At 37.7% G+C, this 576,716-nt stretch overlaps 2 protein-coding genes and 4 pseudogenes across 6 annotated transcripts in view; 3 read left to right on the top strand and 3 right to left on the bottom strand.

Moving 5' to 3' along the window:
- CAMK2D (calcium/calmodulin dependent protein kinase II delta) overlaps positions 1-160,502 on the top strand; it is a 279,011-nt gene extending 118,509 nt beyond the window's left edge. The window contains exons 3-19 of one of the 4 annotated variants that reach the window (XM_065877933.1): positions 6,581-6,635; positions 78,350-78,415; positions 82,743-82,815; positions 92,604-92,706; positions 99,383-99,466; positions 112,174-112,268; positions 114,592-114,714; positions 114,951-115,034; positions 115,475-115,517; positions 118,836-118,873; positions 123,357-123,416; positions 125,398-125,439; positions 127,803-127,851; positions 150,038-150,113; positions 154,757-154,851; positions 156,738-156,966; positions 160,097-160,502. In XM_065877933.1, coding sequence (XP_065734005.1) covers positions 6,581-6,635; positions 78,350-78,415; positions 82,743-82,815; positions 92,604-92,706; positions 99,383-99,466; positions 112,174-112,268; positions 114,592-114,714; positions 114,951-115,034; positions 115,475-115,517; positions 118,836-118,873; positions 123,357-123,416; positions 125,398-125,439; positions 127,803-127,851; positions 150,038-150,113; positions 154,757-154,851; positions 156,738-156,966; positions 160,097-160,100 — 1,319 coding nt within the window. In that variant the 3' untranslated portion in view covers positions 160,101-160,502. Of the gene's footprint in view, positions 1-6,580; positions 6,636-78,349; positions 78,416-81,729; positions 81,803-82,742; positions 82,816-92,603; positions 92,707-99,382; positions 99,467-112,173; positions 112,269-114,591; positions 114,715-114,950; positions 115,035-115,474; positions 115,518-118,835; positions 118,874-123,356; positions 123,417-125,397; positions 125,440-127,802; positions 127,852-150,037; positions 150,114-154,756; positions 154,852-156,737; positions 156,971-158,855; positions 158,952-160,096 lie in introns of those variants that run through there. The other 3 variants (XM_065877934.1, XM_065877935.1, XM_065877936.1) reach the window with 3 other exon arrangements.
- An 80,244-nt stretch (positions 160,503-240,746) lies between these two features.
- ANK2 (ankyrin 2) lies at positions 240,747-481,292 on the bottom strand. Of its 2 annotated transcripts, XM_065877734.1 has the most exons (51): positions 481,158-481,292; positions 446,726-446,827; positions 414,627-414,725; positions 412,318-412,416; positions 390,462-390,560; positions 386,237-386,422; positions 385,762-385,785; positions 382,683-382,781; positions 380,902-381,000; positions 373,854-373,952; positions 371,121-371,318; positions 368,822-368,920; positions 368,558-368,656; positions 363,354-363,452; positions 358,285-358,482; positions 354,966-355,064; positions 354,330-354,428; positions 350,001-350,198; positions 345,810-345,908; positions 345,340-345,438; positions 328,200-328,298; positions 327,051-327,149; positions 319,321-319,393; positions 317,936-317,989; positions 309,649-309,793; positions 303,175-303,277; positions 302,374-302,477; positions 297,811-297,846; positions 288,862-289,086; positions 287,087-287,185; positions 285,941-286,095; positions 283,202-283,413; positions 282,693-282,897; positions 280,465-280,561; positions 277,338-277,566; positions 276,732-276,857; positions 274,211-274,333; positions 272,193-272,225; positions 270,250-270,271; positions 261,259-267,522; positions 259,658-259,732; positions 257,311-257,442; positions 255,897-256,040; positions 252,918-253,200; positions 250,996-251,287; positions 248,581-248,673; positions 248,002-248,085; positions 247,726-247,890; positions 246,539-246,721; positions 244,101-244,192; positions 240,747-240,930 (listed from the first exon to the last, which is right to left on the bottom strand). In XM_065877734.1, the coding sequence occupies exons 1-51, from the start codon at positions 481,290-481,292 to the stop codon at positions 240,747-240,749; spliced, it is 12,558 nt and encodes a 4,185-aa protein (XP_065733806.1). The 2 variants fall into 2 exon arrangements, with proteins under 2 accessions (XP_065733806.1, XP_065733807.1); XM_065877735.1 differs by lacking the exon at positions 385,762-385,785.
- Positions 291,507-292,340, bottom strand: LOC136123738 (ER membrane protein complex subunit 3 pseudogene; annotated as a pseudogene).
- LOC136123737 (RNA-binding protein 42 pseudogene) lies at positions 419,780-421,212 on the bottom strand (annotated as a pseudogene).
- Positions 481,293-539,043: 57,751 nt separating the features above from the next.
- LOC136123244 (peptidyl-prolyl cis-trans isomerase A-like) lies at positions 539,044-539,525 on the top strand (annotated as a pseudogene).
- A 12,976-nt stretch (positions 539,526-552,501) lies between these two features.
- Positions 552,502-552,961, top strand: LOC136123774 (ubiquitin-conjugating enzyme E2 N-like; annotated as a pseudogene).
- The last annotated feature ends 23,755 nt before the right edge of the window (positions 552,962-576,716 follow it).

Here is a 576,716-nt window from a genome sequence, read left to right as displayed (position 1 = left end):
AAGTTGCAAAGAGAGGATGATCTAATAAGTTTTCTATTTATTCTGTTCTCCAGGGCTGTTGTCAGAAAAGCAACACATCTGCCCAGTACATTTTTGAAAAGGACTTATTTTTAATTTGTCAAGATAAACATTTTAAGTTTTCTCTCTAGTTGTTTGTTAAAAACAGATCCAAAATAAAATGAAGTATGTTTTAAATTTAAATGTGTTGGAATGTTGAAGAAGGAAAAGTCTTAAATGTAGGGGATTATATTCAACCTTGTATTGGTAATGAATGTATTGTTTATTTCCCATACTTTTTCTTAGCTATAATCATCCAGAAATAGAGAAATGTAGAAACTTAGAGTTGGAAAGGATCTTATAGGATCCTCTTATAGAATCATGGGACCTAGTACTCATCAAGCATTTTTCTGTGATCTGTAGTTTTTTTTTTTTAAAGTGTGCTATATATATGTATAAAACTCAAACAAAAGTTTCCCAAAGCTTTAGTGGTTACCTGAAATGTGAAATGCACTTCAGTATATTTTATTCTTATTTTAAATACTGCCTTGATCTGCACTTAAAAAAAAAAAAGATCGTTATCTGGTCCATTCTTTGGCATGATATAGACTCCTTCTGTGTGATAGTCCTAGTTTATCATAAATAACATAGCTTTTGATTAATCTTAAAATATAGTTAAATACTGTACTACTTTAATCATTTAATGTGTTGGTTTCTTGCTGCTTAAATACGGAGCCACCTGAGCAGGCTGGTGGGCAATTAGCAGCAATAGGGCTTTTCTTTTTGACCCAGATTATAGGAGGCAGAGTGGTAAAATGGTACTGGGTTCGACAGTGGGTATTATAGTGGTGCTATTCAGGTAAGAGCAGAGGAATTACAAATGGCCATTTTTTGTCTACTTCACCAGACACTCTTACACATTTAATACATAGTATATAGGTGTGTGCATTTTGTATAAACTCAACAGAAGGACGGTATTAGCTCAAAGCTCTGTTAGGTCCTTATAATTAAAGTACAGTGTGAAAGTGCACCATCTAGAGATTTCTTTAATATGCAAGTCATCTGATGACAATTGCTTCTCTTCCTTTCTTGATATTCCTATTGTTTAAGGATATCCATGAGTAATCTCTGATTAGCTTTATATAAGTATTAGAAGATGGAATAGCAGAAAGATATGGCAAGAAGAGAGAAAAATGAAGAAAGTTGGAATCACTTATTCAAATATATAAAATAAATGATATTGATGCAGAATTGAAAGAGGAAAACTTTTTTAAATAAAGGAAACTTGAAATGATTACTAACTTTTCCAAGAAGTGAAAATGTGCAAAAAGGTAACCTCAAATGATTTTTCAAAGAAAACAAAGACTATTTCTAGATATTACTTGGTTTAGTAATAAGTCTTTCATTTCCTGTCACATATATAATTTTATTAAAAACGAGCAGGAAAGGCTATTAAAAGAACTATCCATTTACTTGTCTATTTCATTAAACATCTCTGAAATTCTATATTTAGTCATTTATGACTTTCATGCAAAAGAATTGATTGTTCTCTCATGTTCTTTTGGTGTCATGTGATCAGTGTCAAACTATATGGTGGCCATATAGTTTGCAGTTATTAGTCATTTCTCCTCACTTTTACCATCTTCCCAGATTGTAATTCTCCCAAGTAATAGATATTTTGACCAGCCAGAAGCTCCTTTGAATAATATGAGCTTGTAAATAGATCTGAACTGTTAGAAGACATTGTGATTTCTTCTAGTCAGCCCTGTTACTAACCTGATACTGTAGATATTGAAGCTAATCTAAACTGGATTTAGGATTAGCGTCAGGAAATGAGGTGATAATTTGAGAATAAGGATGGAGATCATGGTCAACAGAGTTGATATGCTTTGACTTTCATGATTGATCTTGTGTTCCAGTGGCTTTTTTTGTGTATTTTTAAAATAGTTTTAAAATGGGTGGCATTCCCCACTGAATTTTCATGTAATAATTATGTGTGCTTTTTTCAGAAAGTTCTTAACTTTAATAACTTTTTCATATTAGCAATGAATTGCTTTTAAATATAATTTAATGTTAATATTAAGTTTACAAAGATTTTCTTGTCACTTCAGAAAAAATATTTGAAATTTTATTGAAACAATTTTTTGATTTCTGGTACTAAAGTTATTTTCATTTTTGAGTAGTGGATAGTGGCTTATTTGGTATTTATTAATGGGTCATATCGCTCAGTATATTGTCAAAATATGTATCTCTTATGCAGCTTTAGAAATTTATGTGTTCAAAGATCTAAAATTAGAACAAACTGTAGTTTCTGTGTCTGATTAGTTTGCCTTAGACAGCTAAATCAAATTTCCAAACTTTTTATGCCCAAATTTTAAAAGTTTCTTGTTAAGACAAGTTAAGAAAATCAAAATATAAATGCTATAATACTGCCGACTTTGACAATAACAACAAAAGAAATATCTTTATCTGCTTATCTTTCTACTTAATTTAAAATAAAATAAACTATATATGCATGGCTTCATATTTCAAAGAAATAGAGTGCATATATTTTTCAAATACACACAACCTAAATTAGTTTTTTTTTTTTTTTTTTTTACGGTACGCGGGCCTCTCACTGTTGTGGCCTCTCCTGTTGCGGAGCACAGGCTCCGGACGCGCAGGCTCAGCGGCTATGGCTCACGGGCCCAGCCGCTCCGCAGCATGTGTGATCCCTCCCGGACCGGGGGCACGAACCTGTGTCCCCTGTATCGGCAGGCGGACTCCCAACCACTGCGCCACCAGGGAAGCCCCTAAATTAGTATTTTTATACTGGGGAGATTTTTAAAATGGTGTTGCTTTATTAAATGTATTACTCATGTTATAAGAAATAGAGGTTAAGGAAAACAGAGCATCTATACAGGTTTACCTTCAGTTTTCTAGAAATGTTAGTTTTATTTTGAGTTTGGTTTTCAGTGCTTCTTTGTTTTCTATCTGAAAAGTTTTCTCTCCAGAAATGACCAGGTTTGTCACAAAAGAGCCAGGAGTAATGGTTGAGGTGAAATTTTTCTCTAGAGTGTTGCCATTTGATTGTTATAATGTCTGAAACTAGTAAATATATATATATATATATATTTTTTTTTAAGTTACCAAATGAACTCAACTTTGGCATCCCTCTTTTGCGAAGGCTTGACACATTGCATGGCCTGTCTTGGCTAATGCATGCTCTAGCTGTGAAATATAATTAACTGCTGATGAGAATATAAAAAGTATCTGACTTAAAAGCTGCCATATTCGCATCCCAGTATGTGAATCAAACCCAACTACCTCAATCCTTGCAACATAGCCAACTAAAAATGCAAAATCTACCTCATTTCTAACCAGGAGTATTGCTTAGAGCTGAGAACCAGTGATTAGAGGATGCAATACAATCTGTTCTGTATGAATTACTCTGTTAGTATTATGATAACACTGGCAGCATTGCCCTACTATGTTTAGTTTTAGGGATTTATACTAACTCTGTCATTCAAGAGAGAGAGGAAAAAGATTAGGCCTTGGGTCAGCTTAAACTTTGGAAATATTTTAGCCTCAGAAGCACCTTTTTCCCCATTATAAATCTCATACTTAATGTCTTAGAATTTAAATGTTTATCCTAGATAACTGTTACACTGTTTAGGTTTATGAAAATGTGTACGTATTTATCCCAAGTAAAGATGATGCTAGTTTTTTTCCACTGTATCATAACACAATTTATTCAGAATTAATCTTACCTGGTCAAATGGCTGGTTAGAAATAGTGGAGATTATTTTAGAATGGTGTGATGCAAAAGGATTGAACTTGGTCAGGTGGTTTTTATCTTTAACTATTATCATGTACTTGCTGACAAAATGCTGTTGTGAAACTGGTTTTGACCCCAAACAATGTATGTGTTTGATTATCAGGCTTGAGCAACTCTTGACTTGTTCAAAAAATAACTTACTTCCAAATGATGATTAATTCCAAGTATTAATAACGTAGTGGTAGTCAGACTAAGAAAACTTTATTCCAGATATAACCAGAAATTAGTACTGCTTCTCCACTTGTACCTGAAATATCCACCTCTGTTTAGCTCTATAACTCTGATCTGAAGACCTGAGATCTCATCTCCAATTGAAGATTTTACCTTGAGACAATGTGAGAAAAAAGTGGTCACTTCCTCCAGCTCACGTTGTGATTTTTGCTTTTCATTTTAACTGTGATAGCATGGAAATCCACCTTATTTTCACAGAGTAACTGTCTGAGTTCTTCAAGTAGCCATACCATTATCTGAACTCATTTAAACACAGGTTGTGTTACAGCTGCTCAATGAGATATTTGTGAGTCTGTGTCATATAAGAAAGCCAGTGAGTTATCACCCATGATCTGGCTTTCCTTACTGTGCTGAATGACTGAGCAGAAGACTCATCATTGAGCTAAACTTTTGATTTTCTTTGGTGGCATAAGTTTAAGCAAAGGTAGCAGGCAAGTTAAACACATGACTGCAGTGTAAGCACACAGCAGTCTCCCTCTCATCTTTAGTGTCACTCTGAATTTATGGATGAAGCATGTGATCTCTGATACTGGCAAATTGAAGAATACCCTTCACACAATTAAAGTTACAGGAGAATTGTTTACATAGCAATCATTTTGTTTCCGACATATATAAGTATACTGAGCTTTGATGAAAATGTTTGTCTAAAAAGTGGGAAGAATGCCTAGCACCTGGTATAGTAAATGCTCAAAACCAATTTTATGAAAGACTGTCTACTATTTGCCAAGTCTCTATGAGGGATGCAAAGACTTAGGAAATATGGTTCTTGTTTGATAGTGTTGATGAGAAAGAAACTCTGTGTCCTGAAGAAAGGACAGGTATTAGAGTTTGTTAATAAGAGTAAAATAGGCTGCATCCATAATTCAAAGGTGACACTATGAGAAACAAATAAGATAAGGAAAGGGATGCTGCAGCGTTTACATTCCGCGTGCTCTAGAGACAAATAGAGGAGCTCAGACTGAGCTGCAGTGGCCACACTCCCAGATGCCTGCATTATGGGCCCCCTTCTCATGTTCGTGGTAATAGAAAACTTACATTTTACAAATGATAATCCACAATTATAGGTGAAGCAAAAGCCTCTCTTTCTCTACTTAGGAGAAATTTCTGGAGAGGAATTCAGAAAAGATTTTAATAGTGAGCCAAGGATGACATCTGAAGGGGATGGAATTGGATTGTAAAGAATGGACATTCTGTTATGTCTGTGACCTTGGGAATGTCATGGGTACTACAAACTCCCTTTGTGGATTATAGTAGCTTGTGTGACCATCTAAGTGTTCTTTTGAATCCACATTTTCCATATTGATGGTCATCACTGCATGGGGAAAGTACTAAGGACTGGTCATAGTAGAAATCATGATCCTTTTTTGGTGACTTTTCAAAAGCATTTGTGTCCTCTGAGTTTGTTGCTTTTCTTGGCCTCCGTTGCTCCCAGTGAAGGCCAAGGCCTCGTAAGTGATTGGATACTTAGGAAGTTTACCATCTAAGGGAGTCAGGGGGCTTAGGCAAAAATAAATAGCAGGAAAAAAAAGTAAGTGAGTTTTACATGTGTGGTTATTTTGCAGTAAACAGTGAGTACTTTAAATTCAGAAGAGAGAAACTTTGGTTTTGGCTAGTTATCACTGAACGTTTAGCTCACTGGAAAATCTAAAGTAGTGTTAATATGCTTAATACTAAATCTATTAAAGTAGACTATTTTATTAAAAGTTCTAGCTGTGGGCTTCCCAGGTGGCGCAGTGGTTGAGAGTCCGCCTGCCGATGCAGGGGACGCGGGTTCGTGCCCAGGTCCGGGAAGATCCCACATGCCGCGGAGCGGCTGGGCCCGTGAGCCATGGCCGCTGAACCTGCGCGTCCGGAGCCTGTGCTCCGCAACGGGAGAGGCCACAGCAGTGAGGGGCCCGCATACTGCAAAAAAAAAAAAAAAAGTTCTAGCTGTACATTTTTGGCTGATGATTTGGTAAATAGATTTTGGTGACTTTCTCTTAGAGATAGCATAATAAAAACTGTTTTGGCTGGCTGGAGAGTGCTATATAGAAGTTTCCCAGATAAAAGGGAGAGGAAGAGGCATGGAGTCCATTTACTAGACTCTTAAGACCTGGACTAGGATATTAGCAAAGGGAATGACAAGGAATAGACTCTCAGTGGAAGAATTGCTGGAGCCTGGTAACTTTGGACATATGGAGATAAAGCAATTATTGACTTTAGTTTTCACGTGGCAATACACGAATTATTTTACTTGTATTGTTTTATTTAATATTCTCAACCATTTTATAAAATATAAGAACTGTTATCATTACAAGTTAATTAATTTGCTTAAGATCACACAGTTAATAATTATCAGAACCAGAACTTAAACCTTGGGTCTGTCTGAACCGAAGCCTTGCTATAAAGGATGCTGACTCATCAGAAACTAAAATAGTGTTGCTAACATTTTAATTTAGGAGACAGATGCCTATTAAGTGTCTTGGATCAATGTTGATTCTTGGCATACATATAACACAGACTTTCTTCTCTTTTTCCTTTTTTCTTTTGTTTTAGTGCGACTTCACGACAGCATATCGGAAGAGGGCTTCCATTACTTGGTGTTTGATTTGTAAGTACAACATACTTTGTGTTTGTTTATTTTTGCTGTCTATTTGAAGATCTTGAATTAAGGATGATTTTTCTCCAAGTTACAGTCCAAATGAATGACCCTATAATATTTTTAAATGTTCTTCAAATTACATTCAACTCTAATTCTTTTGAAATGAGGTGAATGCTCAGCATTGTTTATTTAAAATTTAAGTTAATCTTCATAAGGGAAACAGTTATGAGTCTGTTTCCTTTGGAATTGTCCATTGTGATATCATAAGTAGTTCTCAGTTTTACCTTGGGGTACAAAGATGGCTGATTATACATAAGCATAATTTTCCATTGAATTTTTTTGAAGTGTTTGTAACTTATCTTATATAAAAAGAAGGCTCAAGGACCCTTGAGGTTGGTTAATTCAGGGGTTCAACAACATCACCAAACTCCCATCTTTTACCCCAGCTCACTGGCTTTGTTCTCAGACTGGCATGGTTCAAATTGTTGCATGGAGACATGGTAATTTATAGTAGAAGACATTGTCTCTCTCTTTTTTTTTTTAAGAGTGAGAAATTCATCTAGTAAGCCTCCCATTTTTCATCTCATTGGCCAGGGCTAGGTCACATGCCTACCCCTCGCCAATCACTGGCAGGGAGAATGGAGTCATCAAGATTGACTTAGACTAATCAGGATTTATAAACCAAGCTTCTATCAATAAGAATGAAGGGAAACCAATGCTCTTGGGGAGCAGTCCACAGCATCCCCTCTGGCTGGATGGGGTATAGGGAGACAGGCCATACACATTGCTGCTAGGGGTTAAATAAGAATACACTTTCTGAAAATCAAATTGATACTCCATATCAAAAATATCCATTTCATTTAACTTAGTAATTTTCCTTCTCAGAACAAAGTACAGAGAAAGTATTACCCTAAATTCAGTTAAAGTTTATACTGAAAGCTGTTTATTGCATTGTCCTTTATAGTGGGAAAAAAAAGAAAACCAACTTATAAATCCAATAATGGAATCAGTTGCATAATTACAGTACATTCATATGATGGACTTCTCTGTAGTATTTAATGTGATATTTGGGGAATAGATAAGAAAAAAATTATTATTTCATGTAAAATGTGTCTAATGACAGGTTAGTGCTAAGTTTGGTTAATTCAGTCCTCCAACGATGTCATTAAGAAACCAAGTTCATTCCATCTTTCTCTGTGTTCTTTGTAGTATGTGGGTTTGTCCTCACCCTCAGGTTCCCCTTAATGTTCTCAAGTTTGCTGCCTCATTTTCAGGTATCACAGTGACTTCCAAAGGCAGAAGAAAAGGAAAGATTAATCCCATTGCATATATTTTTATTTATAGGGAAAACCTTTCCCAGCAGTCCCTCAGAAGATAGCTGATAATGAATTATTGTTTAGAATTGCTTCTCATGCACATGTCTGAACCAAGTAGTAGTAAAGGGGATAGAATTACAGCAGTTGGCTTTGACCAATCATATGTTCAATCTGTAGCAGGAAGGGAAGTCTTGCCTGTTGGATAGGCAACCAAACATGTCTGCCATATTGGTGTTCCACATACTTGCTAGAGAATAGACACTAAATCTCTGGATACGCACAGTCCTGCTGCACAAGGTTCTTTCCACAGTCACATTCCATTCATGGCTTGTTCACGTGGCTGTAGGTTGGCAACACTCCAAGTTGCACTAGTTCTTCTTTTCAAGTCTTCCTCAAAGCTCATATTTTCACTTTTACCGTTGTTCTTTCTTGATGTTCCAGCATTCCTTCTTTTATTATTTCCTTTCTTTAAGAATTTCCTGTAGCCATTCGTTTAGAGTATAGATGTGCTAGCAACAGATTCTGTTTTCCTTTTCTGAGACTGTCTTTATTTCCTCTTCATTTGAGAAGGATATTTTTGCTAGATATAAAACTCTAGGTTAATGGTAATTTTCTTTCAATGTTGGGCCAATTCCTTCTGGATTCTTTTGTTTTTCATAAGAAATCTTCTATCATTCTAGTTGCTTATCCCCTAAAGATAAGGTATTATTTCTCTCTGGCTGCTTTAAAAAATGTACCTTTGTCTATAGTTTTTAGAAGTTTGACTATGGTGTGTCTTGCCTTGAATTTCTTAGAGTTTATCTTATTTGATATTCACTTAATCTCTTGAGTATATAGATTTATGCCAAACTTAGGAGATTTTTAGACGTTGTTTCTTTGATTGCTTTTTCAGCCTCACTTTCTCTTCTCCTTCTGGAACCCTGATGACATGAATGCTAGATCTTTTGTTATAGTCGCATAAGTCCCTGAGACTCTGTTCAATTTTTTTTTTTTTTTTTTTCCCCGGTACGCGGGCCTCTCACTGTTGTGGCCTCTCCCGTTGCGGAGCACAGGCTCCAGATGCGCAGGCCCAGCGGCCATGGCTCATGGGCCCAGCCGCTCCGCGGCATGTGGGATCTTCCCGGACCGGGGCACGAACCCATGTCCCCTGCATTGTCAGGCGGACTCTCAACCACTGCGCCACCAGGGAAGCCCCTCTGTTCAATTTTTAAAAAATTTATTTCTCTTGTTCAGATTGGGTAATTTATATTCTCTTTTCAAGTTCACTTATCCTTTCCTCAGTTGTTTTCCATTCTGCTGTTGAGCTCATCAATTGAGTTTTTAAAATTTTATTAGCTACTGTGTTTTTATCAGTTCTACCATTGACTTTTGGTTGTTTGGTGTATCCTCTATTCCTTTGTTGAGACTTCCTACTTTTTTTTCATTTAAGTGTGTTCATAATTGTTCACTGAAGCATTTTCATTATGGCTGATTAAAAAACCTGTCAGGTAATTCCAACAGCACTGTCATCTTGGTATTGGTATCTGTTCATTGTTTTTTCTCATTTATATTGAGATTATCCTGATTCTTGGTATGGTGAGTGATTTTGTATTATATCCTGGACATTTTGGGTATTATGAGACTCTGAATTTAATTTAAATCATCTTTTTAACAGTCCTCCTCTGATACCACAATGACAGAGGTGAGGAGGTACCATCTTATTACTGACAGGTGGGGGTAGAAGCCCAGGTTTCCTACTCAACCCCAATTGACGCCCCTGGGAAGTACCTCTTTACTGCTGTGCAGGGCTGAGAGCACAGGGTTTTGGTTTTTTGTGTTTTTTTTCTTTATTTAGTGAGAGAAATGCCTCCACCCCATTTTTTAAGACATGTTGTGATTTCTTGATAGGTCTAATTTGTCAGATCTCCTTTACAGTATAATCAAGGGTATGGCATTATACATTGGGATATGTCCTTCATGCTGTGATGAGTACTAGAATTAAAAAAAACACTTTTGCTAATGCTCATTACCTAAACCACCATTCAGAACTGGGTTTATTTTTAAATTTAATTAATTTATTTTTAAAATGTATTCATTTAATTTATTTTTATTGAAGCATAGTTGATTTGCAATATTATATTAGTTTTAGGTATACAGATTGTGATTCAGTATTTTTATAGATTATACTCCATTAAAAGTTATTACAAGATAATGGGTGTAGTGCCCTGTGCTATACAATATATCCTGTTGCTTATCTATTTTACACGTAGTAGTTTGTATCTCTTAATTCCAAACCCCTAATTTGCCCCTCCCCCTTCCCTCTCCACTTTGACTAATTGGGTTTAATCACAGCTCAGTCAGAGAGAAAAAATTTTTTCTCTACCTTCTTATGTTCAATGCATGAAGGCATGTGAGTTAAACTAAGAAAAGATAGTGATTAACAGGAGAAAAGGCACAACATTTTTATTAATATTTATGTGCACATGAGCTCACAGCAAAGAAGTGAAATTGAAAGAAGCAGTTAGACTCAGGGTGTCAACTCCTTGTCTTAGATGGTAAGAATTGCTTAGATGGAAGCAGACACCTTCCTCAAAGGGAAATTTATGTCCTGCTTTTAGGCAGATTAAGGGCACGGAGTGGAGAATTCTTCCTGTATTTGCTGATTCTCACTTGCCTTTAGCTCAATATAATCCTTATGCCAAAGTGGCATATTTTGGCAGGGCATATCCTGATCCCCTTCAGCTCCAAAAAGCAATTCAGTGTTAGGCCAAATATAAAAGAAAGAGGCATCCTTCTTCCCATGCCATGCCGCTTTTCCACAGTCATCAAGTTATTTATATCCATGTTTTAAATATTATAGATTTTTAAAGGTAAGATTTCCTTACTAAATGCAGGGAATGATAAGAATCACATTGTTTATAATAAAGTTTATTTTTAAAGTGCACCATTTTAAAAAGAATTCAGCACTTAGTAATTGGTGCAGAACATATAAAGAAAGCATTTCATTTGAAAACAAAATAAGATTTTTAATTACAGTGGATCATATCTGAAGCAATGATATTTGTTTGTGCTATTAATGTCTCTGAAACCAAAATGTAGAGTTTACGTTTGAACCATAGTAACATGAGAAATCTGCTGTTATTTTGAAATCTGTTGCAATTATTCTTCAATGTTTAAAGTTTAAGAGGAGAGTTATCAGTAATTCTCATCAAAATGCTTTTCCAGTAAATGAGATTAATAAACTAGTTAAACACAATCCAGTAAAGCACCCAGCTTTAGACACAGTTAGAAACAATGGCTAAAAGTGTAGGTTTTCAATGACTAAAAAGAGATTATAACAAATATAAATAAATAATTCCTCTAAATTATTTAATTGTGGTGGTGGTATTCTAGGAAGAAGAAAAGTAAGTAGCTTTAGAAAAATCCACATTTTAAACATAGTTAATTTAAGAAAAGTATGACCTTAAAGATATCAATGAAATACTCATGGAAAAATTGGAAGTCACTTTGCCAATCAGTTCCAAGATAAAATAACTACTTGAATTCCTGAAGAAGGAATGTTCTCTGTGTTTGTCCTTTTGATGCTGGTTTTGGCAATGTGGTACTTGTGCATACTTCCTATGGAATGTGAGCTATTCAGAATCTAATGGGAAGTTCTATTTTTATAGGTGTGTTGAGTCGTCTTCTAATGGAATTCTTTCCTTTTCTAAAAAGCAAAACAGAAGGGGCCATGAGTTCTATGAAAAAAAAAAAGGTTTCCTTTTGTTAGTTTTAATTTATATTTTTTTATTCAGGTATCTATCCACTGTTTCCAACTACAAAGCGTTAATAGTCAGTTTTGCAAATAGACTCAGGAATCAGTGGGAAAGGCCTGCATGAAAGCAAAGATATCTTCACGCAAATATTGAACTGCCTGATTTTTTAGAATCATTTTTGTCAAGGTCTGTGCCTAGAAGGGTTTTTAAACACATCTCAGCAACTCTGAGAGGCAAGAGATGTGGATTTATCTGAAATCTAACAGAAGATAAGAAAGTGAAGTAATGGAGCTAGAATTACAGTCCTCAAGGGAGAAGCCTAAAGGCAGAGCCATTGGCCTTAGGAAATAAAGCAGATCTAGTCCATTTCTAGAACTGATGCGAAAAAAGGCCTTGACAAGGGCAGTCACTTGAATATGGCATGTATATTTCAGGATCTATATGTCAGAGAAGATCTGTATTATGTGCTTGTTGGGTGAATGTACACAATGACGTATAGATATATCACACTTTAAGTAAATGTGTAAGAGAATAACACTTGGGTTGAACTTTGGTAATCTCAATAGGGAACTAAAATAGACTAGATTAAGGCTCAATGGAAAGCATGCTGACCCAGAATGAAAAGATTTAAGTTTCAATCTCAAAGCTACCCAGGGCTAAACATTTAACAATATCTTTTCTTTAAGCCTTATTTTTCTCAAAGAGAATGAGGCCATGGGTCTAGATGAGAAATTTGTTAGACATCTCTCGAGTTCTTTTCTATTCTATGAAGCCAGGATGTTATTCACATCAATTTGAGATTTCTGATAGAATTAATGGGACTCCTGGTACCATTTTTAAATACTAGAAAATTTCTCACGACTCTAAAGTACTGGAGAAAATGCTATCATTATGTCTTTAAAAAGAACATATTTTTTTTCTCTAGCAAAGTCATACCTTGGTATGTGAAGTATTTCTTTTTTTCTTCTGTTTTAAAGTGTTTGTGTTTTTGTCTCCAAATAAATTCCATTCATCAAATATGTGATAGGCGCCTACTAAAAGCAAGACACTTTGCCTAATGCTTTAAGGGGGAAAAAAAGCAATGTTTCTGAGCATTTTAAAATAAATGTCCCATTTGGGTAAATTCAGAAAGCAGTACTCTGAGAGAATCTGCTGTGCTTCCTCCTTCTGCCCCATTTTATCATATTTCTACCAGCCAGAAGGCCTGGTCAAGTTGCATGTTTTGTGGTTATTGTTAGGAAAACATGTTTAGTTTTCGTTTATACAAATTTGAAATTATAATACTAAAAATACTTTTTCAAAATACACTCCTTGGACTGGGGAGCTGATAGTTTTATTGGTAATATTAGGGCTAAAGGATAAGTCAGACACCATCCTTTTTCAAAGATTTTATAGTTTAGATAGGGGCTTAGATGCCTTCAAAATGTCTGTGGTGTAGACCTAGTGTGGTAAAAGCTGTAAGAGTTACACAGGGGATTGGGAAAGTGAGGCAACCTTCATTCAGTCAGGGATATCAGGAAACAGTGGGAAGAACTGAAGCTGAGGCAGGCATAATTATGTCCTTGGGGATATTTCTTCGTTCAGCGAATAAACACTTGGTATGTACTCACTCTGTACCAGGCGCTGCAGATAAGCAGATTGAAGGGAAGGTGAATGACCATTTTTTTCCCTTCAAAAAAACATAATGAAATGTTATGTTATGGCGTTTTTTCACCTACTAGAATATTTGGTTATATAACCAACAGGTCAGCAGCATTTACATAACACAAATATAACAAGTTTCACAGTGTCTGTGAAAACATCTGATATGTGCGCCTAGTAACATGGTCATCTTTATGGTAATTTAGTAAAATTCTTCTATTATGCTGATGATACTCTCCTGTATTTCACAAGGTATGTATATTCCAGTGATGATTAATTCTTTTGGGAGGTGGAGGCCTAGTATGATTTTTTTTCTGAATACCTTTTGCTTATTATTTACAGCAAATTTTATCTGTCTTAAAACCTACCAAAGTGTAATATTTCCTTTGATTTATATCACCAAACATTGTAGTTAACAAACAGTAGTAGCAAAAATAATTTTACACTCAGATCAGAATGTGAAAGCACAGTATTGAAGACTATTTACTGTTGCAAAATAGTACTTGAGCACAAGTCGCTAGGTTATACTCCTGTCAAGAGAAAGAAAAATAAATCAAGTGCTGTGATATTTTGCTATGTACATGGATTGGAGCAAAGAGAGATTAGATTGGAGGTGGTGAACCCAGTTAGAAGGTGGCTGCACTAACATCCAGGTAGATGATAGTCCCTGAAGTACATAAGGTGTTGGTAGGAATAAAGTAAAAAGGTACAGTCGGCCCTCCATATCCTCAGGTTCCACACCCACGAATTCAACCAACCATAGGTCAAAAATATTTGAGAAAAGAAAAATTCCAAAGTTCCAAAAAGCAAAACTTGAATTTACTGAAGCTGGCAACTGTTGACCTAGCATTTGCATTGTATTGGGTGTTATAGGTAATCAAGAGATGGTTTAAAGTATAAGGGAGGATATGCGTATAGTATAAGATCATACTGTACCATTTTATATAAGGAACTTGAGCATCCTTGGATTTTAATAGCTGCTGGGGATCCCCACGGATGCTGAGGGATGACTGTATAATCTGTCTGAAAATAATTTTTAGAACAAAGTTGTCTGTGGAATTTTGCTGTTAGTTGGCAATTTACATGCAAGAAACAGTTAATCTATTTAAAATGGAGGATATTTTAAATAACAAAGAAACCCTGGATGCTGTAAAGATACTGCATTTCTCATTTGTTTTTAAAATCAATTGCGTTTGAATCAAAACATCTTGGCTGTTGTTAAAATGAAATTTAATGTCCATTACAGTGGGAAGCTATAAATCTAGAACTGTAGAAGTCCACAGTTGGGAAAATACAGGTTTCACAAGGTTATACTAAATAATTTCAGTGTCCTATTTGTTATAGAATTAATTTAAAAATGGTGATGAATCTGTTACAAGCATATACTGCTTTATTGAATGTTACTTTATTGTGTTTCACAGAGAGTGCATTTTTTACAAATTGAAGGTTTATGGTAACCTTCCATCCAGCAAGTTTATCAGTCCCATTTTTTCCTAACAACATTTGTGCTCACTCTATATGTCTGTGTCACATTTTGGTGATTCTCAAAATATTTCAAAACCCTCGACCAGCAAAAAAGATTATGTCTTGCTGAAAGCTCAGTTGATGGTTAGCATTTTTTTTAGCAATGAAGTATTTTTTTAATTAAGGTATGTACTTTTTTTTTTAAGACATAATGCTATTGGACACTTATTAGACTACAGGATAGTGTAAACATAACTTCTACATGCACTGGGAAACAAAAAATTCTTGTGACTTACTTTGTTGTGATATTCATTTTATATTGGTGGTCTGGAACCGAGCCTGCTGTATCTTGGAGGTATGCCTGTGTATTTTTTAAGAAAAAGCATTTTAAATGACTATGACATCCTGTACTTTTAATAGAAAGGGATAGAGATACTCATATCCTTTTGATTCTTTTCTGAGTAGAAGGCAAAATTAACATTCAACTTTTCTCATGTATTATGGTGCTGCTCCAAGGTGGCAAAGTCAACCCTTTCACCCACACATTATAGTTTTTTTTTTTTTTTTTTTTTTGCGGTATGCGGGCCTCTCACTGTTGTGGCCTCTCCCGTTGCGGAGCACAGGCTCCGGACGCACAGGCTCAGCGGCCATGGCTCATGGGCCCAGCTGCTCTGCAGCATGTAGGATCTTCCCGGACCGGGGCACGAACCCATGTCCCCTGCATCGGCAGGTGGACTCTCAACCACTGCACCACCAGGGAAGCCCCATCATAGGTCTTTTATGTTAACAAACACTTTCAGTTTGTGTGGGATTAGATATAACCTCATCTCATGAGTAGTCTTTAGCTGACAACCTACAGGAGGAAGGAGGCTCTTCAAGATGAATACCATCTGATGGCTTCTTTAGAATTATTGTCAGGTATAATTGTCTTAAATTCCAGAGGCCCAATTTCTGTTTCATTTGTTCACTTTAGTAATTTTCATCCTTTAATATAAATCTGGATTTCTTGATATTATATCAATTCCCATATTTGTCTTTATGAAGTAAGGAGAAAATGTTATGTAATTTAGGACTTTGGAAACTTTTAAACAATTTTTTTAAACTTTTACACTTCTAATAAACTTTATTTTTTTAGAGCATTTTTGGGTTCAAAGCAAAATTGAGCAGAAATTTCTGAGAATTCCCAAATACCCCCATCCCCACACATGCACAGCCTCAGCGCTGTTGACTTCCTACACCACAGTGATCTGTTTGTTTCAGTTGATGAATCTACATTGACCCATCATTGTTACCCGAAGTCCATAGTTTACATTAGGGTTTACTCTTGGCATTGTACATTGGCTGGGTTTTTACAAATGTATAATGACATGTATCCACCATTGTAGTTTAATACAGAATAATTTCATTGCTTTAAAAGTCCTCTGTGCTCCAATTATTTATCTCACCCTTCTCTCTAACTAGAAACAACTAATCGTTTCACTGTCTCCATACTTTTGCCTTTTCCAGAATGTCAAAGTTGGAATCATACAGTATGTAACCTTTTCAGATTGGCTTCTTCCACTTAGCTGTATATGTTTATGTTTCCTCCATGTTTTTCACGGCTTGATAGTTCATATCTTTTTAGCACTGACTAATAGTCCATTCCCTGGATGAGCCACGGTTTGTTTATGCACTCACCTACTGAAGGATATCTTGGTTTCTTCTGAGTTTTGGCTATGAATAAAGTTGCTATAAACATCTATGTGCAGGCTTTTGTGTGGACTTAAGTTTTCAACTCCTTTGGGTAAATACCAAGGAGCACAATTGCTGGATTATATGGTAAGAGTATATTTAGTTTTAGAAGAAACTACCAAACTGTCTTTTAAAGTGGCTGTATCATTTTGCATTCCCATCAGCAATGAATAAGAGTTTCTGTTGCTCCACATCCTACCAGTATTTAGTGCTGTCAGTGTTTTGGACTTTGGCCACACTAATAGATTTATAGCAGTTATCTCATTTTATTTTATTTTTTAATACAGCAGGTTCTTATTAGTTATCCATTTTATACATATTAGTGTATATATGTCAATCCCAATCTCCCAATTCATACCACCATCACCACCACCACCACCCCCTGCTTTCCCCCCTTGGTGTTCATAAGTTTGTTCTCTACATCTGTGTCTCTATTTCTGCCTTGCAGACTGGTTCATCTGTACCATTTTTCTAGATTCCACATATATGTGTTAATATATGATATGTATTTTTCTCTTTTGGACTTACTTTACTCTGTATGACAGTTTCTAGGTCCATCCACATCTCTACAAATGACCCAATTTCGTTCCTTTTTATGGCTGAGTAATATTCCATTGTGTATATGTACCACATCTTCTTTATCCATTCGTCTGTTGATGGGCATTTAGGTTGCTTCCATGACCTGGCTATTGTAAATAGTGCTGCAGTGAACACTGGGGTGCATTTGTCTTTTTGAATTATGGTTTTCTCTGGGTATATGCCCAGTAGTGGGATTGCTGGTTCATATGGTAATTCTATTTTTAGCTTTTTAAGGAACCTCCATACTGCTCTCCATAGTGGCTGTATCAATTTACATTCCCATGGTTTTCTCATTTTAATTCACAATTGCCTAGTGACATATGGTGTGGAGCATCTTTTCATATACTTATGTGCTATCTGCATATCTTCTTTGGTGAGGTATCCTTCAGATCTTTTGCCTATTTTTGAATCAGATTGTCCATTTTCTTATTGTTCAGTTTTAAGAATTCTTTGTGTAGTTTGGATAACAGTTCTTTATCAGATGTCTTTGTAAATATTTTTTCCCAGTCTATAACCTGTCTTCTCATTTCTTGACAGTGTCTTGCAGAGCATAATTTTAAAATTTTAATCAAGTTCACATTATCAATTCTTTCTTTTATAGATCGTGCCTTTGATGTTGTATTTAAAAGTCATCCCCATGTCCAAGGTCATCTAGATATTCTCCTATGTTATCATCCAGGATTTTTATTGTTTTAATTATATAGTTATAGTTTTACATTTAGGTCTGTGGTTCACTTTGAGTTAGTTTTTGTGAAGGGTGTAATGTCTGGATTTAGGGGGGTTTTTTGTTTTGTTTTGTTTTGTTTTTTTTTGCGGTACGCGGGCCTCTCATTGTTGTGGCCTCTCCCGCTGCGGAGCACAGGCTCCGGACGCGCAGGCTCAGCGGCCATGGCCCACGGGCCCAGCCGCTCCGCGGCATGTGGGATCCTCCCGGACCGGGGCACGAACCCGTGTCCCCTGCATCGGCAGGCAGACTCTCAACCACTGCGCCACCAGGGAAGCCCTTGTTTTGTTTTTAATATGTACCTGTTCCAGCATCATTTACTGAAGAGTCTATCTTTTCTCCATTGTATTTCCATTGCTCCTTTGTCAAAGATGAGAGACTGTATTTATATATTTATGTGGGTTCATTTCTGGGCTTTCTATTCCATACAATTAATCAGTTTATTCTTTCATTAATGCCACACTTTTTTGATTACTGTAGCTTTATAGTAAGTCTTGAAGTCAGATGGTATCAGTCCTTCATCTTTGTTCTTCTCTTTAAATATTGTGTTGGTATTCTTGGTCTTTTGGCTCTCCACATAAACTTTAGAATCAGGTTGTTGATATCCACAAAAAGACTTGCTGAGATTTTGATTGGGATTATACTGATCAAGTTGATAAGAACTGTCATCTTGACCTCCTACTCATTGACAAGGAATATCTCTCCATTTATTTAGTTATTTTTTGGAAATATTTCTTCAGCGTTTTGTAGTTTTCCTCATATAGATCTTTTACATATTTTGTTAGACTTACACCTAAGTATTTCATTTTTAGGGAGGGTAATGTAAATGGTAATGTGTTTTTAATATAAATTTCACTTGGTCATTTCTGGCACATAGGAAACCTATAGACTTTTGTATATTTACCTTGTATCCTGCAGTTTGTGATAACTGCTTATTTCCAGGAGTTTTGTTGTCAATTCTTTAGGATTTTTATGCATAGACAATCATGTCATCTGTGAATAATGACCATTTTATTTCTTCCTTCTCAATTTGTATACCTTTTGTTTCCTTTTTTTAATCCGACTGCATTAACCAGGACTTCCAGTATGATGTTGGAAACGCGTGATGAAAGGGGACATCTTTGTCTTGTTCCTGATCTTAGTAGGAAAGCTTCATGTTTCTCACTATTAAATATGATGTTAGCTTGTGGTATTTTGTAGATGTTCTTTATGAAGTTGGGGAACTGTTCCTAGTTTACTGAGAGTTATTCTCATGAATGGATGTTGAATTTTGTCAAATGATTTTTCTACATCAACTGATATGATCATGTGATTTTTCTATTTTTGCCTATTTTGATGTTACTGATAGATAACATTGATTTTCAAAGGTTAAACCAGGCTTGCACACCTGAAATAAAATTCTTTTGCTCATGGTGAATAATTCTTTTTATACATTGTCATATTCATTTCGCTAATATTTTGTTGAGGATTTTTGTATCTATGTTCGTGAGGGATATTGGTGTATAATTTTTCCTTCTTGTAGTGCCTTTATCTGGTTTTGGTTTTAGAGTAATGGTGGCCTTACGGAATGTGTTGCAGTGTGTTCCCTCTGCTTCTGTTTTCTGCTTCATATTGTGAAGAATTGGTATCGTTTATTCCTTTAGTGTTTGGTATAATTTACCAGGTAATCCATTTGGGCCTGGTGCTTTCTGTTTTGGAAGGTTATTAATTATTGATTCAATTTCTTTAATAGATAGGGCTGTTCAGGTTGTCTATTTCTTCTTGTGCAGTTTTGGCAGATTGTGTCTTTCAAGGAATTAGTCCATTTCATCTGGGTTATCAAATATGTGGGCATAGAGTTATTCATAATAATCCTTTATTATCCTTTTAATGTCCATGGTATCTACAGTAATGTCTCCTCCTTCATTTCTAATATTAATAATTTATGTCTTTTCTCTTTTTTTCTTAATTAGTCTGGCTAGAGACTTATCCATTTCATTGATCTTTTCAAAGAGCTAGCTTTTTTTTGCTATTGTTGATTTCCTCTATTGATTTCCTGTTTTCATTTTTATTGATTTCTGCTCTAATTTTTATTATTTCTTTTGTTCTGCTTACTTTGGATTTAATTTGCTCTTTTTTCTTTTTACTAGTGGAAGCTTAGCATATTAATTTGATATCTTCCTTTCTAATATGTGCATTCAGTGCTATAAATTTCCCTATATGTAGCTCATCCCACAAATTTTGATGTTATTTTTTTCAGTTAATTCAAAATATTTTTAAATTTCTCTTGCGATTTCTTCATTGACTTATGTGTGGTTTAATCTCCTAGTATTTTGGATCCTTCAGTCTTCTTTCTGTCGTTGATTTCTTGTTTAATTCCATGTGCTCTGAGAGTAGACCTTGTTTGATTTCTAATCTTCTAAACTTGTTAAGGTGTGTTTTATGACCCAGAATGTCATCTATCTTGGTGAATGTTCTATATGAGCTGGAGAAGAATGTGTATTCTGCTGTTGTTTGTACAGAAGTATGAGTATAGAAGTCGTCTATAGATCTCAATTATAGATCTATAGATCTAGTCCGTAGATCTCAATTATATCCAGTTGATTTATGGTGCTGTTGAGTTCAACTATGTTCTTAGTGATTTTCTGCCTGCTGGATCAGTCGTTTTCTGATAGACAGGTGCTAAAGTCTCCAGCTACAGTAGTAGATTCACCTGTTTTTTCTTGCTGCTCTACCCGTGTTTGCCTTATGTATTTTGATGCTGTATTGTTAGGCACATGCACATTAAGAATTGTTACATATCCTTGGAGTATTGACCCCTTTGTCATTAAGTGATGCCCCTCTTTTTCTCTGATAATTTTCCTTGCCCTGAAGTCTGCTCTATTATTAATATAGCTACTCTCACTTTCTTTTTAGTAGTGTTAGCATGACATATAATTCTCCATTCTTTTAGTCTTAATCTATGTATGTCTTCATAATCACAATGAATTTCTTTCTGACAGCATATAGTTGGGTCTTGTTTTTTGATCCACTCTGACAATCTCTTTTCATGTATTTAGTTCATTGATGTTTAAAGTGATTATTGATATAGTTGGATTAATATCTACCATATTTGTTACTGTTTTCTATTTGCTTCTCTTGTTCTTTGTTATTGTTGTTATCATCCACCTTTTTTTTTTTTTTTTAAGTTTCTATTGGCATTTCCTTAAGCTCAGAGATTCTTTCCTCAGCTGGGTCCAGTGTACTACGGAGCTCATCAGTGGCATTCTTCATTACTGTTACAGTGTTTTCTTTTTTATCCTGGCAGTTCTTTTTGATTCTTTCTCAGAATTTTCATCTTTCTGCTTACATTACCCATCAGTTCTTGCATGTTGTCTACTTTTTCCATTAATCTACTTAACATATTAATCATAGTTTTTTAAATTCCTGGTCTAATAATTCTGACATTCCTGTCATATCCGATTCTGGCTCTGATGCATGTTAAGTTTCTTCAAAGTGTGCTTTTTGCCTTTTGGTATGTCTTGTAATTTTTTGTTGAAAGATGGACATGATGTACTAGGTAAAAGGAACCATGGTTAGTAGGCCTTTAGTAATGTGTTGGTAAGGTGTTGGAGGAGGGGAAGCGTTCTGCAGTCCTATGATTAGGTTTCAGTCTTTTGGTGAGCCTCATCCCTTGGACTGCCAACTTCACCAGTGCTTCTCAGTTTTGCTTTGTCCCCCCCACCCCACCCCCGCCCCTTAGGTGGGACAGGATAGCTAGAGAAAGCTGGAATTGGGTGTTTCCCTTCTTCCACTTACATTCCCCCCTGAGTTAGGTAGGCTCTGTTAATACCTCAGTAGTTTAGGCTCTGGTAAGATGATCTCATTAAGGTGGCCCTTGTTAAAAAGAACAGAATGCTCTGCCGTATTTCAAAAGGGTTCCTTTTCCCCTCTCACTGCTGGAAGCACAAGATTTTCCTCTGATATTCACTGTGAGGACCTGATAGAACTCCTAGAGGTAAAACTTTCAATCGTCTGGGCCCTCACATGACTGGGTACCCCTGGAGCTTTATCTTCTAAGCTTGTCCACACTGAGCCTTCAGCAGTTTTTCAATTATAGGTCAGATTTTCCTACCATGACATTGGTTCCTGCAGAGGTTTCTGTTTCAGTAAGTCGTGATTTTCTGTATCTGCCTGTCAGTCTCTTCAGTTTCCGGGGCAGCAGTCTGCCTTGTGACCTTATTTGACAGATCTATGGAAAATTGTTAATTTTTTAGTTTGTTTAGCTTTTTATTTGTTTTTAGGACAGAGTGACAACTTCTGAGATCCTTACCTGCCAGACCAGAAACCAGAAGATCATACAATGTTTTTTTTTTAATCTTGAATATTATAAAATTAATTTAAAACTCCTAAATTGGAATTGAAAAGACAAGCAAGGCATAGTCATTTACAGCTGGAGGTCAGAAATCAAGGCTAGAAATTAAAGTTTTTAAGACATGTTTTAAGATAATTAGAAGTCTGAGCTATGTGTTTCTCATATACTATAGACCACCAAGACTGATAGAATAAACAACTGAAAACTATTCCTTAATCACACTTCATTGGAAATTGTTGTCCATAATCATTAAAGAGATTTACTGACTCTTTTGTTCAACCAGATTTTGAAAGCACAGTTTTCTCAAAAAGTTAATTAAGTATAAAATCTTGGACACTGATTAAAGTGCTGCCTTCTTAAGTAAATGTCTTTCACCTCCTGGGTCAGATGCTTCTCCCTGGACAAAGCTGGAATTGCTATCTTGGGTATTAATTGTCATTTTAGAGACAGTGTCTGTGGACTGTCAGTGACATTCTGCTATGTAAGAGAATCTGGAAAAGTTACAATTTGAAAGATGTTTGACTAAGTTTAGCAGTCAGCTTCTTCAGGATGTGATGATATTTTCTGCTGTGTTCTCATCCATTCCATCTCCAAGCCTGGGCTTTGTCGGCAGGAAGCCCAAGTCCTACTTGATCCCTGCTTACTTTTCACTTCTACTTGAGACACCCAAACATGGCAGGTGCTGCTGTTGGCTTGCTGTTAGTTTTCTCCCAAGTTTTGGTACTTTAGACATTCTCTGTAAATAGATTTGCTATTATCATACATTCGTCCAATGACTAGAATACCGATTGGGTGCTAATTATATGGCAGGCACTTTGCTAAATACTAGAGATAGGGCTTCCCTGATGGCACAGTGGTTAAGAATCCACCTGCCAATTCAGGGGACATGGGTTCGAGCCCTGGTCCGGGAAGATCCCACATGCCGCGGAGCAACTGAGCCCATGTGCCACAGCTACTGAGCCTGCGCTCTAGAGCCCGTGAGCCACAACTACTGAAGCCCATGCACTTAGAGCCCATGCTCTGCAACAAGAGAAGCCACCACAATGAGAAGCCCGTGCACCACAAACTAGAGAAAGCCCGCGTGCGGCAACGAAGACCCAACGCAGCCAAAAATAAATAAATAAATAAAATAAAATTTAAAAAAATACTAGAGATAAAGCCATGAATAAGACATAGTCCCTGCCCTCTAGGAGCTTAGAGCCTAATCAGGAAGAGAGACAGTAAACTGTGGAGAGCCCTGAGATGGAGTAAGCTCACGGAAAGGAGTGGCACCTAATGACCGCCAGGGTGCGAGCATGGAGGAAGAGACTCTATGATGAGATGTGCAGGATAAGGAGAATTTAGTCAGTCACAGATTCTGTCTTCTTCCTGCAATGCCAAGAGGAACAGCAAGCGCAGTGGCCCAGAGGAGAGAGACTGTAGACAATTCTAGACGTTTGTACCTCAGCCTGGATGAGCCATTGAGTTTGAGGGGAGAAAGGGAGCACCATGAAGCTGTGAGACTGAAGAAGCAGGCAGAGGCCAGTTCTCAAAGCCCATTCCCTAGTTTTCATTCCTTGAACTAAAACCTGATTTTTTAAAAGGGGGAATTAAGGGGAATGATGTAATGAGATATTTTAGAAAAGTCATTCCAGCTACAAGTCGGGAAACATATTGGCATCCTAGCATGAGATACAGGTTTCTGGATCTAAGCAGTGCAGTGGGAATGCAGGAAGTGGAAAGCTTTGAGAGTAATTTAAGAGGTAGAAGAAATAGATATGGTGATTAATTGGACCTGAAACTTTTTTGTTGAAACCTACTGTTGGTTTGGAACATTCCATTTCTAAAATAACTACAATAATCTGATTAGAGAAAAGAATATTTTATCTTGTTAATGTGTTGACTAGCTAATTGATAGCCGTGTAATTGAGAACAGTTAAAACAATGACATTTTGTTAAAAGACACTTATCAGGCTCAGAAATAGTTACCAGTTCAGTGTTTTGGAATTTTGAATATGTGAATAAAATAAGTAAAACATCTAAAAGTATGTGACTTTTGACAAACAAGCAGATTTTGGGAAAAAAAAAAAAAAAAAAAAAGAACTTCTTTTTACCAGCTAAAGTGAGGATATAAACAGCACTAAAACATAGTAGGCGCTCAGTAAACATTTATTGGATAAATGTCTTGAATTATTTGACATTTTAAATAGGTCAAAGAAAGTAGAAGCAATTATTGAGGTTACCTCAGTTTCAATTGCATGTGTTCATTCTTGGGGTATACATGTTATACATACTATGCACTCACATTGTGTGGTGTATGCCAGTTCTGTGAGGGGATGAGGGCCAACATCTACCTGCACAGAGTTACTGTTTCCCAGTAGTCTGGATAAAACTTACGAAAATTACCGGTTTGCTAATTGATTTGAATTAGAAAAGTAGAACTGAAATATTTGAAATATTAAAAATGGCCACTCATGATTTAGTAATAATTGTGTGGATAATATTTGACCAATTATATAGTTCTGCATGATCAGTATTTAGCCATTAAGTCTGGTTTATTATGCCTGTGTATCTGTCAGTCAGTGTTTCAGCCCATCTGCCTCCCTATTTAATCACCAGTCTCTCTGGCCACCCAGCACGCCATTTGGTTGTGTGTGTCTGTTCTGTATGTGTTTCGTAAGTGTTGGTGTGGCTGTAACTTTGTTAAGATGTTGACAGACGAGAATAATTGTCTTAAGGAAGATGTCTCTTTTGTTTGAAAAAATATGTGGGAAAGAAATAGGAGTCTGATTTTTCACAAATGCTTTTGAATTTTTTGAATTCCAAATCAATAACCTGACAGTCAGGACTGTTATTGAACCCTCAGGAAAAAGCTTTCAACATAGAATTTTGAGGAAGATTACAATTCATTATCTTGTTCATTTTTCTTCTTTACTATTTTAGTGTAGTGATGGAAGTGTGTTTGAAAAGTTTTATATATAGATTTATTATCTTGAATTATGATTTTTTCATTAACTTTCACTGTTTCTCGTATATCTTGCTAAAAAGGAGAGGAGGGAATCAGATCTTAACAAATATATTTCTTTAAAGAACATACTGTTTTTGTCCATACCTGATACTGTTACATTTATTGTCTTGATGCTGCCCTTGGCAAGAAATTAAACCAATTCACTATCAACTTAACCCATCTGTCTTCTCTGTCAGACAGGTCTCTATTTATGTATCTTTCTTTCCCAGTGTCTTGCTCAGTTTCTGAAACTAGAAGGTGTTCAGTAAATATTTGTTGAGCTAGACAAAACCCTCACGATCCTGAATTCATTTATTCATTCACTTATTCATTCAACAAATACCTGTAGTGTTTATCATATAGTTGATACCGTGCTGGTCTCTAGGGCCCACCATGAGTTAGATTTTGTCCCTCTCTTCAAGGCACTTGAAGTTTGTTTAGATATTAAGTAACATGCATATATTCAAAATACCATAGATGTAATTTAGATCTATCATATAGGTAATTTTCTTCTATCCTTCTGTCTTCTTTGCTAGTTCTTCCTCATCTCCTAGATGAGTGATCCAGGAGCTTGTTGCTTGGGCACCTTACATTTTCTGCTTATACTCACTTCCTCGCTATCTCATCTAGTATCATGGCTTTAAATTTCATATAGAAACTAATGGCGGGGCTTCCCTGGTGGCGCAGTGGTTGAGAGTCCGCCTGCCAATGCAGGGGACACGGGTTCGTGCCCTGGTCCAGGAGGATCCCACATGCCGTGGAGCAGCTGGGCCCGTGAGCCATGGCCGCTGAGCCTGCGCGTCCGGAGCCTGTGCTCCACAACGGGAGAGGCCACAACAGTGAGAGGCCCGCGTACCGAAAAAAACAAAAAACAAAACTAATGGCACCCAAATTTATAACTGCAGCTCAGACCTCTACCTGAATTCCAGACATTTCCTGTTGCCTACTCACCATCTCCACTTGGATTTCTGACTATCATTCCAAATTTAAAATGTCTAAAACTGACCTTCTCATCTCCCTACTGCCAAACTTGCCCCTACCAGTTACTGGCAACTCCATCTTTGCAGTCACTCAGGACAAAAACATTGTAGTAATTATTAACTCATTTCTTTTTCTTAAATACTATATCTGATTCATCAGTAACTCCTGTTAGTTTTAAAATATATTCGGAATCCGATAACTCATCACCATGTCCGTGGCACTACCTTGGCCCAAACCACTCATCTCTTGCCTGGGTCACTGTAAAAGCATCCTGACTAGTCTCCCTTTTTCTTTATCTATGCGCAGCCCAACAGCCAGAGACTGCTCTGCTCAGAGCACTCCATTGTCTCATGGCTTACCCTGTCCTCCTGCCTTCTCAGCTCCAGCCACACTCACTGCCTTCTTCATAGCCTGGAACAAGCTAGACATTTACCCTTCCTGTTTCCTTGGCCCTGAGTGTTCTTCTACCATCAACCTGCTTAGTCTACCTCTCCCTCCCTTCAGGGCTCACAGGCCACCTTCTCAAGAAGGCCTTCCCTGTATCCCTAAGGGTTGCCCTTATTTCTTTACCAACTCTTACTCCTTCTTGGCCTTTATTTCCCCCCTTCCTTGACATTTATCACCACCTAACCTGTCATAGACTAAACTTAAACTATATCTGGTCAGTTATCTGCTACTGCCCGCTAGAATGCTCCATGAATACAGGGGCTTTTTCTCTTTTGTTCACTGTTTTATCCCCAGTGCCTAGAAGAGCGCTTGCACAAAGCAGGCATTCAATAAATATTTTTGCATAAGAGTATCTGAGGAAGCTTCTGGAAAGAACACAAACTTGTTTTGTGAAGAGTTTAGAGAGCTTGAAGTGAAAATTTTAGGTCTCCTTTGATTTACTTGCTACTTCGGGTACATATGGTGCCACAGTGCTAGCTATTTGAAGGTCCTGTTGCCTAAATACTAGTTAATTAGCATGCTCAGACTCATAGAAATGGATTTTTAACCAAAACTAAAACTGGAGATTTTGTTTTAGCAAAATATCTACTTTGGAACAAAATGTGACATCATGAACACATGTTTTAAGACATGTGAAGTAGCTAAGCCTGTATGGTCAAAATGGATGTAATGTTCTCAAGCATGATGATGATGATGTACTTAAGTTCAAATACTGATTTTTCTTGATTGTTATGTTGCTTAATTAATTGATATTTACCATCTACCTTGACTTTTTCTTGGGAACATTTTGGTTACTTATTTTTAGCCAGCAAGCAAAGTAAGATATTCAGTTACCCTGGGAGCCTGATGCTAATGGCTGTAATTATTTAGACAATTGAAGTCATTCCTGTCATTCTCTTTCTCAAACCCACAAAGTGCCAAGACTGAAACATGCGATGTATACATGGCCTAATATATTTCTTGAGTGGTCACATTCTTCACTGGAGTCTGAGGAAAGAAAGCCTCTTTTGTTTGCTTTTTTAATCTCTTATTTTGGAATTTGAAAACTATTCAACCCTTTCCAGAAGCGTAGACCCAACTGGGGCATTTTCATGGACAGTAAGAAATCCTTTCTGCCTGCTTTTACTTGAACAAAGAGGCCACTGATCTGGATGAACGGCATCATCAGCATTTGGTTTCTTGTCCTAGAGTTAGTGATGATATGGACCTTTACTAAGGGCATGCCTAGCTGACAGTCATAAAACCCAAAACACTCGGGGACTATGAATAGAAGTGAAATGATGAATAGATAAGGCATAGTGCCTTAGGACTTGCAATAGTTATACTCTTGAAATTTATGCCTGGAGTTTGGAAAAACTTAAAGTGTTAGTTACTAATAGTCTAGAGAAGGAAGAACACTTTTCTTATGTGCTCAAACTTAAAGCTTTGTTTCTGTAACAGCTTCAGTGTTAACTATTTCTCTTTTTGGCCACCTCAAAGTGGAAATTCTCTTTGGTTGTCCATGTAATCTCTTTACCTAAAGAAAGCAAAAAGGGATTAAAAACAAATAACCACACTTTCCCTTTTGAGTGTTGCAATGTGAAGAGAGTTTTAGGGACTATGGTTTTGACTTGGTCTCTGCTGATTTGAAGCATTCATTATTTATTAGAAACAAAGTTACTGAGTATGTGAATAAAACCCAAGAATAAAATGATATATACTCAAGTGAAATTTGCTTAGATCAGTGTTGTTGAACCGCCCTTATCAATGCATTATATTATTGGAAAATCATTTGAATTTTGCAAAGAATGTCTGACTTAAATCAGAGCTAACATGTTAAGTACTATGAAGCCCCTTCCCAAAGCATATTATTACACATTGTCTCATTTATTCTGCACAGTAACTATGAATTATATAGTATTACTTACTTCCTCTTTACAGGTAAGGAAATTGGGGCAGGAAAGGTTAATTGTTTTGTCCAAGGTCACAGAGTAAATGGCTGTGCTAGGACTTAAAACTCAGATTTTCTTGACCCTGAAGACAATACCATGAACCACTGTGAAATACTGCTCTCTATTTACAAAACTTAAATGGTGGAGTATCATGTGCTTGCATTTGTTTTGAATGATTTGTTTTTAGCTTCTCCCCCTTCAGTCCAAATGTTAATGTGGGGCTTTCTGAAGTCTGTTATTTTTCATTTAAACTGTGCACCCCTCCCCCACTCCATGGACTTATGCTTTTAACTGCATTCCCCGAACATGGAGCTAAGACAGTATCAGTTTCATCCTTTCTTTTTTTCTTTTTTGTCTTTTACTATAACTAGCAAGTGTTCATAGAAAAGTGGCTTTTCTGTAAGATTCTGGATGTTATAGGCCCTCAATCAGTAGTATCGGAGATGTTTCATTTGTAGAATACAGAGATAAACCCTAGGTTTATGAAAGTTGGACCAATTTGAACTAAATCCAAATGCAGAGAATCAGAAGATGCTTGGATAAAGGAGAACTGAGCTGATCCTCACATCCTAGGGTTGTTCTATTGAGAGAAGTCGGAACAAAGCCTTGAGAGCTAGAATCACCTGGTAGATAGAATTTGAGAGAGTTTCGCTGAAAAGTGGTGACAGTAACATGTAAAAGTACGTCTAGTTTCAAATGTGGCTCAAAAGTGGCCCAAGTTCAGTTAGTCCCAAATTTTTTCTACTTGATTGTCAGGCACGTTCTCCCAATATAGTGGCCCCCAGAATTCCAGGCTTAGATTTTCCTTACAGTAATAAGTCTCATTGCAAAGAAAGCTTCTTTTTCCCATTTAATTCCAACAGTTGTACTAAAATTGAGTTGTGTTGTCCATCCCTGAACCAATTATTCTGACTAAGGGAATGACACAGTAGCCTTTGGAGCTGAAAGGGATGTTGGTCAAGCCAGTTTACTGAAAGGAAAAAAGGGTACAGTTAACAAAGGAGAAATAAATGCAGGTAGGCAAAAAAGAACAGAGGTCCACAATAGGCAGATAAAGAGAAGAGGTGCACAGGAACCAAGCCAAAGAGGAAAATGCCTTTGAAGAAGCTAGAAGTCTGGGAGATGAGAGCAAGGCTTGCTACATGCTAGCTGACATTCTGTTAAACACAGTGGCTTCCAGTTTAATATTGGAGGCAATGTTTAAATGTTCTCTTTGCAGAACAGGAACTAAATATTTTAAATTGCTTTTACTTTTTAAGCATTAAGGTCTATATGCTAAATCATATTGGAAATTTTAAATCTTGCATATTTAGCTTAGACATTATCAGATAAACTCAGGTGACTTTATGGATTCTGCTTAATGAATTTTCCTCTCATCATATTAGTTTCTGATTCAAAACGTCAAAAAGAATAAAGATATATAGGGAACATGATAATTTATGAAATCAGATAATACCTGTGAATTATCCTGTGTGTATTGTATATGTTTTATCATATACAGAGAGTATCCACGTACGTTTATATACATATGTATGCATCTATACATATATGTATATAGGTGTATGCATGTATGTTTGTGTGTGCATGTATGTTTGTGTATGCGCACATACGCACAAAAGGCTGAGGAGAGATATCCAGTGAGGCTTAGAAAAAAATCACTTTAGAGGTTCAGCTTTAAGCCTGAAATTTCATATGCTGATTATACCAAAGTACAGTCTTCTTTGTTAATTTTAAAATTTATTACTCAGTTTTTAGCAGTACCTGGTTTTATTTTAATCTATAGATAATTTAATCAGCAAATAGGTCAAATTTCTAACCTGTGGTATTTCCTCCCCTTGAGTGAAAAAGTTCTGGAGACTATTGATTAAGGAATTGAAAACATCATGTTTAACTCACAGTCACTATAAGAAGCTATGAAGTCCCTAGTTATGTTTGGTCCAAAGTGATGATGATGAGAAAGGACAGCAGGCCAATATGAGACCCAGAAAAACGCAGAAGAGAGTGACTCAGCCTCTAGTTCCATCTTCCACAGTGATCTGTGAGTAGTGAATAAGGCCATCACTGGTTTTGATGGCTTATTAGGCAAAAATGGATAAAGACATAGAGGACATTTTTTTTTTAAGATAAAAGGTGGGCATCGTCAACACTTTTGCTTTCATTGCCTATTATCTATTCTCCTCTTCTTTTTTTTAAATTTCATTTATTTAATTTATTTATTTTTGGCTGCATTGGGTCTTCGTCGCTGTGCGCGGATTTTCTCTAGTTGCGGTGAGCAGGGGCTACACTCCGTTGCGGTGCACGGGCTTCTCATTGTGGTGGTTTCTCTTGTTTCAGAGCACAGGCTCTCAGCACATGGGCTTCAGTAGTTGTGGCGTGTGGGCTTCAGTAGTTGTGGCTTGCAGGCTCTAGAGCGCAGGCTCAGTAGTTGTGGTGCACGGGCTTAGTTGCTCTGCAGCATGTGGGATCTTCCCGGATCAGGGCTCGAACCCACGTCCCCTGCATTGGCAGGTGAATTCTCAACCACAGCGCCACCGGGGAAGTCCCTATTCTCCTCTTCTTTTGGTAACCACCACAATTTAACTGTGGGACCAAGCCTTCTCCATTATATAGTTGTCCCTCAATACCCATAGAGGATTGGTTCCAGGATTCCCTCTGAATACTGAAATCTGCAGATGCTCAAGTCCCTTATATAAGATGGTGTAGCATTTGCATATAACCTACACATATCCTCCTGTACACTTTAAATCATCACTAGATTACTTGTAATACCTAATACAATGTAAATGCTTTGTAAATAGTTGTAAATACAATGTAAATGCTATGTAAATAGTTGCCAGGGCACAGCAAATTCAAGTTTTGCTTTATGGAACTTTCTGGAATTTTTTTTTTTTCCTGGATATTTTTGACCCTCCATTGGTTGAGTTTGAAGATGCAGAATCTGTGACTATAGAGGACCAACTGTTTGTAGCCTGGTGAATCTGTTCTAGAAGGTGTCCTGTTCTCCTTTATTTAAGGGGTGGGCACATGACCCGAGCTAGGACTGTCAGGTGCTCCCCCTAATCTCTGGAATTTGAAACCTAAGCCAAGTAACTAAAAGACTGAAAATGGTAGGAGTGAACTCGTGATGAGATGCCTAGAAGAGACCCCGCAGTTTCTGTGGCCTGGAAACAGGAAGCTTTCCTGGTTCTTGACTCCCGAGCCTGCTTCTTCAGGCCTCCCTCTGATTCTGCGAGCTACCCCATAGCCTGCCACTGGACCCCTTTCCTTCTCACATAAGCCAGAGTTGGTTTCTGTGGCCTTCATCCAGGGAGCCTAGTTGAAACAGAAGGAGAAGCAAGGGAAAGAAGATACAAGAATAGAAAGGAAAAGGAAAGAAGAGAATAAGTAAATTGAAGAAAGTGAAGAAAAATAAGTCCTCAGCCTATCTAGTCTTAAGGAACCATCTTTCATCTTTTCTTCAGAAATAATGTTTTGGCTTCAACTCTGCCCCTATTCCAGCAACCAGACAGTGAGGTTAAGTACAGGACTCCAGAGTCCTGAAACCCACTTGTTTAGATTTGACCCCCAGCTCTGCCAATTACTTCCTGTCTGACTTTGAACCAATTTGCTTAACCTCTCAGGGCCTCAGTTTCCTTGGTTGTTAGACAGAAATAGCAGTACCATGTAACTTCTAGGACTGCTGTGAGAATCAAATGATTTGATTGATATAAAACTTCCAGAACAGAACTTGATGGAGAGTCTGCACTTAATAGGTGTTATTTGTGATTATAAGTCTGTGCTCTGTGGAGGAAAAGAAAGTTTCTATTGCATCTCTCTCATTGTGTCAGTCAGTAAATGTTTATTGAGCACCTAACGTGTGATGTTATTGTGCTAGGTGCAATGGGGAATACAAAGATGATGGCACTGTTTCTCCCATCAGATTGCTCACAATATGATTTTGGTAGTTGATGCAATAATATATAATAATATTTGTGCTCAGGGAGTTTGGGGAAAACAGAGTTTTTTCTAACTAGAGGATTAAAAAGCATTACCTATAAATGATGTTTATGTGTGTATAAATTTACACACGTAGAAGGAATAGAATTCTAGTCAGAGATCACTTTGAGCCAAAGTGAGAACTGATGTGTTTTTTATTTGGATGACAATAAAGAACCTGGTTTGGTTGAAGAGGCCTTTCACCCCCTTCATCTGGAGTCAAGAGGAGGCCTGCCAACAAAGAGCCTGCCATCATCAGGGGTGAAGAGGGAGGCCCAGAAACCTCCCCTGCTCCCACCGTACAATTCACACAGCCTTGGTGCTTTGCATCCACTTGAACTCACTTCGTTATGCCCTTCTTTAGCCTTGCTTTTGGTAGTCATCCCGAGAACCCCCAGACTCCCAGGTTACTCCTCACCTTCCATATTTTATTCCCCATAAGGTTTTGTACAGCCTTACCATACTATGAGACTGAGAGCGTGAGATCCCAGGAGACACGTTCCCCTAAGCCATGAAAGGCTGTGGCAACTCTTGACCCACTATAGATAAGCAACTCCTTTCTAGTGACAGTGGAGATTACTGGAAATACCTGAAATACCCACGTATACTCCTGCATTCCATTGGATCTTATAATGCAAATACGAGAATCAGATTACTCGATGGCCCAGCATAATGATTACGTTTCATGGAAGAGTAGTTTAGGTTTTTCAGGTCTCTAAAGGCATATGTGGCATGCACCATCAGAGCGATGGTGGCCCTGATTTAGGCAGTTCAGTCTATCTACACTTCCCTGTCTCAGTCACATGTGATAGTTACAGGACTCTATGTGTTTGTCAAAACTTATAGAACTGTACACTAAAAAGGGTGAATTTTTTTTTTTCTACTGAACCACTGGGAGGTTTGTCCACAATTGGAATAAAATGCATGCTCAGGTGAGATAAATCTGTGTGTTGGACTCTGAATTCTGTAACACTTGGGGGAAAAAAATTGAACAAATAGCTTGTTGTATGAACTACGTCTTGGTGACGACATTTTGCTTTTACCTTTGTCTTAGATAAGTTTAGCTGTAGCAAGTAAAACTGGAAATTTCATTTTCTCTTAAATGGTCCCATTTCAGACCATAAGTGCTTTAACAGCGATTATCAGTTGAATTTTCCCTCTGGCAGTGTTACTATAGACATGTTAGTTCTGAACAAAGTTATCCTGAAGAATCTTGCAGCCTCACCTTTTACAGGAGTTGAGTTTCATAACATGTGATACTACTCATTTTTACCAAGTGAGTCCAAGTAGCAACCCATAACACTGCTACAGTGCATTTCTAAATAGCATTTAAATAGGACCTCTAACCTGATTCCTAGGAAACTGTGGTTTTTGTTTTTACTTTCTTCCTAGTGGATTCTGTTATCACAGAGAGTGATATCAACAGAGGTTAGACTTTTTGTAAGTTAACTGATGTTAAAAGTTGATATATAAGGATTTCATTCAAATTCTTAATCATCTTGCATAGCTTTGTGCCCCGTGCAGCCTGTGTGTTAAACAACACAGACTGAAATCCATGGCCCTGGGAGAGTCTTGTCTAAAACCAGTGTTAGATCTGAACAAACTGGGTGGAGACTCAGGGCGACACTCAAGATAAAATTTAGCATGGCAGCAATTTAAAATTAGAAGCCCTTGGTGAAAGATGAGACCTGTTTTAGGCCACTTGGTGAGTCCCACCTTTTAAAGGCAGGATTTGACTCTGCTAAATGGCTGAGCAGTCACTGGAGGACACACTGTCTCTGCCCCAACAGTGAATGCCTGTCTTCCTATTTGGTGTGTGATGGTGTTAAATAAAGCTGTGACCTTTGATTATCTCCCAAGCTTTTCTACCTCTCCGCTGGCAGAGTGCCAGGGGATAGTGTATATTTGTCAGCAAGCTGTGGTCTAAATTCAGACATTGTCTAAACTTATAACAATAAGTACTATATATATCACAGAGACCCTTTACCTGAGAGGCATTCTGTCAGTCCCTAGAGAATGGGGACCTCCTACACTTTATGTGTTTCATGAAGTCCTAACTTAAGGCAGTTCCTTCAGTATTTATGTAGATAACAACCTGAAGTAGGCTATGAGTAGAAATAGCCTTTGTTTTGTTTTACATATGATCCAATCACTCAAGACCCAGTATCAATATATACAATGTTTACCTTATTCCTTAAAGACAAATTTTTTTGGATGAAAGCTCCTGAGAAATAGCTACTTATTGGCTTGTTTCTTTAAAGTGAAGTGCAGAAAGATTATTAAAATAAATAATTTTGAGGATATTTAAATCCAAGTTAATGATGGAAGCCTTCTCTGTCTCAGTCACATGTGATAGTTACAGGACTATATGTGTTTGTCAAAACGTACAGAACTGTACACTAAAAAGGGTGAATTTTATCGTATGTAAATTATAACTTGATAAATGCAGGTCAAAAAGATAGCTATACTAAATAGAAGCATGTGTCCTAGATTTAAATGCTTTACATGTTTATATGTTTTATATTCAAATTTCCTTTCTACTCACATCCTATTCTTGGAGAACAAATCCTACCCATACCCCAGTGTGAGCCACCATGCATGTCACCTGATTCTGTCCTTCTGAATACAAGCTTATTGGATTAGGTGTGGACACCTAACTGGAGCTAGGTCAACCTGGATTTGGAACCAAGACAGAGACTGAAACTGTAAGTTCTTATAGATTTGGGGCCAGAGTCAAAATACGTGCTTTGCAATCTTGAGAAAGAAAAACAGAGCTGGAGGAATCAGGCTCTGTGAATTCAGATTATACTACAAAGCTGTGGTAATCAAGACAGTATGGTACTGGCACAAAAACAGAAATATAGATCAATGGAACAGGATAGAAAGCCCAGAGATAAACCCACGCACATATGGTCTCCTTATCTTTGATAAAGGAGGCAAGAATATACAGTGGAGAAAAGACAGCCTCTTCAATAAGTGGTGCTGGGAAAACTGGACAGGTTCATGTAAAAGTATGAAATTAGAACACTCCCTAACACTATACACAAAAATAAACTCAAAATGGATTAAAGACCTAAATGTAAGGCCAGACACTATCAAACTCTTAGAGGAAAACATAGGCAGAACACTCTATGACATAAATCACAGCAAGATCCTTTCTGACCCACCTCCTAGAGAAATGGAAATGAAAACAAAAATAAACAAATAGGACCTAATGAAACTTAAAAGCTTTGCACAGCAAAGGAAACCATAAATAAGATGAAAAGACAACCCTCAGAATGGGAGAAAATATTTGCAAATGAAGCAACTGACAAAGGATTAATCTCCAGAATTTACATGCAGCTCAATATCAAAAAAACAAACAACCCAATCCAAAAATGGGCAGAAGACCTAAATAGACATTTCTCCAAAGAAGATATACAGATTGCCAACAAACACATGAAAGAATGCTCAGCATTCCTAATCATTAGAGAAATGCAAATCAAAACTACAATGAGATATCATCTCACAGCGTCAGAATGGCCATCATCAAAAAAATCTACAAACAATAAATGCTGGAGAGGGTGTGGAGAAAAGGGAACCCTCTTGCACTGTTGGTGGGAATGTAAATTGATACAGCCACTATGGAGAACAGTATGGAGGTTCCTTAGAAAACTAAAAACAACTACCATATGACCCAGAAATCCCACTACTGTGCATATACCCTGAGAAAACCATAATTCAAAAAGAATCATGTACCCAAATGTTCTTTGCAGCTCTATTTACAAAAGCCAGGACATGGAAGCAACCTAAGGGTCCATCAACAGATGAATGGATAAAGATGTGGCACATATATACAATGGAACATTACTCAGCCATAAAAAGAAACAAAATTGAGTTATTTGTAGTGAGGTGGATGGACCTAGAGTCTGTCATACAGAGTGAAGTTAAGTCATAAAGAGAAAAACAAGTACCATATGCTAACATATATATATGGAATCTAAGAAAAAAAAATGGTCAAGAACAACCTAGGGACAAGGCGGGAATAAAGACACAGACCTACTAGAGAATGGACTTGAGGATGTGGGGAGGGGGAAGGGTAAGCTGTGACAAAGTGAGAGAGTGGCATGGACATATATACACTACCAAATGTAAAATAGATAGATAGTGGGAAGCAGCCACATAGCACAGGGAGATCAGCTTGGTGCTTTGTGACCACCTAGAGGGGTGGGATAGGGAGGGTGGGAGGGAGGGAGATGCAAGAGGGAAAAAATATGGGAACATATGTATATGTATAACTGATTCACTTTGTTATAAAGCAGAAACTAACACACCATTGTAAAGCAATTATACTCCAATAAAGATGTTAAAAAAAAAAAAAAACTACAACATAAAAGCTAACTGCCCCTTGTCCCTCAATACCTACCAAATAAGCAAAACTAACTAGGAGTTTTTGGATGTTTTTCTTTTTTCTTAAACTAACATGAACCAATAAGGAATGAGCCATAACTTAAAGCAAGGTTTTTGAAAACCTTATATCCGGTATGAAAAACAAACAATTCTGAATTGGAACAGAGAGACATAGTGTAGCTTGTTTCTTAAACCCACTCTGTACTTCTAGAGTTGTACCACTGAGCTAACTCAATTCTGACAGCTCTCGCAAATACCCAAATTTGTAAAGAAATACACTTTGTGGGTCCTTATCTTTCTGTTCTTTTGACTGAGAAGTACTACAAGCAGAGGCCTGTGAGAAATGAATGAAATGGGAGATGTGAATAAGAATTGAATGGGCATTTCGCCGTTGGGAAAATGATCCTAAGTATGAGGATATCTTTCCATGGGAACAGAATATCTTTCCCCAGTGAGGTGGATTGAATTCTGGTACAAAGCATCTACCTTAACTAAGAGTAGAGCCCAAGTATTCTACAAAAGGATATACACCACATAGCCAAACTCCGCAACCCTCTCCTCCCTATTAGTCTCCCAAGCTATGGAAAGATGGTAGGATTGTGAGACACCAAAATCGGCCTTCAATTAGTAGCTCGAAGTGGGGGAAAAAGCATATGGTCTTACTAATGGTGGAGAGAAGCTCAAATCAGGCACATTATTTCAGAGAAAATTCAAGATCTTTACTGAAAGCAAGCATGTGGAGAATGAAAAAAACGAAAAATGCATCATAGCATTTGTGCAAAAATGCACGGCACTTGTGCAAACAATTATACAAAACTACTAGAGCTAAATGAAATAAATAAATATAGTATAAACCAAAGAACCCAAAGAAAAAACTGTAACACAAATAACCCAAAGAAAATCTCACAGCTGCTTCACAATAAAGAACAACTTAATAAGAACACATACTCAATAAAGAGCCCAAAGCCTAGAAGATAAAAGGGATATATCGTATGTATACCTGAGGAAACAAATTGAGGACCAAATGAGCATCATTATCAATTAAGTGACTAACAAAACGTAAGGTAGTTGTTAAACACCAGATTGTTTTAATTAGTAGCGTAGTAAAAACACTCATGATAATGATAATGTATATGGATGAAAGAGATGAGAATAAAGTAGCTTTAGAGAATCTTACAGATATGGAACAGAACTAAAGCTAATTCAGCATAAGAGTCATTTGTGTCCCTGAATAGAAAACCCAAAATATGCAATATAACGTATAATGCAAGAGAAATTCTTTAAAATGAAGAATTGAATCTGTATATTAAAGTACAGTATGTTCCAGGAAATTTATAATCAGAACATGAATCTGAGATGTGTCCTACTTAAGCTGATACACTTGTAAGAAAACAAGAGAATTCTTTAGGCATCCAGACAGCAAGTTGCTATCAAAGGGAAGAGACAGTGGTAAAAATTCTCAAACATGAAAAATACTCCAAAAATGTAAAATTCACTGGGCTCTTACTGTGTGTGTGTTGGGATGGGGGTGGGCTGCAAGACTGGAGGAACTACTTGAAAAATTAAAATCCAGCAAATCAGTTAAAATGAAGAATTTGTGAATGAAAAAGACTATGGTAAAAGATGTGGCTATGAGCATTTAATCCTATCTGAGATGTCTAAATATTAAACAATTTTGGGAATTATTGACAACCAAGAGAATGTGAATATATAAATCCAGACAATTTAAAAATTATAATTAACAAAATAGAGAGGTTAGAGAGGGGGAATTAGCGACCATGAGGATGCTAATATCCTCATCCCTCATTGAAAGCAGGGAGATAGTTGATGCCATCTAAACTAAAACATGTAGTTAGAAATTATTCTAGTTTCAATTTTTTTCAAAGTTCTCTTTTTTAAAAATTGAATGATCTTTTAAGAAATATACCTGCTAACAGTTTTTAAGATTTATTTTGATTATTTCTTCTGTTCATTTCAAATTTAATTAAACAATATTCTGTAAATTAAGATTAATAAGCAGATGAGTCCCATTTTTAAAAATGTCTCTTTATGTTTCAGTCATCAGTTTATCCTCCCCCGTGCACACACACGCACACGCCCACACGCACACGCCCACACACACATGCAGTTTCTAGTTTGTGGGTTTGGAATAATTTTTTTTCTCCTTTTTGCTTTTATTTTGTACTTTTCTGCATTGTTTTAGTTCTTTGTACTGAGCATATCTAGCTTTTCTGAAAATAATGCAGTGATTATTTTTTTCTTTTTAAAATAAAGACAGGGTGAAGGTAGATTAGAAGCAAATGTGTCAATATGTTAACAGGATTAAACATTGGGAAGCTGTGAATGTAGCTTTTTATTCTATTCTGTATTTTCTTGAAAAGTCGAAAGTTAAAATATTAAAAGAACTTAGTAGTTGACATCTAGGTATCTTCTTACTTTAGCTAGAAGATACTTATTAGAGACCTGCAAGGCTTCTCTTCAAAAAAAAAGTCATACAGTTTACATTTCTAAATTCCCATTTATTAGGAAGTCAGTAAGCAAGAAAGGTATTTAATGTGACTAAAATTTTTGTCAATAAACGTACGCACCGGGACTTCCCTGGTGGTCCAGTGGTAAAGAGTCTGCCTTCCAATGCAGGGGACACGGGTTTGATCCCTGGTTAGGGAGCTAAGATCCCACATGCCGTGGGGCAACTAAGCCTGCATGCCGCAAACTACAGAACCCATGCGCTCTGGAGCCCATGCGACACAGCTAGAGAAAGAGGGCCCGCACGCCACAACTAGAGAGAAGCGCTCATGCTGCAACGGAGAGCCTGCGCGCCACAACGAAAGATCCCACGTGCCGCAACTAAGACCTGACATAGCCAAAAATTAAAAAAAAATAATAAAATAAATATTAAAAAAATATATGCACTAAAACTCATGCACCTTTTTCCATGAGAATCTCAAACTTTCCATCAGGACATACTGACTTTCATATATTTTAACAGGTTTTATAATGTAATATCCAAATCCTCCGAAATTAGAAGTTGGAAATTTGAGGGGAGAAGTACAGACCAAATAGTAATAGGGAGCTGATAGAGTGATTGCAGTAACAAGAAGAAAAGGAGCTGACTGCGTGACTGAGCAAGGGAATAAGCAAATTTTAAATGAGGGAAAAAACAAACAAGAGCCAGAACATCATCGTAGTTTGAGAGGACTTAGCACGGGAGCAAATTTTTCTGCTTACTTCTGTAGTTCTTAAGCACCATGTACTGTACAGAACACAGAACTCCATAATCCTAACTATGATCCTGAGTCATTAAAATATTATGTTTTATATATTTAAATTAAGAATTCAGAGATATTTAAGTATATTTTGATATAGCCATAAAAACAGTTATAGTTTTGGAACTTAAAGGAGTAATTATTTTGTTATTTGGAAAAATAACTTAAGAAAATATCCCCATTCCTAAAGATGTCGGGCAAATGAGGCTTTTCTCTAATTTTTGTTTTACATTTTGTTTCATGAAAACAGTGCAATTAGCATACAGACACACAGCATTAGTTTGTCTATTTTCTTTCTGTCTAAGGAGTGGATGGTAATCTTCAAATAAACAATTACCCTTCTTTTTAAGTTCCTTAAGACAGCAAATGCATAAAATATACCCCTTTACTTTGTAGTTTTAGCAGCTTACATTCCCCATAAGGGAAAAATGATTACATTTATTACCTGAGTTTTGTGAGGCTATAAATATTACTGTAGAAAGCCTAATGGGCTGTTAAAACTTGAAGAAGTGAGTGTGCAGATGCTCCGTTTATTTCTTTTCTTCTACCTATGTATCACCCCCTATGGTACTGACAAAGGAGGACATATCCTAGTAGAACTGGGCTTGTAAGAACCTTTGTGGAGTTCTCAAATCTCGTCGTGGTGAATGACAGCACCTTTCTGTGGCCTCTTGGGTTATTGTTTTCATTTACAATGTTCTCTAGCCATTTTTGAATGCATATTTAACATTTAACAGAATTTGAGAGTTGGCAAGTAGTGTTTTTCCATTGATGTCAACAGAGAGAAACATTTCCTCAGTGATATTTGTCTAGTGGCACACGTTTGTCAAAACCTTACTAAGTTACTTCACTCTGTATGACAGACTCTAGGTCCATCCACCTCATTACAAATAGCTCAATTTCATTTCTTTTTATGGCTGAGTGATATTCCATTGTATATATGTGCCACATCTTCTTTATCCATTCATCCGATGATGGACACTTAGGTTGTTTCCAACTCCGGGCTATTGTAAATAGAGCTGCAATGAACATTTTGGTACATGACTCTTTGAATTATGGTTTTCTCAGGTATATGCCCAGTAGTGGGATTGCTGGGTCATATGGTAGTTCTGTTTGTAGTTTTTTAAGGAACCTCCATACTGTTCTCCAATAGTGGCTGTACCAATTCACATTCCCACCAGCAGTGCAAGAGTGTTCCCTTTTCTCCACACCCTCTCCAGCATTTATTGTTTGTAGGTTTTTTGATGATGGCCGTTCTGACTGGTGTGAGATGATACCTCATTGTAGTTTTGATTTGCCTTTCTCTAATGATTAATGATGTTGAGCAGCATCCTTTCATGTGTTTGTTGGCAATCTGTATATCTTCTTTGGAGAAATGTCTATTTAGGTCTTCTGCCCATTTTTGGATTGGGTTGTTTGATTTTTGTTATTGAACTGCATGAGCTGCTTATAAATTTTGGAGATTAATCCTTTGTCAGTTGCTTCATTTGCAAATATTTTCTCCCATTTTGGGGGTTGTCTTTTGGTCTTGTTTATGGTTTCCTTTGCTGTGCAAAAGCTTTTAAGTTTCATTAGGTCCCATTTGTTTATTTTTATTTTTATTTCCATTTCTCTAGGAGGTGGGTCAAAAAGGATCTTGCTGTGATTTATGTTATAGAGTGTTCTGCCTATGTTTTCCTCTAAGAGTTTGATAGTTTCTGGCCTTACATTTAGGTCTTTAATCCATTTTGAGCGTATGCTAACACATATATATGGAATTTAGGGAAAAAAATGTCATGAAGAACCTAGGGGTAAGACAGGAATAAAGACACAGACCTACTAGAGAATGGACTTGAGGATATGGGGAGGGGGAAGGGTAAGCTGTGACAAAGCAAGAGAGAGGCATGGACATATATACACTACCAATTGTAAGGTAGATAGCTAGTGGGAAGCAGCTGCATAGCACAGGGAGATCAGCTCGGTCCCCTGGAGGGGTGGAATGGGGAGGGTGGGAGGGAGAGAGACACAAGAGGGAAGAGATATGGGAACATATGTATATGTATAACTGATTCACTTTGTTATAAAGCAGAAACTAACACACTATTGTAAAGCAATTATACTCTAATAAAGATGTAAAAAAAAAAAAAACCTTACTAAGTTCCAAAGCATATTTTCCTTCACAAATTCCTTATAATTTGTGAAGAGCACTTAATGATTGCATGGTATTGAAAGTGAGAAAGAAGTGTCTCAACTTAGAAACCAAGACTCAGACTTGGAAATCAGCTTTGACAAGTATGCGGTGAAGAATCAGGACCTTTGGGTTCTAACAGAGATCCATTAGTGTTTGGAAATATTACCCCAGTATTCTGTACTAGAAGAGATTATCTCGACAGTCCTTCCTGGGCCCTAAAACCTTATAATTTATTCAGATGCTGTTCATGGAATCTAATATAGTCATACTGCAGTTTAGAACAGTAACTGTAACAGCAATGTGGAGAATATATTTGTAGAAGGGAGAGACAGATTTAGAGATAAGAAGCTGTCTAGTAGTCTGTGTGAGACACAGTGAAGCTCTAACTGTGGGACGGTGGGTGGAGAGAAGGGGATCAAGTCCAGAGGTATTTTGGAGCTAGAGTTTGGTAGAACGTAGTAAACCACTGGGTGCTGTGGTAAGAAAGAAAGTGGAATTTAGCTTCACTGCGATGGGGGCTATGTAAATAGTAATTCCATCGTAATATGAAGACGTAGATTAAAATGAATAAATTTATGCACAGCATGAAATGCCCTTGAGACATTGGCTGGAGCTAGTTAAAAGATGAGAGATTAATGGTGGGAGAGAAAATGAGGGTAGACGGAGATTTTGATGGAAGACTCATTTAAAGGCTAATTAGAAGGAGCCAATGAAGAAGGGCATAATGAAGGCCCAGGAAAAAGAGGTGAAAATCAGGAGACACTGATTCAGAAGGAAGAAAGCAGGAATAAACTAATATCGTATTTGAAGCTCTGATTTTGGAAGGAGGGAGATTTCTTTACCTGAGGTAGGACGGAAGAGTAAGTTTGGATTTACATCAGTTCAGAGGTAAGAGTTAGAAAATGTATGGAGATAGGTCTATAAGTCTCTCTATTATCTGGAAGCTTCTGATTGCTTAATTGTACACTGTCTCAAGGTTATACTTGGAATCACTGTCTGTCACACGGCTGAGCCAAGGTCTTCACTATCTCCCTGCCTCTCCACCAGCAGGTTCCCACAAGCCTGGTGTGTTTTATTGTAATATCCAGGGTAGGCCAAGTGGGGCTGAGTTCAATTGAGGACATGGTTAGTAATCCCTTCAAGCCCTCATATACTGTGTTTCTCATAAAAGAAGAGAATTGAAGTCAGTATGAAAATGCTCAGGCAAATTAGAAACATAATTGTAGTTTCTGAATAAGTGTTCAAAAGATCACCTCAAACTATCCAGTACCCTGTAATAAAATCAATTTCATTAGTGTGCGTGTATATGTGGTTTAATGAAAATTTTATCCCAATCTACCAGGTTGAAATTGCTACCAATATATATTTTACATATCCTTTTCTCTGTATGAGTTATGGCCACTTTTGCCATGTTTTTTGAATTTTTTAAAATGGTCTTAGAGAGCTTTCAATGTAAAAAAATAAGAGTCGAAGGTCAGTCAGTCCTTGTCAGCTAATGACGTTATTTCCAGGCACTTTTCCCTTTACCTGCCAACATTCAGAGTAAAACAGTTCATATGTAAATGTACTATATTTAAACAGTTCGGTATCCGGTTTATAAAGTAAGTCATACTGTGGAGAGGAAGAAGGCACTGTGTCTTAAAGGATAATGTAGCCAAAGATTTTTTTTTTTAAGTAACAGATATTGAGACTGTTCCTTTTATTTTTTATTTAAGGACTGTTGTTATTTAAGGACTGTTGTTGTCCTCCTGATTTTTACCTGTCTTGAAGTATTGATAAAATAATCTTGCTGCAATTAGGGACAAGATGTCTCACCACTTAAAGAAGATTGATGTGGGCTTTTGCAGTTTTCTGAGAGTATATCTTTTTTAGTTAATTGAATTTATTGTGTCCAGATGGGTTTTCCCACTTCTTTAGTGCAAGCTGTGTTCTGTTAATAACATTGATGAAACTAACATCTCACATAGAAAAAGTGTAATATAGATAGATAGCTAGACTGACAGATATACATAAATATGTATGTCTACATACATATTACAAGACAGCTATAGATAGATTTTACCAAAAAAATCAGAAACCTATCCACAAATAATAATTAAAACATTAAAATAATGTAACTTGTTTTTTTTTTCACTTGTCATTTCTGCTTTTGTGAATATCATTGGGAAAAATAATCATTTAATTTGGATTAATATCATGTAGTTTCAGAACTTTTTAAAACTTACTGCGAACGTTTACAGATTGAGTTTTCTAATTCTCTCTTCAATTTAGATGATAAACTATTAGCAATTTTGAACTCTACTTAAAAGGAAAAAATAAATTTAATGAAAGAAAGTATTTTAATGCGAATCAAAGACTACTTATGAGCTTAGTTTTCCTATTATTACAAGCCTTTTTAAAGATGGCACTCTTTATGTTGCTATTCAGAGGCCAGATCTCAGAACAATTAGTTTTCTTTGTTCATGTATACTAAAGTGCAAATGTATTTTTCTTTTTATTTCTATAAGGATCTTAATCTGAAATCTTTTCAGTTGCCTGACTGGCACTTTCTTCAAGGCAACTTTGAAGCAACCTGACCTACATGTTTCTATAAATATGCCTTTTTTTTTTTTTGAAGATCTTAGGGGACTAAGACAGGCTGCAGAGAATAAAGACCTGCTGTATGTACAGGGTCACTGGACCTGTAGCCCCTTTGAAACCGAGAAGCTTTCCCAGTTAGAAGGAGGAACACAGGAGAGAGAGTATCGAAGTCAACCTAACCTTTGAAGACAAATCACCCATAGCTCAGTCTGAGGAGTCTTCTTTACCTGTCCTTTTTTTAAAACCAAATTTCCTCCTGAAATATGAGCAAAGCTCTATAGGAATCTTGTTTATAGCAGAACTTTGACTGATAATTACTTTTTGATTTCTCTTTTTCAGACATTGAAATTTTATTTTTGACATTGGCTCAAGCTTTCAAGATAAATATCCATTACTGTCCTATAATGTCTCTGCCTATGTGTTTATTTTACTTATTTATTTTTAATTTGTTTTTATTTATTTATTGGCTGTGTTGGGTCTTCGTTGCTGTGCACGGGCTTTCTCTAGTTGCAGAGAGCAGGGGCTACTCTTTGTTGCGGTGCACGGGCTTCTCATTGTCATGGCTTCTCTTGTTGCGGAGCATGGGCTCTAGGCATGCAGGCTTCAGTAGTTGTGGCATGTGGGCTCAGTAGTTGTGGCTTACAAGCTCTAAAGTGCGGGCTCAGTAGTTGTGGTGCACAGGCTTAGTTGCTCCACGGCATGTGGGATCTTCCTGAGCCAGGGGTTGAACCCATGTCCCCTGAATTGGCAGGCAGATTTTTAACCACTGTGCCACCAGGGAAGCCCCTATGTGTTCATTTTAGAGTTTGCAGTTGTTTCATTTTTATTGTTTTCTATATTTTTCTAGTGTCAAATATAATGTATAGTTGATGTAAAATAAATATTAGATATAATATAGCCCAAGATAAAAACCCATGCCTAGGAATGTGGTGATAACTAAATATGGTAAAGAAAACTAAGTAAATTCAGTATGTTAACTGTTGTAGGATGCAGTAAGCATTGGTTAAGAGCTTGGTACGTAAATTCAGATCCACTTATGTGTCCCAGGTCAACTATGTGATTTTCTGCAACTTATCTGCACCAAGCCTCATGCTCTCATCTCTAAAACAGATGGAATATTATTTTCTTCTTAAGTGTGTTTGAACAAATTAAAGAAGACAGTGTTCACAAAGTGTCCAGCAAAGCAAGTGCTTAATAAAGCTTACCTGTTTCTTTAAATGTCAGCTATTATGGCAAATACCCTCAGGGCATAAAGCCACATTTGGTAGTTGGCCACCTTGATATTTCCAGCTCAGTTTTTCAGCTGTGGGAGTGGAAGTATGTATATCTCCCATTAAGGACACAGGAGGTGAGCCAAAGACAAAGGAAGCAGGGCTAGGCTACTCTTTCAAAAGACCAAGTCTCAGCTATATTCGTTCTTTTGAACATCTTGTCTCTCAGCAGCTGATGGGTCTTACAAAAACAAAAGACCAAAATGAGAAAAGGATCTGGACACAGATATGTAGTGTTGGATACAAAAAATTTGTAGCAATGGTGGGACCTAGGAAAGATGAAATTCTGATGCTGTGAAGTATGTGTTTATAATTACCAAGTTTGGATATCCATTTACGATTTTCCTTGCTGATGGATCTCTGGGAATATAAGCATTTGCATTTTATACTTCTTTTATTGTAGTAATCTGACCAAAAACTTGTGGAAGTTTGAAACCTTGAGATTATAATAAATTTGCTTATTATAAATGTATAGCCTATTTGTATGACCTTGGATGTATCATACTCTCTGTACCATAGTGTCTCTGGCTAAATAAGGCAAGTGGAATAAATTATGTATCAGGTAAAAGCTCTAAAACTGTATGGTTCTTTGTATTTTTATTTAGAATAAGATATGATATTCTTTTGAAATCTTTCCTTCACATAAATTTATTCTATTCAGCTTATAAATAAACTTCTTATTGTAATTCCCTATTCAGGCATCAAGAATAGAAGCAAGATGTAGTAATGGCTGACAGCAAAACTCCATGCTTTTATAACATTATAATAATAGTAAAAATAGATAACATTGTTGAGTTCTTAATATATGCTAAGGATTTTGCTGTGTATATTAATAAACTTTATCATACATAAACCCAAAATAACTATTAGTCTCTAAATGATAGATAAAGAGGTTAAATAACTTCCCTAAGAACAATAAATGGTAGAGCAAAAATTCAACCAAAGTCTGACTTGGAACCTGTGAATGACAAACGTTTTTCTGAATGCTACTCAGGGTATCTAAGTCTTATTATTGTATTATTTCTAGATTGTATTCATCTCTATATTTTCTGCTCATTTCTTCCTTATAGTTGTGCCACTCTAAGCATGAATGCCTTTTTCCTAGTTGCTAGAGGGCATTGCTTCTTATAAAAAAATCTCAAAATAGATTTGATTTTTTTGTTTTTCACATAGGAATAACTAATTATGTAAAATCTTTTCATTAAAAAAGAGTAATAACATTATCCTAAAATTAATTTGATTACAGTGAAAGAACATCATAGTCTTACTTTTATAATATCTGAATGCCTCGTAGAGAGATAAATGGATAGAAACTTATGGATCGCTTAGTAGTATACCTTTAAATTTGCCATATATGCATGAGTAGGGAATTTTCTGATATTTAGAACTGCATTCTTAAATAATTAGATTATATTAACTATAAAGAAAAAACAAGGATGAACTTGGTTCATTAATACTATTTATAATATTTACAATTTAGGAGAATCTATTTGTCCATATCTATTATTAATACAGATGATTTTTCTAAACTTTAACAACATAAAAACCAATTTAATATTTTCCATAGAGATATTTTCTTAGCACTGAATTGCATGAATTCTGCCATTTGGGAGAGGGTCTTGTGCTATAATGGTTTTAATTAAACATTAGCCAGTTCTCCTACATTATTGTGTAAGGTATTTATAAGTGAATTGCTAAAAATTCTGGTAATTGTAATATTCTGTTGTTTTATAGTCTATATCTAAAGGAAACACTGGTGGATATTTAATCTTTATAGACATATACAAATTTTAATGGCCTTTTCAGCCATTTTCCTACATCATAACAAAATCATTAGAGAATATCTGGATATCTACATGTAAAATAATGAAGTTGGACCCTTACCTTACACTACATACAAAAATTAACTCAAAATGGGGCTTCCCTGGTGGCGCAGTGGTTGAGAGTCCACCTGGTGATGCAGGGGACACGGGTTCGTGCCCCGGTCTGGGAAGATCCCACATGCCGCGGAGCGGCTGGGCCCGTGAGCCATGGCCGCTGAGCCTGCGCGTCCGGAGCCTGTGCCCCGCAACAGGGGAGGCCACAGCAGTGAGAGGCCCATGTACCGCAAAAAAAAAAAAAAAACTCAAAATGGATCAAAGACCTAAATTTAAGAGCTAATAAAACTATAAAACTCTTAGAAGAAAACATAGGATAAAATTTTAATGACATTGGATTTAGTAACGATTTCCTGGGAGATATACAAATGGTCAATAAGGACATGAAAAAGATGCTTGGCATTACTAATTCTTAGGGGAAATACAAATCAAAACTCCATGAGACACCACTAGAATGACTATTACAAAAACAGCAAACAGAAAAGAGAAAATAACAAGTGTTATCAGGGATGTGAGAATTAGGAACCCTTCTGCACTGCTGGTGGGAATGTAAGGTGGTGCAGTCACTTTGGAAAACAATTTGGTAGTTCCTCAAACGTTAAGTATAGAATTGCCATGTGAGCCAGCAATGTAACTTCTCAGTGTTTACCCCAAAGAATTGAAAACATGGACTCAGATACTATTATATCAAAGTCTATAGCAGCATTATTAGCCAAAAAGTGGAAACAACCCAGGTGTCCATCATCAAATAAACAGATGAATAAAATGTGCTATATACTTACAATGGAATATTACTCCACCTTAAATGAAATTTTGATACGTGCTACAACATGGATGAACCTTGAAAATGTTATGTTAAGTGAAGTAAGTCAGACACGAAAGGAAAAATATTGTATAGTTCCATGTATACGAAGTACCTAAAATAGACAAATTCATAGGGACAGACGTAGAGTGGAGGTTGCCAGGGGCTGAGGGAGAGAAGGGAATGGGAGGTTTTGTTTAATGGTTACAGAGTTCTGTTTGGGATGATCAAAAAGTTTTTGAAATGGATAGTGGTGATGGTCACATGTTGTGAAGGTGCTTCATGCCACTAGATTGTACACTTGAAAATGCTTAAAAGAATAGCTTGTATGTTATGTATATTTTACAACAATAAAATATAACTTTACCATAAAAAATCATTTGAGACATCTATCCACAATATATGGATATGTTCTATTTATAAATCTTTTACTTTAAGTATCAAGTTATTGTTAATCCCTTCTACTTCTAAATTTGTAAAGTCGATACCCAGTACAATGATGCCTAGTTATGTGGTTGCTATATAGTAACCAAAGTGGTCTCACTGTATTGAAGTAATAATCATTATAACTAATGTTCATTGGGTACCTACTGTGTATCCAATACTGTTTATGTTCTTCAACTCTTTTAACTCCTTAATGCTTACATCAATACTATTAGGTACTATTTTTTGCCATTTTATAGATGAGGATACTGAAGCTCAAAGAGATTAAGTGACTCTCCTAGGTTACACAGTAATAGCTAAGTAGCAGACCCACAATTCTAGCACAAGCTAGCTTCTAAGTTTGTCATTTTAACCAATTTCAGTTCCATTCAGTACTTGCTATAATGTTCATTCTTTGGCTCTGATTTGCTTTTTTCTGGTTGACCGATCTTAATGCCAGTGAGTCTGATGATTTATTAATTAATTCAGTTAACAGACATTTATTTCATGCTTGCTATATGCATATACTTTTCCAAGCCCTGGAAATACAGTGATGGAAAAGACAGAACTTACATTGTAGTAGTTGGGGGAGGAGGAGATAGATAATAAGTAAATAAACTAGTAAAGCCAGCAAGATAATTTTAGATCATTTTTAATGCTGTGAAGAAAACAGGATGATACATGGTGAATGACTAGGGGCTGATGGCTGATTTAAAGGGGATGATGAGGGAAGGGCCACTGTGAGGTGTCAGGAGCAGAAACCCAAATATTGAAAAGATCTGGAAGTAGAGGTTCCGCCCACAGTGAACAACAGGTACAGCTCTAAGAGTAACCTCATTGGGGAGCCTAAGGATGGTCAGTGTGGCTTCAAACATCACAAGGACTTGGGGACAGGGATATAAAGTAACGTATAAGGTAAGTATATGGGCCAGAGCTCAAACAGCCTTGAGGTCCAAGAAAGGGAATTAGGGTGTGATACCGTGCGCTGTGAGAAACCACTGGAGAGCTTAAAGCTGGGACGTTAAGGACCTGTTTTATTTTACAAAACTCACTCTTGCAGTAGTGTGGCAAAGCAATTATAGGAGGCCAGAATGGAAGCAGGGGAAATGGATACTGCAGGAGTTCAAGAGAAAAAAAAAAAAAAAAAGATAGTGATTTGAGCAAGGTTGGGGGCAGGTGAGAAGTAGAAAAACTTCAGTGTCTTCTTGAGAAGGTAAATTGGACTTTTCGGGATGAACTGTACATATATATATTGCCAATATATAAAGAATGTTGGACATTCAGAGCTTTAGGAAAAGGTAGGGGTTTAAAAGAAAGGGATCCCTTCTCCCTGTCCTGGGCCAGAATTACAGAGCTGATTTCACACTCATAAGATGACATCTTTAACTCATTTTCCCTGGGGAGAGCCTTTCCTTCTCTCCCTCCTTCCCTCTTCTGACCGAATCTCTCTTTTCTTAGTCAGAACTGAAAATTATATTGAAAGGAAAATATGACAACTTCACAGAAAAACTAATAGAGATTAAAACATTTTACAATGAGGAAAGTTTATAGAAACTCTGTTTGGTATTTCAGAATATCAAATAACTCAACAAAATCTTCCAGAGGTGCATCTGGGAACATTACTAGCCTCCGTTAAATTTTTCTATCCTGCTGGAAGTCAAACTCTTGAGTTCAGAAAAGCTCCTTCTCTATTCTTTCTTCAACATCCCCAGAAGTGATTTAGACCTCAAATTAAAGTGAATCTGTCATCTGTGGGGCAAAGATCATGACCAATGGCATTTGTCTTGCCCGCACATATTCATTTGTTCATCTGTTGTATAACTTCTATATGAAAGGTATTCTTCCAAGCACTTGGCAACCAAAAAAAAAGGGGGGGATTGCATGAACCCTTCTTAATTTGCTATATTGAATAAATTTATAGGAACATGACCCTATCTAATCACCAACCCCATACCCTGTAGATTCTGTTTCACAAACCAGCACACTGTGGCTCTAGCTAAAAACATTTCTAATCATTGGCTTATCTGCAGCTAGTGACCTAGTGGCAAGATATTTGTGGTCTGATTGGGGATTAACCACATCCTGTGGTTACATGTTATTTTTTTTGAAGACTCTAATTGTCTTAACTGCTTTCATTTGATGTTTCCACTGGCTTATTTGTAGTAATAGCTAAGCATTTATGTTTCAAAAATTTGAATTGATATCATTTTATATATCACATGGGTATTTGCTTATACTTGATGATGTCCTACTATATTGTATATTTTCTAGTTTTTTTAAGGTTAGGGATCATCATATCCTTCACCTAATATAGGCTCTCATACATAGATACTTGGTAAATACTTGTTTAAAAAATGTGCAAATGACTGGAAAGACAGGAGTTTTATATCCCCCTTTAAAGGAACATTTTAATAATAAAAATTGTCCATAATTCCACTTCTCTGTTTAAACTGATTTCATATTTGCATCTGCTCTTTCCCAGTAATGTTTACTAAGCTACTTCTTTTTCAAGTAATGTTTTTGAGCTACTAATATGTCTGCGGCATTGTGTTAGGTACAGGAGTTACCAAAAAAAAAAAAAAATGAGTAAGACATGGTCCTTGCCATTCCTGATCTTGAAATATAATTAGGGATTTAGGTGTAGAGCAGATGGTCTCAGTGTCACGTGTAATTTAAATCAAACAAGCACAGTGTGTTGTAAGTGGATTTTAGAGAAGTCTTCCTGAAAAAGCCTTGGGCTTCTTTCTTGAAGAAAGTGTAAACTTAAGGAAAACGAGATCTAGGCCATCTAGGCATTATCAGCAGGGAATCATATTAAAAGCTCATGGAGACATAATGCAAGTAGCCAAAGTCCAAGACAATTTGTGTGGAGTAAAAAGAGCTCTGCCAGTAAGAGCCGCATCATGAGGTCTGTGTATGTCATAGTAAGGTCTTGAAACGGTATGCTAGAGGCCAATGAGTCTTAGCTTTTGGGGAGAATGTCAGCGATGCCTTGACATTGCACTTGAAGCACATATGTGCAAAATGAGCCTGGTAAGAGGCCCATAGGGAGTGCGCAGCCATGGCAAAGCTTTTAGCCGGGAAGTCACACGGTCAGATTTGCTTTTTAGACAAATCATGTTGGTTGCAATGTGGCAAGAGGTAAAATTGGAAGGAGGGTGAGCAGTCACGAAACTGATGTATTTGTCCAGTTGAGATATTATGTGGCCATGGCAGCAGTAGAAAGGATGACAAAAAGTAGAGGGAATCAAGAAATTTTTAAAAGGCAAAATTAACGGAGCTTCTTAACTGATGGAGAAAAGAGGGTAAAGTTAGTCAAGGATGATTAACCAGGTTTTTGGCTTGGTTAACTTGGTTGTACTATTAAAGGAGATTTGGCATATAGGAGGAGAAGCAGGTCTTGGGATAAAGACAAATAAAGTTAATTGAGTTTAAGGTGCTTGTGGGACATCCAAGTTCCATATTCATTGGCATGCATATCCAGTTTAAATCATAGGAAGTATCGTTTTCACAAGGGATTACCTTATTGCATGTCAAAGCTTAAGGAGGTGACTGAGAAAAAAAAAGAATGTCTATGAATGAGACAGGAGGAAATTCCTAGGAACAGATTCTCATGGAAACAAGGGAATATGGAGCTAATGGTCTGCAGTGTCAAAAGTAGTGGAGAGACCCAGTATAAGATGAACAGGGACATAAATGAGATTTGAGAATGTTGATGAGTGTTCGGGTGATCATCCCCTCGGTGTGGAATAGATGAGGAGATCACTGAGATCAAGAAGGGGCTTGGGGCTTCCCTGGTGGCACAGTGGTTGAGAGTCTGCCTGCCGATGCAGGGGACGCGGGTTCGTGCCCCAGTCCGGGAAGATCCCACATGCTGCGGAGCGGCTGGGCCCGTGAGCCATGGCCGCTGAGCCTGTGCGTCTGGAGCCTGTGCTCCGCAATGGGAGAGGCCACAACAGTGAGAGGCCTGTGTACCGTAAAAAAAAAAAAAGGGACTTGGACGGGCAGGACAGGAATAAAGATGCAGACATAGAGAATGGACTTGAGGACACGGGGAGGGGGAAGGGTAAGCTGGGATGAAGTGAGAGAGTGGCATGGACATATATACACTACCAAATATAAAATAGATAGCTAGTGGGAAGCTGCCGCATAGCACAGGGAGATCAGCTCGGTGCTTTGTGACCACCTAGAGGGGTGGGATAGGGAGAGTGAGAGGGAGATGCAAGAGGGAGGATATATGGGGATATATGTATATGTAAAGCTGATTCACTTTGTTATAAAGCAGAAACTAACACAATTATACAATAAAGATGTTAAAAAAAAAGAATATGAAAAGATACTCAACATCATTACTCATTAGGGAAATGCATATCAAAACCATGATAAGAGGGTTTCCCTGGTGGCACAGTGGTTAAGAATCCACCTGCCAATGCAGGGGACACGGGTTCGATCCCAGGCCCGGGAAGATCCCACATGCCAAGGAGCAACTAAGCCCTGTGCCACAACTATTGAGCCTGCGCTCTAGAGCCCATGTGCCACAACTACTGAAGTCTGTGCTCCTAGAACCCGTGCTCTGCAACAAGAAAAGCCACTGCAATGAGAAGCCCGCGCACCACAATGAAGAGTAGCCTCCGCTTGCTGCAACTAGAGAAAGCCCACGCACAGCAACGAAGACCCAACACAGCCAAAAATAAAAACAAATAAATAAATAAATTTATATTTTTAAAAAAACCATGATAAGATACCATTTCTCACCCACTAAGATGGGTATATAAAAAAGACAAGCAATAACAAATGTTGCCAAGGATGTGCAGAAACATTGCTGGTGAGAATGTAAAATGACACAATCATATTAGAAAACAGCTTAGCAGTTTCTTTAAAAGAGTTAAACAGGACTTCCCTGGTGGCGCAGTGGTTGAGAGTCTGCCTGCCGATGCAGGGGACGCGGGTTCATGCCCCGGTCTGGGAGGATTCCACATGCTGCGGAGCTGCTGGGCCCGTGAGCCATGGCCACTGAGCCTGTGCATCCGGAGCCTGTGCTCTGCAACGGGAGAGGCCACAACGGTGAGAGGCCCGCGTATCGCCAAAAAAAAAAAAAAAAAAAAAAAAAAAAGAGTTAAACAGATTTACCACGTGACCTAGCAATTCCACTCTTGCATATCTCCCCAAGAGAAATAAAAATATATGTCCACACAAAAGTGTGAATGCAAATGTTCAGAACAGCATTGTGCACAATAGCCAAAAAAGGTGAACATAGCTCAAACGTCCATCAACCGGTGAAGAGATAAAATGTTGTATATCCATAGAATGGATAACTATTCAGCAATGAAAAGGAATGAAGTACTGATACAGGCTACAACATGGATGAACCTCAAAAATGTGCTCAGTGAGAGAAGCCAGATGCAAAAGAGCACCTATTGTCTGACTCTATTTATATGAAAAAAATCCTAAAAGGTAAATATATAGGGAAGGAAAGAAAATCAGTAGTTGCCTAGGGCTGGAGGTTAAAATTGGGAGTGACTAAATGGGCACAGATTTCTTTTTAGAGAGATGGAGATGTTCTAAAATTAGATTCCGGTAGATGATTGTATAATTTTCCAAGTATACTAAAATTCATTGACTTGTACACCTAAAATGGGTAAATTCAATGATATATAAAAATCTCAATAAAACTTTTTTTAAAAGCATTAAAAAAACCAAAAAGGGGCTTGGAGATAAAAAAAAAATGGAGGAATCAGGGGCTGGGATTCTTTTTTTTTTAATTTTTATTTTATAGTGGAGTATAGTTGATTAACAATGTTGTGTTGGTTTCAGGTGTACAGCAAAGTGATTCAGATATACGTATACATGTATCTATTCTTTTTAAAATTCTTTTCCCGTTTAGGTTATTACAGAATATTAAGCAGAGTTCCCTGTGCTATACAGTAGGTCCTTGTTGGTTATCTATTAATATTTTAAATATAACAGTGTGTATATGTTAATCCCAAACTCCCAATTTATCCCCCCCGCCACCTTTCCCCTTTGGTAACCATAAGTTTGTTCTCTAAGTCTGTGAGTCTGTTTCAGTTTTATAAATAAGTTCATTTTATCATTTTTTTAAGATGCTGCATATAAGTGATATCATGGTATTTGTCTTTCTCTGACTTACTTCACTCTGTACGATAATTTCCAGGTCCATTCATGTTGCTGCAAATGGCATTATTTCATTCTTTTTAATGGCTGAGTAATATTCCATTGTATATATGTACCACATCTTTATCCATTCATCTGTTGATGGACATTTAGGTTGCTTCCATGTCTTGGCTGTTGTAAACAGTGCTGCAGTGAACATTGGGGTGCATGTATCTTTTTGAATTATGGATTTCTCTGGGTATATGCCCAGCAGAGGGATTGCTGGATCATATGCTAGCTGTATTTTTAGTTTCTTAAGGAACCTACATACTGTTCTCCATAGTGGCTGTACCAGTTTACTTTCCCACCAACAGTGCAGGAGGGTTCCCTTTTCTCCACACCCTGTCCAGCATTTACTGTTTGTAGACTTTTTGATGATGGCCATTCTGACTGGTGTGAGGTAATACCTCATTTTAGTTTTGATTTGCGTTTCTCTGATAATTAGCAATGTTGAGCATCTTTTCATGTGCCTCTTGGCCATCTGTATGTCTTCTTTGGAGAAATGTCTGTTTAGGTCGTCTGCCCATTTTTTAATTGGGTTGTTTGTTTTTTTTAATACCGAGCTGCATGAACTGTTTGTAGATTTTGGAGGTTGATCTCTTGCAAGTCTCATCATTTTGCAAATATTTTCTCCCATTCTGTGGGTTGTCTTTTCATTTTGTTTATGGTTTCCTTTGCTGTGCAAAAGCTTTTGAGTTTAATTAGGTCCCATTTGTTTACTTTTATTTATATTCCTCTAGGACAGCAGCCCCCAGCCTTTTTGGCACCAGGGACCAGTTTTGTAGAAGACAGTTTTTCCATGGACAGGGGATGGGAGAGGGAATGGTTCAGGTGGTAATGTGAGGGATGGGGAGTGGCAGATGAAGCTTCGCTCACTCACCCACCACTCACCTCCTGCTGTGCAGCCTGGTTCCTAACAGGCCACAGACTGTTATTGGTCTGCGGCCTGGGGATTGGGGACCCCTGCTCTAGGAGACGGGTCAGAAAAGATATTGCTGTGATTTATGTCAAAGAGTGTTCTGGTATATTTTCCTCTAAGAGTTTTATAGTATCCAGTCTTACATTTAGGTCTTTAATCCACTTTGAGTTTATTTTTGTGTATGGTGTTAAAGAATGTTCTAATTTCATTCTTTTACAAGTAGCTGTCCAGTTTACCCAGCACCATTTATTGAAGAGACTGTCTTTTCTCCATTGTATATTCTTGCCTCCTTTGTCATAGATTAATTGACCTTAGGTGTGTGGGTTTATTTCTGGGCTTTCTATCGTGTTCCATTGATCTATATTTCTGTTTTTGTGCCAGTACCATGCTGTTTTGATAACTGTAGCTTTGTCATATAGTCTGAAGTCAGGGAACCTGATTCCTCCAGCTCTGTTTTTCTTTCTCAAGATTACTTTGGCTATTCGAGATCTTTTGTATCTCCCTAAAAATAAGATTTTTTGTTCTAGTCTCTACCAAATGCCATTGGTAATTTGATAGGGATTGCATTGAATCTGTAGATTGCCTTTGGTAGTATAGTCATTTTGACAATATTGATTCTTCCAAGCTAAGGACATGGTATATCTTTTGATCTTCTTGTGTCACCTCTGAAGTGTACAGGTCTTTTGCTTCCTTAGGTAGGTTTATTCCTAGATATTTTATTCTTTCTGGTGCAACAGTAAATGGGATTGTTTGTTTAATTTCTCTTTCTGATCTTTTGTTTTTAGTGTATAGAAATGCAACAGATTTATATGTATTTATTTTGTATTCTGAAACTTTACCAAATTCATTGATGAGGTCTAGTAATTTTCTGGTAGCATCTTTAGGATTTTCTATGTATAGTATCATGTCATCAGCAAACAGTGACAGTTTTAGTTCTTCTTTTCCAATTTGGATTCCCTTTATTCCTTTTTCTTCTCTGATTACCATGGATAGGACTTCCAAAACCCTGTTGAATAAAAGTGAGGACTGGGATTCTTTTTGAGGAAAAATCATAGGCTGTGGTCAGAAATTTTGATGTATGTATTTAGTTACTTATACTTTAAATTTATGTCAGCTACTCCTACCCTTGCCTGCATCTTTGACCTTGTCATCACTTAGAACTGCTTCAAGGAACTAAATGAGTGGAGTGTGGGAAGAGCTAAGTAGAAAGTGAAGTCAACGAAGATAATAGATGGAAGACGTGTGGAGAAGGGGGCTGGAGGTGACCATATGTAAGTGGTAAGGGTAACAGAGATGAGGGGGTGACCGACGGTAATATGGCAGGTGGCATAAACCTCAGAGGAGTTAGGTGTTCTACAAGTAAATGAGAGAAAACTCATGTGTATTTACGTTTTTACAATGATATGCACATGCTGAATTGTTTTGTGTTCTAATACTTTCTCTTATACTATAAACACATTTTTTTGTTCATACATCACCCTCTTTATTATAATTTTAGTTTCAGTGTAATAATCGTACTGTTGCATCATAATTATTAACCCATTCTTGCAAAGATGGTCATTTAGCTTGTTTCTATGCTTTTGCTATTAGGGATAATGCCACATTGAATAGCTCCTCTTATATAGCTTTGAATTTCTTAATTTAATTCAAATGCTTCTAAGTTTAGTGATTTTGCAGCTTTCAAGCAGTGTAAAATGCAAATTCCTAATGGGAAAACTGAACAATCACCCCAAATTCCTTTTGTAAATCTAATAGCACTATTTTGATCTAACAAATGATAATCTAAGTATAGTATACTTCAGGTCAAAAACTCAAGGATGATGGCAAGAGTAAAGGGCACAGAGAAAGAATCATGTCCAGAGGAAATAATTGGAATATTTCAAATACAAAGAATCAGGGGGGGAAAAAAGATATATTTCTTAAAAAGATGGTGATAATTTATACATGTGTGAAAATCTTCCCATTTGATCCTCATCTATTTCAATTTGGGTACCAGGCAGTAAAGCAGCTTTAGTATAAAGAATTGATATAGGAAACATCTTATAAATGGAAAAGTAAATATTTAATAGATACAAATGGGAATTTAAAAGAAGCATGAGCAGTGTCTATTTCATAGATTCACTGAGTAATTTTTAAATTCTAAGGCTAGTTTCCTTTTACACCATCACGATCTGTAATGTTTTTCTCTAAATTCTTCCCTACCCCTTTTTCCAGCGACTGCTAATGTTAAAATTTGCTTAAGGGCTTCCCTGGTGCGCAGTGGTTGAGGGTCCGCCTGCCGATGCAAGGGACACGGGTTCGTGCCTTGGTCCGGGAAGATCCCACATGCCGCGGAGTGGCTGGGCCCATGAGCCATGGCCACTGAGCCTGGCGTCCAGAGCCTGTGCTCCACAACGGGAGAGGCCACAACAGTGAGAGGCCCACGTATCACAAAAAAAAAAAATTGCTTAAGCAAAATACAAACTTGATAGGGATATATGATCCTATGCTGAATTTGCTTGTTCTTACTTGTTCTTTATATAGAGTTGTATCGGTGTATTCCGACTTGAATAATGTAGTTAAATAGACAACATCCAAGTGATTAAAATAGAATTCTACCACCACCTCTGCTCCCTCTGATCTTGAGAAGTGCCTCCTAGTGAATCATCTTTCCTTCTCCAACATTAGATAACTTCAGAATAGCACCATCCATCAATCTACCCGTCTAGCAACCTGCCATCTTAGAGTTGGAGATGTGACAAGACATTGAAGCATCCTATGGTTTCCTTTCTAGGGTCCCACAAAATGGTTCAATATGTCTGCAACACCCTCTTCCCTGTGGAGCTGGCGGCAGGAGAGGGCAGGATATATAAGAGGAAGGAGAAGTGAGGCTTCTGTCAGAGACAGAAAGAATGCTCTCAGTGAAGGAAACCTACACATTAGACTTGAAACACCCAGGTCCAGAGCCTCTGAGTGTGCTTTACATTTGGCATCGTGCTAAAGCTGATTAGCATTATACTGACTTAGCGTTTGTATTCCAGGGATGAATTGCAATCAGTAATAATTCCTACAAATACTGTGTTTAATATGTATATAAGGATATATTTCATCTTTAAATCTGCATCTGAAGATCATGTTGTCTTACTGTTGAATAGTGATGAAACAAACTGAATTAGGAGTTTGTAGTTCTGCAGTAATTAATTAAATTAAATTAAGCCTTATATTCCTGAGAACCTAATTGTTTATTTTTTTTTAATTCTATTAAACCAAATGATTAAACCAATAAATTAAGCACTTAACATAGTGGCTTGCACATAATAAGCAACAAATAAATAGTTTTGATTCAGTGCACAATTAATTATTAAGTTTAAGCACATTTCCTCTTACTGAGCTGTTGTGATAAAAAATGGAGGCAAGCTAAGATTGTATAGGTTCTTGTAGGTGGCTATTAAGTACAAATTTGTTACTCTTGTATTTTAACTTCGATAAGAAACATTAGAACATGCACTCAGAGTTCAGGTGAGAAAATTAGATAATTTAGGTAATTTGACAGATGATAAGCTGTCTTACATACCTCTTGGAAGCTAGTTTAAACAATGCACAAATACACAAATAGACTATTCATTTTCTAAAATGGTAATTGAATGATCTAGGCCTAGGTCTGTGTTTCTATTCTAGATAAGCAGTATGCTAAGAAAGTGAGTATAAGGGGTGGGATGGGGAGAGTGGGAGGGAGGGAGACGCAAGAGGGAAGACATATGGGAACATATGTATATGTATAGCTGATTCACTTTGTGATAAAGCAGAAACTAACACACCATTGTAAAGCAATTATACCCCAATAAAGATGTTTAAAAAAAAAAAGAAAGTGAGTATAAATGAGATTTCAAATAAGTACATAACACAATAATTTGCCTGTAGCATTTTGATGTAAGATTCTTAGCTGTTTCTTAGTGGAGCTCTGGCAGAACCTCTAATCTGCAAAGGAGGCAAAGAAGGCTTTATTACCTTTTATTTAAAAGAAATATAGCTTCATCTCCTGAGAAAAATATTCCACAATTCAGAAATATGCCTATTCAGCTAATTAATGTGAATTCCTATAGCTTTACTGTGATTCTCATTATTTGTTTTGAAATTCGTTGAACATTGTATAGCCAATAAAAAGTTAGATAAAATTACAAAAGCAAATGGAGCTATGTTTTTTCATACTTATGAAGTAAGTGGGTATGTGTGCAAGTGTGTGCATACACATGTGCGATAAATCATTCAGTAATATTCCAGAGACCCAACTAAACATACAAAGTAAAGAATAAGAAATCTGTTGTCTGGTAATAAGTGTAGTATATTGGCAATAGAGTGAGTACTCAAGCTGAAACATGGAGAAGAATTTGTGAGGATGAATGCTAAACCTATAAACAAGTTATTTATTTGCTATTGAGTAAATCAAAGCATTGGGAATAAAACCAGGACTAATTTTTGGTATATTTTTAAAAATGAGATTACTGCCCTAGATACCCCTTCAAGAAGCATTATTTCTGTAACCCTGTGTGAAAATTAATCCAGCATTATCTTTAAAAACAAAAACAAAAACTAGATTGATTCTAGTTTGATGAGTCTTTATTCAGATATTTGGGAAAATGTTGTGATACTAGAAATTAACTTACTACCAGTTTCCAGTATGAAAGCATGATCTCTAGAGCATACCAAAGAGAATATTTATAGCATTTGGGAGAATATAGCTTCTGTAAGTCCCTTTAGTAATAGGTATATCCTGGGTATTTATTGCGAACAATGGAAGGAAACAATATTGGGACCAAATAAGAGATTGAGATTCCTGTTTCCAATCCTTTTGATCCCTTTCTCTCTCCATCTTTCTCCAGCTAAACTCGCATTTCTGCCTGGGCATTCCTGTCCCACGTTTCTTCCTGGCCAGCTCTTCCTTATTTATGTAAATTCTTTCTCCAACAGCACATCAGCCTTCAAGGTTTCCGAATTTATAATTCTCTCCTCTCTTTTATCCTCTGTGAATTTATTACTCCCTCCTCTCTTTTTGCTTATCCTGTGTACAAAGAGTGTAACTTTTTGAATTCATATAGCAGTGGTCTAAAGCCCTCTGTGAAAATGGAGAAAGTAGCAGGAATGTCTCATAAACTGCAATAGGTGACAAGCTATGAGAGGACCCCCAGCCTTACTGACATTGGGCATCCATTGGTATAATGCTCCAGGGTGGATGGTACTTACTGCTTATTTATCAGTGAGCTCTTACACCATCCACATTCATGTTAATTTTCCTTCCTTTTATCATGCCAGTGAGTATTGGGTGGAACTTTTTTACTTACAGTTGCACATACTTCCTATGTAAATGAGAAGATTTTCTAGTTACTAGGATTAGCAGGTCGTAACGATTTAAAAACAGACCAATGCTTTAAAGCATGTTCCACGGAGAGCTACCTTTCAATTTATTTTTCTGCTTTTTCCAATAGACCAAATGCTTGATGATAGAACTTACAACTTGATTCTTTATATCCCTATCTGTTAGTATGGGCAAGCCTCGTACATATTAGGGATACAGTTCGGTAATATTTGTAGAATTAGTATGTAAAAAATACTGATGTATAGGTGACAAGCTTAACTCCTCATTGTTATTTGTATTATAGGAAGAAAATGTGAGAACAAATGTGTCTCTAACTGGAGAACTTAGTGGGGAAATTCCTGTTATTCCCTGAATTCACAAAACAACAAGCACCATTTAAAAAAAATATTTACTTTATTTATTTTCTCTCTCTCTTTCTTTTTTTTTGGCTGCATCGGGTCTTAGTTGAGGCATGTGGGATCTTTTTTCTGTTGCGTCACGCCAGCTCTTCGTTGCAGCTTGAGGACTCCAGGGCATGTTGGCTCTGTAGTTTGCAGCATGGAAGCTCAGTAGTTGTGGCATGTGGGCTTAGTTGCCCTGTGGCATGTGGGAACTTAATTCCCCAACCAGGGATAGAACCCATGTCCCCTGCATTGGAAGGTGGGTTCTTTACCACTGGGCCACCAGGGAAGTCCCAATAAGCACCATTTAATAGCTTGCAGCCACATAAGCTTGAGTATTTCCTTTGTAAACATCTACACACCCACAGGGATCCCCAAGAACAATATGTCCTCTGCAACAGAGAGTCTGTCGGGCTCCTGAAGAGTCAAAACTCATACCTGTCATCTTGGAAAACCCCAGTGTTTTGGAGTATTGTCTTATAGGGATGTATCATTGAATCACTAGGTTCACTCATCTGTCACCTCTATTCCAGGATTCTTTCTGGAATAATGTTGGTCAGAAATATGTTAGAGTCTTAGTTGGGGAGTATAAATTCGCCCATCATTTACAGTGGCTTTGCTGCTTTCATAAGATGATCCAAACATTTTGTGGCTAAATTAAGGCTCATTCTTCTGGTGCCTAAAGCCAACTCTTAGATGAATTACTGAGATACGCCAACTGTTTCAGCCCAATTAACTTGTGAAACAAAACTTAGCTGCAGTGATATTTTTAGTCAAAGACAGTTGCCCTGGCATTAACAATGAAAACAGGAATTCACAGGAAAATTCAGCAGAACATCAGCAGGAGTCCTAGAGTGGTTCAGTATATGTAAAAAAAATAATGATATGTAGTTTATAAGGTGATGATGATCACTTAGTAACATTCATCAGAGGGCTAATGGCAGATATTTTTTAAAAAGTGATTATTTTCCTCTGGTCATCCAGGCATGATAAATAATAAAATATGAGCAAAAATTGTGGTAATACAAGAGATTTTTTTAAATGACAGTGATTTCAATATGAAGGTAAATTTAGAATAGTCACGTCCACATTGCATTGCTTGAAACTTAGTCTCGTAAATGACTAAGAGATAGCACAAGTATCCAGATTTTAGTTTATCTTTTATATAGTAGAACTTCTGATAGATTTACTGAATTTCACTTGTGCAGTTAATAGATTTCTTCACAGGACTCAAATTGTTTCCAATTAGGTGGACTTTTCCACTCTTTTGAAACCATATTTTATAATAGTCTCTTGTGATTCTTTAGAATATCTGTAGTATATATAAATCTATAAATGGTGAGTGCTTTTTTCCTGTTTCTGGCTTTTATTTTTTTATTTACATTAGAGTATGGGATATCAGGTATCTTGTTGAGATGTATGATATATGTTAGAATTTTTTCTTTCACTTAAAATGAGAATCTGTTTTTTTATAAGTGTGATGTTATATGTATATATATGATATATGCAAAACAAATACAATATATATAATTTATAGGAAATTACTAAAAATATTTAGGTCAGCAAATAAAGATCAGTGACTTCACTATTTTTTAAAAACTTGCTATAAATATATAAATTAACTTCTTTGTAAAATGTGAAAGGATATGCAGTTAGCTTGGGTAGGTGAAGCAGAAAATTAGATAGTAATTATAAGAATGGAATTTTTCTCTCTATGATTTAATTACATTGCAAATTACCTGAGCGTTGAGAGATATTTCTCCTTTGGTCTCACATCTTCAGCTGAAGATTATTGTTGCCAAACTGTGAGTCCAGGGTGTAACCAACTCTCTTCAGCCAGATCCCTCACCTCCAAGAGTGTCTTGCACATTTGGGTGTGGGCCCAGCTTCAGCTCCAGGGACTGGAAATCTAAGGGACAGAAGCCCATGCTTGGCAGGGGAGCCTGATGCCTCAACAGGGCATACACCACAGTCTACCTGGATGGATTATCAGTTTTCTCATTTTTTTTCTTTTTATATAGGCATAGGCACTGTGCTGTCTGTTGTGTGTCTTCTTCTGGAGAGCTGAGCGTATTATTTTATCAACTCCTCCATCCTTAGAAAATATGTGCATGTGCCACGCTAGATTTTTGGTGAGCTAAGAGTAGGACTGGTGCAAAGCTGTGTGATTGCAAGTCATCAATTGCCAAGGAGATAATGTGCCCCTTAGCAGGTTAACCCCAAATCGAAAGAAGGTATGTTCTGTGATAAGACATGAGAGAGGCAAACAATTCTGCTGATCTCCAAACACAGCTTGCACAGCCTTAAATTTCCATTTTAAGATTTCCATTAGGACTTATAAAGAATTTTATTAATGGCTCACACGTCATAGACGCTACAGAAAGAGCATTTACTTTCAAATTTGATATGCCCAGGTTGAGAACACTTGGTCTGCCTTGCTGAGTGTCCTTGGGTATTCCATAGGGGTTCTGGGGTCATGGCAGTCATTATCTTGGTGTGTTGGGGATAATGTGAACTGAATTACTCATGGAACTTGGTCAGATATGGATAGAGCCACTGTAAGCCTGTTGGTGTTTCTGTGCCATTAGAAAAAGCTTCTGGTATGGGCAGTTTGCTTAGAGACTGGAATAAGGCTGGATTACAGCCCTCCCTTGCCTCCTTGGCTTGTGCCTTTGTACATAGCACAAATTGCACAGCCCTTATCTGGTGGCTCTGAATAGGGAGGAATGCTGTCTTTTCTCTTTGCATTTTATGAATAGACAAAATAGAGCACGGAAAAATTTTTTTGCCTGATCTGACCTCACACAATTGGCTAATAACAAACCAGTTGATATTATGTTGAATCTACTTCATTATCAATTTGACCATGCTGCCTAAAAGTGAAAAGTAACAGTGGAACAAACAACTGGATGACGTAGAACTGTTTATTAACGTTCAAGTTTATGGTATGGATAATTTCCTAAATCCCTCTGGGACCCACAGAGGAATAGGAAGTAGCAATACTTATTTAGTCTGCATTACATTATACTCTTTTTCACTGCCATCATGATTATTATCATCAAGTATTGTTTTGATTAAGAAAATTTTATTGTAAAATATACATAACATAAAAATTGCTTAACCATTTTAAATGTCCAGTTAAGTGGCATTAAGCACATTCACATTATTGGGCAACCATCATCACCTTCCATCCGTAGAACAAGTTCATCTTGCAGAACTGAAACTCTGCATCCACTAAACAATAACTCCCCGTTCTTCCCTCTCTTCAGTCCCTGGCAAGCACCATTCTACTTTCTGTCTCTCTGATTTTGACTACTCTAAGTACCCCATGTAAGTGAAATCATACTGGCTTATTTCACTGAGCATAATGTCCTCAGGGTTCATCCATGTTGTAGCATATGTCAGAATTTACTTCCTTTTTAGGACTGAGCAATATTTCATTGTCTGCATATACCATATTTTACTTATCCACTGATCAGCCAATGAACACTTGAGTTGCTTCCATGTTTTAACTATTGTGAATGACGCTGCTGTGAACATGGGAGTGCAGATATCTTTTCAAGAAACTGCTTTTAATTCTTTGGGGTATATACCCAGCAGTAGAATTGCTGGATCATATGGTAATTCTGTTTAAAAAATTTTTTTGGGAATTGTCATACTGTTTTCCACAGCAGCTGTACCATGTTACATTTCCACCAATAGTGCACAAGTATTCCAGTTTCTCTGCGTCCTCACCAACACTTGTTATTTTCTGATTTTTCTTATAGTAACCATCTTAAGCCGTGTGAGTTGGTATCTCTCTATGATTTTAATTTGTATCAAACTTTTTTTTTAATGCATAGAATCGTGGTCTATTCCTTGCCTTCAGGAAGCATTCATTTTGAAATGTACATCTTTGCAAAATATTGCCTGAGCATTTAAGCAATCTTAGATTAAGGCATCTTGTTAAACCACATACACACACACACATATATAATAAGCTTAATGACTGACTTGCTCACTTGAGGAGGTCTGTGATGTTAACAACAAAAATAACCTATCTCATTTCTGCATTTGTTTTATTCTATGTGCCCTTAATTGTGGTTAGCAGCACTATTTTCATTAATGCTTTTTCTTGGTCATCAAAGACGAAAAACAACTTTAAGAATAGGAACTTCTGTTAGTGGTTCAAACTTTTCATCTGCATTTGCGAAAGACGGAATGAGGAGGGGATTAAAAAGCAGAGTTGGCATGAGTTTTAGAATTGAGGGAGGATACAGAAATCCAGAATGATATTGAAGGGAAAGATTGATTACACAGAAAAACAGGAGTAAACTAAGTGCTCCTTTGAAGGATTTCAGACCCTGCCACCCCAGTCCACTCCCCCACTCTGCTTAATACTACAAGTTGGACAGTGCCAATGAATACAGTGTCCTGCTTTAATATCCCACACTGAGCCTCCCCCAGTGTGCTGCGTTTCCTCCTGGCCTGACTCAGGTTTTGAATGGAACACTTCCAATGGCCTGTCTCAGTTTTATTATCTCTACTGTAATTCCTCAACAAATCTATCTACATCAGAATCAATAAGAATCTCTTTGGACCTTCTATTAAAGCAACTCTCAGCCTTTTTTGATTTTCATCATACAATTTGGCATCCATTCAGAAAACCATTTCTGGTCAACCTCAGATAATCTACTACTTCAGAGGTGTTATCAAATACTGGGTATTCAGCTAGAAAATAACTTACATAATAAATTGATCTTAGCTAAAAAAAGATACTAACAGTGACATTAACAATGAACCAGAATTGTGTTTTGAATCCATCCATCTCAAGTTTGCATCAGCCGCCTGCATGCCCACCATTGGCACTTTATCACAACTGGCTGACAAATCTTATTCTGCTCATGTCATGGTTGCACCGCTTGACTCATCTTAAAACTCATCATTCACCAAGAACTTTGAACGTTTTTGAACATGAGAGGGGCATAATGTCAAACAGAAGTTGAACATATAGATATTCTTGATCTCTGTACTCAATTATAGTTAAAAAAAAAACCAACAGGTATATGGGTTCAGTTCTTCAAAAAATGGAATATAAACATAGCTAGTTATCTCCCAAGAATCATAAAATACCATGTTTTTAAAAAAATCTTACTTATTTTTTTATACAGCAAGTTCTTATTAGTTATCCATTTTATACATATTAGTGTATACATGTCAATCCCAATCTCCCAATTCATCACACCACCACCACCACCCCGCCGCTTTGCCCCCTTGGTGTCCATACATTTGTTCTCTACATCTGTGTCTCTATTTCTGCCCTGCAAACCGGTTCGTCTGTACCATTTTTCTAGGTTCCGCATATATGCATTAATATACGATATTTGTTTTTCTCTTTCTGACTTCATTCTGTATGACAGTCTCTAGATCCATCCACATCTCTACAAATGACCCAATTTCGTTCCTTTTTATGGCTGAGTAATATTCCATTGTGTATATGTACCACATCTTCTTTATCCATTCATCTGTCGATGGGCATTTAAGTTGCTTCCATGACCTGGCTATTGTAAATAGTGCTGCAGTGAACATTGGGGTGCATGTGTCTTTTTGAGTTATGGTTTTCTCTGGTATATGCCCAGTAGGGGGATTGCTGGGTCATATGGTAATTCTATTTTTAGCTTTTTAAGGAATCTCCATACTGTTCTCCATAGTGGCTGTATCAATTCACATTCCCACCAACAGTGCAAGAGGATTTCCTTTTCTCTGCACCCTCTCCAGCATTTGTTATTTGTAGATTTTCTGATGATGCCCATTCTAACTGGTGTGAGGTGATATATAGTTACGATTTGCATTTCTCTAATAATTAATGATGTTGAGCAGCTTTTCATGTGCTTCTTGGCCATCTGTATATCTTTTTTGGAGAAATGTCTATTTAGCTCTTCTGCCCATTTTTGGATTGGGTTGTTTGTTTTTTTAATATTGAGCTGCATGAGCTGTCTCTATATTTTGGAGATTACTCCTTTGTCCATTGATTCGTTTGCATATATTTTTTCCCATTCTGAGGGTTGTCTTTTCATGTTGTTTGTAGTTTGCTTTGCAAAAGCTTTTTAGTTTCATTAGGTCCCATTTGTTTTTTATCTTTTTATTTCCATTTCTCTAGGAGGTGGATCAAAAAGGATCTTGCTTTGATTTATGTCATACAGTGTTCTGCCTGTGTTTTCCTCTAAGAGTTTGATAGTGTCTGGCCTTACATTTAGGTCTCTAATCCATTTTGAGTTTATTTTTGTGTATGGTGTTAGGGAGTATTCTAATTTCATTCTTTTACATGTAGCTGTCCAGTTTTCCCAGCACTACTTATTGAAGAGGCTGTCCTTTCTCCACTGTATATCCTTGCCTCCTTTGTCATAGATTAGTTGACCATAGGTGCGTGGGTTTATCTCTGGGCTTTCTATCTTGTTCCGTTGATCTATATGTCTGTTTTTGTGCCAGTACCATATTGTCTTGATTAATGTAGCTTTGTAGTATAGTCTGAAGTCGGGGAGTCTGATTCTTCTAGCTCCGTTTTTTTCCCTCAAGACTGCTTTGGCTATTTCGGGTCTTCTGTGTCTCCATACAAATTTTAAGATTTTTTTGTTCTACTTCTGTAAAAAATGACATTGGTAATTCGATAGGAATAGCATTGAATCTCTACGTTGCTTTGGGTAGTGTAGTCATTTTCACAACGTTGATTATTCCAATTCAAGAACAACATGGTATATCTCTCCATCTGTTGGTATCATCTTTAATTTCTTTCATCAGTGTCTTATAGTTTTCTGCATACATGTCTTTTGTCTCCCTAGGTAGGTTTATTCCTAGGTGTTTTATTATTTCTGTTGCAATGGTAAATGGGAGTGTTTCCTTAATTTCTTTTTCAGATTTTTCATCATTAGTGTATAGGAATGCAAGAGATTTCTGTGCATTAATTTTGTATCCTGCAACTTTACCAAATTCATAGATTAGCTCTAGTAGTTTTCTGGTGACATCTTTAGGATTCTCTATGTATAGTATCATGTCATCTGCAAACAGTGACAGTTTTAATTCTTCTTTTCTGATTTGGATTCCTTTTATTTCTTTTTCTTCTCTGATTGCCATGCCTAGGACATCCAAAACTATGTTTAATAATTGTGACAAGAGTGGACAACCTTGTCTTGTTCCTGATCTAGAGGAATTGCTTTCAGTTCTTCACCATTGAGAATGATGTTTGCTGTGGGTTTGTCATATATGGACTTTATTATGTTGAGGTAGTTTCCCTCTATGCCTACTTTCTGGAGGGTTTTTATCATAAATGGGTGTTGAATTTTGTCAAAAGCTTTTTCTGCATCTATTGAGACGATCACATGGTTTTTATTCTTCAGTTTGTTAATATGGTATATCACATTGATTGATTTGTGTATATTGAAGAGTCCTTGCATCCCTGGGATAAATCCCACTTGATCATGGTGTATGATCCTTTTAATGTATTGTTGGATTCTGTTTGCTAGTTTTTTTTGAGGATTTTTGCATCTATATTCATCAGTGACATTGATCTATAATTTTCTTTTTTTGTAGTATCTTTGGTTTTGGTATCAGGGTGATGGTGGCCTCATAGAATGAGTTTGGGAGGGTTCCTTCCTCTGCAATTTTTTGGAAGAGTTTGAGAAGGATGGGTGTTAGCTCTTTTCTAAATGTTTGATAGAATTCACCTGTGAAGCCATGTGGTCCTGGACTTTTGTTTGTTGGAAGGTTTTTAATCACAGTTTCAATTTCATTACTTGTGATTGGTCTGTTTATATTTTCTAACTCTTTCTGGTTCAGTCTTGGATGGTTGTACCTTTCTAAGAATTTGTCCATTTCTGCCAGATTGTCCATTTTTTTGGCATAGAGTTGCCTGTAGTAGTCTCTTAGGATGCTTTGTATTTCTGCGTTGTCTGTTGTAACTTCTCCTTTTTCGTTTCTAATTTTATTGATTTGAGTCCTCTCCCTCTTTTTCTTGATGAATCTGGCTAATGGTTTAACAATTTTGTTTATCTTCTCAAAGAACCAACTTTTAGTTTCATTGATCTTTGCTATTGTTTTCTTTGTTTCTATTTCATTTATTTCTGCTCTGATATTTATGATTTCTTTCCTTCTACTAACTTTGGGTTTTGTTTGTTCTTCTTTCTTTAGTTCCTTTAGGTGTAAGTTTAGATTGTTTATTTTGAGATTTTTCTTGTTTCTTGAGGTAGGCTTATATTGCTATAAACTTCCCTCTTAGAACTGCTTTTGCTGCATCCCATAGGTTTTGGATCGTCGTGTTTTCCTTGTCATTTGTCTCTAGGTATTTTTTGATTTCTTCAGTGATCTCTTGGTTGTTTAGTAACGTATTGTTTAACCTCCATGTGTTTGTGTTTTTTACATTTTTTTCCCTGTAACTGATTTCTAATCTCATAGTGTTTTGGTCAAAAAAGATGCCTCATATTATTTCAATTTTCTTAAATTTACTGAGGCTTGATTTGTGACCCAAGATGTGATCTATCCTGGAGAATGTTCTGTGTGCACTTGAGAAGAAAGTAGGAATTCCATAGGAATGGAATGTCCTATAAATATCAATTAAATCTATCTGGTCTATTGTGCCATTTAAAGCTTGTGTTTCCTTATTAATTTTCTGTTTGGATGATCTGTCTATTGGTGTAAGTGAGTTGTTAAAAGTCCCCCACTACTGTTGTGTTACTGTCGATTTCCTCTTTTAGAGCTGTTAGCAGTTGCCTTATGTATTGAGGTGCTCCTATGTTGGATGCCTATATATTTATAATTGTCATATCTTCTTCTTGGATTGATCCCTTGATCATTATGTAGTGTCCTTCCTTGTCTCTTTTAACATTCTTTATTTTAAAGTCTATTTTATCTGATATGAGTGTTGCTACTGCAGCTTTCTTTTGATTCCATTTGCATGGAGTATCTTTTTCCATCCCCTCACTTTCAGTCTGTATGTGTCCCTAGGTCTGAAGTGGGTCTCTTGTAGACAGCATATATATGCGTCTTGTTTTTGTATCCATTCAGAGAGCCTGTGTCTTTTGGTTGGAGCATTTAACCCATTCACATTTAAGGTAACTATTGATATGTATGTTCCTATTCCCATTTTCTTAATTGTTATGGGTTGTTTTTGTAGGTCCTTTTCTTCTCTTGTGTTTCCCACTTAGAGAAGTTCCTTTAGCATTTGTTGTAGAGCTGTTTTGGTGGTGCTGAATTCTCTTAGCTTTTGCTTGTCTGTAACGCCTTTCATTTCTCTGTCAGATCTGAATGAGATCCTTGCTGTATCTCATTACTCAGAGTAATCTGGGTTGTAGGTTCTTCCCTTTCATCACTTTAAGTATATCATGCCACTCCCTTCTGGCTTGTAGAGTTTCTGCTGAGAAATCAGCTGTTAACCTTATGGGAGTTCCCTTGTATGTGATTTGTCATTTTTCCCTTGTTGCTTTCAATAATTTTTCTTTGTCTTTAATTTTTGTCAATTTGATTACTATATATCTCGGCGTGTTTCTCCTTGGGTTTATCCTGCCTGGGACTCTTTGTGCTTCCTGGACTTGGGCAGCTATTTCCTTTCCCATGTTAGGGAAGTTTTCGACTCTAATCTCTTCAAATATTTTCTCTGGTCCTTTCTCTCTCTTCTCCTTCTGGGACCCCTATAATGTGAATGTTGTTGTGTTTAATGTTGTCCCAGAGGTCTCTTAGGCTGTCTTCATTTCTTTTCATTCTTTTTTCTTTATTCTGTTCTGCAGCAGTGAATTCCACCATTCTGTCTTCCAGGTCACTTATCCGTTCTTCTGCCTCAGTTATTCTGCTATTGATTCCTTCTAGTGTATTTTTCATTTCATTTATTGTATTGTTCATCTCTGTTTGTTTGTTCTTTAATTCTTCTAGGTGTTTGTTCTTTAATTCTTCTGTGTCTTTGTTAAACATTTCTTGCATCTTCTCAATCTTTGCCTCCATTCTTTTTCCGAGGTCCTGGATCATCTTCACTATCATTATTCTGAATTCTTTTTCTGGAAGATTGCCTATCTCCATTTCTTTTAGTTGTTTTTCTGAGGTTTTATCTTGTTCCTTCCTCTGGTACATAGCCCTCTGCCTTTGCATCTTGTCTATCTTTCTGTGAATGTGTTTTTGGTTCCACAGTCTGCAGGATTGTAGTTCTTCTTGCTTCTGCTGTCTGCCCTCAAAACACCATGTTTTTATTCCCTTCTCAATCTCTAATCCAAGTATGTGCCTTTATAATGAATTCAACAAATACTTCCTGCATTTGTGATCAGACATGATTAGTTCACAGACAACCTCTGTCTTATGGGAAAGATACTATAATATCCAAAACTGAAATATATGATTTCCAGGGGAAAACGGCCTGAGAGATACCTGCTTTCTTATAAAATATAATGGTAAGTGATATGGTGTCAGGAGCATCAACATTATGGCCTTGATATGTGATCATCCCACACATCTGCTCTCTGTGAAATATAAAACCCTGGGATCATTCACTTAATGAGCATTTATCGAGCTTGTCACAGGCACTATGTGTCATCGCTTGATATTTTATAGTGAAGAAGCAGGAACAGATTTTACCCTCCCAGAGCAACCATACAGGTAGAAAGACAAACATTAAACAAATGTGTACACAAAGTAATACGTGATTATAATGGTGATAAGTGTTATGGAGTATAATACAGGGTTCTAAGGGGGTAAGATAACTTAGATGAGTACGGGGTCTGAGGATATAAAATTTAAACCAAGTTTTTAAGGATAAGAGGGATTTACTCACCAAATAGTAAAGGTAAAGACATTGGGAATGTTCTGGAAGAGAGATCAGCACGTGAAAAGGCCTGGGGATGGGAAAGAGCTTGGTGCACTTGAGGAACTTGAGAAAGGCTGCTGTGGTTGGAGCAGGATGGAGAGGGGCAGCAAGGAGGGTCAGGAGACATGCAGGTCATGTAAGGATTTTGCCTGGAAAAGCAGTGCACAGGTATTTAAGAGCTTCATGTAGCCATGAGACAAGATTTGATGTACACTTAAAGCTACTGTCTGGGGAATTGATGGCAGAGGGGCAAGAGAGGAGATGGTGCCAATGAGGAGGCCATTGCAGTAGTGCAGGTGACAGACAGTGATGACTTGGACTGGTGACATTAGAGTGGAGATGAAAAGAAGTACTGATTTAAGATCCATTTTGGAGCTAAAGTCAGCAGGATTTGTCTAGAGATTGGTAGATAAATAATAGAAAGTTAGTTAGGCCTCTTTACCCTCAGTTTCTAGCTTAAATATGGGTTAAACCATAAAATTGTGGACTGGTTTCATTCATCCATTTAATTATTTGATAATTTATTTACTCAGTAAAGATTTATTAAGCTCTTTCTATCTGCCAGACATGCTATAAAGTACTGAAGATACAATGTTCCATCATAGATGCCTGCCCAGAGATTGGCTTGGTTGACTATATATGTTAGAAGGTGGTGCTAAGAAGGCCTGACTTTTCAATTGTATCTCCATAGACTTCCCTTAGCTCAGTGGTTCTCATCAGGGACACTAGGGGGACCTTGGGGTGACTGGGGATAGTGGGATTGACAAGGTAGTGCTACTGGCACCTATTGTGGGGCCTGGTGCTGACAGTCTTGCCTATTCAAGGGACCATCCCACTTGGTGAAGGACTGTCTGGCCAGGAAGACCAGTAACACTCCTGTTAATGAACCGTGATCAGCTTCACTCTGACCAGCCCTCACCAGCAGTTGGTCTTACTTTAATCTAAGAATTAAAGGGGATATAAGTGGGAGTGCCTTTATGTCACTGTTCTTCCCAGTCTTTTCACATGACCCTTTGGGCTCTCCAGAGATCTTTGACCTGCTCTTCTCCTGCTCTCCAGCTTGTGTCCAAGGGGAAACAATTAGGGTAGCACAATGGGAATAAACAAACCCTTTCTTTCTTGTGTTGTGTGTTCTTGGGAAAAGTCCTTAACCTCCACTAATTCAGTGTCCTTGTGTATAAAACGGAAATGATAGCTCTAGTATCTACCTCATGAGGTTGTTGTGTTACAACCCGTAGGGACTTAGAACAGTGCTTGGGCTTGGCACATGGTGAGCTCCCAATGGATATTTGCCGTTATCGTTCAACAGTATGGAAGGCAGTGTGCCGGGCACCATGCAGGTAGCACAGGTGAACACATCACCACTCACAGCTTCTGCCCAGGAGGTCACTGGAAGACACACCTGTCACCCAAATGCAAGTCAGCATATGAAATGTTTTTGGACAAACAAACAAAAAATTTGACTATGGTGATTCTTTGCTAACATGACTTCTGCTGTCTCTGTTCAGAGCCTTGGATTTCAGGTCCAGTGGCCTCTGCTCATTGGGTTTGTTCTTCAGCTTTATACTTGGAGTTCCAGGGGGAATTACTCCTTTTTCTCAGAGACACTCCTGGCCCTGCCTTGGAGATATTGCCTCCTCCCTGTGCGTTAGCTGGGCCCTGCTCTGGGTTCCTGTTTTCCAACGTGGCTACAGCCTGAGGTTCATGGGTTTTGCCCCACTACCTTGGGCATGCTCTAATCTCTACATCAGTGCTGGTTCTTGAGTTAACGTGGAGCCATTTTCTCTTCCAAAGTCCAATCTTTGACATCTTGGATGCTAGCAGCTGCTCTCAGTGTCATAGTCAAAACTGTAATCCTCAAAATTTTATAAATGTTTTGTTCAAGGTGAAACTACTTTCAGCTATTTCTGATATAATTCACAAATATATATATATACAAGGAGCATGAATAATTCATTCTTGCTGGATAACACAAAATGAATCAGCATTCCCATAAATAACAACAGCAACAACAAAAATCTTTTTGATATATGGAGTCTCATCTTTTCATAGTTCTAGAGTTATCATTTATTACCTGTAAGCTCTAATGTTATAGAGGTTCATAAATGATAATTAATGCTTCAAATATATAATTGATATGCCTCATATCATACAGATCCCTGACACCACTTTATTCGCAAAATCTCTAATTAATTAATCTAACAGTTTATTCATGAGACTGATTTAATTTGTGACTGTGTGAAACTTCACATAGCATACTAAAAATTTTCCAAAATCTGTAATAACTGCTGCTTAATTTTGTGCTCCATTAAACAATCGTGTGAATATAGAAATGTGTTAAAGTTAGAAAATTCAAGCTTCTCTTTAAGGCAGTGTGTTCTATTAGAAGTCCATTTTTTCCTTCTCAGACGTTTATCATACATATAGCAAAAATGACAAAATGGCTTCATTTGCACAAGGATATTTTTAAATAATGAGAAAAATGAATGCTAGAAAATGAGAAAGAGTACTGTCAGAGACAGTTGACTACATAATCTCCAGCTCTACATAAAGCTCTCTATACCCCTTAAATTTGTTTAATAGTTACACGTGACTTTTCAGTAGTCTTCTTTAGATATAAACTCCTTAAGAAATAAAACCTATTGTCACGTGTGGCTAAATTTTAGTGTTTTCCTTTTTCTTTTTAAGCACATGTAAACTCTAAACTTATAGTAGATGGGTAGCATAATTTTTTGACTTGGTTAATTCATTTAATCATTATTTCAGTACTCGTTAATTGAACAAATGTTATGTCTTAGTTGCTGGGTTCGGTGCTAAGGTAACAGAGATCCGTAAGTCCTGATCCTAGTGATTTAGGATCTGACAATTCTCATGGAGTATATAATATATTTAAGAAGCTACTATATATGCAGTAGCAATTTTATTAGTGAAAACGGACTTTTTAATCAATATTTGTTAAACACTTTAACAATCCAAAATTGTTTGTAATATATACAGATTTTCTTGCTACCTGTGGTCAGAAACAAAGATAAATATGAATATCTACGTTGGTCACGTTCAAAGGAAGAAATCCCATGAAACTGTTATCATCGTTAGAGACAGTAACAGATTTGTTGGAAGTTCTTTCTGTCTAATATTTAATTATTTTGTATTGTAATTTGTCTAGGGCACACTGTATGATTGCGTTAATATCATAGATTCTAATTGGGAGAAAAACTTAGCTGTGCCAATAAATGAAATTACATGTACACATAACCATAGTTTTCATAACAAGCCCATATGAAGCTTTAAATAATCATTTTAGATGTCCATTTTATATGTAAAAGTAATAGAATTGAAAATAGTAACTTCAACATTAAAGGACTTACAAATATACAGAATGCCATGGAGATGGGGGAAAGTTGGGTAAACTTTCAGACAAGTTTACAGTTTATAGTATCACATCTTTTCATTTAGGAGAGGAAAATACAGACAAAAGTAATAACTGGTGATCCCTGGAACATGTTATCATTTGATGATATTTCAGAACTTTAAAGTAAAAAACAAGAACAAAAAACTATCTTAGATTAATTTTATCTCACACTCTCTAATGTACATACAGCAAGTTTTATACCTTCACTCGATGCTTGACCAAATGACTCATACCTTCTAAATCTCTAGAAAAATGGACAGTGTAATTATTGAAAAGGCTGTACTGTGTAGTGATTGAAAGTATGGGCTGTAGAGTAGATGGCCCACCTATGCCACTCAAGGCTGTGTAAAATTGGGCAAGTTACTTAACTTCTCTGTACTTCCATTTTCTCATCAATACACTGGGCTAGTGGTAAAACCATCCTAAATTTTGAGAATTTATCAGTTAATATAAAGCTTAGCACACTGTGTGTCACATGGTAAGCACTCAACAAATGTTAGCTCTTATGAGATTTAACTCCAAAGCTGAAAGTTTCTTTTAAAATCAAGTCAGATCATAACAGAGGAAGGAATGACTGATAAATACATTAAAAAATGATTCATTTCACTAATACTCAAATTTGTATTAACATGAGCTTTTTTCCAATTAGATAGGCATTTTCGTTTATTGACAATAACCATTATTAGTAATGATGTGGGCCTGTCGGTACTTTCAAAATGTTGGAGGTACCACCATTTTGGAAGGTAATTTTCCTTGTCTTCCCAACAAAATTTTAAATGTGGATACTCTTTGACCCAGTAATTTTACTTTTAAGAATTTATCTTCTAATAATACTCAAAGATATACGTGCACACACACATACACACTACTTATTTTAAATAGGGGGAAAAATCCTTCTGCCATGAAACAGTGCCCATGATTTAATGTAAAATGAAAAACACGATTAGCCTAATTTTTGTATGTTGCACAATCGCACTGTAGTGAGAAAAGTGTTTCTTTGTGTGTGTTTGTAAAGGGAAAAGTATAAATGTTAAAAGATACACAAAAAGTTGAAAGGACACGCATAAAGTTAAAATCGATTTATTCCCCGGAGTGGAATTGGGATTAAGAGATAGGGGAGGACTTGGTACATTTCCATATTTTAAAATTTTACCACAAAATTACATGACTTTTTAAAATTTAAAAAGTCATTTTTTAAGCAGGGAGAAGAAAAGCCTAAGCCAGAGAATCACTGGTTAGGGAATTGTAGCCCCAAGGCAGTAATCTATTGGACCTGGAGAAGAAATTAATCCCAGAGATAGTTACATCTCCTTATTTAGAGAACTTCGAAGTCCACCGTCTGAATGAACTTCCTGGAGTAACCAAATCTAGTTGCTGAGTAGTGGGGAAGTCTTCATTTTATTAAAAAGGGCAGACAGATATGGCTCCTTCCTAGCTGGCAAGGGGTCACTGCTGCCTCCCAGGCACTGCCAAAACCTGAGTCTTACTTTACCGGCAAAGACATGGAACATAAAGGAAATTGCTTTACAAGGAAAATCAAGCACTCAGCCCCAAAGTGGTATGTATTTTGGAAGGCCACCTCTAGCCCATAAAGGCATGTTCATTGCAGTTTAAAAAACAAGCCTCTCCAGAGAAATACAGCCTGCAAACTCACACTCTACACCCATGGTATGTGTTATCCTGTCCTCTCTTTTTGTTCAGAAAATGTTCCTAAATGGTTCCACACACTTTGTCAGACCTCAGCTAATATTTAGAGAATTGAAGAGTTTCATAGAAACCATTTTCTATAAGATACGTCTGAGTATATTTATGGTATACAGAAAGTTGTATCCTCGGGATCTAGCGATACAAAGGCAAACAGAAAAGATGGAAATGTTTAGATTAATATAAATTGAACATTATGGAGTCTTATAATGTTTTAATATGCTTTCTGTTTTGATAATAATTTTTAAAATAATCTGAAAGCATATATTCCATATGAACACTGGTGCAAATCTATTCATGCCCAGTTTTTTCTTCTTTTTTAATGTGAATATCTTGTCTTCACAGAGTTACTGGAGGTGAGCTGTTTGAAGACATAGTGGCGAGAGAATATTACAGTGAAGCCGACGCCAGGTAAGTGACTTGCCCTGGGCAAGATACAGGACTCAGCACTCAGATGACCCCTGTTCAGTATATCTCTCTACAAATATATTATGATGCTTAAGATTATGAGACTTTCATAATACCATCTTGGACTTTTCTTGATGAGACCCTCTTAACTGATATTTCTCTCTTAAGGATTTCCAAGATGATTCTTTGAAGGAAAAAAAAAAAAACTATGAATCTGGCCTGAACTTTATTTTTATCTAGTATCTATAGTTAGAATACATATTTTATTTTTTAAAAAAACCTAACTGGAATGACTTCTAATAAAGAAATATACTTTTTTATCAAAGTTATGAGCTCTCTAGATGCTAGGCTGCCCAGTATGGAGCCACTAGTCACACATGACTTTTTTTTTTTAATTTATTTTATTGAAGTATACTTGATACTACGTTACAACATTGTATTAATTTCTGCTGTACAGCAAAGTGATTCAGTTATATATATATACTTTTCCTTATTCTTTTCTGCTATGGTTTATTACAGGATATTGAATATAGTTCCATGTGCTATATAGTAGGACCTTGTTGTTTATACATATGACTCTTAATTTAAATTTCAATTAATTAAAATTGAATAAAAAGTTCACTTCCTCAGTTGCACTAGCCCCATTTCAAGTGCTTAATTGCACGAGTGGCTAGTGGCAACTGACTGGATATAGCAGATATAAAGCATTTCCATCATCACAGAAGTTCCATGAACAGCCCATGTCTAATCAGAGGCCATAAAAAGAGACAGACTCCAAAAGGCCCAGTGGTCTCCTTCAGGCATTATGAGCTGTTTAATGCTTTGGAAATTCCATTAATGTTCTTGGAACTCTCACTTGAAAAATATTTATTCAGGTACTTCAGAGGATTCAAGAGGATTTCCCAATCTTGTTAATTGGCAAAATTTTTACAGAAGTTAAAAATGGCTAACATTTTGTCTAATTTGAGGCTTCCTAGGCAATGTTTTTGGAGTGAAGTAACATTCATCTACTTGCTTAGGCATTACTTAGACTGTATGGTGTTAATTTCCTTGGCATTTCTTACATATATTCTGCAGTTGGTACTCATTCTGAAAAATCTGGCCGTGAGTGCTTGGCTCATTATTAGCAATATAAATGAGATGTTTTATATATATTCAGTTACTGATGGTCTGTGCCTGCTGGTTCTCTATCTAATGCTTTCAGAGCTTCCTAAGGCTGCTAATTCGCCTGTAGCCTGGCCCTCAGATAGTCAGCCGATAGAAGGTTCCCCATCCCTCCGAAGTAGCACATGTATATACAGGCTCACTTCTAAATTTCTAATGAATCTTTTTGGTTTAATGCTACTGTTTATGACATTTTGTGAATCTTCTCTGCACATGACTACACTCTAATTTTTTAATGGAATTTTTCCTGCCAAAGTCAAATAGAAAGTTCCATGTCACTTATGCTATAATGAGTGAATCACCACTTGTTCAGTTTAAGCCAGTTCCTCACATTAGGCCTCTGAAAAGGGCTTCAGAATAGCCTTGGAAGTAGCTATTTGCCCACTTTCCAAAAGAGTAATCTTTTTAATCAAGGTAATAAAAAAAGTTAGGGAATTTCCTTTATTTTGCTTTTCAAAGTGATGTTAAACAGGTTGTTCTTGTGTTTCAAAATATTGGTTGAAATTAATCTAGAGACCATTTTCACTATCGAGCAGCCCTACAGATAACAGGATAGACCCTTGGTTGGTTGGATCATTTCATATGCATGCTTATATTAAATTTTGGAATGTACAATGGGATACATTTTAGGATAGGTCCCACACATAATCAAGGAGAAGAAACATTCTCTTCTTAACTACAAGCATAAAGAGCAAATAATTTGTAAAAATCTGTTTAGTACTAGTCCTCAAGAAGTTAAGAATTGAATTAATTCTTACTGGTAACATATGGTAAACTTTATTTAATATGAATTCTTGTTTACTTCTTTATTTTCTGTTATTCATTAAGCCCAATAACTTATACCAGTGGTTTGAGATGAGAGAGTGAAGTATTCCTAAAAAGTAGTATAAAGTGAACATTATTGTAGAAGGAAAAAGAGTCATATGATTTAACAGATAATTACCAACACTCCAATAAGCTGTATAGTCAAAAACAACCAATATGAAGCTGTTTAGTGGTACATTTAATCGAGTTAGAGCTAGAAAATCACAATCATGATCAATTTTTGTGACATGTTGTAATAAATCAGATGGTGATTACTTTCTTTTAATTCAAGAATTTACTTTGGAGTAGTAGTATTTTGTACATTAAATGATTGAAAATATCCTCATTAAAGTATTTGCTTAATCCTTATATGAATGAATGTAGAATGAATGAATGTCTGTATATACCTGCATTTGAATCGCATAGTGAACTTGTACAGAATTCATCAGTGTGATATGTTCTACACTACTGTATGTCATATGACAGCTCATGGGACCTTATAGGTGCCCATCGATGACGTCTACCATAGAATTTAATTAGCGTCTATTTGACATCAGTGAGCCTTTAATAAGAATAGCATAAGTTGTGCATTTTAACATAGTAATAATCATAAGTTTTCCTTCACTGGGGTGTATGAAAATGTGTCTTAACAACCACCAGTGCTCCAGGGGATTTTAAATTTTATTTATTTTTTGTAAGTTCTTAGCCCTTCCCCAGAGTATGACTATACTGAAGAGGAGTTTGTTTTATGCCATGTGTTTACTTTAAATTCTCCCTATTATTGGAGACGTGTGTTAGTTTTCCTATTAATATATTATACAAGCAGCACCATTTCTAAGTCAAAATGGTAAATGTCTCCCTCCATTTTTTTTGACCTTTGTTTCACCTGCCACTTCATCTGTGTTTACCCTCTTGTTTCAACACCTATGTTTAATTGTGACCTCAGATTTTAAACAGTTTAGATGTGTATGAGAAATACCCATAAATTTTATTTCACTGAAGAATTTTCCCAGAACATTGTGGGAATTATTTATAAAATTTTCTCCCTGAATATGGAAATATTGGGTTCTGTATACAAATGATTTAATTTATGGAGTTGCAATGAAAAACACAGCTCAAATTGTTTTGTCTGAATATGTCACAAATTCTATGTTGGATGTCATTTTTGTTAGAACCAGAATTAGCTTTATTCAGCATTATTTAATTCCAGTGTAAAGCTAAAAAAATGTGAAAAATATAATTTTTGTTTGTTGTTTGTTTCGTTCGAACTTTCATTTTATTTTGTATTCAATGTTGACTATGTGCCTTTAAAATGTTCTCCCTTCCATTCTGCCCTTGTATCTTTACAGTCATTGTATACAGCAGATTCTAGAAAGTGTAAATCATTGTCACCTAAATGGCATAGTTCACAGGGACCTGAAGGTCAGTATATGGAGTCCATAAATCCGAATCAAAGGAAGTTTTTTTTGGTTTTTTTTTTTCTGGGGAAAGGGCAGAGGGTGGGTATTTAAAATGGTTCCCTTGCCTTTCCCAACTCTTCCCTAAAATGACTAAATGATGAAATGATAATGCATGATGGCTCTTTCAGTTTGCTCATCTACAGGCTAAATATACATCATAGCAAAAAGGGAAGGACAGTATTGAGAACACAACCTGTTACGTTTCCAAGGAGTAAACCACCAGAGGCAGTTTGGGGGCAGGCTTTCCTGAGATGACCAGCACTTGCCTGGAGATAAACTTGGCCTGTGATGTATGTCCGCCTGTAGATTTAAACACCACTTCTGTTCTGAGACCATGGGTTGCTGTAGCAGAACAACTGGTTACGCATTGCTCCATTTGAGTCTGATGAACCCTCAGGCAAGAGATGATAATTGCCAGCTAAATTAAAGCATGCGAAGTTAATGATTTATCAAAAATTCATTACGTATCCTAATTTAACCTTAATGGTGCCTTGACTGCTAATGTGACAGCTTTGGAATGATACTAGAAAAATGGGAGAGAAGAGGGAAACAGCTTTTTTTGTGTGAGGTGGAGGTGGAGCACAAAAGCTATAAAAATAATAGTTGTGTTCCAGTTCATTTCCTGTGAGGATTTATAACCAGGAAATGAGCTCCTGAATTAAATATTTTTAAGATGGATTTTTCTAGAACAAGTGGACCCACATTTTGGCTCACATCTGGCAAGATCCTGATTGTTCTGAGGCAGTAGTCACTCTACTTGAGCATGTTTACATTACTGAAGATGTTTAAAATACAAACCCAGTTGTCTGCTAGTTTTGCACTTTAACCCAGTCTCTCTGAGGCTATACAGACAGTGAGTGTAAGCTTGGAACTAACACACGCCCCCTGGTGTTTGCATGCAGTCATTGCATTCAGCAGATCCTGGAGGCTGTGCTACACTGCCATCAGATGGGCGTAGTCCATCGGGACCTGAAGGTGAGTAATGAATGCCCTTGGAGAAGACAAACCACCACACAATTCCTAACGACTGTTCAGCTGCAGTTATACCTATAAAGGCAAAAATATGAGCAGTGAAGTTGTGTGGACTCATTCCGACACATTACGAAGACACTTTCCCTCGCCACAGTCATCTCTTCTCTAATGCATACTTGAGACTTACATAAATCGCATTTCATCCAGAGAGGAAGCATTGCCTAACATTAACAATAAATAGGTTATATTTCCTTCTTCCTAAGAATGGATGCAGCATTTAATGTGATTGTGAGTAGGACTGATCTCTTTCTTTCTAAACTTGTTCTGTGGACATAATAGTATGTTTGTTGATCAAACATGTGATTTTATAGTCATTTTATATTTACCTAATATGTAAATGGTTATCAGAATTATAAAGTAAATAGAGATAAATGTATTAGGTAGATTTTTGGCCCAAGTGATTGGTGCTAAAGAATCCCATTCTGGGTGCTGAAGTCTCTTTCCCTTAACATTAGTCCCAGGAATTCTGAGGACATTGAGGCTCCCTGGGTTTTTATTTATTTATATTCCTAGGGGCCAAGATATTATTGCCTTTTAAAACAGATGGAAAAAGGGTAAAACAAATTTTATTATCAAATAGTATATTTGATACTAATACTTTTAAGACTTGACTCAGCTTCTGATAACCATTGAGGTTGAAAATTGTTTAGATCATTTAGAAATTAAATATTTCAGAGAAGACTATCCTTTTATTAATTTTCTGACCTCTTCTCTCAGCATTCTAGTTTTACTTATGAAATTTCAGAGAAATAGTGAAGGCCTAGAAATTTAAATGGAGAGAAACTCCTGGGTGGGGGAAATAGCAAATGTGAGCACTGTATAGCTGTGGTTTTTCATCTGAAACCTCAGCCTTTTCCAGGCTTTAGTACAAAGGTGGCAAAGGATAATTTAGAATGTCTTGAACTGTAGTGGGTTCAGTGGGAGGACCTAGGCTGGTTTCTCTAGACTTCTCTAGTTATAGTAAATTGTAAATCTGTAGTTTCCATTCATTTAGTATGTTCTACAAGAATATATCTCTAACGATCCGCAGTGAGTTACTTGAAGATGTGATTTTTAAGCAAAACATTGCCTTAGTTTTCTAGAATCTTCCTTTGATTTTCAGTTTGAGTCTGAGAGCTTTGCATGTCTAAAGGAAAAGTAGGTTAATGGCTTGTTCTTTTGGAGAACCAAGATAGGACTGTGTCCATCTGCTAACACCAAACTTACCCATCAGGATAAAGGAAAAATAATATGTTCCTTTGAAAATCCATATATTTGGCAATCACCTCAAAAATTCCTTACTAGCCATGTAAAGACAGTGCCCCTTTTGGTTACTTCGTAGTACTCACAGTGCTACTTTTCCTTTTTAAGTGAACGTATGTAGACATACACATTATTTTTGCTATTTAATAAAGTTATCATTTGAAACATTTTACTACATTTATGTAATTATAAGTATACTCTAAAAGCCAAGGATGAAAAATGTGAATTCTATTCCATGACTTTCAAAATATATTTTGTGAGGTCATGATATTACACTTTTGTAAGTGTCCAAACTCAGCAGAGCTCTTCAAAGACCGGAACTCCCTTCCTTCCTCCCTTCCTTCCTTCCTCCCTCCCTTCCTTCCTTCCTTCCTTCCTCCCTTCCTCCCTTCCTTCCTTCCTTCCTTCCTCCCTTCCTCCCTCCCTCCCTCCCTCCCTCCCTCCCTCCCTCCCTTCCTTCCTTCCTTCCTCCCTTCCTCCCTCCCTCCCTCCCTCCCTCCCTCCCTCCCTCCCTTCCTCCCTTCCTTCCTTCCTTTTTATTTATTTATTTATGGCTGAGTTGGGTCTTCATTGCTGCACATGGGCTCTCACCAGGGAAGTCCCCAAAGACTGTAACTTTACTCAGAGATGGCAGTGAGCCTAGGATGTGGGTGAGGAAGAAAAATATATTTTCTGACATATGAGCTAAAGTCACTAATTAAAAACTCAGGCAGGTGATTTCCAGCGAGGCTACTACTAAAAGAAATAGCCTGCTGCATCGCCCATCAGATTTCTCGCAAGGGAGAAAAGTGTTTTTGCTTTCCATTCTTACCCTGTTTTTAGGAGAGGATAGAGATGAGCTTCTGATAGAGCTGGTTATAATTTCTATAATTGTCCTGGTTTCTGTGAAGTTGCTGACTTGGATAAACTTCAGTTGAGTCTAGTTCTTATGCTTCTTTCAGTAGGCGATGACATAAATATACTGAGAGGCCCAAACTTGTGTGTGAGAGACAACTTACGCACACCTTAAGTGTGCTCAGTCACTGGCTTTGATTTGTGTCTTTTATATCCACCATGCATAGTCTGATAAGTATACAACTTGCAATAGCATATTTACCGATATATTGAAATGAAAAAGATCAATTGCCGAAACCTATTCTCAGGCTTTAATCAAAATATTGCCCTTACTACTATTGGGCCATATATTTTTGTTTCCCTGTCATGATTCATATGTTAATTCATGTACACCACAGGCATGCAGTTTAACTTGTCCATATCAGCGAGATAAAAACACAGGAAGTATTACATTTTTCATCATTATCACAGACACCTGTGAGCATAGGAGTACTGTACAGTTTGTTTATAAACCCATCCTAAGATAATAGCTATTTAACGTATTGTGTTCCTTTACGGTACCTAATGTGAGACCTTATACCTAGTTAATACTTGCAGCATGGTCCTTTAATTTAGGAATGAATCAAGTTCAACCAAAAGCACATTTATAATATAAAGGACAACATTGAATAAAACAGATTGTTGTGTATGTTAATTAATGTTGAATAAAATAGAGGATAAGCATATCCTCTTTGATACAGTGATAGCATGCAGATCTCGGTTTGAATATTTGAATAACTGCCACACTTGGGGGCTTATTAGACAGTAGAATCCACCAGATGGAAACTTACCGAGACCCAGAGACGAGGCTAAGGCACAGCAGGCACAGCAACAGGAGAAAGTTCAGGGTGGTGGGATGTTGGCATAACAGAAGCATGTCAGTCAGCACCAGGCAGTATCCATTGGATACATGGACCACAACCTTTGTCTAAGGTGCATTCAGTGTCAGGCCAGTTGATGTAGATTCAAGCAGTATTGGGGAGATATAGCAGCGCTAACATAATTATAGGACTATAGTTCAGGGATATGACTCTAGTCTTCGAGAGGGTTTGAATCAAAGCAGAACCTTAATAATAAAAATGGCCATAGCTGCCATTTATCAAGCAGTTACTGTTATACCCTGTACTGTATCATGATATTAATCTTCAGAACAACTTCATGAGGAAGGCACTGTGACCATCCCCATGTTACCTAAGGCGAGATTTAACAGCCACGAGTAAAAGAACTTATGCAAGGTCACTCAGCTAGTAAGATAGGATTTGTGCCCAAGCAGTTGGGTTCCAGGGTCTGCAAGCTTAATCACTACCACTTCTCAATTCAGTTAGATAAATGAATTGAAAACCATTATAGAGATCAAAGAATAGTTCAGAACAATGATGGTAAAATAATCTTGCTAGCAATATTAAGAATTATTTGGGAAAATGGGTCTAAATTTAGTGAGTCAAGGGATTAAAATAATCCCCACCTATGGATTTTCATAGCTATATAAAATTCATATCATTAGGAATAAGAGAATAAGGCATATTTAAGATTTAATGTAGAGTAGGAGGGCAGCATAATTTGACAAAAGACTGGTATAAAAAGGAAAGATGTCCTATTTAGAAAATCAGTAAGGTGGCATTGTCCACAGCCTTTGGAAAATGAGGCATCGAGAAGAACGAAATGGACTTGCCACATTTAATTTAGGCCACATCAAGACAGTCACTTTGGAGTGCTTATAAATAGATTGTTTATGAAGAGTGGTGTTGGATATTTGTGAACTCTGCTGATTAAAAATTCAGGTATCAAAAGAGAAGAACAAACATTAATCAAACATTTCTTGAGCACCTACCAAGGCCCTGTCTGGGCTGTGGGCATATATTACAGAGCAAAATAAACAGACCTTGTATGTGTGGAACGTACAGGCTGGTGAATTAAAGATCACTTAAATATATGTGGAAAATGTATCTGTGCTGTGTGTCCCAGAAAGAAGGAAGTACATCAGACAAGCACTGCATCCAAAAATATATTAGGTCGAAAAGAGGCTGCAGTAACAAGTGACAACTTTCGATGTCACAGGAAGTAAAGGCATATCAAGTCAGATGTGTTGTCTCATTTAAGAACCGGGAGAATACAACTTCTGTGAATCAGTTGACAGAAGGAAGTAAGACAAAGGAGACAGTTATATAGCTGTGCTTTTTCAAATAAACATATTTCACAGAAAGTAGTAAGATTTCTTCAGTTCGGAGTGTATCAGAAATGGTTACTAAACTACTTCATGAACAGCTATCTGGATAGGAGGCTTCATACATACAACTGAATCTTTTAGCAACAAATCAGCACCAGTGAACTGCCTCATTGGAAAATACTGTCTTTCTTTTTTTTTTTTTTTTTTAATACTGTCTTTCTTAAAGCCTACCTCCTGAAGAACAGTGTTTAATGGAAAAATCATTAGACGGGTGGATGGATATGAGAGTGATAGGTAGGTAAATAGATGAATAGTTAATAGATATTTAAATGAAGATAGTAATTCCGGAGATTTGGGGGGATTTTTAACACTTTCATAGAAATGTCAATAAAATCGAATGTATGACCAGAAAAGAAAGGAATTCATTTTCTGGGAATCTGACAAGCATTCAGTAAATCCTTGTCACCATGGGTAGTAGATATATCAAATAGTGAATTCTACATTTAGCATAATGATAAAATCACAATTATTCCACTTTTCTCAGAACCACCTTTTTAAAAAAAATGTTTAAAGAACACATCACTTGTCCATAATGTATGTCTAGCTATACTAGAAACAAACTATATACATGTGACAAATTCCATAATTCATTTAGTCATTCTAGTATTTCTTATGGAGTACTTGGTGTATGTCAGGCTGTGGAGAAACAGCTAATTGGGGAAGTCCCACTGGGGTTCTTTCAAGCTACTTGATACTGTGTGCTGATAATGCGGAGGCAGACCAAGAAACAGGAATGGAATACTGAGTGATTCTTACGAACTTGCTCATATATGCATGATGATAGAAAGAGTACTTCCTCATCACAAACTCACAGTGCATGCATCAGCTAGAAGTTCCCCGTGCTAAGTACATAAATTCAGGTATCCATGCCATGTGAAAATAAAAGCAAAAGTCACTTGTACCATGTGCACAAAAGGACCTCCACCATGTGCATGAGTGAGCCTGATATTCAGGCTTTTCAATTCATGCAAAATTTCATTTAGTTCATTTCTAGGAGCTTTGTCCACACCTTCTTTGGCAAAGGAGAAGTGACTGAAAACGCACCAAAGCACTGACTAACTTCATGTTGAAATACTGAGACTTTCCAATAGAAGAAAGAAATTTTAAAAGACAATTTTACTTCTTAAAAGCTAATATCCAAGGGAATGTAAGCATCAAATAATATAGAATAGTAAAACTAATAACTTGCTGTTTTATAATATTCATTAAAAACGTTTTGCTTTTTTAAAAAAGTAAAGCACACATGATTTCACTACCCTTATAATTTACGAATGTTTGCGTTTCATTGGTTAGGTAGATAATCACGTATGTGCACAGATAAATCTGTGATATCACTAATGTTGAAGATGTTAATGTGACTGTTAAAGATGACCATTGCCTTTGCTGAATCAGTTCCTTAATAAAGGTCATGCTGATTTAGAAATCCTCATGATGTATTTAGGAGATTTTTGAGAAGCAAAATCAAAATTATGTCTTTTTCATGTTTCCCCTTGTTTTATTTGATTATGGGTAATAAATATTTTTGACTACTTTAAATTCTTCTAAAAATATCTGCTGAATAGACTACCTTTTGAAAATGAATGAAAAAAAAGAAAATGAATGATTTTTATACCATCAGAGAAGCTTCCTCAGTATCACGTCTTTTAAAAGGAAGGGATCAGGAAATCTGGCCTCAAGTCCTTGCTTCATCATTTTGAACCTCTCTACCTCAAACTGAGGGGTTTGAATGATTTTATCTCCCAAGTCTCTTCCAGTTCTGAAAGTGATTCCAGCAACTTGCCTCGGTACTTTGAGATACTTGGACAGTTTCAAGAAAATCCCAAATCACAATGGAAGTAGTTGCCATTGTATCCATATGGAAGTACAGAACAAAACTTGCAAACAGTTGCTGCTCGTTACAGCTGATAGGCTATAAATGGTTGTTGACACTAAGACCAGATGTCGTGGAAAATCCTGCATCATTAGGAAGCAATGGGGCGGGGAGGGAACCTGTGTGTGAGAATGTCAGTAGAATCTATTTAAAAACCAACCTAAACAGTGATGCATTATAAGAATTTAGAGATAATCTCAATGTGTAAATATTAACATAATAGATTGCACTTAATTTAGAAATACAGACATTTCTCAAGTCGTGAGCATTCATTACAGATATTCAATGTTATGCACATTGAAATGGCCAGCTGCACTGCAGTATAATAGCTAATCACTAACGCATATAATGTCCCTTATGAGCCCCTGTGATTAAATCCAGTGGGATTTTATATATACTGTTTTGCGATAAAATATATATCTATAATGTTCATTTGTGAGATGAAGAATTAGTTAATTAGCTTCAGGAGTCTAAATTGCCCAAATCCACATAGTTAATAACAGTCAGGACCAGGAAATAAATCTAGGCCTTCACCCTCTTTCTAGATCATTGTGCTGCCCATTTCTCTCACAGTGCTGTGCCCCATAGTTGTGTTGGAAGGCCTGAGTTTCTGATCTCACCTTTCTCATTTGTTTTAGAAAATCAAAATAATAGAATATTAGCAGTGAAGAATGTAAAGGTTATCCTTTCTAAAGAAGTAGCCACTGATTAGGTGAGAGACTCTACTGTTTCAGCTTTTGTGGAATATAACCACATATTATCTTAATTTCTGTGGACATTCATAATCTGAACTAGCCTACTTGCCAATGAACTTTTATAGTGCAGTATGTTTTTAAGTTGGAGGCTATATGAATGGTAGTAGTTAAAGAAAATCAGAATAACTGTGTGGTGCCCTGGTTTAAATGCTGCTTTAGAAATTCTTGGTGATTAAGCCTTCCATATCCTTGCAGAACATGGTAACAAGATTATTCAAACAAATATATTCCAAAGAGTTGTATATAAATCAAACGTGTGTGATACTTTTAATGTTTCTTTATAAAGCAAATAATCTTTTAATAAAGTCAATAATCATCCTAAGTTTTCAGTTTGCATTCCATAATTCTGTATATTAGGTTTGCCTAAAAGGTATGCTTAAACATGAAGCCATTTCAGTGCTATTTATTTTTAAATCTATACAGTAACCTTGAAATAGACATGCCTTTTCCTGTGCATAACTGCAGCTGAACAGTCTTCACGGGTATAAGGTGAAACACTGATCCAGATGGATTTATTATTTCCTGGATGACTCACAAGGCCCTACAGAGAGGTCTTCTAGGTCATCTCTAGGTATGAATATTTGCCCCAGTCATTCAACAGGCCATGTATGATAAAACTCTAAGGTGTTCCCTTTCTTCTGAATTGGCAGATACCTGGTGTTTAAGGGCATAATGCACACAGCACTGCCCAGATCTTCTTGATTTATCGATAAGAATGAAAGCACATTAAGTTGTTCATCCACTGATGACACTGGCATTTGCTCACTTGAGATCTGAGAGACCTAAAATGATGGTGATTTCTAAAGTGATTGGAACTCTTTCCCTGAATGAGTCTGTGCTTGACAAAATAGGACAGATGTGTATTAGCAGAGCTCTCTGACTTCTCAATGCTTTTGAATATGAAGGTTACAGAGAAATAAACTATCACTTACAGTTTAATGTGGTTTTTTCCAAGTCATTTATTCCATAAATTAATAGCTGGAAATCACTTCTTAATTAAAGTAAAAGGTACATGAGTGTAGTGGACCATAAACTTTAGTTGTGAAAATAAAATGTCAAATATTGATGATATAGCATGGTTAGATACTATAGTATATTGATAGATGAACAAGAGTTCCAAATAATGTCAAATGTTAGATTTTACTAAAAGTTATTTTAGTATGAAGATCTTTCATATACTTGAGACCTCATCATCCCAACATCGAAATTAAATTATCATGTATTTAGTATTGAGGTAAAAACCCTATCAGCCCTAAAAAATTACAAAGTTGTCCTTACAATTACCAATTGTCATAACAGTGATGAATCTGATGGCAGTGAGCAGCAATAGCCTGAAGAAGTCTGGTACTTGATTAAAACTTACTTGCCTACACTCGAGTTCTTGTAGACTTAACCTGATTTCTTCTGAGTTCTGGTTATGAGTCTTTGCTAATTTGCATGGCTGGCTTAATTAATAAATTAAATATTGGTTTGGGCTGTGTTTACCCAAGGTCAAAACAACCAACAACACTGACTAATTCAGTAAGGAAAAAAAGTAGCCAATTTCATGGGAAAAAAAATTGAAATTAGTTGTTTGTCAACATATAAACAAAACCAATTTGACTGACTGAATTTTTAGATTTTTCAGACAGTCGTTTTGACACTTGCAGAGTCCATTGTTTCCCAACTTTTTTGAGTCTGAGACACACCTCTAAATTTGCTGGGTCCCATCCCAAGGTAAGAAGATGAACCACTCTCCCAAATATACATACCAATCCAGACATATGTTCATCCACATAGCTAAGGATGATAGATTTACTGTACGTATTAATTAGCCTCCTTCTCCTGACCATCTTTTCCCTTCATTTCTTAAAACCCACAAAGGCAGTCCACGGAAATTCAAGACTTTGCCACGGTGCTTATTTTCCAAGTACCAATGTGTCTCGATGCCCTGGTTGGGAAACAGTGGTGTAGGCACAGCCTTATTCCAAGACTGAGTTATTAGTCCTTGAGTAAATACCCAAGAAAATAAAAATGTGTTTTTCTTATATTATTCTGAGATGTGAAAACAAATATATAAGTAATACTTTGAATCACACTTTGAAGACATAAATTGTGTTTTTAAAAACTGGCTTATGAAGAAAAAAATCCAACTATAACATTTGGCAAATAGTAGTAGACTCTTTCTGCCTTTAAGAATAAACAGATTCTTAAAGACAGCAATTTTAATACACAATTCAGAATAAAACTCCAAAATTTGTACAGAAATTGTTTGGAAACATTGAGGAATCCAAATCACTGCATTCGGGTCCAAGCTCTTGAAGTCAACTAGGATTTAATTTGCACAGTTTCATTTGCCAAATGTCTGTAGATTGGTCCAACTCTTGTTATCATTTTGCCAAGTTTCCTTCTGCTGAAAATGTCTGTGCTCTGTTAGGCTTCTAAGCCAATGTCCGTGGCCAAGTCTGGACCTCAAGCAGCCGTTGGAAGCATGTGAGCAGGTCAAGACAGGTGCTCTCATTCATTTGATCGCTCCCCAAGCATATTCTCTCTTCAGCCCAGTATCTCTCCAGTACACTTAGGCATCTGTCTGAAGCCTGCACACATGGTCATTTGTTATCATTTTCTAACCATATTTTCCCTGGGATTTAGGAATGACAGTCTCCGGGAGAGAGGACAGTGCATGACTTTTTTTTTTTTTTCCTAACCTTATAAAATGTTAGTTTTGAATAGTCACTTAAAATAGGTTCTCACTTTAGTCTCTCTTTTTTCTTTCTAAATAAAGCCTGAGAATTTGCTTTTAGCTAGCAAATCCAAGGGAGCAGCTGTGAAACTGGCAGACTTTGGCTTAGCCATAGAAGTTCAAGGAGACCAGCAGGCGTGGTTTGGTGAGTAGGATCTCTCTACCTCATGCTGCGTGTACTGTTCCGGCTCCAGTCACATCCCACTTCCTAACCAAAATAGAATGGAAATGTTCATTCTGACAACTTGACTAATTTTAAGATATTGGACCTTTATATGTACCTGATTTTACTGACATTAAAGGATATATAATCTAAAAATAATTTAAGGGAATAGAAGAGCAATAACACATAGACTTTTTTCTTCAAGGATGGATGAATAAAATGGATTCTGTTCTGAGAATTACTAGGAGGATTGGGCTTCCCTGGTGGCGCAGTGGTTGAGAGTCCACCTGCCGATGCAGGGGACACGGGTTTGTGCCCCGGTCCGGGAGGATCCCACATGCCGCGGAGCGGCTGGGCCCGGAGCCTGCGCGTCCGGAGCCTGTGCTCCACAACGGGAGAGGCCACAACAGTGAGAGGCCTGCATACCGCAAAAAATAAATAGATAGATAGATAGATAGATAGATAAATAAATAATAGGAGGATTGCAGTAGTCAAAGAGTATTTGAGAAAACATTGTTCACATATAGCCTCACTTGATGCTAAAAACACCTATGTGAATAGTAGGTACTTAGGAAATACTTGCAGAATATTTTACATATTTTGTGATTAGCAAATTTAAGTTTTAAAAATATTAGAAAGTGTATATATAGAGATTTATATAATATATGATATTATATATCTGTATATGTGTGTGTGTTTCGTCTCATCTTCTGTTTCTCCAAAGTGCCAGTTTACTCTCTACAATTTTGATAATTTCAAAAATTCTATATGATGAAATTTCCATTTCCTTGCAATTAAGGAAGAGATTAACTCTAAACAAATTTAAATTATAGTATTTCTAACTAGGCATATGGATTGTTTTGATATTCAGCCAAAATAAATGATTTCAGCCACTGATTTTATGCTTCTCTTTCTGCCATTTCCCAGTATTAGCCCATTTTTCACGTAGCGTCCTAAAATATAACCTCTGAGAGCCTCAGTCTCACTTCTATTCTGACTTTCAATGTATTGAGATTAAATTTTTAAAATGCCCTTCACGTTGAATTGCTTTTCCTCTAAACAACAACAACAAATACATAGAGAGCTCAATAAGTGCTTTACTTCTTTTGTTTTCTGTGCAAATACTTCTCTGTATCCCTAAACATACACATGTACTAAAATGTACACAGAGCTCCCAGGATTCACCTCGTCTCTCTGATCTGCCCCAGCTAGTTAATGGGAGTGGCTGGTGAGGCACCCTTGCCGGTCTTCTCTGAAGGCAGCCTAATTCAGGACCTCATTTTCTGCTGCCTGTCCTGTTTCAGTAGTACCTGACCGGTATCCTTGTCTGTGATACTTCTCAAGTTTAATACTGCCTTTTACATTAAGGCTCTCCTTACCTACCAGGTGAGTTTAATACCTCCAAATTTGGCATTTGGTGTGTCATATTTTGACATATAAACAAGCTTGTTCCTTTTAACTGCAAACTGAAAGGTAGGACCTAGAATTAGTTCTGTAAATTTGAGATTCAGAAACATCTTTTTATCATAGGAAAGAGTATGGTTGACACAGATAAAGAATATACAATAACAGGAGTTGGGGTCCAACAGGAAGTAGTGGGGCTATCACAGAAATGGGCAGAGCAGATCACTGGAGATACATAAATTAAGAGATCCTGCCCCTTGAGATGCTCATACTTCTATATCAATAAGTATTTAGCATGCAATGTCAGGGCACCTGTATCAGAAGCATGCATGAGGTGCTCTGGAGCACAAGAGAAGAATTATGAAATTCTGCCTCTGGGGAAAGTTTCAGTGATTGGGGTAAGGCTTCTGCCTTCCTAGTGGCTGAATGGGAGTTTTATTCACTGGTACGCACGGAGATAAAGGCATTCCAGGCAGAGGGATCAGCACATGCAAAACCTCAGAGACATAAAACAATTTTTCTCTATTTCAGGAATAACAATAAGTTTGTTATAGCTAAAGTATATAAAGTATACTGAGATGAGTGATAGTTGATGAATTAGGAAAGGATTTTATGTCCTTTTGAAGGATTTGGCATTTATCTTAGAAGTTGCAGGGATCTGGTAAAAAATTTTAAGCAGAGAAGGACATAATTGGGTTTATGTTAAGTAATGTTGATTTTGGTAGCAATGTGGAGGATGGCTTTAAGGATAGCCTGAAGGCAAAGAACCAGTTAGGCTAATGCAGTAGTTCAAATTATGAATGAAGACAGCTTGAACTAAGGAGTATATAGGAGAAAGCAAGTTACAGGTAACATGCAGAAAGGACAGGAACCCTGAACTCTAAAGGGAATCTGTTTAGAAGAAATCAGAGTCCTGGAAATTGGGTTCAAAGACAGGACTCTAGTCCTTTCTAGAGCAAAGCAGGACCCTTCTTCACGAGATACCAAAAGAGGGACTTAGGCTCAGGGATGTAATTGCCAGAACTGTGTACAAGATGATGATTGGATATCAGGAATAAGCTAGAAGCCTTATTACCAGAACCAAGGCTCCAATTTAACATCGACAACTTAGATGATGCTTACAAGAGTATTGGAGTTGAGCTCCTGAAATCTCTCTTGCTTGGGGCTCTATGTTTTATCTCTTCTGCTAGATCAAAAGCTGTTTGAGGGACTGTGTGTAGTGAAAAGTTTCTGCTTTTTGAATGAAAATACTTCAGCTGATATCCTGGCTCTGATTCTTAATAGCTACCGGCCATTGGTCAAGTCACTTTAACTCTGTGAGGTCAGTATCCTTTTTGTAGATGAAGATAATAAACACTCCTTTATGGGGCTGTTATGAGACTAAGTGGAGTAGAGCATTGGAAAATGCCTGGGCTATGAAAGCTGTTCAGTAAGTTTTCAAAACCATCTTGGAATGAAGCACATGTCACAGTACTCGGCCTACACAGTGCAAGTTGTTGAGTGAATGACTAAATATCAGGCTAGTGAAAGCAATAACATCCATATAAAAGTATACAGATTTTCAAATTGTGATAATTCATTTTTCATAGCAAGCTGGTCCTAGAGAAACGACAGATGGGGAGTAAAATTCCCATTTTCTCTTTAGTATGGTGATATCAGTTAATTTCTTGCTAAGATAGCTATTAGGGTAATGACTTTTAAGAGGTGCATTATAAGTTCTAAGAAAATTCAGCATTTCAAAAGTATAGAAACACAGTTTCTAAGCTTAAGAGAATACTTGTTTCTTTTTTATTTTTTTCTTTAGCTTTTTTTAAGCTTTTTTTTTTAAAGAATAGTTTATTCTACAAGTTCAAGTGAATCCTCATGGTTACTTAAGTGAAGAAAAACTGGGCATATGATGTACTACATTTCTTTTGGAGGTATTGTGTGATATATTTTAGGTTTTAGGAGTAAAGGCATATTTTAGTATGAATGACTTGTTTTGATATTTATTCAGTATCATCTGCTGTAGTCTCATGTGTTTGATTAATTTTATCTTTTAAAATATAAGTGTTGAGTGGGGAACCTTTTTATTTTAATAAGAAAAGAGCAGAACTCTTTCTTCATTGTGTATAATGCCAGAGTTTCAGGCTTTTACATAATTTTATTTCAATAAATGTGAGAGGTCTATTACAAATAAGAAAAATGAAACTATACAAGCCATTATAGAAGCTGTCTATTGGGTTTGATTATTTTTTTCTCATTTTCGAGTTCCAGTGTTTGTTTTTCCCATGTTACTTCTTCTGTCTTTCTAGCCCTGATCTATTTGAATACTAGCCAAAAAGGCTAGAAATAACACCCTATAACATACCTGTTAGGAAGGCTAGAAATTTACCAAAGAGAACAGCCTGTTTCTCCTGTGGGACTGGGAATGCTCTTTTCAATACACTTCTGGTTTTTTGTTGCTGCCAGGAGAAAAGGATAACTACCATGATCTTACTTCATGGAAGAATTATTTTGCTTGGTTGCTATTATGTCTCTTTTTTTTAAAGTTAAGGGTTTTTTTAATGGTAGTATGTTGCAATGGGTACATTTCCAACTGTAAGTAATTCTGTTTTCTCTTTGTTTGATCTGTTCTGATATTCCTACTGGTTTTTCAGAGTGAGAAACGTATGCTGTCTGTAAAGAAGGCAAGCTCTCATTAAGTTTCCTGTTGATAGCATATATCATCATAAACTAGATTCTTAGGAGTTTAATCTGCTGCTGAAGAAGACCTAATTTATCTTACCCTCAGTATTTCTGTCTTCATGAGAATTGTAGCGTTAAGTGCACTGTTTTAATGTTCGTGCATTTAGATGTAGGCTTCACTATTCTTAGGAGTAAGGACCCCACTGACTGCTCAAATGATAGTTGTGCTCTTAGCAGTTGTAGTCTCCAGAAGAGGTTTGTAATAATTTGCACTTAAGATTATTGTTGCATTTCTTTTTTTTTTTTTTCTTTTTTCTTTTTTTTGCGGTACGCGGGCCTCTCACTGTTGTGGCCTCTCCCGCCGCAGAGCACAGGCCCCGGACACGCAGGCCCGAAAGCCATGGCTCATGGGCCCAGCCGTTCCACGGCATGCGGGATCTTCCCGGACCGGGGCACGAACCCACGAACCCGCGTCCCCTGCATTGGCAGGCGGACTCCCCAACCAGTGCGCCACCAGGGAAGCCCTGTTGCATTTCTTACACAGTGATTTATTTCCCTATCTTTTCTACCTAGATGCAATATCATTAACATTTCCTGCTCCAGCCCAGGTATTCTACTGAGTTATTTAAGACATATATTAAAGTTTACCAACTCTAGATAGGAGGGTACAGATTGCATATAAAAGGGTAGTCAAAATTCAGAGTAAGAAAGAACCACTGAGAACTGTAGTTAGCTAAAGAGATCTCTAACATGGAAATAATTTAGAGCCACCTTCTGTTAGAGTAAAGGTAGAACAAAAAATTGAAGGTCCAAGGAAGAGAAAAAGTACAAGGAACAGAAAAAGTATCATCAAGGGTGAGCACGAGAAGTTTATCTTCAAGAGACCTTAAAGAGATTTTTAGGTTAAGCGCTCAGAAGTAGAAAGAAGTCATGTTGGGTGAATGAAGGGGAGACCCAGATGGTAAAGGAACTTAAAAGTGCCAGCTGGGACCTCGGTCTTTAATCTGGTCTTTGGCATTGGTGTCCCATTGGGTTCCCTGTGTGTCTCAATTTGGGAGGAGTCAGAGAGGGATGGTTGGAATGAGAGAGCAGGTATATGGCAGTGAGAAGCGCTGGGTAGCTCTTGAGAACTATTGTGCCTACCCTACCTTAGAAGAGCGGACTCCACGTCTCTCCTTCAGGTACTCCTTGAACTTCACTCAGGGGAACCACCACTGTTGCTCAGTAGTTCTTCCTACTTCACAACTACTGAGCAAACGTTTCTATCAAATAAAGTTTGAGGTAGAGGTGGATCCACTGTGGTCCGTGTAGAGCTTAAACTACAACCTACAGGTCTTTTCTTGAAGTCCCTTCTCATTGTCTACCCCGCCCTCCTCTAAACCAAACAAGGAAAGGAAAAGTAATGAAAATGGGGGAAAAAGTGATATCCAAAATCCATTGCCTCATTTTCTAATGTAATTTTGTTCAAAGAAGTAACCAGCTGTTATACATATGCTTGTTTTTAAGTACAAATTTGTCATGGAGATGGGGGAAAAGCTCCTTTCTTGGACACTTTGCATCACAGTAAATATATAAGGTGCTTCACCAGAGATTTGTAGTCAGAGGAACTCCGGATTACATATCATTTTAAAGAACAGTTTCGAGTTTTCGTGTGCCTTTAAAGAAAACTTCCAAATAGGATTAGTTATTTTTGGTATTTTTTAAGGTATATATTTTTATTTGAAAACCATTATTTTTGGAAATAAGAAATACTTTAAATTCTAGCTATAAATTGTCATTTAAGTGTACCTTATTGGACATACTGATTTATACGATAGGAAACTTTCTTTGGCCATCCAGTTTCTCATACCGCATCCCTTAAGTCTAGCTGATACTTTTTCAACAGTGATTCATCTGAATATTCCTGAGTCTTCCCTTTAGTTGCCAGTTATAAGTACACACTGATTATTTATTAGTACAGAGTGAGCTCTTTGATGTATTTTGGACTCATTCCTTCTCCTAGTGAGTTCTTCAGTTACTCTCAGTGCCATCCCCCACCCTGTACAGACCACCTCACTTCCAAAAATATTTACTGAAAATTTGCTTTAAGTTTGTCCCCCGGATCCACGTTTTGGGTCCTTCTCTTTTATTCGTGAATACCTCTCATAATAAAGTTATGTAGGTACCATGAGAAGTATCATCTTTGGTAAGGTTGTAACCCTATCTTCAATTTTCTCCTAATTTCTTTCCAGGTGTAGGGGAGGATGTTCTGATTCTTTTCACAGGTTTAGTTTTAACTCACACATAAACAAGAATCAGAACTGCTGACCAAATGGCCTGAGGTACACACACTGTGCGGCACAATAGATGGGCTTTCATATCTGCAGAAACGTGTTTTTTCTGATAAGCTACAAAGCAGGGCAGGTTAGTGTTGATACTGCTATGGAGAGAAACTCGTCCAACATTATTTTAGTTCTCTGAGAGCCTTGTTTTATCTTGACAAACAGATCAACAGATAAAGAAGCCCAAAGAAGTTTCCTCCTTAGTTTGCCATTTCATATTGGTTTTGTCAAGTTGGTTTTAATTCATTAACATCTGTTTTCCCTAGGTTTTGCTGGCACACCTGGATATCTTTCTCCAGAAGTTTTACGCAAAGATCCTTATGGAAAGCCAGTGGATATGTGGGCGTGTGGTAAGGAATCATTTTCATGCCGATTTTGCAGTACACCAGGATTGTTATAATTAAAAATAGTATCTGTTAAATTTGAGGTTGATGCTCTCTAGCAATCGGTTTAGAGTTATCCTTCTCCAACTTTAGTCTACAGCACAGTCACGTGGAGAGCCGGTTAAAAGCAGGTTGCTGTTTCTGATTCAGGAGGTCTGGGGCAGGAGCATTTGCATTTTTAACAAGTTCCCAGGTGATGTTAAAGCTCATGGTCCGGGAGGCACTTTGAGATCAGGGCCATAGAGAATCCCCCTCAGAGGTCATGGGGTTTCTACTCCCATCCTGTCACCTCCACCAGGAAGCCCTTAGCACAGATGTCATGTCTGTACCACAAGATGCTCAACAGGGATTAAGAGGGAAAGAGTGGATCTTGGAATGTAATTGACTGTTCCGTGGGGACTGAGCTCCGAGTTACGCCTTTAACAACCAACTCTAATCAAAAAGTAGCCTATGCACGCTCAAAGGTATAGAATGGGGAGGATTTCCACCACAGTTTTTACAGCAGAATTTCTTCATGTCAACAGATACGTCAAATAGGTGAGAGACTGAAATAAAAGGGATACTTCAGGGTGTTCTGAAAATGTTTTTGCTGGAGTTATTGGCAAGAGCTGACCCTCTAGGTTCCTGACACTACATCATTAGCACAACAGCTTGGTGCTTGATCTCACTGTGTGCATCTTGGGCTCTTAGAGTTACCTCCATGCCTAGGAAGGCAGATGTGAGAAGAGCACAGTGTTTGGAGTCTCAATGTCTGGGTTCAAGTCTTTGCTTTGCACCTGCTAACCCCATCTCCTTAATATCTCTGAGTTGGCTTCTTTACCTGTAAAACAGAAATATTTTACTGTCATAGAATTATATGAGGGTCAAATAGGGTGTGCATTAAATGAAGACGTTTCAGAGTTTGTAAAGCAATTAAAAATGGAAACAGTTATTATTCTAAACAGTTGGAATTGTAGCCTAATTAAAGGGTAGGGTCTTAGGTGTGCCCCAAGCTCTGTCTTCCTCTTGCCTCCCTGAGAATATTTCCTAAGCAAGAACTCTAAAATCCTTTGGGTTAGAGCATTGCCACAAAATGTTATTGTTCAGATGTAAAGGTTAATGGCAGATAACTCAAATATTTCCCTTGCAATAAATCAGCCCCATCACAGATCCGTTTCTGCTGATGAATTTTCAGAGGAGCAGAGTACCCTGAGAGACAGGCAGACGCAGATGGGTCTTATGGAGGATGTGTTAGGGGGTGGGGGGTTGGATGCGGCTAGAGTGCGGCCCTCGGACCAGGCACTGGAGAGAGGCTGTGGTGTAGACGGGTCAGAACCAGGGCAAGTCTCAGTACCCTAGCTTCCACTTATAAAAGCGGAGATAATAATAGCACTTACCTCCTAGAACTTCCGAGAGGATTTTTTAAAATAAGTACGTGTGAGTTCTTATTATTAGGAGGTGTTTCTTTATAAATGAAGTTTCTAGATGACTGATCTGTAGCCTTATAAGAGAGGGACTGGACACATTTACACAGATGATTCAGCATTGTGGTTCTGATCGTCGGCCGAACGTGATGATGCCCTCACCTGAGTACTAAATTCTCTCTCTGCTTTCCTTGTTCACTTTAAAATTTTTTTCCTGCACGCCTTTTACGTTGCAAAAGATGTGATTATGGACCACCTTCCAGCTCCTGAATCATATCTCATTCATTTAAATAACTTAAATAAATCATTTATTTGGTTCTTGCATTTGAAAACACTTTTTACAATGTATCAATGTTACTGGCCTTGAAGAATATCAGATCATTAAAAAAGAAAACAAAGAAACCCTGATATTTTGTACTAGAGATTCTTTCTTGGTCGTGGAGCAGAATCAGTGCTGAAACTTATAGACATAGAACTGTCCATCCCCTACATGGGCCCTCTGCTTTAGTGGCTCTGAGCTCAGTGTGGGCGGCTGCATTTTTAACAACTATGACATATCCTCAGGGTTTAGACTCACTAAACACACTGTGCTCGATTTTAATATTACTTTGGTAAATTTGGGTACACTTGTTTTTGGATTTTCTGTGTGAGTGCATTTCCACAATACATTTTGTATAGCTAACCTTTTAAAATAATGGTGTATCTTGTCATAATGGGATTTCACTTCTGTGAAATGTGAGGTAACTTCTAGGGTTGAAGCTCTAACTTGCTTGGCTGGAAGAGGGAAAAAAGATAGATGAAGAGTTGTTTCCCCCCTCGTTGTCTGAGCTATATCAGATTCTTGAAAAATGTAAATAAATATTAGATAGATACTGCATGTACACATACAAACATAACTGCTCCCATGTATGTATACACACACACACACACCCCTCATGAATGCCTCTAGAAACTTAGAGCCACAGGGCAGCTCACAGATTTCAGCCCGTTTTGCCATAAGCAGAGCCACCTTCCATTTTCCTCAATCCTATCCTTACCTTTCTTTTTTTTTTTTTAACATCTTTATTGGAGTATAATTGCTTTCCTATGTTGTGTTAGTTACTGCTGTATAACAAAGTGAATCAGCTATACGTAGACATATATCCCCATGTCCCCACCCTCCCTATCCCACCCCTCTAGGTGGTCAGAAAGCACCAAGCTGATCTCCCTGTGCCATGCCACTGCTTCCCACTAGCTATCTATTTTGCATTTGGTAGTGTATATATGTCAGTGCTACTCTCTCACTTCGTCACAGCTTACTCTTCCCCCTCCCTGTGTTCTCAAGTCCATTCTCTATGTCTGCGTCTTTATTCTTGTTCTGTCCCTAGGTTCATCAGAACCATGTTTTGTTTTTGCTTTTTTTAGATTCCATATATATGTGTTAGCAGACGGTATTTGTTTTTCTCTTTCTGACTTACTTCACTCTGTGTGACAGACTCTAGGTCCATCCACCTCACTACAAATAACTCAATTTCGTTTCTTTTTATGACTGAGTAATATTCCATTGTATATATGTGCCACATCTTCTTTATCCATTCATCTGTCGAGGGACACTTAGGTTGCTTCCATGTCCTGGCTATTGTAAATAGTGTTGCAATGAACATTGGGGTGCATGTGTCTTTTTGAATTATGCTTTTCTCCGGGTATATGCCCAGTGATGGGATTGCTGGGTCATATGGTAGTTCTGTTTTTAGTTTTTTAAGGACCCTCCATACTGTTCTCCATAATGGCTGTATCAATTTATATTCCCATCAACAGTGCAAGAGGGTTCCCTTTTCTCCACACCCTCTCCAGCATTTATTGTTTGTAGACTTTTTGATGATGGCCATTCTGACCAGTGTGAAGTGCTACCTCATTGTAGTTTTGATTTGCATTTCTCTAATGATTAATGATGTTGAGCATTCTTTCATGTGTTTGTTGGCAATCTGTATATCTTCTTTAGAGCAATGTCTATTTAGGTCTTCTGCCCATTTTTGGACTGGGTTGTTTGTTTTTTTGATATTGAGCTGCATGAGCTTCTTGTATATTTAGGAGGTTAATCATTTGTCCGTTGCTTCGTTTGCGAATATTTTCTCCCATTCTAAGGGTTGTCTTTTCGTCTTGTTTATGGTTTCCTTTGCTGTGCAGAAGCTTTTAAGTTTCATTAGGTCCCATTTGTTTATTTTTGTTTTTATTTCCATTTCTCTCGGAGGTGGGTCAAAAAGGATCTTGCTGTGATTTATGTCATACAGTGTTCTGCCTATGTTTTCCTCTAAGAGTTTTATAGTGTCTGGCCTTACATTTAGGTCTTTTATCCACTTTGAGTTTATTTTTGTGTATGGTGTTAGGAAGTGTTCTAATTTCATTCTTTTACACGTAGCTGTCCAGTTTTCCCAGCATCACTTATTGAAGAGGCTGTCCTCTTCATTGTATATTCTTGCCTCCTTTATCAAAGATACAGTGACCATATGTGCGTGGGTTTATCTCTGTGCTTTCTATCCTGTTCCATTGATCTATCTTTCTGTTTTTGTGCCAGTACCATACTGTCTTGATTACTGTAGCTTTGTAGTATAGTCTGAAGTCAGGGAGCCTGATTCCTTCAGCACTGTTTTTCTTTCTCAAGATTGCTTTGGCTATTCAGTGTCTTTTGTGGTTCCATACAAATTGTGAAATTTTTCATTCTATCTCTGTGAAACATGCCATTGGTACTTTGATAGGGATTGCATTGAATCTGTAGATTGCTTTGGGTAGTAGAGTCATTTTCACAATGTTGATTCTTCCAATCCAAGAACAACATGGTATATCTCTCCATCTGTTTGTATCATCTTTAATTTCTTTCATCAGTGTCTTATACTTTTCTGTATACAGGTCTTTTGTCTCCTTAGGTAGGTAGGTTTATTCCTAGGTGTTTTATTCTTTTTGTTGCAGTGGTAAATGGGAGTCTTTCCTTAATTTCTCTTTCAGATTTTTCAACATTAGTGTATAGGAATGCAAGAGATTTCTGTGCATTAATTTTGTATCTTGCTACTTTACCAAATTCATTGATTAGCTCTAGTAGTTTTCTGGTAGCATCTTAGGATTCTCTGTGTATAATATCATGCCATCTGCAAGCAGTGACAACTTTACATCTTCTTTTCCAGTTTGGATTCATTTTATTTCTTTTTCTTCTCTGATTGCTGTGGCTAAAACTTCCAAAACTATGTTGAATAATAGTGGTGAGAGTGGGCATTCTTGTCTTGTTCCTGATTTTAGAGGAAATGGTTTCAGTTTTTCACCATTGAGAATGATGTTGGCTGTGGGTTTGTCATGTATGGCATTTATTATGTTGAGGTAAGTTCCCTCTATGCCTACTTTCTGGAGAGTTTTTATCATAATTGGGTGTTGAATTTTGTCAAAAGCTTTTACTGCATCTATTGAGATTATCATATGGTCTTTATCCTTCAATTTGTTAATATGGTGTATCACATTGATAGATTTGCATATATTGAAGAATCCTTGCATGCCTGGAATAAACCCAGCTTGATCATGGTGTATGATCTTTATAATGTGCTGTTGGATTCTGTTTGATAGTATTTTGTTGAGAATTTTTGCATCTATGTTCATTGGTGATATTGGCCTGTAGTTTTCTTTCTTTGTGACATCTTTGTCTGGTTTTGGTATCAGGGTGATGGTGGCCTTGCAGAATGAGTTGGGGAGTGTTCCTTCCTCTGCTATATTTTGGAAGAATTTGAGAAGGATAGGTGTTAGCTCTTCTCTGAGTGTTTGATAGAGTTTGTCTGTGAAGCCATCTGGTCCTGGGCTTTTCTTTGTTGGAAGATTTTTAATCACAGTCTCAATTTCAGTGCTTGTGATTGGTCTGTTTATATTTTCTATTTCTTCCTGGTTCAGTTTTGGATATTTGTGCTTTTCTAAGAAATTGTACATTTCTTGCAGATTGTCCATTTAATTGGCTTGTAGTAATCTCTCATGATCCTTTGTATTTCTGCAGTATCAGTTGTTACTTCTCCTTTTTCATTTCTAATTCTATTGATTTGAGTCTTCTCTCTTTTTTTCTTAATGAGTCTGGCTAATGGTTTATCAATTTTGTTTATCTTCTCAAAGAACCAGCTTTTAGTTTTATTGATCTTTGCTATCATTTCCTTCATTTCTTTTTCATTTATTTCTGATCTGATCTTTATGATTTCTTTCCTTCTGCTAACTTTGGAGATTTTTTGTTCTTTCCTTAATTGCTTTAGGTATAAGGTTAGGTTGTTTATTTGAGGTGTTTTTGTTTCTTGAGGTAGGATTGTATTGCTATAAACTTCCCTCTTAGAACTGCTTTTGCTGCATCCTATAGGTTTTGGGTCATTGTCATTTGTTTTTAGGTATTTTTTGATTTCTTACCTTTTCTTTTTACATGTTTTTTTTACAGGCAGCCAAATCCCTTTGTGACAAGCCATGCCCTATTTAAAGCATATATTTGCCACCAGCTCCCATTTTCTTTAGAGATAGTAGCATCTTTTAATTGCATGCCTAGAATGCCTTGGGATCATGCACCTAACCACAGCAATGTCTTAGATATTCTAATATTACATATTTGTGGCAAATAACTGCCCACTGCCAGGAACATCATAATGGATTCTTCTGCTTTTTGTTACATTTCTGAATCTCTGCTGTGGGTTTAGAATATTGTTTTACCATTTTATTATATGTCTTGATAGTTAAATTAAATTCACTTATAAGATGGTGCACCTTTCCTCATCCCCATCCCCATAATAACCACCAAAGTAACATACGCATTATTTTACTGCTTTTAGGTAATGGCATATCTTGAGAGCAGCTCTTTTTCAACCATCCATCAGCACTAGCTCTTGCCAATTGAATAACTACTTCTTTGCAAGGCTAGACATTGGGTAGTGTGGTAAGAAATTACATAACCCAGATAATAAAAGAAATGCAGAATAAGCCATTTGGCAAAATGGCAGGTAATCTTCTATGTGAATTAATCTATGAGCACTCACTAAGGCTGTCTTTGGGCAGTTGACACAGAACAGAGTGAAGCACAGCACTGGTATAATGGCTCAAAGAAGTCTGTGCATTATTTTTATTAGAAACATGCAGTAGTCTGTACACAGGGAATTTCCAATACTCACCACCATTACCTTGCTTTTGTGATCTCACACGGAATATAATCTGACCTGTACCTGGGCTTTGAAAGCTACTAGTCCATTACTGGAAAGTAAATGATAGAAATTAGTGAAGCAAGAACATAGCCTTGTGTTCTGCCATTTACAACAGTAAATTGATTTTGATAGTTTTCTTGCATATATAGCTAGTTTCATAATTCCCTGATGGGATGAGCAAATGTTTATAGATGTCACTGAATCACTGGTTTTTAACCGAACTTCCTTCTACATCTTGGCTTTAAAAAATAATAAATGTGAGTCTATAAACATAGTGCACACCCCTTATCTTGCTACTTCTCTACCTGAATTAGTTATCAGAACAATTATGAGTGATAATATAGTGGCTGTCACAGAATGTACAGTAACTTTTGACAAATCTTTGAAATATTATGGAATGTATTTCTTTTTTCTGTCTTGGCCAATTTAGGTCCAGCAATTGTGTGATTTCTGAGCCTTAACCTTTTCATATTTCAGCTGGAATAAGTCAGCATCAAGAGCTTTTTGAGAAAGTATTGACTGTTTTGAAATCACAAGCCTACTGGACAATTTGTTGCTCTTACCAGCCAGTTCTGCAGCGCTTAAACTGGACCATTCCTGGTGTGCCTCACATTTAGAAGGCAGTCTGCCCTCATCCCTTATGACCTACATCTTCATCAGTCTTCAAGCCATGAAGCTTTACTCCCAGTCCCAGTCTCTACCAATATCCTCTTACTCTGAACTTACACACTTTCAGACATTTCTCTAGATACAGTATTTATGGTTTCCCTGACTTGATGTTTCTCAAACTGTGGATCACAGATCACATGCTTCAAAGTGACCAACCTGAGTGCTTATCAAAAATACAACTTTTCTGGGACCCACCCACAAGCCATTGAATAAGATTCTCTGTGATGAAGTTCAGGAATTTGCATTTTCACAAGTTTGCCAGGTGATTTTGGTGGACACCAGCATGGGCAGCATAACTCAGCTAGTTGCAAGTTCCTTTAGGGCAGCAAACCTCAGGATTCTTACACTGTAGAGCAGAAGTTGCAAACAGGCGTTCTACAGATATCTTGGCCAGACAGTTGGACCTTGTATTTTGGAGGGTGTTAACATTTATCTTTATAATTTATTATCAGAAGATTTTTTTCTGGAAACCATCAGTTTCTGGCTTCTCTAAAGTAATTGAAAGAGCTAATAACAAGATGCTTTTGTTCTTATATGGCCGCTGTACCTGTCAGACAAACGGACCCATGCTCTCCCCTGGTTCCTGCCTACCTCATGCCCAGCAGGCACCTGCACTCATCTCAGCCTGGTGCCAGAAAGCCTGTCGGTTTGCCACCCCTACCACATGGTGTAAATAGCTTTCATCATCGGAAAAATAATTTTCTAACTTGCTGGCCTTGATCTTTTAGATCTTTGTTCTACCCATCATTGGCTCTGTGGGTCTCAGAGTGTTAGTTGAACACTTTCCCGATTTGAATTGTGATTTATTTATTTATTAATTTTTTGCATAAGGGATAAAAAGGAGCCATACTTATCCCTCACTAGTTAATTTCCAAACTCCACCTGCATTTTGCACGTAAGCTCATGCTATGCCCTTTGCTTTCTGAGAAGATGAAGTGGGTGCCTTCTTAGATTGCTCCATTAACTTCCCACTGACTTCTCAAGAGTTTCTCAGCATTGCTTCTTCACCTCTTTTTTCATAAGAACAGCCTTTAGAATGTTTTAATCATTAATGTGATTATAGGTGTAATCATTTTTCTAACTCTAGCTTTTATTAAAATTCAGTTTTGAATGTTCTTGATAAGGTAGTCTTTCTACCTAATCAGTAATCAGTGCTTCTCAACTCCTATTCATCAAACATCTCTAGCATCTCCCAAGCACAAATATGTACATAAGATAATGAAAACTAGTGGTAGTTTCCATTTTTTTAAATGTTATATGAAGCAGACCGTGTCAAAACAGTTTTTTAAACTTTTCATGGAAAACGTTAGGGAAAATTATCTGTACAAAGTAGAGAGAATAGTAGTATAATGACCTGATGGCTAATCTTCTTTCATCTTCACCACCCTGCTAATTCCTCCACCCCAAGATTATTTAAGTCAAGTCCAAGAATAGAAATATTTTTAAATGTCATGTAATAATTGCTTAAAATTATCAAATATCTAGTAATTTTGCTATTTGCCCTCTTGTCTCATAATTTTGCTATCAGTTTGGTCTCTTAAGTCTCTCTTAATTTGTAAGTTCTGCTCCTCTCTCCCTGCCCCTCTTCTCACTCCTCTTTCCTCCTTTCTCAATTTATTTGTTGAAGAAGCGTGTAGTTCCCGCAGAGCACTCCTCAGGGTACCCAATCTTGGTCTCTGTATACCATTTGCCACTATAAGAAATCAGGATTCCTTATAGAAGTGGCTGATTCCAAGTCTGGATTAGGAAAAGTACAAGATTATCCAGGAGCATCTGGTGATAACCAGAAAGAAGGGAAACAAAGGCCACAGAGTTTGTATTAACAGGACTCAGGAGCCAAACTGAAGAGTCTTCTACTGGTTAAAGATGGGATAACTAGAGGATAAATAAGCAAAATAACAGTAAGGGATTGAAGCATCAAATAAGTTTTAAGTCCATGCATTCATAATAATTGTCTCAATGCATCAGAAATCCTAGCCTTTGGAGGATGCTGGGGAACCAAGGCATTATTTTGAAAACTGATTAATAAAGGAGGAAAAACTTAATTACCCTGTCTTTCCTCTATGAACTATATCTCTGGGTAACTAAACAGCTGATGAAGTAAGTTGTTCTTAGACTAAGGAAGGTGTAATAGAATTAGAATATCATTATTATTTTGTAACCCCTAACAAAATATCTAGGCAGTGATCATGAAGGGCTAACATCAGGAGAGACATCTGACATTTGGAGGTCATATCACCCCCTGGAGTGTTCTTGCAAAGAAAATGAAGACCCTTTGATTGGCTTTTAAAGATATTAGTGCTTTAGTTATAGATGTCTTAGTGCCATCTTTTTTTCTCTGACCTAGGAGAAAAAGGTAAAATGTTAGGATTATGAGGAAAATGTAAATCGGATTTTTATTAGTGAGGCAAGAACTCTCAAATAGACAACAAAAACTTTAATCAAGTTAAAGTGCATAGCTAAAGGAAAATGTGGCTGCAGGGAATATTTAAGGCAGAACCGAATTGAAACCTTCCTAGTGAAAGTCAAGGCCTCTCAATTAGACAGCACAAACAATTTAAAACTTAAAATGACCATTCTTGTTAAAGTTCATAAATAAAGAAAAGGTGGCTGCAGGTGATGTTTAAGACATGACTTTGTCAAGGCTGCTTGTGGCTCAAACAATTAAGTCACTTAAACTCTCGGCTTCTGTTTCCTCATCTGTAAAATGGGAGCAATAACATCTACCTCATAGTATTGTATAGAGATTAAATGAGGTAATGCAGTAAAGCACAGGTAGGTGCTCAGCAAGCGTTATCTACAATAAAATTTACTAATATTATCCTTATTAATATGCCACAACTCTCATCGTTGTTCTGTACTTTCAGAAAATAGAGCCACAAAAAAGCACATAACCCAGAAATGCCTTGGAATCTAGTCTAATGTGCAAGGCAAAGTAAGCTTACAAAACAGTGTTTATTTAAATAGGCATTGACAGTTTCACATCAGTCTGCTCAATAATGTCTATGTAGCTCTTTTCTTTAAATCTTCCAGCCTGAAAGTATTTTTAAATCTACTATATTTATGCTATTATTTTATTAAAAGTACATTTTTCATAGAAATCCCTCAGTCAAGCAATTAAATCACGAGCATTTATCTACATAGTGGCGGCTGATTCTTGGGGAATGAACTGTCTGTGAGCCTTCCCTTCCCAGAGAAGTACCATACCAAGTGTCTACCAGTAGATGTAATGCACAAGAGCAAAGCATCAGAAGCAGGCCAGGCCTAGGTCCAGAACGCTAAATGTCACAGTTGTGAGTCTGCTTTATAATTTTATAACAGTCTAACTCCAGATGTTTACTAGAAAAATGTCTAGTTAAAAATTAAGAGAATGGACTTGAGGACACGGGGAAAGGGAAGGGTAAGCTGGGACGAAGTGAGAGAGTGACATGGACATATATACACTACCAAATGTAAAATAGATAGCTAGTGGGAAGCAGCTGCATTGCACGGGGAGATCAGCTCGGTGCTCTGTGACCACCTAGAGGGGTGGGATAGGGAGGGTGGGAGGGAGACGCAAGAGGGAGGGGATATGGGGATATATATGTACATATAGCCGGTTCACTCTGTTATACAGCAGCAACTAACACAACATTGTAAAGCAATTGTACTCCAATAAAGATGTTTTAAAAAATTTTTAAATTCAGCCTGTGTTATTAAGCTATGTTACTGAATAAAAATTACTCCATAATTTTTCACAAAGAAAAAAGAAATTGCTATAGACTCTTCCAGTTACAAAGCTGATTTTCTTCACCCCCTAAACCATAGCAGAGGGTTAAAACTACTTAGATGCATCCTCTTTTCTTCTTGCATCCTGGGAACACAAACACAGACACTCATCATCATCATTGTTATCACTGTCATTAGATGCCTCTGTTACATCAGATAGTAAAAATATGAAAATAAATTTAAATGAATGCACGTTAAGTCTGTAATGTAGTGATGGAAAAAATATTTTTATGTTGTGAAGGTGAGGTACCAATATATTGTGATTTTCTGCATTGGCCTTTTTTTTTTTTTAAACTCCACTGTAGCGAAGTAACTTTCAATCTTGATTTTAAAGCCTTGTTGGGTTTTTATTTAAGAATGTTGCTTAAAATGCTTTATTCCAGTAGTGCTCGGCTTTTGAACTGAGTCTTCCTGAAGCAGGTTAGAAAAGTCTAGGGTGAATAAACCCTTGTTTAAAGCCATTTTAGCTGCAACAGTATTTATCGTATACAGATGTCAAGTCTGATGGACAGGAGCAAGGCTAGGTGTCATTAACAGAATAAAGGTAAGGAAACAAAGAGGCCAGCTTTGACAAAGGGAAAAAAAAGATTCAGGCACTCCAGGCAATGTATCACCTGTCTTAACCACCTCTCCCAGGCTTCCCCAGTTAAGGGGACTCGGCAAGAGAAAGGAAAGCAGGAGACGTCAGAGTAATGGCACATCTTCCTCCAAGACAATGAGCTAGAAAAGAAAGTGAAGACCTGAAGCAGGGTAATAAAGTATTTCAAAAGTAGAGGAAGGGACATATGATGATAAAAAGGACAGTCCTGGGAGAAATTTAGACCCCAGATATGATTTCAAGGCAAGTTAAAAACAAGCAAATGCAAGAATTTTTTTAATTTAAAAGTTAAATCATGTATTGATTAAATTAATTTGTGAATAATCACATATTGATATTTATGAAAAAGATCTCAAATTGTATTAAAGCTGAGTATTTAATTCTTTGAATTTTATGTACAGTTTCATTTTCCTCTTACTTTTCCCTCTTTGTAACATATACTCTTCTGTAGTAACACTGGTTTAGTTGTTTTACTGAAAAACTCTATTTTTGAAGACTAAGGTCATTAAAGAGAAAAAGATTTTCATCTCTTTATATGTTATCCACACTCCCAGGGACCCTGACTATTTAGAGCATGAATCTATAACCAGGGCACAACTGCTCTACAAAATGTCCTAATTAGCAGCAAAATGACTAAGGAAATAAATAACACGTTATGTTTTTAAATGTCAACCTACAAAGTGACTAAAATCACATGGTATCTAAATAGATAAAAGCGCAGGGAGATCATATATAGGCAGGGTTCAGTGAGGCCAAATGTGTCAGCCACGATGGCAGGTGAGCTTCATCTTCAGTGCTGTCTTGCTGTGCATCTTTAGAATTCTTTGGTGCATGCATTGGACCTGCCACATTATCTGAGCTCTTGAGCAGAGGGGGAACAGCATTCACCCTCCACAGAACACTTCAGAGTAGATCAGAGCATGTCTCTCTGAAGTTTACCAACAATCCAGTTTCCCCTCTTTGAATGGGTGTGGCTTAATATCATTGTGGATCTGCCACATTTAACTTATTGTTGTCTGTGACTTAACGTTATGTTAATATGCTCATTCCCTCCAGGGGTCATTCTCTACATTCTACTGGTTGGATATCCACCCTTCTGGGATGAAGACCAGCACAGACTCTATCAGCAGATCAAGGCTGGAGCTTATGATGTATGTAATAAATGTTCATCCAGCTTTAGACGAGGGTTTTTTGTTTATTGACCAAGAACCAGATTTTTTTCATTGCTATTTTAACCATACTTTTCAATAATGTCCCTTATTATTTTCCTCTCTTGTAGGGGAAGGGGGATAAAGAATAAGAAATACAGCATCTATATATCCAGTTTCTATTTCCTTTTAGTTCAATATCTCCTAAGATTGAAAGGAAAACGGTTTGAAGTCTCTAAGGAAGGCCCTTGCTTGTCCAAGCATTTGGATCTTAGTGCATTTTAAAACATATAAAAATTAAAAGATTTTTGCTTTAGAAATGGTTACTACCTGTTTAGCTGAATGATATTTTCAAATGCTTATCACATAATTATATACCAACAATACTTTGCAGTGATCCATGTATCAAATAGAACATTGTTCCATTATGTCAGTTTTGACTCTTTTTGTTTTGTTTACCCAAGTGGCTTCTCTGAGAGCTTCGATTTGAAGAATGGGTTTCACAATTGAAAAATATTTGAAAATCACAATTCCAATACATTTCATTTACAATTAGAATATTTGAAAGTAGGCGTATGAATTAAGTTCTGTATCTGAAGAGTAAGACCGTATCTCCTTTGTCTTTAGGGCTTTACTTTGTGCTCTTTGGTACAATTTTCTCTCCTTTGATAAATATGTCTGTAAATATGATTTACCACCTCCTCTGGTTTTACCTCACACAGTCCTCTGGAAGTCAGAATGCAAGGTCTGGACATGCTCTTCCTATGTTATTAAGTGGGCTAACTAAGTGGTAGGCAATATTGGGTCCACCTTCTGTGTACAAGTTAAAAGCTCAATGTGGCTGTGAGAAAAGTTATGAGAAGTCTCTATTATATTGTATCGGGTCTCATGACCTCCCCAATGCATTTCTGACTAAACGTAACATTCAGATGGATGTGTGTATCACAGGTATTTGAAATCTTTAATTTTGAAGCATTCCATTTTAGCCAGACTAATGATAATTAAACCAGATTGTAATTTACCTGGCCAAGCTAGCACATTCACCATCTTTACAGACTAGAACTAAGCACCTCTCTGGGAAGACACAGCTCTGCAATGCACTGCTTGGTGAATGTGAAGGAATGACTTTGTGAAAGTTAGAAAAATAAGAAAAGGGCTCACCTTTATCTAGGTTGAACCCAGCTCCTCATTTTCTATCAGAAGATCTGCACATCATAAAGAAGCAGGGTTAAGTGTTTCTTCAATAGTTCCTGATTAGCAATTTTTTACAACTGCCCAAAATAAACTTCTGGAATTAAAATGACACTTGTTAAGCTGGCAAAAATTTGCAAGTATTAAAGAGTCAACATCATTTTTCTTATGTTTCGTTTTGCCAATGGATCACAAACTGCCCATTTTATGACTACTAAAAGTGCACTAACTTAAGTCCATTAAGGCACAGTGACAATGCCTTTTTTCTCAAGATTGTCTATAAAAATTCATGAATTGAGAAAAGAACCTGATATTTTGTTTATTTAGAAACTAATGCGATATACATTTTTCTTAACCCATCAAGAATATTATTTCTACTAAATACGCTTATTAAGTGAAAGTGAGGTTACATAATTATCAACAAAAATTTATACACAGAAATTTAGAATAAATCTCTTTATCGTATTATTACTACACAAACGGATTACTAATAGAAGTTATGAGAGTAAACTTCATGAACTTTCTTTTGGTGAAATTTATCATTTTTCAAGTGTTAAAATGAAATCCTGATGAGGCTCAAATTTGTAGTCTCAAATTTCTTCTCACTGCTGCACTCCAAATAGCGACAATTTATAGGTTGGTTTTGGAACAGGAATTGAAGCTGTTTCATTATCTCTGCTATTACTCTTGATGAGTTGTGAAAGTGCGTAACGCATTATTTTGAACCTTGGCATAGTAGCATGACGATGTGACAATGTCTCAGCTTTACTGACTTTTGCAAAATTGCATAAATAATTACGCGAAAGGCTGCATAAAATTGAATTTTCATATCCAAGCAAATATGCTTTGAGAGGACTAGAAGACTGAGTTTATTTTTCCAAATTTAAGAAGGTATCACCAGTTATGGCAATTTAGTGTACATGTTTGTCCCTTATCAATTACACTCAATATCTTAATATATAGATATATACATAGAGGGGGGGATATATGTATCTACATCAGTTTGTCTATATGTAGATGCAATTTAACTTATACAAGAAATTCACTGCTTAAGGAAATTATTAGTATATTTGGCTCTTCTCTGTTCCACTGAGTGTATCTATTTTTTAAACCCTTTATAAACATATTTTTAAAGTTTCCATCACCGGAGTGGGACACAGTGACTCCTGAAGCCAAAGACCTCATCAATAAAATGCTTACTATCAACCCTGCCAAGCGTATCACAGCCTCGGAGGCACTGAAACACCCATGGATCTGTGTAAGTGACAGTTCTCCAAAGATCTCAGGAGAGCAAATGAAAAATACATTCTCCTTTAAAATTTGTCTTACAAATAGTCTTGGCAAAATCAATCTTTCATTATTAGGAAACTCTTGCAGTTGAATGCTTATAAGTCTGTCAGATGGATGCAGGCACCATTAATAAAAATTTGATGAAGTTAAGGAATGAATATCTTTTAAACATCCTCAATTAAGTTTATTTTTCTCCTCTTCCAGCAACGTTCTACTGTTGCTTCCATGATGCACAGACAGGAGACTGTTGACTGCTTGAAGAAATTCAATGCCAGAAGAAAACTGAAGGTAAGAAAGTTTCCGCTTTTGTGAGGAGGGAGATTTGGCAGCGTGAGCAGTGAGATTCTGTGTGAAGAACGGAGCAAAGGCTTTTAAATGTGTAAGCCTCAGTACTCTTCTTCTTCTGGGTCTTTGGGAAACGGAATCTACACTGGAATTACAGCTACGATGAAGAGCTAGGATCACTGGCCATGCGAGCCGTGGTCCCTCCCTTCAGTGGAAAACAGCTGTGCAGGTTAATAAATGGAATCTGGCCGCACCCACAAGGGTGGTCCCAGCATTATGAGAAACATAGGCCTGCTACTCTCAGGAAACCAAAAACAAAAACAAACAAAAATGCCCTGACTGAAAGTAAGGCTAGGAGAAGATTTATTGTCAAACACTGCTTCTTTGTTAGGTCAGTGATTTGCAAAGGCAGCATTAATTTTGTATTCTTATCGCTCTGACAGGGTGCCATCTTGACAACTATGCTGGCTACGAGGAATTTTTCAGGTACACGTGTTAAGAACTCTGCTCTTGATCCCCTCCTCTCCTCTCTGGTATCTTTTTTAGAATTTAATTTTAAATTCTTTAATAATTAGAAAAACACTGTTGTTCAGGGATGGCAAATGTATGCCATGGATTCCTTCCGCGCCTGTGGCTGCCATGAGGCTCTTACCTGGGTGCTGTCTCGCAGAGGCGTCAGGCCCGTGACTACACTCTCCACGAGGGCACCCAGGCAGCCCCACCTCTAGTCAGCACTGGAGCAGGACACGAAACCCCTCTGTCACCCCTGCTGGGGTGCACACAGTTTGGAACTACGTCCTCCCCTCAGCTTGAAGCTCAGCATTTTGAACGTAGAATTAATTGATATCTCATAAAGTAATAACTATGAATAGTTTCTTGTTTTTGTCTCATTCTCTCAGGGAATCCCAGTAAGCAAGATTTTTAGAAGAAGGCTATTATTGAGGAACCCAATTCTCTTAGGCCTAAGTTCTTTTGAAAGTACAGTTCTGTAGTATCTTGGCCTGCTATAAGAATGATTACAACTTTCAAAGGCATCTAAACTCAAGAATTTACAGAGAACCTGCCCCACAGTAATAAACGTTCCTTGAAATGATTTCTTGGTAAAAATAAGTTTGTTTAAATAATGGGCTGAAAAAAGCTAAACTATTTCTTTATTGTAGAAGTGACTTGCCAAAGTCAACATAAAGTATATACCTTTTCCAGAAACTGAGTTTTGGAACTCCTTTTTTTGATAGGTTACCTCAAAGGATCAGGTTTCCAAAACTAAAATTTTGGTAAAAGCTCATCAGTCTTATGTATGGAGAGGGACTGAAGCAGCAAGACTGTTGCATTGGTAAAACTTACTGTTTGGCTGTTTAAACTTGGAACAATTGTCAGACGCTTGTACCAAAAATACTACCATTTCACTTTGCTTACTGTTGATATAAGAGTGATCTGCAGCATCGAGTTATCCAGCTATGTCTTCAGTAATTTATTCCTGCTACATACTTCACTTCTGAGTATTGTAGTGATGTCAGGTGATGATCCATATCATTATCATGTTTTCCAAACTTCTCAACCAATTTCTAGTTACTGTTTTACCATTTTATTAAATGGTCACCTTTTGTCTCCCATTGTATATAATGTGAGTTCATAGGAGGCTTTCCAAAGGCTTCCACTGACCTGTTAAACAGCAACAATGATAATAATACAATGAGTAACGCTACAAACTGAGGGACTGTGTTAGTCAATTGTATGTATTTTGTCCAATTTGTTTGGTGTAGTAAAATCTTGTTACTGCCTTTGTCAAGTTACCTGTTTTATGAACAGTTGATTAATATAGTTGACATTTATATGGGTGAGTTCAGTATCTTATTAAATATTAACTGATATATGCTATATTCAAATAAATTAATATTCACTGTGGCCCAGTCATTAGTGAATCACTAAAAAGTAGGATGATTTATATGGTATGTATTGTTAATGACAAACTAACTTGAAAAAATCTCCAGAATTAAGATTGTACATTTTGTTAAAGTCTCACGCATAAATTGGGCCTTTAGTAATATATGTACCCATGCATAGAAGCTTTTTACCTCACATTTTCCTTGTCATCATCGTGTAAGCTAAAAACTCACGACTAATATGTGGATTTGATATTGTTTCTGAATGTCTTAGCATGAAAAGCAAACTTTTTTTATCCGTCATTTCAAAACCAACTGATATAACATTAGACGCAGTTACATCTTATAGTTGATATTGCATTTTAGTTTTGAGTATTCATTCTGTTTCATTGCCAGACATGCTCTTTAAAGTAACTTGTCCATGAGTATATGGTTATAAAGTTGTTTTTATTTTTTCTTTTCTCCCGTTATGTGGAATGTATTTCTTGTGAGGTAAGGTGAATAGTAAGCAAAAGGGACATTTCTGCATCTCCCAGGCCAAATCCCTGCTTACCCTGAATCATTGTCTTCTCTTCGCTTGCTATTGCAATTCCAATTATTCTGAGTTTGCTTTCTAACCTATTAACTGCCACAGGATTTACTTAATATTGCTTCTTAGCTCCAGGTACACAGTATTATAGCTAAGGCTACTATTTCTTACAGCCTTATTAATAATAAATTAATAGCTTTGTTGCTAAAGACTAAATAAAATTAACATTTTTGTATCTTTTAAATAAATTTAAAATTTATCAAAGTGCTATCAAAATAATGGTCCAAATCAAACAGATGTCAGGAAATTACATGTTCATGCAGTTCTATTATAGCTAGGTATTTCCATTTCAGATACCAAATTCTATTCTGATGTACTTAAATAACTATATATATATATATATAATTAACATTAAATGGAAGCATAAGTGTGTACTTTGTCCTACATGTTTGTGGATGTTCTACACTTGATCTACTAATTGTCGTTGACAGTTACATAATCTGTTCACTGTGTATGTACCCATTCATAAGTATATTTTTCACTTCACTTTTTAATATACTCAAGGAGGTCAGTAACAGAAGGAATGCTAAAAGCTCCCTCCCAAAAAGTAAAGTTTCATGTAAGACCATGTACTTTAGGAGTTCTCTGATTTAGTTGAAGATTTCATTTTGTTTTCTATCTCGCCTCAAATTTTATGATTTTTAATTTTTCAGTGTAAAAGGCTTTTGTTTATGACCTTTGTATTCTGATTTTGAAGTATAAGAAAATACATAATACCTGTTTTTAAAGGTCATATGCTAAGCATTTAAAAAATTTGCTCTAGGTCAATAATATACCATTTCATTTTAAGTATAGTTATTAATATTTTTGTAAAAATGAAATTATCTGATTTCAAATATATATTTATTAAAAAGAATGTTATTTAGCCAGAGAAAATTGTCACAAATGAGTTTTAAACCTCTAGGAAGAGGGACTTAAGTGGCAGAACTGATACTTTCGGTGTGAATGAACATGTAATACAATCTGTGAGCTGATGTCTAAAGACTTGAAATCAACTTTCTGGATTACAAAAGCATAGTCCAGTTAAAGTTCCAGTATCCTTTTCACAGCCAACAGTGAAATAAAGTCCAATAATATAAGTGGCAAAGTGTCCAATTATATTCAATGAACTAAATAAGAATTTAGTTCTAAATTTGATGTGGCAAGACCAAGAAAAGTGATACTGTATTTCAATGTCCTGTAAGCTCGCGCTCATCAATGTGACCTTGATAACTTGGCATATGTTGGCCATAAATCAGTAAAGGTGGTAGAAGGAAACAGTAACCTGTTTTGTTGCCTGGCTATCGGTTTCTATGGATAACTCACTAAACTGATTTTACTCTCGTTTTGCAGCAGCCAAGAGTTTGTTGAAAAAACCAGATGGAGTAAAGGTAAGTTAAACAGGTGCTCCTAAACTTATTTCTGACTTTTCAGATGCTGGATTATTTTTAAATGTTAAATATAAGTTCTAAGTCATTGCAGCTTATACTTTTTATAGTTCCTGATAAAGGATGCAGGTTGAAATATAAAATAATTTAATGTACAGGAATGACTATTATTTATACCAAGAAAAGCATTTTTTTCTACTTATTATATATTAAATAATCATGACAAAATAAGACTTTATATGGAGTTACCATAGAAACTGAACATCTAAATCCTCTCTGTTTTACGACATCCTCAAACTGTCGTGGTGACCTGAAAATCCCTAAAAACCAAATGCTTTTCCAAATAGTTATGCTATGTTCTTGAAGGCTGCTGAAATTTATAGCCCATGGGGGGAAAACAAATCAAATCATTGAGTCTAGGGAATCAAAATTCAAATGACTATATTTCTCTGCTTGGGCAGTTTTTATAAAGGTCTTAATCGTTCCTGTTCTTCTATCATAAGGTATCGAGACAGACTTAACATGAATATCCTGAACAAATAATTAGAAAAATTTTCTAAGAAAGATAATGGCAGAATACTTCGACTTTCTTGGATTTCTAAACAAAATAATACAGCTTATTTTCTACTGATCCTGTTTTGTTTCATAGGAATTTGCCTTTGATTGAATATAACCTTATACATGCATTATGTTTGTTATCTTTCCAGAGTATTACCTCGATGTTTTACTTCTTTAATCCTTTTCTTTCTCTTCCACTGGCAGACACCTACATTCCTCATGAACACTTCAACGTTCTTGGGAATTAATTAACTTTCTAACATTTAAACTTGACCCAAAGTCAAGTGGTCAGTTCATTTTGAATATATAACTTAGAAAATCATCTGTCACTTCTCATGTTCATGCCCAGTCATTTCTTCAGCACCTGTCTGTGTGTGATTTGGGAATTTCCAGAGCTATGGTGACCATGCACTTGTGATTCCCGTTAGGTTGGCATTTACCTTTGATTAATTCCTGTCCTCAACCTGTAATATTCTCTTCCTTCTGCTTAGTTTATTCAACTTAAAGTTCAGTAATGACTGTTGATGTCTGCTTTTTTCCCAATGTAACATTGGTGGAAATGTGATATTTAAAATTTTCCAAACGTTTTATTCCCTTGTGTTTTTCTGTATTGTTTGGTGATGCAGAGCTCACAGTTTCTATTGAGACATTTATTTTTGCTACTATCCTTACATAGAAAGAAACGTTTCCAGAACTTTTTTCTTCCAGTCAACTTATAGTTCACCTTTAAAGACAAAATTATGCTGTGCTCCATGCTTTGATACTTTAAAAATTCAACCGGTTATATTTTGTTTCTTTTCCTTTCTCTTTGACTGGTCAATTCAGAAAAGGAAGTCCAGTTCGAGTGTTCAGATGATGGTGAGGATCTCTATCTGCCAGATTTCTCCTCCTGTGAAAATTCATACTTAGGAATAGAACAGTCTTATTTGCCCAAGTTAGTGTAAGTGGAGAAAGTATAGGATCATTACAGGTTAATGTTAATTAACTATCAAACACAGTGCCCATGTTCAAATATTATTGTTTTTCTTTGAAATGGAATTTTTGAAATATGTAAAAAAGTTTATACCGTCATCCATGTGCTATTAAAAAAGTGCAATTTTCTCCTAAAACTGAAGAAACCATGACATAATTAATGTCTGTAGTTATTGTGAAAAGTGAAGGAACACTATAGGATTATTTTTAAATGGTGATCATGATTACTAAGATAGGAGTGATTCTTAGTTCAGATAAACCAGAATGCATCCACCATGGAGTTTTTTTGTTTTTGCCGTACGCAGGCCTCTCACTGTTGTGGCCTCTCCCATTGAGGAGCGCAGGCTCAGTGGCCATGGCTCATGGGCCCAGCCACTCCATGGCATGTGGGATCTTCCTAGACCGGGGCACGAACCCGCATCCCCTGCATCGGCAGGCGGACTCTCAACCACTGCGCCACCAGGGAAGCCCCACCATGGAGTTTTATAAATTGTGTGAAAGTGATCTTACAAGGATTCATCCAAGTTAAGCGCCTTTGGAAAAAATATTTATTAACCTTAAAACTGAATGAACTCAACACCTGAAAAATAAGAATATCTTGCCCATGCCTTATTCTTATTATTCTTATAAAGTAAGAATAGTTCAGCACATAATTTAAATATCTGGTTTCATTTAATTTTTTAAATAAAAATACTCTGCTTCCATAATATAAAATAAATACATTTCACAAACAGAAGTGCCAGAGCTCTTGTATATTTAAAAGACAGCTGTGGTTGAGCGCATACTTGATATCTGATTCTTTAAAAGGAAGTCCTCCTAGCCTTTTACCTAGAAATTCTCCTATTATTTTAAATTAATCAATATTACAAATACCTTCAAAAGATTTTCTACAGTAAAAAAATCATTAAGCTAAACTTTAACAAAAATGTTTCTAACTGTACATTTAAACACAAGTAAAAGTGGTGGTTGAGGGACATATTCATTTAATTCATATTTGCCATGCCTAACAATAAAGGATGGCTCATCCAGACAGAATGGCCTTCATTTGGAAGAGACGACAGTGTGTGTATGCTGTGTATCTGTGTGTGAACGTGTGTGTGAACGTGTGTGTTGATGTGTGTGCACTTATACAGTTATGTTTGTGTGCGTAGGTATGCCCGTGAGGCATTTCCACTAAAATAAAGCAGTTCTTGGCAACCACAACCTAGGAAAAAAATCAAGTCTCAGATCTCAGAACAGAAAAGATCTCAGTATACTCCTCTTTCATTCTTTGCAATCACTGATACAAACTAAATGGATTATATTAAATACCTGTGGGCTTTAATCTTAAACACTTCTGATCATTTGATAAGAGGTCAGCTGTGTTTTGCCAAGCACTCTTCCTGAATAGGAAATTATTTGCATGTGTGTCCCTCCTCTTTTCTCATATATTCTGTACTAAAGTGAATACTGAATTTTGACCCTTCTTTAATAAACTCCATTATCTCTTATCTTTTTGGCTACTGCACAAATTTTATGTTAAATTCTGCACACTTCTATTTAAAGAAAAATTTTAAACTATCCTCGAAACATAGATTGATGGTCTAGTATTTAAAGAGTTTTCCAGTAAAGGGCACCAAGTTTTCTCTCTTTTCTTGCATGTCACTGAGCGCAGTGTTATAGTGTATTTAAATAATACCGGTACCAAATAGTCACACAAATAGGAATGAATAGAAAAGCAAATTATTACATACCCAAGTTAATTTTTTGGACCTTCTGTCTTCCTCTCAGTGTCAGTTTCAATATGATCTGTAGGTATAAAATATGAAAGAAAAGAATGCTTAGAAAGTCTAAGCAATTAAATTCGTGTAATTGCTTATAAATATTCATTTGGTATTCATTTATTTTATGCAGAATGTTTTTCTCTTTAAGTCCTTAAGTACATTTATACTAAAATTATGGGATGTATTTTTTAGATAATAATATGTAAAGAAAATAACTAGATAATATAGTGCAAGAAAATGAATGTCAATTTATATTTGTTTGATAATCACAATGTCATGCATGAGTTTAAATGAATGTTGAGTATTACTTTTCAGTCTCTGATTCTTTAGTAACCAAACTCAATTGTAGTTTCAAGTTGCCACTTGTCAACAAAGAGTCTTCTCTGGGCCATTACAATACTTATTGACCCTCTGAGTTGTTTTCACAAAGTGGCTTCCATAGTGATAATGGTCTTTCTTTAAGGTCAAAACCAATTATGTTAAAGCAAGGGAATGGTATTACCAAATAGTCTTCAACAATAGCAGTCATTTGATAGAATACATAGTGTTTTCCTCTCAAACAATTGTGAAAAATAAAGTCATTTTGCATCCAGAATATAGTAAGGAGTTCGATTTGCTGATTTATAATTGAAGATGTACTTTTTAAAGGAGACCCAGACTTATCATTTTAAGATATTTTACTATAAAGCCTGCATTTCATCAGAAGACCTAAGTTTTTAATTTGATACCTACTAAACAAAATGATGATGGCTCCCCAGAGAAAGACAGTCTATGTGTGACTTCAGGCTCAAGGATCAAATGAAAAAAGGAATGTATTCATAACAAAGAAAATTGGAAGCTGGGGAACAGAATCCAACCTGAAGAGTATGAAAATATTTACATTTATTTCATACTCTGACTCTTGATGTGAGCTCCGTTGAAGCAGCTCTTTGTCTGTTTGCTAAGGTAGCGCAGCCAAAGCAGCCAAGTCCGTTTTGTCATTCTGCCATCACAGACACAGTCCTAGCCCGGGTGTGACCATCGGAGACTAGAATTGATCATCATTCCTGTCAGTCATCACCGTGTCTTTCACGTTCATCTTCAGTGGCTCTTTATTTTCATGTCTATATCTCCACATAGACATGCTGTGTATAGAGACATTGGCTACCGAGGGGTTTAAGGCATCTCTGTTTCTATTTTCTGCATACCTACAGATAAACAACAAAGCCAACGTGGTAACCAGCCCCAAAGAAAATATTCCTACCCCGGCGCTGGTATACCTGGACTCTTTGTAACCCTTCTTAAGTTCTTTACTGTTTTTGGTGTTTCTCTCATTTGCTTTCACTATATAGATACATACATTTTTAATTTTTATTTTTTTGGATTTTGTTCTTGTTTTTGCTTTCTAAGATATGAGAAAAGTTCTTTTTGTTAAGGTAGTTGTCAAACAGTGTGTTTCTAACATGAGATGACCTCATTTCATTGTTGACCATTGTACTGACGATAGCTGTGGTCTTCAGTTAAAAGTGTTGCATGCTGCCTTAGAAATACCGTAGAATGCGCTTCGGTTGCTCTTAGCTCTTCTTTTGATGATAACTCTAGATATGCAAACAGTGGTTTCTTCTTTTCCTGACGCAACTGTTGACATCAAGGAGAGCTAAGAGGATTACTGCCAGACAAAAGTAAATGTGGACCTTATTCAGAGTTCCCGTTTCTCTCTCATTACGACAGCAGGGCTTTGTAAGACCTCACTTTCTGAGATAAAGAGGCACTGGATAATTTAAAGCTTTTTGTTTGTTGTGTTTCAAATTAAATTATCACTGTTTCACTTTAATCCAAAGGATGAAATTGCATAGCACAGAGCTTTGAATTATCAATGGGAATCAGTTTTTTCCATTTCTATCAAATTCACACTATTAACAACTCAATCAGCTTAACACTTTGAGACCATATTATGTTGAAATTCAAGGTTTGAATACTGGCATTCAGTGTTCTTAGTTTCATAATGTTTTCCCCAAATTATTCCATGTTTTGATTTATGAGTTTCAGAAATGTTAATGGTTTTTTACTCTCCTGTGTACTGCTAATTTCAGATGAATGGAAACTGTTAGGGAGATTGTCCCACTAGAGTTAACCAGAAGGCTCAATTTAAAAACATTTAAAGGAAGGACACATCAAGATAGCAGGTTACTTACTAGCAAAAAAAGACAGTGTTGATCATACCTCCAGCCAGGGAAGGGAAGAAGGACGGCAGTAAATATGCTTTCTAAGTACTCAGCATAAAGTGTAGTGGAGATGAGATAGTCTGGTGGGCAGAGTGCTTATGATTGAAGAGCATTCTCCATGGGTTGCAGTAACTCCCAGTTGCTAGGACATCACATAATGAAAGTGCCAAGCATGCCATTGACGTATTGACACTGAATCGTTTTTTACATCAGTTATTTGACTGTTTGTTATTTTCCACTTGGGACTATTTCTTCAATTTTCTAGTAGAAAGTAATAGGAAAAATAATATTTTCTTCATGGAAAAGCATGACTTTACAAACAAATCTTTCATGTCAGTCTATAAAACGGAAATTGCTTATATATATATATATATATGAATTAACATGGGATTTAACAGCAATGTGTCTCAAATTACAGTGTTTATATGATTAGTTCTAGAACCTTTTCAGTGTTTCTCAGAATTTCTTATGGACTTGTGAAATACATTCTTTAGGATAGCACTTTTTTAAGCGTTGTCCAATGATTCTAGGTTTTCCAAGGGTATTTATCTGTGTATTGTGACACCATAATTTGTTCTCAAATTAATACAGCTGAAAAGTATCTTCACAAAGACTTTGAGATCATCTCAGAAAGTTCTAATCTCCAGTGCCCTTGGCCAGTTTTCTATGGGACAGATATTAACAGGCTGTTTGTTCAAGCAGAAAGGAAAGCTCTATCTGGTATAGGACTTTGTGAAACAGCAAGTGCCTCTTTAGGTCTCCAAACTTCAAAGCCTTGTCTGTATACTGATCACGAATAAGGTCTTTTGCATGCTGCTGCTGGGTACTGAGGTGCTGTATCTCATGGACTCACCAGGGAGATCTTTCATCAGAGATCTTGTCAGCTGCAACCTCTGACAGTAGTTAACATTGCTTAAGCTCTTGTCACTATTTAGTTGTGTCAGCTGGCTCACTCTGCTCTGTCCCTGCGCTAGTTAAGAATGTACTTACCGATGCGAACTGTTTCTTTCTCTATTTTGTTCTCACTCAGGAGCCCCAAACTACTGTAATCCACAACCCTGATGGAAACAAGGTATTCAGAAAGAATCAACATCATCTTGCTTTAATAAGATTTACACATCTCATCAAATATTCAAAGCAAAATTAATTCATAATCTCAAATTAGGAAAGAAAACCCTTACCCTTTTCTACCATACTTTCTTTTGGGCCTAATTTATCTGGAACTATACACATATTTCTTTGAAAACAAAAATGAATGACATTGTGAAAGAGAAATGAACGGTGCAATTAGTCAGTAAAAGTGCAGTTAACAAGTCTGTATGTCGAGATGACTGTGTATCTTAAGCAATTCCATCTGGTTTTTCCCCCCATGCCTGTCTGCATTGTACTTTAGATGTGTTCTGCATGAAATTTTAGAATTTCTTGCTATATCATTCCACTATCTTCAAAAAAATCAACTTGAGTTCACAGTTATTTGTTTAAATTTAACGTTGCTTTTGAATTTTATTCGTTCTGTTGTCATAGTGTGCTTTTTGTTTTCTTTTAATTCCCTGTTGTTTGTGGTGTTTTTGTCGTTTGGCATGGATTTGAGGATAATCAGGGAGTTTCACTTCTTGTGAAGTATGTTTGTTTTTGTTTAATTATATGCATTTCAGTAACAGACATGTAACTGCTTATCCTGAAAGAAGACTATGATGTTTCCTATCCATTGTAAATTGTTTGCATAGCACGTTAACTAAATAACAGTACTTGTATACATGTCCATAGGGTGAAAGGAGGCAGTTCCCGAACGTATTCCATCTTCCTGCTTTGTTACTTCTCATCCATTATTATATCTCTAAGGGGAGGGAAAAATACTTCGTCAGACTTTTCTCAAATTTTAAGTATAGTCATGGGTCTTACTTTTCCTTACTCTTATCTACAGTGTTAAAGTCTTAGAAAACGCATTTCCTCTGGTCTAACATCTAGTTGGTCAATATTAAAATTACTAAAGTAAAAAAACATGAAGTGTTATGTTCCTTAATATGAGATGTATTTTACAGTCATGACACTTACAATGTTCTAAGTCCCTAAAAGACTCGAGGTAGTCAGGAGCATCACACATGTGAACAATTATTTTCAATATCGTTAGCAAGTGAAAGACCAAGCACAGCAGCTGGAGTGGACACTTCGATAATTCTAGCTATGTCATTTGTAAGAGTTGTTGCATGATATTTCCTGCTTACATGAATTAGTTTTACAGTGCATGGGTTTATCCTCATCTTGAGTTTAAATTTGAATACTAGGTCACATTAAGAAACGCATGAAGACTCTGCTTTGGTTTTATGTTGTGGAGACTCTGGATATATCTTTAATTAGTCTGTCCCTTTGGATTAAATATTATATATTACAGTTGTATAAATTGATCATTTTTTTGAATATTGAATCTCTAAAAGTACACTGACTAATGTTTGCATCATTTTCCAAAATTTGTTTTCATTGCTGAACACATAGCTATTGATTAGAAGTTTCCAATTTTTTTTGGCAGTAGCCTTTAATCATTCCAAGTAGAAAATTGTGTCTTTCTTACGAATATTACTAAATTTCTTTGCTAGAAATATTTTATTAATACATTATTAATGGAAAAATTTGTCAACCATTTTAAGGAACGTGTCTTAATACTGGCAGTTACAGTGTCCTTTTAACTGTGCTTATTAATCTGCAACTTCATTTGTAGTTTTACAGAGAAATAGCTTTGTCTTTTCATTATGGGAGCAAGTTTCTTATCGGCAAAGCCAGTTTCTAATTTAGAAATGAATGGAAAAGATCTGCCTTTTCCTTGAAAGTAAATTATTCATATAATTCCATTGTGCCGATCACAAACATGGAAATTCTTCTTGAAAGCACTTTCACCGTATCTCAGCTTCTTCGTCAAATGATTCAATGAAACGCTTTTTCTCTCTACAGAGAAGTCAGGCTGATAAATAGCCTGCAAATTTACTACTTGAAATAGTGCCTTACACAAAGAAAGGACTAATTACTAATTAATTGGGAATAAAAAATGTTGTTTTTTAAGGTTCAAATTCATTAGGCTAGTATATTCAACTTCTCATAAATACTTAGAGAAAGCACACCTTATGGGGCACTGTAACACAACACATCCTTACACAGCTCTTAGAATAAGTTGCATACTTTGACTACGTGTACAAATCACCTTGATTTACTGTGCTTCGGGGATTAGGCAACCAGAGTACTCCCTTTTTGAAATGTTTGCAGCATTTGACATTTTATTTCTGTCAAAACCACGTAACATATTTGTACATTTGCATGTCGGCATATGCGCACAGCCTGCTGAAGAATTTTGCATGATATGTATATCACTTGCCAATTTTTTGAGAAAAAGAAAAGTCAAGCTATTCATTGTTTGCAACTTTAAATATGTTTTCTTCTCAACAGGAGTCAACTGAGAGTTCAAATACAACAATTGAGGATGAAGATGTGAAAGGTATGATTAAACCAGAAATAGAAAATCCCAACTCAGAGTTACGTATATCTCGGAAGAAAAGTATTTGTTTCAAATAACTAATAAGTTTAAGAACTAGGTCTATTCTGAGACACAAAATTACTTTTCTTTTTATAAGTACATCATTATTTTAATTATATGTACTGATTTTGTCCATTTTTTCTTCACATTATATTCTTTTCTCTGTCTTTAAACTATAGACAACATGTGGTATATTCAAGGACATTGTGATTTTAAACTAGTAGTGAATGTTTGGGATCATAATATCAAATTCTAAATATATCAGTCAAAAGGTAATACAAAAGGCATATGTATGTCTAGAAGACAACTTATATTCAAGAACAGAGCATGAGAATAACCATTTTTTTTGAAACTTTCAATAGTCTCAATTGGGTTTCAATGAAATTCTGCATTTGTCAGCCTTTTAAACCTAGATTTTCATGCACTTTTCTAATATATTCTTGATTTCCATTCAGTTCATTTGTCCAGGTTCCCTTAGCTCCATATATGAGTCATTGCCAGCATTTCTATCAACATCTTCTCAGTGCCTCTGCACATACATACTAAACACACATTTGCAGTCAGTTTTCTTCTTTTTGGTCTCTGGGCTGTTTTTTTTTTTTAACATCTTTATTGGAGTATAATTGCTTTACAATGGTGTGTTAGTTTCTGCTTTATAACAAATTGAATCAGCTATACATATACATATATCCCCATATCCCCTCCCTCTTGTGTCTCCCTCCCACCCTCCCTATCCCACCCCTCTAGGTGGTCACAAAGCACCGAGCTGATCTCCCTATGCTATGAGGCTGCTTCCCACTAGCTATCTATTTTACATTTGGTAGTGTTTATAAGTCCATGCCCCTCTCTCACTCAGGGCTGTTTTAGAAGTGTTAATTTTGCTGCAATTGTTTATGCAGTTTTGTATTCTTATTTTTTTAATTTAGTATACGTAACTACAATTCCTACAGGCCACTTGTCTAGAAGCCATTCCAGAAAAAGAATGGTAAAAACAGGGATATTTAAAACAGAAGTATTAAAGGAAAAGAAGTATAAAACAAATTCAGAGAAATGATCCATCAGATAATTAAACATTATCTGGAAAGATTATTACCTAATAGTATCCCCATAGGCTTTAATTCTGTAGGTAGCATTGGTAAGATATAATTTTGAAAAATTGTATTCACGTTATAGAATAAAGAACCTGGAAATTCTCAGGTCAAGGAGACATATAAGCTATTTAAGAAATGAAAATGGGGCTTCCCCGGTGGCACAGTGGTTGGGAGTCCGGCTGCCGATGCAGGGGACACGGGTTCATGCCCCGGTCCGGGAGGATCCCACATGCCGCAGAGCGGCTGGGCCCGTGAGCCGTGGCTGCTGGGCCTGCGCGTCTGGAGCCTGTGCTCCGCGGCGATGAAAGGCCCGCGTACCGCAAAAAAAAAAAAAAAAGAAATAAAAATGACTGTAGACCACAAGTTGCTAGTCACCTCTGCTGACTTCTTCCTCTTTGGTCGTACAGAACAGCTGACACTTAAATTGTAGTCTCTATTTAGATTACTAGCGCACTGATCTAACTTTGCTAGAATTAGTCAGTCATTATTTACAGTGGAAAGGTGGATAGCTGTGTTGAGGATTTTATTTAGTAGCTCTATTTCTTTTAATTTATTTTATTTTTGGCTGTGTTGTGTCTTCGTTGCTGTATGTGGGCTTTTCTCTAGTTGCGGCGAGCAGGGGCTACTCTTTGTTGTGGTGCGCAGGCTTCTCATTGCGGTGGCTTCTCCTGTTGTGGAGCATGGGCTCTAGGCGTGAAGGCTTCAGTAGTTGTGGCACGTGGGCTCAGTAGTTGTGGCTCGTGGGCCCTGGAGCGCAGGCTCAGTAGTTGTGGTGCATGGGCCCAGCTGCTCCGTGGCATGTGGGATCTTCCCGGACCAGGGCTTGAATCCGTGTCCCCTGCATTGGCAGGCGGATTCCCAACCACTGCGCCACCAGGGAAGCCCTAGTAGGTCTATTCATCTCCCTTTGCCTCTGAGCTAAAATTTGAACTGAAGTAATTTTATGAATCACTGATGCCAGTCCTATTAGATAAAGAGATTTTTTTTAACCAAATAAGCAGATGTGCCATTTAGCTTTCCCAGTGATTCAGAAAGCATCATCTTTACAAGTATTTTGGACTCATTAGCTCTTTCACCCAAACAAAATGTTTACATGACTTTTTACATTCTTCTCCTGAACGGGGATCGAAAAGAAGAAATAACCTGTGCATTATTCACTGGTGAGACTGAATCTTTAAATAACTGAATAAAATTAGGAGAATACTAACACCTCACTGTATGCAAGTCATCCTCTGAGGAATATGTTTATTCTTGGGTGATTACAAGCAGGGTTTTAATAAGTGGTCTCTCTCACCTGAACTGGACTCTTCACTATACATATTGGCTTAGGATGATTGCTGTTAATCTGTGTAAATGTCAATCTATAAGCAGAGTCCCTGACAGTCTCACCTTATAGCTTATATTTATTTGGTGAAATGAAATTATATCAGTACTTCTCAGAAAACAGCTCTTCTCTTGAAATCACAACGATATGGGTTTCATCTCACCGCTGGGATTTCCCAAATTGAGACAGTATTTGTCTCTGTATTTATGCTGAGTCTACACACACCAAATGTTAGAGAAATTAAGCGTAATATTGAGATCAAAAGAAATATCCAGTTGATAAGTGAGCCCAAAGTGCCTTGGTTCCTTTCCTTAAACTCAATGAATAAATTTTTCAAGTGTCTGCTTTATTTTCCTAGGGTGGATGTGGCCACAGAATCTTACATATATTAGGCCTCATTTGTGTTCTTTTTAAGACCCGTACGGTCTTTTGGTGGTTAACCTTTTTAATATTGAATGATATCAGAAAACTTTAAGACTTAGAAGATCCTTTGAAAGATCACCCAGGCCATCATTCTTACTGTAAGACAGGTGGTACATAAAACTGTCATATATGTGTTTGATATATTTATTATGGTGGTGATAGGCTTGTGTGGGGATCTCTCCATTTATTAGTGCACTGTCTTTCAGAAAGACCCTCATATATTTATACATTTGAATGACTGTACTCTTTTCTCTTTTACCTCAGAGTTTGCCATAGCTCTGAATAGCCTGGTAGGGAATGCGTTTTTTGTCCAGCTCTGTTAGAACCCAAAGTTACACATATATCCAACATCTAGGAACTCACAAAGACCAATCAATTATATCCCCTGACCAAAACCATACCCTCACTACAAAACTATATCTTATCCATGTCTTTTCTTCGACACACACACTTTCCAACTCTATCCTTTCTATATACAGCCTCATTATCAGGGTGAAACACCACAACTTTTAACATACTCTTAAAGGCATATTCCCATAGTGCACTCCTCCGTGCAGCCACACGCGCCATTCCTTCCTGCTAGGCGCCCCCACCCACCCAACACCAGCACCTCGACGGGCATCGTTTCGTGGTGGTGTACGCATCCCTTGAACACCATATCGCATGCTTCCCCTGCCAGTGTGGCGCACGTTCCGTCCCATCCCTGAGGACCAACGTGGCAGGGACAGGTCTACCTCCCCTCCACTGTAAAGAGACATGGGGAGGGGGAATTAAAACATCATGGTGACCTGACCGGAGGAAGAAACGAGGTGAACCAACAACAGGGTACCCTTTTCTGGCCTCTTCTGGAGGAAAAAGGTAGAAAGACTAGCAGCTGTCAGAGGAGGAAGAAAGCCGAAGTTGTAGTAGATTAATGGTCCTTTCCATTCAGTGGAACCTAGGGCACCTAGAGAGCGGGGATTTGGGGAAGACCCATTTTCCTTGAACTCTTCAAATTAGTTTCCGTTCAGAATGGCCTTTGGCTTTCAAGAGGCCCGGGTCCTGGTCACTCTTGCTTTGTATCTAAACTATCTCAGCTTCTTCATTTATTCAGGGAATGTTTACTAAATGTCTACTGTTTGCCTGAGCTCCACGTCTTCTCTTTGTGAACTAGTTTTATTCAAGAGCTTTCAACACCTCAGGCAAAACATTCTTCCGTGTGCTTTATATGAATCTTTTGTGCTATCATTTAAGCCATTTCTCACACTTAATTCAATAAATATCAGGAAAACTTACTGAAAAAGTCAGACCCAAGGTAAGTGTATTTCATATCTAAACGTCCTTTTATTTTCTTTTTCTTAAAAACCTTCAGCATTGAGTTATAACCACAACATTTTTCTGCCCCAACTCACAGTCACCCTAAGGGACTTTGTGTTGTTTCACAACTCTTCTTTGTAAAAAGCTTCTGGTCCTGTGTTTTCTTTCTCCAAGGCAACGTATTGACTTCCAAGTATTGACCTTGTGAGCAGCTTCCTAATTTTGTGCTGTACTCAACACAAATATTATCTCTAACGCTACATCAATAAATTCAGTGTAACGGAGAGATACTAATAGTTTAAGAACAAATAAGCATCTTAATGAAGCATAGTTATTACCATAGAAGCACTGTGATAATTATACACTTATACACTTAAAAAAATTATACACTTAAAAAAAAGTGTATTATACACTTAAAAATTATACACTTAAAAAATTATACACTTAAAAAAAGTGTATTATACACTTAAAAATTATACACTTAAAAAATTATACACTTTAAAAAAAGTTTTTCTATTAGAATTTATGGTGTTTTCAAAATATGATTTTTTTTTTTGGTCCAAAGTTAATGAAATAATCATTCCATTTTGAATATATGTCTAGTAATTCATTAATTCCAGGTGTTGTCAAACAGCTGGCATTAGTGGCCTTTCGTGACTAGATGGCAGTGATGGCAGTGCTGCTCTGAGGGGGTGTGGGTGTACCTAAAGTGGTCCTTTTGACGCTGTGTACATGTGAAGACTGTCCTTTGGTTTGTGGCTACAGCAACGGTTTGCAGGGCCTGCTGCCGTGTGCCACAATGTCTCTCCACCTCCTAGCCTGCCCAGCACCATTGCTTAGAGTCAGCTACTTCTTCCTGATGCGTGTGCATCATTTTGGTCCATCTACTGCTTTTTCACAGGATGCCAGAGCTGTGCAGCCCCTGTCGATGTTGGGCTCCTGTGTGCCCTTAAGTGATCTCTGTCACTCATCCTGCTTCCGGCATCTCACTTCAGCTCAGCATTCAGCAGCTGCTTGGATCTCTTGCTGCATTTCATCTTTCTTACAGCTCTAGGCCGGTGGAGCTCTGTACCGCAAGCAGAAATGTATTGCAGAAGTGTGAGACTGGCTGTATGTGGGGACTTCGTGCTCGTTTATACTCTTTTTCCTTTTGCTGACGCGTAGGTGATGGTAATGTGCGTAGAATGTTTGCATAAGGCCCAGTTTAAGGACACAGGTATTGACAGCCTTATCTCTTGACTGGGGGCAGGTATATGATGACACCTGGATGTCATGGTCTCAGCTAATCTACAGAATCACTTGATTAGTGAGCTTTTTGTGATCTGGACACAGGTCACAGTAGTGGACAGTAGTGTCTTTTGTAAATCTGGACAGTAGTGGACAGTGTGATGACTTAAATACTCAAATTCTACTGTTTAGTGCAAATCATCGTTTCTGTGTAGGCTTCCCTGGAGCAGAGGACCACTTGATGCCAGTCCCCTTCCCACCTTAAGCAGTCTGTAACTCAGCACTTGCCTTGCATGCATTTCTTACTTCAAGGGAATCTGCAAATTCAGAAACTCCTGGATATTTTATTTAAGGACTTTTGATGATTATGTCATTCCATTAGATTGAAAGTGTCCTAGAAGACCTGTAGGGCAGTGTACAGTAACTTCTTTTAGGTTTCTAATCCAAACTTTGATTTTTAAAAAGGTTTATTTAGAAAATCTTGTCTGCATGTGTGTGTCTACCTGTTGATCTTTTAACATTTAGATCAAGATCCATAACTTATAGGACTGATGCAGAATTCATTCCATTCTACCACCGATGTAAAATTACTTCATTTTCTCTTTTTTTTTTCACATTCCTTTATTTTACCCTCCGCACTCACTCTGTTTTTCTCTTTACTCTTTGCCTTCTGTGAGATTTGAATCTTAAATTTGTCAGTGATAGCCTCAGGCTTGTTTAGCCCTGCTGACCAATTACGAGGTCAAGAACTCTTACCAACCCCAGGTTAAAACAAAGTCTGAAATCAAAACAAAACAAATGAAAGCAACCAACAAAAACATGAGTGAAGGCGCTTTATAGAAGAGACTATCTAGAAGTAAAGGGTTTTTATTTATTTGCATTTGGAATGGTATTTTCATTATTCAATTTAGTGCAACAAATGTTCTGTGGGCACCTGCAGTGTAAGGTGCTCTACGGAGGCGATAGCCACGCTTCTTGCCCTCATGAGTAAGTCTAGAAAAGATAAAGATGATTCTGCATGATAGTGTACCTTCTTTGTTTCTGGCTTGTATCCAGATAATTCTAAAACAAGAATAATATATTCATTGAAAAACAAACATAAGGACATAGCTACAGATAGTCATGTGAGCGAATACAGAAAGTTTCAGATGCATGTAACACATGTAATTCCTAACAAAGAGACCTCTATTTGGAAAATTCAGATTCAATTAGTTTTTTTCAAAAGATCATTGAACACCTACTATGTACCAGATATGATAGACTAGGCTGAGGCCAAAAAACCCTTGCTCAAGGAGTTCTCAGTCATGTAGTACATTCTCTAATGAAATTATATCTGCTGGTCCATTTCCCCAGCGAATGGCTTTTTGCATTAAAATTTTATTCTATGTTAAAGAAAGTTTCTTCCAAGGTACATGAATGTTTATCCTTAACACTTAGTGAATTAGGTAGTCTATTTTTTCTTTGTTTCTTTTGATATGTAATAGTGTAGCATTTTTCCCTCGGTCAGTGCCGTTAAGCACAATGTGCCCGTCCATCATATGAAAAGTAGCATCATATTTGGTACAAAAAGACAGATTTAGTTATAGGTATTGCTTTTTTTTTTTTGTCTCCTCAGTTTTCCATATATACCCAGTCTACCAGCAAATCCTACGGGTTCTCCCCTCAAAGTACACTCAATTTTTTTAATTGACTACTGGTCACTAACTCCATTTCCGTCACCCTGGTCCACAAAAGCATCATTTGCCTACATTATTGACATGACTTCTTAGCCAGTCTACCTGCTCTGGTATTACCTGTTTATGGTCTATTCACGACACAGTAGTCAGAGTAATGCTTTTAAAATATATCAGATTATGTCTTGTTTCCATTGGCCGCCAGTGTGGATTATAAGGCCCTCAGTGATCAGGACCTCCTCCAGCTATACCTCCCTTTACTGTCTGACTTCATCGGCTATTAGATGTCTCAGAAACACTGTCCTGATATGTATCAAGCTGGTTGCTGCCTCGGGGCCTTTACAGTTGCCATTCCCTGCCTAATATGTCCTGATACAGATTCCATGTGCTTGCTGCCTCTTCTCTTTTTTAGTCTCTGATCAGATGTTACCCTCTCAGATCTTCCTTGATGACCCTGTTTTAAATTGTTTCCCTCCAAATCCAGTGCTCCCATTCTCCTTCTCTGCTTTCCTTTTCTCCTAGTATTTAGCATTATCTGGAATATGTGTTTTACTTACTTGCTTACAGTCTCTCTCCCCCTACTAGGATATAAATTCCTTCAGGGCAGAGATATTTGACTGGTTTGTCCACATTTATATCCACAGTATCTAGACCAGTGTTTGGCAAGAGTAGGAATAATAAGTATTTAATTGATGGAGGAAGGAAATAAGATAGAAATCAACCATGCCATGTCCTAGTAGTCACTAAAAAGACTAGAATTCTCTAAAAGTTATGATCACATCTCAACTTTTTATCTCCATAGGTTTTTGTCCACGTGTTCCCTGCCCCACCCCATAATTGAGAAACTAAAAACATAGAAAATGAAAATTTCAAAAGTAAGTCACAGGATCCTCTTTCCTGTGTGGATGGAGGATGTGTTTTGGTGTCAAAGACAGTAGGTTTGAATTACAGCCCAGCCTTTTACGAGCTAAGCAATCCAGCTGCCCATGTAAACCTCTCTGAGTCATATTGTGTACAGTGGAGATAATGATGTCTCAATACTTAACCATTTTTTACCTTCAGAAGTAAAAATTTCGTGCGGTTCAAACCTAACAATAATAACAATAACAAAACGTAGTCATGTTAACTAGAGATAATATTTGTTAAATGCCTGGCCCATGATAGTCAGCAAAATTAATTACATTAATTCTGGCCATTCTTTCCTATGAGTACATGATATAAGCACAGAGGTTCACTAGTAAAAGAGTCCGTAAATCTAAAGGGACCTGTGATTTTTATTGTAGCATCAGTGTTTCTATTTTCTAAGCCATTTATTTTGATAAGTGGGTAAACATCTGTAAACGTTAAGACCCACAATCTTAACCCACAATCTAGCCAATCTACTTACATAAGCAAACAAAGAAGCTGCCCAAGTACAGAAAATAAATTCATATTTGGTTTAAAACAAAAGCCAATATTTTTAAAAAGCTTTTATTAAGGTAACAGTATTATTTTAATTTGTCATGAATTTTAAACAATTAGATTATTTTAATTCACTGTTTTTTTGCTTCCATGATATCATGTAGTAGGCACTTAATAAGTTAATAAATTAATTATGAGGTTTTTGCATTAAGTTAATTTTGTTTGAACTCTTAAAATTTTTGAGTTTAGAGACATATTTTGTTTTTAATTAAACATAACATTTTAAGTAATGACTCAGTCTTTCCTCATTTAAACTGATCCTTTTATCCCTGGATGTTTTCACGTGTTTTCAAAAATTGGCTTATTTTGAGTGTGTCTTGATTATCCCTGATGAGAATAAAAGAGAAGTATGTAGACTGATTGTTTTTGACAAAAGTAAAATACATATTTTAAGAGGAGTGTATCTATGCCAAATTCTCAAGCAAACTATCTCAAGAGCCATAACATAAAATGTCCTTCTTGGAGACTGTGATTAGCCAGTTCAGTGTTTCCTCAGAGGGAAACTAACCATCTTGACAGAAGTTAACAGCTTAAGTGTGAAAGACCTATTATTTGTTTGTTTTTGAAGTAATTCATTACAGGATTATTGGTTTCTTCATTAACGTCACTACATGTGGTTATTTACACTCTGTCTATCCAGCACAACACAGATGGCAAATGTTAAGGAGAGAATTTGGGATTTTAGGGAAAGTTTGAGTAATAGACAAAAACCCATCATCACTATGTGTTTTCAGATTTTAAAAGAAAGAAAATGAAGAAATTGTGCTCCAGAATGTCATTTGTTTTCAATTTGAGCTAGAGAATGTTTTCAATTGGGGAACATAACTTGCTGTGGTGGTGTCTATTTTGAGTACAGAGTATTTTTTCTCTCTACTTAACTAGTTTATTGAGAATTATAGTATTCTAATTAAAAAAATTGTATACTATTACATTGTATAGAGTTACGGTGAGCAAAAATGTAAAGATACTGCTGAAGAAGAGAGAATTACCTCTGAAAAGCTTAACAGTCTCTAATGACAGAAAAGACAGCTTATTTAAAGAGACACCAGTGATTTTTTTAGAGGTACTGTGACCAGTGTAGAAATGGTATGAGCATATGAGATTGTGTTTTTAAATCTCTCTTCAGGAAATAGAAGTTCTTCATTTATAATCTTTATAAGTAAAAAAAAAAAAAAATTAGACTAAGATGGAACTTACTAACGCTATTTAAATATATGAACAGTTAATAAAAATGAAGTGTGGTGCTTGCTTGTTTGTTATGGAGGATAAAACAAACAAAATGTTTGTTTGGGATGAATGTGTAAGCGCCTGTGTCTGAGTTGGTAAGGTCCTTTTAGTCTGTACTAGAATTTTCTAACATGAGCAGTGTTGTGAATTATTGAAGAATTTCCTCTTCAGTGGTTTGTGATGTGTTGTATAATCTGCCTATGCAAGTGCTAAAGATAACCCTTATAGGCGTTCTAAGTGGTCTGTCCCCCTGGAACTTCAAGTTTCTAAGTGTGGACTGTTAATTACTCATCAGATAACCTGAATGGTGTCTTTGATGAATGTTCATCTTTTATATTCAACAAATAATGGAAAAAAGTATTTCATACTCACAAATATGTATCTACTATGTTACATTTTATGATAATTTACATTTATAATATATCCTAGAATAAATGAAAGCAACAGTAATATGTTGTTAGTTCTGAAATATATAGTTCATAAATGTAATTCTTTCTATACTCACATTGATTAAAACAAGAATAACTTTACTGGCCTTGTAAAATTTGGCCAAGATATTCCAACAAGTACTTGTCAACAGGAAAAAATACTACACAATCTAAAAGTTGAGAGTTATGTTTTGTTCGAGGACTTTACTGAGGACTATAGCCTGGGAGGCGGCAGCCTCTCAGATAGCTCTGAGGAGGCGTCCCAAAGAGGTAAGGGAAGAGCCAGGGTATGTAGAAGTTTTTGCTGGAAAAAAAAAAAAATTAGTGGAACATCAAAAGATTACTGCTAATCTCACACACACACACACACACACACACACACACACGAAAACAGACATCCCAAGTTAGTGAATTTAGTGCTTTGTATGTATGGGAAGATGCAAGAGTCTGGGCTCATTGAAATTATTCCTTTGATATGCATCTTAACTATCTAGGGCCAGTATCCTCGTTTTTTTCCATCCTGAATTCCCCTCAGGGTGCACCGTCAGGGGTGGCTGCAGTGGCTGATGGCTTGATGGCAACATTCTTGTACGTTACTGAAATGGTAGGCAACCTTTTTGGTCCACATACTTTTAAATCAGTTTTCTAAGCTGAATTTAGATCAGAATATCCCAGAGCTAAAGCGGTTATATAGTGCCAGTGTGAGGTATATCACTTTAATAAAAAGCATTAGCCGTGAAAACTCACTGAAGAATTTTTGGTCTGATAAGATATTTTCACCCTCCCAAATTAAGTTTTGAAAAATGCAGTAACTAATCACAGAAATGACTCTTGGTCCTAGGAGTCTTGTCACTGTTCTCTGTCAAATGCATGGGGACATGAGAAGAGTTACAGGAATTCACATCATTTTGTGAATATGTGTGTGTGTGTGTGTGTGTGTGTGTGTGTGTGTGTGGTGAAAATAGGAGGTTATTTTCCTCCAAACCTTAAGTATGTCTTGCAAGTTGTGATAACCCATTATAAATTTATCCAGACTGACTACTGCTCTGCCTTTTCAATCCATGGTCTGACATCTCAGAAGGCTATAATAATCATCAGATCATCAAAGTCAGGCATATAAGCACATATATTACATCGAGCCCTGACCTTGGATCTACAATGCTGTAGACAAATGCATTATACAGTTGACTTATCAAGAGAGTCTATTAATTTCCCATAATTTTCCAAATTAAAAGCATTCCTTAACTATAGATACGTTATTTGTTCCATTAACTTTTTTCACTAGTTCCCTAATTTACTATTGATTGTAGATGCTCTAGTTATTTTGAACAATGTGTGGTGTGACTGGGTTCTATGACATATTTTGTGAATTGGCCTCTCTTTTTTCCACTTCACTAAACCTGATCTGCTCTTGCAGTTTCCATTCAATGATTCTGGAAGCATGGATTGGATAATGATAGACTTTGCCATGAAAGTTGCTGAAGATGAGAATTAGCTAGAAAGCATGGAATTACAATGAGAGCAGCTGCTGCTGCATATTCTTGAACAGTAGTAAGATCTGCTGTTTTATCTTGTCAGTCTCATCAAGGGAAATTGGTCAGAATGAGATGAGTATTACTTAACACTTAGAAAGAAGTGAAATGATGTTCTTACAATTAAAATATCTGTATGATCTGTACAGTGGTGGGTGAGGGAACTGCTTAGTGTCAACCTCATTGAAGCAAACACTGGTGTGAGAAATACTGAAATGCGTTTAGGAACTTGTGTGAACCTGGAAACAAGGGGAAAAGACCTTTAAAAAATATATGGGACTTAATAAATGTAGTCACAGAATAACATTTTTTTATACTCTAACTGTAGTCAGCCTGGTGCTTTCTCAAAAAAATCCAAAGACATCACACTTCAATTAATTTTGGTGTATCTTTCTGTTCGTTTTTTATTTTTGCTTTTTGCAAAATGAACAAAGATATATGACGGTTCTCTACCATGGCGGATAGCCTTCTAGGTTCCTGCATTCTTGGTCCAAGGGAGCATTCATGAATCTACCAGTTAAATTATTCAGGAAAGTAGAGTTATAAATAAACTTATCTAAGCATACAGTGAATTCTGTTTTTCATTGAAGTCAAATTTTATACTTTTTTAAAGGAATAGGTTACTTAACAGAAACTAAATTAATTATAAGCTGAGCAACAGCAGTAGAAATCATTGAAAAAAATAAAAGCCTACACTCACGGCTGCACAAGATTTTAACTCTTCTCAATATTTTATACTGCCTGTCCATACTGAAGGACAGAGCATGAACAGGTTGGCATTTACTTTTGACCTGAAAGATACATGCCCTGTTTTGGCTAATAACATGTAAAATTGATTGGAGGGGTTAGTTGGAATCATTAAAGTTCCAAGATTTGGGGAAAGCTGGATTTCATTCACGACAAAACAAGCCCCCCAAAAACAAGGCAAAAAATAACTTTCCAAATATTTAAAAATCCTAAGTCTCATTCTCTCTTTTCTTAGTCTGATTTTTCTTTTGAGACAGTAGTTTTAACCATCACCTTGGTTCTGCAGTGGAAGAAAGAGATACCTCTTGAGAATGCTTAGTATTTCTCTTATCATGCAAATATATACACCTGATGCCCGGAGACTACAATTTTAATCTTAAATCTAAGCAGTTGATATGATTCTTTGAACCAGTTTCTTAAATCTTTCTTTTTTCCATGTCGTCAACTCTTAACTGGAAGTGGAACCACACCTATCTAATTCATAAAACATCTTAATACTTAGAATACTCAATGGTATTCATAATGTTGTCCTATCTCTAGCTTCTGCAAGTCAGCTGCAGGTGGCAGAAAAGTTACCCAATTACTTTAATGTGGATGGACTGAATTCTTTTATATCAGCAAATGTTCTGTATAACTATATATAGCTTCTTTAGACCCTGAAACTTTTATGTAATCCATTTTTAATGAAAATCTTTATAAATACTTTACACATCCTTTAATCTTTAAAAAAAATAGTAAATATTTTTTTTCATCTTCAGATTCAGACTCATCTTAGGAATGACACAGCCATATTTTGTAACCCAATGATATCTTCACAAACCTTTTTTAAAAATCTAAACCTATTTTCACTTACACTAAATGATCCCAATGCCAGACTTTTCTGTTCTTAAATATTTGTTAATCATTTACTGTCAGACCATAGCAATTTAACAGGACTAAGACTAGTAGTACTTCTTTCCCAATTAACAATTTATGCCTTGAAATTCAGAGTAGTTAGGTTTTTATAGAGCAAAGTACAAAGATGATTTGAATAATTAATCTTTTAAATCTTGAGGGCCTCTAGCAATTAAAAGGCTGAATATTGGTGTTATTGAACAAGTGAATTATGGATAAGTGAGCTTTACAATAATTTCTTGAAAAGCAGGCTTGACTAGAAGCTTGGTAATTTCCAGGTGTTATATTTGGATAAAATATTATATAATAGAGTATTAAACCAATCAACTCCAGAATCTTCGATGACTTTGATTTTGAAAGCCAAAATAATGGAAATTACTCTCCTAAATATTCACTAATATATCAAACTAGTGAAATAAAAATAGTCACTAAGAAACAAGCTGTTAATTGCACAGGAAACTCCAAACATAGATGAGTCGATAGGCACCTTTTTCTATAAAACTACCCAGAACATGAAAATGATCCTAATTTGTATATTTGCCTAAAATAAAAACTATTTCCAAGAGTTATTTTTGTTAATGGCAGCATGGAAAAAGACAATAAAACCATGGGATACCCAGTTTTGTGGAATTGGTGTATTAATTAATTACAACTCTGGCTCAGTAATTAAGTCATCAGTCACCTTCCCAGAGGAAGTTCAAAGACATTTAGGTAGTTCATTTAAGTTTATGATTTCAAAATATTGAATTAGGCACTATGGGCTGGAAAGGAACATAGATTAGTGAATTAAACAGCAGACAGTACCTCAGCCAAATAAATCTCCAGCCCTGGCACAGCTTCTGAATTTGCTGGATGACTTGAGTAAGTCACTTAACCTCCCTGTCCTTCAAGTCTCTGGCAGGCAGGTACCCAGTAACTCTGAGAAACATGGAAGGCGTAGTTAAATTAAATAGAACAAAATTTTTAAATTTATTTTATTGAAATATAGTTGATTTACAATGTTGTGTTAATTTCTGCTGTACAGCAAAGTGATTCAGTTATACATACATATACATTCTTTTTCATATTCTTTTCCATATGGTTTATTACAGGATACTGAATATAGTTCCCTGTGCTATACAGTAGGACCATGTTATTTATCCATTCTATATACAGTAGTTTGCATCTGCTAATCCCAACTCCCAGTCCATTCCTCCCCACCCACCTTGGCAACCACAAGTCTGTTCTCTACATCTGTGTGTCTGTTTCTGTTTCATAGATAGGTTCGTTTGTGTCATATTTTAGATTCCACATATAAGTGATATCATATGGTATTTGTCTTTCTCTTTTTGACTTACTTTACTTGGTATGATAATCTCTAGGTCCATCCACGTTGCTGCAAATGGCATTATTTCGTTCTTTTTGATGGCTGAGTAATATTCCATGATATATATATATCACATCTTTATTCATCTGTCAATTGACATTTAGGTTGTTTCCATATATTGACTATTGTGAATAGTGCTGCTATGAACATAGGGCTGCATGTATATTTTTGAATTATAGTTTTGTCCAGATATATACCCAGGAGTGTGATTGCTGAATTATATGGCAACTCTGTTTTTAGTTTTTTGAGGAATCTCCATACTGCTTTCCATAGTGGCTGTACCAATTTACATTCCCACCAACAATGTAGGAAGGTTCACTTTTCTCCACACCATCTCCAGCATTTATTGTTTGTAGATTTTCTGATGATGGCCATTCTGACTAGTGTGAGGTTATACCTCATTGTAGTTTTGATTTGCATTTCTCTAATGATTAGTGATGTTGAGCATACTTTCATGTGTTTGTTGGCCATCTGTTTGACTTCTTGGGAGAAATGTCTATTTAGGTCTTCTGCGCATTTTTCAATTGGGTTGTTTGTTTTTTGGTTGTTGAGTTGTATAAGCTGTTTGTATATTTTGGAAATTAAGCCCTTGCTGGTCACATTATTTGCAAATATTTTCTCCTAGTCTGTAGGTTGTCTTTTTTTGGTTTGTTATGGTTTCTTTTGCTGTACAAAAGCTTGTAAACTTGATTAGGTCCCATTTGTTTATTTTTGCTTTTATTTCTATTGCCTTGGGAGACTGACCAAAGAAAACATGGGTACGATTTATGGGAGAGAATAGAATAAATATTGACAAAGAGTAAATGAGTAGAATTACTAAGCTAAGATGATACATATAAAAAAAGCTAAACAACTTTTGATCACTGAATAAGTAAATCTTTAGGCACAGTTCACTAAAAGATTTTAATATTCGATACTCTGCTAACATTTTAGTGAATCTCAATTTGCATGTATAAATTCAGTTTATTTCCTAACCCAAGTTCCATTGTAGACCAACTAGTCTTCTGAATAAGTTTTATTATTAAATATTTTCACCTCAAACTAATAAATTTAAAATCTGAACAAAGATTCAGAAGAAGCCTGAGCTCAAATAACTTGGTTCTTTCTCTCCATTCAACTCTCTTAAAAGAAATTATAAGTTTAAACATTGATAGATGTGCCTAGTTTAATCTTTCTAGACCTATACAGATTACTTCCCCATGGAAATACTGTGGCCTCATATATGGTGGTAATTCTGCTGATTTTGAGATGCGCAGGACCCATGAATGCCTTTCCAGTTAGCATAATCACAGCCAGGCTGCTACCAGACATGATCATCATCACTTCCATACTTGGCATTTGTCTAATGCATTAAAATGCACAAAGAACTTTATATACATTGTCTATCCATGTATTTATGGATTCATATGTGCATGCATTGAGACATTTACTCAATACTAGGTGTTAAAAGGTAGAAAGTGGTCATGTCCTGGTTAGATCTGTGAACATCCTGTGATAATGCTATAGGAGGACCACAGTGAGATTGAATAGCTGCATCTGGAACACTCAGGAAAGTCCATACAGAAGAGGTAACATTGGAGCAAAGTATTGAGGGAGATTTCCAGGCAGAAGACAGAGTTTCCAGGCAGAAGGAACAGCGAGAGGAAAGGCACAGAATTATCAATGAGCCAGGACTAGTTGGGAAAGAGTGAGCCCCTTGGTGTAGTTGTAGAATAGGTTATGTGGGAGCCCTGGGGGAAAAGAAGTGTCAGGAAATGAAGCTGGAAAAAAAGAGAGTAGGAAAACCTTTAAAGAATAAACAAACAGGGCTTCCCTGGTGGTGCAGTGGTTGAGAGTCTGCCTGCCGATGCAGGGGACACGGGTTCGTGCCCCGGTCCAGGAAGATCCCACATTGCCATAGAGCGGCTGGGCCTGTGAGCCTTGGCCGCTGAGCCTGCGCGTCCGGAGCCTGTGCTCCGCAACGGGAGAGGCCACAACAGTGAGAGGCCCACGTACCGCAAAAACAAAAACAAAAAAGAACAAACAAGTGTGAGCTTTGGCTTCCAGAGAGTGGGGGAACAGCACGGTCAGCTCTGTTCTATAGAGGGATGATTCTGCAGCAGTGAGGAGTGGAGGGGCTGGTGAGGAGAGGGTATGGAAGGAGAAGGGGGAGACCTCAGGGCAGGAGTGGTTAGGAACATCCGACAGCCAGAATCAGAGCAATGGCAATGAGCCCAGAGAGGAAGAAATGGATCTGAGAAAGATTTGGATGAATAAAGAGGAGCCAGTGATCAACTGTATGAGGAATTGAAAAGAGGCATCAAGGATTTTGGTGTAGGCAGCTGAGTAGATTACGATGCCACCATCCAATATGAGAAATACAACAGAAGCAGCAGGTTTTGCAAGGAAGATGCTTGACGTCAATTTTGAGCACCCAGGTGTGAAATGCCAGGACAACAGGGAGTGTTTAGATTGCAGTCACAAAAATGAACTTGGAGCCCAGAAAGATTTAAGGTTCGTGATAGAGATTTGGCAGTCTTCAGTAGATGGTCAAAGCCAGAGGAATAAATGAGATTACCAAGAAAAAATCAAAAGAAATGAGGAAGAGGCTGAAGACATACCCTGGGAAACAACACGGTAATTGCTAAGGATAAATTATATGACTCATGGATGACTGGATAAGAAAGCACTTGAGTTGCTCATTCAAATATGTACTGAACATTTACTCTATGCCATGTACTATGCTAGATGCGGGTTGTAATGGTGAGGTACCTACCCCTCTGGAGTTTACAACATAATAATAGAGAAAACTGATCAAATACACACAAAGAAGTAAGTACCAGTGTACCAAGTGCTTTTAAACAGCACCTGTAGGATATGTGTGAACTTATAACACGGGGACCTCTCCTAAAATGAGACTCCAAGTAGGATTTTTTGAAGAAATAATAGGTGAGTTGAAAGCTGATAAAAGAAATGAAGGCAATAATGGGAGACACTTTCCCAAGAAGAGAGGGCAGCTCACATGAAGAGCTGGCAATAGGAGGAGGCATGGTCATTTTGAATTGCTGAGAGAAGGCGCCATGGGTGGGGTGTAGAGGATAAAGTAAGGCAGCCTTTGAGTGGGGCTGGTGAGATGGACAGGGTTTAGATTATACGAGGTTTCATAGTCCCTCTTCAGATAATTTTTCTGGACAAGAAATGATGGGTGCTTGTACCGGAGTGATGGTAAGAAGAAAAGAAGTGGACTCATGTGTAAGGCCTTGAAAAGGCAAAATCAATAGGACTTGAAGGATTGGATTTGGAGTGGGGGTGTGAGAAAGTCAAAAATGATCCTCAGGCTTCTTTCTGGCTCGTGCACCTGGGTGGATGATGCCGTTCACCAGGATGGATGTCCCTGGAAGAGCAAATAGGTTTGTGGCAACAGAAGTTCATATGCTCAGTTTAGGGTATGTTGGGTTCCAGACGCATTAAAGATATCCAAACGGAGATTCCAAAATAGGCACAGACATACAGACCTGGAGGAAAAGTCTAGAAACAAGGTAACAATTTGGGAGTCATGGGATACAGACAGCAATTTAAAACACTGGTGTAGATAGAACTATAGGGATAACAGTATATGGTAAGAGGGCCTCAGACCGAGCCTTTAAAAGGAATTGAAACGTTTCAAGTCCACATTGCAAATGAGAGTGAGATGATGAGAACAGAGAAAAGAGAAAAAAGGGGAGTATTTCAAGATGGCAGAAAGGATTCACCAGCAAACTCTGTGCCTTTGGGCAGTGCCTGTACTCTGTACTTCTCTGTTAACCAGAGAGGTAACATCGGTCTGCATATCTCAGAGAATTGTCCTGATGCTCAGATCTGATCATGCTTGAGAAATGTTGAAATCTATCCGTTGTTTTATTACATAATCACTCTCGGTTCCCAGGGTTTGTTTTTTTTTTTTTTTTGGTTTTTGAGTTTGTTTGTTTTTTTTTAAACACTGGGCCCATTCACACTCTTATCTTTCTCTTCCAGGCTTCTTTAGAACAATAAAGAGACAAAAAATATGAATTTGAACATGGCAGTGTTCTCAGTTCTTTTGCAGAATTGCATGGAAAGTAATCGCACTCAGGATCTGGAGCATTTCTGCTGCTTGCTTTTCTCTCCTGCCTTTCCCCTAGGAACCTGGAAATCCCCAGAAACTACTTTTGGGACCTGTGGGTATAGGCTTGAGCACCTCAATTCTATAAATAAAACTATTTGGTAATCAGTTCCCTGTGATTAAGTGTCTAGCCATGAGGTTAGAAGCTTCTGGTACTCAGGGAACACCTTACTGGTACACTCTTCCCTCACCTTCAGGGTAATTAGTGACACCTCTCAAGCTCTCCCCACTTTGACTTCCGGAGTGGCCATTACTTGACATTCAGGAAGAGGGAAGGCCAGAGGATAGTGACCCCCTCCCCCCAGACCATAGACATCCGGGCACCTTGCGCAGTGATTGTTCCTCAGCCTCACTGGTGGCGAGAGGAGATATAGCTAGCATCAAACCCTCCTTCTTCCTCTAGGTCACTGTGGCAACAGTTCCAACCACAACAGACTTCTATATACAAATGATTCATTCCCAGCCTTCTGCTTTCCTTTAAAGAGTCAGCTGTCATGTGCTGCCCTGACTCACTCAAGCGCCTTTGCTCCAGGGAAATAAGCACTCTAAAGATAACTGAGTTCCAGGCCCCTCCTGAGCCAAGAGAGGCACGTTGCTTTTATGATGATGCAGTACAGAAGCATTCTGGCTACTTCCCATGTGCCGTCCTGCCAGCTACAGCACCACTGTTTCTGAAAATAAGAACTAAGAAGGCAACTTGTGTTGCTTTGATTATGCAGGACAAAAATTAAGCCAGTTGTAGGATGCAGACTATCGAAGAGCTAATGAGTGTTTCCATAGTGGTTCAGAGTGAGACATGGCCATGTACACCGATGTTTCTAGTTGCATATTATGCTTCTGAAGGAATCTAGAGACTTCCAGGAACTTCAGAAGGTGACCCAGAACTGTTCACACTTTGTACACTAACTCTTAGCCTAATGAAGCTCTTCAAAGGGCAGTGATCTTATGTTCATTTTTTCCTTCTTTTATTCTAAAAAATTAACATTGTTTTCTAAACTGTAGTTTTTTTTTTCCTATTAGCCACATAGCATCCTAAATTAGTTTTAAATGAGGATTTAATACGAGGAGGAAGTTTTGGTAGTCACATTTTTCTAATCTCATTTTCTGAGCTCCTCTGCACCAGTGTCCTTTATATTCCAGAATTGGGTCAGCTGTCATGCGTTTTTGCCAAATGTTCATACTGTTGACGCTACAGACAGATGAATCACTTACTGCCTAACTAAATTAAGCTAAACTGTGCCATTGGCACCATCCCTATTACAGAATTATTCCCTGCCACTACTTCTGTCAGTATGCTTTGGTGTTCGATATATTATAGCTGTTCATTAATCAGATGATCATGGGCAGGAAATGTTTTAGGTGTGTATAGGAGCTAAGAAACCTTATGTTATTTTTTTCAATATAAATGAAATTATGTAAATAACTGAGTATGGAATCTAACCTGTATGGAGATTATTTTTTGATATTATCAACCTTGACATTGTTAGCAACCATTTGTGGACAAACCGTATTTTATAAGGTAGTCTCATATAATCTCAGTAAAGTCAAGTTAGGTTTACAGAACATTTGTTTTTTGTTTTTTTACATCTTTATTGGAGTATAATTGCTTTACAATGGTGTGTTAGTTTCTGCTTTGTAACAAAGTAAATCAGCTCCTCCCTCTTGCGTGTCCCTTCCGCCCTCCCTATCCCTCCTATCTAGGTGATCACCTATCCCTCCTATCTAGGGATCACCAAGCACCAGGACATTTGTTTTAAATAAGGGATATCACAACCTGGATAACCTGGAGTTTTTTGGTTTTTTTTTTTTTTTTTTTGTACCGATAAGTCTTTATTCATTGTATTTTCCCAAGGAAAAGAAGGGGAAGGGAAAAGGGTCAGCATGTGTGTTACAAAATGATAGCAAATGGGAAAGGAAGTACCAGGCACAGCAAAATCAACCAACAAATAAACACTGCCCAGATGGGGTCGCCAAAGCCCAAGGGGGCTCAGTGTCCTGCAGTTCAGTAATGAGGGGAATAACCTGGAGTTTTGAAAGTGAATATAAACTTTTAAGTTTGTGGTTAAGAATCTGCTAAAAAAAGATCAGATTCATTAAAAATGCAAACTGGTTGACTTTAATCAATAAGAACTAAAACCAGACTTCAGCTTTTTCTATGAATAGCAGCCTATCTAAGATAGATGGAAATAACTTTTTGTGATTACCCCCAGTTTATTTCCAGTGATTTAAGAAAGTATCACAATGTTCTTTAAACAAAATTCAATTAAATTTAATTTTTAAAATATTTCATGCCTTTATTTCCTTATTAAGAGAATACTGTTCTGAAATCAGGAAAAGGTTATCAAATCAGTTGATCAAATTCAACTTATTGAGCATCTGTTTTATTAAAGACATTGGATAAAGCTTTTTCGAGGATACAAAGAAATAACGTGTTCTTTGCCCACAGGGAGCTTTTAATTTAACTAGGAAGACATTACACAGTAAACCAAGTTAAGTAACAATTTAAAACAATAATTTAAAGAAGTTGTCATGGTATATAGCATATGCTTAATTGCCAAATGAATAATACAAGGTAGGCTTTCCAAAATGGGAAAGAACACTTGAGGCAGATGAAGTAGGTGGGATTTGAGCCAAGCCAACTATTAATAATTTTACCGGTTATGGGCTAGAAATAGAAACAAATCATGTTTGTTGTCAGAGTTGACAGCCATATGGGGGGACTTCCATCTCCATCCACAGCATTGATTCATACCTTCTTTTTCCAATTTACAGTTTATGGAAGGCTATTTATCTAAATATGATGGCAATTACAGCGTTAGCATCCTCTTTTGTAGGGTTAGTTGAGCTGGACAATAAAAAAATGCAAATAATTAAAGCTAAATATCTCAATGCAAGATGTCAGCTATACTGTGAAGATAGATTAAAATAACACAAAAATGTTCGTAAACTCAATCATGTTGGTAAAGGTAATAAGAACTACTTTTTAAAAATATAGCCTTGACCTTCTGGGTGACTGTCGTTTTCTAACAAAGGGAGGGCAGCAGTGCTTCTCCAACATGAACATGCTTACCTGAGGGTCCTGGTAAAATACAGATTCTGAAACTGTAGCTCTGGAGTAGGACCTGAGAATCTGTGTTTCTGCCAGGCTCCCAGAATAGGGACCTAATGTTGATCTGTGCGTTTGAGCAGCAAGACTGTAGAGAGGATAACACCAAGATTCTGAGAGGGATGTGTCTTAACTGGTAATACCCTGTTTAAAGAAAATAGCAGTACCATTAGAGTAATTTTATATGGCTTTTGCCCTTTATTCTCACCCAACTCTTTATCTTTGCCTTTAGCACGAAAGCAAGAGATTATCAAAGTTACTGAACAACTCATCGAAGCTATCAACAACGGGGACTTTGAAGCTTACACGTGAGTAGAGGCACCTTTATTTTGCTTTCACGCATATGACAAAGTATTTTCTATATGAATGCATTCTTCAATGTACCTGACTCGTGTCTATTTAACGCCAGGTTTGATACACCCACAATAGCTTCATTCCAACGTATACATGACTCAGGTGCCTCTAGGAGAGAAATAAATGTAATTAAGATTTCAGAGAGAGAAGATGAGACTTCTGATAGGAGGATTGGGATTTCTTTGTCAGTGCACAGAAGCCTGACCCTCTGGCACCTCCATGTGAGAGAAGGCATTCCAGGCAGAGCAATCCATGAGAGCAAACACACAAGAAACACGAAAGCACGTAAATAGTGCACTTGGCTTAAGAGATGTTTTTCCTCGCAGTTCTGCAGAGGTGATGGGACAGAGAAAGAGTAGGAGGCAGCGTCTGGCAGCCTTTTCCCTTTCCAGCCAGCACAGCTCAACTTTATCTTCATCTCTTTTAGGGGTTTGCCTCTTAGATAAAATTGTATTTGAAGAAAGCATTCTAACGTTAAATTTAAAGTTTACCATAGGTGTTGAAGGAAGTCACTTTGATCAAATAAAAGTAAAGCTTTCAAATAGGGCGTGAAGGCTTATTGTGCAAAGAACGTGGGTCAATAAGTTAGTTATTTGAGTGGAGAAAAAAATCAGTTCTCAGCTTTCCCCTTATACCATACTAGTGAGGTCCTCTTGAATGAAAGTGTTAAATGCAGAAAAGAGTTTGATCTCTGGTTGGAAAGATCTACGTTTAAAAGCAGGGGAAGTCAGTGAAATGAAAAAGTGAAATGATTAGGCTACCTAAATAGATGAAACTTAATATACTTTAATTTTTTTTAAAGCCAAAATAAAACAGACCAAAAAAACAGAAAAATATTTGTAAAACGTGTCAAAAGTTAATTTAGATTGAGAAGATAAGGTTGAAAAGTGGAAAAATAGGTAAAGGAACTGAGCGATTAGCAAAAGAGGAAATATGAATGACAAGTAAACTAATGAAAGCATGTTGATGTCCACTAGTTGTGTGCAAATCTGAAGGAGGGTTTTCTGCCGATCAAATCAGCATGGATAAAAACTCCACTGATCACCAAAGGGGCACAGATACTGCAGGACAATAGTGACTTTTCCCACCACCTGATGGAGTATAAATGGGGACAGACTTTCAGAGTGGTGGTGACAGCAGGGGTTTGGGTCGCAGTTCTATACCAGGAAGTGTTTCCAAAGGTTCAAATCACTACTTTAACCCTATGTTCCTAGTTATAAAAATTTAGGGCTTTCCTGGTGGAGCAGTGGTTGAGGGTCCGCCTGCCGATGCAGGGGACACGGGTTCGTGCCCTGGTCCGGGAGGATCCCACATGCCGCGGAGCGGCTGGGCCCGTGAGCCATGGCTGCTGAGCCTGCGCGTCCGGAGCCTGTGCTCCGCAACAGGAGAGGCCACAGCGGTGAGAGGCCCGCGTAATGCAAAAAAAATAAATTTAACATGGGCATGGATTTTGAATTTAAAACAGGGACAAAAAGTGTGAACAAAGATATTTATGGAATCAATATTCAAAATAGTGAAAAATTATAAACAGCTTATATGTCCAACATTATGGTAACATTAATCTGTGGTGTGTTTCGTACCGTGGATACTTATGCAGAATTTCTAGCGATCTGGCAAAACGCTTACGAGTATTCACTGAAGATAAAGCAGGATATAAACGTGTGCGTACATAATTATTCCAACTACATAAGAGAAAATATAAAAACAGAATGAAATATGACAAATTGGTTTTTAAAAGGAAAAAAGATATTGCCTCTGGGAGATGAAACTGTGTTTTGTTTTTTATTTCCTGCTTCCTTCCAAGTTTTGTATAATAAGAAGATATTTTTTATCATCAGTTACAAATAGATAGCCAAATATAAAATATGGAAGAGAGTAACTGAATATAAGAACTAAATTAAATCTAGGACTGCTTCTTATAAATTAATGTGTGTGCAAATACATACAAACACAAGTATATACATATATATGTATTTGTGTTTATCAATTCTTTAACAGGACCTAATAAAAGTATACTTAGAATGAAAGAACTAGTAAGAAATGCAGTTTAAAAGAACACTGTTTGTTGTCAGAGAATTAAACAGTTGAACAGTTGTTAAAGAGCTGTTTAGAATTCTGTGCCGTAAGACCTGTTCCCTTCTATTCTTTCTGCTGATATAACTTTGTTAGACCCAATATGATGCTTCAAATATAATATACTTAGGATAAAAATCTTTTGGAATAACATTCCCCTGCGGATTGGTAGAGTGTGTTTTGTTGGTGTTGTTAGCCAGGAAAAAGTGGCAAAATATAGCATTTCCTATATTCTCAGACACTTTAAAATAGGGTATTTTAAATAATGCAATTCCTTGGAATCACATCAGTTTACGAATTCCTTTGCCTGTAATCTGGCTTGATTTTGTACACTCAGACCCAGGGGTAATCCAAGAGGACCTTCCATTTGGGAGCTTTTTGCATGGTAGAATGTATTGGTACAGCCCTGTCAGCTGGTCCTTAGAACACCTGTTCAGAGCATACACACCCACAGGTCAAGTGGCAGCTTTGTGAATCTTTTATTAATCCAAAGCCTGTGATAGGAGAGAGAGAGATACATACATACATTACTTACATAGAAGAAACATGAGAGAGAGAAAGAACGCATGAACAAGTTTTCAAGTATTTTGACTCAATGGCTGGGTAAAAAGGTCCATCATAGTACAGTGATTCTCAGGTGACTTTTTTTTTTTTTTATGATGTTGGGGATAGGAGTTTATTAATTAATTTATTTATTTTGGACTGTGTTGGGTCTTCGTTTCTGTGTGAGGGCTTTCTCTAGTTTTGGCAAGCGGGGGCCACTCTTCATCACCGGTGCACGGGCCTCTCACTATCGCGGACTCTCTTGTTGTGGAGCACAGGCTCCAGACGCGCAGGCTCAGTAGTTGTGGCTCACGGGCCTAGTTGCTCCGTGGCATGTGGGAACTTCCCAGACCAGGGCTCGAACCCGTGTCCCCTGCATTAGCAGGCAGATTCTCAACCACTGCGCCACCAGGGAAGCCCCTCTCAGGTGATTTTGGTGCTGATATAAAGTAGTAAAAAATTTTGATTCACTAATGTTGACAACCAAAAGTCATATTTATAGATAAAGTAATAGCCCCTGGCAGAATAAAGTCCTGTTACCATGGGAACATTGTTTTTCCCATTTTACTACTTAGAAAGAGATTATGTATATTTAACTTTGAGCTTTAATACCTGCCCCCCAGGAAGTCTGAGGCAAAGTTTAAAATACCCACCCGCAACTAAGGCTTTCTTTACCACAACAAATAACCACTGTGATTTTTTACTTTAAATGTATTCTTAAAAAATAATCAATTCCAAAATTCTGTGAACCATACGTTCAAGAACCATAATGAGTGAGCCTTTTGAAACTTGCATTTCTGTTGAACAACTAAAACATTTTGCCTCCCAAATGGGCAATTTCCATACGAAATTAGATGTAGCCCCACCAAATTAATAAATGATCCAAAATCTTTCAGTACGTATTCCTTTTATCTAACTTTGTGAACTACTAATTCTTCAAATCCAGATTTTACGGCACCTTCTGTGAGAAGCCTAAGCTGATCACCACAGGCCCAAGGAAATATTTTCTCCTGTTTCCATGGGACTTATAAACATACCCAGACCCAGTGCTCACCATATCAAGCAACTACCCATCATTCCCCAACCATACTCTGCCATTGTACTTGCTGCCCTCCTCTGCCTACCCCCTTCCACACACCTGGAAAACTCCTACTCATTCCAGAAAGCCCAGCTCAACTTTCCTTTCTCACATATATGTCATCTGGTTTTTGAGCACTTCGTATTTATTTCCATTCCAGTATTAATTGTTGTGTTATAATTGTTTCAAAGAATATCTGCTACATAGTAGGTGTTTAACAATTCTTCATTGAATAAATAAAATTTTCCAAGAAAGCCCATCAGCTTTCTCTGAATATTTAAAATAGTATATGTTTTTCTTGAATTACATTTCTAGGATTAAAAAGAAAACTAATGTGCATTTGAATCTCATTAATTTTAAGTTAATTAAGCTTGTTAATTAAAGGTTACTTAAGTCTGTCAGACATTGCCAGAAAGTGTAGGATGTGACACCTGCCTTCAAATCAATCCTATATACATGTTTGATATGAATGTAGATGATGTCAAAAATTATTCCAAAAGTATTTAATTTCAGAGCCAAAGTTGATTTTATAGGACTTGGAGGGTAGCTTGGACTTGGAGAGCATTTAAAAAATAATAAACTCATAACTAAAAAACTAAGGAATTAGAAAAACTGGGGAAAGCCTAGAGAGTTCACCTTGGAAATTGAAAAGTAGGCATTTTAAAAAAGGAAACTTCCTAAAGTGTGATAGATTACCGCCTGCTGGAGCTGGTTTTATTGTCTCGCCCCTGTCTGAGGTCTCTGCAATATTCCTTTTTAGGGTCTGCTCCTCAAACCGCCTTGCCAAGCCCTGTGATAGAAATTTTATATTTTTAAAAAAACTCCTTCATTGGCTGATAAATAAGAATAGATACTGTGAAACAACGAAATACATTAACTCATTTATTATTTTTTTTCCTACAGGAAAATCTGTGACCCAGGCCTTACTGCTTTTGAACCTGAAGCTTTGGGTAATTTAGTGGAAGGGATGGACTTTCATCGATTCTACTTTGAGAATGGTACATTTATTCTAAATTTACTATCATGCCTTTTCCAAATTCTCTTTGAATTTCTCCCAAATTTACAGATTCTTTGACTCTTTGCTGCAATGAGAGTTTTTACCTTAGTCCAGCATTTTGCATCGTATTTTTATATTTTTGTATTTGAAATTGAAAAACATGACAGCCTTAAAGAGTTTTGATGTGTTTTGAAAAGTATCTGTTTATATAAAAAAGTGATGTTGATTGAATATACCCCATAGAAGTCCCAGTGAATGTATAATATAAGCTGTGAAATGAGTGACCAAAAATTGTTGAATTTTTCATAAAACATTGTTTTATGAAAATGGTTTTCATAAAACATTGTTTGTATATGAAAAGATAAAAAACCACAGCATGCCAGAATATTTGACATCGAGGAGGGCTTTCAAGCGTAATTAATGCTCCTTTTCAAGGTAAAATATAAATGAAGATGAGTACTCAGATAAATATTTCAGTTCCAATTACAAGAATTTTAATGGTCTCAGAGGAAAGAGAAAGTGACAAAAGAAACTCCTGCAGAATTCCTTCAGGTCACCAAGAAAAGTGTAGACCAGAAGTTTCTTTCTTTTATGCTCCTTTCCCTCATACATAACGACATTAGGTATCATGCAGGGAGGGAATTCACCTTTTGCAGTGAGATTTTGATGAATTAAAGAGGAATTGTAGTAATGATTAGGATAATCAAGCTCACGTCCAGTAATTATAAGCACTGAAAATGTCTGCCTTGGCATGGATTTTTACATTTAATGAATTGCTTTGTCTTATATGCACTGGACATTTGCAAGCAAAGATAATTATGTGGTAAATTGGCCTTAACAAAGCTTCAGTAAATGTTCTCTCTGTTCCATCCCGCACTGTGATTGACAGCATCTCATAATGTTTTTCTTCAGTTGACTCTCGATTGACACCATCTCACCTGTAGTAAAAGAATAATTAACCCATTAATATTTTAACTTACCTCAACATGACACTGTACATCATTACTTTCCATAAATACATATTCTTCATAATGGGATATTAGTTTTTACATGACTGTAGCACTAAGTAATTTATTCAGATCTTTTCTGAAAATGGAGGACGTGTTTGGTTAACAGGTAAAACAGTTCTACCTGTTTTAGTGATCTAAGAGAGCAGCAGCATCAATCATCTGCACTAAATCTTCACATCTCAGTCATTGAATAACTAGAATAAATAGCTATTGTCAAAACAACAAAGGCTGGAGCCCAGTGAGGGCTGCTCAACCAAAGAAAAGAGCTAGAGAATCAGAATCAGGCTATATGGCCAACACCAAATTTTGGGTTTTTACTGGATAACCACAGCTGGACTAACATAGAATGGACGCTACTAAATAAAGGAGCCACAGGATGAGATGGGGAAACAAACAGCCTGTTTAGAGACAGCAGTCTCCATGCTTGATATGTTCCCCTTGTCCCATGTACTTCACCAACTAACAAAAAAACGAACAAGCCCACAGGATACCCTGTCAGCTGCCCCAGTGGTTCCTTCACCGGAAAGACAGGAACTGCTCCGTGTACCTGGGCCAGCCCTTCTCCATCTCTTTTCATATTGTGGCTTGTTCCTAACCACTTCCCAATATAAATATGTCGCTCCAGCTTTCTCAAAGTTTTCAGAGTGGCATACAATTTAACTACAAAGGGAGTCAAAGAAAATAATGACTCTATTTACTTCTGCTCTCTTTTTCTTTCTTTATACTTTGCACAGTACCAGGCATTCAATTAATGCAAAGAACTAATAGTTGAATGAATGAATGGCATTCTATTTATTGGTCCCAACTGAAGTTATTACTGGTTTTGGTTTACTTTACATAGAAACTAAATTCTCTTTTCCATGTTGTTCTCTTTCAGCTTTGTCCAAAAGCAATAAACCAATCCACACTATTATCCTGAACCCCCACGTACATCTGGTAGGCGATGATGCTGCCTGCATAGCATACATTAGGCTCACACAGTACATGGATGGCAGCGGAATGCCAAAAACAATGCAGTCAGAAGAGACACGTGTGTGGCACCGCCGGGATGGAAAGTGGCAGAATGTTCATTTTCATCGCTCGGGGTCGCGAACAGTACCCATCAAGTAAATATTTCCAGGCTGTCAGCTTCTTTGTTAATATACCCCTGGTCACCGTCTTTTACTTATTCCATTGTTAATAGCATGGCATCTGTTACTTAATGCTAGTGGTCATTTAGTGGTCAGTTACACTGGTGGGAGTTACACTGGTGGAATTAATGTTTCATGAGAAGCAGTCTATAATTCTCCAGAAAGATCAATCAGACTAGCCTTTTGTGGATTGAAACTTGCCCTAGAAAGTACACAATAGTTTTAGACAGGAATTAGAGGATACCCTATTACGCTGATTTCTCTTATGGTTAAAAAATCAGGGAGAATTCATATAATAAGGTAAACTATTTATGACTTCATTGTCACAATTGGCAGAGGAAGGGGAAAAATTAGGGGAAAAAGTTTCTAAAATGACCAATACAGTTGACCCTCCTTATCCATGGTTTCCTTACACACAGATTCAACCAGCCTCAGATCAAAAATTTTCAGGGGTGGAGAAATTCCAGTAAGTTTCAAAAAGCACAACTTAAATTTGTCTTGCAGGGAACTATTTACATAGCATTTACATTGTGTTTGTTAGGTATTATAAGTAAACTAGAGATTATTTAAAGTATATGGGAGGATGTGTGTAGGTTATATGAAATACTGTGCCATTTTATATAAGGAACTTGAGCATCTGCAAATTTTGATATCCTCGGGGGTTCTGAAACCAATCCCCCCCCCCCAGATACTGTGGGGAGGCTGTATAATATCAGGAGCTTCATTTCATAGACTGTTTTTTCTACGGGTGCTCAATTACGAGAAATTTATGAAATACAGCATTTAAGATGCAAGTATTAGGTATTTCAGTATCTTTCTCACTACACCACTCTACCTCAGATGTCATGTCTGCTCTTCCAATCAATAATTAGACATACTTATTGCACATCACATAGGTGCATGTAAAATGTGCCAGGTAAAATGCAAGGTGAAAGATGTATGCCCTTAAGGAACTTATATTCTAGTTTAGAAAGCAGCTTATCACCAATACCAAAGAAAAAAACTAAAAGTTTATAATCAACTTCAGTGTAGAAGGGAATGAATGACTAATGTAGCAAACTGTTTATAACAGTTTGGAAGTATACTGTGTTTAAAAGAATTTTGAACAAGGTCTTAAGTGAGGAGTGGAATTTGGAGAAATGGAAGGATACAAAGAACAAAAAGGAAGATAGTCCAAGTTCAAGGGGCATCGTGAGGAAAAGCACAGGATCAGATGTTAGCTTCCTGTAGTAGAGGATTGTCAGTAAGGAAGGCTGGCTCCAGCTCGAGTCAAGGGGAATCATGGGAATTGAGGTTGCGTCAGGAAAGTGGGGTGAGATGAGAACAAGAAGGGGTGTTCAGAATCAGTAGACGTTCGGCCAACTGTGGATCTCATTCCAGATTCTCTCACCAGGATTACCTGGTAATATCTGGGGGGCATGGGATGGGGAATTAAGGCCACACAAACAGCCATTCAATTCACTCCAGAGAATCCTTCAAAATGTCTTAGTTTAATAATGTCCCACCACAGTGGTTTTCAATGGCCTTCTCTATAGCCTTATTATGTATCACTGTTGGATTTGTAAAAAGTGGGTAAGGAAAAAAAAAAAAAAAGGTTGAAATTCACTCCAAAAAATAAAATAGCTAAGTAATTAAGAGAAAGACCAAAGGAAGGTAACGATAATGAAGACACCTGTTTTTGTGCATTTCTGTGTTTTTTACCCCAAAGAGGTACAGCACCAATTTCCAGTTAATACAGAAGAGATTACATTCATTCAGTACTAGGTTAGGCTTTTCTACAATTCCCTAAAGTGTTTATGGGATAGAGCCTATTTAAGAAAACTTCATTTTATGCCAGGTGGCTTAAATGGGGCTTCTCTTAATAGGCCATCTTGTATTCCAAATGGGAAAGAAAACTTCTCAGGAAGCACCTCTTTGTGGCAAAACATCTAAGGCCTGAAAACCATTCCCATGTGGGTCTTGTAAGTAACACCCTGCTCCATGATACTTTGTGATTGGAGCTAATGGCTGAAAAGCTGCATGGCTGTTTTTCCTCCCTTTGAGGATATTTCCTCACATTATTTCAGTGAAAACCATATTTGCATGAGCTCTTGAGTCTGATGGTTGGCACCACTGTGTAGCATAACCCATATTTTCAAGGTACTAAAGTGCTGAGGAGACCCTACCTTCAGCACATGGATTGTGGCAGGTTTGGAATATCCTGGAGTTCTCACATCAAAAGTCAATTCTCTTTGGGTCAATTCAGACAACTCTCAATTATCCAGAACTAATTTATATCAGGCTCTAGGATCTTCTGGAGTCTTACTGTTTTACAAGAGGTTACAGTTCCTGTTCTGCTCTTGGCTAAGGTTAACACTAGACTAATTGGCTCTGCCTGACTGAGTAGAATGGTATTTGACCCCGAGGAGGAAGTCAAGCTGAAATTTAAAACAAAGCGAGTAATTCCAGAGGATAATTGGAAGTTGACTGTAATTCAATTCATGCCTGCATTGTTATTTCCTAAGATTTGCTTCTTACCTTGGATTAGAATAATTCAGATACGTGGGGTACTCTTGTGAATTTTTTTCCCCATTCAAAGCACTGAACCTTGTCAGACCTTGGAAGAGGTAGTGCTCCCAGCTGTTGGTTTAAAGAAAGAAGACCTCCAATTAAATAAGAATAATCGTGTTTTCCCTACTTCTGAGGCTGTAAAATTGACTTCTAGGTTTGATTTCCAGCAGAGTCTAAGAATAATGACAGAAGCTAAAGGATGCATTTAAACTTTTCGTCTCTTTCAACCAAATAATGCTATTCGTTTATTAATTTGTCTGGTAAACATGAATGCTTGAACGGTATGTTTAGATTTCATCATGTGCTTGCAGCCTGAGTCCCTGTCTATTTTTAGCTTAGCTCTGTGTGGACAAATTGACAAATTACAGTAGGAATTGCTTAACATTGTGCATTTTCTCTTGTAATGACTGCAAGCAAAGACCTCTTATACGTAGCATTTTCGATCTATTACTTAACTGCTGAGTTATAAAATCGTAGCCTAGCCTAATCTTCGGCAAAGCAATTTGATGATACTTTGTAAAACAGTTTAATTTATGTCTCCCCTCTCTCCTTTCAGCTAAGTATCAACAGTGCCACTTCTGCATTCTCTGTTCTCACCTGGATGGTAACCCTGGGCCGTCCTCTCCTCCTCTTCATGCATGTTTCTGAGTGCATGAAGTTGTGAAGGTCCTACGTGTAATGCACATGTGATGCATCATCTTGTCATATATTCCTTCCTATACATTGTTTACACTTCAACTATGGAGATGTTCCATGCAAACTTCAATCACTGTTGGCAAACAATAGGGGGAGGTCAGACAAAATTCCACAATACTCCAAGTACAAACCTACTCATCCGGTTTCTCTGCTTATGCCAAGACTTAACAGACTTCAAAATTATCGTTCTTTGAATGACAGTTTGTAACAGAAATGTAAGTTTTTAAAAACTCTTTGCTGTTCACCTGTTTTAGCTTTTTTGTTTAACAAAAAAAGGCAAAAGAAATTACCTTCAGTTTCCTGGTGTGATCCTGGTTGAAACGGATGATATTTCACTGAAAGCTGTGTTGCTGTTTAACAATTAAAGGGATTGATATGTGGGCAGAATCACTTATGAATGTGGAAGCGAGAATCGGTGGGTTTGCTACTACCTAAAGTCATGTCTTTTTTGGTCAAACTGTGTAAACTGGAAAAATTCACGTCATTGACGAGTTTGATCACTTTAGGGTATACTTGCACTGTTCTGGTGAAATTTGCTGAATTTTTTGTTCCTTTCTCAAACCTATGCTCTTTTTTCTTCATTTTCTCCTATTTCTTTATTACTTTTGTTTGCTTCCTTTATATTTTTCTGTTTTTCATTCTTTTTTCTCTTTTTGTCTAGTAGTGTGAGAAAAGTGAAATTTGCATAATGAAGGTAAAATAAAAACAGGCCTTTTGGAGGTGGCTAAACTAGTGCTTTGATCATCTTCTGGGCCCATAAAAATGATGTCAAGAAGATTTCAAAAGTTTGTAATTCTGCTCGAGTTTGGACGTAGGGATCCTAACTATGTTGGAGGTATTAGAATTGTTTAAACTTAGAATAAAAGCAAGTAGGTTCCTACCGTACCTGCACCACGTCTTACTGATTGGTGCAGTTGCCAGGAGAGTACCAAGTTGGTCGTAGATCAGGATTTTGTGCAAAGGCACTTCCTTCTGCCTTGCAGGATGCGCGCCTCCTGTGTCATCACTGGCTAGTTTTCTGAAGTTAGAGAGGCCTGCGGGTGTTTTCCATTCTCCTAAGTGTTTGTTTTGAACTCTGTCTCTGTGACTTGTGCTTTTGTAGCTTCTCTCATGTGTCAGAGTAACATTATCTTCCTTCGAGGAGTTAGCATTTTCCTATTTAAAAAAAGGCGGGGGGGGGGGGGGGGGGTGCGGGCGGGATTGTCCCTGTTTTCTCTGTGCGCTTCTCATTTCTCCTTTGTTTACTCAGTTCCTGTGGGGCTTTTTCTCCTCCCTGAAATGCTTTATAGTGCATGGTATCTTCATCAGCGTTATTTTAACAATAGTAATTCACAAGCCTCAGAAGCCTATTTTTAAAGCAGAAGCAAAAAAATCGAAAAATCAACCCTCCCTCTTTTCTCTCATTTCACCTTTCTGTGTTGATTACTAATCACCTTAGATATTGTTGCTAGTGGATGTATGGTAGATGGATTGAAGCTTTTCTGATAATTATTACACGATTTAAAACAATATATATTTAAAATAAAATATATACAGTAAATGTATTGGGCCATGTTAACCTGCCAATGAGATCTGTGAAAAAATAATGGCCTCATTTTTCCCTTTTTAATTTCTTTTACCTTTTTGTGCAGCAGCTATACGTGGCATACATGTATTTTTTAACAAAATAGGTATAGGGTGTTTTTTTTTTTTTTTTTACACTTTTAGCATGTGGTGTTGAAGTATTATTACTGTAGATCAAGTTTGTCTTCCGCACTAAGACATGAGGAAATTGTGATTTGTTCTCTCCACCACAATTGAATTACACATTTATTAATTATCTTCTCTCATTTTGAAACACTGCAGTTTACCGTGGGACACTGTATATATTTCTTGCCATAATGGTAAATGACTGATTGATATATTTAAGAGTTAATAAATTTGTGATTTCTGCTGACAATGTGTCCATTTTTATTTTTAAGAGGTACTGTATTTATTTATGCATGTGTGACGCTGGCTAGTGCCAATGGCACTATATGGTCTCATTAGTCCATAATTTACCTTTGACATAAAGATGAAGCTACTGAACCGAGCTTCCTTCTAAGAACGTACTTGGTGATGATAATGACAAGTTACTGTGTGCACAAAATCTGTCTCTCCTAGGGAAATTTTTCTGAGAACAAAGCAGTTAAAACAAGAGTCCTAAAAATTTCTAAATGTGCCTTCCACTCCATCCTTCTCATGGCTGCTAGCTAGATTCCATTTTTAACCCAAATCTGACCATATAATACTTCTGTGTTATCATCTCCAATATATAGGCAAGCGCCTCATCTCCCGCTACCCCTCAACTTGAACTTGAGTGTACAGAAGTACTCAACTTCTTTCAGTTTATTAAAAGCACCACACGTTTATGTTTCTAGAATATTCTTCCCCTACTTCTTCAATCTAATTCTTACTCATTCCTTGAAATTCAATTTAGACTATCATCCCCTCCAGCAAACCTCCCTAGACCATGCTCTAAGCTCACTCTCTCTCTCTCTCTCTCTCAGTACTGACAATACTTTGTGTTCACCTCTTCTGCCAACCACATTGTTTTGGAAATACATCTTTGTGTGTTCTCTACTGGAGTAATGCCTCTCTAGGCAAGAACTGTGTGTTTGTATCCGTGGCTCCATATAAGAGCCAGGAAGGGAGACGCTGTCAGTGGTTGCTGAACCATGGCCAAACCATAAATGGGAAACTCACAGTGCAATCGGAGTCCTGGGTTTATTGTTCGGTGCTGTCGTTGTTGTCTTTGACACTCTGAGCAATTTGCCTCTTCCCTCTGAACCTTCGTTTTCGTGTTTATAAAATGAGAAGGAAAAAAACAATAAGGATATTGTGAAGGTTAGAGATAATAGGTACAGAGTACCTAGAATAATATTTGGTGGAAAATATTAAATGAAAGCAGCTCTAACTGTTCTAATCACTGATAGTAATACTCCCAATGTTCTAGTTATTCCTTACTCAGAAGCGTATAGAACTCTTGTTTTGATATGAGCTGCCCTGTTTAGGTAGATGTACTGATCATTGCTAAGGATGTACTCATATTCAAATGTCTCAGCAAAATGAGGAACAGCGAGGTAGTAATCTAGCGGAAAGTAGGGAAAATTAAATGGAGCAAATCAGTATATTCTAGGGAAATTCAAGGAATCTTAGCCTAAAGTAACTGAAATTTTGAATCTCTGTAAATAAAAACTATATAATGTAAGGGTGAACACAGAAAGCACAACCTTTGAGTGATTTCATTAAATAAAATTCTACTGACTTCTACAAATGTTTCAGTTTCCATGGTCTCCTTTGTCAGATGAAAGTGAGAATATATATTTATTTAAAAAAAAAAAAAGATACTGAATATCAGCACACTAAACCATGTGTCCGTGACCAGAACAATAAGCAGCCATAAAACACCCTGGCCCGAGAGAGCAGCACGAAGTATTTACAGGACTTCTGCTTTTCTGTCAAATAAAACAATTCTCAAAAGTAAGCTGAAATGTTCTCCTGAGGACCCGGCTTCTGACTTCACGGCAAGAAATAAAGCCATCTCTGCATCTCTGTCTACGCACCTGGCCTTCTCTCCCGTTGCTGTGGATAAATAGTTTGTGCACCTGGCAGAGGCCGACACCCTTCCCCCTCACACCTGCTGGCAGGCATCGCAAGTCTCCCCGCCACACCCCGTCATCATAAATCGCTTCCTCTACACTAGACATCCCCACCAACGCCCCGTTTCTTTCCTTCATGTCCAGCCTCCTTGAAAGGCCTGCATGCGCTTGCTGTCTGCCACCTCTCTCCTCCTGTCCCCTTAAGCCCACCCTCACGAATCTACAAAGCAGTTTCTCCCAAAGTCACCGATGACCACCGTGTCATTCATTCCAGGGACCAATTTTCAGTCTTCATTTTACCTGCTCTCTCAGCAGCATTTGACACAGCTTCCTGTCTCCATCTTGAAACATTTTTCTCTTGTCCTTCAGACAATACACTTGCCCAACTTTCTTCCTACCATTCTAGATGCTTCTTCCCAATCTCTAACTGGTCTCTTTTCAACAGCCTGGCTTTTAAATTTTGGAACGCTTCGACTTTTTCTATATTCACTCACTCCCAGGATAATTGCACCCAATCTCAATGACTTTATAATGACTCTCAAATACGTCGTTATCTCCAGCCTGGATCACTCTCTTAAACTCCAAACATGTAGATCCAACTGCCTACCTGAAATCTACATTGCAGATCTACTAGGCATCCCAACACGTCCAAAGCCGAGCTTTTAGTCGTCTGTGCCAAGACCTGCTCCCCTTAGAGCTGTTTCCATATCTCAAGAATTAGCAATTTAACTCTTCCTCTGATCAGGCCAGAAATCTTGGTCTCTCTTTTAATTCCTCTATTTGAAATCCCGTCATTTTTACCTCCAAATTATAACCAGAATCTGACGACTTCTGACAATGGCTTCTGCTACCTCCCTTGGGCCAAATCACCTTCGTGTTCTCTATACTATTGGAATAAGCCCCCTAATTGGATTCTCAGCTACTCTTATCTCTCTTCTGTTTACTCTTGATGTAGCAGCTAGAAATGAGCCTGTTAAAATAGAAGTCAAAGCATGTCACTTCTCTGCACAAAACCCTCCAGTAGTTCCCCTTATCACTCAGAGTGAAAACCAAAGTCCTGAGAGTGGCCTTGGAGGCTGGACCTGATACTGCTCCCTGTTATCTTTATGGATGCTCCCACCTCAGGGCCTTTGCACTTGCCTTTTCCTGTGTTGAAACACTCTTCCTCAGACATCCAAGTGGCTGTCTCCTTCACTTATTTGTTTGCAAAATATAGTCACTTTCTCAGTAAAGCCTTCCCTGACCATCTTATTTAAGACTTCAAACCATCTTATCCAAGACTTCAGATGTAACTCTCCTACAAGACACTTCATATCCTCCTTCCCCAATTTTTTTTTTCTCCTTACAATGACTATTTTATGGTTTCCTCATTTTATCTATTTCATGAGGGTGGAGATTTTTGTCTTTCTTGTTCATGATATATTCCCCGCTCATAGAACTGTGTTTGGAACATAGTAGGTGCTTAATAATTTGTAGTTGAACAAATAAATTAATGAATTGCTCTCCTCTTTTACAGTTAGAAAAGCTGAGGATCCCAGCCCATATATGAGTTGCCTCAGAGTAATGCCAAGGGTTGTAAACTGCCTACATCATCATTACTTGAAGAAGGAAAAAAAAAAACTTTACTATAAAGAATAAACTTTCAGCATCAATGTACAAATTTGGAACTTTTTTAGGCTGCAAGGAACAGAAAACTGAATTCCAAATAGCTTAACAAGGAAAATACATTATTTCACAGAACGAGAGATGGATGAATTAGTTCTAGGGTTGATAAACAATCTGGATAAACAACCCGATAAATTCAGTGACAACAACATAAACATTTTTCAGCTTGCCCTTCCAAGGGTATAAACTTTATAATCCAGTTTAAAAGACTTCACGGTCCCAAAATACAAGGCATGGCTTCTAGTGACACATCTGGACAGGACAACATCCAATGGAAGGTTGGATTGCTCTCTCTCTCCTCTACCTGCCACCCCTCACCCCCCAGCAAAGAAATATTTCTTAGGTCACATGCCTTACCCAGTTCAGCTTAGACTGATAAGGACCTGCCCCAGGGCTAGGGGTGGGCTACTTCCCCTTAGACTATGGGTGTCTACGGAAGGGAGAAGACCTGCACAGAGACTGGATCAAACTTTCAAAAAGTTTAGGCACAAATATTGTATAACAAATACATTGGGAATGTCAAAAAATATCTTTGTTTTTATCGACCCCTTTAAAGCTGCTATTCTATGCATGTAATGAGAATGGTGAAAAAAGAAAAGGAAAATGAATCGTTACCTCCTCCAAACTACATCTCATCCACAGAAGCCTCTCTCTTGTTATATTCCTGATGTGCCCAGTGAATTCTCCCCCCACAGAACTCCTCGGGAGTAGGAAAGTTTAGTCATTTCACTCCACTGGAAGTTCTTCCAAGAACTCCAGTCCCCCAAAAAGGGCCCATTTAAGCCCTCCAGACACCCTGCCCAAACTTCAGTGAAAACCTCGGAAAAAAAAAAGAAAAAAGTAAAGAACACTTGGTGCCTGAAACCACATTTAGTGATCAATTTCTTCAGTGCTGTTTTTCTTTTTTTATCACTTTAAATAAGTAAAGTAGGAAAGTGGGGGTGTCGAGCCCGGGGAGTGTAACAACTAAGTAAACATCAGAGACCTTATTCACCATCCACCCACTGGATTCTGCTCCACAAAGTGAACAAAAGAACAGGCAGTTCATCTCTAGAACCTGTTCCTGCGGGGTCTGAAGCAACAGTTTGCTGTTGTGTGGGAAGGACTGATTTGTGATTACATGCTATGTGTACAACGCTCTCTTTGTATCACAGTCACAAATATAGGTGACTCAGAGGCATCTTCCACTGAAGATGGGGTTGGTCACCACAGTCTTTCTTCCAAAAGCCTTAATTCTCAGACTTTACCTTCCTTTCATATTTGCTCTTTGAATATATTCATAAGCACCTCTTCACCCCCAAACAAAAGAACTAGATTCCCTATTACTCAAACTATGAGGGAGGGGCTCCCTCTAGGGTGCGGGGCTAAGAGGACAAATTTGAAAAGTGACCACTGATCTCACGCTCCCACCTCCCCTCATTCAGTTTGTAAGAAAATTAGCTCATCCACCTAGAGACCACTCTGCTAAAAGATGAAACGCTGAATATACACAGGCATAAGCTTACATATATATGAAGAGACAGGGAGAACGAAGCGCTTTGGGACGGCAAACAGGCACCGGGCTGGCAATGGAACGTGATGAGTGGGAAAGACAAAACAAAACTAAATACCCTCACAGGCAGGCAACAAGAACAGAAGGAAACATTGACCAAGTACCTACTCTGTCACAGGCTCAGTGATAAAAATTGTCCCAGGAGAGGGCCCCTTGCCAGGAGATGGCCGCTGTGGGCGTCTACCTTGTTCCTAAACTGGTTGCCCTGCTGACTCATGCTAAGGCCACCAAACTCCTTAAAATTTACACAATAAACATATCTGACACTTGGTAGACGTCAAGAAAGCGGTCTCTCACCACCCAATCTGTTACCATTCCCTAAGAGCCGTCCCCAGGGTTTGAGGCATGGAGGCTGCAGAAGCCTCCTTGCCTCGTACTGTTTCCCCCTGAACAACGCAGGTCTGAAGAGCACAGATCCACTTACATGTGGATTTTTTTCAGTAGTAAACATGACACCACTGCAGGATCCTGGCTGCTGGAATCCTCAGATGCAGAACTGCAGATATGGAGGAACCGTGTATATGGGGAAAGCTGACTATAAATTATGCAAGGATTTCCGACTGCATGGAGAGTTAGCATCCCTAACCTCCGTGTTGTTCAAGGGTCAACTGTATAATGTTTCCTATATGATTTCTACGCTGATTCAATGATGCCACTTGGCAGGAAAGAAGGAAAGAGGGAGTGAAAAGAAAGAGGGATTATGAAGCTCCAGATCCCAGCAGCCTGAAACCTCAAGTTTCTCTTTTGAGTTAATCCCACCTTTGTGCTCCACATTCACTCTTTTTTACTTTTTTGTTTTTAACATATCTGTTAAAAGCATGAATACACACACCCTCCCAAGAACAAACACTAATTCTTCCAAGACAGAAAGTGATAAAAGAAATTTTCAAAAAGAAATTTTCACATATTGAGATATGGAGAAGTCATTCTGGCTTATACATGAGTTAACTTCGGTTTGATGCTAACTAAAACAGCCTGTTTGTGGCCTATCAAACACACACCATACATCTGCTTTAATTATTAGAGAAAAAGACACAATGACCATAAGTAAAGAATATCCATGTTGGACTTCACTGGTGGCGCAGTGGTTAAGAATCCACCTGTCAATGCAGGGGACATGGTTTCGATCCCTTGTCCAGGAAGATCCCACATGCCACAGAGCAACCAAGCCCATGCACCACAACTACTGAGCCTGCGCTCTAGAGCCCGTGTGCCACAACTACTGAAGCCTGCGCACCACAACTACTGAAGCCACACACCTAGAGCCTGTGCTCCGCAACAAGAGAAGTCACCATAATGAGAAGCCCGTGCACCGCAATGAAGAATAGCCCCTGCTTGCTAGAACTAGAGAAAGCCCATGCACAGAAGACCCAACGCAGCCAAAACTTAATAAATAAGTAAATAAATAAAATTTTTTTAAGTCCATATTAAAAAACAAAGATTAAGGGCTTCCCTGGTGGTGCAGTGGTTAAGAGTCCGCCTGCCGATGCAGGGGACACAGGTTCGTGTCCCGGTCCGGGAAGATCCCACATGCCGCGGAGCGGCTGGGCCCGTGAGCCATGGCCGCTGAGCCTGCGTGTCCGGAGCCTGTGCTCCGCAACGGCAGAGACCACAACAGTGAGAGGCCCGTGTACCAAAAAAAAACCCAAAAAACCCCAAAGATTAAGTGCCTCTATTCCTGGCATGCCAGTGTTGGTTATCCTTTGATGATAATACTCCCTTCCCAGGTGAAAGGCCATGCTAACTTGCTATGTACATGATGTACTGTCCTTTTTTTGTCTTTTTTGAGGTAATGTAACCCTGATGTGTTTAGTGTTCTTTTCTTTGCTCTGACAAGATATAATACTGTGCTGAAAACTCCGCTACTCCGGAGCAGTTTCTCAGAGTAATCCGGGAAGTGGGTTTCCAAGCTAGTCCTCAGTTTGGCTCAAATAAAACTCTTTTCTATTCTTATTATAGATTGTTTATTGATTATTTTCATTGACAAAAGGAAACACATTGCTAGTTGCCTCATGATCACCAACAGCCTTTCTCATTCTTAACGGATTTGGTTTCTTTCCTACTTCTCCTCCAAGCTTACTAGAAAAATGACACGGCCCTGTTACCTTGACTGATTATTTCATAAGAGAGGCTTGAAATGCTGAGGATCTTTCGTTTTTATCATTCTTCATCTACAGGAAGGAAAAACTCGCTGTTCAGTTCTCCCAATTACAGACATAAAACAAAAATAAGATGATACTATATGTTTCCTTATATAAGTTGCTTTTTTCACTTGCTAGCATATAATAAACAAATTTCATTTCAATATGCTCCTAGGGCTTCCCTGGTGGTGCAGTGGTTGAGAGTCCGCCTGCCGATGCAGGGGACACGGGTTCGTGCCCCAGTCCGGGAAGATCCCACATGCCGCGGAGCGGCTGGGCCCGTGAGCCATGGCCGCTGAGCCTGCGCATTGGAGCCTGTGCTCCACAACGGGAGAGGCCACAACAGTGAGAGGCCCGAGTACTGCAAAAAAAAACAAAAACAATATGCTCCTATACCATTACTTTTAGTAACCTCATACTAAATTATTTACCCAAATGATATACCGTTACTTATTTAACCAATTCTCTATTGGTGAACATGCATGTTTCTTTTTACTTTTATTCTATCAACAATAAGTAATGAACATCCTTGTAGCTAACTTTTTGCACAGATCCTTGATTATTTCCTTAGAGAAATTACCAGAGAAGAAAATACTGAGTCATCCATTTAATCTTAGCCTCACAAAAACAGTTATGATTTATAGGGAAGAAATTATCAGAGAGGGGAGGAAACAAGATGGCCGAGTAGAAGGACGTGCTCTCACTCCCTCTTGCGAGAACACCAGAATCACAACTAGCTGCTGGACAATCATCGACAGGAAGACACGAGAACTCACCAGAAAAGATACCCCACATCAAAAGACAAAGGAGAAGCCACAATGAGAAGGTAGGAGGGACGCAATCACAGTACAATCAAATCCCATAACTGGTGGGTGGGTGACTCACAGACTGGAGAACACTCATACCACAGAAGTCCACCCACTGGAGTAAAGGTTCAGAGCCCCACGTCAGGTATCCCAACCTGGGGGTCTGGCAACAGGAGGAGGAATTCACAGAGAATCAGACATTGAAGCCTCGTGGGAATTGATTGCAGGACTTTGACAGGACTGGGGGAAACAGAGACTTCACTCTTGGAGGGTACACACAAAGTAGTGTGCGCATCGGGACACAGGGGAAGGAGCAGTGACCCCAGGGGAGACTGAACCAGACCTACCTGCTAGTGTTGGAGGGTCTCCTGCAGAGGCGGGGTGTGGCTGTGGCTCACCATGGGGACAAGGACACTGGCAGCAGAAGTTCTGGAAAGTCCTCCTTGGCGTGAGTCCCTCCAGAGTCTGTCATTAGCCCCACCAAAGAGCCCAGGTAGGCTCCAGTGTTGGGGTGACTCAGGCAAAACAACCACCAGGAAGGGAACCCAGCCCCACCCATCAACAGTCAAGCAGAATAAACTTTTACTGAGCTCTGCTAACCAGAGCAACTATCAGCTCTACCCACCACCAGTAACTCCCATCAGGAAACTTACACAAGCCTCTTAGGTAGCCTCATCCACCAGAGGGCAGACAACAGAAGCAAGAAGAACTACAATCCCGCAGCCTGTGGAACAAAAACCACATTCATAGAGAGATAGACAAGATGAAAAGGCAGAGGGCTATGTACCAGATGAAGGAACAAGATAAAACCACAGAAAAATAACTAAATGAAGTGGAGATAGGCAACCTTTCAGGAAAAGATTTCAGAATAAAGATAGTGAAGATGATCCAGGACCTCGGATAAAGAATGGAGGAAAAGATCGAGAAGATGCAAGAAATGTTTAACAAAGACCTAGAAGAATTAAAGAACAAACAGACAGAGATGAACAATACAATAACTGAAATGAAACCTACACTAGAAGGAATCAATAGCAGAATAACTGAGGCAGAAGAATGGATAAGTGACCTGGAAGGCAGAATGGTGGAATTCACTGCTGTGGAAGAGAATAAAGAAAAAAGAATGAAAAGAAATGAAGACAGCCTAAGAGACCTCTGGGATAACATTAAACACAACAACATTCGCATTATAAGGGTCACAGAAAGAGAAGAGAGAGAGAAAAGACTCAAGAAAATATTTGAAGAGATTATAGTCAAAAAATTCCCTAACATGGGAAAGGAAATAGCCACCCAAGTCCAGGAAGTGCAGCAAGTCCCATACAGGATAAACCCAAGGAGAAACATGCCGAGACACATAGCAATCAAATTGGCAAAAATTAAAGGCAAAGAAGAATTATTGAAAGCAGCAAGGGAAAAATGAAAAATAACATACAAGGGAACTCCCATAAGGTTAACAGCTGATTTCTCAGCAGAAACTCTACAAGCCAGAAGGGAGTGGCATGATATACTTAAAGTGATGAAAGGGAAGAACCTACAACCAAGATTACTCTCGCCAGCGAGGATATCATTCACATTCGATGGAGAAATCAAAAGCTTTACAGACAAGCAAAAGTTAAGAGAATTCAGCACCACCAAACCAGCTCTACAACAAATGATAAAGGAACTTCTCTAAGTGGGAAACACAAGAGAAGGAAAGGATCTACAAAAACAAACCCAAAACAATTTAAAAAATGGTCATAGGAACATACATATCAATAATTACTTTAAACGTGAATGGATTAAATGCTCCAACCAAACGACACAGGCTTGCTAAATGGATAGAAAAACAAGACCCATATATATGTTGTCTACAAGAGACCCACTTCAGACCTAGGGATGCATACAGACTGAAAGTGAGGGGATGGAAAAAGATATTCCATGCAAAAGGAAATCAAAAGAAAGCTGGTGTAGCTATACTCATACCAGATAAAATAGACTCTAAGAATGTTACAAGAGACAAGGAAGGACACTACATAATGATCAAGGGATCAGTCCAAGAAGAAGATATAACAATTATAAATATATATGCACCCAACATAGGAGCATATCAATACATAAGACAACTGCTAATAGCTATAAGAGAGGAAATCGACAGTAACACAATCATAATGGGTGACTTTAACACCTCACATACACCAATGGACAGATCATCCAAAATGAAAATTAATAAGGAAACACAAGCTTTAAGTGACACAACAGACCAGATAGATTTAATCGATATTTATAGGACATTCCATCCAAAAACAGATTACACTTTCTTCTCAAATGTGCATGGAACATTCTCCAGGATAGATCACATCTTGGGTCACAAATCAAGCTTCAGTAAATTTAAGGAAATTGAAATCATATCAAGCATCTTTTCTGACCACAACACTATGAGATTAGAAATAGAATGAAAGGGGAAAAAACGTGAAAACCACAAACACATGGAGGCTAAACAATATGTTACTAAACAACCAAGAGATCACTGAAGAAATCAAAGAGGGAATCAAAAAATACCTAGAGACAAATGAAAATGAAAACGTGATGATCCAAAACCTATGGGATGCAGCAAAAGCTGTTCTAAGAAGGAAGTTTATAGCTATACAAGCCTACCTCAAGAAACAAGAAAAATCTCAAGTAAACAATCTTACCTTACACCTAAAGGAACTAGAGAAAGAAGAACAAACAAAACCCAAAGGTAGCAGAAGGAAAAAAATCATAAAGATCAGAGCAGAAATAAATGAAATAGAAACAAAGAAAACAAGAGCAAAGATCAATAAAACTAAAAACTAGTTCTTTGAGAAGATAAACAAAATTGATAAACCATTAGCCAGACTCATCAAGAAAAAGAGAGAACTCAAATCAATAAAATTAGAAACGAAAAAGGAGAAGTTACAACAAACACCACAGAAATACAAAGCATCCTAAGAGACTACTACAAGCAACTCTATGCCAATAAAATGGACAACCTGGAAGAAATGGACAAATTCTTAGAAAGGTATAACCATCCAAGACTGAACCAGAAAGAGTTAGAAAATATAAACAGACCAATCACAAGTAATGAAATTGAAACTGTGATTAAAAACCTTCCAAAAAACAAAAGTCCAGGACCACATGGCTTCACAGGTGAATTCTATCAAACATTTAGAAAAGAGCTAACACCGATCCTTCTCAAACTCTTCCAAAAAATTGCAGAGGAAGGAACACTCCCAAATTCATTCTATGAGGTCACCATCACCCTGATATCAAAACGAGACAAAGATGCTACAAAAAAAGAGAATTACAGACCAATATCACTGATGAATATAGATGCAAAAATCCTCAACAAAATACTAGGAAACAGAATCCAACAACATATTAAAAGGATCATACACTATGATCAAGTGGGATTTATCCCAGGGATGCAAGGATTCTTCAATATATAAAAATCAATCAATGTGATACACCACATTAACAAATTGAAGAATAAAACCCATATGATCATCTCAATAGATACAGAAAAATCTTCTGACAAAATTCAACACCCATTTATGATAAAAACTCTCCAGAAAGTGGGCATAGAGGGAAGCTACCTCGACATAATAAAGGCCATATACGACAAACGCACAGCAAACATCATTCTCAATGGTGAAAAACTGAAAGCATTTCCTCTAAGATCAGGAATGAGGCAAGGATGTCCATTCTCACCACTATTATTCAACACAGTTTTGGAAGTCCTAGCCACAGCAATCAGAGAAGAAAAAGAAATAAAAGGAATCCAAATTGGAAAAGAAGAAGTAAAACTGTCACTGTTTGCAGATGACATGGTACTCTACACAGAGAATCCTAAAGATGTTACCAGAAAACGACTAGAGCTAATCAATGTATTTGGTAAAGTTGCAGGATACAAAATTAATGCACAGAAATCTCTTGCATTCCTATACATTAATGATGAAAAATCTGAAAGAGAAATTATGGAATCACTCCTATTTACCATTGCAACAAAAAGAATAAAATACCTAGAAATAAACCTACCTAGGGAGACAAAAGACCTGTATGCAGAAAACTATAAGACACTGATGAAAGAAATTAAAGATGATACCAACAGATGGAGAGATATACCATGTTCTTGGATTGGAAGAATCAATATTGTGAAAATGACTATACTACCCAAGGCAATCTACAGAATCAATGCAATCCCTATCAAGTTACCAATGGCATTTTTTATGGAAGTAGAACAAATCATGTTAAAATTTGTATGGAGACAAAAAAGGCCCCGAATAGCTAAAGCAGTCTTGAGGGAAAAAAACGGAGCTGGAGGAATCAGACTCCCTGACTTCAGACTATACTACAAAGCTACAGTAATCAAGACAATATGGTACTGGCACAAAAACAGAAACATAGATCAACAGAACAAGATAGAAAGCCCAGAGATAAACCCACGCACCTATGGTCAATGAATCTATGACAAAGGAAGCAAGGATATACAATGGAGAAAAGACAGTGTCTTCAATAAGTAGTGCTGGGAAAACTGGACAGCTACATGTAAAAGAATGAAATTAGAACACTCCCTAACACCATACACAAAAATAAACTCAAAATGGATTTGAGACCTAAATGTGAGACCAGACACTATAAAACTCTTAGAGGAAAACATAGGAAGAACACTCTTTGACATAAATCTCAGCAAGATCTTTTTTGATCCACCTCCTAGAGTAATGGAAATAAAAACAAAAATAAACGAATGGGACCTAATGAAACTTCAAAGCTTTTGCATCGCAAAGGAAACCATAAATAAGACGAAAAGACAACCCTCAGAATGGGAGAAAATATTTGCAAAGGAATCAACGGACAAAGGAGTAATCTCCAAAATATATAAACAGCTCATGCAGCTCAATATTGAAGAAACAAACAACCCAATCCAAAAACGGGCAGAAGACCTAAATAGACATTTCTCCAAAGAAGACATACAGATGGCCAAGAAGCACGTGAAAAGCTGCTCAACATCACTAATTATTAGAGAAATGCAAATCAAAACTACAATGAGGTATCATCTCACACCAGTTAGAATGGGCATCACCAGAACATCTACAAACAACAAATTCTGGAGAGGGTGTGGAGAAAAGGGAACCCTCTTGCACTGTTGGTGGGAATGTAAATTGATACAGCCACTATGGAGAACAGTGTGGAGTTTCCTTAAAAAACTAAAAATAGAATTACCATATGATCCAGCAATCCCACTACTGGGCATATACCCAGAGAAAACCATAATTCAAAAAGACACATGCACCCCAATGTTCATTGCAGCACTATTTACAATAGCCAGGTCATGGAAGCAACCTAAATGCCCATCAATGGACAAATGGATAAAGAAGATGCAGTACATATATACAATGGAATATTACTCAGACATAAAAAGGAACGAAATTGAGTCATTTGTTGAGACGTGAATGGACCTAGAGACTGTCGTACAGAGCGAATTAAGTCAGAAAAACAAATATCGTATATTAACACATGTATGTGGAACCTAGAAAAATGGTACAGAGGAACAGGTTTGCAGGGCAGAAGTTGAGACACAGATGTAGAGAACAAATGTATGGACACCAAGGGGGGAAAGCCACGGTGGGGTGGGGATGGTGGTGTGCTGAATTGGGTGATTGGGATTGACATGTATACACTGATGTGTATAAAACTGATGACTAATAGAAACTGCAGTATAAAAAAACAAACAAAAAAATACAATTAATACTAAACTTTCTTTAGGTTATTTGTATGGAAATATGTTAATATAAATGTTTCAGATATTACATGAAATTTCTAAAAATCTTATATGTTCTGGTATAATGTCACAAGTCATAATTCTAGTTATTATTTTAAAATGTATATCTCAGAAATAACTAAATTTCCTTGTCAATTGCATTATTATGAACTTTCATCAAATCTTTAACCGTGGTCATTTTTAAGTCTTTTGTCATTTACAGACAGTTCTGGGTGTACTCTGATGCTTTTGCAAAAATGTTCCTATAAAAGGGTTTCATCTTCAAGGAATCCATGGAAAAGACTCTGACAAGTACAGGTTTCTGGTAAGTGACTATACTGCTGTACTGAATGAATAAGCATTTTCAGAACTCTAATGGAAAACTGATGAATTCATAAAAGTGCTAACAAAAGATCAAGATGAAAAAAAATTAATTACGTGGGACTGAGTGAACTGATGAGGATGATTATAATTTTTGTGACTTTCTGTTTGTATAAAAAAAAAATCCCACAAGGACTCAGAGGCAAAAACTATACAAATCAATTTCCACTGCAAAGTAAAGGAGCTGTTACAGTGGAGGATTACTGGACTGAATATCAATATTATGACATAGTATGAGTGTGTTTCATGTTTGGTAATTGCAATCATTGTTGCTTTTGTTGTGGTCATCCATTTACAATGCTTGGTGTCAGTTTATTTATCTCTTGTAAAAATAAAATACAGTGTGTGTGTGTGTGTGTGTGTGTGTGTGTGTGTGTGTGAAAAAAATTATCAGAGAGATTAAATTACATATCCAAGCTCACTCAGTGACAAAATTTTATCTCAAATCCAAGTTTCCTCATTTCATGTCTAGTATACGCTCCACTGTCAAATCGTCTGAAGTTCCCTTAAGCCCCCATGCTCTACTCTGGTCACCATAGTGGAAGGACAAGGTACCACATAGGAGGGAAATTCCAGAACACTCTTACTATTCATAGTTTTAGTTTTGAAATACTTGTTCTTTCAACTTGATTACATTCATCTCCAGATCTTCCTACACATGGACCTTGCTGTTTAGGCCCTGTTTGGGCTTTTATTCCTTTTCTTTTTTCACTTCCACTTGTCCTTTAAAATTGACATATCTATTTTTCTATTTAGGTTGCTATCTATTTAGGTTGCTATCTATTTTTTCTATTGCTATCTATTTAGGTTGCTATCTATTTTTCTATTAGGTTGCTATCTATCTATTTAGATTGCTGTTAAATACTATTGGGGCTAGCAGGTTCCCTTAGACAGGCCTAGGAAGTCCTGATGGAATTACTCAGCCTGGATAATCAGTCTGGTAACTACAGATGGGTGAAAATGACTATGAACACTCAAAAGGATCCAAGATCCTTTGAAACTTCCCTTTGTTATTCTTGTTCTATTGGTTGTATTAGTTAGGGTTTTCTAGAGAAACAGAACAAATATGATATATGCATATATAAAGAGATTTATTATAAGAAATTGGCTCACATAATTATGGAGACTCAGAAGGCCCATGATCTGCCATTGGCAAGCTGTAGTCCCAGCTCAAAGGCAGTCAGATGGGAGGAGCTCCCTCTTACTAGAGGGAGGGTAAGCATTTTTATTCTATTCAGGCCTTCAGTTGATTGGATGAGACCCACCTACATGAGGGAGAGCAGCTTGCTCTACTCAGACTGCCAATTCAAATATTAAACTCATCCAGAAACACCCTCACAGACACACTCAGAATGACATTAACCAAATATCTGGGCACCCCATGGCCCAGTCAAGTTGACACATAAAATTAACATAAACACCAGTCTTAGCAGTAATAGAGAAAAAAACTGTCTGATTTTTCAAGAAGACCAGATAAATTGACAGCTTACAGATGGCATCCAATCTAGTAGCCAATCTTGTGAGTAATAAGATCCAAGAATTGGCAAATAGCTATTACCAATTTTAAATGTGGAATGAAAAGGATGAATTTATGAAACCTAGAACAATGTTTCTCAAACACTTGAGTCTTTGGACACTTTGTACCCTTAAAAGCAACTGAGAAACTCTTAAAGGTATTGTTGATGTGGGTATGTTTATTGACATTTACCAAATTAGAAATTAAAACCAAAAAAGGTTTTCAAACATGATAATATACAAGCACACCATCTATTAGACCTTAGAGCAACGATGTCACCATATGTCATGCAACCTCTAGAAAAATCTACTGCCATCATGAGAGAATAAAACAGGCAGTTAAGACTTTAGTATTATTATGAAAATAGTTTTGACCTTATGTAAACCTTGCTAATGTCTCAGGGACCCCTCAGATATTCTCGGGTCACGCTGAGAACTTCTGGTCTAGAGGAAATAAGAAAAAAGTGTGGAGTAACTAATCAGAAATGCAGTAATGTTCCTGAAGTCTTCACAAACAGAAAGCTATTTGCAATCCACTCTCCCCCAGTACATTTATGATGATAAACACAAACAGTGATTAGATACTAAACAGAGAATTAATTAAATGTAGGATGAGAACAAAGTGAAGGTCACCACTGATTAATAGGATAAGATGTAAAAACGATTTGGACAGAAATAAGGAGGAAAAAATGCAGCCAAAGACAAAAATTGACTGTATGAATATGACACTTGGAGGATGGGAGAGAGAAGAAGTCAAGCATCCAAAATTAAGTATGTCAAGATTGAATATCAGGGGTTGAATTTACCCTCCTGAATGAAACAATTTTAAAAACAGACAAAACAGTTTAAAAGCAAACCATGGTTTTCAGGCATTAGGTATTAGGTGCCACAGGACAGTGACCTCTGAGAGATAGGAAGAAACAAGGTAAACCCTATGATTACCCAAGTTCACTGCCTGGAGAGAGTTTCCAGCCGTAACACAACGTGAGGGTGGGGGCCCAAGAATTACTCAATAGTCTCCTTGAGTTGAGGAGAAGGAGGTGTGAGAACAGGGAGGCCAAGGCAAGTAGAATTCACAGAACCAAGTTCCAAGAAGAAGAGAACTGCACGGAGAGTGCTGTGGAGATTTGCAGAGGATCCGCTTCAAGTCTTCAGGTGAGTAATGATTAGTAAGTATGGGGGGAAATACCTGAGAGCTGATCATGAGGGGTCACATAGGCCTGGGAATAGTTTGTGCTTTCACTATCCAGAGTGGGAAATCCTTGTAATTCACAGGCATCAGATAGAGTACTCAAAAGTGCACTGCTCTTGTAGTGGAAGAAAATTAGCCCTGCAGGATTTACTGATCCCACCTAACAGATCATTAAAAAAAAAACTCAAGAAGAATCAAACTCTTTCCAAGTAACTTAACTGAGCCCCAGAAAAAAAAATTTTAATAATTACAAGAGTACAAAATACCCAGTAATAAATAAGGTAAAATTCACTGTGTCTGGCATACAATAAAAATCACCAGGTATGCAAAGAAGCAGGAAAACACAAACCATGTTCAGAAGAAAAATCAATAAGATGAACAGATCCAGAGAGGGCACAGATGATAAAATTAGTAGACAAGGGCATTAAAACAGTTACTGTACTTCTTGTGTTCGAGAAAATAGAGGAAATGTTGAGAATGTTAAGTAGAAATTCAAATATATATAGGAAAAGGTCCAAAAAGAACTTCTCTATATAAACATGACAATGTCTGGGATTAAAATACACTGGATGGGATTATTAGCACATTAGACACTACAAAAGAAAAAATGAATGAACTTAAAGACAAAGCAGGGCTTCCCTGGTGGCGCAGTGGTTGAGAGTCCACCTGCCGATGCAGGGGACACGGGTTCGTGCCCCGGTCCGGGAACATCCCACATGCCGCGGAGCGCCTGGGCCCGTGAGCCATGGCCGCTGAGCCTGCATGTCCGGAGCCTGTGCTCCGCAACGGGAGAGGCCACAACAGTGAGAGGCACACACAATGCAAAAAAAAAGACAAAGCAATTGAAACTATGCAAAATGAAGCATAGAGAGAAAAACTGAAAAAGCATGAGCAGTAGTTTAATGTACTGTGAGCAACTTCAGGCAGCCTAATACATGTATACTTGAAATCCCCATAAAAGAAGAAGAATAGGAAGAAATAAAAAACAAACATTTGAGGAAATTATTGCCAAAATTCCCCATATTTGATTTTAAAAATATAACCATATCACTATGGTTGTGTATTTTCTCCATATGATGTGTATTTTCTCTGTATTTCTTGTGCTTGGGGTTCATGGGCTTCTGAATCTGTCAGTTATATGACATAGGACTGGGTGGGGGGGACAACTGCAGGAGCAAAGTCCTTGAAAGGAGATGGGATCTAGTGCCCCAGAAGAAGGGTTGCCTTAGATGGAAGCACTGGCAGACCTTTTATATAACAGGAAGAAAAGTGGAGAACAGTAACTCACTACATACAGGATGGTAGGTTTTAGACGGGCAGCATGAAATTCTCTTCACTTTTTTCCTACTGTTTCAATTAAATAGGAAGCAAAACCCCCAGCTTAGTGAGAGGATGGAAGATGGGATATTAGGCTTTGAGAGGGGAGGAAAAGGTAGGAAATATTGTTGAGGGAGGGAGAAGGAGAAGAGGGAGCAGGCTAGGGAAGTGTACTTGTGTTGACAGTAAGTTCTGAGAGCCCACTAGGGTTTATGGTCACAAATAAAATATGAGACAAGTCAGCACAGTGAAATGTTTTTCTCCTGTCATGTTCATCTGCGTGGGTGCTGGTATAGAGCAAATCAATAGTTGGATTTTGTCAGGCTTATGCAAGGCAATTATCAAAGACTTCAGTTGAGCAGGTACATATGTTAACATTTGAAACATTAATAGAAGCTTTCTAGAAGAACTAAAGAAGAGATTCAGGTAGACATGTGGGAAAAAATGAAAGGCTAAAATGTCATGATACATTCAGAAACCTACAAGAAGTTTAGTGTTGCTGAAGCAAAAAGTAGAAGAGCAGGGAATGTATTAGGAAATAATACTAGAGAGATTGGTGGTTTAGTGTTTTCTCCTGGCAGGTAAATCTACTAAAAGTAGCAGATAGCAAAGGACATGCAATATCATGTATGGTAAGAATAACGGAACTTATACATAATGGATAAAGAGACATTAAGGAGTTGTGATGAACCTTCCAAGACACAAAAGTTAAGGACCAGGCGGTTTCATTGGTGCATTCTTACCAAACATTTAAAGAAGAATTAATACCAATCCATATCAAACTCTTCTAAAAAACAGAAGATTAGGAAACACATCCAAACTCACTTTATGAGGCCAGTGTCACCCTGATACCAAAACCAGACAAAAACACCACAAAACACAGGCCAATATCCCTGATGAACGTAGATGCAAAAATCCTCAACAAAATGTTAGCAACCAAATTCAATAATATATTAAAAGAATCATAAAATACAATCAAGTGGGATTAATTCCAGGGATGCAAGGAAGGTTTAACATAAGAAAACTCAATCAACATGACACACCACATTAACAAAATGAAGGGTAGAAACCATACAATCCTTTCAATAGATCAGAAAGAGCGTTTGACAAAATTCAACACCCAGTAATGATAAAAAGTCTCAGCACAGTGGATATAGAGGGAATGTACTTCAACATAATAAAGTTCATATATGGCAAGCCCACAGCTAACATCATACTCAATGGTGAAAAGCTGAAAGCTTTTCCTTTAAGATCAGGAAAAAGACAATGATGCCCACTCTCACCACTTTAATTGAACATAGTATTCAAAGTCCTAGGCAGATCAATTAGGCAAGAAAAAGAAACAAAACTCATCCAAATTGAAAAGAAAGAAGTAAAACAGTTACTATTTGCAGATAACATGATATTTTATATATAGAAAACTCTAAAGACTCCAACAAAAAACTGTTAGAACTAATTAACAAATTCAATAAAGTTGCAGGATACAAAATCAATATATGAAAATATGTTGTGTTTCTATATACTAATAATGAACTATCAAAAAGAGAAATTAAGAACACAATCCCACTTACAATTGCATTAAGAGAAAATACCTAGAAATAAACTTAACCAAGAAGGTAAAAATCTTTATACTGAAAACTACAAGACATTGATTAAAGAATTTGAAGACATAAATAAATAGAAAGAAATTTGGTGCTCAAGGATTGGAAGAATGTTGTTAAAAAGTTCACACTGCCCAAAGCAATCTACAGATTCAATGCAATCTCTATCAAAATTCCAATAACACTTTTCACAAAAATAGAACAAAAACCCCTAAAATTTGTATGGAACCACAAAGACCCTGAATGGCCAAAGCAATCTTGAGAAAGAAGAACAAAGCTGGAGGCATCATGCTCCCTAATTTCAAATTATATTCAAAGCTATTATAATCAGGACAATATGGTATTGGTATAAAAACAGATATATAAATTAACTGAACAGAAGAGAGTCCAGAAATAAACCCATGCATATATGGTCAATTAATTTATGACAAAAGAGCCAAAAATATACAATGGGAAAAGGACAATCTCTTCAATAAGAGGTGTTGGAAAACTGGACAGATACATGCAAAAGAATGAAAATAGACCACTATCTTATACCATAAACAAAAATTAATCAAAATGGGTTAAAGACTTGAATATAAGTCCTGAAACCATAAAGCTCCTAAGAAGAAAACGGGTGATAAGCTCCTTGACACTGGTGTTGGCAATGATTTTTTTGGATTTGACACCAAAAGCAAAGGCAACAAAAAATAAACAAGTGGAACTATATCAAAAAAGTTTCTGCAGAGCAAAGGAAACCATCAAGAAAATGAAAAGGCAACCTACCAAATGGAAGAAAATATTTGCAAATCACCTATCTGATAAGGGGTTAATAGCCAAAATATATAAAGAACTCAAACTACTCAATAACAACAATGACAACAATCCAATAAAAAAGTAGGCAGAGGACCCAAATAGATATTTTTCCAAAGAAGACATACAGATGGCCAACAGGTACATGAAAAGATTCTCAATGTCACTAATCATCAGTGAAATACAAATCAAAACCAAAATTAGATATCACCTCACTCTTGTTAGAATGGTTATTATCAAAAAGACAAGAAATAACAAGTGTTGGTGAGGATGTGGAGAAAAGAGAACTCTTGTGCACTCTTTTTGGGAATGTAAATTGGTGTGGCCACTATGGAAAACAGTATGGAGATTCTGCTAAACATAGGGTATTTACTCAGAGGAAACAAAAACACTAAATCAAAAAGATGTATGTACTCCCATTTGCACTGCAGCATTATTTACAATATATGGAAGCAACCTAAGTGCCCATCGAAGGATAAATGGATAAAGAAAATGTGCCATATATATAGCCATATATATATATATATAAAATGTTCTTCAGTCATAAAAAAAATAAGGAAATCTTGCCATTTGTAACAACATGGATGGACTTTGAGGGTAGCATGCTAAGTGAAATAAGGAAATCTTGCCATTTGTAACAACATGGATGGACTTTGAGGGTAGCATGCTAAGTGAAATAAGTCAGAGAAAGACAAATACCACATGATCTCACTTATACGTGGAATCAAAAAAAAAAAATACAGCTCATAGATACAGAGAACAGATTGGTGGTTGCTAGAAACAGAGGATGGGGGTGGAGGAGGGTGGTAGGGGAAATGGGTGAAGGGAGTCAAAAGTGCACACTTCCAGTTATAAAATAAATAAGTCATGGGGAAGTAATGTACAGCATGGTGACTGTAGTTAATAACACTGAATTGCATATTTGGAAGTTGCTAAGAGAGTAGATCTTAACAGTTCTCATCATGAGAAAAAAACACTGTCACTATGTATCACGATGGATGTTAACTAGACATACTATGGTGATCATGTTATAATATATACAAATATCAAATCATTATGTTGTTTATCTGAAACTAATATAAGATTTTATGTCAATTATACCTCAATTAAAAATTTTTTTAAACCATGTATGTCATAGGACACAACAAAGTAAACTGGGAAATTACAAATGTTCCTGCTTCTGTATCTGATATGCATTTTCTCCAGTTGTTGTGATCTCATTTGATTCTTCATATTAGGTTTGCTTTGAGAAGTGGTTTTCCAAAATTGACTAGTCTAGTAATAAAATGTACTACTTCTCAAAAAAAAAATTGTAATGATACGAATGATTTGGTTAGTTTTGTACTTTAGAGAGATCACTCTGGCAGCAGTGTGGAGCATATATTGAAGTGGGTCAAGATTAGAGATGTGGATTCTGGGGTAGGCAAAATAATAACCCTTCAAAGATGCCCATGTCCTAATTTCTGGCACCTGGGAATATGTTATCTTATATGGCAAAAGAGATGTTAGTTATGCATGTGAGTAAATTAAGGATTTTGAGATGGGGAGATAATCCTGGATTGCCTGGGTGGACCTAGTATAATCACAAGAGTCCCGATAAGGGGAGAAAGGAGGCAGGGAAATTAGAGAAGATGTGACTACAGAACCAGCCATGAGAGAGAGAGGGAGAGAGGGAGAGAGGGAGAGAGGGAGAGAGGGAGAGAGGGAGAGAGGGAGAGAGGGAGAGAGGGAGAGAGGGAGAGAGGGAGAGAGGGAGAGAGGGAGAGAGGGAGAGAGGGAGAGAGGGAGAGAGGGAGAGAGGGAGAGAGGGAGAGAGGGAGAGAGGGAGAGAGGGAGAGAGGGAGAGAGCGCACGCAGGAGAGATCTGAAGATGCTATACTGCTGGCTTTGAAAATGGAGGAAAAGATTATAAGCCAAGGAACACAAGTGGCCTCTAGAAGCTGGAAAGGCAAGGAGACAGATTCTCTCAGACAGCCTCCAGAAGGTATACACTTTAGCCCAAGGAGAGTTCCGACTCTCAGAATTGTAAGAAAATAAATATGAGTTGTTTTAAGCCACTAAATTTGTGGTAATTTCTTACAGCTGCAGTAGGAAACTCATACAGACTTCAACTAGGAATTTAAGGCAGTAATCCAGGTGGACGATGGAAACTCCTGAGCCCTGATGGTAACAGTGCATGTGGAGAAGAGAAGATGAATTCACTGGGTATTTATTAGTTGCCACCATAGAAAATTAGTGTTCTGGTATCCAGATCAAAAAGGAATTTGCCCTAGAAAAGGAAATGTGGCAGATGACTAACTTGTCACCACAAATCATTCTCCTTCCTAAGTACAATGGTCACTGGAAAGTCGCTGCCTGGCCCTGGGGAGGGATTGCATGTCTTAGTCTTCCCCCACCTCCCCGCTTCTCCTGCCTGGCAACGAGTGTCATGTGACTACTTCTCACCAATGGAATGTGAACAGAAACATTGTGTGTCACTTCTAAGGCCAAAGACCTGAACACCCAGGTGTGCATTCTGTCCTCTCCCCGTCCTTTGTCTGAGTGAGGATTCTGAGGCTCTGGGTGGCAGGAGAGCAGGGGGTGCAGAGTCACAGTGTGAATGGAGGTCCTCAAATCTCTACATGGAAGGTCACTTGCTGACAAGGAACACCCACATAGGTCTGTGTGAGGAGCAGGAAATGTACTTCTATTTTTTTCAAATCACTGACTGAGACATTTGTTTTCATCCTAAAAATTGGCACTGCAACTAGTATGCTGTTCTAACAGAATCCTACAGTAAGTACCATCATTCAGGGGATGGCAGAAATTGATGGAGGAATTGGAAAGAGGGAGAGTCTGTTATGCAGTGGCAACTGATTTGAAAAAACTTGGCTGCCAATAAGTAAGTACCTGCCAAGCTTGCAGCTCTAAATTAGAATGTTAGTTGTGTTAGCTCGTTACTGGCTCTTTTTAGCACGCTGTTGGAAGAAAGATGAGCTTGGGCAAGAATTGACCAGTTTGCAAGCAAAAATGAAAGGAAATATAGAGAATGCAGCTCTCTGGGGTTTCTCACAATTGGGAAGTCTGCATAATTCTAGCACTCAAACATCAATAGGTAACTGAAAAGTTTTCAAACAACAGAGGCCCTTTATGTTTTCAGTTAAACAACGTGACTCAGTCTTGGAACACAAAATCAGAATAAAGATATTTCCTTCCCACCTAGGCCCATTGTTTTAAGATAGTTTTAAGATAGGCATCACTAAGTTAAGAGAAAGGTGTGGGGCAAGAAATCCAAGAAATAAAGCAGACCTGAGAATGAGCTCTGGGATAAAATTCTAGTTGTAAGTCCTGGTATACGAAACTGCCTGGGACAGGAATCTACTCTAAGTTATGGAGGGAGGAAGTTACATTGCCAAGGAATCCACAATCCTGAACAAAAAGGCTGTTGATGGTCCAGCCACTATAGAAAACAGTATGCAGTTTCCTTAAAAAACTAAAAATAGAATGACCATATAATTCAGCAATCCCACTCCTAAGCATGTATCTGGAGAAAACCATAGTTTGAAAAGATATATGCACCCCAATGTTCATAGCAGCACTATTTACAATAGCCAAAACATGGAAGCAACTTAAATGTCCACCAACAGAGGAATGGATAAAGAAGATGTGGCACATATATACAATGGAGTATTATTCAGCCATAAAAAAGAATGAAATAATGCTATTTGTGGCAACAAGGATGGGCCTAGAGATTATCATACTAAGTGAAGTAAGTCAGACAGAAAAAGACAAATATCATATGGTATCACTTATATGTGGAATCTAAAAAAAAAAATGATACAAATGAACTTATTTACAAAACAGAAACAGACTCACAGACATAGAAAACAAACTTATGGTTACCAAAGGGGAAAGTAGGGGGGATGCATAAATTAAGAGGTTGGGATTGACATATACACACTACTATATATAAAACAGATAATCAACAAGGACCTACTGTATAGCACAGGGAACTCTACTCAATACTGTGTAATAACCTATTTAGGAAAAGAATCTGAAAAAGAATAGATATATGTATAACTGAATCAGTTTGCTGTACCCTTGAAACTAACACAACATAGTAAATCAACTATACTCCAATATAAAATAAAAATTTAAAGAAAACAAAGATATTCAATGCCCATGAAAACAAATTGCTATTGAACATTTAAGCATTATCCTCAAAACTTGCACAAACGGTAAAGCTCAACAGAACCAAAGGACAGTCTCTGACGCCCACTCCAATATGGCCATTCCCACCAGTGGAATCCCTACTAGAAAGCTGGTTCCATATTGAATCAAGGGACACTTCCCCCACCTACCACTCACCCGCGGGCCAGGACAGAGGGACTGACTTCACAATGCCACAAACTTAGCATGATTTCAACTTTGCCAGGGAGCAGGGACTTCTCTGTGATTCCCATTTTTCCTCTCAATTGTTGAATGCCCCAGTGTCATTAGTCTGTTAAAACAAATCTAAATATTTTAGACCTCATTGCAGTAAAAGAGGTTACTACCTCGTTGGAGGTTTAGCTGTGTCTCAGGAGGGAGAAGTCAGAAATGGGATATTGATAGATTTCAGAGTCCAGGATGAATTGGTTTAGGGCAAGTCATTCAAGGTGAGGAAGTATTTGAGTTAAGGCAAAGTATGTGCTATAATAGTCTAGGATTGGTAGATGTAAGTGAGAGGGAAGGTCTTGAAGTGAAGCCTTGAGCTGTTACTGATAATTGAGCTATTTACCCAGGTGAGCAGACCATTGTATCTCAATGAAAAATCTGTGGGAATTTCCTAAAGCAAACCATAAAATTATTTTGTGATTTACACCCATGTCTTTCCAGGTCAAATTTTTCCTGGAACAAACAACGAAATTGTGGTCCACAATACTTAGCTAAGTCCCATTGACACAAGTACTATCAATTCTCACTATTCTAGCTATCCTGTCCCTGCTCCACCATGATATGGGTGTCAGGGAGTGCCTTTTAACCCAAATGTTGCCAAATCATGAAGAGCCACATCTAAACCTGTGGAGAGGACTGTTCCTCGTCCAGAGATCTAAGATTTGGGGGATGTATTGACTGAAAATTCCTTGGGGAGGAAGTAGGCATATTCTGTGTTTAGAAAGAAGTTTGAATGTAGATATTGGCTGCGCAGATGGTGGAACATGTAAGAAACATTCAACTGATCATCACAAATTCTGTGCTTCCCTTCCATGGCCTAGAATCATCACTGGGAAGTAGCTGCCCAGCTAGAGACTACATTTCCCAGCTTCCTGCGAGGCTAAGCGGAGCCTTGCCACTGGTTCCAGCAATGTGAATGCGATGGGAGTAGAGATGATGCAGGTCACTTTCAAACTTGAAATCTGTGAAACAGATGTGCATTCTTCATTTTCTCTTTCTCCATCTGCCACTGAAGGCAAACAATTTTCAAACTCTAGGGGAGGACCAAGCCACAAGGGAAAGAAACCTGGATGCCTAAATCCACGTGTGAAAAGTTGCCCACAGACCAGAGCTACTCACAGTGGTTTGTTAGGTAAGACAGATACAAGCTTCTCCCGGGTTAAGTCACTGAGATTTGGCAGCATATTTATAATCATAGGTAGCACTGTCCTAACTAATACATAGGGCTTATTATAAAAGCTGGAAAATATATATCAATAGCAACAGTTGATATATTCATTGTAAAAGCAGGACAAGCACACGTGAATGGAACCATGCTATCTTCGTAACAACCACCATCTATATAAATAGAAGAATCAAGGAAGAATATCCATTAAAATGTTAATAAACAAGTCTGAATATTGTCATTACTGATAATTCCTGTCTTATTTTTTATGCTTCTCTGAATTTTCCAAATGCTCTGTAATATGAAACATTTTTGATATAAGGAAAAAGAAGTTTTTTTTAAGAAGAGGTAGCTATTAATAACCATATGTCAGTGTCTCTAAGACAGAAAGCATTACTACTGTGTCCTGGCACATAGTAGGTCCTCAACAAATATATACTTAATGATAATAATATTAATTAATAATAAAGCTCTCATATACAAATACCCTTTAGTTTCCCAGGGGTTGGTGATAGAATAGAAGTGGAGTGTTACATAGGTGCTTTTTCAGGTTTGTGTTTGAAGATGTTCTTTTCTCAACAAAAAGCAACTTCATTAATAAGTCATTTTTTAAAAATAAGAGTGTTTGGAAAGTAATACCAAAATGAACTTTACTCAGGCAAAGTTTTAAAAGTGTAAGACTAAAATAACAGCTTTCCAGACATGCCTGACCTAATACTGCTGTGACTCATAATTAAGAACCATCACCAGGGTAAGCAACTTGTTCCTGAAATTGCCTGCGATCAGAGTGGAGTTGCTGGCAGTGGTGTCTTTCTCCCCAGGGGAATGCTGAAGTGCCATCCAGTTCTGACTATCTCTGAAAACACACATTCTATCACCATAGCAGCAAGGCTGATCATCTCATCTTGATTAAAGAGGTCTCTGCTCTCAGTTCCATGAGGGTAAAATCAGCACTTCCAGACACAGGATGAGTCATTGTTTTTGACCTCATTAACATGGTACAGCCCTTCTGTCTGCTAACAACCAGATATTTAAATAAAATTTAAAAAACATAAAAAGCCAAAGTCAGTTAACCAAATGAGTAAAATGAGGCAGCCAGGCAGTGAGAATTACAGCAAATAATTCCAAATCCCAACTTTGCTTTGGACGAAGAAAAGGTGAACTAAAAAACAAAACAAAAAAACACAACTCTAAAAACCTACATTAACCCTTTAAATGTGCATGTTCTCTAAAGAGCCAGGACCACCTGGTTGTTAGAAGAAAATGTTAATTCAAGTATGTACTTAGTTCTGAAGAACAAACAAGTTTGTTATGATGAAGGATTCCCGGTTGAATGTGCCTCTTCAGAAGAGATTTGGAGCCAAAGCAGAGGCTGTGTCTTGCTGCTGCTGGAATGGAGGGTTCGGTGGACAGGAAATGGAAAGCCCAGTAACAGCTTTGTGTGGAGAGGAGCCAGTTAGGCAGTTGGGAACATTCTGAAGCAACCTTGTGGCTTTTGGAACAGTAGATATGTTTTGTTAAGTAAGAGAAGGCACATGAAAGAGACTGAGCTGGACCAGAAGAAAATGCAACTGTTCAGCTCAAAGTTGTCTAAGTAAGGATTTGAGATCAGATTTTCCCAGGGTTAAACACACACACACACACACACACACACACACACACACACACACACAGCATAGAAAATAGAGTTCAAACTAGAATTTTTTCCACTCCCCTCACCACAAAAATGTACAGACAGCCTTTAGCATTAATAGCTAATTGAAGCCCCATTTTGTTTTTTCCTTGCAAGGATGACCCTCTAAAATTTCACAATCTTTAATACAGCAACTGGGTTAATATTCTTATATGGAGACCCTTCCTGATGATTCTGGTTCCAAAGAGAGCATATCTTGTGGACGGGATGGCAAAAGTAAGACGCTCCATTAGGATGAGAGGAGAGGCTAATAATTTGTCAATAAAAGTTATGAAGAGCAAGGAGTATCTTTAAAGAGCCCAAGTGAACATGATCTCATTCTTAAAAACATTACAACATAGAACAGTTTGGTAACAAGACAGAAAAGCTGAGGGAAAGAGATTCCATCCAAGACGGCAGTGAGATCTACAATATGCATGTGCAAGTGGAGAGCAACTTAGAGGGTCTCCTAAGGTCAAATGTATACTGTGGATGGAGAACAGCAAGTAAGTTCTCAGTTACTCTGAATGAAAGCTATCTCAATGTCTCCAAACGAAGCATTGGAAGAAATCCAATAAACAAAATAGATTCAGGCTCTAGAGACCTCTAACAAAATGTGGTTACTGAGGAGAAAATACCCAAATGTGAATTGTAAACTAAACAAGTGAAGGAAATAAAGAGCCCAGTGACCATATTTAGTTTGCAATGTACTAGTCAATTAAACTTCACATTTCCTAAAGCAGTCTGATTTTGCTTGGGTTGAACGGATATGTGATTTTCCACAGAAAAGAGCATGGCAGTTGAAAATTAATAAAGTACCTATTAACCAGTGAGATTGATGGCAAAAATGCTTGTAGACATGATAAGATTGTCTTTAAAAAATCTGTGGTGCCTAAGATCTACTAACAGTGCATTGTCCATGTTAAGGGCTACTGGACAACCTCTTCCTTAATTCCTGGGACATCTACCTTGCCTAGAAAATTCAGGTAGGTAATTGCTCATTGGTATTTTCTCTCTCCCTCTCTCCCTCACCTTACATAAAAGCTTCAGAGAAGAATGGATGTTCCAGCTAAATCAAGGATATGGAGTTTGTTTCCTACTCCACCCTAGATAAAAGCATGTTTAAAGATAGAGGAAAGAAATCCCTTTTCCTCCAAGGACTCGTGATCATCAACCTCAAATGATCACTGTCATTAATTCTTTCATAACACCACCCACCCCATCCACGAATGTCCCAGCTTGGATTGCCAAGAAAAGGATGATGAGATGGAGTTAAGGCACAAGATATTTATTAGGGATCAATGCTTATGAAGAAAAGGAGAGGAAGCAGGACTGCGGATAGGAAGAAGTCAAACTACAACGGACTACCGGCAAATCTTGGCCAACCAGACCAGAAACTCTTGAGCAAGTGTGGCCTGTCAAGAGTGTCATACAGGGCTTCCCTGGTGGCGCAGTAGTTGAGAGTCCGCCTGCCGATGCAGGGGACACGGGTTTGTGCCCCGTTCCGGTAAGATCCCACATGCCGCGGAGCGGCTGGGCCCGTGAGCCATGGCCACTGAGCCTGCGCGTCCAGAGCCTGTGCTCCGCAACGGGAGAGGCCACACAACAGTGAGGGGCCCAAGTACCGCAAAAAAAAAAAGTGTCACACACTGAATGGAAATGGTTGGTCTTTAGATTCCTGCTCTGGTCAGTCATTCTACATGGGCTGCCCTGGGAAAGGCATGAACTTAAGTGAGGAGATTCTCTGCTGCTGAGGCAGACATTGAAGGAACTGACAGATTATCAGGTCGTCTAGTAATCATACTCTCCAGAAACTGAGTAGCAAGCTTTTCTTTGAAGGGGATCTAGACAGTGCTTCTTCATATTTATCAAAGGAAAATTTTGAATTTCCTCTTAAAAATGGCCGTGACTCATATGTCCACACAAAAACTTATACATTAATGTTTAGAGCAGTGTTATTCATAATAGGCAAAAAGTGGAAACAACCCAAATGTCCATCAACTAATGAGTGGATAAATACAATGTGGTATATCCTTCCGAAGGAATAATCATTTGGCAATGAAAAGGAATTAAGTGCTAATAGATGCTACAACATGGATGAATCTTGAAAACATAATGGAAGTTAAAGAAGCCAGTTACAAAAGATCACATATTGTATGATTTCCTCTTCTATAAATATCTGGAATAGGAAAATCTACACAGACAGAAAGTAGATTAGTGGTTGCTTAGGACTTGGGATGGGGATGGAAAGGAAAATGACTGATAATATACATGAGGTTTCTTTTGGGGATGATGGTTGCAATGCACAACTCTGTAAATACACTAAAACCACCCAGTTTACCATTTTAAATCAGTGAAATTTACACTATGCCAAGTAGATTTCAATAAAGTGGTCACCACTAAAGTCAGGTAGGCAAACGGACTTATTGCTCTCCTCTGAACATATTGGACTAATCATTACCATTGGCAGCATTATTATCATCATTAATATTTATAGGCACTGGTACCAGGCACTCATATAAAATGCTTTGCATCCATTTTCTCATTTCTATATCAACCAACAATTATTTGCTTCCCCATGTTATATATGATAAAATTTAGACTTAGAGAGAATTAAGTAATTTGCCTAGGACTACAGAGTTAGTAATATCAGAACTATGATTCAATCTCTTTCTGATTCCAGAGTTGCTTAATGGCTTCATTACCTGTGTTTTAGAAAGAGATCAAAACACCTGTGTTGATTTAGTGGCACTGTGCTAAAATTAACCCAGGATGACGATATGATGATTTCACGTTTTACATGCCCTGTCCTCTATGAGGTTTAAGAGAGCTTAAATCATATCTTCTAATTATTCATTTTAATTTTACTTGGATAATCAAGGTTTAATCCATTTCTCTACTTTTGGGAGCAGATTACCACTCTACCTCCATAATAAAATAATTATTTCCTAAAATATATAGAAATCTGAAGAGAATTAGCCCGTGGTTGAATGTTTTCCATTGAAGATGTTAAATTTTCTTTGCATGTGGGTATAAAAAACTTTACAAGAAGATAAAGAGACTGAGAATGGGGTGACAGTAAGGTTTATGTAGAATGTTGTTGGGTTTGTACAAACTTGTAGACTAATAATTTTTTTCTTTATAGACAGTTGCAAACTTTTTTTTTTTTTTTTTTTTTGCGGTACGCGGGCCTCTCACTGTTGTGGCCTCTCCCATTGCAGAGCACAGGCTCCAGATGCGCAGGCTCAGCGGCCATGGCTCACGGGCCCAGCCGCTCCGCGGCATGTGGGATCTTCCCGGACCGGGGCACGAACCCGTGTGTCCTGCATCGGCAGGCGTACTGCGCCACCAGGGAAGCCCAACAGTTGCAAACTTTTTGAGGCATGGCATGGGAACATTCTTTACACTATGATTTAATATGCCAGAAAGTAGGACTGAAAACCAATGACCTCATGGAAACAGTCTCAAAAAAATGTGCCCTGATACTTCATTTAAGGCCTTGGGGTTATTTGTGATGTTTCTTCAGTGAAGTGGGATTTTAATTTGTTGCAGATTAGACCGTTTGAGTCTAGAATCTATCTCTGGCGGGTGCTCCTTGCCCTGGAACAAAATGATATCTGAAGAACTATGCATCTCATCAAGAGGGAGTCAATCCAATATACACCCCAAGGAAGTTTATTTTTAAAATAAGAGAAATTTGGGGCTTCCCTGGTGGCGCAGTGGTTGAGAGTCCGCCTGCCGATGCAGGGGACACGGGTTCGTGCCCCGGTCCGGGAAGATACCACATGCCGCGGAGCGGCTGGGCCCGTGAGCCATGGCCGCTGAGCCTGTGCGTGCAGAGCCTGTGCTCCGCAACGGGAGAGGCCACAGCAGTAAGAGGCTCGCATACCGCAAAAATAAATAAATAAATAAATATAAATAAATAAAAATAAGAGAAATTTTGACAAAGTGAATAATATTTTGGACAGAAGCAAAATTTAAAATTCAGAGATTTAAAGAATTATTGTTACCAAGAAAAAAAAGACACAAAGTACTAATATCATAAATGAAAAAGGAGTCATTAATATCAATCTCCTGGATGTCAAAAGAATAATAAAGGAAAACTATGAACAGCTCTATGCTCACAAATTTGATAACTTAGATTTAATTGACTAATGTCTTGAAATACACAAACTACCAAAACTCATACAAAGAAAAACAGATCATTTAAATAGGCCTAGGGCTTCCCTGGTGGCACAGTGGTTGAGAGTCTGCCTGCCGATGCAGGGGACACGGGTTCGTGACCCGGTCCGGGAAGATCCCACATGCCGCGGAGCGGCTGGGCCCGTGAGCCATGGCTGCTGAGCCTGCGCGTCCGGAGCCTGTGCTCCACAACGGGAGAGGCCACAACAGTGAGAGGCCCGCGTACCGCAAATAAATAAATAAACAGGTCTGTATCTATTAAAATAACTGAATCAATAATTAAGAAACTTCCAAAAAAAAGAAAGTGCCAGGCCCATTTCACTGGTTAATTCTACCGAACACTTAAGAAAAATATTATATAAATTCTCCACAATTTCTTCCAGAAAACAGAAGCAGAGTGCACACATTCTATAAGGTTAGTATTACCTTAATATCAAAGCCAGATAAAGACATTATAAGACAGGAAAACTATAGACCAATATCCCTCGTGAATATAGATGTAAACATCCTCAATAAAATATTAGCAACTTGAACCCAAAATTTATTTAAAAAATTAAATACCGGGCTTCCCTGGTGGCGCAGAGGTTAAGAATCTGCCTGCCAATGCAGGAGACACGGGTTCGAGCCCTGGTCTGGGAAGATCCCACATGCCGCGGAGCAACGAAGCCCGTGCACCACGGCTGCTGAGCCTGCACTCTGGAGCCTGTGAGCCACAACTGCTGAGACTGCATGCCTGGAGCCCATGCTCCGCAACAAGAGTGGCCACCGCAATGAGAAGCCCATGCACTGCAATGAAGAGTGGCCCCCGCTCGCTGTAACTAAAGAAAGCCTGAGCGCAGCAACAAAGACCAAACGCAGCCAAAAAAGAGAGAAAAACAAATACCGTATGCAGCCAAAAATAAAATAAAAAAAAAAAAAAGAAAGCATAACCTTAAAAAAAAAATTAAATACCATAATCAGATGGCTTATTCCAAATATGCAAGGCTGGTTCATCATTTGAGAATCAATTAATGTATTCCATCACGTCAATATGTTAAAAAAATATGATCATATAAGTTACAGAAAAAGCATATGACAAAATTCAACACCATTCATGATAATAAGTCTCAGCAAACTAAGAACAGAAGTGGCTTTCCTTGAGTGATGTCAGCAAGATAATGGAATAGGAGATACGAGCCTTTGCTCCCCCTTCAAACCCAACAATTAGACAGCTATCCATGAATGAAAATAACCCTGGGAGGGCTCATGAGTACAAAAAGAACCTGCAGCAACACAGTGGAACAAAAAGCAGAGAATAAATGTAAACAAAGAATTGCTGGGGAGATTGGCATAAGTGAGATTTCTGAAAATAGCTAGGAACAAAAAAAGAATGGTGGGAACTCTCAGTATCAGCCATGCATCAGGTGACACCATGGTTTCCAGTGGCCCTTGTGGCAGCGACAGCTGCAGACTCCTTATAGTTTTCACAGCTGAGGGCCCCACAGTGTTCATCAGTGTGGAGCCTAGGGTCCTGCACCAGCAGCTTTTGCCACTGATGCAACCAACAGCCATCACTGCAGTGAACACCTGGAGAGGGAGACATTGCTGCATGCTCACCCACTCCCATAAAGCAGCCACTGTTGCACCACCCCAAGACCAGGTCTTCCCTACCCCCACAATCCTGCACACACCCCAGATCTGGAGCTGCAGCCACTATGCGTACCTACACTCCAGACCTCAGCTTTGTGGCTGCTCTGCCCATGCCCATGCTACAAATTCTGACTCCGCAGCCAGTCCACAACTGCCTGTGCCTAGAGCATGAGCTCTGCAGCAAGAGCACCTGCACCCCAGACCTGTGGCCTCACTGACAGAGCTGCATGGAGACTGTGCTGCTGCACCCTCCCCGGTGTTGAAACCACCACACCCCACCCAGCCAGTGCCCTCACACCCACTGGTAGATAAAGATCTTTCCCTACCAAAGCCAGTCCATAACGTTTGGAAGAGATAACTGTTGCATCAAACTTGTGCAGACATCAAGGCAAGTCTACAAGAAACATGAAAAAAGTCAAGGGAAATGATAGTACCAAAGGAACACAACAATTTTCCATAACTGTCTCCAAAGAAATGGAGATTGAAGACTTGATGGACAAAGAATTCAAAATAATTTTTTCAGGGAAGCTCAGCAAGCTGTAAGAGAGGATAGACAAAATGAAATAATATCAGGAAAAGAATCCATGAACAAGAAGGTCAACAAAGATAGAAATTATGGAAAAGAACCAAACAAATTCTGAAGGTGAAGAATTCAATGACTAAAATAAAATCGCAGTGGAGAACGTCAACAGAAAACTTGATCAAGCAGAAGAAAGAACCTGTGAGCTCAAAGATAAGTCATTTGAAATTATCCAGTTAGATGAACAACCCCACTCCCCCAAAATGAATAAGACTAAAGCAAACATATGGAATTTATTGGACATTATCCAGTGAAACACATTAGGGGAGTCCATGAAGTAAAAGAGAGAGAGAAGGGAACAGAAAGCTTATTTAAAGAAGTAATAGCTGAAAACATCTCAAATCCTGGGATAGATATGGACATCTATGTGAAGCTCATAGGTTCCCAAGTTCAATCTAAAGAGGATTTCACGAAGACTCATTATAATAAACAAGTAAAGATCAGACAAGGAGAGAATTTTGAAAGCAGCATGAGAAAAGAAACTCTTCACATATAAGGGAATCCCATAAGGCTATCAATGTGTTTTCAGCAGAAACTTGTAGGCCAAGAGAGAATGAGATGATATATTCAAAGTGTTAAAAGAAAAACCTGCCAACCAAGAAGACTTTGCTTGGCAAAGCTGTCCTTCCAAAATGAAGGAGACATCCATGGTCAGTTAATCTATGACAAAGGAGGCAAGACTATATGATGGAGAAAAGACAGCCTCTTCCATAAGTGGTGCTGGGAAAACTGAACAGCTACATGTAAAAGACTGAAATTAGAACATTCTCTAACACCATACACAAAAATAGACTCAAAATGGACCAAAGACCTAAATGTAAGGCCAGACACTATGAAACTCTTAGAGGAAAACATAGGCAGAACACTCTGACATAAATCTCAACAATATCTTTTTTGATCCTCCTCCTAAAGTGATGGAAATAAAAACAAAAATAAACAAGTGGGACCTAATTAAATTTAAAAGCTTTTGCACAGCAAAGGAAACCATAAAATGAAAAGACAACCCACAGAATGGGAGAGAATATTTGCAAACAAAGCAAATGACAAGGGATTAATCTTCAAAATATACAAACAGCTCATGCAGCTCTAGGTCAAAAAAACAAACAACCAAATAAAAAAATGGGCATGATATAGTGTCTTTCCTTGTCTCTTCTGGACAGTCTTTATTCTAAAGTCTATTTTGTCTGAGATGAGTATTGCTACTCCAGCCTTCTTTGATTTCCATTTGCATGGAATATCTTTTTCCATCCCCTCACTTTCAGTCTGTATGTGTCCCTAGGTCTAAATTGTGTCTCTTGTAGACAACATATATACAGATCTTGTTTTTGTACCCATTCAGCCAGTCTGTCTTTTGGTTGGAGCATTTAATCTGTTTACATTTAAGGTAATTATCGATATATATGTTCCTATTACCATTTTCTTAATTGTTTTGGGGGCTACAGTAATCAAGACAGCATGGTACTGGCACAAAAACAGAAATGTAGATCAATGGAACAAGATAGAAAGCCCAGAGATAAACCCACTCACCTATGGTTACCTAGTCTATAACTAAGGAGGCCAGAATATACGATGGAGCAAAGACAGCCTCTTCAATAAGTGGTGCTGGGAAAACTGGACAGCTACATATAGAATAATGAAATTAGCACACTTCCTAACACCATAAACAAAAATAAACTCAAAATGGATCAAAGATCTAAACATAAAGCTGGACATTATAAAACTCTTAGAGGAAAACAGAGGCAGAACACTCTGACATAAATCACAGCAAGATCTTTTTTGACCTACCTCCTACAGTAATGAGAATAAAAATAAACAAATGGGGCCTAATAAAACTTAAAAGCTTTTGCACAGCAAAGAAAACCATAAATAAGATGAAAAGACAACCCTCAGAATGGGAGAAAATATTTGCGAATGAAGCAACTGACAAAGGATTAATCTCCAATCTATAAAAACAGCTTATGCAACTCAATATCAAAAAAAATAAACAACCCGATCCAGAAATGGGCAGAAGACCTAAATAGACATTTCTCCAAAGAAGACATATAGATGGCCAAAAAAACACATGAAAAAATGATCAACATCACTAATTATTAGAGAAATGTAAATCAAAATTACAATGAGGTACCACCTCACACCAATCAGAATGAGATCAGAAAATCTACAAATAATCAATGCTAGAGAGGGTGTGGAGAAAAAAGAACCCTCCTACACTGTTGGTGGAAATGTAAATTGGTACAACCACTATGGAGAACACTATGGAGGTTTCTTAAAAAACTAAAAATAGAACTACCATATGATTCAGCAATCCCACTCCTGGACATATATCTGGAGAAAACCATACATAAAAAAGATACATGCACTCCAATGTTCATTGCAGCACTGTTTAAAATAGCCCAGACATGGAAGTAACCTAAATGTCCATCAATAGAGGAATGGATAAAGAAGATGTGGTACATATATACAGTGGAATATTAGCCATAAAAAAGAATGAAATAATGCCATTTGCAGCAACATGGATGGACCTAGAGATTAGCATACTAAGTGAAGTAAGACACACAAAGACAAATACCATATGATATCACTCATATGTGGAATCTAATTAAAAATGATACAACTGAATTTATTTACAAAATAAAAACAGACTCATAGATTTTGAAAACATACTTATGGTTACCAAAGGGGAAAGGTGTGGGTGAGGGATAAATTAGGAACTTGGGATTAACATACACACACTACTATATATAAAATAGATAATGAACAAGGACCTACTGTATAGCACAGGGAACTCTACTCAATATCTGTAATAACCTATATGGGAAAAAAATCTGAAAAAGAATAGATATATGCATATGTATAGCTGAATCATTTTGCTGTACACCTGAAACTAACACATTGTAATCAACTATATTCCAATAAAATTTAAAAAATAAAATTAAAAAATTTATACAAAAAACCCACAACAAAATGAAGGAGAGATAAAAACTTTTTTTAGACAAACAAAACCTGAGGGATTTCATCACCACAAGACCTGCCTTACAAGAAATGCTTAAAGCAGGAGTTATTCAAGTTGAAATGAAAAAACACTAATTAACATAAAACATATGAAAGTGTAAAACAATGGTAAAGGTAAATATATAGTCTAATTTAGAATATTATAATACTGTAATAGTAGGTGTAAGTCACTGTTAACTCTAGTATAAAGTAAGTATTAAAGACAAGTATAAAGATAAGAGTGTTAAAAATAACTATAGCTATAATAATTTGTTATGGATACACAATATAAAAAGTAAATTGTGACATCAAAAAGCATAAAATGTGGGTAAGGGAGTAAAGGGGTAGAGTTTTTGTATGCAATCAAAGTTATTATCAGCTTAAAATAGACTGTTATAGCTATAAGATGTTTTATGTAGCCTTATGGAAACCACAAAGCAAAAACTTATAGTAGATACACAAAGGATAAAGAAATCAAAGCATACCACTACAGAAAATCATCAAATAACAAAGAAAGACAGCAAGAGAGGAAGGAAATTACAAAACAGCCAAAAAACAATGAACAAAATGGCAATAGTAAGTCTTAACCTATTAATAACTACTTTAAAGCTAAGTGGATTAAACTATCCAATGAAAGAGAGAGTGGCTTAATGGATTAAAAAATAAGACCCAATTTTATACTGCCTACAAAAGATTCACTTCAGCTTTAAGGACATACATAGGCTGTAAGTGAAGGGATGGAAAAAGATATTCCATATAAATGAAAATCGAAAGAAGAGAGATAACAATAATAATATCAGACAAAATAGACTTCAAGTCTGAAAATTTAAGAGGAAACTAAGAATGTCATCATATAATGATAAAGGGGTCAATTCATCAAGAGGCTATAACAATCATAAATATATATGAACATCAACCCCTAATTAGTATATTACTATGTTAAGCAAGGAGATTAAATCAGTAGTCAAAAATCTTCCAACAAAGAAAAGTCCAGAACCTGAGGGTTTCACTGGTAAATTCTACCAAACATTTAAGAAAAAATTAATGCCAGCCCTTCTCAAACACTTCCAAAAAGTTGAACATGAGGAAATATTTCCAAACTCGCTTTATGAGGCCATAATTACCTTGATACTATAGCCCGATAAATTACAGGCCAATATCCCTGATGAACACAGATGCAAAAATCCTGAACAAAATATTAGCAAATCTAATTCAACAGTAGATTAAAAGGATCATACACCAAGATCAAGTGAGATTTATCCCTGGGATGCAAGGATGGTTCAACATAAGGATATAAATCAATGTGATACACCACGTTTAAAAAAAATGAAGGACAAAAATCATATGATCATCTCAATAGATGCAGAAAAAGCATTTGACAAAATTCAACATCCTTTATGATAAAAACTCCTCTCAACAAGTTAGGTACAGAAGGAATATACCTCAACATAATTCAGACAAGGCCACAGCTAGCATCATACTCAACAGTGAAAATCTAAAAGCTTTTCCTCTAAGATCAGGAACAAGATAAGCATGTCCTCTCTCTCCACTTTTTTTTCAACAGAGTACTAGAAGTCCTAGCCAGATTGTTTAGGCAAGGAAAAGAAATAAAGGCATCCAAACTGAAAAGGATGATTTAAAATTGTCTGTTTGAAGGTGATATGATTTTGTATATAAACCTAAAGACTCCACAAAAAAGTTGTTAAAGCTAATAAACAAATTCAGTAAACTTGCAGGATGCAAAAATCAAAGTGCAAAAACCAGTTACATTTCTATACATTAACAACAAATTAACTGAAAAAGAAATAAATAAAACAATCCCATTTTCAAGATCATCAGAAAAATAAAATATTTAGGAATAAATCTAACCAAGTAGGTGAAAGATCTGTACACTGAAAACTACAACAGGTTGATGAAAGAAATTGAAAACACAGATAAGTGAAAGAATGTCCTGTGTTAATGGATTGCAAGAATATTTTTAAAATGTCAATACCACCCGAAGCAATCTACAGATTTAACGCAATCCCCATTAAAATTCCAATGGCATTTTTTGCAGGAAAAAAATCCTAAAATTTGTATGGAACCACAAAAGACCCCAAATAGATAAAGTGTTCTTGAGCAAGAAAAGCAAAGCTGGAGGAATTATGCTTTCTGATTTCAAATTATATTACAAAGCCATAGTAATCAAAAGAGTATTGATCTGGCATAAAGACAGACACATAGACCAATAGAACAGAATAAATAGCCCAGAAATAAACCCGTGAATATATGGTTAACTAAACTTCCACAAAGATGCCAAGAGTACACAGTAGGGAAAGGATAGCCTTTCCAACAAATGGTGTTGGGAAAATGGGTTACCCACGTGGAAAAGAATGAAATTGGACCATTATCTTACACCATACACAAAAATCAATTCAAAATGATTTAAAGACTTGAATTTAAGACCTGAAACTGTAAAACTTCTAGAAGAAAACATAGAGGAAATCTCCTTGACTTTGGCCCCAGCAATGATTTTTTGAATTTAACACCAAAAGCACAGGTAACAAAAAACAAAAACAAGTGGGTCTACAGACTTTAAAAAGCTTCTACCCAGCAAAAGAAATAATTAGAAAAATAAAAAAGTAACCTACAGAATGGGAGAAAATATTTTGAAAACCATATCTAATAACCATATCTAAATATCTAAAATATGTAAGGAACAACTCAATAGCAAAAACCAAAACAAACAAACAAACAAAAAACTAATTAAGAGGGGCTTCCCTGGTGGTGCAATGGATGAGAGTCCGCCTGCCAATGCAGGGGACACGGGTTCGTGCCCCAGTCCGTGAAGATCCCACGTGCCACAGAGCGGCAGGGCCCATGAGCCATGGCCGCTGAGCCTGCGCGTCCGGAGCCTGTGCTCCGCAGCAGGAGAGGCCACAACAGTGAGAGGCCAGCGTACCAAAAAAAAAAAAAAAAAAAAAACTACTTAAGAAATGCACAGGGCTTCCCTGGTGGCACAGTGGTTGAGAATCCGCCTGCCAATGCAGGGGACACGGGTTCAAGCCCTGGTCTGGGAGGATCCCACATGCCACGGAGCAACTGGGCCCGTGAGCCACAACTACTGAGCCTGCGCGTCTGGAGCCTGTGCTCCATAACGAGAGGCCGCGACAGTGAGAGGCCTGCGCGCCGCGACAGTGAGAGGCCTGCGCACCGCGATGAAGAGTGGCCCCCGCTCACCGCAACTAGAGAAAGCCCTCGCACAGAAACGAAGACCCAACACAGCCTAAATAAATAAATAAATAAATAAATAAATAAATAAATAAAAAAGAAATGCACAAAGGACCTGGATAGACATTTTCCAAAGAAGACACACAAATGACCAACGGGTATATGAAAAGATGTTCAACATCACTAATTATCAGGGAAATTAAAATCAAAACCACAATGAGATATCACCTTATACTTGTTGGGACAGCTATTACCAGAATGCCAAAAGATAATAAGTGTTGGTGAGGATGTGGAGAATAGAGTACCCCTGTACACTATTGGTGGGAATGTAAGTTTTATAGCCATTATGGAAAACAGTATGGAGTTTCCTCAAAAAATTAAAAATAAAACCATCATATGATACAGAAATCCCATTTCTGGGTATATATCTAAAGGAAATAAAATCATCATCTCTAAGAGATATGTGTACTCCCAGTTTATTGCAGCACTATTCACGGTAACCAAGATATGGAAACAATCTAACTATCCATCTGTGGATGAATGGATAAAGAATACACACACACACACACACACACTCTCCCTCTCTCTCTCTCTCTCACACACACACACACACACACACACACAGTCTCTCTCTCTCTCTGTCTCTCACACACACACACACACACACCAGAACATTATAAGGTCTTGATAAAGAAGGAAATCCTGTCATGTGTGACACAGAAAGACAAATTTACTGCTGATCTCACTTACATGTAGCATCTAAGAAAAAAGTCAAACTCATAGTAGCAGAGCAGAATCGTGGTTGCCAGGGGCTGGGGGGTAGGAAGAAAAGGGAGATGTGAGTCAGAGGGGACAAACTCTCAGTTATAAGATGAATAAGTTCTGGAGACCTAATGTACATCATGATGACCATTTTAATAATAATGTATTGTATACTTGAAATTTGCTAAGAGTAAATCTAAAGTGTTCTCACCACAAAAAGGGTGGAAATAACTATTGGCAAATATGTTAATTAGCTTGATGATGGTAGTCATTTCACAACGTATATGGATATCAAAACATATTGTACAATCCAAAATGTATACAATCTTTATGTAATGTAAAAAACTGGGAAAAAGAAAAAGAAATGGCCTTTCTGAACTTGGTAAAGAACATCTATAGAATACCAACAGCTAATATCATATTTAGTAGTGTAAAACTGAACACATTCCCCCTAAGATTAGGAACAAGGCAAAGATGTCCACTCTCATAACTCCTATTCATCATCATATAAGAACTCATGCAATAAAAAAGTACAGATTGGAAAAGGGAAGGGAAAAATAATTTTTTTTAAACAAATGACAGGATTGCTGATGTTGAAAACCTCCCAAAATTGACAAGAAAACACCTGGAATTAATAAGTGATTATTGCAAGGTTGCAGGATACAGTGTCAATACAAGAAAGTCAATTGCTTGTCTAAGTAACAGCAATGAACAATGTGAAATGTATAGTTTTAAAAAAATACTATTTACAGTAGCACAAAAAATGAAGGACTAACAAAATATATGCAAAATCTGTATGCAGGAAACTACAAACTCTGATGAGAGAAATCAAGAAAGAGATAAATTAACAGAGAGATATTCCATGTTTATGGATTGGAAACCTCAATACTGTTACGATGTCATTTCTTCCCAACTTGTTCTATAGCTTCAGTGCAACCCAATCAAAACCCCAAGAGGCTATTGTGTAGATAATTGACAAAATGATTCTATAATTTATATGAAAAGACAAAAGACCTAGAATAGCCAACACAATACTGCAGAAGAACATAGAGGACTTACATTACCCAATTTCAATACTTATTATACAGCTCCAGTAATCAAGTAATCAATACCAGCATGGTATTGGTGAAAGAATAATACACTGATCATTGGACCAGACTACAAAGCCAATAAAAAATACACCCAAACAGATAGTGACAAAGGAGGAAAGGCAATTCAGTGGAGAATGGATACTTTTTTCAATAAATGATGGTAAAACAAATTGGATGTCCATATGAAAAAAGATGAACCTAAACATAGACCTTACACTTTTCACAAAAATTAACTAAAAATGCATCATAAACCCAAATATAAAATGGAAAGCTTTAGCACTTCTATAGTTTCTTCTAAAAGTATAAAAATTCTAGGAGACAAAAATCTATGTGACTTTGTGTTGGTGATAATTTTTTAGATACAACACCAAAAGCATAGTCCATGAAAGAAAAAAATTGTTAAGTTGAACTTTTGCTCTGTGGAAAACACTGTTAAAAGAATGAAAAGACAAGTCAGACTGGAAGAAAATACTTGCAAAACACATATCTGATAAAGGACTTGTACCCCAAACATACAAAGAACTCTTAAAAGTCAAAAATGGAAAAACACAGTTTAAAAATAGGCAGAAAAAACACCTTAGACACCTCACCAAAGAATATATACAGATGGCAAATAATCATATGACTCAACATCATACATCATTAGGGAATTACAAGTTAAAACAGGGCTTCCCTGGTGGCGCAGTGGTTGAGAGTCCGCCTGCCGATGTAGGGGACGCGGGTTCGTGCCCCGGTCTGGGAGGATCCCACGTGCCGCGGAGCGGCTGGGCCCGTGAGCCATGGCTGCTGGGCCTGCGCGTCCGGAGCCTGTGCTCCGCAACGGGAGAGGCCACAACAGTGAGAGGCCCGCCTACCGCAAAAAAAATAAAAAAAAAAAAAAAAAAAAAAAAAAAAAAAAAAACAAGTTAAAACAGCAAAGTGAAAGCACTGCACACTCATTAGTTTGGTTAAAATGTTTTTAAAAACCTGATAATACCAATTGCTGGTGAGAATGTGAAGCAACAGGAACTCTCATTCTTTGCTGGTGGGATTGTAAAATGGCACAGCCAATTTAGAAGACAGTTTATTAATTTCTTGCAAAGCTAAACACAGTCTTACCACACAATCTAGCAATCACACTCCTATGTATTTACCCAAATTGATAAAACTGTATGTCCACTTAAATATCTGTATTAGAATGTTTATAGCAGTATTCATACCCCAAACTACAAGCAACCAAGATGTCCTTCAAAAGGTAAATGAGTAAACAAACTGGTACATGATTACAATGGAATGTTTTTAGCAGGGGAGATAAAAAAAGAGGTATTAAAAGACAAAAAGCCATGTATGGATCTTAAATCCATATTGCTAAGTGAAAGAAGCTAGCCTGAAAAAGTACATACATGATTCCAATTATATGACATTCTGGAAAAGATACATTTTTGGCAATGGTGAAAAAAAATTAACGGTTGGCAGAGTTTTAAGGGTGGAGGACACAGTGAATAGGTGAAACACAGGACATTTTTTAAGGTTGTGAAACAATCCTGTATTGATACTGCAATGGTGAATAAATGACACTGTGAATTTGTCAAAACCCATAGAAGTTTACAGTATAAAGAACGAACCTTAAAGCAAATTTTAAGAACACCACATAGGAGGTCAGGGGAATCCAAGGATGGAATGCAGAATGTGACGACACAATCTAACTGTATCACAAATGTATGAAAAAACTTCACAAAAGAACGTGAGGGAAAAGGTCCTGATCAAGGTAACTTTAGAAAAGAGTGGAGTGTGTAAGACTGAAAGCAAAAGAAATTGTATATAAGCACTGCACTCTAATTGATAAATTTGTTTCCCATGCGGGTATTGGTTAATAATTCTGATACCACTCTACATATATACTAGAAGCAAACATTATGTAAGTGAAAAGCAGCTGGTTTGAATGGGAGATAAGTAACATAAATGAATGGTAAGATAAGGGGAAGAGGCTAGAATGACTCATGTAACAATGCATTAGAGTTGGAGACATCAATATGAATTCATATGTAGCCTAATGTAGATACAGATGGTTACAGATAATATTTTTCAATATATGTATATGTAAGGGTTATTATACACATACATTTCCTTGCTCTGGCAGCTGAGAAGGCCTTTGAGAAACAATATTTCAGTAGCAGTGAGCACACTTAATGCCCAGATCTTTATACCATTCTCCAATGAAAGGAACCGAGAAATGGCTGGTTCTAGGACTAGAGCAGGAAATAAACAAGATGAGCCCTGGATATCTGTAGTGCCACTATGTAAAGAAGTGCTTAAAAAAACACCCCACAGTGATGGGAATGTATCAAAGGGAATACTGGAACCAAATGAAAGGGCTCTCGATGACCAACGTTGAAACAATTTAATCAACAAAATAAAGTTGTACTGGATTGTAACTCAAGATATAAAAATGGTCCTAAGTCCATACTGATATAAATAAATGATCAAATAAATTAATAAATGGAGGGAACAGGTAAGTCTCCTTTGCATAAGAATTAAAAATAATTCATGGAAATGTCTCCCTCAAGGAGGTAGAGCATAACTATCCACTCCTTACGTGTGGGCTGTGGAGAATGACTTTCTTCCAAAGAGTACAGTTCAGAAAGGGGGGAAGAGTAACTTTACAGTGGAGAAAATCAACAAGCATGACCTGAGCCAGGCGATCAAGGTTTAACACCAGTAGTGACGTCACAGTGAGATGGGTACTATATACCCCTGAAATATGATAAAAATGGTACATTCCCTCTGGGGTTTTTCTCCCTCAAACATTTAACTCTGGTCTAATCATGAGAAAAACATCAGACAAACCCCAATAGAGGGACATTCTCTGAGCCGTACCCCTCAAAACTGTCAAGGTCATCAAAAATAAGAATGTCTGAGATACTGTCACTGCCAATAAGAGTATAAGGAGATGCAACAACCAAATGTTATGTGGTATCCTGGAAAAGAAAAAGGACAGTGGGTAATAACTAAGGAAATATGAGTTAGTATGAACTCTAGTTCATAATAATGTATCATATTGGTTCATTAATTGTAACAAATGTACCATACTAATGTAAGATGCTAATAATAATAGAGGAAATTGGAGATAAGTATACAGGAACTCTTTGTACTTCACATTTTTTTCTGCAAATCTAAAATAAGGATTTGTTTTAGTTACTGTTAGAGAGGAGTTATGAAAGCTTACTTTGATAGAAAAAAGTTGACCAGAGTACAGAATCCCTGCCCTAATTTGAGTTTATGTGTATAATTATCAGAGAATACCATGATAGGTGAGATAGCCAAGCTGAAAAGTATATTTCTTGAGGCATAGCTCCTAAAAATCAAAGCCAATTTCTAAGATTAGGAGATAAGATTTTCTCAGCACAGCACACCAGCAGTTTATGAATATTAACTTTTAGTTCAGAAATGAAGGCACTGCTCCATCAAATTATGATTCTTGTTGGACATCCTGCAGTGATGTCCAACAAGTCCTTCCAAACCCGGAGGTCTTGATAAATGGGGCTCACTTTCAATTGTAGCATTCAAGATTTCCTGTTTTTCTTTGCTGTGTAAAATCGCCACCCAGCCTGAGATCTTAGGGATTCTAATACTGTGTTCATGAATTTTAGTCGATTCTGTAACAGTTCCTGCTTATCATCTAATGATAATAGAGAAGGAGAGAGGGAGGGTAAGAGGGAGACATCACCTGATTATCTTGCATGTCACCTTCAAACCATATAAAACAAATGTGATATGGAGGAAATAATTACTCCTGTGTCCCTTGAAACCTTAATTTCCTTTCTCCTTTCAGGTGAGTAAACATGGCATGTAGCTACTGAATGACTGAAAGTCTCCGGGCAGAAACCTAATACCCTTGCCTCCTAAGACAAGGCTGGATTCTGGAATCATACTGGCAGACAATGATGCCTGTCTCTGAGTTAATCACTTCGTGTAATAAAGTATATGGAATTGGTTCGGCTATATCAAGCTTCTGTTCATATATCCAATGTGACAGCTTTGTAAGCTAAAAGCTATTTTTTGGCCAGCAATTTAACTTCCCGAGCCTCGATTTCATCATGTGAAAAAGGGGAGTTTGTGCCGTATTATAAGAGCCCTCTCAGCTGTATTAGTCCACACCCAGTGGCCTGAGATTAACTTGAGACCCAGAGCTTTTGTACTTTGTCTCTGTTATTTTAATGCATGGTAATTCTATTTCTATCTTCATTGTTTTTCAAAAAATTTGACTTCAACTTGAGATACCACCTTGCCTATCAACCTTATTTTCCCACTCTCAATTTCTAACAGTCCATTTACCAAACCAGAAAATTCCTTAGAAAATTCTTATCTCCCACAGAGCAAAGTTCTACAATTTCATAACATTTTAATTTGTTCTTTTTAATTCTAAATATCATTTTCAAGAAGTATACCCATTTCCAGGGGCTGCCATGACAAAGTACCATGAACTGGGTGGCTTAATCAACAAAAATGTATTGTCTCAAGTTTTGGAGGGTGGAAGTCAGAAATCAAAGTGTTGGAAGGGCTGGTTCCTTCTGTGGTCTGGAAGGAAGAATCTGTTCCATGTCTCTCCTAGTTTCTGGTAGCCTCAGGCATTCTCCCCATGTCTTTACATTGCTTTCTCTCTGTCACGTTGTATTTCTGGGCCCAAATTTCCTCTTTTTATGGACACCAGTCAGATTGGATAGGGCCCACCCTAATGACCTCATCTTAATTTGATCATCTGCAAAGACCCTATTTCCAAATAAATTCACATTCACAGGTACTGGAGGTTAGGACTTCAACATCTTCAACACAATTCAATCCATAACAAGAAGAGAAAAACTGTTATTCCTAATAACAGGTAAAAATGTTTCCTCTTCCAAGTTTGATCTTTATAAAATGATACTGACATCTAATGTCTAGTTGGCATAATCTTGCTTTCTTTTCATATTTATATAATTCTCTCCTTCTCCTTTTTCCCCTTCCCCATCACTTTTTATTTCTTTCTTCCTACATCATATGAAAATCTAAGAAGCTGATGCAGACTTTTGAACTTTCTGTTTTTTCTCATTCATCAAATTAGCTTCAGCCAATGCAAATCATAACCCAGAACTATTTGTTTAGCAGGGATGGCTAGGAAAATGTACTTAACCCCAGGAAAGAGGGAGAGTTAGAGCAAGGGAGGGAGGAGTCAGCATCAGCTATGAAATGAAAATTGGCCAAGGAAAGGTGAGATTCTACCTGCATGTCCATTTGCCCAAGCCTGGATAATTAAGAAAATTGCTTGGGGAGGGTGTAAATTGGAACACCGGGATTGACATATACACATTACTATATATAAAATAGATAACTAAGGGATAGCACAGGGAAATCTATAATGGCCTATATGGGAAAGGAACCTAAAAGAGTGGAAATATGTATAACTGATTCACTTTGCTGTACACCTGAAACCAACACAATACTGTATATCAACTATACTCCAATAAAAATTTTTAAAAATATTGTAACAGATTGAATGGAGAAACAGTTATGACAATCCAGCTCTTTTATTATTAAGCCAGATATTAAAGAAATTTTGAAAATTAAAAAAAAAAAAAAGAAAGAAAATTGATTGTAAAGCTGCTGATAAAATTTGTATAATTCTTCTTGGTTGTAATAGGATACCCCCTCACCCCAGATCCTGACTGTTATCATGGAATAAAATTGGCTCTGGTTTGAAATTTGTACCTATACCAAGGTACCGTTAGTGTCTATGAAACAGACCTTGAACTTACCACTAGCAAGATACACATAGTGCAAAAGCCAATTAAGCCTGTCAGGAAGGCTACTTAATGCTCCTGGATCTGAGACTGGTCAGCAATTAGCATCTCTGTGCTCAGCACTTATTAGCAAAGAGGATTCTTTGCTAATATTTAAAGTTTTTCTTTGCTAATATTTAAAGTTGTTTGCGCCTTCTTTGAAAGGCATGATAGATACACGGAAGAGGAATCTGTGTCTCTGTCAGCACCCATGGTAAACCTTTCTCCTGCTGTTTACACATGCAACATATCTAGTAGTTTCATGCCACATGGGTGGAACTATTTTATAATTCAGCAAATTTGATAAATAGTGATTTCTGATCTCCCTAATTCTTTTCAAGTCCAGCCGAAAGATATTGTTTATAATCTTAGCAGATCCAAGAAGAAAGCATCAATTTGTTTTCTTCATGCATTTTTGCTTGATATAAATTGTGTTTCAGTGGTTTCTGGGACTGCAATACAATAAGTATTATTCTCTTTTTATCCACATTTATTATCATGGGTTAAATGTATTCCTTATATCTCTTTATGTTCTTACTTTACATGTATATCTATGCCAGATTGTACTCTAAGGTTGTAGACTGCCATAACAGTACTCCTAAACTGTGGTGTGCATAAAATCAATGAATTTTATTATTAAAACGCATGTTTAGGGCCATTATCCAAACAGATTCTTAATCAGTAGTTATGGAAGAGAGACCCAAGAACCTGTACTTGTAACAAGCATCCTATATGGTTCCGATGCGCCTGGTCCTTGGACCCCACATTAGGAAACAAACTGAAAGGATGGGGATTAATTCCATTTAAGATGATTTATACCATGCTGGGAGATATTTAACTAACTCTAGGTGTTAGCCTCTGCTGATTTCCTCCTAAGCACTCCTTATAGCCAACTTGCTGTACAAAAATGGAGTTTTACATGGTTCATTAGCCACTGAGAAACAGGAGAAAGGGCTGATGGATTTTTTTTCCTGAGTAGTAGAGACGGCCATTAATTCCTGGACAAGTTACTCAGACGCCCTCTTTTTCTTCAGTGCACACAATCCCTTTGGCTACAGCAGTTCTTATAGATGGCTATTCTATCTATGACTGACAACATATGAATGGAAAATGTTTAGAGTTTTAGAGATGTACTCATTTCTATTTCTGTTTTGCCTCAGCATGTCACTTCTCTTCACATTTGTTTGATGTCAGTTGAGGAAGATGCATTTGTTTCATCAATTGCAAAAGTATTGCACATGAAGGAAAGTACGTAGTAGGCAGTACCATGCCACTAAGGCTAAGGTTTGTGTACGAAGAGCTCTGCAACTTCAGTACCCCTGGCAGACACTTCACCTGACCCCGCATGATGTAGTCTAGCATCCTCTGCCCCCCTCACTCCTTTTCTAGTCTCCTACAGTACAGTGTCAGAGACAATTTACTTGTCTGAATCCCACTGTCATTTCTCCTTGAGGGTAGGAATTATGTCAAAACCATCTGTATCCACAACTCTTGGCAAAATGCCTGACTTAAAGTAGACAATGTAAGAACAACAGTCTAATGAATGAGTCAATAAACCAACCTCCTGGAAAAGTAGAGCTAGTTTCTCCCACAAGCTTCTAGGAAAATTTCTAGTTTCTCCAGCAGTATTGGATCCGTACAGGAACCCATGTTGCTGCCCAGCCAGTTCACCACGTCTCAACCCTGCATGGCATCGACTTCACCAGATTTGTTTTGGAAGGATTGGTTGAAAAGAGATTTTAAAAAGAAATCTAACTTTCGCTCCCAAACATGAGATGTCTAAGGCAAAGGGCAAGCTTAGACCCATGAAGGGGGCATGTGTGTGTGTATGTATGTATGTATGTGTGTGTGTGTGTGTGTGTGTGTATGTGTGTGTGTGTGTGGTAGGTGGGAAGTTAAAGGCATTCTCACAGATTATAAAGCTTCTGAAACTAACCGTTCACAATTTTCAAGTGAATAAACAGTTTGGGAAAATTATGGGCCACAGGCTGAAACCACAGCATTATGGTTAGTTCTCCCACTGAACTTAAAGGGGCCCTAGGATATAGAATTTAGCTTATAAAATCTCTCTCTGGACAATATTAAAGCACCTGTGATTACTTCCATTAAAAGGCTCTTCTGTGCTTCACAATAAAAATTTTATAGGAAATTATATGCTATGTAGCTGGAGATTTTAAAGACAATTTTTCTACATATCCAAAACTGTTTTCTTTTCTACCATCCATGAAATCAAGAAGCAAAAAAGACTGTGGTTACTGAAAATAAAATCCTCCTAGGAAACCATTTCATACAATACAAAAATAATCTAATGCTGGCAGAAACGGTCCCTTGGAAATAGTGGCTCATTTGTTTAGAGTTCTACTGTTATTAACTTCTGGTGATCAGGGAGTGAGAAATGGAAAGGATGCCACAGAGAATCATTAAAAACAACACACCAGACAGAGAACCATTTAGCTGACAAGCCATATAATGCACTTTGGATTAAAAGCAAACAAACATAGAAAAAGAAAAAGTTTAAAACCACTGCTGGAGAGCATGTCCCTGAAAATCCTGGCAGATTCCTGAGGTCTCTACAAAGGAAGAGGTCACTGCAACTTTATTGTCCCCAAACAGTAACAAATGCCTAGTGCATTTAAAAGGAGCTAGGAAAATGAAAAAGAGACATTCTTATCTGGATGTTGGCAATGTTTAAATGAGAGATCTGAAGTGTCTAGTGGCTCATGACCTTTTGTGAACTTAAATGCTCAGATGCCTTGGAGGGGCAGAGCCTACAACGTCAGGCCTGACCTAACTGCAGAGCCCTATCTGGAAACCTGTGCATTTCCAGAGAGCCTTGATCCCAGCCTTTGGGGTTTTGTTTTGTTTTGTTTTACTGTACTCTCTTTGTGCTGTCACTTACTCAAAATGATAGCATGAGGCTTTGAACTCTAAGACTAAATTAATCATTGTGTCCACACTGAAAAGTTTCCTGAACACTTGCTGAGGGCAGAAACAGTACTGACCTTTAAGAAGGTGAGGGTGTGATGGACCCACTTCAAGCCCAGAGCAGAGCCCCCTCTCCAACACAGGACAGATATGAAGGATGCTTATCCTCTCTTCTTGGGACTTTGACAAAGTCACCATTGAGTGAAACCAGCTAAAGGGTTAGAGCACTCTTGCCTTCTTACTATTTTCTTCCCTATAGCTTCTCATTTTGGAAAATAGGATAATTATTGCATAGGCACCAAAGGATTTCCCAGTGCAGTTATTCAGATATGGAGGGGATGACCAAGATTCTTGATTCCACACACAAAACAGTTTAGGGATGTTCTCAGTCATTAATAGAAGATTCAGGCATGTGGATCATATCAGGCTTGCAAAATGAAGTACCTTCAAATTATTAGATTTATTTGACTCATAAATAGAAGCTGGAAAACCAAGTCAGGTTAATTTGCCCTTGAAGAAAGACTTTTTCCTGAATTCATTTTTGAAAATTTTATCTTATTGTGGTAAGAACACTTAACATGAGATCTACTTTCTTAATTTTTTTTACCTGAATGTATTGATCATTGTCTCATACATTTACTTTTTCTCTATCAGAGAAGATTTTCTGTTATTTGTCATAAAAATAATTGCTTCAAAATGAAATGCAGTTAAATCAGTTATTTGATAAAATATAGTATGTTTTATTTGAATTTAACAATGCCTTATATAAACAGATTTGACTGTTTTATTTTAAATACAGCCATTTTAGACAAAATCTTTTGAGATTTCTTCACACTGTTTTATCCTTTCAAACCAATTAGTTAATTTCATAGGTGTCTCAGTCCTTTTGGGCTACTAAAACAAATTACCATAGTCTGGGTGGCTTATAAACAATAGAAATGTATTTCTCACAGTTCTGGAGGCTGGGTGCCAGAATGGTGGTGCTCTGGTGAGAGCTCTCTTCCAGGTTACAAACTGCCTACTTCTGGGTGCATCCTCACAGGGAGATAAAGAGTGAAAGAGCTCTCTAGCTTCTTCCTGTAAGGGCACTAATCCCATTCATGAGAGCTCCACCCTCATTACCTAATCACCTCCCAAAGACCCCCTCTCCAAACACCCCCTCTCTAAACACCATTACATCAGGATTAGTCCCAACATATGAATTTAGGGGGAACACAAACTCACAGTCCATTGCAATAGGTTTCAGCCATAAACACAATCATTATGGAACTATTGTCTCCCTTTTGCAACACAAGGACCAAAAGGAATCAACCTATATATAAACGACCACACTCACTCTTCTCTCTGACCAGTCCTTCTTCCCTACATAGCTGTAAGCCTCACTCTCTTGCCTTTTTCAAATCTTTACTCAGTTGTCACCTTAGTGAGACCGTCCCTGCCCAGTTCAAAATTACAGTCCCACCCCTACACCCTAGTTCTTATTATGCTTCCCTGATTATTCATCTCAATAGGACCTTTACTATCTGTGTTGCTATATATTTTATTTCTTTAGGAAAGCCTCCCATTTCCATGAGTGAACAGATCTTTGTCTCTTACTTGCTGCTATATCCCCAGGATCTAGAAGAGTACAGACACATAGTATGCAGTAAATAAAGACTTATTGTATGAAGGAAGGAGAGACTTGTTTAATTGGAAATTTGCTTTGCGATCACCTCCAAAGTCACTTTACTATGAATGAAATTAATTTATAGATAGTCCCCAACTTACAATGATTCTACTTAACGAGTTTTTGACTCTGCAATGGTATGAAAGCCATACGCATTCAGTAGAAACCACACTTTGAGTCTCGAATTTGGATCTTTTCCTGGGCTAGCGACATGTGGTACCACATTCTCTCATGATGCTGGGCAGCGGCCACAGCTCCCAGACAACCACGTGATCAAGAGAGTAAACAACCAATACACTTTCAACCACTCTGGGCCCACACAACCATTCTGTATTTCACTATCAGTACAGTATCCAACAGATTACATGAGATATTCAACACTTTATTAAAAAATAGGCTTTGTGTTAGATGATTTTACCCAAGCTGTAAGCTAATTAAGTGTTCTGATCACGTGCAAGATGGGCTAGGCTCAGCTATGATGTTCGGTATCTTAGGTATATTCAATGCATTCTCCACTTAGGCTATTTTCAACTTACAATAGGTTTATGAGGACATAACCTCACCGTAAGGTGAAGAAGATCTCTATGTATCCAGGAAAAGTATATCATAAAAGGTCTTTGCAGGGCAAATCAAACAACAAAAACAAATAGTGACAGTAAGTTATACATTATTTTTAGATGTTATGAAATAGAACAGAGAAAGGGCAAGCTCTGGAGGGGGAAAAAACATACGAATTCTATATTTGAGTAGAGAGACTAATTCTCAAAAGGGCTTTACAGTGCTTGGAACTCTGCAACAATAAATAGTGTGCACGGTCATAACTATTGTACATGGGTGAGTTGGCGGCAGTTTACTGTGGGTTTTCAGTTCCTTCACAGGTAACTGAAGAGGTTGCTAAACCTCGTGAACTGAAACCAAAGGAAAGATTTCCCTGAGCTGCTGACAGGCTCTATCTGCCAAGAGTTTGATGTTTCTGATCGGGAGGTGCTGTTGAACAGCAAAAGAGACTTCCTGTAGCTAACAAGCCCTTTTGCAGGTGCTCTGCATTTGCTGAGGCCTCACAGAAGTCAACACCATATCAGGGATTGCTCAAGGGAACTTTCTGGAGCCAAACTGGGCTTTCCGATATTGTCATTAGGCCCAGCTATTGGCATGCCCTCAGGTGACCCAAGCTGCCTTCTCTGTACTCATTGCCACCTTCTTTAGCACCTGCTAGAGAAATGTTTGCAGTTTGTTGAGTTACAGGACAGAAAGGGCAGAAAAGGATTTACTGTGAGGCATGATGGCAGCCATCTCACCTCACAGGAGACCTCCCTCATAAGCTAGGTAGACCAGTCAACAGAACTGGGACCGGCAGCATCTATTCTGTCCTGTGTGTGGAGGACAAGGGTACACAGTGTGGCTCCCTCTCTCTCCCTTCCATTTTCTCTTGCTGTTAACTTTCTTCTCCTCTTATAGTAGGCTGGGTCGTCTAAATTCCATGACCCAGGCATACCTTGGAGATACTGCGGTTTGGTTCAGACCACTGAAATAAAGCGAATATCGCAATAAAGCAAGGCACACAACGTTTTTGATTTCCCAATGTATATAAAAGTTATGTTTAGGGCTTCCCTGGTGGCGCAGTGGTTGAGAGTCCGCCTGCCGATGCCGGGGACACGGGTTCGTGCCCCGGTCCGGGAGGATCCCACATGCCGCTGAGCGGCTGGGCCCGTGAGCCGTGGCCGCTGGGCCTGCGCGTCCGGAGCCTGTGCTCCGCGGCGGGAGGGGCCGCAGTGGTGGGAGGCCCGCGTACCGCAAAGAAAGAAAAAAAGAAAAAAAAAGAAAAAAGCAAAGTTACGTTTACATCATGTCTAGAAAAACAACGTACATATCTTAATTTAAAAAATACTTCATTGCTAAAAAATGCTAACCATAATCTGAGCCTTCAGCAAGTCAGAGTAGTAACATCAAAGATCACTGATCACCATAATAAATATAATAATGAAAAAGTTTGAAATATCGTATTACAAATGCTGACAGAGACGGGAAGTGAGCAAATGCTCTTGAAAAAAATGGCGCCAATAGACTTGCTCGATATAGCGTTGCCGCAAAGCTTCGATATGTAAAAAACAGTATCTGCGAAGTGCAATGAATGCAAGTGCAGTAAAACATGGTATGCCTGTACTCTATCGCCAGCTAGCTAGTTTGATGAAGTCTGTCCAGGGAGCAGTGCTTTAATGACTGAGTTAACAACATTGAATGGGAGATCTCAGCTCTCGATAAGATATTTCATTCCACTCTAACCCCATGGAGGAAAGGAGGATATCACAGATTAATTCACTTTCTCAAAAGAAAAATATGTTCACCATACTTTCTCTAAGAATGAGTATGCCATAGTTTGCTATTAGAATAAGGAGGGTAATATAAAGGTTCAACTCTTGGGTTCTACAATCAGATAGCACTGCTTCTTACTAGGTATGTGTGCTTGGCTATGGCCCAATTTTTGTGACTATGAAATAGGGGTAATAAAAGCATCTACCATTAGGGTTCTACTGAGAATTAAATGAAACCATGTACATAAAGTATTTAAGACCATGCCGGACACACAATCTCTCAATAAACATGCACTGTTACAATGATTTCTTGTTACACTGTTGAAAAGAAAACACTACAGTTCTTCCCAACCGTGTAGGGAACAAACAAACCAACCCAGTCTTTCCTTCCTATGAGTCTTCTGTTTTTCTTTCCCATGTGTCTCCTTTACTACTCAACACAGAATACCTCACTCCTGACACTTCTCATCACCAAATGTGTTGGGGTTTTTCCCCACACCAAGCAATTCTCCAGGCCAGCTGGGTGTCCTACAACTTAATTCACTTCTGAGACTTTCTACCCAGCTACATCATCAGATCCCACGGGTTAGAGGTTCAGTTGCACCAGATTACTGCTCCCCATTCAGATGCTAATTACAAACCCAGGTTGTCACCTGTGTTTCTGACCTACAGGCTATAGATTAGAGCTTCCAATGATCCCCTCCTTGAGTTTGATTGATTTGCCAAAGGAACACACAGAATTCACAGAAAGATTTTACTTACGTTTACTGGTTTCTTCTTAAATGATATGATAAAGGATACAGAGGAACATCCACATGGGACGGATGCTAGGGCAGGGTTTGGGGAAAGGACACAGAGCTTCCACGACCTCTCCAGACACCTCTACTCGTTCACCACCCTGGAAGCTCTCCAAACCCAGCTTTTCTTTGGGTTTTTATGGAGGCTTCATTACATAAGCATGACTGACGAACTCATTGGCTGTTGGTGATTGGCGCAAGCTCCTGCCCTTCTCCCCTCCCCGGAGGTCGGTGGGCGGGACTGAAAGTTCCAACCCTCTAATCATTTCGTTGGCTCCACTGGCAACCAGCCCCCCATCCTTAAGTGCTTTCCAAAAGTCATCTCATTAACATAATAAAAGACACATTGATTGCTCTCGTCATTTAGGAAATTCTAAGGGCTTTAGGAGTAAAAAGGGGGACAAAGCTGTAAAATATACTTATTATAAATCACAATATCATAATGTGAGAAAAAACCGCTTTAAACTCTTCTTCTCATGAAGATGTGATAAATTTAGAGTGTTAAATAATATCACAGACACCTCTCAAGTATCTGCGCATCTGAGACCAGGAGGAGATAAAGGATGATCATCCCCAGTTCTAACTGCATTTCAGCTGCAACTGGTCAACTCTATTTTCACCAGTGTTAAGAAGTAATTAACAGGCTTCTGTTTAAGCTCGCCATCTCTAGCTCCTCCTCAACATCTGGCTCAGGTGCTAATTTGCAGTGAAATAGTTGAGGGAAAGAGAAGAAACAGAGAAAAGAGGAGAAACCTGGGGCCAGGTTGATCCCAAGCAAAGCAAGGACCCTGAGTCAGTGAGCAGGGAGCAGTGGAAGAACTGGTGAATGGCTCTGGGTCGAGTGGCCACCTATATACAGGTCCATGTTGTACTTTTCTACCTTTACAAACCTAGGGAAGACTACAAAGGGTTAAATGACGTTAGTGAGTCTGTCTGAAAAATCCTGGGAATTAGTTTCAGCCACAGCACGAGGCTTCAGCTTAGGTAGTGCCTGGCTGGCTACAGGACACGGTTTCCTGACTGTGTGAGAAAAAATATCTGCCTCTCTTCACCCTCCAGAGCAACAAAGCTCCACACTCTGGGATTTTGGCTGAAACTCAATTATCTGCCCAAATCCATCCTCCTTTTCTTCCAGGGTGATAGGACTCTAATGGGCAAGACCTTGCGGCCATGGGACTGAATTCTCACCAGTGAAACGTTAGCACAGGGGATTTTGCCATTTCCTGATGGGAGCTTTTAAACAGAGCAGCGGGACCTCTCTACACTCTTTTCCTCCCACCGCTGTCCACATGCACCTGTAAGGCCTAGCACATGGGTCTCTGAATCGCCAGGTGAAGCAAAGCTATCCAGTCACCCAAACATCCACACTGGATTGTTGTGTGAATGGGATATAAAATTCTGTTGTATTTGATCGATGATATGGTGGTTTAGCCCGTCCCAATTAATCCACCACCTTCAATTCCACTGCTGGAAATGTACTCCTTTGGATTAGAGCTTTATTCCTTTGTCCGACCCCAATAAAAGACTAATATGTCTGAGATATGCAAAATAAATGTTTTCTTAGTCATTTTCTCCTTGGTGAGATGATTCAATCAAAGATCTCTTGAAAAGTGATTATGACATGGATCACAGAGGAGGAACTATAAAAAAGCAGGAACATAACATAAGAAGGGAGAAGAGATCAGGACCTTGAGAGAATAGGTGAGAGTGACTTTAAGTCCTTTACAACTTTGTGTGGAGTCCGCTCTAACTAACATGGTGGACCTAGTAAGACCAAACCCTATCCTCTCTGTGTTTATAGGGTGAATGGCTTTTCTCTCAGCCTTGCTCAGGAAACCAGTCATATGGTATCTGCTGTTCTCCGGGGCACGTATGAAGGAGTTCCTCTCTGTTGACTGAGCACCTACCATGTGCCAGCTAATGTACATAATGTCCCAAAGAGCTGCCTCCCCCCTCCAGAAGTTACCAGACCTCTGACACTTACGGCTGGGCTTTCCACAGGGTAAGGTGGGGCTCACATCTGCACCCAAGGTCACCACAGCTGGAGGATCCCATTGGACAAAGTGATAGCTGATGTTTTTCATAAAGGTGCCTGCTTCCAAAGGAGCTTTGATCTACTAGACTCACTGGGCTCGGCTGCTAACCAAATATATATATTTCTCATTATAAATCACAATAACACAACATTACAAGGAGGAAAAAAATACATGAAACTCTTCTTAACATGAATATGTGATAAAGTCAGAGTGTTAAATAATCTCACAGACACTTCTCTCAAGCATCTCTCGAGCATCTGTGTCTATGAGACCAGGAGGAGATAAAGGATGATTATCCACAGTTCTAACTGCATTTCAGCTATAACTGGTCAACTCTATTTTCACCAGTGTTAAGAAGTAATGACCAGGCTTGTGTTTATTTCACCCTCTCGATCTTCTTCTCTTCACCATCTGGTTCAGGTGCTAATCAGCAGTGAAACAGCCAAGGGTCTTCCTGAACCAAACAGCCATTTCCAAACTACTTTCATTTAGTAGAAGGGCATTTATTGAGTACCCACTATGTGCTGGGAATTAGGTATTTGCTAGAGCATTAACTTTCCTCTGTCCCCTTTGAGACGAAGAACTTTACCCATATGTACACATCTGCCCACGTTCTGGGAGACTGAAGTTCAGAAGAACAGGATCAGCCTCCACTAGTGCAGGAGCTGAGGGTGAGGGAGAATCCAAGCCATTGTGGATACAGAGGCCAAACAGAGAAGCCTTCTTCCTCATCTCTGCCCCAAGCCCTCCTCTCCCATCAAGGCTTCTGACCTTTCCTCAGCTCTTGGCTCTTGATTCAAACTGGCTCCTAATACAAAACCCTGGATCAACACCAAACCTTGGTTCTCTGCACAAAATCTTGGACCATTATTGAGGAATCCAAGCCAGAAACAAATAAGACCTCTATTCATCAGTTTCCATTTGTTGCAAGACTCATAGTTTGTTTCAGGGATAGCTCAGTTACCAGATCTTCCCCTGATAGGGAAGGTCATGAGGCCATAATGATCTGTTTACTCCATCATTCCTAAACCAAAAAGAAGGACCAATAAACACTGCTGTTAGCTCTGAAACTGAACTCTTATTTTAAAACTCCTCATAATTTACTCTCTTCACTTTAATGATCATTCAGTCCATTCATTTAATCCAAAGGGAGGAAATATATAAAATCCTAAGTAAAGCACTAGTAAAAGAACACCATGGATACTGTGAGAGCTGATCCACCAATCACCTCCTTGCATCTACAGAGTCCTACATTTTTAGCAACAGGAAAAAAAGAATTCAGACATGTTCAGTAGTAAGCATGACATTTATTATGACATTCCTCGTGTTGCTAAAGAGAGTGCTCTATTCCCTATGAATGAACAATTTTTGAAGAAAATTATTTCTTTTCCTCTCACCTTGCTTTGGCAGGTCCAGAAAGTTTGCAGGACATATGCCTTCTTGTAGGACATTACCCTGCTGTAACTAAGCAGGACCCTATGGGGTCTTCTCGGGAGAGACCCCCACCCCCGCCCCCCATGTCCTCCATCTGCCTCTTGTTTGTAGAAAAACTTTACCCTCCTAGGCCTTCCCTGAGTTCCAAAGGATAAATTTAATCAGAGAAGTGAGAAAATGCAGAAACAAAGGAAAACAGTCAAGCAAGACAAAGTAATCATAGTTTAGCCATTATACAAAGTCAGGGACCTTTAGTTCCTCCTCAAGGGCTAGAGATAATATTCTGAGACATATATTCTAGAGCTATTTTGCAGATACTTAAACCCCCACCAGCCAGAAGAGGTTAACCGTATGCTGACCACAAGCACGTAGACCCCAGACCGGTTGGAATCAGAAGGTTGATGATGTTGACCCCCAGTTACCTCACCACCAATCAATTAGAATAATGTCTGTGAGCTGATCACACACCCCTCAAAATTCTCCCTCACCCCTGAGAGAGCCAGGGGTGTTCAGGTCTTTTGAGCATTAGCTGCCTGGACTCCTTGTTTGATGTCTGCAATAAACATTGCACAACCCACTGTCAGTAGATTGGCTTTACTGTGTGTGGGTGAGTGGACCCAAGTTTGGTCCAGTAACGCTGCCACTATGTGAAAAGTAAGGTCATCAGGGCAAAACCTCTCCACCCACCCTTTCAAATAGGGTGGAAAAGTCGGCATAAAAAGTGGGAACAGAGCAGGAAGCTCAATTTTGGCCCAAATCCTTGCCTACTCCTATTTTATCTTACTACCAAAGTAAAGCTGATCTTTACTCCTAAACTTTTCTCCATCTGGTTGAGAACTCTCAGGAGAGGGGATGTGATTTACCATCACTTTCGGATCCCACGGCAAGCAGGGAGGTGGGTAATTAAAGAAGAATATTCACTTCCTTATACATAAACTCAGATTTGGTTTATGAAAACTGTTTTCAAAAATTTATTTTGAAAGTGGAAATTCCAATATCCCTTTTGAATGATTTGTTGAGTTTGTTGACCAAATTCTGGGTCACCTGTGACTCTCACTGGAGATGACCAGGTGGCTGACTATGACACAGGAGGCCAGAATGAGAGGACATTCAGAACCTCCAGTCTGTGGTGAGATAAGCAGGGTGGGGGGCGAACTTCTGTTGATGTTATGTGTGTGATTCCAGGCTTCTGTTGTGATTATTTGAAGGAAAGGAAGAACATTCATGCATTAATCAGATTTTCTAAATAAATATTTGTGAGCCACAACCATTTCTAATGCAATATAAAGCCCCAAACTGAACTTTCAACTTTCAAATGTGAAATCAGCACAATTGGAAGGTCTCTTTTTCAAGGTGCAATAACTTAAAATATATAAATATTTCATTGATTTTTATTACATAAGTTAGTAAGGATTTCTGCAAGGTAAAGAATGAAACCATAAATTTTCACAAATAGAAATGAGTCAAATGGGTCATTAGACATATAAGAGAGGAAATGTTCTTTCTCTGCGGAGTTTTACCAAATTGGAGTAAATTACATAGAATTTATTTTGCTTTTATTCTTATATTTTACAATATTTAATATTTTGTTACTTGTGAAAGTAACATATTTTCAAGGCAGAAAACTTGGAAAGCACAGAAAAGCAGAAAAGAATTCCTTTTTGTACTCACAGAAGACTATTGTCCATCTTACCCTTCCTCCATGTTGTACGTGATTGTGTGTGAGTGTGTGTGTGTCTCAGATGCTAAATGATCCTTTCCTGCTGACTCACAGCTTGGAGCTTTTGTGAGCCCCAAAGGGCAAGAACTATAGGTGCTCAGCCAGTTTGGCAACCCTAGCTCATCACTCACTCTGCAAGAATTGAACCGAAAGGGGAAGGTAGGGGAAGAGCCAGGCCTGATGATGTGGAGTACAGGTTGCCCCCCCCCCCACCCCCGCTATCTGCAAGCAGAGCCTTCCTAAGAAACCTTTGTAAGCCGAAGTGACATATAGCAAAGACGCAATTGCCTTAGGGACACGTCTTGCTCTGGATACACAAAATAAATGGAGCAAAAGCCCAGATGCTCACAGACACAGGTCAAAACTATGGTGGCCTGATGCTGAGATGCTGAGTGTAGTTCCCAGGGAAGGAGCTTGGCAGTGCCCCTCTCGGGGTTGAGGGTGCACGCTGCCTCTATAAAGGCTCCTGCAAAACAGACACTGAACGCTCTTTTCAATTTTCGCCTTTTTCCATAGACACGAAAAACCTTTGGCATTTCTTTCAGTTGGTGAAAACAAGTATTAAAATTAGGTCTTTTGTAAAGGCGATGTGGCATAAAGCAAACTTTAGAAAAGTGGGGATGCCTGTACTTTGCAGAGACTGCTGGTGTCCTGTGAATTCCACTTTCACTCCCAGCTATGCAGGGAGAGCTTCAAGGAAACCACCTGCGCAGATAGGCATGTGTCCTCTGGAACTGGGGAGACTGAAATCACCTGACTCGGGCCCGAAGAGTCTGGAATGGTCTGTGGTGGCAGAGCAAAGGCAAGAAACAGGTCTGCTTTGGTATGGCCTGAACTTGCAGATATTAACAGGGCAAGAATGCACAAGAACCAAGTGGACAGGAAAAGGTGAGTGGCCTTGAGTTGGCCTGAGAAGAGCTCAAGATGAGGACACACAGAGTGAGGTGGCCCCCAAACAGATTATTGGTAGTTGGGGGTAAGGCGGGTTAGCAAGCGGCCAGCTGACGGGCTCCAGAGATGGGGGCTGCAGTCAGAGGGAGAGGATGGAGGTAGCGCCTCAGGCCAAATCACACACACAGACGAGCACGCACGCACACACACACACACACACACACACATGTGCAGAAGACCACCCTGTCCCTCCTAATCCCCCTTAGTTTTTTTCAAAGCATTAGTTATGTATACATGTATTTGTATGTGCATTTCTCCTTTGCAAAATAACATTTTACTCCACATACGAGTAACTCTATTCAAAAATTTTCCACTGTGTGTAAAATCCCATGTATAAACACATTTTTAAATACTCATTGCAGCTTTATTTTAATAAACCCTGTCCTTGGTAATTATATCCTACTTTTCCAATAATGTTCTTATTTTCAAAAAGTTTGCTCTTGGTAACACCATCAGGATTTTCTTTTCTTTTCCGCATTTGCCAGGCTCTCTTTCCTGCACCACGCAGCACAGCTTTCTGTGTCTCCTGTCTGTGACCCTTCAATGCATTCTACCCAGCGCTTTCCTAACCAAATATCTGCTGTGGCTGCACAGACAGGGCTAACCCCATAACATCCAAACTCCACAGCCTGGATTAAGACTTTCGGTAATTTAATTTTAAAAGAGCTTTTCAGATTTACTTCTCATCATTCCCCAAAACCAGCTTCCACTGTCACGAATACTGGTCTATTAGTACCCTTTGAATATGCCGCCCACAAGTCCTCCTCTCTGGCTCTCTTACATTCCTCTGGGCTCCTCTCTACCTACCAAGGAATAGTAGGTGAAATTTTTGGCCTTAAGGTTGGGGAGGAAGAGATAATGGAATGTATTTGGAGGAAATAGCAGATTCTAGTCAAGTTCATTTTAAGTTAGGCTAGAAAACACCATGGGGAGGTGGGAGACATTGCCAGCAGCTATGGAGATGGGGGCGGGGAGAGATTAGCGCAGAGATCAACAGCCATTGCAATCAACAGATTACAATGCTTTTACGGTAACAAAATATTGCTGAAATAACAAGGTATGGGATGCAATTGCATGAGTATATGCCTTGGAAAAGCTCCCAAGAAGGTCATTTTCTTAGAGACAAAACTATGAATTGCCAGCCAGATGCAATTAATGACATTTTATTAGACATTTGGGTTGCCTTTCATTGCACGAGTTCCCAGCATGATGGAGCAGTTGTTATAAATGTGGCCTCTGGCGTCAGAGCTCTCACATCCTGGCCCTACCCCTCCTGGCTGAGAGACCTTGGGCAAGTTACCTCACCCTCGTCTTCTGCAAAATGGGAGCGTTAACTGCAGACACCTCAAATGGAATGTTGTGTACAAGCAAAGTGCTTAGAACAGTATCTGGCTCATAAGAAGCTCTCCATAACTGTTAGCTTTTTAAAAAGGAATAGAATAGTATTTAAACAGTTTGGCTTAAATAAGGTTTGTTTATTTAATGGTTAAACATTAACGTGGCTAATTTCTAACTGAGTCCCTGTAGTCACTGAGTCTATCTAAAATCACAGCTTGTGAGAGCTGGCAGAGGTCTTAGAGCCTTCCAGTCCACAACTCGTCCCCATGTCTAATAAAATGTCATTAATTGCATCTGGCTGGCATTCACAGTTTTGTCTTTACAGAAAATGACACTCTTGGTAGCTTTTCCAAGGTATATAATCATGCAATTGCATCCTATACCTTGTTATTTCAGCAATATTTTGCCACTTCCCGGTAAAACTGAGATCTGGAAAAGTTCAGCCACTTTTCCAGTCGCAAAGCTCCTGAGCTGGGCGATTCCCACTCTCATTGGGGCAGCTACCACCTGGAGCTGTATGGCAAATGACCCATCGTCTGCTGCCCTCTAGTGGCAAGTTGGGGAAATCCTCTTATGTACAATGATAGCAAAGAAAACTGTACTAATGATAGTACAGTGGAGCCTTGAATATGGGACAACAGGGGTTAGGGGTGTTAACCTTACAAGCAGGTGAAAATTCGGAGATATCTCGTAGCTGGCCCTCAGGATCTGCGGTTCCATAGCCACAGTTCCCAGCTGAGGATCGTGTGGTACTGTACTGTTTACTATGGAAAAAAATCTGTAACTAAGTGGACCCTTACAGTACGAAGCTGTGTTGTTCAAGGATCAACTGTATAACAAGAACTGCTTATTTGTAGAGGGCTCAACAGGCATGGACCAAAGTCTCTCTGTGTTGTCTCTATAATGAAGTGAAAGTTAAAACTACTAGACGTTTGTATTATTTATGTTTATAAGTAGCTAAAATTCTTTCCACACAAATAATATAAGGGATTATTCCTCTTTTATATACAGATCTCCCTCAGCATACAATGGGGTTACATCCTGATAAACCCACTGTAAGTTGAAAATATTGTAAGTCAAAAATTTAATACACATAACCGACAGAACATCATAGCTGAGTCTAGCCTATATGCTCAGAATACTTACATTTGCTTAAAGTTGGGTAAAATCATCTAACACACAGCCTGTTTTATGTTGAATATCTCATGCAATTGAATTCTGCACTGAAAGTAAAAAACAGAATGTTTGTATGGGGACAGAATGGTTGTAAGTGTATCAGTTGTTTACCCTCATGATCACATGGGTGATGAGAACTGTGGCTGCAGCCACTGCCCAGCATCATGAGAGAGTGTGGTACCACATATCACTAGCCTGGGAAAAGATCCAAACTCAAAATCCCACATATGGTCTCTACTGAATGCATGTCAATTTCACACCATCGCAAAATTAAATGATCATAAGTCTGAGACTGTCTGTATTTACATTTCCCTGTTTCATGTACCTCCCTATTTGTTTAAAATTAAAGTGTTGTTTATGTATTAACAATAGCTCTTTATCGGTATCTATTTCTACTTGGGCTTAATCACCTACTGAATAACTAGATCCCCTCTCTCAAATAGCATGTGGTTTTTAAAAAAAGAAGAAAGAAATTAAACACAGCCAGAGACAGGCTACTGGGTTAGTCTCTCATACATACAACCTGGGGAACAACTGCCAACAGATTCACACATTCCCACCAACACATATATATTAAGTTCTACACAGATGTGGGCATACTATACCCCTTCCTCTGGACTTTACTTATTCATACTTATTCATATAAGACGTACTTGAAGATAACAGCTACATACTCTTCCATTACGCATCCTATTATGGATATAAAATTTGTCTTTTTTTTGAAGGTACAATATTTTCCTTTCCCATGGAGACCATCAAAAAAATCCCTTAAGTAAAACTGTTGAGTCAAAGGATTTGTACATATTTAATTCTGAAAGGCATTGCTTTGTAAATTATTTTTTATTCCCACTGGCATATAGGTGCCCCATTTTCCCACACTTGGGCTAATACTTGGTCTTAATGAAAATTCTAAGAGCGTACAAATTGACAGGTTTAAAAATAGCATATTATTGTTTTATTTTATGAGGTCTAATTGTAGGTGAGAAGGGGCTATTTTCTCAGGTAAACAAGTCATTTGAATTTCTTCCTATACCTGTGTGAAGTCTGTCCGTATCCTTTGCTGTTTTCATGTTAGGTTGTTGACATATGCAATCTCTTTATATAATCAGTAAATTCATATTTTTTCATTTATATTTTAATTTTGCTTATGTTTTTTCTGTGTGCAAATTTCAAATATTTATATCATCAAATGTATGGGTTTTGTTCCACCTGGGCTTCTGGGTTTTGTCTTGACTACAAATATCTTCCCTATTGAAGGTAATAAAAAAAATTGTTACTGTTTTCTTTTATTATTTTATGGTTTCTTTAAAAATTTTTGCATTTAATTAATTGAGTTATCTATAATTTGCTTTAGTGAAGGGAACAAATAGGGATTTAGCTTTATTTCATCCCCCAAATAACTAGTCATTTGACCTAACACTATATAGAATAGTCTGCTCTTTTCTGCTTGATTTGAAGGGCTACATTGATCATATACCAAATTTCAATTTATTTTCGATCAATTTCTCTTTCTGGATTTCCCATTCTATTTCATTGCTCTTGCTGTCACTTACTACACTCATATTAAACTATTTTAGAAACAGTAGCTTAAAATACATTTTAATATCCAGTCGGGCTACCTTGTTACAAACATTCCTTTTTTTTAGCCCCTAGAATCTTGATTAATTTCACATGCTTGTTTTTTGTCATACAAACTCAAATTAAAATCCTATAAGAAATTTTATTGTGATCGTATTAGGAAATAAATTAATGGAAAATTGACATCTTTACAATATTTTATAATTATATACAAGATAATATATCTATCCAATTATTTAAGTAAAGCCATTAAACATTTTTTAATAGGTCCTGTACATTTCTTGTTAAATTTATAACTAGGAATTTAATCTCTTTTGTTGCTATTATAAATTATACATATTTTTTTCTTCCATTTTTAATTTGGAGATTTCCTATGTTAAGGAAAGTTATGGATTTTCTACGTTAATCTTGAAAAGAGTGACAAAATTGTTGACTAATTTTTCTTTCGGTCTGTCTCTGGTTTTCCTGCTTCACAAACATATTACCTGCATAAATTGATGTTTTCTGCTTCTTTTCCAGGTTTCATGCTTTAATTTCTTTGTTTTTATTCAAATTTGCATTGATTAATACTTCTTGATCAATTCTGGGCAGTAATGGAAATAATGGACTTTTTTGTCTTGTTCAGAGTTTTAAAATAGGAATGCTCCCATTGTTCAAGGTTAAAAAGGATGAATTATGGTGTAAGGGGCACATGTTCCCTCCTTAGTGCCCTTAATTCATTAGAAAATAATCTGGGTTACAAGGCAAAAAAGCAATGAAATAAAAGTTATTTTCTATGAAGTACAAATTTTGCTTAAAATTGCTACATCATCTGTGAACTATGAAAAGTAAATTCTTTCTATTTGCAGTATATGCGTAATGAACAAAAGAATCCTCTGTTGCACATTCTTTCTGTTCTTATGCTTTAAATAACTTAATAAATGTATTAATTTTGAAACTTCTACATGCAAGGATTCATAAATATTCCAGAAATAATATCACCTTGCAAAGAGACAAGCTTGGATACAAACGAAAAGTTGCTATTTGAAACAACCTGGATAGACTTGGAGGGTATTAACGCTCGGTGAAATAAGTGCAACAGAAAAAGACAAATACTGTATGATATCACTTATACATGGAATCTAAAGAATACAACAAACTAGTGAATAAAACGAAAAAGAAGCAGACCCACAGATAGAGAGAACAAGTCGTTACCAGTGGGCAGAGAGAAGCGGGGAGGGGAAAGATAAGAGAAGGGGATTAAGAGGTATAAACTATTAGACATAAATTAAGCTAAAAGAATACATTGTACAACACAGGGACTATGGCAAATATTTTATAATAACTGTAAATGGAACATAACCTTTAATATTGTGAATCACTATATTGTACACCTGTAACTTATAACATTGTATATCAGCTATACGTCAATAAAAAAAAGTTCATAAAAAAAATGCCATGGGGGATGCGGGGGAAGAAAAGAGAAAGAAATGCTTTCACCGGTGATAAAGGAAATCGTACATTGGGACCCATAAAATAGAGGCCGCCCCAGTGGTCTGGCCCACGTCACAAATCTGTCAGCTGCCACTTCCAGGAAACACATCACTGTCAAGGAATCCTAATATACCAATCACAACCCTCCAAATTAGGTTCAACTAGCTTACCTGACCCTAGAAAATAAGTCCTGCTTGCTTTATAAGGAAATCCTCCACCTCCTGGCCAATCATGCCCTGATTCAGAGTTGTCTCCTCTAATGCTCTGTGAAACTCGCTCTTGTCCCAAACCCCTCAGGAAGAGCGCCCCACCTCTTGGGAGGCACTGCATTCCTTCAATCCAGTGGTTGTTTTTCCCTTGAATAAAGAATCTCAAACTCGTTTGATAGTAAAACTAAATTATTTTTGTCATATGACGCTGGTGACGTGGAGGGCTAGCACAAGGCAGCTGAGGAGAAGCCTGTGGTTTTGTGTGGTGTGCAGTCAGAGAAGGTTTTCTCTATTACCGCAAAAGCCATGCTCAGATGGGCATGACTTAAACGTGCTCCCCAAATTTATCTGAACATTTGTTAAGGACGTGCTGTTTATACGTGCACATGTATCATGTGATCATTTTAAGGAAGAATATATCTCTTCTGACTTCTTAAAAAGATACAAAAATCAAGACTGGAGGGGCTTCCCTGGTGGCACAGTGGTTAAGAATCCGCCTGCCAATGCAGGGGACGCAGGTTCGAGCCCTGGTCCGGGAAGATCCCACATGCCGCGAAGCAACTAAGCCTGTGTGCCACAACTGCTGAGCCTGCGCTCTAGAGCCCGTGAGCCACAACTACTGAGCCCGCGCGCCACAACTACTGAAGCCCACGCACCTAGAGCCCGTGCTCCACAACAAGAGAAGCCAGCGCAATGAGAAGCCCACACACCGCAACGAAGAGTAGCCCCTGCTCGCCGCAACTAGAGAAAACCCGGGCAGCAACGAAGACCCAACGCAGCAAATAAATAAATAAATAAATGTTAAAAAAAAAAAATCAAGACTGCATGCTACATTTTAGCAAATGCCTCTTGCCCAACTATGGGTTTGTCTCTTTCACTTTTCAATATGGGTAATATATTAACAGCTATTAGTAATGAGCCACTTTCATCTTTGAATGAAGCCACTTAGTCATAGTTTATTATTTTTAAAAATGTGTGCCAAATTATATTTGCTATTTTATTTGTGATTTTTGCATAGCTATACCTTAGTAAAACTGGTCTATGAGGTTTTTTTGTTGTTATTTTGGATGTTTTTTGGTCACATTTTGTCCAGTTTTGGTACCAAAGATATACTTGCTTTGTTAAAAAAAAACTAATGGGAAATTTTCTTTTCTCCCAGGGCCCTGTGGCAGTTTAAATGGTATTGGAATTGTCTGTTTACTGAAAGCTTAATATAATCCATCTGTGACAGCACCAAGATCTGGAGCTTTCTTGTGGGCTTAAGTCTTTGGCTACTTTCTCAATATCTTCCATGGTTATTGGGTGTGTTAATCAGTGTTCTCCCGAGAAACAGAACCAATAGGATATATATAAATAGATAGAAATTAGAAGGAAAGGGGGTCAGGGCACAACCTTTAAAAGAATGACACAGCCATTGACGGGTTAGAACCAATTAGATCCAAAATGGTGAAAAATTCAACTTCCCGTGGACCTTGAGCTTCACTATACGTTCATTGTAATACATCAGCAACTAAATGACACGCCCACAGGAACCATGACAGCCCCAGGCCGACCATAAAAGGCCAAAAAGTGGGTAGTCGCCCAATTCCTCAAAATCCTCGCCCCTTCCCCAAAATAGTTGGAATAATCCTCCCATACACTAGCCTATGAAATTACCCACCCTTAAAAACTGACCACCCCTGCAGCCCAGGCCACTCTCACCTTCTGAGACAGACTGCATTCTGCCTATGGAGTGTATATCTCTCTAAATAAACCTGCTTTTACTTCACTATGGCTGCTCTTGAATTCATTCCTACACGAAGCCAAGGACCCTGCTTTGGCAGCCCATCCCAGGGACTCACCTGCGACCTGAGACATGACCATCCTTTCGCGTCCCATTCCCCTGTAACAGAAAGAGATTCATTGTGAGGAATTGGCTTACACAGTTATGGCGGCTGCGAAAGCCCCACGGTCTGCTGTCTGCAAGCTGGAGGCCCACGGAAGCCGGTGGTAGAGTTCCAGTGCAAACCCGAAGGCCTGGGAACCAGGTGGTCCGTTGTATAAGTTCCAGGCCAAGTCCCGAGGTCCGAGAACCAAGGGCAGAAGATAAACGTTCCAGCTAAAGAACACTCGCCCTGTCTTTGTCTTTTGTTCTGTTCAAGCCTTTAATGGAATGCACGATCCTCACCTGCGTTGTTGAGGCGGTGTCTTCTTTACTCCGTCTACTCATCAAATGCTACCCTCTACTGGAAACAGCTGCACAGACACCCAGAAGTAACGTACCAGCTCTCTGGTCATCCCTTAGCACAATCAAATTGACAAGCAAAATTAACCGTCACTTTGGGGTTTACCTTTACTATCTCTTCTGTGATCAATTTTTAAACAAAATCATCTCTTTTATTCAGGTTTCTGCATTTACTTACATAAAATTAGGTAACATTTTCTTATAATTATTTCCTCCCTGATTATCTTCCTAAAGAGATTCTGCTCCTCATTCCTCTGTGTGCGTGTGCGTGTGCGTGTGTGTGCGTGTGCGTGCGTGTGTGCGTGTGCGCGTGTGTGTGCGCGCGTGCTGGCGAGGTGGAGGGGCCAGGCGGGGGGAGGGTGCGGATTCCTCACCCTAAGGAGCAACCCTCCAACACCAGCTGGATGGGGTCGATTCTGACACTATACTCGGAGACAGTATCAGATCCCACAGGTTCAGGGCTCAGTCTTACAAGACTGTCCCCTCCCCTACCCGCCCCCGCTTCAGACACCAGTCAAAAGCCCAGGTTGTTACCTGTGTTTCTGCACACCAGCTATAGAGTTTCCAGTGACCCCCCTCGCTGGGTTCAATTCATCTGCCAAAGCAGCTCATAGAACTCAGAGAAACATTGTACTTACTAGATCGCGGGTTTATTATAAAAGGATATAACTCAGGAAGAGCCAGATGGCAGAGCTGCACAGGGCAAGGTGTGGGGAAAGGAGCTTCCAAGTCCTCTCTCTCCTAGCGCCCACTCTCCCCACATCTCCAAGTGTTCATTCACCCATCCAGAAGCTTTCCAAACCCCAGCCATTTGGGGTTTTGTGGAGGCCTCGTTACACAGGTGTGATTGACTAAATCACTGGCTGTTGGTAATTGATTTAAACTCCAGCGCCCGCCTCTCCCTGGAAATTGGGGGGGTGGGGTGGTGGATGCAATATTCCACCCCTCTGTTCACGGTTGGTTCCCCTGGCATCCAGTCCCCATCCTTAAGTGCTTTCCAAAAGTCACTGCATTAACATAAACTTAGGTGTAGTGGAAAGGGTTTGTTAAGAATAGCAAGACATCTATTTCACGTTTGCGGCTCTGAAGCCATGTGAGGAACTGAGGAAAAGAGACCAAATATTATAACAAAAGATGCTCCCATTGATTTTGTCCCTCAGGAAATTCCCAGGGTTTTAGGAACTCCATGCCAGAAACCAAGACCAAATATATTTCTCGTTATAAATCACATTATCACACTCCCCCATTCTCTTTCTTACCATTGCACATTTCTGCTTTCTCTGACCTCTCGTTTATTTATGTTAGTGGCAATTATCTATATTATTGTTTCAAAAGACAGCTCTCGGATAGATTTTGCATTTTTACTGTTTTTTTATTGTAATTAATAAATTGATTCTTGAAGGTTTATATTTATCTCAATATATATTACATGTGGCATACTCTCTAAGTTTGCCACAGGCCTTACTAGTTCTTATTTTCTTTGTCCAGACAACTCACACATTGTTTTCCTGTCTGGCCACTCCAGGCATAAGAATTATGACCCTTAGTTTAAGGCTTTTAGTTTTCCTTTGACCTATGCTTAGACATATCCCGTAGTTTCTAATGCATTAAGTTTGTAGATTTTTTTGAAGCCAGGCTTGAAGGAGGCTTGTGAAAGAGGAAACTGGGGAAGCACACGCAGGGAGAGAGAGAGAGAGAGAGAGGGCGGGCATTGGTTGCCAGGACCGGAGGATAAATTTGTTTTCTCAGAAACTGGGAGAAACCTGAAAGTGTGCCTAGGCAGGAGAGAGAGCCAGTAGAGAGCATAACTGGTGAAAACAGTAAGGGCTAGCGTGCATGTGGATATGAATAATTTGGGAGGTAGGAAGAGGAAAAGCATTTGTGATGGTTAATTTTATGCGTCAACTTGACTGGGCCCTGGATGGTCAAGCGTTGTTCTGAGTGTGTCTCTGAGAGCATTTCGGGATGAGATTAACAATTGACTTGGTAGGCTGAGGAAAGCCAATTGCCCTTTCCAACGTGGGTGGGTGGGCCTCATCCAATCAGTTGAAAGCCTGACTAGAACACAAAGGCTGACCCTCCCTTGAGTAAGAGGGAACTTCTGCTTGACTGCCTTGAGTTGGGGCATGGATCTTTTCCTGCCTTCAAACTCAGACTGAGACATTGCCTCTTAGATCTGGAGCCTCCTGGCTCTTGGACTGAAGCCTGGATACCATCCTGGATCTCAGCTTGCTGACTGCAGATCCTGATACTGCTTGGCCTCTAAAATCACATGAGCCAATTCCTTACCATAAGTTTCTATTTATGCATACATCCTACTGTTTCTGTTTCTCTGTAGAACCCTGACCAATACAGCACTGAAGTAATTAATGCCCATTGACAACTAATTTCTTATAAAACAGAGTCAAGGTCATCGGCTGAGTATGAAGCATGTGAGGAAGAGAAAGTCGGTTTTGGGAGATATTTTGCAGAAGGATAGAAGTGAGGATGGTACTGAACAGGGCTTATTTCCTTATAAGTACGGTAACAAGGTCTTTCTCTAGAAGAAACTTAAATTTTAATTAATCATTTGTGAAATTATTGGTTCCGTATGTGTCTGCTGCAAGATTATATATAAACCCAAGGGGTAGGGACTGTGTTTCAAAGATGCAGCGTGGTTTGCTATTGGAGCCATCTGCTTGGGTTCTTATCCTAGCTTTGCTGTTTTTCAACTGCGCGATCTTGAGTGAATTACCCAAGTTTTTTGTCCCTCAATTTCCTCATCTATATATACTTCACAGGATTTGGTAGAAATTAAACAAGTTTCAAGGGCACTTTCAACGGCGACTGGCAATGGTAAAAAGTCATGATCATCTTGGCCTCAACCTACCCTAAGTACTTAGCAAAATGTCTGGAATAGAGTAGGTCTTGAGTGCATGAGTGAGTGAACGGATGAAGACTGTTATTCTGTGGCTCAGCCCCTGTGTTGTTGCCGCTCTAGTCTACATTCTTCCCTGCAGGCAGGGGAAGATGCTCAGAACTATATTTCTTGGAATCCCTTTCCAGTGGCATTATGTGATACATTCTGCCAATGCTAAGTGTCTGCCTGATGTTTGAAAGGGAAAGAAAAGGAAACAAATTATTTGTCAAGGGGCAGCTGGGGAGCGTGCCTGGACTTTGGCAGAAGACAGAGGAGGGTTTTGTGCACTCATGTCCGGGCAAGCACACACTTCTTGCTGCAAAGAGCCCAACCCATCAGTGGCTGCTTGGAGTTCTGATTTCTGATTTCTGCACTTAAGAAGTTTCTTCAAAGTAGCATCGGCTTCCTTGCCGTCACTCTTCTGACTCTTCCAACATTTGTGTAAGCATCTAATTCCCTGCATTAAATCCTTCCCTACTTAAAATACCTAGTGGGCTTTGTTTTTTTGGACTAAACCCAATTGTGGGTGGAGTTGTGTCCTCCAAAAACTCATATGTTGAAGCACTAACCTTCATTTTGTCAAAATGTGACTGTAGTTGGAAACAGAGCCTTTAAAGGGGTGATTAGTTTAAAATGAGGCCAGTTGGGTGGGCCTGATGGAATCTGACTGGTCCTAATAAGAAGATATTTGGACGTACAAAGAGACACAGGGATGCACACACACAGAAGAAAGACCACGTGAGGGCATAGGGAGAAGACGGTCATGTGCAAGCCAAAGAGAAAGAGAAAGGCCTCGGAAGAATCCAATCTGCTGACACCTTGATCTCAGATCTCTGGCCTCCAGAACTGTGAGAAAATTCATTTCCGCTGTTTAAGCCATCTAGTATGTAGTGTTTTGTTATGGCAGTCCTAGGAAACTAACATACCAATCTAAAGGCTAACGGCATTGTTGGAACAACAGACTCTCCAAATTGTTCCTCTGACTTTTTGGGGTGAGAGAGTGGGTGGCCGGGGGAGGTGTTTCTCTAAGGTATCAAATATTTGTGAGTCACTTGGAAAATACACACAAGGTCCACCTCATCCAGAAGTTGCTGCTAGACTAGTGTCACGTAAACCCTATATCATGGCCTGGAGGAGGGCTGAGTTCTGATCAACGCCCAAGGAAAACTGGCAGGATGTGGATTTCACGCTGACATTGTAATTCAATTGTTTCTGCACAACCGCAAAGGCAGCTGTTGTGTTCAGATCCACCTCCAGTCCAGCCCAGGGCCCTGCCAGCACGTCTCTTTGCAGCAGCTAAGCTGGACGTAGGGGAGTTTGGGTGGCTTTATCTAATTCGTTAGTTTTGAAAGCGGAAAAGAAAGAAAACCGGAAATAGAGTATGTGTGGGAAGTTTGAAAAAGGACTGGAGACCAGAACTGTGCGCTAAGAGCCTGATGAGAAAAAGAGTTCCTGAAGAATCCTTCCCCAGAAGGGGAAGTGAATCAAAGGGCTTAATTGACAAGCATGTTCTGCGAGTCCCTGAGAGGAAGCAGCTAACTTTATTTTCTAACCTAGAGGGCTAACACCTTCAATACCAATCCAGAGGCTCACTCCTCCCCAAAGAAGTAGAAGGTCACAAATACGGGTCCATACCTAATGGCCTCCAAGGACACATAGGCTACAGCGGCACTTCTGGATTAAAGGGGGTGTCAAATGGGGCAGGACTTGCTGCCCTTCCCTGGGTCTGGTAAGGCCAGAGGGCTCTGAGGCAAGTACAGTCAGCCCTCCTTATTCGAAGTTCTGCATTCTTGGATTCAACCAATCGTGGATCAATTTTTCACCTATTGAATCCCTGGATGCAGAACACGCGGATTTGGAGGGCTGACTCTACTACACAATTTTATACAAGGGACTTGAGCATCCACGGATTTTGGTTTCCGCAGGGGGTCTGGAAGCATCCCCCGTGGATAATGAGGGATGACTGTATTATCCTCTCTTATTTTACTGATAAGGGAATTGTGTTCCAGTGGGTAAACTTTCACAAAGTCACATAAATATCGACATAGCTGGATTGATTCCAGTCCAGTCTTTTCCAAGATCATCTATTTAACCCTTGTGTCATATTGCCTCACTGAAATATTTCAAGGATATATTAACTGAGCATTTCTAGTGATTGAAGATATCTGTTGAAGTGCTGCAAATTCCACTGTCAAGTATCTCTGGCTACCACACATAACAGCTCTACCCAAAATATATTTATGTGTATCGTTTACTCCATACCTTGGAGCTAATCCAAAGCAAGGGAGTACTTCTTTTTTATCCCAGGAGTATAACCGAAAAAGAATATTTTAACTTGTGTGCAGGAGTTGGGTGGGAATGTTTTTCTTAAGGTCTTTAAAAGATTTTCTTAAATGTTCTATTCTTAGAGTGAGAAAAAGTTGTATTACATATTTACATAGGTGATTCATTCCAAGATTGTAATTCTAGCTTTAATTAGATCAGAAGCAGAAAGCATACCTTAACTGAAGGAAGGACAGTGTAGTTTTTAAGCAGGGAGTGGTGACTGAAGACAGACTTGTTCAAACAGCTTTTTTTTTTTTTATAACATAATGAAAACAAGCAGGCCATCTTTATGAATTAAGAAAAACTTGTAGTGATTTTGGTTCTCATTAAATATTTGTTTAGCTTCCCTTTATCTGTTTTATTCATGTGCTTGTCTACTTGCCCACACCCAGACCTTCCGTGATGACATAAATGACACAGGCATCTCAAGTTCAAGTTTGTTTCAATGTGCCTGTATTTAATTTGCAACTCTCTATGGCTAATTCAAGTCATTTATGAGACGTGCATAATCTTCCCTCAGTCTGGAGGGCTCCCCCCAACTTCACATCTTAAATATATTTCTGTAAAAGGTCATATGAATCACTGTTCCTTTTTTTTACTGGGGTTTGCACACCACATAATTAAAGATGGAAAGACACTGAACATTCTCTGATGCTTTAATCTCCTTAATTCAAACTCAAGGCAATGGAAGCTCAGAGTTCCTGTCAATAGAAAGCACAGCACGTGAAACAAATGGGAGGAAGAGGGATGGTCACACAGACACTCCCACTCTGGAAAAAAATTTTTTTCGACTCTCTTTTCTTTGAAATATTTCAAACATAACTGGTACTTTAATTTTGGAAGGTCTTGTAAATCATCCAGGCAGATAAGCCAGATCCAGTGAATTTCCTATCTCATACTAGATAAGATTTAAATAAAACGTAACTTTTAAACCATGTCTTTCTGTTCTGTTTTTGCAGTAAAAAATGCTATAGCAGCACTAAAGGGAGTTTTCAGAAAGCAAAACCCAAAATAGTCTCCAAACAAAACTGATTCCAGTTTTGCATATTCCTGCCCTGTCTTTATTTCTATTAACGGATCCATTTCATTTCTAATTCTCAGTCAATGAGAGAGAAATAAAACCCCAGAGCTAAACACTGCTCCCAAAGGCAGAAGGTGTTTCCTGAGAGCCATGACCTTACAGGAGAGAAGTGAATCCGGGGTCCTTCTCTGTGCTGCCCACCCCTGGATCCCCTCTCCTCATGTCCTCCAAGCCCACAAGTTCCTATTTCTCATTTACTAGTGATCCCAAAACTAAATCTTTGTTTTTCTCCCTTTGCATAACGATCGCAAGGAAAGTTCTTTGAGGGCAGGGATACAATCTTTCTGTTTCTCCCAGTGCTTAAACAGTGCTGGGCATGGAGCATATATTCAGTGACCAAATAAAAAGAACAAAGGCAAGCTGCTTTTCTTTTGGCTTCACATCTATTTCATCTCTTTAATAATGTCTCACCTCCTGAAATCACAGGTGAGTTCTAAAGAAGAACAAATCACTGTTGCCACACTTAACACTTGTACATTTTATTTAATTAAATCAGCCATTGTACACATTGCAGCTATGTATTGTTAGTGTTGTATTTTTTTCCATTAACTAATACATGCCCTCATAGATATATTCAATTAGTGTTATCACCATGGGAACAAGATGCTGATTCATCAACTGAAAATTCACTTCTTCTCACATTATTCAAGTTTTTTGATTACACAGCAAAAATCAAAATCAAAAAAAGGTGATTAACCATTATGTTGTTACACAGACATCATCTGCACTGCAAATAACACAACAGAAATGCTTTTCTTGAGCTCCAGTGAAGGTGTAGACAAGGAGGCCATGGTACGTCCAAAATGTTTCACCATTGGCCTCCTTCATTTTGGCTGCCAAAGATGCTTTCTTTCCTATCCAGCTGCCAAACGTGCTAGCATTCAAGGCTTAGGAGATTTGGCTTGTGGGAAACCTCCCTCCCAGGAAATCTTCTCTCTTGGCAAAATTACTTGAAATGATGAAATGCCATTGTTTGTCATCTTTGTTTTTGACATTCAGAACAATGAGTCATTTTTGCACAACAGGAAAAGACCAGATAGAATTCGAAAATGTTTAATCCCTGGAGGATAGACTCTGGTTTTCAAAATTTTTTAATTTCATCTTCATTGAATATACTTTTCTTTAACAAATAACTGATTCAAAATGTATACTGTTTATATGAATATATTTGTGAATATATATATATGTTAAAATGCTACACAGCTTCCACCACTAGAGGAATAAGGAATAGGACATGGAAATCACTCAGATGATTAAAGTCCCTTCTTTGAAACAAACAAACAGGAAAGTGCACAAATGCACTTCAGGGTTTCCAAGGGAGTTTGGATTTCAAATAAATAAACCCAAAATTTTAACCCAAACCAAAATTTTCAGGATTTCTCAATCTCGTCTGCAAGCTAAAAAACAGACCTAGCTGAAAAGTGAAAAGTGCTTGCTCAGGGTAAAAAGAATGAAAACCATCAATGTGATTAGAAGATGGGTTTGAACTGTGGTTTGATTCTTAAATGCTACATGCAGGTATTAGAGAAGATATAAACCTGGAAGAAAAAAATGAAAGAAACCACTCCAACACGGGGAAGGAGTTTAACCGTCTGTGTAGGGGGCAAACCTTGTTTCCAATGAATTATCTACAGTGCAGTGGCCAGGAGAAAGTACCACCAATAAGACAGCGTGGTTTGCTAAAGCAGCAATGAAAACTGGAAAACTACAGTAGTTATAGCTTTTTAAAATACCCTGCCAACATGTCCCAAATCTAAAGGACCTGAAGATGCTAGACAGCTGCAGGATGCCACTGCTGGCAACTGAATACCTCACCGCTTCACCTCGTTGCCACTTCTCCCATCCTCCCCTCCCTCAGTGGCTGCTGGAGAGTCATAGATCACAGCTGGCCAGCACCAGCAATAAGTGCTTAGTTAGGACAGTTCTTCAAGGTTATGAACCCATCTTTCACTAGGAGCCAGGGCTACTCTGGAAGTCCTAAGGACATGGTAGGTCTGAAGTGCTTCTTTTGCAGGAGAACTGTTATTACGTGCGATCGTGTTAGCAATATCTTAGTGAACCATTGTTCAGCAATTCCTAGAGGCCTTTTATTCCGTGATGCCCAGTGTCGTTACGACAGGCAGTGGTTTTAATATTTGTTCGTCTGAGCATTTTAGCTATATATATTGTACACGGGTATCTCTTTGAAGGATTCCTAGGTATCGCCATTTGAAGAGGTCTGCAGGTGAAGTTCTTCTGTTCAATGGATTTTCATGGAGCTTGTGCAGAAGCCAAGAAGAATAATGGAGGTGGCCAGGTCCCAGGTGAGCACAGACACAACAAAGGAGTGGATACAGCATCCAGGATGAAGGATGCTATCTTTGGTCACAAATTAGCTTACAGTTAAAGAGGATGGGGAAAAACTCAAACAAAATGCAGTGTATATGCTAAGGGTGGAAATCCCATTCATCAAGCCAGTTAGTTCACTCCTCTAATGAAACGGGAAGTTGCATATCGAGTGAATGTGTGGTTTCTGGTGTGAGAATTGGACAGCCTCTCATTTGGCCTCTTGCTTCATGTCCTCCTTGCAGAAATGCCGAAGGAGTCGCTTGAGGTCATGCTGGAGGTCGTCCTGGTCTAATGCTTCTGGGACATCCTCCAGGTGCTCCAGGTAAATGCGTTTTCCATGCTGGTCCTTCACCACAGCCCTCTTCTGGGTTCTAGCTTTACTCATTGTTGTCCTGGAGGAAAACAGACAAGAGGACATTATATTCTTTCTTCACTGCTAAAAGGCAGCCACTACCTTTGGTATAAGAGTACCCATGATACGAAAGTACTGCTTACTGTCTTAACCTCTAGATATTTCTACACTGGGCTATTAGTAGAACAAGTACAGCCATCTTTTCCCTTCTTCCTTTTAAACATGGTTCTCCTATCTGAAATGACTCATGAGATTTTTAAAAAGTATTTTGGAACAAGGAGTTTTTTTTAAACCTTTAGGAAATATTTCAAATAAATGAAACCGTGCTTTCATATGATTCCCTCAAAAAGTAAGTAACCACACAATCATTCATGTTTTGATTAGGAAAGAACGTGACTCCTCCTGAAATAGCGATTCCATACGTAATTTTTGACAGGCTAAGAAAAACAGTTTTTGATTTAATTTATTTAAAATACCTTAGCTGCCAGCTTAATCCTTAGGAGTACTACCCAGCTCAAACTTCCCGAAAATGTCCTAAGAGAACTTTTCCATGGGACATAGGTCTTTAAAAACTGGAATAATATTCTATCAGCATAAAGGCAGGTGACTACCAGCAAGAGTTGCAGGTTGGCCCAGGCCTCTGAAGCTTCATCCGGAGACAGTGGGGAAGGGAGAGGGAAAGGAAAAAACCCACCGAGAGACACATCCTTCCTCTGTCTTCCCAGAACGCAAGTACTGGCCCACTTTATACCTCCTACAGCTACTCAACAGTGTACCAATTTCTTGGCCCGTCATCAGACTGGACATTACTTGAGAAAAGCGGCTCTGACGTACTATTACGTCGGTACTATTATTTTCCTGCATCCTTTCTTGAAAGTGATTATACTGTGATTTGTTCCCTCTCAGTTCTTCTCCCTCTCTACTTGTTTACGGATTTACTTTTGGTTCCATTGGATTTTCGTTGCTGCGCGCAGGCTCTTCTCTAGTTGCGCCGAGCGGGGGCTCCTCTTCGTTGTGGAGCATGGGCTCTAGGCGTGCGGGCTTCAGTAGCTGTGGCGCACGGGCTTAGTTGCTCCGCGGCATGTGGGATCTTCCCGGACCAAGGATCGAACTTGTGTCCCCTGCATTGGCAGGCGGATTCTTAACCACTGCGCCACCAGGGAAGTCCCTTCCTCTCTACTGGTAAATATAATTCTTCATTCCGCACATATGTGGTGAACGTGCCTTATGGGCCAGGTACTATTATTATAATAACAAGTAAGGAAACTGGATCTCAGAGAATTTAAGCAGTGCTCCAAATAAAAAATAATCCAGTTACTACGCAGCGAGGCCAAAAGTCAAAGATTCCAGAGCTTGAATCTGTAACCACGACGCCATGCAGCCTTGCTTTACACCACCATCAGAAGGATCAGTTTTCGTAGCTTTACCCAGCATTTTCCTTATAGATTCCTAGTGTCCGGAAGCTGGGGGCTCTGCCCATGGGCTGCCCTTAGCATTACTCTACCTTCCAACACCTCTATGCATTTCTTAAGATCACCTTGACTTTTAAAAAATGGCTGACTTCAGCCAGCACTCTTCTGGCTTTCCTTTGGACATCTCGTCTCCTACCTTCTTTCGTGTTTTCTTACCTCCCCTTTCCTTTGATTCTACATGAATTATTTTGTATCGGAAAGCTAACTTAAATTTGTTCCTTTTGATAAAAAGGTCAAATTTGGTTCCAGTGGTTGAAATCAGATTATGTTTTCTAACTATTCAGCATCCACATATATTTTTTTCTCCCCAAAGGCAAATATCTGACTATCGCTGCCAAGAGCTAGTAAAAACCTCTTTGGCATTAGTGTCGGGGGATAAGCTTCTATCACAGGACATTCCCTGGTGTTTTGTGCTCACACACGTAGACAAATATATTTATGAATACGCATATGTATACGACTCAAGCAGCGGGTATGATCAAATGTCTTCAGCAACATATAAGATAAAGTGCTGCAGATAACAAACAGACTTCCATGACTAAGTAGCTGTGGAACTGGACTGAGATGTCTATATCCCTAGCTTCGCAACTCACCAGCCGTCACTGCGAATTTTGGATTAATTGATCTCTAAATCTATTCCCATGTGAAGATCTCATGACGCTAGGGTGTCTGTGGTTTATGTGGTTCCATATGAATGATTGAGTAAAAGACTTAAAAGTTCAGAGTATAAGAAGCACTTTATCCTTAATTCATACATAGCATTTTTAAAGTTCTGTGAGCAATTACTCTCTTTTACATTCCTAGCTGGGGCTGTTTTTCACATGTGGTTGGAGGGTGGAATCGTGACAGAACCTTTAATTTCACTGTTCTAATTATTATGCTCTACAGGCTAAACATAGCTTTGTAGAGTACTATAAATGACAATCTTTCTCTTCTTTTCAATGAAGTGAAAAGCAAAACAGTAACTTCAATTTCCATTGTGTCTTTTCACTGCAAAGCTGAGAACATTCTGTCAATCCTCACAGTGCTACTAGAGGCCCAGAGAGAGGTGAGGGTATAGACCAAGGCAACAGTGCCGAAGTTTACACATCAAGTAGGTGATGAGGATGGGGGTGGACTGGAAAGCCTCATAGCTGGTCCCTGTTCATATGCACAAATATGAGCTGCTTACTGCTTTTATGATACTTTCTTAACTTATTAAAGCCCCTGGTTTCAGCCTCGCCAGGTGCATTGAGGTTCAAACCTCATGTTATTTGCCACTCACGCTCATGTTATGTGCCACTCACATGCAGAGTCACGAAGCAGCTTGTTTAAAACAAAAACAAACAAAAACACCATGTGCCGTTCAAAGGAATGATTACCAAGAGCTGAAGGCAGCTGGTCACAAGATTAGTTTGTGAGCAATTGATTAGATTCCTCTTACTGTGCTGGGCAATGGAATATCCCAGCTGCTTGGCCTCAACGAAATTGATGACTTGCTAAAACCCAGGGAGCGACTGTGTAAACAGTTGTCTGACTATCATCATGCCTTAGTATTACATTTAAAGCATCAAGAGGATACTTCAGGAATGACACAGCGACAGATGTACCACATGACAAAAGTCTTACAATGCAGGGAGAGTCTGCAGTTTCCAAGGGGTTTTAAGGTAGATGCAGGGGCTCTATTTTTCTTTTCTTAAAATTGGAAAACTTTTTAAAGGTGTTAGTTGGCAAAGCATCACCCCATGCTAACCCAAACCTTCTAAGTATTGATCCATCCTCCTTCAGGATTTCATTCTCTACTAAACTGGGGGAGTGGACTTTCATGTGGCTACCTGTGTAACTCAGAGCCTGAAGTAAGAAAAAAAAGAAAAGAAGAGAAAACCCATCATAAACCATAGACTGTAACATAACCTATTATTCTGCTTAACGAATAGTATAAAAAAAACATGCTTGAAAGGATAAAGAAAAACAATTCTTAGGGGCAGATCTAATTATTGAGTTTTATTTAGCAAGTCTGTTAAATTTCTCCCGTTTGTGAGGGAGATTTGTTCTATTGATAATTATTTTACAATTCTTGCAAACTATACTGGTTGACTTCTACTTTTGTGCTTGACTTACCTGCATCCTTTCTGCAGTGAAGACTCTAATAACAAATACAATGAATAATGACCAGAGGCAAAAACAAGCAACAGGCAAATAAGGCCCAAAGTGTATAATCAGATAATACATCTTTTGATTGTCCAAGGTCACCAGTTGTCAAAATGTGAAGAACTAAAAGTATTTAAAATAAGGTATGCTCTTAATATCCCAATGCATTCATATATAATCTCAATGCATATTGTGGGTATAAAGGAGGACATACATGTAACATTTAACTTCAAAATGTTTCAATAGCAAAGAGTGTTTCAAAGATGTTTGCACATGCCCGCCATCCCTTAGTTGAAACCTTTGGCGCCAGATGTGTTTTAGATTTCAGATTTTTTTTCCTTTTGGATTTTAGAAAGGTAATATGATGTATATACTGTATATTCTAATAGCTCAGATAGGATAGGGACAGCATCCTGTAATCAAAGCCATTGATATATCAATAGCAAAACATGAACATTCACTCTTGTAGAGTAAAAAAGACTGCCAAGTCATTACAGCCCCATGTCAGTTCACATTAAGTTTTATTGCCAAATTAGCTTGCTACTAACTTATAAAACTTGTTTTGGTTTTCAGAATGTTGGGTTTTTTTTTTTTTAAGATATGGAAATTTATTTCAGATGATCTTCACCAGCACCATAAGTTCCATTCCCTGGATCAAAATTCTTATACCAACATTTTGATATCTTCAGTGTTCTAAATCCAGAATTCAAAATAGAAAATTGTGACATTTTATTCAAATTGGCTGTTCATTTATTGAAAAGACGTAGAATGTGTAGTTTGAAAAACATTCTAGACAATAAACGGCAGTCTGAAACCCTCTTTTAACTGGTGATATAGAAACAAAATATTCAATATTATATAAAATAAGCCAATTCATTTTTAATTGCAAAATGCTAATATAAGGTTATCAATTATGGCATTTGTAGCATTACCAATCTATTAGTTGTGGGGGTTTTTATTAATTTTTATTGGAGTACGGTCGTTTTACAATGTTGTATTAGCCTCCACTGCACAACAAAATGAATCAGCATATACACGTACAGATATCCCCTCCCCTTTTTTTTTGCGGTGCGCGGGCCTCTCTCTCCCGTTGTGGAGCACAGGCTCCGGACACGCAGGCTCAGCGGCCATGGCTCACGGGCCCAGCCGCTCCGCGGCATGTGGGATCTTCCCGGACCGGGGCAAGAACCCATGTCCCCTCCTGCATCGGCAGGCGGACTCTCAACCACTACGCCACCAGGGAAGCCCTATCCCCTCCCTTTTGGACTTCCCTCCCATTTAAGTTACCACAGTGCACTAGGTGAGCTCCAGAATGTTGGGATTTTTGAATTGTAATAAGTGTTTGTGGATGTCACCGTGGACCTGTTTCCTAATTACTGAAAATCAGAACTTAACTAATAAAAGATACCCGAATTTTCTTTAATGCCTATCGTTGGAAATATCTGAGAATATTTGCTAGCAAAGATAATGTACAATACCTATTTCTTTCCCTTACTAATTGGGACTGCAAGTCACTTCTGGGACTTTTAGGCAAGATGTACAATCATCTCCCGACTTCAGAGACTCTGATTCTCATTGAGCTGAAGCGAATCCTGGTCATATGGATTTTTTTTTTTTGCGGTACGCGGGCCTCTCACTGTCGTGGCCTCTCCCGTTGCGGAGCACAGGCTCCGGACGCGCAGGCTCAGCGGCCATGGCTCATGGGCCTAGCCGCTCCGCGGCATGTGGGATCCTCCCGGACCGGGGCACAAACCCGCGTCCCCTGCATCGGCAGGCGGACTCTCAATCACTGTGCCATGAGGGAAGCCCCATATGGATTTTTTAAAGCTTTTAAGGTGGCACAAATGAACACAATAAGTTGAGTAAAATATTATTTCACTGTATACATTATTCAAACAGGAATTCTACTCTCTTGAATTATTCCGCATCCTTCCATGAATACATGTATGGAATGACACAATGATAAATGATTTTCTTCTCAAACACAAAGCACACATAAAATACCCCCCCACACACACACACAGACAAAGTGATGATGCTTTATACCTCTTCAAAGTCATCTTTGGCTGAAGGAAGATCAGTGGCTAAACTAGAATCCCCCAGATGCTTCTCCATCCTCTCTCCATGTACCACAGTTGTTTTAACAACTTTGCTGACTCTACGGCCTTCCACTGGTTCAGCCTGAAATTGTGAGGTACTGGACAAAATGCTGGGCTCAGACAAAGTTACCTGATGAATGAAGGACATACAATATACAGTTTCTGACTGCCAAAATGTAACGATGATGAATTTTTCTATGTTAAAAAACACATTACAATGGTATACCCTGAAAACAGCATTTTGTCAACAAGAAGCAGTTAGAAGAAAACTCTAGAATCAATTGGTAATATCTATATTATGACTATATGTACACAGTACCAAATCAACTACTTAATTAGTCACTTGAACGAAAATTGGTCAGGAAGCTTCATGACTGAGAAATTGACTGCTCAGTGTAGTGCAGACATAGCACCCTGTGGATGAGCTCTCTTTTCCCATGTGTAAATGCTTTGTTTTGACATTATGGAGACGAAATTAACCTCCAAAGGAGAAACTGTCAGAGCTATGAGAAACTGAAAATGTAGATTTTTAGAGAACCTCATGTGTATAATAATTACATTTTGAGGATGTGAATGAATGCGAGATGGTAAGAATCTCCCAAATTACATGTCAAAGAGAGTAAATACGTTTCTGAAAGAGGGAAGTAAAACAGAAAGAAATAAAACTATAAATCAAGTGAGTTTCTGGATCCTGATTTCAGTGACTCTGAAATGCAGAAGTTTGGAAATCAAATATCTCTCTAAGGTGCCCTACAGAAGGCTGCTGCTGCCTACTGGGCAAAGCACCACAGTGCATTTACACAAGTATTTTTCAGAACCTACTGCTTGCCAACTGATCGGATCGCTGTCTTTTAAAATTTGACTTTTGGATTTTGGCTGCAGTCAACTGAATTAAAGAGAAAGTAGAACTAGAAAGGACAAAAGACAATGAGTATAATGGTTACAAATCTCACTGATGGTTACCTAAAAATTCCACAAAATCACGAAGAAAAAAAATGAATGTGTAACTAAACGAAGACTGCCTTATAAAGGGGAGAAGTGAGGCCAATAGGAAAAAGCAATCTCGTCCATCTCCTGTGAGCTGTATTTTACACCTCTCTATAAAATCAGTTCTGGAGAATCAGATGGTCTCACCTCCGACTGTTCAGTGTCACTCTTTAACACAATGCGCTTTATGACTTTGGAATAGCCATCCCCTTCCTCAATGTTGATGGGATCCTGTGGTGTTCCCTGCATCGTAATCTCTTCTTTCTCTGTGCCATCAGAGGAGACGTACCGCCTAATGATTTTCCTAGTAACCTGGAAGATATTTTATTCCTGTGTCTTGTTTTTGAGTGACAGTGCCAGGGTACTGATACATTTTAGACAGGAGGCTTGAAATTAACCATGGGGAGATACTTAAGATAATACCTTCTTTACCACAGTGTGTCCCTGCTCATCGATGTATTCTTCTTCTGTGACTGTTTCCGGGGGTATGTCAGGCATATCATCTCCCTACACATTTGAAAGAAAAGGGTCACTTCCATGTTTGGCATCAATGCTGAGGAACTACTCCCAAGTGCTTACAATGCCAGGAACGTTAGAAAATTACAGGGGCTTTGAGAAGCATTGCTGAGATGCCAAATCCTGTTAAGTAGTATGTTTAAAAGAAAGAAAAAAAAAAGGTGGGTAATAACATGCTAGAGAACCTGACCAAAGTCAGCTCAAACTTAAACAAACAAGCAAACAAACAAAAACAGACAAGCCAGAGGTGAGGTGGGTGGAACTGAAGAGGCTAAATCTTGCTCTTTGCTCTCTTGGAGGTAGGCGGCGAGTGTCATTACCGCTGCATTTCTTCACAAACAGAACTTAGGAGAGTTACGGGATCTGCTTTCTGAAGGCCATGCATTACCTAAGGAGCATGCCAAGCCCTCCATTCTAGGTCGGCCACTCTCAAAGGGTTACGGGGACAGAACTGTCCCGGACGTGCAGTAATTTAACAGCTGGTACCTGAATAATCACTCGTCGGCGGACAACCCTGGTAGTTAGCATCGCTTCCTCATCTGAGCTGGCCTCCAGCTCACCTAATTCCTCTGTTAGCTCCTGGTGGAAGCATGGAAGCACTTTTTTTTTTATCATGCTAAGGAATGTCCTCACTACTCGTTTCTGCTTTAGCTCACACCGGTTTCCGAAAGCTTTATTCATGGTGATTTTGGTGGAAAAGCCAGCAGGAGTGAAAACAGTGCATGCTGGGCTCAAACTTCAGTGAGAATATAGCTTTTTGTTCTTTGAATGAAAAAAACAAATTCTGGATTCTGAAAGCTGTCTGAGCACCCATCTGTCGAAATCCATCAGAAGAAACAAGCAGCTTGCCCACATTACATCTTGGACTCAAACTCCTGGTGAATAACCAAACGTAAGCATAGACCCTAGGCAGCACGATAAATACTTGTGAGCCATTGCCTCTTGGGTTTAGGCTTAGAATGATCCAACCAAAGGTACAGAAATGTCTTAATTCTTGTAGCAGAACTTTCTGCAGGAAGTCAAAGTTTCCTGTAGTTATTATCTGGCCAGTAGTACACTTCCCTACTGGCAAGACAGAGGAAGGAAGACGGGCTACGAATAGTATTAGACTCATTTTGCAGAGAAGTTGAGGTGCAGAGGCCAATCCAATTTTATGGGTCTGGCCCAAGGCAAAAGCCGGAGCTAAGAACATAACTTTAGATTAAAACGTATGTCTTGGGAGCTATATATCGAATCACTCTTTCCTAATGGAATGCTATTAAAAAAAAGAAAAGAAAACTCAACTAAATTTTGTCAACATAGTTTAAAATACCACTTATATTTCTATATTCTTTCCTGCTAAAGGAAAACATGTAAATTTTAAACCAAATTATTATTTAAATACACTTAGGAATCTGCTGCCTAGAAATATGGTCAGCAAGAAAAGTGATTGAAATTGGACCCTCAAGTCAGGGTCATGAGAGGATAAGGGTCAAAATAGGAAGCTTAAGAATTGGAAATTCATCAAGAATAAGTAGAACAGGCCCATATAAATAATGTGGAATACAGAACAACTTGTCAAAATTTATTTACATACACAGAACAGATTAAATATATGAATTATCCAGATGACTGTCTCAAGCCTATGCTTCAATTAGCCTATAGATTCTTAGACTAAAATTGGCAACATTTAAGTCCAGACAGCATCTACCAAACATTTTTACTAGGATTCATTTAAGCCAAAAACTTGGAGATGAATAATTCTATACAAAGGCAAACTTGGAATAAAAATTCATTCATGGGATGAATTCATTATTTAAGATAACTGCCAAAATTTCGAGCAGTTCTCATCTGCCTGGACCTCCGCTAATTTTAAACTATGATTTTAGATAAATCCTGCTAGCAGATATCACACTCATAGTGAACAAAAACAAATGTAGATGTTAAGCCCAAAGATATGTCATATCACTTTCTCCCCCAGAGTTTTAACTATTTTATAAAACATTCTTTCCTAAAAGATGTATATTCATGCTTTAAAAATACTTCGACATATGTTTTTGAATCCAAAAAGGAAAAATATATCTAATTTAATCCTCTACAGAGTTACTGGAATGCAGATTCTTCTCCCTCTCCTCCCCTCCCTGGGATTCATTCTGATTCAGGAGTCCTAAGTAGGGAGGAATCAAGCCCTCCAGTTAAAGCTGAGGGATATGAACCATTCAGACCAGTTTTGAGAATAAATGGTTTAAATGAGTCTCTCCACCTCTCTTCACAACATCAAAGCTCACTTAAAGACAAAGGAAAGATGGATGCATATTCACGCTGCTATCGATTTTCTGACATTTAGAACCAGCCATCAATTTAGGCATAATGTCCTTTTCATGAGTCATTCTTAAAATAAATATAAGGAGATTTCGCTTGGAAATAATCCTTCGTCTAATGAGAAAAATTTGTTTTGGGAGTAAACCCCACTCAATATCCACAGCTTGTGTGCTCATCACCTGACAGCACGGACCTAATGAACAAGAGTGCAGGTTCCAGCAATTTCCCATGGCAGGCCGACTTACTTACCTGAGGCTCGGTTAATTCCCCTCACTAGTCTTCTTTATGCCCAAGATTACTAATTTTGAAAAGCTACATCTGGTATATTGTTTTACCCCAGGGTTCATTTTTCTTAGCAAAAGGGTTTCCAGCTATAAAATTAGGGCTGATGGTCAGGTAGCTAGAAATGGAACCATGTATCATCTTTTTCTAGATTCACCGGTTCTCAGATTTTAAAAGGGATTGAGGGCTTCCCTTGGCCCAAGATAATTACTTTGGCAAACCTTTCTGTGAAAACATAAGCCATCAGAGAAATGGAAACTGGGAGAAGGTTTGTAGCTTTGTTACATGTGGGCAAGGAAATAGAGGAGGAGATTTTACCTTTTGAAAAGCAGCATCTTCATCGAGCCTTTCAAAGGCCTGTGGCTGGTCATCGGCAGACTCCACTATCACGAGGCTGGTTTTTCGAGGCGAACTCTCTTCCCTACGTTCTGGGGGCTCTTCAGGTTCTTGCACAATGGGAGAGTCTCCCCGCTCACTTGATGTCGGGGTCTGGAGATATGGCCTCTCCTCCTCAGTAGGGCTGCTGATTTCCTCAGGTGTCTTGGTGGGAGAGCCAGATGCTGCCATAGCCTTTTGAGTCTCTGACACTTCTGTCCCTGGGGTTGTCACACTGAAACAGAAAAGCCCAATTATACCATGAGAGCATATGCATTTCCGCCCCTGCTGATGCAAGGGATTTGGAAGGAAAGATGGAACTTGTCTTCACAGTCCGTGAAAGTCTAAAGAGGTTTTGTAAATTTGGCTAAGAAATGAAATGTGAATAAAAATTATATGCAAAATACAGAATACAGTTACAGCTCATTGATCTAGCACTGATTGGGAAAAATGTATTCTAAAATAATAAAAATTATCCTCAAATGTATTACCATTTCCTAATCTCTACAAAGTAGAGATAATTAATAATGAGAGATATTAATAAATAATAATTTCATCTCTCCTTTGATAACTCAAGGTAATACTGATGATTTGAGGAGGTATATACAGCAAAGATCTGTAGACAATAAGGCTTTTGAAGCAAGGATCAAAATTTGGCAAAATTTCAAAAAAGCAATATATAAACCCCATGTTGATACAGTTACCATAATCATAAACATAGGGAGAATCTTATTATCCATCCAGAAAACTGCCTTACTTGATAGGAAGATCTGTTGGCATTGAAACTTTTTCTACTGATATAGTTTGGAGACAAGCAATGTAACCTTTATAATACTCCGAAAAGAAAAACATTATCTGCTTGTTCTGCTCCTTCCTTCTAATTTTCTGTCACTCCATAGATATTAAATGCCCAAAATGCCTTTCTGATAGCCCCTCTTTGCTTCCCATCTTTTTCTCTTTCCCTCTCTCTTTTCCTGACCTATTCTTTATGCTCTCCCCTACAATCTAAAGGTAGATGGGTGAGGGGGCAGTGCTCTGTGGAAGAAAAGCTCATTTCAATAACCCCTTTCACCCTTTTCTCAAGTTCCAGTGACTCCAGCACAAAACTCACTCAAGGACAAAGGAGATGCTGTGTTACAGCCTCCTGACACGCTATTCTCACATTTCAGGGCTGGGACATGCTTGCCTTTCTCATGATCTGGTTGCTTTTTCTAGACAAGAAGTGTCATTTATACAACTCTTTTTTGCCTTTGCTTCCAGAAAGCCCAGAACTTGAGTTCTAAGCTGACTGTGCTCTGCAGCTTCCCTTAGGCAGAAGTGCTCTAGAAGACTTCTCTTTATTCCCACCCCAACCCCTAACGGCCTTTCATTCTGTGTGAGTAATCTGTGTTGCATAGCCACCTCATAGCTTTGTTGAAATACACAAGGGCTGCTTCACCTACACCGTCACTGTTCACCTTCTGAACCAGCCAGGGTGTGACAGGCACATATACAGAGAAGTGAGATGCAGCAAACGTACGAGTAATAACTGTGTGGTCTACAGTTTCAACAACGGTTTCACAGGCACATCTGTGACCTTTGAGCCTGTAAGATGAATAAGGTGTATATTATTATCATCATTTATAGACGTGGAAACTGAGACTCAAAGGGCTTAGGCCTTTGCCCAAGGTCATGGAACTGGCAGTCGGCTCAAGCAGGCTTGTGCCATACAACACCGTCACAGTCATGTCTCAAGTACTTTGCTTTTTTTCCTGTAGTTCTGAAAACTATTTGAAAACGATTTACGCTTGTATATGCTTGGCACCCTCTGCATATTGGCTTGTGTCTTTGGAATGACACCGCATAGGCTTTCTTTTGGAACTCACAAGTATTCCTGCTGTTCGAGGGCTGACTCTTCAGGCAGGTCTTGCATTTTCCCTGAGAAATCCTGTTGAACTTGTTCCTTGTGAGTCTGGGGAAGGAGCTCTGTTGCTGAGCCGTCGCCCTCAGTTTTGGAGATGCTATCCTGAAAAGTGGAGTAACCGACAGAAATGTCTTCCTCCGAGACGATGGGAGGGTGATCATAGGACTCGTCCTCTTTAGAAGCAGCTTGCTCCTGTTTCTGCTTGTGCTGGGCGGTGCATAGCTCCTCTTGAAGTACTGAGAACCCTACAGAGGAGAACGATTTAAATTAAGTATTTAATTGAAGCTAAACTATATTAAGTGGGTATTTATTAAGCGACTACTACATGCCATGTCTGTGATCAGTCATGGTTACAAAGCTGAAAGAGGCACTGTGTCTGCCTTCAAGATGCTGACCACCTAGGGAAGCTCAGGCAAGTAAGAGATAATTAAATGCAGAGTGACTGGGCCACAGGTGCCGGTCAATGAATGCCGAGCATCCAACTCAGGGTTAAAGAATCAGGAAAAGAAATGCAGAGGGTATGGCATCTTAAGGAGGCCTAAAGATAGGCAGGTATCAACTGCAACAGTTGAGGCATAAATCTACATGGTAAGAAGAGCATTAATAATAATAATAATAAATGCCTAACACCTTCTGAATATTTACTATGTGTCAGGCACCATTCTAGGTGCTTTGCAAGTATTAACTTGTATTAAACAACACTCTGAGGTTAGTACTCTTTTGATGAAGGGTCTCTTAGGCCAAGCTAAGGAATTTCATATAGCAAGGGCAATAAGGAGTCACTGAAAAACTTTCGGCAGAGGTGTGACTGGCCTTCATCTATCTAGTTATTCACTCAGTAGATATATATTGAGTATCAACACTGTAGTAGGTGCTGTTAGATGCTGGATACATAGCAGTGAACAAGACAGAAGAGGCTTCTGGCCTGACTGAACTTGCATTTCTGCAGATTCCTATTTCTGAAACCAGGGTAAAGGTACAAAGAAAAGAGGGCCAGTTTTTTAGATAGATTTGTCAGAAAAGGCTCCTCTTAGGAGCTGATACTTGAGCAGAGGCCTGAATAAAGTGAGAGAATAAAGCTACTGGGTGATCTTAGGGAAGAAAACTACAGAATGCAGGGAAGAGGAAGCACCAGAGCCTGGAAGCCTGAGAAGGTGTAGGGTGCCCAGGGCACAGCCCAGAGGCCAGGTGTCTTGGGACTTGGGAAAGAGGGAGAGAGGTGGGAGATGGGCCGAGCTACGAGGCTCTTGCTGAACAGTAATACATGCCATTATGTAAACCTACGGAAAGTAAGCTGCAGAAAGACATTGAGGAAGACTGTCCTATAAAATAAGAAAATAAAAAAAAAACAAGAAGAGAGGTTATCATGGAAAGTGAGTGAAGAAAATGTCTTAAGAAGAAGGGATTAACTTTCTGTGTCAAATGTTAAGAAGAGGTAAAGGAAGATGAAGACTGAGAATGGTGTCAGTGCATTTGGCAATGAGGAAACAACTGGTTAATTTTGCAAGATTCTTTTCTGTTGAGTGGTGATGACAAAACCTGACTTGTGTGGATTCTAAAGACAGTTCTAGAGAGAAGGAAAGAGAGAAAGTAGAGAGTAGTGACAGAAAAGTTAGACTATTCTTTTGAAGAGACTTCCCATGAAATGGATGGAGAAACAGAGCAGTCATACAGGGGAGCATACAGGGTGAAAGGAGTTATTTGCTTTGCTTTGTTTTTAAAGCTGGGATCTATTAAAGCACGTTTCAGTGCTGTTCACAATGTTCTAGTTGTAGGAGACAGAGTGGGTGATTGCAGAAGTGAAGTCAATAGCTGGTAAAAGGGGATGAGATCTAGTACAAAAGAAGAGATGATGGCTTTGGCAAAGGAAGGTCATTTCATACAGCAGGGAAGGTAGAGTATAAGCACTGAGATGCACTTAGGTTGAGAGACTTTGTGGTGAAAGAATATGGACATTTGCTTACAGGTATTCCTATTTTTTCTAAGGAATATGAAGTATGGTCATCAGGTTGGAATAAATAAAAAGAAGAGTAATGTTGGAGGCTTGAAAGAAGAGAAAGTGTAAAAATAGCAATGAGAGAGAGAGAAGGAGAAAGAATGGGAGTGAGTGAGCATGGCAGTGAATGAGGGTGGATTCGAGAAACTTTAATACTGAAAAGGGGGTAGGACCAATGACTAGAGGTCCAATGGGTTTGCAGAATTATTGTGTAGAAGTAAAAGAGGATGTAAGTAAAATGCTTCAAGTTAGGGCCTGGAAGTAGTACAGTCACTGATAATGATTTAGTTTGGGTTGTGGGCACAGAAATGGGTCACTAAGGTAGAGTAAAAGACACAAGTATCAGAAGTGCCATCAAGGAGCTGAGCAAAGGGCACTGGACGGATCATCCATGCTGATGGCTGTTATGGACTGAATGTTTGGGTCCCCTTCAAATTCATATGTTGAAAGCCTAGTCCCAACGTGATGGTATTCAGAGGTGGTAACCCTGCGAGGTAATTAGGTCATGAGGGTGGAGCCCTCATGAACGGGACTGGCACCCTTATAAGAAGAGGTCAGAGGGCTAGCTATTTCTCTGTCCCCTACGTAAGGACAGAGCAAGGAGACAGCCGTGTACAATCTAGAATAGGGCCCTCACCAGAACCCAGCCATGCTATCCCCCTGATCTCGAATTTCCAGTTTTCAGAACTGTGAGAAACAAATTTCTGTTGTTTAAGCCACACAGTTCATGGTATTTTGTTATAGCAGCCCACGCTGACTGAGACAATGATGAAATAACAAAGAACGAGAGGGATGGGGGCACCTAAAATGGGCAGGGAAGTCTCGGGAGAAGAACGTACCAGCAAAGGCCATGGTCGACGCTCTGAAAAAAGGAAGACAGTGGGTCCAGTTGCCTGAATTAACCATACATCACAGACACTCATACACATACACAAATTGTCTGACCTTCACTATGATCCAGTGTAATGGTCTGTTCAATCTCTGCATAGCTATGACTGATGCGCTCCTGGAGATGCTCTGTGCTGGTCTCCATGAGATGCACAATATCCATTCGGTTGATCTTGGTGAGACATTCAATGAGACTGGTATCTGGGATATTAGAGAAAAACTATTTATTACGCCTGAGGGCTACTCTTTCAAAAATCTCTTTCATTTAGTTGCCTTACTGAATTTTTTTGGTGATATATTGTAAGCACAGGAAAAATTTACTACAATTTTGATGTTTGTACAAGAAACAACCAAAGCCCAATTAAGGGTCTTTGTAAACGTAAGCAAACAAACAAGGGCTATGTACGAAATGGGTGACAGAGCATATGCGCATAAGCCCTAAAGGCGGAGTTGCTAGATTACACATAGGACACCCTGTCAAATGTGAAGTTTAGATAAAAGACAAATTGTTTTAGTAAAAGTATATCCCCAATACTGCGTAGGATATGCTTATACTAGAAAAGTATCTGCTGACTATCTGAAATTTAAATTTAACTGGGTGCTCTCAATTTTTATTTGCTAAATCTGGCAATCCTACCTAGAATAATGTTAAGAGAAGGAAAGATAAATGTGGGCTAGATGTAAATAAGGGAGGTCTCTAGGTAGGTCTTCAAAGAGGCATTAAACAAAGTGGCAAACTTAGACCAGCTGAGGGATAAGAAGTAGTTATGTTCTGTATCACTTCCCATTTTATTTGATGTGGTCAGAATATCATATATAAATCATTATGTAGAATATCTACTTGACATTTCCCCCGATTTTATTTATTTATTTATTTTAATTAAAAACATTTTTTTTTCGGTACGTGGGCCTCTCACTGCTGTGGCCTCTCCCGCTGCAGAGCACAGGCTCCGGACGCGCAGGCTCAGCGGCCATGGCTCACGGGCCCAGCCGCTCCGCAGCATGTGGGATCTTCCTGGACCAGGGCACGAACCCGTGTCCCCTGCATCGGCAGGCGGACTCTCAACCACTGCGCCACCAGGGAAGCGCCCCACCCCATTTTAGTTATTTAGGAGTAAAGGAAGCAGGGACTGAATGTAATGCACCATCAGTAAGACAATGGCTAATAAAGCAAGTGTGTCTGCTGTCAATACATAGAAAATTTTAGGACTTTAAGAACTTTCCTGTTAGCAGCCAGTGCTAGTATCACTTTCCACTAGTTAATGCTGTTCAAAGGAACACAGTACAAGAATTTTTATGCAACATGCCTATTTGAGAAATGTTACAGCTTCTTCTCATTTGCTTACAGTAGCACTTCAGGTTGATGGCATCTGTCATTTTATCTTTTTACTGAATTTGCATAAAAGGTTTGTTGAACAAGACTTTTTTCTACTTCCGGCCTATTGCCTTTTACATATAGCTCTCCACCTACCTGTCGCATGTTTCCCATCCCTTTCTAGCCAGTACTTCAATAGTGCATGACTCTGGTCTTGGAGGGAGTTAGGGTTCTCAATTCGAATTTGATGAATTTGCTCCTCAGTGAAATCCAGTTCTCTTGCTAATTCTAAAAGAGAAAATACTCCTCTGTAAATACATTAACTTCATAGTTTGAGTCTCTACACGTTGCCTTGTGATATTCTTGTGATTTTGTAAATGACGTGTTCTTCGTATTGCTGTAACAGAGTTCCTTTATTTTTTCCTACTTATTAGAAATGACTCTCGTATGCCTCTGTTCTTCTAGCACTAACTGCAGATATTTTCCTTAAATTTGGGTATAGAATTGATCACTGTCATAGTGGAAATAGTAAGTTTGAGGCAATGATGATAAAATACGTAAATTCAGGACCATTTAATTCCAAAATTTGGAAGAGACCATTAATACTGGCTTATACTCTTAACCAAGACAATGGAAAATAAATGACTGAAAACAGTAGAAAGAGACCATGTCTCACTTTTAATCATAATTAGGGGACTTGCAAATACTATAAATTCTGTTTCTGGGTACTTGGATAAATACTGGTTGTAGCTATATCATGGTGGTTGGATAAACTCCTTTCTGTGATTTGATGTCACATGAATAAAAGGTCTGGGAAGGATTAACTGACCTAGGGAAGAAGCCTCAAAGTTTTCCTTTAAAGTCTACCATTAACATTCTATATGGTTGCTTACACATTGAGGTGTGTGTGCACGTGTGTGTGTGTGTGCGTGCGTGTGTGTGTGTGTGTGTGTGTGTGAATGAGGTGTCTTTTCGGAGGGCAATTTGCCAATATCTTTCAAAATTAAAAATATACATATATTTACGCAGCTTTTTTCCTTCTAGGAATATGCCCTATAGAAACACCCACAAAAATCTATCGGTGCATAAGGATATCTACTGCCACTAACAGGAAACAACCTAAGTAGCCATCAACAAAGGCCACTGATAAAATTGTGGTACCTCCATAGAGTGGAATTAAATAGCCATTTAAAAGAATGCCATAGATATTTCTATGCTGATGGAGTATTTATGAAGAATACTGTTAAGTAAAATTTTGCTTATTTTTAAATAATAAGCATAGATGTGGGCACTGCAGATTTTTTTCTGAATACATGAGAAAGTGTTAGCAGTTACCTTTGAGGAAAGGGGCTCAAAGATGAGATGTAGGTGTGAGAGACGAATTTATTTTTCATTTTATACCGTTCACTGATTGTAAGGTTTGAATTTTCACCAACTATTATAGATATTACGTTTAAAGTATACACTCATAAATACTTAAGAAGCAAAATAAATAATTCTGAATGCTACCTACTTAGTCAGTCAATCAGGGATATTTTGATACCCTTCCTTCCCCTAAACCCCTCAATTAAATAAACCTGCTCAGTATTTTTAAATTACTTTAAAATGCTTTAGTCATTTATTCTACATTATTTATTCTACATAGATAATTCTACATTATCAATTACCTTTGTTAAGGATATTATGACTCCTAGCTCCTATTCATACCAAATTTTTAAGAAACTGAAAGGAGATTAATATTAACTTTAAACTGCTTGTTTCAATTAAGTAGTCACAAGTGACATAAAAGGAAGTCAGACCAAACAAGTAAACAAACAACAAAAACAGAAAAAAGAAAAAAATCCAGACGGACAATCTTGCTTTAATATGTTAAACAGCAGGGAAGATGAAAGGGTAGAGTTTTAAAACCTACAACTCATGAGTTGTAAATAAACCATATTGATTTTAGAATTCACTTCCATTAAAAAATCATTTAACATACAATTTCTAAACTGAAACATACCCATCTCTCAGAGAGTTATTAAACATCTCATTCATATGTACTTCAACAGTCATCTGAAGTAAATTTTAGTACTGTTCAGGATGAAGATATCTGATTCAAGGCATCTAAAACAAGGAGCCCCAGCTGAATCTCAAATTAAATTTTATGACAATTACAACTAACAATGGTTTTGAAACACAATAATCTCCCCGAAGTTTAGATATCCACAGCTCCCAAAGGAGGGTAGTGGGGCTTCTTATATTCTCAAAATCTCTTAATCTAAAGTTCCATTATTCAAAATGCCGGAGACAATTAAAGGCCTGCCCTGGTTCATGCAGTGAGTTAATGCAGACCCTGGATTCTCTAGTTCATAGTATCATTCTTTTCACTATTCCATGCGTTCTTCCTCAAGGAAAGAAAAAAAAGGCCTTTTTTCATTGTTAATGACAGTTGGCTGATGCAACAATGTCGTTTAAACCAAGCAGGTTTTGTTGAAAAAAAAAAGGGTCACACTCATTTTACCTGTCCAGCTGAAACCAAGGTGATCAGCAATATAAGCCAGCCTTTCCTCAATCCGTTCCTGCTCATCCTGTTGATCTACAGAAGGTCAAAAACAGAATGGCCAAAGGTTGTCCATGACAGGAGAGGAACCACAATACTGATCATCCAAAGAAAGGCAGTCAATTGTCCAAATATTTGATCACAGCACAAATTAACGATTACATTTTAAATCATATTAAATTGTGTGTTTGCCTGATTTCTGGAATGGAATGGAGAATAAATGTAATAAAAATCATGAAAACCATCTGCTTCCATATCTCTTTAATCAAGACTAGTCACTGGACATAATTATATAAGTTACCGATTTCTAGTAATCTTAGGACTTTCCTCTTAAAAATTATCTGAGAGGACACTGCCCACCCGAAGAGAATCATCTAGCTCATCAAACACCAGAAAAATCATAAATGGGATGGAGAAATGGAGTAATTGGTTAGGACCTCCTATTATTGCCTGTGGTAGTATAAGATCACGTCTGGGTCATGCTGCAAAGAAATCACATCCGAGATTCACAAGAGACCGAGATCATGGGTTGATCAGACCATCCTGGCTTTTTTCAGTATGGCCAGAAACAACATTTGTCTTGGTTCTGGTAACCTTGGAAGAAGGAAGAATAAAGTGTATGTATATGTATGTGTATGTTATATTGTCTTTTGGGCAAAGTTTCTGTCTGCTTACTACTAAGTAAGCTCATATAATACTCCCACAGACTATAATTTTCCCTTTGATTTTTAACCCCCATTAATTGATGGGCAGCATTTTAGGTCATGGTCATTTTTTTATAACCCAAATTTAAGAATAATAGTCTTTATTGTAGAGATATTGGAAGACCAGAGGCTACTTCTCAAAGCCATCTATGGTTTCCTTTTTTTATAATTCAAAGAGCCATCATCCCCTCACAGTCAACTTAAATCATGCAAAGTTTGAGTTTTTGTTGTCTGCTGCATCTAATCAGAGTCCATTCTCCATTCATCTGCCACATAAATGAAAAGCATGTTTTTACCTTATGATTGTTTGCTTAAAGTGTTTACCAATGGTATCTGAAATCCAACCTTTCTGAATCAAAAACAAATCCTCAACAATTAGAATTTCACGGTATGTGAAATCTTCTTGTGTAAATGGCTTCCTAATCATTATAAAATTGTTAAGTACTTATTAAAGTACTCAAAGGTAATTAGAAAAAGCAATGAATCCTCATAATATGAAACAAAACCAAATATATCCGTATGCTTAATTTAAGGCTGAGCCTGGAACGTCAGAACAACAAAACTCAAAGCTTGCATGGCGTCACGTGCAGCAGCTAGAGAAAAGGCAAGATCCCCGTTGCCTGTCGATCATGTTTATGTTTTCCATAAGCATTCTCATTACTCAATCTTGAGATTGTTTCCACAGACAAGAGTATACAGAGAAAGCACAAAACACAAAGGGCTTACACAAACATAGTAACCACTACAGAAAGCTTAAAGAAAATGAGACACAAATCACCAAATAAAACAGACACACAAAAAAACGATATCAAATTTATGACATGCGTAGCACAGGGAATCCCAGTGGCTGGCAAATACCTTCAGCATGGTCATGGCCATTTTCATCAGGGATGCGTTCAATCAGAGTCTCAATGGACTCATCCCAAATGGGCCTTGTGTCAAAGATGTCCTCAGGAATTGAGTTCTCGGTCTCAACAGGTGGCAGATTTTCAATTACTGAAACTTCCAGGGCACTACTACTTTCGTCATCTGAAACTAACTCCTGCTCCCTTTCTGACTGTGTAAGTCTATCCACTAACTTGGAAGCCTCATCACTAATCTCCTCAAAGAATTCTATGGAGTTCCTGTAAAGGTCAAAGAAATGCTCCTTATTTTCTTTTGTGGGGCTCGTGGGCCCCCTGCAGGAAGATGTGGTGCTTTTGCTCTTTACTGGCAATCGGGATGCAAATATCTTTGGTTTTGTGGCCCCTTCCTCTGATTCTAACTCAAGCTCCTCTGCCCACTCTGTGCTTTCTGTTTCTGTCTCAATGTAACTTCTAGCTTTTACTGGACATTTGGTCTTTGCATCCAAACTGGCATCAGATTCAGGTTTGCTTCTATTACTTGGCGCTCTGCTTGTCATGTCCTGTCCCTGAGGAGCCTCTGTTTTCTGTAGAGACAGGTCTAGATGCGAAGGCTGCTGCTCGACTCTTTGGACGGGCACTTTCGTGGGGATTTTAGACTTTGGTTTTGTTTCATCCTGTTTACTTTCCTCATCCAGGTTGGGTAGAAAATCTTCAGAAAGGGAGCTCTCAGACTCCACAGATGGAGGTGCTGGGGTTGAAGTGGGTATAGTCCTTACAGGGATTTTGGACCTGCTTTCAGTGGAAGGCACATTCTCCATGGGTGCAGTAGGGATTTCAATGACTGATTTCTGTTCCTCTGGGGATGAATCGGGAGAATCATCACCCCGATCTGCATATACAGACCTAGTGACTGTGGAAAAATCTAACTGAACTTGTCCAACCGGTTTAGGGGAGTCGGGGCAAGCTGTCTGCTTCACACTGGACAGGGGAGGTGTGTCACCCATTCCCATGGAGGGGAGGTCCTCAGCTCCCGCAGAAGTTGCCTCTTTCATTGATGTTTCAATGGAGGCTGAAATCTCCATTTGGGAGTTAAGTGGAGCATCTGAAGCGTGTATTTCTTCTACTTCCTCACTCAGGTCATCGGGGAGTAGCTCTGCTTCGTCATCCACTGTTTCTTTCGATTCTAAGAGTGCTAATGACTCAGCTGATGTCTCCAGCTGTAGGGGCTCAGCACCAGTACCCCCTTCTCTCATGTCTTCAGAGAGAGTCTCTTCCCTGGATTCTTGCCCAATTTGGAAAAAGTGAAAACTTTCATCTGCATAGGACCTTTTGGTCATATCAATGGCACCACTTCGGGTCATCTCAAACAATTTTCCTTCCTGAAAGAGAAACGGATTTTGCTCACTGGTTGGGGTCCCCTCTTCAGTTGGGGTCCTAGCAGGAGTGGTGTCAGGGGTGGTACCCTGCGATTGTCTGTCTACCATCAAACCAAATATCTTCTGTTCTTCCTCTTTCACTCGAGCCTCAAAGGCTTCATCATCCTCACGGATTTCACTCCAGGAATCAGAATCTACATCAGTTTTTGTGATGATGACTTTGCTTCTCTGTTCACCAGCAACTGTTGATGTATTTGGTACAGTTGGCTCTAAAGATGAGGAGGCTCTATCCGACTGCATTTCCCACAAGGTACTTTCTTGTTTGGGTTCTACGTCCAGGTTCTGGTCCTCAAAATTAGATTCTTCACTTGAAACAGTTCTTCCAGAGGCGCTTGTCACTTCTACGTCTTCAGTGGAGGATGTGATGGTAACAGAAGACACTTCAGAAGAGTGAAAACGTGTGTGTGTTGTATCTGTTTGGGTTTTGCTTTCTTCACTAGAGAAAAAAGGTTGAGAAGGAACATTTTCATAAGGGCTTATGATTTGAGGATCAGAGATTTCATCAGTCTCCACTGGGTCAGACACTGGAACATCCAAGGACGATCTATCAGCTTGAGTAGTAATGGATGAGTCTAGAGTGGACCGGTCCTCTGGTAAGCTCTCAAAAGCTTGGTCAGGTTTTGTGACCTCCATTTTTGTAGCAGAAGATGTGGAGACTGTGTCTTCATCTAATTCTTTTGCTTCAGATGCTGGACAATGATGCAAAGAGGACAAAGATGAAGAGCTTTCACTGGGGCAACCTACTTGTGGAGATTCGACTCCAGAAACATCAAGCTCTTCTTCTTCTGTATCTTTTCCACCAGCGTCTTGGAGAGCTAATGATTCCTTATGGATAACTAGCTGCTCACTGACAGCATCACCAGTGGAACTGCGGAGACCTGAAGAGATAGGAGTGGCTGAGCCGCTGGGACTCCCTGCTTCATACCCATGGTCATCACAAAGTTTTTGTTGATCAGCATCTCTGTTTAGATCATCGTAAGACATCTCTGGGCCATCAGTAGAAACAGTATGACTGTCTTCAGGTAAATGAGATTCATGATCTTTTTCTTCCTCTGATTTACCTGAATCTTCCTGAGTATCTTCATTCATCTTAAAAGTGTATTGTTTGGAAACGACAGGCTGGAATTGTACTTCTTCGGGACTGGAATTTGAGTCTATGCTGGACGGAAGTGGGGAAGGGGGTTGCACTTGAATAACTGGCTCTGATAAGAGGCCTGAGTCAGCACCTTTCTTCAGCTGTGTCAACTCAGGTTCACTTTCTGAGGAGGAAGAAGCCTTTCTGCTCTCTGATGTTACAACCACAGGGACATCGCTTTCATCCTCTACACTCTCCGTGTGTTTTGTTTCATCCATGTCTGCTGAACAGTCAACATCTGCGTCAGAGGATGAAGAAGACTCTTCTTGCTTGGCTTCTCTTTTGTAGTCCCTTTTCTGCTTTGCTTCTTGTTCAAGTTCATCAAACGTTTTGATTTTGGTTACCATTTTAAACATTTCCTCTTCAGGTGTGAACCTCTTTCTCTCCCCATTTTCTGAGTCATCCTCCTCTGCACATTCAGGAATCACAGCTGGTTTGGGGGTGCCTGCATCTGTGGTTTTGGGTGTGACCTCATAGCTAATTTCTTCGGAGCTGGGGGTGTCAGGGGAAAGGGGGCTCTTCCCTGAGCTCTCCATGAGTGACGTCTGCTCAAGGCTGTCATCCTCAGCACTGCCGTCTGGGTCTCGGAGCAGCCGGGACCGCATAGAGGCCACTTCCGTGAAGAGTTCTGTTTTGGCAACGGCTGAAGGAAGGGGAAAGTGACTCGGCAGAATTCCAGCCTTCATCTTTGGTTCAACAGGGCTGCTTTCAAGAGAATCATGGCAAGGGGATTCTTTCAGAGGACTCGGTTCCAGAGAGTCAGGAGTTTTGTGTGAGGAGTTATCCTCCAGCACTGGGCTGGCTTCCAGGGAGTCTTTGTGGCTCACTGTGAAGGATTCATCAGCCCCAGGGCTGAGGACCTCACTATCACGGCTAGGGAGTGCAAGTTCTAACCCTTGGGGACTTCTAGTGACTCCCTGGGGCTTTGATTCAGCCCTTGGGCCTGTCTTTACAGCAGCATCAGGCAGCGGCAAGGCCTTTGTCTCATCTGAGGGCTCGGTGGCTGTGGATCCCTGAGCTTCAGTATCAATTTGTGTCTCATGGGCTGAACTAACATATTTAAGTGGACCTTCATCACAGGGCACTTCCTCAGTCAGTCCTTCGGATGTTTCTTTTGCTAATGATACACCTTGACTGCCAAGGCCGTCACCTTCTTGTGGGGGGCACGTGTCTTTGGAAGGGTCTAGGGTGACCTCCTTCAGCAAACACTCAGCAGAGGGCTCTGTGCCCCCCGTGACTGCAGCACCTTGCCCTTCAGAACCATCAGTAACGTCTTTGGTTGAGGGATGTCCTTTTTCGGAATGAATTTCTGGTGGTGTTTTTAACTTGGTAGTTTCCTTTGTTTCCTCAATTTGCTCCTCCCTTTTCTTTGGTGAGAAAGAAAGGCTTTCTGGGCTTGTCTCGGGGGTCTCTGCTAGGCCCTCATGCTTATAGCTTTCTTCTGAACTAATCTGAGGGGTCCCTTCCATCAGGCTGCCACACGGAGAACCTGCTACCCCTTCCTGCTTCAGGCTTTCCGAACTGCCATGTAAGGCACCACTCTGTAAAGACAGGGCTGGGAGGAACTCATCTTTCATGTAATCTAGTGGGAATGTTGTGTTGAAAGGACTAGTGAGCACTTGGTCTAAGTGAAGCTGCGCCTTCTCAGTCTCTTCACTCAGGCGGAACTGTTGGTATTTGTCATTGTCTTCCAGTTCCTGCTTAATGACCTCAGAAAAGTCAGTGGAGGTTTTCCTGTCTGGGCTGATCTGGAGATCCATGTCTCCCTGTTCATCAGCCAGCTTTTCTTTGGGGACTTCACTATCTTTATGGCTTTCTTCTTCAGGTGCTGGCTGAACAGGTTCGGGTGTTTTGTGGTTGAGCGCTTTCTCCTTTCCTTCAGCTACATCTTCTCTCTTAAACCCTGCGGAGGAAGCACGGACCGCTCTTCTGGATTCTGAAGGTCCCGTGACCAGGAATCGCTGGCCTCGTTTGATTGTCTGACTCTCCGTTTTCTGCGTTTCTCTCGGGGTTACTATCTGCCCCTTTTCTTTTTCTACCCGAACTTTGCTTTTTTCTTGTGGCTGTTTTGGTTTTGCGGATTTGTGCTCAAAGAGTCCAGTCTTATGTTTAGATGGGTCCTGACCTGACTGGAAAGCTTTCATCAACTCCCGAACAGACATCGTCTCCTCGATTCTTTCTGTTTTTGAGGTGGGGGAGACAGGTGGTTGCTTGTCTGTTTTCCCAGAAGGTGACACAGGCAGGTGCTTCTCGGTTTTCCCAGAGGTTGAGACGGGTGAATGTTTTTCCATTCTTCCAGCTGGTGATACAAGCAAGCGTTTCTCTGTTCTGCCAGGTGACACTGGTGGATGTTTCTCTGTTCTCCCAGAGGGCGAGCCGGGTGGGCGTTTGTCTGTTTTACCTGAAGGCGAAACAGGTGGGTGTCTTTCTGTTTTTGTAGAAGAGGATACAGGGGAGTGTCTTTCAGTTTTTGCGGAGGGTGACAAGGGTGAGTGTTTCTCGGTTTTACTTGACGATGACACAGGTGAGTGCTTTTCAGTCTTTGCAGAGGGTGACAAGGGTGAGTGTTTCTCGGTTTTACTCACTGGTGATACTGGAGGGTGCCTCTCAGTTTTTGCAGAAGAGGAAAGAGAAGAGTGTCTTTCTGTTTTCAAGGAGGGCGATGCTGGCGCATGTCTCTCGGACTTCAGAGAGGGGGATGCAGCTAGATGTGTCCTTTGTGTTATCTTTTTTGGCACATCTTCTTTGCCTTTGACTCTGACAGGCAACTTGCTTCGCCCTTTCTGTTCATCTTCCACTCGTTTTTGAAGGGCCTTCACCTTGTCCTTTATGGAACCAATGGGAGTTTCTTCTATCAAAGGTGACGTAGCTTTTACAGGGGGAAGAGGCTCGGGGGCTAAACCTGGGTCCTCATCTAATGACTCTTCTGAACTACCTTTTTTAAGTTCAGTTTTTTCTGCACTAGCTTGTGAACTATCCTCTTTTTGTTTTTGTTTTTCTTTTAATTTCCTTCTCACTGGCTTCTTTATGCCCAGGCTTGGTTTGGGCTGTTTCTGCGTACTCTGTGTCTCCTCTGAAGACGCTCCTTTAGCTTTCTCTTCGCTTTCAGAGCTCCTGCAAGGACCCAGAGCCTCACGTTTCTCCCCTGCCAGATCTTGCACCATCTGCGGTGGCTCTTTGTGAGGAGACACGTAGGAATTTAGATCCTCAGTGAGGGAGTTCACTAGCCCTGCTGAGTCTTTCTCTACTTTTTCTTTGGTCTCTTTCTCTATTCTAACTTCTGCACATGGGTATTCGGTGATTTCTAAAGATGCTTTTTGCTTAGCCTCCTCTATTTCCTCATCACTGACAATAACCCATTCCTCTTCCACTAATTCTCTCTCTGGCTGAGACCTTGGCACACCGTCTTCATCTCTCATGCAGGTTCCGCTTCTCAGGATTTTGTTCACCTTCTCTAAGTCCTCTTTAACTCTTTCAACAATTTCAAAAGGCTCCCCTGGCTCTTCCTCAGCAGCCTTCACCAGCTCCTTCACTTTGAGGGAACCTGCCCTATCGGATCCATCTGTGGTCAAGATGGCAGTCATTTTGATCAAATCTTGTTTCATCTCAGAAACTTCAGAGAGCAAGTCCGGACTTGCTAGGACAGGAACTTCATTAACCAGGTGACTTTTCAGGACAGATGTTTCTGTAGATTCTGTCTCATCATCTTTGATGTGAATGAAAAACATTGAAAGTAAAATGGAAATCAAAAAAGATATTGGCAAATGTAATCAGGACTGAAACGACACAGTGTCTTTTCCTGTTGTGGCGGGTGGAACAACAAAAATGGGCTGGGAATGGTGGATCCACAAGGTCTCAGGATACAAAAGCAAAGCAAGGCTAACGGAAAAAAAACTGAAAAGGAAAAATGAGCAGGAAATAACTTGCTTAATTTTCTCACTTGTAGCACATCCACACATACAACAAAACTGTCACAACTAATCAAGACACACACAAAATCACAAAACAAAGAACGAACGCAGTGAAATTACATAGAGATATCTCAAGATTGTTCAGATGTTACAGACCAATGTTGAAAAAAGATGAACATGGGAAAAAAAGGAAAAAAGCATTAGAAATTGCAGAAAGTTGATTTCCTCTAGGAGAAAGCCAGTAGTAGCAAACTCAGAATATCGTCTAATGATGTATAGACATTATTTAATCATACAAAAAGCTGGAATTCAGTATATTTAGTTCTGCCAATATACAATGACTATATAAAATATATCTGAATCAGCTGCAAACCGGCATTTCATCTAAGGGAAATTCACACCAACAACAAAACAAACAGTCTTGTGCTGAGAGGCATGGTCCTTTCCTTGGAGCAACCTCCTTGTTTAGACACGTAATGGACAGACCAAGGAGGGAAAGAAAGGAAAGGAAAGAAAAACAACAAAAACAACGATTATGATTAAACTTATATGTGAGTCCAAAGTTAAAATGTGATGCATGGCAACCCAAATCAGAGACAGTCACACAGGACACACGCACAGTTTATGTAAGCCAAGTTATTTCCATGCAAAGCAAAGGTGGAATAAAACTGGTGGGAGAGGTGGCCTTGCTGAAATGTGCAGGCAGGAGAATGGTAAGAAATTAGAACAAATATGGAAAACGTTACTGTGGTGAAGCGTATTTACTTCCCTAAAAGTCCACATACAAGATGCTCGATGCAGTATGTTTGAGGCATAGGTAGTGGGGGCCTGCACCCATTAAAGGCAAGGGAGAAAACTCAAACTCTTTTAGGATTTACTCTTGAAAAGACCTTAGGAAAGAGTCCTCTCAACAGAGCCCTCCTTTGGAGATTATTTCATGCCTGGTTGAAGATTATTTTATGATTGTCTTTATACTAAAAGAAAGCCAAACATGAGTCTATATTTGAAACTTTTAAAGCAGTCACAATACCTGGGAGTCATTCAGGAGGATCTATGACATTATAGCAATATAGTAACTTTTTAAAAATGATTGAGCCAGATGGATGAATTTTTAATTCCTACTAGCTTGTATCCAAGGAACAAAGGGCCATTTAAATAAACATCGTAGTCCCAGAGAAGAAAGTGGGATAATAAAATCTCTTTAAAAAAAAGGAATTAATGAAGGCAATGATAATGTAAATTTTTTTATAAACATAAATGCCTTCTCTTGAGAGAATCAGTATATGTTGAGGAGCTATACTATGTGAAATGCATATACAAAGATATATTAATTTATATCAATACAGATTTGTTCAGATATAAAACAATGAAAACATCCAGAATTTCAAGTATTCTAGTCCTGAATAATGATTTAACATGAGGGTAAGGAGACTCTCATTTAAAAGTATTTCAATAACTTAGCAGTAAATTACATTGTGCTAGGACTTCAAAAGAAGGGAAAAAAAAAAAAAGCCTGATGATTATTGCATAGGGCCTGATGACCATATTAAACATGGTTCTAAGTTTTCTTCTTTTGGGAATAGCGCCCTGAAATACAGTGAATCAAAATAAATCTTAAAATGAATAAACATTAAAAATTAGATTCTTTTCTAGAGCATTTGGGGCATAAAAGCAAGAAGGAAACCTGAAAAACTCAACTTCTTCCACATAAGAAGCTAGAGTCACCAGAAACAGTCCAACAAACTAAAAATTTAATTGACTGTTACAAACCTGAAATGAACTCTAAGATAGCTCTCTCAAAGTCTGTAAAAACCAGTTCTCTTTGTACTAGATTACGTATAGGCTTTGAATCATTATTTAAAATTAGCACTACTATGACATACTGCTGTGATTAATAATTTCATCCAGGAGGTTTTAATTTTTGCTTTTCTGGTTCTTAATTTTTTCAGAAAGTTTTCACAAAAGTCCATTAGACCTCAGCCTAGAAAAGTCAGTTATACTTCACCACAGTAAGAGGTGTAAGGGGTAGGGGTCGGGGTGGGGTGAGGGGAGAGTTAGCTTTAGCTGAAAACTATTAAGACAGTATCACTTTTGCAGGTGTAGCCTACATAAATAATGAGCTCTCTACTGATGTCAGTTGTTGCTTGATATAAAAAGTGATACTGTCATGTCAGAGCTTAAAAAAATGAGATGACAATATTATGCTAACAAATGGACAAAAACGGTAGGGTGGGTTTCTAAACAAGCATAACAGCAGTAGCAGGGTTAACAGGGATCTAAAAGAAAGTGAATGCTTAGATGAATAATCATTGCATTTTACTGCTAATTAGCTCACAAATTAGATATATTCATAATTTAACTGGCCAAGCTGCTTTTCTAAATAAATATTAATGATTAATAAGGATAATATAAAAACATAATTATTATAGTGGTTAGTAATGGCAACTAGCTTGCATCCTGATTCATGCTTTTCTTTATCGTAGCCAGCTTTCAAACAAACTCAATTTTATTCGAAATCTTACTTTTTTCTGATGTCATATCGATCTGAAAGAAAACATACATAAATTGAATGGTTACAAATAGCATCTTGCCTCACAGCCCCTGATGTGTACAGTAAGCTCCTATTTTATATACGTGGGAAATGCCATAAGCTAGAGGAAGGTCAGAGTAATTTGCTACCGTTCTTCCCTAGAGTCTCTGATTCTTATCCTAACTTTGAAAAAACAAATCTCCTTTCTAGACACTATGGGTGGAAAGTCCTTTCTAACAGGTTACTCCTGGGAAGGTATGATGCAGGTGTGTTTGATGTTAGAAATACGTATTATGGAAAAGGCCAGGAAAAAAGTGAAGTAGGTTTTAAACAGTAAGTGTCAATTTAGTTGAGAGAAAGGAAAGAACAAAGAGCATGCCAGGGTGTTACATTCTACAGAAGTAGTTTCATTATTAGTTATAAGCCAGAATTCCAAATCCTGAAAAGAATACAAACTGGATCTGTAGCCCTGAATAGTTCCTGAAAATACTCATTAGAAAAATCATAAGCCTAACGGAAGAATTCATTTGAACATAGCAAAGTTGGTTTCATAATCGTGTTGCTCTTTCAACAAGGTATGCACGTATCATCTTGAATAGCTTGGGGATTGAGTCACCAACTACAGAAAGGAAATTGAATATGAGAGACAAAGAGTGACTGCACAGTTGAGAGAAAAAATGACTTCAGTCTTGTCGTAAGTTTATTGTGTATCTGGTTATACATGGCAGGACAATGAGTCTATAATCACCTCTCTCATCCTGCCCCACTGCCTGGGTATCGGTAAAGAAGTGAATTCAGGGGCAGTCTATGAACTGATAAGGCCTTACATTTTAAGCTGGTGAGTACAAGGGTGTTTATTATGTTTTTCTTTATGGTTTTCTAGTTTAAATCCAACAGAATAACATTAAAAAATAAAATTAGTATATTTGACAACATTTATGTGCAACTAATAACAATTCCATTTGTCTGTCTTAGAAACAGGAAGCAACATGTTAATCAGTTAAGTGTAAGGACTTTTCCAATGATTTCTTTCATTTCTATGATAATGTTTGGGCATTTTCAGACCTTTACAAGGGAAACAAACACATACTTGCTTTGACTATCGAAGCAGGTATAATTCAAATGGATGTTTATTCAAGGTAACCTCTCTAAGGCTCATTTTCTTCATCTGTCACATATCTATGATATGATAGCACACACCTCATAGGGTGATTGTCAGATCAGTGTTGGTGGGGTATGTGGAGCACTTAGTAAAGAATCTACCTTATAAGAAGTGCTCATTATATGTAGAGTTCTGCATTATAATATTAGTATAGTCAAATGGATGAACTATATGCTCCTTAAAGTTTTTTATTTCAGTGGTTCTCAAACTTTTTATTAACCCCCCTTTACACTCCTAAAAAAATACTGAGGAGTCTGCAGAACTTCTGTTTAACATTTATAAATAAATATCTGTATTACAAATGAAAGCTGAGAATATACAAGAACCCAAGTATACACAAGCACACATTCCAGAGTGTCAGGGTGATGATGTCATCACATGTAATGGAGCCTCTGGAAGACTCCTATGTAGCTTCTGAGGATATGGGAGCTAAAAGGCAAAAAATGTTTCAGTAATATTAAGGAAAGAGTTTTGACCTCCAGACATCTCCAGACCAACCTTTGAGAACCACTGAGATAATGGTTTTGGTCTTCAGCTGTTAGTAATCTATATTGCTGCATAAAGACAGGTAACAATTTATAGGGAAATATTACTGTCCTCTGAAATCAGTCCATAAGATGAGAAAACAGGCTCAGAGAGGTTAAGTAAGATCGTGACCCTTTAATTACTAAGGACAACGGTGTAACCCTTCTAAGACACAGGTAACCATGTGCTCTTATCAGTGGTTATAGCAGTAACACAGCCATTAACAAGTGACAATGCCACACAATTACCTCTTCCTCCTGTTCTTGATCTGACTCTGATTCCTTGCCGCCCCAAGATGCCATGCAAGATGGAAAAAAGAGAGCAGGAAGAGTGGAGAGTATTTAGAAGAAAAGACAAGACTAAATACCCTGACAACAGATATCAATAGGTAAGCATACGTCAGTGTACTTGTATTTTTTCTTACTAACAGTGTACGGAAAACAAGCACAAAAATTAAAGAAGATTGATTTAAATGCAAATGTCTGTAGATTCAAGAGACAAAAGAACCAAGATTATAAATAGACTAATCTACTAGACAAAAGAACTAAAATTATAAATATACTAATTTCAGATGCTCCGTTACCAGCAGCCTCAAAGTTTGACGTTTAATGGATTTGATGGCATATGTCTACAGAAATGGTGATGACAATATCTCAGCCATTACAGATATTGGCTAAAAATGTAAAAGCCACAAATAAACATATGGTGAAAATATTTTCAATACACAGGCAATATTTAGGAGTTCTATTATAATTAAGAGCTACTAAGTTCTAAAATATATCTGAACTATACACTGTTTGGCAATGTTTTCTTTTGTTTTGAGTTACTAAATGGAAAGTTGTCCTGGACCATCACAGCATTAGTAACTGTGTCTGATACATCTTGACTTAAAAGTAAAAAGTAATAATAAACTAAATGCTTTCTTTTATAGCACATTGAAAGCTCACTGAAATCAGAGACAAAGCTCATTCATCTTTACATATCACTTAGGTGGATCGCCCCAGCAGTACATATTTCTTCGTGGTTCTTATTTGGTAATCTGCTTCGGTGACTCAAAAGTGATCAGCAGTACAAACCCCAAAGTACATTCTGTACCATTGGAGTGCAATTACAGTCCACTTACTGGATCAATATACCTATTGCTGTATTCTAATTCTTGGAATAATATGTAAATTTATGTAAACAGATACTGGTATTTCATTTAATTTTTATCATTTAATAAGAATTTACAATGTTAAACATGACACTACATGCTTATCTCTATGTGACTGATCTCTAATTTATAAGAATAATTAAGTAAGAAAAATATACTGTGGTAAATAAAAAGAAGTATAGGAAATGTTTTGTTTTGCAGAGTCAAGATTTAGAATTTTAAATATACTTCTACCTCTCCTCCAGGTCTCACCTGCCACTACTCATCCCACTTCCTAACCTCTAAAATTCACACTGATCACTTGCTATAACCTCCTATAAATTGCCATGTGGGAGCTTTCCATTAAAAGGAAAGGGATACTGGTTAAAATTTTTTTTAATAATAAATAAAGTTCTCCCCAACATTTAATTCATCCCCCTCGCCTTCTTTGATTTGATCAGAGTAATCAAAGAATTCTATAATGGGGAGAGGTTTCACTAGAAAGTAATACCTGTAGGTAGATTTGGGTCAAGAATTAATGAATTTTCCTTTCAACCATGTTTCAAATCTACTCCTATAACATGCGAGTATTTTATATACTGATCATGTTAAAATACTTGAAAAATTAATTTGATGCTCCTAAAACAGTATAGGTTACAAGATGAACAAATAATTATTTTAGCAACAAGGTAAAATATCCTGTTGTTGCTCTGAATCTCATAATACATAATCCACCTGTGAAATGGTCGTAAACCGAAGCTAATAGACTCATAAAGTTTCGGTAGGGTGAAATGTACTAGTATGGTGCCAGGAGGGCACATAAAAACAATAAGAAAGGCAAAGTGAACTATTTAATTTTTAAAAATTAATCCAAAAAATTAAATCTTAAATTTGAATTTTCTCTCTTCCATATCCAATATGTATTTACAGAAAAATTTCCATCAAAGTGAACTTAATGTGAAATAAGGTAGAGCTACATTTTCCCTTACTTAAATGGAAAATCATAAACTGGACAGGGTATCAAAAATGACTGTTATATATGGTTGCATTCAGTGTCTTTGCTTTTGTTTATTTTAAAGAATTTGAAAATCAAATGCTATACTCCCTGAATTGCACTACAGAAGATTACAATACCTTCGCATAAATTGGTAGGGTGATGTTTAAGTTGCAAATAGCTTGATGCACCAGGCCTCTTGTAGATTTTGGCTCTTTCATAAATGATAGTCGTCCACAAGGTTCCTGAGTTGTATCACGTACCTTGAACGAGAAAGGCATACATGCTTCACCCATATGATGTACACTATTTATTTATTTATTTATTTATTTATTTTTTTTTTTTTTATGCGTTACGCGGGCCTCTCACTGTTGTGGCCTCTCCCGTTGCGGAGGACAGGCTCCGGACGCGCAGGCTCAGCGGCCATGGCTCACGGGCCCAGCCGCTCCGCGGCATGTGGGATCCTCCCAGACCGGGGCACGAACCCGTGTCCCCTGCATCGGCAGGCGGACTCTCAACCACTGCGCCACCAGGGAAGCCCCACTATTTATTTTAATGAGATGATACTCAAAAGAATCAGGAAAAATCATTAGATAATGCTAAATAAGGATTTGGAGGTGTTCCTTTTCCCCTTTCCTATTGTCATTTAGAATGGTTAAAAAAAATCATTTAGCTTAAAAAAATGTGGTAAAATATACATAACATAAAATTTACCATTTTCGTTTATACACTCACCATTTTCAAGCATACAATTCAGTGTCATGAAGCACATTCACAAAGTTGTGCAATCATCACTACTATGCAGAATTTTCCATCATCCCAAACAGCCACTCTGTACCCGTTAAGCAGTAATTCCCCATTCTACTCCTCTCCCAGCACCTAGTAACCTCTGTTCAACCTTCTGTTGCTATAAGTTTGCCCCTTCTAAGTGCCTCGTATAGGTAGAGTTATACATTCACGTTGCAACATATATCAGAATTTTGTTCTTTTTGAAGTTTGTGTTAAATTATACATAAAACATCATTTCAACCATTTTTACATGCACAGTGTAGGAGCATTAAGTACATTCACACTGTTGTATAACTATTACCACCATGCATCTTCAGAACGTTTTCACCTTCACAAACTGAAACCGTTTCCATTAACTTCCCATTCCTTCCTTCCCCGATCCCCTGGTAACCACCATTCTATTTTCTGACTCTGCATTTGACTACTCTAGGTACCTCATATAAGTGGGAACATACAATAATTGTCTTTTGTGTCTGGCTAATTTCACTCATTTTAAGGCTGAATAATATTCCATTGTATGCATATACCACATTTTGTTTATCCATTCATCTGTGGATGGGTATTTGGGATGCTTCCACCTTTTGACTACTGGGAATATGCTGCTATGAACATTGCAAGTAACCGAGTCCCTGCTTTCAATTTTTCAGGAATTGCTGGATCATATGCTAATTCTATGTTTAACTTTTCGAGGAACTGCCATACTGTTTTCCACAGTGGCTGCACCATTTTACATTCCCACCAGCAATCAATGTATCAGGATCCCAATTTCTCCACATCCTTACCAACATTTGTTATTTTCTGTTTATTTGTTTGTTTGTTTTTGATAATAGCCAACCTAATGGGTATGGAGTGGGATCTCACTGTGGTCTTAGTTTGAATTTACTTAAGCTGTTGAGCATACTTTCATGTGCTTACTGGCCCTTTGTATATCTTGTTTGGAGAAATGTTTATTTAAGTCGTTTTCCTATTTTTGTATTGTGTTGGTTATAAAATGACTTTTGCACATCAATAATATCAAATATTAACACAGTTATACAGCTGTTTGTGTTAAATGGATCCATTGCCCCTCAGCAGTTAGTGCTTAATGTGTGATCTGTAAAAGCCTTTCTTTAATCAGGCAAAACAACTGAACCAGAAATGGCACAATGAAAGCCTGCAGTAGAGATCTTGAGAAAACTTAACAGACTTATTAAAACTTAAATAGAATTATTACTTCAACTTCACAAATCTCTCACTCATATCCATTTTTGTCCCTCTTTAGAACTGGGAATCTAGGACAAAACTTGTATACGTTACTGCCAAATTCCTAACGTGGATTAATATTCCTAAAGAGGGACGACAAATTTATGGTACACTGAAGTGTCTCCATAAATGTTTGTTGAATGAATTTATGAAAGTATATCCAGTCTATAGCTCTATCTGGGATAATCTCTTAATAGATTAAGTGAGATCCTTGGTCTTTTGAGAGCTTTTTATTACAAAAATTTGTCACTAAGAACTCTTTTGGTCTCTACAATTGTGAAATCACATGTTTTAAAAATTTAAGCACAAATATTTAAAAGAAATAATAGTTAAAAAAAAAAAAAGAGAGAGAGAGACTTGCCTTAAAATTTGGAAAAGAATGGCCAGTTTTTCTAATTAATGAATTGGCTATTTGTCCCTCATTCTTAGCCATAAACATAGTCTATAACTAAAATTTAAGGTTGAAATTTTTAAAAATGGTTGGTTTTCTAGGACTTGAAAATTTTACAGAAATGGTTTCAAAAAATCACTGGAAATGACTGAAAAGCAAATATTTTCTTCTACTAAAGGAAGTCAAAGCTTTACTTGATCTTGAATTAAATGCATTACAAAGTTCCATGTATATATTACCTTGACAAAGAGAGGGAGTCTGTTTTCTTTAAAGGCAAAAAAACTGAATATATGATGTTGGCCACTCTTGGTTAATGGCACCAGGTTGCCAAAACAATCAACATAGATGGGTTTTCCTTCTAATACCTGGTGGAAATAGAGAAAAACAACACAGAATATAATAGCTGCAATTATTACTTGTTATTTACATGAAGAAGTGGTGGTATTACCTGGAACATTAAAATTCTTAAAATGTGCATACAATAATCTTTAAACTCCTGGCTGACATTTGGTCTTATCTGTGACAAAGCACGTACCAGCACTCCCTGGTATAAGTATATATGTATATGTATATTCATTTACATACTTTGAATTTATCAATGACATATAATTTTTCCCACAATAATCTTTAAGAGTCCTTTTACCTCCTCACACTGAGACTATCCCAATTGAATAGGTCCAAACTGGCTAAAAATGGCTGATTTTAGACCCTGACCTTCTAACTGATCAAGATGTCGACTGGTCTTTTTTTTGATGGCTCTATTTATGGTATACTATTTTAAATATAATTTATTAATAAAGGTATAAACAACATATTAACAAAAATTGGTTTTACAAATACAGTACCTCCACATCCCTGCTTCTGGCCACCTCAGCAAAGTTTTCTTGTTGTTCAAGCGTCTTATCCACTTTATCATCAGTCATGCAGAAACACCTCAACCTGGCTTCAATGGGGTCATGTGATTTGGCAAACACTACAAATTTGGCCATATATGGTACACAAATAATTTCTCTATACACTTGTGATGCAAAGGTAACGGACTCCTGGATTTGTCGACAATCTATCAGCCAGAACCTATAAAATAAAATAAGGTCAGTTATCTGAAATTTAACATACAGTTAGCCCTCGGTATATATGGAGGACTGGTTCCTGGAACTCCACAGATACCAAGATCCACAGATGCTCAAGTCCTTTATTTAAGATGGTGGAATACAGTCAGCCCTCTGTATCAGTGGGCTCCACGACTATGAATAAGGAAGGCCAACTGCATGAAAACCAAGTCCGTTCCTTCAATATGATCAAAGTAATCAGTAAATGCTTCTTGGAAAAAGAAGGGAGCAAGAAAGGGAGATAATGAGAGGAAGTAAAAAGGAAGGGAAAGAAAGATAGGGAAGGGAGGAAAGGTAGGAGGATAGATGGGAAGGAGGAAGCAGGTGAGGGGAAGAGAAAAAGAGGTACCAGGTGTTTAAGGTCAACTATTAAATACTGTGTTTGTAAATTTTTCCCTTGGAAACTCTTCTGAGTATGCAATCTCCTGAAATATAGCTTTAGTGTTTAGAATCCTTTAGTGCTATAAGCCCAGTACTGGATATTATGACAAGTATATCACTGGATGAGTTTCTATTTTCCATGATTGCCCCTCCTGTTCATTTCATTTCCTGAAACTCTTTTCAACAAAATCTACCTAGCTCTTTTCCTCATTCCATCATTCTTTTCCAAAGGACACACAGTCACCAAAGTTGGATCAACTCAGCCACTTAAAAAAAAATCTGCTTTTGCTTCAGAACTCCTAAGTATTGCTTAATACAATTAATAGAAGAAACTATTAGCTTTGTGACTAATTTATGATTTCTAGCCTCACCTAAATCTGTGACATATTTTGGCAACTTCTTCCTCAGATACCTTTTTTTTTTTTTTCCGGTACGCGGGCCTCTCACTGTTGTGGCCTCTCCCGTTGCAGAGCGCAGGCTCAGCGGCCATGGCTCACGGGCCCAGCCGCTCCGCGGCATGTGGGATCTTCCCAGACCGGGGCACGAACCCGTGTCCCCTGCATCAGCAGACGGACTCTCAACCACTGCGCCACCAGGGAAGCCCCCCTCAGATACCATTTTATTCAGTACAGTAATGGTGCTAAACCTTTATGATACCCCTGGACCTTCTCCCTCACCTCAGATCCTCAGAAAGGTAACTACACTGAGAAAGCAGAGATGATCAGATGGCCATTCTCTCAATTTGCTATTCATACACTTCAAAGATTTATTCCACATCCTCTTACTTTGAAACCTTTCTCCATCTATGATCACTCTCCTTCCCCCAACTCATTGCCCATAATCTTTAGGTATTCTGAGATTTCCTTATCTTCTTAGCCTTTCTTTCCTTCAGTTCCTGACCCATCTCTCTTCTTCTTTTTAATTGTGATAAAATATACGTAATATAAAACTTACCATTTTAACCATTCTTAAGGGTGCGATTCATTGGCATTAAGTACGTTTACAATACCGTGCAATATGACCACTCTCCATTTCCTGAACTTTTTCATCATCCCAAACACAAACACTGTACCCATTAAACAATCACTTCAAACTTTCCCCTTCGCCTCAGCCCCTGCTAACCTCTATTAAACTTTCCGTCTCTATAAATGTGCCTGTTCTAGGTACCTCATTTACATGCAACACCTGTCCTTTTGGGTCTGGCCTATTTCATTTACTATAGTGTGTTGAAGGTTCAGCATAGTTCCTGGCTCTCGGCAGGCACTCAACATTACCTTCCTCTTTATACTGATTGAACTATACTTTATTCACTGCTTCTTCAATTGTCTGAAAAACTTAAATTATTAATACACTAACATAATAACTCATGATTTCCTGGTCTATCCTACAAGGCCTTCTGTAAATAATGTTGTTAACCAACATTCCGGCATTATTGCTGAATTATAGACTCCACTGTTGCCAGCTCCCAATGCCCTTCTGCATCTTTGCTCATGTTACCATCTTTTCCACTTTTATATATCCGCCTGTTAGGTTCCTACCTATCTCATGAGTCACCTCTTCTCAGACATCCTCTGTGACCACCCTGATAAAAACACCCTCCTCTAAATTCTTTTAGTACCTTTCCATTCAGAACTTGTCATTTTCCGGCATTAGAACGTGGATGCCTGAGTGGCAGGGCACACTGACACATAGAACCGGAGACTCAAAGTTGAGCCCTCTGGGTGGCTCGAACTATAAACATGTGTCACCACACCCATCTATTGCTGTGCACTGTTGTTTATGCATCTATCTTTTTTCCCCCCGAATAAGAATTTAAGCTTTAACCGCTCTCAACTTCAGTTTTCTCATCTGTAAAATGGACATAATGCTTCTTGCCCTTCCTAGGTCGCAAAGTTGTTGTAGTAATCAAATTAAAGAAATGGGAAAATGCTTGGCAATCTATTAACGATCATGCAAATGAAAACTCATATTAATAAACTGAGTTAGTGTATACACATGCAATAAAACTAAATAGCTTTTTAAAGATGCGTGATACATAAGTGGCAATATGTAAATGCATATTCGGTGCATAAACATCACCGAAACCTCTACACTGTTTAAGCAAACCATGATACGCTTTGTGTTTTGGTTATCATTCTGTTGGAAAAAGTAGTTCAGGCTATTTTGTTGACAACAGGAAATCTATCATTCCTAAGACCTTTGGGACTGGAAAAATCAGCAGTGGCTGCTAAAACCAGAGTCTGGGTCATACAGTAATAGCCAACAATCATTTATTTTCTTTAGATTTTAATCTGACTGGCTGTACTTTGTTATTGCATTATCACTATTACATTTACTGGCAGGTCTAGTTTATAATATGAAGGTAAATGCAGATCATATTTATAACCATACCCAAAAAAATGACTTTTAAAGAATGTAAGGAACAAAATAAAAGACATCGGGGGCATTTCACAGTAGGTTTTTCTGTGGAGTATAACCATACCTGGCAGACACATTAGTTGTAAAGGAAACACATTCATTGACAAATGTTAATGGCGTAGTTCCCGTAATATCTTCCCACTGAGCAGGGGTGGTTCCACCTGAAATAATATGATTGTTGAAAAAAATTAGGCAAAACTCCAGACCCTGCATTGTAAAATAAAGTCTCTGTGGTAGTAGCTATGTTCACTCACCCTTCAAGATGACACATTGGAAGCAAAATGACTAAAAACTGTATGCTAAAAAATGACGCATTGAAAACAAACAGCAAACACCACACTTCATGGAACTAAATTTAAGGGAGGTCATTTGAATAACTGCTTCAAATTACTAGGCACTCTATTCTCTGCTGACATTCTAAAGATTTGATTGTAATTGCAAGGCTCTGAAGATAATTTTGAATTATATACAATTGATGATTTTAAAAGATCCTTTGACCAACCAAGGAGCTGAATACTTCGTTAAAACAAAAATCCAAATATTCTTTTGTTCTTTAGCTTCATATTTTATGCAATTATTTTCAAGAAAGAAAACTTCCTCTCAATTTGTAATTGAAGGCTGGCAAAAAAAGTGCTTGGAAAATATTAAGAGCCCAATAAATACTGCAAAGTGAATGAGCAAATGACTGAATGCCAAAGGATGACCTCTGTGCACAGACAAATCACTATGGAGGGTGATGCTGACTTTTATTTCTACTGAGAAATTAAGTTGGCATAGATAGGACAAAACCGTCTTCAAGCACTGCAGGAGAAATATATGTTTGAGATGAAAACCAATTTTGACTAAGGTTTCTTAAAGAAGGGAATGAGTTATCAAACAAAGGTCACGGAAACTTATTCTTGGAGGCCTCTAAAATATACACTGTAAGCAGAACCATAAAATATAACCGAGCAAAACACAAAACTCCAAACACCCAGGTTAACATATTTGTAAAAATTAATAGATAAATTAAAGAAATTGTTTACTACAAATCCATCCAAAGACAGAGGGCTGGAATAACTAGATCAGATGGTGCCTAGGCCCAGGTGGTATCTCCATTTTATCATCTATAAGGGCAGGATGTGCCACGGACATTTTTCAATCTGACTTGTTTTGCATCCACACTATTATGCCGCACATTGTAGGAAGGTTAATCATATACACATGGACCAAAAAGTATGGGAAAGATACCCAGGAATGCTATGTAATAACCAGAAATGAGTAATTGGGAAGAGGCCATAGGTAAAGCATATGATTTCCCACTACCCTCATTTTAGTCCGTGTACGTTAAAATTATGTCATATTATTAAACTTATGCGGTAAAGTCTCAATGATTCGCTATCAAGAGTACAGAAAAAACATTAATAAGAAGGAAGAATGAAAGAGAGAATAAAAAAAGGGTAAACATTTCTGCTGATATGAAGGAGAAATGAAAAAAAAATTCTAACAATACTTAAGCAAGCAGAGATGGTCATTATTCCTACTGACAACAGTATGAATATTTACTGAAAGCCAATACCATGTAGTTATTGTTAATTAGGGAAATTATCAGCCAAATTGTGTAGTTCTAACACAGGTTACTTGTGTGGATTTTTCACCTCTCACCATTTGTGGTGGTATTATTGGCAGAGACAACCAATATTCTGGGAATGTCTTTCTGGAGTTTGGTAGCTGACTGAAAGCTACTACAACTTCCAACTGAAAAGACCAATGTTCAGTTAATCACTAAAAACCTTCATTTTGTTTTTCCAAAGTTAGTTCAGCACATCAATTATAAAGACATAACCAATTCCTGGATAGAAAAGTTTGAATTATTGGGTATAATTATACAAGATATTATTTATTTTTCAACAGGTATAGGATGATGTCTTCAAAGAAGGCTTAAAGCTTGGGTTTTGAGGAATATGGGCTTGGGTTTGAATCTCAACTCTGCTAGATATTTACGGTATAATCTCAGGCAAGTTATAGAATTTCTCTCAATCTTGGTTTCCTTTTCAGCAAAATAGGATTAAAGTCTCCTCACAGGGCTACTGTGGAGATAAAAACAACAATGTATATGAAGTGTCTAAAAGTTTCGCATACAGGCTTTATTTAGTAAATATTAGCTCATTTCCTTTCCCCTAGTTAGAGTGCCTTTTCTGAATTAATGCATATAACCTTACAGGCATCTTACGACCAAAGTAATTTAATATTTATGACAATCTAAGTTTCTTCTTTCAGAACTTTCTCCTACAGTAGTCACATGTGACTCACCTGTGATGCTGCATAGTAATCTTAAGGTTGGTGCATCTCCCCCAAAACCATTCAACATGACATCACTTGAAGCTTTGGGGACAGGAATGGTCATGGTAATTGGCTTGTGAAATTTTCTTCTTCTAGGTTCCAAAGTGACTATAGGGCTGAAGGTAGCTTTGTTGCCTAGGATCTTCTTAACCAACTCACTGTGCATAGGTTGAGCCTTTTAAAAGACAAAAAAAAATTAAAATAAACAATATATGATTATATTCCATGTCAAATTTCTTAATGCATTGCTCTTTATTTCATAAATCAGTTTTCTGGCTTCAAATATGGCAACTGAAAGTTTACTACTGTTACCAAACACTCATCTAAAACTTTATGAGACATATGATCTCCTAGGGCAGCTTTTGCTCACCCAGGAATAATTTGATTCTTTAACCATTTAATTCCCATTTGAAAAGTTGATTTTTAATCACTGGAATAAAATCCATGTTCGGTTAACTTGCATCTTGATGTGGGCATACCTGTAGGCCTACACGGATCCGCTTGGTTAGTGCCCCCTCTGGGAAGACGGCCTGCACCTGGGGTACCACTGTGCTGCTCAGCACGCCTCCCTCTGGGCCAATCAGGTTGCTGTCCTGTTTGATGCGAGACACCACTGCAAAGTACTGTGGGAAGTCACGGGTGATGATGCGGCAGATCCGTTTCTTTTCTAGGTCTTCCGGGCTATCCAGCACTGAGACAAGAAATGACCCTTCTTCATATAGCAAGGATTTCCTTCTGAAAGCATTCTAGCAGACTCACTGGCATAGTTAATAGTGAACAGGTGTTGTAACAAAACACTTCCTTTTTTAAATAATAGGAAAATTTAAAAAGTAAGGCTATCCTAACAACACCTGAAAAACGACTGCAATCTTTCAAGACCTGTCAGCATTTAGCTGGCACATTTTCTCTCTTTGTGGAAACTAGGTCTTTCCAGGGCACTGTGAAAGAAAAGCATCTAGCTCCAGATGCGGTATTGCAGGGCTGCCTTTGTAAGTGAGGGGGTTTGAGGGCAAACCTGGAATGAAAATGAACCTGTTCTATTCTCAGCTCAACATGATGGAGGGGAAATTTGTTATGGGCTCCTTTTCTGTGCAAATTTCAAAGTTAGCTCAAGAACCAGTTATTGTGGTTTTAAGAAGTAACGTGGCCCTTTCAGCTCTCAGGGGAGCAGTGCAGGAATAAACTCTGTCTTGGAAGGGTAAGATTTGTGTTTGTGTGTTCATTCCAGTGGCATGGTTGTCTCTGAGATAATCACTGTGGATATTAAAAAAAAATCAGTGACTATAAATTCAGGGATTCAATATTCCCCTGAAGCCATTAACTTACCAAACAGATCATCTAACATCAGGAGAATGGGATAATGGGCTCTTTATAAATTGTATTAGTGTAGATATGTAGGGCAATACAATAAATCTGACTGGTTTAAAATGCTGAAAATTTGAACTAAGTGGATCACTGAATTTTAAGGGATTATGGAACTTTATTCGTTTTTAGAAATCATTTACAATTCTTATAGAGGCAAGAACAACAATCATGTTTTTCTTAACTATTGAATATAACTAGATAGCAAAAGTCAGAAGTCCCAGGATCTGATCATTCATGATTGAAGATCGATGCATTGGCAAATACTAGCTTATACTTCTAAAAGAACAGGTTACCACACATAATGAACATAAAAATATACAAATCCTATTCTCTGTAAAATGAGCCTTTTACATATGTAAAAAGTTATAAGAGTGGGTCCCCATCCAAGGACAAGATGGCAGTGTTAATGACAGGTAAATACTTCAGATGGAAATATCCTAAACTAAATGCAAGCAAAAGAAATGGTTTCAAGGAGTAGAAGCAGCTAAATACTGCACAGAACAAGCCTTATCAGTAAGAATCCTGATCTTTTCATCTTGCGTGGAAGATGCTGACCTACACATCTAGAAGGCATAATTTCCTCTTCCATCCACCTCTTGGATAGGGTAAGCCTGGCCTCTCTTCTTATTCAGCCTCAGCAGGGTGCAGAAAGAAATGTTAGAGCAGCTGCTGTCACGCTACACTTCACTATTCATGAGCCATACCTGAAGCTACAGCCGGTGGTCCTGGAAGACTGATAAAACTTGACAAACAGCCACACAGCTGTGTGTCTACCTCTGTGCAAACTTTGGTATGCTCTTGGCACTTAGGCAAAGAACCTGCCCTATTTCTGTAGTTACATAAATTGCAACATACCTGCAGTTATCAGGACTGAGAGACCTCATCTCTGTGCAACCTCAGGAGGCCTAAGAATGAGGCACCTCCCTCTAGTCAAACTGAGATATTTCAACCTGGGGCTAAATGGCCTAAGCTGGATTTGGGATTTACAGAGATTAAAGCCCTAATGAAAAATAAGTTCCTTAACTATATGTGTAGGTTTGTATATGAAATTCAACCCTAACTAACCCCCTGTTCAAATTATATATAAAGTGTGACTGAACTTAATTTTCCTATCTCCTTAATAGAAAGTTAAAAATTATATTATCTTATAATGCAGTAGTTATGGTTATATGTAGGTTTACCTACAGAAAAGCTTAACACTTTTTAGCAGTGTCTTAAATATCTAAACGTTCAAGTTAGGCATTTTTTAAAATCATGGATTTATTATCCAGTATCAGTCGTTTTGTTATGAAACAAAAATATCTATCCTATCTCACGTTTTAGAAAAGTTTACATTAAAGATAGAGATGGGCTGTATCTTTTTGTTAAAATGAGATATTTACTATTAATGATTTTATTTTCCCAAATGTTAACAAAAGTAAGACTAGACAAATATATTGTATACTCCAACACATCACCATTGGAACATACAAGAATACTTGCTGTGGTAAAATAACAAAGGGACACATTTGTTACTAAACCAAACTTGGGTCTGCTTACCCTTTTGCAGTAGAGCCAATCTACTGACACCAGGTTGTGGTGAAGGAAATTGTGGCGTTTATTGCAGGTGCCAAACGAGGTGTCTGGGCAGCTAATGCTCAAAAGACCCAGACTCCTTGTTTGGTACCTGCAATAAACGCTGCACTTTCCTTCACCACAACCTGGGATCAGTAGATTGGCTTTACTGTGCAAGGGCGAGCAGACCCAAGCTGGACTAGGCAATACACACACACACACGCCCATAGGACATAAAGAAACGCATCATTATCATGCTTTCGCTTCAGAGTTCTTTTAAAACGTTTAATATGAAGTACCTTCATCCATGCCATTAAGGATTTCATTCAGTTCATCTTCAGTGTAGTCGCAGTAATGCTCTTTCCAGCTGTCCCCATTCTCACTGCGCAGGACAACCAGTTCCCTCTCTTTTCCTCGAAGGGCAGCAAAATGCGGGATCTCCACGATCACAGGCCTGACACAGTAAGGCAGAACATTCAGTGTGGACAGGAGCTAACCAATATCGAGACAAGCACCTTGACTCTGTCTGTTGCAAAGTGACCTGGAATTCTTCTCTTTCTGGGGACAGGGACCTAGTGGGCCATCCTCTGAAGCCCTGAAGCTAGCAAATGGTCCCGCAGTAGCTAGCACTTCACCTCAGGGGCACCAATCCTCAGGGCCACGCTGTTACCTTAAGCCAATGCTGTTTCTCTGTGAGTGCATGTGGCATTCTGGAACTTCTCCTTTGATAAATGCAAGGATAACACATTTAACCAAAAGAAATGTACATGCATATCTATGAGGTGTGCCAATCACTTAAAATGTTTTCTACAAGGTACAAAATGACAAAATGGTTTAAGAGGGAAAATGGCTCATACGCTGTGTAATTTGATGTGTTGTAAATGAGGAGATGTCAGAAAAGTCAACTACTTGGTAACTAGAAAGACATGCACTCATGGGATTCTTTTCCTTATGTTTTCTCCATTCAAGAAAACAATAGGCATGTGTACACAGTGTGGCCCTAATTGAGCACCTCAGCAGGCAGCCCAATTTGTGTCCAATGCCTATTATATTCAGGATCCAGAACATGCACTTCCCTACTGCTTTTTAGGTCACTCTCAAAATTTAGAGAGGCTTTGGATTTTTCAGTCCAGGTTGCTTTGATACAGACTCCCAATTTATCATAGTCACATCATAACTAGCACATAGTACAACTAGGCAGATCTCATGCTTTAAACGAAAATGAAGGTCACAGCACTTTAAGGAAAAAGATAGAAAAACATCACTCGAAAATAAAAGTCACATACCACAAGGGTCAGAAATGGTCCACTAAAGATAGGTTATACAGAATTTAAATCATAGAGAGGGACATGTCATGGGCACAATGACAAAAAGAGAAATCATATTGCAGAAGAAGGAGAAGAATGGGGGCCGGCAGCCATCAATTTGTTTTAAGTCACTCCTACCCAAGGAATTTGGTTCCAGGAGGCCCCAGCTGAAGGATGCGGCTGACCAAACTTTCTCCCTCATTAAGTGGGGGAGGAGCCGTTGGCAGGTGAAGTTTACTGAGTACATCCAAAGCAGCAGTGAAAGAAAGAACATAAGTAAGCTTCAGGTATTGTTTTCCACAGAACCCCAGCATCACCAGCTGATGAACAGGGTGAAGTTTGGTTTCACACTGCATTTGGTTCTGCCCCCTCCATTGGTCACAAAGAGCAAGAACAGAGACCCAGAGTGTACAATGGAGGCGTGTGGAAGGAGGGAGCATGGGGGTCAGATCTGTCCCTACTTAGGTTCACTGCCAGGGCATGAGCCAAAAAAGAAAAAAATATGCTCCACTGGAAAGACAGAGCTGTTGGGGATACAGTAAAAACTCTGACTCCATAGCGAGGCCAGAAGTTTTTATGGATATTCCTCAACAGATGTGACGAGTATTCAAAAGCCTACAACTACCTGCACATGAGGGAGGGGAAAGGACCTGGTACATACAGAATGAAAGGAACCACTGGGGAATTACTCCAACCATGATGGCATCTTCTGATGCAACCCAGAACTTCACAGGCTCCTTCTAAATCTCTGGTCTGTCTGATGGGACATGGGGAGTGGTTTCCATAATTGGGAAATACAGACACACCCCTTTTCACGTGTGAACATAATTTGGAGCAACCTGTTAACAGGTTGCTCCAAATTACAAGGCTTTAGAACATTTCCTGAGTTCTAAAGCAAGAAATCCTCTCCCCAGTATGACATTGGCAAAGCAAGAGTTCACGATTAATAGAATTTTCTCCCAGTTTTTGAGCACAAAGAGTTGATATGACAAGACTTAAATACAATTGATTTGTTTCAAAATATTTTGAAACTTGTCCCCCTCCAAAACTTCATTGTTTTGTCAGTTTTCAGCAGTAGCTACTCACTTCTTGGCATACTGAGATACCACTTAATAAAATAGCAGCCATACAAACAAACAGAAGAAAGAAGAAATGTTTATTTCTGCTCAAAATTGCTAAAATGAGCATGGCGAAGGTTATTCTTGATTTGGTCCTCTTAATGAATACTATGGCTAAATAAAATGCCAGTATAATCACAAGACTCAAGGTAGCAATTCTGACAACAGAAAAGACAAATCACATAGACTAAATTTTTGGATGTTCTATAAAGAACACTGCTCTCCAAAGTGAAGATAATGATTCTGTTTTGTAACTATACAAGACTTTATATTTGGAATAGACTAGTACAGTTGACCCTTGAATGACTAGGCAGGTCCACTTATGCCCTGATTTTTTTCAATAGTAAATATTACAAGACCACACAGGCCGACTCTAAGGTGTATGCAAAGTTTTGACTGTGTGGAGGGTCAGCACCTCTAACCCCTGCATTGTTCAAGGGCCAACTGTATTTTTTTCTCTATGACTTCACCACTTAAATCCCAGATTCAAAAAATACCTACCATCGACCAAAACATGATTATTCATATTGGGAGACTAGCACCTACTATCACATTCAAAGAGAAAGAGTAAATAACAGTTAACCTGAATGTTTAATCCATTAATGCCTTAAAATAAGAGGCATTTAAGTGGAGTCAAGCATTGAGGCATTACTTCCAATTCTTAAAGAAATTTCATAGGGGCCAATCTTCTTTCAAAATGTTTTGACGTACCTTTTTCCATTCCATCCTAGTGATTTCATGTGGAGGACACAAGCTCATCGGTGACTAAGTGGGAGGTTTATCAGAAACCCTTACCCAAGGAACTGAGCACCCGAAGGTCCGACTTCAATCAGGCGACTGGCCAGGCCTTCTCCTTCCACCATTGGAGGCATTGTCGCCAGTCTATGGCGTTTGACCAGTCGGCAGGTGACTCGTGTTGGGGCAGTACACTTCCGAGGCGGAATGATGATGCGGAGCCCATTGTGTCTGCATCCTCGCATAGCACCACCTCGGGCGTCCACCATAAAACTAACCAGGAAACTAAAAATTAAAATAGAAGGTTAGATGTGTTTAGAAATATCAATGGCAGGTAAACAAGCTTTGTCAAGTTATTTTTTTTCCGTAATGCTCTGTTCTTAAAACATCTCTTTTTTATCTATATGCATGGTGGCCAAAAATTGGCCCTTAAAAGTTATTTTGCTTTATACCAATGCCTTTATTTTAGTTTGGTTGTTGTTTTAATTTTTGTATTTTTTGATCTGTAGCTAAAGAAGAGTTCTAATTTTTTTTGATAATGGTAATATTAAATATAAATTATAAATTAAAAATATATCCAATTGACTCAGAAAGTAGAATGAAATTATGTAAAGAATATTGATTAGTTTCCTTTTGTTATAAATGCAAATACTTTTGCTTCCTTCTATGTGTGTCCTGAAAAAAATCCATATTTTGAAATAATATAAGGATAGAGCAGAGGGGAAAGACTAAATTGCAGCTTTTCTAAGTAAACTCAACTTGACTTTTAAAAATTACATCTTGTCCAGATCATTTTACTATAATTTTATGACTTAAAAATTTTCACAGGCCTTCTCCCAAGATCGAACCCATGTACATGCATCCTGCTCCAACATCGTCTTACCCAGGATGCAGGTTTTTAACTCATTACATTCTAAGAAAAAAAAGAGGAAAAGCAAAATAATCAAATGTTTTGGATAGAACCAATTTACTGGTTAAAATGCACTTTTTCACTTCTTACGTAGAAATCTCTCTGCTATACCTTTTTTTTTTTTTTTTTTTTTTTTTTTTTGCGGTACGCGGGCCTCTCACTGCCGTGGCCTCTCCCGCCGCAGAGCACAGGCTCCGACGCGCAGGCTCAGGGGCCATGGCTCACGGGCCCAGCCGCTCCGCGGCACGTGGGATCCTCCCGGACCGGGGCACGAACCCGTGTCCCCTGCATCGGCAGGCGGACTCTCAACCACTGTGCCACCAGGGAAGCCCTGCTATACCATTCTAATTGAAGGGGTAGATAGGAAACGAAGATTATAAATACCCTCTATTCTGGGTTTTGACGTGGGAAAACCTGGGCTCATGCTAATGGAGGATATCTGTGCATCATGATTTTCCCCAAATTATAATAAATTGAATATGGAAAGTCATAGGTAGTAATTTAGAAATGTAAAGGCATCTCTATTATTTTTGCTCCTTTTTTGCCAAGCTAATTACTTGTAAATAGGGGAATAATGATCCAAGGTGACTTGGTTTGTTTATTTTAAGTGTACCAAGAGAAAGGGTTTGTCTTAACTTTGAAGTTGTTTCCTTTGGGCTGTTCCTGCAGCTTAGTTCGAGTTCTTCTCACTATGTTAGTGTAACACTCATTAAAGCCTTGGAAGCACGCACTTTGTGAAGGAGCAAAAATTAAACCAGGCAATCTGATGGTCATACACATAGACACAAAGACACACACAGTGTGCACACCCTTACACAAATAACATTACTGTCTTTCCCAATTCTCCTTGCATTTGCAAGCTTTTTATACCAAAACAGAAAGAGGAAAGCACCATACAGGTGTATTATGGATCTAATGATAGCTTAACGAGCACAGAACTATACCAGATTCATCACACCTAGATATTGCATCCATGACAACATGTAAAACATTTCAAAGGTATTTCATCAAAGTAAGTTATGGGATAGAAACACAATACATTTATGTTATTTTTAGATAAGTGAAGGAAAAATACCTTAGCGTCCTCTTTATAGCAGAACACAACTCATTAAGCATGCTATTAAACAGAAACCCTGTTGCTAGTAATACAAATGGATGTGAAGGAGCCCAGATTGCCCGTCTGAAGCAGGTCGTGCAGGATGAGACCATGAGAAGAGGCGACACACTTCTTCCCACATGCAGGAGCCGGTCTAGACCTACCAAGTCACACCCAGTCCTCTAAGGTTTTAGTATGGGGCACAAACTGGGGAGTATAATCAACAGTTAAATCCTGAAGTGTGGATACTTCTGGTCTTTATCAAATCACAATGAGAAAATGTTGGCTGCTTTTCTTATTACTAGCGTTTAAGTAGGCTTTTTTTTTTTTTGGATCCCAAGAAAACAGGAGTTTACTGTGGTTTAGAATTCAGAATGACTGTACATAATAATTAGGTTTAACTGACAACACTTTTTCTGAAATTTCTGAATTTTTGCTAAGTTTTATATATTATCACTAGCTTGAGTTTCCCCCCCTCTCTTACTTTTATTACTAGAGTCACCAGAAGGAAAATTTAAAATATTTCAAAAATAGCTGTTTCTGGGCAAGTCACCCAGCACACACTCCTAATGTTTCCTCTGTTTTCAAACATAAAGGGGAACACGGCTCAGACAAGAACAATCCTTGCTGCACACCTGCCGGCTCATGCATCCCACTTTTTATTCCGAGAGGCTCCAGCTCAAAACAAAAGTTACAAGGTTAAGCGCTACTCCGAGTTCCTGACACAGCTAACCCCTGCTTTGTCTTCAAAAACATAGAAGTCTGTAATTCCTTTTTGAACATGCCTTCGAAGTGGAGGTCTTTGGCCATAAGCTCCTTTCTGACACCATCTAGTGCCCACTGGTGGTCCGTCAGCTCCAAAGCTTCCCACTCTGTCTTAAAAGCTTTATTGGTGTCTGCGAGCATGGCCATGGCTGCTCCAGTCATCTGTTGCTGCATTATCCGTGATTGGTCAGCAGCATTATCTTGGCCCAAAATCACAGAGTAAATGCTCCAAAGCCCAAAGACACTGAGGAAATACCAGGATGCAGAACTCACCCAGGAGGCATCTAATGTGAGTAGTTCAATTTCTTGCTGTAGCATAGGCTTAAAACAGAGGGTCAGTGGAAACAGGACCTTGGTTGTGACAAAGCCTGAAAATGTCATGTTGATCCATCCACCAATAAGAATCAGAGGGAGGACATTTGTGACATTGCCTTTCATTGTGTTGGTGAGCATAGTGGGATCAGTCATAAGAGAAGGAGGCACAACCTTCCTTTTAGTTTTTTGAAAAAACCCATCCTCTGGGTTGTTGAAGTAATATTTTCGTGTCAGGAAAGACTGTTCGGGAATGTATTTTTCATTTTCCCTGAGGACTCTGCTTCGAATTAGGACTTGACTGTTGGAGACTTGCTCCTGGGTGAGCTTCTTGTCACTCTGCAGCAGGATGGACATGTAGTGGCAAATCATGCCCATGAAGAAGGTGATGATAACGATGGGCAGGACCACCCAGAGGCAGATGTTGGAGTCGAGCAGCAGCTCCGGTCCTGCCATTTTCACAGAGAGCCGGCTCCTGGCCCGCTGTAGCTGGGTTGATCTTCACCGGGGCGTGGGCTGTGGGGCTCCTCGTCAAGTTCGCCTCTGGGCCTTCTCACGACCCTCAGCCAGGTGAGGCTGGGACAAAACCACAGCCTCGGCCCTTGCGCCCTGCCCACCGCCAGGCTGCCCACTAAGTAGGAATTCTTAAAAAATTATTTTCTATTTGCCTTTTAAAATGCACTATTGCTCAAAAGAATGAGAGAACTGGTAACGCTTCTAGATGACTATAAAGGTTTTCTTTTCCATTTTACTATTTTCTTTTGACTATGATATTTATGTTGATTTTTATAAAAACTAGAAAAAAGTGACTTAAGTTTCAACCAGTGCTATTCCAAACTCATTGCTACATTTCTGACTTTCTCTACTTTCTCTGATTTTGTTTCGTCTTTTGAATACTAGCAGCACTGGTGAAGAATAGGGACTCAAACTAGTAAGGAACCATAATACATCTGCTTGATATTATCAATCTTCAATACTATTTGTACCATTTGAAGGCATTTAGGGAATTTCCCAATTCATGTTACATGCTGTTACATTTCCACTATGTTTATTCCAGTGATGGCTTAGGGCCTATATAACATCTCCATTTAGAACATCTTCTAGAGGTGCAGGATAAAGCAGGGGTCCCCAACCCCCGGGCCATGAACAGGTATCTGTCCATGGCTTGTTAGGAACCAGGCCACACAGCAGGAGGTGAGTGGCAGGCAAATGAGTGAAGCTTCATCTGTATTTACAGCCGCTCCCCATCGCTCGCATTACTGCCTGAGCTCCGCCTCCTGTCAGCATTATGGTGAGCTGTATAATTACTTCATTATATGTTACAATGTAATAATAATAGAAATAAAGGGCACAATAAATGTAACGCACTTGAGTCATCCCCAAACCATCCCCCTGACCACTGTCTGTGGAAAAACTGTCTTCCATGAAACTGGTCCCTGGTGCCCAAAACGTTAGAGACCGCTGCTCTAAGGAATGAATTGAAGTAGCTATGTTCTTGGCTGTAACAATGTTAAAGTAACTATATGTTTGATTACTTTCTCTGATTTTGTGTCATTGACTGATTTTTTTTTTTTTTTTTTTTTTGCGGTACGCGGGCCTCTCACTCTTGTGGCCTCTCCCATTGTGGAGCACAGGCTCCGGACGCACAGGCTCAGCGGCCATGGCTCACGGGCCCAGCCGCTCCGCGGCATGTGGGATCTTCCCGGACCGGGGCACGAACCCGCGTCCTCTGCATCGGCAGGCGGACTCTCAACCACTGCGCCACCAGGGAAGCCCTGACTGATCTTTTTAAAATTCTCTTTTGTTCTCATTTACTCCATAATTTCCACGCCCCTTTTCATGAAACAATTTGTTACCCTCCTAGTAAGTACTAGGTGCCCTGCTAGGAACCAAGTGAGAATACAGAAAGTGAAGACGTAGTTGCTGCTGCCGAGATGCTCACAGCCTAAGCCCCAAATGTCACATGATGGTTTCACTTACTCAGAATCACTTACTTTCCTGATCAACGAGAAATGAATTAAACCATATATAGAAGCCATATCAGTGCCACAATGGCAGTGACCTTGTTCTCCATATTTCTTCCTGTGTCCCCTCAGTGCCTAGCACAATGTAAATGGAGCACATAGTAGGTAGTTAATAAATAACTGTTGAACAGTGAATGAACGGAAGAGTGAAAATGGTAAGTTGTGAGAAGCTGTATATATTTATTTCTTATTGAGAAGAAGCCTAAAATAGAAGGTTATTTAATTCTCTGGTCCCTGGACAAACAATCCAGTCAGACCTCATTCAAATTACTACACTCAGATATTTCAGCTCATAAAATAGCAAAACAGTTGAGAAGGACCGACCTCAATGTTAAATATTCCTCTATAGGTATTTTACTGCTCCAAAATGAGAGGCCCAATATATTTATTTCCCTTGATAGAGGATGAAGAAAGACCAAAGATTTGAAAATAAAAGAACTTAAAGACCGGAGCTGCAAGTAGATAAGTTTAACTATATGTGTCTCGGTGTCATCACAGATCTGGAAAATTATGTTTAAGTACTGCACTGGAACACAAAGCAAGCTGGAAAAATTTAGGTGCCAATGTGCATAATTCAGAGAAAAGAAAAACTAAATTTCCAATGAAAACAAGTTTTTGTGTCTTTATCAAATAACTAAAGGAAATGCAACAGAGTAACAAAAAGCAACAAGCTCTGCTGAGGGAATTATTTGACAAGGGAGACAGAGAGAGAAAGAAAGAGACAAAGAAAGGGGTGGGGAGGGAGGGAGGGAGATGGAGAGGAAAGTAAATCAGAAGGATATCAAGAAAGAAACAAAAGCATTGGAAGTCATGAAAGAGCTAAATACTGATAGTAAAAATGAATAAAAATGTTTACAAATTTAGCAAGAAAATACCCTAAGCCAATCAGACTCAAATAATGTAACTGCAGAATAAACAACCAATTAAAAAGCTGACTATGTAGAACTCTATACCAAAAGAAGTCTTTTCTTCAAATAAGAGGGAATAAGAGAAATAATGATTCAAGATTATATCTAGTGCTGATGAAAAATCTTTTTGATAAAAGTCAACATGCTAATCATTAATCCCAATAGTTTGTAATATAAAATTAGGTTAGCATTTGAGCATTTTCATTTAAAAAATCAGAATCAAAAGGTGTCACTATTTGGATAGGTAGTAGAATTAGTGGATAGTTATTTTGTGATGTATAAAACAATTTCAAGGGACATCCCTGGTGGTACAGTGGTTAAGAATCTGCCTGCCAATGCAGGGGACACGGGTTCGAGCCCTGGTCTTGGAAGACCCCACATGCCGTGGAGCAACTAAGCCCATGCGCCACAACTACTGAGCCTGTACTCCAGAGCCCACGTGCCACAATTACTGAAGCCCGCGCGCCTAGAGCCCGTGCTTCTCAACAAGAGAAGCCACCACAATGAGAAGCCCATGCACCACTACGAAGAGTAGTCCCCGCTCGCCACAACTAGAGAAAGCCCTCGTGCAGCAACGAAGACCCAAAGCGGCCAAAAATAAATAAATGAAATAAATTTATAAAAATTAAAAAAAAATTTCAAAAAGCTAAAAGCAGATTTTAAAAGACCATTTACTTTTTTTGGTACCATAGGAAAAAGTGAAAGGTTGGAAAGGAGGGAGTCATTATATGAATCAGTTCACATACTAGGTTTGATTAAGTAAATACGATTTTCTCATATGTTCAGATTAAAAATGGGACAAGATAATGCCTATAAACAGTTGGAGATGAAAGGAGTTGAAGTAAAAACATGTAATTAAGTATGCACAGAGGTATCGTATATGGATTAAAGCTCAGCTCCACTGTCTGTGAGCACCGACTAAAGCCTCATCTGTCAATGAAGGATAATCATACCACCACTTAAGGGCAGAGTGAGGATTAAATCATGTATGGGTAAAGCATATAGAATTCAATAAATGCTTGTTCCTATCATTTTCCTTTCCTGGCACCATATGGTTTTATATGTCTTAAAAATTATAGTGTAATATAATACCTAAAAAATAAACAGAGAAACTAACGTTTATTAAATACCTACAATGAACCCGGAACTTTGCTAAAGCAGTTTAATACGGAGTTTTCATTGGTTTATGAACTGTACTATTCAAAGAAGATATAAAAACACTATTACCACAGAGCACGAGGTAGTGCAGCAAGTACCATGCTGTCTCCTGGATACAACTCTGATCTACCAAGAGGTCTATCCCTGTCTTGAATTATTGCTGTAACCTTGGGCAAGTCACTTAACATCTTTAGGTTTCAGGTTTCTCATCCATAACATGAGCGACGTTAAATTCTTAAACTCTAAGATGGCCTTCTGGTGTTAAAATTCTAACTAGGTTAGGCAACGTACTGGAATATTCCATTCCAGATGTTCTGGAAGCATTCCTAATTGGAAAATAAACTGCTACTTCTGCAAGAAATATACACTATTTTTGCTGTATGGTTAAAACAGTCAAGGAGCAGTTTTGCAGAAAATGTATACACATACTGCACTAAACACTGAGTTCAGACTGTACAGACAAAAAACATCACGTGACATACTCAGTTTTAACTGTATATCTTACTCTCCAAATGAAATTCAACAATCATGCAAAGTAGAAACTCTTATTGAAGTTTTCTAAATTGTGAGATACGATGTTATCACAATTTAAAAGGAATAAAAGCAAAAGCAATCCACCATTATTATGCAGATGACTTGCCTAGGAATATGTAGTTGATTAGCTAGACAGGTACATGCTTCAGAGGAGGCAGCAGAAAACAATGATTCTGCACTTTTGAGGACTATATCCTCCACCCCAAAAGTTATGAATCCTTAGGTTTACTTTTAATTCATCCAGGACCATGGGGTGGGGACGGGGAGGACACTGCAGCATTCAGAGTTAGTTATTGATTGAAATAGGGGGAAAAATGTCATCAGGGTGCTTCAGTGATCCACATATACATAGCGAGAGGGCCTTAAATTAAATCTGATTTCTGGGGCACTATGAGAAAACCGTATCATGAGCTCTTTCTCCTCTATAATTTCCTTAATTCCTTCCCAATCTTTGAAATTCCATGAACTGAAAAACTGATGAAAAACGGCTTTGAAAAAAGTGCCTCAAACTTGTTAAAATCACCAAAATATTTATCACTCACTATGTTCACGTATAGAAACATAATATTCAGTGTGTATTTCAGAAAAAAGTAAAAGTATGGATGTAAATTTTTCAAAATTGAAAACGGTTTTATTTGTAGACAATCTTTAGTATCATGATGGATGACTGTAAAATAAAATATAATAATCAGCAGCTTGATAAGAACCTTTAAAAATAACTTTATTAAAATGAAATAGAATAATGGATATCTTTAGAACACTGGATTCACTCTATAGCACAATTTGTAAAATATCAAAAGGCTGCATTCAAAGTAGTACTAGCAAGCAAATGCACTCTTAATAAACTTTCACCCCTTGGTTCACCTAGAATATAGTTAAAAAAAAAAAAAACTCTGCTAAGTGACGCTTAAAATCATAACCTTTACTATAACTTGAAAATAGCTCAACCAATTTGCATAATTGCTGGAACAGCATTTTTCAGCTCTATGTAGCACTTGTTCTCACAAAAGAAGCTGAGATATGGAGACCCATGACCAAGACAGGCTCCCACTTTAGGTCTACATTCATTTTGGTACAACCCCACCTAATTTCCAACAAAATAAGAAATACCCACTTTCTCTATACCGTATGACCATGATTTGGAGAAAATACATCATTCTCCCTCGCGCTCTCTCTCTTTCTCTCTCTGGCTAGGTAGGGTCACACTAAAGCATCCTGAGGCAGGGTATATGCAGAAGGAAATGACAAAAGGAGGAGAGGAAGAGGCAACATGTTCAGAGAAAGAATTATGCAGAAGTTCACCTGCTGTTGTCACGATCAAGACATGGAGAGGTGCGGCTGCAACAGAATAGATACTTTAGCACAGAGAAGGAATGGATAACGTGAAATATAAAGAAGGAAATCAGAAGTGACTTTCAACTGAGATATATTATTTATATACCAATACTGTATTCATTGAAAAAAAGATGGAAATACAAATGGGATACAGCTCTATGCAAATGCTGAGAGAAGAGCCAGGTACGGGGGCTCTGTAGCAACTCCCAGACTAGGGAACTTGGATATTATAAAATCACTGGAACATGGATTTGTAGCCTTATTCAACTCTGGCTTACGTGGGCACTTAAAATCTAAATGTCCAAGAAGCTACAAAGCATCAAAAGGCATTATAATGAGAGTTTCAAAGTTTTCGATTTGATGGACATAGTTTTGCCTCCAAAGGTTTTCTTTCATACTTTCAAAATAATGGTAATGACCTTCTGGGCTCTTACAGAAGAAATGCAAACAGAAAAGGCACAATTTAAAAAAAATAGCTCCAATGACACACAATAGCAAAAACTATAAGGCAGAGTAGGTAACATTAATTACCTACTAGTAAGTAACAAAAACTATGCAAACAAAATCTTAGTGCTTTTTTCAAGACTTTCACTCCCTGTTTTGGGGATTGCTGTCTTCCTCGCTGGTCATATTGTTGAATCCCACTTTACAGTCCTGCCTTTCACTCCTCTTCTACCTGAGTCTGCTCTTCCTCAAAACACTCCATACGTTTTTCACAGTGTTCACTTGGGTTTTCAACACCTGATGATATACAAATGGATATACATATCCTTTGGACCAGAAACCCAGCCTTACAAAACAGTTGTTTTGCTACTTATAAAATAATTTTCTTCATCCAGAAGAATTTACCTCATGTACCTTTTAAAAAAAGAGTGTTTGAAATACACTAACAGCTAAATTAACCGCTATATGTACTTAGATAAATATTAACGTTGTCAAATGAGAAACAGCTTTAACTTCCTTGAGTTTCAAATATCACCCTCCACTATTTGAGCTAACATCTTTACTTTTTTTTTTTAAATAGACTATATTTTTTAGAGTAGTTTTAGGTTCACAGCAGAACCATCTTCAACATGTTTTTATGAAAAGGAAGTCCTTTAAAAGATTACTTTCTTATTGACTTCTAGTTACCATATCTTGTAGTATAACATCATGAATTGACATTTATTTGTTGGCACTTGGCTGTTATTAAAAAAGTATAAAATTAAGACTTTCGAAATAATATTTCAAGTGAGTCACAAAACTAGCTCTCACTAGGAACTTGTGCCTTTCATCTGTTGATTCATTATGCACTTATGAAATAGGGAAGATTAAATTCAAATTCAATCTTGTCCAACCTTGTGTTGGATGTGATTATGACTGGGATACTAGAAATAATAATTGTTGGTTAGAGTGTGAATCAGTAAGGCAACTTCTTCAAGAACAACAACAAAAATATTACTGTCAGCCTTTCTTTTGCTAGCTATTGGCCGTATCTCTTGGTCAGAACAGGTTTTTTAATCACTGATACCTATTCTCCTATAGTGACAGACATTAGTCATCGGAAACAGTAGAAGTAAAAGAAAATGACTAATAGCGCTCATTGGTAGAAGCTGTGTCTTCCATTAATCTAAAATCCCTTTATCTAATCTAATAGAACATTATACATCAAATTAGTGGCATATGCATATAAAAGCTAACTTTATTATCCCTTCTATCAAAAATTATTTTTTTCTTATGTTTTGGGCAGATTTTGAAGTGGCTTAGGAATTCACCCAATTAATTAAAGAGAAACTCAGTTCCTTGAAAACTATATAAAAACTATCACTCAGGAATCTGGTGTATAATGAATAAAATTACAGGTCATTGTTACATGATATATTATGACTTTTATTCATATACATTCATATCATGGTAGCTTTCAAATACCATCACCCTCAGAATCACTGAGTTTTCAGTGGTAACTACCCATCCTCTTAGAGTCATCTTTTGCACTGTGTTCTTTCAAATACCACAGTAGAGACACAACTTTATGATAGATTACCTGATTAAAAATAATAAGTCAAACACTGCCATTATGAACTGTACCACATTGGTTATTGTCATTTAGAGGATTCAGAATACACTTTGTTTCACTGATTTGGAATTTGTTAAAGATGTGGAAAATGTGTATGGGGATTATATAAATACTAATGACTATAATCTATTGAGTACTTATTCTTTCTAGGCAAAATACTAACTACTTAAGAAGTGTCGAATCCTTAAAGCTCCACTATGGAATTCATAATATAACATTCATCTTATAGGTAAGTAAACTGAAACTTATATATTTTATACAACTTGCCCAGTGTCACATATTGAGTGTCAGGGCCAGGATCTGAATTCTGATTGATCTGATTCCAAACACACTCTTAACCATCATGTTATCTCTCTTCTAGAGATTGTCTTCCAAGTTCAAATAACAACACATAGGCGTGTTTCTTAAAGGTAGTGGCTAGGTTTTACAAATCTATGTTCCTTAGTGCCTGGCACAAGGTTTGATACATTGTAGAATTCAACAGTGTGTGAAGAATGAATACTTAAGTAAACGGAAAGGATAAAAAATATTTGAAGTAACTAGTCATATGTTAATTACCTAAGTCACCCTTAAAGTCAAACTTTTATTAGGCAATTTTGTTCCTTTCTAACAGTTTGTATAAAACATATATATCTGCTCTATTGGTACTTGTAGAATATACCAGTGCCAAGGCCCCAGTGACAGAGACTATGATGTAACTGATTTGAGTTGGGGCCTAGGCATCAATATTTTTTAAAGCTCCCAGGTGATACCAATGTACAGCCAGAGTTGAGGATTAGCATCAGTGGTCAGGTGTGAAGTTCACAGAAAAACTGATTTATTAGAGACCAAGATTTTAAAGATCCTTATTTTAATGAGTGATTATACTTTAATCACTGGACACTCTTGTTTCATCATAAGTAATCAATTCTAATTACTTACACATGTATCTAGTTTTATACTATTGGTATGTATACTGATGTACGTCATCTGAGTATTTTACTGCCCTTCAGTAGTTGAGACTTCTTTAAGAAATTCCTTTTATAAAGTAAATTATTTTGGAAATTGAAATATCACCATAACACTTTGACTCTTTTATAAATTCGGTTACTAATAGTTAATTATATTTTGCTTAAAATAATCTTGTCACTTTGTAGGCTGGGTATGGGCTTCAAATACTAGACTATGGTTTCTAGATTCTGAACTATTATCCATCAACACTCTAGGTCCAACTTTCTTTTTTTTTTCTTCTCATCATTGTTGAAAAACTTAGTAGCAGAATGCAATGTTATGCTTTTTGAATAATTTATAGCTGTCAGATTTTAATTATTTTATACTTAAAAATATGTAAGTAAATTTGGATGAAGTTTAATTGATTTTTAGTCCCTTGAATAACACCTGCATCAAGAACTAGCTTTTACTTATTTAACAAAGAAGAGTATTATGATTATTTTCAATAACTAATTTTACATTCATTCTCCGAGCCTTTAACAGAAGATCAGGCTAAGAAGTACAACATTTTTAACTACAATATCTTAGAATGCTTTCCTGAAAGGAGAATATTTTAGAATAATCAGAACAAGAAAAGAATCTACTAAAAATAGTTCTGGGGATTATGGAAAAGGAGCTTGGGATAATAATTTAAATCAAAATATTATATTTAGTTAGATAAAATATGAGCAAGGATTAAAAGTGATTAAATAAAAACATCTTAAAAGTTTATATGTAATTATGAAATTACTATACAACTTGACACCATTGAAATGTAAGGAAAAAGCAATCATGAAGAGTTTACAATTTCAAACTCCTTAAGGAATTTATATTCCACATAATTGAATCCTTATAACTTAAGAACATCTTTAAGAATGCTTAAAATTATTAACTCAAAGCCCTACTTTTTAATGAGTTAATATAAATAGGCAGCATTTCTTAAGTAGTGGCAAATATATTATCTGGATGACTTTTAAAAGATAACTGAGAACCTGACTGGTTGCATTCAAATTTTCCTTTTTAGAATATCCCAACTTCAAACAGCTTGTGAACTCCTCTATACATTTGTATGACTCACACTTCTGTAAGCGTGATTTTAAATGCATTAATACATAAGCAAAGGCATTTATGAAACTGGTCAGTTAATCTTAGTAAACAGAAATTTCAAAAAAGCAAATGATCTTGCCCCTCTTTTCAAGGCCATCTTAGAGACAAAAATGTGAACAGTAAGGAGGCCACTGGTATACTCTGGTTAGTCAGCAAGCTGTTTGACGCAATTCTACGACTTATTTGAAAACAATGGTCAGTTCTTCTGTGCTGAATTCAACGCTTTTTGCTGGTTTGTTTGTGTGGATAGAGTCCATGGTGGATAAAGCAGTGACAAGTTTTCAAAAAGGTCACTTCCCCTGTAAGCTAGCCATCAGCTAAAGCTACTGGACAAAGCTGTTATTTTCACTCATCTCTTTTTACCTCTCGATCTGGATGCATAATATTGATTTACTTACCCTGAATGAATAGGGCTGGAAGAAAGAGCCACGTTGTCTAAGTTCTCAGTGCCCCAGCTTAGACGATAAGAATTCCTTTCTGCCTCCTTGGCTAGAGTTGACACCTAAACACAAAGAACACTGGATTTAATAAAAAGACGTTCCTTCAATTAAATTAAAATATAATGAACTTTAAAAAAATGGCGTGACAGGAAAGTGGTATTACCTGGAAAAACGCTCATTTAAAAATATGATAGAAGACCAAGGCATTTAAAATGTATCTTTATAATGCATTCCCATTTAAATTATATTATTGATATAGGATCACATTTCTGTAATTGTCTTTGAAAAGAGTGGGTGTTCATCTACTTCCTATATCCAGCCAAAGCTGATAAAATTATATCTAAAATGAAAATATTCCATAACAAATTCTACATCTTTTCTAATAGAAAACAATTTTAAATATAGAGACACATTTTAACCTGTACCTTTCATCTTATACCTTAAATGCATCCTACCTTACATTTTCCTTTAATAGAGATTTTATAAAGGAAATGAGTTTTATATATAATGTCCACAGGGAAGAATCCAGTATAGCTGAAGAAACAAGCAGTATGTTATTTTAGAAAAACCCTGCTCACTGAAAAATGAAGTAAACACTTTTTATGTTTTAGAAAAACTCTTAAATCCCTTATCCTAGATTATCAACTGAATTAATACAATGTTTTTTAGATTAAAAAACTTCCTCTGGACATTTCCGGCATCCGATAATGCTAAAAAGCTCTCCAGAAAGCAGAAATGTGAAGGCAAAAAGTCACATACCTGGTGACTGGGGATCACAACTGTGTCGTCAATCATGGCACTGTCTCTCAGGTATGAGGCATGGCTCAGGGTGTGAGACCTGTCGGAACTGAAGGATCGAAGGCTGGTAGGTTGGCAGGAGGTCATGGTCAAATACCAACAGCAGTAGTAGGGTTGGGAGGATGAAATGATGAGCCGAGCAGGAGAGTGAAAAAAGCGTGCTATTAGCTAACAGTGCAACTTCCAGGGGGACATAAATTGCAACCGTGGAGGAAGGAAACACAGGTCTCTGTGTTGCCGTACCTCTCTGTCCCACAACTAAACTAACGTATCTTTTGACTGGTTCCTACCACTCAATGGCAAGGGCACAAGGGAATCCAGAAGATAAAATTTGATACTCCTAATCTGATTCATTTTCTTCCCAGAAATGTCTGAAACCAACAACTGTAGCTTACTGACTGCCACTATAAGAAATTCACACAGAAAATAATTCCAGGATAGATTGCTTAAATCTGTGTTAAATGTAAATCTCCCTGCAACTAAGAAAAATATTAGGGGGCGGGGGAGGGGACTACGACAGCCCTTGGAGAGAATGAAATGAAAGCACAGGTTCCATTTTCACTCATTTTCCTTTCTCTCCACGCCTCTTTTTCCTCCTCTCCAACTGTGAATGACTGAATGTTGGTGCACACCCCTGGAAGCTACAGAGTGAGATGAACTGTGGCCAGATGCATGTTTCCTGCGGAAGTGGTGTCCCTCCTGTTTGTCCCTGGTGTTTCCAACAATGCTATTTCAAAGGACAGCACTGTTCCTTGTGCATGTCCTGTGTGTGGTGAGTGAAGCACCAAAGAGTGCTGGTTGCTGTGGCAATGAGATGCAAGAGCACAAGAAACTGTTTCCAAGACCAACCCACAAAACACACACATCCGCCGGCACGAAAACGAACTGCCAGTAGACACTGACCCAAACTGAGGTCTGGCTTCAAAATGGGATTTAGGCCTTGATAATCAATGCTTTACATTTCTGATAAATCTGAATTTCAAAGTTCTGAATTATATACTCAAATGACATTGGTGAACCTTGACATTTGCATAGATGCAATTTCATTCCTTCCTAGTCAATTTGTACAATCAAATGACAAATAGATTGATAACTTAAATAAACTACATTTTATACTAGTCCAAGTATTAAAGATCTGTATTCAAAATATTAGCCCAAAGCCCATAGGGGAAAATAAAGAGATATGCAAACTTTCACAATATTGATAGAAGCAAGGTTTCATTTACGTTTAGCTAGTAGGTATGTGGCTAGTGAAGCGCTACAGAATTATGGACTAAACATCAAGTTAGCATATTTATTAGCTGAAGCTATTTTCTTTTGCAAATATACCTAAGTTTGTAAGCCATATACTGTCATCTTTATGAGGTGTCAATATTGCCAACTTCAATTATTTTTGAGGAAATCATCACTTGGTAGATAATTCATAGTAATTTGGGGCTCTCTCCTATTCTGCTGTAGGATTTATGCCCCCAAAGTGAATGCTGAATATTAGAGGGTAAGTGACATGAATCAAAAAAAGTTTAACTGTCTGATCCTGGGACTTCCCTGGCAGTCCAATGGTTGAGACTCCACGCTCCCAATGCAGGGTACAGGGGTTCGATCTCTGGCTGGGGAACTAAGATCCCACATGCCACATGGTGTGGCCAAATAAATAAATAATCAAATATACTTCAATAAAAAATAAAATAAATATTTAATTGATCCTATGTTTTTACACCTATATTAATCTGTGTTTATAATAAAATCAAATCTAAATAGAATTTGACAATATACTATTTTATGTTATATAAGCTCTTGGGGAAGATTGAGGCTCCTGACACGGCCAAGGCAGGAGCAGCCTGAATGCCTAGCAAACCCATTCACAGGGGTTTTAGTCCTGGCACTTGGAAACAGCTTATATTATAGCTGTTTTTACAGCTATGCAGTTAGATTTTGATGGTGCGCTTCATAAACAGGCTGCTGTGACCAACCTTGGTGTGCCCTTGAAATTGACAATGGGAAGGTGATTAAATTATTGGGGAAAGGGGTTTTTAATCTCAGCAAAAGCTTGTCTCAATTAGTGGACTGAGCATTTTTTTTTTCCTGCACTTGTATTGTTTTGTACCAGGCAGCACTAAGATCAACAGCTCTTAAATTCTATTATCCTTTATTTTGTTTTGAATTGAGCCAAGAGAGGGCAAACAGTAGAGAGGTCAACCTCTTGAAATGATATGGTGTCTATAGGCTCAACCATCTGCCCCCATTAGTTCTGTTGGGCTCAGATTTGTTAATTACTTAATCTCTATCCTCAGCTTTAAAATTCAAAGATCCAGATGGTGACTTTACACATTTAAAAGTGCTAGATTTATATGAATGAACAGTACTAAAGGACCAACAGGCACTGGAGTAAAGGAGTAAAGATGCCTGCTCATAACAGCAAGTAGAGACGTCGTCACTACATAGATTAACCCTTAAAGGCAGCACTGGAATAGTAGAAACACAGGTCTCAAAGGGGAAATGGAAATTTAGCTTGGATGGGAACAACTCGAATGGCAAAAAGAAGGTACCAGTGACGTGGCTGCCACTACTGTAAATGTGTAAACTTTGAAAAAAAGGCAGCCAGGTCTCAATGGCCACTCTCAGGGAGGCACCACAACTGGGTGGATGTCTGTCTGCTTTAGGAATGAGGTATTAAAGAGCTCATTTGGCTGTGAATGTAGAGCTACATCCTGCAATCAATGTATCAGTAATAAAGGTGGATTACTGATATCCATCTGCCTGATACCTGGGTCTATCTTTCAATTGGTTTTGAAACAGGAGCAAAGGGGTGTTGGTGCTATTTTTTGTCTTTCCTAGAGCCCCAACAGGAAAGAAATACAGGGGGAGAAGAAAGGAAAGAAAAAGACAAACTGACTGACCACAAAAAGGAGATTGGGGTAAGGAGAAAAAGATATTAGAAGACGCAGACAGAGAGTGAGGAAAGTTGGAGAGACAGAGGGAGAGAGAATAAGTTGAAACTATATGTCTAAATATCTCTATCCTCTGATTTTATTCTAGTTCACTCTGCTTACTGCCTTCTAAAATGCTAATTGGTATTTAATCAATGTTTATAGTTCTAACTGATCTTTTTTCTATGATGTCATAGAATCTACTTAAATGAAATATATGAAGTAAGAATATTCCAAGAGTAAAGAAATTATTCTCTCTAAAGGAATCATGACCAGCACAAAGGTCTGGGATAACTCAAGTCTCTGGATCAGAAATTGCCTACCCTGATTTAAAACAGTGCAAGCAAATTCAAATATTTTGTGCCTTTTTTTTTCCCCCAGTAAGTCAGAGGTGGTGCTGTTCAGTTAATAAATCTGCAATAACACATATCCATAAAAGTGTCAATTTTTACTTGCTGTTTAGCTAAGGGATAGGCCAAAAGTTTTTTATGATCTTAAATTTATACTTTTTTCACCATGATACAACTGGTTTCTGGACACATATTAGGTGGTATCAGAGTCTGTAATTCCACAGAAAAGTATAATAATTACTATCTTAGGAAGCTGCAATATTTATTAGACATCCAATGGACGGTGTTTTCAAACCTACTGAGCAAGTGAATATCCAAAAATGTTAATGTGTCTGATTTAATACATGGAGAATCTTTTGTGGTTCATTGTTATTTAGCGTTTTACATTGAATTTGAATAGTATTTTAAATTTGTGAGTAATAATAAAATAAAATGGACACAAAATCCAACGAATCAACTTGACTGTGTTTCTATTCAATGTGATTAAAATTTACCTATTTTTATTCTTCTGCATCCATGTTCATTTTAGGCACCTGAATCATTTTTTTTTTAATCATCTCCAACTATACATAGGCTAATTAGGTTCCTTTTGGGGAAGCCATGCTAATGTTTTATCAACCACAAGGTGGAGCTGTGACAGTTAAAACAGTCAGGCCTGGGGCCTGTCACAGACTTTGATTCTAGTAAAATATTCACCCTTCTAGCTTGAATAGATATTCAATTTAATACATAAAAATCCTAATTTGAGAATAAATCCATAATTCTAGAATATAAGCACCCCCTGCCAAGACAGACAGACACACACACACACACACACACACACACACACACACACACACACACATTGAGCAGGGAGCAGGGAAATGTGGATGTATCCAGGAAAATCATGTTTTCATGCTATGTAATACCTACCTGGGCATGGTACTATTGAAAGCACACCAAATAAAGAAATAATGAAAAGGAAAAAAATGGTTACCGAAAAAAGGTAACTTATATTGAATTGTCTAAGCAAAATTTAAAAAATAAATAAAACACTGCATTGCAATCATGAAAATGAGATACTGACTATAATTCCATCTTGGAGAGCATGAATACATCTGGTGTTCTAGAAATGCAAGTGTGGAGCTGGACAACAGCTCACGTCTTCAATGTTTCATATCTCCTGTCTTTACAAGCTGAGAAGTATTCAGTTTAGGTAGAATCCTCTAACCACTGACCCCTGTCTTATAGAAAGTATTGTTCTAAATCTTTCTCAGTACTAAGTACTTTCAAAGAAGGCAAAAGGATCAAATCAAGCACTTACTCTTAGTAAAAGAAATCAAGCTGGAAAAAAAAAAAAAGGATTTTTGGATAACAGTAATATGATTATTCATAGCTTATTATGAATTTTTGCAAAGCCATAAACATTTCACTTTATTGAAATTTGAAGCTTTTTAAGAATCTCAGACTGTGAGGCCCAAATCAATCAGTGTATCAAAATTCAATATCTAGAACACTGACACCATCACAAGCTCCCCTACCCTCATCTGCCAAATGGCTCCTCCTTGTGTACCCTGATCCCAAGGACCACTCTCTACCTAAGTCATTGAAGCCAAGGAGCCAATCAAGTCTCCTTCCTCTTCTTCACCCACCCCATGAAATCCATCGCCAGATCTGGCCAGTTTTACCTCACAGATATGTTCTCAAATTTTTCATTTCTAAAACTCTCCCCATGACTGCTACCACCCAGGTTAGAGTTCAAGTCGTATCCCAGCAACTTCAGTGAACATTACCGCAATAATTTCTCAGGTGGTCGATACTGCCAAGTGTAGCCCTTTGACTACTTTCCTCTAAAATTCATCCTCTATATCACGGTCAGAGGGATCCATCCGAAATGTAAATGTGACCTCCCCTCCTGCATACTTACACTCCAGCCACACTGCACTATTCTGTTTCTCTCACACACCACGAGCCTTTGCTCACCTTATTTAAGGCTTCAAACGCCCTCCCCACCTTTCTTCACCATCATCACTATTATTCTGTCTCGGTTTGGGCTCATTCCCTCCAGGAAGCCCGAGCCTCAGGGCTCCAGTTGCACTCTGTGGGTACCACTAGCTTCATCTCTCTCTCACTCCATTAGATTCTGAACTTAGCAATTACATATTAGTCATGTTTGTACCTCTGGTACCCACCACAAAGCCAGCCCAGAAAGGCACTCATTACACACACACTAAATTGTTTTAAAAAAAAAAAAAGATAGGAGGGAGGCGTTAGTACTCAAGGGAAAGGCCCAAGAAAAGCTTGTTTTTGCTAATTGCCCATTCAGAATTGACTACTCTTTAAGGCACTTATTTCTTACACTCCAAATGTGCTGGATACAGCCAGGAATAGAGCCAATATTAAAGTTATAAACCTCAGATAATTGATTAGCAAAAGACATTACACTATATGTACAACCCACATGCTTAACCTAAATTGACAGTCATACTTTTGATGAGGCACCACGGAATGTTCTTAATGAGTTTACCTCAAAAAATAATAAACACCTGGTGTGCTAGTTAGTAATAACCCAAAAAATTGATTGTATATTTCAGAATATAATATAAACCTCCCTGGATTTGGCTATAAAATCTGGGCTCCTTCAGATTTTGCTATCATTGCTTTTGGTATCCAGGCTCTTTAGGGATTCTGTTCTGATTCTTTTTCACGAAAAAATCAGTTCCAGGCAACATTTCCTTCTCAATTTGTTACCTTTTAATCCTTCTTCACAATATACTTTTGTTCACAGAAACTATGGCCCTAACAGAAAACCCCAAGGAGATTGGGAGGATCTTATAACTGCCGTTTAGTAAGAGTGTCCATAAGGCAAAACCGTCCTTTTAATTTGCCTAGAGAAAAAAGTTGCAGATGATAAAAAATATCATATTTTAACGGTTCAGAGCTCTTTACTGATCACGGCTCTGATTCTTACAATGCTTGACTCCTACTAAACTCTCTAGGCCTCAGTTTCCTTTAAAATGGACACGAAGTTGTTAGAGAACGCAGTAAGATAACATGCTAACTGCTGAGAGGAGTGAGATACCTATCTAGTGTCAATAATGGTGTCTACTTTTTAAATTATTATCATAAAAGTGTGTTGCACTCACTTCTGATATCAAGGGAAAGCTTTATGTGAATACCTGTCAGAGCGTCCTCCCTCCAAGCTGTATCTCAGGTAATTCATCCCATCCAGGAACTGACTGCTAGGTAGGGAGTCATCACCCAGTTCTTTTAGATCCTCAGGTCTAAGGTACTCTCCCCCATCACCTGTCATTGTGTCATCACCTTGAAGCAATCAGAGAAAGATGGAGAATTACTTGTTAAATGTAATATCGACTACAAAATATGATTATGATTGTGAAGAAATCAGCATAATAGCACTGACATCACTGAAACACTGCACGCTAGAAAAAAAACAGAAACAGAACACATGCAACTGAAGAGTGCTAAAACTCAGGTAAACAATGTTTGACCCATTTTTCTATTACCTACTAAGAAGAAATAATTACCTGAATTGGAATTCTTTTAATATCAATTTTCTTTACTCATTTCTTTATCCCGATAGCTGATTTATCATGATAGCTGATTTATAGCTTTATATTTAACTTAGCAATTAGCACAATATGTAGACAACTTAGCTTCTGTCTATAGTATCAATAATTTTGTACGTAATGTCCAGCATTAACAGCCTTTTCATGTAATTGACAATATGCTAAGAAATACCTACTGCTCTAAAACAAATATGAGGTGTATTAAATGGAACAATATGACTTATAAGATTAGCAAAATATGCACATTAGGGAAAGAACACTAGAACGAAGTAGACAGATTATGACATTGTAATAAACAACCTTGAATTTAATTTTAAAATCATTATGGAGCATAAAAAGGATGCTTTGCTGGAAACTAGATGGTTTCCCCAAAGTGAAGTACAGGGAAAAAAGTGAGATAGATAATAATTAAGCAGTGGCCAAAAGCGATGATTAAGTGTTGTAGCTCTCATTTGGAAGCACAGATGGTACGAGTACATTCCCTGCCCATGAACTGGAATAGAACACTTTTAAAAATACACATTTCAGGAAATTCAATAAATAATACCTCAGTCACAGAAATGCTCTCCATACCATTAATGTGCTGGGATGGGGCATGAGGCATTAGTACTCAAGGGAAAGGGGGAGTAATTTAGCTGAGAGAAACAATTTTTGATGATCCTTTAAGTGTACTAATCACACACTGAAAGCCTGATAACCAATGTAAGGGAAAATGTGAAAGAATGTAGTTCATTCCTATAATTAAATTAAATATTTATTTTAATCTCATCTGTTTAAAAGAAGTGTTCTAAATCAATACTAATTTATTTATAAAGATACAGCATTAAAGACTTTTAAGAGGAATATGTTTTCAGCATCTCATTACTTCCCTGTATATATGATCCTAAGAGCCCATAATCAAGACTATTAGCTCTCTAAATTACTTAAAGGCAAAGACACTTTGAACAAAAGACCTTCCAGTAAATAGAAATGTAACTTATTCACCACTAAATTTTTTTCTCAAAGTCAATGCATTTAATATTTGGCAGTTACAAATCTCATCATTAAAATTACTTTTATTGCTCCTCAGTGAAATCATTAGATTTTTATTTAGTTTTAGCTAAGTGAATTAGGCTACACAGAGTAGTTATTAAAAGTTTAGTCTTTAAAATCAGATAGAGCTGGGCTCAAATTCTAATTCTACTACTTACTGGCCAGTTAATCTTCCTAAGCCTCAGTTTCCACAAGAAGAAAATGGGAATGATACTAATAATCTATCTCATGTGTCAGTTATCTGAATTAAGTAACATATAAGGATTATAACAGAGTTCTGGAATATAATAATCGCCAGTTATCATTTTTATCAATACAAAGTGATCTAAGTGTTGACACACCAATGAAATATGAGCTAAATTTCACTTATGAGAATAATTTTTGAAAAATTTAAAGAAAAATATAATTGCACTGTTTAGATATTTCATAAATCTGACAACTCTAATGAAAACATGAATACGTTTTTAAAATTAATTTTGTTAAAGTGGTTCCCCCCAACTCTTGTATATATTCTCTTCTTCAAAGTGTTCCCTCACAAAACACGATGCAGCAACAGCAGCAATCCAGGGATAAATAACAATATAGATGAACATGAAATGCATGATGTTGGTGAACTTTAAGAACCAAAAAGGTCAGAGGAGGGAGAGATCACTTTACAATAATGTAGTGGGTTGGGTAATGTCTCCCCTGCCCCCAAATTTCATGTCTACTTGGAAGCCCAGGATGTGGTCTTATGTGGAGATAGGGTCCTTGTAGATGTAAGTAAAGTAAGGATTTAGACGAGATCATACTGGATAATCGCAATGAGGGTGTTTTTTACAAGAGGAAGAGGAGGACACACAGAGACAAAGAGGAGAAGGCCACGTGAAGGCAGAGGTTTGGAGTGATGTGTCTACAAGCCAAGGAACACCAAGGATTGCTGACAGGCACAGAAGCTGGAAGAGGCGAGAAAGGGTTCTTTCCTAGAGCCTTCGGAGGCTAGCATGGTCCTACCATGGACTTCCAGCCTCTAGATCCGTAAGAGAATGAATCTGAGCCACCAGCTTGTGGTAATTTGTTGTGGTAGCCCTAGGAAATTCCCAAGGAAGCTGGAGAAGGAATCACTGAAGAAGGAATGGGAGCTGGTCAATTGCTTGGGGGCAATTTTGATGGGCAGAGATGATGGTATTTCAGGTGAGAGGCTAGTGTGTAAAGGGTCATGGAGGGCAGTAAAAACAGTATGAATAAAAGAGTAATACGCATTACTTACTTAGAGAATACTAAGTGGACTAACTTAGCACTACTCAGCGTCCATGCTGGTGAGCAATGGCAGAAAGTCCAGGAAGAAAGTTGGTGTCTGAACAGAGTGACAAGATCGTGAAGCTTGGACATTTTATTATAGGACTTGTGGGACTTATGTGTTCCACTATTTCCCCCTTCTTGTTTAATTGGTAAATCTTTATATAGGAGTATTTTTATGAGTCAAATAAGTTGGGATCCCCATTGCTTTATTTCTGGGAGAAAAAAAATTCTAAGATCAATTCTAAGACTTGGTTTACCAAAACACAGGCATTGTCTGGTTTGGATATAAGCCTAAATTATTTTCAGAAAAAAATATGCACGTCCTGTTAACTTTTGAGAAAACTAAGCCTAGTCTTATTTATGAAAAAGTGAAGGGAATGACTGAATGCAGGATGTCATATAATACAAGCTGTACCTTATGGATCCCTTGAGCAAGAGGCCTACAAAACTATGTAAAACCCCAAAGTCTGCTTGAATATACTCTCTCTCTTTCTCTATTCCCCACTCTACTACCCTCCCACCCCTAATCCCCAAGAACCTAAAATAATTGAGCTTTGCTTTCTAGCATCTAATTCCTAATTTCACCCAGATTAGGGCATCCTGCCCATCTTCAGAGTCAATCTGCTTTTGCATTTCATCTTGCTTCTCCTAATTTGCCAGTTCTCACCACAGTCTCTTAGCAACCAAGATGGTTACAGAGAACAAAGACAACTCAAAATAAGTTTCAATTTCTTGGTTCTTAAAATTACTCAAAACTCCTTAATACAGTAGGGCCTGCACTTCAAGTTTTCTGTCTTATTCCTCTCATCTTCCCCTCTTGTTATTCCTTGGTAAAGAGAAGGTTTATGAGTGAAGGAAAGAAAAGAGAAAAGAAGGAAATCTAGATGGATTGACTCTCAGTATGGAGAAGCAAGGCCCAGTGCTGGCAGTTTTATCTTGTAAAAGATGCAAACAAACTACATGAACTTAGCTTCCCCCCTCTTGTGCATAAAGAAACTTACTATAAGACAGAAGGAAAGCAACTGGAAGAGTACATTTTTAATCAAATGTATCAAATTGTGTGCCTCTGGTGTCCAGTCAATGTACAATTTCAAAACCCCTGATTACACTGAGTTCTGTGAAATAGTGGATGTCCTTTACATTCTCCTTCATTTCTGCATTTTGATGGCTTTATTACAATGCTATCTGACTAAGACAGCTGCTACGTTAAAAAATCCCCTCCTAGTTTCCGTGTTACCAAATGTGAATTTTAGAGGTTTGGGGACACCTATGGTGGCCTTAGGTGTATATCCTGATGTCTTGATTATGTCTCAGAGAGAAATGGCCCAAAGATGCAAAACCCCTAAATGCTGTTGCCAGTGGCCAGATGCTAACCCAATGTTGAAATTAGCTGGAAAGGTACCTGTTTAGGTACTAATCTCACCAGTGCTACCATAAAATGTCTCTCCCAGGATATGTGTGCATAAAGCATGCTATGCAATAGTACATATCTGCAGTGTGGGATGGAAAGTAGAAATGCCTGTAGAAAATGAAAAATCAATTTGGGAAAAATATAATACAGCTCAACATTTTAAATGTTATTAATGTGCCCAAAAAATAAGATAATCATATCCTTGCCTTTCATCTTGGTAAGTGAGACGACCTCTACAGTCCAAGGCTAGCCTATCCCGGCCTTCAAATCCTCATCTTCTTTCATCGTCCTAGATACCTTGTCTGCTAGGCCCTTCATCTTCAACCTCTACTTCTCTGTCAGCCCTTTCTTTCCACAGTAACATCATCCATATTTCTGCCATCTTTGAAATACAGCTTCCTCCAGCTCTTTAGGCCTTCTTTATTTCACACTCTGAGTGCTCTTCCTTTCATAGTCAAACCTATTAAAAGAGGCTTTCTATTTTACAAATTAATCAGTGGCCAAGAGGTGATTTCTTCTTTGGAAAACTACCCTCCTTAACTTCTCTGACATAAATCTCCCCTGGTCTTCCCCCTACCTCTTTGAGTCTTTCTTTTCAGTCTCTACTCTCCTTAAATGTTGATACTTCCCATCTGACTTTTCTTCTCATTTGACAAATTATCGTGTGTTTTTAAAACTTCAAGGACCACCTATATTTTGCCTACACATATATCTGCGTCCATTCCAAACCTCTCTCACAAACTCAACATGCACATTCAAATGCTTCCTGGACTCCACCTAAACTTCCTATAAGCATCTCAGATTCAGCATGGTAGCATACAACTCATCTTCTTCCCCACCCCACTCTCTGCCCATCTGCTTCTCTGCAAATTCCCTACAGCAGCAAACAGTACAACTACTTCCCTACCCTAGCCAAGGGTGGGCGGGGGAAAGGGATGAAGGTCTGCTTTCACATAAGATTGTGAATTTAAATATTTAACTCTTGTTTGAGTACAGTTCTATTAGGCTTGGAAAGAATTTTGCATAACTCAGAAAGCTTATGAAAGAATGGTTATACCCTAACATACTTTCTTTTATCAACTTACTTACTTGATGTAAAACAAATAAACAAAAAGCAAACCCTATTTTTTTGCATCATAACAAACCTAAAGTGAATTTCCTTTTTGTTTCCTATACTTGAACAACCACTTCCCTGCCATTACATATTTACTTACTTAATAGAATTCTGACTTCCAGGTTTTAGGACTTAACTTTTTTTCATTGTATTCTCCAATCTTTCCAAACAATTTTATGAAAACCCTTTCCTACTAATTGTAGAGCACTGATGTATCACTTGCTTTTAAAGTTTCATGTTTTAATATCTGGAAACTACAAGATTCCTCAGTGATAGAGGCACATTTAGCCATGACCAGCCTCTATAAGACACAGATCACAAGAGTATGGGCATAAATTAAGATAAAGTGGGAAGGTCCCAAGGATTCTTCATTCTGACAACTCTTCACAGTGCTGGGAAGAAGGAGATTCTCTGACATGTCACTGAGCTCTCTCTCTCCTAAGAATACTCAGCACTTCTGCTGATAAGTGGGTAAAGTACTGAAACCTCGGGTGTGGAGCCCCACTAACGTCAAGTGTCCACAGTGGAAGTATGTCAAAAGGAGAAGGTAGATGTGCCTCAGTATTTCATCCCAACACTCAGTCATTCTGGAGTTCTCTTGATTATTAGTACACATCGTCCCAGAGAACTAATGGAGAAGTTTATATAAACCACCCACTGACAAATCTCTGAGTATAAGGGATACATGGGTCACATTTCCACAGGTAATTTAGTTACACAGGTATATAACCCCTGAGCCCTACCATATACTTTATGGCTATGGAGCTGAGTCAGCAAAGACAGGAGTCAGCTCAGGATCCTATGAAGATGCAGAGGATTACATTTACAGCTTTGTTTTAGTCTACACAGTAGAATATTCTGAGACTGAATTCCCATTTCTCTTTTTCTTCCATTTCTCTGCCATTTTGCTCCATCAGGACTCATTTACATCATGACTGAGCTATTACAACAGCCTTCAAAGTGGGTTTAGATTCCACATTCATCACTTAGTAGCTCTGTGCCACTGAACAAACTACTAAACGTGTTTAAGCCTTAGCCTCCTCATCTTCAGGTGAGCCTTTCTCACCTGAAAAACAAATGAGGGGAAATCCATAGCCTATCCCGTATGGATGCTGTAGGGATTAAATGAGACAATGCACCGAGCATTGTGATGTCTAGTAAATGCTTTCTCTTCCCTCAGATACCTGCTTCCTTCCAATTTCATCCTAATGCACTCCTTCGGTGCATTGTTGATTTAATCCTTGGACGAAACAGATTTAATTGTTTCAATCATTAATTGAAATCTTTAACACATCCTAATTTCCTTGACTTTTCAGTTGAGAATCCAAACATTCCACAGCGAAGCCCCGTGTGTTTTAATGCATCATCCAGAATGAATGACTAGATTATTCTGTCACTCTGTGTCTCTCTCTTGCCCTTTCCCATCTCGGGACCTTCCCATACTGTTCCTTCTCCACTCCCTAAAACCTGTGCCACCCTCCTATTTATCTCTCAGCTTTCAGCAGTTCCTTGAGACTGTGCTAGGTCTCTCCATCTCCAGATTTTTCCAGGCAGATATGAAAAGCAGATGACATAGTGCCTTTAGTTATGCTTCATTGATTTATACATCACCTCTCCATATATGTTCACTTTTGATTCCCCCATGGTACCAGTCATAGAGCTTTACACACAATAACATCACTTTCACTATCTGTTGATTGGATTAATGAGTGGAAAATTCTGATTGCTTCACTATAGCAAGTTAGCCTGAAAGGACATCTGTACTTGGTTTGCATATTCTTCTGAGTATTGACACATAGACTATCATTAAAATAGTAGAGCTGTAAAGAAAATAGGGACTGGCTCATACTATCCAAACACATGTGGCTGCACTTTGTCCATATAAATGATGGTAGGTTCCGTGAAAACATTTTAAGAGCACAAAAAATTAAAGGATTGGCAATGTCAACTAGTCAAATTCCTTTATACTAATTGTTTGTACTAAAAAGTTACTTCACAAAACTCAGACATATCATATACAAAAATATTATTCAAATTGAATTTCTTTCTGGGGAAAAATGTTAAGTTTTTGGCCATATCTAGACATGGAGAGCTTCCTCCATCACCATGAAAGATATTCTTGATCATTAGCCAACATTCCTCTCAAATCAAGAGTTCTTATCACTAATAACTTTTAATACATAATAGTTTTAACAAAAGTATACAAGATGTTATAACTAGGTCTTATATTATGCAATGGGCAGGTCCAAGAGGATGTTTCACACAAATGGAATTTCTAAAAACCCAGTAAATACTTTGGATGCATTAGCTATTGGAATTCTTTAACAATTATTTTGGAAATCAATAACTATTTTTAGATTAAATAATCACTATCTAATTTATCTGATTTATAAAGTTAGATTTTCATGTAATAGGTTGGCTTAAAGTGGTACCACATATACTTTGGAAACTTCTTGCTAGATAGAATATTTTATATTATTCATTTTTCCCTATATGCCAAAGTGCCCCCTAAATAATATTTAAAGGTTCCTTTATTCCTAGCTAACTTTAAAAAATTAGATTATAACTACTAACAATATATTTTTAACCACATCTAAAATATATCTTTATCCAGGAATGGGATGACTGCATATCAAGTAGCCTAACGTAGTTGTTAACGTGTTCATGATAATTCAATGTCAACTTGTCCAAAAATTAAGTTTTCTCTAAATTTGTATTTTAAGAAGAAATATTAGTTTTGGGAAAATATTTATATAATGTTCATTAGATAATTTACTTATGTTAATAGGTCTCAATAATAGTTTCAAAAATCATTAATAGCATAAGCAATTCATAGCGTTAAGCTTCCAAGTTAATAACAATCCACACACCCAAATGCACACGTAAGCAATTCCACTCATATTACACACACTATTTCAAAAACCACCAGATTAGTATTAGGCACCCAGATTTAAATATTAAGCTAGTTGCTTCTCGCCAGTTAAAAAAAGTTAAAAGCAAAGACAAACTTTCACTTCAACAGTTTCCTCTAAAGGTACCTGAATCACTAAGCACTTCCCCATCAATAAAGTGGTCACCAAACTGTTTAAAAGCTGTTCAACATGTAAGCGAAGATAAGAAAGAAGATCACACGAAACAAAATATAGTGTGCATGTACGGATGCTGAAAATTGGCAAGTATTAGGATGGAACTCAAAATTATTATAATAAATACTTGGAACCATTAGCTTTGGCAATACCTTTTAATTTACTTACAATAATACATTGACCCAACATTTGTTTGTTCTTGTCGTAAGTTCTTATAAAAGCTGAGACAACTCAATGTCTGTTACCGATAGGTGGATTAACAAATTGTTTCCAAATAAGGGCATCTCAATGTAAAGTTTTACCTTCTGAATACATCTTGAAGAACCTAAAGAAATACCTTTAATATTTCTCCATAAAAGCAGTTAGTATTGGGCCTACTACTAGGGTCAGTATGGCAATAATTTTTCAAACATGTACACTTATGTACATGTATTCATGTATACATGTCATGTCATGTATATACATACATATATATTTTTCTAACAGGTACACTTGACCAATAGCTGCACTACTGAAACTTGGTTGCATACTTTATGTGCTGCATTCATGATTTTTTTAGCAGACTTTTCTTTTTGTTCAAGAAAAGTCAACTACTCTAGTTGAAGTAGAGGTGGGGAGCTAGAAACCCTGCTGGCAGTACCTCTAGCATGATGCCCCATACCCACCCCAAGGCAGTCCCTGGTGCTCCTCGTAGAGCTTCTCAGACCTTTGAAATCCACCGGCTTAGATAATTTTTATCAACTCTAGAACTATAGGGGGCATATAGTTCTTCTGACTTAAAGAATCAAATTCTTATGTTGAATTTGTATGACTTACTCCTGCACTATTTTTAACCTTCGCTAAGGCTCTTTTTTTCTATGTATTAGTTTTTAAATATATTTTTTTCTATATATTAGTTTTAAAATATATTCTGTATGTTTGAACCAATTAGAAAGCAGAGATTTCTCAATATACCGTTGATAGAGTATACGTTAAGTTCTTTTACTTTAAAGCATTTTAATAAAAAATGTATTTTAGCATAGTTAAAACATATTAACAATAATTGTATTATCAGGTAGATATTTTAACAGATGGCCGACTTCCAGTTTCTCTCCCTTGTCCTAGTCCGGTTATTTAGTAAGTCATTAAAGATAACACCAGTTGAAAATATATAAACAAAATCCTCCCTCCCCCAAATTGAAAAAGTAAATGTACTGAAACAAAGGTGAAAAGGTTACTTTAAGTGCTAAGATGCCGTCATCCACATCCACCGTACCAGCTTGTTCCCTGAAAAAATGGATGGTTTCCTTTGTGTAAGACCATGACAGATGTCATAGAAGAATGAATAAAAGTCTTACCCTCTTCATCAGAAACATCAAGAACCTCAGTCATGGTCTCAGGAACATTTAGCTTGTGTTTTTCAGTGATAGTCTGGAAAGACAAAAATCATTAATGTTCAACTTAAGAACAAAAATCAAACAAAAGATCAAAAGAATCACAGAGGAGAGGCCATAGTCAACAGCATCAGCAAGCGATCAGGCCCCGAGCACTCCATCTTCTCCACATGGACATTGTGGAAGCTTAGTCTCTTATTCTCCTTCATGGAACCTCATTTGTTCTTTCTGAAGATAAATGATCATTTACTCCAGTGAAGTTGTACAAGAGAAAGTTCATTATTTTGAATTCCCATTTGCAAAATAAATTCTTTAGCAATGGCATTAATAGCCATATTGAGAAAGCAGATTCAGGTTTTCAGGGCTTCCCTCAAATGGACTAAGTAATGTCTCCAGAAAAGCTTTCAAAAGAAGCAGTGAATATGTGCAATTTACGAAAAACAAAGGCACTGGAACGAAGCTGTAAACAATGTGAAAGACATAAACTTCGGGGCAGAAAATGTGATGCATCTCTTCTGGGATTAGAGGATCAACAGTGGAGAATCACCCATCCTTATAGTCTTTCATTGGTCTACAATTCTGGCTTGCTGCTTATTTGCCTTCCATTATAGCCCTCCAGAGTTGCCAGATGCACTGCCTTCTATCCCTGATGGATGATGTAAGGTTAAGAGACCAGGCTCTGGAGTCTGGCTACATGGGTTCAAATTCTAACTTCATCATTTATTAGCTATGAGGCCTTAGCAAGTCCCTTTATTTCTCTGTGCCTCAGTTTCATCATTTGTAAAACAGGATAATACTACTACTTCATAAAATTGTTATGAAGATTAAATGAAATATTTAAGAGCTCTAAGAACAGTGCTTAGTATATGTTAGTATTCAATAAATATTAGCTAGCATAATTTATCATCACTATATTTTGATATTAAATTAATCTTAAAAACAAAGGGCCTCTGAACTTTTTAGTCATTCAGGCATTCAAGAAACACTCTGAGTGCCTATTGCATGCCAGGCACTGTTTCAGACACCAGGGATACCACAGTGATAAAAAAAAAAAAGGATAAAAATCCACATCTCATAACTTGAAATATCACCTAAAGATAGTTGAGTCTCAAATTCCTATCTCTAGTTTCTGCATTGAAAGTGCATTAAGTACATCACTTGGCATTGTTATGAGAAATTTAAAAAACTAATCTCCTAAAATAAGAGCAAAATCTTCAACTAAAGCCACCAAAATACAGTAAAAAGGTTGTCTAGGTTTTTAAGCTTTGCTACCTAGAGACTACAGACCTGTTGGGCTACAATACCCCTACCACCAACTCTTTTTTCTCCAAAAGCAGTAGAGAACTTCAAATAATTTTACAGGGAAATTCAACTGATTAATTTAAGAATATATTTACATACAGGGGTATAATTTCTATATGTGAAGAAGGACTGATTAAATCACAATGTGATACTGCATAACCTTTCAGTGGCTTCCCATTTTCTTCAGAAGAAAACTTAATACAGTTGATCCCTGAACAATGCAGGTTTGAAACTCATGGGTCCACTTATACGTGGATATCTTTAAATAGTAAACACTACATTACTACATGATCCGAGGTTGGTTGAACCCACGGATGTGGAACCGTCCATACAGATGGCTGACTGTAAGTTATATTCGGATGAACTCCCCGGGTTGTTCAAGGGTCTGGCAAACTGGCTGGAAGATGCCTGGTGATGTAGTAAGGAGAGGCAGGGAGGCCTCATCCCTCCACCACACGCTACAACCGTGTTGGCAGCCATGTTCTCTTATGCCTCTGCTTTTTTTCCCCATATATTCTTTTCTTTACCAGAAATGTTCTTTCTTCTCTTGTCCTGGCTCATATAAGATGCAACTTCTTTGGAGAAACACTCCCTGACCCTCCCCAATGAATGTGTTTGTTCAACCGTGTTTATCTGCCGCTACCCACTCCTATAGCATCACGTGCACCACACCACACACAGCTGTACGTGCCCCCTTCACCTCCCACCTCATGAGTGTGAGTCATGAAAGAAGCTGTTTCCACAGAACCTGAAACATAGTAGGGGCTTCTCAAAGACATATTGGAATAAATTGATGACATAATACATTTAAAATCCACATAATGACCACATAGATTTTCTTTGGGAAGAAAAGAAGAGGAAGAAATGCAGAAAGTAAAGAAAGTCTCATGTTATCCAGATGAAGGTACAATTGAAGACTAGAGTAGTAAATTCAGCTTTCCAGCATGCTGTTTCTGATGTCTAAATAATTCCATAATGTCTTATTCACTGAAAACAAATTGAACACTGTAGGAAAGACAAAAGCATCTATCCAAAGTTCTGGAGAATAACAGGTAGTCAATAAGAATTTGATGAATGAACAAACTTAAAAATATACCATTTAATTATAATATTAATTAATTTATGAATTTAACACAGAAAGATGATAACCTAAGTTCTATATTAACGGTTCTCAGCTCTACCTGCATATTATAATTATTAGAGACAATGACATTCAATTAAACTATGACTTTTGGGGAAACTTTTAAAATAAGTATCTAAATGTACATTAAATGATTAAAAATTTTAAGGGATACCTACTGCATTAGACCACACCAGAAAGTCCATTTTTGCAGAAACGTTCTAGAGTATTTACCCTTCATTGGAAACATTTCCACAAGAAGATGCTTCTCCACTTGAAAATAACTGATGGAAATACACTTTCAATGATTAAATTATATTGCCTGACCTTCTCAGTTTCTATTTTCAGATGCTGATAATGTGACTATATTTTCTTTGAACTTGTGAGAGTGGAACTAACTTTGCTTTAGTTTGGTTATTGAATGCTATTAAGGTTATTATCAGCAAATATATGTGGCAATAGAAAAAGTAACACTGATCATATTGGTCATGGATATTTTTTGGCATAGATATTACAACTGCTTTCTATATACAATGTAGTAAATATAGTATGCATTTGTACATGACGTAGTGCCTGACCCTTAAAAGGTCGTCAGTAAATATTTGTTGAATGGATAATAAATAAGTCTTCCCGCTCATTAGTAATGTGATCAGAAATGAAAAAAATTGTCCCTTTAAATGAAGTGTCCTTTGAAAACTTGATTAGCCAAACATAAATATGGTTTTATGCAAGTACATCTGAATAGCCCAAAGAAAACAAGGATACAATTAAATGATCATGGGCATCTTCTTCTGCTATAGAATCTCGGATTCTGTGGTCAAGATTAGAAACTACTTTAAAAGTTAAAATGAGTAGTGCACGATGCATAAGTTTAATAGGAGGTAATTAAATCATATAATGTGGCAAAACAAATAGAATGCGATAGATGGCAGACTTAATAATGAGTTTTTAACATTTATCATGATGTAGAAAATAAAACATGAGTCCTTACATGGTGTTTTATAAATGGGGGATAATATCTGCTTTTTTTTGTGCAAAAGAAAAAGTGTGCTTTACTGCTCTTCATTTAGCCCATCTCCCTGGTCAACCACCTCCTTTGTACCACTTACTCAGCAAGTCACAATAAGTCACAGCGTGGCGAGTGACCTTGGCTAGTATGCCACCTTCCAGTGTCCACACACATTGGCTCCCATCAGTGCTACAAGCTAAACCTGGTTTTGCTCCCAAACCCCTTTATACCAATTGTACATGTTAACATAATTTTTATATATAAGTTAAATACTACATAAGTAATATTTTTCTATAAAAACTAAGGTAAATGGTTTGGAAAGTCTCAACAAAGGTGGATCTCCAAAAATAACTGCTACTCAGGTGTGGTTGAGACAATTATAGCACGTTGGGGAAAAAATGTCAAAAGTTTAAAAAGGTTCTGCACTCAGAATAGTGTCTCTTTAAGATAATACACAGGATAAATTGTATATAGATATAGACATTATAGGATAGACACACACAATACAGTATGTATTATACATGTTCTTTGTTCAAGAATGACGACTTAGCCTTCTAGTCAATGGACCTGTATTCAAAGAAAAGTTCTTGACTCCACTTAAAAAGTGTCAAATGACTTTACATGTATTTATTGCACTGCCACTTTTATGATCCCCATTTTAACGGACTTACGGCATCAGATAAGATTTAGAACCAAAGTTTTAATGGTAATATAACTATAATGTCATTTTTATTTTAGTAGCTTATTCAGTAATTTATGCTCTACATATCAATGATTATATGCAACGATCACTTTAAAACTATGCAAATAATTGATGATAGCTGATCAGTAAGTAGAGGGATGAGTCATATCTCACAGTTCTTCCAAACTGCATTAGGAGACTGAGCTTGCTGGCTTCTGCTGCCAGAAATGTGTCCCTCCCACTCTGATGTCCATTCCGGCAAACAGACAATGACTGTAATCCCCAGAGAGTGCTCAACTGTCTCACATCCTCTGCTAGGTCTTACGAAGTAAACTTAGAAAAGCAAAGGTTAAGGAAACAAACCAGGATTCCAAAAATGTCTCACAAATTTTGGAAGCAGTGACTTTTCCTTTACAAACTGCTGTCTTACTCTTCTCTCCACACAATGACTTTATTCATACTTTGGGGTGAAGAATTCTGGAGGGAGGAATAGCAAAGGAAACTTTCTCTGATGGCAGAGAACTCACATTGCTGCTCAAATGGCACATCGTATGAAGCCAATGATGTGAAATTCGTATGTTAGATGTATGGCTGTAGTTCAACTATTACATTCAAATGGTAGTAACATGAAATTTAATTGGATTAATTTTACATAATTATTGCCTCGTGCTATTTACCTACCACCAGTGAGTAGTTCCAGATTATTTTTAGTGAATCTGTAGATTTTAGAAAATGATACTGAATATGATACTTCCATGAAAATCAATAAAGGGCGCTATTTAAGTGAGTTTTTAAAAGTTGAAAATTCCTGGTAAGCTACTTTTAGCAAAGCCAAGATCAGTTACATCAGAGTGGTTAAGAATATGGATTTTGGAATCTGACAACCTAAATTTGAATCCTAGATCTACCCTCAGTGTCTGGCATATTTGTAACTACTAAATTTTAGTTATAGTTTTTAATATCATTAATATCATCGTTATGTGGGAAAAGAATGAATGAAAATCTCTTCTGAAAGAGAAGTATAAAGTAAGAAGACTCACATCACAGAAGGAATAAGTTCATCTTTTCAATCCTTAACCCCAAATTCCATTTCACAAAACAATAAAACTCACAGTTCTAAGAATCGAATTCTAAGAGAAGAAGAAAGGATAGGGCAGCATTAAAACATGCAACCAATAAAACTACCCGTTTAGATAAAGGGGGTACTTGTTTAGTTAATGTGGGCAATGAGTTCTTATCTTCCCAACTGAAAGCAGACATGTTGTTATGTTTTACATTTGTTTGTTGGCTTTTCACCTAGAAACTTGATTTCTAAGTATGGTGGTTTTTATTGGAGCAATGATTAGCTAGGCAGCATAGAGATTAATAGCTACCAGAAAAGAAAAAAAGCTCACAGAGAGTTTTATGAGGAATTTTCACATCCCCCCAGAGCTACATATGTGGAGATATGACTATATGTCTGATTTCTGACAAGGTATTTGAGAACTTTAGCAATAGTATTTAAAAAAATTGCTCCTCTTTTTAAATATAGACCTGTATAGTTAAATTCATTCACTCTAAGTAATATTTATGAGCCTGAGATCTCTTTGAAATTAGACGTGTACGTTCTATAGTTCTATTGATATTAAACAAGAATTTATTGGGCTTCCCTGGTGGCGCAGTGGTTGAGAGTCCGCCTGCCGATGCAGGGGACACGGGTTCGTGCCCCGGTCCGGGAAGATCCCACATGCCGCGGAGCGGCTGGGCCCGTGAACCATGGCCGCTGAGCCTGTGTGTCCGGAGCCTGTGCTCCGCAATGGGAGAGGCCACAACAGTGAGAGGCCCGCGTACCACAAAAAAAAAAAAAAAAAAAAAAAAGAATTTATTGACATTTTCTTACAAAACTTAAGTCTCATTCTTCACTACACTGTAAGTTGCTGGTAGGGAGGAGTAGTATTTACACCGTTGATGACACTTCAGCACTGAGCACAGAACCCAGCACATATTTTATATCCAATAAACACTAAAGGAATGAATTAATGAAATGAATGGAAGAAAAAGCAGGTCAAGATAGCTAAAAGATGCAAGTTTGCCATCTAGTGGTCATCTGATAAAAATGTACATGCATAATTCCCAGAACATGCAAGAGGTAAAGTTGAGAGAAAACATGACTTCTAAGAACAAGTGTTTACCCAATCTTGCCACCAAAACCTTCACTTATCTGTGATGTGCACATTGTTTCAAAGATGCCAAATAAAGATATATGTACAGGTCCCCAATATGAAGATTTTCCTGGTATAACAAATCATATAGTAAGAAAAAGCCATTACGATTCAGCCATATATAGTGACTCAGAAATATAGTGCTAGGTGATGACAAGACTTGTTTTTCTACTATATAATTTATTGACACTATACTTTAAATCTTTAAAAATATTGTGGTACACTGGCCAAAGATTTTGCTTGAGAAAAGCAGTGCCATTCTCTCATCTAAATTCAGTCTCTGTCTTGTAGTTCATTAATAAATCATACTCCACTCTATTTAAAACTTCACATCAAACCAACTACCTCAATATCTGTCAACAGGGACTTGCTGTCAGCCTGAAGAACAAAATTCCTTTCTTTTTCCTTACATCTATCAAAAGAACCAAGTGTTCCAAAACTCTATATGCATCATTCCTAGCTTGGAGCATTTATTAGAACCTCATTCAGAATTTTCTATTTGTTGATTCATGATCTTATTGTCTCTCAGGAACATCTAAATGTTCTGCTGTCGGTCTACTTTTCTACTTTATGAAGAGAAATTAAAGAGCTGTTGTTCTTAGAGTTGATGCTTAAGGAGAAAAGTTAATAAACATATGCAAAGAGAAGAGCACTTTCAGCTGCGAGTTTCCTCTCAGGCCTCCTTTCAAGCTTTGCTCCAGCTGACTAGCACAAGAGCATTAGGACTCATTAACATCACGGTCCTCACTCTTCCAGAGATTCTCTGGCAAAGGCCAGTGATGATCACTGTTCTCTCCTAAAGAATCAGCAGTCATATTCCAAACAGCGAAAATAAAAAATGTTACATATATATTCTGTCAAGATACAGACACAGTTTCTCTCTTAAGCACATTCGATTTTCTTTTTGAATAAAAAATAATCCGAAATAGGAAGAAAAGCAGGATGAATTGTTCTCACTGGGAATGCATCTGACCCAGTCATGAGCGTAGCAGGGATCAGGGTCTTCCCAGAGTCTGGCGTGACCTCCAGGCTAAGATAAAAAGTTTGCTGTGGAGTGTCCTACCACTTTGCCAGCGGTAGGTGTCACACTCAACTACAGCAACAGGGCAGAGGAGCCAGAAAAAAAGAAGTCAGTCACAGAAAAAGGAACTAAGTATTATAAAATTACATTCACGCATTTTATATGGATTTATGTTGACTAAAGGAAGCTGAAATCCCTGTTACTAGTTGTGTAAATGCCTTTACATCTGCATACTTCAATGTATGCTCTACAATAAAAGAAGTTCAAAATCAAAAGCTCAAAACATTTTGTAAGTGAAAATGTCTGTGGCTTAAAAGCCACGACAAGGGAGCCGAAGCCGATGGGTTCCTTTCACTTACCGTGGTGGTGGTGGTGACCTCCTCGGTTACAACCTTCAGGGTGTCCACCACGGAGATGTAGCCCAGACGCTTAGCAATCGCCAAGGCAGTGTTGCCATTCTGAAGACAGAGTGAAAGAGAGAGTGAGAGCCGGGAGGGAGGACGGCGATGTGAGCCAATGAGCTCACCCGCGGCTCCACATGAGCCAGCATTTCCTTCCAAAACAGGCACAGCTTAGGAAAATCACTAGTTTTTACCATTACATCTGAATCTTCTTTGTAACTTCTTTAGACTATAGCCCAGGTCACCATGGTAACACAACAAGCTGCAGCTGCTTGCTCTTTCTAATAAGAAGCGCTCACGGCTTTAACCCTAAAGTTGTCAAACCCCTCTCCGAATCCTGTACTATGCTTAGGAAAGTAACTCTTGAACTGAGGATGAGGCCTCCGATGAAAACTATTCAAGTACCAAGTACACTCACTCCTCAACAGAGGTCAGGCCATCTGTTGCAGGTAAGATGTTACCACAGGGAGCACAGTAACATATTTAGCTGCAGCTGTGCAGAAGCTCACCGTGCAGCCAAAGCACACAAACAAGCAACGCAGGCTCCAGCAGCCACTGGGGATCCCGGTTTGTTAAACCGCTTAGTTTACAATTCAACGGCTCCACATCCCAAACAGCTTAGTCGGAGCCAGCGGCCTCGGAAACTGTGCTCCCTTAAGAAGGCCGGGCGGGAGGGGGCGGACTCCGCGCCCAGCCGAGAGCCAGCTGGAAGCCGAGCTCTTTCCAGCAGCCCGAGCGCAGGGCCCCCTCCCGGAGGAAAGACTGGGTCAGGCCGCGGCGCGCTCCCTCCCGGGACGAGCGCTCCCTCCCGGGACGAGCGCTCCCTCCCGGGACGAGCGCTCCCTCCCGGGACGAGCGCTCCCTCCCGGGACGAGCGCTCCCTCCCGGGACGAGCGCTCCCTCCCGGGACGAGCGCTCCCTCCCGGGACGAGCGCTCTCAGGGAAATCCCAGGCTGATTTCTGGAAATCCCAGGCTTTTCCGAGTGCGGAGGCTCATTTAAGGAGGCTGTATGGGGACTCAGCTCAGCCAAGCGGCCCCCCTGGAGGGGGATGGGGGCGGGGGCAAGGAAGGAGCTGCGCGGAAAGGGGCAGCCGGCGCCGCCTTACCGCGGTGGTGGCGTTGGGCTTGGCCCCGTGCGGCAGCAGGACGTTGATGATGTGCGTGTGGCCCTGCTGGGCGGCCTGGTGCAAAGGCGTGTAGCCGTTCTGCAGACGATGGTAGCGGCAGATCGAGCAGAGATTTGCAAAAGGAGGAGGAAAACTAGGTTAGCCTTTATTTTGAATTTCTTAGTCTTATTTACAACCAAACCGTCACGGATGCCTGCGTCTTTGGAGCACAGTATCACCAGCAGCCCATTTTCTCAGCAGCAAAACTCCCCCCCCCACACACACCTTATCGTCTGCTAAACAGAGAGGCTGGCTTATGAAGTAGCAAGATTAACAGACTCCAAATCATAACTAGAGTTATATTTTCACCAATTAGCATTTGAGTTAGCATTAAAAATGTGTATGCTGAGAGAAGATTTATGAGAAAGAGCACTGTCACAGTGATTTCTTCCCTAGGAAAAAGGAATGGTCAAGTGTTTAACTGAAGCTTCGGAGGACCATACAAACAGCTGCTTGTTCATCGAGACTTCCTTCATCATTAACCTCTGGGCTAGCTTTAAGAATTCTAAGCCAATGAAAATAAATCTAAACCTTATATTCCTTTCAGAGAACAGCTCAGTCAAAGACGTACGCACTTAAGAGAAGATTTCATTGGAAGCTGAGTGGCCCACTTTCAATTAAATAATGTTTTTTAAAAGTAGGTTCTTTTTAACATTCTAGTCTAAACTTTCACTCCAATGAAAGTTCTGTAATCCGTGATTTGTGAGGAATTGCTGTTGAGGTTAGTGGGACGCCAATCTTGCTCAAAACTCTAGTGGGTGGTGGGTATGGTACAGGTTGGTCACATATACACATTAATTAAACTGCATTTGAATCTTTGGAGGCACAGCAAAACATTAATAGCTATTGTGTATTAAGCATCCATTTTACGCCAGATATTAGACCTTATATTTATTGTCTCTTTTTTTTTTTTTTGCGGTACGCGGGCTTCTCACTGTTGTGGCCTCTCCCGTTGCAGAGCACAGGCTCCGGACGCGCAGGCTCAGCGGCCATGGCTCACGGGCCCAGCCGCTCCACGGCATGTGGGATCCTCCCGGACCGGGGCACGAACCCGTGTCTCTTGCATTGGCAGGCGGACTCTCAACCACTGCGCCACCAGGGAAGCCCCATTGTCTCTTTTAATCTTTATTACCATTCTGAAAATGAGAGTGCTTGGTACACAGGTATTTTATAAATAATAGATGCCTAAATGAGGGCATGAACAAATGACTGAATAAATGAATAATTTTCTCCCCATTTCAGAGATGATGAAACTGAAAATAACAAGGTTAAGTAATTTCTTCACAGTCATTCTAGGTTCAGATCCTATGTAGAAGAGCATGATAGACAATGACTACTAGATTACTTTTTTATTGTCTACCTGCCTCACCCCCAATAAAATTTCATCTATGTATGTCAAACCCAAGTGTCCTGGGCACAAAGCCCTGAATAGTAGTCCTGGGTTATATGTTCCCTATATGAGTATATGTTCCCTATATCTAGTGTCACTGCCTCCTCATGACCAACAGGCACATTTGCTTCTCCTGTCTACATGAAGTGTCTGACTCTGTGCTGTTAAAAAGAAAACCACAGGCCCAAGATGGAGTCACTTATGCTAAGCCACACCACCATATTGGGGCTTAATACCTAACCTAATTGAAATTTAGTCTTAACCAGGCAGTCAAGAATTTTCTAGTCAATACCAATCAGGTAATACGTTCATTCCCCAAAGGAAGATGAAGTAATCTGCCACATAGACCTTTTCTGTCCCCCATAGGTAGGTTACCTATGCCTGAAATAATCATTTTTCTTTATGATTTGCTTGTCCTGCCTTTAATAATCTTTCCCTTTTGGTAGCCCTTTGGAGCTCCCCTCTACTCACAGAAGGATGCTGCCTAATTCATGAATCATTCAATAAAGCTAATTAGAGCCTTAAAATTTAGTCAGATGAATTTTGGTTTTTTAACAGATTTGGTGGCAGCAGTGTGAACCAAAGTGAAGTTCTGATGGCATTTTGGGACAACAAGAAACACAGTCGTGATACCTGCAAACTCCTATCTGAGTCCACTGTCTTTCTCTCCATTTCTGGGGGCTGTTGGTAAGTTCCTCTCAGTTTGAGCTCTGCTCTTTTTGTGTTGAACTCCAGATCTAACTGGCTTTCCAGTTGGTTCCCAATTTGTTTGGAATCACTAGTTCCAAGCTGGGTACTTCTGGTAGTCCTGACCACAATTTCCTATTTGATTGGAAACCCCAGCTTATGGTTCTGTCCCTAGATTCCATGTTGGGAACTGCTAGCTACAGTTCCCCATTTGTTTGGAATCAGTCCACAGACCCTATTTGTTGGGGTCTGCTGGTTCAGTTCTTCACCTCAGTCTCAGGTTCCAAGTTGGGAATTGTTGGTAGTGTACCAGGGCCTTTTTCTTGGCCAGGCTGCAGTATTTGGTATTTACTGTACTTAATTCTGCAGTGTTAAGGTACCCATACTTGTCTGTCCTGTTTTGTGTAGATAAAGCCTAGCTAAAAGAGATGGGATCTTTAATTTCTAAGAGTCAAGTGCACCACCTTCTGGCACAACTGCCTGTTTTATGTCTAAGAACTATAATCGCAGAAGCTATAGATGTCTACAAAAATGTCAAAATCTTACTGTGTCCTGAGAGTTTTACCTGGTAACTATCATGTTGGGGACCCCCAAATATGACCAGACAGAAATGTGGGTGGCACTCCATTTGTGGCAAAATATGGCTGGACAGAAATGTGAGTTGAACCCCATATGAAGCTAGGGTCCTACCGAACTGCTGCCAGCCCTCAGGGAAATTACAGTGGCCATTATGAGGAACATTCCAATTAGATAAAATCTTTTAAGAAGTGAACTTAAGGGCTTCCCTGGTGGTGCAGTGGTTGGGGGTCCACCTGCCGATGCAGGGGACACGGGTTCATGCCCCGGTCCGGGAAGATCCCACACGCCGTGGAGCGGCTGGGCCCGTGAGCCATGGCCACTGAGCCTGCGCGTCCGGAGCCTGTGCTCTGCAACGGGAGAGGCCACAGCAGGGAGAGGCCCACGTACCGCATAAAAAAAAAAAAGAAGTGAACTTAAAAGCAAGGGATACATATTTTAATTGGTATGCAAAAGCCTCCAAAAGGGTTCAAAATTTCAAAATAGCTCCACTGAAAGTTCTGTTGCAAAAAGCTAAGAAAAAATTAAAGATATAAGAGGTTCCTAAAACAAAAGACTGTAAGACTGACATCACTCCAGTGGTCTCCTCTTTCCTCCTTTACTTAAGTATTCATTCTAGTAATCCTGTCTGAATTGTCTTTTCCACTCTAAAGAGAACAGGAGACTGTAAACAAAAGCCCACCATGTTAATGGCCTTACAGACACCCCCATGCCTATCTTCGAAGGAGGGCCCCCATATGGACACCTCTCAGAGTTGATGAGACTTTGAGGGATCTTCTGGTAAACTGCTACACTATGCCCTTAGCCAAGAAAAGCTAAAATTGAAGTGAATAAAAAACAGGAGCCTGCAGAGGGGATCCAGGGAAAAATGGCAGAAGCCAGAGAAAGGTAAGAATTCTTACCAAACCCAGTTCTACTGAACCTGTCCATAATGCCCAGGTGAAAGAGGAAAATAAAATTTCAACTTGTCCCTTCCTTTCCAAATACAGATCCATTAGTTATTGATCCTTTCTCTCCCAGGGATAGCCATTGCCTTCTTGCTTGTTTTGCTTGATGCCCTAAGTACCTGGCTTGGCTTTCTGCCTGCCTGGGACATGCAAGTTGTCAGTTCTTTCTTTTGCTTGCCTTTGGGTGACTCTAGATCTTGTGAATATAATATCTTTTGCACCCTTTTGGGGGACACCTCGAGTCCAAGAGTTTGTTCAATATTACCAGAAATATCCATTGTTTGCCCTGGCTGAAAACTGACAAGATATCTGAAAGGATTTAATAACTTTATAACCAGAGGTTTGGCCAAATTGGAAGCTGATATTCAGAGCCTGACAGATTAAAAAAAATTTTTTTTGGCCATCTTCTCTAAGCTAAATGTAACCAGAGAGAAACACTCCAACATAGGTAGAGGGGTATGTCAGTCCATTAGCATCCAGGCTCCAACCCAGTTCTTTAAGGAATTGAGAACAACTGTCCTTATCTTAAAAGTCTTTGCAAAGCTATAAGTATAGCTCTAGAGAACTGCAGGAAAAGAAAAAGGAGGTGGGGAAGGGGACTTTAAAAAAAATACAAATTGCTAAAGCAGCACTCTTGCCCAAAAATCTAGTTCAAGGAAAATTTTTAAATGAAAACTTTAAGATCTCTGTTTATGTCTGTCTGTATGCTCATGTGTGTCTATATATGTGTTGTAGGTGTGTGGCATGTTTCTACCTTTGAATGGTATTGCTAAAGTTAATTTGTAAAAGAGCTCCATTTAACTGGCTTAAACAAGCAAGCCTTTTACAAATTTAGGATTCAAACTAACCCAAATGCTTTTCAAGTTCACATGATCTGCGATAATGTTTGGTAAATAAAGGCTAGTTTAAGTTTGATGGTTTAATGAAAATAGATATGCCTTTAGAGTTAATAACATTGAATATAATGCAGACAAAACTTTTTATTCTACCTGGGCTTATTAGTCAAATAAATTCATGTTATCTCTTGCAAAATTTGTCAGCCAGAAAAATAACCTAGAACATTAACAGACTTTGTCTAATGTCTCATGAGGTTTTTGTGGGTGGTCTAAACATAATTATTGAAAACAAGTAAATTAAAAGGGTGTAAGTGAGAGAAAAGTTTCTAGATGAACTTTTTCATACTTACCCCAAATCTTTCTAGTATCCTGAAACCTTAAAGTTTTGCTAAGTTGAATTAAATGATGGATAGTCATTGAATATCCAGACCATTTCCAAATAGGATAAAATATTGAAACATTTATTACTGGGCATAGGTTTATCCACTTTTTGCTTCCTTTCACAAAGGAATTAAAGATATTTGGGTCTATTAGCAAACATCTTTTGTGCCATTGTGAGAAGCATTTTTCCAGAAATTATAAAAAGTATTTATAAGTCTGCCAGTAAACAGAATGCTGATATAAATGACAGTTTATAATGCTTACTTCTTAGTTTTCACTAGAAATTAAAGGCTACTAAGAGTTAAATATTCTTATATGTGCAGTTAGTTAAGCCTACTAGAAATAATAAGGAAAAGGAATTTTACATGTGGTCAGGACTAGATTAGTAGAATGAATTTAGTTAAGTAAATAAGTTTGAATATCAAAAGTTGGCTGGTGCAAAATTGGAATTTGGTTTTTTCTCTGTGAGAAGGTCAACATTTTTTGTTTTCTATAAGTCTGTTCTTGAAAATAAGAGATTACGAAAGGTTTTTCTTTAAGTAATCTGCCTAGAAAAAACAAAGATATTATATCTTGTCAAAATAATCACCTATGTTCTCATTATCAGGTCATTGATTACTTAAATAAACCTAGTCCTCTAGATATTAAAAGAGCTAAGTTTTGCTCAGAACTATGTAACCTTCAATGTCTACCTAGGAAATCTTTGTTATTTTGATTAAATAGGTAACTAAGTATTGTTTCACAATGACCTATGACCCTATTTGATCAAGTTATAAAATCTTCTGATATTTTTGACAAACTTCCCCAAAATCAAATTCTAAATGAAGTCTTTTTGACCTTAAACTAACATGGAAATTTTCCAGAGGGCCCCTGGAATGTTTCAAAAGATTTGTTCTCTCTCCTTATAAAAAGGGAGATGCTTATTTGGTATTAATTATGCTTATTTGGTATGTTAAATTACATGGGAAGCATGTAAGAAGTAATACAAACCTTCTTTATGTTGTGTTTATTACAGGTATATAAGTATTTCATAAATTGTGTGAAATTCCTGGAAATTTGATATGTCCTAATTCCAGTTATTATCTAAATATGTTGTATGTCACAGAAATAACTAAATATGCTTGTTAATTCCATCAGGTCTTTAATAATGGACATTTTTTAAGTCTTCTGTCATTTGCAGAGAGCTATTGTTTTACTCTGACACTTTGCAAAAGTCTTCTGGCAAAAGTATTTCATCTTCAGAAAAATTCAAGAAAATAACTTTTTGACAAGTGCAGGCTTCTGATAACTTGAAGATCATAAAACTGAATTGGTAAGCATAAAGCCTGCCTTTGGATATTCTTGGAAGGGATTATACCAAGTCCCCTTTACTATTCAGATGACAGCGAAACTTCAACAATTCAAGCCTTGGGTACATATTTCACTGTTAACAAAGACTCCAGCTGACATCTGGTCCCATCCAAATGCTGGAGACCTCCAAATTAAACTGACTAGGAAGAGAAGTAGCTGACATCAAGGTAGACTGCTTCTTCCCAAGACACCAGATCACGACTTCATGCTTTAACTAAACGTGAAACCCTCTCTTCTCCTTTCCTTTACTCCAGCATTGGCCTGGAAAGATAACACCACCATTCATATCTCCCAGGCCATTGCTAAGAGAAGTAACCTTTCAGACTGCTGGATTTGTCATCAAAAACTTGGATCTGTCCATGAGGCTAGAGACCCCTGGTATGTTTCCCTGTCTCTTATTAATACCCCAAATTTGGGAAACTTTGTGTCCATGTTCTATGCAAAGAAAGGGATACAAGGCAAGAATAACCAGAGTGCAACTGCCTACACGGTCCACAGACCCTTAATACCAGGAGGCATGCATGATTCCAAATTAACTCTCTTTGACAGATCCCTACATCCCTGATTAGGAGTAAATGTTAATGAGGAACCTCTCTTTAACTTTTGAAGATGTTCCAGATTCTGTTGCGAAGATAAGAGCTGCCCAAGAAAGGTCCTTAGACTCTGTGGCTAAAGTTATTCTTGATAATAGGATAGCCCTTGATTCTGTTTGAGCTGAGCAAGAGTGTGTGTTGCAGCCAACACCCCCCGCTGCACTTGGATTAACACTTCTGGGGAAGTTGAAACAATTACATAAAATCACTGAGCAAGCCACTTGGCTTTAAAAAGGTGACTCCTTCAATGAGGTCTTGATTTCAATTGATTTCGGTCTTGGGCACCGTGGCTCAGAAGTGCACTCCAAACATTGGGAATTATCCTGCTTATAATAATTATAATAATCTCCCTCGTGCATCGTGTTCTGGCAAAAGCTTTAAATACCTGTTCACAGCCACTAACCACAAAGCAAATGATCTCCCTAAGACTGGAACATCAGGAAAGGAACGAAGAGAATAACCAATTTAAAGATTGTGAACCTGAAGCTATAATCTTTGAATATCACAGGGGTAGAAGAAACATCATAACCTATGGATACCACCAAAGGGATGATAAAAACCATGAGAACTTCAGAGAGGTAGCTGAGCGTGAGGCTAATGCCTTAAAGTTTGATCACTTCTTTCAGTTAAGCTGAAAGTCTGATCAAAAGGGGGGAACTGTTAAAAAGAAAAGCCATAGGCCAAAAAATGGAGTCACTTGTGCTAGGCCACACCATGAAACCGGGGCTTAATACCTAACCTAACTGAAGCTTCAACCTCGCCAGAAATGTAGTCTTAATTGGTCAGTCAGGAATTTTCTGGTCAGCACCAAGAACGTAATCTGTCACGTGGGCCCTCACCATCCCCAAAACGAAGAGGTAACCTGCCACTTAGACCCCTTCTGTCCCCCATACGTAGGATACCTAGGTCCGAAATAATCTTTTTTCTTTATGACTTCCTTGTTCTGCCTTTTAAAACCTTTCCCGTTTTGCAGTCCTTTGGAACTCCTCTCTAGTTGCTAGATAGATGCTGCTGATTCATGAATCATTCAATAAAGCCAATTAGATCTTTAAAATTTACTTAATTGATTTTTTTAAAACAATGCATAGGGTGCCACAGGATTCCTTCTATGCTTTCACTCTGGCCTTTCCATCCATGGGGATGTACCATATGTGTGACAGTCTATTTGTCTGACTACCCCCAGTCTGGAATGTCATCAGCTTTGCCTTGTCTGTTATGTATCCCTACAATGGAATGACCCCAGGAAACCTGGAAATATAAATCAATTACAAGGACTCTGGGAAACTTATAGCTACTGCAAGGACTCTGCTCTCAAGTCAAGTTATCCATGGATATTTCAGGAGCATAAAGTAAGTAATATTTCTTTTCCTAAAAAAATTACTCCTTTCCACTGTGTTTATAAAGATTATACCAAAGTTTTATAAAATTTCCCAAATTTTTATACCAAGTGATGAATGTTTGAAGAGTAAACGAAATACGTATGTTTTTATTTTCATAGCAACAAAACAATTTTTTAGTAACTATGGTTACATATGGGATGTGAGGAAGAAAACATGATTCCTCCTCCAAAAATGTCATTTTCTGTGAAAAAATTCTGAAGTATTTATTAAAAGAATGTCCTTTGAGGTATGTATCTGTCCACTCCCCTGAAGATATATGAAAAGATATATTACTTCCAAAAGCAGGTAAAATCTACATAGTTCACTTTTTTAAAATCTGAAAAGTTAAAATGAGATTTTTCTCTCAACCAAATGTCCATTTGAATGCAGATGAAACCCAGGGGAGGTAAACGATGTTATATAGACAACATGTCTGGCTTTTAAATATCCTAACAATTTCAACAAATACTTAACAAAAAAATATGGTAAACGTTTTCAAGTTCTGACAAAATCTCATTGCATTGCTGCATTTATGCCTTTCCAGAGAATACCTGGATTCCAACAAGAAAGTCTTTCCAGCAATACTTATATGTGAACTGACTCAGCAAAAAGGTATCACACGCTAAAGCCTGAGAATTCATATGGAAGCTTTTAAATAAGTCTCAAGTGCAATTTCATGAAAACTCAAGAACTGCTCAGAAACTAGGCAATAGCTATTCTTGTTAGAGTCAGATTAGAAGTTTTGAATCTCAAACGTTATTAATATTATCAATAATTTAAAAAATAACTTTATTTTTAATTCAGTTACAAATACGCTTATGTATAGGCATGCTTTTGTTTCTACTTCAAAGAGGATATAAAAAACTGAGTTCCAAAACTTATGTTTCTAATTAGTAGCATCTTTTTTTTCTTAACATCTTTATGGAGTATAATTGCTTTACAGTACTGTGTTAGTTTCTGCTGTACAACACAGTGAACCAGCTATACATACACATATATCCCGATATCCCCTCCCTCTTGCGTCTCCCTCCCTATCCCACCCCTCTAGGTGGTCACACAGCACTGAGCTGATCTCCCTGTGCTATGCAGCTGCTTCCCACTAGCTATCTGTTTTACGTTTGGTAGTGTATATATATGTCCATGCCACTCTCTCACTTTATCACAGCTTACCCTTCCCCCTCCCCATATTCTCAAGTCCATTCTCTAGTAGGTCTGTGTCTTTATTCCTGTCCCACCCCTAGGTTCTTCATGACCTTTTTTTTTTTTTCCTTAGATTCCATATATATGTGTTAGCATACGGTATTTGTTTTTCTCTTTCTGACTTACTTCACTCTGTATAACAGACTCTAGGTCCATCCACCTCACTACAAATAACTCAATTTTGTTTCTTTTTATGGCTGAGTAATATTCCATTGTGTATATGTGCCACATCTTCTTTATCCATTCATCTGTTGATGGACACTTAGGTTGCTTCCATGTCCTGGTTATTGTAAATAGAGCTGCAATGAACATTTTGGTACATGACTCTCTTTCAATTATGGTTTTCTCAGGGTATATGCCCAGTAGTGGGATTGCTGGGTCATATGGTAGTTCTATTTGTAGTTTTTTAAGGAACCTCCATACTGTTCTCCATAGTGGCTGTACCTATTCACATTCCCACCAGCAGTGCAAGAGTGTTCCCTTTTCTCCACACCCTCTCCAGCATTTATTGTTTCTAGATTTTTTGATGATGGCTATTCTGACCCGTGTGAGATGATATCTCATTGTAGTTTTGATTTGCATTTCTCTAATGATTAATGATGTTGAGCATTCTTTCATGTGTTTGTTGGCAATCTGCATATCTTCTTTGGAGAAATGTCTATTTAGGTCTCCTGTCCATTTTTGGATTGGGTTGTTTGTTTTTTTGTTATTGAACTGCATGAGCTGCTTGTAAATTTTGGAGATTAATCCTTTGTCAGTTGCTTCATTTGCAAATATTTTCTCCCATTCTGAGGGGTGTCTTTTGGTCTTGTTTATGGTTTCCTTTGCTGTGCGAAAGCTTTTAAGTTTCATTAGGTCCCACTTGTTTATTCTTGTTTTTATATCCATTTCTCTAGGAGGTGGGTCAAAAAGGATCTTGCTGTGATTTATGTCATAGAGTGTTCTGCCTATGTTTTCCTCTACGTTGATAGTGTCCAGCCTTACATTTAGGTCTTTAATCCATTTTGAGTTTATTTTTGTGTATGGAGTATGGGAGTGTTCTAATTTCATACTTTTACATGTACCTGTCCAGTTTTCCCAGCACCACTTATTGAAGAGACTGTCTTTTCTCCACTGTATATTCTTGCCTCCTTTATCAAAGATAAGGTGACCATATGTGCGTGGGTTTATCTCTGGGCTTTCTATCCTGTTCCATTGATCTATGTTTCTGTTTTTGTGCCAGTACCATACTGTCTTGATTAGTGTAGCTTTGTAGTATAGTCTGAAGTCAGGGAGCCTGATTCCTCCAGCTCCATTTTTCGTTCTCAAGATTGCTTTGGCCATTTGGGGTCTTTTGTGTTTCCATACAAATTGTGAAATTTTTTGTTCTAGTTCTGTGAAAAATACCAGTGGTAGTTTGATAGGGATTGCATTGAATCTGTAGATTGCTGTGGGTAGTTGAGTCATTTTCACAATGTTGATTCTTCCAGTCCAAGAACATGGTATATCTCTCCATCTATTTGTATCATCTTTAATTTCTTTTATCAGTGTCTTATAATTTTCTGCATACAGGTCTTTTGTCTGCTTAGGTAGGTTTATTCCTAGATATTTTATTCTTTTTGTTGCAATCGTAAATGAGAGTGTTTTCTTAATTTCACTTTCAGATTTATCATCATTTGTGTATAGTAATACCAGAGATTTCTGTGCATTAACTTTGTATCCTTCTACTTTACCAAATTCATTGATTAGCTCTAGTAGTTTTCTGGTGGCATCTTTAGGATTCTCTATGTATAGTATCATGTCACCTGAAAACAGTGACAGCTTTACTTCTTCTTTTCCGATTTGGTTTCCTTTTATTTCTTTTTCTTCTCTGATGACTGTGGCTAAAACGTCCAAAACTATATTGAATAATAGTGGTGCGAGTGGGCAACCTGGTCTTGTTCCTGACCTTAGTGGAAATGGTTTCAGTTTTTCACCATTGAGGATGATGTTGGCTGTGGGTTTGTCATATATGCCCTTTATTATGTTGAGGAAAGTTCCCTCTATGCCTACTTTCTGCAGGTTTTTTTTTTTTTATCATAAATGGGTGTTGAATTTTGTTGAAAGCTTTCTCTGCATCTATTGAGATGATCATATGGTTTTTCTCCTGCAATTTTTTAATATGGTGTATCACATTGATTGATTTGCACATATTGAAGAATCCTTGCAATCCTGTTTTGTGATTGCTTGTGATTGCTCTGTTCATATCTTCTATTTCTTCCTGGTTCAGTCTCAGCAGGTTGTGCATTTCTGTGAATTTGTCCATTTCTTCCAGGTTGTCCATTTTATTGGCATAGAGTTGCTTGTAGTAATCTCTCGTGATCCTTTGTATTTCTGCAGTGTCAGTTGTTACTTCTCCTTTTTCATTTCTAATTCTACTGATTTGAGTCTTCTCCCTTTTTTTTCATGATGAGTCTGGCTAATGGTTTATAAATTTTGTTTATCTTCTCAAAGAACCAGCTTTTAGTTTTATTGATCTTTGCTATCGTTTCCTTCATTTCTTTTCCATTTATTTCTGATCTGATCTTTATGATTTCTTTCCTTCTGCTGACTTTGGGGTTTTTTTATTCTTCTTTCTCTAATTGCTTTAGGTGAAATGTTAGGTTGTTTATTTGAGATGTTTCCTGTTTCTTAAGGTAGGATTGTATTGCTATAAACTTCCCTCTTAGAACTGCTTTTGCTGCGTCCCATAGGTTTTGGGTCGTCGTGTTTTCATTGTCATTTGTTTCTAGATATTTTTTGATTTCCTCTTTGATTTCTTCAGTGATCTCTTGGTTATTAAGTAGTGTATTGTTTAGCCTCCATGTGTTTGTATTTTTTACAGATCTTTTCCTATAATTGATATCTAGTCTAATAGCGTTGTGGTCGGAAAAGATATTTGATACGATTTCAATTTTCTTAAATTTACCAAGGCTTGATTTGTGACCCAAGATATGATCTATCCTGGAAATGTTCCATGAGCACTTGAGAAAAATGTGTATTTTGTTGTTTTTTGACGGATTGTCCTATAAATATCAATTAAGTCCATCTTGTTTAATGTATCATTTAAAGCTTGTGTTTCCTTATTTATTTTCATGTTGGATGATCTGTCCATTGGTGAAAGTGGGGTGTTAAAGTCCCCTACTATGGTTGTGTTACTGTCGATTTCCCCTTTTACGGCTGTTAGTATTTGCCTTATGTATTGAGGTGCTCCTATGTTGGGTGCATAAATATTTACAATTGTTATATCTTCTTCTTGGATCGATCCCTTGATCATTATGTAGTGTCCTTCTTTGTCTCTTGTAATAGTCTTTATTTTAAAGTCTATTTTGTCTGATATGAGACTTGCTACTCCAGCTTTCTTCTGATTTCCATTTGCATGGAATATCTTTTTCCATCCCCTCACTTTCAGTCTGTATGTGTCCCTAGGTCTGGAGTGGGTCTCTTGTAGACAGCATATATATGGGTCTTGTTTTTGTATCCATTCAGCCAGTCTGTGTCTTTTGGTGGGAGCATTTCATTCATTTACATTTAAGGTAATTATCGATATGTATGTTCCTATTCCCATTTTCGTAATTGTTTTGGGTTTGTTATTGTAGGTCTTTTCCTTCTCTTGTGTTTCTTGCCTAGAGAAGTTCCTTTAGCCTTTGTTGTAAAGCTGGTTTGGTGGTGCTGAACTCTCTCAGCTTTTGCTTGTCTGTAAATATTTTAATTTCTCCATCAAATCTGAATGAGATCCTTGCTGGGTAGAGTAATCTTGGTTGTAGGTTTTTCTCCTTTATCACTTTAAATATGTCCTGCCACTCCCTTCTGGCTTGCAGAGTTTCTGCTGAAAGATCAGCTGTTAACCTTATGGGGATTCCCTTGTGTGTTATTTGTTGTTTTTCCCTTGGTGCTTTTAATATATTTTCTTTGTATTTAATTTTTGACAGTTTGATTAATATGTGTCTTGGCGTGTTTCTCCTTGGATTTATCCTGTATGGGACCCTCTGTGCTCCCTGGACTTCATTAACTATTTCCTTTCCCATATTAGGGAACTTTTCAACTATAATCTCTTCAAATATTTTCTCAGTCCCTTTCTTTTTCTCTTCTTCTTCTGAGACCCCTATAATTCGAATGTTGGTGCGTTTAATGTTGTCCCAGACGTCTCTAAGACTGTCCTCAGTTCTTTCCATTCTTTTTTCTTTATCCTGCTCTGCAGTAGTTATTTCCACTATTTTATCTTCCAGGTCACTTATCCGTTCTTCTGCCTCAGTTATTCTGCTATTAATCCCTTCTAGAGTATTTTTAATTTCGTTTATTGTGTTGTTCACCATTGTTTGTTTGCTCTTTAGTTATTCTAGGTCTTTGTTAAATGTTTCTTGCATTTTCGCTATTCTATTTCCAAGATTTTGGATCATCTTTTACTATCATTATTCTGAACTCTTTTTCAGGTAGACTGCCTATTTCCTCTTCATTTGTTAAGTCTGGTGGGCTTTTACCTTGCTCCTTCATCTGCTGTATGTTTTTCTGTCTTCTCCTTTTGCTTATCTTACTGTGTTTGGGGTCTCCTTTTCGCAGGACGCAGGTTCGTATTTCCCATTGTTCTTGGTGTCTGTCCACAGCGGCTAAGGTTGGTTCTGTGGGTTGTGTAGGCTTCCTGGTGCAAGGGACTAGTGCCTGTGTTCTGGTGGATGAGGCTGGATCTTGTCTTTCTGGTGGGCACGTCCACGTCTGGTGGTGTGTTCTGGGGTGTCTGTTGCCTTATGATTTTAGGCAGCCTCTCTGCTAATGGATGGGGCTGTGTTCCTGTCTTGCTAGTTGTTTGGCATAGGGTGTCCAGCACTGTAGCTTGCTGGTCGTTGAGTGAAGCTCGGTCTTGATGTTGAAATGGATATCTCTGGGAGATTCTTGTCATTTGATATTACGTGGAGCTGGGAGGTATCTTGTGGACCAGTGTCCTGAAGTTGGCTCTCCCACCTCAGAGGCACAGCGCTGACTCCTGGCTGGAGCACCAAGAGCCTTTCATCCAAATGGCTCAGAATAAAAGGGAGAAGAAATAGAAAGAAAGAAAGAAAGAAAGAGGATAAAATAAAATAAAGTAAGATTAAAAAAAATAAAGTTATTAAAATAAAAAATAATCATTATGGAAAGTATTTTAAAAAGTAAAGAAAAAGAAGAAAAAATGAACAGACGGACAGAATCCAAGGACAAATGGTGAAAGCAAAGCTATACAGACAAAATCTCACACAGAAACATCTCAAAATCTCAAACAAAAAGAGAAAAGGGGAAACAATAATATATCTTGCTGCCAAAGTCCACCTCCTCAGTTTGGGATGATTCGTTGTCTATTCAGGTATTCCACAGATGCAGGGTACCTCAAGTTGATTGTGGAGATTTAATCCACAAGCAATCTGGGTTGTAGGTTTTTCCCTTTCATCACTTTAAATATGGTCCTGCCAGGAGTTTCTGCTGAAAGATCAGCTGTTAACCTTATGGAGATTCCCTTGTATGTTATTTATTGCTTTTCCCTTGCTGCTTTTAATATTTTTTCTTTGTATTTAATTTTTTTTTTTTTGCGGTACGCAGGCCTCTCACTGTGTGGCCTCTCCCGTGTGGAGCACAGGCTCTGGACGCGCAGGCTCAGTGGCCATGGCTCACGGGCCCAGCCGCTCCGCGGCATGTGGGATCTTCCCGGGCCGGGGCACGAACCCATGTCCCCTGCATTGGCAGGCAGATTCTCAACCACTGCGCCACCAGGGAAGCCCTGTATTTAATTTTTGATAGTTTGATTAATATGTGTCTTGGTGTGTTTGTCCTTGGATTTATCCTTTATGGGACTCTGCACTTCCTGGACTTGATTGACCATTTCCTCTCCCATGTTAGGGAAGTTTTCAACTATAATGTCTTCAAATATTTTCTCAGTCCCTTTCTTTTTGTCTTCTTCTTCTGGGACCCCTATAATTGGAATGTTGGTGCATTTAATGTTGTCCCAGAGGTCTCTGAGACTGTCCTCAGTTCTTTTCATTCTTTTTTCTTTATTCTGCTCTGCAGTAGTTATTTCCACTATTTTATCTTCCAGGTCACTTATCCGTTCTTCTGCCTCAGTTATTCTGCTATTGATCCCTTCTAGAGTATTTTTAGTTTCATTTATTGTGTTGTTCATCATTACTTGTTTGCTCCTTAGTTCTTCTAGGTCCTTGTTAAACGTTTCTTGTATTTTCTCCATTCTATTTCCAAGATTTTGGAACATCTTTACTATCATTATTCTGAACTCTTTTTTAGGTAGATTGCCTATTTCCTCTTCATATGTTTGGCCTGGTGGGTTTTTACCTTGCTCCTTCATCTGCTGCATTTTTCTCTGTCTTCTCATTTTGTTTAACTTACTGTGTTTGTGGTCTCCTTTTCGCAGGCTGCCAGTTCGTAGTTCCCGTTATTTTTGGTGTCTGCCCCCCAGTGGGTGAGGTTGGTTCAGTGGCTTGTGTAGGCTTCCTGGTGGAGGGGACTGGTGCCTGTGGTCTGGTGGTGGGGCTGGATCTTGTCCTTCTAGTGGGTAGGGCTGTGTCTGGTGGAATACCTGTATATCTTTTTTTCTTTTCCTTTGTGCTTGTCTAGTTTCACTTGAAGTGCACCCCACTCTTCAGACCAGAGTTCCTAGTGTGAAATGGCTGCGCCCAACACCTCAGCTTGGCAGGCCGTGTGCCTGAGCGCTATGCTCCACGTGGGCAGCTCTCTCTTTCTCTCTCTCTCTGTCTCTCTCTCTCTCTGTCTCTCTCTTACTCTCACTCTCTTTCTCTCTTTTTCTGTGTCAATTGTGTAGTCTGTCAGAGTCTTATCCCCCTGGGAAGCCTCACCAGCAGCTCTGCCCAGCCCTTTTTATTCCCTTTGTGCTTATTCTGTTTTTACTTGCTCATAGGGTACTGCATGCAGAGGCCTCGAACCCAGCACTTCAGACCAGAGTTCCTCGTGGAAATCGGGACACCACGACAGCTCAACTCAAGATGGTGGCGGCGACTTATTAGCATCTTGAATGATGACTTTGAAAACTCCCGAATGTGCTCACACTAATTTACTTGAGCCTATTCACACAGCTGCAGTTAGTGATTTCTGATACATAAACTTAAACAAATGCAATTACATACTTCTTTGGACCATGAAAACTGGAGCTACAGGTTATATTATGCATAGTAGCAGTAGTCATTTTATGCATTTCTCTTCCTTGAAATAATGTGAATATACTGAAGTGTGGTTTTATGTTCCCATCGTGCTTTGCAGGATAGGACCCTTCAGATGGCACTGAGAAAAACAGTCAGCTCTGCATTATCTTTGAAATCTTCCAGGCCAGGCCTTACACAGTATTGCCTCACTGAGCACAACCACATGGTAGTCCAAATGTGACAGAATTCATTAAAAATGAAAGGCATGCAGTCCAGGCTGCCTGTCTGTATTTCCTCACCAGAGACTGAGGGCTAGGGGAGGGCCAAGGCCGTGAAACAATGTAAAGGAAATCGGCCAGAACATCAAGATATTCTAGCCAGCATCTATTGTATCCTATAGTAAATTGTTAAATCGATGTCGCCTACATGGCTGTCAAAGGTTATTAGAATGAAAAGTCCCAACAACTGTACAAAACTACATCGCTTATTCAAAATCACTTAAGAAGAACTAAAAAGAAAATATGTTTGTAACTATGGCGAGCTACTGAAGTGTCCATATAGCCGAACCATTTGTTTATAGAAAATAAAAATGAGTACATGTATTTTACCTTGGTTTTTGCATTGACATTTGCTCCCTGCTTCAGAAGAAAGTTGACCATTTTCACGTTTCCATAGTGACAGGCCACAATTAAAGGAGTGTAACCAAGCTATAAATAATAATAAACAAATAAATTACTACTCTAGTAGTTAATACTCAAGGGGAGAGGGGGGCATGGAGGGAAGCAAGTACAGGAAGAAAAGTGCAAGTCATCCTGACTAGCTGAAGTAATGAGGGAGAGAGGGTAAACCTAAGTCTGCAAAGTTGGAATCTTTTTGTAAAGATTCCAAATATCTGCTATCCATTTGCACTTGCTTTCAGCAAAAATGGAGAACCATTATAGATTTGTGAGCAGGAGAGTCATAACTAATTCAGAATGGGCTTTGAGGAGGGGGAACTTGGACTTGTGGTGACTTGAATGGGGGCTACTGGGAATAATCCAAGGCAGAACCTGTCAAATATTACAGTGACTCGCTTTACCTTTGTGTGAGCATCCTTGTCAGCCCCATGCTTGGTGAGAATATCAGCAACATTCACTTTATCTTCCTGGGCTGCAAGGTGTAAGGATGTGAGTCCACTCTATAGAGAGAAGGGAAGCAAAGGGGGTACAATTGAAGAAGAAAATACATTGTATCATCTATAATACTATGTCTTGAAAAATCCTGAAAGGTTCACAGCCTCTCTCTAGAAACTGCATTTTCTGATATCTAAGACAAACCCTCCAAGTTAATATGACTTTCCATCTAAGACATACTCTCTAAGTTACTCAACACTTCCTTCAAATTACATTTTCTATACTGTGTACTTATATTATGATGTGAGCCTTTAAAATAACTCAGCTAGTAAGCTTCCAAACAACATTTATTTCAAACCCATCTGTGCCTCCTGTTGAATCAATTTATTTCCTTAAATAATGGACCAACCGGTTACTACTTCTACATTATAACCACAGCAATAATTTATATTTTCATCAATAAAACATCACATCAATGAAAAAGATGTCCAGAGTTACAGGAAATGAGTTCAGAATAATTTTCTCCAGCATCCAAAGATAGTACATTATTTTGGGGGTTCCTCTAAGTGCTAAATAGTGACCCCATCATTTATATATTGCCCCATAAATTTGGCCAGTTTTATGTAAATGTCCTGGCACACATACATCAAATAATTATTTTAATTATTTGAATATGCAATTAAAGTACAGTTAAGAATTAATAAAAGATGAAAGAATAGAGAAAGGAGGAGGGAAAAGTGGTTTATTCAGTCAATGCCACAGTCTGGCAGCGTCACTACATATGCAAGTATCTCCCATCAAGCAAAATTGAAATTTAAAGAGTATCTTTAAAACCTAAGTCATTTGTATGTTTAACTAGTGTTTTTTGAGTACCTTTCACATATCAGGAAGTGTTCTAGGCACTCGAATATATCAGTGAATAAAAGCTTCTGCCCTTTTAGAGCTTATATTCCAGCTGACAGTATATTCATGCCGTATGTTTCTCTCCTGCTATATTGTTCAAATACCTAGTATATTTATCCTCTACCTGTACATCCTGCATCTGTATACTGAGGTATCTTACTTGTTCTGAATTGGCACCCCCTCTCCCCCAATTCACACCCAATTAAAGTTGACCATCCCATGGCTTTGCAGGCCTGCTTTACTTCTATAAACTGACAAGTTCTCTGACCTTTAAAAAATCGAAGTGATATTTACAGAGAAAGAAAAAGTTCTCCAACTAGAGAAAGGGCTTTATATTTAAGAGTCCAAGGCTTTTTGATTCTTAGAGTGCTGGCTGAGCTCAGCTTTTGTTTTTCCTTTTTTTTTTTTTTGGCTGTGCCGTGCAGCTTGTGGGATCTTAGTTCTCCAATGAGGGATCGAACCCAGGCCCTTGGCAGTGAAAGCGCTGAGTCCTAACCACTGGACCACCAAGGAATTCTGGAGCTCAACTTTGAGTTTCATAAACCATGAGAATGAGGTGGAATATGCACTCTTTTGCATTAAAATGTTATCACTTCTAAACAAATAGTATACAGTCCTAAAGTATAAACAGTATGAATATTAGGATAAAACAGAAGATTATTCTTCATGTTGTTTTTCTCCATATTAAAATAGCAAACATAAAAATATTTCTCCTTTGAGATCATTGGTCTTTTAAAAATGTTATTGAAGTGATCATCAAATATCTCCAAGGCATCTTTAATGGCCTTTCAAATATATGTGCTGTTTTCTACATGACTTTGCAGAATGGATTTTCTACAATATAAGATTGCAAACTAACAACCAGTATGAAAATCCTCTATAGTTTATTATGGTAAAATTGCATACCTAAATCAAATTATGTAAACCTTCCTAATAAATTAAGAAAATAGAAGATGCTGAAGGAGTTCTTTTCAAAAAAAGTAATTTATTTCCTAAGATGTACCGGTGGACTTTACAGTTGGTTTTATTATTACATGGTGATTGGATAAGGAATGTAATATCATTTCTATGTTACAGTTCTTACTGAGAAATAATCATTTAGAGAATATGAAATTACTGATTTTAGCTGGTCTTAAGTAGAAAAAGAATATATATAATTTACAAAAACAGGAGAATTTATTATCAGCTTTGCTTATTACCTGAGATACTTTCACGGTTGCATTATCTTATAATTTATTTCATATATAACTTATTAATTATTATAATGTATAATTATAAATAATACCAACCAAAAGCCAGGGTCATATTTTTATATATTATATTGTTATTCAGATATATCTTAACATATTTACTAACATTTTACTCTAGTAGCAAATATCAGTACATCATGCCTTTGTTTTTAAGACACCACCCAATGTTGAAATCATTGTTATAAAGATAACATAAATACTTTGTGATTCAAATTGAATATTTTTCTCCATTGCTGCGTGGAGAAAATATTCAAAAATACTCATTAAATATTTGCTGATTGACTGCTAAAATTCTCTCAAAGGAAGTAATATGTTTAGAAGAATACTATCAGGGAGAACATAGTGAACTGATTCCAGATATGTATCTATAATTTTTATGAATTAAAAATTACACCATCAGAAGCACTGTGTGATCAGTTTCATGAAATGTCTAGAATTTCCATTCTACTCAAAATTTTGCCTGATTTGTTTATGGATTTCTTGTGTTTATTTTTTAATGAAGATTTGTTTTTAATGGACAATAAACACTTACATGACTCATTTGTATACTGATGTTAAATGAAATATTCTACTATTGGTTTCATGGTGAGACTATCCCCAGTGGGGTAAAAGACCACCTAAGAGGCATGATTTTAACGACCACAAGGAAATCCATGCCCGGGACTTTAATGACTGTCTGACACACTGAATTTCACCATAAGGCTTCATCATGTTCATTCTTGTTAAAATGCAAATATCTTTTGGAGGGCTAACCGTGTAATTAGTTTCACCATGCTTTAAAAAAGGGTCTCAGAGGCCTTTCGATAGAGAAGAGAAAAGTGCGTAAGGGCAAGGGATGTACTGGAACACTTCTGAGTGATAAAGACACAGAATAGGGCTCTAGAGGCATTCAAGACAGCCTGTCTTTTTCACAGCTCTTTCTAAAGGACATAAGCTACACGACCCATTTACAAATGTTATTAAGACCAACTTACAACTGAGTCTCCAAAAGTACTAATTAATTCAACAGTGAGATGTGGAAAACATCTTATTTGTATATTTTTGGAAAATCCTAAGAAACTTAATTTTCTCTAAACCCACACCACGTGTTACAAAAAATATTAGGAGATCTAACTGATGAGCTAACTTATAAATACAGGCTCCAATTTTTTGTTTCTCAGCAGCTGGCTCCAATAGAAGTATATATAGATATAAATATATAGATATAGATACAGATATAGATAGATATAGATAAGATAGATAGGGGTATAGCTATATATGGAGAGAGGCTGACATGTACTTGTAAAAATCTAAATATTTGAATAATCTCTTTTTCTGATATGTCCCTAACTATTACTCTATTAGAGCTAATATGCTGTCCACAAAGGCTATTCTCTGGACAGGTGCTTTATCTGACCACCTCCACAACAACCAGCCAAGCTAGGCTCAACTGAAGCTGGCTCAGAAATCTTTATTTTACTGAGTTCCCTGCTCCCAACCAACAGGTGCCTCGGAAGCTCAGCCCAGCTGAAAATGACTTAGGTCATGGGCACAGACCAGCAGCTTAGAAGCAATTGCTTGGGCCGGAACCCAGACGAAACTGCCACCTCTCTCCCTCTCTGGAATTTGGAATTAGGACCAGCAGGTACCATGGCAATCTGGACTGACTGCTTGAATTGCAGCGATGCTGACTATTGGCAGCTATAGGGTAGCCTCTTTGGTCACATACACAGAGACGCACAGGAAGCAGATCCACAGAGAGAGGCAAATGAAACTGACTTGTCGGGAAAAGTCAAGATACAAACATGCAGCCCTACAGGCAGAGTCTGTGAGCCTCACTCCTGCTTCCCTGTGATCTTCCGGTCCCTCATGAGGCTTGACTCCTTTGCTACACTTGAATTCTATGAGATATTTTTGTTTCTCTTTCAAACCTGCCCCCTTTTTGTTCCAAATTATCTTAGATTGGTTTCTATTTACATTCATTCAGAAGACTCTTCACTAAAGCAAGAGGCAAAACCGGAATACCTTGGTTGACATGTGGATATTTGCTCCCTTATCCAGAAGCAAGGTGACCATATCTGTGTGCCCCTCTTGCGAGGCCAGATGGAGTGGAGTGACTCCTTGCTTTGTCACAATGTTCGTCTCTGCTCCATAGTTCAGGAGTGTGGAAGCTATCTGCATTTGATTCTTCTTGGCAGCAATATGTAAAGGAGTATAGCCATTCTAAAAAAGTAAAGATAAAACACATGTAATTTGTAAGCTTATCAACTGCCGTGATATATGTCTGAAGGAAATAAGAATCTCTAATCAACAGAAAAGTTCAAAGTGCGTTTATACTAAATCCAAATTCTTGCCCATCATAAGTTTCCATCCAACAACACCCAAATCTTTGCAACCCATGTCACAAGGCACCCCATTCTACTTACATGTAAGACAGATATAGACACAAATGCCCCAAAGCTTAAAATCTCCCCCTCATAATGCTGCCCCTGAAGAGCAATAAGCCAGATTCCTCTTTTGTATGACCGTCCTTTAAATACCTGGTGATGGTTTTCGTATCTCCCTTTAGTCTTCAGTTTTCCAGGCTAAATTTCCCATTCCTTCAACTATTCCTGACAGAAGCCCCATTTCTAGAGCTCTCTCCATTAAGGATGACCTGCTCTGGACTGATTCTAGTTTGTCGATATAGCTCTTGAATTGTGTTGCCTGGAACTGAATACTACATTTCACACATGGTTTTAATAGAAGAGAGTAAAATGGATGTCTATGGTCTTGTTATAACATTCCTACTAATGTGCTTCGGGTTGGGTTGTACTTTTTACTCATTCAACAGCTATTTAGTAGGTACCTAGCGTGTGCTGGTCAGTGTGCTAGGTGTGGGGATATAGAGGTGGACAAGACCTGATCCCTGTCCTAAAGGGACTGCATTCTGGCGAAAAAGATATTAATAAAATAGGCTTCTATTAATCCTATTAGGTTAATTAATTAATTAATCCTATTAGGCGGTCAGTTAAAATCCTGGATCCCCCCCTTCATCTCTACAAACTGCTCAAAAGTAGCAATAAGAGGCTACTAGTTTTATGTGGGAGTTTGTGGAGAGGACCAGAGGAACTCATACTTCGTTTACAACAGCCAAACTTTAAACCCCATACTTAGTTAAAAGAACAAACAAACAAAACCCTGGAACAAGTGTAAGTCTGGAACCTGTATTGTTTCCTTTCCTTTTCTTTATCAAGTCAGGTAGAATTTTCCATGAAAAATGCGTGATAGAAATGAAAAACAGTGGCTTTGCCACTGACTGTGGCATGCTGAAGGGAAAGACTGCATATTGATCAAGGGCTTTTTTTGAAACTCTAAGAATTTTAGGTCATGGGAATTCCTGAAGTCTAACTGCAAAGGGTACCAAAAAAATACAAAGGAGTTTTGAGAACTTAAATGCCCTTATGTGTTGTCATGAAACCTTGATCTTCAAATGTCCCTACATTATCTATCTACTCTGTCTTCGTTTCTCCAAGCCAAAATAAGCATCTTTCAGTTCAGATGAATATTTCCCTCTAAGCTGCTCAAGAAATTCAGCAGCTCTTCTTGGAAGTCCTTTCATAGGTCCTTGATGTTCCACGTCCTCTAGAACATTGCACTTGGACCGTGGGCTCTGTTGAATAAAAGGGCACATAGATTTTTGTGGAACCTATAAGTTTAAACACTTTTTTGGCTACCGTGGGCTTTCTTCAGCCCCAACTCCCCCTATTTCTGCAGCACAGGCTTTACCAAGGCTAAGCAAAGAATCAGTAAACCTACCAAGTTTAGGTAAAGTCAGAGACCTACGTGGACAAGGACAGGGAGGTTTTAACATAACAACATAAGAGATCATCAAAGAGAGTGTCAAATTTTTAATAATATAAGAGGTCTGACTGACCAGCAGATACTCAACCTGCAAGTCTGAAGAACCCTCCTAACTCCACGTAGAGTCAAAGTTTTTGGAACCAAATAACAACAGCAAAACCCGATGAAGACTAAGAAAAGATTCCGGATTTTGGTAAGAAAGAAGCAAAGAGGTTCTAGGGTCCAAGGGACCATGTGTGTTGAGAGATGGGGTGGGGAACTGTAGTGAATAGAGTGTCAAAAGTGGAGTTAGGGGTGGGGTCCAACCAACTGGCAGCCTCTCGGAGCGGCCCCTGAGCTACAGGACTCATGCTGATTGACAGGCGAGGTCAGATGAGTGGAAGATACTAGAGGAGCCTCCTGAAGCCCCCCTGCTGTGGACCCTAGAGTAGAGGATGCTCTCCCTAGTGTTCTGGACTTTGCTCACGTGTGCCAAAGAGTAAGGACCACACTCTATAGAGGCTGGAGATCATGGGTACATGTGTCTCTTTAGAAGAACCATACACGTTATTTTATAAGTTAGGTCTTCTCTCCCTGGTACATTGAGAGCCCATTGTGGGAGGAGAACACGTGTTTTATAGTTTTACTACAATCCCTTCTTTATACATATGTGTTGTATTTGGTGTTGATAAAGTCATATCTTTGTTCAAAATGGTCAGCCTAGAAAGTTAATGAAAGCAATACTGGCATGTTAAATGAGCATTTTTTTTTATTCCATTGGAATAGTCGCTCAGTCTTCATTCTTCCTTCAAATCTATTGAGAACCCACATAATACTGAATGAGACACCTCAGAGATATGCAAATATGAATATAACATGATTAATGTCCTCAAGTAGTTTATAATCTAGTAGGAAGAAAGACATAAAACAAATGCATGATTGATGAGATTACAGAGAAAGGGTTATAAAGAAATAAGAATGGTATGTACAATAAAAAAATTTGTCCTGCTCTTTTGACAGTTTAAATATTTTATTATAAGCCGTATATTTGTAGCAATAAAATATGTGTATGTGTGTATATATATATACATATATAGATCTATATATAGGTATGGGTACAAAATTATACATATATAATAGTTTATTATATATAATTTGTTTATATACAAAATATACTTTCACATAGAGCATTCTATTTTATTATATATGTATAATGTGTATAATTTAAATAGACATGTGAGCATATATGTACATAGTTATATAATAGAAGTGGAATAATTCTCCTCTACTGCTTTGGGATGCAGTAGACCCAGTGGTTAAGAGTGCTGCCTCTAAAGTCAGATTGTCTGAGGTCAAATCCTAGCTCTGTCAATTAGTAGTCATGTGACTTTGGACGTACAAAGTAACCTATTTAAATCTCACTTCCTCATCTATAGAATAGAAATCATTATAATACCAATCTCATGGGATTATTATGAGATTAAATGAGATATTACATGTAAAATGCTAGGCACAGTGTTTGGCATGTAAGTGGTAACAGTTGTTGCTTTATTATGTCATCTAACATAGCATGAATATTTTCCCACCACAAGAAATATTTTTCTTTTTAAATAAACTATGACATCTTCTCAATATATATTTACTGAATGAATAAATGAAAGATACAGTGATGACTTTATCTGTTATATGACATTTATGTATATTTTCAGTGTAGTACAGAGGCAGCTCAAATGGTGGGAAACACTCTGTCCAAAGGTTTAAGTCTTAGTTGGAGCTATTTTATGAGTTGGTGCTACACATACCCCCAAAATGCATTTCTAGCCTAGGAACTTGGAAGGATGTATGCTATAGTTAACACGAATGAAACATGTAAAGAACAAAGAGTCTTTCATATAGAGCACAGTGAAAAATTTGAAGTCAGAAGGAATGAGTGAATAAAAGGGTAGGTGTATCACGACATTCTGTTTATACGAGAGAAGGGAAAACCTGAACTACCTTTCTTAAATTTAATTTCTCAAAACTCATACTTGTGTGTCTAAAACACTGAGTGTTGGCAATCAGAGTCATCTTTATTGGTTCCTTGGGACGTCCCCTTAGTATTTGATGACTTGTAAAAAATCTTAAAAGGCTTTGGGCTTCCCTGGTGGCGCAGTGGTTGAGAGTCCGCCTGCCGATGCAGGGGACGTGGGTTCGTGCCCCGGTCCGGGAAGATTCCACATGCTGCGGAGCGGCTGGGCCCGTAAGCCATGGCCGCTGAGCCTGCGCGTCCGGAGCCTGTGCTCCGCAACGGGAGAGGCCACAACAGTGAGAGGCCCGCGTACCGCAAAAAAAAAAAAAAAAAAAAAAAAAATCTTAAAAGGCTTTGTGGAAGCAAACTGTAGGGGGAATAAAAAAAAAGGACAATAACCAAAAGCTACTATTGCCAGGACTGGTTGCAGTTATATCAGCACCATGTGCTTAAAAAACAATTCCCATGTCCAGTCAGATTAGAGTTACACCCTACAGTCTGTAAATCCTTTCTGTGGTCCTCACCTTGGCAGTGGCATGAGGGGAAGCACCCTTCTCCAGTAACAGCAGCGCCACCTTCTGGTTGTCATAATGAGCAGCAACATGGAGCGGGGTAAGGCCATTCTGTAACGGGTGTGTTGAAGTTTCAGTATTAATAAATTAGCATTAGCGGCCCTGAAGCTGCCAGGATGCAAGGAAACTGGTATCGATTAAGTCCATGTTAATTAATTAATATAGTCAATAGGAAAAAATAAAAATAAATACCTCATGATTTTCTTATTAGAAACGTAACTAAAACTGAAAATGATACGTTGAGCTTTCAGTTAGCACAGGGCACCTTGATTCCACCATAATTAAAATCTAAAATGCCATGTAAGGATTATTACGTTAACATTCCAAGGATTCTTCTTAACATAGAGAAGTTCTGGGCCCTGTTGTGACAGGAACACACATTTGAGGCACAGCTCTTCTAAACACCTTCTGAATCAGTGTATATGTGGGCAGGTCATGGACACCGCCATCATATCTATTTGGTATAGTTTCATCCGTTACATTCATATTCCTTTAAGAAGAGTGAGCAAAATATCTTGAAATGCAGATCTCCCAAGCTTCCAACTTGACCGAGTTATATAACAAACATATATGCTTGAAAACTTTTACCTTCCCTGCAGAATCTGCAGCAGCACGGCGTTGTAAGAGGAGTTTTGCCACATCCAGGCTTCCATACTTGGCTGCTACGTGCAAGGGCGTGAAACCCTTCTGAAAATGTGAAGAACAAAAGTAAAATGTAGCAGTTTTCTTTGTGACGGCTAACAAAATCTTTTTTTACTGGTTAACATATTAAGCAAACTTATGTTGATTCTCCATTTGGGAAAAATACTGGGAGCGTTAAATGTTAGCCATAAACAAGGACTAGGACAAAGAATAAAGTTTAACAAGCAAGAGTTTGGCTTGACAGACTGAACAAAAGAAATTTTATTTTGAGGGCTTAGAGACTGAAATTTGACGTTCTAGGCTTGGAATTTATGTGTCAGTAAAATGGCTCTGATTTGTGAGTGAAAAAAAACAAACAAACCCTGTCTTTTTCTTGCCTCTAAAATTAATAGGATTGAGACAGTAGTACCTCCTGTCCAGGCCTTCTCGTTTTTCCTATCCTTTTTATAATACCTGAATTCCAAATTTCTTTATTTAAGGTTTAGGGTATTTCAGCAGCAATGATTAAAAAAAAATTATCTGTGATTCAGTTGATCGCATTTTCTGCAGAAATAGCAAGATAAAATGGTGGACAGAACAAAAACAGTTCACCGTTTAAAAAGCACCTCTCGTCCTGACTTTTATCCCTTGTCTCAAGAGACCCACACTTTATATAAGACCAATTCCTTTCGGAAAATACACTCTACTTCTGGCAGGATGTTGAGCTGATTAACATCAAACTTTTAAACTGCTGCTCTCCTACATGTTTACACGTACAGATTCTATGTCTTGTGTGCCTGACCAGTGTCACTCTCTGTAATTAGCAGTGTGTTACAAATAGAGCTAGGTCCCTGGACTCAGATCTCAAGGATGGCACAGTTCCTACACCATGATCTCAAATCCATCCTCTTGGCCAGACAGTCTAATCACATGTTCTTCTGGCACTATATTGGGAGTGGGAGAATTCTAAAGCTGACCCGGGCTTGCAAAACACACACAGCAAACATGCCTGGGTTAAGTGGTCTAAGATAGGGCTTATCCTTCAGACCATTTAAGCCTTCATCAGAATACAGAATATTCCTCAAGAAGCAATACTGCTTTTTCACAGTGTCACTACACAAATTATTTTTAGCTGAGATGTCATTTTTCTTTTTGCTCTTTTGAACATTAGGTACTAAGAAGTCCTTGGAGGAGAGTAAATCTTCTGCTTTTTCCAAGTGTGGGGCAAATATAGGAAGTCCATTTAAGCCAACATTTGTTGTTAATGCTCTCTTCCCTCTAACTCAATCCACACAATGACCGGAGTGACACTCAGGATGAAGTCGAGTTCCCTGAGACAAGCCATGTGGTAAGAAAGAAAAAATAAACTCCTTATCCTTAAAGTCTTGCTGGAATAGCTGTCCAGCCCCTTTATAAATTTGGAAACTATTTTTAGGCAAAACTACATAGAATCTTTACTGCAGAATCACAAAATAGAGGTCGGGAAGCATCTCTCGAATCACACGTCTTCCTTCTACCCCTATGTTAATCTCATCAGGATTTCATTTACCCTCTGATATTTATCAACACTTAAATAGCTTTACTGATGATGAGACAGCTACCCTTCAGAATCCCAGTCAGTTCCACTGTGGAACTGTTTTGTTTAATAGTTTCTTCCATTTAACTGTCCTAATTTACTATTGCTTTAGATATATTTTTAATTCTAAAAATCTTTGGAAGACAAGGGATTATGTTTTATTCCCTATTTCTGTATTTTATATATCTAAATTTCATTTATTTATTACCTTCATCTGATGAGACAATCACCCAGTCTCTCTTGGGTTATTATTACTATTATTATTACACAGTTGCCCCTTGAACACAGGTTTGAACTGTGAAGGTCTATTTATATGTGGATTTTTTTCAATAGGCAATACTACAGTACTACACAGTCTGCAGTTAGTTGAATCCAAGGATGTGGAACCACGGATATGAGGAACCCAAGATACAGAAGAACTGTGGATATGAGGACAGACTATAAGTTATATGAGGATTTTCAACTGTGTGAAGGGTGGGCGCCCCTAACCCTCTCATTGTTTAAGGATCAACTCTATGTTTGTTGTTTAGTTTATGATTTTTAAAAAAAAAAATTTTAAAAATCCTTTCAACCCTTCTGATTTCAGCATTTGAATAATTACCAACTTCTTACATCAAAGCATGTTTTACAGCCATAGGCAACCAGGTAAGTCGTAACAGCCAGCAGGCTGCTCCTACCTCTAAGAGGACAGATGCCACCACAGTACTTCAGTTCGTACTTGCAAACTCCCTTCTCCCCCAGATGCAGTATTTGTGCCCGTTCCTTAGTAATCTGAATCACTGTTGTATTTGTGGGAATTATTTTGCCCTGTGAATAATTCACTTGTTGTAGGCTATAATCTGTCTCATTCTTCTTCTCTTCTGTACTAGTCCAATTTCTTTTGCTCCAACTAGCTGTGTTCGTGTTTTATTCTAAGTCATATCCAAAGAGGGGATCGCAAATATAATGCATCAAGTGGAGATAAAATTACTCTGCCCTAGTTCAAAACTTTGAACATAAGTAAAATTCTTTGTTAGATGACAACTAATACAACTAATAAAGTGTGACTCTCCAGCCCAGTTCTGTTTAGACACTGTGTAGCTGGTAAAGTGTAGGGAGCAGAAAGGGCATAATAGCTGACACCAGGGATGGAAAAATGCAAGATTATGTGAAGTGAACGTAGTACTAAAACTCAACAAATACAGTATTGCCAATCTAATGCAACATTATCTTCCTCAGTAGTAATACTAGCTCAATGTATTTGGGAATTGTATTTTTTTTCTATAATATATTCATGGGAATATATTATAGATTTTTATCATGGAAAGTAAAGAGAAAATAACACTTGCTTTATGGAAATCATCTTACTTAAAGTTCTAGAGGGAATTCCCTGGTGGTCCAGTGGTTAGGACTCTGTGCTTCCACTGTAGGGGGCCCGGGTTCGATCCCTGGTCAGGGAACTAAGATCCCACAAGCCACACAGCGTGGCCAAGTCATAATAATAATAATAAAGTTCTAGAAACAACACCGGCATTAATTGGAAGAAGAGAATCCAGCCCTCCTTTTGAAGATATCATATGCAATCTCACAACCCCCCTTGGTCATTTAGAAAATGAATCTAAAACATTCAAAGAGGAAGAAGTCGGAGGCCTACAGGAGATCTACCTTTCTTGACACTCTATGATTTGGGATTGCTCCTGGTCCGTGCCAGCATGAAACCATTCCTCTTACCTTGGTAGCTAAGGAGTGGGCGGCTCCTGCTTCCAGCAGGACTGATGCCACGTCTACCTGGCCTTCCCTGGCAGAGATGTGCAGTGGTGTGTACCCATTTGTAGTGGCCGCATCTGGGTGAGCCATATGTTGTAGAAGCAGCTGAACAATTTCTGTCTTACCCAGGCGAGAGGCAATATGCAAAGGCGTCTGTTCCTCCTACAACTCAGATCAAGTAAAAAGTTAGTGCCAGGACAGACCAAACGTCACCAGTAATACATTTCACTCAGATGTTTCATGATGTCTTCTTGGAATCTCCAGGAACCCCTACCCAAAAGGAAATTACTGCTACTCTGACTACAATTTATATCTTGTTATATAGAATGACCTGTTTGGTCACAAAATCTTCCTTCAATTTTTTAAAAAGTAGATATTTCCATGAACTTGGTCACTGTTTTCTGGGCATGCCAAAATGTTTCTCAACTCATTAAGGCCTCAGCCTTCACTTATGTTTAAATATAAACCAGCTCATGGTTCTGAATAAGAAAGAAATCTAGTCCAGAAGCCCTAAGACCTAGATTCTCATCCAAAAGCTTTCACTAAGAGACAGTATTTATTCTGGGAACTGTATCAAGAGGAAAAAAAAAAGAGGGATGTTGGGAAAACTTTGTTCTTACTCCACTCAGCAAGCCAAGGATACAAATGCTGGTTATTTTCTTCAAGGAGAGACTGTGGATAAAGAAGATGTTGCAATCTGATTTAAAAAGATGTTGTTCCAGGAAACGTTGCAGATGGGTCTGGGACTTACATCCAGGGCTTCAAAGATGAAATGGAAGCCTGGCGAGGAGCAAATGGGGTTAAGTATTTGCCAAGTGCTTCTCATTTAAAAACAAGGAGAGGAGACAGCTGGTATAAGGGACAGGAAGGACACGCTGGAGAAGGCTTAAGAAATCACCTGACTCTAATGTGTGGTCAGGAAAATGTTTTCAGTGTTAAGAAAACGAGGCCAAACCATTGTCTTGATAAAAGAAAATTGTGTGTAACCTTAGTGATGAAAAGAGGTATATCTCTATAATCTGCCCAAGGGCATGTCATAACAAAGGTGAGAAAGGAAAAGCTGGGCCAACTTCCAGGGCTAAGAATGAATGGACAAGGTAGAATAGAATAGGGAGAGCTGTTCAAATAAATGCACTTTATCTTAAAGTTATAAGGAAAAAGTATTAAGTGGAAGGTACAGGAAGGGATGAAACAGCACTGCATGCATTTCAGGGTGGTAAGAACTAAATAATAAATGTAATAGTACAATTATTTTAGCAATAGAATTGGAATTTTAGAAAAATTTGCACCTTATAAACTTCCTTCATGTATGATGCATACCTGACAAGTCCTATACTTAGACCTGAAAGGAAGGTGTAACATATATTATTCAACCATTTTCCAGTGAAAAGAGATTAAGAGGAATTAAATGAGTTTTCCAGGACTGTCCAAGGTTACGCAGCTATGAAAACAGAACTTGAATTCAGGCATTGGATTCTAAAGACGTTTCTTTGTCTATTCCTTCCACAGAAAGAGATACAATATGATGGCCTCTAAGAAAACTAACAGGACAAGAGGTCTCTCAATAGGAAGGGAGACAGACAACACTTGAAAGATACAACTTTCTCTGAAATACAGAGGAGAAAAGAGAGGAATGGAGAGAATTAAAAGTTACAAAAATAAATGGACAGCAAAACACAATCAAAGACCAAAGAACTTGAGGAGAGCTATCATGAACATCTGTTGTTTCTGGGTTTCCTGCTTGGACTTCTGCCCAGCAGAATTTGATTGAGGTGGGTATTACAAGTGACACACTCTAACATGTGTTTTCAGTGAGCGAGGGGGAGCGTTAGGGCAATGGTGACCCCTTAATCCATAGCTGAGAAGCAGCAGTCCTTGACTGGTGGTGGCCAAGTAACTGGTTAAATTATCGATCAGTGTCTCTTGGTTCTCAGAGCATTAAGGTACTTGTTTTTCTCAAAAAAAGGAAGTTAAGAAATAAGCTGTTTTGCCCATTTTCTTCAACTTTTGGTACGCTCCTATCTGAAAGTGGAAAAGGGAAGAACCTACAAATTTGATAAGAAAGTCTTTCTACCTGTAATCAGAGATTATAAGACCTTGGAGGTTTGGGTAATTGTTTCCCCAAACCTCCTTGTAGAATTGCAAAAGTTGAATTTGCCACCCCAAGCTAAAGCTAATTCAATCCAAGGCAAAGAATTGGGAAATCACAGAAGATAATATTCGTGGGAAGAGCTAAAGAAAAAAATGTGGGCAGCTTGATCCTCTAGACCTCTTCCAAATATAAGGGGCAATAATTCTCTCACCATAAAGCATCACTGACAGTGATACAGCCTGATCCAGGAAGACGTGAGCTCTGCCTTACCATCACTGCTAGTTTCCAAAATTAGGGAAACTTGCTGAGCCCCAACTCCTTTTACCAAAAGACAGAAATAGCAAAGGCTGGGACAGGGTTCAAATGTTTGATAAAATTTCTGCTGTAAGTTACTAGCTAACAGGATTCCCAGGAACCATATATGCCAGCAGTTAACTAAAGTTTTAAGTGAGTTAAGTTTCAAGTGAGTTTAAGACTAGGGGCCCTGTGATTGCTCAATCCCTAAAGCAAATGCCAGGCCCCTGTATTGTGCCAACAGAATACGGGCACCTAAAGCAAGAGAACTCCTAAAAGGGCAGGCCCCAGCGGCCCTCTCAGCTATGTCCATGGAGGACACTGGACAAGAAAGGACCTTCCTGAGGGCAGGGCCCTGGGGACAAGCACATTGGCTGACCCAGGAACTTATGCCACTGCAGCCCCAGCCTTCCAGTCTGTACAGCAAAATATGTCTTATGCTCTTGACTGGTGAATAGAGAACGCTGCTTGCACTTTGAACTGAGAGATATTATTGTGATGATATGACTTTTCTTTCATTATATATTGGGAGTAGGCATAAATATGACTTAGCCCCATGATTATATAACCATGAGGTATTATTTCTACACCTGACAGAGAAGAACACAGACTACCCAGAGATCTTGACCTTGGAGATCAGTGTAGTACTGGGTATAATTTTAACTATCTCCCCTTTGGAAGAGAGTGAATTGTAGAGCAATGGTATTCAGTTAAGAGAGGGAGCTTTCAGAAGTGCATGCATGTGGGAATTTGACTACAAACTATTAAGCAGTTTTATTTTATATTAAGAGGGATTCATGAGAAACCCTTTTATTATTAAGTATGGATTACAAAATATTTACCAGGAACACTACCACAATTTCTGGTAAAATTAATGAAGTTCAAGATATTCAGAGCGCATTGACGGACCATAAATTTTTTTTTAACAGCTGAATTGCCAGGTAAACTTAAAAGGAAATGAGACTAGGCAGAGCACAGAGGATTTTTAGGGCAGTGAAACTACTCTATATGATACTATAAGGATGGATACATGTTATTATATGTTTGTCCAAACCCATAGAATGTACAACACCTAGCGTGAATCCTAATGTAAACTAGGTGCTTGGGGGAATAATGATGTATCAATGTAGGTTCGTCACTCACAACCAATGTACCACTCTGGTGGGGAATGCTCGTAACTGGGAAGACTATGGGGTCAGGGGGCCTATGGGAAGCCTCTGCACCTCCCTCTCAATTGTGCTGTGGAACTAAAACTGCTTTTAAAAAATAGTCTTTAAGGGGGTGGGGAAGGGAAACAAGAAAAATGTCAAGGCAGGGAAGAAGAGAGTTTGAATAACAAAAGCATTCAATATATAAGAGCATAAAATGCCAATGATGAGTACCAAAGAACATAAATTACACTACTTGTACAATGGATAGAAAGGCAGAAAAAAATCAAAACTACTAAAGTAATGAAGACTGCCCACGTATCACTGGATTCTGCATGAAGGTCTGTGGAAAAAAATGCTATAAAATTCATAGAGTCAGAGAGTGTTAAGAAGTCTGGAAAGGAGTTTCAAGGTTTCTAAGTCCAACCCTTATATATATATATATTTTTTTTTTTTTTTTTTTTTGCGGTACCCGGGCCTCTCACCGCTGTGGCCTCTCCCGTTGTGGAGCACAGGCTCCGGACGCGCAGGCTCAGCGGCCATGGCTCACGGGCCCAGCCGCTCCGCGGCACGTGGGATCCTCCCGGACCAGGGCACGAACCCGTGTCCCCTGCATCGGCAGGCGGACTCGCAACCACTGCGCCACCAGGGAAGCCCCGAACCCTTATATTTTAATAATAAAGACCCAGAAGTGAAATGACTTGTCTGAAATGACAATTTGTATGTTTCCAGCTGAATGTTTTCATTCCAATACAATACTGTTTTGAAAATGGACTCACTAAGGTAGGATTCAAGGTGAAGTGAGTTCTAGATTAGATATATCAAATATTGAAAAAGAAGCGAAAGTGTTTAAATATTCCATGAGAATCCCAAAGGTGCTAGTGCGAAAGTTAATGAAACAGCGTGGAAAAGGAAACAGAAGATATTGAAAAAATATTCAGTGTAAAGGAAGAAGGTGAAAAAAGCAACTGGGAAGGGACATTTTTTAAAAAGAAGAAGAAAAAAAGTCAAGTTGTGGGAATCAGAAATAGGAGAATCCAATCACACAATCTCCCGGGCCAAAATTCATTTATTTTGGAATAGTGGAAGGGTAGAATGCCTAAATATGGAAAATCAAAGTAAGAAGAAAAGTAGAACTCATTATAGAAATGAGGTATCTATATAATATAGGTTAAAATGTTAAAATTCATGAAAATGAAGATATATGTGGAAGGGCTTTCATAGGTAAAAAAAATTTATTAAAATGTTAGTCAATGCCAAATTTCTTAGATACTAAATTGTATTATTTTTTCAAACGCTAATGTTTCTGAAATTGAAGTGCATTTTCCATTGTGTATATTTACCGTACCATTTCACTTTTGCCTGAAAAACTGTCACTGAATTGATGTTTTCACTTACAGTCCTTGGCATTTCCACATCAAGAGATGAAGAATAGCGGCATCTCTTAAAGATAGAACTCATGCACGTAACAGAAGAAAACCGCAAGCACCAGCACCTACCCTGGCTCTGGCATCGACAAGGGCACCATTTCTCAGGAGGCATCGGACCACTTCCACCTGCCCCGCCCGGGCTGCCATGTGCAGTGCAGTCTCCCCACGCTGCCAGGAAACAAAGATCATTCAATCATAAGTAAACCCACTGCTCTGCATGGCATAGAATAAAAATGTGCCTTTTTGTGAAAGATAGCATTATATCCGAAAATCTATGAAAAGGTATAATTATTCCATAATTGTTTAGTCTGGAAAAACAGTATCTTCTCCATCTTCAAAAGGATAAGACAAGCGTTTAATTTTTTTTTCACTCATGACAAACCAGTGAACTTACCCAAACATTCAGGATACCCTGAGGTTTAACTTCACAGTCAACGTGGCATAACCTAAATTGCTTTTGGTGGTATGAAGTTACCTTTCATCCTTCAAATCTAAAATCTGTCACACTTAAATATGTGATTACAGCTCTATCCCGTTTTTATGAGAAACTCTAGATGCTGCCAATCTAGTCAACACAGTGCAAAAAAATCACATCATCTGTTACCATACATGTTATTTCTTTTCGCAATTCAAAATTTACTTGTGAAATAAACTATTTTTTTTACTTTGGCTTTATCTTTGTGTTGTCAGACTAGATAAAGACTGGTCATACGAGGAATCTGATTTGCCCAGGAGGTCCTCTGCTTGTTATTGATGAGCGTATTTAATAACAGACAGTTACTCGAGAGAAATACCGAGAGATGAGTAAAGCAATGTTAACAGTGCCATCAGTTGAGGTGGGCAGCACTGAGCTTCAGGTGTCTCCTCAAGTAGCTTCATGCTGCATCAAGGAAGACACACTTATCAGAAAAAGGTAGCTTAACCTGCAGCATGAAGGATGATGGTTAGACATCAGAGAATTTTCTCATTGGGAAGCCTGTTAATAACTGCCTCTAAGAGAAGGGTTTTTTTTCAATCTGCATATTTTAAAACCACATGTAGTTCTAAAGAAAGCAGGGATTCATTCTTTCAAACAATTTTACAGTTATAAAAGAATAAGATATTGCAATAAAAGTTATTTTAGTCACCACAACTATACTAGAAAATAAGGTTGATTTCAACCAGGTAAACTAGTCCAAATAAACTAAATTGATTTCAACGTTGGTTGAGGTAACTGGATAACGTTTGACAAATTCCAGTGAATAATTTCTTCTGAGTACTTGCACAACAAACCCTTAAACCCAGATTTAAGACAAACTTTAGTTTGGTACTTAGCTCAGAGTTCATTTTTTGCTAGTATTCAGAGACCCATTCCTTATGAAGTTATGAGAAATTCAATTCCAATGATTTGAATTTGAGAGCATTAAACTGGATGTCTATGCTAATCCTCTTTTTGTTGATAATTCATTTATCCTCTAATGGCCTTATTTTCTGATGACATCTTTTGACTTTTGTAGAGTAAATGTATTTGGAGTATGTTATTACATAAAATAACATGACTGGAACAGCAGTACTTTTCAGACTTCGGATGTACGGCAAGATTTTTCCTCTTCAGACAGCCATGATTTCTAACTTTTCTATATCACTTAAAACCTGCCTCTAAAAAAAAACCCCTCAAATCTTTATTCCATTTCTAAGTCTTATAATAGTACAACAATTTTACTAATTTTAGTAGAATGAAGACAAAAAATGAGTTTCCTTATAAGAAGTTAAATCAAAGAGGCCTCAGGAGTACCTACTCAACGATGAATTTATACGCTTACAAGCCAAACTTTATCAATGAGGGGTTTTCAAAATCTAAAAGGTTTCAAACACTAGTCTTAGTATTTCTAGTACCTTTATTTATGCTTAAAATAAGTTGTTTTTATGATGTTTACACATTTGAAATTGACAAGTTAGATATAAAACCTAAAGTATTAAACATTATATACAAAGAAAACATTATATATACATATATATATATATATATATATATGCAAATGGTCTCTCTACTTTAAAACAATGGTCTTGTTTAATTCTTATTTAATGATTTTTGGGTAATTGACCTTTATGTAAATTGCCTTTACCTTTTTATATTATGTTACCCTTGTTTATACATAAGTATAAATAAGAAAATGAAAGAGGGTATATATATTTTAATCAGTAGGTTCCATTTCTTAGTTACTGGGCACCTCATCTTATTCAATGCCCTGTTTTCCTTATCTTAAGCTCATTAACTTTAAGGATTAGGGGAAATTCTTAAACATAATATGAAGTGTGAACTTAGTCATGAATCCGTTGATTTGCTGTAAGAAGAGAAAAACTCGATTGTCCCCCACTTTGCATTGTGGACAGCTCCAAAAGTGCTGGGTTTTCTACTCCCACAGTTGTCAATGAATACTTTGGATTATAGATGTATTACAACTGGCTTTCTAGGTTTTCAAGTGCATTTGTGAGCCTTCTGGAAAGGGAGATTTGCGGTAATAATATCTGCACATGGTTGAGTTATTGGTACACTTCACACTTGGAGTGAATTTTGAGACAAAAACAAGACTGGCAGGAGAATGGGTATGCTCATGTCCGAAGCAGGTACTACATTTCATGCCCCTCCCCCAGTTGTTAAAACTGACTGCTGACAGCTACATTGACTTCCACTTTGGCTGCATCAGTTGTAAAGCATCAAAGCACAACAGACAGCACTGCATTCAAAAATGCAACATGATTTCAGGCAACACACAAAGGCTTCAAGGGTAGGGTACTTTGGGGTCAGGAAATGACCAACTCTGACACAGCAAGCAGGCAGTCAGTGTTCACACCGTTTCTTAATCAACCTGCAGAGAGTTTTGGATGCAGCAGCTATATCCTCACGTTCTGAGAATACACCAGTTCACAGGCATCCCACTGCTAGAGAAAGTTAAATTCCTCTAAATGTAGGGTTGCCAGATTTAGCATATCACAATACAGGATGGCCAGTTAAATCTGAATTCCAGACCAACAAAGAATAATTATTTTAGTATAAGTGTGTCTCAACTATTGCATGGTACATACTTATACTAAAAACAATTATTTGGTGTTTATCTGAAATTCAAATTTAACCAGGAGTCCTGTATCTTATCTGGTAACCCTATGTACATGGTATCTGCTCTCTGAAGGACACATCATACAAAAATTAAAATGAACAAACAAAAAGCAACTAGGAAACACATTTGAGAAGAGGATTACATTGGCAGGTGGCTCTCAAGTATTTGTTTTGAGAAGGCTGAAGAGAAAGAGTATGTAATGGACGAATGAGAAGATAAAACAAAATGAAGAACTTTATAATGACAACAGGTGGAATTTAAAGTTTAATATAGCAATTGCCAAATTTGGGAGTATTCAAGAACCTAAATATGTCAACATTTTTATTGTTTTAATTGATTTTGTTTAACAAATAAAAATTTGTTTTTTATTTGAAAATCTATATGTAGCCCATATAGTTTTTTGGTTTTGTTTTCATTTTTTTTGCGGAGTGGAGTATATCAATATGGAGCAAATACATAACCATCAAATAATTTGGAATTGGTCAGTTAAGAAGCAAATTAAGAGTGCCGCAAAATCATTTCATGTGGCTTTTCTTTGATGATTTTGCAAAAATCTCCCCTCAGAAAAATTAACATGGGGGATTTCAATCAAGCATTGCATAGAATATACTTGTCTATGATACTATGATAATATAATTTCACATAGTATTACCATTGCTCCTGAGATCCTGTAGGCATTTTAATGCAAAGAAGGAAAATACAGTACAGTGGGAAAGTACTCAGAGAACTTCTTTTAAAAGGTACTGGTTTGTGTAGGTCTCAATTTTAAAAAGGGAGGTGGTCATCTCTGAACAGAAAAAGGATGCTATTGATATCTTTTAAAGTTCTAAGAAGTGACCATAAATTAAACTCAAATTGGCATGTTGTGAAATTACTCTTATCCTTCGTGGAGAAATTTTAAATTAGCATATATTGTTACTTTAGGATCCGTAAGCTGTAATTAGGGGGGTGTATAAATACAGACTATATTTCAATTCTTTGATGGTTTTATACTCCAATTGTGAATAATATGAAGAGAGGTATTAACACATATTTAAAATCAAATAAATTTATTTCACATGGATTTTGTCCATGCATCAGAAACTTCAGCACAGAAACAGTGTATAAAATACAAGGAAATGAGAAAATGAAAGGGAATATGAATAAAAAGTAAAATTGAACATTCCATTTCACAACTCAAAAGGAATGGAATATCAAAAATTAGCAACAATAGTAAACCAATTGCTTTTGAAAATATGATTCATTTTAATAATAAGCACTAAGATTTATTTGGGGAGTTATTTCTGTTGAATACTTTTTTAAAAATCTCAATATTCCAGTGGGTCCTGGTGAGCTTCAAATACATGACAGTATTTTGTACAGAGCAAGTTCTCTTGCTCAGGAGAAAATCTGTATTCAATGATCAAAGTTTAACTGGGTTGACACCAAGAAAATGAGAGAAATATAAAGAAATGGGAAGTAAAAATCCTAATTTATATTAGGTAGAAGAATTCTGGAATATCCAGCATTTATTGTCAGAACAAAAGTTGTCTGAAGACCAACATGGATTTCAGGATACATGAAAAAGTTGCAAGTTATAACTAATTCAGCCAACCAAATCAAAAGGAAAAATCAAAGTAAGGTTAGAAAATGGAAAATCCATGTAACTGAAGGAGGGAGGGAGAATTTGATATTAAGTAAAAAATCTTCTAATATCGGTCTATCTCTGGTTAATCGTTTGATAGAATTGATTATGGTACTGACTTAATATTTTAACCAAAATTTCCTGGAATATGATTCACTCAAGCAAGTAGAGTGAGTCCTGAACATTTTATTCCAATCAATCATTTCTTCACGTTCAGAGGAGCTTTTAAAATGTATTTTGTTTTATAAGTGTATTTAAGATGCATGTTCAATTTATCTGCACCAGGAAGCTGACACAGTCTTATTCCACAGCTTCCATTTTATTACTTTCTAAAACATTTCTTACCCTATGGAGGTTCCTCTCAGCGACCTTCTAGCAATTATTTCAATAATACGTTATCACGGGGGCTCTTCTCAAAGCTCAGCCACTGAGCTTTGATCACACACACACACACACACACACACACACACACACACACACAAAACATCCCTACACACCCACACGCTTCCTCTCTTTCTCCCTGTGGTTATTCTGACCCAAGCCATACTCACAATGTTAGTGACATCTGGAGAGGCTCCATTCTGCAGCAGAAGTAGGACAATGTTCAAGTGGCCCATGAAGGCAGCCACATGTATTGGTGTGAGGCCAGACTGCGAAACAAAGCGACAGCAGTTTTACTCCTCTGCACCGGTGGGGGCTTTGGGGCTTCTTCAGATAAATAATGCTTGAGTGAAGAGGACAGAAGATGGGCAGAAGGAAGGGGAAGAAGGAGTAAGAGAAGGAATGTTTCGTGACAAGCTGAAACATTTTTCTACCTCTGTTATAGCTTGGATTGAAGCCCCATATTTCACCAGCAGTTCCATGACTTTGATGCGGTTTTTCTTGCAGGCAATGTGCAGTGGAGTAAAACCATTCTGTGCAAAAGACAATCAAGTTAGTTGAAAACATGCAGAAATGATTCTCACACAACTCCATGCTGGCACATTGCAGGCAGTAATGTTACATCCTCATGTAGTGCGACCATTTCTTCAAGTGCTGTAGGTGTTGGATTTAGAGAGAAAGTGGTGGTGTATTCCTGGAGGTTCTGAACTTGGTTTATATGTGGTGGGCAGGTATGGCATTGTTCGCGTGGTTACAGAGAAAACAAAAAGGAAGAAAATTACATGGGTGGGCCTACTCTTCCAAGAAGGAAAAAACGGAGGCAATTATACTTTACAAGTTCTAAAATGTTTTAAAGTATACTGATTGGTCAGATTATGGAATGGCTTAAAGATGCATCAAAGATAAGCATGTGTTTTTCTGATGATGAGCTATTTCTTAAAGGGAAAAATCATTACCTGTTTTACTTCAAAAATCTAAGAACATGACTATAATAAATGTTTCAGCCTAGCTACTATTTTCTTTAGGGAATAGGTGTTACAAATTAACAGAAATTGTTATTTGTGTTGATAATTTTTTTATATCCAGAAGTTATGTTTATATTAAAAAGTTTTTATGAGGAGTTGTTGCATGTTAGTGGAAATCATTATTTATGTTGATAATATTTAATACCCAGAAGTTATATTTCTTATATTTTAATATAACATATTTTTTATAACTTATGTCAATCACATACATTTTGTTTCAAAAAGAAATGATTATTAAGTTCCCAAATATTTTCAAAATAAGTATGGAGAATTTTTGGAATAACTGGAAGAAGGTATCTCTTAGAAGCAAAGGAGTGTGGAGAAGTCTTTAAGGTATTTTCTAACTTTCCATACTGAGCTAATGTGCAGCAATTAGGGGAAACTACATAAAAATTTGTTAACTAGCCCCATGCTTAATCCTATGTGTTATATTTAAGTATTATATTTTTGTCTGAACAATGATGTCTCTATATAGAATCGTATCTATTCTGCTAGTTAACAATTTTGCATGTCCCAATAGGGACTGTTTATCAGTCAATATTTTTCTACACTAGCAGTTCTCAGGAAAGCATATGACTTTCTTTAACCTAATGACATTATTGTTCACAATATTTGTTAAGTAATTTCCCATTTATGAGCTGTGTAACAAGCCAGATATAAATAACTACATGTATGTGCAGCACTTAAAAGATCTGCAGTGATTAGAATGTGATATTTACATGCTTATTGACCACTATCCAAATGAAAATGAGTACTTTCCTCCTTATAAGAAAATAAATATCCTTACATAATGGCACATAAACCTAAAAGTATAGTTGCTTCCCAGGCAATAATAAATAAATTGATTCCAATGGAAAATTTCTAATAAAAATAAGATTAATATTTGCTAATTCTAATGACATTCTCTTAAATATTGATTGTCTAAAGACTAATTTAACTTACATAAACCATTTAACAAATAGAAAAAAGGGTTTGCTTTTAGTTGGAGAATTAAGAAACAAGAGGCATAAATTAGTACATGTCTAATACTTCCAATGATTATGGTTAAAATATAAGTGAAGCAAGAAGATTTATTCAATATTAGAACTTGGGAGAAACAGAAGCTGCTCTAGGGACAGCCTCTTGCAGATTTCTCCTGAGCGATTCCTGAAATAGTTTATATAAAATGCTTCCTGAAGCAAGAAGACCCTAAGCATTACTTTTCCATTAGCCTGTGGCTGAGTAATCAGGTCAATACGGAATATCTCCAAGTGAATTCTTCACAGGCTTACATTTTACATTATCTTACGTAGTAAAATCTATTCGCCACTTTAAAACTTTCTTTGTCAAAAAGAAATTAATAAAGTTCAACTTTTTTACAATTTTATTCTGACTCTATCTATATAGAGGTGTCTAGAACTTACTTGATAATTGCCTATTTTTCAACTTCTATTTTCCGTTTAAAAATGCTATCACTCCAGAGGTTTCATACCTATGAGGTGCTAATTATGGAAATGTTACCTTGGTGTTCTCTTAAATCTATCCTTGCCATCATTTAATAGCAAACTGTGAAGGCATGAAGTAGGCAGGCAGCTTGTGGGAGGTGACAAATTTAGAATTAACTACACATCTATAACCATGCACTGCTGTGCCTACAACCATTGGTCAATCAATGCGGGTTTGCTTATGTCGATCTGTATTCAGTTAATGTGGACTGGGCTAGGTTTACCAGGGCTCTGGCGTTTGGATTGGCTCTCTTGTCCAGAAGGAGTTTGGTTACACGGTAGTGACCACAGTGTGCGGCAACGTGGAGGGCCGTCAGGTAGTCCAGGGTGACGTCATCAACAGGCGCCTTGTGCTGGAGCAGGTGCTTCACACATTCCACGTGGTCTCCTTGGGCAGCCATGTGAAGCGGAGACAGCCCATTCTGCGCATCAAAACCAAACCAAACCAAGACCACATTTTAGTCATTACTTTCAGATTCTGAAACACGACAAACAATTCTTGATCTCTGGAACCATTGGCAGCAGAGAAAAATAATTTCCACTTGACACCTAAACATACAGCAGATTATGTTTGGCAGAGAGGAAAGATAAAAGAATGTTTAATTTCATAACTGTGATATTCTTAGGCAAAAATTAACAGGTCTTTCATGAATGAATATATAGTACGTGTAGCAATTCAGTTGGCCCACAATTATCAGGGCAATATTAGATGTACAAAAACAAGTAATAGCTGATGCTCAAATTATCTGTATCCAGTTCCATACATAGAAATCTACATTCAATTCATCTCTCTGCATGAATTTCTTTACTTCTCAATGGTGGGGAAAGTGGATGCAGGAGGAGCAAGTGGGTGGATCAGGGAGAGAAGGAGACTTTGATCATCTCTTAGATCCACACTGCTCGGAAATTCTGCAACTTCTTTTTTCTGTCATGAGGCGTAAATTGGATTTGGTGAAAGCAGTCAGATAAGAGCTAGAAAAGTATAAGGCAAGTATGGACCATGTGTCAACGACCTCCCAACTTTAAAATTTTGAGGATAATCTAAATTTATCATCATTGATACTGCCAAAAACAGCTTTAGACTTAATCCTCAGAGAAGGTCAACAGCAGGGATACAAGACAGCCCAGTAGTTCACTGATAATTATTAGTCTAGGTGAGACTCTCATTTTTAAAAATTTAATAAACAAGCTTATAGGAAAAAGCGAAATTAGAAAATATTTGCCCATTAAAAGAAGGGGACTATTGTCCTTTCTTACTAATCAATGCAAATACAGTCACTAGAAAATAACTGTTGACCAAGGATTTAGTTTGGCAGTCATTATATTCAAAGAAGCAGAAACTGTCTGGATAAAGAAGCCAGAATAGGCCAAAGGCCCAACATTCTCAACCAGGAAGGTGATTTCAACAGTGTAGGACAGTCGCAGATTATGCAGCCACAGATGCTTTATGCTGTATGCTTACATATGAATGCTTTATGCTGTAACCTTATATGATGCTTTATGCTGCATCCTTATATGTGAATGATATTTGATTTTACAAGAAGGCCATTAAAAATGTTCCATCTAGGTAACCCATGGTCTTCATTAGTGATATGACAATTACTGGCAGATTCTGTAGATGAGATTATTTTATGGTTTGTGCAACAGTATATCTACCTACCCTCAATTTGAGATGGGCCTTTTACTGGTTATAACACGACTAGTCTGAAATGTTGTTATTTCCATTTAAATTTCAATCCGTTTCCTCAAGAAAACTTTCCATAATTATCTTTGCATGACCCAGCCCAAAATGTTACATTTTAAAGACAGATCTCTACAACATTCTCAGTATAGGTATGAGAATAAAAATAATGCAGATGATTTATTTCTCATCTTCATATATTTCTGATTTGAAGCCACCCTTTCATGATCTGCGTGGCACATCCCTAAAGACTGAGTTCGTTCTATACAAATTTTGAATGTGTGGGCCAGTTTTGCTCCAAATGATATCAACTAAATATTCAATTAAGATATAACAAAAATTTTAAAATATTTGCTGTGTTTGCTGCCTTATTTTTCTCACCTTACCCTAGTAACAGCATCAGTTGATATGAATCATGTTCAGGGGATGGGGGAGATGAAATAGGGGGAAAATATTAAGACATGTCCCTTGTCTAAATTTTTGTTGTAGTTAAGGATCCGAGGGTTGTTACATGTCCCATTAAATAACTCTGTGTGATTATCTTCAAATTTCGTCTCATGATATTTTCTGGTAACCCAAAGAAAACCTCCAACAAATCAGCTCATCACTTGGTTTCTATCTATATGGATAAGAGTTTTCCCCATGGTTGGGCATGTTGATGAAATGAGACAAAAAATACTAGATGTACTGTGCCATAGAGAACAGTATGCTTGTTTATTGGTTCTTTGTAGCTGGTCTATTCTAACTCATGCTTTCCACATCACCTATTAATCCCAATTATAATCAACCAACACCACCGGTGAGTAATTCTTTCTACTAGTATTGTCTAAGAGATAAAGATTGGAGAGCCAAAAGACTTATCTTGTATTGCTACTTGTGCTTCTTTAAAAGACAGTTTTATAACAGACAGTTTTTATATATATTTTATAGTCATCTCAGAGAATCATAAAAATGTAGACTAATAAAATGTAAGAAATTTCTCACTTATATATAATATTCTCATTCACGTATAATAGAGTAATATTTACATTTCCATCTGCAGAGAGAATAGCAGGTAAAAATATAGAAAGAACTTGAAGTTATACATTTAATACATCTTAATGCATTTTTTTATTTTAAATAATTTAAAAAGTTTGATCTCTATTACTCTTTCCTAGAACACAAATATTGAGCAACTAGAATATGCTTGGCTGATGCTTTGATTTCAAGAAGAATAGAGATTATCAAAAAAATGTCTTAAAGAGTTTGTTGGATCCCATCTTCCTCATAATCTCACCTTCGTCCTTGCCAGCAAGGGAGCCCCCCGCTCCAGCAGAAGCTCCACCACTTGGTCATGTCCACTTCTTGCAGCGCAATGAAGGGGCGTCAAGCCATCCTGCCAAAAGAATGAAAGATAGGCCTGAGTTCACTTTTTTTAAAAAAAACAAGATTGCATCTATTGCCACCTTGAAGACAGGGTTTCTGAAACTCAGCCCTAGTGACTCAGTAGATCAGTAATAGAATTGCTATCAGTTAAATAATTAAGAACAGTAAGAGAGAAAACAAGACAGAGATCTCGGCAGAGAGAAAGAGAATGAGAAAGACGGAGACAAAACAGAAAGAGGGAGAGAGCAAGAGAAATCCCATGTGTGGAAGTTTAATGTAAAAAACACCGTGGCTGGTCATGTGTTTGCAAATTTAGGAAGATGGAAAAGAAGAGGGTGTTGCATTTGTTGAACTTGAAAGCCCTACCTGCCTGGAGCCACACCCAGAGATTATATTGTTATACTATTTTCCTTCTGGTTGTCCTAACACAACTCCTAAAAATTCTTCTTAATCTAATTTGTCTGTCTTCTCTCTTGAATTACTATTATTTTCATAAATTCTCCTGAGCTCCCTGAGGCTCGTAAAAGGGAAGGGTTATTTTTTCACATTCTTCTAAAGGTTTCCACTCATATTTTTCATCATTTTACAAAATACATAATTATTTTTCAAAAATTAAATTTAGGGCTTCCCTGGTGGCGCAGTGGTTGAGAGTCCGCCTGCCGACGCAGGGGACACGGATTCGTGCCCCGGTCTGGGAAGATCCCACATGCCTCGGAGTGGCTGGGCCCGTGAGCCATGGCCGCTGGGCCTGCGCGTCCGGAGCCTGTGCTCTGCAATGGGAGGCCCAACTGTATGTTATGCTATTTATAAAACTTTCTGACCCTGATAACCTCACAGGTAGTTTCTGATTCTAGAGCAATCTCCAAATACCTTCTGTCTTTTAGGTTTTATCTCTCTTTAGAGCAATCTCCAAATACCCTGTCTTTTAGGTTTTCTCTCTCTTTAGAGCAATCTCCAAATACCCTCTGTCTTTTAGGTTTTCTCTCTCTTTAGAGCAATCTCCAAATACCCTCTGTCTTTTGGGTTTTATTTCTCTTATTCATGGCCAAAAAGCAGAATAGCTGGAAAATATGAGGCAAAATATAAGAACAATGGGCAAGAAGTGAAACAGAAAATAAAATCATGACTACATAAATTAACTGGTGATTTCAGACTTAAAGGACTGTCTCAGGGAAAGAGGTTGAGAAGGTAGGTAGCAGTCTAGAAAATGAGGGATGACAAGCAGTTAAGAGGACTTTAGAAGCTTCTGATTTATCCAGAACTCTAATGGACCATATCTCTGAGTTATGCTTTCCTCCTAATAAATATAATTCACCGGGATTACAACACTCTTCCCGATCCAACATTCTGGGATTTCTAAGCTAGCTATCTTCCATTTGCCCTTCCAGATCCATCCTCTTCCCTTCTCCACTGTTTCTTGTCAGCTGGTCTGATCCCTCTCGATTGTATCAGTGGGCTACCCTGCCCTCTGGCTTCTGGTTGGGGCTGGCCAATGGGATCTGCAGCAAGACAAGGAAGCAACTCCCTGAAGGATCTACTAGATCTGGCTGTGACTCTTTGCCCAAGGTTACGCTCCTGCCAGAGCAGCCTTCTCCATACAATCTTCTCCTTTGAAAGGATGGTAACCTCTTCTACTTCTCACCTTTCAGGTCTAGGGTTGATAATGAGCCCTGCTGTTAACTAGCCCCAAGGATACCCCGCTATCCCTTGTGCCTCCCCTTCAGTCCAGCCACAATGGTATAAATAAGCCCTTTAATAATCTCTATTCAAATTATCAAATTTGAGTGTGTCATCTGTTTTTGTCTAGGACTTTGATGATAATTATTCCTTGCTTTGTTAAACCTATTTAGCCAGTATTGAGATACTAAATAACCAAAACAGACCTTGCAGTTTTGGTTACCTGGGAATTAGCATGAAAAGACTGTCTTTTGAGAAAAAAGTATGTAACTACTGTAGTTGGGATGCCAAGTTATTTTAAAGTTTGCCAAAAGGAGCTTAAAAGACAAACTGTGCGGGCAAAGTGATTAAAATGATGATGCTTTTGTATCTTGTCCTCAGTGCCCTATGGTGGAAACACAGAAACAGCATTGGTTGCTATATAAGTGAAATAGCAGTTAGATACAGCTTGATTTCTCAAACATATTCTTCGTGGGAGCTTCACTGAGATCTAGAGTTTGAGAAATCCAACACAGCGAATGAAGGCATGATGTGCACAGTCCAGCGGGTAGGCCCTGGAATCACAGAGCTCTGGGTGTGAGTCTCAGATCAGCCCATCATGGGTGAAGCTCTCTGAGGCTCAGCTTCACGATATTTCAAATGAGGATGGTTTTTCTTACCCTGTTTAATTTACAGCCTTGTTTGAAAAATGAGGGGATGCTGCCTTACATCATTTTTAAAAAGGTAGAGTATTGTTTTCTATGGATTACATGAAATAGTCATTGGGTAATCACGTTGAAACCTCTAAAATGCTCTCAGAACAACAATAGGAAAATATGGAGAACACTTAATAAACCCGCAAGAACATCAAGTAACAATAAGGATTAAGTAATTGGGTCTAAATCTTACAGTTTAGTGATGCAGTTTATCTGCTCTTAAAAAGGATATGTGAGTTATATCAAATTCAAGTTGCCCAACATGCTCAATCTGGGTAGATTTTGGATATTTTCTACAAAGGGCAGTGTCTCATTATTGTCCCCCATAAAATCTTTATCAAAAGGTTTTGTATTCAAGAACTTTTTAACTTACTCTTTTAATTTAGTTTTTACTCTTAGAGACTATGATCTGTTCATTATCTTTTTTTTTTTTCTTTTTTTAAATTCTTAAGACTGCGTTTGAAGTTTACATTTTCCTCCCCTCCAGAGTCCCCTTCCCTGTGTTCTCTCTTTTTCTTCCCTGGAATCAGTTCAAATCACATGGTGATGTCAGTAATTCTTAAAGGGACACCATTCATCTAGCTGGTAACCCACAGCATTAGCTTCTTACGACCATTTCTTTCCTTATCTTTTCCTCTCTTCCCTCTCAGCTTAGATTATTCTTCCAGCAATGTATCCTGAATTCTGTGTACTAATATAGGCTCTGCTAATTACTAAGCTGTGTGTCCTAGGTTAAGTTATATAACTCCTCTGGAACTCATTTTTCCCCTTGGTAGTCTCATTTCTCAAATGGAGACCTCTATATTTTCTCAACAAGAAAATAATAATACTTTGTAAGTTGTTAGAAAGATGAATTAAGATGATATTTGTATAGTACTTAGCAGGGTTCCCAGAACATAGTGGGCATATGACAACTGGTAGCCACTATTGTTATTATTTTAATTATTACTCCTAATAACAAATAGCAAGGGTGATCCCTTTTTCTGATGTATTGTTTTTCATTCATCATCCTTTAATGTTTTTTGTATACTTTTATTGTTTTCATTGAAATATGTATTTCAATATTTTAGCCATAATCCTTATAGGAAGTATTTCCACATTTAAATAAAAAATAAGTTTAGGGCTTCCCTGGTGGCGCAGTGGTTGAGAGTCCGCCTGCCGATGCAGGGGATACGGGTTCGTGCCCCGGTCCGGGAGGATCCCACATGCCGCGGAGCGGCTGGGCCCGTGAGCCATGGCCGCTGGGCCTGCGCGTCCGGAGCCTGTGCTCCGCAACGGGAGAGGCCACAACAGTGAGAGGCCCGCGTACCGCAAAAAAAAAAAAAAAAAGTTTAAAAATAAAAAATGAATAATGCCTTTAATAAAACTTGAATTAATAATATAATTTTAGCTATAATGTTTCTGTTTTAACATTAAAATGAGGTTTTCCAGATACCAGAAAACCAGGGCTCTGGTGAAAATGTCTCAGAGTTTCACACTAGATTCTAGTCAATGATGAGAATGCCAATGAGATGCAAAATGTCTCAGTGATTGACATAGTGCTGGTGAAAGTGGTGGAGAAACTACGGGTATGATTTTTTTTTAATTACCCCAAAGCCTTTATATATCTTGCTCTTCTCCTAATAATGAAAACATTACAAGCGAGAAAATAATAAGACCAAGGGAAAATTTTTGATGGAACATACTAAATTTAGAATGTTTATGACTAATTTGACTGCTAGGGGAAATTGAGACCTCTGTGAAAAAAATGAAACAATAATATTATTTGAAATTCCATATAAAGACACACTATCGTGCTACCTAAAAAGATAGTCAAAAACAAGTATAACATTTTTTAATTTAAAAATATATTTTTAAAGGACAAAAGAAAAAGCAAACCATATTCCCTTAGTAATCAAATATTATAGTTCCAAAAATATATATATTATAGTTCCAGAATTGGCCTCCTGATTCCAGACCACAGTACTGCATTTCAGTATTTACCTCCTACTTGATTTTACTTTTGGTAAGAAGGATACAGGTCTGATAGTTATAGCCAAAACTGAAAGAACCTAACTGTTTTTAAAATCCTACTCCTTAGAGATGAGGAAGTATTTTCACTTACAGGGAAAGGCTCAGCAGCACCTTCATTATTGTGACTGATCCTTAGGGTGCACTGGAACCAGTTTTCACACACTAGTGAGAGTCAATTTTTTGCACATCTTTTCCCAATTCTGCATTCAGTGATACCATATTGGTAGCTCCAATTGGCCATGGTGAAAGTATGGAAGTATTTACACCATGGAAATCATCAAAGGCAAAGGTTACAAATCAGAGCTTTTTATTTTATTTTTTTGAAGAGCTGATTATTAAATTTTTACCAGTACACTGCTAACCTAATCCCTTGGGTACTGTTGATTTGCATCTCTGAGTAAAGGGATATAGTCTGTCTTGTTAACTACTGTTATCTCTAGGGTTCACAACACCAAGTAGGAAATCAATAATTATTTGTTTAAGGAAGAAATGAACAGAATGTCCGTACAATGTATAATTAGAAAATCCATTTTCACTTTATAGATTCTTGAATGAAATTCCATTTATTTGCTATATCTATCTAAAGGCTACACCGGATGAAATACAGTCCAAATATTCCCTTCAAGAATAATTAACCAAGGCTTACATTTCATTGCTAACTTGCTCAAGGACAATTAGTTAATGGCAGAACTAGCATAAGAATCCATTTCTCTCCATTTCTTACTACTCTTTCATGACAATGTCTATTTGGAGTTAGACTTTTAAATTATATATGCAAATGTATGTAGGGAATGCAAATTAGAGCATCTTTTAAAGAATAAAGCAAATATTGTGACGATCAATAAAAACAAAATCAATTGCCTCAATAATGAATGAATACTCCAGAAAAGCATTAATAAGAGCAATGTGCATCCTTAAGACATTGACCAAGATAAAAGTTTTTTGCATTTACAAAGTGCTGTCTTTCCAGTGGTCCTCTCAATTATTAGAGAGTCTCAAGAGAAACAGAAAGGTGAAAAGGGACTCATTATGTTAGAAATGTACTTAAAGGAGGAGGTACAGAAACTCTTTCCTTTAAATATAGAGAACAAGTAAGCAAAGCATGCAGCATTATATATAATTGTTCCAAATTCTGCACACCTACAGCATAGCAAGGGAAAAGGCATGCCATCAAATCAAAGGGTAGAAACCATATAAAACTCTGATGCAAAGACAATGGACACCACAACAAAGATCTTGATAGACAAAGCAAACCACTCCAGAACTCCCACATGATAATATGACACAAGTGCTCTGGACCAAACGTCTTAAAGAAATGAGATTAAGAAAGCAACATTTCCTGAGGTCATTAAAACCCAAAATGTATAGTCTGCGACTGGTGTAGTTTCTAGAAGCTCAAAGATGATAAGGTTTACTAAACAAAATATTTCTTAGCCTCAAGATTTGCAAGGTAATTAAATTAGATCCTTATTCCTTGGACTATGAGAATGCAAAGTCCCAGAATTAAACAAAGTGAAGATAAAATATCACAAGGGACATATTCTATCTACTAACTTCCACAGACTTCTTCCACCATATATTTCAAAATTTTATATAATAGGAATGTTTAAAGTTTTACTTAAGTCTATGATTAATCAAGTCTACTCCAGAGAATTAATATTAAAGTACAATACTAGTTTAGTTTAATCAAGTAATTGTGCATAATTTCCATTACATAATAAAAAATTATGAGTAGCTAAGTAATTTACTTAACGCCACTTAAAAAATACCTAAGAGTTGATTCTCAAACGACCCTATGAAGTAGGTAGTATTATAGCCTAAGCTCAGAGAAGGCAAGTAAATTGCCAATGTCATTCAGCTTGTAAGCAGTAGAAGCAGGCTTTGAAATTAGGTAATCTGCATTCAAAGTCTGCACTTACAACAGGTGTACTGTCCTGCCTATCTTATTATTTATTTGTTGGGAGTACGTAAAGACTCAGAATTATATTTAACTCAACAAGTTTGAAATGAATGAAGGGCACTGCCTCTTAGCCAGCTGACATGAGTAAAAGTGCAACATAATAACTGTATGCCTTTTTTTCCGTGAGCATAATAGGAGATCTCCTGCTCAGATCCCTATAGCGTAGCCACTTAAGAAAAATGATTTAGGAGCTGAAAAGTTCGAAGAAAAGATTTTCAACATGTATTAAAATATTTTACATAAACACCACACTCTCATAGCTTAATGTATGCAAATGAGTTTGGGTTCTTGATACTTACAGCTAGCCAAATCAGAGATGAGTAAATTCAATCTTTGATCTTTGTTCCATGAAAATCAATAAGCAAGGACTTGAAAAAACTGTCTCATTGAGAGAGGCTAGCATTCTGTTCCTCCAGGCACTTATGAGCAAATATTAATTCCACTTTACATATGATGTGCAACCTTTAAATGCTGTATGAGGTTTAAATCGAATCCAAGAAAGCAATTTCCTTGAAAACACATTGCCTGTGTTTAGGGACTGGTATTTTAAAGTGTCTGCTAAAAGAATACAAAAAATAATAATGGTAGGAAATTGAAAGAACAGAGACACTCACCCTGGTTTTGGCATCGATCTGACCACCACGATCCAGTAAGAGCTTCACCATGTTTGTGTTTCCCCTTTTGGAAGCCACATGCAGAGGAGTGATTCCATTCTACACCGTGGAAAGACCAAACAAGAGCATGTTGGGTACGACAGGGCATGATGGTGATGGCTTCATATCAGCACAAAGGAGATTGTGACCTATTTTGTAATTTTATCTGAGGTTTCTATGGTTTCAATGCTTTTGATTTTTAAGGAACAAAAAAAAGCACACAAACCACAAAGCACTGTAGAGAATGACAAATGGAATGAAACTGCATAATTAAGTTAGTCAATAACTACAACATATGTACTGAATGTACACATCACAGTCAAGAGACAAAGGGAGCACTTTGGCATAATACTCAATGGAAACAAAATTTCAGATCCTACCTAGATAGAGCCCTAGGCTAAAGACTATCTTTCTTATTATAACACTTATGTACTTAAAGATTCTGGGATCCTAAAGTTTACTATGCTTAAAAAGAGAGTACACATATACATATCAATACCCAATAGAAAAATGATTCTTAAAAACACCTTCTTCAGAATAATTCAGTATGAAAAACTTGAAAATAACTCAATGTAGTTTCAGAGAAGAAGACTTCTAAGGACAAAAATACTATATACATGAATTATATGTATTTCTTTCCTTGGCTATCATATACCATCATTAGGTCAAGGATGTATACCTGATTTTTTGGTATGTTATGATTTTGCAAATATTCAAGTCCTGCATTTACTGATTCATATTAAGTACACTGAGTTTTATAATTGTCATGTAAGTGAATTCTTTCCAGTGAAAGCATACCATTAAAACTATAACACAACATAATGTTTTTACTAATTCAGTAAGACTCCTCATATGAGCAAATTCTCAATTTATTAAAAAACAAAATCCTGGGACTTCCCTGGGTGGCACAGTGGTTAAGAATCTGCCTGCCAATGCAGGGGACACGGGTTCAATCCCTGGTCCGGGAAAATCCCACATGCTGTGGAGCAGCTAAACCCGTGTGCTGCAACTACGGAGCCTGTGCTCTGGAGCCCGCGAGCCACAATTACTGAGCCCGTGTGCCACAACTACTGAAGCCCGCACACCTAGAGCCCGTGCTCGGCAACAAGAGAAGCCGCGGCGATGAGAAGCCCGCGCACCGCAATGAAGAGGAGGCCCCGCTCGCTGAAACTAAAGAAAGCCCGCATGCAGCAGCGAAGACCCAACACAGCCAAAAAAAAAAATACCTGTCAAATTGTATGCCCTATAGTCACTCTTAGGACATACTCTATAAACGTAGTTATACATTTTATACCTAATGTTTTAACAGTTTAATTTTTTATCGACTTGAAGCTGCTTGTTCATGGTGTGACCTTTAAATGTAACTGCTCATACTGATGTCAGAATCAACATCTTCCTTATTGCAAATGATTTGCATGCATGTGAACTGACACACTATTTTTCACGTGTTGGGTTGTGACGACTTCCTGTGATTTGAAGGGAAAAAAATGGAAAATCTAATATCTCCAGCACAGATAAATCCAGGTAAGGAAAAGGAAATAAAATCTTTATCATTGTTAACTTTTACTTTAGTAAAATGCCAAATTCTCTGGTGGTGCAGTGATTAGGACTCCACGCTTTCACTGCCAAGGGCCTGGGTTCAATCCTTGGTCAGGGAACTAAGATGCCGCAAGCTGGGCCACATGGCCAAATAAAATAAAATAAAATAAAATAAAATAAAAATAAACTATTTTAATCCATACCCTGGCTGTGAAGTCCACAGCAGCTCCCCGGTTTAGAAGAAGAGTTGCCACATTGACGTTTCCATAGTGGGCAGCGATGTGCAAAGGGGTGAAACCACTCTGTGGAAAGCAAAGAAAATGACAGTCAGTAAAGCACTTCACCTCTGTATGTTGTAGTCACTGGATTAGAGAAGAAAATCACATCTACCTAATACGTGAACAATGCAATTCAGATCATAAATGCTTTATAAGACTTTTTAAGTTTCAGTGCTATTATTTAAATTTAGTGGTAAATAAGTCAACATATAAACAGGTAAATAAATATCCTACATTTCTTGGCAACATTATTTCCAATTACATTAACAATTTATCTATTTATGAGATGTGTTATCTGTATGAAACCATGTTTCTTGAGTTGATTTAGCTTTAGAACAAAACGATATGATTAAACAGCATATTTTTTCAGCCATAGTATGAATAAAAAATGTTTTCTCCAGAGAAAATCTCAGAACTTCTATTTTTTTCATTTGTTTGTGTTTTGGTTTGGGTGTTTTTTAAAATGAAAAACAGCATTGGTTGATGTTGTATCTTTGGAACTATGAAAATATTGTGAGAAATTCTTACAGAACATATACAATTCATCTTACATCATTTACACTGTCCTGACATTTCTATCCTCTTTAACAACTATGTTTAGTCAGACTATATTGTTATAATAAAAAAAAGTTAAAAAAAATTAAACAATATACTTGGAATTAATATGAATATAAAATAAAGAAAAAAATTAAGTGGAACCCAATTTTGAATGTTAATTAAACCAAACTTTATCAATAAAATAAGATTGATGTAGAATAAAATAAGCAAGTTGAATCAATTACATGAACATTAGAGAACAGTTTACTATCAGAATGTTTTAAAAATGAGTCTGAAAATCTTAAATGGAAGAAAAGCATATTTCCTTTCTTTGTTTTTCTAATGAAAATTTAGTTAGAAATCTGCCATTTTCACAGTAGAAGCATATTAATTCTTTTCTTATTAAAGTATGAAAAGAGGCATTATTCTTGCTCTCCATAATATTCATTGCTTAATAAAAGATTATAGGAAAAATAAACACTGTTCCTGTAAAACTGGATATCAAATCCTGCAGTTTTGAGGACATTTTGCATTGTTTTCTTTTATTTGAAATGAACTTTGATGTGTATAATACTGTTTCTAAGAAACATTATCTAAATCACAACCATTATTTTTCTATTCACTTGATATATAGATTTTGGTGGCTTTATTTTTAAAATGGCCTAAAGAGGCATCCAGATACCTTAGGTAACAGAAATTCCTCTGTGCTATCAGCCAAATTAGCTGCAAATAATTTCTGACTGTAGCAAATCAAGACACAAAATAAGAATAGTAACTACCAATCCAAATCCTACTCTTGTGGTCATGTTATTTTTATTTTGTGCCTACATGATGGCAAATACTAATGTCAATATAGAAGAAAAAAATCAGTCTACAACTTGGTTGTTATTTTATAAAATGTCAAGCTTTAGTATTTTAGGAAATAATTCACTAGATGTTTTTCATTTTTATCTTGATATTTCCTGTCACCCAGTTATATCCTGAATATGCATCTTTTATTCAAGTTACAATTTAATTTCAGAAAAACATAGTGACTGCTGATGAATCATTTTCAAATTATTCAAGTATAATAATATTATTTTTCCTATTTGCAGAAAAAAAACTAATTTATCTTCTGACACAGCCTCATTGAAAATCCATGATGATGCCTCAGGCTGTGACTCTTGGATCAACAAGACGCTGGTATAAGCCCCTCAGAGGAACTTTTCCCTGAATAACCTGGAGGTGGAAGGCTCAGGTCATCCTCCTACAGGACTATTGATGGAGGGGTTTTCCCTCTTTGTTATTCTATTGTCCCCGAAGAAATATTTCTAACTCAGTCTGTATCTACTCAAATAGCTGCTTTCAGCATAATGATTAGAGCCAATACTGCTTTAAAAAATGTAAACGATTACCAAAAATCACCTACAAAAGAAAGGTATTAAAATCAGTAATTAAGATATATCAATTTGTATGATTCCAGTCTTGAGCAATTTCACCAAGCAGTTGGGCTTTTAAAAAAAAAATCTGTGACCTAAGTTCCACACACAGATATGGAACAGAAGAAATGATATGAATAATTCAAGTATATTCACATCTCAATGGGTAAATTTGTCAATAAACAAGATATTAGGTTTAGAAATACACTACTCTCGGTAAATACTAAGTGTGAATGCTCAAAACCCCCATAGGCCCACAACCCAGTGATCATATGAGATGTTAGTCTAAAGAATTCCCTCAGCAAAGTGAAAATCAACCTACATAAGCAGTCGCTTGCCTTTGAAAGTTAATTTTTATAATATAGGTTAATTTTTATAATATACTTTCAATGTTTGTGTTAGTGCCTCTTATACCACACACACTCTCTCTCTCTCTCTCTCTCTCTCTCGAGGCTTCTGAACCAAATACTCCTGTTGATTTTGTTAACTGATGGGACTTATTTAGGTATGTGGAAAATAGATGACTTCATGACAACTATTGTAAGAGCAAGATAAAAGTAAATGCTTTACTCATGATAGGCTCAATATCATTACTGATTATATACAGTGTGGTAAAAATAAAGACAGAATAGAAGGGCAACTGCAATTAGGTAAGAGGATGAAACAGTGGCAGAGAAACCTTAAATTTCACTTCACTAAATTCTAAATGGAGAATTCTTATTAAGAAAGGAGGTCACATCTCTTATTGGCCAAGAGTTAATAATAAAGCTCACTTAGTAAAATACATATTACGGAAGAGTCTTGTTTCATGCTCTACTCTAATAAGCTACTTAACGTTTCACTGATTAAATAATGCTTCAAATACATGCTATATTAAAATTTTTGAATTCTCTATCCACTTGCCTTAATTATGGGCAAAGTTTCCAAATTAATTAATTTCCTAATAATGAAAATTCCAATCATTAGTATAAATTAGTGAGCATTTATTCTAATTGGACAAAAAATAAAATAAAAACAAGGTATATTTTGATATAACCGCAATACTGTACCTCGGTTGTCCTATTCACCATCATCTGAAGCGGTGTGGTGTGGGAAAAAGAGGGAAGATATTACACAGTGCAAAATTAAGGAAACAATCAATCTGTTCTCTGCAGTTGAATATACCGTTCCAGCATGCCAAAATGCATTCTACTGAAAAAAGACAACTATAACATTATACAATTATATCTTTCTAATTCTGCTTCTATTATTTTTTTTTACCACAAATAGAAATAGAATGAATAAGCAGATTTCTAAAAAACTGAACCTCACCTTTTATAGAAAATTATCTTGAGGTTTTTTTCTGTTTTCTTACTGTACTCAACAGACAGTCCCCTTTTTTTCTGAAATACCTCTGAAAGTAAATTATCTCTTTTGATGACCAGAAGTAATTTTGCCTTATCACCATGGCCTACTTCTTTATCATCTCCCAGGAGGAATCTGGTGGCCGAAGAGTGCCTTTCCACAAATGGATGAAGCTTTTACCTTGGATTGTACGTCAGCGTTGTGATCGTTCTGAAGCAGGAGTGCAGCCGATTTGGTGTCATCTTTCCTAGCTGCAATATGCAGAGCTGGCAGCCTTACTTTCCCTTTGGTGTCATTCTCCAAGAGGATGGCCACTGCCTGGTTGTGTCCTTGCTGGAGTGCCACCGCTAGGGGCGTAAAGCCATCCTGGTAAAACAGAAGAAAAAATCTTCCATCAACTTTTGGAAGGCTGGGATTCAAGAAATAGTGCATCTAATTTTCACATTAATGATTAAGACTGACAAGAAAAATGAAAGGATTAATTATTACTGTGAAGATTAAAGCAAATTATCATCACTTGTTGTACTATGCACTGGCTTCATCAGATTTTTTTAAATACCCATTCTATTTATTTTTTAAAACATCTGCATTTCCTAACAAAGCATAATGCACACAGGATGTATTCAAATGTGTTTTGAATATGAAAATAAAAATTAGAACCAACCCTAAGTAATGCCTGCTTATGGAAAGGAAAATGTGGGAAGGATAGAAATAATGGAGAACAAGTCTGACTGAGAATCAAAGATATGGTAGCCAAGACAGGGAAATAAATTACATGATTAACTATGCAAGGTGCTAAATATCTCACAACAACTGTTAATGGAATGGTCTGTTACCAATTAATTTGGGAAGTTTAGGACATAATATGATCTAAAATTCTTTGGCAAATAAGGCTAATTCATTAAGTTTTCACTTAGTTGAATTGTATATTATTTAAATCATTTAGATATAAAATTGTGCTAAGTAATGTAAAGAAAATCAGTCTTTCAATTAGAAACTTAACAAACAATTAAAAAAATAACAAAGATCGGGGCTTCCCTGGTGGCACAGTGGTTGAGAGTCCGCCTGCCGATGCAGGGGACGCGGGTTCGTGCCCCGGTCCGGGAAGATCCCACATGCCGCGGCGCGGCTGGGCCCGTGAGCCATAGCCGCTGGGCCTGCGCGTCGGGAGCCTGTGCTCCGCAGCGGGAGAGGCCACAACAGTGAGAGGCCCGCGTACAGCAAAAAAAAAAAAATAACAAAGATCATCAAAGTTAGAGGAGCCTTAGAGGTAGATGGATAACCACATTAGAAAAATTAGAATCTATGTTTTCTCTCTAGAAACAAGTATTCAGCAACGGAAAGGTGATGAATAAGTAGAAAAAATATACGTATATATTCTAGGCTCTGTTAATGTGAAAACCTCCTTTAATTCACAAAAGCTTGAAAATAAGTCTCAGAGTTAAATGTTTCCATTCACAGAAGAGATGAGGGCAATTGGATATGGTACATCTATTGAATATATTCCAGAGACAATGATAATTTATCAGCATCTAACTACTCCATTTGTTTTCAACAGTATTTTTTTAAAAAGGTAACTGTAGACTTCGGAGGCAAAATCATTTCCCTCAAATGCATCATATCATATATGCACTACCACAGTAAGAGTTGAATTTTTTAAATTAGAATTGAATTTTAAATAAATACATTACTTAACAGAATGGAAGAGTAAAGCATGTAGTGTTGTAAGATGAAAGAGAGTAGCCTAAATTTAGAACTTTGTTTGGCACAAATTAAGCCCTCTGTGAAGGAGGAAAGAACAGGCTCATTATCATGCACGCATTTAATTTGATTCCCCCCTGCAACACTGGGATAGTTTATATTAAAAGAATGTGAACTTTATTTTTTCTTAGAGACAAGGCATTTGCTGACAGCACAGAACCTAATTAAAAAGTTTTTAGCCTTCAATTTTGGTAACATTCAGGAAGAAGGAAGAAAGCAGAGAATTATAAAAATGGTACTGGACAGACAGAGAACTCCTTTGAGAGAATTTAACTTTGGACCTCCACCACATGGATTTCATTCTAATCTACACTTCATGGGAGAAGGGTAAAGATTTGAAATGATTTTTTGAAGTACCTTCACCAACTCTATGAAAAGGAAACCTATATTAAAAATCTGTAGCTTAATTTTTCATCATTTATTTACCAATGCTAATTGCTATAATTACGGGAAATTTCAACACTTTAAATATTTCTTTTCAAACATGAGTTTCATTGCCATACTGAATGATCTCATAATTATCTGATTTTTAAAGTGGTCACAATGTCTTGATTAGTAACTAAGTTTTGCAAATTAGGGCTACTAATGGGTTCAGGGTAAGTGTCTTCTTTAGGCATATTCATACGTGTACATACAACCGTAGAAGGTATTTAGCAATATAGCCTAAAGATCAGATAGTAATCAACCATATAGCCCTATGAAGATGTTATTCATTCACAGAATGATAGACTAAAAGGGAACATGCCAAGATTTTTCCATTAGTGTATTTCCTGATAACCATTCGGGCCAGTGGTATGGAATTAATCAACTAAGTTTATACATATCCAGTCAGGGAAAATTAATTTTACTTATTTAAATGATTAAAAAACAAAACAGATATACGTTTGTTTAGAGGCATATATGTGTCTAAACTAGGATTCAAAACCTCATGTGATTTACTTGCAACAGTCATATTTCTTTGTGGAAATAAGAGACAGTTTTAATTCTCTGAGAATCAGAGTGTAACACGGACTCCACTGAGGCAACATACATAAAAGGGTATTTCTGGAAGCAGAGTGAGATGCTACAAGGGTCCAGATCGGAGGAGTCTTGAGAAAGCTGACAATGCTGTCAGGCAGCATTTCCCTAAATCATACACTAGAAAAGTCTATTTGGTGAGTAGAACACTGTAGTGTAAAGGTTTCTCTAGATAAATGATTCTGCTTTCAAGGAAATAAAATAAAACAAATGCATATTTCCATGGTTTGGTACATTTCTCAGAGGTCCTAATGCAGAGATATAGTCTCGTACTGTTATCCAAGCTTTGCCTGAGGATATTCACGTGCCACTCATTGACAGAATTAATGTCTCAGAAAGTCATAAAGTCATAATCATAAAAATCACGCTGTACTCATGTGGTAAGAGTGTAAAATCTGTGTGGGCTTAGTAGAGAACGTGAAATCGTTTCATACTAGGCAGTCGTGTTTTCCAGTCATAAACAGGAAATGTGGTCCCATTAATAGTGATGTCTTGGGATTGTTTTTAACTAATGAGAGTAAGCTGTCAGAAAGTTATCGCCAAGCTCCATAAAAAGTTTTCTCTCAAAGGGCCTGGACATGAATTTAATAGATTATAAATGACCTCTCTCCACAGTGCAGGGTAGAAGGGATTTCATGGTTATTTCACCTAAAGACTTAATTGTCCAGAAAGGAGGCCATATTAGACATTAAAAGTTATCAGGATAGTTTCTGGGTGACAGCCATCTATCTACCAGTCGTCTTTCACTCCAGGGCAGGAGTTTTAAAATTTTATCAGTGGAGCCACAGAACGTGAAATAGGAAAACTAAAGCCTGGTTGCTTTTGGGTGAGGAGAGGCATGTCCCAATGGAGCTCTCTTCCCCTCCTCTCCTGTGTCACCTACTCCCAACCTTCTAGTGGCCCCTGAGGCATTTTCTCCAAGCTCTAAAGCATCCTAAGCATCACTTAAAAATCACTGTTCCAAACAATCACTGAACTCCCTCCTTAATCTGCTTAGGCAGAAATGAGAAGGAAAATACAAAGTAGGTTCGGCTTATTGCAGAACACACACACGAAAAGGAAAGTGATGCTAAGTTGGCCCATTCCAACCCCTTTTTATGCCTAGATGGCCTGAATGTTTTGAGACTGGATTGATTTTGAACATTCTATTCGGTTGTTGCCATAATCAGTCACACAACCACATGTCATAATTTGTACTTCATAAAATATGAACAGCTTTCTGATGACATATTTCTCACGAAATTGTGTGAACATAAATAACTCTGAATTCTTGCTAATCATTAAAAAACTTTCCTTTAAGGAATTGCATTAGATTCTAACAAAGATAAAACAGTGATGAAAAGAGATGGATCAAATTTACTATAAATTGATTTTAGAATAGTATAAAGCTCCCAAAAGCTAGAGAATGGCAAATGGATGGAAGCGTGATTTCACGTAAGAATAAATTGACATGATCCCAAATCAGGGCATAAACTCATTGAACTGTGTGCACTGGGTCATTCGTTCATGGCCACTGTTGTAGATTACAATAGTAACATGAACACTCGTAGGATAAAGGTAATGGAGACCCTTTGCATCTGGATACAAAGAACATGGACATTAAGATCAAAGAATTCAAGTGTCTTACCTCAGTAGCAGTGCTCTGATTAGCTCCATTTTCCAGCAAATATTTTACAACATCAATGTGGTTCTCTTGGGCAGCCATGTATAAAGGAGTGAAGCCATTCTGAGGACAAACAGTGAAAAAGGTATCTTCAACCATTTATAAAGTTTAAACCAGGGAAGAATACAGGACAAAGAAAGAGAGAATACTGTGAAGCAAAACTCTGAAATGGTGAAACATACAGCATACCTTCACATTGAAGAAGTCATACATGCATTTACCATCAGAAAACTAGACAAATCAAAGTTAACCAAGTCCCACCCACAATTTTTGAAAGAATGAGGAGAAAGGGAAGAAATATCCCCCTCATTTCCTGCCTTCATTTCAGCACCAGAGATTCACATTTCTTATCACCCAACACTGTGTTAAAAACTAAAGATATTTAGTATCTTAATATCTATATAATTCCATAATATATATCATTCATTATATATAATATCTCTATAAAGATATCTGTAATATTTATGTAGTATCACCTATATTTATCAATTCATAAACTATTTAAACAGATGACGATTATCTTGAATATATACATTTCAACACCCTTAAAAGTATAAATTATTACTCATATCAGAATAAGCTGAGAGATTGCAAAGCTGATTGAAAACTTTAAAAATCTGTATTTCAGGGCTTCCCTGGTGGCGCAGTGGTTGAGAGTCCCGCCTGCTGATGCAGGGGACACGGGTTCGTGCCCCGGTCCGGGAAGATCCCACATGCCGTGGAGCGGCTGGGCTTGTGAGCCATGGCCACTGAGTCTGCATGTCCGGAGCCCGTGCTCCGCAATGGGAGAGGCCACAACAGTAAGAGGCCCGGGTACCGCAAAAAAAAAAAAAAAAAAAAAAAAATCTGTATTTCAATGTTCTGCTTGAGGTAGCATGATTTATACTGAACATCTTTACATTACTTTTTAAAAGCCATTCTGAAATTCTATCATTCGTTAATTCTCATATTCATTTATTCAATTATTTAATATAAATCCAAGCACTGGTAGCTGGGCCATCACTGGGAAACACTAATAAACAAGACAGACATCTGCCCTCATGGAGTACATACTACGGTAATATGATAACGTTATGTAGTCAGTTTTTTTTTTTTAAAGCACTGAAATTTTGTAACATGAGTTTGAAACTAAGTATAAACTGGCATATTTTCTTTTCATTAGAACCTTTGCAATATATAATACTTCATTAAGGTAAAAACCCACAGAACTTTATTTAAAAAAGAAAACTTGTGAAATAATTCATCAACTCTCAAAACATAGCATTCTCTTAAAATTATGTCAGAGTCTTAAAGACAGCTGATTACTTTAAAAATTCCACCCATTAATGAGAATGAGTAAAAACATAGATGAAACTTCAGGTATTTCCAAAATTTTATAAGGAGAGAAAAATTTTTTCTTTTTTGAAAAATTCTTCTGTATACCTTGTATAAGTGTGGAAACATTATTCAAAATGGTCAAGATAGAGCAAAATACAGAGTATACAAGTAGAACATGAAAAGTAACTTTAAATTTGATTACAAAAGAAAATCTGTAGGTTTCAAATGATGGTGGAAAATTTAAAACTAAGAAACATTACAAACGGAATGAACTGACAATTTTGTAGGATTCAGGAATAACTTGCTAGCTGGAGAGCATATTTTTTAAAACACAGAAAATAGGTGAAACCTTGTGTATTTTAAGAACTGAAGAGGTGGCGGAAGGATGGAATTAGAGATTCAAAGGAAGGGAAAGCCAGTGAGGATAGTTAAAAACAATGAGTGGGTGTGGAATGGGGCTCTTTCACGACAAGTAAAAGGCAGGGATGCAAAAAGAACTTTGAACAGAATAAAACAATTTGCTTACGTGTTTCCCTCTGACAGAATCTTGTGTGTAGATCAGAAGAAAGGGAAATAGACTGTGGTTACCAGATGAATAGGGGAAAGGAGAGATGTGCCATCCCTAGGCTCTTGTCCTGGGTCCTAAACTTTAGAGAGACCTCTTCTAGCTGAGCTGGGCAAGGGATCCAGAGGGCCAAGGGGGCATGCCCCATCCTGACCCTGCAGCTCCCCTGCTTCCAGATCACACACCAGACATGAAACCACCCAGAGTTCCTGCCCACACAGCCCCAAGTGTGGTTCCAGCGCTGGCTCAGATTTCTTCCTTGGGTTCATCCTCCCAAGGGTCCACAGGTAGGCATACCCTATATTAGGCTGAATAACGCCCCCAAATATGCCCACATCCTAATTGCCGGAACCTGTAAGTGTTACCTTAATGGTAAAAGGAACTTTGTAAATGTGATTAAGTTAAAGATCTTGAGATGGGGAGATTATCCTGAATTATCCAGGTAGGCTTGATATAATCACAAAAGGTTTTTATAAGAGGGAGGCAGGAGGTCAGAGAGAAGATACCACACTGCTTCTCACCTACAGCCTCAAGTAGGAACCAGAAGTGCCAACACCTTGGTTTTAGCCCTGTAGGACTGCTTTTAGACTTTAGACTTCTAAAATTATACAAGAATAAACTTGTGTTATCTTAAGCCACTGAATTTGTAATAATTTGTTACAGCAGCAACAGGAGTCTAATACACACTCTTAGAGTCGTTTGTGAGGGAGGGTGGAAGTTAGGAGATGAACAGAGCTTGAACGTTCAGGCTGGGGTGTGTACACCTTTACACGTGATGCTCTTGTGGTGTGGATGGAGCAGGGGATGAGGAGAGGAGAGGGGCCAGAGTGCAAAATCAGCCCCAATCCTGCATGGAACGAACTCCAAGGTTTCTAAGAAGTCTAAATTTGGACCTATCTTATTGCTAGAAAGATATATTTATCAAGGTAGGAGGATAGGAGAAACTTATTTTATAGTTTATTAGCTTGATATATAGCTTTTAGTTTTAAAAATATACTGTAAGTGGACCTCTTGTGCAGTCTTGTCCTGGGCCCTGCAAGCATTAATGGTGGGCTAGAGTAATAGAAAAAGAAAAGGGAAAATATAAAAAATAGAGAAATGTCAGGGCTGACAACATATAGTATCTGGTGGGGAAAGGGCAGTGACAAATGGTCAGGCTCTTGGTTAGAGGGCATCAAGAATACCATGTGCTCCTTGTGCCACAACCTCAGCATGCAAGGGCTTCCAGCAGAGTGGGATGCACGTATAAAGAATGATAAAAATAAACATGATTTATTGAACTTCTGCTCTATGCCATTCACTGTGGGAAATGCTTTGACTCTACTGCTTCAAATCACCGTGACCACATGCCCCGGTTTCCCCAGGACAGTCTAAGTTTATGCATAGTTATCTTGGAGTAATTATTAATAGTATCTCAGTTTGGATGATAAATTAAATGGCACAACATCATCTCTAATCCTTAGAATAGTGCTGTAACATTGGTATTATTATCCCCATTTGAAATAAGGCAGCTGAGGCTCAAACACTTAGGTAACTTGGCCAAAGTCTCCCAGCTAATAAGTGAACTGGAAGTGACAGATAGGAGCCAGTACGTGGACAGCCTTCTTCCCCATAAAGGAGTTGGGATTTGATCATGTGGATGTGTGGTTCGCAGCCTGGCTGTGTTATAGAATCTCCTGTGGAAACTTGTAAGAATGCCTAGGGACCACCTTGCCTCTCCTGAATTGTAGTCTCCATACATGAAGCCAATGTACATGCATTTTTTAAAAAAGCTCAATTTTAAAAACTGACCCAAGGACATAGTTTTAGGTGATGCAGAACAACTGAATGGTTTTGGGCAGGGATCACATGTGCATTTTGGAAAGTTCACTCTGGTGACCACAGATGCCTTGGTTTGGGATGGCAGGATTCAAGAACGGAAGTAAGGGATTAATCAGCTTTTGCAATATTTGCGATAGTGTATTTAAGTGATGAAGGTAACATGAGCTAAGACAACACCTTGGCTAGAAGAAGGGGGAGCTATTTACTGTTACTAAATGTATGAAGTGAGAAGGCAGTAAAGATTTACTACAGGTCCTAAAGATGTGGGAAATTATCCTTCCTTAACTTACTGATGCTATTTAACAAGAACTAGTCCACCAGAGAATGTGAAGCACACCTCTGGGTAACTGGGGAAGGGCATGGCAGCACTTTAACACCATTGTAAATTTTATAGGAAAGCTTTTATCTTCCCACATAAATAGGTCAACCACACAGGATTATTGGCTCCTGTGTCCATGTACCCAAGTGCTTTCCAATATATTATGTCTCCACGTTTTTCTAAAATGGTCTGGCGGCAGGTAGGTATGAAAGTATATGCATTTTCTCCTTTTTGATATAAAAAAGTCAAAGAGATCCGGAGCCCAGGTTGATACTGGAAGGATGCGTACAAGAACAGCATTATTTGTTGTTAGGGTAATTCCAGGATGACCAATAGGTGCCTCTACCAACTGGTTATTAAATATTTTGAACATTATCCCTCTCCATGGCAAATTATTAATTATTTGCCATTCATTTATATTTATTCACTAAAACTGTGCTTGGTGACTCTTCACTGCTAGGCATTGTGCTCAGCTTTGGTGATTCAGAGATGAAAGCTCCCTGTTTATTAGGAGCTCACTGTCCAGAGGCTGAGATGGGCAAGTAACCAAACTACTGTATTACAGTTCAGTGAACGCATATATAGTTAGTTTCTTAAAAAAAAAAAAAAGTTATGGGGCTTCCCTGGTGGCGCAGTGGTTGGGAGTCCGCCTGCCGATGCAGGGGACGCGTGTTCGTGTCCAGGTCCGGGAAGATCCCACATGCCGCAGAGCGGCTGGGCCCGTGAGCCATGGCCGCTGAGCCTGCGCGTCTCCACAACGGGAGAGGCCACAACAGTGAGAGGCCCGCGTACCGCCAAAAAAAAAAAAAAAAAAAAAAAAAGTTATGTGTTGGGTATAACGAGAACATAAAAGGACACAGAACTCAACTGGATAAAAAATTACATCTGAAGGAAACACTGGGAGTGACACTTGGAAGACACTGGGAGTGATTCGGTTTGAGCTAAGATATGAAGACACTGAATTTAGGCACAGAGGCAGGAAAGGTATTTCAAACAGAGGAAACCCCATGAGAAGAGAAAACCCTGAGCATATAGGGATCTTTGGAAAATTCACCGTGACTAGCGGGGTGAGCAGGCCGAGACAGGCAGGGATCAGCCCCCATCCGTCACGCTGAGGCACCCGAATTTTATTCTGAACTCTTGGGTGTCACTGAAGGGTTTTAAGCAAGGGTTTGACATGGCCATATTTGCATTTTAAAGAGATTAATTTGCCAGAGAGGGGAGGATGAATTAGAAAATGGCCAGAGAATAGTCTGGAGGAGTAAAAAGAAAGTTTTTGTAATAATTCAGATGAGAAGTGAGGATTAGAAACGTTAAAATGGTTTTGAGATTTTGAAATGTCATTTAGTATTCATGTATTTATATTCCACTTAAAGATCAGAAGTGGTTTCAGTCTGCATGAGTTATTAGTTATTGATAACATTTCTCAGATTTATTAAAAAGTTAAAATGCTTTTCTTCAAATCTAGAAATTATATCATATTTTAGAGAATTCAAACACTTATAATATTACCAAAAATGTTGTTCCTATTTTCATTAGTGATATATGAACCAGTAATCAGGTTTTAGCCACTGGAGAAAAATTTTTTTTTGCTAATTGGATTATCTGGGAAAACTGAATGAACATGAGCTGATAATCTTCCTATCAAATGTTAGATTTATTGCAGTTTGGGGGAATACTTTAATGCAATAAACCTATTGATATCTGTACGTCATTTCAAAGAAATTATATAGAGACAAATAATGTCAGTATGAAAAGTAATAAATGGTTTAGAATCAATGTTTTGGATAAGGATCAAAACTCTAAGAAGTATCAATATTACCTATTTTAACAGAATCTTAACTTTTCAGACATAATTTTGCCAGAACATATAACCTTATTCTTCTATTACACAAATTAAGATTCATCAGTCAGATGACTTGAAATGACCATACAAAATCACTTTTATCTTAACATAAAGGTCAATGTTCAAACGTATGGACACCAAGGGGGGGAAGTGGCGGGGGCGGGGGGTGGTGGTGGGATGAACTGGGAGGTTGGGATTGACATGTATACACTAATATGTATAAAACAGATAATAAGAACCTGCTGTATAAAAAAATAAATTAAATGAAATTCAAAAAAAAAGTCAATGTTACTATTCAATTCAAAAGGTCTCTTTTTAAAAAATGAGATGCAAATAACATGTTATATTAGTTTCAGGTGTATAACATAATGATTTATTGTTTGTACATATTGAGAAGTGATCTCCACAGTAAGTCTAGCTATCATCTATCACCATAAATAATTTTTCTTGTAATGGGGACTTCAAAAAAAGGTCTTTTTTTATAGCACCAAATCTGTTCTAAAGTTTTTCTCCTTGACACTGGACTAGGTGCCAGGTAACAAATATGGACATAATACTGTTCCAGCCCTCAAGAGCAGAAAATATAACAGATTCACCGACTACACGTATATGGAACCATAGCACAAGACACACTGTAATTGCCGAAAGCGAAGCATGAATCAAATGCTGCCAGAGCACTAAAGAGTCAGCAACTGATACCATGAAGAAAGGCTTCTCAGGCCCAAGCACACAGACCTGAGAGGAAACCAGGAGGCCTTAATGAAATCAAGACGGTAGATCTAAAGAAATGAAAATGTGCTTTGCCATTTTTTTCTATTCTTCTTTCGTTCTCCCTCTCAAGAAATGTGGTGTTTGTGTGAAAAGTCAGAGTGTATTTGCTACAGGCATATATCACTTGGGGAATTCTGTTCTCTAAGCACAATACTGAGTCTAATGAATTAAAAAAAGGACTTCAAGTAAATTTACCAAACATGAGTAAAATCTCATGCAAGAATGCATCTTGAAAGGAATTCTTACAGGTCTAAAAATTTTTTTTTAATTTCAAAGATCTCTAATTCACGTCTAACATATTACCACCCAGCTAAAGATATACTTTAGGTAATTTCATAGATCAAGTGTAAGCTTAAAGAGTAGGAACTGATTATAGAAACTTCAAATGGTGTATAAATTAATTTCTCTGTAACTGCTCACTGTTATTTCACTTGTTCTTACTTTCAGTTCAACGCTGCTAAAATTATTAAGTATATTTCAATGATTAAAAGAAACTGCCCTATTTTTCTAGATGAAAATGTTATAGCTAAAAGGAGACTCATCCTTTTACTGCTGAGGAAATTTTAACCCAGAGATTGAGTAAACTTCCAAGTGGACTGGGCAGTAACATTGGTTAAGGAAGGAACAGGAAGTTAGTAGGAAGTAAATGGACACAGCAGAGGCAAAGATGCTTGGAAACTTTTGCCCTCTTCTTTTCATCTTTCAGGCATTGACACGTGTCACCCTCTCTGGGAGGCCTTATTCAGTGCCCATAACACTCTTAGCACATAGTAGGTGTTCAATAAATATTCGTTAAATGGATGAATAAATAAAGTGAAATAGGATCCACGTTTCTTTCTACATCTGTGGTGGTTTTAAAATATGCCTACAGATTCTTTTCCCATAAAGGTTATTATAGAATACTGAGTAGAGTTCCCTGTGCTATAAAGTAGGTCCTTGTTGGTTATCTATTTTATATCTAGTAGTGTGTATATGTTAATCCCGAAAAAGAACAGACATATGTATATGTACATGTATAACTGAGTCACTTTGCTGTACACCTGAAACTAATACAACATTGTAAATCAACTATAGTCCAATATAAAATGAAAATAAAAAAAGAGCAATGCATATGTCTAAAAGCTCAAAACCTAAGTATAAATTCTGAAGAGAATTCTGGGAAAGAATTGTGTTGTTGGCAAAATGGCATCTTAAAAAATCAAAATAAAAATTAAAACTTCACACACAAAAATATATGGCTGCGAATTCTTTGACACTCCTCCCTTCAAAAGTGGAACCTAACTCCATTTCCCCAGAGTGTGGACCAACTTAGTAATTCACTTCTAATGCATTGATTATGGTGGAATCGATGATGTGTGACTCCCAAAGCTAGGGTTCAAAGTCACTGTCCTATTACTAGGTTTCTCTCGGGTAACCTGCTCTGGAGGAAATGAGCTGCCATGCCATATTAGCATTCAAGCAGCCTGTGGAGAGACTCACATGAGATGGAACTGAGACTTCCCACCAACAGCTAGTAACGACTTGCCAACCATGTGAAAAAAACTACCTTGGGAGTGAATTCTCCAGCCCCAGGAAAGCCTTCAGATGGCTTTAGCTCTGGTCAACATCTTCACTAAAGACTCATAAGAGACTCTGAGCCATAATTTCACAGCTAAGCTACTACTGAATTCCTGATCCACAGAAGCTATGATGATAATATATGTTTATTGCTGTTTTAAGCCACTAAAGTTTGGGATAATTTGTTACGCAGCAATAACTAACACAATGTCTAACAAGGTCATACATGATCTGGCCACAGCCTACCTTGCCAACCACATCTCTTACCACTCTTACTCTATTCTACTTCCTTTCTGTTTATGAAAGACATTCATATCCTAGACAGTTTTATTTTTTCAAATTTTCTAGTCGTATAACTCTCTTCAAATACTATCTAACCTAAAAACTCTGAAAATAAAATATTAAACACTGCTGCTCTGTTTGATGTTGAATGAGTTATAACTTTCAGCAATGTCTTCCTTATTCCCAAATTACCAGGACAATCGTTTGTAAACTGTGCTGTGTTCCAAGGAGGTATATCAGGGATCCTTCTAGTAGAATGATGAGTTTTAGGAGCTATCACTGTTTGAAAACACAAAGACAGAGTAGCCTAACATGGTAGTCATGTGTTACCTTTCTTTTAGTTTTTTGCAATTAAAAATGATATAGCCTTTCCATTAATAAGAAGGAATGAGTAAAGTAGGTAGTTGTGTATATTTGCTTAGATGGAGCAATCTATATCTAAGAGTCTGAAAATTGCAGCTTTAAGTATTTATAATACCCTTAATTCCCCGTGCCATTTGCCAGTTAATAAGAACATTACATGTACTCTCCACATCTACTGGAAAACTCATCAACAGATTACACAATCAATCCCAACAGTAGAAAATGGGAATGGTTACAGATAGCTCTGGGTTTAAACTTGGCAAAAGTAGAATTCCCCTTTTGATGAAATCTTCTTGTCTTTTGCAGGAAGGTCACTGTTAAGATTTAGATTTTTTCACAAAGCAGAATTCTTCAGCAGCCTTAGCTATGAAATGTAGTAGGCTTTTTGTCACACACCAGTTAGCACTGGTTGAGAATTACCACTCTAGTTTCTATTCCAAATACTATGTATCATCTTCTTCTTTTGAATTAGCATTATGAGAGAGAAGTTTGGAAAGCATCCCAAAGTTATCACACAGCTTTAAGGTCAGGATAATTCAAATTAGTTCCCTAAATACACTGTAAATGCACAGCTGAAAAGGATGTAAAAAAACCAATGGGTACTAATTGTAGTCACAAAAATAAAGACTACTTTGTGTACTTTGCGGGTGTGCTCAGGGCAAAAGAACAAAAGATACAAAAGCAAGATTATAAGCTTGCTTGGAAGTTAAGAAGGCATTTTATTAATTAAAATGTCATACAAATTTTCTCAGATAATCAGAACATGACAACTCTTTACCAGGGTTAGGATATTATAAGTTATTTTAACCTCTTCTCTCTAAAGGTCCTCTTTAAAGGATTACAGCTAAACTATTAGATGACATTAAAATGAATAATGTACTAAATCTTTCTAGGAAGGTTAAACTCTATGGAGTATTTACTATGACATCGTGTTTCATCCCCACCCCTATGCTATTAGGGCCATTTAAGACTACAGCTCATAGTCATTCATCCAAGGGTACACCCATAAGTGATGTGATCAGGGTCTGAACACTGAAGGACTCCAAACACAGTGCTCTTTCCACTCCCTTCAGCTGTCCCCTTTAACCGGGATCAGATTACCTCAGAGAACAAACACTAATTGGACAATTAGCCTTTTCTTAAGCTCTTCACTAGAAATGACAGCATTGGAAATGCCATGACTTGCTTAATGAAGAATGTCCAAGTGCCCTCTTAGGTATAAGGATTCTTCCAGTCTTTATTTCCAGTGATTAAGAAATTTGGGGTGGTGGTAGTGAGGAAAGAAAGCTACACACTTTATATTTGTTATTTAATCCTAACAGCCCAGTGAAATAAGTAATATATCTCTACATGACTTAAGGAAGTTAACACTCACAGGCATTAGGAAGCATTCCTAAAGTTTCACATCACTTACAACGTGGAGCTGGGATTTGAATCCACGTATAACTAATTCTAGAGCTCATGTTCTTTCTACTACACTATACTGTCATGTGTTTTAGCAGCAAATTTGGCAGACAGTATTTTATCATGTATGGGTATTGCCAGCAATCAGAAACACCACTGAAAATACTGTATTCCCATAATCACCGCTTTCACCTCCTCATGGATAAATTACCAAGAAAACATGTGAACTATTCTACATATTTCAAGTTACTCACTCCAGTGCACCCTACACATCAACCTGAACTAATCTTCCTAAAACTATTTTCAACGCTTTCCTGAATTGATTGTCATCTTACTGACCATAATTAAACATCAGTTTTTCACAAACCATGGCTAAAGATGAAGACCTTTTATACCCTAGCTCCATTGTCATATTAAGAACAAACCTTCAATGCACATTCTGATGTTGTTCCAGACCAGCTTGTCTCACCAATATTTCTACACTCACCAAGCTCAATTATACCTCCCATCACTGTTGTAACTAATCTTCCCATGTGGAAAGTCTTCTGTTTCAATTTCCCCTCTGCAGAACTTTCAGTGATGGGCTCAGGTCCTCTGAGAATTTTTCATTAATAGAATTTGGCCAATTTCAACCTTCTTCTCTAGAATATAGTCTAGAGAGGAAGGTTGAAATCATCTACCATCTTCTGTTGTTTGCCTTTGTTCCTGGTGTACTTGTCCTGACTTTGCAGGTAGCCTATGTACTTTTAAAAGCAGCTTCCTGCCTGACACTTGTTTAGAGTCCTCCACAGCAATGAGAACTCTGCTGAGTACACAGTAAGCACCCAATAAACAGCTTCTAACAGTTTACCCTCGGTTCCTGACAATGATGAATAACTTAGATTTATGCTTCTCTCCTTTATTCGTTTAAAATTTAAATTTAACAGGTGACTTACCACCAGTTCATTCTACAAAGGAGATGAGATGGCTGGTGATGTTCTATTCATTCTCACATAACTCCAAAATACTGAAAACATTTATCTCCGTGTTTTACTTTACAAAAATGAATAAATACCTCATTACATTGTTAAGCCATTACTGATAACTATATAGTTAATCTCCTTGGATTTGTCAACAAAAAATGAGAGGCAAATGAATTTTTAAACAAATAGAGAGAAAGCAAATGAATTTTAAAAGTAAATGAAATTTTAAAACTGAAAAAAGCAAATGAATTGTTTTTTTTATTCAGAGTCCAAAAAAACAACAACAAATAAACAGATGTATTATACAACTAATATAATCTATAATGAATTTTTAAAATGGAGGGCCCAAGATATAGTAATAGTTATTGGTTGATGCCTACCCAGGATCCCTCCTCTTTTTTTGAAAGCATCCTGGTTTTTCCTTAGAGTATCTGTCTTTACTCACATAGTTCATGTAACTCCAGCAAAGCTGAACTTCTCAGCTTCCAGCTCCAGGAAGAGCATCAGATAACTTAAGCCAATCAACACATTCGATTCTCTTAGATACAATGAGTGGTTCAAGTTTGGGCAAGAGATTTAAGATAGGCTAATCAGTCAAACTCAGGATTCTCTCGTCGAAAGCTGGGACAAAGTTCCCTTATTTTAACAACAAGAAAATGTCTGACTCTAACCTTAGGTCCACAAAAAGAATAAAAATGACAACAGCATCTAACATAGAGCACTTGTTATGTGTCATGGTTTGTGCTGTATACTTCGATCCTCACAAAAGCCCTACATTTTATGTACTATAATTACTCCTGTTTTACAGATGAGTAAATCCAGACACAGATATGATAAGTAACTTGCCCTAAATCACAAGGGTAGGAGGTGGGTGATGGGGGCAGGATTCGGGATTCAAGATTGTCTGACCCCAGAGATGTTGCTCTTAACCACTGCTAAACTGAAGCCTGTCCAAGTTTAAATTAACTGCTTATTACGCTGGTCTTGATTGGTTCTCATTCTAGTTCTTCCAGACCTGCTATTTTTCACTCACTGTACATTAAGAATCCACAGTCCGGGCTTCCCTGGTGGAACAGTGGTTGAGAGTCCGCCTGCCGACGCAGGGGACACGGGTTGGTGCCCCGGTCCGGGAAGATCCCACATGCCGCGGAGCGGCTGCGCCCGTGAGCCATGGCCGCTGAGCCTGCGTGTCCGGAGCCTGTGCGCCACAACGGGAAAGACCGCGACAGTGAGAGGCCCGTGTACCGCAAAAAAAAAAAAAAAAAAAAAAAAAGAATTCACAGTCCTCTGGACAATTACTATAAATTTTTCAAAATTTTGGCCATATATCTTAAGTTTTCTTTATCACCTCACTTTCTCCAATCTGAAAAATTTCCTTAAAACCTAGACCCTCTTCCACTTCTCCCTGGCTTCACTGCTTTGGCAGTCTCATTCAAGTCCACTGCTTCGATAACCACTTCTGTCAGATGACCCATAAATGTCTTCATTTCATTCCAGAATTCTCCTCTGAGCTCTAGACTTGCAGCTCAGACTTACCATTAAAACCTCCTCTTGGATGTCTAACAAGCACTTAAAATACAACTCATGCTCTCTACCCTCCTTCCCACCCAAACAAAAACAAAACCTTGTCCTTATCCCATGTTCTCTATATCAATGGACTACATCACCATCCATACTGACAGAGGAGAAATCCAAAAGTCATCCTTGTACCACCCCCTTCTCACCTCCCTTCTGCCATCATCACCAAGTGCTCTGAAAGAGGTCCTACATGTCTCCCAAAGCGGTTCCCTTTCTCCATCATCTAAAGCAGCAGCAAGCACTCCACTCTAACTAATATCACCGACTGTCTAGAGTCAACCTCTGTAGCAGTCTCTAGATACTTTGCTTTGCATCTGTCCTGGCCTCCTTCCAAACTGTTCTCCGAACTGCAGCAGGTGAGCTTTTCAAAATCCAAATCTTGTCTTGCTGTACCTCCCACCTCCACCTCATACTGGGCTTAGGATAAACATCTTAAAATGAAATCCTTAATATGGCTCACAAGGTCCCATAGGATCTGACTTTCTCTCTCAGCCCTCATATACACCACATTTCCCACTCATGTTTCAACTCCCAGATTTCTTTTAGGCTCTTGCACGTACTATATCATTTTCCTGTAGCACACTTTATCTCCTCTTACCCCCTAGTTTTCATATCAATCCTTTCTTTAAGAGAATAGGTCACTGGAGGTCATTATGCTAAATGAAATGTCACGACAGAGAAACACAAGCATCGGGTGGTATCATTCATATGTGGAATCTAAAAAAAAAAGCCAGACTCATAGAAACAGTGCATAGAAAAGCAGTTGCCAGGGGCTGGGGGTTGAGACAAATAGAGACTGGTAAAGTGTATGAACTTTCAGCTATAAGATGAACAAAGTCTGAGGATCTAATGTATAACATGGTGGCTATAGCCGATAACACTTGTATAACTGATATTTGCTGGGAGAAGAAAAGAAAAGAAAAGAAAAGAAAAGAAAAGAAAAGAAAAGAAAGAAAGAAAGAAAGAAAGAAAGAAAGAAAGAAAGAAAGAAAGAAAGAAAGAAAGAAAGAAAGAAAGAAAGGAAGGAAGGAAGGAAGGAAGGAAGGAAGGAAGGAAGGAAGAAAGAAAGAAAAGGAAAGGAAAGGAAAGGAAAGGAAAGGAAAGGAAAGGAAGAAAGAAAAGAAGGAAAGAAAGAAAGAAGGAAAGAAAAGAAAAGAAAGGAAGAAGGAAGGAAAGATGTGAGGTGATGGATTGTTAATTATCTCAATGGGGGGGAATCCTTTCACAAAGTATATGTGTATCAAATCATCACGCTGTATGCTTCAACTATCTCACAATTTTACTTGTCAAATATACCTCAATAAATTTGGGGAAAATTTTTGTTTTAATTATCTATGAGTTTTTAAAAAAGAGAGCAGTTTAGTCATCACTTCCTCAGACTCCACCACCCCAACCTATTAGAGAGCACACATTAAATTCCCAAATACCTGCTAAGTGAGTGAAGGAAGGAGGGAGGGAATGAACGATTACTTCTGACAATTTTCTATTGGGAAGTTTTATTTAGTGTCATATTTTTCCAATTTTGCTTTGTTTTGTGGTCTTTGCCTTAAAGGATGATTGTTTTGAGGTCTTCCTGATGGTTTCAACTACATCTTGGTTGCTGTGGAATGAACACGTTAAGCTGTGAGATCTGAAGTAAGAGGTAGACTGCTACACTGCTATTCTTACTATTTGCTGCCGGAGTAGCTTATCCTCCATACTAACTCAGAAGGAGAGAGAAGGAATGGTCTTCTGTATGAAATTCGAACTCCATATTTATTAACAGAAATTTGGAGCTATCTTTGACATTTTACTCTTCTCCCTACAAGTCTTACCTTACTACAAATTTATTTCCTTTAAAACGCAGTAATATTGGACTTGGATAGGCTTGTGAAGGGATAAATAAATGGGACATCTACCAAAGAAATAGATTTGATGATGCTTATGCCTTAATTCATTCAATTTTTAAAGATATCAATTCTCATCATTTCTCTAAGCACATTGGAGGATGGAGAACTGGAGAAAGCATATTTCCTTTATTTAATTTGGAATGCTGAGGAAGGCAGATACTCTTGCAAACTTGTAATCACCCAATAAACTGACTTTCCGAGTCAAAAATACAACAAAAATATCCTGACTTCTCTCGTATCTCTGGTCAAATGCAAGTAGATGCCATCATCTTAACTTTAGAGAATTTGTATTACAATAGTAACTTTCCCAATTAAAAAATGAAGAACCTTATTAAAAAAGAACCGTATGTATAGGTTTGGAAAAAAAGCTGAAAACAAAACCTTTTTTGGAATCTGTGATCATGGATCCCATTTTATACTGTGCGTGTGTGTGTGTGCGTTAACAGAACGGAATGTTCCATTGAGTTTTTATTTTGAGAGGCAAGGATGGCTCTACGGCCATATGGAAGCGATTCCGTGTAGTGGGCATGCTGGCCAACTGTGTAGGCTTTCGTCCTCTTCACAACCCAATTCAAATTACGTTTGACAATGGGTGAGTGCCAATGAAGAAAAAACTATTGGAAGCTACACCTGAAAAGACATTTATCATTGCATACAGTGAGTGTATGCACCTCTAAAATTCTGGGGGTGTAATCAATGGTCATGTAATCTTGCAACTGGCATTACTGGTCATAATCTGAACATCTGAAAGCTAATAAAATAACAGCCTAATCATGTTTGTGTTACAAATAGGAAAATCTTCTTCTGGAATAAAATTTCCAGGAGTAAATGAACACAGAGTAGTGAGTATAAAATAGGCAAAAGGATTCAAGAAAAATAGAAGTAAATTCAGTAAAATATGGTATCAAGAATACCAAATCAGAATATCTTATTTGGACTCACCATCAAAATAAAATAAAAAGAAAAATACAGTGTTCCTGAAATCCTCATAAAAGGACTGAAAACATAAGAAATTCCAAGAAAAAGTAGAACAATGTAGACATAGAGAAGAAAAATGAATCAAAACAATCACAAACCACATTTCAGAAAGTATAGTCTTTCCTGTGTTAAAAATTGTTGGTAAGAGAACACTCCAAGAAAATGGATGGCTGAGTGTCACAGTGCTAATGAATCACCTTACTTGCTAGTTGTCTAGCTTCTGTGAAATGCTTTTAGTATTCCCAGCATCTGAGTGGACAGACCAGGAGAGAATGGATGGCATTTAAGCCATAGAGCTGGCTCTTGTGGGACGTAAGTAGGGTCTTGGACCTCCCTAGAGGAGACAGAAGGTGTAGAGACAGCTTAATGGGAAACAGTGAAGTATGCTGAGGATTTTTGGAAGGGAGGGGTCCATGCCATTTGGGTTTGCGGCTCCATTGCTAATTTTTTATAAGACCTTGGTTTTCTTATTTGTGCCTCAATTCTCCCCATATCCAAAATGAGAATAATCACTGCTGATTCACATCATTATAAAGATAAAATGAGATTAAAGAGCACACAAAAACACTTTTTAAAATTAAGTGTCTAAAAAAAAAAATTGAGAGTCTAAGTGCAAGATATTACAATTGGGCTGTATTTCTTTGGCATTTGGAATCTATTCCAAGAAACACTCAGCTCCCTGGACGTATACGTCTAAATCAGTCTCATGAGAGCTTCTAGCCCATCCTTTCTTCTAATGAAATCACATTTTCCTCTCTCTCTATAACTGTCAGAGAACTCAAACATCATAGGCTCCACTGAATAAGGTAAAAGATAGAGAGCTACAGCTGACCGCAAGTTCTGTTCCCCACGTTCCACAGTTTCACTTAGCTGTACGGAGATATCACCTATTCTAGGACCCAGTTTGTTTTATAAGCTGTGGTAAAATATAAATAACATACGCCAGTTTTCTTTGTAAAATCAAAAACCAAATACCTATTTTTAAGTCACTTTGTTGTATTTCAGCGGTCATTCTGATTTTAATAATTTTATATACGGACATTATAATAAAGATCTAAAACCAATACTCACATAGATGAGGAACAAGAAGTAAATTTTGGTAGAGATGATTAAAGAGGGGCAATTTCTCAAGCCAGATTTCCTTGGAAGCAACAGCACTTGGTTCATGTTTTGAACACTTTGCGGAGATACAGCGTTTATAGTTCACAAAAAGTACCAAGTAAAAAATTTTCACCTCAAACCTTTTGCATGGATTCTACTTCAGAAGAATCAGCTTACTTGGACCTTAACAGGGTTTGGGCCAAAAGAAAGAGGAATTTTAAAAATTATTCTCTGGGGTCTGTAGTGAAGGTAGAACTGTTATGGGAACTAGGAGAAGCAGTTTTGCCTGGAGAAGAAAATTATGAGCAGGTAAATGAACCATCTTTGTCTCAGTCTGTCATCAATACTGAGAGTCAATGAAGATCAAAAGAGATAATGCACACAATGCACCACAGACAGTGCCTGGCAGCCAGTAATATTATTTGTACTATTATTAATATTAATATCTAGGGCTTCTCTGGTGGCGCAGTGGTTGAGAGTCCGCCTGCCGATGCAGGGGACACGGGTTCGTGCCCCGGTCTGGGAAGATCCCACATGCCACGGAGCGGCTGGGCCCGTGAGCCATGGCCACTGGGCCTGCGCGTCCGGAGCCTGTGCTCCGCAACGGGAGAGGCCACAGCAGTCAGAGGCCCGAGTACCGCAAAAAAAACAAAACAAAAACAAAAAAATTAACATCTACTATTAGGAATGACTGGAATACACACCAAAGCTAATTCTTATACGTGAAGAGGATACATGCATATGTTTAGCCTCCAGTTGTAAGTAAGCAAGGCATTGTGCCAAATCCTAAAACTATAAAGTGCGAGAAAAATTATCAGCTCCCAAGAAGTTTATCACCTTGCAGAAACTGTAACTATACATTTAAAAAATAACCCTGAGATGGGCAAATATCAACAGGCAAAGAAGGCTACAAGAATTTAGAGAAACTCCTCACTCGGAGAATATTTTTAAAACCTTCTCAAAGTATAATTTCCTTGATAATATATAATAGGAACAATTTTTTTAAAGTCATATCTCCAAGTCTAATAGGTTTACAGGTTACAAAGGTGACAAACAAACGTCCGCACAGATAGCTGGAAAGCATTCCAGCATTACTTATATAGGACTGTTTAAAGGATGTTAACATGCTTACATTTTATGAACGTGCCTGTGTTTTTCAGAAAGCAAGCAACCACCTTCAAAGCAAATAGCATTCCTCAAATCACTCTAATGTGACTTCCACTCCCATTATTCCACCAAAACAGCTTTCACTGAGATCTTGATGAGATCTTCACACCATTAAATCCAGGAGACTAAAAAACCAAGCCAGAGAGCTACATGGTCGAGGCAAGGCTTAAAATCACACCAAGAACTGACTCAGTAGAGACTACACTGCTACCACCATTGAGCACAGAAACTTAAACATTTGTTGACTGTCATTGTATCAGTCACATAATTCTATTTAAAACACTTAAATTACTCCTGCTAGTATACTGGAATTCTTTTTTTTTTTTTTTTTTTTTTTTTTTTTTTTTGCGGTACGCGGGCCTCTCACTGTTGTGGCCTCTCCCGTTGCGGAGCACAGGCTCCGGACGCGCAGGCCCAGCGGCCATGGCTCACGGGCCCAGCAGCTCTGCGGCATGTGGGATCTTCCCGGACCGGGGCACGAACCCGTGTCCCCCGCATCGACAGGAGGACTCTCAATCACTGCGCCACCAGGGAAGCCCTGGAATTCTTTATGAATTAAGCACACCGCCTACCAAAACTGGCACTGTGCCATGTTGAAGGTCAGCCTCCTATGGATCTCATAGCTTACGTAGAGAATGCAGAAAAATTCCATAGAGGCACACATCTGCATAACCTAGGAGCCTGTAAATGTTTACACATCTGCATAACCTAGGCGCCTGTAAATGTTTACTGAGTGATTGTTCCTTGGAGCTTTGCAGAGTTTCCTACCTTCTTAATTCAACAATAACCTTAGTGCTCCATTTCCAAGTAACTCGGAAGTTTGTCAAATGTAAACGACTATGCAGTCACCCACGTTCCTATAATAACAGATTATTCTGCACCCACTTTGTATTATGTTCTTAAAAAGATGTAGGAGAAGGTATAATTTGAGTACAAACTTCAGAATTTATGTTGTGCATCTGGGATTCCTATGCCCTTTTTCTGGTTCTCAAAAGGGAGTGACTGTTCAACTATCATGAGCATGGCTCCTAACCATTCACCTGACATTCATTGTTGTCACACAAGAAATTTGTATCGTAAACAAGACACCACCAACAAGAATCATACATGGAGAGGGGTTCACATTTCCCCTCAACAAATCCTTAAAACCATGCCTTTGGAATTTGATCACACACAGGGCAAAATAATCAACCTCTTTTATATAAATTCCTGCATTTTAATTTCAATTATTAAATTATAAAATATTCTAAGTAATAACAATTTGCGTTACTTGTTAATGATGGCTACCTAAATTTAATAGCAAATGATGTTACAGGTCTTATCAAATGACATATGCATTTAGAAAAGCACCCTAAATTTTAATTACTAATTGTTCTTACAGTATAAATTAAAACTTTCTCACAATATAAAAATCAGTGTGAAACTATCTGTCAGGATTTCCTACAATATAAATCTAAACAGAGCTAACTGAGTACAGTACAAATAAAGATTATTTTAATCTCATCGATAATATAAATTTTCCTTTAAGGTCTGTTATTATCTGGCATGATTGTGACTATGAAGAACAGCCTCACTGACACTGAAAGCAAATCACTGATTAAATGGTTTTAGCTTGTTTACCTTGAAAAGTCTCCAAAGCATCTAATGTCTAATAAAACAGTATAACAACTGATACAATTTTTAACAAGTTTTTACCTTGCAGCATTTGATACCTGTCAACTTTTATGAAATCACTATGTTCAACTAGTCATTCTGAGGAAGGTAACCAAGCTCTTTTTATAGATATTAACAGCACCAACACATATGTGAACTCCCTGTCAAAAGTAACCTCCTACAGGCAATGGGAGGCTTTTACTGCCATGCTTTTTTAAGAACACAAACTACTGATTCATGCATGTAGTTGAATCTATATTTAAACAATCTTACTGCGATATTCCTACACTCAGTTTTCTCTTACATTCTCTAAATCAAAGGTTCTCAAAGCGTAGTCCCTGGACCAACAGCACCAGCACTACCTGAGAACTTGTAAGAAATGAAAATTCTCAGGTCCCTAGCCAGACTGAATCAGAAACTCTAAGGTGAGGCCCAGAAACGTGTGTTTTAACAAGCCCTGCAGGTGATGCAGGCTAAAGTTTGAGAACCTCTGCTCTAAAGCAAAAAGATGTTCTCCAGCTGTAAAGAAGTTTTTATCCCTTACTTTGGAACAGTCAATTTTGTAGTATCTTGTGTCTCTAAGCCCAAGATGCCATTATCATTATAGAATACACCAGAGTTCTTTACAAATGATACCAATTTTTTAAAGAATTTCACTTAACCAAGATTTTAGAATATGGCATATTCTCAATAAATGTTAAAATATTGATGCACACTTAACTAAAAATGTGGGTGGTAAGGGGAAAAAAGCAGCATGATATTATAGAGATAAAAATGGATAATTTCTTGTCTGTCATAATTTAAACAGATTCTTCCCTATAATTAAGGTCAAAGAAAATAGGGCTCTTTCTTACTTTTCCCCATTGGTATTTTATGGGTCCAGAACTTGTGCCATTTATACAGGTAGAGTCATGTCTGCACGATGAATGAATGAACAATATACGTAACACATATTCCTACACAAAGGCCTTCAAAGGCCCAAAGAATGGATAGAGAGGAACTGGTTTATTTTGCCAGTAGCCTGCATGGTGTGGCCTATGTTATTAGAAAGGCTAAAAACTTTAAAAAATAGAAGCAATGGATTTGACTATAAAGATATGCACCTCAATTTCTGCATAAATATATAACAGATACTAAGAGTAAAGCTTTGGGCAAAGCAATATTTTCTTCCCCTTTCAACCAGAGAAAAAATAGGGATCAAATTTATAGTATGATGTATTTTGATTACTCTTTTAAAACTGTTCTTAATTTCATTTTAAGAATATCATTCCCTATTCTATACAATTGTTATTACATGCATCATAAAGCTGTGGGTCTCGAATTTTCCTTTCCCTTAGGAGCTTTGTAAAAACCATATTTTATATGCGAAGTACCCAAAGTAGTGTGATTCCCACTTTATAGCAGATTTCCCACTGGAATACAAATCTTTTGAGAATTTTTTCAATTTAAGAAGAGAAAATACTTTTATAGAGCAACATAACTTGCATGAATAATTCACCTTTCACAGACATCACTGTCATTCTAGAAAAAACACTATATATTCTTTTTTTCTTTGCACTTAAAGACAATGATAGACTGTGAACTTGTCAAATTTTCAGTTATATTAAGAGGAGATGATGTGCTAAGTGAAGTAAGTCAGAAAGAGGAAGACAAATGATATCAAATGATACCATATGATATCCCTTATATGTGGGATCTAAAATATGACACAAATGAACTTATCGATGAAACAGAAACAGACTCACAAGCATAGAGAACAGACTTGTGGCTGCCAAGGGGGTGGTGTGGTGGGGGGAGGGAATGGGAGTTTGGGATGAGCATATGCAAATCATTATATCTCTATATGGATAAACAACATGGTCCTACTGTGTAGCACAGGGAACTATATTCAATGGTTTTCTATATGGTTTTCCTGTGATAAACCATAATGGAAAAGAATATGAAAAAGAATGTATATATATGTATAACTGAATCACTTTGCTGCATAGTGGAAATTAACACAACCAACTATACTTCAATAAAATAAATTAAAAATAAAAAAGAAGCTAGAAAAAAGAGGGAGATGATGATACATCACGAAAATAAGAAATGTCATGGCATGAGTTAATAAAATAACTGCCTGAAATAAATCACAGAGTGTTTATAGTAAATCTATCTACCCAACAGATGGCTAAACCCATTAAATCAATTTCACAAGGCTGTTCTAAGTTAAATTCATTTACATCAGAGAAAATCTGAATGTAATACCTGAGACTGTGCATTAATATTGGCTCCTTCCTTAACGAGAACTTTGACAACTTCTGCTTGTCCAGCCAAAGATGCAATGTGAAGAGCAGTATTTCCTTTCTGTTTTGGAGAAACAAAATGGAAAATGTTGGAGGCTTCCAAATTTTGTAGAAATCAAAATGTACAGGTATTTTCAATTTTGCTGATGATTTGAAGTGGTTAAAACTTGTCATTCTATCAAGATTGCAGCCCACCTTGGGAAAAGATAATTTTTACCATCAAAACATTGGCCATAAAAAAAAAAAAAAAAAAAAAAAAACATTGGCCATCCCATACAATGTCTTCCTTTTCTATCCTGCACAATTCCAGTTTAGTGTTAAGAACATGAAAAGACTGAGATCTTACTGAATCAAATAATCTGGGATGTGTGTACATGCGTGTCTGTGTGTGTGTGAGAGAGAGAGAGAGAGACAATATTACCATTCATGTTATTACAAAAAAAGAGTCCTACCACAAGATAATATAAACTAAGAAAAAAAGTTTATCTGAACCATTGAATTTATTTCACCTTGCAGAGAAACCTAGGAATTTTCAGTTGTAGAGAAACTGACAATTCACAGTTGTATGTTGAGTCACTGGAGCACACGGTTGTTCAAAATATTTTGGGAATAAAATAATAAATTTCACATGAGCTATACAATGTTACCAATAATTTCTACCATTTGCTACGTCAAAATTTATCATCAAAAGTACCAAACAAAAATGAAAAATAATTTAAACCTATCATGAAAAGAAAATATAGGCTAAGAGACTGAAAGATGCCGATCATAGGATTAAAACAAATAACAAAAAGAAAAATAAAAACCAAGCAAATCTATACATTCAAAGCCATAAATTTCGGACACTAGTTCTCTTTTTGCCACCTCCTCACTGTGGGTCTTTATCCACTCGTACTATTTTGAAGACTTACTTGCCTTCTCTTTAAATGAGGAGATTTAATGAGATATTTTTCTGGATCTAAAATTCTACAATTGTAATCTGTGATTAAAAATGAACCTATATTTTAAAACATCAACAGAGTTTAAAGGAAAGGAAACAAACGATAATAAACAGTTAAGCAAGAAAGAGTGATTGGTTTAATAAATATATTAATATGAGCAACTCAGGGGAAGCAAATAATTTGATATACATTCAAACTGACATTCTTAAATATTTGTTTAACATTTATCTCATGTTGTCAAGAGAAATTTTAATAAAAATATTTATTCTCTCTTTAAAGTAAGCAATTTCTTGCAAAGCAAACATATTTTAACATGTTTGGAACTGCCAAAGAGTTCTTTGTTTGTTTTCGATTTTAAATTTCCAATAGAACTGCTGTACACTATACTGTGAGCAGGGTCAGTCTACATTTTGGCAATTATGTATGAGGTGTTGGAAACCCAGGTTAACTGGCCATATCCCTAATTTACTCCAGGGCTCTTTCTGTCTATCCCTGATTAGACTAATGACCCGGCCAGGGGTTTGAGTACTTGCCACCTCTCTCTGCAACTCCCACGACCAGACTGTCACACTGCAGCCCTGGTCAAATGGTGTGATTCTGATTGGCTACTGTTTTTTTTCCAAATTAAAATTTCACCTTCTAAAGACAAAGATGTGTCACCACTGATTTTTTTTAAAACACCTGTTGCTTCTGAAATGATCCCCCAAAGACAAGGTTCAAATATATTTAACCAAAAGAAGTATCAACAAGGAAGTAACAGGTTGTAGTATGCCAAGCATCTTGTAAATTCCTTTAAAAATGAGTCAAATTTCTTTACAAACACACGTTACAGTGACAAAATCTAATTTTACCCTAATAATTCAATCCATGATCCCCAAATCCCTTTTCCATTAGAGTATAAAAGATCTGTATATTCTCTTATCAAGTTAAATGAATACATTAAAAGATATAACAATTTAATGAAAGCATGAAAATTATTCATTTCCATTGAGAAGTTTACTATATCAATTATTTTAAAAAATGAATTAACCTTGGGAAAATAGGTGTTTTTGTCTACAGAGGATTATATTAGTCTAGTCTCTCTGTGAATCAAAGGAAAAAAGATAGAATACTAGAAACTAGAGATACAGAATTCTTCAGTCTCTGATAAGTCCCTAAACGAAACCATTCAAACTCTGCAAAGTTTAATGGACAGAATTTCAATTTCAGTTCTGCATTGTTAAGAATCTTTGGTGTTCCAGCAAACCTCTGAAATGTATAACCTGGGAAGAGAAGCTTTAAATCATTTCCTCTTTTCCAAGGAAATAAATTCTACTAGCATAAACACTACCTTAGTGGCAGAATCCACAGCGGACCCTCTTCCCAGTAGCTCGTGAACCAGCCCCACATGGCCTTCCTTGGCAGCCAGATGGAGAGCGTTGAGTCCATTCTGAGAGGAGAAACAAACAAGGCCTCAGAAGTGGAGTAATGATGAGGCAGACAGTGGCTGATCTTATGCAAGTATATAACCCAGAAGATGGACAGACTCTGATCCCCTCATTTTCTCTTTCTTTTTGCATTAGCTTGAAGCTATTAATTTCAGAGAGACTAATTTCCAGTGATTTTGATTCAGAGAGGCAAAGAGGTAAATATTCATTAGAAATGTAGATCTGCAACTTCAACAAACTTTCTTTTTAGACTAAGAAATATCTAAATACTTTTGCAATGAGGAAAGAAAAAGAGCAACTCTGTATCATTTGTTGTGCTAGCCAGAAATAAAATTCTGTAGTTTCTAGAACATAAAGAACTTTAAATAAATCTTACTTTTTAAACAAATGGGAGAGAAATGTCCTCTTCATAAAAAGTAATTAGTGTCATAGGACAAATTCTAAGGTAAAACAACTTTGTAAGGACAACATTGTACTTAAAAAAACATTTAGCACTATGTCACTAATTTGTCTTGAGGGTTTTTTTCAAAAATTTATCTTATAATCTATGATAGTATTGAAATACCTGGTTCCCATCTATCTAAATTCCTGAAAAATTCATTACTCACCATAGCATTGAAAAAACTCTTTGAAAATTTCACTAAATATGGTATGTACATATATTATACTGACAAAGTTTGAAAGCAGATCTTGTCATACATATAGGAAGAACCAAGTACAAATTGCTTCATGGCAAATTTCCTATTTGTGGTCATTGTATATCTTATACTTAATGATTTTCTTATGAAAAGTATTCAGGCTTTTATGTGTGACTCAAAAATAAAGTAATATTTGCTTTTCTTCTTTGCAAAACATGGTCCTGGTTTGTCAACAACATCTAACTTTGAGTAGTTGACAAAGTTGCATTCAGTACTATTAATACATTCATGTCATGGTTTCCATATATTTACTGGCACAAAATGATAAGAATTAAATTTATTATTATCATTTATTAAATTAAAATTTGAAATTTATGATTATGTATATTCCTAGAACATTTAACAAATGAATTGACAATATAATAAAAACTTGAAAAATATGAAGTTTTATGACCCCTGGATTCTACTAGCTTGCCAATGATGTTAATGGTGTTGACTGTACACAAATGATTCCGCAAAGAAAATTAATTTTCACTCCCTTTACCAGACCAAGGAAAGCATTATATTTTAAAGTTGTTTTCTGAGTTAATTACTCAACACCCAGTCTCCTTGGCAACAGGAAGTATTTGATTTAAACAGAGGTAATCTATGTCACGAACAGTAAATTCATTCTAACAAATAAGGAAGGGAAAGCAGTATGTCCATTGGGTAGGAATTTTTGTTGTTGTTGTTTTGTTTTTTTGCGGTACGCAGGCCTCTCACTGTTGTGGCCTCTCCTGTTGCGGAGCACAGGCTCCGGACGCGCAGGCTCAGCGGCCATGGCTCACGGGCCCAGCCGCTCCGTGGCATGTGGGATCTTCCTGGGCGGGGGCATGAACCCGTGTCCCCTGCATCGGCAGGCGGACTCTCAACCGCTGCGCCACCAGGGAAGCCCGGGTAGGGATTTTTAAGGAGCTAACTAAGCCTGATGATAGTTAAGAGCCTTTAACTTTCCCGATATCTTTTTTAATTTATATATTCTTCAGCATGACATTTATTGATTTTCCTACGTTGTTTACAGGAAGAAATCTTTTACTCTGTATCATGAGCCATTGCTTAAATGTTTTGGAGAGTGGATCCATTCTTTCAGTCTGTAAGAATCAAATGTTCCAATCCTTGGGAATTGTTGAAATAGCCTAGCAAACTAATATTTAAATAATTTTGCATTTTAAGATGTTTCTTTTTTTTAAAGATGTTTCTTGTAAGAAGTTGCCTTTCCTTTTCCTCAATTCCTACCCTAGACTGGCTTGAAAATGATCTCAACAGTGCATTCTGAATGTAACTTTCTATGAAATTTAAAATAGAAAGGTTTGAGAATTAAGACTTTTTAAAGGTGAAAATTTTTATTTCATTACATGAGTGACCAACTTTCTGAAGGTTAGAGCATTTGTGATACTCTTCTCAATCTCCCATCTGGGAGATATTACTCCCGTCACTGCAGCATCAGCTCAGCTGAAACCTTTAACTTGCTGTAGACCACACTGTTAGAACACTAAACTTACTATGTTCATGTTTCAATAAATATTGACAATAACTTTTTAAAAAGTTAACAAAGGTAACAAGACACCATGTCAAATAGAATATAGTTGACACAATCTAAAAACTTATGAAGTTCAAATATATATTTAACTTAAAAAATTTCAGGAGACATTATTCTAAGGAGGACTCCAATGCCAAACTATTTCTTAGTTTACTCCATACTTTTCTTTTCATGAATACAAAATGTAGCCTACCTCATTTTCACACACACAAAAACACAAACAGAAAACATTTAAATCTGCAGAACAGGATAGAACATTTTCTCAATAATTGGCCAGCTTTCTTCTCAATTAATTACAAGGCTGGGATCTAAAAAGAATTTTATGAGGACAAAGTACCTTTTTGGGGGGGCACAAAGATCCTACTACAAATCACTGCAATATAGTTGCAATTTATTTAAAAAGTCATTAAGAATATGATTAAAATTTTTTATATGAGGGAATAGTTCAGAAACAAAATAGTCTATAATATGTAAATCGAATTCAGGATATACATATGTCTTCAAGATTTCTGTAACACTAATACTACCAAAACTAGAGTGATTATAAAGACACAGATGATAATAGGTGAAATTCTAATTATAAATGTTGTAAATTCTTAAGCTGCCTTCTTTTAAAATACAGTCAAATTGGGACTGCTATCATATCGTTGAATTCATATCCTTCAGCTGTAGGAAACAGAAGACAAGCAACTTTCTTTAAGTTAATGTTTTGGTTTTAGAATTTCTAACCCAAAATATATTTAATTAGCAGTTGAATATGTTGGGTCATTGTTATCAGAAAAAGCAACTCAGCAGCAACTGGACTTAACACCAAAATGTTTGATCTTGTGAATATGAGCTAACATATAAATTAATCATGTTTAAAATGGAAAGTGATAAATAAACCTATTTAATAGTACAGCTCAGCTAACTCTTTGAGAATGTATTTTGTAGTTAACCCATTTGGGTGAGTCCCTCAGATCATGCTTCTAAAAACCAAATTTCCTATAGGAGCTACGCTAATGCTCTTTAGCTTTCCACACTCTATTACCAATACTAGCCCACATTCCAAAGGATGTTTTGTTGTTAGATATTTTTCACTTTGTTGGATGTGGGGTGGGAAGGAGGCAGACATGCAAAACTGGTCAGACTTTTTGTATTTGGGTTCAAATACAGGGCAGGGCTTAGTATTTTCCCAGGAATGCCTCCCACACATATGGTATTTGAGGCACATAGGTCCTTTTTTATATCAAAACAGAAGATATTGTCACTTTCTGCATTTATTAGGACACTCATGATGAGCTTACTGAGCTCTGGCTAAAAAGTGTTCTGAGGCAAACTCATATTTAACAGAAACATTAACTATTCATTCTCCTAGATTAATATCAGAGTAGACATTCAGTGAGATCACCAAAAAGCAACATACCCGGGACATGTTATCTCTGTTCTCTACAGAAATGGCTTCACGGAATCATAAAATGTTACTACAAATTTGATTTTTACATAAGGCAGATACAAGCAATGTCCATTTGAGCAATATTTATGTACTTGTGTCTATTTTTAGATGGGTTATCTTGATGAACTATTGTTGAGTTCAATAACAGGAAAAATTTTAGTAATAGGAAAAGCCACTGTGCTTATTCTCACTAATCTTTAATTTAGGAAAATTGCATAATTCAATGTGTTTGTCTTTTTTCACAAGTTTACAGGAAACACAGAATAAATTCAGTATCCATTGGAATTAAGTAACACATGTCCTTATTCCTCTCGTCTTTTTACTTGGTTTTGCTTTTGTCTTGTTTAGTTTCATTTTTAATAATATCAGAATTACAGTATACGAGTGAGTGTGTATATATTGAATATATGTTGTGCCACCAATACTTCATGGCAAAAAAAAATTGTCAGTGATTTTGTATCTCAAAACAGCACTATGCCAAGTGCTATTCTCACTTAGTTTTATGTATTCCCTACCTGATAGGATTTATAGACAGCAATTATACTTTGATAGACAGAGTTGCTGATTCTAATTAGCTACTCAGTGACTCAAAATACCGACCAACACTGTTGAAAAAACTTAGAAAATTTTAAATGATTCAAAAATCAAAAACAAAATTTTAAGAGAAAAATTCAAGAATTAATTAAATCTGAAAAATAGTAGGCTAAGCAGTGAGTTAATATCCTCAGTATGTTCGAGAATAAAAACATTGGTATTATAATTCTGTTGAAGCAAACCTGGAGGAAAATAAATAAATTCACAGTAAAAAGAATTTAGATGAGCACTGGAAGAACATCCTTACCATTGAGTTAAAGAATACTGGAAATATTTCTTTTTAAGGTTTTAAAGTTTAAATATTTCTCATTTGTATGTGATTGACTGAATGTGGGGATTTTCTTCCTTTTTCTTTCTTCCCTTCCTTTTTATCTTTTAATTCTTCTTCTACTACTACTTTTTTTTTTCTTTTTCTTTTTTGAGACAGTGTGGTCAACTGCAGGAATAACATGGTGATGGGAATGATAAGAAATGCAATCTTCTCCTTGCTCCACTACTAACCAGAAGTGTGAATTTGGGCAAATCACTTAACCTCTCTGTGGTCTAATGGTCTTATCTACAAATAATATTTATAATGATGACAATGAAAAACAATGATGATGATGGTAAAGAAATAAACATTCATGAGCACCTGTTATGTGCCCATCATTGCTTTAGCCTTTTTTGGGGGGTCAGGGCAGGGATGAATGTAAATTTATTGAAACTGGTTTTGGGGAGGATGGGTGAGTGGATAGTTATGGGTTTTCCAAAAAGAACTGTGGGTAGCAGCCAGCGCCCAGCCAAGAGGAAGCAGGTGCTCAGCCACAGACCCTATCTCAGTCCCAATTTCTTCTGCTTCTTGCACTCAAGGCCCAGTTTCCGGGCCTTCCACGTGCTCTTGCGCAGCTTGGTGAGGCGCGAGCCTACTTACTTCGCATTCATCTCAACACACGGAGCGCACATAGTTGCTGGGGTCCTTAAAGCTGAAGAAGCTATAGCCCATGATCTTGCCAGTGCACTTGTCGCAGATCCCCTTAGCCTTAAAGAAGCATGGGAAGGGGAAGGGGCTAAAGGTGAGTTCCAAGATGGCATCTCCATTTCATTGCCCAGATCCCCACAGAAGATTCGGAAACCATCTGCATCCCACTCCAGCAGGCTGAGGTCCTCCCAGCTGCTCTCAGCTGCCGGTGCGAATGCTGCGTCAACTTCTCTGGCTTTCCTTTCTTCTTGTCCTCACCCAGGGACTCTGGGATCTAGAGGGTCACAAGGCCAGGGCAAGGGGGCAGGGGCCAGGAGCTAAGGAATGTGTGCTGGAGTCAGTAAGCCTGGCACACTACTTCCAGCAGGAGGGGTAGGGGCTCAGGCAAATCCATGGTCAGGGCCAGTGGTAGGTGGCCAGGGCCCAAAGACCAGGACCAGCTGGGGTGCTTCCTGCCCTCACAGCCACCAGCACCCTAGCCTCCTCCAGCCCAGCTGCTGCCACCACCACTGCCTCTTCCTTCTCTTCCAGAATCAACCCCAGGCTGACGCCTAGCTCTCGGTATGCTGCTGGCTCTTCTAGGAGAGGCCTCAGAGCAGCCATGGAACCCAGGGAAGGGCTTCAGGACCCCAAGCCATTGGTGACAGCATTAGAGGTGGTCCGGGGGTTGGGGGGGGGTCCAGGCAGAAAAGGGGGCCCACGAGGGCCTGGTGAGGGGGCAGCAGGGCCATGGGGTGAGGACTGCCTGCTGCAGAGTAAAGAGCAGAATGTGCTCTCTGTAGCACGTGGGGGACTAGCGCTGGATAAGGAGAGGAGCCCTCTGTGGTGGGTGCCACAGCTGTTCATGGCAGGAACAGGGCTTCTCCAGCCTTTGGACTGTCCAGTTGAATCCAACCATGGGGGCCAAATGCACCTGGAAACGAGGTACACCACAAAGGGAGGGTCACCCACCATGGGAGGAACCACTGGCCACGGTGGCTGCCCAGGTCTGGAGAGTCTGTTGGACCCGCTGGTATATTGGTCGCTATCGTTGGGCAGGCACAGGAACTGCTGGGAACTGCATCATTTCTACCATGGGGACTGTGGGCACTGGGGTACAGCAGGCATAGCAGTTGGGATTCTGGTTACCAGAGCCCCAGAACTTCCTGCTCAAACAGGGCCATCTCTGCCTCCATCTCTTCCAAGCTTTCCTTGCTGCCCTTGCCCGGGTGCTGGCACCAGGGCCCAGGAACACAGGTCCTCCTGCACCTGGGGATCGCAGGGCTGGCCCGCCACCTGCTATCATTACTGTGGCAGCATCCTGAATGGGGACCAACCAAAGCAGGCTACTACTGATAAGTCTTTGATATTGGCTTTATGTAAGTTAACGTGGATAAAAGAATATGAACTTGAGTCTTTTGAAACAATCAAGAAATATTCATTGAGCTGGTTTATTGTGAGCAAAATATTGATTGGGCTTATAGATCTGTGAGTTCCAGGCAAGATATCACTTTGATCTACAACTTTTGGAATAATTCTATTTCTATATAATATCATTAAAATGACTAAATATACCATGTAGTTTAAAAATAAGATCTTAAGGCTACTTTGAAACAACCATGTGCACATTAATCAACCTTAAAGGACAGAGTTATCTTCTTTGTTTAGCACTTCTATTAAATTTTTATAAAGCAATATTATAACATTTTGTCTATAACCAAATTTTGCAATAAGCTCTATTCTCCATTTCTCTTGATGATTCTATGAGATATTTTGCCCATTGACTGCTTTTCTATGATCATATAAAACTAGTGGATGAAACCCCAGGTAGAACCAATAAAAATTTTATACCACCATTTCAGCATTGGTTACATTTCTGGCACATACGGACAATGTATAGACTAGTCCATTTTTAAAAGTTGAGGAACAGATTCAAGAAGATACAGCTAACCATACATGAAACTTAAATGCTTGCATCAAAATGCATTAAATTGTTTTGGATCTTAGGACAAATCTGTAATTAATATAAACTTATCAGTTAATCAACAAGCATCTGCTAGTTACCCACCAAGTACTTAGCTCTAGGTGCTAGGTTCTAAGAGAGGACCAGTGACATAGTTTCTGTCCCAAGAGAGCCCCCCAAATATTTATTATTACACAACTGAAAATCACCTCTGTGCTAGCATATACTCATCCATGATGTTTTCAAATCTTTGGCTATTCTACTTTGCAAATCTTACATGTTGAATTAAGGGTCCTCCAGTCTGTCAGAAAAGTACAACTAACTTAATATATAACTTCCTTAATAACATTAAAATTTAAAAATTTGAAAGGAGGCAATTGTAAATATGAGTTCTTGAAAATACTAAAGGAAAAAGATGGAGGGCAAATGGATATATCAACGGGAAAATAACAGAGAAGAGAAAGTGAAATTTGTTCCCTAACCTCCACCCCACCCCCACTCATAACGGGGCTCCTGTGTCAGAGACACCCTAAATGAGGAGCTCTTTTCAAGAGGAACTACATGCCCACATATAGAGATACAAATAATTATGAAATGCAGTTTACAGTTTCGCTCTGCCATTACCATAAATGACACTGGTGAAAGGAATCATCTATATAATGGGAGGAAAAAATCAAACTCAAAATGAAAATGACCTGTTTACATATTCCCAATCCAATTCCCACTCAGTATACTCATCCATAATGTATCTGCACCTTTCCCACCTCTTTCATGGTGGCTGCTCTAAACTAAGAGTACTCACTATGATGGAATTAAGAATGTATTTAGTTTTCATGAAGATGGGGAAAAGCAAAGCATGTGTCATCTTTTGTCAGTTGAACTGATCTTACTGTGTCTTTGATGTCCAAAGATTTCTGATTTAATATATAAATCAAACTATGGATGACCCAAGAGGAAACTTGTTTTACTAGTGAGTTATTCTCAAATCCTAGAGGCTTTCTTTTTAATTCCAAAATGATGAATATTTAATGAGGATTTGCTAAGTCTTCATCAATTAAAAAATATTTACAATGAGGCTTGAAATTTGGTGGCTCATTGGTCATTTCATAGGGAAAAAGCTTAGAATAAGACTGCTTCAAAGATACGACTTTATATAGTCTATTTCTGGATCTCCATTTCAACCATAGTGGAAGCCCATCTAGCACTCCTGGCTGGTACCTCCCTTTTTGGCACTGGTCTTTTCCCCTGTCTAACCCCATCAAATGTTTCAATCATACAACCCCCCAAATACGGAGAATGACATTAAATATGATGGTGAGTTAGCCTGGGAGAAGAAAGAGTTATGAAAATTCTTCAAAATCTTACCAAGAAGGATGAAAGATTATGAGAGCTGAGAAATAAATACTTAATGAATGAAAGAGAAGCTTAGTGACATGGATATCATTATTATATTTTATATTTTACATATATTATTATATTCTATAGATGAAGATACTAAAATTCTCAGAAGCCAAGTGATTTGCCTCAAAGATCCTTACCACCAAGAAGAGGAAGAGCAAAAATTCAAACTTAGATCTGATTTCCAAACTCATGCTTTCAAAAAAGCTAAAATAATTAAGCTCCACACCAGTGTTTCAAAGTGTAGGTCATCATGCACAAGTACGTCATAAAATCTGTTTAATGGATTGCCCATCAGTGTATTTCAAAACATGAAGTAGAGCAAAGAAAAATAGAGTGCACTGTGGGTGGCAAGTGTAGATTTTGTTTCGGAGGGTTTTTCTGGTGTAACTTTACATACACATATATGTGTACACACGTCTGCATGTGTGTGTGCATGTGGTGTGCTCCTGTGTGTGTGTGTGCCTGTGCACACATGCTTCTCTAGATTACAAAAAAAAAAACCAAGGAAGTTTAGGCAAGACCCAAGACATGAGGGCATCTTGGGGAAACAAGATGTTGTTTCAGACCAAATAAGTAAAAAAGCTAATGCTTACAAAGGGCCCTCTAAGAGAGGAATGGTTTTTATGATATGCTTATTTGAATTTTATGATATCAATAATTTTCATTTTAGATGAGTGCTGTGATGCAAATAAGATGAATAACGTTGGGACAAACAAGGATTCTTCCTTTTGAAAATACTAGCAGAATCATGGTTAAACCACATCCACATCTGGAGTTCCAAGAGGGAGTGTGGAATAGTGGAGAACACACATGTTAGAGTTCCTATTCTGTCTCTCCATTACTAGCAATATAATTTAGTTTCTTCACTAGTAAAAGGGGAAGTTTCCATTCTGCCTTCTACAGATAGTCATTTAAAAGAGAATATAGAGGGGCGCCTTCAAGATGCTGGAGGAGTAAGATGTGGAGATCACTTTCCTCCCCACAAATACATCAGAAATACATCTACATGTGGAACAACTCTTACACAACACCTACTGAACGCTGGCAGAAGACCTCAGACTTCCCAAAAGGCAAGAAACTCCCCACATACTGGGGTAGGGCAAAAGGAAAAATAGACATTAAACAATAGGGATGGGACCTGCACCTCTGGGAGGGAGCTGTGAAGGAGGAAAGGTTTCCACACACTAGGAAGCCCCTTTGCGGGCGGAGACTGTGGGTGGCGGAGGTGGGGAACTTCAGACATGAAGGAGAGCGTAGCAGTAGGGGTGCAGAGGGCAAAGCGGAGAGATTCATGGACAGAGGATCAGTGCCGACCAGCACTCCCCAGCCCGAGAGGCTTGTCTGCTCACCCGCCAGGGTGGGCAGGGGCTGGGAGCTGAGGCTCGGGCTTCGGTGGAATCCCAGGGAAAGGACTGGGGTTGGCTGCATGAACCAGCTGGAAGGGGGCTACTGCGCCACAGCTAGCCGGGAGGGAGTCCGGGAAAAAGTCTGGACCTGCTGAAGAGGCGAGAGACCATTGTTTCAGGATGCGCGAGGAGAGGGGATTCAGAGCACCGCCTAAACGAGCTCTAGAGACGGGCGCGAGCCGCAGCTCTCAGTGCGAACACAAGAGACGGGCAGGCATGAGATGCTAAGGCTGCTGCTGCAGCCACCAAGAAGCCTGTGTGCAAGCACAGGTCACTATCCACACCTCCCCTCCCAGGAGCCGGTGCAGCCCGCCACTGCCAGGGTCCCGTGATCCAGGGACAATTTCCCCGGGAGAACACATGGCGGGCCTCAGGCTGCTGCAACGTCACGCAGGACTTTGCCACCGCAGGCTCACCCCGCATCTGTACCCCTCCCTTCCCACGGACTGAGTGAGCCAGAGCCCCTGAATCAGCCACTCATTTAACCCCGTCCTGTATGGGCGGGAACAGATGCCCTCAGGAGACCTACATGCAGAGGGGAGGCCAAATCCAAACCTGAACCCCAGGAGCTGTGCGAACAAAGAGAGAAAGGGAAATCTCTCCCAGCAGCCTCAGGAGCAGCAGATTAAAGCTCCACAATCAACTTGATGTACCCTGCATCTGTGGAATACCTGAATAGACAATGAATCATCCCAAAATTGAGGCAGTGGACGTTGGGAGAAACTTTAGACTTCAGGTTTGCTTTCTGCATCTAGTTTGTTTCTCGTTTTATGTTTATCTTAGTTTAGTATTTAGAGCTTGTTATGACTGGTAGATTTATTGATTTGGTTGCTCTCTTCCTTTTTTAATTTTATATATATATATATATATATATATATATATATATTTTTTTTTTTTTTTTTTTTCCTTTTCTCTCTTTCTGAGTGTGCATGTGCATGCTTCTTTGGGTGATTTTGTCTGCATAGCTTTGCTTTTGCCATTTGTCCTAGGGTTCTGACTGTCCGTGTTTTGGTTTGTTTGTTTTTAGTATAGTTTTTAGAGCTTGTTATCATTGGTGGATTTGTTTTCTGGTTTGGTTGCTCTCTTCTTTCTTTCTCTCTCTTTTTTTTTTATTACTTTTTATTTTTAATAATTTTTTTCTATTTTAATATTTTCTTTCTCTTTTCTTTCTTTCTTTCCCTCCCTCCCTCCCTCCCTTTCTTTTTCTCCCTTTTGGTGCACTGGCCAAGTGTCAGGCCTGAGCCTCTGAGGCGGGAAAGCCGAGTTCAGGACACTGGTCCACCAGAGACCGCCCAGCCCAACGTAATATCAAATGGCGAAAGCTGTCCCAGAGACCTCCATCTCAATGCTAAGACCCAGTTCCACTCAACGACCAGCAAGCTACAGTGCTGGATACCCTAAGCTGAACAACTAGAAAGACATGAACACAAACTCACCCATTAGCAGAGAGGTTGCCTAGAATCATAATAACTTCACAAACACCCCAAAACACACCACTTGACGTGGTCCTGCCAACCAGCAAGATAAGATCCAGTCTCATCCACCAGAACACAGGCACCAGTCCCCTCCACCAGGAAGCCTACACAACCCACTGAACCAATCTTACCCACTGGGAGCAGACACCAAAAGTAACGGGAACTACGAACCTGCAGCCTGCGAAAAGGAGACCCCCAAACAAATTAAGTTAAGCAAAATGAGAAGACAGAGAAATACACAGCAGATGAAGGAGCAAGGTAAAAACTCACCAGACCAAACAAATGAAGAGGAAGTAGGCAGTCTACCTGAAAAAGAATTCAAAGTAATGATAGTAAAGATGATCCAAAATCTTGGGAATAGAATGGAGAAAATACAAGAAACATTTAACAAGGACCTAGAAGAACTAAAAAGCAAATAAACAATGATGAACAACAGAATAAATGAAATTAAAAATTCTCTAGAAGGAATCAATAGCAGAATAACTGAGGCAGAAGAATGGATAAATGACCTGGAAGATAAAACAGTGGCAATAACTACCACAGAGCAGACTAAAGAAAAAAGAATGAAAAGAATTGAGGATAATCTCAGAGACCCCTGGGACAACATTAAATGCACCAACATTCGGATTATATGGGTTCCAGAAGAAAAAGAGAAAAAAAAGGGACTGAGTAAATATTTGAAAAGATGATAGTTGAAAACTTCCCTAATATGGGTAAGGAAATTGTCAATCAAGTCCAGGAAGTGCAGAGATTCCCATAAAGGATAAATCAAAGGAGAAACTTGCCAAGACACATATTAATCAAACTACCAAATACTAAATACAAAGAAAAAATATTAAAAGCAGCAAAGGAAAAGTAACAACATACAAGGGAATCCCCATAAGGTTAACAACTGATCTTTCACCAGAAACTCTGCAAGCCAGAAGGGAGTGGCAGGACATATTTAAAGTGATGAAAGGGAAAAACCTACAACCAAGATTACTCTACCCAGCAAGGATCTCATTCAGATTTGATGGAGAAATTAAAACCTTTTACAGACAAGCAAAAGCTAAGAGAAATCAGCACCACCAAACCAGCTCTACAACAAATGCTAAAGGAACTTGTCTAGGCAGGAAATATAAGAGAAGGAAAAAGACTTGCAATAACAAATGCAAAACAGTTAAGAAAATGGTAATAGGAACATACATATCGATAACTACCTTATATGTAAATGGATTAAATGCTCCAACCAAAAGATATAGACTGGCTGAATGGATACTAAAACCCTTACATATGCTGTCTACAACAGACTCACTTCAGACGTAGGGACACATACAGACTGAAAGGGAGGGGATGGAAAAAGATATTCCATATAAATGGAAATCAAAAGAAAGCTGGAGTAGCAATTCTCATGTCAGACAAAATAGACTTTAAAATAAAGTCTATTACAAGAGACAAAGAAGGACACTACATAATGATCAAGGGATCGATCCAAGAAGAAGATATAACAACTGTAAATATTTATGCACCCAACATAGAAGCACCTCAATACATAAGGCAAATGCCAACAGCCATAAAAGGAGAAATTGACAGTAACACAATCATAGTAGGGGACTTTAACACCTCACTTTCACAGATCATCCAAAATGAAAATAAATAAGGAAACATAAGCTTTAAATGATACATTAAATACGATGGACTTAATTGATATTTATAGGACATTCCGGCCAAAAACAATGGAATACACTTTCTTCTCAAGTGCTCATGGAACATTCTCCAGGATAGATCATATCTTGGGTCACAAATCAAGCCTTGGTAAATTTAAGAAAATTGAAATCATATCAAGTATCTTTTCTGACCACAACGCTATGAGACTAGATATCAATTACAGGAAAAAATCTGTAAAAATTACAAACACATGGAGGCTAAACAATACACTATTAAATAACAATGAGATCACTGAAGAAATCAAAAAGGAAATCAAAAAATACCCAGAAGCAAATGACAATGAAAACACGACGACCCAAAACCTATGGGACACAGCAAAAGCAGTTCTAAGAGGGACGTTTATAGCAATACAATCCTACCTCAAGAAACAAGAAACATCTTAAATAAACAACTTAAGCTTACACCTGAAGCAAATAGAGAAAGAAGAACAAAAAACCCCAAAGTTAGCAGAAGGAAAGAAATCATAAAGATCAGATCAGAAATAAATGAAAAAGAAATGAAGGAAATGGTAGCAAAGATCAATAAAACTAAAAGTTGGTTCTTTGAGAAGATAAACAAAATTGAAAAACCATTAGGCAGACTCATCAAGAAAAAAATGAAGACTCAAATCAGTAGATTTAGAAATGAAAAAGGAGAAGTAACAACTGACACTGCAGAAATACAAGGGATCATGAGAGATTACTACAAGCAACTATATGCCAATAAAATGGACAATCTGGAAGAAATGGACAAATTTTTAGAAAAGCACAACCTTCTGAGACTGAACCAGGAAAAAATAGAAAATATGAACAGACCAATCACAAGCACTGAATTTGAAACTGTGATTAAAAATCTTCCAACAAACAAAAGCCCAGGACCAGATGGCTTCACAGGCAAATTCAATCAAACATTTAGAGAAGAGCTAACAACTATCCTTCTCAAACTCTTCCAAAATATAGCAGAGGGAGGAACACTCCCAAACTCATTCTATGAGGCCACCATCACCCTGATATCAAAAGATGCAACAACAAAAAAAAACAATAGGGCTTCACTGGTGGCGCAGTGCTTGAGAGTCCGCCTGCCAATGCAGGGGACACGGGTTCATGCCCCGGTCTGGGAAGATCCCACATGTCGTGGAGTGGCTGGGCCCGTGAGCCATGGCCACTAAGCCTGCACGTCCAGAGCCTGTGCTCCACAACGGGAGAGGCCACAACAGTGAGAGGCCCATGTACCGCAAAAAAAAAAAAAAAAGAAAAGAAAACAATAGGCCAATATGACTGATGAACAGAGATGCAAAATCCTCAACAAAATACTAGCAAACAGAATCCAAGAGCACACTGAAAGGATCATACACCATGATCAAGTGGGGTTTACCCCAGAAATGCAAGGATTCTTCAATATATGCAAACCAATCAATGTGATACACCATATTAACAAACTGAAGGAAGAAAACCACATGATCATCTCAATAGATGCAGAAAAAGCTTTTGACAAAATTCAACACCCATTTATGATAAAAACCCTCCAGAAAGTAGGCATAGAGGGAACTTACCTCAACATAATAAAGGCCATATATGACAAACCCACAGCCAACATCATTCTCAATGGTGAAAAACTGAAACCATTTCCACTAAGATCAGGAACAAGAAAAGGTTGCCTATTCTAACCACTATTATTCAATATAGTTTTGGAAGTTTTAGCCACAGCAATCAGAGAAGAAGAAAAAGAAATAAAGGGAATCCAAATCGGAAAAGAAGAAATAAAATTGTCTCTATTTGCAGATGACACGATACTATATAGAATCCTAAAAATGCTACCAGAAAACTACTAGAGCTAATCAATGAATTTGGCAAAGCGGCAGGATACAAAATTAATTCACAGAAATCTCTTGCATTCCTATACACTAATGATGAAAAATCTGAAAGAGAAATTAAGGAAACACTCCCATTTACCATTGCAACAAAAAGAATAAAATACCTAGGAATAAACCTACCTAAGTGCACAAAACACCTGTATGCAGAAAACTATAAGACACTGATGAAAGAAATTAAAGATGATGCAAACGGATGGAGAGATATACCATTTTCTTGGATTGGAAGAATCAACTTTGTGAAAATGACTGTACTACCCAAAGCAATCTACAGATTCGGTGCCATCCCTATCAAACTACCAATGCCATTTTTCACGGAACTAGGACAAAACATTTCACAATACGTATGGAAACACAAAAGACCCCGAATAGCCAAAGCAATCTTGAGAAAGAAAAACAAAGCTGGAGGAATCAGGCTTCCAGACTTCAGACTACACTATAAAGCTACAGTAATCAAGACAGTGTGGTACTGGCACAAAAACAGAAATATAGATCAGTGGAACAGGATAGAAAGCCCAGAGATAAACCCACGCACATATGGTCACCTTATATTTGATAAAGGAGGCAAGAATATACAATGGAGAAAAGACAGCCTCTTCAATAAGTGGTGCTGGGAAAACTGGACAGCTACATTTAAAAGAATGAAATTAGAACACTCCCTAACACCATACGCAAAAATAAACTCAAAATGGATTAAAGACCTAAATGTAAGGCCAGACACTATAAAAGTCTTAGAGGAAAACATAGGCAGAACACTACGACATAAATCACAGTGAGATCCTTTTTGACCTACCTCCTAGAGAAATGGAAATAAAAACAAAAATAAATAAAAGGGACCTAATGAAACTTAAAAGCTTTTTGGCACAGCAAAGGAAGCCATAAACAAGATGAAAAGACAACCCTCAGAATGGGAGAAAATATTTGCAAACGAAGCAACTGACAAAGGATTAATCTCCAAAATATACAGCAGCCCATGCAGCTCAATATCAAAAAAACAAACAACCCAATCCAAAAATGGGCAGAAGACCTAAATAGACATTTTTCCAAAGAAGATATACAGATTGCCAACAAACACATGAGACGATGCTCAACATCACTAATCATTAGAGAAATGAAAAGCAAAACTACAATGAGGTATCACCTCACACTGGTCAGAATGGCCATCATCAAAAAATCTACAACCAGTAAATGCTGGAGAGAGTGTGGAGTAAAGGGAACCCTGCTGCACCGTTGGTGGGAATGTAAATTGGTGCAACCACTATGGAGAACAGTATGGAGGCTCCTGAGAAAACTAAAAACAGAACTACCATACGACCCAGCAATCCCACTACTGGGCATATACCCTGAGAAAACCATAATTCAAAGAGTCATGTACCACAATGTTCACTGCAGCTCTATTTACAATAGCCAGGACATGGAACCAACCTAAGTGTCCATCGACAGATGAATGGATAAAGAAGATGTGGCACATATATGCAGTGGAATATTACTCAGCCATAAAATGGAATGAAATTGAGTTATTTGTAGTGAGGTGGATGGACCTAGAGACTATCATACAGAGTGAAGTACGTCAGAAACAGAAAAACAAACACCATATGCTAACACTTATATATGGAATATATATATAAAAAAAAAACCAATGGTTCTGATGAACTTAGGGGCAGGACAGGAATAAATACTCAGACATGCGGACACAGGAAGGGAGAAGGGTAAGCTGGGATGAAGTGAGAGAGTAGCATGAACATATATACACTACCAAATGTAAAACAGATAGCTAGTGGGAAGCAGCCACATAGCACAGCGGGATCAGCTTGGTGCTTTGTGTCCACCTAGAGGGGTGGGTTAGGGAGGGTGGGAGGGAGACGCAAGAGGGATGAGATATGGGGGTGTATGTATATGTATAGCTGATTCACACTATTCATATGTATAGCAGAAACTAACACACCTTTGTAAAGCAATTATACTCCAATAAAGATGTTAAAAATAAATATGAATAAAATAAAATGGCAAAAATGCAAAAAACCAAGAATATAAAGTAATGTATGTCATTGTAAAGCAATTATACTCCAATAAAGATGTAAAAATATATATAAATAAAGTAATGTATGTTTATGTTATTTGGACTCTTACAAATGTAAGATATTATGATTTCCTGGTTAGATGCAGAAAGTAATAAATTCACACATATTCCTAACTCTTTCTGTTTTCTATCACAGAGATCTGGATAAAGATGATGAGCTGAATTGAGTGTTTTTTCTTTCATGGAAGGGGCCACAAGCAGATGGCACTCTGAAGTCAGAAGTCCACGTTGAGTTTCACTGGGCTAAAATCATGGTGTCAGCAGGACTGCATTCCTTCTAGAGGTTCTCGGGTAGAACAGTTCTTTTTGCCTTCTCCAGCTTCTAGAGGCCACCTGCATTCCTTGGCTTGTGGCCTCTTCCTCCATGGTTAAAGCCCACAGAGGAGCATGTACAAATCACTCTTGAATTGAGTATTTTGGGTCTAACATATAATGCTTACCTGGGCTGGGAAAATTATTAAGTTAGACAGAAATGATTATTTTTAAATGTATTTTGAATTCTAATGAAACCTAAAAAGCAGATGGGAACCTGGTCTCTTAGTAGTCATCCTGTCAAAAATTCAAAGAGCTGTTATTTTACTACTGAGTTTTAACTCTCCTAAGTTAAATGTCATTTTCATGTGGTCTCATTTCTCTGGTTAATTTTATGAGAAATGATATATAAATTACTTTTTAGTATTTGACTTAACATGTGTTAAAGCAAGACATCTGACTTAACATGAGCTCAAAGACAGAAAATTATTTGAGCTACTTATTATAATAGTCATGGTTTAAAGAGATTTAGACATTAAAAGTCAGCAGCAAATTATTTAAATAAAACCTAAAACTTATTACAGTTTATTCTCATGTGTCAGACTTAGATCTAAGCTTTTAATTGCATTAACTCATTTAACCCTGAACTGAACATTATGAGTTATGAACTACCTGGTGATTCTAGCTCAGAAACTATATTCTTAACCCCTACCATTAAAACAAACAAAAAAAAAACCTATGGGCTCTGCATTATAATTCTATTTCGCTTTCTTTAGACCTCAATTTCTCATTAACTCTTAGTTGATATTTTTTAGAATAAAAATATCTTAGCCTCTGATAATAAGTCAGTAGTTAAGGAGAAAAATTATTTCCTTTAGGCTTCTAGACTTACAATCTCTAAGAGTGTCAAAATTAGAAAGGAATTCTATAATGATTTCTAGACAGTTACAGTATCATGCCCATGCCAAGCTTAGTTAGTTTTAATTTAACTTAAAAATGGAGGAAAGGGGTTATGTTTGGTTGATCCCATAAGTTACTTACAGTAGTAAAATTCTTTGGTTCTTAAATGACAAGTAATGAGAGTATAATTTCCAGAAGATTTAAAGAAAATATCGGGCTTCCCTGGTGGCGCAGTGGTTGAGAGTCCGCCTGCCAATGCAGGCGACGTGGCTTCGTGTTCCGGTCCGGGAGGATCCCGCGTGCCGCGGAGCAGCTGGGCCCGTGAGCCATGGCCGCTGGGCCTGCGCGTCCGGAGCCTATGCTCCGCAGCGGGAGAGGCCACAACAGTGAGAGGCCGCGTACGGCAAAAAAAATAAAAATAAAAAAATAATAGAAATTATCTACTAGACGAAGTCTCATCTTTGTATATTTATCACTGACTCATTTAATATTTCAATCAATTCATCTTAAAAGAGGGCATTAAAAACATGGATCTTCTTCTGACATAGAATTTATCAAGATTGGCAAGCAGGGGAAGGAATGTATATCAGAATTAACCAGTAACTTTTTTTTAAATGAAACGAGAAAACTCCTCTAGTGGGGCAGCCTGAAGTGGATGTGCCTCCAAGGGCCAAGGGTGAGATTGAAGTGAGAGAGTGAAAGAGCGGCAGGACCTCAAAGGGAAGGAAGCAAGACAGGAGCGTGCAACCTAAAAAGGTTCCGCACCGCTCATTCTAGTATGTGCTGTGTCCGCCTACTTCTAGTGAGACACAAGAATGTTGTCCACCATATTAAACTCAGATAAAAACATGGCACAGAGTTTCAAATTAATGTAAACTAGAGAAAGCTTAAATTCAATAATTAATAATAACTGAATATCAATTATTCACCTAAACTTTTTTGTACATGTATTATATGCCAAGCATTGTGCGAGGAACCAAGTTTACATTTCCAGCTACCCATAAAAAAATCTAGTAATGTTATTAGATAATTAATAATAATACCCCTTTTTTACAATTTTAATTAAAAATAAGCCAAATTTGGCTTGCTGGGCTCTAAAAGAATATGGGAAGAGTGAGGAGGGAGCCATCAAACAAGAAAACTTAGCTTATGGGAGTCTTCCAAGTACCACACCATCACTCTGCTTTCCATCATAATATTGGGCTGGCCAAAAAGTTCATTCAGGTTTTTCCAGACAATGTTATGGAAAAAACTTTTGGGCCAACCCAATAAAATGATTCCTGCAAATTGCATTCATTATCAATTTCAGGTTTGTCTGCAATACACAAGCCAGCTTAGTCACTTTATCCTCTGAACAATCACAAAATTTGGTTCTTTTCACAATTGATTGAATTTTGTGTCCTGTTTATCTTCCCAACAAGGCTTCTTATGAACAAAAGTCAAATCTATTCACCTTTGTAACCTCTACGCCTAATATAGTACCTAGCAGAAGGCGAAGGATACTGCAGTAATATTCTTACAATGAATGAGCTAATGAATAGTATGTACCATGCAGAGGTAAACAGGATTTTGTTTAATTCATCCAGTCACTGTGCATTCTATCAGGAAATGTGGTCAGTGCACAGACAAGTCAGGTACAACTACGTCCACCTCTAGCCTTTGGAAACACAATCAGGAAAAGTGCACTCTCTGAGGCTAAAGCTGGTTAATATTAATGTGTATAAGAGCAAATTAGACCGTGAGACAAGGATTTAATCTAAAGTGGCTTTTCGGGCTTCTCTGGTGGCGCAGTGGTTGAGAGTCCGCCTGCCGATGCAGGGGACATGGGTTCGTGCCCTGGTCCGGGAAGATCCCACATGCCGCGGAGCGGCTGGGCCCGTGAGCCACGGCTGCTGAGCCTGCGCGTCCGGAGCCTGTGCTTCGCAACGGGAGAGGCCACAGCAGTGAGAGGCCCGCGTACCGCAAAAAAAAAAAAAAAAAAAAAAAAAAAAAGATAAAGTGGCTTTTCTCAGCCTGGGATCCTTGGATGTGCTCTTGAGGATCTCAGAATTCTCTGAGAATTTTTTTAATCTGATATTTTCATTTAAGTGCCAATCTTAAAAAAATTAATAGACATATATGCTAGATCATCTGGGTAAATCACATTTAATTAAATATCATCTAGTAATTTCTTGTTCTTGTGTTCTTGATTGATTCCAAGGGATTATTTAAAGGAACATGAATCTTAATGCAGGATTTCTGAAACTGAAGCATACAGATGTATTCTCAGGGCTCCCCCCCAAATCTCCTTCTCTAAGTAGGAGAAATACTACCTCAAGAGATGGTCTGTAAACATGACGTGATGAAACTTGGGTATTTCCATTTGGAAAGCAGAATAGATGGTTGAGGAAGGAACACTAGAACCTTCCTAAGTATTAGAAGCTTTACTATTTCCCACAGAATAACAAGTTGTCTGAAAGGGATAATGACAATTTTGATTAAGTTGGAAGGAATAAACTTGTTAGAACTTATCCAGAATTTGTCCATCCAGCTACTCTAGCTTGAGTGAAATCATCCACTGTGGCCAGCCCAACTTTTTGTTAATTAACTTCTCTCCAACTGCAACTGTCACAGCCATAATTTGGTCTCCTGAATGAGTGTGTGCAACACAGTGGGTTTTCTCACGTATCATTTGAGCCCAAAGTAGTCTCCCTTTAAGGTAGAGAAGTATGTTGTGAAGATTACATACATAAAGTATGTAACACAGTGATGAGCATGTCGTAGGCATGCAATAAAGAAATTATTATTTGATATCATAGGTATTATTACTTCCCATTTCACGAATGGATTATTTGACTCAGAATAATTTAAGTGATTGGCTCAATGTCTGTGTTTATTCAATTATTCATTTATCAAATATTAATTGGAAACCTATTGTGTACCAATCCTGGGTCTTATTCCTTCCAGCAAAGTGCCCTTTTCACTAAACACTGAAGCTTAAATACTAGTTTATAAATCATTCATTGTGACCTGGTTCATATAAGCTAGTAGCCGTATTTAGATTGGTATACTGCATGGGCCTTTCTTTTTAAACCCCTTAATTTTCCTGTGTTGTTGATGTTCCAAGTTCCCAGTTTGTGGATCTTGCCTTCCTTTCTGTGTATTGCTAAATTGTTAGCTGTGAACGCAAATGGTTAATAAGAATCTAATGTCTTCTTTAGAGACACAGAAATCTCACTAAAAGGAGTCATTAAAAAGGGCTGTAGGATTCCCTGGTGGCGCAGTGATTGAGAGTTCGTCTGCCGATGCAGGGGACACGGGTTCGCGCCCCGGTCCGGAGGGATCCCACATGCCACGGAGCGGCTGGGCCCGTGAGCCATGGTCACTGGGCCTGCACGTCCGGAGCCTGTGCTCCGCAACGGGAGAGGCCACAACAACGAGAGGCCCGCGTACCACAAAAAAAAAAAAAAGGGCTGTAGAGACCGTCTCCAGTTTGAGGTCTAAATTAATAATTTCAAGGGAACTTGAATAACAGATCTCTTGATATAACTTCTGGTGGTTGCTTTGGATGAGAATATATATTCTCACCTCCCTGGTAAATTGCTTCTTTCTCATGCTACTTCCCTCCTCTGCCTCCCATGGGCACTATTGTTGTCTTCCCTCATTCCTTAAGGGAAATATCACATCACAGGTTCTCCGATAAACTTCTTTCCCAAGGGCAGTGGCATGCTTCTCTCACCCCCGCAGTGAGTCTGCATACCCACTCAGGTGCAGGGTTTAATTTCAGATTGTCCTCTCTGCCCCCTCTACCCTGCACAAAGAAGTTTTCTTCTTTTTATTGATGGTAGCTTTTTTTTTTTTTTTTTGGGTGGTGGTAGCTAGGGGAACGAGGGTGTGGGGAGAGCCAGGGATGACCTCTTCCAAGGTGTGCCCTTATAAGCTTTTGTTCATCTGCATCTTAGACTCTTTCATCTTACCCTGAAGACCTTTCATTTCTGCAGGAAGAGGCTGAAAAGAAACTGAGTAAAGGACTAAAATCAGTTGCCTACATCAAGTTATACGCATGTACATATATAGGCTCATCAAGAGACAGGTAGCCCCTGATCATGTCCATCTCAACAGACAAGCACTTTTTCATACGGAGCTGCTGAATTCTCTTCTCTTTTTCTGAATCTAAAGAAGGTATCATCTGAATACAAGGTTTCCTTTTTTTCCTTCCTCCTTATTCCAGAAGAGAGAAGGCCTTGAAAAGACTAGAGATCCTAGGATTTGGGGTTACACCTTTATAATCATCAAAACACATACACATACACATGAAAGGATAAGGAGAAATCTATGAGGGTAGGGAGGGATGGGAGAGGCTTGGGAAACTTCTATAGAAGAAAGGAAAAAGACTGTTTAGAATAAGTGATCAGCAAACAAAGAGACTGTTAGACTATGAGTGGACAAAATCTCGGTTACTGCAAAGGGGCTGGTTGATTTTTAATGGCACAAAGAAAATAACCAAGCAGAAAAATGACTAAGCAAAAATGGCATCTACCTCTTACCTCACACACCACCTGTGTTTGGTTGTAGCGCATATCTGAAGAGCTGTATTGAATACGTGTTTGGATCAAGATCTTCCCTCTGTTGACCCTCCATAGCAGAAATCAAAGTGAGACTCCATAACTCTATGGGCTCCTGGCTAGACTCCCTGCTGCCTCTTCGCTTTCTCCAGACAACTCTCACAATCTCACCATCACCATCTGGTTGGGACCATGTGGACTAAACTTATTACACCCTGTATCCCTCTTTGTGCCAGTCACCACGTGAATCCTCATCCCTCCAAATGCAACCCCTGTACGCCTTGCTATCCCCTTTTCTAACTATGTCTCTGATCACTTCCCATGTCCTGAAACTCTTACACAATGGCCTCTAGAAGACATGAATGTGGTTATTAGCAGCATCTGTGTCTTAAATCTTTTCTCTGAGCATTCCTTTTAACCTTTCTGTTCTAAATGAAACCCGAAGCTACCGCTTCCCTGAAGTCTACTCAAGTGATAATATTTATCCCCTACACCCCAATTAACCACTGGACTCAGTGGAGCTAAGCTAATGCTCCTTGCTCTTCAAAACTATTTTTTCCTCATCCTTTTACATAAACCTCCAGAAGCCACCAGCCTGTATGTTTTAGATCCCATCCTCATCTCTTGAAGATTTTAGCTTCTAGTTCATTGCCACCTTTTCCAACATATACGAAGGTGGTTTTCCCAGAACTCTACACATTCAGGTTCCTGACTTTTCTACCAATAATTTTTCTTCTCTCTACCTCATCTACTCTTTCCACGGTCATTTCCAATGATATAATCTTCCTCCAGGATTTCAACTTCAAGCACCTGAGCCGTTAACTTCCATTTACCCTCCTGCCAATCTACTGACCCCAATCAAACAATCCTTCAGCCCCTGACACCTAGAGTCTGTTCACCTTTTCACTGTGTCCATTTCTTTCCTCATTCAGCCTAAATTCCATGCATAATCTATATAATCATTTTAGTCATTCCCTTGTATGCATCCGCAGTTGGCTTGCCCTTCTCTGGCTGTACTACACATGCTTAGCTCAACCACAATCTCTGCAACTGATCCCATGTCTGAATGTGGCTGCAGAGATACAAATACGTACTCGCTCGTCATAATCCTTAAGTGGGCCCTTAACACTGCCTGGCAATCATACTCTGTTACCCTTAATCACTCTCTCTCCCACTCTCCTAGATGATTATTTCATATCTTCTGTCTCCTCAATCTCCAACACCTCCTCTCCCATCTTAGCTCTCTGCTGATGACATTCATATTTCACTAAAAACTAGAAGCAATTAAAAGAGAATTTCCATTCCACATCCAGCTCCCAGCACCACACCTACACTACTTCTTGGTCTCTTATCCCTAAACCCTTCTTTTTCCTGAACTATCCATGTTCTTAGCAAAGGCCAACTCCCCCAGTTGTGTACCAGGTCCCATCCCCTCTCACCTACCCTAGGACACCATCCAGCAAGTCTACCCTCTCTCTCATGCATCATTGATTTTTCCCTCTTCTGCTTCTTTTTTCCATTAATGAAACAAAAATGCTATAATTTATCTCATATTTTTTTTAAAAGCCTCTCTTGATCCTACCTCCTCTTCCAGCGACGTCCCCTGTTCTCTCCTTCCCGTTACAGAAAGAGACATTCCAGTAGTATCTGGTCTGCTCATTACCGACTGAATCAACTCCAGGCTTTCACCCCACCAGGCAACTGAAAATGCCTTTAACAAGTCATTAGCTACCACCACTTCACTACAGCATTTGTTCTGTTCTTCAGCTTATTTGATCAACAGCATTTTATAGGGTTGATCATTTCCTCCACCTGAAAATAACTCCTTCACTTGGCTTCCGGGACACTGCACTCCAGGGTTTCTTGCCACTTCTCTGGGCAACTCTTCCCCATTCCCCTTGCTGGTTCCTCCTCATCTTCCTGACCTCTAAGAGATGGAGGGTCCCAAGGCTCAGTCCTTGGACCTCTTCAATTTTTCATAAATTTTTCACTCACTGTTTTGGCAACCTTGTCCAGTTTCCTAGTTTTACATAACATCTATAACACTGAATGTTCCAAATAATAGATCTCTGGCCAAACTCTCTCCTCTGAACGCCAGACGCATCTATCCAACTACATGCTCAATATCTTGGATATCAACTAGACAAATCAAATTTAACATGTTCTCAAGTGACCTTCTGATTATTCCCTCAAACCCGCTCAAACCACAGTCTTTCCCATCCCAGTTAATGAAACGTTAGCCTGCATTCGTCTTGCGACCCCAGCCTTCATCTCTGACTCCTCCCATTTCCACTCAGCAATCATTCACTGTTACACTTAATCACGCTCTCCCACTCTCCTAGACGATTAGTTCACACCTTCTCTCTCCTCTCGGGTAATGAATCTTCCACCCTCATTATTCCCTTTGTGACCCCAGCCTTCATCCCTGACTCCTCTCTTTTGCTCTTAGACTACATGAAATCCATCAACAAAACCTATCAGCTCTATCTTCAAAATATATCCAGAATCCAACCACTTCTCACCATCTCTCCTGCCTGCTTACCTAGAATAGAGCACCTCATCTCTCACTGAAAATATGACAAAAAGTGTAATACTCCTTTGTAAAGTGTGATACTCCTAAAAAAAAAAAAAAAAAAGTGTGATACTCCTTTGTCTTGGTAAAGTATTTCAAAAGTGTTCCCTCCTTCTGCCCTTGCTCCCTTTCAGTCTAAGGGTGACTATTCAAACTTAAGTCAGCTTATGTCCCTTCTCTGCTAATCACTTCTCTTCTCTCGGAATTAAAGCCAAAGTTCTTAAAATAGCCTACATGCTCTCTGGTGCTGCCTTGGGCTCTCCCCGACCTCCTACTTCTCTTCCCCTCCCTCGTTTTACTCCAGCTACACTGGCTTCAAACACGCCAGGCATGCTCCCTCCTTGGGGCTTTCTCCCCATCAAGCCTTCTTCTAAGATATACTCTCTCCAAACAGTGCAGGGCTTCCTTGTTCAATTCCTTCAGGTCTTCCTCTGACCATCCTACCTCAAGTAACATGCTGCTCCCCTTCCCCTCCCTCTCCTTCCCCGCTACTATGTTTTTCTCCCTGTCATTTGCTTCCATCTCTCTTTCCAGATATTTTACTTTTTTCCTTGGTGACTGTCTCTCTCCTCTAAGGTTGTAGATTATAAGCTATATGAGGGCAGGGTTTTGCCTCTCTCTTCATGGCACCTAGGACAGTGCCTGCCACATAGTAAACACACAATACATGCTTGAATAAACAGATAAACAAATGGTAAGCCTGAGTTCAGACTGGCCGAAAGACTGCTATGATGATAAAATTTGAGATGACTTAAGGAGGTTTGAGTGGCTGCCTGGGAGTTATGTTTTAAAATCCACATCTTTTAGTCATAGAAAAAGAGCATTCAAGAGAATTCTTAGAATATAAATTGTTCTGTTCAATCTAAATCACATTAGCAGAGTACTTAAGAAGAGGAGCCTGGATTTCCCTGGTGGCGCAGCACTTAAGAATCTGCCTGCCAATGCAGGGCACGTGGGTTCAATCCCTGGTCTGGGAAGATCTCACATGCCATGGAGCAACTAAGCCCATGCACCACAACTACTGAGCCTGAGCTCTAGAGGTTGTGAGCCACAACTACCGAAGGCCGCATGCCTAGAGCCCAAGCTCCACAACAAGAGAAGCCACTGCAATGAGAAGTCCACGCACTGCAGTGAAGAGTAGCTCCCGCTCACCACAACTAGAGAAAGCTCGCGGGCAGTAACGAAGACCCAAAGCAGCCCAAAATAAATGAATAAATAAAAAATTTTTTAAATAAAATAAAAAAAGACAAAAAAATTTGAGTGAAGCTACCCTTGGCAATTTTTAAATGAAAGAAGATCTTCATAATCCTGTGTAGTTACACACAGAAGTGAAACTTTTCAGAGCTATGGACAAGTAGTTGAGGAAGTCTCTACCGGAATTACTTTACATTGGATAACTTATCAACATTGAAACTAAAAATTCTAAGTTCTCAAAATATTTAGCATACATTATTCAAATCCAACTTAGTGCTACTCAGTATAGAGCAAGAACTGGTATTAATGTATTGAAAAAAATCAGAGAATAATGCAGAATCCAGAAACAAGAGCACACATAGCCAGAACTAGACAGATGCAACACCTTTGGCTTCTTCTAAATGAGGGGTCAAAATAAGCTCATAGATATATAACAAGATTATTTGTACAAATATTTTTACCTCATTTAACTTGTTAGAAAACTATATATAGTTCATTCCATATTCCATTAATTCTATGAATTCAATTCTCAGTTATTCATTTTTGTTGTTTCTAGCATTTTTAAATGTCATTTCTGGCATTTTTAAAGAGAGGTCCAGACCAGATGGATCCAAATGGCATTTATAAAAAAGATTTTAGTTCCAAAAAAGATTTTAATTTAAAGAAACCCAGATAACAGTAACTGTTACCAAATTGCTACTAAACATGATATTTCCTAATTGGTGACACAGGCTACAATAATACCTTTTATGTTCTGTCCTGCCTATAAGAACCAGTACCACTTTTGCTAAAACTTAGGTTGAGAATCAATATAAAAATATTTGCTAATATTTATTGAATACTTGCTCTGTTAACCTTGTTTATAATATTGTAATCTTATGAACAATTACTAAATAAATGTAAAAAATAAGTATATATGAGTTTCAAAAATAGGGAGCAAACACTACGATTTATTCTCCTTTCTGAATGTACAAGAGATTAAAAGATAAATAAATACATTACCAGCTTAATCTTTTACGGAAAATGAAAGTTAACAAATTTGTAACTATTTGGGAAAAATATGAAAACAAAGTTTTTTTTTAAAGAATATTGTCTTGTGTCAAATTTATGAATTTTTCCCACGTCATTTAAACAATTAGAAGCCAAATGGTATTTTTCAACTAAATTTCACAATTCTCATGGTAGTTACGAGACCAATTTTATAAAGAAAAAGATTTTCATCCAAATTTCAGTTTAAGGAATCTTAGCACGCCAATACATGTGGTATTTTTGGAAAGTTGGTACAGCCCAGATTGCCTTTCATTGAGAAATACAACAGGGTACAGAAAATCCTGCTTTCTATGTTACATGACATAATGCTCCCCAGAAACTCAGGCTTATAAGCAAAATAGAGAATACTTTTTCTTTCCTTCTTTCATATGCCATATTAGCTTTGAGCTTTCACATATTTAGAAATAGCAGTACTTTGGCTGAAGAGTTGCCTCTTTTGCCCTCCTAGGTGTTTGGAAATTATATTCTGCTCTGTATTTTATTTGAGTTTTAGTAGTAATCCTGGTGGTGGTGCTCTTTGACTTAAAAGTTCCTTTAACTACATATTATGTTGATCTGAGGATGAATAAAGTCCTTTTTATATTAGCAATGGTAGATTAAAAATAAGATTCAAACATCTCAGGAAGACGTCCTCTAGTAGACGTCTTTTCACATAGAAAAGATTTGTATGTGCGAGACAGATCTGTGTGACCCTGGGGACATCACTTAACCACTTGTTGACTCAGTTTCTGCATTTATAAACTCTGGCGAATGCCTACCTTATAACATTTGTCTCTGCTGATTGATGAAACATCACACATAAAGCCCCCAGCACAAAGCCTGATACATAGCAACTAACTAGTTAACATTAGTCACTTCATTTCCCTAATCTCTATTTAATGTACATTCTTGAATGGTAATAATAAAGAACCAACACCAGACAACAACATTTACTTTCTACCTAGTAAACTCAGGTGACTGAGGAGAGTCAATCTCATACTTTGTGTGGAGGTCAATTTTAATTTTTCTGATTCTTGGTAGACATACACAGTAACTGCAATTAGAATAGGTACACCTTAGAAAGTCCTTTCATATTTCATATTTAATTTACACTTCAACTCGGTGGTGTAAGACTGAATGTATTATTACTTTCTTGTTTTAGCGGTTAGAAAAATGTCACTTTCTGAATTGAAATGACTTAACAAAAGTGGAGATGGAACTTGAACTGCTGGGCTCTAAGTTCTGTGTGGTTTCATGACATTTTGTTGCCTTCTCACAAAAATACATGTTCTTCCCCTTTATAGTAACATGCTAGTGGACAGTCGGCCACTACACGAAAAATACGTTAGGCAGCTAAAAACTTCTCAAAGTAACTCAAAAAGTGAGCTTGGTCAATAAAGCGAATAAGAATTGAGTATTTACTGCTGAGAGTTTATTTTTCTTTAAAAATAAACTCCAAGGTCTTTTATAAGATTAAGATATTTCTTATACTTTAGGGTGAAGTGGACTTGGTTTGACGGAGGTTAACTTTATTTTCCTTGGGTTCGTCTTTTGGTATCACTTACGATGATTTTACCAAATGAATTAATAGTTCTAACAGTTTCATTGCCTATTTTCCAGCATACTGCAAATTTAGAATGTTAATGAGTTGATATTAAAATTGGGGGAATGTATTTAATATACTTGAAAAAAGTCTAAAATAACATGTGAAGGGACTTCCCTGGTGGCCCAGTGGTTAAGACTCCGCACTTCCACTGCAGGGCCACAGGTTTGATCACTGGTCAGGGAACTAAGATCCCGCGTGCCATGTGGCCAAATAACTAAGTAACTAAATAAATAAAATTAACATGTTAAAAATTTTAAATATTTCATCTTCAATCTCACAGGTAGCTTTGGAAGAATTTCATTTAACTATAATCTATATAGGAATTTGGATGTTGTCTTAATCTTTTAAAGTAACTAATGTATCTAAACTTCAAATTATTTGTTCAAAAGAACACTAAAAACATATCAAAAAGAGATTCATAATGAAGTATAAGATGGATAAGAAATAGAGATGTAAAATATGAAGATTTTATATATTGGGATAAAGGAATTTACTCTTATTCCATAGGTCAGGGTCAAGAACTATGTAAGGTCTGGGATTTTATCTCACCTACAAGCTAAAAAGCTTAACTGCTACTATTTCCTGATACTGGTAGAAGACATGAGTCTCCTGGATCAGAGACAATGGACTTTATAGTTCATGGCAAAAGGAGCGGCTGAGTGTCAATATGTTGCTTACACCAGTTCCCTATGCCCCCCTCCCAATCCCATGCGAGTGACACACAGGACCAGTGATGGATGCCTGTGCGTGTCGTGGGTTATGTTAAAGAAGAACATTAACCTTGGGGAATTCACAGCTTTTAAAATAAGAAAGAACAAGCCTACTTCTTATCTAGAGGAAAAAGTTACCTAATCCCTCAAGGTTGCTCACTGCAATCACTACCCTGAGAAATGCTCCAGATAAAGAGCATACAGGGTCTTTCATTCTCGACACACACAAAAGAATATATAGGGATGCTCAGGGTGACAGCAGACTGGTATTCCCTACAGCAAACACTCAATATATTTTTTTTTAAATGTTGAACCTTCTTTTAATTTATTTATTTTTATTTTTGGCTGTGTTGGGTCTTCGTTTCTGCGCGAGGGCTTTCTCTGGTTGTGGCAAGCGGGGGCCACTCTTCATCGCGGTGCGCGGGCCTCTCACTGTCGCGGCCTCTCTTGCTGCGGAGCACAGGCTCCAGATGCGCAGGGTCAGTAGTTGTGGCTCACAGGCCTAGCTGCTCCGTGGCATGTGGGATCCTCCCAGACCAGGGCTCGAACCCGTGTCCCCTGCATTAGCAGGCAGATTCTCAACCACTGCGCCACCAGGGAAGCCAGCACTCAATATTTTTGATGCCACGGGAGTTACTCCTCTAAAGGATAAGAAATACTGCCATCGATGACAGTACTGCTTAAGCCAGTTACTCTTAAGAGGAGCAAGGAAAACCCTGCACCCTTTGCAAAAGGCTTCAGGTAATTTTTATACAACTATCTTACTGACCTAAGCACTGGAAGCCATAGAAAGTTTGGTAGTGAAAGGAGTGCCATAATCATATTTTTATTTTAGAAAGATGACTCAGGACATAGTGTGGAGATTGACCAGAGTGGACAAGGTGAAGACAGGACCTAATTAAGGAGGCTGTTACTGCAACCATGGTAAGTGACCATGTCGTGAGTTAGTGCAAATTTGTGGATGTAGAAGATGAACTGAAAAAGGAGTGCTAGACTGGCGTAGGGGAGAAGACAAGGGTGGAGAGCTGTTGGAACTAACATATTGGTGAGGAAACCAGCAGGTAGGAATTTGAGAGGAGAGTAAGTTTGAGTATGAAAAGATATCAGGTTGTTTTTGAAAAGCTGTACTTGAAAGATATACTAATTTCAGGCGACTATAGATGGAACGTAACTGGGCTCAATATATATCAGGATATATATCAATATATATCACAGGCATTCTATAGATGATTTAGAATCTGCCAATGAAATTCATTTCCTGTTAACTTAAAATTAGTCAGGATTATTCACTTCCCAGTCAGCTCTGTCTCACACACACACACACATACACACACACACACACACACACACACCACACCGATGTGCAACATTTAGCACACTATATTGAATATTGGAGTCCACTAGACACTTTAATTCATGGCATTAAAATCTTAGTAAAAAATAGCACAAAAATCTCAACATCACTGGGACCAAATAATATCCAAATGTATAATATTGTCTAAAGTCTTTAGCGAATGGATGTGATAAATAAATAATCCAAATACCTCATTTAAGCCAACAGTTGCAACCTCTTCTCATTCAAATTTATATTTTAAAACTAATTGGGGGGATTGTTTTGGTGGTCCTAGTCAGTGTAATAGAGCATAAAAAATAAATAAAGGCATAAAGTTGAAAAAAATAAAAAACTAATTAGGGGGAAAGGGAGGGATAATTTTGATTTTATCCTCTTATTTCTCTATCCCAAATTGTAACAATCAGTTACCCCTAAGTAAAAGGCATACAGCAAACAAGAAAAGAAGCCAGAGTCTGGATAACTAGTTGATGATAAACGAGAAGTAAAACATCGTTCTTGGTCAACATTCCAGCTCAGGGCAGCCCAGATTATTTCATAGGCAAAACTGAGGTTCAATTATTTTTGATCTATCTAATTTGCCAGCCTTATTAGCTCTAGATACAACCATATGAGGCTTCAAAAGTTGGTAAGGAAGAAAAACGGACTTTCATAATTCTGAACTGCTGCTATTTGGGTAAATTCAACAAGCACACGAAAAAAGCTGGGCTCTTGGAATGTATCTGCAGGTAATAAGAGTGTCTTCAATGTATAATACAGAGCCAGCGGCAGTGCTCTTACCTGGTTGCAGGTATTGATGTCTATGCCCCCCTTGAGATATTCCACTACTTTGTCTAAGTTGCCTGCTCTGGCAGCACGGAGGAAGCTTGCATTGCTGTCAGACTGTGAGAAAAAGAAAAGACCTTTAGTGAAATATTGATAAAATGAAAACATATCAAAGACAGAAACACAAGAATGTTTGCACCATGCATCAGAAAAGCTTCAGTTGCACTGTGTCCATTGACAGATGAAAGGATAAAGAAGATGTGGCACATATACACAATGGAATATTACTCAGCCATAAAAAGGAACGAAATTGAGTTATTTGTAGTGAGGTGGATGGACCTAGAGACTGTCATACGTGGTGAAGTAAGTCAGAATGAGAAAAACAAACACTGTATGCTAACACATATTTATGGAATCTAAAAAAAATTAAAAAAGGTTCTGATGAACCTAGGGGCAGGACAGGAATAAAGACGCAGATGTAGAGAATGGACTTGAGGACACGGGGAGGGGGAAGGGGAAGCTGGGATGAAGTGAGAGAGTGGCATGGACATATATACACTACCAAATATAAAATAGCTAGTGGGAAGCAGCCACATAGCACAGGGAGATCAGCTCGGTGCTTTGTGACCACCTAGAGGGGTGGGATAGGGAGGGTGGGAGGGAGACACAAGAGGGAGGGGATATGGGGATATATGTATATGTATAGCTGATTCACTTTGTTATAAAGCAGAAACTAATACACCATTGTAAAGAAATTCTACTCCATTAAAGATGTTAAAAAAAAACAAAGAAAACCTTCAGTTGCAAAATATTTCAATCCTGAGTTTAAAACACTGAATAATAATTCACAGTACAAGTCATCAACTTCACAGTATTTCTAGAGAGTTGTTTAAGGACATTAAAGTCAATAGGAAATACACTCTGCTATATTAAAGAGTATAAAAGAACAATAAAAATAATTATTACCACTTTGCTCCAAATCTTCAGCCACATTTGAAGATGAATTTACACTACCCCCAAATCCACTGTTATCCATACATTTTAGCTTCAGGAAGCTAGTGACTTTATACTGAGCCTAACGTCGAGCTAAAAAACAAATGAAATAAGGTACTGGGTTTCTTCTTTCTCTTCCTTTACTGTTTGGTTTTCAGATTTCCTCTGAGGGAGAGCACTGTGTATGGGTCACCTGACAGTCTGTCCTCATTATAAGGGAATAACAGAAAGCTCCAAGGATGCTTCGAGGAAAGCAGATAGCACCAGTTGGCAAGTGTGGACTGGGCCGATGCAAATTTTGTGATCCCAGTGATTTTGGAAAAACAAGATTAAATTTAAACCAGTTGACATAATACCAGGCTCAAATCTCTTGGTAAAGATGATCACTCTGGGTACAAATTGCTTTTTAAGTCCTCATCTTGCACCCATTCCTCTCAAAATCTGATTCTGGGAGAACAGTTGAATTTCCCCCACAAAAAGTCTCGGGGAGACTTCTCAAGAGATGTAGCCACAATCGCCCTGCCTCTCTGACTTGCTGACAAAGCCTGATTTTCAAAGCTTAACACAAGGATGATGATAAGCCTTCATTAGGTTCCAAGACACTGGCATCACTTTATAGTTCTTTGGGTGGTACAACATCTGACTACAGAGAAAATGGTAACATGAAAAGGGAGCTACTAGGAATTAAGATTCAGGTGGGGCAGCTCTTAATCCATCATTCTCCTCAGTAGGCTGCCCTGCCCTCTCTCGAAGAATGGACTTGGCCAGGGCCCTTGGCACGCTCTGTCAGGCCTATTTATTGTGACTGGTGATGACGTACGGAGATAGAAATGTAAGGGTTTTCTCTGGGAGTCTCAAATACAGAATTATTTGCATACCATTAAAATGATTTACACAGGGGAAGACTGAAAACCCTAGGACGAAATTACCTCATATTTAACCCAAAACCACAATGGCGTATAAATTTACAAATAATATAGGTAATTTCTGAGGATTTGAGAGGTATGACTGAAATCTACACATCTGGAATTCACGCTCGGAGTCCTGGTATGACTAACATCGCACTGTTTCTCCTCCCGCCTGCCCTGCTACGATGCCTCACGCTCCATCCTTCCTGAAAGCTGTGCCCATGGCAGGGTGCCCCAAGTATATCTGCAATGCTGCAGGGACTGAATTATGACTCATTTTTAAATGCCTATTCTATGAATGTATTTTGCGGCTTGCAGCAAATTCTAAATTCCAGGAAGATTTTCCACCTTCAGGTTTCTCACCGCAGTACTTAAAAGCGAAACATTAAACTCTGCATTAAATTCTGTCAATATCCCACAAGAAACATCACTTACTAAAAAACAACAAAAATTAAGTAATATTAGGTCACAGAAAGTATGACAAGGTTATTTCCCATAGATTTTTAAAATAAATCCACATGCTCTATACTATATTAAAGAGGATGCCTAGAAAATACTTCCATCTTATACATGAGGCTTCATAATTATAGGTAACATTTATGCGTGTTTACTGTGGGTCAGGCACAGAGCTAAGAAGTCATATGCATTTTATCATTATTACAATAATACTAGGAGAAAGGAACTATTATTACGCTCATTTAATAGGTGAGGAAAGAGGCTTGGCAAGTTTCCAAGGTCACATAATTTTTCAGTGAAGATTCAAGATTTAACCCATGTTTATCAGCCTCAAAGCTAGTCTTATCTGCTATTCTACCTCATCGCTGCAAAGTATCAAAGCAGATGTTAGTACAAATACCTAACCTATGAGCTATAAGTTTGTTTCACTTGTGATAACCTCAGTATGCCCTTGGTCTACATATTCGCTCTGAAAATCATGGCACTTGCTAAACAGAGTGGCTTAGCTGGAGAGGGAATTCTTGGCAGATGGCCCTAGCCTCAAATTTATCAGCCATCTATGCACCTAGAAAAATGAAGAGCTGGCTTGAGACAAACTGATTAGAAACATACTCACTTGGGAATAAAGAAAGAGATGGTAAAGTACACACTGCATTTAAAAGCCAGTTGACTGTCTCTCTCTACATGTCTAACATGACTAAACTCATGAACTAAGATCAGGGTGCTCTATCATTCTTGTAAAAAAAAAAAAAAAAAAAGAATGCCATGAACAAGTAGAGCCAGAAGGGAGCACCTGACCCTTTAGGGATGAAGAAACACCTGGAGACACCCTGTGAAAGCTTACAGAGGCAATTGTTGGTCTGAAGGGGGCTTCTGGCATCACGGAGGGGAATCTATTAGACCCTCTTAGAACCTTCTCTAGGGACAGTGCATGACATTGAGGATTGCTTTTGCTGTTACATAACAACAAGTTTTAATATCTATTTTTCTCTTTTCTGAATCAAACTCCTAAAAAGTAGAGGTAAGTCAAAGACTTACAGCCAGTCCCTGGAATTTTAGCAAAAAATGCTCCCAGTGCTTTGGAGGGGCTAGAGACGGTGGAAATGTAGCATCTGAGCCATCCTGCCAGGGACCTCTTCAACAGTTGAGTCACAGTAGATTTTGCTATAAGTTGGATTCTTCTAGAACCCCATTAAGGGATTGAGCTTTCCCAAAGTGAGAAAATGTATTAGAAATGCATTTTGCAAATGCAAATAAGTGTGTTATTATAAAACGGTTCCAGAGAATGCGTTTCAAGAACAAAATTCAAATGAGACTTCAAAATTTATATGTAGATACTGACATTTTGAAGGTTTAAAGTATAGACCAGCATGGAAGTATATATTTTTCTCCTACTCCCACATAAACACATGCAAACCCTATGCTACAAAGAGGTCAATCTGTGATTAAAGCTCTTGACACAAGAGCTTAGGATAAACAGCAGTCAGTCTGGTTACCTTCAATCAACACAGAGATAAAAGACGATTCAGGGACTCATGGTGAGAGATGCAGCAATTTTTACCATGCTATATTTCCCTCTGAGTATGACAAAAGTAAGAATTTAAAAATTAAAATTAGGTATTAGTAGGGGAGAAGCATGCTTTCAAAATAGACTGTTGTCTCTTGCCTCAACCAGGAGATTTCACACATAAAAAGTACAAGAAAGAGAAAATGAGGCAATAGCAATTCCTTTGGGGTAAAAGTCTCAGACAAATAGACTAATCTCTTTCTGCTTTGCTGCTTTAGGTCCCTAGAACTCTCAATCCTAAAACCAATTGTACTTATGCCTATAAAGTGTGACTCTGGACAAGGCATTCAAATGCTGAGCTCCACTTATTTTAATCTGCAACAGATGGATGTCATTAAAACTTGTCCCCTTTTCAACCTGAGTGTGGCATCTCAAGCCGAGAAAGAAAAATTTCCTCTTCAGTTCTTCTTGACACAGTTCTGTACATTTTTGATCAGAATGTTAGAAAAACAATACTTTCTCAGCATCCAGCAGGGTGGACATGAAAGGCAAGGAGGAATGTGCATTCACAGAGCCACATTATGTCCTAAATGAGTGCTTCCCCGAAGTGTCCAGGGGCACACTCACAGAGATTCATGAGCTTGCTCCCAGATTTTGTAAAACTTCTATGCTTACAGTTTAGTAACAACCTAAGAAGGAGAATATAAGCATGTTCCAGGTCATCTAGATGGCTACCCTTTAACTGAGTACAACCATATAATTTTGACATATGCCTTTGTGTTTACAATTCAGTGCATAACAGTTGAAATAGGGATGGAATATAGACAGATGCATGGGATGCAAAATATTTTGCCATGGGACAGAGACTGATCAGACAATCTGGCCATCATACAAGGTAGGATGTACCAAAAGAACCTGAGCACAGCACTCAGTAGCACATTAAAGCTTCAAATAACAACAGGCTCAGATGCTATCTTTGTAGGGTCCAACTTACCTGGACTATTACCAGTGACTGTAACAGAAAATCCAGAGTAAAATGTTTTTCAGTTCCCAATTGCAGCTTTTACTGGATTAGGTACACATCTTTACCACAATACTAATTTCATCTCCAAGTAAATGAAGAGAGCTTTAAATGATTATCAAATGGCATGCCATTAAAATTGGCATTGGCAAAGTTCTCTAATCACTTTAACTATTCTGAAGTAGGAAACAAAACCTTAAATGTATTAATAATGCTTGTACAACATGCTTATAAAAACGTACACTCTATATTATTTTCATTGAAGTCAAATTCAGAAATGTATTATAGAAATCTGAGGTTAAATCTTTTTACTGTTAAATCCAACATCTGTGATTTAGTTTTAGACAATCCTATCCATTCGATTACATTGGTGTTATCTATTTGAATAATACTAGTTTTGTAGTTCTGTTCATGCTTAATTTGTACAACTTTCTTTTTAGTAATGGTCTAAGAGTTTAAGGAATTTTATGTAGTTTTATTTTTGTACTTAAATTAATGCTATAGGGCATTCCCTGGCAGTGCAGTGGTTAGGACTCCATGCTCTCACTGCCAAGGGCCCAGGTTCAATCCCTGCTCGGGGGAAATTAAAATCCCACAAGCCTCACAGCACGGCCAAAAAAAAAAAGTCTTTTTTAATTAAAAGAAAAATAAGTTAACACTACAATAAAAATAACAGCACTGGAGGTCACAAACTTTTTTTATACTTCAAAAGAGAGGAATACATTATTCAAGTTTGAGAAGCAGGCATCCTCTAGTGTGAGTCAGCCACCAGCCTCAACTACCCTAGGGAGTGACATGGGGCACCTCGCCTCACAGCCTCTGGCTTATCCTGTACCCTCCACAAATATTTGCTGACTGATTAACCATAGGAAAGCACATGCTCCTTGTGGAATTTAGGGAATTTGCTTATTTTCTTAGGATGCAGTCATTCCTTTGTAAAAACAGGGTCATTTACCTGCCTACTCCAAGATCCACATTTTTATAGTAATACAAAATAAATAAAATATATTAAAATCACTTGAGGGGAAAACCTTTAATATATACATAATGAAATAAGGGATATTTCTACAATTCCTTAGGTCTTTTCCTAGGAATGTTGGATAAGTTAAAACCATGTCCAGCAAATCACGAGTTGTATGATCTTGAGTCTTTGTGGGTCTTAATTTCCTTATCAAAAAATAAATATATTTTATAGAGTTGCTGGGAGAATGAAATAAGATTTGAAGATGCTTAGCTCAATGACAGGCACAGAGGACCCTGACCGAGATTTTTTAATAATTGTAGTTTTTCTTATAAATGATAAAGGCAAAACAACAATGAGAAATCAAAGGATAGATGCATACACATTATCTTCTTTAAATAAAAAGGTTGTTGCCAGAAGACCAGAGTGTTTAAAAATATTATGCTGTGTGCAGGTACAAAAGGACAAAAAAGAAAGCAGAACTGGGTGTGGTCTGTCTCCAAAGATGAAGATTTTACAAAACACCCTCTTTGTGATATATGAATGCTTTCACTTAAATAATCATACTTTTGTATAGGGACTGCTGGATTGTTTAAATGTTTTAGCTCTTTTAGTAGCTCAAATTGTTATCACTATCTTGTCATAAACCAAAAATTGGGGGGCAACTGAGAACCGCACACTAGATGTACTGAAATATTTCAGAAAGAAGTCCACAAGTTGCCTTCCTGCAGTTAGAACATATAAATGACCAGTAAAACACTTTATACCACGAAATCCTACTTAATTTCAATTCAGCTGGACACTAATAACAAAAATTGCTATAAACCATATGTTTGTACACTGTAGCTCAACCATGCTGATTAAGCTCCATTTTTAGCATCATTTCAATAGGTCTTTACACTGCTATTAAATGGGAAATGCAGAAGGAGCTATGATCTTCAGAAAGAAATAATGCCATTTCTCTAAAGACTGTTCCTACTTCAGTGACCTATGTTTTAAGAAAATTGGTTCAGGCATAGGTGTTCCTATTTTACTTTTAAAATGTTACTTAACAGACTTCCCTGGTGGTCCAGTGTTTAAGACTCTGTCCTTCCAGTGCAGGGGGTGCGGGTTCGATCCCTGGTCAGGGAACTAAGATCCCACATGCTGCATGGTGAGGTCAAAATAATAATAATAATAATGAAATAAATGTATTTTTAAAAATAAATAAAATAAAATGTTACTTAAGATAATTAATGATTAACACAGAAAATATCAAAACAATAACTAAATTCTTCCTGCATATTTTAAGCAAATATCTTTTTGATATGTGAGATCATTTGAAATTACACTTTTATATAAAGACAAAGTTTGTTTTCCCTTAACTTAGTGTTACACTTTGACACTGATTATTCACTAGCATGCTAAAATTATTTCATTATCGGTTGTTGGAAGCCATCCTGGAGTCCCTGCGCCATGACAAAGTCATGATGCAATCAAAGGCAGGACTGCGAAGCAGCACTGTGCCAGGACAGTGGACTACATCTCTATTGATTTGTTTGGCTGTGTTAAGCTTATATATGGAAACAGCACAAGGGGGATTTGCGCCCAGGGTTAGGAAAATGAGAAAAACTACTACCCCCCCCCCCACTATTATTGTCACAAAATGGAAAGTACCTATTTCGGCCCCAGGAAACTGGGAACGCAATACACAATCTGGAAATACAGCGATGTTCCTATGGAAAACACCCCCAACTGAACAACAGTGGCCCCTACGAAGGGGCTGTTGATGATTTTGCTTTCATATGGGTCCACTATAAAGAAAGGTTAATACTCTGGCAACAATTGGCGGATGATAAACGGGAGCGTAGGAGGTATTGTAAGTGCTACTAGTGGAGTCAGGTACACAGGAACTGTAGGATATATTGTAAATATTTTCAAGGCACTATTCAAAAAGCTTGCTCATGCAGAAAGAACACGAAGATTGCACTTCTGTAATAAAGACTTACATAATAGCTTGGCTTAACTACTAGAAAATAACCTGCAACTAATGAGAACTTGGGGAAGTATCTTGTTAGTACATCTAGAAACTGGGGACGTTTTCAGAAAACTGATAAAAATATTTTGAGGTTAGAACATGTTGAGATTTTGTACATGATGATGAAACCTGCCTACATATAAATACCTGCTCTGAAAAATAAATTTGAGCTTGATGTGCTGACATCTACAAAGGGTGTCAGGTCTTATTTCCTTCGCCGACGCCGTCCATCCCTCAGGTTTCCCTGGACTCGTTGGAGCTAGACTCCAACAATCAGTGTCTTCCCTGAGATTATCATCCATGAAAAGAAAAACTGCCTATAGCATACCAATTCCAACCCTTTCAAAGCATTAAGAATATTTTGCAATACTATGTAGAGATTCATGAATCCCTTGTACAATTCTTACGCTTCAAAAAAGAGTCAATCTAGAATATTACATAGCAGTGGGAACAGAAGTGAATGAACCATATCCACATGGAACATCGACAGATCTCACACAAAAAAAAGGCTAAGCAAAATTAGTCAGACCCAAAAAGGACATCTTTATGATTCCATTTATTAAAGTTCAAAAACTGACAAAACTAATCTATACTGTTAGAAGTCAGAATAGTAGTTTCTGGAAGGAGGCAGAAAGGGCCTTCTGGTTGCTGGTAATATCATAGTTCTACCTGCTCATTCTGGGTGTTGTTAAATGGGTATGTAAATTTTGTGAGAAATATCAAGATAAACAATATAATTTATGCATTTTTCTGTATGTTTGTTATAATTAAATGAAACATTTACTTTAAAAAGACGGCAACACTGAAAAATAAGTTGTTCCTAACTTACACAATAGTGACAAAAATCACTGAAGAGTAAATAGATGAAAAAATTAGTATTCAAAACAGCATCTTTTTCTTACTATGGAGGCAATTTTTCTAAGGCAGACTATTCATATCATGCAAGGCTTTTAATGAAAATTTGATTTGCATATATTTAAGGTGCTACACAGTCTAAGAGAAAATGCAGGCTACTAAATGCCCACGGCTTTGTGCTTGAACTCCGAAGAAGGTTGTTGCTAACTCAAATTCTACAGCATCTTTTTATTATACTGTACAAATAGTACTCCTCTGGTCTTCAAAAATATTTACTACAAATCCAAGAAGACCAGGTCTGGTTCAGAGATCTCGGTTGTTACGTCTTCTGGGATAAATATAAGTAAGTTCTAAGACACAATTTTATACCTTAAAAAAATTTCTGTACACTCACTTTGTGTCACTCACTTTTCTGAAAACTGAATCAAAATAATAATGTGATGATATCTTTCTCAATAAATTAGAAATACTGCAAGAACACAAAACTAGTAGGAACAAAAACCCTAAATCAGAAAAAAAGTTGTGATATATATTTGATAACTATTTTATACTTCAGATTCCCTGTGATTTTGAAATTTTTAAATGCTTATATATTTTTATAGATATTCATTTTAAAATAATTATTGAACAGAAGAAATAGGAATTCCTAAGTTAGTATGTTATGAGACAGTAAAAGTCTAACTTGCAAAGTAACTGTTCTGCTGACATGAGTTTGGTTCCATAAGATGTTTCTACAACTAGGCTCAATTCGAAGATATCAATACAATGAGACATTAAAACTTTCACTAAAATGAGAACTTTTACAGAGATAGGTAGAAACTTTCTTAAGTTTCTTAAGTTAACTTGCTTACATCTCAGTTTCCTACTGAACAATATCATAAGTTGAAAATTTAAGCAACTTCTCCTAAGGCAGGGAAATCAACAAGTTTTGATTACTTGTATTCTAGACATATGTTCTGCCTACGACTCCAAAACACCTACAGAACTCAGAAGTTCTGTCACAAAATAAAACACATCAATTTTTTTCTGAATTTAAATGGGAAAATGGTAAATTTGTAGATGGAAATATCTGTGGCTCCTCCACAACATTTACAAATCTAAGAAAATCAGAATAGTGAGGGAAACATTTTGCTGTCACTGTAGGTCAGACATCAGATTAAATAATTGGAGGTTCATCTTAAAAATTTAAATTGAAGAACACTGCAACTGAATGCTTCAGATTGTCTCAAAGGATAAGATACTCTTTGAGAGGCTTCAGTTACATCAACAGATTTTTCTTTTTAATATCTTTATTGGAGTATAATTGCTTTACAATGGTGTGTTAGTTTCTGCTGTATAACAAAGTGAATCAGCTATACATAAACATATATCCCCATATCCCCTCCCTCTTGTGTCTCCCTCCCACCCCTCTAGGTGGTCACAAAGCACTGAGCTGATCTCCCTGTGCTATGCGGCTGCTTCCCACTAGCTATCTATTTTACATTTGGTAGTGTATATATGTCAATGCCCCTCTCTCACTTCATCTCAGCTTACCCTTCCCCCTCCCGTGTCCTCAAGTCCATTCTCTACGACATGAACAGATTTAAGACATTATTGCTTTGGTTAGGTAAGCACCTTAATGATTGCTTTAGCTATTAAACTATTTATCAGGAGTTAATATTTCTTCCTAAAGAGCTTATCATGCTTTGAGAAAATGGCATATGATTAGGAGATTATGACACCCCACTTTCATCACTCGTTCCTCTTGAGGTAGAAGTATCTTGTCACACCATGGTTTAATGTCATATACAACCACTAACACTATTGGGTGAACTGATACATTTGAAAAGTTCTGCTTTACCTTTTTTTTTTTGACTTTTTAAAAAAGTTTTTTACTGGGGTATAGTTGATTTACAATGTTGTGTTACTTTCTGCTGTACAGCAAAGTGAATCATATACATATACATGTATCCACTCTTTTAGATTATTTTTCCATATAGGTCATTACAGAGTACTGCTTTACTTTTTATGTTCAAAATGTTGACAATGCAAAGACAAGCAAAATATTCCACAAATCTTATACTAAATATTATACTTTCTCTATAATATTCCCTAATATTTTCAATAGCTAAAGTAACATGGATATCTGCATTTAACATGCCAACAATAAAAATAATGAAAATCTAGAGCTCCACAATAGAAATTTAATAACACATATCACATCTATATAGGATTGAATTCTAAACGGTTCTCTATTATTGCTTTGGGATCTCCAACTGGTTTTGTGTGTAAAATAATGAAGCATTATTTTTAAAACAATCTGTATCCGAGGTCTAATATCTTTCCTAATTTTCAATGAGCTGGACATCTCTGTAAAAATGTTCTGCCAGCATCATAAACTCAAATGAACATGGGCCAAAACATGGAAGAGCTTATCAAGCTTTTATGCTGTGTACACAAATCTCCAAAGGAATTTGCCTTTGGCCCACAGCTGGCCATAGAAAGAGTAGGTTTTATAAATGAATAATAACCTACTATAATAATACTTGGGTCAGGAGAAAAAAGAGAGACCTTTTGATATAATTTGGCAACAATAGTTTATTTAATGCTTTCTTTAAGAAATCTTCTCTACAGGAAACTCTTCATTCCCTGACTAATCAGTGTGTTAAAATACTACAGGGCATTTGGAGGGAAAGATATATTAGAGTTTATCCCACTGCTATACTTAAGTATCAGGATAAATGGAACTGAATTCGGTTTTAGTCTCCTTTGAAGGCCTTTAGAACTGTCAGGATATGAAAAAACCAAACCCAACCAAGTGAAAATATCTTTCATCAATTCTTTATTATGTCAGGCATCCGACAGTGTTAATTTACTATTGCCCCCTTGAGGTAGGCACCGAATTTCTATCCCCATTGGTCTGATTATTCATCTTCAGACCATCTGCTCTGAAGCAGACATCACTCAAACAGAAGCAGCTTCGTGACACAGCACAGATGAGGCGCTGACCGCAGCCCCACATACCGCACACACTAAACAGTAGACTGTTTCTCTTGCATCCAATTATTCAAGATGCAACAACAAGAAAATACGCTCTTGCAATGAAAGCTTCACAATGGCTTACCTCATTATATGACCACTATTTTAAAAGAACTTGCATGTATTTTTGTATCCTTACACTGTTGATTTTAGTGTAGCCCTGTTAACATGCACATGGAAACAGAGAAGGGCTTTCTGTTTACCACAGTTCAGTGTACATCTGTAGTTGTCAGTCAGATGGATTTTCTAGGGGGTATCACTTAATTACAGCTCAGCAAACGCACACAGTAACAACCTGACTGTACTTGTTTAAATGTAATTCTGAACTCATACTGTTTTCAAAAAAGACTAATTTAGAAAAAAATGCATCAAAACTGAGCTGCTAACTCAATTTTTTTATTTTACTTTTTTGAGTGCATAAGTTCTGCAATATTAATGTCTACTCCAGAATAAATAAGAATTTGAATTCATCACTTTCTAAAAAAAAAAGTGATTCAAGATCACTTTTTGTCCCAAGACAATATTTTAATTTTATAGGAATAATAGGCCCAAGAACTCTATTTGTGCCACCCTTGGAGTTTCTATGTTTTTGGAAATATTTCTAATTACTGGGTGTCAGAAATTTGAGCATGAAAATCATGTTGTTTATTAGAAATAATCTGTGTCTCTAGTCCCTTTGGTTAAACTGCTATTAAGTTCATTGTCATCTGTAAAATGCAAAAGCCCTTCTTTCTAATGTGCATATAATTTTTGAGAAGTTGTTTATTCAACCCATTCTCCCCAGTATGTGGGTCCCAAAGGAGCATGCACAGTTTTCAGACTCTTTTGCACATTTCTGATGATCTACATGGAAAGCAAAATTGTAATTCTCAAAAAATCTGCATCATCCTAAATGTAATATGGAAAATCATTTTTACATTCATTTCTTGACCCTCACCATGCTGGTCCTTGATGAATGTCAACAGACCTGTTAAAAATTAAATTAAATTTTTTAAAAACCTAAAGAATATGCAACATGTATGCTGTATAAGAAGTAAATAACTTCCAGTTTGACTCACTTTATTCACTTGATTAAATTTCTGAAAAGATCTATAGTTGTACCTATCTAAACGTGTACATATTGGAAAAATCACAGCTTCAGGGGACTTCCCTGGTGGTGCAGTGGTTAAGAATCTGCCTTCCAATGCAGGGGACACGAGTTCAATCCCTGATCAGGGAACTAAGATCCCACATGCTGTTGCAGGGCAACTAAGCCCACGTACCACAACTACTGAACCCGCACACTCTAGAGCTCGTGTGCCACAACTAGAGATAAGCCCGTGCGCCACACCAAAAGATCTCGCGTGTCACAACGAAGCTCCCGCATGCCACAAATAAGACCAGACATAGCCAAATAAATAAATAAATATATTTTTTAAAAATCATAGCTTCAGTTTGGAAAAAAGTGAAAATAAATTAGTCAAACAACAGATTATTTTGATAATAAATATTATATATAGAATGGCTAAACGGCAAGGTCCAACTCTATATAGCATAGGGAACTATATTCAGTATCCTGTAATGAACCATAATGAAAAAGAATATATATACTATATATATACATGAAACTGTCACTTTGCTATACACCTGAAACTAACACAACATTGTAAATCAACTATGTTTCAATACAAAATAAATTTTTAAAAATTAGTTAAAATAATTTAACCAGCTCTTAACAACCAGGCTAAGACAAATTTTTGGAAGCACCTATTGTATGCCCGGCAGTGAGCAAGGGATTAATGTAGAAAAAATAAACATGATCCATCCCCTCAAAAGATTTTAAGGTCTGCATTAAAAAAAATTTTTTTAGCTGCAACGTAGTCCATGAATTAGATAGAAATGGGTAAAAGTGGATCCAGGGAGATCCATTTAGAGACAGTAGTCCAAGGAATGAGATCCATTTAGAGACAGTAGTCCAAGCAACAGATGCTTGTTTTGTTTTACAAATAGATTTTACATTTAGATATAGAGTAGGAATAGCAACATAGTATTTTATAAAGTTCCTGGTGATAAGTTAGGTGGAAAACATAGCAGGCACAGGGACTAATGAGTGCAACATCATAGTGGTAGGAAAGAACACAGTATGAAGAAAATTATAAGTAATGCAGTGTGTGTGAATTATAAAGATCGTGTTGGAAATGAGAAAAGTAAAAGTCTCAAAGTAAGGCAGGGCCCAGACCATGAATGTTCTTATATGCCGTCATAAGAAGGCTGAGCATTACCCTCTAAGTGAAAAGACAGGAAAAGCCAAGATCAGAATACTGTTTCAAAATAATCACCCTATAACATATGGAAGATGAGTTAGAGGGGAGCCTGTGAGACAATCTGGGATACTATTGCAACAGTTCTGGTGAGCAGTATATCAGGGACAGCAATGTGAAAAAAGTAACGATTTGTCATAGATGTAGGGAAAAGAAGCTATAAAACTTGGGGAAATTGAATTTAAGGGTTTATGGAAAAGAAATTAAGGAAAATTTGGCAACATCTAGCTTTGGCGTGTAATGAGCGACATTACTAATCAAGACCAGAAATCTGGGGAAACAGAATACCCTAAAATTGGAGAGAATAGCTTGGTTTTGGTCTGGTGAAATTTGATGTGCTATCACGGCATGGCAGTGTGTTGAGAATGCAAGACTAAAAAATCCAGGAGAGGATGTGGACTACCGACAGAGGCCACAGCAATACTGGTTTTTGCTTCATTCCTTACCATTTCTCTGTCAATAAAACTCCTAGGAATAGGGAAGCACTTCTTGTATTGCCTCTGGAAGCAAATACTGTTGACCTATCAACATCTTGCATGAAATGCCAGGAAGTGCTGATAAAATAAAAAATTGCAAGATCTATGTATACTGCAGTATATGTGTATACTTATACACCAGTGAGACTAAAACAGATGTCTGTACAGGAGATTTCGCATGAGCTCAGAATACTAATTTCATGCAGCTGACATTTCCCTATTAGACCAGGGTACAACTGAGCTATTGCTTTATCCACAATGGATGTGACCTGCTGTAACTTTCTAAATTTACCCTTGTGCTATGAACTGCAATTGTCTTGACTAGTTTGAGCTATTCAATTCTAACTCTATGCAAGGTAAAGAGCTTCCGTAACTTTACAATGAAATGTAAAAAGAGGATGGAAAACTGGCTTTAAAAAGGAATGTGTTAAATTAATTACAGTACATGACACATGGCAGTGGAAAAAGACGAGCAAATCAAGTATTTGTAGCGTGCACTGCCTTTTTTCTTTTTTTTTAACATTTTAGCTTATACTACAAAATCCCTCAGTTGGAAATCAGTCAATAAAAACCCCTCTGGTTATTACTGCATTTCAGAGAATATGTGAACTTCTTCTAAGGCAGCTATCAAAACAAATTCTTGGTTTGTTGGGGTAAGAGCATTGGCATCAACTCCAAAGAGAATTTTGAAAAGTAAGGAAACTCAAAATTTAAACATAACTAAAAACAAAAATAGGGTTAATTTATCTCATGAAACTAAGCTTTGGTTCAGATGCCCAGGACCATTTTTTTAAAAAATCGGGCTTAAGCCAGCCAGGTTTAATGAGAAATGGAGAATTCTCTGTTAGTTGTTTTTTTATTATTTGACTTCTACGAGAAGTTGTATTAAGTGGATCTATGGGTGTATTTCCCAGAGGCTTGGGATAACTTCTTCACAACACCCTTCCAACCTACCCTTCTCCCCTCAAGTTTGACCAAGTTCCTTTACTCTGGGGTCCCATAACACGCTGAGAATTCAGTCATTCATAAAGGCTTGTTGACTACTAGTTATAAGCACAACACTATACTAGATATTGTGAATGGCTCTAGCAGGATCCCCAAATTATCTGTTTACACATGTATCTCCCCAGCTAGCCTGGCCCTCCAGGATAGATGAGGCCATGACTTCCTCACCTTTGTGTCTCCACTGCCCAGCACAGGGCCCAACACAGAGTAGATCAATAAATACTTGTGGAAATAAAACAAAATAAAGGAAGAAGTTCAACAAAGTGAAGGTGTACAAATAGGCACACGAAGCAGCATTGGTCTGTATGAATTAAACTAGTGAAAAGTTTGGTGAATCAAGTAAATTTTTGCAGACTTACTAAATTTAAAAACTTGATTTAAAATCCTGATTAGCAAAATTTATACTTGTTATGTTAATTCTATTAGATAACCACAATAAAACCAAATCCTGTCTAACTCTTCCTAAGGGTAAGTGAATAAAGAATAATGGATCAGGATGCCTGCCGTCTGTATAATTATTATCTTACAGTTGAAATCATGGGAAAATGACTATACTTATCAATGGAATTGATTAGATAGGCTATGGAACTCAACATTCTCTGACCTTAATTAGTTTAACAGATAATTGCCAACTCTGACATTAGTAATGAAATTAAACATAGAAAGAAATGGTATCATACTGATACTGACTACACAGAACCATTAGTATCCTGTTTCTCAGAAATAAGAAACTATAATTTTGTTCTTTTCTGGGGGAAAACTTTACATAGAGCAATAACATAAGCTTTTATTATTGTATAAATTATCCAAAGAAGAGAGGAATTACTGAATGCATAACAACATATGGTAATATATTGCACTATCCCCAGAAGTTATAGTAAGACTAACTTCTAAATAAAAGAGTTGGTATGTTTAAATTATTCGATGAAGATACAGAGGAGAAAGGCTGTTTCCTTTTAGAATTATTATGCATGTAAAATTCACCTCACTTCAGTCATAGGTAAAACTATATATTTAATTCTACCTCTACATTCTCATATAAATATCTACCTGTAATATGACATGTAAAATTAAACTATCCTATTTGTGCATATGTGTATGTGTGTGTAAGAATGTGTGTGGAGAGTGGGAGAGTCATATAACCCACCAGTCAGAACAAAATTATAACTTCTCTTGAAGACAGAAACTATGTTTTATAATTCTAGAATTTCCAAAGCATAGTTTAGTGCCTAAAATATATTAGCCAATAAAGATGATTATGATGACAACAGAACCTTGGGAAGAACATTATCATATTTTTTAGTCTTATGCAAAGCTGAGAACAGGTAACATAGATGCAAGATATTCTAGTTTAAATTGCTCAAAACTTAAACTTAGAAATTAAAGAAAAGTTAGATTACTTTTGTACATATAAAAATATAGCATTAGAACTTTTTTTGCAAAGCAGTAAACTGTAGCCACAAGGACCTCATTCGTCCACCAAAATTAACTTAGTTGATATATAAACATTTTTTCTTAAATATTAACACCATAGAATCTTATTTTTGGTCCTTGACTAAGAAGCAGGTGGCAGGCTACATTTGTCTTAGTAATTAAAGGCCAAAACTTGTGAAACTAAAAGATACTAAGATTTTTATTCAAAAGATGTTTAGCCATATATGAAAAACTCATAGCTAACATCATAGTCAATTGTGAAAAGCTGAAAGCATTTCCTCTAATCAGGAACAAGACAAGGATACCCACTCTCACCACTTTTATTCAATATAGTATTGGATGTCCTAGGCAGAGCAATCAGAAAAGAAAAAACTAAAATGAATCCAAATTGGAAAGGAAGAAGTAAAACTGTCACTGTTTGCAGATGACATGATACCATACATATAGAAAATCCTAAAGATGCCACCAGAAAACTACTAGAGTTCATCAATGAATTTGGTAAAGTTGCAAGGTACAAAATTAATATACATAAATTGTTGCATTTTGATACATTAACAATGAAATATCAGAAAGAGAAATTAAGGAAACAATTCCATTTACCATCACATCAAAAAGAATAAAATACCTAGGAATAAACCTACCTAAGGAGGTAAAGGACCTATACTCAGAAAATTCTAAGACACTAATGAAAGAAATTGAAGATGACACAAATAGATGGAAAGATATACCATGTTCTTGGATTGGAAGAATTAATATTGCTAAAATAACCATACTGCCCAAGGCAGTCTATATATTCAATGCAATTCCTATCAAAATACCAATGGCATTTCTCACAGAATAAGAACAAATAAAATTTGTATGGAAACACAAGAGATCTCAAATAGCCAAACAATCTTTTTTTTTTTTTTTTTTTTGCGGTACGCGGGCCTCTCACTGTTATGGCCTCTCCCATTGCGGAGCACAGGCTCCGGACGCACAGGCTCAGTGGTCATGGCTTACGGGCCCAGCTGCTCCGCGGCATGTGGGATCTTCCCGGACCGGGGCACGAACCCATGTCCCCTGCATCAGCAGGCGGACTCTCAACCACTGCGCCACCAGGGAAGCCCCCAAACAATCTTGAGATAGAATAACAGAGCTGGAGGAATCATACTCCCTGACTTCAGACTATACTACAAAGCTACAGTAATGAAAACAGTTTGATACTGGCATGGAAACAGACACATAGGTCAATGGAACAGAATACAGAGCCCAGAAATAAACCCACACACTTATGGTCAGTTAATCTACAACAAAGGCGGCAAGAATATACAATGGAGAAAAGACTCTTCAATAAGTGGTGCTGGGAAAACGAGACAGCCACATGGAAAAGAAATTAGAACGTTCTCTAACACCATATACAAAAATAAACTCAAAAGGCACTAAATCCTAAATGTGAGATTGGAAACCATGAAACTCCTACAGGAAAACAGAACACTCTTTGACATAAATTGTAGCAATATCTTTTTGGATCTGTCTCCTAAAGTAAAGGAAATAAAAGCAAAAATAAGCAAATGAGACTTAATTAAACTTAAAAGCTTTTGCACAATAAAGGAAACCATCAACAAAATGAAAAGACAACCTACTGAATGGGAGAATGTATTTACAAATGATATTACCGATAAGGGGTTAGTATCCAAAATATATACAGAGCTAATACAACTCAACATCAAAAAACCAGACAACCCAATTAAAAAATGGGTAAAAGAACTGAATAGACATTTTTTTCCAAAAAGGAAATGCAGATGACCAACAGGCACATGTAAAGATGCTCGACACATCACTAATCATCAGGGAAATGCAAATCAAAATCACAGTGAGATGGGCTTCCCTGGTGGCGCAGTGGTTGAGAGTCCACCTGCCGATGCAGGGGACACAGGTTCGTGCCCTGGTCTGGGAGTATTCCACATACCGCGGAGCGGCTGGGCCTGTGAGCCATGGCCACTGGGCCTGCGCGTCCAGAGCCAGTACTCCGCACTGGGAGAGGCCACAGCAGTGAGAGGCCCACGTACCGCAAAAAAAAAAAAAAAAAAAAATCACAGTGAGATATCATCTCACACCTGTCAGAATGGCTCTCATCAAAAAGAACACAAATAAAATAAAATTTAAAAAAAGAACACAAATAACAAATGGCATAAATGTGGAGAAAAGAGAACCCTGTATACTGTTGGTGGGAATGTAAATTGGTGCAGCCATGGTGGAAAACTGTAGAGAGGTTTCTCAAAAAGCTACAAATGGAGCTATCATATGACCCAGCAATTCCACTCCTGGGCATATATCTGAAGAAAACCCCAAAAACATGAATTTGAAAAGATACATGCACCCCAATGTTCACAGCAGCATTATTTACAATTGCCAAGATATAGAAGCAACCTAAGTATACATCAACAGATGAATGGATAAAGAAGCCATGGTATATACACACAGTAGAATACTACTCAGCCATAAAAAAGAATGAAATTTTGCCATTTGCAGCAACATGGATAGACTTGGAGGGTATTATGCTCAGAGAAATAAGTCACACAGAGAAAGACAAATACTGTATGATATCACTTATATGTGGAATCTAAAAAATACAACAAACTAGTGAATATAACAAAAAAGGAGGCTCACAGATATAGAGAACAAACTAGTGGTTACCAATGGGGAGAGGGAAGAAGGAGGGGTAATTGGGGTAGAGGATAAAGAGAAACTATTATGTGTAAAATAAGCTAAAAGGATATAATGTACAGCACAGGGAATATAGCCAACATTTTATAAATTTATTTGTAAATGGAGTGTAACCTTTAAAAATTGTGAATCACTATATGGTATTGTATACCTGTAATTTATATAATATTGTACATCAACTATACTTCTATAAAAATAAAAATTAAAAAAAAAGATGTTTGGATTGTGCCATTTCTGATTAACAATGTTTAACGTGAGAACCCAGCACATAATGTGAAGCTTGAAGAGAACTTGGGTATATATTAAAATCCTGTGGCATCCCTACAAGGTACAGTCCTTTATAGTTGGAGAAGCTCCACTTCTATTTGGTTTCTTTTTCCCACATATAAGAATTGTGGCATATTTCAGCAATTGAGTTCCCTCTACTAATAATACCTTTTCATAGATGTAACTATTAATTTAGCATGAATTATGTAAAGTAATCATTACAAAAATTTAGCCTGACCTAAAGCCTTTCTCTTCTGGTTATGATTTCAAGTAAGAGAATTAATTACATGTGTTTTGATTGGGGTGACTACACTTTTGTTCACTATATTTTGCTTGAAGATAATTGTCAAAGTCACATTGAGCAAGTCAATTTTTCATCATTTTTACATGATTTGTTTATATTTATGTAGTTTTAGTGATATTTTTACTTAAATTTTAAAAATATTTTCTTACAGAATATGAACTGACATACACCGTATTAGAATTTTACATGCCACCTAGACTTGCTTTTTCCTTTAAGCCATTCATCTACTCATGAGACTCCATGACATGCAGCTTGCTTTGGGTGCATACACTCTGGCTGCTCGACTTCTTGAAGGAATGAATAATAGTTTGTACCTTTTGTCAAAAAGTTTGTACTATTGTACGTACTACTACAATATTAATGTAGTATGTCAAAACATTTATAGTCTCATTTAATCCTCATAAAGCACCCAATTGAAGAAACTGAGGCTTAGTGAGATTAAAGCACTTGTCCACAGATATTTGGTAATAAATGTCAGAGCTGCAATTGGTACCCAGTCAGTCTTACTACAGAGGCCATGATCATACCACCGTGTGGTACCACTTCCCTAGCTCCACCCAAAGATGCCAAATACCTTTCCACTGTTGAATGATTTGTAGAAGTGTCTGCTGCTTCCTGTTCTGGGGAAAAACTACTGCAATCACATTCCTGGCCTCAGTGATCATGTTATGATTGCCCTTGATGCCCAATTCCCTTTCCTGTGCTAGGGGTAGGGCCTAAAGTTTGAACATTTGCCACTGACACCTCTGGACTACCAAGATTTCTTTTCTTTAATGTTGCTAACCCAAGAGTTGTGACTTTAAGGGACTCAGTTACATTACTTCAAAATATTATTGCATATTATACTCGACAAGTGAATCTAGAGCAATGTCTCCATCACCATTATTTTTACTACCATGCACAGAAAAAAAATATCAATCTCCACAGTACGGTAGGCTTCAAAGACAACATTTGTTCCTCTGTTTTCAAAGCAGCATGCAGACTTTTACAAGCTCGTACTGACATATTTTCCTGAGTGGGATTTAAACCTGGACTGCTTCCAAGGTGGATGAAACCTCTCTCAGCTGTTTTTAATTAATCACCACACCTGCTATTTAAATGTTGATTACACCTATAGAAATGATCATAGTAAATCTTATTTCCCTTGTAAAATCTTAGTAAAATGTACCCATAAAAAGTCCTCTCCTCCAAATTAATTGAAAAGCTAAATAAGTGTAGAATATTAAATAAAATAATAATTTGTTATGAAACCTAAAGAATACAGAAATACATATTCCAAAAGAGCATTTATCTAAAACTATAAAACTTTCTAGGTTCTTTAGCTACTTTTTGGTTCTTACCATCTCTCTTCTCTTAAAAAACATAGGGGAATCATTATAAAAACATATACGTATTCTCATAGAATATTTAAGAAATGAATTTTAAAAAATCAGCCAACACCATAGTCCCATTACTCAAACTTAAGACTGCATATTTTGATGCATTTTCTTTTAGAATTTTTCTACACATACACTGTATCTGTGCATATAAATAATATTTTTACAAAGTTAGGATAATAATACTCCGTCTTCTACTTTTAAAAACTAACATTGCCAAATAAGTATTGCCTACAGCATTCAGAAGTCATGAAAGATATTCTAAATCTTATATAGTAGTTTACAGATGGGTTACAATTGTTTTTAGCTTTCCCTAATTATTTGTAGAACTAGTGCCTTTGTTTTCATTGTTGTACATAAGTCTTTGTCCTTGTCTTGATTGTGTCCATTGTTTAAATTCCTGAGGGTGGAATAATGATGTCAAAGGATATAGATTATTGGTACATATTGTAATATTGCAAAACTAACCTTGAGAGAGGCTGAAGCAAAAGATGCTACCATAACTGTTTGTGGAAGAACCTGTCTCAACTTAATCACATGCTCAAATTTGCTTTGCTCAATTGATATGCCTATCTTAACGGTTTTGATTTACCTTTTTCAGTTTTGAAGAGTTTAAAAGCTCAGTCATACATTTAATGTCTATTACAATTTTTATCTTCTTTGACTTGTCAACATTTTTTGTCCTTTCAGAGTTTCAAATGTCTCTTTTATTTTCAAAAACTTTATATAGACAAGATAACTCTTTTCCAAGTTTGTTATTTTCTCTTTAATATATTTTTTGACTTTTACAAGTTTTAAATTCTATAAATTGAAAAGTATAAATTTAGATTTTTATTCCATTGCTTTCATGCCTTCCAACCCTGAAATCAATAAAATACTTCTCATTTTCTTCTGGCTTAAAAAAAATTGCTTTTCTTTCCATTTAACTTTTAGTAACCTGAAATTTGTTTTGGTATGGGGCATAAGTGACAATCTTACTTGAAATTTTCCAAGCAGACAATTTTTTTCAATTGTTGAAAATCATTCAACCCAATTTAACTTCCCCTAATGTCTCCTCTTTACATTTCTCTGTCTTCGAAAAGTTAGTCTAATATAATGAGCTTCAAACTACTTTTTCAAGGAGAGTACAAATGCAGGGCTTTTAAAATGCATTTGAAAGTAAGAGATCAGAAACTTAAAACAATCACGTATATGTATAGACTGCTATTAAAAAAATCCTCATGGTAACCAAAAACCAAAAATCTATAACAAGTACACACACAAAAAAGAAAAAGGAATCTAAACATAACACTAAAGATAGTCATCAAATCACAAGAGAAGAGAACGAAAGAAGAAAGGAAAAATCTATCTTTGCAATCCTGGTTCTATCACTTACCATGAGTTGTGCGACCATGAGCAAAGTACTGAACTCAAATAAGCCTCAGTTTACTTGTCTATAAAATGTATAGGATTATATGGACTAAATTAGATATTACATGTAAAAATCCCTAAGAAGAGTACATTGGGTACATTGGAATAGCAGACACTCAATAAAAGTAAATTTTAATACTTGATTCACAGAGCTATCATAAGGAGTAAATGAAATTTATATATGTAAATGGTATGTGGAGCACCATTACAGAACCTGGCAAATAGGGGCTCAATAAATGATAGCTATTATTATTACTAATTAATATAGAAACTCCCCTACATTTCCACATTTCATTTATTTATTTATTTTCTTTATTTTTTATTCTCCTGCTATTTTCCACATCTAAGTCAACTGTCGATCCTGAATAGAATAGATCTAGTCTCAATGCAAAATCAAGTGGTTAGGGGTAGACCAGAAAGAAGCCCAGTATCGATAACTTGGCTGACAGTGTTATGGCTAGGGTCTAACACGTAGCTCTAAATGCTTGGGTCACATTTTAAATAGAAATGAAAGTTGACATGTCCATCTGGATCACTGTTTAATTCTTCAAATAATTAATTGGTGAGTTTACACAAATCAACACCAAAGAAAAGACTGATTCTTTAATCTGTATTTATATATTATATAACAAAAGAAAGAACGAAAGAAAGAAAGAGCATGTAGACAGTAGAATTCATTATTTACTTTTGTGGAAGAAACTGATTTAATACTTAATTTTAGAGGTCTTTTAGAAATGCATATATAATTTTTTAAACTGAAAATATACGGAGTGAATATTTGACACCTCACATTAGTTGATGTACTAAGAAATTTTACTGAGGCCAAAAGAACTTTGTTAATCATCTCTCACATGCTTTTTAGGCAGAAGTGCGGAATTCAGTCAGGAAATCGTACTGGGCTTCAATTCCAAGAAAGGATCAAATCATTCAGAACAATCTTACTCTTCAAGCTGGCTGCTCAATGGTGGAATGAAATTCTGATTTTTAAAAAACTGGGAGACACATTTTCATAACAACATCTTATGTTGTTAGCGCCTAGATTTCTGATGGGAGTTTACAAGCTTAAACAATGAAAGGACTCTACATAGGCGTACAGCAATTATTAGTTTTAGGAAGTGGAGCTTAAATTTACTTTAAGTACTGTGATTTAAAATTACACTGCGATACAATGCAGACCCCTTCTTACTGTTAAGATAATGCATAGGAGGCCCCATTTGCTGGCAGAGCAGCCTCTGTCCCCACGTGTCCTGTGTGGTCTTGGTGCCTTTAATTGCCAGTAAACAGAATTTGGCAATCAGTTGAATTAACCTGGATTAGAAGAAATTTAATATAATGTGAAGGGTTTTAATACTTTTATGCCCTTATGTACAGTTGTTACATATTCAGCCCCGTTTTTTCTGTAAAGTCAACCTCTTAGAACATAAAGCAGTGGTTATCATACAATAACACACTTAAGGGTTACTTAGAGATCATGCTTAATCTTTTTTTTTTTTTTCATGCTTAATCTTGTTAAATAAATATTCTCAGCTCCCACCTCAGAGATTCTAATTCTGGAGGTCTTGTGTAGAGCTTAGCAAGCTACATCACTTTAAAACACCCCAGGTGATTCTTCTGATGTGGGCAGTTCATGGAACACACTTTGGAAGGTGATGACATAAGGGATTAACTAGACCTTTCATTCTATGTATTTATTACACAACCCAAAACACTTTATCCCTGATGTCATCCTCGATCATTTAGGCAGTCAGAATGTATGATGTAAGAATGCATAGGGCTTCCCTGGTGGTGCCTGCCGATGCAGGGGACGCGGGTTCATGCCCCGGTCCGGGAGAATCCCACATGCGGCGGAGTCGCTGGGCCCGTGAGCCATGGCCGCTGAGCCTGCGCGTCCGGAGCCTGTGCTCCGCAATGGGAGAGGCCACAACAGTGAGGCCCGCGTACCGCAAAAAAAAAAAAAAAAAACAAAGAATGCACAAGAAGCTGAATATGATAAGCCAGTTTTTAAAGAAATAATTATGTATTATAGACATATGGACAATTCTGTGAAACATACACCTTACTAACAGAAAACTGTTGAATGTCTTTTACTTCTGAAAATGGAGTTTTCCCTTTGGTAAATCTAAAGAAAAAATTATATGTGACGACCAGTGGTTTTCAAAAAGAAAAGAGCCACAAATTTTCCTATGTCCTTCTGTTTTACTAGATGTCTTAGTACATGCTTTCTAACTAATCTCCTTCAGAAGGCTAACAATCCAGAAAGATATGATTCTAATGTAGCAAGTCTGAAGAGACTTCAACCGTAGTTTTAACACATTATTTCTGCCTGGAGCCATCTTTTCCATGATAAAGTGAGAATTCCTCATTAGACAAATTAACAATCTCAGATATTTAATTTTAAGTACATGATGTGTTTATTTAATAGAGTTGTTATACTAGATAAAGTGCTACGGTATCAAGTAGAACATAAGATTATACTTCAAAGCCCCCTTTTGAAGCTCATTGATAACTGAGGTAGGTAAAGAGTACAAAAAAAAATCCAAATTTTAAAATAATATGTCAGCAACATTTATAATTCATCAAAAACACTGTTTCAACTCACAATCTCTACTATTCAACACCTGGCTTTCACATAGCTTTTAGATACAATTCATTAGCTCAAAGATGCCATTGAAATGATTATACTTCCGATGATTGTTGTAGTATTTTTACACCTTATAAGCAAATTTTAAAGAAAGGTACAAAACAGTTTTACTATAGTCACATAAGCCCATACAAATATGACGTGAATGTAAGCTTTGAAAAGTCAAACTCTTAAAAGTCTGACAATGAAAATATGCCCCAAATTTCAAAGAGAAGCCTTTAAATGACAATGAAGGAACCAGTAGCTATTTCTTATGGCAAAATAAATTTTAAGTTTCACCCATTAAGAAGTCATTCAATCCAAACCAGCAACTGAAAGTGGGTAAGAAACAGCAGATGTCTGTGTGGGAAGGAAGCAAAATATGGTTGAAAAGACAGCTCTCTCTCCACAGAGTATTCTCAGCTCTACCATACATGTGACCCTGAAAAAGCCACTGTATATCCAGTAGAACCAATGTTATTAAATACAGAAGACTTAAAATTATTACATAGTTCAAATTATGTTTGGTTTGGATGAACCTCATAAGAAAACTATAATGGAAATAGTATTAGATATTGATTGTTTATATTATAATAATAATTCCTCTTATCACAGTGTAATATTTCACTGAAAGGTATATATTGCATTTTATGTACAATTTCATACAGAGATTGCATAATAATTCAAGGAATTATTACAGTAAATATGTTTTATACAATTAATATTTCACAGTAGTAATGTGTGTACACTTGCAGTAGGGTACATTTTTTTTTTGAGAAGAAGGTTATAATTAAATCTTCTTAGTTTTAATTCTTAGTTTTTCCAGGCTCTTTAAATATTTTTAGAAATGCCTTTTGTATCTCTATCACTTTTTCAATTTTCACAGCCTTTGGTTTCATCTGGGGGCTTGTCACCTGCAGCTGGAAAATGCCCACAGCTAGATTCACTATCTTGGGTGGTTTCTTAGTCATTAATTTATTCAAGTTTTCCAAAAATATTTATTGAGCATCTGTTAGGTACTAGGTGCTTGGTTAGGCACTGCAAAGAGAGTGGAGCTTCTGATACGCAAACCACAACCTAATTGGTTCTCCTAAAACAGCCTTTGTCAGTGGTCTTTCAGTAGAACAGAGTCCAAATTCTGAAGCTTGGCATATGAAGCTCTTGATAGTCTGATCCCATGTATATTAACCAAATTTCGTGAATTCCACATGTGTCCAAAAAAACAAGGTGTTACAGCCATGGGGATTCATACACTGCTTCTCTCATTCTAATGTTACTATTGACTCCAAGACTGAGATTGTGATCTGCTCATAATGCTTCAAGATTTGACTTTTCTGTAACCCTCTGAGACTGAGTTGTCATTCTTAGGTATTCCACAACACCCTGTGCTTTCTCACCACACTGTAACACCATATTGGGACTCCTGCTTTGTCCATCCTTGGATTACGCTCCTTCAAGCCAAAGTTGCATGTCTTACTCATCTTGGTAAGCCCAGTGCCTGGCACTTAATAAATGCTCAATAAATGCTAACTGAATGTGCCTTCTTCCCAACAGGAACCAAGATTGTACTCTGCTTCCAAGATCCACTGTAAGGTAGCACATCTATACAATGGAATACTACTTGGCCATAAAAAAAGAATTAAATTTTGCCATTTGCAGCAACCTGGACAGACTTTACGGGTAATATGCTAAGTGAAATAAGTCAGACAGAAAAAGACAAATACTGTATGATATCACTTATATGCGGAATCTAAAAAATACAACAAACTAGTGAGTATAACAAAAAAGCAACAGACTCACAGATATAGAGAACAAATTACTCATTACCAGTGGTGGGGGGGAGCAAATTAGGGGTGGGGATTAAGAGGTGCAAACTACTAGATATAAAATAAATAAGCTACAAGTATATATTATATAGCACAAGGAATATAGCCAATATTTTATAACTATAAATCGAGTATAAACTTTAAAAATTGTGAATCACTATGTCGTATACTTGAAACTTATGTAATATTGTACACCAACTCTACTGCAGTAAAAAAATTAAAAATAAAAATTTTTTAAATCTACTACAGGCTCTAACTTCTCCATTAGCAGAATGGATGTTCAAAATATTTAACAACTGGTACAGTTCACACACCAGCCAGTCACAATGGACACTGTCTGTAGCACTGGAGGAAGGTAGTCCTGGAGGCCCCTAGCTGGTCCAGGCATCATTCTTCTATTTGTTCATTTGGGGGTTGGAAGTGGACTGGGGAATCCTGAGGATGGGCTCCAGGTAGCCACAGTAGAAGGAGCAGCTTGGTGGGCTCATAGAAGCGGCTATTTAATTAGTCTGTATGGAATCATTTCAAAGTATAAACAATTGGTACAGCTGCTCTGCTCCGTACTAGCTGAATCTCAGCCCTGTCCATGAGACATTCCCAAAACAGTATGTATGATCTGTACCATTCCTCTTCTTCCTTGTCATCTTTTAGGTACTCATTTCATCACTCACACTGCCACCTACTCTCCTATTGACTTTAATAGTTAATTAATTACATGTGGGTAAGTCCTGCTTTTAAAACTAGATTGAAAGTTCCTAGACGACAGAAGCCATATCTTATGTTCTTTCAATATTTATCTTTAAATAAATTATCCAAAAGTACATAACCATGCTCTATATCATTTCGTATTTTTAAAAATGCTTTACCAGAATGATTTTCAGCATACTCTTGGACCTTTTTAGGGTTAATAACAAAACTATAGGGAGAAAGTTTTCTTATAACAGCTATAAAAAAGGCTACCAAAGATAATGTTCACAATATCATTTAAAGTCTCTTATTTCTATCCTCTTAGAACTCAAAATTGAAGAAAAGTTTAACTCTCTTGACATACTGTATGATTCATAGATAGGGAACCATCTCTCTTTCACACACACACACACCGTGAGCACACACACACGCACACACACACACACACACACCACTCCACCTTAGTAAATGGCACCATCTTGTACCCAGTTGTTTAAGCCAAGAACCCCTTCTCTTTCTTTCAAGAGCCAAAACAATCCTTCAATAAAAACAAAAATACATCTGGAATCTGATCACTTCTCTCACCACCACTGTTAACACCCTAATTTAATCCTACGTCATCGTTCACCTCAGGGGTTTCTGGGACAGCTTAAGTTGGCCTCCCTTGATGGAATTTACTATCCATTCTCCACCAAGCAGAGATAGACAGAGACAGAGAGAGACAGAGACAGAGGCACAGAGAGGGAGGGAGGAGGAGAAAGCTCACACGAGAAAGATCTTTTGAAGCATAAATGAGGTTCTCCTATTTCTCTAAAACTCTCCAGAGGTTTCCCACTGTACTTTGAATGAAATCCAAAGTCCTTTACCAAGACCCACTACATTTAGAAAGAAATCTAAACTTCTGCCAAGGTAGGCCTGTGCCTGCCTCTCAGACCTCATTGCCAGCCCCTTTCTTCTCTGTTCACAATGCTGCAGCCATGCCTTTTTGTCCCTTGGACTCACCCGGCACATTCCTACCTCAGCTGGGCAGCACACTCCCCCCACCTCCCTATGCAAGTTTAATGTTTGTCTCCCCCTACTCTGTCTCATCCACATATGGCCAGCATTTAGATCGATACCTAGCTCAATAAATATTTGCTGGTTGACTTACTACCTTTTGATTCAGCACAGCAGAAAAGTACTAAATTGTTTTCACAAAAACACCAGAATTCAATGCCTATGGGCTAAGGTCACAAGAAAATGTATACAATAACAAGAAGGCTGAAATAAAGAAGATAAAATTTTTTTACTATAACTGAAAAAATGTTTAAATAAATGAAACAAGAAAATAAAAATCTCTGAGAAAAAAACCGGTAAAACAAGGAGGATAACAATTTAAAAGTCATCTAGGACACATAATCTAAGTAATATTTGTGATGAAGCATCACATTTATGGTTTTGCTCTTGGGACAAAGCAAATTAATCTGATATGGTAAAGAAACTACAGTGAATATATGTCCATGCCACTCTCTCACTTTGTCACAGCTTACCCTTCCCCCTCCCCATATCCTCATATATACACTACCAACTACCAAACGTAAAACAGATAGCTAGTGGGAAGCAGCTGCATAGCACAGGGAGATCAGCTCAGTGCTTTGTGACCACCTAGAGGGGTGGGATAGGAAGGGTGGGAGGGAGGGAAACACAAGAGGGAAGAGATATGGGAACATATGTATATATATAACTGATTCTCTTTGTTATAAAGCAGAAACTAACACACCATTGTAAAGCAATTATAGTTGAATAAAGATGTAAAAAAAAAAAAGAAACTGCAGTGAAAAGTACATGATCTCAATGCAAGACAAATATAAAGAACACTTAGACCAATATGCAAATCTATAAATGATGCCATGAAAAAATACAAGCCAAGAAGAACAAGAAATGAAGATCTATTCCTGAGGCTGTTCTAGTCTTCACTTTACCAAAGCATGGTCAAGAAGCCGCCTCTCTGGAGCCCGCTTAGCCCTTGCATGGCTTTGCGGACTCATGTCCCAGACAGAGCTCCCCTAAGAATCCAGGACAAAATCTATAAAGCATCTCTGAGAGCTTCTTCTTTCATAAGTAAAACTGGAATATATATACCCATCATCTGTAAAAAGGAAAAGGAAAAGGTATCTGAGAGGTCATGCAGTTTTTCCTTCTGTGATCAACAGAAATATTTAGAAATATCACTAGGATTTCCTCTGAATAAGAATTTTAGTACAGCTGAATTTTGTTCTCAACTCTCTACTACCCCACATGCTTTCTCTTTTTGGAACTGTCAAGCTGATTGTGATAATAGCAGATCTTGGAGTCCTTTAAGGACTAATGTAAGAGGCAACCACATTTCAGAGGAAAACCCTAACATAGGCTCATAAGCCTTACATCTTCATTAGGAAGGCAGACATTTTTTCTCAATAGATTTGGAATAAGGTCTCTCTGGGAGTAGAGTTCTCTCGTGCCCTCAAAGTTTGAGTGAAGGGAGAGATGGACTTGGGAATACTCATAACACAGGGGTTGGAGTCCAGTGTAGTTCTTTATCTGTGGTCGGGGGTGAGAGTCTGCCCTGAAAGGTTTGCCTACTCTTTTTCTCCATGCAAATCTCCCTGCTACTAGAGTCCTGGCTGCACCAGCAAAATGAAAAAGAGACACTGTAACTAGTTTGAAATGTATTTCCAAATTGCTTTCCAAATATTTAGAAAAATTTACAGCATACCCTGGAACGTCTACCAGTCTCAACACCCTCTTCTAAGACTGAATATTATTATGTTTTATATCTTTGTTAACGGAATATTTTATTATTATTTTAATGCATATCTTTACAAAATAGGAAAAGAATACTAAAATTAATATTTAGTGACTGAAAAATTTAGCAATCAAAAATTTAATAATAGAAAAATTTAGCAATTGTTGGAAAACAGCCAGATCGATTTGTTGCCCTACTGTCTAAGGCTGCGTTTGCTCTACAACCAACAGGGCTGAGAAGCAGCAACAGAGACCACGTGCCCACAAAGCCTATAACATCCACTCTCAGACCCTTTACAGAACGAGTTTGCTGGACTTGGCTCTAGAATTTAAGTATTAATTTGAATACACATTATAAAATATTTGTCCAGTTATAGAACTTTAAAATTTTGTGGTATATTAGCTGTTCATCATTTTTGCTATAATCTTTTTTTTTTAATATGTATTTATTTATTTTGGTTGTGCCAGGTCTTAGTGGCGGCAGGCGGGCTCCTTAGTTGCAGCTCCAGGATTCCTTAGTTTTGGCTTCCCGGCTCCTTAGTTGCAGAACACGGGCTCTTTAGTTGCAGCATGTGAACTCTTAGTTGCGGCATGCATGTGGGATCTAGTCCCCTGACCAGGGATCAAACCCGGGGCCCCTGTATTGGGAGTGCAGAGTCTTATCCACTGTGCCACCAGGGAAGTCCTGCTACAATCATTTAAAGTTACTTTAAAACTTAGGAAATTATTATATTGCCACAATAATATTTAGTTTCATTTTCTACTTTTTTGTGGTATAATTTCTGGGTTTAATTATGTAACATATCTGGAAATAATTATGGTCTGATTTTTTTTATCTTATAAAAAATGTATAAGCCTATTAAGTGGAATTTCAAATATGCACATACCATAATATGGTTCTAGAAGAAATTATTTTTGTTCGCTCACTTTCAACAATTCCTGGTAACTGATTTATTCCTCATTGCTATACTTATTTATACAAACAAATGTCAGACTATTCAAAATTCTAAATAAAACTTATAGAAAAGAATGAAGTATTAATTTACATAAAGCCCAGCAGTTTTAGAACTTTAAATTTATATTTTTTTCCATGAGTTTAGTTCCGATTATGAATAAACCTGGAAATTTATTTAGTTGCAATTTTTGTCCCCCAAACACAATAAACTCTATGAAACATTTCTAAGTTAATTTCCAGAAGAAAAAAAAGTGCTAAGGACCTGTGTTTCTGTTTTTCCCCCAAAAAAAGATTATTATAAAAATAAAAGTTAGTAAGTTCTGAACCTCTTAACTTAATCATTAATAATGACAAGCATGAATGATGAAAAGGGACTAATTATGAAATGTATCTAGATGATGTAAGGAGTGAGTGGCTTCAGTCTCACAGTACCCATTTAAAAGTAAAGAAAGACAATAGATTTCTTAAATTTGGGAAACTTAAAGCTAGATAGAACCACGTATTTTGCTTGTCATCTTTGGTATTAGCTTTTTTTTTTTTGCCCATGTCTAAAGTGGTGACATCCTGAGTAAAATATCACTTCAGAAAGTAGGCAACAGGTGCATTGCCACTTCTACCATACCTTTCCATGTCACAACAATCATTATATGCTCCTGTCCATAAAATCTTTGACAGAAGAGATTATTCAATGATCAGCAGGTTATATTATTTAATTCAGAGAAATCAGATTGTAGTAAATTTTTAAATATCAACTCAAATTTTTTTCAGGGCTAATATCTATATTAAAATGGATAGGAGGATTTTAACAAGGGAATGATATCGCTATTGATTATTTCTTCTTAAAACGTTTTTAATCATTTTCTGAACTCGAAAGTTTTGAATGAATTTCTTATTTCAGCCCTTGGATCTAAAAATCACGCTAAATCTTGCTCTTCTTTACCCAAAAGAACCTATCAGTGCATCAAAATATCATCACTTCTGTTCTCTACGTTTTAAAAATAGGCTTTTATATTTAATTTTTAAAGTACCTCTAATTTATTTTCATGCTGTACATTTTTCTTAATGGTTTTTAAGAGGTGAAAACAGGGAATACACTTGTGTAGCTTAAAAATATTGAGGGAATTATTAACTAACATTTTAAAGAATGGTCTCAATGTTAAATTAATGAAAAGAATTCCTGGAAACTACCTTTTAAGCAAGGTAGCCACTTCTTGGAGAATATATTCATATACTGCAACTAAGCAAGCTTGTAGAGCTACTAAACAGTTACCCAAAAGTTCACCTTTTTTCGCCCCTTCAGTCCAGAAATTGCACTTGAAGTGGCCGCTCAGAAATGCCGAATGATGCTGCTGGGGGATGTGGATAATTTAAACCATAAAACCATAACCCAAAAAGAGAACTGCAACAGTCCCTGGTCACAAACCTGGGCAGTGTGGTTGTTAATTAAGGCAGGTGTCCTCCCTCCCCACCTTTTTGCTTAATCTCTTGCCTGGGGTGGCTTCTTTCCAATTCGGGAAGCACCGTCCTCATCTGCACTACAGTGCTGACAGACTTTCTTTTCACTGCAGCTATCTGGAAACACTGGCTCTGCACGTTGTTCTTACTGGTAAGTTCTTAGTTTCTCTTTCAGTTTCATTGTGGTCTGACAGAATTTCAATGCTACGAAATTATGAAATTCATCCAGGTCAGAGTAAAAGCCAAAGAGAGTAGGGAGTCACCTCAAAGTCCTCACTCCTGGAAATATCAGGCACACACTTCAAAGTACAGAGTATGTTTCTCTGATTCAGAAATCTTCCTTATCTTAGTTTCATGGCTACGCTCTGAAATACATGACTTGAAGTAAGGTCAAATTCCTGCATCTGACAGATCAAAGATACACTTTATCCTCCAGCAAATAGGAAAATCAAAATATTTCAGAAAGATTTTTGGCCCTCTCCCCCCCAAAAAAAATCACAATAAGCCTTTGTAATTATTTTAAGAAACATACCATGACTATGAATTATTAAAGTCTGAAAGTCAACTTAGGTATTTGATGGCTCGACTTTTAGGCCTCTGCACAAAATATTATCATCATAATCAGAACAGTATTTAAAGGGCTTTTCACTGTAGTTAGTTAAATATTAGAAGAACGCCTTTATAGGCTGAAACTGGGAAGTCAGTACGTGCTTTTTAATCCTAATGAAAAATGATCCTAATGAAAAATGAACTATGAATATATAAACAGGCAAAATAATTTAACAGCCTGAATGTAAGTGAATCTCTGCAATATTGCTGCAAGTCACTCCATAATAAAATATATGTTCAGCTTTGGACAAAACTTAATTAAAGAGACGGCATCCTTGCTTATTCCCAAATGTCAGTTCATAGCTAAAACCAGCTCAGAAGGAACAAACATGAACACGGCAGAACACGAAGAGGAAACAGCAGCAGGCCACTGAATCAGAGGCAGTCAGCTGGTTTGATCACATTGGTTTTATTCTGTCAACTTCCTTCCAGGAAGTTTAGAGTTTTAACCAATGAGGTCCAATGTTGATTCTTGGGCCACCATCCTCCTCTCCTCCAGTCTGTGACTTAGAACTTACCCGCACCCCAAGTTCTTTGGTGTCCTCGCTGTTACAGCCGTAGTAGTCTGGGGTTTTGTCCAGTTCCTGCAAGTGTCCCTGTGCTCTTACACTCTTATCCGCATGACAAGACGGGCAGAGAGCTGCATTACCCATCTCAGTTCTACGGTTCCCGCTGTCAGTGGGGCCGTCTTTGCCCTCTGTGCTCTGTCCAGGGCTCCCAGGGGGACACTAATGTGGCCGATTCATCCAGACGATCCTGGGTTCCTCTGCTCAATTCCCCTACACGCCCCTCACCAGTTCTCCCCATCTGCTGGCTGGCTTGCTGGTGTCAGAGAGAACTCAAAACCCGAGCAACTGCAGGCTGCCTTCAGTGACCATTTCCAATTCAGGCTCTGCCAGTCTATTTTTACACCTACCAGGCCAGCTATGCATGTCAATGGAGTGAGGGGGGGCGAGGCCAGGGGGGAGCAGGGGAGGGGGCAGTGTTGTTTTGTTTTTCACCATGCAAGCAGCCTCCTTTACACATGGACTGAAGTTCCTGCTGTGTAAAATGTCTCTACATAGGAGAATTTTTGCATTACTCAATGAATGTCTTTGATTTTCCCCCTCTCGGTCTTCCTATTCACAAAGAACACTAAAGTTGCTAATGACCTCGCTTCACCAGCATAACAGGTAAAAATTACTTTTGTGATTGCTTAAACCAAGAAGGATTCACTTGGCTTACAGATTTCTTTTTCATAATCATTTACAGAAAGCAATTAGCCATCCTTGCAGCATTTAAAATTCACTGGAAACACATCAATCAAAATGGCTCATTTTACACCAGTATGGATGTTTTAAATTTAATAAGTTATCCACGGTTTTTCATTATTCATGAGTGTTCCAGTAAGAACAAACATTTTGCTTCATTTATAATTCTTTTTAATTTTTACTATTTTGAAAATGTTTCCCTCAGCTTTACAATAGATAATCAAGAATGGCTTTCAAGGGGAGGGGAAAAAAATGGCTTTCAATATGATACATACTACCTTTGAAACCATATTACAGATTTTGAAAGAAATTGTTTCCCACTGAGATGAGCACAGCAAACACACCATAGATTTTTTTAAACATCTTTATTGGAGTATAATTACTTTACATTGTTGTGTTAGTTTCTGCTGTATAACAAAGTGAATCAGCTATACGTATACATATATCCCCATATCCCCTCCCTCTTGCATCTCCCTCCCACCCTCCCTATCCCACCCCTCTAGGTGGTCACAAAGCACCGAGCTGATCTCCCTGTGCTAGGCAGCTGCTTCCCACTAGCTATCTATTTTACATTTGGTAGTGTATATATGTCAATGCCACTCTCTCACTTCACCCACTTAGCCTTCCCTCTCCCCACACCATAGATTTTTGAAGCCAATTATGATACTTTTAAAAATCAAGACTTTGTTATAGACTATTATGGCTTGAACTTCATCCCCCATTGAATTTCCTCTACAACATTATATATCTAATTGTTTTAATAGTCCTGTACTTCTTCATTTGTTATTTGTTTTGTGTGTGCATATTTTCTCTTCCAAATAGGTTTTAAACTCTTCACTGGTAGGGTCCAGACTTGATTATTGTATCATCCACCCATATGTTACATATTAAATATTAAATGTTTAAGAAACGTACTGAAATGAAAGCGATCATTTGGGGAAAACAGGAAGTAGAGGATATCAATACTTAGGAACTAACCACATTACATTTGATAGAACTCACCTTTCAATTTGTCATTTTTTTAAAAAAGTAAAAATGCTTTGTCATTTTTTTGTTAAAAACAGCATTCCTGAAATAGTCCATCACTCTATATTGCTGTCCAAAGCCCTACGAACTCAAATCTGCAATTGGCACTTTTGGATTGTTGATTTCCACAAGAGCTCCACAATGCTTTTTTACCAATCCTGTTTTGAATAAGTCTTTATCCCAGAGTTCACAAGCCTAGGGTATGTTACTAAATATTGGCGCCCTACACGTCAGTATCTAAGGCATTATCGGCATTCAGTGAAATTATTTTTACCTTTCAGCTATAGGTGACGATATTGTTTAAACCTTTCTAAAAAAATTAATTGACTGAACCAACAATATTAGGACAACAATGGAGGGGTGGAGATGATTTCTCCATTCACATTAAAGAGGAGAATAGTCTAAACATTTAAGATATTAAAGATTTGGGTGAAAGTATTAAAAAAGATGGAGCTTCAATATCAGTAACGAGATTAGACTGGTAGCTGAGATGTATCAAGCAAAGCCTTCCAAGTTGCCTGAATTATTCTTACATAGACTAAACTAATGATTTTGTATAATGTGGTAATTTTTCATCAAACGTTCCAAATACTTTGAACCATGTACTGTAGGAATTCAGTAAGCTATGATGTTTAATGATGTGGTTACAAACTCTACCAAAAGGATATGTTTTAATTTTTCCTATCTTCTCTAGAAGAAGGTTCATAAAGCCGTATAATGCCTTACAAAGTCTCAAGACAGCTGCTTCTTCTTCAATATATATGAACTATTTTATTCAAAATAGAAACCAATATCTCACCAACCGTTTACATTTACGCACATTTAGAATTAGTAAGTTGACTATTTTTAAAACAAGAAATTTAACAGTCTTTTGATATAAAATCATGCAACTTAAAAATTGGAAGCAAATCCTGAAAATTCCCCTCTCCTTGAGCTGTACTTATACATATAAAAGAAATATTTAACCACTCCGGATTGGGAAAGATGTTCCTAGGTGCTTCATAAATACTTCTACAGTGCTTTAACATCATGAATTGTTTCCTGGCGTGTTTCTGTTGCGTTAATACATTACCCATTCTACCACTGTGTCTTTTGCTTCTCTTTCAGCCAAGCATGCATCTCCCTTCCTCTACCAGTACAAGTTCACTGTCTTTTTCAAAACTCATCTTAAAATTCACTTTCCCCTGGAAGTCTTAATGACACCTATGTTGGTCTCTTAATTTGTTCTATCTTTTTGAATAAAGTTGAGACTACTATCAGCTCTTGTCTTTTTACATAAAATGCCTCATCTCTCTCACTGACCTTCTCACAGAAGTAAAACACACACAGGAGTATTAAATGTTTGGTAAGTAAATGAATAAAAGGCAGCCCCAAATAGGAGCACAATCTCAATATTTAACTGGACTACACTGACCTAAACGTCTCCTTTTACACATTAACAGTAACAGATTTGAAAATTATAAACATTTTAAGCATAACAAATCTTTAATTTTATTTCCAGATTTGTAATAAACACCCCTTTTAGTGTTTGGAAAAATATTCACATTGTTTGGGGTGTATTTTCCTAGAAAGTAATTTGTAGTGCTTTGTTACAAGAGAAAAAAAAGTCTAAAAGTACACTGAATTATTAACCAACAAAGAAACATGTTGACAACTCTTAGAAGATACTTTTTCTAAGTGACTAGCCATCAGTCTTCTACCCTTCTCTCCCTTCATCACAGGGAAATCTTCTCATTCTTTCCCTAGTAGAGAAACTTTATGCTTGTTGAAGATAACATCCATGCTCCTATCATTTGGGCTGTCCAAAATACGCCCCATAGTGGTACCAAAATCTCACTGCTAAGGTTGAATGCCTAAAGAAGAATGAGCAGAGGAAAGACAGGTACACACCGCTTGTGCTCCTGTGATTGCTGAAATTTTCTATTTTCTGGCTGAACAGATTTAAATTATCGACCTGGAAGATATGATAGCTACAAAAACATAACTTGCAATGAACAGCTTTCACATTTGTGATCACTCCAAACTTTGCCAATGGTCTGATGCTTTCAGCCTGATCAAAACCAAGGAGGAGAAGGGTCCACAGAAGAGGGCATTACTTCAGAAGTTAAAACATTTCCAGTTTTACTCCTAGCGCTTAACTAAGAGTGGGGCCTGACAGGTTTGTCACCAAGGCTTGGGTGATGTGACAGCCTATATACCTAACACTGTGTCACACGGAAGGCAAGATCAGCAAATACTGTGCAGCATCCATGCCTTAATAATGTGCCTGCAGACTACTGGGATCTCTGTGGACATAACAAGGGACATGTTTTCTGCCAGGGCAGAACAATGTCACCACTGTTTCTCAAAAATGCTTCAAAGTCATTAGGGCAAATTACTCAGAAAGCAAATATTTGCATGTTTGGCCACACTTGGAGCAGGATACTTGAACTTAGTATACGATATAGAAAGTGAAATTCAAGACCCCCGTGCTGTGACATATTTGCAATATCTTCTTAAATTCCCAAGCACTTTTACTGGTATTATTTCATCTGTATTGCTGTGTTTCAAATCCATCAAAAGAGAGAAGTGATTAAGGACTGAGAACAAAGGCCAGCTTCTCAGCTGTAATCTTCTGAAAGTAGCTGCTAAGGTCCCTATGACAGCAAATCTGAAAACCATCCATTGCAGTTTTAAATTTCACCTCTTAAGTAAGAAGCAATGATTACAGAATCATCAGAAAACTAACACCTTGGAAAAGGAATAACTGTCACAGTTCTATAATTTAACCTAAAGAGTTAGATCACAGCTCCTGCAGAGGTGTGAAAGGACCTCTTAGCTAGGAGTAAATAATCCCAAATTTTGGTTCTATCACTAAATTACCTGTGTGGATGTGTGTAAACTTTATCAAATCTGGGCTTTCATTTTCTCTTTTTTAAAATAAGGGGGTTAGACTGAATGGTTGCTAGATCCCTTCCAGCTCTGAACTTCTTTACTTCTATGAAACAGAACTTAACACTTGAACATAACATCTAACACGAGGTGGTGTCTGAAGCTGACCATCTATTTAGTTTGTTAGCGTGAAAAACAAACAAACAAAAAGGATAAGAACTACTCAGTGTCTTGCATCATGGGTTCCTGTGCTAGGAGCTGACTATGATCCATAGCATTTCCCTGGGAGACTCACAAGGAAAGATGAAAGGACCACAGTGTGAAATGCCACCAACTCTGTTGGGATCCGGAGCTCTTTTCCAGGATGTAGACTCCTTTGCTCTTGCCCCTCCCTTCCTGAATATTAGCCCCACTGAGAAACTTCAAACATTTTGGAAACCACACCCTGCCAGTTTTCTACATCTCACAATTTGTAATAGAACTTTCACTCTGAATGGTCTCACTCACCAAAACGGACATGGTAGGGCAGCTTTATAGGACTTTGTAGAACAAGTTTTTGCAAATCAACTGCAAACACTAGTAGGGGTTTTATTCTCCTTCAAATATTCTGATTCGCTTGTTCTTAAAGGGAAAGTGCTATCATATTAAAAAGACTGAAATAAAATATTTTGCCGAAAGTCTTTTAAGTGGCAAATCAGAAAAAACATTTCACTCAGAGTCACGGAAATTAATTTTTTCCTCTCTTCCAAGTTGTAAGGGTTATTCAAGAGTATCCATCACACAGATGAAAAAAATCAAGGTAGAGTCTCCCTTAATCTAAACTATCATGTACAAAATGCACTGTCCTAACATGATATTCAGTTAACACTTTGTATTTTGCAGATCATTGTTAACATGTAAGATTTACGTTACCTTTGCTGAATTTAGAAATCTGCTTAGATTACAAAACATCTCTCCCTTTCCTCTTTTTTTCCCCACGGTAGTCATAATTCAAGCCTACCCAGTATCCATTCTGTACTACGTCCTTAGTAGCAGAGTCCTGGGTATTCTGCCTAACCAAAACCTTACATTTCCTAGTCTGCACTTCAGATAAAGTTGTGCATTAGGATTTAAGAAGAAGTGGGAAGACAGTCCTAGGAAAGCTCTTTAATGGTGTGCTCCCTTTTGCCCTTCCCCCTTTCTCCTTCCCATTGCCTGGGATGTGGATATGATAGCTGGCACTCTAGCAGCCATTGGGACCATGAGGTGACCTTGAAGATGGAAACCTATGCTAAAGACTGTGGAACAACAAGATAAAAGAAGTCTGGATCTATAAGAAGTTGAGGTTATATATTATAATCTCTAGGGTAGCCACTAAAAAATATATATATAATTAAGAAATTCAAAGAGAAAAAAAATGGAACAATAAAAAATAGCTGATTAATTCAAAATAAGGCAAAGAAGAATAGGAAAAAGAATATAACAGGTGGAACCAATGGCATACAAACAGTAAAAAGGTGGCAATAAACTCAACTAAATCACAAGCCTAAATGGTTGCTGGAATCCGAGCTATCATACCTACACACTGACCCAACATGGGAAAATCTGAGCCTCAATAAGGATAATAAAAGCACTGGGTTGAAACTAAAAAAAAAAAAAAAAAAAACAGACTGTTTTGGTCAAATGTATTTATCTGGTTAAACTAATATTTCGTTACTCTTATTGTGTGCAAAATTCTCCATGCCCAACCACATGAAACCAAGGACAAGTTCTTCTAACTTTGGGAATCACTGACCTGTGGAAATAAAACTGGAACATTTTGTGCAACAACAGAGGCAGCATGTTAATTTTCTCCCAGGTCTGGGTACATTCAATATCATTTCTTTGGCTAAAAGTTAAATATGTAATGATTTTCACCAGTTGGATCTGTTATATAACTGATCAATCATGAAAACTGTTGCATAATTTATAGATCTACACTAGATCCCCTATATTAACATGTGGCATAACTTTTCTAATTGAGGTCAGTACAAAGGAGTTTTACTGTTTATGCTGTACACAAATGAATCAAAATGAATATTGCCAAGCTATTTATGTGCCCACAAACATTAATTAACCAATTTAATTTTACATTCCTGCCAGCGATTATTTTCATTCCAGACTGCTGCCTCTTGACTTCTAGTACATAAAGGAGGACATTCTTTAATAAACAGTGCTAACAACTTGAGAAGTTTTCTAAAGGCTACTCCACACAATGCCCACTACAAAGTGGGCACTCAATAAATGTCGTGGACTGACATTAAAGAGACCATGAAGCAAGAAGTGTAGGGTATGCAAAGCTAGCCATTTGACCAATTCTATGCCCTGTCATATTAGACTGGATTTTGAAACACAACATGAATAAAACAATTTAGCCATTGTGCACTCCTACTTTCTCCGAAGAAAAATATGTGTGTACGTAATACTCAGAAAAAGGTTAATTACTAAAGCAAGGGTTCCCAGCAAGATTTGTTTATAGAAAGGGTCAAGCGACGAAAATAAAAAAAGAGGAAGAGGGCTCTATTACAATCTGGCTTTAATCGTTACCGTCTGAAACGCAAGTCAGTGTTATAGTTCACTAACATTTCTTGTAAGTTTCTATCTGTAAACTAGGAAGACCGCTGATAGAAGTAATTTGAAAAGTACTCTGTTAAGGTGATTTTAAAATCAGTGAATGGTGCATAGCACAACTGTGGATTAGTTAATGGGGAAAGTCTAGTGCTCAAAGGTACAATGTTCTCAGAGGCTGGGGAGAAAGCTGACCAGCTCTGTTCTCTATGTTGTGTGCCACAGTTGTCTAGACCCATCTATCAGAGAGGTCTCTGACACACCACAGTGGTTAGACACAGGGCTTGAGCCTTAGGACAAGATAAACAGAAGAGCTGTGCTAGTGAGAATTTATAATCAACCTCTCCAAATAATGTTCTCCTATTAGGCATATAGGGAACTCTACTACTAAGTAAGCTTAAATGAATTATCCATGACTGAGACTAGCAAATAAAAATTTTCTAATCCTTTCTATACTTCTCAATTCTCACTTCACTCAGTATCTGGACAGTGTTTTCCTTTGATGGTTCACAGGCATTAAGCTACATGTATTTATATTCTCAGTTTGTACATTCACCTTAGAGGTTATAGAGAAATAGCAACTTTTCATCAACTTTGGGGGTTTTGACATACAATATGATGGTTTAAATGTTTTGATACATTTGTCATTACTGCAAGAATGTCTTCAGTTGTAAAACAGAGCCCAGTTCAATGTAATCATATACTTACAGAAATATTTTAATCTATTGGTCTCAAAGTATTTTAAAATAATATTTTCTAAACAAAATTAATGCACATGTATACACACACACACACACCATTTGACATACACTGCCTGTCACTGATCAATCAAGAACAAATTCAAGTTCAAGCTAAATATCTAATACTGGTTCAAACTGAAGTAGATATGAGTGTTCATCAAAATTACCAATTAAACTGATTTATTATGAGGATGATAACTGATACCCTCGTACTATATTAAAACATTGAATCACGTAGGTTCATCCAGTTGTGTTGCACTTACCTCAGTGAGTGATTGTAAACTATGGTACCACCAGTTTTTTTTAAACTGCATGTTAAGTGTGCATTTAAACAAGAATTAAAAGAACTAAAATTATAAAGTGATAGACTATATATATATTTTTTTCTTTAGACACATGTTCTTTCTTATTTTATTCTTTTTTTTTTAACATCTTTATTGGGGTATAATTGCTTTAAAATGGTTTGTTAGTTTCTGCTTTATAACAAAGTGAATCAGTTATACATATACATATGTTCCCATATCTCTTCCCTCTTGCGTCTCCCTCCCTCCCACCCTCCCTATCACACCCCTCCAGGCGGTCACAAAGCACCGAGCCGATATCCCTATGCCATGCGGCTGCTTCCCACCAGCTATCTATCTTACGTTTGGTAGTGTGTATATGTCCATGACTCTCTCTCGCCCTGTCACAGCTCACCCTTCCCCCTCCCCATATCCTCAAGTCCATTCTCCAGTAGGTCCGTGTCTTTATTCCTGTCTTACCCCTAGGTTCTTCATGACATTTTTTTCTTAAATTCCATATATATGTGTTAGCATACGGTATGTCTTTTTCTTTCTGACTTACTTCACTCTGTATGACAGACTCTAGGTCTATCCACCTCATTACAAATAGCTCAATTTCGTTTCTTTTCATGGCTGAGTAATATTCCATTGTATATATGTGCCACATCTTCTTTATCCATTCATCCGATGATGGGCACTTAGGTTGTTTCCATCTCCGGGCTATTGTAAATAGAGCTGCAATGAATATTTTGGTACATGACTCTTCTTGAATTATGGTTTTCTCAGGGTATATGCCCAGTAGTGGGATTGCTGGGTCGTATGGTAGTTCTATTTGTAGTTTTTTAAGGAACCTCCATACTGTTCTCCATAGTGGCTGAACCAATTCACATTCCCACCAGCAGTGCAAGAGTGTTCCCTTTTCTCCACACCCTCGTGATAGACTATATTGAACTTATTTCTAAGTTTGAAAACTTAGAGCACCAAAAAGAATCTGAATTGCATTGTCCAGCTGATAATTAATGTGGGTTCTTTTTCAAGATCTCTCTAGAGCAAATTTATTCTTTGTACCTTAAAGTATAAATAATTGTTTATAATCTTTCACTTATTATTCATACTGGAATAAATATCCTGATTATTATATATCATTTGTTCTCCCTGAAAAATGGGAGAAATTGTTCAAAAGTTTTTAATTATGCCCTAATTTTTTTGAAGACATAATAATTTTATAGGCAATCAAAAATCGTGGTAATATAAAAATGAAAATATCATAAAATTCATATTGTTAATTCAATTCTTCTAAAATTGTGTCAGTGTGCTCTTATGTCCTCCAAGGTACAATGTTATTGGCCACATGTTGTTAAGGAATGAATACTGGACAGAGCACTGTCAGCTGCCATTTTGAAATTTGTTCTCATCTGTATAATAATGAGCTACAGTAAATAGACTCTTATGCTAATATTTGTATGTGTTTAATCTTTACAGTTATAAGTCTATAAATCATGCTATGAGGTCAGCAGATGATTTATCTTCTCTGCAGAAGATAAGGAAGAAGGGAAAGAGGAATGGAAGCAAAGAAGGAACATAAATATGATAAGAACACAGATCTGTTTCTAAACCTTAAGAGTTTATTTTTAAGAGGAGTTATTTTTTAAATCTTTGTAATAGAAATGTTTCTCGTTTTTACTAGATCTTTAAAGCTAGTATTTAAACATGCTCAGGGCTTTCCCGGGTCAATAAACATCTCTCCTCTGAGCTACTCTTCTCCCCAAACCTGCTCCTGACCCTGTCTTCTTCCACTCACTGACCAGCACCCCTATACACACCTTGCTCCTCAAGCTGGAAATGTTCATGGTTGTGACATTTCCTTTTCCATACACCCAATCTTGAAGAGTCTACTTTTGTCCATCCTTTTGCCACTATGTCAGGTCAGGAATTCATCATTTCCTGGCTGATTTACTGTAACCATTTCCTAAATAGTTTCTTACTTCTAGCCTTGCTCGATTCCAACCCATTCTCCACACCATAGCCAGAGTGATCTTTCCAAAGCTTAAACCTATTCCGGGCACTTCTTACCATCTTCACCATAAAAGACAGAATCTTTAATGTGGTCTACAGAGTCCTGTAGTATCTGATCCCCTCCTCCCCTCATCTTAGCCTTTTCTCTTGTGATTTCTTCTGGACTTTTATAAACAATTAATATTCCACCTGGATCACCTCCCTCCCTCCCTCTATATCTACAAGACTTCTCTTGGAAGCCCTGCCTGGCCAGCAGGATTAAGAGCCTATTGTGAACATAGAGCCATCACAGTGATTGCTACACTGAACTGCAACCATTTTTCTACGCCTCTCTCCTTCACTAGAATATGAGCTCATTATATTTTATTTTTCTGTTTTGTCTTTAGTGCTTCTGATAATGCCTCTAATATAGCAGACACTCACAATTGATTACTGAGTATGTAAAAAATAAAAATCTTCCTTAACATATTTAAAATAAGATTGGTTTTTACAAACATTTATTTCATCATCCCATAAATATCTATTCAGCACTATATGCCAGGCCGAAACATATCATTTAAATAAAAAGAGGCAAATGTGTAATATTTCTGATGTACACACAGAAATGCTTCAACAAGTCTCTGAGAATGGCAATCCACAGCAATCTATTCAATTACCAGTAAATGCTCCTTGGTTTTGTTCACATTACTATCCTGTCAGCTCTCATATGATTATTTTTTCAGATGTTTCATTTTGTCGTGAAATGGTCTAGGCACTGGACCTATTGGTAATCATCTGAATATGAGTAGGATTGAAAAGGACAAAAATACAAATGCCCACAAAAGTAGCCACAAACCAGATGGTTTAATGTAAGAGTAAGACAATTGATCACACCATGGATATTTCATCCATGCCTAAAACCTATGGAGAGTAATCACTGTTAATGCCAGAGAAATGCAATGAATACTCTTACAATGAATGTCTACACACACACACACACACACACACACACACACACACACACACACACACTACGCTGTGGCTTGGCCACCACGGGCCTCTAATGTGTTACGTGTGGTGGAAACCCACTTTCATTCCATTCTTTCCACCTGGAGAACTGCTCTGTGATCTTTCATTATTGGCTCTTTTTTTTAATTGATGATGATAGATCATCAACAGATCCCTTCCCTTACTGTCACATATAATCCTCTTCACAGCCATCACCTCTGTACAGCCAGAACCTCTGACATTGCCTCCAATCTATGACACCCACTTCCTTCTCCTCCCTCCACTGTTTTTCTTTATTTCTTCACACATACCCTTACTTCTAATATGTCTTACCTTCAGTGCAAACACTAACCTCTTGTAGACAACAACAAACAATACTATTACAAATTCATAAATGCAAAAACACCTCACGGTGATCAGCCTACCACAGGACTCATAGAAAAGATGTACATTTTCTACTTTTGTTCATGAAAAACAACCAATTCAAGTGCTCATGTGGAACTCTCCAATCTTTGCCACTATTAGACATCAGTCATCCAGATATATGGTAACTGCAGTAAATGTGCATCTTGAAGAAAGGAGCACCATAAAAATTCAACTCTTGCCTTCTTTTTTTACGTCACGTCTAATGTTTGAAATTAGAATTTACAATTTCTAAATCCCTATGGCAATAACATTTATTTCTGACTTCATATTTTGATAACTCATAGGACTAATCAGATTTTGTCAAATTTTAATAAACACATAGGTAATGTTCTATTTGGCTGACTAAAAAGCATGTTATGATAACTTTATTTTTTTTAACATCTTTATTGGAGTATAATTACTTTACAATGGTGTGTTAGTTTCTGCTTTATAACAAAGTGAATCAGTTATACATACACATATATCCCCATATCTCTTCCCTCTTGCGTCTCCCTCCCTCCCACCCTCCCTATCCCACCCCTCTAGGTGGTCACAAAGCACTGAACTGATCTCCCTGTGCTATGCAGCTGCTTCCCACCAGCTACCTATTTTACGTTTGGTAGTGTATATATGTCCATGCCATTCTCTCACTTTTTCCCAGCTTACCCTTTCCCCTCCACGTAACCTCAAGTCCATTCTCTAGTAGGTCTGAGACTTTATTCCCGTCTTGCCCCTAGGTTCTTCATGACCATTTTTTTGTTTGTTTTTTAGATTCCATATATATGTGTTAGCATACGGTATTTGTTTTTCTCTTTCTGACTTACTTCACTCTGTATAACAGACTCTAGGTCCATCCATCACACTACAAATAACTCAATTTCGTTTCTTTTTATGGCTGAGTAATATTCCATTGTATATATGTGCCACATCTTCTTTATCCATTCTTCTGTCGATGGACACTTAGGTTGTTTCCATCTCCGGGCTATTGTAAATAGAGCTGCAATGAACATTGTGGTACATGACTCTTTTTGAATTATGGTTTTCTCAGGGTATATGCCCAGTAGTGGGATTGCTGGGTCGTATGGTAGTTCTATCTTTAGTTTTTTAAGGAACCTCCATACTGTTCTCCACAGTGGCTGTATCAATATACATTCCCATGAACGGTGCAAGAGGGTTCCCTTTTCTCCACACCCTCTCCAGCATTTATTGTTTGTAGATTTTTTGATGATGGCCATTCTGACCGGTGTGAGATGATATCTCATTGTAGTTTTGATTGCATTTCTCTAATGATTAATGATAATAACTTAATTTTCATCCTAAATTCTTCCTAAAAATGAATCACCAATAAGCGTGAATGTGGCTTCCATTAACCACTGACATTTTTAAATGTCAGTTTTGCTAAAATATGTTCTTTCTATTTTAATAGCATTCGATTTTAGCCACTTTGGGGATCAAATGTTAAAACCATATCTTATAACTTTCCTTCTCTTTGCTCTGGAACCCAGAATAGTTCAGTTTATTATTAGCCCACACTAAAATAAGGGAAGATCGACCTCTCTATATTATAAAGGTAATATACAGATTTTGGACCTCACTGTTAAGCAAAGCAGAAATGGCATTCAAAGACCTTTACGTGCTGCCCACCTTTTTGTGTTTGGAGTCAACAATACCCCCGTGGTCTTCCTTTTCCACTTCGTTTTGTATTTATGTCCTTGGATTTTCTCTGTGGTCCAGTGAAACAACTAATTTTCAAGAAATTTTAGAACTACCTGCATCTGCAATTTGATAAACTGACTTCAAATTAACTGACCATTTGGTATTTTGGATCTATGAGACCTACATCATCTGTCCTCCACTCTTACAACAGATTCCTGTTGAAGACATCTAGGACTTAGACATCTGCTTTGAAGCTATTTTGATGGTTGGAGATGCGAGTGGTACTTGAGCACTTGATAATTTTAACCGTTCTGTCCTTCTTCCTATAATCTTATTATTGAAGACCTTCATGTAGTGTAGACCACATTATGACTCTTAAGAAGCCCCTCTATCCTGTTTGCTTTGTTCCTGGAAGTGTTAGAAATATTTTTGTACATCTTAGTGACATATATTCTACATCTCAGCTACTTTTCTCTCTAGCATTATAAGTAGGAGGAGTACAGATACAAGTTGTCCAGAGCTTTCTCTTTCTTCCTTCTTAAACCTCACTTTTCCCCCTTGACAAAAGGGGTTTATAAGCATTTCTACCTCGTGGTGTTGCTGAGGGATGAAATAAGTTTCTGTGTCTTAAATGCTTAGCATAGTGCCTGGCTCATAGCATTGTTCAGGAAATGTTAGCTACGATTCTCTTTCCTCAGCTGTACTCTTCCTTGTTTGAATTGTACTTGTATCTATTTTTCTGTTCTACAATTTAATGTAAAAGTACTCCAAAATTAGATATTGTGTCATAGTACATACCAGCATGGTTTAAAGAAAAAGCATGAGCTTTGGAATTGGATATCTGGGATCTATTTGCTGTGAGATTTTGGGGCAAATGAATTAATCTTTCTAAATCTCATTTTCTGCACCTAAAAAATGAGGCTGAAAATATCTACCTCATTGTGATCATCAAATAATATAGTGAATAATTGTTAAAAAAAAAAAAAAAAACAAGTACAGAACCTATATGGTCTTATTTCCTTCTGCATCCCATCTGCTGCCACCATTCATCCTTAATTTCAGAATAAATAGGTCAGACTTCCTCAGGCTTCCACCTAGGGGTAGCTCACAATGAAGTCATCTTCAGGAAAAGTTCCTCTTTCTCCCCTGTCTCACCAACCATTTAGAAGCAAGTCCTTGTACCTCCACCTGTATCTAGGGACAACGAATAATGATGTCACCCCAAAGTATAACTTCATTTTCCTCTACATGTTGTCACTGAAGAGGAGTAACCCTTCCTTCTAAATTTAGTCTGTGTGACCAAAGCTATAGTGCCTCTCTCTGGTTGGAGAGCTGCCGGGAAGAAGATCGTGGGTGGTACAACTTCCAAGGTACATTCATGACATTTTTCTTTCCCAATATCAAAGCTTTATCTCATAATCAATACCAGTGAGTGGTATCATGCTGGCCAAGAAGAGATGTTTGCTTGATTCCCAAGCTGCTGAAATTCCCCATTTCTATATTCCCCCTGCCCAATAAAAACCCCAATGTTGACTGCTTTCTACACTGTGGATGAGGTAATTATGTGATAACATGCCCGGCATACCTGGCTGGGCCCAGTCTCTGCAACTATTTGGATCTAATGTCAGATCCCAAACGCACCCATCCATCTCCTGAGCTATGTCTATCTGAGACAGCGCCATCAGGCCTCAGGCTAGAGTTGCAAGGTATACAAAGTAGTGCTGTGAAATGATTCTATACTTTAAATTTTGATACTTTTTAAGTTACAAAATTTGTTTTCAATTTCACATACTTATGACAAAGATCATTTCTTTTGTTGATTCTTACTAAAATGATCATTCCCTTAAGTACACTTGAAGTACATACTACAGTAAAATTGCAATGCTGTAACTTCAATATTTTGAAAACTCAGGGGGAGAAAAAATAGAGAGAGAGAGACATTGTTAAAACACATATAAACATGGAAATAGGGCTTCCCTAGTGGCGCAGTGGTTGAGAATCCGCCTGCTAATGCAGGGGACACGGGGAGCCCTGGTCTGGGAAGATCCCACATGCCACGGAGCAACTAGGCCTGTGAGCCACAACTACTGAGCCTGCGCATCTGGAGTCTGTGCTCCGCAAGGAGAGAGGCCGCGATAGTGAGAGGCCCACGCATCGCAATGAAGAGTGGCCCCCACTTGCCACAACTAGAGAAAGCCCTCGCACAGAAACAAAGACCCAACACAGCCAAAACTAAATAAATTAATAAATTAGTTTTTTAAAAAAGTAACAAATTTTCAAGTACAATTGGTGTCTAAAAAAAATGGAAATAAAATTTTGAGAAATATAGATGTATAGACTATAGATACCTATGTACATACATATACATACACATAATACCTTAAGAACAGAATTCCAAGGATAGGTTTTCTCAAAGAAGAACCTACTTCAAAGTGAGCTAATTAAAAAAAAAAACCTCTAATCAAGTTGCATTAGTATTTATGATCTGATAGTTTGACATCTCAGAATAGTATCCTATTTTTTCTTTTTTATGGTAGAGACACTTTCCTAGTCAACTTTACTACTCTGGTGGGTCAAATTCTTGACCTATCTACTCCAAGGAATTAAATGATCATTGAACTCAAAGAGGAAAGGGGGAAAAAAAGCCTTTGAGCCCTTAAGGCTTTTGTCTATACATTTCATTCTTATATCTTGCCCAGATGTGTTTTTATCCCTAAATCTTTCATGAAAAATGCATGTGGTTTCACACAGAGAAAAACTGCTTCTTCAGGATATGTAGAATCACAAAGAGCCCCATTTAACTCTACCACACTTTCGTGTGCAGGAATGTTAGAAGGTTTATACTCAGTTACAATATACTGCTTGTTGCAACAGAAGTGTGCCTTTAGTGTCCTGTTCTGCAGGTTGGTCTCCACTTGAGTCTATAGAATATGCTGACATGCCAGGCTTTAAAGTCTAAATGAGCTTCACACTTCCTTGCTTTACTTTTGCATTTCAATGATGTGCATACTTTGCAGCAGCTTTCCAATTGGAGAGACCTATACGTATCAGGAGAGGTAATCCCTCAAAAGTTTTATAAATCACTAGAACTCTGATATGTTTCCCAAGGAATGAAACCTAGATTTCAGTAATGCAACCTATACCTAAATAAGCTATATGCCCAGGTCACTGGCATGCAGACACCTCATTGCGGGAGCCTGGGTGGCATTCATCAAAATAGAGCAGGAAGACAACAAGGAAATTTACTGAGTTTGGCCGTGCTTTAGGGCAGCTAAATGTGCTAAACGTGAGTGTGAACAAGGATCAAGGTTAAGAGGAGAAACAGGGCAAACAGGAGTTATGAGAGAGTGTTGCCAGACTAATGTAGTAGACTTCATGTACCACAGAGGAAAAGTTCCAGGTCCTACAAAGACAAGGGAATTTGTATTGAAAACAGTAAAATTAATAGTTTACAAATTTACTAATTTATAGTTTGAAACGTTAGTGTGACTTTAAGATGCCAATACAGTGCATTAACTTTTAAGTATACAAATACAAGGGAAGATAGAAAATATTTCTCCAGAAAATTTTTGCCTCATCCTTCATAACATCTTTAATTTCCTTGTTAGTATACACAATTGAGAATAGCTGTTCACGAAATGTTAAAACCTCTGGTTCTGTTTCATTCTGTGACAACGCTTATGCTACAATCTACAAGTTGCCCAAATAAACTTCTTTCTAGGTTTGACTCAGAAGACTAGCATATGACAAATTTGAGTTTATGACACAAAAAGAGTAATTAGATTGTCTAGAACCGGTAGGGTATCTACTGTGACTTAGGCAATGGTAGCATGATATAGGAAGAAGATCAGTAGCCATTACGGGCACAGCAAGTTGGTCATACACCATGACATCCAGGTATTAGGCTGTTCCATGCAGGACACTGTTCTCATCATATGCATTAAAACTTTAAAGTACGTAGGCTTAGAGAAAGAACTTTGTCTTCCTAGATAAACACATTTAGTTATCACTCTATCATACAGTCATTTACGCAGAGAGAACGCATGTAACATTAACAGAAATACTTGTGTGGGCTCTGATCCAGGGTCAAGTGCTCTCTGCAGGAGGCTGTTTAAAATACATGCTCAACTTACAGTATCATCATACATTTGATTACAGCTAAGAATTTAGTGTCAAGAGTGAAACAACTTTACACACCTAAATATTTTACCAAGCTAGATTGAGGTAGGCAAATGAATTACTATAGGCAAAGGAAAACAAAACGAAAAATTTCACTGACTTTGGCCGTGCGGTAGCAAAGTTAATTAAAAGGAGAAATGGAGTGCACTTTTGGGAGGGACCAGGGAGTGAGTCATTAGTTGTGAGATTATCATCTGATACATGGAGAGCAGCTGCCTGGTCATGAAAATTATCAGAGAATCAAGTATGGTAAATCAAAGAGAAAGTCAATTCTCATGGTCAAAGTGGACAAAGGACAACTCTGTCATGTATTATCACCGCTGAAACAGGTTCCTGCAGATTCACGGTGTGTCTTAGTTACAAAAAGAGGCAGAGAGGTAGGACAATTATCTCAGTAATCAAACTATGTAAAATTATAATTTTGCACACCAATGGGAAGATGAAAAGTGCTCAACAAATGTTACTTGCCAGTGTAATTTTATCACCAGCAAATAAATATACCCCACCAATTACCAAAACAAGGATCTTTTAAATTACCATTTTGCTCAAAAAGGATTCAGGAATAAAATGAAAAAAATAAGAAAAGCATTGTATTGATGCCAACATCATCTATGTCAAGAGTGCAATATTCAGTATAAGGCAGACATATGATTCATAAAGACCCACTTCAGATAATTGAAAACTAGCACTGTCATGAATAAAATACCATTCTGATAATTTGGTTATATCATTTGATATACTGTATATAAGTTCTTTGCATGTGCCTTTTAAAAAATATTAATTTATGTAAAAACCTTCAGAAATACATGTAAAACAAAAACCCAAAACAATTCTGGTTTGCCTCTATAATTCCATTATATCTTTAAAATAAATCATTAAAAATATCATCACACAATCTCTTTATCTGAATGTGTTTGGGAGTTCAAAAGTTATTCTAAACTATACAAGATAATTGTGTCTCCTAAGTTTTTCCCTCTTTGAAGACTTAGGCACAATCAGTTAATTATTACCAAATTCTGTAGCTAAAAACAATTCACTGATAGAACTTTTTTTTTTTTTTTTTTTTTTTTTTGCGGTATATGGGCCTCTCACTGTTGTGGCCTCTCCCGTTGCGGAGCACAGGCTCCAGACGCGCAGGCTCAGTGGCCATGGCTCACGGGCCCAGCCGCTCCGCGGCATGTGGGATCTTCCCGGATCGGGATACGAACCCGTGTCCCCTGCATCGGCAGGCGGACTCCCAACCACTGCGCCACCAGGGAAGCCCACTGATAGAACTTTTAATCGTTTGAACTATCTAACAAGCTAGATTGCTGTTCACCTTTGTATTAATCATAATTTATATGATTTCTTCCAGATTTGTTAATTGGAATTCTACTGTAAGAAAAATACTCCCCTTTTCCTTATTTATTCATTTATCCAATTATTTATTTCTATTAGTATGGACTCATGGATATTTATTTTATTCTATAAATTAATATCCATTATTTTTGTTATTTATTTTGTTGCTGAAATTTCTCTATAGCAGGTCATTGGGACTTCTTCAGGTTGACATGCCCCATCATTTTTTGAGCACTTTCTTACTTGAATCAACCACTTCCCCAAGGGATTATGGTTCCTTGTATTGGAAAATGATATTTAGAAAAGGTCTGGGCTACATATGCCCATTGCTACTGAGACATCATTGCGAGATATATGTATTTACACATACACACAACATAGCTCTCTATATTTCTCTTTATATCTATATGTATGTATAGATAGTAAAAATAATGAGTTTATATCAATACTTTCATGAACATTTTGTTTTGTTTTGTTTTTGTTTTTTGCGGTACGTGGACCTCTCACTGTTGTGGCCTCTGCCGTTGCGGAGCACAGGCTCCAGACACGCAGGCTCAGCGGCCATGGCTCACGAGCCCAGCCGCTCCGCGGCATGTGGGATCTTCCCGGACCGGGGCACGAACCCGTGTCCCCTGCATCGGCAGGCGGACTCTCAACCACTGCGCCACCAGGGAAGCCCAAAAATACCATCATTTTTAATATCATTCAAATGTATGACCTTAAGGTCATTTTTATTCACCTCTTTTGTTCCCTATTCTTAGTTGAGTGCTAATATCCATCCTGTTTCCCTCTCCACCGATTTTCCTGTGCAACTCTTCTAATCCAAGCCCGATTCACATTCTTGGATGACTTTACAGTCTCCTGGGTGACCTCACTAGCTCCACTTCCTCCCCATAAGCTTAAATCATCACAGAAACTTCCATAGTTTCTTATTTTTTGCTTCACTGAGCTCAGTTACCTCTTCCTTGTTTTAAAGGCTCTCCTGTGCAGTCAGCTTTATTTCCAACTATCCACCAACTCCTAACCAGCCCTACTCTCTGGTCATGCCATGCTAGGTTGTTCATCAGCTTCTTTGTCTGTCCTCTGAGACAGCCTCTCCACCTAAGCCAACCTTACTTATCCTGCTAATGCCCAACTTGAAGTCCACAACCTCTATAAACATAAAAGGCTATTACACCAATCTAGCACTGTCCTCTAATTTTTTTCCCCATTGACATCAATCTTAAATACCTATCTAGACGAGAAGTTCTTTGACAGAAAATATTTCTTTTACTCAACCAAAAATCTTTACCACTCAACTTAAAAGTTAGCTCAGGGCTTCCCTGGTGGCAGTGGTTGAGAGTCCGCCTGACGATGTAGGGGACGCGGGTTAGTGCCCCAGTTCGGGAAAATCCCACATGCCGCGGAGCGGCTGGGCCCGTGAGCCATGGCCCCTGAGCCTGCGTGTCCGGAGCCTGTGCTCCGCAACGGGAGAAGCCACAGCAGTGAGAGGCCCGCGTACCGCAAAAAAGAAAAAAAAAAAAAAAAAAAGTTAGCTCATAGTAGTTATTCATTTAATAACTATTTTATCCAAGAACTGCAGTATCCTGAATTATGTTACATCTGAACTCATACTGGAAATAGGATGATTAATGGGAAATGAATTGTGATTTTTTTAATCTAACACACACAAAAAGAGGAATTAACAAGTACAATCTAAAAGCTTCTGGGTGGCTCTAAGTGAAAAATGTAAAACTCTCTAGCATAATTATCTGGGTTTCTTGATTAATTGAGTTTTATAGAATTTTAAAGATCATTGGAGTGACTAAATTGTTTTGTAAGCTCTTATACAACTTACTATAGAATACATAACCCAGAAGGCTCATGTGTGGAGGCTAATTACAGTGATTAAAGAGACATGCATCTCAGTTATCAAGCTGCCTTTGATGACAAAAAAATTTCTCATATTAGCTTACTACAAATTCTTCTTCCATCTTTCCAGTGCTGTTTTCTAGTATAAAAGTCAAAAGTTCTGAAATATTGCCTCTTGTGTTAAATGGCTGAGTATGAGTGTTGTGTTTTCTGTTATATACAAAATCCTTTATATGATTCAATATAGTGTAGTCATAGGGCTGGCATCTGCTACTGGGTCCTTTGTCATCCGCTTCCTCCCCATTAATGACAACTTGTGCTTTCACAGATGGCTTTTTTCTCCCCCACCCACGCCCAGTCTTTGATTCCTGTCCCTCAGAGCCCACACTGCAGCCCCATGTTTTGTAGGTGACTGCCCTGAACAAAAGCTCCTCGTTTCCTAAGTGACCTCTTCCTCAAAGGAGTTACTGTTTCCAGGTAACCTGTGCTACTTACACTTTATTGGTTTCAGTCATGTTAGAATGTGACATAGTTTAATTAAGCATCTGGCCCAGTTTGAGGCAGGAGCCATAAATAAGAAGGAAATCTGCACTTCTACCCCAGAAGAACGCAGGAGGTGTCTTATTTTCCCTGAGCTATACAGCTAAATGGTTTGTAAATTGCTGAGGTTGCTTTAAGTGCTTACCATGGGCTCGTTAGCCATAGCGCCCTGTGGTTCAAAGGCAGTTACCATTACTACCACTGGACCTTTGTAAAATGATTAACAACACTGTGATGATATTTGTCTGCGGGTTTATAAGTCATGGCAGTACCAGTATACACAGGCTTAATAGAAAATAAGGGAACCACAATAAACTTCTTCCTGTGAAATGACTCAAATCAGTACCTAAAATACAGAACAAAAACAACTGCAAGCTTCATAAGATTACTTCATTTTCTATATCTACTGCCTTAACAACTTCCAGAAAATTTCAAGTACCACAACAGGAACAATTTCCCTCCATTATTTCTTCTGCCAGATAAGAGCTTACAAATACAAGACCTATTAAAGAAAACTTGCATCATATATACAAAAATAGACAATTTCCATTCCACCTTAATGGCCCAAATACATTTTATTCTTGTTATTTGTGAAAGTACCTATCACCCCAGGTGGTCTGAGAGCTTCTTGGATGCAGGAACTCTGTCTGAGACATAGTGTCAGCTCAAAAAAATTCCTATTAGATGAAGAAAAACTTGGAAATTCCATTGAACTATCTCAATCACTTACAAAAATAGAAAGAAGCAAAGACAATTTAAAATGGTGCAGAATCATACAAGTACAGAAAGACTTCTAACAGATTTTAGGTCCTCATCATTTTACAGGTGAAAAAACTAAGGTCAGGTCAATAATTTACCCAATGTCACAGTTAGTAGACAGAGTTACACACAGGTCTCCTGAATTTGTTTTTATGGAGCTTTAGAAGTATCTGGTAATTTTGTGTAAATATCACTTATTAAATTAGTAAACAGCTTTCTGGTATGTGGCCTGTTCTTTATAACCTTAGATCCCATATCCACTTCTAATCATGCTGAATGTCTTGAAAGTGTTGGCAGCTAAACTTAGTTTCAAATACAAAAGTAATATTTGATCCCTGTATATTAATAAAAAATGAAAGTAGATTCTTAGAGTTCATGTTTGTGATGCTAATATAATTTATGTTTTAAAATTTAATCTAGAGATTAAATAGCTCCCCTGAAAAATAGACATTTGGTAAAACCAACATTACTCACATACAGATACATAGCGGTCAATGTCAGTTTTGATTTCAACCTCTTTTTACAAACTGTAAACAAATGAGTTAAAACTGGTAATTAACAAGTCTCTATGCAAAATATAGAGAGAGCCAAGAAATATATATTAATGTGAAATTACTAATGTGAAATAACACTATCACTCCTAACCAAATAAAAACTAGATTATGTGTTTATAATAATTGTTGTACCCTGATATTTCTCCTCCTTAATACCTCATAGTTTTCTATTAAGGTGTTCCTCATGACACGAGCAGTGCAGTAACGATATACATACAACAAAGGGACGTCTCTAGGAAAAGGCTAAGTTGGATTACAATGAAAGTTTAATGGGAAAAAGAAGTTTTGCTTTTCTTCTTGCAAGCTACGAATGAAGTGATGGAAAATGGAAGGAGTAATTCCAACTATACATGCTAAAAAGTCCATTCCAGACTTCTGTACAACCTAAGGGGGAATCCCTTTCTGGCTGCCCTGGCAGCTGCGGTGAGCCAGGAGGAGAGTGAGAGAGCAGCTGGTAAAATATTCATGCAAGAAACCAAAAACAAACAAACAAACAAAAACACCTGGCATTGTAAAGATCCTGTTGAGTTAAGAAATATTAAAAGGAAATATCTGGGGCTTCCCTGGTGATGCAGTGGTTGAGAGTCCGCCTGCTGATGCAGGGGACACGGGTTCGTGCCCCAGTCCGGGAAGATCCCACGTGCCGCGGAGCGGCTGGTCCCGTGAGCCATGGCCGCTGACCCTGCACGTCCGGAGCCTGTGCTCCATAATGGGAGAGGCCACAACAGTGAGAGGCCCGCGTACCGCAAAAAAAAAAGGAAATATCTGAAGAATTGGGAGAGAGAATTTATCTATGAGTTGCTCATTCCTACTTCCTTCCCCACATTCATGGATTTTATATAATTTTGAAGATATGAAAAATCTAGCAAAGTTGAGTACAAAGAACAAAAAGTAGTTACTGACTTGTGTTTAGGAGTTCCAGAAGTGCTGACATCTCTAAAGGTTTGAGGTCTCCAAAGGCTGCTACATTACCAATTAAATTCCCAGGACATTTACTTGAGTTCATTCAAAATAGCACAATCTTTTTAAGACATAACTTTTAAATCACACTTCAGTGATTTTCTTTCAAAAATTTAGCTTGGATAACACCTCGATTCTCTATGAGCTTAGTTATGTATGTGTGTATACACAGAAACATACAAGCCTCATTCTTGAAGATCATACCATCAGGGCAGAGATAGTCATACTGCATGCAGATCATGAAGCCTTACAACTTACCTATTAAACACTCTTTCCTCTTTTCCTGGCTCAAAATTAATTGGTTATTATATAGACCAATTAGTCTCATTAAACATTCAAAAAGTTGCCAGGGTGTCTCCTATATACACATGGAAAATTTTTCTCAATGGCAATTTAGAGTAATCCTGATTATTAGGAGCAGATCTGTTATTGATTCAAATCAAAGATGGAATAGAGGGCTTCCCTGGTGATGCAGTGGTTGAGAGTCCGCCTGCTGATGCAGGGGACACGGGTTCGTGCCCCGGTCCGGGAAGATTCCACATGCCGCGGAGCGGCTGGGCCCGTGAGCCATAGCTGCTGAGCCTGCGCGTCCGGAGCCTGTGCTCCGCAACGGGAGAGGCCACAACAGTGAGAGGCCCACATACCACCCCCACCCCCCCACAAAGAAAAAGATGGAATAGAGTAAGAGTTGGTGGGGGGATGAAAATATTTATTGCTGTGGTTTCCAGTTCTGGTTGGCATCACCAGGGGAGCTTTAAACATATATAGATTATGGTCTTCTTTCCCTTTCAGTCTACCCCAGGATCCTGATTTATTATGAATGGAATGGAGCCAGATGACTCTAATGGGATTTTCCACAATATACATTTAAAAATGACAAGTCACCTTTGAAGTAAAAGGGTCACACTCAAACAGCTGATGATTCCACTAGCAATTTCCACAGAACTCCAAAATTTTGGAAGTGACTTCTTTGTACTATTCTCCATTTTAATATACCGTGTCTCTGTCTCTGATACTAAAAGTAATCATTCTTTGTGAAGAAGAAATTATTTCGAGAAATACAAATGAAAAAGGGCGACATAATGGAAAAATAAAAGCACATACCAAAAAATCATTAAATATGGCACAAGTAGAATTCTTAACTTCCTTGTATTTTCACTGACTCCTATAATACTTCTACAAAATATTTTCAGTATTCTTTATGATGTAAAAATGTGCTGTAAATATCATTACTTTTACCCAAATGATGAATAAAGTAACTAATAAAATTAAAATTTGATAACAAGGGTCACCAATGAAAACTGTTTTCATAAAGAATAAAACATTTATATGAATTCAGATGAACACAACTAAAAAGGGGGTGGGGAATTACACTGAGTTTGTTTAAAGAGTTTAGATTCCAAAAATAAACTCACGCACAGCAGGTTTTTTTACTTTAAGATTTTGTCTTTTAACAGTCTTCCTAAAAACTTACCTCAAGCCATATATACTTGGGACTATTTTTGCCACAGTCCCACAAAATTTGACAGCTGTAATCCTAAGCTAGCGGTTAGTCACCCACTCAAATGGTTGAAAGAGGTGCTTTATAATTAAAAAAACCAATAAAAACTCAGACTTAGGGTGCTGGCCAAGAGTGCCATTAATAGTGCAAGTCACTTATATAAAGATAATTATTCTAGTCCAGAAAGGGTTTCTGAATTGAACTAAGAAAAGGGGATAGAAGGAGGATTAAAGAAGAAGAAAATAGGCTTTTAAAAAAATCATGCTTCTGCGAGTTCCCTGGTGGTCTACTGGTTAGGGTTCAGCGCTTTCACTGCCGTGGCCCGGGTTCAATCCCTGGAGTTGAGATCCCTCAAGCCACGCGGCATGGCCAAAATTAAAAAAAAAAAAATCATGATTCTATGGAAGCCTCCACATGTAAATAGATATGCCTGAACATATTTATTTAGACTGAAGTGAACATTAAGTCCTGAAAAGAGATTAAGCTCAAGACCTCACCAATCTACCTTATGTTACTGTGGTTTCTAGACATACTGATGTATTGGTGAAGGGGTCATGGGAAATTATATAAAGACAATTTGATGTAAATGCTAAAATATGTTATTGGAAGTTTCCACGTTTGAAGGGTTCTAGAATGTAATACATTATACAGGACCACATTATTGTGTTGTGATTTGTACTTTTAGTCACATTGCATTTGGTTTGGTGTCCAGAAATCTTTGCATACACGGTTCTTGACTAAGTTTTGCTGGTCTCAGAGCTGGGCTTCCCTTTGGAATCAGGTTGCGTGCCCGAGCAAAAGACTCAAGGACAGGAGAGATATCTGGCCTGTCCGCTCTTCTCCCTACACAACTAGGTTCACTCAAAGACCACCGGGGAAGGCAGGTTCAGCTGGCCATTATATTTTATGTTTATTTACAACTCATAAGTCAAAAGTTGCAGAATACATTCCTCTCCACACTTGCAAATAAGCATTCTTTCATTTTAACAAAGTATACTAACAGAGTAACTTTTAAAATTCTTCATGTTCCCTTACAGCTTAGTAATAAGTCCATTATATATACTCAGTAAGTATTCTCATTGTCATCAACTTAATAACAAAGTGGACAAGGAGAATATGGTTGGGGCAGTCCCCCAAAGGTTACCCTAGAAATAAGAAGTCTTGTTCCTTCCAAGATTTTAATTATATATGTGTAAAAAAGCAAATAACTGATCAGAACCCTCTTCTATGAAATTCAATGAAAAGGATGTGGAAAGAAGTTTGCTTTTATTTTCTATTTAATCCTATGCAAAGTCACCTTTCAGTGTCAGTTTAATAAATGTAAATATGCAAATACATTTTGAAGTCTTGGTAAAACTGTAACAAAGAATGATCATATATAATCATCTATCATTGACGGCAACTGCTATATTTAAGAAGCAAATGTGGACTCTTAATAGCTGATTTTCCAAGAAATCTCATGAAATGTTTTGGTGCAATCACGACAGAAGCACAACCTTAAATTTATATAATTTCCTCTCAAATATGTTATTTAACTTATTCTCACAGTAAATTTCAGTTATAGGAAGGTATTTTGGAGGTTAAAAAACCAAGGCATTGGCAGATTAAATGATTTACTTATGCTCTAGATTCAGTGTAGGTACAAGACCAAGCAATCATATTACGTTTTTTTCCCCAATGAACTTTGGAGCCTGGGGATCAAATCCCAACTCTGCTATATACCAGCTGGGTACGATTAAGCAAGTTCCATAATGCTGAGCCTCAGTTTCCTCATTTGTGAAATGGAGAGAATACCTAATATACAGGACTGCCATCGGGATTAAATAGTACAACGTGTGTGCCAGACACAGGGCCACATTGGTACTCAGTAAATATTATTATCATAGTTTTTACAGGAAATGTAAACTCTGGCATTTTAATAGTATAAATTAAAATAATAGGAATACCAAGAACTAGTCATACAAATTGCCTTTTATGCCACACGATTTCAGTGAGTGTTGCGGACATTATGATGGACTAGAGAATGGTTTGTCCATGCTGAGAAATGGAGAACATATCTATTATTTGAAAATAACCGGTAATCATAAGTTTAAATGAGGAAGAGAATTTAAACACATGCTTTACATTCAAGAATGAAATTGTTTTATTTACTGATTCTCTGAAAATTATTTATTTTTCCAAATTAAAAAAAGTACAGTTGGGAAATAGTATATGATTGTAGAAAGAATATTATACTCAAAATCTCATTCTAGAACAAAGTCTTACAAGTCTGTGAGAAATCATTCCTTTTGGAATCCTTCTCAAGTCTAAAATTCTCAGCGTTTAGAATAGACACTAGACATCTGGACATACAAAGAAATGACTGAAGTTAATATAAGCTAATAATGAGCCCTATCTCTGTAAAAAGCTGGAATATCAATGTACTCTTTTGAACAAATAAATGGGAAATGAGTTTGCTTCAACTAATCTTAATCCATTAGCTTGAAGCTTAGTTTTATTCTAGGTCTACCACAGTATGACACATATACAATATGTGTTTGGTACATACTATATTTAAATATTAGCTCTCCAGACTGTAGCCCAAAGAAGCCTGAACATTTTATTCTAAGATAAATTCTGCTTGTGATGAGGTTGAAACTAGGTCCCTTAGTACACAAATCTGGCCATTTACAAAAACCATAGCACTGAGAAGTTGGTAGAGGGCTTACAGCCAAGCATGCAATGTGTTTTAACTTTACAAATAATTAAAATTTATTTCAAATGTTTTATGGAGTACAAAATAATAATGCAAAGATTCTTTTAATTAGCAGTGAGTTTACAAAAGAATATTAAAATGAAATCCAAATATAAGGCTGCTTAATTGATTTGTTTTAATACTCAATAATTTTACTTCAGTAAAAATCTTTTCAAAATCAGTTTATTTATTTTTTTCAAGCTCCATGGTTGGCTTTTATTGCCACTAGGGCAGGTCTCATCTGAATTTTCGAATAAACAGTTTCATCTGCAACGCATTTTACAAATGGACATGCAAACAATAAACTCAATCATCTCTACAACTGATGTATTCCCTTATGGTTATAAAATGGCATCAGCAAATAGTATAATGATTTTTAGATTACTTTCTGGAGATGGTGTTACAGAGTGCTACTAATAGGCAACCATCCTTTTTCCATTTCTTTATGAATTACCATTATATATACCTTAAGGAATAATTATGAGGTAAAGTTTTCTTCTTTTAAACCAAATTTTAGAACTGGCTCAATTGCTTATGTGTGCATGGGGCCAGGGGAGGGGGAGATATAAATGTATCTAGAAAACAAATCTGACACAGCTAAAAAACCCAGCCACTCTTTCAGCAAGCATTTGTTCTGCTATGTAAATACCTATGTAATGCCACATGCACCTGAAGTAGAAAAGGGAAGGGGACCAATAGATGTGTATATATATATATATATAAAAAAGAGGAACAAAAACAAATAGTAGCTATGCCATCATTCCCCCAATTTCTCTGGTTCTAGCTTAATGATATTATCTAAATACGAAGATCAGATGATCCTGTCATATGATCACAGTATCAACCAATGATCTCTCTCCTGCCGTGCTGGATTCAAGCTAAAGCAATGCAGCATCCAAGCAACTGAGATTCTCAACAACTATTGGCACTTTTCCATCTTAATGATGTGGTTTTTCAACTTTAATAAAGTATAGAAAAAGAAGAAGCTTGAACTAGATACAGAAACAAACCAGAGTGAGACCAAGAGATTTGCCAGGTGTGTACGCGTGGTACTCTAGGTGAGCAAAGTTACTAGGTCACACTGTGTACTGAACAAGCACTCCCCGGCAAAAAATAATAGACTGTGTTTTGGTGAACAAAAGATCAAAAAGATATAATCACAGGAAACTGCTTTATGCCGTAAAGTTCCATTTAGACGATTAGAAACAGAACTGCAGTAGCTGTCAAGAAGGGTGCCAACTCCCTCAAAAATGGCCAAAAATACTTTTGATATTATGAAAAAGAATTAATGCATCCTTGAAACAAGGCCTTTTAAAGGTCAGACAGGCAGCATTAAAGTTTTCCCCAGAAGGGAAATGATAATATACTGCAAATTTTATTTATTCGTGTTGCCCAATGACAGTCATTTGATCTAACTACTGATGAAATAAGTAGTAAAACTGAAATGTAAGGAATCCCTATGCAGTAAGATCTCAACTTAAGGTGGGTCCTCAAATGTCCTTCCAAAAGTAAGGCAAAGCTAATATCCCCCAAATGGAAAGGTAAACACGTCTATTACTGAAGAAAAAAAAGACATTGAACACATGGATTTCTAAGCCTATGGATCCCTAGTGCACGCCTAATCCCAGAGCTATGTTTAACAGCTTGTGTACAAACCACGATTTTTATGCTCTGCTAATGTAATATGCTATTTATCGTCTTCTGAAATTATTCAGTGACCTACTTTGTTAATTAAAGCATTTACAGAGATCTTCTTCCCTTATAGAAACAGAGCACTAGCTAAATGAGTATAGCAGTTCCATCAAGTTGTAAGGTTGTTTCTATTTTAAAGAAAAACAATATTTTAAAAGACAACGATTCTACACTTTATCGTAAAGGGAATCAACATTTTGTCCCATTGGTTAACCTTGGTCTTTTCATTTAGTTGCTATAGTCAGAAAAGAAAATCATAAGATTAATAATGAAAACCAAAAAGTGAATGAATTAAAATCTTAAAAATCCTGATACACGGCTCACTGCACCAAGATTCTTAGCGCAGTTTTACATAGAACAGTGTCAACCTTCAGAAGGGGGAAAAAAATAGTAAATAAAACCTGTGGTTTATTCTTAACCAGAGATCTACATCAAATACATGAAGTCAGTGAGAAGGCACAGGCTTAAAGATCTTGTAGTAGAGGTGAGGAACAAGAAGAAAATACTTTAACCCTCCAACCATAAATCAATCCCTTCCTTCTTCTAAGACAAGTGTTCAGAGTCACTTGGAGAAATAAAAACACCTGGCTTTGAGACTGAATACAGATATTGAGAAAAGCAGAAAAATGAAGTGGAGACATTTTCTTGCTTTACTTGGTTAAAGCCAAGGAAATGTGCCCTGCTCAGGCATCTCCTCCCAATGCAGCAAATTTAGGCACGAGCTATAGGCTGCAAACTGAGCTTGGAAATGGTGCAGGGGAATGATGGAGGGAAAGGAGAAGGAAGTTGCTGGTTCTCAGGCTCATGGTTCTACACAGAACCACAGAGGCAAAGGGTTAAAGGGATGCTCCTCATACCTTTCTTTTCCGTTCCATACGTTCCCTGGGGATTTTCCGTTGTTTTTTTCTCTCTCTCTCAAGGTTTTTTTCCTTTTCATCCAGTTCAGCCTCTCGAACTTTTTTAACAGAAGCAGCAGCGTGAGCCATTTTTGCAGAGGGAAGCAGCAGAAGCAGTTGCCGCGGCTCAGTTTCCTCTCCCCAGCAAACCAGGTGATTTTAGAGCTAGATGGGGATGTGATTTTCCCCGCTAGGGCGATGGCTGGCAGCCAGAACACTCACAAAATAATCCACTCCACCCCCGAGCTAGGTCGTAATCTTGCTCCAGCCTCTGCAGCACCATAATTCACCACAACGTACCGAGGTCCGAGGCCAAGCCCCCCAGGAGCACACACCTGCACACACGCGGGCATAGGTGTGCGCCCACACTCAGAAATGGTCCCACGGGAAGGCGGAGCACTAGACTTCGAGCTCTTCAGCCGTTGGGTAGCCGCAAGTGCAGACAAGCATCCTACTAGTTGAAAAAGCCTTCCTTAGGCACACATCACCAATAGGAACGGTCTTTGGGGACTCCTCCAGACAGTCTGTCTTCCGACTGAAGCCAGGAAGAGGCCACCTCCGTGGAACTGCTGGGGGGGTGGGTAGTTTATTGCCGCTTCCAACCACACCTCTATGCAGGGTGAGAAAAAAATGGTGCAGTCGCACTAAATGACTCGCTTCTGCTGCTGCCGCTGCTGCCGTTGCCACTGCTGCTCTGCTGTAGCACATGACACGAATCCCTGCTTTTAAATCTCTCAGCCCTTCCCTTCTCCAAGGTTCATTTAAGAAAGAAGAATCAACGCTGCCGTTTGGGGAGAAGACGAGCACAGTTGGAGTTACTTGCCACTGCCAGCGAAGCACTGGGGTGTGCACGTCTGAGAAGGGCTGGGAGAAGCCCAGTCTTCGGTGTGTCAATTACAGACCTACGTGAGGCTGCCTCAGGGAGCTGCATTAAGCAGGGAATCGAAAGGAGCTGTCAGTGAGCACGCAGCATAATCTGGGCTCAGCCAGGTTATCCTGGGAGAAAGAGGGCGCCCTCAAAAGAGGGAGAGGAGGACAGAGGCAGAGAAAGGGAGACAGGGAAGCAGGCAACACCTGAATCACTCTCCATCATTCTAAGAGGCACACAGGTGCTCATTATTCATTACCAAAAACTTTGGTTAAATACCAAATTAACATTAAATAACATGAGGAAGTAACACAGAATTAGTATTTCTGGATGTTCCTGTATGTATACCCAATAAAGAGACACAGTGAAAGAAGAGAAAGGATACAACCTGTTAATTCAAGAAGATGAAATTCTCTATAGTATTCCAATTGCATACACTACCAATTTTTCAGAATTTTACCACAATTTTATCAAGGGCCAATAGGATGTCACTCATTTCTTAATTATTCATCCCTAGACTCTGGAGACAGAGTCATAACACTGTGTTGTACACAGTGGATTACGGACACCACCACCCTTACATACAATCACACAGTTGTCTCATTTTAGAAGAAAAGTTTTGATAAGTACCTTAACTGTTGACACTTAAACAATATAATTCGATTCTATATATATCCTATTACAAAGAAAAAAAGTAAAATAATATTAAAAGTGTCCTTTTAGAAAATGACATATTTTTGTATCCTAACTCTATGACATATCTACCTAGATAAATGGAAAATGTAAAATTTCATTTCAGTACTATTTCTAGGAGGGAAAATACTAATTTTCTATACTGTGGGTGGTCACTACATGTTTTAGCCTATTACAACAAAATTTATAATTTTTCTTTTTTACCTAAATTAAGTTGAAAGCTGTAGGATTACTAAAATATCCCACAAGCAAGCAAAATGCACTCCATGGCATAGAGAACCCAGCACTTAATTGGATTCAAAAGTCAGTCGAAGGAGAGAATAATTGGCAGGGCATGAGCCAGCACTGTATTGGCGCCATGATGGTTCACGGGCCAGTTAACTTCCAGGCAGCATGACTAGTTTCTTATATATGGGGAGCATAATCTTCTCTGACTTGAGCAGCTGAGAATTCATCTTCTAAAAAAAAAAAAAAACAGCTTCGTATTAACTCCCTCCTCTGGAAAATATTTACAAAGAAACACACATAGACATTTAAGTTCCTTAACCAGGTGAGCCATCACCTGCCACTTTATATGATTCAAACATTTTCTCCTCTGAGGTACTTTGAAATAATTAGCTGTGATGGTGTCAAAGCAGCCATTAGGAGTGAAAGTGGTTCAGTGAAAGCATCAAGACTGGAGCACAGGGTGATCTTAGTGCCATCTGGCATTCCCTTTTCTTTTAAATATTTTTTTTAAATGTTTACAACCAACAAGTCTTACTTGATTTGTGACTATCCTTTTAACTTAATAACATGAGTCCCAACAAACTGTAGCGGAGACTCCTACAGTAGATTCCTTTTAGTGAGGTTGACTCTTCTGGGCTTCGTCTAGGATAATGTCCTTCCCACGACTCCTTTAGAACCTGCTTATACTATATCACAATATTTTCTCCCCTCTACAGATTTCCCAAAAGGAAAGTGAAAAACTACAAGCAGTAGCTGAGAAGAAAGTGGGGAGTTCCTGTTGTCAAAAACATTAGTTTATTTCATTAGCCTTTAATGAACTCAGTAGACCTACTCGTAAAATTGGACAGCATCAATTCAATTATGTGATTTTCTAATGCCAGGAGAATTACACATTTTTAAAACTTCAATCTAATAACTTTAAAAAAAGAATTTAAGCATGGTTAACAAAGTCTTAGTCCCCTAGATTCCCTCCATTTTTCTACAAAAAGTATGTGAGCTCTGGGGCTTCCCTGGTGGCGCAGTGGTTGAGAGTTCGCCTGCTGATTCAGGGGACACAGGTTTGTGCCCCGGTCCGGGAGGATCCCACATGCCGCGGGGCGGCTGGGCCTGTGAGCCATGGCCGCTGAGCCTGCGCGTCCGGAGCCTGTGCTCCGCAACGGGAGAGGCCACAACAGTGAGAGGCCCGCGTACCTCAAAAAAAAAGTATGTGAGCTCTTTTCTTCACTTTGCCACTTGAAGAAAAGGTAATGAGTCAGATGTTAGTTTGTTAGATGTTAGTTTGACATTAATATTTCACAAAGCACCATGACTGCCATATCTTTAGAAACAATGATTATACTACTTTGCTTACATTTTCTCGTATCTTTGGATGCAACCCAGAGAAGCAAAGTCACCATAATTTTACAGTGGAGGACCCTAGAAGGCAAATGACTTGTTCCAGATAGCCCTCCCCAGGAATGGCAGGAGGCCTGAGGTTCAGTGCTCTTAAATCAGCCCACCTCAGGAGAAGGAACCCACTCATAAAACCCTCCTGTGGGCTCCCCTACTGAAATCACAAAACAGAAAATCTCAGACTAGTATGAATACTTTTATATAAACTCAACTAATCACAAGTTCTTTTTTAGCATGTGATTTTTCATTTATCTTTTTCCCAATCACAGAAAATTTTGCTCCCACATGAGATGAACAAAGACCACATAATCCTTTTTGGAGCACCAGGCAGATTAGACATTCCTATGCAGTGATAATATTGCCTCTCTACAACTAACCTATTCAGTAGTAAACTGTTGAGAAAATAATTTTCTAAAATCATTCCTTCTTGTATATTTGTGTTGCTCAAACTTTCCTATAATTTCTATTTGAATGGAAAAAAAAATCAGTATCAGTTTTCTGGAGAAAGAGAGCAGCACACACTCACCAGCTGACCTGTGCAGAGACAGGGCACCAGGTTCCAGTCCCAGGAGCTCCCGGCCATTTAAATGATGCTTGTACCACATTAAAGGAGTCTTCCCATCAAGCCTCCAGCAGAGATATAATACTGGCTGAATTCTGAACTTGTAACAAAAGCTGTTTCCTTTCACAAAGCATCTTGGCCTTCAATGGGATAAGCTTGTGTCTGCTTTCAAAGTAAGGAATGCACTGTCTTTACATTTAAACTTGAGATCCAGTTTAAATAGATCACCCTTCAGAGAGGACATACTTCATTTTAAAGACAGGAGAGAAAATGGCCATTTGCTGTTCTCAGTGTCCAGCATTCCATCGATCAGAATCCAAAGAAAATCCTCTGCAGACGTCAGGCATCAGTCAGGATGTTGTTCAATAACAACTGAGCTAGCCATACGCCATTTAATCCCCCTGCTCTCTCCCCAGCCTCACCCAGGAGAAGCAGCAATGCAATTAAATAGCATATATTGTCACTCTTCCACAAATGGAATGTGGGTAGTAAGTGGGAAAAGAAGCAGATACACTACAAAGACAGTTAAAACATCACCTAACCAGAATAAAAAAAGGCTCTGCTCACTTGAACTATGAACCAAGAGTTCATTCTACTCAAGTTCAAGGGTGTTTATCCATATTTAAAAATGTGTGCGTGTTCTGAGACTAATGAATGGTCAGGGTAAGGTAAAGCAAACCTAACGAGTGACTACATTGATATATCACCGCCCAATTTGTTTTACCTGAAGCCAAATCTAAAACTCAATCTGATAACAAGAATAAAGCAGAGCTTGCTAGTAATATAATAGATCCTACTTTCTGTTGATAACAGTTTCTGTAAGGAGATGACTTCATTAAAATTAGAATACCCAAAAGGTATCTTCCTTCTACTTCTGCCTGAGGAATGGAAACAGAGGGTTTCCATAGCTCAGGATGGAGAAGCAAAGCAGTCTCAAGTTCCCCACCTTCCAGCCTCCGAAAGAAGCTCATAGCACTTCTGAGGTTTCCCAGAAACCTTCAGCTGGTAACAATGGTAAGCCGACAAGGAGTGAAAAGCTTCCCTCTGGAGATGCCTTTACACATAAAGAAGATCAAGCCACACAAACTGTAGGTCATAAATATAGATAGCATTTTGTGACCGCAGGCCTCAGCCCTATAAGGACGGTGAGGATGGTCGGGGGATTACTGGCAGCAGTTACATCTGCAACAGGCAGAGGTAAGAGAAAGGCATAGAGAAAAGAAAATTGGAAAAGCCCAGTTCAGAAGAAAAAGAGAGACACAGCCTATCTCTCCCTGCGTCCTCCCAACCCCCATCACCAATCATTCATTCCCAGAGTGCGAATTTAGATGGACAAAGATGCGGGCGCCTCAGCCTCGCTTGCCTAAACTGGAGTCTGTGGACATGGGTTGGATTTGCTCATTGTGAAAAACTCTTCTGACAGAAAATCCCTTCACTGAGGCTTCCAAATTTATTTTCTCTGTGCTCAGTTGGACAGGAAAAAAAGAAACAAGTTCATTCAGGAATCAGAAAAGCCCCACAATGCTAAAATCTTCCTTCCTTTTAATTTACTCAATGGTATCTTGGATTGAAAGCCTAGGAATTAATCTTAAAATGTGCTTTCAAATTTTTTTTTTTTTTTTTTTTGCAGTACTCGGGCCTCTCACTGCTGTGGCCTCTCCCGTTGCGGAGCACAGGCTCCGGACGCGCAGGCTCAGCGGCCATGGCTCACGGGCCCCGCCGCTCCGCGGCACGTGGTATTTTCCCGGACCGGGGCACAAACCCGCATCCCCTGCATCGGCAGGCGGACTCTCAACCACTGCGCCACCAGGGAAGCCCCTAAAATATTTTTAAAATAAAACCTTTCTCCCTGTCCTCATCTTGTTACTGCACAGATTCTGTCTCTGGTGCCATCTTTTTATCGAATACAGTTACTGAAGGCCACTCAAGGAGCACTACGGATCTAGTAGTAAAAATGACAAAGTCCCTTCCCTCGTGGAGTTGAAAATCCAGCGGTTATATATTTTCAGACTTCCGGCAACACCTCAGTCACTTCGTAAAATCTGCAGTGACTGGAACTACGAATATTAAGATCTTGACTAGAAAGCTGCTTCACAAGCTTCACGTGACTGGTTTCAAGTTTCCAACTATTTCTAGATATCTTCAAATGTCTCCTCAAGGCCACTCTCGTCTCATAATTAAACTTTTATTCGGAAAAACATACTGATCCTGGACAAGAAAGCCCCATAGTCTATTAGAGATTGAAATATTGGGGTTAAATTCTTAACTCCTACTGAAAATTTACTGTTGTGTTTTAAAAAACATAAAACTTCCCTTTGGGGTTCGTAACAGCTTTTTATAAAACCTGTGAGTGTATTTTTTTAGCCCTTTTATTTTGGTCAAATAAAGAGCACTGAATTGTGGTTAAAATGTAAAAATGCAATCTCAAGCCTGTTAGTCCTGAAGACCCCTGAAGATGTTCCGTGTGCCTATAATCCACGAAAAAATTTATATTTTTATTTTAGAATTTTTTTTTTACTCAGGAATTATTATCTGTTAGTAGCTCTAGCATCGCAAAGGAAACAACTTATTGGTAAGAGAGAGAGAAGTTTGATCAATACTTGAAGGTTTATATTCGCATAATGTCAATTATAGAAGTGTTATTGGGATAGTTTGATAGAACATGTTTTAGTTAGACACAAAAAAAGATTATTTTCTTGGTTGTGACAAAACTCTTTTTAATTGTTATTCTTTATGTGACTCCAAATTTAAGCCATGGGTGTTTTAAATTTTCATGAAATAATTTATATTTGCATATAAATCAGTAAGGCTTAAAAGCCAGTAAATGTGGCTTTAAGTGACTGGGCTATTATTCTATACTTTTTATGGACCATGAATTATAGCCCTGTAACTCAGTATTCCCTGGCCAGTAAATTATTAGCAAAAAGATCTCATTGTTTTTCAAAATTAACCATAGAAAGATGGCAAAATGTAATCTTAGAGTATAATCAAATTTGTTGAAGATCAAACATCAAATCAGTGATAGACACTTCAGATCTCTGATTTTCCAACCCTATGCCCTTATCGTTAAACCACACACATAAACACTTTCAGCAATTTCAACAACCAACGCTATGCTCAGCAGAGTTTCTGTGTAGTAGATACTGCAATAAATATAAAAGACATAAAATATCTTGTTTCGATAACACAAACATTCAAAAAACAATCCCCTTAGGGCTGCATTGCTGGTACCAGAAAACTGAAGTGCTCTAAAGTGCTACTGATGTATCCATGGGTAGTTAGTAATTTTTATAAAGGTCTGGATTATTTCTGGACGCTACTACATGTATTTAACTGTCTCCTCCCTGCCCCACTGAGTGTCCCTGAACTGCTTCACGTTAAGATATTCTTTTTATTGCAACCTTTGTTTAATTAACCTATACATAAAATCTGTTGCTAGGCAGTCAGTGTTTCTTGCTTTAGGCATGGCCAGCACTTTTCATTTTATACTTTTACTCATGCAAAGTCATAGTCCACGAATACGGAAGCCAAAGTCTAAAATTAAATCAAACTTTCTTTGGAAACCACATTTTCAGAGGTAAGGCATAGTAACACCTTTTATGTGACATGGTGTTTGTATCACTTCTAAATCAAATCAATCATGGAAATACTAAGCGCTGTACAGTATGTGTTTCCAGCTAATAGGAGCCAGGTCATTCAGACCCACCCTCCCAATGAAACACACTAGGCATGCTGGATAAAATATAAATAACTTTGTTAAAAGCAACAAATAGCTGACATGATAATAAGGAATTCCTAGGCAAAACTGAAGGAAAATGGAACCACTGGGAGATAAACAAGCCGAGAAATTCCTTTTGTTTCTTGAGTGTATTTCCTAGAAAATTTGAACTTTCATTTTGAAAACTTCATGAGCAAGAGGGTAGAAGTCAAAGACCAATGTCTACACAAGGTGCAGAGTCTAACGGGGGGCTCCCCACAATTATCTGAGACCTCAAAAAGCTATACTCTTAAGCTAGGGGTAGAATAATAAATAACCTGCCCTCCAGCAGAGGTTTTATTGCCTGGAGTTTCAACAAAACTCAAGCCTTGAACTTGGTTTAGGGTGATTTCCAAAGCATTTGTGACCACAGACCCTGGCAGAAGTAAATATATATCTTCTCTGCAGAAGTTACCTTCATCCTTGACCTCAAATTATCTATATAAATAACTTTGCAAGAACAATGGCCAGCATGTAATCAAAGACAATCAAGCATACAGCAGAAGCCACAGAGCGGAGAAACAGACTTATAAAGACTTGAAGTGATGGAACTATGAACAAGGCCCTGACACAAAAGAGGTGAATTAAAAGAAAAAAAAAAAATCAGTTCTGGTCCCCCAAAGTAAGATCACTTAGTTGGGAAGTTAAATAATCTGAACTCTTCAAACTAGTTTTATTTCATTTTTTTCTGTACCTTTCCACCAAACTATACTACTTTGCATAAGAACAAATAATAAGAAATGTTATATAAATGGGCAATATAAGCAGCAAATGAATTGTAGAAACAATATGTACTCTAGGACTTTAGAACACTATACTTATTTCTTTTCTTTTTTTTTTTTTAAACATGGAGTAGAAGTTCTCTTAACAAACCTTTACTTAACAGAATGTCTCCATTCCCTCTGCATACTGACTGATGGCCACCGTATTAAAAGCTTGTAGCTTAATAGCTTTTCTTTACTATGTGTACATTCTTCTCCCACCAGTAAAGTTGTACGCTTACCAAGAGCCAGGTATGTTTATTACTAACCTTTTTATCCCAGTTGTAACTGTTATTGCAATTATATGATTTAAATGAAACTTATGAAATATGGGTAAAAAAGAGTTGTGGGCTTTTTGAAAATTAATATAAATGCTTTGTAAGGACTTGATAAAGATGAATCCCTAACAAATATTGCTGTTGAATTATAGGTATGGCTGAAATAATTGTAAAAGATTGGGGAGGCGGCTTTGGAAACCTAGAAATTCTACAATCAGATGGTTTTGCAAGTGTCTTTAAGTTCTGACTCTAATTAAAAGATGCCAAACTGTAAAATATAGATAAGACAATACCTTTAAGTAGGTATTGTTTATTCAAAAAAGATAAGGTGAAGCCCCAAACAGTGGAAAATTCGTAAACAAAACATTCTTAAATGAAAGATTATGATCCTACATCAAACCATTGGTAAAAGAATTCCAATGTATACGTTTCAAATTTAAAAAAAACCAAAAAACGTTTAAAGTATGTATGTACCATTGTTTTGGGTTCTCCACTTTAACCACCTTTTTTTTTAACTAAAGGATAAAAATAATAGCTTTGATAATGTTATAAAATAGAGCTTCTTTTGTGTGGTAAAGGGTCTTGAGTTTGGGTTTTGACTTCCAACTTGGGTTTTATAACTTTGGGTATATTATCTAGCCTACAAAGACTTCAATCTTCTTTTATATAAGTGGGGATAATGTCTATCAAATAGAACCAAGAGAACTCGCATATGTAAAACATCTAGTAGGTGCTCAATAAGTAGTAACTACTATGATTATTGTTTTGAGAAAAAAAACATGAATATAAAAGCATGAAAGGGAAGGAAAGTAGACTTGTAAAACAGAAAAACAGGGAATGAATAGGAAATGAGATAGGATCACCCCTCAAAATAGTGTGTGTAGAAAGACAATGCTGATCACTTTGGTTAATCAACACCAATAATATGTTCACACTTCTTAAGACTATATGGTAATAATGAAATCCAACATGAACCTTGTAACAGAATAAATCTTAAAGTCAATGAACATGTGCTATGGTCTGAATGTTTGTGACCCACCCCCAAAATTCACACCTTGAAATCCTAATGCCAAATGCAATGGTATTAGTAGGTGAGCCTTTGGGAGGTAATTAGGTCATGAATGAGATCAGTTCCCTTATAAAAGATACCCCAGAGAGCTCCATGCCTCCTTTCCACCAGGTGAGGATACAAGGAGAAGCCTGCACCTGGAAGAGGTCCCTCATCTCACCTGACCATGTTGGCACCTGATCTTGGACTTTCAGACTCCAGAACTAGAAAAAATAAATTTCTGTTGTTTATAAGCTACCCAGTCTGTAGTATTTTGTTATAGTAGCTTGAACAGACTGAGACAACATATGTGCCTTGGAAAGTATTTATTAGCCCCTATGAAAGCACAGCTCTTTACAGTTATAATACTTAAATAAATTCAGTACCAAAGATTTAGACCAGGCCTCAATCAAAATAAAGGGACATCCTACAAAAGCTTCATTTTGATTGGAAAAACAAAGCAAAGAACAATTACCATTTGGCTAGGAGGTAGGCATAGTTCCAAATGGAAGGCTCTGTAATGGTTTCTTTTGCAAATAGATTTATTACCAAGGCAAAGTAACAAATAGGCAAGAGATGGAATGCTTTTTCACTCTCATAATTAATCCCTAAAATTCAATTTTAGTAAAGGGCAAAACTGGTCCCGTTACAGGAATAGTTTTAGAAGTACAAACAGTCCATCAGTTTGGCACATCTATGAAATATTGTGAAGAAAATTTGTCAAAATAAATGCCTTTTTCACTCAAAAGATTGGAGATAAAAATGCCATCTTTCCCAGAAAAAAACAAAACTAAACAAGACATATAACCACACAGTAGGAACTACAATTGAAGACAAAACTCTGTATGAGGCACTTTCATAATTTGCCTATATTTTTTCCCTGCAGTGTCAGCATTAGGATTTTTACAGAGGGAAAAATATTTATGACTATACTCAAGAAGAGCTGACTTTGAATTTGGAAGAGTATTTCTGGATAAATCAGAGCAGAGGGTTTCAGTTATCTTCCACACCTCACTGGGGTTTCTGCAGAGGCAGCTCGGGGGTCCTTTTGAAACTAAAGCAGCTCCATGTGCATCTCCCTTACGTGTTGGAAAACTCCATTTTAAGAAAAGGGTCTGGTGCTTAAACAAACAAATGACTAGAAAACTGAAATAAACTATATAAATTTGTAGTCATGTGTGTAAATTGAAATTGATAGAGTTTGCTAGCCCTCTGCTGGATGAAAGATATTAAATCCAGTTGCTCTAAAATATTATTTGAGGAACTAAATGTTTTTGTAAGGTTTATAGGACAACTTTAATGCTTGCTATATGCATTTTTTTGTTTAGTGGATACTTTTCTGTTATTGCAGAAGAGAGATAGGAAATATCCGCTCTGCCAAGCCATATAATGTAACATTAAACTAGAAGAATCTAATGCAGGTTATAAATTAAAATACTGTGCAGGTTTCTTAAAAATAAAAATAGAAATGGAAAAAAGCAAGTAAACTTTGCAGACAAGAAATATATTTGTAGGTTGTCAGTTGTCAAATCCCAACCCAGGATTTCTCTTAACCTCATTCTAAGTTAGATCAATATATTTATAACCAATTTAAAAAAGTATTTGTTGATGCAGTCTCAAACTGTACACTAATATGCATTGTCAGATCTAATCTTACACACATTTGATTAATACAATATAGTCAGGTTTTTGTTTAGAGTAAGAACATTTCTAAACATCATGGCAGAATCAGTCTAGAATATTCATCTCAATTTGGATGTGCAATTTCTGAAGCAAATCACGTCCTAGAACAATACTATTTTTACAAAAATTGTTTCACAATTTAACTTTCATGCTTACATCAAACCCAAATGGAAAATTAGTTCATGTATATTTTTAAGTCTCAGTAGTAAGCCTTAAAATGAATGAGTCTTGAAATAGTCTGTTTAGGTCTTGGATCAATTTCTGGTTAATTTTATTTCACATATCCAGTCTTTTCAAAATCCCATCTTCCTGTTGTAGGACTTAAAACCGTTTCTGGGGCTTCCCTGGTGGCGCAGTGGTTGAGAGTCCGCCTGCCGATGCAGGGAACGCGGGTTCGTGCCCCGGTCCGGAAGGATCCCACGTGCCGCGGAGCGGCTGGGCCCGTGAGCCATGGCCGCTGAGCCTGCGCGTCCGGAGCCTGTCCTCCGCAACGGGAGAGGCCACAACAGTGAGAGGCCCGCGTAACGCATAAAAAAAAAAAAAAAAAAAAAAACCGTTTCTTACTTTTAACCCTCTCTTCATATGCCCAGCCTCTGTCACTACTTCTTCCTAAACCAATTGATTAGGTTTTGCCTGGTTCACAGTCTTCAATTTTCCCATCCCCACAGCAGAGGCCACCTGATGTTCACTTTCAAATTCTGCTAATCTTGTTCCAAGGCAAGAAGGGTTTAAGGAATTCATTTCCAATTCTCCAAAATGCAGGACCAACTCACTTTTACATCTCAGTTTAGATAACTGGGCTTAGACTTTGATGTCAAAATTAATCCCAACCTGAGTTGGTAAAATGTCTATGACTTCAAAAGTGCTACCTACTGACAAGAGTTGCCTGTTACCAACTGCCCATCATTCTACCGAATACCCAGAATGACTCCCCTCCTGGATTCCCAACTCCATGCCTTACCTGTCTGCTGGGACACCGCTGTTATGCATATTAGATCCTCTCAATCTGCTTGGATTATCACCTATTTCCTGGAGCCATTTTCGAATATCACCCTGACCACTGAGTGTACTGAGTCTAGCTATTTCCTGTTTCTGTGGTTCATTGTGCTTAACTAGACACTGCTGGAGGGGTTCCAAGGTACTACGCTTATTACCAAACTTATGTTCTTCACCTTCACCCATTATATTTTATTTCACTTATTTTAAATCATAAGACTCACTTCACTTGCTTTTTTTAATGATCCTGCCTTCTCCTTCAGTTGTTTTCTCAATTACACGTTTTTCACAATTCTTTTCTCTTCTTCAAAAAAACTGTCTAGATTTATAAAGCTCTTTGTGTTAATAAGGTTTTCAAATTTTTTTAAAAAGGCAAAATCTGCTTTTCTTTTTCTTCTCATTTGCCAACCCAGAATTCCCACAATGTCTCCATCAAAATCACAAATCACTAACTTTTGGGGAAAAGGACTGTAGCATTTCACCCAGGGAACAGGAACATCAAGCAGGGATTACATTCTTAGCTTTCACTACTGAAAAAAGAAACAGGCTGGAGAATGAAAATGCAGACAAATGAGGTTTACCCTTCAATCTGTTTCTAACGTTAGCAAATACTCATCAAACCCCAGGTTTCTGAGACCCTTGATATTTTAAAAAGTACTGCCCAAGTCAGCATTTTGTCTGTCTTCTAAGGGAAAGAATAACAGGCATGTAGGAGGACAGGGACACAAATGACAACTAATATTTTTGAACTTCCTAAAATCCAAATATTTGTCTTTCATTACAAAACTAGGCTTAAACATCTTCCTCTTATTTTATATTTAAGTAAACGTTCCATGAGATATTTATGCAATATAAAAATTTACAAATGGATATATCTAACGTGTATACTCTATCAACTTTATACAGCTGACTTTTAAAACACTGGCAATAAAACTTATATTCCTAAATGATGATGAATCATTCAAGGCACAAATCATATTCAGTAATGCATTTCCAGAGATCCTATGTGCTTCAAAAGTACTAAGCACTGGGCTTCCCTGGTGGCAAAGTGGTTGAGAGTCCGCCTGCCGATGCAGGGGACACGGGTTCGTGCCCCGGTGCGGGAAGATCCCACATGCTGCGGAGCAGCCGGGCCCGTGAGACATGGCCGCTGAGCCTGCACGTCCGGAGCCTGTGCTCCACAACGGGAGAGGCCACAGCAGTGAGAGGCCCGCGTACCGCAAAAAAAGAAAAAAAAAGAAAATTAAAGAAGTGAAAAAAGGTGAAAAAGTTCAAATCATCTTGACATAAGCCGTGTCACAGTATTTGTGTTCCAGATTAAGGCCAATTTCATTGTATGCGATGGATTACAGCAAAGAAAGTTCTATTTGTGATTTAATTACATCAGGAGTAGACAAAACAAGGACGTAGTCACATGGGTTTGATGAAATACTTTATTTCATCAAATAATACTTTATTATTAATTTTCCTAAGTAGAGGAAGGTAAGTAAATTAAGTAAATCTAACAAAGAGGAAAAGTAATTCTATGAAGGATGGTACAAAATAATTATATATTGAATATACGTTGTATTAACTTTTTCTTTTGGCCTGTTTCATTCTCCCTGTCTCCCCTCTCCATGTGTCATACCTTTCTTCTGGCTCAAAGAGAGGAGAAAAATTACACAGATAGGGGAAAATAACTTGGAGCAGAAAAGAAAATGAAGTCATTCCCTGGGGACAATACATGATGAGAAGGATAAAGAAGAGGATGTTCTAGAAATCCAGCTCAGTCTAGTTATGTGCTTTCAAGACACCTGGAAATACCTTACTAAGTTACCAGTGACCTCCATGCTGCCAAATCTTATAGAGGGTTGTCAGTCCTCATATTATTTGAACTTCTAACAGTATTTCATATAACTGAATATTCCTTCCTCTTTTGGAAAACTCTCTTTCCTCAGTTCTGGCTCTAGAATCTTCTGTTCTTCCTCCCATCATTTTAGCTAGGCTTCAATATTCTGTGGGGTGAACTCATTTTCCATTATCTGAACTCAGATGTTCCGAACTGTCCTGGGGTCTTCTCTCTTCTCACACTACACGTGTTCCCCAGCAGCAGCAACTTCCGTGAATAGCGGCCAGCCAAAAACCTGGGAATTGTCCACATTCAACCTATCTTGTATCCATATTGTAAAATTTTCACTTAAATGTGTCTTCATCATGTCCTTTCTGGTTTTGGTATTAGAGTAATGCTGGCCCATAGAATGGTTCTATTTTCTGGAAGAGATTATAGAGAACTGATCTTATTTCTTCCTTAAATGTCTGGTAGACTTCATCAGTGAAATCATCTGGGCCTGATGCTTTCTTTATTGAAAAGTTATTAATCATTGATTTAATTTCTTTAATAGATACAGGCTTATTCAGATAAGCCTTAGTCTATTTCCCTTTGTATGAGTTTTGGCAGATTATGTTTTTCAAGGAATTGGTCTATTTCCTCTAAGTTGTTCAAAATATTTCTTTTTTAAAAAATATTTATTTATTTATTTGGCTGCATCGGGTCTTCGCTGCAGCAAGCAGGATCTTCGTTGCGGCATGCAGGATCCTTTTGTTGCAGCGCGCGGGCTTCTCTCTAGTTGTGGCACGTGGGCTTAGTTGCCCCACGGCATGTGGGGTCTTAGTTCCCCTACCAGGGATCAAACCCACGTCCTCTGCATTGGAAGGCGGATTCTTAACCACTGGACAACAAGGGAAGTCCCCAAAATATTTCTTTATTGTCTTTTTAATGTACCTGGGATCAGCAGCGATAGTCCCTCTTTCATTTCTGACATTAATAATTTGTGTCTTCTCTCTTTTTTTTTTCTTGGTTAGCCTGGCTGGAATTTTATCAACTTTATTTATCTTCTCAAAGAACCAGCTTTCGGGTTTGTTGATTTTTTACATTGTTTTCTTATTTTCAATTTCATTGACTTCTGCTCTAATTTTTATTATCTCTTTTCTTCTGCTTGCTTGAGGTTTATGTTGCTCTTCCTTCTATAGCTTCCTAGGGTGGAAGCTTAGATTATTGGACTTTGGATCTTCTTTTCTAAAACTGCATTCAATGCCGTAAATTTCCTTCTAAGCACTGCTCCTGCTGTTTTGCTTTGCTTTGCTCATCTTTATTTTTTAATTTTTCAAAATAGATTCAACACATATTACACATATAAGCAAACAGAGAAAAGAAATGGAAACTTTGAAACACGGCTAGAACTAATAAGATGTTAGGCCTTATTTATCACTCTACTCAAATCATACATGTATATATGTGTTTATGTGTATGTGCAAAAGAAAAACGTCTATAGGTATTTTGATTTTTTCTCTGAGCCAACAGTTAACCCAAATTTCAAAACTAGCTTTCTAAAAGGTAAGATAATTAGCAGTCCTCAAATATCTGCAGCATATGACGTTCCTGAATCTAAGTCCACAATTTCTCTTGACTGTATCTGAAAATTAATATCCTTTCAAAGAGGATCAGCCTTAGGCAAAAATTAGAAAGTTTTTCAATGATATACAGTGCTTCCTGAAATAAATATGTATCAAAAGCAGATAGCTCTAAAAATGACCTAACATTAATTGATCCTGATTTATTTTCCCTTTGGATTAGGAAAAAGAGTAAACTTTGATAGGAAAATATTCCCAAGCTGCATAAATTGGGCACAACTGCATCCTGGAATCTATTATTCTTACCATCACAGCTTGAAGCAGCCAGATCTACCAGAAAAAAAACATAGGCTAGGACTCATTTAGAAAAAAAGAATTACATGCTGAGTGTCTAGAAGTCCACCATAAACAATCTGCATGAGTGCTATTAACTCTAGCAGATGGCCCCATCAGAAATATACCTTTCTGTGGCCAGACTTTAGGGGACTGAATACTTGTCATCAAAGCATGCCATCTGGTACAATCTGGTGCAAAGATCACATCATACAGAGAATTCTAGCACAGCAGAGAGAGAATGAGTGACTTACTTTGAGCAAGTCCAATGAGATAAAAAGGAAAGGTGGCACTGGACAATTCTATAAATAACAATCTTAGCTAGAAGGGAAATTAAAGGAGTGGTAATATTTTGCCATAGAGAGGGCCAAATCAAACAGCCCATGATGGCATTGGAGCCAGTTAATACTGGTTTGGCCCAAGGTCAACCGGTGGGTGGTCCAGAAAACTATTTGCATGACCACTGTGGCAAAGTTCACTTGTTATTCCTCAACAGCTATTCTCTCTTCTGCCATAATAAAGGCTATATTTTTCAGTCTCATCTGAAGCCAAGTATAGTAATGTAACTATGTGATAACCAGTAGGTTGTTTTTAAAAAATACGGCCACTTGCAACTTTTGAAAGTGTCCTCAATGACAAGGAATGAATACCCTACTCTACATTTCCCCTTTCTGTTAGACATGATGGTTAGAGCGTGAGTCATTAGTTCAGGCTGTGAGGTGGAAGCCTCATGGTGAGGATGACAGAGCCGAAAGAGAAAAACGACCCTGGATTCCTGACCCAGTGGAGTACCTTACCAGTCCCCAATTATTTTATGTGAGAGAGAAATGAACTTCTCTCTCATTTAAGCCACTGTTACTATGGGTTTTCACTGGTTCTAGTGATAGATGAATCAGTGAATTAACTAATTAATTCTAATGATGAAGAGAGTAGTGAGCCTTTTGGTAAACAAACAAACAAACAAAAAACTCATCCAATCTTTTTATCAAGTGATGTTGAGAAAGCTGGATGGCCACATGTTAAAGAATGAAATTAGAACAGTCTCACACCATACACAAAATAAACTCAAAATGGCTTAACGATGTAAATATAAGACATGACACCATAAAACTCCTAGAAGAAAACATAAGCAAAACATTATCTGACATAAGTTGTAGGAATACTTTCTTAGATCAGTCTCCCAAGGCAAAACAAATAAAAGCAAAAATAAACAAATGGGACCTAATCAAACTTAAAAGCTTTTGCACAGCAAAGAAAACCATAAACAAACATGTTTATTGTCTTGAACAAACATACGTTGTTCAAGACAACCTATGAACTGGGAGGAAATATTTGCAAATGATGCGACTGACAAAGGATTAATTTCCAAAATATACAAACAGTCTATACAGCTCAATATCAAGAAAACAAACAACCCAATTAAAAAATGGGGGGGAAGATCTAAATAGACATTTCTCCAAAGAAGACATACAGATGGCCAAGAGGCACATGAAAAGATGCTCAACATCACTAATTATTAGAGAAATGCAAATCAAAACCACAATGAGATATCACCTCACACCAGTCAGAATGACCATCATCAAAAAGTGTACAAATAATAAATGCTGGAGAGTGTGTGGAGAAAAGGGAACCCACTTACACTGTCGGTGGGAATGTAAATTACTATAGCCACTATGGAAAATAGTATGGAGATTCCTTAAAAACTAAAAGTAGAGTTACCATATGATCCAGTAATCCCACATTTGGGCATATGTCCAGAAAAATGAAAACTCTAATTTGAAAATGTACATGTATCCCAATGTTCATAGCAGGACTATTTATAATATCCAAGACATGGAAGCAACTAAGTGTCCATCAACAGATGAATAGATAAAGAAGATGTGGTATATATAAACACACACATAATGAATGTATATATATTACATATATACAATATATATGTGTGTGTATATATGTGTGTGTACATACAGACACACACACAGGAATATTACTCACTCATAAAAAAAATGAAATATTGCCATTTGCAGCAATATAGGTGGACCTAGAGATTATCATACTAAGTGAAGTAAGTCAGAGAGAGAAAGACAAATATTATGATACCACTTATATGTGGAATCTAAAAACATGTTACAAATGAACTTATTTGTATAACAGAAACAGACTCACAGACACATAAAACAAACTTATGGCTACCAAAGTGGGGGGTGGGGGTTAAGGGATAATAGGAGCTTGGGATTAGCAGATACACGCTACTATATACAAAATAGATATACAAGGACCTACTGTATATAGCACAGGGAGTTATATTCAATCTTATAATAACCTGTAATGGAAAAGAACCTGGAAAAGAAAATATATATACATACATAAAACTGAATAGATATATAAAACTGAGTCACTTTGCTGTACACCTGAAACTAACACAACATTGTAAATCAACTATACTGCAATTTAAAAAAAAAAAAAAACAGGGCTTCCCTGGCTTCCCTGGTGGCCCAGTGGTTGAGAGTCCGCCTGCCGATGCAGGGGACACGGGTTCGTGCCCCAGTCCGGGAAGATCCCACATGCCGCGGAGCGGCTGGGCCCGTGAGCCATGGCCGCTGGGCCTGCACATCTGGAGCCTGTGCTCCGTGACGGGAGAGGCCGCAGCAGTGAGAGGCCCGCGTACCGCAAAAAAAAAAAAAAAAAAAAAAAAAAAAAATCAGAAAAACTCATCCAAATGGAAAAAGAAGTGAGTCGCAGAAGATTTATGTAATAACAAGGTCGTCTTCATAAAACAGGGAGAGCTGGCAACTGTCACAGATATTTAGCTCCTCATCAGCTCCTGAGTCCTCTCATATTTGAACTTTATAGAAAGAATTGGAATAATGAGCTCTGTAAGACACTGGGGCACAAGCTACACTACTTTGGCCGCCCTTCAGTGTAGCACAGTGGGGAATGAGTTCCAATCAGTCCCTTGGTACCTCAAGGGCACTGGTGCTGTGTCAGTGGAACCTGGAGACAGAGCAGTGGGCAGTGGAAGAAAAGCAGTGATGTGCTCAAACGCCTTATGGCAGCCGATGAGATGGCTCACCAGACTTGATCATGAGCACGTGCTAGATCCCACCTAGAGACCCCACCTTCCAAAATACAAGAGTGGTGAATGAGGGCAAGAAGAGTAGGCTTCTCAGGAGACCGAGATGGGGATGTGGGTCATAAAATAAGATATGTGACTATTACACTGACGTTATTTGTATCCATGGCTGGTGAGGTCTAAGAAAATTTGGACATCCAGATGTGGTTTCCATCTGCCAGTGCCTGAATTACAGTTAACGAATACAAAACGCCACATACACAAAAACTATAGAAGAATATAAATATGAGCATGCGCAGACAGTGACATGTACAATATAAATGTATTTAGATGCGAAACTAAAGCAAGGGGTAAAGATTCCATAGTTCCTGGAAAGCAGAAGGAAAAAAAAGTATGCAGTGGTGGTGGCCTGAAGGAGGTGAGCAGAAAAAGCTTAGAAAAAACTTAGTAGTGGTCCAGATTTTCTCACAATTGGTTCTAACCAATCTAATTGGTATGTGAGGTTCTCCTTTTAGTATTTGAAGAATTTGACTTTCTATAGATGAATTATTAACATACTTATAATCAGAAAAATACAATATTTGCTTCATCTATTCTAATCTAGACTCTTTCCCTGGTCCCCATCATTTTATTTATGGTTCTTCTTGTCTACTGCTGGAGACAACAGAATAATAGAGAGAAATAATAAGGAGAAAGGACATGCCAAAACATAGTTCAAGGTCTGAACACTCCCTATCTTCAGGCAAACCTCCCAGTTACCCAAACTCATCAATAAAATGGCTTCAAATTAACAGGGCCATTGTTTTGTGGATCCTTCATTTTCATCTATATAGGTACAATTTCAGAGTTCTTAGAGCATCTAACCAAAATTAAAAGCTGCCAGAAAAAACAGGTAATACAATAAAGATATATCTTGAAGAAGTGTCAGCATAGCTGAGAGAAGTTAGCCAGAGAGAAGTCAGTCTCTTCTCTGAGAAAAAGAAAATCAGTATAAACCTTCCTCTGTGAAAAAGTCCTGAGCAACTACTGCGTTAAAGTATCACCCAGTATCAGAACACTTTTTCCATATTGGGGGAATCCCAAGACTAGAGGGAGACAGATCCCACCTCCCGTTATGGAAGACCTGATGTTCCATTTCACGAGCCCTGTGGATTAGCACATGGTGCATGATCTTAGCTGATGTGTCACTGCTCTTTAAATTCACCTGTTGCTTTGAAGCTAGCAGTGATGCTGTTCTGCCTAGACACCACTTGAGGCCAGTCACGCTACAGTATGAATTGCAGCCACACTAAATTAAACAAATACTTACATCTAAACCGTATTTACAAAAACAGTGCTTGTGACCAAACACAAATAAAGGTACACAAATCTAATTTTAAAATTCAATATAATAGTAAAAATGTTTTCTGGAGAAGAGATGGGATTTGGTTTTGACATTTCAGTTAAACACCTCCATCAATCCAAAGACAACTAAATATGTTGATTATCTTGATTGTGGTGATGGCTTTTTGGTTTATATGTATGTCAAAACTTATCATATTGTATACTACACTAAATATGCACACTAACTATTTATGTCAATTATATCTTTAAAAGCTGCTAGTAGAAAAGAAGACACACACACATACAAGAGCTATATACAAACACATGTATACAGAAATACACACATATACACACATACATACACTCATACATACACACATACATACACACACATATACACACACATTCACACACAAGAGCTACACACACAAACACACACACACACACACACACACACACACACACACACACACGAGCTATACACTCCTCTCCAGATCAGTAAATTTTTTCTGGTCCTCTCAGCGCTGAAGTAATCATTTTGAATCCATAACCAAAGATCTTTCTTCAGATAAATGTCCAAATTTTTAAACTTTATATAAACATGGTTCCCTTGAGATTGTCTCTTTTCTAATGACACAAAGCCTTTTTCTCAGAGATATGTTGATAAGAAAAGTATTTATTTGTAAATCTGATGACTAAGCAAAATAGCATTCCTATGGCTTTTAAGAAACAACTCTTTTAAAAAAATTTTTTTAGGTTATTTATTTATTTATTTATAGCTACGTTGAGTCTTCATTAATGCATGCAGGCTTTCTCTAGCTGCGATGAACTGGGGCTACTCTTTGTTGTGGTACGTAGGCTTCTCATTGCGGTGGCTTCGCTTGCTGCGGAACTCTTTTTTTTTGAATCACAGAGTACCTCAATGGGATATGACTTACAGATGTATTAAAATAAGCAGAAAAAATGACCCAATTTGATTTGCATTCACTTTAACATTCAATTCAATTTAAATATTTATTAAATGTGCTGGCCACATGTTCACCAGGAAAATTTACCATGACTAATTGAGAAAGAGAAATAAAGGCAGCAAATGAAGAAAGGTCCAAGAAGTTCTACTCATTTATAAAATTTTCATAATATACTCTGGTCTAACATAAACCCTGGCTAAGGTGATTATGAATCTGGGACAGGTTTTTCAGGCAAAGAAGAATTAGTCAACTCCAAACATTAAGTTTTTGGTTATCGTAGAGTTGATATTTTGCTATAAACTTTATACCCAGAAAAGAGAAGCAACAAATTTCAGAGAGTTTTCCAGTGGAGAGCAGACAATTAGGGTGAAGTCACTGTCTTTCACTCAATGAAGATTTACTGTGTGCCTGCAATGATTCAGCCAGTGTGCTCACATACTGCCTAGACAATAAGGTGACAGAAAGAGGAGAGGACAGCAGACTTTTATTCGAAGCTTTGATAAATGAGCTATTACATTTTCAAATAACAAATTATTTCCTATAGAAATAATGGATTTGGGATTAGATCTAGGTAATTAGGGTATATATGTGTGGCTGAAACAGTAATTTAATAATTTGAATGATTTTCTGAGCTTCTAAAAGTACCCAGTATAGTGCCACAAAAGAGTAGTCATCCGAACACAAATTCTCATCATTAAGATAACAAATGCATAATAATTGGGTTTTGCCAGTTCTATAAAATCTATAAAATAGTACTATAAGCATTTTACAGCATTTTATGTTCTCATATAATACCCATGAAATCCAAAGATGTCAAATGACAGGTCCAAGGTCAAGAGAATGGGACTAGAGTATAGTCTGTCTAATCCCTACTCCAGTGTTTCCTCTACTGGGCTCTAACTAGAAAATCTTCCTCCTTTTAACTTCAATTTAAAAGCATATTTATATTGGTACAACTTTGGAAAACAATTTTGTATTGCCTCATAAAATTGAAAATGTGCAAAAAAATGCATATCTATTTATAAGTATAGGGGATTCTGAAATAAATGTATTATCTTACTTGCTATGTGATCAGTAAGGTAATACAGTACATCAGATAAACAATAACTAAAATAACCAATGCAGGCATTTATTAACTGCATACTATGTGAAGGATGGTATACACCTTTTAAGCATTACTTCATTTAATCCTTACAATAGAATGAGGTAAGTATTGTTATTACCTCTATTTTCCAAGCAACTAAATGAAGATACAGAATTAACTGGTCCAGAATCAATGTAGCAAGTGGCAAGGAAGGAGGAAACTAAAATAGAGGTATAGTAAGTGACTTATTCAAGGTTGCACAACTAATTACTGGCAGAATCCAATATCGCTAGCCCAGTGATTCTCAAACTTCAGTGTGTACGTGAATCACCTGTTGATGTAAATATAGGTTCTGATTCCCTAGGTCTGGGCTGGCATCTGAGATTATGCATTTCTTACAAGGGGATGCCCATGCTTCTGGTCTATGGATACACTTTGATTAGCAAGGATTTATACCATTGTTTCTGCCTCTATATCAAGTTACTTCTCACTAATTCTTACATATATTTATTAAGCTTAATAGTTATTAAACCCCAGTCCCCACCGTCAAGAGTAAGGGCAGTTTTGCACTGTGATAAGTGCTATATATAACTTTGCTGTTGTGTATAGCATAGACTTTGACCACATGGATTTTAATCCTATAGTCAGATGCCATTCTAAATAAATCCAAATATTCTAACCTTAATTTTCATCTTTGTACATTACTAAATTTTAAAAGTAACTTTGAGAATGTACACTGACTCTATTCAAACCATCTTAGAGGAGAAAAATAATGTTTAGAGTGGAAAAACATGATTTTATTTTATAAGATTCTACCAGTCTTCATATTAATGAATCTTGTTTTTATCTGTCATTATAGTACCTATGATGAAAATTCCTTAAGTCTCATACAATACGTTCCAGAAGCCCAGTACACTTTAGACTCCTGCACATTATTACAATGTCTGAAAACAGGCCTTTGTGAAATTCAGTGGAGGCTGGAATGGGTGTCTGAGAGAGACCAGCAGAGAGGAGGTAGAGAAGAGTGATTAAGAGCAGACTTGGAAATCAGACTGCCAGGAAACAGATCTCTGTGCTCTGTGAATTTAGACAAATTTTATTCCCTCTCTATGCCTCAATTTTCTTATCTATAAAGTAGGGCTGGACTTCCCTGGTGGCACAGTGGTTAAGAATCCACCTGCCAGTGCAGGGGACACGGGTTTGAGCCCTGGTCTGGGAAGATCCCACATGCCACAGAGGAACTAGGCCCGTGCGCCGTAACTACTGAGCCTGTGCTCTAGAGACTGCAAGCCACAACTACTGAGCCTGTGTGCCACAACTACTGAAGCCCATGCGCCTAGAACCCGTGCTGCACAACAAGAGAAGCCACCACAATGAGAAGCCTGTGCACTGCAACGAGGAGTAGCCCCCACTCAACACAACTAAAGAAAGCCTGCACGCAACAACGAAGACCCAATGTAGCCAAAAACTAATTAATTTTTTTTAAGTAGGGCTACCTAATAGAAACAAATGAATTAATTAACATGGAACTTAAAATACTGGCATGTAATAAGCTAACAATAATGTTAGCTAGTTATTAAAAACTAATTTGTATAATTTTCAAAATTATTCATGCTGATCCATTCTTTGATTCAGAAAGGAGAACTATAGACGTTTGGTAATTTTTTCTTTTTAATCACCCTTAAAATTGCCAATTTGCATGAAATTCATAACTATACTCTGGGAAAAATTTAATAATGACTAACATGGCAGAACACAAAACATTTAAAAATAGAGAGAGAGAGATCAAGGAACACATCCTATAAAGGCTGTCCCAATCCAAAATATGATCAAAAGATCTGACTACTACTTTGTTTGCCTAGATTCCTGAATTCAGAATTCAAGGTAACTTGGAATTATATATATATATTTTTATCCTTTGCAGCTTTATAAGAGAGAAGTCAAAATTTCATGCTGTGTTGGTTTGCATTTCAATACGATGCTAAAGATGACTGATAAGTATTTTTTAAAACGGCAGGTACAATCTGTGCTGAAGTATTACTGCCAAAATCAGGTTTTATGATATAGTTCAGAGACACGCAGAATCCATACCACTGTAGTTCAGGAGGCAGATTGACGGAGGTTCTTTTTTTCTCTTTGCACCCGTACACCTGATGGTCTCCATACTCTGTTACCTGTATACCATTGACACCCCGTTGTAGCCCCAAAAGTCTTTGACTATCAGACATCACAGGGGTGTTTGGATCCTTTCAGACATAATTCCTTCACTGTCTCAAACTCAAATGCCTACACAGGCAAACAGGTTATGTAAGCATAGGAAGTGGAAATGATGGTGACCAGATCGCATATGCCCCATCTAAAGAGGGCAACTTCCATTCAGCTTCAAACCATTATGTTCAAGTGGGAATGCTGGCCCAATATTATCAGATATTCTTTTTTCTATTGGAGTATAATTGCTTCACAATGTTGTGTTAGTTTCTGCTGTACAACGAAGTGAATCAGCTACATGTAGACATATACCCCCTCCCTCTTGGACCTCCCTCCCACCCCCTCCATCCCACCCATCTAGGTCACCACAGAGCACGAAGCTGAGCTCCCTGTGCTGTACCAGATATATCAGATATTCTGATTTTTATAGAGAAGCTGGAATTTCAGACTTTTATGTAAAATCTTCTATCAAAATATTGACAACTAAGTCAATTTTTAAACATTACGTAAGCAAAACAGAATATGCCTGTAGCTTAGGCCATGTATTTTCTAATCCCCAGATTTTATTGTACAGGATGCAATTTGAGCAGACAAACTTATATAAAAACAACCTAAAAAACAACCAAAACCCAAAAAAGGAAACTTTAAATCCTTACAATGTCAGTTACCGGCGCCATTTAAGAACAGATCACTCAGGGTTAATTTTCAAGAACTTATTCCTAAATAAAGTTCCCAAATCTCAGGCAGCCTCCTCTTAGAAAAGAAATCTCAGGAGGATATCTCTTTTTGTAGCACCATTTAGGTTTTCCATTTTAGAACTCCTTTTAGCACACCTCAATAATATTTTGAGATGCCAAAATAAATTAGATTTTGGAAGGAGAAGGAGTTGAGTAATGATTTATTATGTAAAATGGTAGTTTATCAATTATTTGGTATTTTTATGAAAGTCATGTTCAAGGTTAGAATAATTCTTAGAAAGAGAGAATGTCACTGAGAAATCTTATATTGGGGGAAAGGCTTTAGAGTTAGCAGGTATTTCTGCATTAGCCAGGACCATTCCATGTCCATAATATGATTCCACAGACTTCTTGGTATGAGAGCACTGGATCTAATAGTTAAGTATCTGAAGGATGGCAAGACTTTGACTTCACACAGCTTTTACTTATTGCTTGATTCTACACAAACAACAACAATCCAAAAAATCACATTTCATAGCATTTTACAAAACTATTAATGCCTCTGTAAGTCTAGGTGAAAATTCCTATGCCCTATGAACTAGAGATTATGTTTCACATTTCTTTTTCATCTCTTTTTAAACTATTAAAAGTTCCTTTCAACTGCAAATCTAGCATCTTCTGTAACACCTTAGATTACAGAGGGCTCTATTTATAGGTTTTCAAGGTATCTTCATGCTCCTTCACAATGGTAAAGTAGGACAAAATTAGGAGACATATTCAAGAATCTAAAATGTTGGGCTTCCCGGGTGGTGCAGTGGTTGAGAGTCCGCCTGCCGATGCAGGGGACACGGGTTCGTGCCCCGGTGCGGGAAGATCCCACATGCTGCGGAGCGGCTGAGCCCGTGAGCCACAGCCGCTGAGCCTGCGCGTCCAGAGCCTGTGCTCCGCAACGGGAGAGACCACAACAGAGAGGCCCGCGTACCGCAAAAAATAAATAAAATGTCATTTTCTAACATTCTTTAGTGCTTTGGTAATAATACAACATAATATAACATACTAAAAATTAAAAACAGAAAAGAATAGCGACCAATTAAACACGGTCATAAAATGTTTGCAGCCATTCCCATCAGGAGACAAATTGTTTTTCCCACCCATTGAGTCTGGGCTGGCCTTGTGACTTGCTTCGACTAACAGAATGTGGTGAAATAGCACTGTGGGACTTTCAGAGCCCAGATCTCAAGGCACCTTGCAACTTTAATTTCCATCTTCTTGGAATGCTTCCTCGAGACCACCATGAAAAAAAGCTGATCGAGCCTTCTAGAGTATGAGAGAATCTAAATTGTTGTTGTTTTAAACCATTAAGTGTTCTGCCAGTTTGTTATGCTGTGATAATTAACTAGAGCAGAACTATGGCTCAGAACAATCAAATGATGTGTTTTAGCAGAACTGGGACTCATGATAGGTGAGACCATGGACATTAGAGCCAGAAAGACTGTATTCCAATTCATGATCTGGTCATCCAACTTCTCGGAGCCTCAGTTTACTCATCTGTAAAATACGGTGCTAATGACGTCTGTGTAACAAATTGTGGCACATGAGCTAATGTAAAAGACCCAAATACAGATAAATGTTAGCTGCCTTTCCAGCTCAGGTCATTTGTCTTCTGTTTCATTGTCTTTTGGAGACATAAAATGTTCTTCTTTTCTAAATAACATTTTGTAAAAGATTAATATTCTGAGGTTTTTGAGCTTTGTTACATAAAGCTCATTAAAGCAACACTGCGATCATGCTTTTAGGCATGTGAGACCAGTTGTTGACGATGGTGTGCTCTGAAAGTCTCCACTTTAAAATTATGTTTGAAAATTAAGAAAGATGTTAATGTTCCGCTCACATGGACATGCATATGCTAAAACACCACTGCTATCTGCTCATTCCTAGATGAACTGTGACTGTTGCCAACCACTAATGAAAGGCCCCCTCACATAGCCAGAGAGACTCCTGTGAAAAACTCCTAGTGACCCAGCTCTCAGGGAGCTGCCTACACCTCTGGAGAACCCCAGAGTCCCTGAGCTCAGGTTTTACACAGCCTGTGGTATCCCAGCATCAAGGGATAGCTGACATAGCAGTTTATCAGCCCTAAACCTATCCAGTGAACAACACTCATGAGTGAATTAAAACTTCTTATAGAGAGCATACAACGCTGTTCTAGGAATTCTAGAAGCACTTAAATCTTCAAAAACAGTATAATGAGGCTCTGCAGATGCCACCAACGCCAACACCCAGCCAAGGTCAACCCACCCTGTTCTTTGACATCACAGTCAAGGGTGAGACCTTAGGCCATGTTTCCTTCAACCTATTTGCAGACAAAGTTCCAAAGACAGCAGAATACTTGCATTCTGAGCTCTGGGGAGAAAGGGTTTTGTTGTAAGGGTTGGTGCTTTCACAGAATTCTTCTGGGGTTTGTATGTGATAATGGCACTAGTGGCAAGTCCATGAAGGGGGAGAAATTTGATGATGTGAACTTCTTCCTGAATCACAGAGTCCTGGCATCTTGTCCATGGCAAATACCAGGCCAACACAAACAGTTCCCAGTTTTGCACTTGCACCATCAAGACAGAATAGTTGGGTGGCACACGCAGGTAACACGAAAGAGGGTATATAGTGGAAGCCGTGGAGCACTTTGGGTCAAGGAATGGCAGGACCAGCAAGCAGCTCACAATTGTCCACTGTGGACGACCCTAATAAATTTGACTTGTGTTTTAACTAAACCACCAGGTCATTCCTCCTGTAGCTCAGGAGAGTGCCCGAACCCCTCCCCCACCAGCAGGCAGCAACCTGTAATCTTCAGGCTCTTGCTGCAATTCTTCAAGGTCCCCCTTTTCCTATATCCCTGCAGGTCTAGCTGGCTTCCAGACTTAGGTTTATGATTATAAAATAACGAAAAAACAAAAAAGAGTACCAATGAAAATATTACATGGAGAAAATTTATGTTCAGAATCTAGAATTTATTTACCATTCATTTCTAAAAGTTTCCAGCCAGGATGTAAGATAATAAAGCAAATAAATTTTAAGCAATGATAACAGTCATTCAAAATATGTGAAATCTCCTGAAAACTAATATTACTTGAGCGTGAAACAGCTGTTAAAAATACATTACTAGATGGACCTATAGTCTGTCATACAGAGTGAAGTAAGTCAGAAAGAGAAAAACAAATACCATATGTTAATGCATATATACGAAATCTAAAAAAAAAAAAAAAGTGGTGCTGATGAACCTAGTTGCAGGGCAGGAATAGAGAGGCAGACATAGAAAATGGACGTGAGGGCAAGGGGTGGGAGGGCGAAGCTGGGGCAAAGTGCGAGTAGCACCGACATATATACACTACTGAATGTAAAATGGTTGGTTGGTGGGAAGCAGCAGCATAGCACAGGGAGATCAGCTCGGTGCCTTGTGATGACCTAGAAGGGTGGGATAGGGAGGGTGGGAGGGAGGCTCAAGAGGGAGGAGATATGGGGACATGTGTATGTCCTTTGTTGTGCAATGGAAACTAACACAGTATTGTGAAGCAATTATACTCCAATAAAGATCTAAATAAAAGGTACATGTACACCTTCCCTATGACCTAGTGATTCACTTCTAGAGAAATAAAAACATATGTTCACAAAAAGAAAAAAAAACAAGTCACGTTGACTCCCATGTTCATTGTACCATTATTCCCAGTAGCCAAAATGTAGAAACAACTCAAGTGTCTATCAACAAATGAATGGATAAACAAAATGTGGTCTATACATACAATGGGATATTATTCACCCATGAAAAGGAATACATTTGTGATGTATGCTACAACATGGATGAACTTGAAAATATGCTATGTGAAATCAGGCAGTGACAAAAAGACAAATATTGTATGATTCTACTTATATAAAATATCTAGATAGGCAAGTTCATAGAGACAGAAAGTGGAGTAGAGGTTCCCAGTGGCTGGGAGAAGAGGTGGATGGGAGATATTGTCTTATGCTTATAGTTTCCTTTTGGAGTGATGGAAAAGATTTGGAAACACAGAGCAGTGATGGTTGCACAACAGCGTGAATGTAATTAATACACTGAATTGTACAATGAAAATGATTTAAATGACATATTTTTGTCATATATATTTTATCACAATAAAAAATGTTTAACCCCCCCCAAAATACATTACCATATTTATATCTCTAGAACTTGGGAAAAGTCAATTTCTGTGAGGAAATCTATCATTTTTAGAAGTTAAATAATTATTAAATAATATACATATAACTTTGAGATCTTGATTTTTTTCCCAAAAACTAAAAGTTAAAGTAGCCTTGGAAATTCTCCCTGTTTTCCCGCACTGAGGAAATGAATAAATCATTTTTATTTGATATTATTAATTGATTGTTAACAATTTTCCCTGCTTTTAAAGAGTGCCAAAAAGAAGAGAAAAACAATGAGCTTAATATAATGGATACACATTTTAAACTTCCATAGAATAAAATAAATTAAGAAGGAAAAACAGTCTAGAATACTTTACTGTAATGTCTGAAAGATTTTTGTAACTTGGGACCTTTACTATTTGGTTCTAATCTATTTTCCAGCCTCATCTCCCATTACTTTCCGATATACCTCTTTGGTTTTTGTTTTGTTTTTTTTCTTAATCTCATTAAACATTTTTCCAGACCTAAAAATATGCTTTGGCTTTGACATGTACTCCTTCCTTCCCTTCCTGGAAAACTCCTATTCATCCTTCAAACTCCATTTCACCATCATTGCCCCCAGCCTGCGCAGTGCAGTTAGTTATGCTATCTACTGCATTTTGTTCCTTTCTTTATAATGGCACCTAACACATTGCATTGCAATTTATTTGCTTACACATCTCTGCGTATTTGAATATAAGCTTCGTGAAGCTAAGGGCTGACACTTCTGTATTTCTGTATCCCAACATATACCTGCCACACACAGTGGCACTTTCGTGACCTCTGACCTTATCTCTGACCATTGTCTTGGTGTTTCAAGGTCTATATTAAGAGAGTACTCTGGTTCTTAAATGAGTTCTGAGGCAGTTTTTATGTTTATATTAAATATAATATAGTACCTTAGTTCTACTATAATCTTCTGATCAATAAATATATGCTTTGGAGCAACTTTTGGGTCACACAAAAGGAAAAACCTGTAAGTAAAATTGACTTGAATTTTACAGGGACTCGAAGCTAAAAGCAATTGCTAGGTCCTCTGTTCTTTCCATCTTTCCCTCTCCTGTCTATATTCATGCAGAGCTTCCAATAAACTGTTCCAGAAGATGAGAAACAATTTCTCTTAAAGAAAAATAGATCAAGGTTTTATAAAGCCTAGAGACTGAATGTTCCTCCCTCCTCTAAACGTCTTAGGCTGCCATCTAAGCCTGTGCTGGTGGGCTTCCCCACCATGTTCCCACAGCCAGCCTTTCTGCTAACAGGGCCTTTAGGTAGTTCAACACTTTGACAAACTTGTGTTCTAGGTCTATTTTCTCTATGATGAACTTTCTTTGATCTGCCAAAGGACTTTAATACGCAAAGTCACAATTTGCATCCATTGGTGACTTCTAGGTAGGCAATAAATATTACCACTGGGACTAATGAAAACATAAAGCCTGCAGAAGCAAAAGTGCCACAGAAACCTACGAAGGACAAAGATTGACACAATAAAGTTGGGCATGAGTAACACACATGGAAACAAATACACATCATAAGTGCATCAGAGCAGGTGCAGGAAATGATTTAATGCGGGATTAGCCACAGGTAGAATGGAGACGAGTAAAGGGAAGGATAAACTACAAATCGAGAAATACACATAGGTCACAATACATGACAGGATAGAATAAGCTCAAGTTAATTATAAATCTAACCATAATTCATGCCTACTATAATATCTTATTTTTTTAATTGGTTTTATTCCCCAATGTTTATGACTCTCTACTGAGCTATCCTTTAAATTACTTTTCTGAAGCCCAGATGTGGATATTATATTTTCGTATTATTTCAGAATTTTAAGTCAAATATTGATAATGTAACTGAACTTTGTATTTTACATTTTAAAAAGTACCACGTGTCAGGCTTCCCTGGTGGTGCAGTGCTTAAGAATTCGCCTGCCAATGCAGGGGACACGGGTTCACGCCCTGGTCAGGGAAGATACCACATGCCCTGGAGCAACTAAGCCCATGCACCACAACTGCTGAGCCTGCGCTCTAGAGCCCGCGAGCCACGACTACTGAGCCCTCATGCTGCAACTACTGAAGCCCACGCACCTAGAGCCCGTGCTCCAGAACAAGAGAAGCCACTGCAAGCCTCCACACCACAATGAAGAGTGGTCCCTGCTCGCCGCAACTACAGAAAGCCTGCATGCAGCAACGAAGACCCAACGCGGCCAAAAATAAATAAAATAAATTTATTTTTAAAAAAAAGTACCACTTGTCTATTTTGAACTCGCACTCATCCTTCCAGAATCAATTCAAACATCACCTCCTCTGGGACACCTTCTACAGCAATCACTCCATCCCACCCAACACTGAGGTAGCCTCTATTCCAAGGACTTATAAACCTCCCTGAATATTCTTCTTTCATCAACTTTATCAGATTGAGAAGTCTCTGCTTACTCTCTAACCCTTGTGAGACTGTGATCTTCTTGAGAAAAGCAACTTTGTCTTTTATATCTGTACTAAACAATTTTAGGCAATAAAAACTCAATAATGTATCAGTGAATAAAAAGTTTAAAAGTTATTTATACTAAATAAAATCATTTTTGAAAAATATAGAAGAGTTATAGGTTCATTTAGAAATACACTGGAGCTACAGCTTTGATGGCCCTTGTGGATTAAAAGAAAAAGCCTTAATATCTGTCCACTCCTGGAATTCTACTCTATGAATATTTAAAAGCTAATACACAAGATATGCCTACATCAGCAAAATGAATAAACCAACAATGCTGATCTGTTATTTCAGTCACCTTGTGATTCTCACATCACCTACATCAGTGGTCATTCTTATAGATTGTACAAACTGCAAAATTCAAACTAATGGTCCTTTCCAGTGTCCAGGTAGATTCAGTCATGTAGGTAATGAAAACAGCATTACAAGATTACAGTTCTCACTCATCTAACCCTTACAATCCCAAGTATTTTAAGCTGGCTGTTTAAACACTGCGAGTCTATATTTCTTTTTTTTTTAACATCTTTATTGGAGTATAATTGCTTAGTCTATATTTCTTGTCCAAAAGGGGGCTAATAATACCTTTTCTATCTTTCTCAAAGGCTCATTGATGGGCTCAAGTGGCATAAGCACTTAGAAATATTTTGTAAAGTACTATAAAGACACAGTTATTAATCACAGAACTTTATTTTAGCAGCACAGAATGACTATATGTCATAATCATTATAATACAAAAGGCTGTGTTGTATATATCTTCTAAATAAAACTAGCATCTTGCTTAGCAATTTTATGTAAGCAACTACAGAAAGAGGGCTTTTTATCCCATTACTTAAAAATAATCACCTGAGGGAAAAAAGGAAATAACTATTTTGAACTTCCAAAATCTAAGAATATCTCCATAATCATCTACAAGGGATTCTACTTGATGACACAACAATCCTCTAGTTCTAAAACAACAGTCCTAAATATATTCAATTATGGATTGATAATGTTTAGTTTTCATTTTTAAAAATAGCCTTATTTTTAATACCATTTCTCCAAAGACAATTTTCAGTTGTTGCTTGAATACAGCAATCATAATCACTCTCTTACCATAGCAGAGGAAGCAAGCTATTCACCAAAAATTCATGCTGTCCTTTCACAGAGAAGTGTTGTTTTTGGAAAATGGCCACCCACTTTTAACCTTGTCTTCCCACTCGTTTTGCATTTGGTTAGACTGTAAGACAGATTATGGAACCCAAGTAGAAGAAATACACACCCCTTTCAGATAAAGGTCCACAATTCTCCACATTTCATTTCCTCAGTTGGTCAACCCCGAGAGACACCTCAGAAGCCCAATGTTACAAGAAGCAGAGTTTTTATCAACCTGAGCCTCTAAACAGACCTGTATAAACTCAAGTCCCTGACAATGGTGTGCAGAATATATAAGAACCTCAACCCACAAAGCACCATCATCACACTAGACTTTATGTGAACAAAAACTAAGCTTATTTTGTGCTAAGACATGAAATTTCAGGCTTGTATGTTATAGTGACCATCAACCATAACTCTTGTATCACCTAAATTTAGCATGCAATCTAAATATCTTCTTTTTTATAACATCTTTATTGAGTATAATTGCTTTACAATGGTGTGTTAGCTTCTGCCGTATAACAAAGTGAATCAGCTATACGTATACATATATCCCCATATCTCCTCCCTCTTGCATCTCTCTCCCACCCTCCCTATCCCACCCCTCTAGGTGTTCACAAAGCACCAAGCTGATCTCCCTGTGCTATGTGGTGCTTCCCACTAGCTATTTTATATTTGGTAGTGTATATATGTCCATGCCACTCTCTCACTTCAGCCCAGCTTCCCCTTCCCACTCCCCATGTCCTCAAGTCCATTCTCTATGTCTGCATCTTTATTCCTGTTCTGCCCCTAGGTTCTTCAGAACCATTGTTTTTTTAGATTCCATATATATGTGTTAGTACATGGTATTTGTTCTTCTCTTTCTGACTTACTTCACTCTGTATGACAGACTCTAGATCCATCCACCTGGCTACAAATAACTCAATTTCGTTTCTTTTTATGGCTGAGTAATATCCATTAGAGATACATTTTCAGAAAAAAGTAACCTGAATGAATTGCTTATTTATACCAGATGTATAAATATTTTACATACTTGCTATTGGCTAGTTTCTTTAATGAGACTGAGATTTCTTATTTCCTAAGCAACACTGTCACTATAAATCAATACATGTATGTTATAGTTTTGAAATTCAATGCCCACATGATTTTGTTTGGCTCAGAGGGCCTTATAGATTACATGGTGGGAGGAATACACTGTAATCCCCCTTTCCCACTCCTTATACCCATCAGTGATGGAACTGATTTGTGCTTCTGAAAGAAGATGGAGTTGAGGACAAGACGCAAGTCACTTGCGTAATCTAACTGCAGAACTAACTAGGAAATTATAGAGAAATGCACTGTCCTGTCCAGTGGAGCTGAGGGCATGTATCAGAGAGTAACTCACACTACTTGTGCCCAAGCTGCCCAGACATGTTTCCATCTTTGAGACTCAGACAGATTTTGTAGTTTTAAGCAGGATCACTTTCACAAAAATGGCTCAAAATTTATAGCAGAATTTATATGATATTTTAAGAAACATAACAATGAACTCTAAATATATAAAATTTAAAGAGAGAGCTAGGAATAAATTACTAAGGCATTCTGTCTTGTAATAGTCATAAGATGCAAACTATATTGAGTCAGAATATTTAAACCACATTTTCTCTCCTGTCTTGTATAATATTCTCAACTGAAGCAATTATCCACAACAGAGGAATCCACTCGTTGTGTTTCAAATACTGAAGCTAAATTGGTTTTGTAAACAGTCCAATGGATAAAATGAAAGAGTAAATTGTGCACTAAAACTAAACATGTTTCATTAAGTTTTAATAATCGTGGCATTTCATCATTAATAATAGTATAAAATTAATCATTAAATAAAATGTATAGCCATTAAAAAATCTGAATATAAATGTAATCCTGCAGAAATCAGAAGTAATGCATTCCTATACCAAATGAAGCTGAATTATTGTACACATTTGCCGCATATTTAAATGCAAAATGTAGATCATGCAAATCCAAAACCAAGTTAGTACAAAATGTAAAAGTTTTGTACATTACAGATTTTCGTGTATTATTTATTCGGCAAATATTTACCAAGTACTTAGAAGGTGCAGCCACTGTACTAACTGCTGGGAATATAAGTAGGATCAAGTTATTTTACAGGGAGTAAGATGGAAAAGTGTAGAATGTAATGATTGAGTTTACTTAAGTAGAAAAGATTTCCTTAAAGAAATAGCATCTAATCTGAGACTTGACAGATGAGTGGCCAGTTTTGCTTGTTATTAAAAAATAACTTTTCATCATCATTAAAAGCACTTATCATTTATCATGTAAAACCATCTGAAGTCTAAACCAACAGCTATTACGTGCTCTCCACTAGTGGTTTAAATAATCTATTCAACCATCAAAACACCTGACTGTAAAGCAGAAGAGCAAGATTCTGCTAAGAACAGTTGCCATGACAGCAAAAATTTCCCCAAGAATTGTCAATGAGAATAACATTTTTACATTAAAAAATAGATCTTTCTTTCTATTAAATATTCAGCTTCTTATTACTTTATTACTAAATGGTCCTTAATGTCATGCTGCTAGGATCGAGATAGTTGAATTAGTGATTAACTCAATTAAATGGAAGCCAGCTTTATTAATTTGGAAAAAATGTCCAGTCATTGTAGCAGGGCATCAAAGACTGTTATCCTGGAGTGGAATCATGTTCTTTAAAGGAACTGATGACTATTGAGAAATATACTCCTTTTCAACTTAAAAGCAATCATCATACGTAGGAGTTTCCCGCTGATACCAGTTAACGCTGAGCTTAAAAATCTAAAGTGGTAAGTGGGACTAGATATACACAGTAAAAATCTTATTAACAGGCCCAATTAAATGAAAAGACAGTCTGAGTTGGTGAAAACTCTGTATTATAGTATTTTTTAAAAGAAATTCAACTTCTTTAAAATATACAAAATAATAGATTTCTGGATTCTGATAAGAATAATATATATTTTATAAGTAATACCTTTGAAGTGCTTGAAAATAGTTTGTTCATGTATTTTATAGATTAAAATTTTCCCATACAATTGTGTTTATACTGCCAATGTGTTGATAGTGGATCAATGCGGAGGTTACCACACTGTCCCTAATGGGCCTTCCTGTGTCTTTTTTCTCTGCCATCCTCTCCCTCCCCATCCCTGCTATTTCCTACCCACAGCATCCCTGGTCTCACTTTCTCCCACATCTCCCTTTGTCTTTCTGTCCTAGGGAGATGGATTCCAAATACAAAGGTGTAAAAAAGAATACAAAACCAGTGGGTTACTTGCCCACTAACCAACAGGTGACAGGGCACAAACAGGAAAACTAGTAAGCAGGTGAAGCCAGCTACAGATGTAATGGATTTTTTTCCAAGTAGCAGGATTTCTTGCCTTCCATTTGAACGGTTTCTAATGGCCTTTCATATACATATGCTAATTCCAGGCTTGAACAGTTTAACCTGTCTAAGAGTATAGTCATGAAATTGGTTTTCCTGTGTAGCTTAGTCACTCACAACTGTAATCACCTAAAAATTGGTCATGGCTTGGAGGTTCCTTAAAAAACTAAAAATAGAGTTATCATATGATCTAGCAATACCACTTCTGAGCATATGTCCGGAAGAGGTGAAAACTCTAATTCGGAAAGATACATGCACCCCAATGTTCATATCAGCGCTATTTACAATCATCAAGACATGGAAGCAACCAAATGTCCACCAACATATAAATGGATAAAGAAGATATGGTATATATATATATATATATATATATATATATATATACACACAATGGAATATTACTTAGCCATAAAAAGGAATGAACTAATGCCATTTGAAGTAACATGGATGGACTAAGAGATTATCATACTATGTGTATTAAGTCAGACAGAGAAACACAAATATATATATATATATATATATATATATATATGTATATAACTGAATCACTTTGCTGTACACCTGCAACATTGTAAATCAAATATACTTCCATTTTTTAAAAAATTAAAATAAAATAATAAATTAAAAAATAAATTGGTCACGGCTCAATTTAGAAAGTGACCTTTCAATTTGATGAGAACCTAAGGTTTATAGATAGTAGAGTCTATATCCATTATATTGGGTATATTTTCTCAAAACGATATGGGAAGGAGGCCTTCCAAAATGTGCACTTAGTAAGCAAAACTGTTTTTCCATCAAACAATTTAAAAGGCTTCCCAGGGCTTTTATACTTTATACTGATTTTTAAAGTCTTCTAGTGATAAAGAATAACAATGGAAAATATAACCATTAGGGGTTGACTGTGAAATGACGGAGTGCTCTAACAATAAAACCAAATCTACCTTAATAAACCACACACAAATCACTTCCTCAGGAGAGCAATAGCGACTGTTTTGCTCTAGAGATCATCTTAAAGCCTAGCCAACCATGTGTCAAGTTCATCATTCTCTGAGGTCACAAAGGACCACAGCCAGATTAGCTAGAACTGCATCTGCCAGAACGTCAGGGTGGCAACTGGCTCTCCTCTCTTAAATGAATGGTTAAAATCGCTTTCTGTTATTATCTTTGATTAGGTTTGAATATTTTTTGCTTTAGTTCTTGTGTAGGTTCCACCTGTTTTACTGTGAGAATTTTAGGAGGAAATGAGCCTTCTCTAGGTTTTAATTTCTCATTTTTAGAAAATAAATGGGTTATACGAAATATTCTGAGACTTTCCATCTTTGAAACTTTCCTCTAAGGTTCTCTAATTTGGGAATTAGCAATTTTACTTGTATATTAAACTGTGAGTTTGAGAAGAAAGCAGCTTACTATTTTGCACTATTTTTACATGAACGGCTAACCCTAAAATACCCTCTGGCAGTTGGTTCTTCTAAGTGCTTCCATGTTCCTTTCTGAACTTTGTTTAGAATACTTCTGGGTAGACACTGCTAGGCACTGTACAGCAGAGGTTTTACAATCAGCCTACCTAGGAGGCTCCAAATTTTGGTCCACTACTTACCAGTCAATAGACCTTGAGTGTATTGCCCAGCTTTTCTTAGCCTCAGTTTCTTCATCTTTAAAATGGTAATAACAATAGTATATCATAGTACTGATGAGAAGAATCAATAAGACGAGGCACATAGAATGTTTTGGATAATGCCTGCCACATGGGAATTGTTCAAGAATTGCATTTACATGTGTTTACATTTCTTTTCTCTACTGGGTTGTAACTAGACAAAGAACATTGGTAGCTACCTGTTGATGTGTCACCCTAGACACCCAATCTAGAAACTTGGCAGTTAGCTTTACACCCAGTCTATACCTGTTGATCTCACCTCCTTAATATTTCTTGAATTCTTCTTCCCATCCCTGACTACCAGTGCGCCCACTGAAGAAATCCCCATCTATCCCCTGGATGATAATAGCATCCTTACATGTCTCCCTGACTAGATAGCTGCCAAAGTGACTTTTCTATAATACAAATATGGCCATCAATTCCTCTCCTGATCAAAACTCCACTGCCTAAAGGACAACGTAGCTTGGCGTTTAAGGATCTCAAAAAATATGGTGCCTGATCAGCTCTTTGCATACCAGGCTTTAGAAAAAAAAATCATAGAATGATCTCATGGAGAGCATCAGGGAAGGTTTAATCAATAAGGTAGAAAGAGAATCAGAAGAGTACACTGTTCTGTAACAAACATCAATAGTATTTCTCCTTCCTCAAAAAGTTAGGAATACTGCTCTATAAATTGAGTAATAAAACAGCTAAAGAAACCATAGCAGGAAAGGCTCACACCTGGGTATTTTTCTATTCTGACAAGAAAGAGGAAAATGTCTGTCTACCACAAAATTAATAAACTTTTGAAAGACAAAAGAAATCAGTGCTGATAACTCTATGAGGTTTAAGCTTAATTTTAGAAAAAAAAAAAAATCACAATTCATCTGGGTCCAGCCTATGCCTCGGACAGGCTGTAACCACTAAATCATTAGTAACATAGTGCTTCACTTGACCTTATTTCCCCAGACATCACTGCCACTACTGACCAGCAGCATCCAATATGCTGAGAGAATAATGTCATAGAAAACCCTCAGCAACTCTGCCTTCCGAAAGTGCTGCTTCTGCCAGTGACGTCACAGCTTGTCAGCTCAATATGCCACCGGCATGTGGGTTCACTTCAAGTGGTGCTAATAAATAGCATCAAGCCATCCAGTTGCACTCCATTTTGAGATCACATTACAAAGCTACATGAAGTCCTGGGCAAGGCAGGAGGACTGATGCTATTTTACTGTCTCTTTAGCATCATTATGTACTTGAAAAGGAAAAGAAATCATAAGAAAAATAGGAACATAATCATCTAACAACTAACTGTAGTTTACAAACTTCTTTCTTACATGCTTTACAGGAGATGGATAAAGCCAATATGATTCCAGTTTTAAAGATAACTAAACTGGAGTTCAATTGAGTTTCCCAAGGTCACTCAATAAGATGTGGCCCTCACGTCTTCTGTCTTCATATTTTCTGTAGGTATTGCACGAGCAGAATCAGATAGACCGGGCCTCGGTGGTGTCTGCTTCTTATGCAGGCGTATTCAACATATGGGAGCAGGGCCCCTCTTGAGGGGCTTGGGCTTGGACTATTGTTCTCTGTAATAGCATGGATGGCCAGCTGCTGGTTTTGATTCAGTAGCCAGTTGTAAAAAGTGAACAACACTTGCATAGAAGCAAAGTAGAAAGCAGCCCTCCTTGGGGACAGCTTGAACTCAATAAATAGCTCCATTAGTTTAAGGCGGGAGATATGCACAGGGATACAGATAGAACTCACAAAGGCACTGTTTCTTTCTACCTTTACTAATTGCATCTAACTTCTTTCAGTGGTTACTGGTTAATAGGACTGGGCATATGGTCCTTAGAATTGAAGGGACATTAAAGGTTCATTTCTCCCATATGCCTGTTCTTAAACAGAACCACCCTTAACACCATATCAGATTTTTTTCTTATATTTCTTTAAACTATATAAAGTCACATAAGCTATTGAAGCTACCTAACAATTGAAGCTACCTAACTATAAAAGTCACATAAGCTCATTGAAAAGATTTTGAATTATACAGGAAATTATCAAGAAAAAATTAAAATCACCTACAATTCAATACTCCAGATATGGCCGTTATTACATTTTGATGTTTCCATTCAATTTTTTACATGTATGTTTCTATCGTTTTCAGAATTAACTTTCTTATATCCTGCTTTTTTTCTCTTAACATTATATGAGCAAGCTTGATTATATGATGAGAATCTTCCCATTAAATATTCTTGAAAATTATTAATTTAAATGGCTGCACTTTTTTCTCATATGGATACACCAAAATATGTTTACCCTTGTCTCTACGGTTCAACAGTCAAGCTTACTTTGCTATTGATAAAGAATGCTGCAATGATCATCCATTTACAGAAATGGTTGTTCAAGTTTCTGATTATTTTCTTAGACAACTCTAGAGAGGGAATTACTAGCTGAAGGAGCATTAAGATTTTATGACTTTTAATACAACTTTTTTTTTACTACAACTATGACTTCTTTTGTTTTCAAGGAAGCACCACCAATATATGAGGGATGTTTTACATTCATCAGCTTTAAATATTATGTTCTGTATTTGTTTGAGTTTGCTAATCCAAGAGTTTGTGAGTATTCCTGAAATGTATTTTCTTTTTAAAGACATTCAGAGAATGAGATCTGACACCCTCCCTTGACAAAACCCTGCATGACTGATTGAAGATAAACTGGCTTTGAATATAACAAAGTCTAAAATGTTACAGACACTAGTTGTTGTTGTTTGATGCAGAATAAAATTAGGAACAAGAGAGAAAGTGGGCCGGAGACCAGACCAGAGGCTGAACTCAGGATCCGACAAGATGGCCGGGCTGCCTCGCAGGATTATCAAGGAAACCCAGTGTCTGCTGGCAGAACCAGTTCCCGGCATTAAAGCAGAACCAGATGAGAGCAATGCCCGTTATTTTCATGTGGTCATTGCTGGCCCTCAGGTATTCCCCCTTTGAGGGAGGGACTTTTAAACTTGAACTATTCCTTCCAGAAGAATACCCAATGGCAGCCCCTAAAGTATGTTTCATGACCAAAATTTATCATCCTAATGTAGACAAGTTGGGAAGAATATGTTTAGATATTTTGAAGGATAAGTGGTCCCCAGTACTGCAGATCCATGCAGTCCTGCTATCGATCCAGGCTTTGTTAACTGCTCCCAACCCAGATGACCCATCAGCAAATGATGTAGCGGAGCAGTGGAAGACCAACGAAGCCCAAGCCATAGAAACAGCTAGAGCATGGACTAGGCTGTATGCCACGAATAATATTTAAATCTATCCAATCATCAAGTGTACATCACTTGCCCTGTTCTGCCAAGGCTTCTTCCTTTTTTGTTTGCATTTAATGGACACAGTCTCAGAAACATTACAGAATAAAAGCCCAGACACCTTCAGTCCTCTGGTGACTGAATGCACAGTGGCAAATCTATGTCTTGTCCTGATACACTGTTGTAAAGCATGAGCAGAGGCTAGAAATATTATCTGGGTTGTTGTGAAATGTTTAAAAGCAGTGGCCCTTCTCTGCTTTTATTCATTTCCCTCATCATGGTTTAAGTATAAAGCACTATGAATGAAGGTAGTTGTCAGGATTAGCTGCAGGGGTGTGGGTGTTTTTCTTTTTTTATTATTATTTTTTTTTAGTGGTGGGGAGGAAGGTAGTTTTCATCTTATGGGCTCCTTACCCCCTTTTTATGGTGATCTAATTGCATTGGTTAAAAGCAGCTAACCAGTTCTTTAGAATATGCTCTCTAGCCAAGTCTAACTTTATTTAGACACTGTAGATGGACAAGCTTGTTTGAACCAAAATGGGAACATTACGCAAACATCACGGCCCTCACTAATAACGTTGTGACTTTGCTGTCAAGTGTAGAATCCTCCCTTCAATTAAAAGCTTGTGACCACTTTGTATGGCTTGTCTGGAAACTTCTGTAAAACTTATATTTTAATAAAAAATTTTTTGTTATTCTACTTTGCCTCTGTACAGTTTATTTTACTGTGTTTATTTCATTTTTCCCAATGTGACCATCGTATTTAAAAATTAAAACTGATGAAACATTCTATTTTGGTCTTCACCGTCTGACAAATTGAATGGTGAGAGATAGATTTTGCCAGTTTCTTTTCACTGATGCAAATTTGCGTTAAGATACATCACTGAATGGAGTATTTATAAGCTGGCCCTGAGCAAGCCGAAAGCATCAGTATGTGACATTTTTTACCTCCTAGAAATTTGAAGTAAATGTGTTTGTATTGTCTGATTAGTTAGACGATCACAGAGTCACAGCACAGCCACACCTGTGACTGGCTTTGTGTGGGACTTTCACCTGTGCCACATTTGTGTCTGCCATTTGCGTTATGACCTTGCTCTTATTTCTTGTCTCAGAACTTCATGTGTGACCACCGGTGTGGATTATTAGGAAACACCAGTCTGATAATCACTTGGGGTTTGCTGAGGCATTTATGAGTCTTTCTTACAGACCTGCTGAGCAAATCTCAAGCAGCCAGCTTGCATAAGTATCATCAGAAAGGTTTCTCCCTTAGAAGGCATCATATCCTCAGTTAATGATTCTTACTGTCATCCCTCTAATATTAGTTACGGGAGCTCCTTTTATTCTTTAATTTGATAATCAGCTCTTTTTTCTGCATTGACAGAGTTCCTCCCCCACAAAACTGTTCTTTCCTACCCTTCCATATCTAATTCCTGATTCTTGTTGTTTCTAAGACATAAATGCAGTCAGTCATAAGTATGCAAATGTTAACCTGTGGGTTGGAACCTTCGTCTCTTGCAGTTTGAGGTAATGGACATTGTAGCCCATCTGAGTTTTCCCCACTCTTATTCTCGTAACTTCTGGAGTTTCTTCAGAATGTGGTGTATTATATTGTGCTCCTATGTAAGATGAAGCATTATCTATTAAAATTACATTTTCAACATAAAAAAGAGATAAAGTGATACAGAACATGAAGGTAATTTAATCATATTTTGATCATACTATATCTCAAATAAAAGGTTTCTTCGTTTCTTAAGTAACGTAAATCAAGTACATTGTTCTCCCTTACTGTCAAAAAGGTATTTCAAATTTGTCAACCTGAGTTTTTTATCTCTTGTATCTTCTTCTGTATTACAAAAGCTCTTAGCTCCATTTTACATGGGAATGCAATAAAGTCATTGACTAGTCACAGTTGTAAAAAATCACCGATAAATTAAGGAGGAGAAATGATACAAACTCCCCACTTTCTAAGATAAAACCTGACGTTGACCCATGCAGCAGATTTTCAACAGGACAACTGTTATCTAATATTTCTCAGCCCACTGAATGACCTCACAACGGATAGGAACATCCGTTCCTATTTTCTTATTTTCTTTTTTCTTTTTTCTCCTTCCCTCCTTTCCATCTACAATGGTAAGTAGGTATGGAAAAAAACAAAACAAAACAACAACAAAAAATTTCTAGCCCAGTAAAGTCAGATATTAATTATAAATTTCTTACAAAAAATGTACTAGACTATCTCCTACAAAAATGCAACATGATCAATAATCAACTATAATAGATTGTACCTTTCAATGCTTAGAATATGAAATTCTACAGTGAATAAAAAAATCATTTTCTAATATCATCTCCATCAGAAAGCTTGCATGATTAAGTGGATTAATCTACAGTTTACTAAGCTTAGGTAATAGCCTGACAATTAGGTTTTAGCTGATACTGGAAGGAAGTTATCAATTCCTAAAAATATAATGCCTACAGCAATGTTTTTTTCAAAATGTAGTATTCTTAGAACCCATAAAAGAATCTCCTGGAATATTTGTTTCAATGCAGATTCCTGGGCCATTTCCAAGTTACTGAATCAGAATCTCAGTAGAGTTTGGGATATCTTTTTTGAACGACATCCTCGATATTCTTTTGCACACTAAAGTTTGAGAAAAGCAGATGATTTCTACATCTAAAGCGAAATAGCTCTTGTTGCCAAATATCAACCTAAGGATATTTAACCAGATCACCAAATCCAGTGTTATTTTGAGAAAAGGAATGTCTTAATAATTATTTGTGAATATACAGCCTTTTCTTGAATCGGAGGCACTGTTGGAAAATAGCCATTCATAAAATATTCTGCCATTTAGCAAAACCTCTCTGAACCACTATTTACAGTTATGTGTTAACTTCAGATTAAAGAGGTAACTAATGCTTAAGCGTCTATGCTAGACCCTCTCCCCGTGTACATCAGGTCTATTCTGGCATCCAGGTTTCCATGGATGAAGTTTCACAGGTCCCTGTCTTTCTTTCCCATCTGCCATATGCCACCAAACCCACACGCAGTAGGATGGCAGTGGCACTGTATAGTGGATTATAATGGGGTTTCAGAGGTGATTTTGAGGACATCCATTTGAAAAGCAAACGCAATATTGTCAAGGTCTAAAGTGAAAAGATCTTCATTCAGGACATGAGGATTGGAACTGAAGAGGAATACCTTCAGTCACATGAATTTAAATGCATTAATCATGCTTAAGGAAATTATCATATGGGAAAATAAGGTGTGATAGATATTTTTTAAATCTGATAAAAAGACACAATTATTGCCTGTCAATATTATATATTGTTCTCATTCACAGTCAAGTATAATTTAATTTATTGAAACATGTGCTTACTTCTCTACTGTCCTCAGTTGATTATAGCTGTATAGTTGTAATAGTAATTTAGATACAAAAGTAGTATTTCTCAGACTTTAGTGTATATACAAAAATCTTTCTAAAATGCATATTTTGAATCTTAGGTCTGGGGTGGGCCCCAAGATCCTATATTTCTAACAAACTACAGATAATATGAATGCTGGTGATCTGAGGACCACACACTTTGAATAGCAAGGTGCATTTTTACAACCATTTTTAATTGAAGTATAGTTAATTTACACTGTTGTCTAAAGTACATTTTTAAATCTATACCTACTGCACCATACATAAGGCACTTTCAACCTTGTGGTCTTAGGAGTAATGTTTAGAGCATGAGAAAAAAAAGTTGTTGAAATATCCCACCATTTCATAAATGTATTTGGGCTCTTACTAGCTAGCCAAAAATTATAAATCCATGGTACTTTTCATAATAGCAATCAACCCCATACTACTTTTCTCAAAATATGCATTAGCTACTCAGTGTTCACAGAGCTGGCCCCACCTTTCTCATCCTTGACTTCGACTTTCTTCCTGGACACCCAACTCTGCCAGTCAAAATTTTACACATTTCAAGTCCATTGAAATATTACCTCCTTCATGAAATTTTTCCTGATGGCCTCAATAGAATGTAATTTCCCCTCCTTCCAAATTCTCATACTTATCAAATAGACAAATCATATAAACACTGTCCTTTGAACATCTACTTGGACTTGGCCATCTACCTTTTCACTTCCTTTAGACCAGCTGTTCTTTCTCAAATCCAAAGGCACATTATGCATATGAGGAGACATATGACAGAAACTGAGGCCACAAGCCTCACCTAAGACTCATTAAAGCACAGTTTCTGGGGAGTGAGACCCAGGCATCAGAACTGTTTTAAACTTCTGGGATTCATGGCACCACAGTTGAGAAACACCATCTTAGATGGTAGGCTCTCCAAAGGGTTGCACTAGGTCTTAGGCATAAGCATTTATAATACTATACTAAATTCAACTCAATAAATATTTACTAAGGGCCTTGGACACTTAAAAGTAGGCACTTAATAAATACACATCAAATTGAACATCTGTCATATTTGCACACTGGGAAAAAAAGGAAAGCGCGTCAATCAAACATTTTAATTCTTCACAACACATTCTTAGGTGATAGACTATCAAAACAGACCAAATCCTTTGTATAAAAAAATTTTGAAATTGCTGATGTATTCCTCAACTCCTCTGCCATCACATGTTCACTCTGTAGATTAAGATTTTCCATAAGACTGCGTCCAATTTACTCTTCTTTTTTCAGAAAAGCACTTTTCTCCTCTCATAAGTTGAATAGATATTACAAATCATTAATGGAATTTGCAGCAGCAACCATACTGGAAATAATCAGCTGACATCCAAGGTAGGGCACACTTTTTGCTGCTGTCAAACAAAATTAATCACACATTTCCAGCATGCTGAGTAGAGGCGGCCTGGGCTCCATCAGATGCGGTATTTCTACAGCCTGGCAGCCATCGATGACCAGCAGGAGAGCCAAGCTGTTTTCAGAAAACACCGCAATGGGTTTCTGTATCTTCTCTTCTTTTCTTTCTTCTTTTCAATTCCTAAGGGAGAATCTCCTGGCAATGTACCCAGGAGATTCCAATGCCATGGAAACAAGGAAGTGGAGTGTTTGAAAAGCTGGCTGTAGGAAAGAATGCCATTCTCCTTGCTTTGTTCTACCTCTGCGTTATAGTCTTTTGCAGAGGACTCGGGGAATTATTTAAATAATTCAAGCTGAGTCCTAGTTTCACCTGAGTTATACAGATGATCCAGATATACTAGGTTGCCCTGGCCGTATTACCCAGATATACCTATTCTAGTATTCTTCAGTATTATTTGGTAGAGATCTAAGTTGTATATGCTCAATCAACAATGAGTTAACTTACTCATTATTTTAAAAATAGGGCTTCCCTGGTGGCGCAGTGGTTGAGAGTCTGCCTGCCGATGCAGGGGACACGGGTTTGTGCCCCGGTCCGGGAAGATCCCACATGCCGCGGAGCGGCTGGGCCCGTGAGCCATGGCCGCTGAGCCTGCGTGTCCGGAGCCTGTGCTCCGCAACGGGAGAGGCCACAACAGTGAGAGGTCCGCGTATCGCAAAAAAAATAAATAAATAAACTGCCAGGTATTGTGCAAAACTCCAAGAATCGACACAGTGGAGAAAACGGGCAGGTCTACGAACAGTACATTTCAATTGTCATAAATTGTATAACAGAGTTTGAATAGGGACACTCTAATATTTTTAATTACAGCACCCAATAAACACGTACTTTGGGAGCTAGAAAGGAAGGACAGCAAAAGAATTTTTCTTGAAGAAACTGTCTTTTAAGAAAAAAGAAAGAACAATCAAAGTCATCATGATAATTTCTTACACTTACATTTTGGTTGAGTTTTGGCTAAGGCATTGTTATTGCCTAAACAACCTCCCTATACAACTCTCTGAGGTGATCTCACACCCCATCCCCCCCAATACCTCTAAGAAAATAATCTTCTAATTTTGAGAATACCTCATGCTTACTTTATTTGAACATCACAAAGGCCAGTCTAGCAAGAAGACTGACACTTGAACACCTGGATAGACTGGCACTTTGAACACTGCAGCATTCATAATACAGTTTTCCAGTACTTCCCTGGTGGTCCAGTGGTTACGAATTCGTCTTGCAATGCAGGGGACGCTGGTTTGATCCCTGGTCGGGGAACTAAGATCCCACATGCTGCGGGGCAACTAAGCCCATATGCTGCAACTACTGAGCCCGCACGCCACAGCTAGAGAGAAGCATGTGCACCGCGATGAAGACCCCGGGCGCCGCAACTAAGACCCGATGCAGCCAAAAAATAAATAAATATTTTTTTAAAAATCAGTTTTCCCCCAGAAATTCAACTGTCTATGTTGCTTGAGTTTGCTTGTCATATGACTCCACACAACTGAATCTCTGATTCATTCCTGCCTGCTAGAGATGCCCTAGACAGAGGATCTGGTTTGAGCACATAAAGACTGTTACAGAAGCTGTGTCTTATTGGCCTTCTTTCCCATACTAAGTAACCCTTAGGTTATCATGAAGCCAGAGCCCCCTCCTACTTATATCAATAGGACGATGGTAAAAAGTGTTGGTAAAAGGGGGGGCGTTAGTTGGTAAATGCCTCCTCAAGGTACTTGCCTTTCTGTCTGATCTCTTTGGCTGTACAGTGCTGATTTTATTAAAAAGAGGGTAGGGGTAAGGTGTACAGCTATCTAAGCCTAGATCAGATTATAAAGCTATTATGGCAACAAAAAGGAAGCAGTTAATCCTACCAAGGGTGCGGGTAGTGAGTAGGGAAGAGTAAATATGTTAGTGGATCAAGGAAAGACGAAGCCTGGTTAAGGAGAAGGTGGATTTAAGTTTGGAAGGTCTTCTGGCAGCCAAGGTAGGCTACAGTCCAGGTAAGGTACAAGATATGATGAAATATATGGAGATGTTCACAAAGTCCTGCCTGATCCCTTGGTCTGAGTAGTGAACTGTACTATGCATCTCTAGAGCACTCTTTAAAAATATGTAGCACAGCCTTCATCGCAGTGAACTGTAAATGCTGTTTATTATCTAGCCTACCACCCTGTCAGCTGACTGACGTTGGAAATCATGCTGTTGTATCTGCCAGACCCTGTCTCTAATCTGAGTGAAAAGACATCAGGCCTAAGCTTCTGTTAGCCCCTATTTCACTTAGGCTTTGTTTTTAAATAAATGTGAGGCAATTAAGACATGTACAATATACATGAGAAGCAGTCATTATTTTAGGACTATGGGATGGTTGCCATCTCAGTTTAAAGTGGACTCAATCCTATTCTTAGGGCTTTCTCCTGTCTATTATTTCTTTCTAAAAAAAATCTAACTAGACATTCTTGGCTCATCACTTCTCTGGGGCGTGATAGTGTCCTTTGTCCATCACCATTACTGTCAACAAAACTGGATGTTATGATAGGTACCAAGGGTTTACTAAGCAAGTAAATATAAGCATTTCAAATGTCCCAAGGGCTTATTGTCTTATACAGAAAAAGACCAAGGCAGAATGGAAGGTTAATGACATATGCCTTAAATTAATTAGTATCTAAGGGTTTTCAAAAGACTCAGTGCATTCAATGGCAGCAGCGAGTAAAGTCGGGAAAGTTACACAAGGGAATGAGGGCACTGGATCTCTATTCAAGGAAATGTAGTACAGTCTGACTGAGTAGGAATGGTTGCTGCAGAAGAAAATAAAGAGTGTTTAATTGGTTGATTTCGAAATTGTAATGATAGACTTACAGGGCAAATATATTCTGTCTTTCAGACAAATGCAGTGCTTTCCTGATATCCCCAAACCAAGCAATTCAAGTAACTGCATTTTTGTTGGAATTCAAACTCAGAGTCACTAAGTTTAGTTGGAATCAGATGAAAAAATTCAAACAGTGGTAACGCCATTTGTACTGATTAGTCCCAGAGTAAAAGATGCCAAGTACTCATGAGCTTAGAGAATCAGCGCTACACTTCTAATTAGAACACACAATTTCATGAACTCTAGTGATGCCGAGACTTTTAAAATGACAAAGTGACAATGTCTGCATTCTAGGAATAGAGCTCAGTAGAGGACAAAGGAAAGCAGATCAGCTTTGTCTAGCAGAAGGGAAAGCATTCCACGACAAGAGAAATGAATAATAGTACATTTTAATTTGGAGAATATAAAATGTCTGTCTGAGCAGAAAGGCTTGGAGAGAATTTATGTGCCAGTCCTCTGCAGTGTCCACCCAGGATGAAGAACAATAGACAAGTGGTGTAAAGACTGACATGTGGGCTGACCCTCGACACAAGAGGGTCATACGAAGCCACAATATTGACCAGAACATCCAACTGGGCTTGGGATAAGATGGGTTAGATTATTCCGGTCAAGTGTCAATACAGAGGGAGATAATACCACTTTACAGCACAGTGTAAAGCTGTAAAGGCTCCGCACCTAGAAAACAAGATGAAAGGGAGGAGGAGGTTACCAGAGTCAAACAGAAGACAGAACTCTGGCAGTAGCACTACAGGTAGAATACTCATGCATCCTTGAGGGAGGCCAGAGAAGGAGGAATGATTAGGGACTGTGGTAAAGGTAGAAGTGATGAGTTCCAGGAACACACTGGATATTCAGTTTGAGAAAGAACAATGAGCCACATGCAGTCCCCAAGGTTAAAGAGAAACATTACCCTTTAATGGAAAAGTTTAGCATAAACGATGATGCAATAAAGAGATGAGCAGTTCTTTCTTGTCCTATTTAGTTTCATTCGGTAGCAAAATACTCAGTTTGAGATATCATATAGGGTGTCAAAGGCCAGATGCATTGTCTGACTTTTAAAAGACTGATTGCAATAGGGAAGTCTCACGAACCTATGTGGATCTTCTTTGATTGTGTTATCCCTTCTCTTACTAAGTACACCGTCTCCTCTCCCAGCCTTCCTGAGGCGTGTAGCTGTTGCTAATCGTTCACTGTAGCCCGTGCTGGAGACCTGGATGACAGCCTGCTCTAATTTGGCTCATTTGATGGCTTGTGCCAATAAATTCTAAAATTCGGCTCTCCAGGTGGCAAGGCTGTTTTATAACAAATTGCTGGCTAATTAGGGCATAAATGTTCTTTTCTTCATTTCTCCCTGACCTTGCTGATTACATGCCCAGCATCCTCCCTCCCTCCTTGTTCTACAGTAACCCCTGCAATCTGTTCACATCGCCTATTCCTTCTAGGACTTTGATCTTCATTTCCAACTTTCTTAATCTGTTGAATCTGACATCACTTACTTGATTTTATATATTTTCAGTGTTTCCCTAAATCTAGAGTTGTACTTTATTATTTATTTATTATAAAATTGCCTACATTTTGGGACTCTTAGCCATTATTCTCTTGGTAACAAATATACAATCATATGAGTCATTTCTGATCATTCTCTTGATCCTCATTTGATATCAAACTCTAATCTGAAATCTGGGAAATACATACATACAGGTGCTCCTCTAGGCACTTTTCTAATCCATTCCTAAAATAGTATATTTTTATTTGCTTTTCATCATATGTTATCAAGTTAAAATTTTCCAAAGTTTTTAGGGGATGCCTATTTGTATGACATTCACAATATAGCAACCGGTAGAAGCAAACAAGGGTAACACAAGTTTAAAGGACTTCCAGGGACCTCTAGTTTGCAAATTATTTTAAAATAAAGTAAATATTCTTATAATAATTTCCATCACCACTTACATGTGACACATCCAGTATATACATAACTAATTGCCTCAATTTTGTGTATCTTTACAATTCTTTCATTGTGTAAGAGAAATTCACAATGAAGGCAGGAAAAGCTTAAAGATTTTTTATCAGCTAGTCATAGGCAATTATTAGCAGATTTGTTTTGTTGCAAAGACGTGGCTATAAAGTTCAGATCTTTCCAATACTCTGGAGAAAACTGAAGAAAAAAATAAAATATCACAGAAAGAGATGATTTATGTTGGGTTTCTTTGGGAATAGTTGCCCAAATCATCTCTTTAACTTGTGATCTTTAATGATCTCTTTAATTTAGGAATAACTGCCCAAATTATATACTTAATGCCCCAACTGTACAGACTCATAACAGCATGCTTAGAAAATCAACTAGCATTACTCAATGGCCCCAAAGACACAATGATTGTGTGACCAATGGACAGGAGAACAAGCTTGGTCCACCTAACCAGGGAGAAACATGTGACCAGTTAACTTATTTTCACTGTGGCCATGCAGCCTGGGTGAAAAACCAGGCAACTTTAGACTCATGGTTTGGGTTATCATATGCAAAGTGCAGCCTCAGAGGAATACTTGTTAGAATCTAAGCCTGGCATTCTTATGTGGGGAAATCATACCTGGAGGCAAAGATGAGCATGTTCTCTCTCCCAGCTCTCCTAGGAGCTCTTCTATCTCCTTTTGTTGTCTCTACCCTAACAATTTCTTTATTGTAACTACAGGTGTCACTCCCAAGACTGTCCTCCATCTATGAGCGATTTCATTACTTCTCATGATTTCAACCTCACCACACTGATGGTTCTTAAAATTATAGCTGTCCTGATCTTTCTCCCAAGTATCACACATCAAATGCCTGTTGGACTGTTGGAAGCCATCCTGGAGTCCCTGCGCCGTGACAAAGTCATGATGCAATCAAAGGCAGGACTGCGAAGCACCACTGTGCCAGGACGGTGGACTACATCTCTATTGATTTGTTTGGCTGTGTTAAGCTTATATATGGAAACAGCACAAGGGGGATTTGCGCCCAGGGTTAGGAAAATGAGAAAAACTACTACCCCCCCCCCACACTATTATTATCACAAAATGGAAAGTACCTTTATCGGCCCCTGGAAACTGGGAACGCAATACACAGTCTGGAAATACAGGGATGTTCCTATGGAAAACACCCCCAACTGAACAACTGTGGCCCCTACAAAGGGGTTGTTGATGATTTTGCTTTCATATGGGTCCACTATAAAGAAAGGTTAACACTCTGGCAACAATTGGCGGATGATAAACAGGAGCGCAGGAGGTATTGTAAGTGCTACTAGTGGAGTCAGGTACACAGGAACTGTAGGATATATTGTAAATATTTTCAAGGCACTATTCAAAAAACTTGCCCATGCAGAAAGAACACAAAGCTTGCACTTGTGTAATAGAGACTTACATAATAGCTTGGCTTAACTACTAGAAAATAACCTGCAACTAATGAGAACTTGGGGAAGTATCTTGTTAGTACATCTAGAAACTGGGGATGTTTTCAGAAAACTGATAAAAATATTTTGAGGTTAGAACATGTTGAGATTTTTTGATTTTGTACATGATGATGAATCCTGCCTACATATAAATACCTGCTCTGAAAAATAAATGTGTGCTCAAAGTGCTGACATCTACAAAGGGTGTCAGGTCTTATTTCCTTCGCCGACGCCGTCCATCCCTCAGGTTTCCCTGGACTCGTTGGAGCTGGACTCCGACATTGGACTTTTCTCTCTGCATGTTCCACAGGCACCATGAGCCCTACAGGTGAAAATCGGAACCCAGCCCCTTTCCCTCTGAACCTGGTCCTCTGCTATTAGCTGTTGCTAGTACCAACTAGCAGTACCAACAGCCACCAAATCACCAGAATTGGACACCTAGGAGTCACTTTTCACTCTTACTCTTCCCCCACTTCACCTCACCACTAAGTCCACTCAGTGGCTTAATCAGACTCATTTACCTTTATCTGTCCCTTCCTCTCCACAGCTACCACCACTACATCTTAGTTTATTCCAAGATCACATCTCCCAAGTTTTATAACTCCCTAAATAAATTCTGTCTCTAGACTTTCCCATTCTCTGCAGTCTCCACAGTGATGGAAAAAATAAATCTGGTCATGTCACCCCACTGCTTAAAGCCTTTTAAAGTCTCCTCTTTAGCTATACAGCATACAGTCCAAGCTTACTACCATGAGGCACGATAGCTTTACTTCTGCCTCATGTATCATATGCTCTACTTGCTTTTCATTTTATAATCTAGCAGCAGAAAATCTACATGATGCTCACTATTGCCAAGGCCTACTCTATGCATTTTACATATATCAACTCACGTAATTCTCACAGAAACTCTATTAGGCAGGTTCCGTAATTATCTCAGTTTTTACAGATAAGGAAACCGAGACACAGAGAAGCTAAATCATTTGTCCAAGCTTACACACCTCGCACACGTCAGAGCCGCTGTCCCATTCCAGACTCCAACCTCAGCCCCAATATGCCCTTCTTTCCAGGCTCTGCCGGCCTGTTTTCACTTCCCCATGACATGAGTCATGCTCTAACTTCTGTCAGAAATGCTTCTGCCGCACCTGTACCTGGATCACTCCTACTTATCCTTTAAAGCTCAGCTCAGTCATCAGAACTCGCAGGAGTTCTTGTCCGGCCTATTCTGTGCTCTTGTACTAGACTATGCACATTTCCATCATGTCAGTTATCATGTAATAAGATAATCATCTATTAAATGAGGGAGACATATTCCTGGGCCTCAAGGAATTAGTATTCTATATTTTGTATTTTGCACCACACAATGTCCTGCCATTAAGAAGCATTCAATAAATGTGTGTTGAGTGAAGAATTAATAATACATGGATGAATAAAGAATACCCCCACTAGTAACCAAGAACCTTTCTTAATAAGAGTACCGCAACAACAGAACTTTAAGCACTCACAGAATGGGTCCAGTAGCCCCTAGAGTCAGCTTACAAAAACTGTAAGAGGCCTAAGTGTGTGTGTGTGTTGGGGGGGGAGGACAACGTGAATCAAGGTAGGAAGAGATTAAAACTTGAAGCTACACAGACTGTTCAGTAAAACCAAGCACCTTTATAAGATGGATGTGTTAATGGTTCAACAAATCCATATACAGTTTCCTAATAATGCTTTGATTTTGGCTACCTTTTTAGTTTGTTTTAAAGTTCTAATTTTAAAAGGCCTTAAAGTATCATAAAATATATACCTGGACCCGGCGGACACCAGAGTCATGACTCCAGCAAAGTAGCCCCCCTTTTACACATCCCAGCTGAAAAACAGCCCTAGATTGGGAGCACTGGTATAACAAGTTCTCATGAAGCACTCGATTAGTAAATATCAAGAAATTAGCTTTTGCATAATAACCTTGCAGATGAAAATTGGCACATCACTTGGTGTTAGAAACATGGCCTGTCCTCACTGCCAAGCTGACCTGAGTCTCCTTCATAAGCAGATAAGGGGCCTTTGTAAAGCTGTACCTCGCTCAAAATCAACATTTAAATACTCTTCTCATTGCTAGGCTTTGACTGCTCTTTAAGATGACCTCTAAGCAATAGAAAGATCACTGTTCTAGGGGTCAGGAGACCTTAAGTCTAGGCCCACATCTGCCCTTAATGACTTACATGATTTTGGCCAATGTATTTGATTTCTCTGCATCTCGGTTTCCTCATATAAAATAAGACATTGGGATTTTGAAATTTTAAGCTAATTCCAGCTCTATTTTAAGCTACTTGGAGCCCTACAAGTTTATACTCTCGAAGAAACCAGTATGAATCACACAGTAAATTCACTTGTATGCATACACACATCAACACACACACACTTTCGAAAGAGAGTGTGTGTGTGTGTGTGTGTGAGAGAGAGAGAGAGAGAGAGAGAGAGAGATTGAGGGTTCGTAAATATATTGGTTTTGCAATAATAAAAATATTACCTTTATTATACACATAGGATAGGTGCTAAGGATATTTAAGAGGTATTACATTTGCTTAAATTTCAATTCTAAAATTGTTTATTTGTTAGAGGTTCTACAGATGCACAGAAAATGAATTGCAATTTATGACTCAGATCATAAATAAAAGACTGTTTACTTCCCAAAGAACCATACAGGGCCAGAGTGTTCACACTAGTCTGGATTTTCTAAAAACGGGGAAAATGAGGGGCTTCTGGCATGGGAAAAACAAAAGACGGCTGTGTGCCACACCGGAGTATAGAGCCCTCCTGGTTAATCCTGACTGAATCCTGACTGGCATGCCTGCTGTTACGTATATACTCACTGAACAATTGGTATCTGCATATGGGAAACACGACTAAAGCAGGCACAAAATCCTATCATCAAGATAAGCCCCTAGGAGTATTGCTGAGGGAACTTAATCCACACAGAGAGATGGATGAGGTAGGTGGAAGGGACCTTTTTTTTTTTTTTTTTTTTTTTTTTTTTTACTGTTAGACTCAAAGCGAAATCCACTATGCCATATCAAACTCTAAAGGGTTTCAAATTCATAAAGAATTAATGAGGCAAAATTTCTCAAAAATAAGTAATATACATCTTTAACACCAAAAAGCAAAACAGCTTAAACTGGACCACACTGCAAAAAGTTCCAAAAATGACTTTCAATGGAAGGAAAGCCATTTGTATTGTACATATCTACTGAAAAAAAAAACAAACTTTTTTTGTGTTTTTGAAAAGAATCGTATTTCAGTTTAATGTCTTAGGTCAACCACAAAATAAAACGTTGTACTAAAATGAGCTGAGTGGTGAGCACTCCATAAAGTGACATATGAGCCATCAAATGAAATACAGAAGCAGAAAAGTATTTTTCCCTTTGCAACGTAAACAAATTCTAATGTATTTAGTTGAAAATTAGCAAGAACTATCATAATGTCTACTCAAAGTAGACTGGAGATTTCTTTTTCAGCCTTACTTTTATATTTGCTTTGAGTTTGGTTTCATAATTCTAAAGGTAGAAATATTTTATTATGAGACAAAATACCATTTTCCATAATTCAGTTCTTTGATTTCCAAATTTACATTAATTTTCAAGAATTTTTAAACTTAAAATATAAAAACAGCTATCTATAACTGCCAGCAACTGAAAATAATCTCTAATAAATATCATAGATGTAGATTACTATTTACCAGTTTATTTGGTCTTCCATCTTCTCCCAGCCGAGAAAGTGGCCACAAAAACCAGAAAATGTTTTTTGATTGTGACTAAAAGCAGTTCTTTTTCCAATGGAAAATGACATATCTGCATCATTAAAGAAGTACAAACTTTGACTACATACATGGTGAAAGCAAACTCAAGAACTACAACATATTTTCTAAGAAAGTAATACTGAAGTCCACTTTTCTCAGAATGTCTTATTTTAATATGACTGTTATCAAATATTATCTTATCTGCAATTTTGGCTGCAGATATGATTTTACTAAATGATAACTGAATACTATCACTTAGAAAACATGGCAAATTTTGTGGTACCTTTTGCTATCATTTGGTAATATCCGAAGATTTGTTATATACACATATATATATGAATACATGTTCATATGTATTCCACTGGATATATTTTTACCAAATTTCATATTCAACTTCAAAATGTTAGACTCAAGTAGAAATTACACTATAGAATGTGAATTTTGGACAGTTATAACACAGACACTTATAATGTGTTACCTAAGTTGGTATAAGCACCTCATTTCCTCAAGGTCAGTTTAGGGTCAACAGACATAATTACTTTTCATTGTGGTAGGCCTAGGGAAAATAATCAAATTAGAACTGTAGAAAGAAGCAGCAAAATATCAATTCTATTTTTAAATATGTCAGCTATACAGCCTTGAAATTACTGGGTAAATAATAGGTGAATATGTACTTGACAACTGCCATTGAACAGAGGCAAGGGATCATTCTCATACCCCAGAATATTCAGTATATGGAAAAATGTAGTCAGCTATATCTGCCTAAGTATCAATCACCCCCATGAGGTACTTATTTGTATCAAAAACATTCTAGGAGTTCCATGTTGGATCACATATTCTCAGTTTACTGAATTATTCATAACTGTTCATTTCTTCAATTCATATAGTGTTAAATAATCTCTACTCAAAATAACGTTCTTCTGGAGGTTTAAAAAAAATGTACAATGAAAGGGTGATATGCATTCATATAGAAATATACAAAGAGCTGTATAGTCAGGAGAGAATATAACAAGATCTAAACTCATTGATCACCTTGAAATGAATTTGAGAAACCATTCCAAAGAGTAAAAATTCCAAAATGCACACTAACATTACTTTCTTTATTACAAAGTATTAAGGCAAAATGTACATGATATTTGAATTATAGATTAGGCCATCTAGGGACTTCCCTGGTGGTGCAGTGGTTAAGAATCCGCCTGCCAATGCAGGGGGCATGGGTTCGATGCCTGGTCCAGGAAGATCCCACATACCGCAGAGCAACTAAGCCCATGCACCACAACTACTGAGGCTGCATGCCACAACTACTGAAGCCCACGTGCCTAGAGCCCATGCTCCACAGCAAAGAGAATCCATCACAGTGAGAAGCCCACACACTGCAACGAAGAGTAGCCCTCCCTCTCCACAACTAGAGAAAGCCCGTGTGTAGCAACAAAGGCCCAACGCAGCCCCCAAATAAATAAATTTATTTTAAAAAATAAATAATAGTAGATTGGGCCATCCCATGATAATCTCTACATGACCCTTAACTCCTGGGTTGAAACTTGAGATGGCCATCATAGATCCTGGCATACACAGATGAAAGTAGCCAAACCCACCCTAAGGGGAAGGAAGCCTGTTTGAATATTTGGAAATTCAATTTATAGCTTCCAAATTAATAATCCTGCTGTAGACAAGGATCTAAAATCTATACATGGCATATCACTAGGTTTAGAATGAGGATAATTCATTATAGAAACTTTCTATAACAACAACAATAATGAAGACACTTCAAACATCCAGGCAACGATGAGTTAGAGTACGGTTATAACTTTTTTTTTTAATCAAAAGCTTCTAAGCCATTTACAATATATCATAGCTGAAACTCAGAATAATACAAATGTGCATGTATGTGTGTATATAATTTTTTCCTAAACTCTTTGACATTGTTATAGGCAGCCTACAAAAAGTATATCCTAATAACCTTTTGGAAAAGAAAAATTAATTGCTCTGCAAAGGAAAAAATACTTCCATTCAGCTAATTGTCTTCACATCTGGATAAATTATAAATAAAATGTTGTAAAAATATAATCATCCCTTAAAATTATTATCAGGAAGAAGCAATAAGGAAAGGAACTTCACTCTTTCATTGGACTCTGGCCAGTGACTCAGAAAATTGTCCGTGAGTAGTTCTTTATCTGATCAAGGCATTCTGTCAAAGTAAGAGTAAGTTCCCAAACCACATACACTTGTTGCTGTTGCCTAAGAACTACCTTCACAAATCAGGCATGGAAGCCATTTCGGGTCAGGCCATCTGGAAGAATTTGCAGATGGAACAGACCTCCTATCCTCTCAAAAATGAAGGTTCCCACATGGGCCAGGAGAAAAAATGCCTGATTGACCCATGTAATAGCCCAATCACTCCTACTGATTCTTTAACAACTGGAAAGAGGTCCCTGCTGTGTAATGAGATTATGGAACACATGATAGATTAGTGACCTTTTGAATTAGGACAAGCAACATGAACTCACTAACAAATTCCCCCTTATATTGGAGAGGCTATGTTAAGGGTGTCAGCCATTTGACTAAAATAGCTGAAGCACAGATGCAAATACCAATGTATAAAGCTTCATTCTTCAGTGTTCCAGTGCTAAGATTGAGAACTCACATCTGGCTTGGATACTGTGAAAGCATCTGATAATTTTAGTCAACAACTACATAAAAAACATTTTCCTATTTGGATTTATACTTGTGTTTTAAACTATATTTGAAAAAAATCAATCAAAATAGCTTTTTAGATTCATTGACCAATCAGTGAAGGCATATTGGTACAATGGATTTTGGACAATGGGTTTATTCTTTCATTCTTGATCCTATTTTAATTGTTTAAAACTTTGTTCTATTAGCACAGCACAGGGTTTTGGAGACAGGCAGAATGGTAGGTTTGACCTGGGGTAAAACCTGGGAGAGCTATATGGATTCAATCAGGGAAATCTTTCAATCCCTTTATACATCAATCTCCTCATCTTTAATGTGAGAATAATATAGTACCCACTCATCGGATTATTGTGAAGAGAAAATTAGATCATCTATGTAGAACTCTTAGCACAATGGCTAGCACCTAATACTATGATAAGCTCTCAATATTTTTAACTATTGCTTTTTATATTTTTACTTATTCTTGTAAAATGTTGTTCCAATGAGGTGAACTATTTTTCCTAACGAATAATTTTTCTATAGTTAAATTGCTCATCTTATTGGATAAAACATAATTTATTCAAACAAGTTTGACTTCAGTAAACACCATAAAGCCATAGAGAACCTCCATTCTACTTTCATTATTTTACTATTGTTACTCCTCATTTGGATCTTTTGGACAAGACAGAATTCCTTATCATATTAAGGAGATAGTAATTAGGGAATAATCTTGACACATAAATACGTGTCAATAGAGTATCCATTTTTAAAAAGTGTGTGTTTGGGTAATGGATTTAGGTTTGCACACATCTAGCAGTATCCTCCTTCTGTGTCTCCCTTTGATCAACTACTCTTTGAGGTTACACATGAAGTCCATGCCTTTGAGACTGAAGAGAATTGGTCTGTATGGAATATAGTGGCTAGACTAGCACTATACCCTAAATAGCTGAGCAATTCAAACCAAAACCCAGTCACTATTCATCCTAAAACCCCAGTACATGGACTTATTCAGAGTCTCAGAGTAATGTGTTACTCACAAACATTTTATTAGTGCTATTCAAATGTGGTTTTCAAAACAGTCTAAATTTATGAAAACAAATGGGTAATTTACATTAAGGCTTTCCATAGTCACTACTATAAATTATAGGCTATGAGGAAAGTGTTGCCAATTTCTGAATTCTCAAAGCACAAATACAAAATTCTCAAAGACTTTTACACATATACTTTATTTTACTCCTGTCACTTGCTTCATTTTGTTCTGTATGTTGTCCTGGGAGAACCAAATCCCTTTGCTAGAACTAGGGGTAAACTCCACAATGTAAATTCTATTTTAATATCAGATTCACATGTTCAAAATGATCAAACGATTATAGTACCTTGAAACCCACACCAAAATAACTGCTCTGCAGATAAACCTCAGATACAAATTTATTTTATCCTTCTGAATCACAAACTTTGATGCATATCTTCAAAAACAGGTGGAAGAGAAGCTACTATGGGACATTTCCTCTATCCTTCTCCTCACCTGTACTATATAGGATAAAGCATCATCACCAGGATAGAGCAGTACCTTGACTTTCTACAGAGGATGAGAAGCTGACAATCATCCTGGAAGGCATATTAGCTTTCTTCAGGAGATTTAGAAGAAACATCACAACCCTGAGTATGACAAATTTGCCTCCACCCTGTCACAGGCCCACATCCCCATCACATGCTGTATGACCCGGCAATGCACAGGTGTGTGGCATATAGGAACAGAGGAATGCTTACACAAATACACTGTTATGATAACCCTCTCGTCTGCATGCTGAGGCAGAACAGAACTGATTCCTATAGGCTATTTATGAAGTCTCTCCGTTGGCCATTTAAACATAAGCTTTGGAACAACTTTTCTACACAGATGATGATACATGGTAAATCATGCTAAGCCTCAGTTGCATAGACAATTATTAAATATACTACTACAGCTCATGACAACAATATACATATACCAAATTCATATGTAGATCCCGTCTTTTGAATTTGATTCAAGAGGACACTGAAATGATTTACTGTGTCAGTTACACAGAAAATACTAGACTATTGTGTCAGGTGAAACACGGCTAACACAGATTTGATTGGATGTGTGAAAATTAGGTAGATATTCATACTCATTTTAATAAGCCAATAGCATGGATAGTGCTAATAATTCTAATGGTATCTCTGAACTACTGAACGAAAAGTGTCTGTATTTGTCCTAGTTTTTTTCCTTCCTGATTTTCATTTTTGAATATTGGTTTTTAGCTTTGCTGCCACCTCTCTGTGCAATGATTACAAGATAATGCTACGAAATAAGAGAGGAGGGAATCTTGCCACCACACTGTCTCAAATCAGGGCAAATATTGAGAACACCCAGGAAAAGGAATATTTAGGGATATACATTTTATGAAAAGAGAACTGAAATCCTGACACAGAAAATACCAAACTTCTCATACATAATTCTCTTATAGTAAATTATTACATTATTACATTAAAATACTTATAAAAGGTATCACTTTCTAGTACTTGGTGAAATGAATGGTCCACCTTTCATTTTTAACTTCTTCAAACTTGCAAAATCCACACAGATCCTAACATTTATTTCTGTTTTCATAGTTTTACTTCTAAAACACTCCTTTACTTCCTTCTCTTTAAACTTAAGTGTTCTCTGAAGTGGCAGCAGCTATAACTGTCTTTACTTTATGGGTAGAAAGTCCAAGTAGGCTAACATACAACAGATATAATAATAACCAAATGAGAAAAGCCATTTTTGAGAAAAGCCATTTTCAGCTAATATGTAAAGTCTTAGAAATTTCTGTGTAAGTGTTCTAGGTAATTACAGCCCTGGGTTAACTATACCAGTATCTCTTAAGGTAAAGGTAGAGGTTGCTTATTTGTATAATTTCAAAAAGCATTCCTATGCTTATTTTTTGGAATTTACTATTGACTACAGAAATAAAGTAGAAACATGAATAAATGTGGGGCAAGACCTTCATAGATGAGTGATTAGTGATATATTCTATAAGAGAAGGACACAGTATAATCCCCCAAACGAAGTGGATTCCAAAATGTAAGCCTAGAACTGACCAAGGCTCAGAGCATAAGGACATGTCAGAGAGAGTTCACCCACAAAGTTTATAACTGTGAACTACATTAAATGTCTCACCAGTTTCTTAATCTTTAATGTAGCTTGTAATTATATGGCTGAGGTTGTTCCATCTGATTGCCTGTGTATCCCCTTCCTTCATACTTAAGTATTAGTTGAAATTCAAGGCTCAGGGCTATTGTTCACCCATTCATATGGCTTAATGTTTTAACAAAATCACACTGGTCTCTTGCCCTTCTCCAGGCTCCTGAGAATTAATTTTTGGCAATGTACAACATAATAATTATTACTTATAAGTATTACATTATATTTTAATATTTCTCTGGATGGCTTATTTTTTTGATAGAAATGTCTGCTCAGTCAGATTATAAACTCAGTGAGGGTATCAATCATTGACTTTTAGTCCAGCAATGCCATAGCAGCTATTGCAGTACTATACACCTAGCAAACCAGTTGTTGAATTAAAGGAGCTTTCCTATGTGTTAGGAAGAAACATCTAAATTAAACTGAGTTAAACAAGTTGATTCTTAGAAATCGAAGCTCATTAAGCAAATGTTACAAATCAAGGTCTTTGTCTTAATGAGCACAAATACAAATTAGTGGGTAAAAGAAGAAGAAATTTGTCTGTGAGTTACCAGAAAAACATGAATAAAAACCAGGTCTGATAACTAAGTAGAAGCTTACCCTCTAGATTTACGTGTATCATTAACTAGAACATTTCTTACTGTCTCCCTCCAGCTTTAAAAAATTGACCCTCCCTAAAAGGTTGGCAAGTATTAATGGATTTCAAAGAAAAGAAATACCCTATCATACTGACTTGAACTCGAGTATATAAAATAATTTTTTTCTATCAAAAGATTGTCTCATTTGGTAGCAATCCTAATTCTGCCCTTCCAAAGTCAAAGGAAATTGAGATGGTAAGTTTATTTGTTGTGATGACTCTTGCCAGTGCCCACTGATATAAAAATAAGCAGTGGCTTTGTTTCTGCTACCCACAGGAATTAGAACAGAATACAAGCAGGAAAGAAATAAAACTGTAGACACATTTATAATCTAGTACGCTCTAACAAATGCAGATTAAAATCTGAATTCTATTTCAATATGCAATCACTTGTCTCTTCAGAAACTTTATCAAGAAGGAAAAAGAAACCTCAAACACTTCAGAAAAGAGTATATGAAAAAGAGCCTTCCATAGAGCAATTACTAGGAATAACATGCTAACAAAGTTCCTCAAGGGAATAATTAGAACTCATATTGTGAAAGTAGGATCAAGTTTTCACGTTAGCTTAATTTAACACGCCTAAACCACATGACGATACCTGTTTGCTTCTTTTGTTGTCCCATTCCTTTCTGTGGATTTTCAAAGAAACATCTGAAAGAAACATCTATACCAACATATCAGAAAATATAATGGAAGCAAAATGAAGAGAAAGAGGAGTCCTGCTTGGAAGAATATTATAGACATCCAGGAAAGACATCCTCTTTACATATTATTCCCAGAGATTAGAGTGGGTATTTTGAAAAACATGATCAACTGATGAAAGATAGGAAGCAACAATGGGGGAAAAGATCTGGAGGATATCTTGGCAGAAGATGAAGCTATAGATAGCTTAGAAGCTTTGCTAGAGACACAGGAATAGCTTAGCATAGAATAGTTTAGCATCTGGTTTCCATGGGAGAAATGGTTCAAAATATGTCATTTGTTGATTGGTGGGAAAAATGTCTATCATTTCTCCATCTCTCTCTCTGTATAAAGTCTCTGAGTCTCCAGTTGCTCATCTACAAAACTGGGATAATACTACTCAATGGGAGTTATTTTGAAGATTAAATGAGATGGTGTATGTGAAGCATTCTAGGTTCTAGAGGTAGAATAAGAAGAAGATGGGTGAAAAATGCTTTTGCTTCTTTTGTATCATTGCTGTTGCCATCTAGACTTAAAAGAAAAAAAATGTAAGAGCCAAGTAGCAATCTAACACATCTAATTGAAATCAGAGATTCTTCTTTCTAAAATAACTCGACTTCATGACTGCTGACCACTTTCTAAAGCAATGGTTCTAAACTCTAGCGCACATCAAAAAGAGTGGGGCGCCAGTTAAAAACCCTCAAAAGAGACTGAGCAGGTCTAAAGCAGGTCCTAAGAATTTTGTTCTTTTAGCAGGCAACCCAGGTAATTCTAGTAGTTGTGGTCAGCAGACAGCACTTTACTCTAAAAAAGGGTATTTTAGGATTAGTTTCTAGCTATTACGTACATATGAAATTAGCAGTGAAAAATATCAGTATCATGAAGGTGGGTCAAAAGAGATGGAAAGAGAGAGACAGACATAGAAAGAAAATCACAGAATACTAGGTTGTAAGGCAGGGGTCCCCAACCCCCGGGCCGCGGACCGGTACCTTTAGGAACCAGGCCGCACAGCAGGAGGTGAGCAGTGGACGAGCTAGCGAAGCTTTACCTGACGCTCCCCATGGCTCCCCATCGCTCGCATTACAGCCGGAACCCTAACCCTAACCTTCACCTCCACCCGTGGAAAAACTGTCTTCCACAAAACCGATCCCTGGTGCCAAAAATCTTGGGGACTGCTGTTGTAAGGGATTTTTCCATCCAGTAAAAAAATTTCCGTTATCTCCTGACAGATGGCCATTTTAAATACTTTCAGTGATGGGGAATTGCTGTCTTCAGGCAGCACACGCTATTCTGGGTTATAAACTGATGTAAAATAAAGGGTAAATCGTAAGTTTTTGGAAAATTGAAGAAATGTGGATATTATTCAGGGTGAATTATATATTAAAGCCTTTCTAGACTTGACAAGATAAGGCACCAACTAAATTCAAAACTAATTTGACTGCAAGACAAGTTGAACATCCAAATGTTGGATCTGCTACCTGATTCCACTAAAAAACCCATGCTTTCCATGGCTGCTGTAAAAATAAACCTTTCACTATGTCTCTCATTCACATTTCAATGGTTCAACATTTCACTCACATATCTGGCACTACTTTCATCTCCCCATTTAGGCAGTGGCAAGTAAACAGCAATAAAATTATATAAACCAAAAATATTTTT

Source organism: Phocoena phocoena, chromosome 5, assembly GCF_963924675.1.
Source record: "Phocoena phocoena chromosome 5, mPhoPho1.1, whole genome shotgun sequence".
Lineage (NCBI taxonomy): Eukaryota > Metazoa > Chordata > Mammalia > Artiodactyla > Phocoenidae > Phocoena > Phocoena phocoena.
This window is presented reverse-complemented; position numbering and strand designations above follow the sequence as displayed.

Coding starts and splice junctions, on each gene's coding strand:
- ANK2 (XM_065877734.1), bottom strand. CDS start 481,292: ATGGGTAATGCAGCTCTCTGCCCGTCTTGTCATGCGGATAAGAGTGTA. Junction 382,782..385,761: donor TGGTGAATAGGACAACCGAG/GTACAGTATTGC, acceptor TGCTTTCCACAG/AGTGGTTTCACCCCTTTGCA. Junction 251,288..252,917: donor CTCGAACAGCAGGAATACTT/GTGAGTTCCAAA, acceptor TTTCTGTTTCAG/TGTGACAACCCCAGGGACAG.